The sequence below is a fragment of the Lissotriton vulgaris genome, chromosome 8 (assembly GCF_964263255.1).
Source record: "Lissotriton vulgaris chromosome 8, aLisVul1.2, whole genome shotgun sequence".
NCBI classification, from domain to species: domain Eukaryota; kingdom Metazoa; phylum Chordata; class Amphibia; order Caudata; family Salamandridae; genus Lissotriton; species Lissotriton vulgaris.
This window is the reverse complement of record NC_141696.1, coordinates 1,285,580,953-1,286,107,586: the sequence shown is the minus strand read 5'-3', so window position 1 is coordinate 1,286,107,586 and position 526,634 is coordinate 1,285,580,953. Positions and strand designations below refer to the sequence as shown.

At 48.7% G+C, this 526,634-nt stretch overlaps 1 protein-coding gene and 1 pseudogene across 2 annotated transcripts; one reads left to right on the top strand and one right to left on the bottom strand.

Annotated features, from left to right (window-relative positions):
- Positions 1–11,756: 11,756 nt before the first annotated feature.
- On the bottom strand, positions 11,757–13,564 carry LOC147698625 (uncharacterized; annotated as a pseudogene).
- A 27,523-nt stretch (positions 13,565–41,087) lies between these two features.
- On the top strand, positions 41,088–422,666 carry ZMYM2 (zinc finger MYM-type containing 2). 2 transcript variants are annotated; one of them, XM_086935215.1, is made up of 9 exons: positions 41,088–41,259; positions 104,379–104,486; positions 184,540–184,634; positions 235,816–235,981; positions 303,045–303,196; positions 358,523–358,637; positions 386,833–387,084; positions 411,039–411,159; positions 421,983–422,666. In XM_086935215.1, the coding sequence occupies exons 1-9, from the start codon at positions 41,217–41,219 to the stop codon at positions 422,176–422,178; spliced, it is 1,248 nt and encodes a 415-aa protein (XP_086791341.1). In that variant the 5' UTR covers positions 41,088–41,216; the 3' UTR covers positions 422,179–422,666. The 2 variants fall into 2 exon arrangements, with proteins under 2 accessions (XP_086791341.1, XP_086791340.1); XM_086935214.1 differs by having other exon boundaries at positions 184,525–184,634.
- Positions 422,667–526,634: the final 103,968 nt, after the last annotated feature.

The window sequence follows — 526,634 nt, the reverse complement described above, 5'->3', positions numbered from 1 at the left end:
CCGCCTGACAAAGAATCAAAAATTATTGATGCGTCGGGAAAAAGGATTGCTGCACAAGCAGCAAACATATGGCGCATAGCAAACACACAAGCCTTACTCTCACGCTACGACAGGGCTCACTACGACCAACTAGAAAAATTAATGGAACATCTCCCAGATCAATACAAAGATCAGGCAGCAGAGCTCTTACAAGAAGGCAAACTAATATATAATGCCTCAATTAAATTCGCACTAGATGTAGCAGACACAGCATCCAGAGCAGTCAATACTAGTGTGATTCTCAGACGTCCTGCATGGTTACGCATTTCAGGTTTTAAACCAGAGGTACAAACTACCATCTTGAACCAGCCCTTCAATCAAAACCAGTTGTTCGGGCCAGAGGTAGACATCACACTAGAGAAGATGAACAAAAACACGGACACAGCTAAGTCTATGGGTGCATTACAATCCACCCAGAATAAAAGTTATTTTCGCCGCTCCTTCTATAGAGGAGGCTCAAAGCAAACAGGCACAGAGTCCACATCATTTTTTAAGACAACCTCCTATAACAAAGGCTACTTTAGAGGAGGATACAGAGGCAACAACAACAACAAGGGAAAAGGCAGAGGTAATAACAACAACCGCTTCTCTTCCACTCCCAAACAGTGACTTCCCTCTGCCTCCCCTACAGCATTCCACTCCTGGGGGGGGGGGGGGGGGGGGGGGGGGGGGGGGGGGGGGGGGGGCAGACATTCTTAGTTCCTACCTGTCTGGAACTCCATCACAACAGACAGGTGGGTAACACAAATTATCCAACATGGCTACTGCCTAGAACTCACAGCAACCCCCTCCCCCCCCAAACATACCATCCAGGCAGCGTCCAATGTCCACAGACCATATAACTCTGCTTCAACAGGACGTTCTAGCGCTTCTACAGAAAGATGCTATCTAAGTAGTTCCTTTAGAGGAGCAAGGAACAAGAGTTTACTCCCTGTACTTCCTAATTCCCAAAAAAGGACGGGACATTAAGACCAATTCTCGACCTCAGGCCCCTCAACCACAACATACAATCGGATCATTTTCATATGATCACTTTACAAGTACTCCCATTACTACAACAGGGAGATTTTCTGTCCACACTAGACCTAAAGGACGCCTACTTTCACATTCCTATACATCCTGTGCACAGGAAGTATCTAAGGATTGTCATACAAGGACAACACTATCAGTTCAAAGTCCTTCCATTCGGGGTCACAACAGCACCACAAGTGTTTACAAAGTGCTTAGCAGTAGTAGCAGCACATCTCAGAAGACAACAAATACATGTCTTCCCTTACCTCGACGACTGGCTCATAAAAGCAAGATCGTTCAACCAGTGTGTACAACACACAAAAACAATTCAAACATTGCACAACTTAGGGTTTACAATAAACTACATTAAGTGGCACCTAGAGCCTTCGCACACTCATCAATATCTAGGAGCTACCATAGACACATCAGCAGCTCCAGCGTATCCCAGTCAAGCCAGGATTCGAAGTATTCAGAACTTAGTCTCCTTTTTTCAATGTCAGCACTCTCTCCAAGCCAGAGTGTTCATGAAACTAATAGGCATGATGGCGTCTTGCATCTTTATAGTTCCTCACGCAAGACTGCAAATGCGCCCACTACAAGAATGTCTAGCACAACAGTGGAATCAGGCTCAAGGTCAGCTCACAGACCTGGTGTTGGTAGACAGCCGTACATATCGCTCTCTGCAATGGTGGAACACCAAAAACTTGACAAAGGGACGGCCGTTCCTAGACCCTGTTCCACAGATAGTGCTCACGACAGATGCATTCCTCACAGGATGGGGAGCCCATCTCTTGCATTATACCACACAAGGTCAGTGGAACAATCAACAGAAAAAGTTCCACATCGACCATTTGGAGTTGCTAGCAATTTTCCTAGCACTCAAAACTTTTCAAGTACAAATACAAAACAAAGCTGTCCTAGTCCGGACGGACAATAAGACAGCCATGTATTATATACAAAAACTGGAGGGGGGACACACTCCCTGCAACTGTCCCAGCTTGCACAGAACATTTGGAGATCGACCATTCCTCAAAACATACACCTGACAGTAGAACACCTTCCAGGAATTCACAATCAGATAGCAGACCTGTTGAGTAGTCAGTCACAACAGATTCACGAATGGGAGATACACCCACAAGTTCTACAACCATTCTTCCAAATGTGGGGGCATCCACAGATAGACCTGTTTGCCACCCACGAAAATGCAAAATGCCCAATCTTCGCCGCCAGGTTCCCACACCCTCGGTCGGAGGGGAATGCAATATGGATGAACTGGTCAGGCAGATTTGCGTACGCTTTTCCGCCTCTCCCACTCATTCCACTAGTAGTACGCAAGCTCAGACAACAGTCTCTCAAACTAATCCTAGTGGCCCCCACATGGGCACGCCAGCCGTGGTTCATGCTACTAGATCTCTCACTGGTTCCGCATCAGAAATTACGGCTTACGCCATCCCTGTTAACACAGAACCATGGAGAAATAATGCACCCAGAACCAAGCCAACTGAATTTGGCGATCTGGTTCCTGAAGTCCTAGAGGTTGGTTAATTAACCTTACCACCAAACTGTATGAATATCATTAAAGAAGCTAGAAGACCCACTACCAGAGCATGTTATGCTGCTAAGTGGAAAAGATTTGCAATATACTGTAACAACAATCACATTGATCCACTGGATGTTTCCATCCGAAATATCATTTGCTACCTTCTACACCTAAAAAGGTCCAATTTGGCTTATTCTTCCATACGCCTGCATCTAGCAGCAATTGCAGCGTATTTACAAAATAGACAACATCTATCTCTCTTTAGAGTACCTGCAATAAAAGCATTTATGGAAGGATTAAAACGAATAATCCCACCTAGGTTACCACCTGCTCCAGTATGGAACCTAAATGTGGTCCTTACAAGACTCATGGGCCCCCCTTTTGAGCCTTTACATAAGTGTGAACTTCAATTTCTTACATGGAAAACTGCCTTCCTTGTTGCTATCACCTCTCTCAGAAGAGTTAGTAAAATACAAGCATTCACAATAGAAGAACCATTTTTTCAAATACATCCTAACAAACTGATTCTTAGACCCAATCCTAAATTCCTGCCAAAAGTGATTACTCCTTTTCACCTAAACCAATCAGTAGAGTTACCAGTGTTTTTTCAAAAACCGGACTCTGTTGCAGAAAGGGCTTTACACACCTTAGATGTTAGAAGAGCTCTACTATACTACACAGACCGGACTAAATCCTTCAGAAAGACAAAACAACTATTTGTATCTTTCTCTCCTCCACACAAAGGCAAACCCATCTCTAAAGGAGGAATTGCCAGATGGATTGTAAAGTGTATTCAAATATGCTATCAAAAAGCTAAACGTACACTAACCGTTCCTCCTAGAGCACACTCCACTCGCAAACTAGGAGCCTCTATGGCTTTCTTGGGAAACATACCACTAGAGGACATATGCAAGGCAACAACATGGTCTACAATACACACCTTCACTAAACACTATTGTGTTGATGTGCAAGCCAAGCAGCAAGCTGCAGTAGGCCAAGCTGTCCTTAGAACACTATTTCAGTATGCTGAAACGGATACAAGCGACCACCGCTAGGGGAGACACTGCTGCACAATTGTTGCAAAAGTGTACGATCTGCAGCTCATATGCCTCGAACGGAAAATGCTACTTACCAGTATGCATCTGTTCTTGGCATGTAGAGCTGCAGAGTCCTACACGCCCTCCCAGTACTTGTATCCGTTCCAGTACTCATCTTACTTGGATGCACACGCATGGACATCCTTTCTCTTTACTTCTACTAACTCCATCTTTTCCCATCATGGAGAAAAACAATCTTGAGGATGGAGTCGATGACCATGCGCAGTATTGTCCAAGGGAGGAGTCGCCTATCTCTTGACTACAAAGACTTCTTCCAGGAAGACAACAACCTGCAATCATCCGAGCCCAACACCAGGTGGTGCAATCTAATCCGCTTCCGACTCAATTCTTGTTAACAAGAGATAACACTACTAATCTGGTGATACGGATTGTACCTGGTGTAGGAAGGTACATCCTGACTATGGTTGCCCCCAACTTTTTGCCCTGTGTTTTAGCTGGTTTTGGACATAGTCGACCTGGGACCCTGCCAATCAGGACCCCAGGCCTACTGCTCTCTCTTTAAAATGGATTCTATGTACCCTAGGTACATTTCCAATTGGTACTGGGCCCCCCTATCAGACCCTGTAACTCAGGGCATGGGTGTACCCAGGGCTGCCAGGGGCTGCAGCATGTATTATGCCACCCCTGGCTGGCCTCCTAAATTTGACACAACTGGCTGCATGACAGCTGGGGCAAAGTCGTGTAATCACCCTTTGCTGTATGTGTAGTATACCTATACCTAGCCCTAAAGTGGACCACAGATTCCTATCAGTCACTCCTATGACAGGCCTTGACAATCCTGAAGGCAGAGTGCGTGGAATCGTGTGAGATGGTGCTCTGGCATGAGCTGAGCCTGTCTGCAGCTTGCGGAACCAAGTCCTAATAGCTGTTCCAGGATATCGCATACCATATACTCTTAAGTGCATTATAATCCTCGCGGTTAAATGCTAACTTTGGTATTGCTTTATCAAAACATGTCGAGTAAGGTGTCATACGAATTGGAATACTAACCCCTCGCCAATTCTGGCGACGGGGTTAGCATTCCACCCTTCTAGAGGGACACGACATGTATGTAACTGTGAACCCCGGTTAAAGTTAACTGAAGCCTCAGCTCCACAAAATGGATGCTGCCACCACAGACACGAGTCTGACCCCCTGCAGCTGGGAGTCCTTCCAGCGAGGGGAGCCTGGACAAAGGGTTTCCTGTCGGGGGCGGTGCTAGCACCGTCCCAGACATGGTTTTGTGTATCCTGGGTAGGCAGGGCTTTACAGGAAGGTGACTGCTGAGTGGCACCCCGGTGCTAACTACGCATAGGCCGGTCTGAACCAGTTCCAGGGGCACACCAGCCCCTGGCCTGGGGAAGTCCGGCATGGCAGAGGGGTGTAACCACCCCCCTCCTAGTCCCACCCATAGGCAGGACCTAGTCACCGGGTCAGCCCCCTTTTTTAGTATAAAGATGGGAGCGGGCCCCCTGTTCAAATTAGATCATCTTTGGAATCAAGACACGACTTTCTGCGAAAGGACTTCACGATTTCTTCATCAAGTTTTTCCCTTGTGGCTAAGGAGTAGTCACCCTGCATCCGCAGGCACCATCCTAAAGAACACTGCGGTCTGCTGCAAGTCCTTCATCACGAATCCGACGACCCAGCTCGACGAGACCCGGCTTCCCTGGCACCTCTGACCTCTACTCACCTCTACAGCAAAGCTGAGAACCGTGAGTGCGACGAGACCTCGAGGGACCGACGATCGCCAAGACTGCACGACATCTTTACTGCAAGCCCACCGTGTCCTCCACGGGTGAGTGCTTTGGGGTCCGAGAAGCCCCGACCCTGCACAGCTCCAGCACCCAAGATCAGCCTCCCTGCATCTCCACGATCTGCGTGGGGCCCTTCTGCTGTTTGCTGTGCACCACGTTGTTTGGCTACTAGCCGGCTGGCTTGTGGCCTTCTGAACGACGCCCGACGACATCACTGCTGCTGGTCTGGTTGCTCCAGACTGGCCCTTGCTTCCTTCTTGAAGAGAGGCACCCCGGACCCTCCTGGTCCACTCCAGACGCCATTTTAGGTCCACCGCGTGGGCTTGAATTTGCCAAGGCTTTGTTGCCCAATCCTGGGTCCAGCGACGCCGACAGCTTCTATCTTCGTGGGACAGCTCGATCCTCCATCCTGGTCGCCGACAACGCCTCCTGGTCCGTGAGATCTTCAAGCACAGCGTCACCCACACGCCTTGTCGAGGTGGCTACCATCCGGTGCCCTCCTGGTGCCCACTGACTACTGGCTAGCAGTCTCGAACTTGGTCCCCTCTGCTTTCAGGTGTCATCTTCCATCGATCCAGGCTTGGATCCACCGAACTTTCTTCACTGGTCGCCTGCCAGCAACTTCTTTCTTCCAGGCTCCTGGTCCGTCAACGAGGATTCCCGACGTCTTTTGAGTCCTATGCAGCTGCAGCCCCTGGGCTAGGTAACTTCGGCATTTCGGTGCCCCAGCATAGCCTCACTATCCAAGGGTCAGAATCTACTTTCGTTTTCTCCCTACCAGGTCGGGTTCGCCCGAGAACACTAACTTTGCAATTCCTAGCTACCATAGACTTTGTCCCGCATCTCGCGTGAGCGTGCACACACTGCACCCGAGTCCCCTGGGTCTCCTAGAAGTAATCTAACGATTCTATAGTCAAGTCCTAGCGATTCCAAAGCCTATTAGTACTGTACTTACCTGCTAGTAATTTCGCATTCCACTTTTCTAGTATATGGTTTTCCGTGCCCCTCGGGCATTTGTATATACTGTGCTAACTTAAGTATTTTTGTAAGAGTTTTGGTTTGTGCTTAGTACCCTGTCCTCATAAAGAGTACAGGGCTGTTGTGATCTTTAATAAATAACTGTTTATTTTCATAACACTTGTGTGGTGTCCTTTCACTGGGTGTTCAAGGGGTATATGTGGTATAACAGCTGGCTTAACACGCCCTCTCGAGTCTTTAGCCTTAGACTGCTACTAGGATAGCTGGTCTATAAGGTTGACTTACAACCAATCATCAATAAGGGTTGCTGGACTGATACATAGTGTTCACTAGAATAGTGACCACTGCATATCAGGCCACCTTCTCACACCAGGAAGGTTAGGTTTCACTTACAATGAGGTGCACACGGTCACAATTGCTTATAAATCGTGTATGTATACTCCTGCTGAGATGCGTTTGTCCTACTGAAAATGTTTTAACGGCAGTCCAGATGGCGATTCTGAAGGAACGCTCTTTAGCTCAGCGCATGTTGGATACAATAGGCTAGTTCTTTGAATTTGGCTGATGTCAACTTTACCGTTGACTCTTCTTTGCCAACAGAGGACTTTTTACAATATAAACATGTTCATCCTCCTCCTTTATCATTACTTCCTCTTGATCAGTACAAATTCATTATTTACAGTGATGGGTCTGCACAGCCAGCCATTAGTTCTAAACACGCTTATTCTGCAGCCTGCATGATTGTGGCAGGTACAATTGTCGATGGGGATTTTAGATCGTCCTTAGTGCACACACAATCTCTTGGAGATTGCACAGCTCAATCGGCTGAGCTACGTGCTTTGTTTTGGCTCTTTATTTTGCTGATCCAGCAGTTCTGACACTTGATGTGTGATTCCTTTTACTGTGTACAATCCTTCAATGATAATTTAATATTCTGGACACAGAATGATTTTCGTGATTCTAAGGGCAGCGCAATTAGGCATAAAAGATTTGGTTAAGAGTGACCGCTCTTAGGGAACGTTAGCCACTCACACTTTTTATTCATACTTTGGGTTATCAACGCGTGGGAGCACACACTGTAATTCTCTGGCTGATGAGGCAGCCAAATCTGCAGTAGCCACTTGTTCAGTAGCAGCAGTCACCAGGCCTATGACTAAAATTGATTATATTCTGGCAGCTATTGCTGTGACGAAAGAGGGAGCAGAGTTTCCCCAGGGTTTCTCTTCACGTTATACATATCACTTGACATCTGATCAGATTCCAGTTGCAACTATTCCATCTCTTGGTTATCGTATGATTCCCAACGAGGACCGCAGATTTTCTTTAATAGTGGCTGCACATGAAGGTGTTGCTTCTGCACACGCCGGAGTGACCGCGCCTTTTTTCCTTTTACAACAACATTTTTGGTGGTGTGGTATGTACCGACAAGCATGTAAATGTACTTTCCTGTGACATTTGTCAACAGATTAAGCCTTCAACAGTTTCACGTCCACACCACACTCAACTGTACAATTCAAATCAACCATTTGGTTGTATTTAGCTTGATCAGTGCTGTCCTTTAACATCTGATAATGTTTTTAAGTATATCTTGGTTTCAGTGGATTCGTTTGGGTTTGGCCGCAACGTAGTGCTGACGCTCGTACTTACAAAAGATTTGTGTCTCTTTGTAGGGACATATGCCTCTGGCTCCTTCCATTCTAACCAAGGTCCTGCTTTTGCCTCTAAGGCTTACCGGGATGCGATGAAGTCTATGGGGACAGGTGCAATTTTCGTCTCCATATTGGCCTGAGGGCAATTCTGTTGTGGATCGGATGAACCATGACTTAAATCAATCTTTAACAGCGAAAGTATTAGGTGCTGGTCATGGCTGGTTGATCATCTATACGGAGTTCAACGTGTGCTTAATAATCTCCCTTGAAGATCTCTGGGTGGGCGGACCCCATACTAAATGCTCTTTGGCATTAAAATGTTTGTGACAGACCTTGATGGTCTAGACGTTGTGGCGACTGCTGCAACGTTTGACTGTTGTCGTGGGGTAGCGGCGGACCGGAATAACAGGCGTGGAGGCCGTATATAGTGAGCGATGTCTATTTATTAGGGGTGGTGCACAAAGTCAAAAGGTAGACCAGAGTCTGGGAGGGGTTGTCCACGTTGTGGAAGGTCCGTAGTCACAGGTCCCACAGATAGCTCCTGGCGGTGCTGGGATAGCACAGGTGAGGGTAGAGGTGCCGTCGTCTGGCAGGGGGGCTCTGGATCCCTCTCCGGATGGTGGTTCCTCGGAGGCGTGCAAGGAGAGATAAAGAAAGGACCGTTAGTCCGACCGTTCCAAACGGTATGGATGCCTAATGCCGACACCGGGAGTGCTTAAGAGAAGGCAGACAGTGAGGGAGGGGGTAGGGTAGAATACGGTCGGGAAGAAGAGGAGGGTGTCGGAAGATAGAGGTAGTGCCAGGAATATCATACAAGTGCCAGCTCGTGAGGAGGTGCTTTACTTAATATACAGTGGTCAGGGTGGCTTCAAGATAATATACAGTACTCGGTGATTCCAAGAGGGGGGTTTGTGAGGGCAATTTACACTAGGTTGACTCACACGCTATCTACACAGGAGAGGGGGAGAAGTTACTCACATGGTCCCGCCGTAGCTCTCCGTTGAGCTACGGCCGCTCTCCAGCGTCCTCCACAGGACTCCACCAGTCCTCCGTCCAGACCTCGTCTTCTTCTCCTTCTCCGTTCCGCGTTGCAGGGGTGCCGCCGTCCGTCTTCTGCCACGATCCGAACTCTCCGCACACCAGGCCGTCGTTGGTTTCTCCTTTTCTGTCGTCCGCCGTGGGGTAGGGGTTGGGACTTCCGGGGTCAGGCGGGAGTCCTTCCGGTTTCGGGTTGTTCCGGATTGGGTCCTGCAAGGAGGAAGAAAACAATGGTGTCCGGGGTGTCAGGGACGCCGTCTGATCGATCCGGCAGCTTCGGGAGCCCGAGGGAAGCATCGGGTTGTGTACGGTAGGGGCGGCCTTCTCTTCACATCCCCTTTCCCTAGCTGTCCTTCCTGTAGGGGGAGGGTATCTTGAAAGATAATCGGCGTTGCCCTGTTCCACGCCTTTTCTGTGTAGGGTTTTGAACCTGTAAGGTTGGAGGGACAAGAACCACCGTAACACCCGATCATTGTGTCCTTTATTGCGGGCCATCCATTCCAAGGGAGCGTGGTCTGTATACAGGATGAATTCCCGTCCCTCTAGATAGTAGCGTAGGCTATCTATCGCCCATTTTATGGCCAGTGCCTCTTTTTCTACGACCGCGTAGTTCATCTCCCTTGGAAACAATTTGCGGCTTAGAAATAGGATGGGTCGTTCGTCACCATTGTGGTCACGTTGGGACAGCACAGCCCCCAAACCTTGATCGGACGCATCGGTCTGGAGGATGAACGGCAGATTATAGTCCGGACTGATAAGGACAGGATCCGACAGCAAGGAATGTTTCAGGAGGCGGAAAGCTTTTAACATTCGGGTATCGGGGTGTTGTAGTGCCTCTTCGGCCTTTGTTGATTTTTTTAGGAGATCGGTTAGGGGAGCAGCCGTCTGGGAAAAGTCAGGGATAAATCTCCTGTAGTATCCCAATAGACCGAGGAATGCACGCAGCTCTTTTTTTGTTTTTGGGAAGGGGATGGCTTGGATGGCTGTGATTTTATTGTTCTGTGGCCGGATCAGTCCCTCACCTAACAGATAACCCAGGTATTTAACGGTTTGAGCCGCCAGGGTGGTTTTTGCTGGGTTAATGCTGAACCCGTATGAACCCAAGGACGATATGACTTTATGTAGGTGATGCATGTGTTGCTGCCAGTCATCACTGTAGATGATTATATCATCCAAATAGGCTCCCGCATATCGGGAATGTGGTTGCAGGACTAGGTTCATGGCTCTTTGAAAGGTCGCGGGAGCGCCGTGAAGACCGAAGGGCATCATTGTGAATTGATAGAGGCCGTCCGGAGTAGAAAAGGCTGTTTTCTTTTTATCTTCGTCCCTCAATGGGATCTGCCAGTACCCCTTGCAGAGGTCCAGCGTACTGATGTACTTCGCCCGTCCTATTCGTTCGATCATTTCATCGACACGAGGGAGTGGGTAAGTATCAAAGGAGGAGATTTTGTTTACTTCCCTGAAGTCAATACAGAATCGGATTGATCCATCTGGCTTAGGCACTAGAACAATGGGGGAATTCCAGCTACTGACTGACGGTTCTATGACGCCGAGGCGCATCATCTGTACTATCTCTTCTTGAATGACTGCTCTACGTGCTTCCGGGACCCGATAGGGTCTTTGACGAACCGTTTTCCCGGGCTCGGTTATGATGGAGTGTTCAATTATCGAGGTGCGACCCGGGGAAGTAGAGAAGATCTTTTGCAGTGATTGTAGGGAAGCCCGTAGATCCTGTCTTTGGTTATCGGGGAGATCGGGATCAATGCATGACTCATAAGACAATTTTAGTTCTGGACTGGTACCAGTTAGAACAGGGAGAGGCCCGACCCAGGCCTTCAGCAGATTCACGTGGTAAATCTGGGTAACATGGCGGATGGGATCTGTTTCCACCTCGTAGGTGACCGGGGTTACTTGCCGCAAGACAGAAAACGGACCCTGCCATTGTCCCAGTAGTTTGTGGTCCGAGGATGGGATCAAGAGAAGGACCAGGTCACCCGGGGCAAAAGATCGGGGTTTGGTACCTTTGTCGTACTGTTGTTTCTGATGGGCTTGTGCACTCGTCATATTCTGCCTGACTATGTCCCGTATTTGACCCAAGTGTGTTTTAAGGTTCTCTACATACTCAGGGAGGGGTCTGGTCCGGTCGGGTTCGGCCTCCCAGGCTTCTTTAGCCATATCCAACAGGGTTCTTGGGGGTCGCCCATATAGGAGCTCATATGGCGAATAGCCAGTGCTGCTCTGCACCTTGCAGCGGATTGCAAACAGAGCCAGGGGTAGCATCTCTTCCCACCTTCTGCTCTCGAGGGCCAACAGTTTTTTTAGGGTACTCTTGAGAGTGGCGTTGTAGCGCTCCACCAACCCGTCGGTCTGCGGGTGGTAAGCGGAGGTCCTTATCTGCTTAATACCAAGTCGTGAACACACCTGCCTCATCAAGGTGGACACGAAGGGGGTTCCCTGGTCGGTTAATATCTCCCGAGGGAAGCCTACCCTAGAAAAAATGGAGATCAAGGCTTTAGCGATATTTTGAGTTGTCGGCTGTCTTAGGGGTACGGCTTCAGGGAAGCGGGTGGCGTAATCGACCAGTACTAATGCGTATCGACAACCAGTTCTGGAGGGTAACATAGGGCCTATAATGTCCATCCCTACTCTACTGAAGGGTACATCAATCAAGGGTAGAGGCTGTAGGGGTACCCTCGGTGGTCGGTACCGGCTGTTTTTTTGACAAACTGGGCAGGCACGGCAATACAGTTTTATTTGCTGGTAGACCCCTGGCCAATAGAATTTCTCCAAGATAGCCTGTCCGGTCTTCTCGTCACTAAAGTGTCCCCCCAGCAGATGGCTATGAGCGAGAAACAACACCTTGTCTCGGAAGGGTCCCGGGATCAGTAGCTGGGATGGTTGGTGTGCCCCTCCCTTCCTGTACAGTAGGCCATTTTTTCGGAAGAAATAGGGACCTACTTGTAGAGGGTCTTCGTGGTCGAGAGCACGACTCCAGGCATCTTGGAGGACAGGATCCTCCTGTTGGGCGGCTCGGAACTCCCTGTCGGTTTCCCAGGGATGTTCCTCCACTCTGACGGGTAGAACAGCAACATGGTTCCTTTTCTCTTTCTTCTTTTGTGTTTTCGTTTTGTGTGCTTTGCCCGAAGCCTCTTGACTCGGCTGGTCGTGTGGAAACGGGGCCTCCAACCACCATTTTTCCAGGGAGTTGGTGGTCTCATGGAGAAGACGAGGTAGTCCAGAGTAATCACTGCCCAGTATTACCTGTTCCGGGAGGGATGGAATGAGGCCAACAGTGAGCGTGGTGCCCTGGTCAGTCGGGTGTTGTACACGTACCCTGGCGGTGGGGTACAGTTTTGTATCTCCGTGCACACATTGGATTGCTACCGTACCGGTCACTGGTCCCACAGGGTTTGGTAGCTCTTGTGGACGGAGTACACTTTGTCGGCAGCCTGTATCAGCCAGGGCTAGAACAGGGTGTCCCTCAATCCGTACTGGGCAATGAAATCTAGGAGGGCTAGGATCAGTGGGAAGACACACATAATTCCTGGCGAGACCCACCTCCATTGGCTCATCTTTCTGAGGACACACTCGCGCAATGTGTCCGTATCCTCCACAGTGATAGCACTGGGGACCGGGTGGTGGTGCCCGTGGTACAACAGGGTAAGGGAACAAAGGGGGCAGTTCCGGCTTCTTGGCTAGGGGAGGTCTCGGTGTTCGGGTCCCGGTGTGGGGCTGAGACCGATGTGGATGCTCTTCTTTGGGCCGCTGAAAGTCTTGGGCGCGGTTGTAAGCGCTGGCAATTTCAACCGCACTTTCAAGGGTCAGACGGGCATGTTGGCGAACCCATTTTTGAGTGGTAGGATGTAGGGAAGCCAGGAATTGTTCCAAATATATTTTGGTGAGTATTTCTTCTTTCGTGGAGGAGGCAGGACGCAACCAGCGATCCGCCAGGTCACGGATGCGAAAAGAGAGAGCCCTTGGTGTTTCTTGAGGTCCTTCTTTGGCTTGGCGGAGTCTCACCCTATAAGTCTCATCATCAATACCAAGCCTTTCCAAGATACAAGTCTTTATATCAGCATAGGGCGTTTGTCCTTGTACATTGGCCTGTTGATACGCCGCTTGTAGTTCACCGGTAAGTAGGGGCCCTAGATAATGTCCCCAGCGATCAGCGGGCCAGGCAGCAGCTTGGGCCAACCGCTCAAAGTTGGTAAAGAAGAAGTCCGGGTCCTCTCCCGGGACGTACTTTTGAAGGACCACCGAGGGGAGGGAAGCTATAGGTCTTTGTTGGCCAAGTACATCGGTGAGCTTTCCCATTGCTTGATCCTGGGATGCCCCCTGACCTTTCAACACGTCATGTAATTGACCTCGGTCATCTTCGGCGGTTTTTAGAAACTGTTCCATCATTTTCCCCAGTTGTTCCTGGGTCTCGGCGAGCTTCTTCACAGCGGCCTCCATGCTTCCGGGAAATCCCACTTCTGACACCACCTGTTGTCGTGGGGTAGCGGCGGACCGGAATAACAGGCGTGGAGGCCGTATATAGTGAGCGATGTCTATTTATTAGGGGTGGTGCACAAAGTCAAAAGGTAGACCAGAGTCTGGGAGGGGTTGTCCACGTTGTGGAAGGTCCGTAGTCACAGGTCCCACAGATAGCTCCTGGCGGTGCTGGGATAGCACAGGTGAGGGTAGAGGTGCCGTCGTCTGGCAGGGGGGCTCTGGATCCCTCTCCGGATGGTGGTTCCTCGGAGGCGTGCAAGGAGAGATAAAGAAAGGACCGTTAGTCCGACCGTTCCAAACGGTATGGATGCCTAATGCCGACACCGGGAGTGCTTAAGAGAAGGCAGACAGTGAGGGAGGGGGTAGGGTAGAATACGGTCGGGAAGAAGAGGAGGGTGTCGGAAGATAGAGGTAGTGCCAGGAATATCATACAAGTGCCAGCTCGTGAGGAGGTGCTTTACTTAATATACAGTGGTCAGGGTGGCTTCAAGATAATATACAGTACTCGGTGATTCCAAGAGGGGGGTTTGTGAGGGCAATTTACACTAGGTTGACTCACACGCTATCTACACAGGAGAGGGGGAGAAGTTACTCACATGGTCCCGCCGTAGCTCTCCGTTGAGCTACGGCCGCTCTCCAGCGTCCTCCACAGGACTCCACCAGTCCTCCGTCCAGACCTCGTCTTCTTCTCCTTCTCCGTTCCGCGTTGCAGGGGTGCCGCCGTCCGTCTTCTGCCACGATCCGAACTCTCCGCACACCAGGCCGTCGTTGGTTTCTCCTTTTCTGTCGTCCGCCGTGGGGTAGGGGTTGGGACTTCCGGGGTCAGGCGGGAGTCCTTCCGGTTTCGGGTTGTTCCGGATTGGGTCCTGCAAGGAGGAAGAAAACAATGGTGTCCGGGGTGTCAGGGACGCCGTCTGATCGATCCGGCAGCTTCGGGAGCCCGAGGGAAGCATCGGGTTGTGTACGGTAGGGGCGGCCTTCTCTTCACATTGACGTAGATATCCATTGTGCTATGTTACAGGATCTACAAAAGGCTCTTGATTCACAAGCAAAAGCCCATTTGCCCTCTTCCGCAGATGCAGCGGTGCGATTTCTGGTTTCTGACTGCCTTTCTAAACTTGGAGATCTGGTCCAAGAGAAGGTGGATAACAAGAAACAATTTGATCCTTCATACCGTGCACCAGTCCGAGTCCTTGGTTTGAAAGCGCTGTGATTCTGCCTCCACTACCTGGTCGTAAGGAGAATCAATTCTTTTCAATTGAGCATGTCAAGCTATAACATACGGCCGATACTGAATAGTATGCCTACAAGTGTTCCACGCTGGGATATTTCACTCAGTTCATTGGCTTCTGCTTCCTCAGCGTTTCCCCAACAAATGGAGGGGGAGATGGAATCTTAAACTGAGTATGCTTCGCCTCAAGTTGAGGTTATAATTGACATTCATGAAAATACAATTCATTTTTCTTCCAAGGAGCAGCCCCTGTTTTTCAGCTGGGGTCCAGTGGTTACTAAATGGACCGTAATAGCTTTTCTTTGGATACATCATTGTTGTCATCTGTGGCAGAACCTCCTACACGTACCAGTCTTTTCATCTCCTTTTTCAAGAAGAATTACCTGGTCTCGCCCTGGACATGCGTCCTGGATGGTGCTGACAATAGTTTTCCTCTTCATGTGGATTGGGTTCGCAACTGTTTTACCTGTTGATTGATGGCCATTACCTACCTTAATGCTCTGCTGTGAACTTGGTTAACAGAGTTCTGGCCCCTCACACTTAATCTCATAAAGTGAAAAGAGATCCAGCACTAGTTAATATTTCAGCTTTCCCAATTAATTATGGTATAGTGTGGGAAAAAGTACCATTCGATATTCATGGCCCGACCCAGACTTTTAACATTCCATGCGTATTCCGCGTTTCTTTAGGAGATGTGGTTTTGCCTGGAATAAATTCTGAAGACTGGGACGTTAACGCTGTTTATTCATTGTTTTCAGATTTAAAATATTATTCTGCTTTAGATACTGAGAATTTGTATTTGAATTCAGCAAAATATGCAGATTTATTCTGTTACCAACATTATGGCCATAATTGTTTACACAAAACCAATACTCAGAGACCGTATTTAAATTATACTCAGTAGGAACATTGCCCAACCCCGTTATTGGGGAGCTAAAAGACCCAACTAAGTAAATTTTGTATTTTGCGGGTTACAATTTTTCTGAACCTGTCCTATTTTTATAAATTGAAGATACCTGCCCGAACCAAATTTATGTTTACCAATACTAAATTAACTTACTCCTTGTCCTTCATAACTGATTTGCCCGTGAAAGGTTATGAATACTGGAAGGAAACGGTTGATTTAAGATCGGTTTGGGGTACCAAAGATTGGCATGTGTTGGGCACTGAATCATTGTATTGCGCGTGTTTTGTATCGTCTCAGCTCATATTTTTAAATGAGATGGTACAACAGACTACTGGTTAAAATCCTAACTTAGTACAGTGAGCTATTAAACTATACTGCCTACTAGTATGGTTGTCATGTGGCTTCTACATCTTGTAGTCCTTATGTAACATTTCCTATACAGTGATTTACACATGTGTAAATAATTGTCTCTGTGTAGTGTCCGAGGCATAGGTGATCTTTGGGGGCACCAACAAACAGTGTTGCACAGGGCGCCACCAGCACTAAAGCCAGCCCTGCCATCGAGGCCAGTCTGCCTCACCCATTGGCCTTGTTTCAGCAGTAGTAGCTGCAACACAACAAGGATAGGCAATGCAGGATTTACACACACACCAAACTAAATTTGCAAACTTGACACACTCTGCTTCATGCACAAGCACTTTTAACATGTGCTACCTGCTCTGGAGCCACTGGAATTATGCAGCAATGGGGTCAAAATGATGCCGCAGTGTTGACTAAATTATGCAACAAAAAAAAGCTGCAACGTACTGCAATATATTTTCTTAAATATTATTACTTAGACATTTTTACACATGTTAAGTCTGCAAAGAATCTGCCTCATTAGTATCAGTGTAACATACAAATGCAGCAGTGAGAAAGGTGATCAGTCAACCTTTGCAAAGGGCCGTCCACTTTGCAGCAACTTAAGTCACGTTTTTTAGTAACTTTTTATCTGTTTGAGCTACAAAAATGATTAGTTAACACTACAAGTTTATGCAGTGGATGTTGTGTTATGTGACAAATATGGCAGAGCCATAATTATATAGAAAACATTTGCAAACTAGGATATTTTGCCTTTCATGTTTGATCTGCTCTTGTGGAAGAAGGGAGAAGGGCTAATGAGAGAAACTGCATGGCTTGGAGACAAATGGCTTGTGATTCCACTTTTTTAGTTTTTTTGTATTCTTTTTATTGCAAGTATAATAAAACAGTGGTCCCTTAAGGAGAAATATATACAGTGAATAAATATACAAAGTTCAAAACTGTATATGTATTACTAATGTAAATGTGTTGGCTATGCTCTGATGTACCATGACCTTGTGCAATTACTGGTATTTCAAACCTCTTGCTTTTTGCCTACACACCCTTTTGTTCCAGTTTTATCATTAAATGTCTGAGTCCTAACCAATATAGCTACGACTGAGTCTATATTTATTCACTGTATTTATTTCTCCTTAAGGGACCACTGTTTGAATAGCATTACTCCCAAGGTCCCTTTCGACTTAATTGGGTCCCCCTGTTGTTTTTAATATATGTAAGTATAATCAAGGCACAAGGTAATCGGACAGTAAGTACAAGCAATATAACCAGACATTAGTAGGCTCATGGCAGTCAGCATACTGATATTGTATACAACATAACGGAAGGCCATATTCCAGTCACTAAAGTCACAGTTCCCCGTCACTTCCATCTTCAGTGTCCCCTTCCGCCCATAACCTTGGTGGTTCACAGATGTAACCCTTGAATTTATTCCATGCCTCCCAGATCCTGCCCCACTTTTGATGACACCCTCGATTAATAAACACTGTCTTTTCGACCACCAGGGCAGTATCCAGATCCCCACTCCATGCTTTGAGTGTTGGTGACTCTTCCGCTCCCCATTTTTGTGCAATGTTATGCTTCATTACCATTATCCCTAGTGTGACCCACACCTGTGCCTAGCGAGTAAGATAATTCGGTTCCCACACATTTAGTTAGCATCTCTTGGTTTCTGGCGTTAACGACACCTCAACCGCTTGCAATATAGTCCTCATGACTTTTACCCAATATTCCATGATCTTTGGACACTGCCACACAGTATGGTAGTACGTGCCCTACTCCCCACATCGCCGCAGGCAGTATGGGTGCGGTATTGTCCCTATTTTATGAAGGATGTGCCTAGTATGTAGAATTTTGAGCTGTACAAGTTTGAGTCTTGAGAGTATTCCCACCTCCCGCGGGGAAGCTAGCGCTTCCTGCCACTCGGAATCCTCGAATTCGCCCATGTCCTGGGACCACTTTTCTCTGAGTGCCACGTGTGGGTCAGGTAAATCGTTTACTAATTTTCGGTAGGTAAGGGAAGTCGCCCGCTTATGCATGCAGTCCGTCAGCAACCTGTCCTCTTGGGGGGTGGCCTCTGGGACCTCCGTGCCGGATGGTAAGACCGCTTGCAATGCATGCTTTATCTGCATATATCTAAAGATTTCAGAGGGCGCTAATTCATACTGCGTTTGAAGACGCACAAATGTAATCACCTCCCCTTTGTGCCACGTCACCCACCGTGGATATACCAATTGCGTCCCACTTAGCGAATCCTTTGTAATTCCTAAGACCGCCCAATCGTTGTGTGTTCCACAGCGGGGTAAGTTGGGTTATTGTTCCCCTCCAGCCTAACTTTTGTGGTCCTCGTACCATATGTTGACAGATAATAGCTGGGGCTCGTTTCCTGGTATAAAGTGCAGACATCATGCCCTCAACACCCAGTCCGTGCCTATCTGCCTTGAAAGCAGGTTCCACCTGCGGAGCGTGTATCCATTGGTTGACTACCTTCAGCTGGGCCGCCCAATTGTATAACTGTACGTCGGGGATTGCTATGCCGCCATCGTACCACCCTTTGACTAATTTGCGCTATGCGTGCAGGTTTATTCCCCCACAACAGCCCGGAAACCTGAGCCGCTATCTTCCTGAAGTAGTCAGGTGGCACTGGGAATGGTGTATTTTCCAGTGCATATAGGAATCTAGAGAGCGCCATCATTTTTAAAAAAAAGCGCAGCCTTCCCCAGCAGCGTCAATGACAGCGCTCTCCAATGAAACGCATCCCTATTTAAACGCTCCAGGGGAGGTGCGAGATTTCTTTTAACAAATTTGCCCAGGTCCGCTGTGATATAGATGCCCAGGTATTTAAAGGCATCCACCGAGATCTGCAACGGGCAGTCCTGTGGAAGTTGAGGTGGCGGGCCTGTCACGTAATTTACTTGTGCTAGCTTTTAAACTCGCCAACTTTCCACGCTGCTAGGAAATCGAGCACACCAGTCAGTGCAGGTAGCGGATCCTAACGCTGCCGGCTGACCCCTAATTGATTCACTCCTCAGACGCTCTCAGCGCGAGGACTCAGGCCACGCCCCTTGTTTTGGCCACGCCCCCTGCGACGACTACATAACGCTGACTGCAAGCGCCAGGTAGCCCATTGATCAGACTCCTGAGGCGGAAGCCGGGAGAGCGCATAGCATTGTTTTTTAAAATTGTAACTGTCACGTAATTTACTTGTGCTAGCTTTTAAACTCACCAACTTTCCACGCTGCTAGGAAATCGAGCACACCAGTCAGTGCAGGTAGCGGATCCTAACGCTGCCGGCTGACCCCTAATTGATTCACTCCTCAGACGCTCTCAGTGCGAGGACTCAGGCCACGCCCCTTGTTTTGGCCACGCCCCCTGCGACGACTACATAACGCTGACTGCAAGCGCCAGGTAGCCCATTGATCAGACTCCTGAGGCGGAAGCCGGGAGAGCGCATAGCATTGTTTTTTAAAATTGTAACTGTCACGTAATTTACTTGTGCTAGCTTTTAAACTCACCAACTTTCCACGCTGCTAGGAAATCGAGCACACCAGTCAGTGCAGGTAGCGGATCCTAACGCTGCCGGCTGACCCCTATTTGATTCACTCCTTAGACGCTCTCAGCGCGAGGACTCAGGCCACGCCCCTTGTTTTGGCCACGCCCCCTGCAACAACTACATAACGCTGACTGCAAGCGCCAGGTAGCCCATTGATCAGACTCCTGAGGCGGAAGCCGGGAGAGCGCATAGCATTGTTTTTTAAAATTGTAACTGTCACGTAATTTACTTGTGCTAGCTTTTAAACTCACCAACTTTCCACGCTGCTAGGAAATCGAGCACACCAGTCAGTGCAGGTAGCGGATCCTAACGCTGCCGGCTGACCCCTAATTGATTCACTCCTCAGACGCTCTCAGCGCGAGGACTCAGGCCACGCCCCTTGTTTTGGCCACGCCCCCTGCGACGACTACATAACGCTGACTGCAAGCGCCAGGTAGCCCATTGATCAGACTCCTGAGGCGGAAGCCGGGAGAGCGCATAGCATTGTTTTTTAAAATTGTAACTGTCACGTAATTTACTTGTGCTAGCTTTTAAACTCACCAACTTTCCACGCTGCTAGGAAATCGAGCACACCAGTCAGTGCAGGTAGCGGATCCTAACGCTGCCGGCTGACCCCTAATTGATTCACTCCTCAGACGCTCTCAGCGCGAGGACTCAGGCCACGCCCCTTGTTTTGGCCACGCCCCCCTGACCTCACCCTCAGCAACCACTTATATAATGTGCCTCGGGCGGAAGCGCAGCGGACGAGCGGCGCGCCTTCGGCGCTCCCGCTGCGAAGGCGCGCCTAAGGCAAGCCCGTCTGCGCCCGTCCGCGCCAGACCGAGCCCAGAGCCCATAGCCCCTGCCGCACCTACCCACCCCCTCATCAAATACTCCCAAGAATCTCTGCACCAACTCAGAGACCCCTCACATACCAGGTGCAAAGGCACCATTACCCCGGAGGATGTACATTCAAGATGTCCTAACTGCTCCTATAGGTTTACGCCTCGCCCCCTCCCCCCCCCCCCCCCACCCCCCCCAGAACCTTCCTGCCTCGGGATGGCCCTGCTTAACTGTAGGTCCCTTCCAAAGCATCAGACAGAAATCAACTTACTTCTGACAGACTCCGCCATTGACGTCCTTTTCTTAACAGAAACCTGGCTGTCAACAGGTTCTGACCCAGACATTATCCAATCATTACCACCTGGGTACCTCATAAAAACCCACAACAGACCCACGGGAACGGGAGGGGGTCTAGCGATTATATATCGCCACTACCTTTCATGTCAGTTTAAAGACAGCCCCATCTTAGATTGCGAAAATGTTCTTTTCTCCTTACATCAGCCGCCGTCTACTACGCTATCCGGGATACTAATCTACCGCCCCCCGGGACAGGTAGGACGCTTTATGAACTCCCTAATGGACGTCATCTCCTCCCTTGCCTACATATCCTCGAACTTCACAATCCTTGGAGATTTAATCTACATTTCGATGACCACGCTAATAAACTTGCCTCAGATCTTAAAGCCGATCTAGCCTCCCTTGATCTACAACTTCGAAACAATGTACCTACTCATATGAAAGGACATCTGCTAGACCTCATTTTTTCCAACCTCACTAGATTATCTGTACAACCCTCTTTGCCCCTCCCCTGGTCAGACCACTTTTTGATTCCTTGTAAACTTCCCCAGCTTCCTTCACTCCCATGGAAAAAATTGGACACCAACTCCTGGGCACTAACGCTTTCTGCCACCATACCGGTTCTAGACCCAGACCCTTCCAAAGCCAATGTCCAATTGCATAAATGGATCAACGATTCCCTTAACTCAGTCCTGCCACTCAAACCTCTTCCAACTATCAGGAAACCCTCCAAACTCCCGTGGTTCACTCAGGAATTACGCGATCTAAGAAAAAAAGGCAAAAGGCTAGAGCGCCAATGGAGAAAAAACTGGAATACGGAAGACAAAAGTGAATACAGAGCCCATATTAGGCTCTACAAAAATTCTATAAAAACAGCGCAGGCCACCTACTTTGAGAAAAAAATAGCCTCAGCGGCCAATTCCGCAAAAGAGACCTACCGCATTGTACATCTCCTCACCAAAATTCAGGACCCACCGCCGACTCCGGACCTGGAGGGCGTAAGATGTAACCAGATGGCAGAGTTTTTTTCGGCAAAAATCGAAAAAATTCTGACTTCCCTACCGGCCCCCTCCCCCTCCCAAGCATGCTCTAGCCCCTCCCCTCTCCGAGATGCCCCATGCCTATGCACCTTCCCCCAAATCACCACTGAGATGTTTCTAACCATCTTACATACGGTAAAAAGTGGTGCCCCGTCAGACCCAGCCCCGATCAGTAAACTCAAACTGGTTGCCTCTACTGTAGCCCCCCCTCTTACCAACCTGGTTAATGCCTCTTTCAAAACAGGCACGGTCCCGGCTAACTGGAAGAAAGCTACGGTCAAGGCTCTTATAAAAAAAACACATCTAGACCCCATGGAGCCATCTAATTTTAGACCCATCTCACTGCTGCCGGCCATCAGCAAAATTGCCGAGCGTGTAGCCAACCAGCAACTCTCCAGATTTCTGGAAATCAACCATCTCCTCCGCCACTCTCAGACAGGTTTTAGACCGGGACAGGGGACCGACACCGCACTATTAGCCGTGGTCGAAGAAACTAGGAGCATTATGGACGCAGGAGGATCAGTGGCAGTGATCCTCCTCGACCTAAGTGCCGCCTTCGACACGGTGGACCATGCAACCCTTGTCCACCGGCTCGGTCTGATAGGAGTGGCGGACTCCGCCTTAGCCTGGATTAAATCCTTCCTTGAAGATAGATCCTTCCAAGTGTCAGATGGGTACACCACTTCCAAGGCCCAGCCACTCAAGTGTGGGGTTCCTCAAGGATCTTTCCTGAGCCCCACACTTTTTAATGTTTACACGGCCCCTCTCGAGGATGTTGTCACACCTTTTGGCATCAAAACAATAATGTACGCCGATGATACCCAGCTGGTCGTTTCCCTCAACCAATCGGACAATTCCCTCCCCAATCTATCCAGTTGTCTAGAGAAGGTGTACCAGTGGATGTGTGACTCCCGGTTAAAACTAAACGGAGATAAATCGGAAATACTCCTCCTGGGAAATCCAAACAAAATTCCCACATCCCTTCCCTGGCCGCCATGTATGGGGACCCCACCAACCCCCAAATCCGAAGTAAAAAGTCTGGGGATATGGCTAGACCAGGATCTCAGCTTCAAGACTCAAGCCAGGAAAACTGCAGGAACCTGTTTCAGCCTCATAAAGATGTCACGAAAGATCCTCCATCTGATCCCCTCCCAATCCAGAAAACTCCTGATGCAGGGGCTGGTGAACTCCAGATTAGATTACGGCAACGTGTTGTATCTGGGGGCTCCAGCCTCAAGTCAAGTCAAGAGATTTATATAGCGCGCTACATACCCATAGGGTCTCAAGGCGCTGGAGGGAGGGTGGGGAATTACTTGTCGAATATCCAAGTTTTAAGTTGCTTTCTGAATGCTAGGTGGTTCTGAGTAAGGCGAAGTTGAGTGGGAAGTGAGTTCCAGGTTTTAGCTGCCAGGTAGGAGAAGGATCTACCTCCCATGGTGGTTTTGTTGATGCGAGGTACAGTGGCAAGGGCTTGGTTGGAGGATCGCAGCTGGCGGGAGGGGGTGTAGAAGGATAATCGTGTGTTGAGGCATTCGGGCCCAAGTTCGTAAAGTGCTTTGTGTGCGTGGGTTAGGAGGCGGAAAGTAATCCTCTTATTTACGGGGAGCCAGTGGAGGTTTTTCAGGTGACCAGAGATGTGTTCTTCATGCGGGATGTCTAGTATGAGCCTGGCTGAAGCGTTCTGGATGCGTCGGAGTTTTTTCTGGAGTTTTGCGGTGGTCCCGGCGTATAGTGTGTTTCCGTAGTCCAGGCGGCTCGTGACCAGTGCGTGGGTGACCGTTTTTCTAGTTTCGGTGGGGATCCAGCAAAATGTTTTTTTGAGCATGCAAAGAATGTTGAAGCAAGATGATGAAACGGCGTTGACTTGTCTGGTCATCGAGAGTGAGGAGTCCAGGATGACGCCCAGGTTCCGTGCGTGGTCCGTCGGGATGGGGGCTTTTCCGAAGGCTTCAGGCCACCAAGAGTCATCCCAGGCGGAGGGGGAGGTGCCTAAGATGAGGACTTCTGTTTTGTCTGAGTTCAGTTTCAGACGGCTGTGCTTCATCCACTCGGCTACTTCTTTCATTCCTTCGTGTAAGTTGGTTTTGGCGGTGTTAGGGTCTTTGGCGAGTGATAGGATCAGTTGAGTGTCATCCGCGTAAGAGATGATGTTGAGATTGTGTTGGCGAGCGATGGCCGCAAGGGGGCTCATGTATACGTTGAAGAGGGTGGGGCTGAGTGACGATCCTTGTGGCACGCCGCTGAGGACTTCAGAGGCCTTTGACTTGAATGGTGGGAGGCGGACTCTCTGTGTTCTTCCGGTGAGGAACGAGGTAATCCATTCCAGTGCTTTTCCTTGGATTCCTGCGTCTCTGAGGCGCTGTAGAAGGGTGCTGTGACAGACTGTGTCGAAGGCAGCGGAGAGGTCGAGGAGGATGAGGGCGACTGTGTCTCCATTGTCCAGTAGAGTTCGAATGTCGTCTGTTGCTGCGCTGAGGGCGGTTTCAGTGCTGTGTTTGGCTCGGAAGCCGGACTGTGAGGAGTCGAGGGATTTGTTGGTTTCGAGGAAGGCGGCGAGCTGGTTGTTGACCGCTTTCTCGATGACTTTGGCCGGGAATGGAAGGAGCGAGATGGGGCGGTAGTTTTTGAGTTCGGTGGGGTCAGCTGTGGGTTTTTTCAGAAGGGCGCTGAGTTCTGCGTGTTTCCAGCTTTCCGGGAAGGTGGCGGAGTTGAGGGAGCAGTTGATGACATCTCGGAGGTGTGGTGCTATGATGGAGTCTGCTTTGTTGAAGATGTGGTGAGGGCATGGGTCATTTGGGGATCCTGAGTGGATGGAGTTCATCAGGCGGATGGTGTCCTCAGTGGAGATTGGGTTCCAGTCGTTAAGGATGTTCAAGGGGGGTGAAGGTCCTGCAGAAGATTGGGTGGGTTGGTCTTCGGGTCAGTTGTCGAAGCTGTTGTGGATGTCTGCGATTTTGTTGTGGAAGAAGGAAGCTAGGGAGTCGCAGAGGGCTTGGGAGGGGGTGATGTCGTTGGAGTTGGCAATGGGGTTGGTGAATTCTTTGACGATGTTGAATAATTCCTTGCTGTTGTGGGCGTTGTTATCTAGACTGTCTTTGAATGCGGCTTTCTTGGCAGACCGGATTAGTTGGTGGTGTATGCGGGTAGCGTTTTTGAAGGCGTCCCTGGTGCTGGTGTTAGGATCTTTTTTCCAGGTCTTTTCGAGGGAGCGACAGTGTTTCTTCGATTTCTTAAGATAATCGTTGAACCAGGATGTGTTTTTGCTGCCTAGCTTGATTTGGCGTTTTTTCAACGGTGCTAGGATGTCGGCGCTGTTGGATAGCCATTGGGTGAGGTTGATGGCTGCTTGGTCGGAGTTTGAGGAGTGGGCGGGGGGGTTTAGTAGAAGCGATGAGGAGATCTGGTCGCTGGTGATTTTGTTCCAGTTTCTTCGCAGGGTGGGTTGAGGATGGTTGTGGATTGTGGTCTTAGTGTAGGTAAAGTGAACGCAGCTGTGGTCCGTCCAGTGAAGAGTTGTGGTGTGACTGAATGAGATATGTTTGCTGGAGGTGAAGATAGGGTCGAGCGTGTGACCTGCGATGTGGGTGGGCGTAGAGACAAGTTGTTTGAGTCCGAGGTCGGTGAGATTGTCCAGAAGGGTGGTGGTGCTGCTGTCGTTGCTCTTTTCCAGGTAAAAATTGAGGTCTCCCAATAGAATGTAGTCCTTGGAGGGGAGGGCGTGTGGGGTGATAAAGTCAGTGATGTCGTCACTGAATTGTGCACGGGGTCCTGGAGGCCGGTAGAGGAGGGTGCCTCTGAGTGTGGTCTTGGGGTCGGTGTGGATCTGGAAGTGAAGGTGTTCGGCGCTAGCGAGGTTGACGTCTGAGCTGGTTGAGATGCGGATGGAGTTCTTATGGACGATAGCGATGCCCCCTCCTGTATGCTTGATGCGGTCCTTTCGGATGATCTTGTATCCTTCCGGAAGAAGAATTCATCCATGTTTCTGTTAGGAAGGCGACGTCCGGTGAAATGGTGTCTAGTAGATTCCAGAGGTCGATGGCGTGTCTGTGGACCGAGCGGGTGTTGAGCAGGATGCATTTAAGGTGGTTGGTGTCAGATATCTGATTGGTGTTAGTGGATGAGGAGTTGTTCTTGGTGCCGTCGAACTTGCAGGAGTTGCAAGAGAAGGGTCCATGGGTGTGTCCAGGAGCGGCTTGGACGCAGTTGGGGGAGCGGCCGGGGTTAAGGGCTAGGAGGGTGGTGGCATCGTAAGTGATGCGAGTGGGCTGGGCATTACGGGGGCCAGGGGGTCTGGCGCTGGGCGCGGTCCAGGCGCGGACGGGCGTAGACGGGCTTACCTTTGGCGCACCTTCGGCGCGGCCGCAGCGCGTGCGGACATCTGACATAAATGGTGAGAGGAGGGGGCGGAGGGTGGGAGGGGCAGCAGCTGGGAGGCGGTAGCAGGGAGGAGGGGCGGGCAAGGGAGCAGGTAAACAAGATGGAGGTCAAAGGGAGAGTAAGGCAGGGGCAGCAGATGCACCACGGCACCGGGGGCACGGACGAAGTCCCAGGGAGAAAATAGAGCCTCAGCAAGTGTCGCGCTGCAGAGTACAGCAGAGCGAGCTACAAAATCTGGTGAGGTACTATGCTTAGAGTCGCGCAACGAGGTAGCTCTGTGAGAATGCGTAAACACAATGGATTGCGTGCTACACGAGCGCGATGTTAATGAAATAAATAAATGCGCGATGCTAATGAAATAAATAAATGCGGTCAGAGATCAGCAAACACAATGAATGCCAAAGCACAGCTGATAGCGTGCTACCCGAGCGCGATGCAGATGAAACAAATAAATAAATGCGCGATGCAAATTAAATAAATAAATACGGTCAGAGATCAGCAGTCAAGATACGATACCATCAGCAAGTCAAATCACGAGTGGGAGCTGGGATCAGGGAGCGTGGGTGGAGCGACCGTGCTGGAGCAGGTCCAGGCGCATTCTGTGCACATTGTAGTCCACAGACTACAATGTGCACAGAATGCGGCTGCAAGAATCTTAGCTGGAACCAAAGCGAGGTGCTCGGCCAAACCAGCCCTCAGAAACCTGCACTGGTTGCCAGTGAAAGAACGGGTCACGTTCAAAACCATGTGTATTGCCCACAGAATAATGCACGACGAAGGCCCCCCCATTCTTAGACCACTACTGAAACCGCACCAGTCCAGTAGACAACTAAGATCCAACTCCCTATCTCTCGCGAGCGTCCCAAGGATTAGGAAGGCTAGAACTGGCGGTCGCCTGTTCTCTTACAACGCCCCCAGATTGTGGAACTCCCTCCCACTCTCCCTGAGGCGAGAACTTAATCACCTTAGTTTTCGGAAGCAACTAAAAACCTGGCTCTTCCCTTGATCACCTCTCCCTTGCTTCCCCACCTTGCTGGATCTATGGTCACTAGCGCTGGGATGCCCTAGGGTAGCTATGCGCTCTATAAATCCCAAATCAAATCAAATCAATCAAATAGAGCACAAACAATATCGACTTGGACCATTTTATGGTGTACCCAGATGCCCGACCAAAAAGGTCACAAATATTTAGGAGTACCAGAATGGATCGTCTAGGGGAGGCCAGGTATAATAATACGTCGTCCGCATGCAACGAGATGCAGTCTTCCCATCCTTCCGCCCACCTAAGACCCCTGGTTCATTGGTTTCCATCTGATCCATGCTGCCAACGACTCTAAGACTAGAGCAAAAAGTAGTGGCTACAGTGGGCATCCTTGGCGTGTGCCCAGAGTCAATGGAAAGTAATGGGAGATGTGACCATTAGCCATCACATGCGCCAGTGGTTTTGTATATAAAAGACGTACCCATGCACAGAACTTCGGGCCAAATCCAAGTGAGTCAGCACAGCGAACAGGAAGGGCCACTCAACCATATCGAACGCCATACGGGCGTCCAATGACAGTAGAACGGCTGGCTCTTGGAGATATGGTATACGGGCCAATACTCCATGCAGACGCCTCAAGTTCAGTGCGGTATTTGTTTGGCATGAACCCGGACTGGTCCGGGTGTATCAGGGTTGTGAGGTGCAGGGCCAGTCTGATTGCAAGGAGTTTTCCTAAGATTTATTTCAGCATTAATTAAAGATATGGGGCGATATGAGGTACATTCCTCCGGAGGTTTCCCTGGTTTTAGGATCGTTACAACAGTGGTCAGGCTCTGATCCGGTGGGAGCTTGCCTGTTTGTAGACTGTCGCAGTACATGTTTAGCAGGTTTGGGGCCACTATCCCGGCTATCCTTTTATAAAGTTCTATGGGTATACCATTAGGTCCTACCGCTTTCCCGGATTGTAATGAGCCATTCGCTGTCTGTAGCTAGTCTGTTGTAATGTCTGCCTCCAGCGCAAGGGCCACCTTCGGTGTGAGTTTGGACATCGCAATATCTTTTATATAGGTCAGCACCTTTTCTACGGACATCTCCGATAGTGAGGTGTAAACTTGTTGAAAGTGTTGCGCCAACATGCGCACTATTGGTGATTCCACTTTTAAGCGTATTTGGGACATTGTGTGATGGAAATATATTCCACTTTGTGAATATATTTAAATAAGAATAACTCCTATTAAACCTCAAATAATCAAGTGTATCTATTAGTTGAATTAAATAACACAATAAGCTGTAACTGCTTGGTGAAATGACAAACAAATACAAAAAATTGGAATGTTTGGCACATTCTGGCCACACCTCTGACTCCGCCCACTGATCCAATCCTTGGGTTATCCCACCCTCTGCGTCTCCGCACACAGTTCTCCTACTTTTTTTTCCCCCCACTTTGACCATTGGTACAATCATGGACTTGAAACAGTGCAGCAAGGAGATGTATATCTACTTTGTGTGGTGAGGAATTGTAAACTCTGGAAGTTTAACTCTTCATCACCCTGGGATTACGCTCTCTTGCATGCATTCTGTCTCTCTTGTTTTCCTCTCTCTCTCTCTCTCTCTCTCTCTCTCTCTCCCTCCCCTTCACTGCCTCTCCCTCACTCTAGTCCTCTCCGCCTTCTGATGTTCTCATCCTTTCTTTATCTCGCACTTTCTCTCTCCATCTCTGTATCCTCTCCCAGTGTCTCTTTTTTGCTCTCTGTGGCATTGTCTGTCTAAAGCACACACACTCGTCTTTCTCCGTTTATCTGTTTCCTCTGCCCACCCTTAAACTCTTGCCTTTTTTTCCCTATCAAGTACTGTTTGAAAGACGCAAGAAAAATATGGTATCTTTATTTAAGGTGTTAAGAATATCGTAACATTTACATCCAGAAAGTCAGATTTAGAAATACTATTTCAGTTGAAGGCCAATAAAAAGTTTTATTTAAATCTATATCCCTAGAAAACATTATAATTTCTAATCTTGAAAAGTCTTTTCTCCTAATGGAAATTAAATGTTAATGTTTTTGGTCAAAGCATGTATTTTCAACACGCGCTTTTTAATCAATGTGTGTAATTTTTAGCTCCATTTAGCTTCAGAGCCGTGTGGGTGCAATACAGATTCTATATGCTTTTCTCATTCATTTCTGGCAGCCTGCTGTAAATCGTGAAGGCAACTTGTCCCCAAATGGAGCTAATCACCCGGGACACCGACCCTTGTTCCTTACAAACTTGCCTCAGTATTTCAATCTGCCACAGACCGTCTCAAAGCTCTCCCTGCAATGCCCCTTGACCGGTCTTGATGTTCTGCTCGCTCGGTAAAAAGAAAACGAATCGAACAGCTAAACATGGCAAGGCTGACTCTGGAACTACGGGGTATCTGTTTGCCAAGGACAACTGTCTGGCTTCTCAGGAGCAGTAACTCATTTGCCTGGCCAATTTTGCATGATTTTTTTGTCTGATTGGTACTTCTTAGCGCTGCCTGTTTGGTATTGCTATGAGACAATTTCATAAGATTCAGTGTCTGAGGAAGAAGTATCCCCTGTGTCCGAAAACTCTTTTTATGGTGTATAATCCATCTTCTGCAGATTCTTCACCCCTCCCCCTTCTCTCCTTTTGAGGTTGGGCCAGTACTAGAAAGGTTCCATTGTAGGTTCGGGTTGATACTTACATCTGTCTAGTTTCCCCCTCCTTAGGCTTTGGTTCGCCGCCAGGAAAAACAAGCATTGGCATAGCCAATAGGTCTTGTCTTTGGGACCTTATAAGTGTTTAGCCATGCAAAAGTTGATGTTGATGCACCAAGGATACTGTGCTGCATAACTAAATACTTATAAGGTCCCAAAAGCAAGACCTATTGGCTATGTCAATGCTTGTTTAAACTTGTGGGAACCAGCCGCATTACCTCCTTTCAGACTATTTTTAGAGCAATACCAGCTTTTAACCTTTCTATTTTTTCCAGCGCCTTCGGAGGGTTTCCCCTGGTACTCTTGCTGATTTGCTGCATACTTGTTCTTTTACTGTTGCTCTGTAATGGCTGCTCGATCTGTGAAACTGCCACACCCGGTCCTGTTGCAGCTGTACTCAGCTAAAATGTGCCAGATTTTTGGTTCAATGCCATTACAAGCTCTTAACATTGACTATTGGCTGACCTTCCCCTATGCCTACTTTACCTGCTTGCAACCTGTGTTCCATTGCCTCCAGTGCCCCTTTCAATGGGCCTGGATGTTTGCCTCTCCACTACGTCACACGCTGCCCTGGATTATGAACTGTTGATGGGTCCTTTGAGGGCCCATGACCAGGACTGTTCCATGGGTAGGTGCCTGGTGTGCGATCCTCTACTTAGACCAACGGCCGACTTGAGTACCTGTGCTCGTGCACAGCACCTTTTGGATCTGAGATTTCATTGAAGTTAATGCAGGTGGCCCTGATATGCTCCTAACAGCCTCTGGATATGATGGGCATGTGTGCTTATTCGCCTTACTTAATTGGATGGCATACCCTTTTTCACTATAAAAAGTAAAGACAACATACTGGAGTTTATGGCATTCCGCTTTTCCTGCAACATTTTTGACTATGAATATTTGCTGTGAATGGATATCGTTGTGTGTACCCAGTTGGATGTTTTTAAAATTTGGGAGAGATGTTTTTTTTGGGCGGCAAATATTCTTTTTGGGACACCACCTTGTCACTTTGTCTCTGCTTACCTCTGAATTTTGTTTTATCCCCGTGCTAGCGACCTGTCCAAGGGGAGGGTATCATATGGCCCATAGAGACATTGTCGTTTTTCTCTTAAATTAATATGAGCACACTGCAGCTTGCCTGCTGCTTTGCACACGTTGCTACACAACTTTATTTTTGCAATGACTTCTATGGCAGTTTTCACATGAGAACTCAATCGCTGTGTTCGAGGCATGTGGGCTGCTGAATTCATATCTGTGCATAGATCGCCGCCTACTGTTGGGTCCGGATGATTGCATGTTGTTGTCCTGGAAGAGTCTTCGAAGTATCACGAGATAGGTGGCTCCTCCCTTGGACTACAGTGCGCATGGGCATATATCCATCCTCAGATTGTTTTTTTCCGCCATTGGGTTCGGATGTATTTTCCTACACTCCAAGTTCGGAATTGACTAACTCTTCTTTAAGGCCAAAAGGCCTTCGGTTCCGTTGGTATTGTTTAGCGCTCGGTACCGAGACTCTTCAGAAACATCTATTGCACTCCGGTATTCGAATTGGGCCGTGAGGCCTTCTCGACTCCATGTGGACCGACCGTCTATGGAAAGAAGTCCATTTAAATACTGTCCGCAGTGCAACTCAAAGTTCCCGCACACTGATAAGCATCCCGTGTGCAACAAATGCCTATCTCCGGACCACAAGGAAGATAGTTGCCTAGCTTGTGCCCAGTTCCGGTCGAAAAAGACTATCCGGAATCGACGGGAAGCAAGGCAAGAAATGCAGAGGTTGGCGCCAGAACCAGATACCATCTTCGACGATGAGGAAGAACTAGGTAGCTCCGAAGAATCGGATCAAGACGTACAACAACACTCTGAGCACGACTCCCAAAACTACTTCGAAGAAGACGAAGACATCGTCGATCTCGGAAAATACGATCAGACGACATCGTAGCTGTCGAAGACGACTCCGATAACGACGAGGGGCGAACCGTGAGTACACCGCCCCATATAGACACTACACCAATATCAGAGACTCGGGTCGAGGCATCGCCAGTGGGCCTTAGCCAAGATCAACATTTTCGTTCTACAGCCCCGCCATACAGCCCGGCTAAGAACATATTCGAAAAGTTCTCTGAGACACGCCATACGGCACCGGTTCCATTGAAACCAAAACTCATCGAAAACACAGTCTTCGGACCAAATTTCGTCGATCCAAAAGTAGTTAAGCAAAAGGTCCTCGAGCCGAAGGCCGTAGTCCCAACACAACCTACGAAGCCAAAGACCGCCGAGTCGACATCGAAAATAAGACCTGTCGAGTCGAGCTCAAAACCGAAAGCTGTCGAGTCCACCTCGCGGCCCAAACAAGTCGATCCGACGCCAAAGCAAAGGCACGTCAAATCAACCTCTAAACCAAGGCACGTCGATTCGAGAAAACAAGACTCAAATATCGACAAAGGGAAAAACACTGTCGACGAAAGTAAAAGGCCGTGCCCAAAACTAACGTCGAACCAAAAGTGAAACCTACTGTGGACAAAAACAAAGCAGCCAAGCCAAAGCCCCTCGAACCGAAGAAAGGCATCGAGCCAAAACAACATACTCCTAAAACACCTAACGAGACTGTCGCAACCAAACCGCTTGGTCCGAAAAAGGTGGTGAAGCCAGCTGAACCGACAAAAGGTGTCGATAAACATCAAAGACCCATCCAACCACCAAAAGCGGTCGAAGCCAATAAACCTACAGACCCAAAATCAGGCAAACCAAAGGCTGCGGCACCAAAAGCAAGGACTGTGGAGGAAGAGCTTATTCACCCAGACCCCTCCACAGAGGACCAGTCCAAGCTGTATATTGACCCATCAACTGGCAAAGTGACTGTGTACACAAAAAAGAAAAGGCCTCTGCCAATAGCAGACTTTCCTAGAATACCACTCAAAAATAAACTAGACTGTGCTGCCTCTCCTATCCTTTTTGAACCTATCAATCCAGCCATGCCTACAACCCCATATGCCCCAACATCACCTGAATATAACCCAGATGAAGATCAGGATGCAGATGTGGGGTTTGGTTATCCACAAAACCCAACTGAAGACCCCAACCTACAGCCATGGGGTGCAGGAGGAGAACCAGATAATGAAGCTACTGCCCATTACAGAACCAGCAGTTTACCCAACTAAGCCATCACCCACTGAAGATACAGTGGCTTTCAATTCTTTACTTGATAGAGCAGCTACCTACCATAACGTAGATATGCACTCTGACGCTATTGAAGAAGACTTTCTCTTTGATACACTCACAACATCTGAGAGACATGTCAAGACACTCCCCATGTTAAAGGGCGTCTTAAAACATGCACATGACATTTTTAAAGACACTGCTAGGGCACGGGTTATTAACCCTAGAATTGAAAAGAAATATAGGGCTGCACCTATTGATCCTACATACATAAAAGGGCAGCTACTCCTGGACTCCCTAGTGGTGTCCAACGCACGTAGAAGGGCTAAACTCCCAGACTACCGGAGAGGCTGCTCCTCCAGACAAGGAGTCGAAAATCTTTGAGGCATCAGGCAAGAGAGTAGCAGCTCAAGCAGCAAACTCTTTGAGAATTGCCAATACACAGGCCTTGCTGGCCATATACGACAGGACGCATTATGACAGCTTAGAAGAAATTCTCCAACACTTACCTGACCCTTATAAACAGCAGGCAGATGAACTAATACAAGAAGAGAAGCTCATCACCAATGCCTCAATTAAATGTGCTCTAGACGCGGCTGATACAGCTGCCAGATTCATCAATACAGGCGTGCTGCTACGGCGCCACGCATGGCTTCACATATCCGGTTTTAAGAATGAAGTCCAATCCACTATTCTTAATCAGCCTATCAACCAAGACTTTTTATTTGGTCCAGCAGTTGACTCAATTCTGGACAAAATGAAAAAGAATGCGGAAACAGTGAAGTCCAGGGGAGCTCTCCAGTCCCAACAACACCGGGGCTCCTTTCGTCGCTCCAATTATAGAGGAGGAGCCAGAATTAATATATCACAGCAATCCTCCACCTACAAAGCTAACACACCATCCACGTACAACAAAAACACCAACAGGGGTGGATACAGGGGCAAGAACACCAAAGGAAGGGGTCGTAGAGGCAATGCAAATAGATCCTCCACTAACACCAAACAGTGACTTCTTGGCACTACCCCCAGACCATATAACACCGGTCGGGGGACGACTACAACAATTTCTGCAAATCTGGTTAAATATCACAACAGACAAGTGGGTCAGGCAAATTATCCAACATGGCTTTTGCCTAGAACTCACCTCAACCCCACCCAACATACCACCCGTGAACCGTCCAATGTCACAGGAACATATAACACTGCTGCAGCAAGAGGTCAACAGTATGCTGCAAAAGGGGGCCATAAAACCAGTCCCACTACAACATCAGGGAACAGGGGTATACTTCCTATACTTCCTAATTCCAGAAAAGGACGGGTCTCTCAGACCAATATTGGACCTCAGGCCCCTCAACCTGTACATTCTGTCGGAGAATTTTCATATGCTCACTCTCCAGCAAGTCTTAACGTTGCTCCGCAAGGGAGACTTTCTAGCAACTCTAGACCTTAAAGACGCATACTTTCATATACCAATACACCCTGCTCACAGAAAGTATCTCCGGTTCGCCATACAGGGACAGCACTACCAGTTCAAAGTACTACCATTTGGTGTCACAACAGCTCCAAGCGTCTTAACCAAATGTCTAGCTACAGTGGCGGCACATCTCAGAAGGCAACACATCCATGTGTACCCATATCTAGACGATTGGCTAATACACGCGGTATACACCCGTTACAACGCATCTTTTACTCCGCACTACCATTACAACGCGACTTTTACTCCGCATACCATTACAACGCATTGCGCTGGGGGGCGCTCTAAGATAGGGAATAAGTATAATTTACTATCCAACACCTTCCCTAGGGTCCACGGGGACTGGAGTTAGAATAGTAAATTATACTTACCACTATCCAGCACCCCAAAGCGCTATGCGTTGTAATGGTATGCGTTGTAAAAGTCGCGTTGTAACGGTATGCGGAGTAAAAGTATGCGGAGTAACATGGTACATCCAATACACGTGCCATCGGCCCAGTAGTGTGCCAACCACATGTCAAAAACCAGCCATCTCCTGCACAGTTTAGGCTTCTCGCTAAACTACCCAAAGTCACATCTACAACCCTCCCATGTACAACAATACCTGGGAGCAACTATAGATACACTGGCAGCAAAAGCATACCCCCAATGCAGCACGCATCAACTGCATGCAAGCACTAATCCAAAAATTCAGCCCCCAACACTCGCTACCAGCTCGAGTGTTTATGCAACTGATAGGCATGATGGCCTCGTGCATATTCATAGTCCCTCATGCCAGACTACACATGCGTCCTCTCCAAGAGTGCCTAGCAAGGCAGTGTAACCAGGCTGAAGGGCAATTACGGGACCTAGTGTTGGTGACCAGTCGGGCATACAACTCTCTGCATTGGTGGAATCCACAAAACCTTTGCGAAGGACGACTGTTCCAAAAGCCTGTCCCACAAATAGTGTTAACCGCGGACGCATCCCTATTAGGATGGGGAGCCCATGTCCTACATTACACAGTACAGGGACTATGGACTGTACAACAAAAAAAGATGCACATCAACCTTCTGGAGCTGATTGCTATCTTTCTGGCTCTGAAAGCATTCAAAGCACACTTATGCAACAAGACTGTGTTGATCCTGACGGACAACATGACCGCTATGTATTACATTCAAAAACAGGGAGGAACACACTCTCCACAGCTGTCGCACCTAGCTCAAGCAATTTGGAAGTGGGCCATTCAAAGGAACATGTTTCTTATGGCAGAGCACCTCCCGGGCAAGGACAATCAAGTAGCCGACCTGCTCAGCAGGTACAGCTAACAAATCCACGAATGGGAGATTCACCCCAAAGTGCTCCAACCATTCTCCCGGAAGTGGGGACACCCGGAAATAGATCTGTTTGCCACAAGCGAAAACGCAAAATGCCAGTACTTTGCCGCCAGGTTCCCACATCCAAAGTCTCAAGGCAATGCGATATGGATGAACTGGTCAGGCAAATTTGCGTACGCTTTCCCCCCAGCTCCATTAATACCGCTAGTGGCACGCAAACTACGTCAACATTCACTAACGCTAATCCTAGTTGCTCCCCCATGGGCAAGGCAACCATGGTACACGACGTTCCTAGAACTGTCAGTGGTGCCTCATCAAAGACTGAGACTCACACCCAATCTCCTAACTCAGAGCCATGGAGAAATCCAACATCCAGATCCGCAACAGCTGAACCTGGCGATCTGGCTCCTGAAATCCTAGAGTTTGGATACCTGAACTTGCCCCCAGACTGTATGAACATTATCAAGGAGGCAAGAAAGCCCACTACCAGGGCATGTTATGCAGCTAAGTGGAAACGTTTCGTCATTTACTGCAGTAACAATGGTATAAACCCACTTGATGCTTCAACTCAAAACATCATTTGCTATCTCTTGCACCTACAGCGCTGCAATTTAGCCTACTCATCCATCAGAATACATTTAGCTGCGTTAGCAGCATATCTTCAAAACAGGCAACACCTTTCACTCTTTAGGGTTCCAGCAATTAAGGCGTTTATGGAAGGACTCAAACGCGTAATTCCTCCAACACACCCACCTTCACCAGTCTGGAATCTGAACATTGTTTTTTACCAGACTTATGGGACCACCTTTTGAACCACTACACTCATGGGAAATACAATTTCTTTCTTGGAAGGTGGCTTTCCTTATTGCCAATACTTCGCTTCGAAGAGTTAGCGAGCTGCAAGCCCTAACTATTCAAGAGCCTTTCATCCAAATGCATGCAAATAGAGTAGTTCTCAGAACAAACCCTAAATTCATGCCAAAGGTGGTATCCCATTTCCACATAAATCAAACAATCGAACTGCCAGTGTTCTTTCAAAATCCACAGACAGTAGCTGAAAGGGCCTTGCATACTCTAGATGTCAAAAAATCTCTGCTATACTATATAGACAGAACTAAGGCGTTTCGAAAAACAAAACAGTTGTTTGTTGCTTTCTCACCGCAACACAAGGGCAACCCTATTTCAAAATCAGGTATATCTAGATGGATCGTTAAATGCATCCAAATATGTTATTTAAAAGCCAAACGCACCTTAACAGTTCCCCCTAGAGCGCATTCCACACGCAAGCTAGGGGCATCCATGGCTTTCCTGGGTAATATTCCTTTACACGAGATTTGTAAAGCAGCCACGTTGTCAACCACACATACATTTACAAAACACTATTGTGCAGATGTACATTCAAAACAGCAAGCTGCTGTAGGACAGGCTGTTCTCAAAACTCTTTTCCAGACTGCTGCGACTGACACAGGTAGCCACCGCTAAGGGAGATACGGCTATACATTCTATGCACAGATATGAATTCAGCAGCCCACATGCCTCGAACGGAATATGCTACTTACCAGTATGCATCTGTTCTTGGCATGTAGGGCTGCTGAAATTCATATCGCCCACCCACCTCCCCGGTGCCTGTCGCAGCCGCAGCATTCACTCTTAGCATGGACATCTCTTACTGTACTATACTCCATCTCTGCCACAATGGCGAAAATCTGAGGATGGAGAATATGCCCATGCGCACTGTAGTCCAAGGGAGGAGCCACCTATCTCGTGATACTTCGAAGACTCTTCCAGGACAACAACATGCAATCATCCGAACCCAACACTAGGCGGCGATCTATGCACAGATATGAATGTCAGCAGCCCTACATGCCAAGAACAGATGCATACTGGTAAGTAGCATATTCCTTTCACTCTCTGCTAGTTCCTGGGATTTAGTCTGAACATTGTGAGCAAGGTCGATAAACAATGCCCCTTGTTATGTTCTAGTCAGGCCTTAGCACTTGGACAAAACAAACCAATGCAGTTGTTGTTTGGACAGCGTACTTTGGTTTTTATTGCGATACTCGAATAGGTAGCAAACACTTGGAGAGGGACCTTTCCAGGTAGAAGAGCGAAACCGCACCCATGAAGGAGATATACTCTCAATAGGCTAAAGTATGGGGTCTGCTCTCAAAGCCCTGAGAACTTGTAATGTATAAAAATATTGTTTCTTAGCAAGTGAAGTGAGGTTAGGCTCTATTGTCTTTTCATGATGACATCTCCCTTTATGATACATGGACTAGTTGCTATGCTGACTTTATTGGTACTATGCATTTTTCAGCTTGTTGTGGCACGTATACTGCATATTGGGGCATATTATTTAAAATAAATATTTTAAACTGTTTTGTGTCTGCTATTGTGAACAAGTACAAGAGTGCGAGTTAAAGGGTCTGTCTTGTTACCGCAATTCCTGAGAGATCTGGGAGTGTTGTGTTCTGGGGTGTTTCATCATTTGTTTCTCTGTGAGTGAGTAGGAGAGCAAGTGAGAGACTATAGCTAGTTGGTTATAGGCTCATGGGTACTAAGGTGGCAGGATCACTCAGTCCTATACACCAAGGTCCCATAATCCAGTGCGTAGTTCTGTAGTCCTCCTCCGGACAAGATAACAAAATACCTTGTATTACTTTCAGAAGCAGGATGGAACGCACTCCCTTCAGCTTCCCTTCTCTGCGCAGAGGATCTAATACTTGACTACCTACCACAACATTCACCTTATGACAGAGCACCTACTGGGGGCTGGACAAAGACTTTGCCGACCTGCTCAGCAGTACGCACAAACAAGTGCACTCATTGGGAACTCCACCCCCAAGTTCTTTGCTCATACTTTCTAGTGTTTTGGCACACTTCAGTAGACCTGTTTGTCACCCAAGAAAGCTCAAAAGGTTCAAACCTTGCCATTATGTATTCCCATTTAAAGGGATTCCTCTAAAATGACCATATAATCTTGTGGAAGGGTGAAGAACCTGAATTCTAGGACTTCCGGTGCTGGAGAGCAAGGCTGATCTGCCTTTGGTTGCAATGCCTGTCTTTGTGTCTGCAAGAGACCGCCTAGCCTGGATGGCACAGCCTCTTGTGGGGGCTGAGTGATATCTCGCTGGGGGGAGTACCAAAGTTGCTTAGCTCAGGCTTGCGCTACTAAGATGAGGATTTCCTCCTCTCACTCCCTCTCCTGGTCGTGAGGGAACTGACATCTGGCACTAATCCTCGCCTAGTGGTGCCAGCCTGAGCCAGGTAACATTGGTGCTCCAGCACAGCATTTATTTCATGTCATAACACCTCCTGGGGTGGACATCTTCCCTGACCAGTTGATCCATAGTGCATTTCCCATGGACTCTGTGCCTGGCGGCGGAGTTTGGAATGCTGTTCAGCTTACAGTCTCCTTGGATGCAGACTAACGTAATACACACTTTGTAGATCTCATTTACTCCTACAGCTAATGCCCAATGTAAAGCCACAAAATAATGCTTTGTGTGCACTTACAATTATCACCTTTACCACTCCAAAATGAGTGCTAGACACAATCTCCAATACAATTTAAACAACAGAAATCCCATTAAGAAGTCTGTACACACTCAGGTTTGGGGGTTAGCCTTTTTTGATTTTATTTTGCATGGGTTGGGATCTTGGCCTTTAGTAACCTTATTACAGATTAGGCAAGAAAAGAAATTTCAGCAGTGGTACATGCACATAAACAGCAGATTTAGAGTGAAATTGCACAGTAGAAAGCGTCTGCGTTTACCACCTTTCCTTTGGCCGTGCTCTGTGTGCTGCTCAGGGCTCGCAGAAGTTGCCATTCCATGTGTTTTTGCTTCATATCCAACCCTGCCATCCCCCCTAGAAAAGGTGTGAGTTTTTGATAACGGGGTTAAGAAGAAATAAACATACATGATGAAGTAGTAAATGCAGGTCTAGTTCCCAAGGTGGGAAACAAGAATCTGAAGATGGCGACCATGCACAGCGGCCTTCGTGGGTGTCTGACGTTATGGGGAGTGACACATCTACTGGTTGATGCTCAAGAGGGAAAAAAGGACTTTCCAAACTCAGCAACTTGACGGCATGCACAGTATGTGAATCCAAAAAGGTCTTTCAGCTGCAAAGGTACTCTTGCAGCGAAGTAACCATTTAATTATCCTCTCACTGTCCCTGGTTTCAGGGGCTGCCTTAAACAGCTGTATCTGCTGGTCCTATAGACTAGTATCGTCGAAATTGTGGTTTGTTTTTTCAGAATTGTACGTTGAAGGTAATTATATAGTGTTCTTTTTCTAATGCCGTGTACAGAACACCATATCGCCTTTTCTTGGAGGCATGAATCATCAGACTTTTTTTCAAAGATTGAAGATTCGGTCTAAACAGCAATGATAACTGATTTATACTGCAGCATTTGAACTTGCTTACACTGTTATACCAAGGTACCCACCTGCTGTCTGTGAACATTACATGTCCTCCACTATTTTGAAAAGTACTTAAACAACTAATGTTCACAGATTAAAGCTGTGTGGAGTTCACATGGCTTTTTTTCCAGTCTAATTCATGCACCTGCTACTCCTGCTTGAGGCTGACTCAGTAACATCTGCTTCAATTCGTTTCTGTAACTCTGATTCACACTAGTGATTTTTATTAGTACAACTCTAGCTTGAGGCTAAATGACGTGTGCAACAGTCAGTATTTTCCTTTATCTTTTTTGTGTGTATTGTTGTTACCTACGGAAGCCAATACATATTTAAAGATTTAAAACTGTAGTGTGAAAACGTGGCACATCTCCGGACTGTCTTTTAGATGTTTTGTCCTATCAGAGGGACTCTATAGATTTACTGTTTTTCTGGATCATTGCTGTAGAAACTGTACAAATCTGTTTTAGGCTATTAAACCTCCTTCAGCTGACTGTATAGGAACATTAACAAATATCCTTCTTGAATGTGTAACGCAGTTGCTTTTACAATTTGCCTTAAAAGTTTTACACTTCATGTAAGATTAGTTTAATTTGTTTACTCTTTGCCCCATATTAATCATTTTCCCCTGTACATTTGTGCCAAGCATGATAAAAAGCTTTAATTTCTCAAATTCACTACTTAACGTATATATTTATTATGTTAACCTGCAGTGAATTGAAGTCAACATGGGCGACTAATGCTGATACATGAACAAAAAATTTATAATTATTTGGTGCAGAAATGTAATGTTTTCATGTACAAGTATTAGAAGTTATTGTGAAATTAATTTTTGTCTAGGTGCCAGTTCCTCTCATTCTCCCTGCCTCATCAAACTGTGGTGAGAGGAATTCAAAAGCGGTCGAGCTCAATGACGAATTATGTACGAATCCTCAAGAAGATGGGCTTCTAAGGACAACAGAAATGACGGAAGATGAATCAAATGCTGAATGTACAGATGTTAACAGTATGTTATGCTATTACATTCAAACTATTCAGTGTACTTATCTAATAGAGCATTTCTACCATAATGCATAAAGCAAATAAATGGTTTTCACATAAACATATCAGTTTAATGTAAATGTATGTATGTAAATGTATTGCGATTTATATAGCGCACGTATCACCCGAAGGCATCAAGGCGCTTGCCTTGGGAACCCGTCCTGGTATTCCCCTGCGAGATAACCCCAGCAGGGTATCCACAAGGTGAAAGCCAGGCATCCCGCCGCGAGGGGCCGTAGTGGAGATTAAGCAAGCTATTGCCCAGAGTCGCAGAGTGTGAACCCGTGAGTCTAGTAGGCACCGGAACGAGAATTATCGAGTCCGTGGAATTTTTGAGCCCAAGACCCGCCGAGGCGGGGAATTGAACCCTGGTCCAGGACCGATCTCAGCTTCCAGGTCTGCCGCCTCTAACCCCTGAGCCACACTTCTCCACATACTATTAAGCAAGATATGTGATGGGGTGGTGAGTTTTTATATTTTAAAGACGGTTCATGGATTTAATGATACATAGATTTTGTAGTGGGAAGTCTTTTCCTAGGTTTAGTGATGGGGATCTACATCAGGGCCACTGGAATTATGCAGCAAGGGAGGGCCAAATTATGCGGGACAGTTTAATAAATTATGCGTCAAGAAAAGGCATATTATGTGGTGTAATGCAGCACATTTTGTAATAGAATTTCTTCATTATTTTTGTCATTTTTTCACTTAACACTGTCTGGGTATTGGTTGCACCTCCTTAGTACCAGTTTACCACCCAAATATAGCAATACACCACAAAAAAGTGACCACTCAACCTTTGCAAAGGAACTTCTATTGTCGCTATGTTTTCAGTAACTTATAAACAATTGAGTTAAAAACAATTTTTTTTTTTTTTTTTTTTTTTTTTTTTTATCCTCATTTGCCGTCTTGCCGCCCTTTCTTCTCTCTGATCCACCTCTGGGCTTTTATTATCTCTTGTGCTGGATTCAGAGTAATGGGGCATAAACACCACATATTCTGGGCCTGACATTCCTCTAAACTGTCCTTCTTCCCAGCCTGACCCAAGATGTGTGTCCTCCACCATCTCTCTTTATCGTACTGGGGTAGTTCCAAGTTCCAGCGAGACAGGCACGGGCTTAATCATTGGACTTTAACATAAAATTAATTTTAACCAAACTTTTGCAGGAAGGGTAATCAGAAACCTCTGTTTCTTTTAGAGGGCTCTAGCATATCAAGCTTTGCCGTGTACCTCATAGCTAAAACCCAATCTAATAAAGTGGGACTAAGTGGTGAGACCCACAGTTTACATAACTCTCGACGTGCCAACAACATAGCATAAAAAATAAGTCTGACATTATTATTCAGAAAATTATTTTGTAAATCCATTCTCCCGGTAATAATTAATTCAGGGCTTACCTCAATGGGTTGATTCAAAGTTTTGGAGAGGGAATTACTCACGTCTAACCAGAAATTCTTGATAATTGGACAAGATACGAACATGTGTAGGTCATCAACATTTGGAGCTTTACACTTTGGACATCCAACAATCCCTCCATCCTTAAATTTAGAAAGCCTGTATGGAGACCAGTATGCCCTGTGAATGGTAAACAAAAGATTTCGCCTCAGATTTGCCGGTTTAACAATTTTATATAGCATGCACATAGTTACTTGCCATTGGTCTTCTGTGGCGATCCTTGGCAAGCTTTCCTTCCACAGGGTCTCTGGCAAATCAAATGATCCGTCCTCCAAATCTAGTATTCGCCAATACCAGAAGGCTACTTCCTTCTCAAATGTCCCCGTCTCCAGCTTTGACTCAAACTCATTTTCCACTCCAATCTTTACTTCCAGGTGGCTCGCCCAACTTTGAATCTGTAGATACTTATATTTAGAAAAAACTGAGCCCCACTTTTGTCGGCAGCTATCCCAAGGAATTAAATTGCCATCTTGAAACAAGTCCTTCCACCTTTGCAGATCAGGTTCCATTTTCAAACTTGAAGCAAGCAAATCTTTTGTCCAAGAGGGGGCTCCAGGAGAATCCCATATCGGAGCACTATGGCTAAAGTACAAGAGATTAGATACTTTTCTAATCTTATACCATGTCTCCGCAAGATCTCTCAGTGTCTTGAGTTTCACCTTTTTAAAAAACTTAGGGTCTCCAAACTTATACAAAAAACCAAACTCATGATAACCTGATCTCTTCAGCATTATCGCAAAAAGGCCTCCAATCTGAGAGTTAACAGGGGTACCCAACAACATCCTGCAGTTTTTTAAACAAAAAGCCCATGCATATATTCGTATGTCTGAAGCCGCCAGACCTCCTTTTTCAACTTTCCTCCTGATTTTCCTCCACGAAATTCGAGAGGATTTTGATGCCCATATGAAAGATGTTATCATACTTTGTAACTTCGCCAGCCATTCCTTTTTAAAGCTCAGTGGAATAGTCTCAAATAAAAAGGTAATCTTAGGTACAATGACCATCTTAACAAGATTGGATCTTCCATATATTGAAAGGGGTAGATTCATCCAACCTTTTAACGTCTCGCCAACCTCTTTCCTCACCCTATCGTAATTAGTTTTAGCCATATCTTCGATTCTCTGAGTAATCCTAACTCCCAAGTACCTCATCTCTTTTGTTGTCTTAACATCTTCAGTATCAAGGTTCCAAGTCATTATTTCAGTTTTATCCTGATTTAACTGATATCCAGAAATCCTGCCAAACTCCTTTGTCGTATTGACTAAATTTTCCAAGGTTCCAACTAAATCAGTAGAATAAACAACAATATTGTCCGCATAAAGCCCAAGTTTCTTGGACCAATCCATCACAACAAAGGGGGGTATCTCTGCTGAAGCTCTAATTTTGCATGCAAGAGGCTCTATATATATGTTAAAAAGCAGCGGTGACAAGGGGCAACCTTGTCGGGTGCCCCGCATTACTCTGATGGGAAGTGTGAGGGTTCCATTTACTAGTACTCTTGATGTAGGTGCATGATACAGAGAAAAAATAGATTGTGTGAACTTATCGCCTAAATTTAGATGGTGTAAAAGAGACCTCGAAATATGAATATCCCTTGGCAGTCATTGCGTTAGATGCTGCCAAGGCTTTTGACCGAGTCAATTTTGTATACTTAAAATCTCTTTTACACCATCTAAATTTAGGCGATAAGTTCACACAATCTATTTTTTCTCTGTATCATGCACCTACATTAAAAACAATTTTTTTGTTAAAATCAGCAGATTATGCAGCAGTTGGTGGATTTTGTGGCGAATGCAGCAGATCTATATTTATGTGAAAAACACCACGGCAGCACAATTGCATAGTTCCAGGGGCCCTTGTCAACACAGTTGTGCAGCCCTTGTATGATGTCAACTGTAATCCCATAGTTCCCCTGTGCGTGCCCACCATGTTAGTCTTTTTTTCCACCATTGAATATGGAGGTACATCCATTGTGCTCCCACTTTTTTCCGACGATTGTCAACAATACTTTGACGAAGAGACGGAAGTGGTTCGAGAAAGATCTGGATCGACACTAGAGAGCTATTTTCAGGGTTTGTCGGGAGGGTTACAACCGTAGTCCGAGAATAACTAATTTGCACGGAATCTCTGGGGCTCCTCAGTGCCATTTTAGAGCATAAGCATGATTTTAAATGATACTAGAACTATTCATAGAAGTTCTCCCTGAATATTGGACATACATTCTGTATGTTTAGACTCCGTAGAAGCCACAAGTCTCAGGATTGCTTCTCCTCCTCGCTTTTGAAGGAGATGGGTTCCTCCAAGACCATTTAGGTCAAGAAAGCTCAGGGAGAACACAAAGACTCAGATCCCAAAGACACCGTGGAGGTCTTGAAGAGCGACCCTAAACCTAGAGTGCCTCAGGCCTATACATCCTCACATGGGCCAAACATATGACACCCAAGGAAACACCTGTAACGCATAAGCAAAGGCGCTCATACGAAGTTATACCAAAGGAAATCAAACCTATGATGCACCAAAAAAAAGCCAGCAGTCAAAGGAGCTCAACGCGTGACCCTTCCTTATAGACAAGAGGCAAGTGCCGAAGGACATTGCCTCGACTTCAGAAGACAATCGGACAACGGGGAAAGAATGGACAGATGCCTGCCAAAGAAAAGTCCCAGGCGGATAGCTAAATCTTTAACGTCATCAGTCGGTAGGAAGAATAGTGCTTGGGTAACTGAAATCAAGGGCTAATCAAGAAGAAGAAAGAAGGAACCAGAGCACACAATTGAACACAATACAGACTTGGGGGAGCAGGAATTTGCTTGTGCTCACATCGACTCTGAAGAGTTTGGGTTTCACGTGTCAGAGGAAGATACTTTCTGGGAAGATGTCGAGGCAGATTTGCCTCAGTAAGAGACAGGCACGTGCCCCTCAAGGCAATCAAAGCCTTTCGGCTAAAAAGGCAGCTGACACTTTATGGAGGAAATTGGAAATAGGGAAGGATGCATGTTCTCTCCTAGTATGCTACCACGTTTAGTACAGCAGGGTAGGGATGTTTTTAACTAGCCAGCTACTAATAAGGCAGTGATGCCGCATGTAAAAAAGAGCTTCAAAGCATCCACACTGGACCCAGAATATATCCACGGACATATCAAGGCAGACCCACTGGCTTTAAGCGTGGCAAGGAGAAAGGACTATGTCACCAGTGTCCATGGGTCCCCTGCCTGATAAAGCAAGAAGCTGGAAGCATTAGGAAGAAAAATTGAAAGAGCAGCGTCCACACAATGGCAGATAGCAAATTGTAATGCCCTGTTAAATAGACATGCTCCGTCCATCACCACCCCCTTTTGTACCGTTTTGTTCGCCATAAGTTGGCAGGGTATGCGAAGGCGTGAGTACCTTGCTCACTTTGCCACTGGATTCAAGCAAGCCTGGCTGAAGACGGCTGTAATGCCAGAAACCGGTCCTAGGAAGCTTGTTTCCTGTCCAGGGAAGGCATGGCTTGGCAGTTCGGGCTGGACTGTTCCCATGAGGCATAGGGTCAGACTGATTTGCATATGGCCATGTCTGAACTGGGGTGGCAGAGTGGGCTAAAGAACGGTGATGGATTAAACCCAGATCTGTGGACTGGGTGTGAGTGTTTGATTGGTTCAGATGCTCCGTCCATCACCACCCCCTTTTGTACCGTTTTGTTCGCCATAAGTTGGCAGGGTATGCTCAGACGTGAGTCCCTTGCTCACTTTGCCACTGGATTCAAGCAAGCCTGGCTGAAGACGGCTGTTATGCCAGCATCGGGTCCTAGGAAGCTTGTTTCTGGTCCAGGGAAGGCATGGCTTGGCAGGTCGGGCTGGACTGTTCCCATGAGGCACAGGGTCAGACTGATTTGCATATGGCCATGTCTGAACTGGGGTGTGGCAGAGTGGGCTAAAGAACGGTGATGGATTAAACCCAGATCTGTTGACTGGGTGTGAGTGTGTGATTGGTTCAGATGCTTTGTCCATCACTACCCCCTTTTGTACCGTTATGCTATAGGTAAGACATCCCTCTATATACCACTCGTGAGGGTACTGTTGCATGAGCACTGTACCCCTACAATGTTTAAGTCCATTCTTATACATTGTAAGTGCAGTAAATCCATAAAAGAGTATTTGGTCTGGGAGTTTGTCATTGCGAACTCCATAAAGTCTTTACTGAAAACTGGGAAGTTTGGTATCAAACTTCTCAGCACATTAAACCCACACTGATGCCAGTGTGGTATTTATTGTAAAATGCACTAGAAATGCACCCCGAAAAACGACCAGCCTCCGGTGGGTTCCCTGACTGGTAAACACCAGCCTGCCTCCACGAGACATGTTTCTGGACCCCTGGGGTGGTACCCATCGCTCCCTAGGCACAGAAACAAAGCCTTTCCTGGGCAGAGATGTTCACACCTACCCCAGGTCAGGAAGAGCCATCCGTGGCAGAGGAGCTTCAAAGGCCTTGCTGCCTTTTTGACAAGACCCCCAGCCTCTCCTGCTATCAGGAGCAGGCCCCCTTCCTGTCTCACCTCCTTTTCAGCAGGAAGAAAGGTGGGAAAAGTTAGAGCAACCCAGAAGGTGTGCCCACCTCTGTCAACCCCACCCCTCCGGTGGGGGAGGCGAAGTGAAGCCCACTCTTCAATGCCCACGCTTCAGTGCCCGCCAACACCTTCTGTGATCTAGGTAAGGTGTTCAAGGCCCTCCTCCACCTGCAGGCTCCTGCCTGCGCCTCATTCCTAGTGGTCTAGTGGAAGGGGCTGCTCTTCGGCTAGCCCGCTCTGTGCGCCTTCCTCTTTCTGTTTTGCCTCTCTCCTGTTTTGTCTGTTGCCTGTTTTGTCTTTTTTTCTGGTCTTTTACTATTTGTTTTTCCTGTTTTGCGTTGTCTGTCCCTGCTGCCCCCATAGCCCTTCCCTGCGTGTTCCGCCTCCCAGCTGCTCGCTCCTGACCCCTACTTAATGGTGGCCAAGCAACAGTGCACCAAATGCAAGCCCGACTGACCAGTGCCAAGGACCCTTGTCCGCCATCCCCCCTCCACTACGACCCCAACACCCTCCACGCACACAATCCTGGACGCAACAACTGCCAGCTATCAATGCAGAGCAACACTCCAGACCCGTTCTCCTGCTGACACTGCCGCTGCACCTAAACCCACCTCTGGATCCCAGACAGCCACGCCCAAACCACCGGACTCCAACGTACCCAAACCCTGAGCTGCATCCTCTTCAACGTGCGCTCTCTGCACATACACGAAGTAGAAGTTTGGGACCTCAACATTCACTCACCCGACGTCGCCTTCCTCACAGAGACCTGGACCAATGCCAGCTCTGCACCCGACATCGCAACAGCCATCCCTGACGGGTACAAGATCCTGAGGAAAGACCATCCTAACTGCCCCAGAGGAGGCTTCGCCTTCGACCACAAAATCTCCCTCTGATTAACAATCACCACCTTGGACGACGCCTCGTCCCCCATGGAACACATCCACTTCCAGATCAACCCCAGACGATGCTATGCCGAACAAGAGCCTACAGACCTCCTAGACCCCGCTCCCTGTTCCCCAACGCCATTGCAGACTGCATTGCTCCCCACGCCCCGCCTCCATGGTCTACATACTGCTCAAAGACCTGAACTTCCACTCGGACAACCTCAGCGACCCCAACACCACCACCCTTCTAGAGACCGTCACCAACATTGGACTGAAGCAACTAGTCTCCACCTCCACAAACTAGAAAAAAATCGCAGAAGAACACTTCACCTCTGCCCTAAGCTCCATTCCTCCCCTACCACGACAGATGCCAACACTGCAGCTAACAACCTACACCAATGGATCACCAACTGCGCCATTACTCTCGCCCCCTTCCAGAACCCTGCCAGACGACAGACAGCGAAGCCACCTGGTTCACCATGGACCTACGAGAATCCAAACACTTTTGCCGATGAATGGAGAAAACATGGAGAAACCGCGAAACCCCGGAAGCACGCTCCGCCTACAAGGCCGCAACCACGGCACAGTATGTAACCCAATGGGATTCTGTAGCTGATGTGGGCACTCGAGGGTACTGCTCTCCAGATGTCACAGGTAGATGGAGTAGGTCCCTCGTGGGATATCTTTGATGTCCCTGAGATCTCCATAAAATCAGGAAGCCCGCTGACAGGCCCTTGGAAAGCACACTTCAGGGCGCCAGACTTCAGTAGGTCTTCGGCCAAGGCCAGCCACTTATTCAGAAAGGGCACTCGGGCCCCTTCACAGACAGTAATCCTCCATGTGCAAAAGAGTCCTCTGACGATGTGCACCACGCAGTCCAGGTTCTCTGGTCCTGCATCCCCACAAGTGAATCTCACCCTTTGCTGAAGGAGGGCACCAATAGTTATAATGATGTGTGTGTCTTTGAAGTTAGGGGTGATTTAAGGGGTTTGCCTTTGAACCACAGATGTCTTCCCTAAATTGTAGGCCTGCCTGCCTTGAGGCTGTGGAATGCAGATTGTAATCTTTAATCGTAATTGTTAATGGGGCCATGATATGTCCCTTAGAGGCTAAGTGTCAAAAGCTCTCTCTCCAATGTATCCCATGCGACCCTCAAATGGCAGAGGTCTTGCAGTTCTAGAGTTATTCCAATGGTTTGACAGTCGCTGGGGAATTAACAAATGTGCTCCCTATACCCCTGATGTCCACTGGAGCCAGGCACCACAGAAATGTCCATATTCTATAAGCGGCATTTCTATTAGAGTTATGCCAAAAATAATTTACATTGTGAATCCATTGATTACTTACAGGAAACCTCATGGAGCTGCTCTACTGCAATCCACTATTGCAGCTTGAAGTAATGACAATCACTTCCCCATGTTAACCTACGAGAAGAGCAAGCCTCATAGGTAGTGAAAATACACACTAGTATTTCTCACTATCTGGGTGCACGAGCACTAATGCGCACACATACCTGCAAATGGCAGGTTGTACACATAGTCCCCAACACCATGGGTGTAAGCGTACCCACCCAATTCTGCACAGCAGACTGGACATGGGTTTAACTAAATAGGTGTCAGTGTGCACAAACTAGCCTGTGATGGCAGGCAGCACAAACAATGATGGGCACATTCAGTGCGGATGCGCACCTACGACGACCTGCAGTGTCATGAGTGCTCATGAGTTAAATCACAATAGATGCCAGTGCGCCCACAATGGTCAGCAATGACAGGTTAGGCACATGGGCTTACCCTGGACCTAGCAGCTTAGGTGCGAGTACGCACCAAACTACCCTGCCTGGACCCACCGGACATGAGCTGTCCCCTTATGGGTGCGATTGCACACACCCGGCCTGCGATGGCCGGCCTGACCCGACCCTGGTGTTAGACAGCAGAAATGTACCTATCACAAATGCCATAGGTGCCAGGCCGTATCCTTGAGCCTGCATCGGCAGGCGGGCACGTATTTGAAACAGCATGAGAACCCACAGGTGTAAATGTGCAATCCGTTGTCTGCATTGGCAGACCAGCCCATGTTTCAGAACACCGAATCGGATAGAGACATCTAGCCGCAGATTCCTTATCTTAGAATCCCCCCAGGTGCCAGACTGGATCCGGAAGCTTTTTCAGCAGTACATCTGCACGTCTGTAGAGGGTTTGGAGTGACTCTATAGCGACAGTCTCCCTTGTGTGACATCAATGGAGTCCATATATGTCCTCCGCCGACGTGCTGAAGCAGTTACTTCTTTTCCAGGCTAACAACACGGATCCGCATTGCAGTTCCTCCGGACCCTTTTTTAGCCAACTTGTCGTTTTTCCATTGACGAGAAAGTGTGCCTTTTTTCTACCCTTCTTCATTGTCCTCTGGGTTCAAACCTTGTGAGTTCCGTTGACGTCAAATGTCCACCACGGACCCTCCCTTCTTTGTTGCACGTGGTGTCTGTGTGAGCACGATGACTCGGATTAGTGTGACTCTTGTCGTCCGCTCCAACCAGAAGCACGCAGAGAACGTTACGTGAAGCTCCTTGCGGCACGGATGTCGCATTCATCAAAGTCTTCTTGTCGTCCTCGGTCCTCTACACACTCTGCAGACCGAACGCTCATCTGATCTAGGAGCGATTCCCGTGGGCGTCATTCTCCTTTGTTGTCCGGAGGTAAGTCTCGACATAGGCGTTCGAAGTTGCAGCACCTCCTGCCCTCGTCGCTTACCACTGGTCCCCGCTCTTTTGGTGAAGTGTCCGTGCGCTTGTCCGCTTGTGCCTCCCCACCTCTCTTGGGGCCTAGGCGACTTTAACCCTGATGAGAAAATGTTATGAATCTCTTAATTCTATTTTTGGGTCGTCACCTTCTCTGGAGTGGCCTTGGGTCCCACGGAGGTGCTTCAGATCATGCCTATGTCCCCGCCTGAGGCTTCTCCCTCGGCTTCAGGTCAGCTAAGCATTTTTGGAACCATAGTGACGCCGGTGCACAGCCCCTTGAGGCTACCACCTTTGGCTCCTGCTTCTGGTTTGCCAACCCCGATGTCGGGCTCTTCTCAGCCGGTTCCGATGGTGGTACCGTCAACTCTGCTCAACGCTCTTTCTGATGTTGAGGTTTCCCCTTCTCGACATAACCTGGCTTAGGTTACCGCACTGGATGTGGCACTGATGGAGTCCATTGTCTCAGACACTTTTCCACTGGTCTCTGGAGCCCTTCCTCTGGTTTATCCTTCTGAGGGCCATGGTTGTGGAGGTACTAATGAAGGTGTGGTGTGTCCCCATCCCATTTTGCTGCAAGAATGCCAGGTTTGGATGAGCCGCTGCCCAGCTGCCGGACGCAGTTAACTTCAAACCTGATAAGTTTCTCTTCCAAATTTCAAACACTTTCCAATGAATTCTGGGTCATCGGACATTAATCTTTTCTTTTTATTCATAGATTATAACGATTCTTATATTCAAGCTACTTCTTGATGTATGTTACAGTTTGGACTGTGATTATATCAAAACCCAATGCATTTTGGATCATTCCTGACCCTTCCTACTTTACCGTCTGGTGGGAGCCGGTTCTTACAGGTTCTTTTTTTTTTTGTGCTTGCTTTAGTATCCTGCGCCGCTGGCTACGGCTTCGCCCTCGGCTCCACCCCCGGCGCCACACTGGGTGCAGTTTATCCCACCCCTGCCCCGGTACCAGGACCATTTTGTTCTGGCCTGGGATCCGCATTTGGATGCGGCATCGGCCCGGCCGATCTCGGCTTCGTTCCAGACGCCTTTCGTCCCTTCTCTGGCTCCGGCTCTGCCGCCACGACCGGCTACCTCTACGCCAGTGGTGGACGACGATTGGGACGGGTCCAAGGACCCTCTTACCCGGCAGTGTGATTCCGAACGAGATTGGGTGGAGGACCTTGAAGACGCGGGCAACCCCGATGTTTCGTCTGACCCGGGAGTTGCCTCTCCTCCGCCTACTATGGAGGAGGATGCTTCCTACACCATGGTGCCTTTCCCACGGCTCCGCTGGATAAGGACTCTAAAAGGCTGGAGCAATTTGGTAAGAGGTTGTTCTCCTCAGCCAGCTTAGGGCTGCGGTAGGTTTACACCGCCTGCTTGTTGGGCCGTTACTCCCACGCAGTGTCGGATTCTGTTGCTCAGGTCTTGCGTCAGTGTTCTGAGGAGGTCCAGGCTGTCCTTTCCCAAGCGATTGCTGAAGGTAAGGATGCGGCGAAGTTTGCCATCAGGTGTGGTTTGGACACCGCTGATTCGGTGGGCAGGGCGATTTCCACGACTGTGGCATTGTGGCACCAGGCCTGGTTGTGTTAGACTGTGTTCTCATCCGATGTCCAGGACTCGCTCATGGACATGCCCTTTGATGGCTCCCGAGTCTTTGGCGATAAGGCCGACAGTGCGCTGGAGCACTTTAAGGACTCCCGGGCCACGGCCAAGTCCTTTAGTCTTTCTACGTAGAACACTGCCACTGGGTTTCGTTCCTTTTGTTGCCTGGCCAGGGGCCCCAAGGCATGCAGGCATGCTCCTCCTAATCCGAGCTTCAGGGAGCCCCCCACGTGGGTGGGTGGCAGGGTCCTCCACCACTGGCGCGAAATTACGTCTGACAGGTGAGTGCTGCAGATAATTTGCAAGGGTTATTCCCTTCCCTTTCTGTCCTCCCCTCCAGCCATGCCGCCTTGGTGCCACCGCATGTCGGAGGATCATTTGGTTCTTCTCCAACAGGAAGTCGCGGCCCTCTTGGCCAAGGGGGCCATCGAGTGCGTTCCTATGCAGGAAGTAGGAAGTGGCTGTTATTCCCACTACTTTCTGGTCCCCAAGAAGGACAAGGGACGTCAACCACTTCCTCCGGAAGGAAAAATTCAAAATGTTGACTCTGGCTCAGGTCCTGGCTGCCCTCGACTGGATGGTAGCGCTGGACTTGCAGGATGCTTATTTTTCGTGTCCCCGTCCTGCCGGCCCTCCGCCGTTACCTGCGGTTCACAGTAGGCAGGAGCATTTTCAGTTTGCTGTACTCCCCTTCGGCCTTACCAGCGCCCCTCAGGTGTTCATTAAGGTGATGGCGGTGGTCGCTGCTCACCTGCGCAGGTAGGGGGTGTCAGTCTTCCCCTACCTCGATGACTGGTTGTTGAAGGCGGGCTCGCTCCGCCCAGTCGTCGACCACCTTCAGACTACGGCCGACCTCCTGCAGTTGCTGGGGTTCTCCATCAACGTGCCACAGTCGCACCTGAGTCCCTCTCAGAAGCTCCCCTTCATCGGAGCGGTTCTGGATTTGGCGCTGGTTCGGGTTTATCCTCCCGAGCAGCGAGTCCAGGATATTCAGACTATGATTCCGATCTTTTGGCCTCTATCCTGAGTTTGTCAGGATGAGCCTACGGCTCCTGGGCCTGATGGCCTCCTGCATCCTGCCGGTGACACATGCCAGATAGCATATGTAGGCTCTGCAGTGGGACCTGAAGTTCCAGTGGGCGCAGTATCAGGGCAACCTGTCCGAATCAGGGCAACCTGTCCGATCATGTCCAGACCTCGAAGGGTATGCTCAACAATTGCAGTGGTGGCTCATGAATCGAGATTGGGACAAGGGCAGATCCCTCTCCCTTCCCCAACCGGAGCACACAATGGTGTCGTTTGCGTCCCTCCTGGGATGGGGTGGCCTCTTGGGAGAGGCAGAGATCAGAGGCCTCTGGTCCCCGGTGGAGTCCCGGCTCCACATCAACCTTCTGGAGCTGTGGGCGATCCGACTTGCACTGAAAGCATTCCTTCCCTCTGTCCGGGGAAGTGTGGTGCAGGTGTTCACGGCAACGCCACCGCCATGTGGTATTGCAACAAACAGGGCGTGGTGGGGTCCTGGGCCCTATGTCACGAGGCTCTGCACCTCTGGACATGGCTGGAACATCAAGGCATTACCTTGGTGGTTCAACACCTGGCAGGTTCTCTGAACACCAGGGCGGACGAACTCAGCCTCCAGTGTCTGATGGATCACAAATTGTGTCTTTACTCAGAGGTGGCGCAAGGTCTCTTTCAACAGTGGGGAGAACCTTGGTTAGATCTATCCGCCACAGAAGAGAACACGCAATGTCCGCAGTTCTGCATGTTGGAATTTCCAAGGCGGCACTTGCTCTGCAATGCTTTTCGTCGGGAGTGGAGCTGCGGTCTGTTGTATGCCTATGCCTCTTCTACCCAGAGAGCTGAAGAAAATCCGGCACAACCAGGCCCAAGTCATCCTTGTAGCTCTGGACTGGGCTTGAAGAGTTTGGTATACCGAGCTACTCAGTATGAGCCTAGAGCCCCCAGCTCCGACGGCCTCTGCGGGAGGATCTTCTGTCGCAGCAGAAGGGGACTGTTCTCCACCCGAACCTGTCCAGCCTCCACCTACATGCGTGGAGATGGAGCGGCGACAGTTGATTCTATTTGACTTGCCTCCCAAAGTCTGTGAAGTTGTTCTGGCAGCCAGGCGTCCCTCCACTAAATGGGTATACGCCTGCAGGTGGAACAAATTTGTGGTATGGTGGACAGCAAAGGTTTGGGATCCCCTTTCTGTTCCTCTTTCTGAGATCCTTTTGTTACTACTTTCTCTGGCCCAGCAGGCCTCTGCTCTGGGCACTATCAAGGGCTATCTTTCAGCCATTTCAGCCTTTCTGAGGCTTCCAGATCAGCCTTCACTTTTTAAGTCCCCTGTTGTACAGAGATTCTTAAAAGGCATTACGCATATGTTCCCTCCTGTTCCTTTCATAATGCCTCAGTGGGACTTGAATCTTGTTTTAACTTCTCATGTGCGCTCCCTTTGAGCCGCTTCACAATTGTCCTGACTTTGAAAACTGTCTTCCTGGTGCTATCACCTTTGCCAGGAGAGTGAGTGAGCTTCAGGCTCTTTCTTGTAAGCCTCCATTTTTGTCGGTTCATCCAGACAAGGTTGTGGTTCGCACTATTCCTTCCTTCTTGCCAAAGGTTGTCACTGCCTTCCACATCGGGCAGACTATCACCTTGCCCACTTTCTTTCAGCCTCCGCACCCTTCCATAGAGGAAGAGAGGCTCACCGTCTGGACCCAAAATGTGCTTTCTCCTTTTACCTGAATCGCACACAAGCATTCCAGGTGGATGACCAGCTCTTTGTTGGCTACGCAGGCGCCAAGAAAGGCCGGGCTGTTCACAAGAGGACTATCTCCTGCGGAGTCATCTTGTGTATCAAGGCCTGTATTTGTCACGTGTCTCTTTCAGATAAACAAGTTACTACTTGTGTAACAATATACCTGTAAGAGACAGTAGTTAGTGATAGATTCCTTACCGCCCCACCCATCCTCGCCGTTCTGTGAACTGATTTCTAGGGTTAAGCTCATCCTTTCGGGCCCTAATTTCTATGCACCAGTGGTCAGTATCTTACATGGCTCTGCGTTCCTGTCGCGGAAAGTTGTGTACAGAACTGACGTCAGCGTGCGTGGGCGCGTCTAAGTAGCTCCAGTGACGTCATCTCTGCGAATACGACGCCAGTGACGCACGCTGAGCTTTACGACGACTCCTATCGATGCACAGGCGTACTGCTGACGAAAGCTTTCAGGATCCAGTCTGATGCCTGGGGATATTCTAAGGTAAGGAATATATCACTAACTAATGTCTCTTACAGATATATCGTTACACAAGTAGTAACTTGTGCTTCACATTTGCTTCTACCTAACCAAGTATACGGCATGAGACAATAGGTCAGCGTACTACAGTCATTTGTTCTCTTCACTTTGAGTGGCTGCATTTATCCTGTTCACTGTTTGCCTCCATTCACTTCAGTATCAGGGCTGTAATGTTAAGTATTAAGTGTGTTTTTATGATGCGCATATCACACGGCAGAGTTTCCTGGCTCCTAAATTTAGTAATGTCTTCTTTAATGTCTCCTTTAAATATGATTACCCAATGCTTGCTATACAGTTTGGTACCTTTGACAGGCATTGAATGTGCAAACTTGAAAGGACCAAAAAACGTCTGTCCATTGGCATTAGCACAGTATCCTTTACATTTTGCTCCACAGAGCTGTATGGGGCTTTCTTCAGCACCTCACGCCAGTATGCACATCATACACTGCCTTTCTGTAGACTGCCCCATCAATACCTTGCAATTGATGTACGTATAAACTATGTACCTGAAAGAGATTATTAGTTATAGATTCCTTACCTTAGAATCACGCCTAGTCATCAGACTGGATCTGGAAAAAATTTCTTAAGCAGAACCCCTGCGTGTCCGTAGGCGGCTTTGGTTGACACTGTGTTTGTTGTTGGCGTCTTGATCGCTGGAATGACGTTTCGGTGTCTAATTAGACGCTGCCCATGTGCTCTGACGTCAGTTATTTTTCCTCACTAGCCAGCGCAGATCCTGAGAGAGCGGTACCCTTAGTCACTATAGTCAAAAAGTTTTTTCGACTTCTGTCGACATCTTTTTGAGTTGTTTGACTCCTGGTGCACGTAGGGATGTCCCATCGACGTACCGGCTTTAAACCCTGTGACTCCTGTTACAAATTTGTCGGTCTAGGACCTACACCTCATGTGCCTCTGGTGCCTGTAGATTAAGTCTCATCCCTACAGATAGACCAAGAGAAACTACAGGAGCGATCACGCTAAAATCAACCTGGGCATCATCTCGGCCTGCCATTGTGCAGCTTGTTAAATCCATCTGGCATATCCTGCCTCTGCATACCGGCATCCTACCCCCGCATAGACCCAGAGATCACCGACTGCACCACTACAGTGTACCTGGCCGGGTTAACTGTAAGTGCTTTTATTCTTTCTACTCACGATTGGTGGTCACTTAAAATTGTTTTTGAGCCTGTCCAAATCCAGACGTCCCACATCCTGCCAGTCCTGACGAGACCCTTTATCCCTCCAGGGTCGAAACGCCGTCGACGCCCCTTTAGAAAACGAATCCTATAAAACAGTGCCTATGATTGAAGATAGTCATGTTGATACTCATTGCTGTGACAATTATCACCTCATTGGTCGTTTTCTTCCCTTGGATAATATTCTCTGAAGAAACAGTGTTTATCCAGTATTTGGGTGTCTTTCATAGATTCAAATGCCTGAATCATTCCCCGTCGTCGAGACGGGAGCCTCCGGTATATAAAAAGTAATGTCCTATAGACATACATATAAAGGAATAGGCCTAAGGGTCTCACCTTAGTGTCCTATCTAAGTCCTTATGTAAGAAGGACCAAAACAGAGTAGGCCCAAGGGTCCCACCTTGGTAGCCTATCTGTGTCCTTTTGTAAAAAGGACCAAAGTAAAGAGAACCAACCAATCAGCTACTACCTCCTTCTAGAACCTTCCTGTCAGGAGCCTCAGTCTCTCAGATTTTCTACCGCTCGTTGTGCTAGGGAGTCTCCACCTGAGTTCTTCTCAGGAAACTTGCTTCTTTCTTCAAAAACGAATTTTACACAACTTCTTTGCTATGGCTGATAGCCAGAAAAAAGGTCTCTTTAGAGCCTGTTCTTCCTGCAGTAAAAAAAAGGCTACACGTAGAGGACAAACATGAAACTTGTTTATACTGCCTCTACCCCCAACATCAGGCCAAGGACTGCAAAATATGTAGAACCTTCTCCAACAAAACCCTGAAGGACCGAGAAGGACGCCTATTACTATGGCTGAACAGACTGAAGAACAAACCAGAGAGCGACTTGGTCTCAGAAGGTGAGAGCATTTCTGGTGCTTCGCAGTTCTCCTTGAAGAGGCCAAGGGTTTCTTCCCCTAGCCCCTCAGACACCCCTCCTAAGAAGGCCTCTAGAAAGTCTTCAGAGGGCAGAACACCAGTGTCTGACAAGGACCTTCCTGTCCCCAGGAAGCAGCCGCTGATTCCGGCGACAATGACAACGTCAATGGTCACCTCAGCGCTAAGAACCGTTTCGGCGTCGACGACAACAGTGTCGACGACGGCGGCATCGTCGGCATCTTCCTCGACGACGAGAACAACACCTTCATCGTCTGCGAGTAGACCTGTGTCGTCTACCCTCCCATCGACGACTAGGATTGTGCCGTCGACAACGAGATCGACGTCGAAGACATTGACGACGACTCTGTCGACGAAAACCGCAACGTCGACGAAGCCTCCCTCGTCGACGAGGAGTATTCCATCGACGACAACGAAGCAGTCGACGGCGGAGAAATTGCCGTCGACGAGGACAACGTCGACGAGGGCGTCGTCGACGGATACCCCGTCGACGAAGAGTAAATTACCGGCGACGACGGAGATTACAACGGCGGCACCGTCGACACAGGCGTCGACGACCGCAGGCACATGGAAAGAGTCTGAACTACTTTCACATGCCATGGATGCCCAGACATCCCATGTCACAATCAAAATAACAAAGAAACCAATCACTCCAGACATGACGTCACCTAGTAAGGTGCAACAACTGACCCCGTCCTGCTTATTGCAAGATGAAGAGTTGGATGAGGAGTTATATACTCAGGCCACTAGTCCTTCAGAATTGGTGCTTAAGTGCCAAAGCACAGATGAGGAACAAGAAGTGGAGGAACACATGGAACAGACTGTCCATACTCAGGTGCACACACAAGTAACACCGATGGTGTGCCTACCAGCATCCATTGTCTCGGACTTACAATTCCTCATAAAGGACTATAAAGAGCGGTTCCCAGAGAAAACCACTACAACTGCACCTCTAGTTACACAGGTACCTGCTCCTGTACCTAGACATAAGCCTCCTCCACTGGTACTTTCTAAAGACCAAGATCTAACACAAGACATTCTCTCGTCCGACGATGAGGAGAGAGATCAAGAAGAAGGGGAAGTCCGTGACGACGACTCAGACCCTGACGCAGACCAGGACTACGTCGCTCAATCCCTGGCCTCTCCAGAGCCACAGTCTTCGGAATCACCACCCGTTGACATTGGTGGTTTCCATAACCTCATAGAGCGGGCGGCCAAACGGTTCCATATGTCTATGGAAACCCAGGATACTGAATGTTTCCTCTACGATTTTAAGGAGCCTACAAAAAAGACGACTAGGTCAATCCCGATTATTGACGACCTATGGAAACAAGGCAAACAACTAATGCAAACGCCAGCTTCACTTCCTGTGGTGGTGCCCAGGCTTGATAAAAAATACAAAGCAACCTCATCGGCGCCAGCATGCCTCACGGGTCACCCTAAAGCAGACTCCGTGGTAACACAAGCGGCGCAGAAAAACTCGCGCAATCCTGCATCTCCTTTATCGACACCACCCGACAAGGAAGGCAGGAAGCTAGATACCATTGGAAAACGCTTCTCCACCACATCTGCAATGACGGTGAAGGTCGCGAATTCAATTGCACTCCTGGGCCGCTACAACCGTCAACTCTGGGCAGACATCGCGCCCTACCTAGCTAATCTACCAGAGGATTTACGGGAGGAGGCACATTCGCTTCTCCTAGAGGGCCAAACATCTGCCTCTGAACTGATTGACTGTGCAATAGACGTAGCCATGACTGGCTTTAGGCAGCTGGCAGGTGCCGCTGTTCTGAGACGACAAGGTTGGCTTAAGGCCACCTCCTTTCGTCAGGAAGTACAAACAAAAATCATCGATATGCCCTACGATGGCGAACATCTCTTTGGCGAAAAAATCGACGAAGCCCTCACCACTATCAAAAAGGACACAGATAAGGCCAAAGCTCTGGGAACTCTACAATTTAGAAACCAGTCCTTTCGTGGTAACAGAGGAAGGGGACAATCTGCATACAGAGGATCCTACCAGAACAGGTCCTCCTACCCGTACACCCAGAGCAAAACACAGTACCAACAGCGTCAAGGCCAGATAGGACGTCAATCTTCCTACAATAAATCGACCTACAGGGGAAAAAACCAAAAGAGGCCTGCTGGCAACCGCCAATGACTCATCCCAATGGCCAGCCCATCCACCATTACATTTTTTAAGACTTGGAGGAAAACTCACGTTCTTCCTGAAGAATTGGCAAAAAAGAACAACAGATCGGTGGGTGTTACAACTTATCCAATTCGGACATTCACTAGAATTTCTCTCAATTCAACCAACAACACCTCCAGCCGAACGGTCCCACAGACACCTACGGCTGCTTCTTCAGGAAATAGCTTCCATGCTTCAAAAGGGAGCGATAGAGAAAGTTCCACACACCCAAAAAGGAAAGGGATTCTACTCCCACTTCTTCCTAATTCACAAAAAAGGCAAGAAATGGAGACCAACCTAGACCTGAGAGCGCTCAATGTGTTCCTAAAGAAACAGTCGTTCTGTATGGTCACACTACAAGAAATCCTGGGCCTCCTGGAAGAAGGCGACTACATGACGTCCCTAGACCTACAGGACGCTTACTATCACATTCCTATCCTCAAGGGACACAGGAAGTACCTCAGGTTCGCAGTAGCAGGAGCCCACTATCAATTCCGTGTTCTCCCGTTTGGCCTCAAATCTGCCCCACAGATATTTACAAAAAGCCTCTCTCCCGTGGCAGCCTTCCTTCGTCAACAGGGTCACCAGGTTTTCCCATACCTGGACGACTGGCTGGTAAAAGCACCGTCTGCGATAGCCGCAGCCACATCCTCCAGCGCCTGTCTAAATCTTTTCCACCGCCTAGGCTTGACCCTCAACAGGGAGAAGTCGGCACTAGAACCAAACAAAGTCATTACTTTCCTTGGAGCGACTCTAGACACGGAACGCGTGAGAGCCTTCCCCTCTCAGGAGAGAAAGACCTAACTCATCTCCTTAGCCACGTCAGTGGCATCGAGAAAGACTCTGCCGGTCCCTACCTTCAAGTCTCTCCTCGGCATGATGTCCTCATGCATTATGCTCATTCCACACTGCCGTCTCAAAATGCGCCCCCTCCAGGAAGAACTAACGAGGCAATGGACGCAGGCCGCGGGATCCTTCGAAGACCGCATACTTGTCACACGAGCTATAGTCAATCACTTGCAATGGTGGAGGTCGCCCAAACATCTGTCGCAGGGACTGCCGTTCCTGCTTCCGGCAGAACCACACGTAATAACAACGGACGCATCCCTAGAAGGCTGAGGAGCGGTCCTGCAAGAACTCCAGATCAATGGCAAGTGGACGCCACAGGAATCCAAACTCCACATCAATCTACTGGAACTAAGGGCAGTCTTTCTAGCTCTACAAGCTTTCCTTCCACGCATCCGAAACTCCCCAGTGCTCGTTAGGACAGACAACACCGCGATGATGCACTACCTGAACAAACAGGGAGGGACGCGATCACTTTCACTCTCTCGAGCATCACAGAGAGTCTGGAATTGGCTTCTAGAGCATGGAATAACGCTCAAAGCCGAATACGTCCCGGGCAAAGACAACGTCTTAGCGGACGCCCTGAGCAGGGAAAGGTCACCGTCCCACGAATGGGAATTGGATATGGAGGCGCTGAAATATATCTTCGCGGAGTGGGGAACACCGCAGATAGACCTCTTTGCCACCAGAGAGAACGCCAAATGCCCAAGCTTCGCAAGCAGGCTTCACCAACCAGGAACCCTCTGGAATGCATTTTCCATCGCTTGGCGGAACGTGTTTGCCTACGCCTTTCCACCATTTCCACTGATACCCAGGGTCCTCAGGAAGATGAAGTCGGAGCCCTGCACTCTGATCCTCATCGCCCCATCCTGGCCGAGGCAGAATTGGTACACGGAACTTCATCGCCTATCTGTCCGACCACCTCTTCGCTTACACAATCATCCGGCCCTGCTCACAATGTCTCAAGGACAGATTCTCCACCCGAACCTGAGCCCTCTGAAGTTGTCAGCCTGGCTCCTGAGTACCGCGAATTCAGCCACCTGAACATTCCGCAGGAGTGTAGAGATGTCCTCGCTAAGGCTAGAGCCGACAGCACTAATAAGACCTATTCTCTAAAATGGAAGCGTTTCTGTGTTTGGTGTGTGGCAGAAGACCTACACCCCTTCCATGTCACTCCACAGCAGCTGCTACCATATCTACTGCATCTAGCACAATCGGGCCTTGCACATGCGTCCATCAAAGTACATCTAGCAGCGATATCCAGGTTCACAAGAACTTCCAAGGGTCATTCCCTGTGGGCGGACAGGCTTGTCAAACAATTCCTAAAAGGTCTATTCAGATCCTTTCCACGACCAAGACCAATCCCTCCGTCGTGGCACCTCAACGTGGTCCTTCACCAACTGATGAAGCACCCCTTCGAACCCATCCACAAAGCGGATATCAAATTCCTTTCATGGAAGACGGCCCTCCTCCTGGCCCTAACCTCTGCCAGAAGGGTCAGTGAACTGCAGGCTCTCTCCATCCAAGATCCTTTTTTGCAATTCAGAGAGGACAGGGTCATTCTACGAACTAACCCCCGCTTCATACCGAAAGTCCCCTCGGACTTCCACCTTAACGAACCAGTGGTGCTTAAATCGTTCTTTCCAAACCCAACTACTGCAGCTGAAAGGACCCTGCATTCATTAGATCTGAAGAGATGTCTCAAATTCTACATCGACAGGACACAACACTTCAGAAAGTCATCCCAACTCTTCGTCTCCTTTAGCAGACCAAGGAAATGCATGCCCCTGACGGAACAAAGTATATCAAGGTGGATCTCTTCAGCGATAACTTTCTGCCACGACAAGGCTGGACGGCCTTTGGAGGCACGAGTCAAAGCCCATTCAACAAGAGCCAAGTCCACGTCTGCGGCACTATTTGCTGGAGTGCTGATACTGGACATTTGTAGAGCGGCGACCTGGAAGTCCCCGCACACCTTCACCAGGCACTACTGCTTGGAAACTGAGCTGACGAGGGATGCAGCCGTGGGCAGAGCAGTGCTTCGCCATCTATTCCAGTGAGGTGAGCCTTCTTACATCCCACCATCCTTTACTGGTATGCACATTTCTTTATTCCTAGATACTACATGACATTGCATGTTGGTGATTTGCAATCGCGTGATCTGTATTATCTACAGACTCATATATGAGTTACTTTCACAGAATGTGCATAATGTATTGCTTGCTACTCTGATTCAGGCATGTGAATCTATGAAAGACACCCAAATACTGGATAAGAAATGCGTTACTTACCTGTAACTGCAGTTATCCAGTATTAGTGTCTTTCATAGATTCACATGCACCCTCCCGCCTCCCCTGGAAGGACTCACCTATCTCTCTAACAAGTTTGCGCCTAACTAGCTTGGTGCGTACGAAAATCTGAGATACTGAGGCTCCTGACAGGAAGGTTCTAGAAGGAGGTAGTAGCTGATTGGTTGGTTCTCTTTACTTTGGTCCTTTTTACAAAAGGACACAGATAGGCTACCAAGGTGGGACCCTTGGGCCTACTCTGTTTTGGTCCTTCTTACATAAGGACTTAGATAGGACACTAAGGTGAGACCCTTAGGCCTATTCCTTTATATGTATGTCTATAGGACATTACTTTTTATATACCGGAGGCTCCCGTCTCGACGACGGGGAATGATTCAGGCATGTGAATCTATGAAAGACACTAATGCTGGATAACTGCAGTTACAGGTAAGTAACGCATTTCTTATTGCACTTATTGTCACCACATTGTATTCCTATGTACTTTCTTGTTTCTCCTCGTACACTTGGGACACTTTCGCACTATTTTTCTTGGAACACTATATGTTGAAAGATACTCATCATTTGCGGATAATATACAATATCAATGATGGTTGAAATATAAGAGTACAGTGTTTGTTTTTATTTCTGACATCCTCGGAACAACCCTTAATGTGTTATTGATTAACATGTGTTGTATTGATTATTAATCATACATTAATTGCACCACTGGAACCACTGTTTCTGATATATAATATATCTGGTGCCTGGAGCATGACCACGACCCGAAGTAAAGCTCAGACTGTCGGCCCACCAACGTGAAGTCTTCGCAGCAGCAGCCCAGAAAGTTTCTGGAGGCCGCTCGAGGTCCCGGTCGAGAGGGAGCAGAACTGGTCACTGAGTCACCAACATGATTCATCTTCAAAGTTTTAGTCTTTGGGTAAGGGGAAGCAGAAAAAGAAGGTGAAGAAGCACCGTCTCTCTTCCCCTTCTCCCCGTCTGGCGGGACATGGAAGGTCGGTGTCCTTCGGCTTCGCCCTTAAGAGCCTGCTGGGACGGCTCCCGAGTTTCCCCACCTTCCCGGTAGCCCGAGTGTCCCCTACCCAGCTTTTGTGCATTTTACTGAGCCCTTTACTCCATCTTTGGGCAGCCAGACTCTGCCAGCGGGCCTTCGGACCCCACTGACCCTACAGGGGGTTCTAGGCTTTTGATGCCGGCGGCTCCAGCCCCAACGCCGCAGGGTCCTGTGGGATTCTGCCCTGCATCTTGATCAGCGCCAGTTGATCTCACAACACATCCCCTGGCGCCAATTCCTCTGAAGACTCCTCTGCCACCTCTGACGCCGGTTTTGTCCTCAGCCGGCATCAACCACGGCCTCCCCCTCGACTTGAAAACAGAGCTGGACCAGCACCGACTGGTACTTTTGTACCACTGTTCTATCCTGGCATTCCTTTTCAACCTGAGTGGCAGCCAGAGGAGAACTGGGAGGGGTCTATGGACCCTCTGGCAGACCAGCTAGAAGAGCCGGACTGGAGAGGGGAGTTGGGTGATGCCAGTGGTCTGGATACTTTCCCCAGACCGTGGAATGCCATGGAGGAGGGAGCCTCCTACACTGTGGTGTTGGGTAGGGTGGCTGAAGCATTGGGCCTTGAGCTTCCTACGGTGGCAGTCAGGACTAACCTCCTGACAGAGGTGCTTCAGCCGGCAGCGGCCTCTTCGGAGCCCCTGCTGCTGTTTGATGAGGCCCTCATCGACATCCTTCTGGACCAAGTTCCAAACCCAGCATAGATGCTCCTGTGGATAGGATGATTACCTGATGCCACCGCCCGTCCCCTGAGAGCTCCCCAGTTCCCTACCCCTGAGAGCTTGGTGGTCCAAGCTTCAACCTCCAAAGGCGCGTTCCCTACTGCTCCCCCAGATAGGGAATCCAAGAAGCTGGAACATCTTGGGAACAAAATGTTTTCTTCTGCCAGCTTCGGACTACTGTCGATTAACACAGCATGTCTCTTGGGCTGCTACACCCACTCTGTGTGGGACACGCTTGTGCAAGTGCTACCACAGTGCCCAGAGGAGGCCCGGACTGTACTCACCCGTGTGGGTGCAGAGTTAGAGACGCATCAAAGTTCGCCATTCGATGTGGGCTGGATCCTGCTGACTCGCTAGGTAGAACGATTTCTACGTCCGTAGTCTTGAGACGCTACGCCTGGCTGAGGTCCATTTCCTTTTTTGGGGATGTTGAATCAACTCTTTTGGACATGCCCTTTGATGGCCGTCGCCTGTTTAGCAACAAGGCGGACAATGCGTTCGAGCGCTTCAAGGACTCTTTGGCTACAGCCAGATCCTTAGGCCTCACTGTCACCTCTCACCCCGTTCAGTCTGCCTTTTGCACCTTTCGTGGCTACAGTAGGGGTGCCACACCACGTTCCACCCAGGTCCACAGACCGGTGCAAGCTACTTGGTCTCTATGCATCCGGGGACCTGAGACCCAGCGCTGTGGGTCTGGGGACCAGCAGGCAGGCCAGTCCACCAGTGCGCCCTCTGCATCAGCCTCCAAGCCTGCCTAGTCGGACTTTTTGGGCCACCAGTTGCCAGTGGGCGCAGGATTCGCCATCACCTCCCCCAATGGCAGAAGATTGCGTCTGACAGGTGGGTTTTGGAGATAGTCTGAAGGGGCTACTCCCTCCCTCCATGCCACATACACTCCATCGCATGTCAAAGGATTACTTGGCCCTTCTCAGTCAGGAAGTTACGTCTCTCGTGGCCAAGAGAGCCCTTGAGCGAGTCCCTGTGCCTGAAGTAGGTCCTGGTTGTTAAACCCACTACTTCCTGGTGCCCAAGAAGGACAAAGGCCTGCATCCTATCTTGGATCTCAGGGACGTCAACCGCTTCCTCCAGAAGGAGAAGTTCAAAATGTTGACATTGGCTAAGGTCTTCTCTGCCCTCGACCCTGGAGACTGGATGGTAGCTTTGCACTTGCAGCACATTTATTTTCACATCCCCGTCCTGCTGGCACACAGGCATTACCTATGGTTCACCGTAGGCCACAAGCATTTTCCGTTTCTGTGCTCCCCTTTGGCCATACTAGCGCCCCTCGGTGTTCACAAAAGTGATGGTGGTGGTGACAGCTCATCTGTGCAGATCAGGGGTTCCCATCTTCCTCTTATCTCGATGACTGGCTGTTGAAGGCAAGTTAGCCCCGGGTTGTCGTTTCCCACCTCCAGACATCGGAGGACCGTCTATACTCACTGGGGTTCACTATCAAAGTTCCGAAGTCTCACCTGATACCCTATCGGAAGCTCCTTTTCATCTGAGCAGTTCTGGATACAGTGCAGTTTCGTGCCTATCCTTCCGAGCAGCAGAATATTCGGGCTATGATACCGATGTTTCAGCCTCTATCCAGACCAAGGTGAGAATGACCCTGAGGCTGCTGGGCCTCATTGCCTCCTGCTGGTGGACCATGCCAGGTGGTATATGCGGGCTCTGCAGTGGAACCGGAAGTTCCAGTGGGCGCAGGATCAGTGGAATCTTTCCGATGTCGTCCATATCTTGGAGGGCACTGTACACCAATTGCAGTGGTGACTGACGAACCAGGATTGGGTCAACGGCAGATCCCTCTCCCTTCCCCCAACCACACATCACAGTGGTGACAGATGCTTAACTTCTGGGATGGGGTGGCCACATGGGAGAGGCGGAGATCAGAGGCCTCTAGTCTCCTGCTGGAGCTCCGGGCCAACCGTCTTGCACTGAAAGCATTCCTTCCTTCTGTCAAAGGAAGAGTAGTGCCGGAGTTCACGGACACACTACCGCCATGTGGTACTACAACCAACAGGTCGGGTGGGGTCATGGACCCTAAGTCAAGAAGCTTTCTGCCTCTGGATGCGGCTGGAACATCAGAGCATGTCCCTGGTGGTTCAATACCTGTCAGGTTTCCTGAACGCCAAGGCGGATGAACTCAGCTGCCGGTGCATAATGGATCATGAATGGCATCTTCACTCGGAGGTGGTGCAAGGTCTCTTTCAACAGTGGGGAGAGCCTTGGTTAGATCTGTTCGTCACCGAAGAGAACGCACAATATCAGCAGTTCTGCACGTTGGAATTTCCTAGGGGACACTCGCTAGGTGACGCTTTTGGTCGCAAGTGGAATTGTGGTCTTCTATACGCCATAGTGCTGAAGAAAACCAAGCGCGACGGGGCCCAAGTCATTCTTGTGGCTCCTGTTTGGGCACGAAGAGTCGGGTATCCTGAGCTGTTGAAATTCGCCATTGATCCTCCGATCCAACTGCCTCTCCTGGAGGATCTTCTGTAGCAGCAACAGGGGACGGTCCTTCACCTGAACTTGTCAGACTCCACCTCCTCGCATGGAGATTGAGCGGCGACAGTTGACTGCTTTTGACCTTCCTCCCAAAGACTGTAATGTCATCTTGGCAGCAGGCGTCCTTCCACTAAAACGGTATATACCTGTAGAAGGAACACATTTGTGGCATGGTAGACAGCAAAGGCTGTGGATCCCCTTTCTGCCCCTCTTTCAGAGGTTCTCCTCTTCATTCTTTCCTTGGCCCAGCAGGTGCTCTAGGCACCCTTAAAGGATATCGTTTGGCCATTTTGGCCTTTCTACGCCTTTCTGCTCAACCTTCGCTTTTCAAGTCCACTATGGTAAATAGATTTTTTTAAGGGCATTATTCACCTCTTTCCTCCTATTCCTTTCATTATGCCCCAGTGGGACTTGAATCTGGTCTTAGCTAACCTCATGTGTGCTCCTTTTGAGCCACTACATAATTATCCTCTCAGACTCTTGACCTTAAAGGCTGCTTTCCTTACTGTCGTCACCTCTGCGCGCAGCGTGAGTGAGCTTCAGGCTCTGTCTTCTAAATCCCCTTTCTTTGCTGTTCATCTGCACATGGTTGTCCTTTGAACTAGACCTTCTTTTCTTCCCAGAGTGGTTACCTCTTTCAACATAGGACAGACCATCACTTTGCCCACCTTCTTCCCGCCCCGCATCCTTCTAAGGAGGTGGAGAGGATCCATCGTCTGGATCCAAAACGTGCGCTATAATTTTATCTGGATCGCACAAAACCATTCCGGGTGGATGATCAACTCTTAGTTGGCTATGTGGGCGCCAAGAAAGGTCGGGACATGCAAAAACGAACCATCTCTCAATGGGTCGTTCTTTGCATTAAAATGTGTTATTCCTTGGCGAAACAGGAGCCTCCTGTAGAGTTGCGCACCCATTCCACTAGGGCGACTGCAGCCACTACTGCTTTGGGACATGAAGTCCCCCTCAGTGACATCTGCCAGGCAGCCACGTGGGCATCTCTGCACACATTCACTAAGCATTATTGCCTGGATAGTCCGGTCTGGAGAGATGGCTTCTTTGGCCGTTCAGTTCTCCAGGACTTTCTGGTGTGAACTTGATTCGCAGACCCACCTCCGAGGTTGGTATTGCTGGGGTATCTGTTCTAAGGTAAGGAATCTATAACTAATAGTCTCTTTCAGATGAACAAATAACTTACCTTTGGTAACGATATATCTATCAGAGACATATATTAGTTATAGATTCCTTATTCTCCAAGATCCGTTCAGGAAGTCTACCAGTGTTGAGTAATCATGGAATACCACCCTGTATTATTTGTGTTCCCAAATATGAGGAGTAGAATTTCAATGAAACTGCCACCAAAGCTTTGCCAGTAGAGTGCAATTAATTACTTTTATTCCTGTAGAAAAAAAACAGATATTAATTTAAAGAAAAACATTTCACTAATTCATTTAAAGAAAAACATTTCACTAATTCATTTAAAGAAAAACATTTCACTGCAAAGCGGCTTTGTTTTTCTTTCAAAGAGTGATTGTAAAGTTGAATTCTTCATCGGATTCAAGTTAGAACTCAGTTTGTCTACCTACGACCGTGCATCACTGTGTTGCACTGCACTGATTAAGAGTTTAAAGATGGCTGTCCGTTATCTTCACACAAGTGTGGAACTCAACCTTCAAGTCCTTTGTATTGCTTATTTGAATATTTTGTCCTAATCCGGTCTCTATTAGTGTCCTATTTGTCTTTTGGTTTCTGCAACAATCCTTTTGTGACTGGTGACTGTTGAGCTATCTGGTGGCAAGCTCATCAGCATTCATGTTGTTGAAGGGCAGTTATCATATGTAGCCTGCAAAGTACACCTCGAAGATTGTGCAGCTGGGCACCATACTTTTCGCAAGAGGCACAGTAGGCCTCTTTCTTCTGATACTAAATTCACATGTAAAGTGTCATTGCAGGTCCAGCCCCACCACAGGCACCTGCTAGAAGCCGCAGTTGTACTGGGCTGCACTGGATCCTCAAACAGGTTAAGAACTGTCCGTGCCTGCAGCATGGAGAACCGCTTAATGGTGCATGTAGGAGCCCCCCGCAAAGCAAAGAAAATGCCACCAGAGACACACACTCTGCCTCGACGGCCAAGAGTAAGCGTGAAGGGAGGAGCTCACCTTGGGATGTACTGCTGTCACATCTATTTAAGATACGGAATCTGCAGTTAGAAATATTAATCAGAAGAGCAAGTTAATTACCTTCTGTTCGAGCATGTGGGCTGCTGAATTCATATTTGTGCATAGATCGCCGCCTAGTGTTGGGTCCGGATGATTGCGCATTGTTGTCCTGGAAGAGTCTTCGAAGTAGCACGAGATAGGTGGCTCCTCCACTGGACTACAGTGCGCATGGGCATCCTCTCCATTCCCAGATTGTTTTTTTCCGCCATTGGGTTTGGATGTATATTTGTTAACTCAAGTTCGGAATCGATAGAAAACTTTATATTTGGCCAAAAGGCCTTTAGGTATCGTCGGTATTGTCTTTGCGATCGGTGCCGAGTACTCGTTCCAGCTCAATTCTCGAGCCGGATGTCAAAAAGAGCTGCGTGGCTATTCAGCACCAAAGGCCCGGTCGACGCCAGAGGCCTAATTGACGATCGATGATGGAACGGAGCCCATTCAAGAGATGTCCCGTTTGCAACTCCAAGTATCCTCACATCGATGTCCACCCGGTGTGCAACAAGTGCCTGTCTCCGGATCACGATGAAGCCAGCTGTATGGCTTGTTCTCGGTTCCGGTCCAAGAAAACACTTCGCCTTCGACGCGCGGCGCGGAAGGAAGCCCAGCAGACAGCGCCTGACCCGGTGAACATCTTCGATGCTGAGGAAGATGAGGGGGTCGAGCAGGAGGTTAAAAAGAACCAGTCAGATCCTGCATCAGAGCTTGACTCCAGTTATGACGCAGAGGATGAGGAGATGGTCGAAGATGAAGACGTCGACTAGGTAGGAGACGACGATGAGGCCTTTGGGGCCGTAGAAGATAGCTCGAGCGAGGAGCTAGGCCCAACCGTTGGTATGGGGGCCGAGACTGAAACACTCAATAAGGCTCAGGTCGAGGGATTGCCACAAGGCCTTACCCAAGATCAAGCGCATAGTTCTACAGCATCGCTTCCAGGCCCGGCTACGGACAATTCAAAAGAGCCATCGGTTGATCGATCGAAATCGAAACAAAAAACATCGGTAAACACAAAACCGAAAGCATCGGAATCGAAACCGAAACCGAAAGTACAACTTACTTTGATTGGATCGAAGGCTTCTGGGCCATTGGCTCCGACGAAACAAAAGAGTGCTATCGACCCGGAGAGGTCGCTAAAGGGTGTCAAGCCGAAGGCCGGGGCACCGAAGAAAAAGGTCAAGGACATCGACCCGAAGAAGTCGGCGCCGAAGACCGTAGACACAAACAAGGGACTCGAAACACAGAACGTTATCGATCCTAAGCGTCGACTCAACAAAGCAAAGGTCAGCAAAGACCTCGAGCCCAAAACAAACAGTGGCTCTAAGGACCCGGTCGAGCCGACACAACCATGCACCTATTTTTCAGAGCAGGTGTCGGACTCGCTGCAGCACATTAAGGAGAAAGCTATAGCTGTCGGACCGAAGACCACTCCACCCCCAAAGATAGTCAGCAAGACTCCGAAGGCGTCGACACCGATTAAGTTTATACTGCCGCCGCCAGTGACAAATAAGGCGTTCGCTCCAAAGACTGGCATTGAAGCGGCCAAGAAGGTGTCCATGCGGCAAAAGCCTACAACTATTGAAGAGGCCTCAAAGCATCGACAGCCTCTGCAGGAAGATCAGTCGAGGCAATTCATCGACGCTGAGACTGGTAGACTTTCCATTTACAAGCGAAAGATCGTCCCAGAACAGCCTATGGAGTCGTATAAAATTCCATTAAAGAAAAAAAGGGATTCTGCAACATCACCTCTTCTTTTTGAACCTCTACAACAATATGGACAAGAACCTGCTCCTTTTTCACCCACGCATTCAGATGTGGACGTAGGGACAAATGACAATGAGGATTACAATTATCCTGTAGACACTGATCCAGAAGACCACACTGAACCCAGGGCAGACACTGTTGACCCAGGGGAGCCACAAAATGCCCCTGACAGTCATACCTATGCTGTTAAAACCTCACCTACAGAAGACACATTTGCGTTTAACACACTTATTGAGAGGGTAGCAAAAAATCACGATGTCCAACTCCATGCTGACCCTATTGAAGAGGATTTTTTATTTGACACCTTCTCAACCTCAGAGAGAACTGTCAAGACTCTACCTATGCTAAAAGGTGTCCTGAAACACGCTGGAGACATCTTTAAGGAGACCACAAGGGCAAGAGTGGTAAACCCCAGGATTGAAAAAAAATACAAACCAGCACCTGTAGACCCTACATATATCAGGGGACAGTTGCCATTGGACTCTCTAGTTGTTTCAAATGCTCGTAAGAGAGCGAAGTCGCAGACCACGGGTGATGCTCCTCCCCTTGACAAGGAATCTAACGTGCTAGAAGCCTCAGGGAAAAGGGTGGCAGCTCAAGCGGCCAATGTCTGGCGAATCTCCAACACACAGGCACTCTTAGCCAGATACGACAGGGCTCATTATGATACACTTGAGACCCTGTTACAACACTTGCCAGATGAGTACAAGGAGGCAGCAGAAATGCTTATACAAGAAGGGAAACTTATATCCAACGCATCTATTAAGTGTGCGCTAGACGCAGCAGACACTGCAGCCAGGGCGATGAATACAAGCGTTATGTTACGAAGACACGCCTGGCTGAGAATCTCCGGCTTCAAGCCGGAGATACAAACCACCATACTAATCAGCCAGTTAACCCTGATTACTTATTTGGCCCAGAAGTGGACACCACCTCAGAAAAAATTAAAAAGGACACGGAGACTGCAAAGTCTATGGGGGCACTACAGTCGCAGCAGTTCAGGGGTGTTTTTTTTCGTCGCTCCAACAATAGAGGAGCTTCCAGAGGCCAGGTGTCCCAGCAGACACAATACAGTAAAGGAGGCACGCAGACCACCTACAACAAGAACAATAGGGGTGGCTATCGTGGAAACAGCACCAAGGGCAGAGGTCGTGGAAACAACTCCCGATCCTCCGCCACTAACAAACAGTGACTTCTTGTCACTACCCCCGACCATATAACACCGGTCAGGGGGAGACTACAACAGTTCCTGCCGGTCTGGAAAGCCATCACTACAGACAGGTGGGTGAGGCAGCTTATCCAGTACTGTTATTGTCTGGAGTTAACATCCACTCCACCCAACATACCCCCAAGACACCGTCCTATGTCCACAGAGCATATACAGTTATTGCAGCAAGAGGTAGTCAGCATGCTGCAAAAAGGTGCCATAGAGCTTGTGCCTGTAGAACAAAGAAGTACAGGGGTGTACTCGCTGTACTTCTTGATCCCAAAAAAGGACGGGTCCCTCAGACCCATACTGGACCTCAGGCCCCTAAACCAATACATCTTGTCAGAACATTTTCACATGCTCACATTACAGCAGGTTCTACCGTTACTCAGTCAGGGAGATTTCCTCGCAACACTAGATCTAAAAGATGCATATTTCCATATACCGGTACACCAGTCACACAGAAAATATCTCAGATTTACAATTCAGGATCAGCATTATCAGTTCAAAGTCCTCCCTTTCGGAGTAACAGCACCCAGGGTGTTTACCAAGTGCCTAGCGACAGTGGCTGCACACCTACGGAGACAGAACGTTCACGTCTACCCTTATCTGGACGACTGGCTTATCCAAGCAAAGTCGGCCCAGCAATGTGCCACCCACATGTCCCACACCATTCACCTTCTTCACAGTCTGGGGTTGTCACTGAATTATCCAAAGTCCCACCTTCAGCCCGCCCACGTACGGCAGTACTTGGGCGCGACAATAGACACTCTGGCAGCCAAAGCACAGCCAAATTCAGTGAGGATCAACAGCATGCAATTGCTGATACAGAAATTCAAACCACAGCACTCGCTTCCAGCTCGAGTGTTCATGCAGTTGATAGGCATGATGGCCTCCTGCATCTTCATAGTCCCGCACGTGAGACTACACATGCGTCAGCTTCAGGAGTGCTTAGCACGTCAGTGGAATCAGGCTCACGGACAATTAAAAGACCTAGTGTTGGTGACCGGTCACGCATACAGCTCTCTGCATTGGTGGAACCCACAAAACCTTTGCAGGGGCCGACCGTTCCAAGAGCCTGTACCACAGATAATACTGACGACGGACGCATCTCTCCAGGGATGGGGAGCTCATGTACTCCACTACACAGTGCAGGGACTATGGACAACACAGCAGAATAAGATGCACATCAACCTTCTGGAACTGATGGCAATCTTCATGGCAATAAAAGCATTCAAAGTACATTTGTGCAACAAAGTAGTGTTGATCCTGACCGACAACATAACTGCCATGTACTACATACAGAAGCAGGGAGGTACACACTCTCCACAGTTGTCTCATCTGGCTCAGAGCATGTGGAAGTGGGCCATTCAGAGAAACATCTTCCTCATGGCAGAACACCTCCCAGGCAAGGACAATCAGATGGCGGACCTGCTCAGCAGGCACAGCCACCAGATGCACGAGTGGGAGATACATCCCTCAGTGCTACAACCGTACTTCCAGCAGTGGGGTCATCCAGAGATAGACCTATTCGCCACAAGGGAAAACGCAAAATGCCAAAGCTTTGCCGCCAGGTTCCCACATCCACAGTCGCAGGGAAATGCGATATGGATGAACTGGTCAGGCATATTTTCGTACGCTTTTCCCCTAGCACCCCTAATACCGCTAGTGGCACGCAAACTGAGGCAACACTCGATGACTCTCATCCTGGTTGCTCCAACGTGGGCACGCCAACCATGGTACACCACGTTTCTAGAACTCTCCGTGGTACCTCATCAAAGACTACAACTCACACCCAGACTTTTGACGCAGAACCATGGCGACATTCAGCATCCAGATCCGCAACAGCTCAACCTGGCGATCTGGCTCCTGAGGTCTTAGAATTTGGCTACCTCAACCTGCCTCCTGACTGTATGGATATCATAAAGGAGGCAAGGAGGCCCACAACTAGAGCATGTTATGCGGCGAAATGTAAGCGATTCGTCATTTATTGTACCAATAATGACATTAATCCGCTAGATGCATCTACTCACAACATCATCTGTTATCTATTACATCTATACAGATGCAATCTGGCCTACGCTTCCATACATATACATTTATCCGCAATAGCAGCTTATCTCCAAAACAGGCAGCATCTCTCACTTTTCAGAGTGCCTGCCATCAAAGCTTTTCTGGAAGGACTCAAACGAGTTATTCCTCCCAGACACCCACCAGCACCTGTATGGAACCTGAATGTGGTCCTTACCAGACTGATGGGTCCACCTTTTGAGCCTCTACACCCATGCGAGATACAATTCTTAACATGGAAAGTGGCTTTCCTAATAGCAATTACATCACTACGACGAGTTAGTGAACTTCAAGCACTAACTATCCAAGAGCCATTCATACAGATTCACTCCAACAGGGTGGTACTACGCACTAACCCTAAGTCTCTGCCTAAGGTGGTTTCACAGTTCCATATGAATCAAACTATAGAACTGCCAGTGTTCTTCCAGAATCAGTGGCAGAGAGAATGCTCCACACACTAGATGTCAACAGAGCTCTCATGTACTTCATAGATAGGACAAAAGATTTCAGGAAGACAAAACAACTGTTTGTTGCCTTTTCACCACAACACAAAGGCAACCCCATTTCAAAAGCAGGTATAGCCAGATGGATCGTTAAGTGCATACAGATTTGCTATCAAAAGGCTAAGGGCACATTAACGATTCCCCCAAGAGCCCACTCAACACAAACGTTAGGGGCATCCCTGGCTTTCCTGGGAAACATTCCTTTAGCGGAAATCTGTAGAGCAGCCACATGGTCTACCATACACACATTTACCAAACACTACTGCGTAGATGTGCACTCCAAACAGCAGGCAGCTGTAGGGCAGGCTGGTCTAAAAACACTCTTTCAGACTGCTGCAGCTGGAACAGGCAGCCGCCGCTAATAGAGGGACTGCTATATATTCTATGCACAGATATGAATTCAGCAGCCCACATGCCTCGAACCGAATATGCTACTTACCAGTATGCATCTGTTCTTGGCATGTAGGGCTGCTGACATTCATATCGCCCGCCCTCCTCCCCGGCGCCTGTAGCGGCTGCAGCACTCAGAATTACTCTTAGCATGGTCATCACTTAACTGTATCTCCTCCATCTCTGCCACAATGGCAAAAACAATCTGGGAATGGAGAGTATGCCCATGCGCACTGTAGTCCAGGGGAGGAGCCACCTATCTCGTGATACTTCGAAGACTCTTCCAGGACAACAATGTGCAATCATCCGGACCCAAAACTAGGCGGCGATCTATGCGCAGATATGAATGTCAGCAGCCCTACATGCCAAGAACAGATGCATACTGGTAAGTGGCATATTCGTTCTTATTGATGATATTCTATCTAAATGTAGACTTCTCATCAACCCTCCTTCCTCCCTATTCTGTGGAGTGGACTATTTTCCATCAAACATGGCTCTAACCTAAAGATCTTCACACTGGCCAAACCAGTTTACTGAAGAGCTCTACATCTGGTGCAGTAATCAAGCCCGGTAAATCAAGTGACATCAGCGCTCCTTGTTGGCGCTTCTTTGCGACCATAGTGGTCACTTCCGATGCACAATGACACCAGTGAGGAGCTGGACGCTAACTACTGCCTTGCAGGAGTTCTGTTTTTTAGTTTCTGAACCCAGTCTAATGAATAGGGGCAATATTCGGGAATCCTGGATTTCAGTGAGGTCAAACACGCCAGGTGGCATATGCAGGCTCTTCAGTGGGATCTGAAGTCACAGTGGGTCCAACATCAAGGGTGTGTCTCAGACCACATTCAGATTTTGGAGGAGACTGCAAACGATCTGCAGTGGCGATTAGTTGCCCACGATTGGGTCCATGGTATACCCCCCTCACTTCCCCTCTCAGGCTGGCAGTGGTGACCTGCTTCAGAATTGGTGCGGCCATCTGATAGAGGTGGAGATCAGAGTCCTCTGGTCTCCGGCAGAGTCCTTGGTCTTTATCAACCTTCTGGAGCGGAGGGCCATCCGCTTGGTGTTAAAAGCCTTTCTTCCATCCATCAAGGGGAGGCTGGTACAAGTACTTACTTAAAAAACACCACTTTGTAGTTCTGCATCATGCTCAGGGGTGGAGTGTCACTGTGCCTGTACCAGCAGGCCCTGCACCTCTGGAGCTGGCTGGACCACCAAAGAATTCTTCTGGTGGTGAATCACCCCCATAAGTATCATTGAATGCCAGGGCAGATGTGTTTAGCCATCGGTGCCTAGCAGGTCACGATTGGCAGTTACTCCCAGAGATTACACACTCTCTTCCACAATTGGGAAGAACCCTGGCTCGATCTGTTTGCCACCACCTAGAATGCACAATGTTAACACATATGCGCATTGGAGTATCCAAAGCATTTCTCAGGAAGACTATCACCGACCGGGCCAAAGTCCTCTTGGTTGCTTCAAACTGGGCATCGGAGAATATGGTATCCAGAACTCCTGGGCTTGAGCAAGTGCCATCCGAAAAGCCTGCCCCTCCAGGGGGATCTATTGTTGTAGCAGCAGGGCAGGGTTCTGCACCCAGGCCATATCAATCTCCACCCTCATGCTTGGAGATTGAGTGGCGACAGCTTAACAATTTTGACCTACCTCTGAAGTTTGTGGATGTCATCTTGACATCCAGGCATCCCTAAAAAAAAAGCGCTATACGCCTGCAGTTGGGACATATTTGTGACTGTGTGGTACTCGGCAGACAGACACACTACAGGCAAAGTTATCTGATGTTTTATTTGTTTTGTCTCTGTCCTGGTGAAACTTTGTTCTGGGCACAGTTAAAGGTTACCTTTTGGCTCTTTCATTTTTTTGTGGTTGCTTGATCCGCCCTCTGAGTTTAAGTCTCCAGTTATGCGCTTTTTGAAAGGTTTACATTTGTTTCCTCCCTCTCCATTTGTCGTACCTGTAGGAAACTGGCTCTATATATTCACCAGTGCCAATTTTTGAGTTCTCCCTTACTGGGATAGAATCTCCCTGGCCCACTGGAACGTGGCTAACAGTTGCCCACCTTTCCTACATTGTTTCTTCTTTTTCTTGTGGGGCGCAGCTGCACTAACTGGAGGTTGAGGCCCACCCCCGGCCCCTGGTTTCTTGGGTGAGGTCTGGCATTGGGCCAGTTCCTCTCTTTGACTCAGACCAACCTCTGAGTGGTCATTCCCCAGGAGACAATCAAGGGGCAGGTCTTTACTGACTACCACCTTTGTCCATCTAAGGGACCCAGCTATTTCTAGGGGCACTACAGCCACAGGTCTAACAGTGACACCCCCTGAGACAGCCCTTACTCTTTTTGTTTCCCCTCGGACATACTGGTGTGGGAGTACCAACCTGTCATGCACCACAGTGTGACTGGCACAGTTATCTCTCAGGACAGTGGCTGGGACTCAATTCAACAGTAGGTGGTGGAAGTGTCTACTCATCTCTGAAATTCCCAGCTCACTCTTTGAGTCCATTTTCCAGTTTAAGGCCAGGAGGACTTCCTCATCTGAGGAACTGTACTCCAAAGCTACACTAGTAACCCCTGGAACTGCACTAGGAGTTTAGTCTTTAGGACAGCTAGGGTCCTTGGTGTGGTGTCCTGCCTTTTGACAGTTGTGACACCATACTCTATAGGGACCACAATTCTTTCCTTGGTACCCTGTTTTAGTTCGGGAGGTGTCTTTGGGCCCACCCTTCTGGACAGGTTTTTGAGGGGCTACCTGGGACTTCTTACTTTTACCTTTAAGGGTTTCACTATCTTTCCTTTGGGGTGGCTTTGTAACCCCTTTCTTTTGGTCACCCCCCGTGGACGTCCTACATACCCTTATTTTGACCCAGTGGTCTGCCTTCTTTCCCAATTCTTGGGTAGAAAGTGGTCCTAGGTCTACCAGGTACTGATGCAACTTTTCATCAATGCAATTACTTAATATGTGTTCCTTCATAAACAGGTTGTAAATTCCATTAAAGTCATGCACATTGTTTCCAGTTAACCAGCCACCTAGTGTCTTTACTGAGTAGTTTACAAAATCAATCCTGGACTGGTTTTGGTTTTGTGAGCTCACCTGCATCTAATTTTGTACTCCTCAGTTGTGAGTCCAAATCCCTTTAATCAGAGTTCTCTTCATTTTTATTTTATTTTGTTTATTTCGAAAGTTTTATAGAGCGCGAACAAGATCCTAGCGGATATCAGAGCACTATACAGTCAGTAAAGTTACTTATACAACAAATAAATGCAAATCAAAGCACATATGCATAACATCTTGTAAAAGCAAAATAGTAAGTTGCAACGCAAAAACTATCCCGTTGTGTAAGACAGAGGGAAAATATAATGTCTAGGTTGCTTAGATGGTCCCTTATCAAAATAAGGTTAGGAGCGCGGGTGCGATTGGTCTCTTTCTATAGACCATACTCGGGTGAATTTGGCCATAAGAATCGATTTTACTTCCTTTTTAGGTCTCGGTACTATCCGGTTCGTCAGAACCGGAAGTAGCGAGATCTTATGATTCTTAGAGGGGCTCTTCATCCTGCCTCTAATTTTGGCTCTCTCCCATTGGCTGGCTTCCTAAATGGAGGCCAGCCATTGGAGGAGAGAGCCTTCACTCCAAATAGGCTCCGTCTTTTTCGGATTTGGAGGTGTGTTCGGTGTTCTTCTTTCCACTTTTTGGCCACGCCTACTTTTGAGCACCGAACACGCCCCTAAATACGAAAAAATCTCAGAGCTTTTTTCGACCATTTTGCAGCTCGCTTCCCGACATCGGACGTCTCACGAGGTCCGCTTTTCGTGTCCCGCCCTCCTCCAGCTAAGTGCCCTCACAACCCGAGCAGAGCACCCACGGACAACAGACGAGCCCGCTTTTGGTCCCCTGCATCGTTCAAGGAGGCTGCCGGAATACATAAAGAAACACCTTGCAGTACCTCCCTTCGTCCCAAGAGGGCCGGGCCGGAGCAGTACATCTACATTGTTATTTACCCAACGCGAAGTTATGCCACAGTGTTGATAATGTCAGCTGGGAACTGAGACGTTTTTAAAACAAGATCTATTTCGGCAAACGCTGCCAGTTACTACATCTAGTGTGTTATTTAGGCCAGGAACTCACACTATGCCACAGGTGAAGGTGACAGATTAGCTGGCATGGCTTAGTCAGTGTTACAGTCCTGTCCACATGTCTCACGAGGTCTGCTTTTCGTGTCCCGCCCTCCTCCCGCTAAGTGCCCTCACAACCCGAGCAGAGCACCCACGGACAACAGACGAGCCCGCTTTTGGTCCCCTGCATCGTTGAAGGAGGCTGCCGGAATACTTAAAGAAACACCTTGCAGTACCTCCCTTCGTCCCAAGAGGGCCGGGCCGGAGCAGTACATCTACATTGTCATTTAACCAACGAGAAGTTATGCCACAGTGTTGATAATGTCAGCTGGGAACTGAGACGTTTTTAAAACAAGATCTATTTCGGCAAACGCTGCCAGTTACTACACCTAGTGTGTTATTTCTACCCTTCTCTTCAAAGCCGCCCTCTCCTACAAACCCTCGGGAACCAATTAGCGAACAGAGCTGCCCTGGGAACTGGGGCTGGAAACGAGCAAATACAGTAAGGCTGGCGAAACCGACCTTCTTTTTCTCATGCCTATTTCTGAGGAGTAGTTTTGACAAAGTGAAGGTGGCTCCTTGCATCTCTCTGAGAAGGGGCATGCTGCTTGATTGAGGTGAGGGCAGTCCTTGGATGGAAAGTACAGAGCCCAGTCCTGTATGGTAAGGTGTTCTGCAGGACACACTGCAGTAACAAGTGGAGACTGCTACTGGCTGGCGGCCGAGTGCATTTCTTCTCGAGGTTTAGCAACGTAACACTGCCATGAACATCTAACTTCAGAGAGGAATGTCTGTGCACTTCTCACTGTGGACGTACGTGGACGTTGCTAAATCTGTTCTTCACAGACAGAACGGGCTCAGGAACGCGAGGCAGCGTGTCATTAATCTGGAACTCAGATCTCTGCAGGATTTCACAAAGAAAGGATGAGCAGCACAGACTATCACCCTCTTCATGTTTGAAATGTGTGGAAGATTTGGAAGCCCAAAGCACCCATCATCATATGCTTTCAATGCCTGGGTTACTCGAAGTCCACTAGAGAGGCAGGCCATCTTACAGGCCAGGAACTCACACTATGCCACAGGTGAAGGTAACAGATTAGCTGGCATGGCTTAGTCAGTGTAACAGTCCTATCGAGGTTTTGGTTTCTTTCTTGCCGAAAAGAGGTAGTTTGTCAACATGCCTTCTAATTACATTTTGAGAGGGAGAGCGTACTCGCAGATTGGTTCCTTTAAACCGTTATAGGTAATACATGTATAAAAAAAAGCTCTACACATGTTGATTCAATGTAAGTAAGTTTGTTGCAGCCATAGGGGCACCTGCAGCTACTCTCCAGGTGGACCTCCAAATGCCTGGGTTCAACAAGCAATCTCAAATTTAGAACATAGAACTTTACATCGAGCAAAACTCATAATACCACCCTAGTCCAACACAAACACACACCCAGGTCACACAAAACAACCACACACCCTTGAACAAAATGTAAGTTTAACATTAAGGCTAAATCATCGTTTATCTTTGACATAGAGGTTAAAAACAAGAATTGAGCCGTCAGTGCACGCTTCCACCAGGCACACACACCTCCAGCCGGCACTGCACGCTTCCACCAAGCACACACACCACCAGCTATCAGTGCACAATTTTTGGAGAGTGAGTGTAGAGTGTATGCAGGTGCAAAGTGAGTGCAGAGTTAGTGCAGGTACAGAGTGAGTGCAGTGAGCGCGAGTGCAGAATGACTGCAGAGTGAGTGTGACTGGAGAGTGACTGCAGAGTGAGTGTGACTGCATAGTGACTGCAGAGTGAGTGTGACTGCAGAGTGACTGCAGAGTGAGTGTGACTGCAGAGTGACTGCAGCGCGAGTGTGACTGCAGAGTGACTGCAGCGCGAGTGACTGCAGAGTGACTGCAGAGTGACTGCAGCGCGAGTGTGACTGCAGAGTGACTGCAGAGTGAGTGTGACTGCAGAGTAACTGCAGAGTGACAGCGACTGCAGTGTGTGAGTGTGCAAGGTAAACAGTGTGTGAGTATGCAGGGTGAACAGTGTGTAAGTGTGCAGGGTGCACAATGTGTGAGTGTGCAGGATGAACAGTGTGTGACTATGCCGGCTGAACAGTGTGAATGTGCAGGGTGAGCAGTGTATGTGTTTAGGGGCACTGTTTGAGTGTGCAGGAGACAAACACTCAAACTAAGTCCACCACACACATACATAGTACCACACACATAAAACCACACACCACACACACATGCACCACACACACATACCACACTCACACACACCACAAACACACCAGCCTCTCACCATTACACACATCACCACTCACCCCCACAGACTCACCACCACACACTCACCACTACACACACAACCACACACCACCAGCCGTCAGTGCACGCTTTTACCAGGCACAAACACCACCAGCCATCGATGTACGCTTTCACCAAACACAAACACGACCATGCATCAGTGCAGGCTTCCACCACGCGCGCACACACACACACACACACACCACCAGCTGTCAGTGCACACTTTCACAAGTCACACACAACACCAGCCGTCAGTGCACTCTTTCACTAGGCACACTCGCCACCAGCTGGCAGTGCACTCTTTCACTAGGCACACTCGCCACCAGCTGTCAGTGCACCCTTTCACCAAGCACACACATTACCAACCATCTCTGTACGCTTGACAAGCACACACACTACCAGCCGTCATTGCACGCTTCCACCAGGCACACACACCTCAAGCCGGCACTGCACGCTTCTACCAAACACACACACCACCAGCCATCAGTGCACAATTTCTACAGGCACACACACCACCAACCATCAATGCACGCATCAATTGTTAACGCATCCACAATTAACTATTGTAGCAATCGCACTATGCTGCACTTTACTTTTAAACATATTCATCTAAAGCGCATCATGCCACCGTTCTGTGTGTGTGTGTGTGTGTGTGGCTCTGTGTGGATAGTTTTTTTTGTAGGTGGCTCTGTGTGAGGGTGGCTCTGTGTGAGGGTGGCTCTGTGTAGGGGTGTAGCTATTGGCATTGTAAATGACAATGCCATTTATTTAACGATTAATCTATTGGCAATGTAAATGACAGTGCCATTTATTTATGATTTAAAAAAAAAAGAAATGTCACGAGCAATGCCAATAGCTCTACCTTTAATGATGCCGAGACCATTGCATTGTAAATGCTTGTTGAAAGAAGCAGTGGAGGGGTTAAGTCTGGTTCCTGGGGTAAGGCATTCCAGATTCTGGGCGCCATCCCAGAGAAGGTTCGGTTATGTTTTCTTCTTAATGAATCTTTGTGGTGTCAGTAGTAGGCTATCCACACTTCTTGAAGATCTGATCCCACCAGAGATAGTCAGTTTCTGTGCCAGATAGCTGGGTGTATTGTGATGCATGGCTTTGTGCGTCATACATGCTATTTTCAGATTAATTCTGGCTTCCAGGCGTAGCCAGTTCAAGGATTGTAGATCCCGGGAGATGTGGGAGCTTTGTTTAGAACCAGTGATGAGTCTCACTGCAGCATTGATTAAAGCTCTTAACGGTGCCGTTGATGCTTTGGGTAGGCCACAAAGAGAGACAGTTCTGTAGTCCACTCTGGGTGTAACTAGGGCTTGTACTGCCTGCTGGAAGTCATTGAATGGTAGGAATCGTTTCAGTTTCCTCAGTGTGTTTATCTGGACATTTGCTCTCTTTGTAGCATTGCTGATGTGTGTTTGCATATTGAGGTTCTGTCAAGAGTTATTCCTAGTGATTTCGTGGAGTCCACGATGGTAGGTTGAACGTTGAATGCCGCAAGATGTTTAATCCGATCTTGCATTATGGGGACTTGGGCGGGTGGAGCTATTAGAAGGAATTCGGTTTTTAGGGCATTCAATTTGAGATGGTTTTCTGCCATCCAAGTTAGGGTATTCCTAAGCATTGTATTAAACAATTTGATGTCTTCTAAGGTGTGGATCTTAAGGTATAGTTGTGTGTCATCGGCGTACATGTGATATTGCACGTTAGATGCGTGTAGAATTTTGGTGAGTGGTTCCATGGAAAGATTAAACAATGTCGGGTATAGTGAGGACCCTTGCGGGACTTCCAAAGTTACTGGGATGGGCTTGGACAAGGAGTTATTGACCTTGAATTGTTGTCTGATTTTGGAGAAAAGAGGTAAACCAGTTTAGCACTGCCCCTGATAATCCCATTCTATGTACCAGGAGGTCTATCAGGTTCTCATGTTTGACCGTATCAAAGGCTGAGGAGAGGTCTAGCAGGATGAGTAAGCAGGATCCATTTTGATCAAGGATTTGCAGCGCGTCGTTAATTATATGTGTCATGGGTAATTCAGTGCTATGACCTGCTCGGAAGCCTGATAAGTGTTTGTTAAGGAGGTCAAAGTGATCAATATGCCTTGTCAGTTGTAGGTGAACACATTTTTCCAAAAGTTTGGCCACGGTAGGAATATTGGAGATAGGGTGAAAGTAGTTTAGGTCTGTAGGGTCGGCCGTGGGCTTCTTTAGAATGGGTGATACATGACCTACTTTTTCTGGGTGTCTGGGATGCCACCTTGTTGAAGTGAACTGTTTATGATCTTGGTCCAGAGAGGCAGAAGCAGTGGAGTTAGGTCTCTGACAACATTTGTGGGGAGAGGATCGGTGAAGTGATTGGCAGGTTTCAGGACACTGAGTATTTTGCCTATGGTTTCTTCAGAATAGGTGGTAAAGGATGACCAGGCTGCATCATTTTTTAGGTCAAGCTTTGATGGGATTTGGTATGGCGCAATTGGAAATGCTGGGAAGGTTTTTGTATGCGGTCTCGAGTGTAAGGTTAGATCATCTAAGAGGTCCTTCTTGATGGTGTCAGCCTTCTGAGTGAAGAAAGTGGAAAATTCTTCACAGTTTGGTTGTGGGTATGATATGTCTTGTGGACATTGAGGTACCTCCTTAGATTGGGTTTTGATTAATTAAAAAAGTTTTTGGGGACGATTTCTTGCTTGGTCTAGTTGGAGGCTGAAAAAGTCGGCTTTGGTGCGCTTGAACTTTCGGTAATACGCATTTCTCTTTGTCCTTAGAGTCTTGAGATGATTGGTGGATGGATCTGATCTCCAGGCGCGTTCAGAAGTTCCGAGTGAACGTCTGTCCTCGTTGAGTATTCCATTGTACCAGGGCTTAGAATCTTTTATGGAGGCTCTCTTTAAGAAGGCGCGACCTCATTTATTATCGAGGTCATGGCATAGAGGTAATGATTGGTGAGATCATGTACTTCGGAAGGCCCTGCATGGGGCAGAAGTAGGTTGTAGCTGGAGGATGACAAAATGTTAGGGTTGGTTTTTTTTTCAGGTCTCTTTTCCATACGTTTGGTCTTGTGGATTGAACAGAGTTAAGTTTCACAATTTCCTTGATGAAGAAGGTAATAATATGATGGTCTGACCAGTCGCAAGGTTGGATCGACTCTAGCTGAATAGAATCTCTTTTAGAGATTATTAAATCCAGCATTGCACCTTTATCGAGTGTAGGGCTGTTACAGATTTGAGTTAGGTCTAGGTCATCTAGGAAGCTTTTGAGGCTATTGACCACTGTATCATTGTGATCGTCCCAATGGAGATTGAAGTCTCCAAGGAATATTTGGGTATTTTGGCGCCCAGTGTTCGTTGATACCATATCCATGTGGTGTTCGGTGAAGGCGAGGTTCTCACCTAGTGGATGATGGATGGTGTGTAAAGAGCATAATGGTTTGCCATTGCTGGTGATGGCGAGGCATATATATTGCTACTGTGTATACAGGCGACACCTCCCCCGTCTTATCAGTTCTGTCCAATCTGATGCGGTCTTAGTTAGGGGGTGCTAATATGTCAAGGATTGGTGTGGAAGATTCCTTTAGCCAGGTTTCAGTTAACATTATCAGGTCCGGTTCTTGTGTGAGAATGAGGTCAGCTATATTAGCAGCGTGTCTAGAGGCTGATCTACAGTTTAAGCGTATGCATTTAAGCCGGGGCATGATGAAGGATGAAGTAGGTTCCTGAGTGAGGGGGACTCTTCTAAGGTTGTTGTTGATGAAGCCTCTAGTGTTGAGTTTAGTGTTCCCATGAGGGTTGGGGGGGATAGTAGGGATCATCATTGAGGTGGGAGTGAGAGGGTTCATGGGGGCGGGTAACAGAAAGAGTAAATCGCTCTCCGAAAGCGGATTGGTGCTTCTGATAAGGTCACAGGACCCAGAATCTGCCCCAGAAAGGGTCAGGAGTCTGTCTCTGCAGTTATCGGAGAACAGTTCCCAAAGGAGTGCCCCCCAGAAAGTCTTCTTCACTCTTCTGGCTTCACAAGCCCTCTCAAAAGCTGTGAACCACTTGGTGATATCATCACCCTCCTCATATTTAGGGGCAATCCCTTTGGGGATTTTAGGATCATAAGAATGCTCTTTATCTCTCATATTTTGTTTGCTTCCACCATTGATGGGTGCTAAACCCATCTCCTTTCTCTCTCTAGAACCAGGAGTCTGGTCTCTTGATCCAGTCTTTTGGCTAGCCTTGCTAAAAGGCTATCCTCCTCATTGAGGCTGTCTTCAATGTCCTCATCAGAACCTGAGTCACCTCTAGGTCCTCATGGTTGATTCTAGGAAGTAAGGGCACAGGGTCCCTTTCTACCCCAGGAAGTGGTGAGGGTGGGTACCTATCTCCATCCTCCTCACCGCCTTCTCTGTCTGGTCATTACACTTTTCAGAGAGGTGGGCCTTTGCATACTCCACCAACAGCTCCTGGAGCTTTTGTTTAGTTGGATGGGGGCCCATTGGTATGTTTTTGATTTTACATAAGGACCTTACTTCCTTGAAAGACAACTGAAGGTAAAGGGGGAGAGCAAGCTCCTCAACCATGTCCTGTGTGTCATTATGGTTATCTTCACTAATAGCTGGGTTCTTATTTTGAAACATTCTAACAAAAAAGTTCCAACCCTCTACCCCTAACTACAGTGACTTTTTATTTTCTAAAATTCTAAAGGGACTTAAGCAAAGCCCTTAAGTCTATTAGTAGTTTTGCAAAAATGCCAATTAAAACAATCAGACTGCTAACGTCAATTTAAGAGTTCTGTTGTGTGATCAGGTGGTAACCAAGTAGTCCAACAAATGCAAGTTGTATATCCCACCGCTGATCCACCAATGTAGGAAACTGGCTCTATATATACTACATCAAAATGAGGTATAGTGTGTATAGAGTCCAGGTGACCCCAGAGGTAGGCAGAGGTTAAAGTTAGTTAGAACCTTACTCTCTATTTGTGGTCGAGCAGTAAGGCAATATCAGAGGACAGTGTTAAGCATTTGATGTACACACTAAGTCAGCAAATGAATTCACACACTAAAGGACTGAACTCTAGATCAATTGTTTTTGTATAAATAATATACTGTTTTATTTTCAGGACCAAGCAAGCCTGTCACAGGTAAGCATTAAAATACTTTACAGTAATAAGTTGCTGATTGTAGAACAGTTTGAAAATGCAATAGGAATTGTACTTTGTTTGATTTACAGGGGATGCAGTAGATTACAATACTTGGCAAATACAGTACATTGAAATGAATAGGCTTTTTCAGTATATTACAGGAAAGTTAATTTTTACGTTACTTTACTAACTCAGTGCTGGATACCTAGATTCAGCACTGGGACATTTCCTGCAAACAGGTAAGTAAATAAGTTTTGGTTTATTAGTGCGATTTTTAAAGAATATTTTTAGGTTTTAAAACTCCACACTTAGAAACTTTTTGGAAGAAAATTGTCAATGTTATCCTATGGAGGAAAAACAGGTTATTGGTTCACATGTTAGTTATCGACTGTGAGAGTTGAGGTTCTGGGGTTAGACTCAGGGGTCCCCCAGGGTCAGTGATGCTTTCTTTTTACACCCTCAGCGGCACTAGGGCGCCGAGTGCAGAATGTTGAGGCTCAATGTTATCCAATGGGGGGTAGCGGGCCTCCGGTTGGTGGCTGCTGGCAAGCAGGCCACTGGGTTGTGGAAGCAAAGCTCCTAGGGTTTAAGTCAGGGCAAATGGGGAAACAAAGTAGCACAAAAGGTGCACCCTCAGCGGCACTGAGGCGGACGGGTGCAGAGAGCCTTTTCAACGTCTGGCGCCCTGTTTTCTATGGAGATTCTCCGGTTTGCAAAGGCACTGCAGGCAGGGAGACAAAGGACTTCTGGGTGCGACCGCCACTTCGAGAGGTAAGTTGGGAAGTTAAGGGTTGCTTAGGCATCAGTGGTTTGGGCACACAAGGCTGTGGTGCATCGGGTGCAGGGGTACCTTTCGGGGTCGGATCTTCTTACCAGCTACTGGTTGCGGTTGGGGGGGGGCCTTCTGGATTTCGACTGCAGGCGTTGGCTGGAGGCAGGTCAGGGGTTGCCGGATCTCGGGTCAGGATCTGGGTGACCTCCTCGTGGTGTTTTTTCACTTGAGCTCAGGCCAGGTTCAGCGGGTGCAGAGTGGGCTGGATTGGCGGTTTCTGGCTTCTGCCAGAGGTTGCTGTTTAAACAAATACGGTGTTTACTGGAGAAGCAGTTTTAGGAAATGAAGGCAGGCAGGTCTTCCAGGGTTTTCAAGGTTGCTGGCTGTAGGACACACCAGGATTTCTCAGGAGCAGTTTTGAGAGGAGACGGGCCTCCAGGGCTGGGGCTAAGTTAGTAGGTGTCGTCCTCTTGTTAGCTGGCTGCATGGCTGTTCGGTCCTTCTTCTTGTCGTTTCTGGATCTGATGAAACAAGGTTTAGGGTGCCCCCTAATTACTAGATAGATTTAGGGGTGTTAAAAGTAGGTAGAGGACAGGGACCAGTGGGATAGGGGCACGAGCCTGTCCCTGGTTGGGTCCCCCATCCTCAAAATGGCGGGGACTCAGAGTTGTGCTTCACCTCACCTCTCCCTCCTGAGGGGTGGAGTTGGCAGAGGTGGGCACACCTCTCTTCCTCCCTTGTATTTCCCGCTGGTTCTCCCGCCCAAAGTGGGGGGCAGAACCAGTGGGGACCAGTTGATGAAAGCAGCAAGTGGTCTAGGGAAGCTCACAAAGGCGGCATGCCTTTGAAGCTTCCCCTTCGTGAACCCTTCCCATCCTGGGGGAGGAGACTTTGCACCTCGTCCCAGGATGTCCATTGTTTCAGGCCCCCGAGAGCTCGACCAGGAGTCCAGAACCATGTCTTTTGATGGCAGCCTAAGCAGCCACTCAGTTGGGACACTAAAGGGGGGGTTGGTTTTCATAGGGCATCTCTGAGATGCCCAATGTGTGCATTTTTCATTAAATCCCTCACTGGCATCAGTGTGGGTTTTCATGTGCTAAGAAGTTTGATACCAAACTTCTCAGTTTTCAGTGTAGCCATTATGGTGCTGTGGAGTTCGTAATGACAAACTCCCAGCACCATATTCTCTTAATGGCAGCTCTCTACTTACAATGTCTAAGAATGGACTTATTCACTGTAGTGGTACAGGGCTCATGCACCTGTTCCCTCACCACTGGTATAGTGCACCCATCTAGAGGGGTGACTGATCTATGCCAGGGCAGTGGGTTGTAGGCATGGAATACAGGTATGTGTGCCATGTCAACCCTTCACTTTGTTCTGCACCAAAACACGCAGCCTGCAAAGGCAGTGTGGGAGTGTAGTGGTGCAGGACCTCTAAAGGTGGCACAATAAGTGCTGCAGCCCTTAGAGGCCTTCTCTTGTCACAGTGCCCAGGGTACCTGTGGTACCATTTACCAGGGGCTGACCTGTGGCCAGAAATTCCAATTGGGTTTGTTTTGGGAAAAGAACACAGGCCCTGGGAACCTGATTGTGTGTGTGTGTGTGGGTGGTGGGGTTACTGAAAAAGAAACCCACTTTCTTACAATACCCAAGTGTGACCTTTTCTTGGTACTTTCGTTTCTGATGTGCGATCCCTTCGAACCACTTCATCTGCTCCTTGCAGTTTCTCACACTCAAGACAGTACTCTTTATCACCATAATATTGGTGTGACGTGTGAGTGAGCTTGAATCTGTGTTAACCCGCTGTGTACCACCTTCTTCCCACACAAGCTGTTTTCAACGATTCTGGCTTCTTTTTTGCCTAAAGTTGTGACACCTGTCCACATCTGTCAGAACATCACCTTGTTGGTATATGCTCTTCCTCACCCCTCTGGAAAGGAAGGACGGCTTCATCGCTTGGACAGCAAGACACCAATGAGCTTTTACATTGACCATACCATAGAAAACCGGATGAACTATCTGCGCTTTGTGATGTTCTTTGGAGCAAAGAAAGGGCAAGGCTGTGCAGAAGAGAACCGTCCCTACTGGATAGTGCTGTGCATTAAGAACTGCTATGCAGCTCCTCCGTACTCAGCAGAACTTCACTACCAGCTGGAAACAGGTGGAGGTAATTGCTCTGTTGAAGATATGCTTGGCAAACTCGAAAGATCTCAGCAACTACAGGCCAATCTCGCTTCTACCCTTCCCGACCAAAGTTCTGGAGAAAGAGCTCAATAAGCAGCTCTCTGCCCATCTTGAACAGCACCACCTCCTAGACTCCGCCCAGTCAAGGTTCCACAGCAGCTGCAGTTAGGAAACCACCCTGCTGGCAGCAACAGATGACATACAATCAATCATGGACGGAGGAGAAATGGCTGCTCTTATCCTGCTCCATCTCTGCAACGTTCAACACCGTCAACCAGGGCATCCTCATCGCCAGACTTCAGGGATCGAGAATCCAAGTGCCCGCCCTTAGTTTGATCCCCTCATTGCACTCCAACAGGACACGACAAATTGGACTCTACACTTTCATCTCCGAACACAAGTAGCACGCCTGCTTTGTTCAACGTTTACATGGCACCTCTGAACTGCATCATAAGTACCCACGACATCAACATAATCTTCTATGCCAGTGACACTCTGCTCATTCTCTTCCTCGCCGACACGAACGCCACCAGGAACACCTGAACCACCTCCATGTCCGATGTGGCAAACTGGATGCGAGAGAACTGCCTCAAACTAAACATGGACAAAACAGAGATCCTGATCTTTGGAAATAAGAAGTCCCACTGGCACTCCTCCTGGTGGTCACATAACCTTGGTCCCATGCCCACCCCACAGACCACCCCAGAAACCTTGATATCATACTTGAAGACAAGCTTTTGATGAACAAACAAACTCTGATTGTTTCCAGCTGCCACTTCCTCAAAATGCTTCACAAAATCTTCAAATAACTGTAAGAAAGTGCCCTCTTTTTGCATGGTTGCCTCCACTTTTTGCTAAACTGTTGATGTACTTTGAGTGTGCCCTGGGATCCTGCCAAACAAGTACCCAGGGCCAATGTTCTTTCCTTAAAACTGCATTGAAAACACAACCCAATTGGCACTCACTGACCACAGGTCAGCTCCTTGTAAATGATACCACAGGTACCAAGGGCACTGTGGCCAGTGAAGGCCTCCAAGGGCTGCAGCACTTATTGTGCAACCCTTAGAGGCCCAGTACCTTTACACACACACACTGCCTTTGCAGGCTGCGTGTTTTGGTGCAGAACAACATTAAAATGGCACACGTGCCTGTGTGCCATGTCTACAACCCACTGCCCTGGCATAGATCAGTCACCCCATTAGCTTAGTGCACTATAGAGGGTCCAGCTTCATGAGCCCTGTGCCCCTACAGTGTCTTAGCCAATTCTTAAACATTGAAAGTGCAGTAATGCCATTAAGAGTATATGGTGCTGGGAGTTTGTCATTACAAACTCCACAGTACCATACTGGCTTTAATGGAAACTGGGAAGTTTGGTATCAAACTTCTCAGCACATAAAACCCACACTGATGCCAGTGTCTGATCTAATGAAAAATGCACACAGAGGGCATCTTAGAGGTTCCCCCTGAAAAACAACCTAACACTAATGCCCAGGCTAGGTGGCTGCTTTCAGCTACCACCACCAGACATGTTTCTAGACCCCTGGGTCGAGAGCCTGCTGCTCTTGGGGGTCTGAAACAATGCACATCCTGGGACGAGGTTCCAAGCCTCCTCCCCCAGGATGGGCAGGGTCCACGAAGGGGAAGCTTCAAAGGCTTGCTGCCTTTGTGAGTTTCCCCAGGCCTTTTGCAGCAACTGGCCCCCACCGGTGCTGACCCCCACTTTGAGTGGGGAATCGGCAGGAAAACCAAGTGAGGAAGGGAGGTGTGCCTACCTTTGCCTGCCCCTCAGGTGGGGATGCGAGGTGACGCACAACTCTGTCCCCGCCATCTTGCAAATAGGGGGACCCAGCCAACCAGAGTGAGGCATATACCTCCCTCCAACTAGAGGGTTGCATAAAAGGGTGTGCCCCCACCCCAAGAATGGACCCATTGAACTCAACTTTTAATTACCTGTAACACCCCTAAAGCGAGTATTTAGGAGCACCCCTGAACCGTGCCTCCCCAGACAAGAACCGACCAAGAAGAAAAGAAGGACCGAAGAGCTGTGTTGAAGCTAAGAATTGGAGTATGCCCACTGACTTGGCCCAGTTCTACCGGCCTGTCCCCACCTCGAACCTGTAGAAGCGAAATCCCAGTGTGTCCTGTAGCGAGCAACCTCAATAACCCAGAGGACAGGAACTGCCCTGCATTCCACTAAACATACTGTCTCCTGTGAGCGCCGGATTTGCTCACCCTAAGACTCTGGCTCCGGCCTAATCCGCGAGTCTGCACCCGACACCCACGGCCCGAGTTTGAGTGGCCCAACACCATTAGGTGGTCTCCCTGTCGAGCCTGACCTTTGATGTGGTGATCTCTGAACCTTATTGGAGAACCCTTATTCTAACCCCAGAAAGTTAACCCCAAAGACGGAGTACTTACCTGTTAACCGAGTACTTATTTTCTCTCCTTTTGAATGCATTGACTGTTTAACCTTGTAAAATTTTCTAATTGTGCAGTTGAATTGTATGCAAACCTGAAAAACTACAACTCTGCAAAACTGATTTTACTTAACTTTTCTCTAGGAAATGTCACGATCTGATATCTAGTACAGAGTAGGTGGTCTGCACACCAGTATTTAAAGTTTTATCGTTACTTTTTTTTCATTATTACTTTTCTTTGCGTGCTACCCAGGTAGTGCTTGCCCTAATGCACTCATTAAAATACATCGTTATGGGGAGCATAAACATTATGCTCCACTCCCAGGTGCACTGCATACCAAAATGTTTAAACCACAGTTTTTTTACTCCTTCCTGTTTGTCAAGTTTAATCCATGTTTTTTTCAATATTCCTTTTTCTTCATAATTTCCACATCATATCCCATTTGCCTCTTTGGAAGCTTCACATATTTTCACGTGTCCATCCAGACGTTCGTTAAAAATACGCTCCAAGTGCAACAAAAAGTTCCGAGCAGCATGTTTTTATTTAAAGCCCAATGCATTTCGGGCTGCGTCACCAGCCCTTCGTCAGGGGTCGCTACAAAGTAACCAATAGAAAAGAACCTATCAGTCGTGGATATTGCATCAAGTTCATAACATCGTTCGTTAAGTGCGCGTTAACATACAATTGAAATTACAATATTTACAAGTGAATCTGAGCCTAGTGCAAAAATTACGTGAGTTAACTTTCTCTATTCACACTAGTGTTTTACGTCATTTTATAAGCCCCTTCTGCCGACCAAATCACACTAACTTTGCTTTGAACATCCCTTTGCGCGATTACGTTCATATCTATGACATTCTCACCACCCTCCCAGATAGCATCACCGTTTCACCAATTTATTACACACTAACAAACGTTATAAAGATACTCGTGCGCTCAGTCTTCTTAATAACTGGAAACCTCTACCTCGTTATTCTAAACTAACAGGCCTTTAGAAACATTTTTGCTTATCCTCTAGAACTTTGATTTTCATCGTACCTGCTCATTATGTTCTCTGTGCGCCGCGCGGCTACCGCTGCCAACGGCCAAAGTGATTTCGTACATCAAGACCCTTTCTGACAACCCTCATTTAACACCAGCGTGCTCCGCCCCCTCATTCGGCCTATTAACTCCTCCCAATTATTTGCCTATACACTACAACTCCCGACATTCAGTTGTGAATATCATGAAATTCAACATTCTGCAATCTGCTACTGTGCCAACATAAAAACTTTTCGACATGCAATATCGTCTTTGATGGAACGTTGTTCGGAACCCAAAGTGTGGAGTATGTTACTTGTTAACTGATTCATTATACACTTGTTTATTTGTCCAGGGTGCAAGAACCAACGGGGGGCATTTTTACATTAAGTACAGAGTAGGTGGTCTGCACACCAGTATTTAAAGTTTTATCGTTACTTTTTTTTCATTATTACTTTTCTTTGCGTGCTACCCAGGTAGTGCTTGCCCTAATGCACTCAATAAAATACATCGTTATGGGGAGCATAAACATTATGCTCCACTCCCAGGTGCACTGCATACCAAAATGTTTAAACCACAGTTTTTTTACTCCTTCCTGTTTGTCAAGTTTAATCCATGTTTTTTTCAATATTCCTTTTTCTTCATAATTTCCACATCATATCCCATTTGCCTCTTTGGAAGCTTCACATATTTTCACGTGTCCATCCAGACGTTCGTTAAAAATACGCTCCAAGTGCAACAAAAAGTTCCGAGCAGCATGTTTTTATTTAAAGCCCAATGCATTTCGGGCTGCGTCACCAGCCCTTCGTCAGGGGTTGCTACAAAGTAACCAATAGAAAAGAACCTATCAGTCGTGGATATTGCATCAAGTTCATAACATCGTTCGTTAAGTGCGCGTTAACATACAATTGAAATTACAATATTTACAAGTGAATCTGAGCCTAGTGCAAAAATTACGTGAGTTAACTTTCTCTATTCACACTAGTGTTTTACGTCATTTTATAAGCCCCTTCTGCCGACCAAATCACACTAACTTTGCTTTGAACATCCCTTTGCGCGATTACGTTCATATCTATGACATTCTCACCACCCTCCCAGATAGCATCACCGTTTCACCAATTTATTACACACTAACAAACGTTATAAAGATACTCGTGCGCTCAGTCTTCTTAATAAACTTGACAAACAGGAAGGAGTAAAAAAACTGTGGTTTAAACATTTTGGTATGCAGTGCACCTGGGAGTGGAGCATAATGTTTATGCTCCCCATAACGATATGCGATCTGATATCTAGGCATACCACACTGAGTAGAAAGAGTAATTTAAAAAGTAATCAGAAAAGTAATTTCCACATTTTTATCTTACCTGTATTTCAAGTAATTGCATTTGAACTTGCATTCAATTGTAAAAACACTGCATAAGATTTTGCAAAGCATTTATTTCACTTACCTGTGCCAGGCTTGGCTCTAGAAATAAAATAACTTAATACTATTTTTATATAAATAAAATTGGTCTGAGTTCAGTCTTTGTCTGTGATATCATTTGCTGATTGAGTGTGTACAACAAATACATAACACTACCCTCTGATAGAGCCTTGCTGCTCGCCCACGCTTCCACAAATAGAGAGTAAGGTGCTATCTACTCTTACCTCTGCCTACCTTTGGGGTTCCAATGGACTCTGGCACACTATACCTCATTTTTGTATAGTAAATACTACAATAACTCCCCACACGCGATGATCCAGGCCCAGCAGACTACGGCATCGCACTCTACGGAGGCATCTGCAAACAACTCATGCAAGGTCTCCAAACCATCCGAAACCCCGTTACACAGACTCATTCTAGATGTCCTCAGAAGAGCACACATCACTCCCTACCTCTTGGAAAGGCATTGGCTACTCATTCAGAAATGCTGCAGATTCAGATTTTTCATCCATGCCTACAAAGCCCTCCACAACGCAGGACCAGTCTGCCTCAACAACCGACTCCAAATCTCCCAACCCTACAGACAGTTACGCTCCACCTCTCTCTCCTTCGCATGAATCCCCCACATCCACAGAAGCAAGACAGAAGGTTGCGCCTTCTCCTTCAACGCTGCCAAAAGCGGGACCGACCTCCCTCTGCACATCAAGATCGCCACTCCACTCCGCAACTTTCACAAGAACTTGTGTTATATTCCATATAGGTACTATAATATAGGTCCCAGTAACTTCATTGCCCTTCACCTATATTCTTCCCTACATTACACTTGTCACAGTTTACAGGGACTGACCTTTTACCTAGATACAACACTGCATTCAGAACACAGGTTTTCCCTAGTTCGAGATCTCATACGTTATGCATGAGGATTCTAGGAAGCCCAGCAGGACAACCTTCTCCTGTATAATATCTATGTATAAAGATCATGCCTGACTTCATCCTTAGGCCGACATAGTAATACAGTGAGGTAGGACCTTTGGGGAGACCTATGGGTATATATACATATATATATATATATACATCACATCTTGCTAAGGTAGGACAGAGGAGATCGAGACTTCCCGGCCGACACACTGACCAGAATTATAATAACGGCGGGGAAGGGAGGGAGGCACCAGTTTTAAACCACCCTCACAATATCAGCCCGTCCGGGTAGAATAGATAGTTTACTCCTGCTTATTCCGTGGACGCCGTGCCTTGCTAGGGAAATGGTCTCTATTCTACCCGGACGGGCTGATATTATGAGGGTGGTTTAAAACTAGTGACTCCCTCCCTTCCCCGCCGTTCTACTCCGTTATTATAATCTTATGAGAGGACTTTCAGGGACCTCAACTTTGGTATTCGCTGGACATCTACCTCGAGGCGTTAAGCCATACTTTTTTTACAGCCCGTTTTGAAATCCCTTAACGGAGTGCCTCTGTGTTTTCGGACATCAGCACGCCTGCTGCATACGCCTTACTGCTAGCTATATATGATTACCCTTCCAGCAAAATTCTTCAGGATCGAAGATAGCCTCACACCTTTATAGTTGAGAACATCCGCAGTTTAAGATGATTGTATGACTTTGGAAGTTACCTAAAAATTAAGCCCCTGCGTACATAAATTTGTTGATTGATGGACCGCTATACTCTATTCAAAGGAGAAAAAAGGAATTGCTGTATCAAGAATCCATACTGATCAAGAGTGGTATCAATTGCGCCCTGACGAAGGAACTGTGGACATATGGTCCTTTTCCGAAACGCTCGTCGGCGCTGTCCTTTTGTTGTTTTTTTTGCTATGTACATAAATTTGTGTATGTTCTCTGTTTATTGTTGTGTACGGTAGTTGAGTTTTGTCTGAGAGGTTTGATTGAATTTGTTGGTTGTCTGGTATGAAATTGTTTGAATGAACAATTGATTTTGTTATGCTAGTGTGTTTGTGGGGCTTTTGTGAATAGTGTTGTATAGAATGTAATGTATATAATGATATTCTTCCTTTGAAAATGCAATGTATATGATGATGTTCTTCTTTTGATGAATTTTGTGATAAAAAAAGAATACATTTGAATATGATTTTCTAAATAATATTTCTGTGTTGGGACAATGTTGATGTAATTGTCGGACTTATTGCCTTAATATTTAGTGGATACCTTGGAGGGGTTCTGTTCTTGGCACTACTGCCTTTGACTCATTGGTGGTTCTCATATACAGAGTCTCTGTTGAAAGCAGTGCAATTCATTACTTTGGGCTACACTCTAACAATAGGGATTCTCTTCATTGGGAAGCTGTTTCACCATCTTGTGCTGTTTTACTAGGGATATCCAATATGGAAACTTACTACCAGTCATACAATACACACACACAGAGTAATGCTTCTGTAAAGTCTGAGTATTACATTCAAGCAGACCGTTACAGTCGTGGGGCCTACATGCACTGTGAACAGAAAAAAAAGGTTGGTCATTACTATCAATCAGAAAAAACAGTAAACTGCCCTTGGTGTATGAGCAGTAGTGCCATGTCTACTGGAGCGTATGCTTGGTGCACACCTTTGGGCACAGAGCTGATTTCTGAGATTCAGAACTAAGGTGAAAACCATAGACATAGCACTCATGCATGATTGTGGTGTGTGCTGCCAAGAAATATCAGAATCCCACTTGACCATCAGCTTTGATCACTCAAAGCACGGATGCAAGTGGATATCACCAGGCAGGGGATGTTCCATCCAAACAGTGGCATTCTACAGCCATAATCATGTCCCAACCTATCTGGGTATTTTACTTAAATATTATGGTTCGCTCTTTCTTTCAAATAATATACTTTCAAAGGTTTCTTTGACAAAATATGGTTAGTCTAAAAGCACTGTGATTATATCTTTAAACTCATTTTCTTATTACAAATTCTAATGAATGTATTGAGTAACAGCATTCGAATACATAAAGGAAGAAGAAAAGCATTGCTCAAATGTTCAGTTATACCTTTGTATTTTATCAATTAAAACATTATAGGAAAAGACATGTAGCAAAGTAATTAATGGTAAACTGATTAAGTATTAGTGTTACTGTAAACGTAGAAGAAAAAGGTTTCAGAAATTATTTACTATTGCAGTTTAGCCAAGGTCACCTCTATGGAAAGCCCTTTAAGAAAAGCCATTCGTGACTTTTGAATTTTGGTATTTCAAGGGAACAGTCACAGATGTGGTGAATATACATACTTTTGAGTGTTGTATGCTGTGAAACATTACCAGTATTTTGTTGCATTTATTGTACGCTCTCTGTTTGAAATCCTATTATGTCATGGACCGGTTTCCAGGCCATTTTTGCTAATGATGTAAAAATAAATTGGTTTGTAGACCAACATAAGTAATTTCCCTTTGATTGCCTCATCAACCTTATACATGGGGCAGCAGCATATTGTTGAAGGAGAGTAACTTCAAGAAGGGTGGATGTTTATTGAAAATGATTATATTGACTCATTGTTATAAGCATCATTTTTATTGTATTTTCATCTGTCTTACTTCAACATCCACAAATGTTAGTTGTATAAAGTCTATATCTGAAAGAAACAGGTTAGTATTCGATTCCTTACCTTAGAATATCCCCAGGCGTCAGTCTCGATCCGGAAACTTTTGCGTAGCAGTACCCCTGCGCGTCGGTAGGCGTCGTCTGCAGGCGTCCCCTGCGGCTCCGCGTCCGTCGTTGGCGTCGTGCGCCGTGATGACGTCGCTGGAGTATATAGACGCCGCCTCCGCGCGCTGACGTCAGTTCTTCTTTTTTCCGCGCCAGTTAGCGCAGATCCGAGAAGAGCAGTACTCCGGTCTTTGACCAACGTTTTTTGATCTTTTTGATTCTTCTTACGGTGCCGGTAGGATGCCCGATTTTAAGAACTGTGATGACTGCGACCGCACGATGTCGGTCACGGACCATCACCGACTCTGCCTCCGGTGCCTGGGCCCCAACCACGACGTGGACGCCTGTGTCGATTGCCGGGCCTTGACGAGTTAAGCTAAGCGGGAGCGGTCCCGCAAGCTACTCGAGCTGCGGGTGTCGGCCCCGCGTCGAGAGAGGTCCCGGTCCGGCCGGAGGTCAAGGGAGCGGTCGAGGGAGCGGTCGCGGAGCCGTCACGAACGCTCCGGAAGTCGTCACGATTCCTCTGGTTCCTAAGGTAGGAAACACAAGAAGTCGGGGCGTCATCATCGTACCCCTAACTCCCCCTGACGCTCACGCGATGCGGCCGGGGGTTCGGGTGGCCCCACCCCCACGGCTCCGCATGAGCCGCCGGCGCGACCTGCTCCATACCCCACGGTCCCTGGCCAAGGCGCGATGCCCAAGGAGATAGAAGAGTTCCTCATGGCCATGAAGAAGCTGTCTCCTCCGACGGGGCCTACGGCGCCTTCGTGCCCTGTGACCCTGTCCGAGGGCCCTAGCGGGTCGGGTGCTCCGGCCCACGCCGCCGGGTGCTCCGGCGCCGCCGACGGCTCCGGTCCCGGCGCCGCAAGGGCCTTCAGGATCGACTCCGGCTGGCCAACCGACCTCCCCGGCGCCGATTCCATCGGGGCTACCCCCAACGCTGTCCCCGCGCGACTCCGGTCCTCCGGCGCTGGCTCCGGGCGGCGCCGCCCCCCCCCCCCCCCCCATACCCTCTCCGACTCAGGTCACGGAGCCGAACCGGCGTCGCCCGACGCCGAGTCCGACGCCGATGGGCCCTGTGAACCCCGAGGAGCCGGTCTTCCTTGTTGATCCCGAATATGATGAGGAGGTAGATTACGGAGAGGATTGGGAGGGGTCTGAGGACCCTCTGACCCGTGAGTGTCAGTACAATGTGGACTGGGCAGGTGACTTGGGTGACGCCAGTGGTCTAGATGAATCCCCTAACCCTGGCTTTGTCTCGCCTCCTACCGTGGCTTCGGAGGAGGGGGCTGCTTATTCAGTGGTGTTGATGAGGGCTGCCAAGGCCTTAAACCTTGAGCTCCCCGTCGCGGCCGTGAGGACTAACATCATCACTGAGGTCCTCAAACCGCAGTCATGCCCACAGGAGCCACTGCTGCCGTTCAACGAGGCCTTGTCTGACGTTCTTTTGGGCACGTGGTCCAGGCCCGCTTCAGGTTCGCCTGTTGATAGGAACGTGGCCAGACGCCACCGTCCGTGTACGGATGACTCCAAGTTCCTGTCCACCCATCCCACCCCTGAGAGTCTGGTGATCCAGGCCTCGACTTCCCAGACCGCATTCCCGTCGGTCCCGCCCGACAGGGAATCCAAGAGGTACGACCAGTATGGAAAAAAGGTCTTCTCATCCCTGAATCTGGGACTGCGGTCTTGCAACACTGCATGCCTCTTGGGCCGCTACACCCACTCTCTGTGGGATACGGTCGCGGACTTGCTGCCGGCATGCCCACCGGAGGTACGGGCAAAGCTCGGCAAGGCTATGATTGAAGGCCGAGACGCAGCGAAATACTCCATCAGGTGTGGTCTTGATACGACCGAATCGCTGGGCAGAGCGATGTCCACGACGGTGGCGATTCGTCGCCACGCCTGGCTGAGATCCGCCAACTTTTCGGCAGATGTCCAGAATGCTTTGATGGACATGCCATTTGATGGCAGTCGCCTGTTTGGCGACAAAGCGGACCACGCGCTGGAGCGCTTCAAGGACTCCAGGATCACGGCCAAGTCCTTGGGTCTCTCGACCCAGCGCCAGCAAACTGGTTCGTTTCGCTCCTTTCGTGGCCAAGGAAGGGGCGGTCCCACACGTGCTGACAGCACGCGCCGCAGCAAACTTAACGCAGTGGCGGCCGTGGAAACCGCCGTGGTGGCGGTCGGGGACAACGGCGAGGTCGGACCACACCTCCCCCCGCAGCATCCGCCACAAAATCCTCCTAGTCCTAGTCGAGACCACTCCTCCAGCCATGCCACCGCAGAACCACCGTGTGTCGGGGGACCACTTGACACTTCTGAAGGAGGAAGTTATGGCCCTCTTGGCCAAGGGGGCCATCGAGCACGTTCCTGGGCCAGAAGTAGGGCGTGGTTGCTATTCCCACTATTTTCTGGTACCCAAGAAGGACAAAGGGGGCCTACGTCCTATGTTGGACCTAAGGAACGTCAACGGCTTCCTCCGGAAGGAGAAGTTCAAGATGTTGACATTGGCTCAGGTCTTGGCTGCTCTAGACCCGCAAGACTGGATGGTAGCGTTGGATTTGCAGGATGCATATTTTCACATCCTCGTCCTGCCGGCCCACCGGCGTTACCTGCGGTTCTCGGTAGGCCAAGAGCACTTTCAGTTTATCGTGCTCCCCTTCGGCCTTACCAGCGCCCCACGGGTGTTCACAAAGGTGATGGCGGTGGTCGCAGCCCATCTGCGCAGGTTAGGGGTTTCAGTCTTCCACTATCTAGACGACTGGTTGTTGAAGGCGAGCTCGCCCCAGACAGTCGTCCACCACCTTCAGATGACGGCAGACCTCCTGCATGAGCTGGGGTTTTCCATCAATGTGCCGAAATCACACCTGTGTCCCTCTCAAAAGCTCCTTTTCATCGGAGCGGTTCTCGACTCGGCGCAGTTTCGGGTTTATCCTCCGGAACGGCGAGTCCAGGATATACGGGCTTTGATTCCCATCTTCCAGCCGTTATCCCGGATTTCGGTCAGGTTGAAGCTGCGGCTGCTGGGGCTGATGGCTTCCTGCATCCTTCTGGTGCATCACGCCCGGTGGCGGATGCGGGCTCTGCAGTTTGACCTGAAGTTTCAGTGGGCCCAGCATCAGGGCAACTTGTCCGACCATGTCTTGATCTCAGAGGGCACTGCAAGACAACTGCAGTGGTGGCTTACGGACGGCGATTGGGTCCGAGGCAGATCCCTCTCCCTTCCCCAACCGGAGCACGTTGTTGTGACGGACGCGTCCCTCCAGGGCTGGGGAGACCACTTGGGAGAGGCAGAGATCAGAGGCATCTGGTCTCCAGCGGAGTCCCGGCTCCATATAAATTTGTTGGAGCTGCGGGCGATTCGTCTGGCACTGAAGGCATTCCTTCCCTTTGTCAGCGGGAGTGTGGTGCAGGTGTTCACGGACAACACCACCGCCATGTGGTACTGCAACAAACAGGGCGGGGTGGGGTCATGGACCCTTTGCCAAGAGGCTCTGCGCCTCTGGCAGTGGCTGGAACATCAGGATGTGACCCTGGTCGTTCAACACCTGGCAGGTTCTCTGAACGCCAGGGCGGACGAATTCAGCCGTCGGTGCTCGATGGATCACGAATGGCGTCTGAACTCGGACGTGGTGCAAGGCCTCTTTCTGCGATGGGGAGAGCCTTGGTTAGATCTATTCGCCACAGAAGAGAACGCGCAATGTCATCAGTTCTGCGCGTTGGAGTTTCCAAGACGGCACTCGCACGGCGACGCCTTTCGGCACGAGTGGAGTTGCGGTCTGTTATACGCCTTTCCGCCTATACCACTTCTGCCCAGAGTGCTGAAGAAGATCAGGCGCGACCGGGCCCAAGTCATCCTTGTGGCTCCGGACTAGGCTTGAAGGTACTGGTATCCCGAGCTACTCAGCATGTCAGTCGGTCCCCCGATCCGCCTGCCCCTTCAGGAGGACCTTCTGTCGCAGCAGATGGGGACGGTCCTCCACCCGAACCTGTCCAGCTTCCACCTCCATGCGTGGAGATTGAGCGGCGACAGTTGAGGCCATTTGACTTGCCTCCTGAAGTCTGTGATGTGGTTCTGGCAGCCAGGCGTTCCTCCACGAACTCGGTATACGCCTGCCGGTGGAACAAATTTGTGGCATGGTGCACAGCAAAGGCTGTGGATCCTCTCTCTGCCCCTCTTTCTGAGGTTCTTCTCTTCCTTCTTTCTCTTGCCCAGCAGGGCTCTGCTCTGGGTACTATCAAGGGCTACCTTTCTGCCCTTTCGGCCTTTCTGAGGCTGCCTGATCAACCTTCTTTGTTCAAGTCCCCTATTGTAACAAGGTTCTTGAAGGGCATCACACACCTGTATCCACCTGTTCCGTTTGTGATGCCTCAGTGGGACTTGAACCTGGTTCTAACCTTCTTGATGTGTGCTCCCTTTGAGCCACTTCATTCCTGTCCTCTCCGTCTCCTGACTTTAAAGACGGCCTTCCTGGTTGCCATCACCTCTGCCAGGAGAGTGAGTGAGCTTCAGGCTCTTTCTGTCAAACCTCCTTTCATGTCCATTCATCCCGAATAGGTGGTTTTACGAACTAGACCTTCTTTCCTGTCCAAAGTAGTCTCTGCTTTTCACATCGGGCAGTCCATCACCTTACCCTCCTTCTTCCCGCCTCCGCATCCTTCAAAGGATGAAGAGCGGCTCCATCGTCTGGACCCAAAACGTGCGCTTTCATTTTATATGGATCGCACACGCCAGTTCCGGGTGGATGACCAACTGTTTGTTGGCTACGTGGGTGCGAAGAAGGGACGGGCGGTACATAAACGGACCATCTCTCGGTCGGTCGTTCTGTGCATCAAAGCGTGCAACTCTTTGGCTCGGAAGGAGCCTCCTGTTGGGCTGAGGGCCCATTCCACTCGGGCCACGGCGGCTACTACTGCCCTGGGCCAGGGAGTCCCCTTGCAGGACATTTGCCAGGCGGCTACGTGGGCCTCGCTGCACACTTTTGCGAGGCACTACTGCCTGGACAGTCAAGTCCGGAGGGATGGCTTCTTTGGCTGTTCTGTCCTCCAGGACTTTCTGGTGTAAGATTGTATTGGTTCGCAGACCCACCACCGGGGTTGGTATTGCTGGGGTATCTATTCTAAGGTAAGGAATCTAATACTAACCTGTTTCTTTCAGATGAACAAGTTACTTACCTTCGGTAACGATATATCTGTAAGAAACAGTAGTTAGTATTAGATTCCTTACCGCCCCACCCATCCTCCCTGTTCTGCGAACTGATACCTAGGGTTAGGTACATCCCTTTCAGGGCCCTAGTTTCAAACATGGCACCAGTGTTGGTTCTCACATGGCTCTGCGTGTTCTGGCACGGAAAAGCTGTGTGCAAAGAACTGACGTCCGCGCGCGGAGGCGGCGTCTATATACTCCAGCGACGTCATCACGGCGCACGACGCCAATGACGGACGCGGAGCCGCAGGGGGCGCCTGCAGACGACGCCTACCGACGCGCAGGGGTACTGCTACGCAAAAGTTTCCGGGTCCAGACTGACGCCTGGGGATATTCTAAGGTAAGGAATCTAATACTAACTACTGTTTCTTACAGATATATCGTTACCGAAGGTAAGTAACTTGTTCTTAACTGCCATAACAGAAAAGTGTGGCAGTAATGATTTCGGAATTGATTTTTGTTTATGCTTACCTTTCAGATGAGGATGAAGAGGATTCCTGTCCAACCATTACTACAGATACTCCTACAGCTCTCCTTGATGTTCCCTATGAGCCAGACCTGGACATTGAAGTAGATTTTCCTAGAGGTACATAATGCATAATATCCAATATTGTTCCTGTATGCAGTTCATAGAAGCAATTGTGTGTGCTGTTGATGTACGGTCAGTTTGTTCCACTCTATAGAGTATCTTTTTTCTATTATCTTCATCTTTGTTTTTTACTCGTTATCCTTTTAGCCATCCCATTGCTCTTCTTCCAATGTTTTTAGAATTTCCTATTCCTAAAATACAATACAAGTTGGTGTTTTCATCCAGATGTCTTTTACCCATTGACTTGCGTTGTTCAATATCACTGTTGAAAATCCTTGATCTGTTACCTAATGGTTACAGTCATTACCATCATGACCGATATTGACCCATGTGACGCCTTTTCTTGCAGCCCCATCTGCAGTGAGAGGTTGCTGGGATTTAATTATGACATTGAAGGCTTCTCATCACCACAATTGTGTTGTACTGTAGCTGGTTGAATCATGTTTTTGCTTTTAGCGTAATGTAGCTGGTTGAATCATATTTTTGCTTTCAGCACATAACGTACCTAGATCGAACTATTAACGCTTACTCAAGGAGTTGGTGAGAGGTTAGAGGCTGAGAAACAAGTTACACATCAGACGACCAGTATTAAATTTAATGTCCCGGCAGGTTTTAACCTTAAAGATTTTGTTTTCTGTAGAAAAGTGAAATATTCCAGGCTTAAAATATAAGTAGCTGTCAAAATGCAGAAGTGCCTTCCCCTCAGTGGGCTAGAATTAGGACACAAACCAATTTACCATTAAATACTGTAGTTTAAACATTGGACATTTAGCCCACGTTTCCCTGTTCTGGAACTATTCACCTTGCCCTAGGATCCGAGCTAGGTCCAAACAAATGTCTACTTCAAAGTCTTTGTTTGAGGTATTTCAAAGGCCAAAACTAATAATCCTGTAGTTTCGATATGCAGTGATTTGGTTTCAAGGATACTGATGAATGTGCTCAGGAAGTGCCGTGTGTACCTGATCGAAAACCAGCAGATGTCCAAAAAAATAACACTCAGAGGCACAAATGAAAACATTAGTTACTGGAGCTCTGACCAGTACAACGTATTCCTGACCACAGCTTTAATCTTGATCAATCTTATCAGTTTCATCTTGGAATGCATCTTATTTCCTCCTCCACTTTACTTAAAAATCCTCTTCTTTCATGCTGATGCCTCATCACCACCTGTGGGAACTCTTTTAAGTGACTTTGAAATGTGTAAAGGATTTGCTTGTTTGCTCCCCTCTCGGTTTCTATGGGATATGGCCATCCTTGATAATGTAAGAAACCTCTCCTTCGAGTATACACAGGCATCCCTCTCGATAAACCAAGCAAAACCCTGGGAATCATCCTAGATGCTGACATTTCTGTGGAACCATAAATAGAAGCTGTAGTGAATACCTCTTTTTGCTCAGGATTCTAATGCTGCTATTCTCCTTCGTAGGATTCTTCCCTAGAGTTTAAACCTCATTTGTTAGTCCTTGCATTTATGAACTAAAAGGTGTATACCATGGTATCCAAAAATTCTTCCTAAACAAACTACAGCGAGTGCAAAAGGAAATGGCCTGGCTTCTCCTCTACTAGACACCCTAGTACTTTCAAGCGAAAGTAAGTAGGGGGTTTGTATGAATATAGGGTTGGTTGGCAGGTGACTTTGCCGCTTGTGAAATGGAGAGAATGTGATTTGACAGTAAATGCTTGCATCTCTCCTATCCACCTTGCTGATGTAAATGCTAATAGAAGCAATGTCTTCCATGAGATGAGCTGTAGGTGTGCCATGTACATTGGCTCGAAGGGAGGCAATATCAATTGACTCAAAACAATAATGAGCCCACACGATTCTGAAGGGTCATGCACAGATAGAAATTCCCGAAAGAGTCTATTCATGAATTATTTTATGATTATCTGAAAGAACATAGTGGATGAGTCAACTTGTGTTCTTCTGCATCTTGATATTGCTGCTAGATTGACTCGCACAGGTGGATATTTCAAACTGTTTTTGGCAGATCTAACAAGTATTGGAGTATTCAGTGACATTGTATATGAAGTGGATGAAACTCTTGACTTTTGCACCAGATACAGAAATGCTTCCTTTTGGAGTCTTTATGGTATGCTAGGATGTTCCTACATTATGTTGTTAAATCCAAGAGGCCGAATTCTAGGTGGTCAGGTACCATGCTGTCTGGTTCAACAAATTTTATTGTCTGTTTCCAGTGTTCCGAGATGAGTCTAGAGTGCAGTTTCAGTGATACACCAGTACCAGTAGTTGCAGACGTTCGTTGTAGTGGTACTGGCGTAGCCACGCTGGAGCAATAAGCATCTTAGTGCAGTGATCTGTCTTCACCTTTCTCAAAATCCTAGAGATCAGAGGAAACAGAAGAAACGCCCATGCAAAGCAGCTGAAACATCATCTCAGAAAGGCATTGCCTGTGGTTACTGGTTTCTAATATTTACTGGCAAAGTAATGGTATTTTCTGTTACTATGGGTGGTGAATAAATCTACCGTTGGTTGACGCACTTGTTGGACGATGCGGTTGACTTCATCCTGGTAGAGTTCCCACTCATGGAAGCTGGATAGTTGTGGTGCCTGGGCAGGTGTCTCACAGCTATTTGTGAGAAATGGTCTAATCCTTTAGCAGTTGAACTTCGTTTGAGTGAGATTGGGACTACACTTCCTTTTATTTGGCTATGTAAAACAGAGATGTTGTATTGTTTGTCCTGATAAGGATTGACTGACCTACTAATCCTATGGCTAAGAGAATTGGTACGCTGATATGAAGCTTTTTTTCTGTGTCTTACTAGAGGCATCTGATCGACAGTGCTTGCGAATGATCCATAAATACATCTGCTTTTAGCTGTACTCTGTTTGATAAAGGCTGGAACTGAAGACCTGCCTCGAGGTTTGCAAAAAATATCCTCCACAATAGTGCATGTCAGCAGTCTCATGAATTGGACTGTGTTGCCCCATGAGTAGTTTACTTGTTTTTATTGACCGTTTGTCTTGTTGGGTTTCTTCTGGAGCCTCACAATTTTATGAGGCATGTGGAGGATGACTTGTGGCTCAGTCCTCTATTGTCTGCCTATGACTGATTGTCTGGTCAATAGGTTATTTGCCATTTCCTGAAGCTTCATCACTCTTTACAGGGATGGGAGTGCCTTTCCCAATTATAGGCAGTGTATCTCTCCCAAAAACTGAATTTTCATATGTTTCACCAAGAAGTAATTGTGCTTATTTAGCATGAGACCTAAACTGTGAAAGAGACGAATGCAGGCAGCCATAGAAGCCTTTGCCTCTTCCTGTGATGGAGCCGTATGAGCCAGTCATCCAATTATGGGTACACTTGGTGACACTTAATCATTGTAAATATAAGTGCCAACATTAAGTGAACTGGTAATAGATTGGACCAGTAAACTGAATATGTGATGCATTTTGCGTCAGCATGGCTGATAATAAAAACAAACATGAATGTTCGAGGCGTGTGTGCTGTAGATACATATGCCTTGTATACTCCTGCCATCTAGTGTTGGGATGTTAGTATGTTGTTCTTCAAAGCAGTCTTTTCCAGTCACAAGATAAGGTGACTCCTCCTATCTGAAAGAAACCATTAGTTATAGATCCCTTACCTTAGAATTACCCCCAGGTGTCAGACTGGATCTGGAGAATTTTCTGTAGCAGTACCCCTGCACGTCGGTTGGTGGCATCTGTCGACTCCGCGTCCGTAGAGGTCGCCGGGATGACGTTGCGGTGTCTACTTGGACACCGCCCCTGCGCGCTGACATCAGTTCTTGCTTTTTCTGCGCCAACCAGCGCAGATCTGAAGAGAGCTTCCCCATTGGTCATTTTTTTGACTACACTTTTTCCGACTTTTCTAGACTTCTTTTTTGAGTCTATGAAATCCTGGTAGCACATCGTTGGACCGGCTTCAGGCCTTGTGACTCTTGTCTCAAGTTGATGTCTGTTACGGATCCGCATCTCGTGTGCCTTTGGTACCTGGAGCGTGACCTCAACCCGAAGTCGTGCTCCGACTGCCAGGCCATGAATCCGAAGTCTTTGCGGGCGCTGTCCCGAAAGCTTTTGGAGGCCTAAGCAGTCCGCTCTGTGTCGTTCGAGGTCCCGGTCGAGAGGAAGGTCTCGGGACCCGTTGCGAAGCCACCACCACTCGTCATCGAAGACTTCGCACTTCTCAGGTAATTCGCAGCACAAGAAGAAGGCGAAGAAGCCTAGTCGCTCTTTGCCTTCTCCCCGGCCGACGCGGGACCCGGAGCGTCGTGGCTCCCAGGCTCTGTCTTCGGAGCCCACTTCTGGGCGCCGCCACTTTTCCCTCCCATTGCCAGAGCGTCCCCTGTCCTGCTTCGGGCTTTTTACGAAGAGCTTCACAGCATCTTTGGGCAGCCCGACTTCAATGGCACATCTCCCCCCGCAGACTCTGCTGGGGGTCCTAGGCCTTCGATGCCGTTGGCTCTGGCGCCGGAGGGCCCCCGAGGATCCAGGCCGGATAGGCGCCGGTCTACCTCAAGGTACTTTCCCCGTCGCCGATTCCAGTGAAGACGCTGGTTGTGCCCCCAACCAGCATTAACTCCAGCCACACCCCCAACTTGGACACGGAGCCGGACCGACGTCGGTACTTTCGCGGGAGTGTACTTTTGTACTGCTTTTTATCCCTGGCGATCCCTATTGCCCTGAGTGGAAGCCAGAGGAGGGTTAGGAGGACTGGGAGGGGTCTGGATACCCTTTAGCTGACCAGCTTAAGGAGCCAGGCTGGCAAGAGGAACTGGGTGAGGCCAGTGGTTTAGATACCGCCCCAGACCTCAGCATGCTCTCCCCACCTATTACAGCTACGGAGGAGGGAGCTTCGTACACAGTGGTGTTGCATAGGGCAGCTGAGGCTTTGGGCCTCGAGCTTCCTACGGTGGATGTCAGGACTAACCCCCTGACAGAGGTACTTCAACCAGCAGCAGCCTCTTCAGAGCCCCTACTGTCTTTAAATGAAGCCCTCACTGATGTCCTTCTGGGCACTAGGGCCAAGCACAGGGGCTCCTGTGGATAGGATTATTATTATTATTATTATTATTATTTAGAAGCTTGTAGAGCGCACGGCTACCTCCGGCGGAGGTGTCCCGGCGCTAAGATTACATGAGAGTCCCCATAGAGAGTAACCAAGAACACATCCCACTGATGGAAAAGGAAATACTGAAGACCTGAGAATGCTGAAGACCTAATGATTAGTGAACAACCAGGTCTTGAGTTTGCGTCGAAAGGCTGGCTCGGAATCAGTGAACCTGAGGTCAAGAGGAAGGCTATTCCAGAGCTTGGCAGCAGTGACGGTGAAAGATCTGCCGCCACTACGAGAAAGGATGATTGCTCGATGCCACCACCCTGCCCCAGGCGACCAACTTTTCCTCTCCCAACACAGCAACAGGAGCTACTCCCTCATCCTTCGAAACTACCCCTCCATCCATGCCACCAGCACTCCATTGCATATCAGAGGATCACTTGGCCCTTCTTCGCCAGGAAGTTGCAGCTCTCTTGGGCAAGGGAGCTATCGAAAGGCTCCCTGTGCCAGAAGTAGATCCTGGTTGCTACTACTGCTACTTTCTGGTACCTAAGAAGGACAAAGGCCTGCGTCCTATCTTAGACCTCGGGGCTCTCAATGGCTTCCTTCCGAAAGAGAAGTTCAAGATGCTCACGTTGGCTCAGGTCCTGTCTGCCCTCAACCCCATAGACTGGATGGTAGCGTTGGACTTGCTGGATGCCTACTTCCATACGCCCGTCCTGCCAGCCCACAGACGTTACCTGCGGTTCACGGTAGTCCACAAGCATTTTCAGTTTACCGTACTTCCCTTTGACCTTACGAGTGCCCCTCGGGTACTCATGAGTGATGGTGGAGGTTGCAGCTCATCTGCGCAGATCAGGGGTTCTAGTCTATTTCGACGACTGGTTGTTGAAGGCGAGCTCGCTCCATACTTTCGTCTCCCACCTTCAGACTACAGCGGACCACCTGCACTCGCTGGGGTTCACTATCAATGTGCCGAAGTCACACCTGATTCCCTCTCACAAGCACCTTTTCATCAGAGCGGTTCTGGATACAGCGCAGTTTCGGGCTTATCCTCCGGAGCAGCGAGTCTGTGATATTCGGGCTTTGATACCAATGTTTCAGCCTCTATCCTGGATTTCAGTGAGACTGACCCTGAGGCTGCTGGTTCTCATGGCCTCCTGGTGGTTCATCCCAGGTGGCATATGGGGGCTCTTCAGTGGAACCTGACGTCCCAGTGGACGCAGCAACAGGGGAACCTTTCTGATGTCGTCCAGATCTCTGAGGGGACTGCCCGTCAATTGCAATGGTGGCTCACAAACCAGGATTGGGTCAACTGCAGATCAAGTTCAAGTTCAGGAATTTGTATAGCGCACTACTCACCCTCAAGGGTCTCAAGGCGGTTGAGGGAGGGTGGGTTCATTACTTATCGAATAGCCAGGTTTTTAGTTGCTTTCTGAAGGAGAGGTGGTTCTGTGTAAGTCGGAGGTGAGTGGGGAGAGAATTCCAGGTTTTGGCCGCTAAGTAGGAGAAGGAGCTTCCTCCCATGGTGGATCTGTGGATGCGCGGAATTGCGGCGAGGGCTTGATTGGATGATCGTAGTTGGCGGGTGGGTGTGTAGAAGGACAGTTGTGTGTTGAGGCATTCGGGTCCTAGGTCGTAGAGGGCCTTGTGTGCGTGGGTGAGGAGACGGAACGTTATTCTCTTGTTGACGGGGAGCCAGTGGAGATCCTTTAGGTGACCGGAAATGTGAGCATGACGGGGAATGTCCAGTATGAGTCTGGCTGAGGCGTTTTGGATGCGTTGGAGTTTTTTCTGTAGTTTGGCTGTGGTCCCGGCGTAAAGGGTATTTCCATAATCCAGTCGGCTGGTGACCAGTGCATGGGTGACTACCTTTCTTGTTTCGGTGGGGATCCAGCGGAAGATTTTTTTGAGCATGCGCAGGATGTTGAAGCATGAAGATGAGATGGCGTTGACTTGTCTGGTCATCGAGAGGGAGGAGTCTAGGATGAAGCCCAGGTTACGTGCGTGATCTGTAGGTATGGGTGCTGTACCCAGGGCCGGTGGCCACCATGAGTCGTCCCAGGCAGAGGGGGATGATCCTAAGATGAGGACTTCCGTTTTGTCCGAGTTAAGTTTTAAACGGCTGTTCTTCATCCATTCGGCTACTTCTTTCATTCCTTCGTGTAGATTGGTTTTGGCGGTGTTTGGGTCTTTGGTGAGGGAGAGGATCAGCTGGGTGTCGTCTGCGTAGGAGATGATGTTGAGGTTGTGTTGGCGCGCGATGGATGCGAGGGGACTCATGTATACGTTGAAGAGGGTGGGGCGGAGTGAAGATCCTTGTGGTACACCACAGATGACTTCGGTGGCCTCTGATTTGAATGGGGGGAGGTGGACTTTCTGGGTTCTTCCGGCGAGGAACGAGATGATCCAATCCAAAGCTTTTCCTTGTATTCCGACGTTGTTGAGGCGTTGTATGAGTGTGCTATGACATACTGTGTTGAAGGCGGCGGAGAGGTCGAGTAGGTTGAGGGCAACTGTTTCTCCGTTGTCCAGTAGCGTTCGGATGTCGTCTGTAACTGTGATGAGGGCGGTTTCGGTGCTGTGTTTGGCTCGGAAGCCGGACTGTGAAGGGTCGAGGGAATTGTTGGATTCAAGGAAGGCGGCGAGCTTACTATTGACAGCTTTCTCAATGACTTTGGCAGGGAATGGAAGGAGTGAGATGGGGCGGTAGTTCTTAAGTTCAGAGGGGTCTGCTGTGGGTTTTTTCAGAAGGGCGCTGAGTTCGGCATGTTTCCAGCTTTCCGGGAAGGTAGCGGAGTTGAAGGAACAGTTGATGACATCGCGGAGATGGGGTGTGATGATGGACTCTGCTTTGTTGAAGATGTGGTGGGGACATGGGTTGGTTGGCGATCCTGAGTGAGTGGAGTTCATCAGGCGGATGGTGTCTTCAGTGGTGATTGGATTCCAGGCGAAAAGGTTGTGAGAGTGCTGTTTTGGTTCGGAGGTGGGTGGAGTGGGCTGTTCATCGGACTGGTTTTCAAAGCTGTTATGTATGTCGGCAATTTTGTTGTGGAAGAAAGAGGATAAAGAGTCGCAGAGGTCTTGGGAGGGAGTGATGTCGTTGGTGCCGGCGGTGGGGTTGGTAAATTCTTTGACGATGTTGAATAGTTCCTTGCTGTTGTGGTCGTTGTTGTCGAGTCGATCCTTAAATGCTGATTTCTTGGTGGATCGGATCAATTGGTGGTGTTTGCGGGTGGCGTCCTTGAAGGTGGTCAGGTTGTCAGAGGTTGGGTTTTTTCTCCAGGTTTTCTCGAGGGTACGACATAACTTCTTGGATTTCTTAATGTCATCGTTGAACCAGGTGGCCTTTTTGCTACCTTGTTTGATCTGATGGTTTTTCAAGGGTGCTAATACGTCAGCACTGTGGGTGATCCATTGTGTGAGTTTGGTGGCAGCTTGGTTTGGGTCCGATGATATGGCAGGAGGGTTTTGGTTTAGCGATGTGAAGAGTTGGTCGGCGGTGATTTTGTTCCAGTTTCTTCGAGGAATAGGTTGTGGGGGGTTGTGGGTCGTGGTCTTTTTGTAGCTGAAGTGAACGCAGTTGTGGTCTGTCCAATGGAGAGCTGTGGTGTGATCGAAGGAGATGTGTTTGCTGGAGGTGAATATAGGGTTGAGCGTGTGTCCGGCAAGGTGGTTGGGGGTGTCAACAAGTTGTTTGAGTCTGAGATTGGCCAGGTTGTCCAGAAGGGTGGTGGTGTTGCTGTCGTTTTTCTTTTCCAGGTGGAAGTTGAGGTCTCCCAGTAGAATGTAGTTCTCGGAGGTGAGGGCATGTGGGCTGATGAAGTCAGTGATGTCTTCGTTTAATTGTGTGCGGGTTCCTGGTGGTCTGTAGATGAGGGTGCCTCTAAGTGTGGTCCTGGGGTCGGTGTGGATCTGGAAGTGAAGGTGTTCGGCGGTAGCAAGGGTATCGCCGGAGCTGGTCGTGATTCGGATGGTGTTCTTATGGATGATGGCGATGCCTCCTCCTGTTTGGTTGGTGCGGTCTTTTCGGATGATCTTGTAAGTGTAAGGAAGGCGATGTCCGGCGATGCAGTGTTGAGTAGGTCCCAGAGTTCAGTGGCGTGTCTGTGGACCGAGCGGGTGTTCAGCAGGATGCACTTCAGGTGGTTGGAGTTGGAGCTGTGTTTGGAGGTAGTGGATTTGGTGTGGGTCCTGGTGCAGGCGAACTTGCAGGAGTGGCAGGCGAAAGGACCATGGGTGTGTCCTGGGGCAGCTTCGCAGCATTGTGGTGTGTGTCCGTGGTTAAGGGCAAAGAGGGTAGCGGCGTCAAACAGTATGCGGGAAGAGTGGGTTTTGCGAGGACCAGGGGGTCTGGCGCTGGGCGCGGTCCAGGCGCGGACGGGCGTAGACGGGCTTACCTTTGGCGCGCCTTCGGCACGCATGGGGCGCGTGTATGTTGCGCGTGTATGCTGCGCGTGTATGTTGCGCGTGTATGCTGCGCGTGTATGCTGCGCGTGTATGCTGCGCGTGTATGCTGCGCGTAGGTCCATATGTCATAAATGGATATTGGAGGGGGCAGAGGGAGGGAGGGGCAGCTGGGAGGCGGGAGCGAGGTGGGGGGACAGGCTGGAGGAACAACCACCAAATGGCAGCGACAACAAGGCAAACAGGACGAGACTGGGGCACGATGTGAAAATGCAGCTATGGGCACAATCAGGCACAAATTAAGCTAAGGAAGCTATGCGGGCAATGCGAGCAGTGGAGCGCTAGGATAGTACACAGGCACAATTCACAATTAAGCACAAATATTATAGGCAATGCGAGCGCTTGAGCAAAATTAAGCGCTACAAAACTGAGCAGGCAATTAAGCGCTACAAAACTGAGCAGGCAACAATTAAATGTGAGTCAGGCTGGTCAGAATTGTTTTTGGCAGCAGTGGGGAGCAAAGCGCTACGATACCAAGAGGAGATACCAGGGAGGAGTGACCGCTACTGCAGGGGTCAGGCTGGTCACCCTGTTACTCCAGAGCACAACTCAAATAGATTAAAGAAGGTGTTTAAAACAATCAGAAGTCTTAAGTATATTCTTTTCTTCTTGATTTTTTTTCCAGCTGCTCGAACAGCCAAGTCTTGAGAAGTCTCCTAAAGGTCAACTGGTCCTGGGTCTGTCACAGGTGCATGGGGAGGGTGTCCCATGTCTTAGTGGCGGGGTGGGAGAAGGATCTGGCACCGTTGGTTGTTCGGTGTATGCATGAAACGGTGGCGAGGTCAGCAAAGCTAGCGGTCGGGGGTGTAGAAGGTGAGTCATTTGTTGAGGTATGTAGGTCCGGCGTCGTGGAGTGCTTTGTGAGCATGGGTGAGGAGCTTGAAGGTGATCCTCTTGTTGACCAGTGCAGGTCTCTCAGGTGGGCAGTGATGTGGCGGAGGATGTTGAGGCGTGCGGAGGCGTTCTGTATGCGTTGGAGTCTTTTCTGGAGTTTGGCTATGGTTCCCACGTAGAGGGCATTGCCGTAGTCCAGCCTGCTGATGAGGGCCTGGGTGACGGTCCTTCTGGTTCCGGTGGGGATCCATCTGTAGATCTTGCGCAGCATGCGGGTGGTATCGAAGCAGGAGAAGGATATATTGGCGTGGTGGGAGGTCCCACGTTGAGGCCATTACTGTAGTCCAGCCTACTGATGAGGGCCTGGGTGACGGTCCTTCTGGTTCCGGTGGGGATCCATCTGTAGATCTTGCGCAGCATGCGGGTGGTATCGAAGCAGGAGAAGGATATATTGGTGTGGTGGGAGGTCTTCAAACTAGCAACAGGTGTGTGGCAGAGGAGGCCTTTGGCAGATGGAAAAACAATTCCTAAACAGCACATGCAAACCTTCTGCTCACTAGCCAAGGTAACATTTAAAGCACATAGCCTGTCACATAAGTTGTCAGACGTTAATATGTGGACGATAAAGATGCTTCGGTGATCTGGTTCGAAAAGAGGGAAATTACGTTACAGGATCGTGAAAATCAGATGGAAGAAAGGGCAGCTGTATCAAAAACAAAACTGACTATACATTCGGAGACTCCTACCGACCAGAAATGCACTCCCAAACAGAGTAAAGGGAAAATCAGATTAATATATTCTTCAATACTCACGAGCCCCAAAGCTCTGAGAAAGTCTCTTGACTCAAAGAAAGTGGATCCATGGCGGCTTCAGAATTGACCAAAAAGTTCAAGTTCAGGAATTTGTATAGCGCGCTACTCACTCAGAGGGTCCACATGGGAGAGGCGGAGATGAGGGTCTTCTGGTCTCAGACTGAGTCTAGTCTCTACATCAACCTTTTGGAGCTCCGGGCGATCCGTCTTGCACTGAAGGCATTCCTTCCTTCTGTAAAAAGAAGAGTAGTGCAGGTGTTCACAGACGACACCACCGCCATGTGGTACTGCAACACACAGGGAGTGGTGGGTTGTGGGACCTTTGTCAAGAGGCTCTTCACCTATGGATATGGCTGGAACGTAAAGGCATATCCCTAGTGGTTCAACACTTGGCAGGTTCAGTGAATGCCAGGGTGGACTAACTCAGCCGCCAGTGCACGATGGAGCACGATTGGTGTCTTCACTCGGAGGTGGTGCAAGGTCTCATTCAGCAGTGGGGGGAGCATTGGTTAGATCTGTTCGCCACCAAAGAGAATGCGCAATGTCAGCAATTCTGCACTTTGGCATTTCCAAGGCGGCACGCTTTACGTCTGGAGTGGAACTGCGGCCTCCTGTACACCTTTCCGGCTCTACCACTCTACCCAGAATGCTGAAGAAGATCAAGCGCAACCAGGTGTAAGTCATTCTTGTGGCTCCCGACTGGGCATGATGAGTCTAGTACCCCGAGCTCTCGAGCATGGCCATCGATCCTCCAATCAGACTGCCTCTTCGGGAGGATCTTCTGTTGCAGCAGCAGGGGACAGTTCTCCATCCGGACCTGTCCAGCCTCCACCTCCTTGTGTGGAGAATGAACGGCAATAGTTGACAGCTTTCAATCTTCCTCCCGAAGCCTGTAACGTTCTCTTGGCATCCAGGGGTCCCTCCACTAAAACTGTATACGCCTGTAGATGGAACACATTTGTGACATGGCGCACAGCAAAGGCAGTTGATTCCCCTTACTGCTCCTCTTTCGGAGGTTCTCCTCTTCATTCTATCTCTGGCCCGGGAGGGCTCTGCTCTGGGCACTCTTAAAGGCTACCTTTTGGCCATCTCTGCCTTTCTGCGCTTTTCTGATCCGCCTTCTCTTTTCAAGTCTCCGATTATAAATAGACTTCTGAGGGCATTACTCATCTCTTTTCTCCTTCTCCTTTCGTAATGACCCGGTGGGACTTGAATCTTGTTCTTACTTACCTTATGTGTGCCTCCTTTGAGCCACAATGTAATTGTCCTCTTGTCTTCTTACCTTGACGACCGCGTTCCTGCTTGCCATCACATCTGCTCACAGGGCTAGTGTGCTTCATGATCTATCCTCGAAGTCTCCTTTATTTCTTGTTCATCCAGACAAAGTGGTCCTTCGCACTAGGCCCTCTTTTCTGCGCAAAGTGGTTACCTCTTTCCACATGGGTCAGACCATCACATTGCCCACCATCTTCCTGCCTCCGCAACCTTCCAAATTGGAGGAGAGACTCGGTCTGGACCCAAAGCATGCGCTGTCCTACCTTCACCGCACTAAAGAATTCCGGCTGGACGATCAACTCTTCATGGGTTATGTGGGCTCCAAGAAAGGTCCGGCCGTGCAAAAATGTACCATCTCTTGATGGGTTGTCCTATGCATCAAAATCTGCTATTCTTTGGAACCTTCAGTAGGACTGCGTGCCCACTCTGTTTGGGCGACGGCAGCCTCTACTGCTTTGGGACATGGAGTTCCACTGATTGTCATCTGCCAGGCAGCCACTTGGGCATCCCTGCACACGTTCACAAGACATTACTGCCTGGATAGCCAAGTTTAGAGAAATGGCACGGGCCGTGGACAAACGAACCATCTCTCGGTTGGGTCGTTCTGTGCATTAAAGCATGTTACTGGTTGGCTAAGAAGGAGCCTAATGTCTGACTGCGTGCCCATTCTACCAGGGCAACGGCAGCCACTAATGCCTTGGGACGCGGCGTTCCCTTGCAGGACATTTGTCAGGCAGCTACGTGAGCCTCGCTACACACATGTTCGAGGCATGTGGGCTGCTGAATTCATATCTGTGCATAGATCGCCGCCTAGTGTTGGGTCCGGATGATTGCACATTGTTGTCCTGGAAGAGTCTTCGAAGTATCACGAGATAGGTGGCTCCTCCCCTGGACTACAGTGCGCATGGGCATAGACTCAATCCTCAGATTGTTTTTTTTCCGCCATTGGGTTCGGATGTCTTTGAATTCCCTCTTGTCGGAATCGATAGAAAACTTTCTTGAGACCAAAAGGTCTTTAGTCTGTGTCGGTATTGTCTTGCCTTTGGCGTTGCTTCTTCCAGCTCGGTTCCCAGCCGGATTCTCTACTCCCGCGTGCTCTCGGCGCGGAAGGCCCAGTCGACGCTCCAGACCTATCGACCGTCCATCATGGACCGAAGTCCATTCAAGAGATGTCCGGTCTGCAACTCAAAGTATCCCCACATCGACGTCCACCCGGTGTGCAACAAGTCTGTCGCCCGACCGCGATGAGGACAAGTGTATGGCTTGTTCATGCTTCAGGTCCAAGAAGACGCTTAAGCTTCGAAGAGCTGCGCGCCAGGAGGCCCAGCAAGCTGCACCGGCGCCTGTGGACATCTTCAATGCAGGGGATGTCGAGGACGAATCTATCCAGGACATTTCTGAGTCAAACCCCGCGTCGGACGTCAACTATGACTACGACGCGGATGCTGAGATGTTGGAGGGCGAAGAAGTCGCCGACGAGGTAGGGGACGATGACGGGGCCCTCGGGGCCATGGAGGATAGCTCGGATGAGGAGCTTCCTCAAACTGACTCTGGGGTTGTGCCAATTTATAAGGCCCAGGTCGAGGGATTGCCTTCGGGCCTTACCCAAGATCTCGCTATGGATTCTACGGCCCCGCCTTCAGGCTCGGCCACAGACATTGCTGCCGAGCCACTCCGTGGCAAAACGAAACCGAAAGCGAAACCTACGGTCTCGACGCCAGATACTGCGCAGGTGCCAGCCTCGAAACCGAAAGTGCGCATCGCGTTAGTCGGCTCCAAGGCCTCGGAGGCTTCGGCGCTGAAGAAGCAGAAGGTGGCTGTCGAACCGACGGCCCAAGTCAAGGGCGTCGAGACGAAGTCTGCCGCGCCGAAGACTAAAGTGAAGGTGGTCCAGCCGGGTGCGTCGGCGCCAAAGACGGTCGACACCGGCAAAAGCCTTGGCAACCTGAAGAAGACTGTCGGCGAGCCGAAGAAAACTCTCGGTGACTAGAAGAAGCGGCTGGATGACCCAAAGGTCCTCACAACCCCGCGTCCGCAGGACAAGGCCAAAGGCGCCGCGCCCCGAGAGTCGACTCCGAAAGTGACCTCGAAGGATTCCATTGAACCGGCGCGCCCATCCGCCGCGTTCACCAAGAAGGTGACGGACTCCCTGCAGCGCATCAGGGACGGCACCGCGTCAGTCAGTCCGAAGGATCCTCCGCCTGCGAAACCTGTGGAGAAACCACTTAATGCGTCCACGCCCTTCCACTTCACTTTGCCGCCGAAGACGGCGCCGAAGGCTTTCGCTCCTAAGGCTGTGGCCGGCGTGCCCGAGAAGGTCTCATCGGCGCCGAAGGCGTCATCGGTGGTCCCCGGCCCGCGACCTCGACGACCTTCGGGGGACGAGTCAGGAACACTTCATCGACGCCGAAACGGGCAAGCTTTCCCTCCTGAAGCGGAAAATCTCCCCAGAACGCCCACTGGAGTCCTACAAGATCCCTTTCAAGAAAAAGAAGGACTCTTCTTGCTCTCCCGTCTTGGTGGAGCCACTTTCCTCAGACTCATAATGTTTCGCCCACTTACTCGGATGTGGACGCTGGTGAGGAGGATGATGAGGAGGAATACAGTTACCCTGTCTATACAGACCCTGAGGATACCAATGAACCCTGGGCAGCTGGTGGTGACCCTGGGGATCCTCAATCAGGACAAGACCCTCAACTTTTTTCTGCTAAAACGTCCCCTACAGAAGACTTTGCAGCTTTCAATGCCCTCATTGAGCGGGCAGCTAACAATCACAACGTCCAGCTACATACTGACCCTGTGGATGTCGATTACCTTTTTGACACCTTTTCAGTCTCAGAAAAAACCGTTAAGACTCTGCCTATGCTGAAAGGTGTTTTAAAGCATGCTGCTGAGATCTTTAAAGAACCTACCAGCGCAAGGGTGATAAACCCTAGGATTGACAAAAAATACAAGTCGGCGCCTACTGATCCTACCTACATCAAAGGACAGTTTCCTCTGGACTCCCTTGTCTTCTCGAATGCCCGGAAGAGGGCTAATTCTCAGACTACGGGTGATGCTCCTCCCCCAGACAAAGAATCCCCAAAGTCTTTGAGGCTTCGGGAAGAGGGTAGCAGCACAGGCAGCCAACATCTGGCGCATTTCTAACACACAAGCGCTTCTGGGGCGCTATGACAGGGCACACTACGACACACTGGAGACCCTGTTGCAGCACCTGCCTGATGAATACAAGGAGGCGGCTGAGATGCTGATTCAGGAAGGGAAGCTAATCTCTAACGCTTCAATTAAGTGCGCTCTGGACGCAGCTGATGCCGCTGCCAGAGCAATAAACACTAGTGTTATGCTACGGCGACATGCCTGGCTGAGAATCTCTGGATTAAAGCCAGAAATCTAAACCACCATCCTTAACCAAACAGTCAACCCACATCACCTGTTTGGCCCAGAGGTCAACACCACCCTAGAAAAGATAAAAAAGGATACTGAGACTGCAAAATCCATGGGTGCCTTACAGTCCCAGCAGTTTCGGGGTGGGTCTTTTCGTCGCTCCAGCACTAGAGGCGTTTCCAGGGGCCAGCTCTCCCAGTCCACGTAGTACTACAAGGGCAATACTCAGACCACTTACACCAACAAGAGTCGAGGTGGATATCGTGGCAACAGCGCCAAGGGCAGAGGACGTGGAAACATCAACTCCAGATCCTCTGCCACCAGCAAACAGGGACGCCTTGTCGCTGCCCCCCGACCACACAACACCGGTCGGGGGGAGACTCCAGCTGTTCCTACCCGTCTGGAAGTCCATCACCACGGACAGGTGGGTCAGAAAGCTTATCCAATACGGTTATTGTCTGGAGTTAGCATCCACTCCACCCAACATGCCCCCAAGACACCGTCCTATGTCGGACGAGCACTTGCACTTATTGCAGCAGGAAGTTACCATCATGCTGCAAAAAGGAGCAATAGAGCTCGTGCCAGTGCAGGAAAGAGGCACAGGGGTCTACTCCCTGTACTTCTTAATACCGAAAAAGGACGGGTCCCTTAGGCCCATCCTGGACCTCAGGCCACTCAACTACTACATCCTGTCGGAGCACTTCCATATGCTGACCCTGCAGCAAGTGCTCCCGTTGCTCAGTCAGGGGGATTTTCTCGCAACTTTAGACCTAAAGGATGCGTACTTTCACATTCCACTGCACCCTTCACACAGGAAATACCTCCGGTTCACCATACAAAACCAGCACTACCAGTTAGAGGTTTTGCCTTTCGGTGTCACCACGGCACCCAGGGTGTTCACAAAGTGCCTGGCGAAAGTGGCGCCGCATCTCAGGAGACGGAACATCCACGTCTACCCTTATCTGGACGACTGGCTCATCCAAGCAAAGTCAGCCCAGCAGTGTGCCGCCCACATGTCCCACACCATTCACCTCCTGCACAATCTGGGATTCTCACTGAATTACCCAAAATCCCACCTCCAGCCCACCCACATACGGCAGTATCTGGGTGCGACCATAAACACTCTGGCGGCCACACCACAGCTGAATTCAGTGAGAGTCAGCAGCATTCAATCGCTGATACAAAAATTCAGACCTCAACACTCGCTTCCAGCAAGAGTGTTCATGCAGTTGATAGGCATGATGGCCTCCTGCATTTCCATATTTCCGCATGCGAGACTACATATGCGCCTGCTTCAGGAGTGCTTAGCACGTCAGTGGACTCAGGCTCACGGGCAGTTGAAAGACCTAGTGTTGGTGAGCGGTCGGGCATACAACTCTCTGCATTGGTGGAATCCATGAAACCTTTGCAAGGGCAGACCGTTCCAAGAGCCTGTGCCACAGATCATCCTGACAACGGACGCCTCTCTCCAGGGATGGGGAGCTCATGTACTCCATTACACTGTGCAAGGACTATGGACGCTACAGCAACGGAAGATGCACATCAATGTTCTAGAACTGATGGCGATCTTCATGGCACTCAAAGCCTTCAAAGTACATCTGTGCAACAAGGTTGTGTTGATCCGGACGGACAACATGGCAGCCATGTATTACATTCGAAAGCAGGGAGGAACACACTCTCCGCAGCTGTCTCATCTGGCTCAGAGCATGTGGAAGTGGGCCATTCAGAGGAACATCTTCCTCATGGCAGAACACCTCCCGGGCAAAGACAATCAGATGGCGGACCTGCTCAGGAGGCACAGCCACCAAATGCACGAGTGGGAGATACATCCATCAGTACTCCAACCGTACTTCCAAAGGTGGGGTCATCCAGAGATAGACCTGTTTGCCACAAGGGAGAACGCAAAATGCCAAAGCTTCGCCGCCAGGTTCCCACACCCACAATCGCAGAGCAATGCGATATGGATGAACTGGTCAGGCAAATTTGCGTACGCTTTTCCCCCAGCACCTCTGATACCGCTGGTGGCACGCAAGCTCAGGCAGCACTCGATGACTCTCATCCTGGTTGCTCCAACGTGGGCTCGCCAACCATGGTACACCACGTTTCTGGACCTGTCCGTGGTACCGCATCAGAGGCTACGTCTCACACCCAGCCTTCTAACGCAGAGCCATGGCGACATTCAGCATCCAGATCCGCAACAGCTCAACCTGGCGATCTGGCTACTGAAGTCCTAGAGTTTGGCTACCTGCACTTACCTTCTGACTGTATGGACATCATTCGGGAGGCAAGGAAGCCCACCACCAGAGCATGCTATGCGGCGAAATGGAAGCGGTTTGTCATTTATTGTGCAGACCACAACATTAACCCGCTAGATGCGTCTATTCAAAATATCATCTGTTACCTTTTCCATCTGTACAAATGTAATCTGGCCTATGCTTCCATTCGCATACATTTATCTGCGATGGCCGCTTATCTCCAGAATAGGCAGCACCTCTCACTCTTCAGAGTGCCTGCCATTAAGGCCTTTCTAGAGGGACTCAAACGAGTCATTCCTCCGCGGACACCACCAGCTCCGGAGTGGAACCTCAATGTGGTCCTCACCCGGCTGATTGGTCCTCCCTTTGAACCACTGCATTCCTGCGAGATTCAATTCTTGACGTGGAAAGTGGCTTTCCTCATAGCAATTACATCGCTACGGGGAGTTAGTGAACTGCAAGCCCTCACTATCCAAGAGCCATTTATTCAAATTAATTCTAACAGGGTAGTGCTTCGCACTAACCCTAAATTCCTTCCTAAGGTCGTGTCTCATTTCCATATCAACCAGACTATTGAATTGCCTGTTTTTCTTCCAAAATCCTGAGTCATTGGCGGAGAGAATGCTCCACACCCTTGACGTCAAAAGGGCCCTGATGTATTACATTGATAAGACCAAGGATTTTAGGAAGACTAAGCAACTCTTTGTTGCCTTTGCACCACAGCACAAAGGTACCCCCATTTCCAAGGCTGGTATTGCTAGGTGGATCGTTAAATGTATCCAGATCTGCTATCTGAAAGCCAAACGTACTCTCACCATTCCACCAAGGGCCCACTCCACCAGAAAGTTGGGGGCCTCTATGGCATTCCTTGGAAATATTCCTTTGGAAGACATATGTAGAGCAGCCACATGGTCTACCACACACACATTTACAAAGCATTGCTGTGTTGATGTGCACTACAAACAGCAGGCAGCTGTAGGGCAGGCTGTTCTCAAAACACTTTTCCAAACTGCTGCAGCTGGCACGGGCGGCCGCCGTTAATGGAGGGACTGCTATGTATTCTATGCACAGATATGAATTCAGCAGCCCACATGCCTCGAACCGAATATGCTACTTACCAGTATGCATCTGTTCTTGGCATGTAGGGCTGCTGACATTCATATCGCCCGCCCTCCTCCCCGGCGCCCGTAGCAGCTGCAGAATTCACGCATACTTCTAGCATGGTCATCATTCACTTAGTTTCACTCCATCTTTGCCACAATGGCTAAAAACAATCTGAGGATGGAGTCGATGCCCAATGTCAGCAGCCCTACATGCCAAGAACAGATGCATACTGGTAAGTAGCATATTCGTTACCAAGCCTTACTGCCGTGACAGTCAAGTTGGGAGAGATGGCTTCTTTGGCCGTTCTGTTCTCCGTGACTTTCTGGTGTAATTTTGTTAACAGACCCTCCACCGGGGATGGTATTGCTTGTGTATCTATTCTAAGGTAAGGAATCATCTGAAAGAGACACATTAGTGATAGATTACTTACCTCGGAATATCCCCAGGCGTCAGACTGGATCCGGCTCCGCGTCCGTCGTTGGCGCTGGAATGACGTCGTCTGAGTACTTAGACGCCGCTCATGCGGTCCTTCTTTTTTCCACGCCAGCTAGCGCAGATCCGGAGAAGCTCTACCCCTTAGTCTTTTTTGACAAAACTTTTTGATCTTTTTGATAATTTCTCTACTCGAGTCTTTGACTGCAACCGTGCCGGTAGGGATGTCCGGGTTTAAACCCTGTTTCAAGTGCGACCGACTGATGTCGGTTTCCGACCCCCATCGCCGGTGCCTCAAGTGTTTAGGCCTCGACCACGACGACCGCACCTGCTCCGACTGCCGGGCCCTGACGTCTAAAGCTAGGCGAGAGCAGTCCTGCAAGCGACTGGAGTGCCGCTCCAGGTCCCGGTCCCACAGGAGGTCGAGAAACCGGTCGCGGCGTCTGAGCCCTCGCAGCTCCGGGAGTGGACATCGGTCGTCGGGATTCAAGTCCTCCGGTAAGAAGCATGAGAGGTCGGAGAGACATCATCGTTCCTCCGACCCACCCAGACGCTCGCGCGATGCGGCCGGGGGTACGGGTGACAGCACCCATGCGGCTCTGACGGAGTCGCGGACGTCGCCACCTGCCTCACACCTTCGGGTCCCTGGGCAAGACGCGACGCCTGAGAAGATCGAGCGGTACCTCATGGCCATGAGGTCCCTCCCTCCTCAGCCGGGTTCCGTGGCGCCTCCGGGCCCAACGGTCCCGGCTGGAGGGCCTAGCGGGTCGGGTCGGGTTCGCCACCCTCGAAAGGGGAAGAGAGGCTCCACTGTCTGGACCCAAAACGTGCGCTCTCTTACTATCTGGATCGCACACGCCAGTTCCGGGTGGATGACCAACTCTTTGTTGGTTACGTGTGTGAGAAGGTGGCCTGATATGCAGTGCTCACTATTCTAGTGAACACTATGTATCAGTCCAGCAACCCTTATTGATGATTGGTTGTAAGTCAACCTTATAGACCAGCTATCCTAGTAGCGTGGATACGAGCAGTCTAAGGCTAAAGACTCGAGAGGGCGTGTTAAGCCAGCTGTTATACCACATATACCCCTTGAACACCAAGTGAAAGGACACCACACAAGTGTTATGAAAATAAACAGTTATTTATTAAGAATCACAACAGCCCTGTACTCTTTATGAGGACAGGGTACTAAACACAAACCAAAACTCTTACAAAAATACCTAAGTTAGCACAGTATATACAAATGCCTGAGGGGCACGGAAAACCATATACTTGAAAAGTGGAATGCGAAATTACTAGCAGGTAAGTACAGTACTAATAGGCTTTGCAATCGCTAGGACTTGACTATAGAATCGTTAGATTACTTCTAGGAGACCCAGGGGACTCGGGTGCAGTGTGTGCACTCTCACGCGAGATGCGGGACAAAGTCTATGGTAGCTAGAAATTGCAAAGTTAGTGTTCTCGGGCGAACCCGACCTGGTAGGAAGAAAACGAAAGTGGATTCTGACCCTTGGATACTGAGGCTATGCTGGGGCACCGAAATGCCGAAGTTACCTAGCCCAGGGGCTGCAGCTGCATAGGACTCAAAGGACGTCGGGAATCCTCGTTGACGGACCAGGAGCCTGGAAGAAAGAAGTTGCTGGCAGGCGACCAGTGAAGAAAGTTCGATGGATCCAAGCCTGGATCGAAGGAAGATGACACCTGAAAGCAGAGGGGACCAAGTTCGTGACTACTAGCCAGTAGTCAGTGGGCACCAGGAGGGCACCGGATGGTAGCCACCTCGACTAGGCGAGTGGGTGACGCTGTGCTCGGAGATCTCACGGACCAGGAGGCGTTGTCGGCGACCAGGATGGAGGAGCGAGCTGTCCCACGAAGATAGAAGCTGTCGGCGTCGCTGGACCCAGGATTGGGCAACAAAGCCTTGGCAAATTCAAGCCCACGCGGTGGACCTAAAATGGCGTCTGGAGTGGACCAGGAGGGTCCGGGGTGCCTCTCTTAAAGAAGGAAGCAAGGGCCAGTCTGGAGCAACCAGACCAGCAGCAGTGATGTCGTCGGGCGTCGTTCAGAAGGCCACAAGCCAACCGGCTAGTAGCCAAACAACGCGGTGCACAGCAAACAGCAGAAGGGCCCCACGCAGATCGTGGAGATGCAGGGAGGCTGATCTTGGGTGCTGGAGCTGCGCAGGGTTGGGGCTTCTCAGACCCCAAAGCACTCACCATTGGAAGACTCGGTGGGCTTGTTACAAAGAAGTCGTGCAGTCTTGGCGATCGTCGGTCCCTCGAGGTCTCGTCGCACTCACAGTTCTCAGCTTTGCTGTAGAGGTGAGTAGAGGTCAGAGGTGCCAGGGAAGCCGGGTCTCGTCGAGCTGGGTCGTCGGATTCGTGAAGAAGGACTTGCAGCAGACCGCAGTGTTCTTAGGATGGTGCCCGCTTGATGCAGGGTGACTACTCCTTAGCCACAAGGGAGAATCTTGAGGAAGAAATCTTGAAGTCCTTTCGCAGAAAGTCATGTCTTGATTCCAAAGATGATCTAATTTGAATAGGGGGCCCGCTCCCATCTTTATACTAAAAAAAGGGGGCTGACCCGGTGACTAGGTCCTGCCTATGGGTGGGACTAGGAGGGGGGTGGTTACACCCCTCTGCCATGCCGGACTTTCCCCAGGCCAGGGGCTGGTGTGCCCCTGGAACTGGTTCTGACCGGCCTATGCGTAGTGAGCACCGGGGTGCCACTCAGCAATCACCTTCCTGAAAAGCCCTGCCTACCCAGGATACACAAAACCATGTCTGGGACGGTGCTAGCACCGCCCCGGACAGGAAACCCTTTGTCCAGGCCTCCCTCGCTGGAAGGACTCCCAGCAGCAGGAGGTCAGACTCGTGTCTGTGGTGGCAGCATCCATTTTGTGGAGCTGAGGCTTCAGTTAACTTTAACCGGGGTTCACAGTTACATACATGTCGTGTCCCTCTAGAAGGGTGGAATGCTAACCCCGTCGCCAGAATTGGCGAGGGGTTAGTATTCCAATTCGTATGACACCTTACTCGACATGTTTTGATAAAGCAATACCAAAGTTAGCATTTAACCGCGAGGATTATAATGCACTTAAGAGTATATGGTATGCGATATCATGGAACAGCTATTAGGACTTGGTTCCGCAAGCTGCAGACAGGCTCAGCTCATGCCAGAGCACCATCTCACACGATTCCAAGCACTCTGCCTTCAGGATTGTTAAGGCCTGCCATAGGAGTGACTGATAGGAATCTGTGTGTCCATTTTAGGGTTAGGTATAGGTATACTACACCTACAGCAAAGGGTGATTACACGACTTTGCCCCAGCTGTCATGCAGCCAGTTGTGTCAAATTTAGGAGGCCAGCCAGGGGTGGCATAATACATGCTGCAGCCCCTGGCAGCCCTGGGTACACCTATGCCCTGAGTTACAGGGTCTGATAAGGTGGCCCAGTACCAATTGGAAATGTACCTAGGGTACATGAAATCCATTTTAAAGAGAGAGCAGTAGGCCTGGGGTCCTGATTGGCAGGGCTCCAGGTCGACTATGTCCAAAACCAGCTAAAACACAGGGCAAAAAGTTGGGGGCAACCATAGTCAGGAGGTACCTTCCTACAACGTGGGCGCGAAGAAGGGAAAGGCGGTGCACAAGCTAACCATCTCGCGGTGGATCATCTTGTGTATCCAGGCGTGTTACTCCTTGGCGAAGAAGGAACCACCTGTGGGTCTAGGGGCTCATTATACTCAGGCCACGGTGACTACAACTGCCCTGGGCCGAGGAGTACCCGTGCAAGATATTTGCCAGGCAGCTACGTGAGCCTCGCTGCACACGTTTGCGAGACATTATTGCCTGGACAGCCAAGTCCGGAGGGATGGCTTCTTTGGCCGTTCTGTCCTCCAGGACTTTCTGGTGTGATTATTGGTTTGCAGACCCACCACCGGGGTTGGTATTGCTGGGGTATCTATTCTAAGGTAAGGAATCTATCACTAACGTGTCTCTTTCAGATGCACAAGTTACTACTTGTGTAACAATATATCTGTAAGAGACATTAGTTAGTGATAGATTCCTTACAGACCCACCCATCCTCCCCATTCTGCGAACCGATATCTAGGGTTAAGGTCATCCCCTTTCAGGGCCCTAGTTTCATGGCACCAGTGTTGGTTCTATCATGGCTCTGCGTATCTGGCGCAGAAAAGCTGTGTATCAGAACTGACGCGGAGCCGCGGACGACGCCTGCCGGCGTGCAGGGGTATTGCTACGCAAAATTTTCCGGATCCAGTCTGATGCCTGGGGATATTCTAAGGTAAGGAATCTATCACTAACTAATGTCTCTTACAGATATATCGTTACACAAGTAGTAACTTTTGCTTTAACCTCATTAAGCCTTTGGGGATCCACTGGACTCTGTGCACACTATATGTGAGAAAGTGCCATCTTTCTTGCACTGGTATGCCCCCACTTTTTTCTGAACTGCTGATGTACTTTGACTGAGTGTGCCCTGGGTTCCTGCCATCCAGGTACCCAGGGCCTGTGTTCCTTCCCTAAAAACTGTGTTGAAACTAAAACCCAATTGGCATCTCTGGCCACCTATCAGCCCCTAGTAAATGGTACCCTAGGTACCCAGGGCATGGTGACCAGAGAAGACCCCTGAGGACTGCAGCACTGATTGTGCCACCCTCAGGGGAGTGTGGCTCAATGATTAGAGCGGCAGACCCTGATGCAGAGGTCTAGCCCGGGACCAGGGTTCAATTCCCCGCCTCGGCGGGTCTTGGGCTCAAAATTCCACGGACCTGATAATTCTCACCTCGGTGCCTATTCCAATCATGGAGTCCCACTCTGCAACTCTGGGCAATAGCTTGCTTAATCTCCACAACGGCCCCCACAACGCTAAGGATGCCTGCCCTCCACCTTGGGGGTGCCCAGGAGTGGTTGCCTCACAGGGAAAGCCAGGATGGGTTCCACAGCAGTATTCGTACAAGCGCCTTGAGACCCTTGCGGGTGAGTAGTGCGCTATACAAATATCAATTTACATTACCCTGACACCCACACACTGCCTTTGTAGGCTCAGTGTCGAAGTACAAAATTAAAGATAAACCAAGAGAATCCACAGGTGGGTGTGTGGGTTGTCCCTACAATGGTAGGGAGCACGCAGTGTTCTTTAAATACCCCTCACACACCAAAAGGACCCTTGGTGTCATGCTTCATCATTGGGGTCTTCGCACCCCTCTACGGGATGCGGCGTGCTGCTACCTTCGACTACCCGGGAGCACTTTTTCAAAATGACTGTGTGGTGCATGTGATGTATTTATAAAAGTAAGTGAGTGATTGGGCTTGAAGTGACTTAAGTGATAGTTTAAAAAGTACCTAGCACATGGGGTAAACTCAAAAAAAAAAATAATGGGTCCCCGGGCTGGTACTGTTAAAAAGGGTGATTTTTGAGGTTTTATGTAGTGCAATGTACATAACCTCGTGTGTGCGTCAACATGTTTCGTAGTGGAACTCCTCCTTCAGGACGGGATGCACAAATCCCCACCTTACTCACGTGTTTTTACAAAAAGACTGTATTTTACAGAAAAGTGATATTTTAAGACCAGGCTAATATGTGCCTAGGTTCTTGTCATGAAGGTTTCTGCAATTAGCGAACCTGGGGAAAGAACACAAAGAAAAAAGGGGATAATATATATTTGTATTGTGATTCACTATATCTATTACTCCTGGTTCAGTGACCTAGGGAAAAAGGGTGTATGGGCAACACCTACTAGACAAGATTTGTCATCCTAATTGTGAAGGTGTGCCCTGTAAAAAAAGGACGAATACAGGATATACAAAACACTGAACCCAAAACACACGCTCTATTTTGCTTAACCTTTACAGTTCTAGGGACCTATCATTCTGAGGAAAATGATAAAGATGTATTTAGTGCATACTTGCTACCACAATCTGGGTTGCATCATGAGCCTTCTAACGTTGGGGGACTGTCGTGCTATTATGCACTCTGAAAAGTAAGGTATAATGCTCAGATTGCTTACTTACAGAGTTGATGTTCTGCACGCCGTTACCAGCTATTGGACTCACTGTTACGAGAAAAATTCCTACGCCTTGTTGCCCCAACGCGGCTCCGCTGTGAATGAGGGCAGGACTGAAATTTGTGCTATATATATCCAATCCTGGAGTCAATTAAGCATTAATTGCTTGAAATCCGGAAGAGTGTGGACTGCCCAAATATGGTCTATCCGGGCCGTAAGTTAGTTTGCCAACCGGTCCCGGATAACACCATTTAGTGTTGTGCTGGCGCGTATGTGATGTTCGGTGCAGGCAAGGAGAAATGGGGTCTCCTGCACTGCACAAGCGCATGGGCGAGTGGGTAGTGTATCACCGCTGTCTGCACTATGACTTTCAATCCGCAGCCGTTTAATGAAGCATTTTCCCGATCTTGCCGTCTGTGTTCTAAAAGGTGCCAGTTAGTATATAGGACCATAGCTTCACTTAAAATAAACACTCGGTCTTGCTGGAAATAACACGCTCAATCACTGCGCTGCATATGTTATTAAAAATGTTGTTATTAAAAAACTGTATACCTAGGGGGCAGTGTTGTTACGCCTCAGTCAACAGGGTGCTAGTGGTCCCACTGAGATGCCAAGTTTACGCTGGGGGACTGTTTATTAAATTAAAAGGGCAGGTATAAAAGCCTTCTGTCGTTCAGGTAATATGTTAATGGGGAAAGTTCAAATTCAGAAAGCTTAGAATTCACACATAAAACATATCCTATTGTAGAAGACACATTATGGTGGGCTTTTACCTGAATCACATAGGTGCTGTCAATTCAATTGCCCCCATGGAATATCATAATTGAGACCAATGATATGGGTGCCCAGCCGGAACACCCAACGTTGTTCTTTCTCAAACAGGCCTTTTTCAGACTGCAATTGTTCTATTACAGTCCAGTTCAGGTCATTTACACAATTAAAAACTGTGTTGCCATTTTGGTTGTGCTCTTTTTGCATCTCACATTACTTTTGTGCTCACTGATCCTGATTTTGACTGGTCTGGTAGTCATCCCGATGTACTCAAGACCACAGGGACAAGTTATCAAGTAGACCACGTGTTTGCTATTACAGTTCGTGTATTTTCTTTGGTCCTAGGTAGTCCCATTCCTAAAGGTTAGGTGCCTGTTTTTCTTAGTCAGATGACAACTACTGCAGTTGCCATCTGTTGCCCATGCAGTGTCGGTTGTTCAGATCCTGAGACTGGTAAAGTCACAATCCTACACAGAAAGAAGAGACCACTGGACACAGACTCTCATTCCCCCATTCCTCTAAAGAGGGAGGATTTTGGGACTTCTCCCTCTAGACCCTTCATTCCTTTCTATCCCACTATGCCTACTACGCCTATTGCTCCTTACTCTCCTTCTCACTATGGGGACAATGAGGGCGACACGGGAAGATTCTCAGCATGATTATGACTATCCAGAGGATCCTAACCCCCAAAATGAACCATGGGGAGAGCCAACTGACCCATATGACATGCATCCCATCCCTGACGTCTCCTCAACCCAACAAAGCCGTCACCTACTGACGACACCATTGTCTTCAACCAACTAATAGACAGGGCAGCGCAGTACCAAAACGTAGACATGCACAATCACCCTATAGACGAAGACTTCTTATTTGACACTTTCCCTACTTCGGAGAAAAACGTCAGAACACTTCCTATGCTAAAGGGGGTATTAAAACACACGCTTGTTATATTTAAAGATACAGCCAGGGCACGCGTAATCAATCCCAGGATTGAAAAGAAATATAGAGCAGCCCCTACAGACCCTACCTATATTAGAAATCATTTACCATTAGACTCACTGGTAGTGGCTAATGCACGCAAAAGGGCCAACTCAGAGACAACCGGGGAGGCTTCTCCTCCTGATAAAGAGTCCAAAATACTTGCTGCCTCGGGTAAAAGAGTAGCATCACAGGCCTCCAATTCATGGAGAATTGCTAGTTACGACAGAGCACACTATGACCAGCTTGAAAGCTTAATGCAACACCTGCCTGAGCCTTTTAAAGCCCAAGCTAATGACCTCATACAGGAGGGAAAATTTCTCCGGTTCACAATAGGTCAACACTACCAATTCAAGGTTCTCCCCTTCGGGGTAACCACGGCTCCAAGAGTGTTTACAAAATGCTTAGCGACAGTAGCTGCACATCTCAGGAGGCAACACATCCTTGTGTTCTCGTACCTAGACGATTGGCTGATACAAGCAAAACTGTACAAACGGTGTGCAAGAGACACGTCTCAAACACTTCAGCTGCTACACAGCCTAGGGTTTTCGATAAACTACCCAAAATCGCATCTGCAACCGTCCCACACACAATAATATCTGGGAGCTACTATAGATACCTCAGTGGCAAAGGCATACCCAAACTCAGCGAGGATAGCCAGCATGCAGATGCTCATTCGCAAATTTCTGCCACAACACTCTCTACCAGCTCGAGTCTTCATGCAGCTCATAGGCATGATGGCCTCCTGCATATTCATTGTCACCCATGCCAGACTTCAAATGCGTCCATTGCAAGAATGCCTAGCACGGCAGTGGAACCAAGCTCAAGGACAATTAAAAGACCTAGTGTTGGTAGACAGTTGCGCTTACAACTCTCTGCAGTGGTGGAACCCACAAAACCTTTCCAAGGGGTGACTGTTCCAAGAGCCAGTTCCACAACTAGTACGAACAGCGGACGCATCACTGACAGGCTGGTGAACCCATCTCCTTCACTACACAGTCCAAGGGCTCTGGACAATCAAGCAAAAGAAACTGCATATCAACCAACTAGAGTTGCTAGCGATATTCCTAGCCCTGAAAGCATTCCAAAAATACTTGTACAGCAAGACAGTGTTGATCCGGACGGACAACATGACAGCAATGTACTATATCCAGAAACAGGGAGGAACAGACTCTCCACAGCTGTCCCACTTGGCACAGAGCATATGGAAGTGGACAAGTCCAAAAGATATCTTTCTCCTGGCAGAACACCTCCCAGGGTAAGAAAATCAAATAGCAGACCTGCTCAGCAGGCACAGCCAGCAACTACACGAATGGGAGAATCACCTCCAAGTTCTCCAACCATTATTCAGGCAGTGGGGGCACCCGGAGATAGACCTGTTTGCCACAAACGAAAACTCAAATGCCAGTACTTTGCCGCCAGGTACCCACATCCGTTGTCACAAGGCAATGCGATATGGATGAACTGGTCAGGCAGATTTGCGTACGTTTTTCCCCCAGCACCACTGATTCCGCTGGTCTCACGCAAACTGCGGCAGCAGTCACTCACACTGATCCTAGTTGCTCCCACATGGGTGAGACAGCCATGGTACACAACGTTCCTGGAACTTTCAGTAGTTTCTCATCAAAGGCTTCGCCTCGCACCCCATCTTCTAACTCAGAACTTTGGAGAAATCAGACACCCAGATCCCAATCAGATGAACCTAGCGATCTGGCTCCTGAAGTCTTAAAATTTGGATACCTTAACTTGCCTCCGGACTACATGAACATCATTAAGGAGGCAAGACGACCAACTACGAGAGCGTGCTATGCAGCTAAATGGAAGAGATTTGTCATTTACTGCAACAATAACCAAATCAACCCTTTAGATGCTTCCATACAGAACATTATATGTTACCTGCTGCATCTTCAAAGATGCAACCTAGCATACTCTTCGATAAGGCTACACCTCCCTGCTATAGCAGCATACCTTCAAAACAGGCAACACCTTTCACTGTTTAGAGTACCAGCAATAAAGGCTTTTATGGAGGGTCTTAAAAGGGAGATAACTTCAAGACACCCACCTACCCCAGTCTGGAATCTAAATATAGTACTTACCAGACTTATGGGACCTCGTTTCGAACCTCTACACTCATGCGAACTGCAATTCTTAATGTGGAAGGTGGCATTCTTGATTGCCATTACCTCACTCAGGCGAGTTAGCGAGTTACAAGCACTAACAATTCAAGAACCCTTCATGCAAGTACATGCTATCAGGCTGGTTCTTAGAACAAACCCTAAGTTTATGCCAAAGGTCAAATCCAATTTTCACATTAATCAATCAATAGAACTGCCAGTGTTCTTCCAAAATCCGCAGTCAGTAGCTGAAAGAGACCTACACACACTGGATGTAAAGAGAGCTCTGCTTTATTATGTGGACAGAACAAAATCATTTAGGAAAACAAAGCAATTATTTGTTGCTTTTTCACCACAACATAAAGGAAATCCAATATTTAAAGTTCGGAATAGCCAGATGGATCGTTAAATGCATTCAAATGTTATCAAAAGGCTAAACGCACTTTAACTGTCCCCCCAAGAGCACACTCTACGCGAAAAATGGGGGCATCCATGGCTTTCCTAGGGAATGTTCCTCTTGAAGACATATGTAGAGCAGCCACATGGACTAACATACACACTTTCACAAAACACTACTGTGTAGACGTGCAAGCAAAGCAGCAAGCTGCTGTAGGCCAGGCTGTCCTCAAAACTCTTTTTCAAACTGCTGCAGCTGGCACAGGTAACCACCACTAGAGGATATACTGCTATACAGTCTATGCACTGATATGAATTCAGCAGCCCACGTGCCTCGAACGGAATATGCTACTTACCAGTATGCATCTGTTCTTGGCATGTAGTGCTGCTGACATTCATATTGAACGCCCTCCTCCCCGGTGCCTGTCGCAGCTGCAGCATTATCTTTGTATGGCCATCTCTTACTTTACTATCTCCATCTCTGCCACAATGGCGAAAAACAATCTGAGGATGGAGAAGATGCCTATGTGCACTGTAGTCCGGGGAGGAGTCACCTATCTCGTGATACTTCGAAGACTCTTCCAGGACAACAAGGTGCAATCATCCGGACCCAACAATAAGCGGCGACCTATGCACAGATATGAATGTCAGCGGCCCTAAATGCCAAGATCAGATGCATACTGGTAAGTAGCATATTCCTTCTGGGTCGAAAGGTAGATCGCTCAGCAACTGGAGAACCGCTTTAGTGTCCTTGAGGTAGGTATTGGTAGCTTGTACTAGGGGGCGCAAAAAAGCGTCCTCAAATCTGGACAAGGGTTCCAGGATGGAACTGATGCCAGAGACGATAGGTCTTCCTGGAGGCCTGTCCAGATTCTTATGTATCTTTGGGATTCTGTAAAAATAGGGGATTCTGGGTGCTTTTTGGACGAGGAAATCTGCCTCTTTTTTTAGCCAGCCAATTGTGGGCTAGTGCATCTTCCACCATTCCTACTATGGTGGTGTGTAGTGACTCTGGGGTCCTCCTGTATGACTGTATAGTTTCTCCTGTCTGACAAGAGTCTCAAACATTCTAGATCATAGGCGGTCGTGGTTTGCACCACTATCGCCCCACCCTTGTCTGCAGGTTTGATAGTGATATCCTTGTTTCCTGCAAGTTGTTTGATCGCTTCTTGTTCCAATCGGCTGGTGTTGTGGAAGACTTTGGTACTTGATGAGTTTAATTTGCTCAGATCGCTCATTACTGCCTTCTCGAAGCGAGTACTTCTACTGGCAAAACTGCGTCAGGTGGGGTAAAAGTTGACTTTGGTTTCAACCCTGTGTCAGTGGTTACACCTGTGGCTTCTTTGTTCCGGAAGAAGGTCTGGAGTTTGATTTTTCTTACAAAATCCTGCATTTCTGCATGCAGCTTGAATGTGTCAAGTTTGTTAGTAGGTACGAAACCTAGGCCCTTATGTAGGACTGACTTCTGTAAGTCTGAAAGTGTCCACGGTGTTATGTTAACCACTAAGTCCCCCTCCTGCTGGTGGATGGTAGATTCTGGAGGGCACCTGTCATGCTCCTGGTGTTTACTCTGGGGTCTTCTTGTTCCCCTTCTTGCCACATAACGTTGTTCCCCCCTCTTGTTCCTGCCCCGTCTTGGTCCTGGACATGACCCTAAAAAAGGCTGAGGGCCATAGAAACCGCCATCAAATCCTGGGGCCCATTGTGGATAGTTGGGTCCCGCTGGTGGTGGACCATATTGATATTGTGGGAATGGCGGTTGACCTTGGTATGGTTGATATTGGGGATGCACTTGGTAGCCTCTCAATCCCCTTTGTCTTGGGTACTGTTGTCTCTGTTGCCTTTGGCCCCCTCTGTGGTATCGGTACTGTTGGTATCCACTTGAGTTGAACCCTTTTGAGCTGCAATCAGACCCATCGCTGTCTGCGTCGCTTGCATTATCCTTAGAGAGGTAGCCATCTTTTGTGTAGGGGTAGGCTCCCTCTGATGTAAAGCAATCTTTATCTTTTTTTAGTTTATTAAATTTACTTTGTTTGAGAGGGAGTTCAAAATCTGACATCTGTTGGTTCAGTTCCTCTAGACTTTTTTGGAGGGCGCTGGGTGATTGGTACGATTTTAGCTGGACCTCTAGTTTTTTAATATGAATTTTTAAATCTTGAGCCATCCTTGGGGCAGTTTTTATAATAAGGACTAGCCAGTCTCTCATGCAGTGCCACGATATGAGTGACCAATCCTTTTTAAACTGCATATCATTTTGAAAAATGAAAGGCTCATTTTTAACTATGAGTCCTTGAGACGCGATTTTACCCCTTAGGTATTCCGTCATCAGCAACCCATGGAGTGCTACTTTTATTTGCGTTCTCCTGAGATTGGTTTACTCATCGCAGTCGGCTACACTGGGGCCTGGGTAGGTGATGCTTAAGCCCTCGAAAGGATTCACTGCGCCAGAATCCTGTCAATCTCCTCTTCTCCAAAAGTCAGGCCATTGTCGTCTTCCATTGTTGAATGTGGTTAAGTATTGAGGTGTAGTGAGTTAAGGCGTGTGTTATGTGCGTGTTTAATGTCTTTGTACTCCCACAGCTGTACGCTGCCTGAATAACAAAAATAACAACAGGGGAGAGAGAGACGGGTTAATTTGTTCTCCCTTAGTAGATTTAGGCTAAACAAAGAGAATCCACAGGTGGGTGTGTGGGTGGTTCCTACAATGGTGGGGAGCACGCAGTGTTCAGTGTTTTGTATGTCCTATCTTCGTTCTATTTTTTACAGGGCGCACCTTCACTATTAGGATGACAAATCTTGTCTAGTAGCTGTTGCCCATACACCCTTTTTCCCTAGGTCACTGAACCAGGAGGAATGGATATAGTGAATCACTATACAAGTATATATTATCCCCTTTTTTCTTTGTGTTCTTTCCCCAGGTTCGCTAATTGCAGAAACCTTCATGACAAGAAACTAGGCACATATTAGCCTTGTCTTAAAATATCTTTTTTTCTGTAAAATACAGTCTTTTTGTAAAAAAAACCTGATTAAGGTGGGGATTTGTGCACCCCGTCCTGAATGAGTTCCACTCCGAAACTTGTTGACGCACACATGAGGTTATGCACATTGCAATACATAAAACCTCAAAAATCTCCCTTTTTAACAGTACCAGCCCGGGGGCCCATTACATTTTTTGGGGAGTTTACCCCACGTGCCAGGTACTTTTTAAACTATCGCTTAAGTCACTTCGAACCCCACCACTCACTCACTTTTATAAATACCTCACATGCACCACACATAGTCATTTTGAAAAAGTGCTCCTTCGTAGTCGTAAGTAGCAGCACGCCGCATCTCGTAGAGGGGTGCGAAGACCCCAATGATGAAGCATGACACCAAGGGTCCTTTTGGTGTGTGAGGGGTATTTAAAGAACGCTGCATCCTCCCCACCATTGTAGGGACCACCCACCCACACCCACCTGTGGATTCTCTTTGTTTATCTTAAATCTACTAAGGGAGAACAAATCCACCCTGTGTCTCTCTCCCCTTGTGTTATTTTTGTTAAGTACAAAACTAAACAAAGAGTCGACATGGCACACATCCCTGTGTGCCATGCCCACAGAACCCACTGCCCTGGCATACTTCAGTCACCCCTTTAGCTGGGTGCCCTATGCCAGAGGTGTGGGCACAGGCGCATGAGCCCAGTGCCCCTACAGTACCCAGGGCCATTCCTGGGCACTGTAAGTGCAGTGATGCCATTAAGAGTATATGGTTCTGGGAGGTTGTCATTACGAACTCCACAGTACCATAATGGCTACACTGAAGACTGACAAGTTTGGTACCAAACTTCTCAGCACATTAAACCTGCACTGATGCCAATGTGGGATTTAATGTAAAATGCACCAGAGGGCATTTTAGAGATGCCCCCTGAAAACCTAACCTACAATCCACGTCTTGGCTGAGTGGCTGCAGAGGCTGCCACACAGCAGACATGTTGCTGGACCCCTGGGTGGAGAGCGCCCCCTCGCTCTCCTGGGCCTGCAACAATGCACATCCTATGCGTGGTGCTAGGTCTCCTCCCCCAGGATGGGCAGGGGGAAGCTTCAAAGGTATGCCGCCTCTGTGAGCTTCTCCAGACCGAGGTAAGCACGACCCCGGGCTCCCGCCATGTTGAAGATGGGGATCCCTGCCCAATCTTAGCTAGGCTCCTCCCCCCCCCCCCCCCCTCCCACAGGATTGGAGCAGGCTAGGGGGTGTACCCACCCCAGGACAGGGACCTATTGGTCCCTGCCCTTGCCCTACCTGTAACACCCCTAAATTCAGTATTTAGGGGCTCCCTGAACCTTCCTTCCTCAGATCCCAAAAAGAAAAGTAGACTAAGAGGAAGAGGACCCGCCATGCAGCTGCTAACAGGACGACGACAACTAACTTGGCCCCAGCCCTACCGGTTGTCGATCCTGGAACCTGCTCCTGTCTAAAGCCCGGCGACTCCTGTTGACAGCAATCTTGGGACACCCAGAGGACCTGCCTGCCTTGAACCTCTTAAATCCTGGAACTCCCATCAGCAGAGGCTCTGCTGCAACAACCTCCCTGGTGCCATCCAGGAAGCTCCGGACCAGCCCACTCTGCACCCGCTGAGACCGGTCCGTGCCCGAGTGATCCATGACCACGAGGACGTCCCCCTGGTGACTGGGACCCGAAGTCCAGTGCCCAAAGACCCTCCTCGATGAACCATATGACGCCTGCAGACTCAGAACCAGGGCCCCCCCCCAACCGCGACCAGCTGAGGGTAAGCTTTTCCGACACCCAAAGACACCCATGCACCCTACAGCCCCCTGTGCCTCCCTTAGGGTACCTACCTGTGCTCCAAGATCCCAACTTACCTCTCGACGTGCTGGTCGCCCCCGGAGAGTCTCCGCCCCCGAGCCTGCAGCCTTTGTTCCCTTGTTACCGTTTCCATTGGATAACATTAAGCGCCCGGCGGCTCAAAAGCACCCTGCACCCACCTCCGAGTACCGCTGGCTGTGCCACCTTTGTCCTATCCTGCTTCCCCCTTTGTCCTAAGCAAGTGACCAGGAGCCCAGCTCCCACAGCCGCGTGGCCTGCTAGCCAGCAGCCACCAACCGGAGGCCCCATGTCCCCCATTGGATAACATTGGGCCTAAATACTTCTGCACCCGGCCGCCCCTGCGCTGCAGAGGGTGAACCAACTGTACCTACCTGACACTGGGGGACCCCTGAGTCTATGCCCAGAACCACAACTTCACCAGTCGAGTACTCGCCAGAGAACCGGTAACTCGCTTACCTGCCATTGAATAGCATTGACCGGTTTGACTCGAAAAATCTTCTAAGTGTCTACTTTTGAAAACGTAAAATATTCTTTTAAAATAATCCGAATTCCGAACTACTCACCTGTGATCAGGAGAGGAGCCAGTACTGTACCCTCTAGCCCAGTACTGAACTGCAAAAGTAATCCCTAGCGGGTTTGCTAGTAACTTGTATTTTCTCCATAGGAATCCATTGACTGCTTTTCTATGAAATGTAAGTATCTACTTTTAAAAACTAGCAATATTCTTCAAAAATCATACGAAATACTGAAAAGTAATTACTTACCTGTTTTAAGTTGAGACTCCAGTGCTGGCCCCAGGAGCCCAGTACTGGATTACAAAAGTAACGAGATCGTACTTTACCTGCAACCTGAATTTTCTCCCCTTGAATAACATTGCCAGATTTCTGTTGAAAAGTTTCTAAGTGTGAACTTTTAAAATAGCTTTTTATTCCTGAAAAATCACTACAATACCTAAAACGTTTTTGCGAAACTGTTTTCAGCTTAGACCCCAGGAATGACACTAAGAGCCAGTCCGGGAATTACCAAAGTAATCTACTAAGTAATCAACTGTCTTCATATAAGGAAATCCATTGAGCTCAATGCTAAATTGTGTGTAGAATTGTGTTGCCTACTGCAACCCTGTACCTATTGTATTTACAAAGTGTATTGCCTTTCTGCAAAGTACTCATCTGAGACCTCTCATATTGAGAACAGTATATTTTGATACCTGTTAGTTCTAGAAATAAAACAACTATCCCCCAGATGCATCAAGCATCCATTTTGCGATTCCTTATTAGCAAAAAATAAGGAATCGCTAATAAGGAATAGCAAAATGCTATGCAAGAAGAAATCACTTTAAAAATAGCGATTTCTTAAAATTCCTTAATTGCGACTCGCAAATTGCGAGTCTCAATTACGGAATACCTCCCCATTCATTCCTATGGGCCTAGAGGGCCAAAGGAATAAATGGGAAGACATTCTCAATTTGCGAATCGCAATTAGTGAATCGCAAAATGAGAATGCGATTTCAAGGGTGCAGGGGTGTCCAAAAGACACCCTTTCTGATAGATACATCTGCCGTGTGGATTCCTCACCTTGTGAATATCCCCCTTGCGTCAGCAACATTCGGAAATTCTTTTCGTAGCCTCGCGCCGACGTGGATAGGACGTCACAGAGACACGGCTCCGCTCGCGACTCCGTTGACGTCACCGACGCCTATAATAGGCCCACGCCGGCGTGATGACTTCAGTTCCCTTTTTTCTGCGTCGTCGACGCTAACGGTTATCGGGAATCTCTGTAGCCTTCTGGTACATTGTTGCCATTTTGTTGCATATTTCTGCTTCTCTGTATCCTTTCTCTTCGAGGTCATCCAAGAAGACCGGCTTCAAGCCCTGCAGGGAGTGCGGTAAAATGATGTCCATTACCGACCCCCATGAAGACTGCATCTGGTGTTTAAGTTCCGACCATGATGTGGAGGATTGTTCTTCATGTCGGAAGATGAGTCCGAAGGCCCTGAGGGAGAGAGAAGCCAAACTTCTAGTTGCTAAGGTGAAAGCTGGAAAGGAGAAGTCGTCGAGGTCTCGTTCTCGAAGGGCGAGGTCGAAGTCCAGGTCGAGATCTGGTTCTCGAGAGAGGTCGTCTTCGAAGTCGGCGTCGGATCATGTTTCGAAGTCGAAGAAGAAACACAAGAAGAGGAGACATGAGTCCCGACGTCGGTCTGGTAAGGAGTCGGGCTCGAGGTCGAGGTCACCGAAGAAGGTACGTTCGAAGGTGGTTACTCTCAAAGTCTCTGAGCCTGAAGGTGAGGCCTCACCTTCCGAGTCGCATGGGCGCTCTCCGGCTCCGGTACCCTCTCCGGCTCCGAATCCGTCTCCGGCGCCGTCCCCGGCCCGTGAAGAGGAAGAGGCTCGGGAGGTTGTGGATTCTGCGCCTGTTGAAGAGCCGAATCCGATCTCTCCTCAGGACTGGCCTGATGGTTTTCAGCCGCCCTTTCCTGCTCCAGGCCAGGACCCTTCAGCGTTTCTTAACGCTATGTATGGCGTCTTCTCAAGGGCGTGGTACCCCTCTGGTGCACCTTCGGGTCCCATGGGTCCTTTGGCTTTCAGCCTGGGTGTTCCTCACTCCTATCCTCCTGCTCCATTCATGCCTTACATGCCGGTTCCGACGAAGTCGTCGACGCCGATTCCAGCGTCGCCTGCCCCAGATCGTCCTCGAGGGCATTCTTCTGTGCCATCGGATTCGATACCGGCGTCGGCCCCGAATCCGTCGGAGCCGCAGGTGGATCCGGCTGCGAGGCGTGTAAAGGAGAGATCCAGAAGGGAAGCTCAACGCCTTTTGGAAGAGCAGAGGTACATGGATTCACAATCTGATGTTGAAGAAGGTGAATTGGAGAAGAGCTGTTTTGAGGAGTTGGCGGATTCAGGAACTCTTGATTTCTCTCCAGAGTGGGAGTTGCTCTCAGGCTCTGGTGCTCCTTCTAAGGATATCCAACCTTGCCATCTAGTTATGAGGAAGGCAGCTGAACTTCTTCAATTGACTCTGCCTACAGTGGAGTTCAAGTCCAATATCCTCACTGAGGTCTTGCATTCTCCGAATTCTGTGGTTGAGCCCTTACTTCCATTCAATGATGCCTTGACTGATCCTATTATGGAGGTGTGGAAGAAGCCTTTGTCGGCTCCTGCGGTCTCTAAAAGTGTTGGGAGGAGGTACAGGGCTGCTCCTGAGGATCCGGCTTTTCTGTCTTCTCATCCTTCGCCGGAGAGTCTGGTCATTCAGGCTGCCTGTTCTAAAAAGAGTCTTAGTGCCTTTCCTCAGGTTCCTTGTGAAAAGGAAGCAAAGAAACAGGACCAGGTTGCAAAAAAGACCTTTTCATCGGCGAGTATGGCGTTGAAGTCAACTAATGCCACTTGTCTAATGGGAAGGTATGTGCATGCCCTGATGGACTCTTTGCGTATCCTGGTTCCTAAAATTCCTGATGCCAACCGGAAGGATTTTGAGGAAGTGATTTCTGATACTCAGGCGGCAGCTCGCCAGGTTATTCAAAGTGGTCTGGACACTGCCGACTCTGTGGCTCGTATTATGGGCACTGCTGTCGCCACTAGGAGGTCAGCCTGGTTGAAGTCATCGGACTTTTCGGCTGATGTTCAGGCGACCTTGCTTGATCTTCCTTTTGATGGTTCAGGTCTCTTTGGGAAGAAGGCGGATGCGGCTCTTGAGAGATTCAAGGATTGCAGAGCAACAGCTAAGTCTTTAGGTCTCCAGATCAGAGGCACTTCTTCCAACAGGAGGTTCAGGGGCTTTGGTCGCTCCTTTCGGAATTTCCGGCAAGGCCAACAGCAGCAGCAGCAGCAGCAAAATTCAGTGTACAGATCGTACAGGGGAAAGCAAAGAGCGCGTCCTCGTGGACGTCAGCCCTCCTCTTCCTCCACCTCTTCCAACCCCCCTGCCGCAGAAAAGCAGCCCTAGATCCGCTATTCAGGATCATGTGGGTCCGGTTGGGGGTCGGCTTACCCATTTTCTACAGGATTGGGAATCGGTTACGACAGATCTTTGGGTTCTCAATCTTGTAGAAAATGGGTATGCCCTTCCCTTTCGGGAATTCCCCCCTGTTTACCCTCCTTGTCAAGGTTTTTGCACCGAGGAACATCTGTCTCTTCTGCAGGAGGAGGTTCTAACTCTGTTACGAAAGGGTGCGATAGAGGTGGTCCCGGAGCAGGAAAGGGGTCAGGGATGCTACTCCCGGTATTTCCTGATCCCCAAAAAGGATGGCAGGCTTTGTCCAATCCTGGATCTCAGGATCTTGAATCTCTATCTGAAGCAGGAGAAATTCAAGATGCTCACCCTTGTTCAGGTTCTTCAAGCGTTGATGGAAGGAGACTGGATGGTGTCGCTCGACTTGCAGGATACGTATTTCCACATACCAATCCTGAAGTCGCACAGAAAGTATCTCCGTTTCACGGTTGGGTCGCAGCACTACCAGTTTGCGGTCCTTCCGTTTGGTCTTACTACTGCGCCTTGAGTCTTCACCAAGGTGATGGCGGTGGTGGCAGCTCATCTCAGGAGGTCGGGGATACCTGTGTTCCCTTATTTGGATGACTGGCTGATCAAAGCGGAGTCGTCTGCAAGAGACAACTCAGTTGTTGTTCAGGTTGGGTTTTTCGATAAATGTACCCAAGTCTCACCTGGTGCCCTCCCAGCGCAACCTGTTCATAGGTGCCTTACTGGACACTACTGTTTGTCGTGCATTCCCTCCTCCTCAAAGGATTCGCAACATTCAGGAAATGGTTCCTTTATTTTACAATGGAGCGGTCGATCCAGTCCTGAAGGTCCTTCGCCTGCTCGGTCTAATGGCTTCTTGCATTCTGTTGGTCAACCATGCACGCTGGCACATGAGGGCACTCCAGTGGTGTCTCCGCAGGCAGTGGTATCAGCACAACGGGGATCTCGGGGAGTCAGTGAGGATCTCCAGAGAAACTGCAGCGGATCTGTCTTGGTGGAGCGTGGAAGGCAATCTGTCGCAAGGAAAGCTTTTCCATCTACCTCCATCGGTGGCCACGGTTATAGCGGATGCATCCACTCTAGGGTGGGGTGCTCATCTGGGGGATCTGGAGGTCAAGGGTCTTTGGTCTCCAGAGGAAAGGTTGCTTCACATCAACCTTCTAGAGTTGCGGGCGATACGTTTGGCGCTCAAGGCCTTCCTCCCTTCCCTTCGCGGTCGGTCGATCCAAGTCCTGATGGACAACACGACCGCGATGTGGTACATCAACAAGCAGGGAGGAGAGGGGTCGCAGTGTCTCTGCAGAGAGGCTCTGCGTCTCTGGTCCTGGGTTCAGGACCACCGGATTTGTCTGATGGCAAATCATCTGGCCGGAGTTCTGAACGTGCGTGCAGACAGTCTCAGTCGGCAGTTCTCTGCCGGCCACGAGTGGAGGCTTCACCCGGAGGTGGTTCGTCACGTCTTTCGGACGTGGGGGACTCCTCGGGTGGACCTATTTGCCACTTGCGAGAATGCTCACTGCCCGTCATTCTGCAGTCTCCAGTATCCGATGCAAGGAGCTTTGGGGGACGCGTTTCAGTTGAGTTGGGGAAATCAACTCCTTTACGCGTTTCCTCCCATACCCTTGATTCCTCGGGTTCTGAGGAAGATTCGCCAAGACCGGGCCCAAGTTATATTGGTCGCCCCGGATTGGCCAAGAAGGGTGTGGTATACAGATCTACTCCACCTCTCCTCTCACCCGCCGCTCCGTCTCCCTCTCAGGGCAGACCTCCTCTCTCAGATGGAGGGGCAGGTTCTACACCCCCACCTCCAGACATTGCACCTTCATGCCTGGAGATTGAACGGGGCCACCTGATTTCCTATTTTCTCACCCCTGACGTGGTGGATGTCATCTTGTCTGCCAGGCGTGACTCCACTAAGACTGTCTATTCATGTAGATGGTCTAGATTTGTCACTTGGTGTGGTGAGAATGAAATTGACCCTTTGAGAGCCCGTTTGTCAGATGTGCTCCGGTTTGCTCTTTCTTTGGCACAACAAGGGCTTGCAGTTGCCACGGTTAAGGGCTATCTTTCGGCTCTGTCGGCTTTTATTTGTTTGCCTGACCAGCCCTCTCTTTTTAAGTCTCCTGTAGTTTTAAGGCTTTTGAAGGGTCTTGTAAACAAGTTCCCTCCTACTCCTTTTATTGTACCTCAGTGGGACTTGAATCTTGTCTTGACTTTTCTGATGGGCTCTCCCTTTGAGCCTCTTCATAAATGTCCTATGAGGCTTTTAACCTTTAAGGCAGTTTTCCTCGTTGCAATAACCTCGGCAAGGAGGGTGAGTGAGCTTCAGGCTGTAAGTTCCAAGCCCCCGTTCCTGACCATACATGCTGATCGGATGGTTCTAAAGACCAGGGCTGCTTTTCTTCCTAAGGTGGTGACTCCTTTCCACCTTGGTCAATCCATTTACCCTCCCTACCTTTTATCCTCCCCCGCATCCTTCCAAGGAGGAGGAGAGGTTACACCGTCTGGACCCTAAGAGGGCGGTGTCTTTTTATTTCGACAGAACTGAAGACTGTCGCTTGGATGATCAACTCTTCATTGGCTTTGCTGGCTGCAAGAAGGGAAGAGCGGTCCATAAAAGAACTTTATCAAGATGGATCGTTCTGTGTATAAAGATCTGCTACTCTTTAGCCGGTAAGGAACCTCCAGAGGGTATTAAGGCTCATTCCACTAGAGCTAAGTCGTCAACCTCAGCTTTGGCTAGAGGTGTTCCTGTGGAGAACATTTGTAGGGCGACAACATGGTCTTCCCTCCACACTTTCGCGAAGCATTACTGCTTGGATACCGAAGTGAGGAGGAACGGTCACTTTGCGCGCTCTGTCCTTCAGGATTTCCTGGTTTAGAAGAGTGGACACCCTCCTCCGGGAGTGGGGACTGCTGTGGGACTCTATTCACAAGGTGAGGAATCCACACGGCAGATGTATCTATCAGAAGAACAAGTTACTTACCTTCGGTAACGCTTTTTCTGGTAGATACTATATCTGCCTGTGGATTCCTCACTGACCCACCCGCCTCCCCGTTGTCCACTCTTCTTTACCAGAGTTATTGTATTATATTGTTATTATATTGGATTGTTAAGGAGTTGCTTTATTTGCTTTTTTGCATTTGCTCCACACTATGTGTTTTCTCCTTGGCAATTGTTTATTGTGTATACTGTGTATATTGCTTATGTCATTGGTCCGTCCGTGTGCCTCGATGGCACGGAAAAAAGGGCAGAACTGATGTCATCACGCCGGCGTGGGCCTATTATAGGCGTCAGTGACGTCAGCGGAGTCGCGAGCGAAGCCGTGTCTCTGTGACGTCCTATCCACGTCGGCGCGAGGCTACGAAAAGAATTTCCGAATGTTGCTGACGCAAGGGGGATATTCACAAGGTGAGGAATCCACAGGCAGATATAGTATCTACCAGAAAAAGCGTTACCGAAGGTAAGTAACTTGTTCGTTGCACCCCTGAAATTTATCTGTGCATATATGTTGCGCACACACATGCCCTTAGGCAGAGGTCTTCAAACTTTTTGATGCCGGGACCCCCTTGTCAAACCTTTATAGGCGTAAGGACCCCCTTCTGACAAAAGTTTCTAGAAACTGGTACTCCTCATCAACAATTATCGACAACCATAAATGCGCCTGTTAGACCTGGCATCTTTAGACAAGTTTCCCCTGTTTTTTTCCTTTTTGACGTCCTAGTTTTGGCTCTTTTTTTCTGGTTTAGTGTCTCTGCGCACTTGCTCACTGCTGTTCAGTGTTAAAGTGCAAGTGCTCCTATTGTAAATTGCATTATGGAATGGTGTTTCCATGATTGGCATGTTTGACTTACTAGTAAGTCTCTAGTAAAGTGCACTGTGGGTGCCAGGGCCTGTAAATCAAATGCTGCTGGGTGGGCCTGTAGCACTGATTGTGCCATTCATCAAAGCAGCCCTAAAAAGTGTTTTCAGACCTGCCACTGCAGTGTGTGCATGCAGTTTGTAACTGCCATGTTGATCTGGCAAGTGCACCCACTTGCCAGGCCCTATTCTTCACTTTTCTTACATGTAAGTCACCCCTAAGGTAGGCCCAAGGTACCCCTGTGGGCAGGGTGCCATGTATATTAAAGGTAGGACATGTACTGGTGTGTGTGACATGTCCTGGCAGTGAATTACAGTGCGTTTCATATTTCATTGGGACAAGATAGAGAAATGGGGTTTAGTATGCCTGAACTCAGAATATAAAAACAAATATTTTAGTAAAGATGATTTTTATGTTCTGTGTTTGGAAATACCACTTTTAAAAAATAAGGTATTTTGTTGCTTGGCCATCCTGTGTGTCTCGGCTTGGTTTGTGGTTTGACTGTCTAGCTTTGGAGTGGCAGGGGCTGGGGATGTGCATTTTCAACAGACAGCCACTGGGGGTGGGGGGGTCAAGGTGTGTCAAGCCTTTCCTGGATGAGTCAGGGCTGAGCTGAATAGACCTGGGCTGTCTTTATAGTATTGGGAAGTGATTTCCTGGCACCTGAATGGGCCTGGTCTGCCTTGGACAATGCTGTCACCATCTCCTGCCAGGAAGCTGGGCCAGAGAGGATGGAACTGGTTTGGGTTTGGCACCGGCACTCTCTGCCCAAAAGCACAAAGAGAAACTGAGTATAAATATTGGGACCTACACCCCAGAACTTAAAAACTCGCTGGAATAAAGGAACCTGCCAAGAAGAAGAGCTGGAAGAACTGCCAACAGGAGTACTGCCCCTTTGCTGTGTTGTTGCTTTGTTTGGTTGGCCTGCAGTTGCTGCTTGTGCCTTGATAAGTGAAAGGACTGGACTAAACTTTCTTTACTTGTTGCTGAGTATCTCCAAGGGTTTGAAGTAGAGCGTGCCTCCTGTTCTGAAGTCAAAGTGACTGCAAAGACTTCACCTACCTCTGGCTACCTCCTCTGGAACTGTGGATTCAGTTGCCACAGAGGGGGGAAAGCAACCTACTCCGTCACCACCTCTGAGGTTGGCTCCATCACTGGCTCCGTGTCCTCAAGGCACAGCAGAGGGCACTGCCGCATCTCACACTGCAACCCTGGCTTGGGGGCACTGCTCGCAAGTCTTCGACACACCGTCCCGTCCCACACCGCAGTCTGGACCGACCAACACCAGCTCCCCACAACTGGCACTATCGCCTGCACCGTGATCTGTCAGCACAGCAAAGAGCACCGCCATCACTCCTCACCTCAGCCCTGGTCTCACGGATGCCGCTGGATGACCGTCACCGAGCCGAACAAATCTTTGTCAAAACAAAGCGCCAGACTGCTCCCAAGCATCCTTAACACTTGCAGATTAACTGATAAGGCAAATTTGCTTTTCATTCAGGCAAGCAAAGCAGCTGATAATGATCTAAATTAGCCTTCCCAGGGCCAGAGGGCTGTCTTTTTTCAGGGACAAGTGAAGCTGGGGAATCTGCAACCGCCTTCCCAGGACTCCACAACCCCCCTGGGGGTCGCCCCGCATATTTAAGACCTCTGCCTTATGGTAATGCAAGTTGCAAGTTACAAGCTATAGCAAATGGTTTATCAACCTCCTGCACCAAAAGTAGAAGTAGCCTACCCTACTATCAAAAACATGTGGGGTTAGAATAGTAATTACACACTTCATTTTGGTCAATGAGGGAAGAGTGAGAGACAGAATCTGCTTACACGTTTTACGCAATGGTATTTTAATCATGTGTGCTTGTTTTAACAAAACTTTCCAGGTCTTTAAGTGGGATGAAAATACTGAAGGCGGGGGGGGGGGGGGGGTCTCAAAGGGGTGTGGCCAATGTAATTAAGGGTGTGGCTTACAAACACAAGCTAAAAATCTGTGCTTAGCATAGTGTGCCACCCAACTTGTATTTTGCTGTTTCTGTCATTGCACCACGATATATAATACAACAAGTAACATCATACCTACAACAAGTTAGAACTATTGGCTTTGTCAATGGTCGTTAGTTGCATAAGATAAATAAGCAGCAACTCTGGCTTGTTGTATATAATATTGAAAAAGCTTCCACTTAAAGCCCTGGTAACACCACGACAATGTTGCTGCTCCTGATTCTCGAAAAGAGAAGGGAAATCTAGAGAGAACAGGGTCTCTTTAACGGATTTCCCTTCCCCTTCAATGCTCACCTGGCATGACGTCATGCCGAAACTTCTCCACTAGTGAGAAGTGAGTAGTGTGAGCAGCGCACATCGATGTGCTCTCCTGGCATGACGTCATGCTGTAACTTCTCCACTAGTGAGAAGTGAGTAGTGTGAGCAGCGCACATCGATGTGCTCACCTGGCATGACGTCATGCCGTAAATTCGCCAATAATGAGAAGTGAGCAGTGTGAGCAGCGCACATCGATGCACTAGTGAGAAGTGAGCAGTGTGAGCAGCGCACATCATGTGCCTGATGTCACGGCAGTCTGGAAAAAAACTAACCGTCTGTGCCAGGGCACAAAACAGAGCCCGATAGAGACCCGTTTCGAGGCCCCCTTTAAAAGAGACTCGGCCCACTTAAAGCCCTGCTTATCTTACCAAAACCAGGATGCAAAAGGCAAATTTATGAAGTAGGTTAAAGAAAACTGAAGAGATGCAATGACTATAGGAGTATTGTTTCCCTGTGCAAAGTTATTGTTACAAGCAATCTGTGACGCGGTCTGAAACGCTTTAATCATGAAGGTTTTACCATAAACTTAATTTTGGCCTCTGCACTGTAGTAATATACTTGTGAATACGCATTTATTAGTACAGTTGTTCTAAATAACCTGTTATTGGGCTGCATTTATTTTCACATCTATGACCGAAACAAATGCATTCTACATTGTATAAATAAGATTGCTGTTTGTATTTAATTGTAATCCAGAATTGAGAAAACTGGATTATAACGACGACAATAATGTACATGCGTCTATTGAGCAAACTGCTGCTCTTTTCAGTTTAAGACACTGATTTTTTTTGTAGCCCATTGAAAGGTGCATCAAAAGAAAAGGTGCTTGCAGTTGCACGCTACTGTGAAATAATTTGGCTTGGTATGGAGTCAATTTATTACAAACTACACCTTACATCAGATATTCATTTTAATCTTCTAGCACCACTGGTAACAAACTAATTTAAAATTCCATAAAAATCTCATTCAAATCACTAAACTTGAAATGTTTCTTTAAACATCAATGAACGTAACGTATATAGGTAAACGTGTTTTCAAAAGTAATTACATTTTCTCTTTTATGAAAAATTACTACTATCAAGATACACTCAATATATATATATATATATAATGCATTTTAAATTACAGCGTTAAAATGTGGGGAATAAATTTGTATAATCAAAGAGCTCAACGCGTCTCCTTCCTTGATTTCTGTAAACTCTCAAATGTATTCCCCTCATTTTATCGCTGTACAAAAACAACATTCAGCTTTTCATTTCAGGAATCCTAAATTTAAAATGTATTGTATATATCGAACTCAAAGGATTGCAGCCTCCCGGCACACACACAGCCGCACCCGAGCACTTCACAGGTCTTTAAAATACCTTTTGCTTGTTAATGAGGCATTGATGTTTTTCACCCCTCTGTGTGAATTAGGCCTCAGCCGTGAGCACCTTAAAACCAGTCCGACGCCACCTGCTCTCGACTGGCCCTTTTATGTGTGTACAATGAACAGAGCAATGCTGCGGGAACCTTTAAAATATGCAGGTATGGAGCTAATGGGTTAAGGCAAGCCACGCTCTGACAGAATCTGTGACCCCCTTCCCAGGACTCCACGACCCCCCTGGGGGTCTCGCCCCACAGATTGAAGACCTCTGCCCTTAAGGCATGTGTGTGCGCAACATGAAACTTTGAAAAATGCACTTTAGTGCATTTTTCTAAGTTTTTGCAAATTACCATGCAGTTGAACTTCATGGTAATTTGCGATCCCTATTTGCGAAATCGCTATTTTTTTAAACTTAAATGCATTGCATTTAAAGAATCTCAATTTGAGATTCCTTAAATGCAAGTAATCGCAATTTAGCAAATTCTTAATTTGCGATTTTTGCATTTGGGATGATGCATCCCAAATGCAAAAATACCGGTCGCAAAGGGGCAGATTCTGAGAATCTGCCCCTATGCGAGCGGTTTTTAGCTTCATGCATCTGGGCCTATATCTTTTGATATAAAAACAATTGGCCTGGAGTTCAGTCTTTAAGTGTGTGAAACCTTTTGCTGATTGAGTGTGTACAACAAATGCTTTACACTGTCCTCTGATACTGCCTTACTGCTCGACCAAGCTACCACATTAGAGAGTAAGGTCCCATCTGGCTTTAACCTCTGTTATACCTCTGGGGTTTGTGGACTCTATACACACTGTACCTTATTCTGGTCCAGTATATATATAGAGCCACTTTCTCAAACTATACCTTACTTTTGTATAGTATTAATAGAGCCTGCTTCCTACACAGCTGCACAGGGCGTCCTGTTGCAAAGGTCTAACTTGGGATCTGATGCCAATGTGATCCAATGGAGAAAGGGGCCAATGGAAGTGGTACTACTTGCAGGAGGGCAGCACAGTTTTGGAACCCAACTCTTGAGGGTGGGGGGTAGTTTATGGTAAGCACAGGGGGGGCCACATGGCAGCACCAAACTTGCACCTTCAGTTGCACTGGGGCAGCTGGGTGGGTCCTGAGTGCCAACAAAGCATCAGACGTCCAATGCAAACCAATGGGGAATCTTTAACTTGGAAAAAGGCTGCAGGCTAAGGCTAGCACTTTGGACAAAATAAACCTACAACTGCACAAGTTAGTTGGGATGTGCTGGAGCGTCTGGACACCATCGGTAGATCTCTCCAAGGCCCTGAGGCTCCGTGTATAGGGGGTCCTTTGGCATCAGAAGTCAGCTTAACAGTGTAATCATAGGGGGGGCGAGGGGGATCATTGTGCGGAGGCTGCAGGTGTCGACGTGGATTCTGGCAGGGGTCAACCCACAAGGGACTCTTGCTCAGGATCGCTGAGGAACCTTTTCTGGACCGGTGGACCTCCTGGACCCAGGCCATGGGCGTCATATATAGAGGTGGTCGACTTAACGGTCCCACTGGTAGAGCACTTTGTCTTTAAACTTGGTTTTCTTCTGGACAGGTCTGCTGTCCACGGAAGAGCAGGAATCTGGTGCCAGCAGTGAGGGACACGATTTTACCTGCTTTCCAAGCTGGCCCAGGGCATATGGAAATGGGTCATCTGAAGGAGTACAACCCTCTTGGCAGTCCACTTGCTGAGCATACAAAAGGTACAAGCAGACCAGCTTCACAGAGATGCAAATGCACCTCACAATTGGGAGCTGTGAGAAGTTGGCCTGATATTCAGTGTTCACTATTCTAGTGATCACTATGTATCAGTCCAAACAACCCTTATGGTGATTGGTTGTAAGTCAACCGATAGACCAGCTATCCTAGTAGCATGGACAAGAGCAGTCTTCGGGCTAAACTCTAGAGGGCATGTTAAGCCAGCTGTTATACCATCACATATACCCCTTGAACACCAAGTGAAAGGACACCACACAAGTGTTATGAAAATAAACAGTGTATTTATTTAGATCACAACAGCCCTGTACTCTTTATGAGGACAGGGTACTAAGCACACAACAAAACTCTTACGAAAATACTTTAAGTTGCACAATTTACACAAATGCCCGAGGGGCACGAAAAACCATATACTATGAAAGTGGAATGCGAGATTACTAGCAGGTAAGTACTGGACTAATAGGCTTTGGAATCGCTAGGACTACGTTACTGAACCTTCAGATTACTAGTAGGAGGCCTAGGGGACTCGGGTGCAGAGTGTGCACTCTCACGCGGGATGCGGGACAAAGTCTATGGAGGCTAGTAAAAGCAAAGTTAGTGTTCTCGGGCGAACCCGATAAGGTAGGTTGAAAACGACAGTGGATCTGGACCCTTGGATAGTGAGGCTATGCTGGGGCACCGAAATGCCGAAGTTACCTAGCCCAGGGGCTGCGGCTGCATAGGTCTGAAAAGACGTCGGGAATCCTCGTTGACGAACCAGGAGCCTGAAGAAAGAGTTGCTGGCAGGCGACCAGTGAAGATTGTTCGAAGTGATCCAAGCCTGGATCGAAGATGGATGACACCTGAAAGCAGAGGGGACCAAGTTCTTAACCACTAGCCAGTGATCAGATGGCACCAGGAGAGCACCGGATGGTAGTCACTTCGACCAGGTGAGTGGGCGACGCTGGGCTCTGCAGTCTCACGGACCAGGAGGCGTTGTCGGCGACCAGGATGGAGGTGCGAGCTGTCCCACGATGTTTGATGCTGTCGACGTCGCTGGACCCAGGATTGGGCAACAAGTCTTGGCAAATTCAAGCCCACGCGGTGAACCTAAAATGGCGTCTGGAGTGGACCAGGAGGGTCCGGGGTGCTCCTCTTTTGGAAGGGAGCAAGGGCCAGTCTGGAGCAACCAGACCAGCAGCGTTGTTGTTGTCGGGAAGGCCACGAGCCAGCGGGCTAGTAGCCAGACAACGCGGTGAGCAGCAAAAAGCAGAAGGGCCCCACGCAGATCTCGTGGATGCTGGGGGGCTGGACTTCGGTGCTGGAGCTGCTCAGGATCGGGGCTTCTCGGACCCCAAAGCACTCACCAGAGGATCCCTCGGCGGTCGTGCTGGATAGAAGTCGTGCAGTTCTGATGATGGCCGGTCCCTCGAGGTCTTGTCGCACCTACGGTTCTCAGCCTAGCTGTAGAGGTAGGTAGAGATCAGAGGTGACAGGGAAGCCGGGTCTCGTCGAGCTGGTCAGTCGGATTCCGGAGGAAGGACGTGCAGCAAACCGCAGAGTTCTTAGATGGTGCCTGCGGATGCAGGGTGACTACTCCTTAGCCACAAGGGAGAAATCTTGAGGAGAGTCGAGAGTTCCTTTCGTGGAAAGTAGTTTCTTGATTCAAAGATGATCTAATTTGGAAGGGTCCCCGCTCCTGCCTTTATCCTAAAGAAAGGGGTGGGTACGCGACTAGGTCCTGCCCTAGGGGTGGGACCAGGAAGGGGGGTGGTTACACCCCTCTCCCATGCCGGACTTTCCCCAGGCCAGGGGCTGGTGTGCCCCTGGAACTGGTTCTAGCCGGCAGATGCGTAGTGAGCACCGGGGTGCCACTTGCAGTCACCTTCCTGTAAAGCCCTGCCTACCCAGGATACACAAAACCCTGTCTGGGATGGTGCTAGCACCGCCCCTGACAGGAAACCCTTTGTCCAAGCTCCCCTCGCTGGAAGGACTCCCATTGCAGGGGGTCAGACTCGTGTCTGTGGTGGCAGCATCCATTTTGTGATGCTGAGGCTTGAGTTAACTTTAACCAGGGTTCACAGTTACATACATGTCGTGTCCCTCTAGAAGGGTGGAATGCTAACCCCGTCGCCAGAATTGGCGAGGGGTTAGTATTCCAATTCATATGACACCTTACTCGACGTGTTTTGATAAAGCGATACCAAAGATAGCATTTAATCGCGAGGATTATAATGCACTTGAGAGTATATGGTACGCGTTATCATGGAACAGCTATTAGGACTTGGTTCCGCAAGCTGCAAACGGGCTCAGCTCATGACAGAGCAGCATCTCACACGATTCCAAGCACTCTGCCTTCAGGATTGTCAAGGCCTGCCATAGGAGTGACTGATGGGAATCTGTGTGTCCATTTTAGGGTTAGATATAGGTATACTATATCTAAAGCAAAGGGTGATTACACCACCTTGCCCCAGCTGTCGTGCAGCCAGTTGTGTCAGATTTAGATGGCCATCCAGGGGTGGCATAATACATGCTTCAGCGCCTGGTAGGCCCTGGTTACACCTATGCCCTGAGTTACAGGGTCTGATAAGGTGGCCCAGTACCAATTGGAAATTTACCTAAGGTACATGGAATCCATTTTAGAGAGAGAGCAGTAGGCCTGGGGTCCTGATTAGCAGGGTGCCAGGCCAACTAAGTCGGAAAACCGGCAAAAAGTTGGGGGCAACCATAGTCAGGTATCCACCTTCCTACAGGAGCTAAAGTAGCAAGTGCTAAATAAAAATGTTCACAAGCGGGGCACACCCGTCAAAGCCTTGTTGGCAACACCAGACACCACAAAATGTCAACATTTTGCATCCATTTTCCCAAACCACTGATCCAATTTGAATGACCTATCAATTGACTGGTCAGGGACATTTACGTTCGCTTTCCCCTAGTACCCTTGATTCCAATAGTAATAAGAAATGCATGCACTCAGCCATGATGCTAACCTTAAAAGTTCTGCAGTGGGCAAGAAAGACCTGGTGGAGCTTTTCTAAGGACAATTATAAGCCTCCCAGCAGTCCAGGACCTACCCCTAGTACAGGAGAAGACAAGTGTGTCACCCAGAACTGACTCACCTCAGATGCTAGGAGACCAAGTATGCAAAGGGTCTTCAATGCAAATTGGAAATAAACCGGGTGTAAGAAAGAGGGATGCATAAACAATCGAACTGAGGATAACAGAGCCATTACATACCTAACTCAATGGCGTGGTGAAAACACATCACTTAAGGTTTACCGGTCCACCATTGTAGCGTACACTAGGGAAGGCAGCTTGTTTTGCTCATATAAGGATTAACATGGACTCGCCCTCTCCGCCAGTCGCCCCCCACGTGGATCCTGAACATAGTGCTCGCTCAGATAATGAAATAACCATTTGAACCTTTACCCCAGTCAGAGCTAAAATTCTTACCTCTTAACGACAGCTTTTCTGGTAAACACCACATCTGTGCATAGTCTCAGAACTACAAGCATTCACCTTTCAGGATCCATACTTAGAAATACATATGGATAAAGTGGTCCTGAAGACAAAACCACATTTACTTGCTAAGGTGGTGTCACAATTTCATGGTAAACTATACAGCTTTCTGCATTCTTCCAACAAAGCAGAGCTTTGCACACTCTAGACATCCGTAGAGTAGGTTGCTAACCACTTTCAGAAAACTAAGCATGCAAGAAAGTTTCTTTGCAGCAACAGGCAAAGGGACACCGGTTTCGAAGATGGATATTGCAAATAACACCAACATGCTACAAGAAGAGCGATGCATGACACTAGAGGAAAAACCAAAGGCACACTGCAATGGAAAAGGGAGCAACCCTAGCCTTTCTGGCAAATTATATCTGTATGGCAGCTACTTGGTCCTCCATACAGACTTTCACTGAACATTACTGTGTGGACTTTCAAGTAAACAGAGAAGCTCAGGTGGGGTAAATAAGTGCTAAAACACTTGTTCGCTACAAGATCAGCAAGACTCACCCTGCAAAATTAAATGATTACTCATGTGTAGGAGTAGTTTTGCAGCGTGACGAATTTTCTGGATTCAAATGTGACCCTCCCCATTCTCTCTGGCAAATGAAGGGGACGAAGCAAGAGAACAGCAGAAAAGGCAACACACAAATAAAGAAGTTAATGAATTTGCAGGTCACAAGGGGAGAAAATAATCTGAAAATGGCAACTTCCAGGGCACACGTCTGATGCCACAGGGAGATAGGCATACCACTAAATAGTCGTGAACAACCGCACCCACGAGAAAAAAATAGTGAAAAGACACCATGCTGGACCCAAATACTAGATGGCAGAATAGTGCACAACATGGGAATCCAGACATTTCAGCTATATAAACCAGGAAGGGAAAGGAAGAGATGGTGCACCAAGGAGTCTTAAAGGCGCAACATAATCCCTCTAGGGTACAAAAGTACCCATCAGTTCCCGTTCGGTACCGCCCTTGTCATCATTTGGGTTCTCCTTTTTCCCAGGAGAATATGGTTCGAGGCATGTGGGCTGCTTAATTCATATCTGTGCATTGATCGCCGCCTAGTGTTGGGTCCGGATGATTGCACTTTGTTGTCTTGGAAGAGTCTTCGAAGTATCACGAGATAGGTGACTCCTCCCTTGGACTGCAGTACGCATGGGCATCTTCTCCATCCTCAGATTGTTTTTTTCCGCCATTGGGTTCGGATGCTAACTCCTATACTCCAACTTCGGAATCGAAAACAAAACTTTTCTAAAGTATTGTTCTCGTTCAGTACCTCTCTACTCGATCCAGCCTTCCATCTCGAATCGGTCGTCGACGCGGGCCGTTGGGCCTTTTCGACGCCACGTGAGCCGGCCGTCGATGGAAAGAAGCCAGTTTAAAAGGTGCCCACAATGCCACTCCAAGTTCCCACATACTGACAAACACTCAGTATGCAACAAGTGCCCTTCCCCAGACCATAGGGAAGAACCTGCCCAGCCTGCGCCCAGTTTTGATCGAAGAAAACTATACAAAACCGACGGTCCGCTACGCAAGATATGCAGCGACAGGCACCGGAACCAGACAACATCTTCGATGACCAGGATCTACCGGAAGCTCCAGACTCGGACCTAGAAATCGTCACGGTCGAGGACTACTCGCACTCCGATTACGAGATCCCACCGGGGCAAATCGTGAGTACACTGCCCCGACACCAATTAGCCCGTTACCAAAGGCTCCGGTCTAGGCATCGCCAAAAGGCCTTAGCCAAGATCATAAAAAAGTTTCGCCAGCCCCGCCATCCGGCTCGGCTCCGAAACCTTCAGAGACCCCAGGGCCCAGTACCATCGTCCCAAAGAAGGTTCCAGAGCCAAAGAAGCTCGTCGACCCGAAGGGCGTTGATCCGAAAAAGACCGTACAGCCAAAGAGCGTCGAGCCAAAGAAGACTGTCGACCCCAAAAAGGCCGATCAGCCAAAAACTGTCGACCCCAAAAAGGTAGTCGAACCGAACAAAGGCACGCAGCCGAAGGGCGCCGAACCAAAGAAGGTCGCCGACCCGAACAAGCCTACTGTTCCGAAATCAGTCGACGCGGCAAAGGGTGCCGTACCGAAGCCCGTAGCAAGGCCGGAAAAACCTGTTGACCCAAAAAGAACTGCTCCAAAGACACCAGAGGATCCAAAAAAGAACATTGACTCAGAAAAGGACACTCATCCAAAAAAGCCTACGGAGCACAAAAAACGTGTCGAACTGAAAGTTCCGGTCGACCCAAAGACCCTTGTCGACCCGAAAAAAGGGCCATAGCCGAAAAAATCCAATTAAACACCAAAAGTCGTCGAAAAACCAGGTGTTACCGACCCAAAGAAGTCTAACACTCCACCCAGGACTGTAGAGGAAGAACTCTTCCACCCTGATCCATCAGACGACCAGGCAAATATATATATTAATCCAGACCCTGGTAAAGTTACCATCCTGCATAGAAAACAGAGGCCTTTAGACTTTGACTCTCATTCCCCTATTCCATTGAAGAAAAAGGACTTTGGGACTTCTCCCTCTAGACCCTTCATTCTTTTCAGCCTATCATGCCTACTACACCTTTTGTTCCCTTCTCTCCTTATTCTCCTTCTCACCACGGGGACAATGAGGGTAACATGGGGGATGAGCCACAGCCTCGATATGATTACCCACAAGATTCTCAACCACAAGAGGAACCATGGGAGGAGCCAACAGACCCTTACAACACCCATCCCATCCCTGATGTACCCTCTTATCCTACTAAGCCGTCACCTACTGATGACACCGTAGTCTTCAATTAACTCCTAGGCAGGGCAGCACAATTCCACAAAGTCGACATGCATAATGACCCTGTTGAGGAAGACATCTTATTTGACACCTTCCCTACTTCAGAAAAAAGTGTCAGAACACTTCCCATGTTAAAGGGAGTTCTAAAACATGCACCTGACATATTTAAGGATGCAGCCAGGGCATGGGTGATCAACCCCAGAATAGAAAAGTATAGGGCAGCTCCTTCAGACCCTACTAACATCAAAGGGAAGTTACCACTAGACTCACTGGTAGTGGCTAATGCACTTGAAAGGGCCAACTCCCAAACCGGGGAAGTACCTCCCCCCGAAAAAGAGTCAAAAGGCATCAGGCAAAAGGGTAGCAGCACAAGCCTCCAACTCATGGAAAATTGCTAATACACAAGCCCTACTGGTTCGTTACGACAGGGCGCACTATGATCAGCTCGAAAACCTAATGCAACACCTACCTGAGCCTTCAAAGCACAAGCTGATAATCTCATACAGGAGGGAAAATTCATAACAAACGCCTCCATCAAATGTGCGCTTGACGCAGCAGACACCGCAGCTAGGACAATTAACACTAGCGTCTTACTACGCAGACATGCATGGCTACGTATTTCTGGTTTTAAGAATGAGGTGCAGTCCAACATCCTTAACCAACCTGTCAATCAGGATTTTCTATTTGGCCCTGCTGTCGACACCATTTTGGATAAAATGAAAAAAAGACACAGGAACCGCAAAATCAATGGGGGCATTGCAATTTCAGCAACATAGAGGCTCCTTTCGACGCTCCTCATACAGAGCAACTACACGAGGAAATACTTCGCAAACATCTGCCTCATACAAGTATCACACAAGGTTCCTTCAACAAAAACACAGAGGAGGTTATAGGGGCAATAATAATAAGGGAAGAGGACGTGGAGGCAATAACACCAGAGCCTCCACTGCCACAAAACAGTGACTTCATTACGCTACCTCCAGACCACCTAACACCGGTCGGAGGCAGACTCCATCAGTTCCTACCTGTCTGGAACGCAATTACCACGGACAGGTGGGTGAGAGAAAGTTCGAGGCATGTGGGCTGCTAAATTCATATCTTTGCATTAGATCGCCACCTAGTGTTGGGTCCGGATGATCGCACATTGTTGTCCTGGAAGAGTCTTCGAAGTATCCTGAGATGGGTGGCTCCTCCCCTGGACTACAGTGCGCATGGGCATCGGCTCCATCCCCAGATTGTTTTTTTCCGCCATTGGGTTCGGATGCGGTCTCGACGTCTCTCCGTCGGAACCGAATAAACATCATTTTTCACGGCCAAAAGGCTTTGGGTTCTTCACGTCGGTATTGTTTGCGTACGGTCTCGAGTTTCTTCCGTCTCCCGGAGCCGGAATCACCGGAGTTTCTTACAACTCTTCGGACGTCGAGGCCTTCTCATCGCGACTCGACACTAAGTTCCCAACATGGAGCGGAGTCCGTTTAAACTCTGTCCGCTCTGTGGGTCCAAATACCCACATATAGACGTACACCCGGTGTGTAATAAATGCCTTTCGCCAGACCATGACGAAGGAAGTTGCCGGGCCTGTGCGAAGTTCAGGTCGAAGAAGACTCTCATGATTCGGCGTGCGGTGCGCCTTGGGGCCAAGCAAGCGGCCCCGGATCCAGATAACATCTTCGGCGACCAAGAAGAAGAGGACCAGAGCCATCATCTTCAAATCTCCCCGCCTGGAACGGAGGTCGAGGCCGATCCGGAATATGACGACGACGGAGTCGTGGGTCAGGGCCTTGAATACGTCGACGAGGTAGGGGACGACGCCATGGTTTATGGGGCCGAGGAAGATAGCTCAGAGGACGAGCTATGCCCCGAAGTTGAAGAACATCACGAGGGGGTCGCGGGATCGCCTGTCGGCCTTACCCAAGACCCTGTAGCGCAAGCCACGGCCCCGCCTGTCGGCCCGGCCACGGACATACTTGCTGCGCCTAGGGTTTCGAAACCGAAACTGAAAGCAACGGTCTCGACTACACCTAAAATGGCCGACCCGAAACCGAAACCGAAAGTGAAGGACTCGAACGTCCCTAAGATGGCGGTCGCAACGGCGAAAACAAGTAAGACGACGGCCTCATCGACTCCGTCGACCTCCGGTCCGCAGAAGTCGAAGAAACACGGCGATTCCACAGGGTCGAAATCGGCGCCAGAGGAGAAATCCTCTAAGAAAAGTGGCACGCACAAGACAAGCGCGCCGGCGCCGGCGAAGCCTGCTAAAGCAACCGACACAGCACCGGCTCCAAAGGGGACATCGGCGCATCGCTCCAAGGACTCGGGGTCGGCGCCGTCCATCCCTCTAAAAGACCTCCGGAACGTCGCATCCGAGGGCAAGTCCACTCCGTCGGTGCCAAAGTCATCGGTCACCGACGCATCTCTCGTGGCGGCTTCGCTACACAGAATTAAGGACAAGGTTCTTTCCTCGTCGACGCCAACGCCATCGACGCAGAAGGCGGCAGATGTCCCGGACAAGTCGGCAAGCAAGCTCCTCTTCCTTCTACCTCCAAAGGTGGTGCCAAAGGCTTTTTCCTCTAAATCGACGCCAAAGAAGTCGGATTCTTCTACGGCGGGGACATCTTCAGGTCAGGTGATCGACCCCGAAGAGGATTCGGAGTGTTTTATAGATGCGGACACGGGGAAGTTGACCCTTTACAAGAGAAAGATCACTTCGCAGCCGGTGGAATCCTACGTCATTCCTCTAAAGAAGAAGAAGTTTCCACAGGACGCCCCGGTCCTCATGGAACCTATTCTACCTCCTCAGGGAAGGAGCCCAACACCGCCTCCAGACCACTCTGACAGTGGGGACTATGGTGACGATGAACAATACACGTTCCCAGTAAATGAACCTGATGCACAGCCAGATTCTTATTATGGCATTGGGGACCAAGGCAACCAAGATGTGGGGCAAGAGCCACAGTCCTTCAGTACACGTGCATCCCCTACGGAGGATTCTGCAGGTTTTCATGCACTAATTGAGAGGGCAGCTGCTAATCATGATGTGGACATGCATGCTGACCCAGTTGAGGAAGACTTTCTATTCGACACATTTTCAGTTTCGGAAAGAAATGTAAAGACACTGCCTATGCTCAAAGGGGTCCTCAAGCACGCTGCGGACATCTTTAAAGAGCCTACCAGGGCGAGGGTGGTCAACCCACGTATTGAAAAGAAGTACAGACCAGCGCCTGCAGACCCTGCATACATTCGAGGACAGTTGCCGCTTGACTCCTTGGTGGTAGCAAACGCACGCAAGAGGGCCAACTCCCAAACAACGGGTGAAGCTCCTCCCCCGGATAAGGAGTCCAAAGTGCTAGAGGCAGGGGGCAAAAGAGTGGCTGCACAGGCTGCCAATTTCTGGCGTATTGCAAATACACAGGCACTACTGGCACGTTATGATCGTTCACATTACGACACACTAGAGCAGATTGTAGAACACCTGCCTCCGCAGTTTCAAGAGGGCACCAAACTGCTTATACAAGAGGGACAACTGATCTCCAACGCGGCCATAAAGTGCGCACTTGATGTCGCGGACACAGCCGCTAGGGCCGTTAACACCAGTGTCATGCTCAGAAGACAGGCTTGGCTCCGCATATCGGGCTTCAAACCTGACATTCAAACAACCATACTTAATCAACCAGTCAATCCGGATAGACTGTTTGGTCCAGATGTTGACACCACCCTGGAAAAGATTAAAAAGGACACTGAAACTGCTAAATCGATGGGGGCCCTACAATCTCAGCAGTTTCGGGGCAATAATTTTCGTCGCTCAGGTGCCCGTGGAGTCACAAGAGGACAGATGGGTCAACAGTCGCAGTTCCCTAGAGGTGGAGCACAGTCCTCGTACCCCAAACAGAACAAGAGGGGCTACAGGGGAAACAGCAACAAAGGACGTGGCAAAGGAGGCAACAATTCACGCTCCTCTGCCCCAAGCAACCAGTGACTCTCTGTCACTGCCCCCCGACCATTTAACACCTGTCGGGGGGAGAATACAGCAGTTCCTGCCCGTCTGGACCAACATCACCACAGACAGGTGGGTGCGACAGCTTATCCAGTACGGTTATTGTCTAGAGTTAAAGTCCACTCCACCCAACATTCCACCAAGGCAAAGACCTATGTCAGCAGAGCACTTGCACTTATTGCAGCAAGAAGTGTTGGTAATGCTGCAAAAAGGGGCAATCGAGCTCGTGCCAGTGGGGGAAGAAGGCACAGGGGTTTATTCCCTGTACTTCCTCATTCCAAAGAAGGATGGATCTCTACGGCCAATTCTGGATCTCCGTCCCCTCAATCTGTACATACTGTCAGAGCATTTCCACATGCTTACACTGCAACAGATTCTTCCTATGTTAAACAAAGGAGACTTCTTAGCAACCTTAGATCTCAAGGATGCTTATTTCCACATTCCGTTACATCCGTCCCACAGGAAGTACCTCAGGTTCACTATCCAGGGCACGCATTATCAGTTCAAAGTCCTACCCTTCGGAGTCACAACTGCCCCAAGGGTCTTTACCAAGTGTCTGGCGACTGTAGCAGCGCACCTCAGGAGGCAGAACATCCATGTCTACCCCTACCTCGACGACTGGCTCGTTCAAGCCAGATCGGAACAGCAGTGCGCCGCGGACATGTCGACTACCATTCACCTCCTTCACGACCTGGGTTTCTCGTTGAATTACCCGAAGTCACACCTTCAGCCGGCACACGTCCGGCAGTTTCTGGGTGCGACAATCAATACCCTGACGGCCTCGGCACAACCAAACCAGGTCAGGATAGACGGCATACAGTCTTTAATCCAGAAGTTCAGACCGGGACACTCACTTCCAGCAAGAGTGTTCATGCAGTTGATAGGCATGATGGCCTCCTGCATCTTCATAGTCCCTCACGCACGGTTGCATATGCGCCCGCTCCAGGAGTGCTTAGCAAATCAGTGGACACAGGCTCAGGGACAATTAACAGACCTAGTGTTGGTTACCAGTCGGGCATACAACTCTCTGCATTGGTGGACTCCACACAACCTTTGCAAGGGCCGACTGTTCCAGGAGCCAGTGCCACAGGTTATCCTGACAACGGACGCATCTCTCCAGGGATGGGGAGCACACCTGCTAACTTACACAGTGCAGGGACTATGGACGACGCAGCAACAGAAGATGCACATCAACTATCTAGAACTGATGGCGATCTTCATGGCGCTCAAGTCCTTCATTGTACATCTGTGCAACAAGGTGGTGTTAGTCCGGACGGACAACATGACCGCGATGTACTACATCCAAAAACAGGGAGGCACCCACTCACCACAGCTGTCTCACCTGGCTCAGAGCATGTGGAAGTGGGCCATTCAGAGGAACATCTTCCTCATGGCAGAACACCTCCCGGGGAAGGACAATCAGATGGCGGATCTGCTCAGCAGATACAGTCATCAAATGCACGAGTGGGAGATACATCCATCAGTACTCCAGCCGTACTTCCAAAGGTGGGGGCGTCCAGACATAGACCTGTTCGCCACAAGGGAGAACGCAAAATGCCAAAGCTTCGCCGCCAGGTTCCCACACCCCCAATCGCAGGGCAATGCGATATGGATGAACTGGTCAGGCAAATTTGCTTACGCTTTTCCCCCGACACCCCTGATACCACTGGTGGCGAGGAAACTACGGCAACACTCCATGACACTCATCCTAGTTGCTCCAACGTGGGCGCGCCAGGCATGGTACACCACGTTCCTCGAGCTCTCAGTGGTCCCGCATCAAAGACTGCGCCTCACGCCCAGACTTCTGACGCAGAACCATGGAGAAATTCAGCATCCAGATCCGCAACAGCTCAACCTAGCGATCTGGCTCCTGAAGTCTTAGAGTTTGGATACCTGAACCTACCTCCTGAATGCATGAACATCATCAAGGAGGCAAGGAAGCCGTCAACCAGAGCATGCTATGCCGCAAAGTGGAAGCGTTTTGTCATTTACTGTGCAGACAATGACATAAACCCGCTAGATGCATCTATCCCTAACATCATTTGCTATCTGTTACACCTTTACAAGTGCAAACTAGCGTACACTTCTATTCGGATACATCTATCCGCCATCGCAGCTTACCTTCAAAATAGGCAGCATCTCTCAGTCTTCAGGGTGCCTGCCATTAAAGCGTTTCTTGAAGGACTGAAACGAGTCATTCCCCCAAGAACACCGCCAGCTCCCGTGTGGAACCTCAATGTGGTCCTCACCAGGCTGATGGGACCACCGTTTGAGCCAATGCACTCGTGCGAACTGCAATTCCTAACGTGGAAAGTTGCTTTCCTAATTGCCATTACGTCACTAAGACGCGTAAGTGAGTTGCAAGCACTCACGATACAAGAGCCTTTCATCCAGATTCATCCAAATAGGGTGGTACTACGTACTAACCCCAAATTCCTCCCAAAGGTGGTGTCACATTTTCATCTCAACCAAACTATCGATTTGCCTGCATTCTTCCAGAACCCACAAACAGTGGCGGAAAGGATGCTCCATACCTTGGAAGTACGGAGGGCATTGATGTACTACATAGACAGGACACAACACTTTAGGAAGACAAAACAACTCTTTGTTGCCTTCTCACCACAACACAAAGGCAACCCAATTTCCAAAGCAGGAATAGCCAGATGGATTGTTAAGTGCATCCAAATCTGTTATCATAAAGCCAAGCGCACTTTAACAATGCCCCCAAAGGCACATTCCACACGCAAGTTGGGGGCATCCATGGCTTTCCTGGGAAACATTCCTCTAGAGGATATTTGCAGAGCAGCCACGTGGGTTACACCACATACCTTTACAAAACACTACTGTGTTGATGTACATTCCAAACAGCAAGCGGCTGTAGGGCAGGCTGTTCTCAAGACACTTTTTCAGGTTTCTGCAGCTGGCACGGGCAACCGCCGCTGATGGAGGGACTGCTATGTATTCTATGCAAAGATATGAATTTAGCAGCCCACATGCCTCGAACTGAATATGCTACTTACCAGTATGCATCTGTTCTTGGCATGTAGGGCTGCTAACATTCATATCGCCCACCCTCCTCCCCGGTGCCTGTCGCAGCTGCAGATATACTATTGTATTTAATCACTAGCATGGACATCCTTTACACTTGCCACTCCATCCTCTGCCACAATGGCTAAAAACAATCTGGGGATGGAGCCGATGCCCATGCGCACTGTAGTCCAGGGGAGGAGCCACCCATCTCAGGATACTTCGAAGACTCTTCCAGGACAACAATGTGCGATCATCCGGACCCAACACTAGGTGGCGATCTAATGCAAAGATATGAATGTTAGCAGCCCTACATGCCAAGAACAGATGCATACTGGTAAGTAGCATATTCATTATCCAGTTTGGTTATTGCCTAGAACTGACTTCTACACCACCAAACATACCACCCAAACGTCATCCTATGTCCACGGAACACATCACCCTGCTACAACAAGAGGTGAAATGCATGCTGGAACAGGGGGCCATAGAGCAAGTCCCTTTCCACCAGCAAGGAACAGGAGTATACTCCCTATACTTCGTTATTCCCAAGAAGGACGGTTCCCTCAGACCAATATTGGACCTCGGACCCCTAAATCAATATATACTATCGGAGCACTTCCATAAGATCACACTACAACAAGTGCTCCCGTTGCAACAACAAGGAGATTTCCTAGCAACACTGGACCTCAAAGATGCGTATTTTCACATACCCATCCATCCAGCTCACAGAAAATACCTCAGGTTCACAATAGAAGGTTAACACTACCAATTCAAGGTTTTGCCCTTCGGGGTTACCACGGCTCCAAGAGTGTTTACAAAATGCTTAGCGACAGTGGCGCACATCTCAGAAGGCAACACGTCCATGTGTACCCTTACCTGGACGATTGGCTAATACAAGCAAAATCGTACCAACAGTGTGCAGCACACACGTCTCAAACAATTCAGTTGCTACACAGCCTAGGCTTTTCAATCAACTACACAAAATCGCATCTGTAACCATCCCACGTACAGCAATACCTGGGAGCCACTATAAACACCTCAGTGGCAAAGGTGTGAGAAGGTGGCCTGATATGCAGTGGTCACTATTCTAGTGAACACTATGTATCAGTCCAGCAACCCTTATTGATGATTGGTTGTAAGTCAACCTTATAGACCAGCTATCCTAGTAGCGTGGATACGAGCAGTCTAAGGCTAAAGACTCGAGAGGGCGTGTTAAGCCAGCTGTTCTACCACATATACCCCTTGAACACCAAGTGAAAGGACACCACACAAGTGTTATGAAAATAAACAGTTATTTATTAAGAATCACAACAGCCCTGTACTCTTTATGAGGACAGGGTACTAAGCACAAACCAAAACTCTTACAAAAATACTTAAGTTAGCACAGTATATACAAATGCCCGAGGGGCACGGAAAACCATATACTAGAAAAGTGGAATGCGAAATTACTAGCAGGTAAGTACAGTACTAATAGGCTTTGGAATCGCTAGGACTTGACTATAGAATCGTTAGATTACTTCTAGGAGACCCAGGGGACTCGGGTGCAGTGTGTGCACTCTCACGCGAGATGCGGGACAAAGTCTATGGTAGCTAGAATTTGCAAAGTTAGTGTTCTCGGGCGAACCCGACCTGGTAGGAAGAAAACGAAAGTAGATTCTGACCCTTGGATACTGAGGCTATGCTGGGGCCCCGAAATGCCGAAGTTACCTAGCCCAGGGGCGGCAGCTGCATAGGACTCAAAGGACGTCGGGAATCCTCGTTGACGGACCAGGAGCCTGGAAGAAAGAAGTTGCTGGCAGGCGACCAGTGAAGAAAGTTCGGTGGATCCAAGCCTGGATCGATGGAAGATGACACCTGAAAGCAGAGGGGACCAAGTTCGAGACTACTAGCCAGTAGTCAGTGGGCACCAGGAGGGCACCGGATGGTAGCCACCTCGACAAGGCGAGTGGGTGACGCTGTGCTCGAAGATCTCACGGACCAGGAGGCGTTGTCGGCGACCAGGAAGGAGGATCGAGCTGTCCCACGAAGATAGAAGCTGTCGGCGTCGCTGGACCCAGGATTGGGCAACAAAGCCTTGGCAAATTTAAGCCCACGCGGTGGACCTAAAATGGCGTCTGGAGTGGACCAGGAGGGTCCGGGGTGCCTCTCTTAAAGAAGGAAGCAAGGGCCAGTCTGGAGCAACCAGACCAGCAGCAGTGATGGCGTCGTTCAGAAGGCCACAAGCCAGCCGGCTAGTAGCCAAACAACGCGGTGCACAGCAAACAGCAGAAGGGCCCCACGCAGATCGTGGAGATGCAGGGAGGCTGATCTTGGGTGCTGGAGCTGCGCAGGGTTGGGGCTTCTCGGACCCCAAAGCACTCACCAGTGGAAGACTCGGTGGGCTTGTTACAAAGAAGTCGTGCAGTCTTGGCGATCGTCGGTCCCTCGAGGTCTCGTCGCACTCAAGGTTCTCAGCTTTGCTGTAGAGGTGAGTAGAGGTCAGAGGTGCCAGGGAAGCCGGGTCTCGTCGAGCTGGGTCGTCGGATTCGTGAAGAAGGACTTGCAGCAGACCGCAGTGTTCTTTAGGATGGTGCCTGCGGATGCAGGGTGACTACTCCTTAGTCACACGGGAGAATCTTGATGAAGAAATCTTGAAGTCCTTTCGCAGAAAGTCGTGTCTTGATTCCAAAGATGATCTAATTTTAACAGGGGGCCCGCTCCCATCTTTATACTAAAAAAGGGGGCTGACCCGGTGACTAGGTCCTGCCTATGGGTGGGACTAGGAGGGGGGTGGTTACACCCCTCTGCCATGCCGGACTTCCCCAGGCCAGGGGCTGGTGTGCCCCTGGAACTGGTTCAGACTGGCCTATGCGTAGTGAGCACCGGGGTGCCACTCAGCAGTCACCTTCCTGAAAAGCCCTGCCTACCCAGGATACACAAAACCATGTCTGGGACGATGCTAGCACCGCCCCGGACAGGAAACCCTTTGTCCAAGCCTCCCTCGCTGGAAGGACTCCCAGCAGCAGGAGGTCAGACTTGTGTCTGTGGTGGCAGCATCCATTTTGTGGAGCTGAGGCTTTAGTTAACTTTAACCGGGGTTCACAGTTACATACATGTCGTGTCCCTCTAGAAGGGTGGAATGCTAACCCCGTCGCCAGAATTGGCGAGGGGTTAGTATTCCAATTCGTATGACACCTTACTCGACATGTTTTGATAAAGCAATACCAAAGTTAGCATTTAACCGCGAGGATTATAATGCACTTAAGAGTATATGGTATGCGATATCATGGAACAGCTATTAGGACTTGGTTCCGCAAGCTGCAGACAGGCTCAGCTCATGCCAGAGCACCATCTCACACGATTCCAAGCACTCTGCCTTCAGGATTGTTAAGGCCTGCCATAGGAGTGACTGATAGGAATCTGTGTGTCCATTTTAGGGTTAGGTATAGGTATACTACACCTACAGCAAAGGGTGATTACACGACTTTGCCCCAGCTGTCATGCAGCCAGTTGTGTCAAATTTAGGAGGCCAGCCAGGGGTGGCATAATACATGCTGCAGCCCCTGGCAGCCCTGGGTACACCTATGCCCTGAGTTACAGGGTCTGATAAGGTGGCCCAGTCCCAATTGGAAATGTACCTAGGGTACATGGAATCCATTTTAAAGAGAGAGCAGTAGGCCTGGGGTCCTGATTGGCAGGATCCCAGGTCGACTATGTCCAAAACCAGCTAAAACACAGGGCAAAAAAGTTGGGGGCAACCATAGTCAGGAGGTACCTTCCTACAAAAGGCATATCCAAACTCAGCAAGGATAGCCAGTATGCAGATACTCATTCGCAAATTCCTGCCACAACACTCTCTCCCAGCTCGAGTCTTTATGCAGCTCATAGGCATGATGGCCTACTGCATATTCATTGTCCCCCATGCCAGACTTCAAATGCGCCCATTACAGGAATGCCTAGAACGGCAATGGAACCAGGCTCAAGGACAACTAAAGGACCTAGTGTTGGTAGACCGTCGCGCTCACAACTCTCTGCAGTGGTGGAACCCCAAAAACCTTTCCAAGGGGCGGCTGTTGCAAGAGCCGGTTCCACAACTAGTACTAACAGCGGACGCATCACTGACAGGCTGGGGAGCCGTGGAAATTGAAGAAATTGATGTACATAAACAGCATTCATTTCCCTTCTTCTCCCACTCCTCTCCCTGTGAGCACCATGAATACCGTAAATTATTGACCGTATCACTCTGCCAGTAAGAGCCCATACCCATATGCATATGTACAGCCATTCTAGGCACCACGGCCTTTTACCCATTGGAATCCCCGGCTTCCCTCCTGCGCGTATCTTAAAAACCCCCTCTCTCATGCATAGACCATGAAACCCTCTCCCTCTGCGCGACCCTGCCGTGAAAGGCAACCCTTCTGCTTGACCCGCACAAACCCCCCCCATTCCCTCTTGAAGAGGCATCCTTCGCCTTAGCTGACATAGCCCTCCCCAGCTGCACCTGACTGCCCCCGCTCTCTCATGTACGGGTCATAAGATCTCTCTCTCTCTCTATGCGACTCTGTCCCTGTGTCCACCCTGGCTCCCCCTCCCTTCTCCTCACATGGGCAAGTCATAAACCTTCTTCTTCTGCAAGACCCTGTCCTTGGGAGCCACGGCCGCGCCTGACCAACACCTCCTTTCCTTCCATGAATGCCCCTCTGTTGACAAGCCTTCCCTCCGCGCTCGATTGTCCACGCGGCATGAATACCACTCCTTTGATGACCCCTTCCCCCGAGTCCGGCTGACCACACATGTCCGAGGCCATCGCCTGAGCCAGGAGATACCATTTACTGCCCTTATTGTATGAAGTCACTCCTCTTCAAAGGACCCACTATTGATCCTGGCCACCCCACCCCCTGGGCTATGATCAGGCGCACACATCCTAAACTGTTGACGGAACACTCAGCTGCGTGATTGCCCTCCCCTCTTATCAGCAGGTCAAGGGTCCCTATTGTGAACACATGTGGGGTAGGATTGACACGAGGATTATGGGGATGTATTTCCCTTGTCTCACAATATCATGATTGTAATGCCAAGTGTTTTGTAAAGTATAAAAGACGGAGTCTCAGCTCACTTGTTAGAGCACCTCCTGAAAGACACCGTGTTTCGTGTCCGAAATGACAGGCTCTCCTCATGAGAAATAAACTCTGTTCTTGATTCCTGCTTCCAGCGCCCGTCTCTTTATTTGGTAACTATTCAACATGGGAACTAAGAGGCGGTTTGCGCCAGCGGCCTGGGCATCGGTAGTAATCTGGGCTCCTGTTTTACAATTGGCGTCCCAACGCGGGGTCCATCAGTGACATAAGGTCCGGTAAGAGAGATCCAGACGAAGAAGTGAACATCTAAAATGATCGGAGTATACCTGCCTTGAGAGGGCCCTCGCCCGGCTGCCGATCGAAAGAACTTCACCAATTCTGAACGGACCTCTCTTGAGTGACCTATTGTCCTGACTGGAATCCCACAGGAATGCCACACGGAGTAAGAGAACGATCGGGCGCTGGAGGAGGAACACGAAGAACTATCCGTATGGTCCGGTCCGGGTAAGATTAAGTAGGGTGTTTTTACGCCTGATTGGTAGGGTGGTTCTATCCACCTGATTGATTGATTGATTGTATTGGAATCGGTATTTGTATACTGATATTGTTGGTATTGGTTCATTTAGCTTTGAATGCTACTTGACATATTGGTTCTCTTCTTGAGAACGAGACATTCTCTGTTTGCAAACAGCGGCGAATAGGAACGTCGTCCCTCTTTGCAGATAGAGAAGGGTAGGTAATGCAGACTTTTGTCCCCGTTGTAATCCGTCATGCCTACTTTTCTCCCCACTGATTGTTTGAAATCGATTAATAATCGATTGTTGCTCTTTGAGATCTTCCCTGTCCACAAACAGAGACGAATAGGAATATTCTGTTTCCTTTATGGATAGCGAAGGGCAGGTAATGCAGACATTTGTCCCCGTTGTAATCCGTCATGCCTGTTTTTCTCCCCACTGATTGATTGGTTGCCTGGACATTGTTGCTCCAGGAATTGTTTCGTTTGAGGTATTTTCTGCCTGCAAACAACGTGGAGTAGAAATATTCTATCTAGTCTTTGCAAGTAGTAAAGGGTAGGTTATGCCCCTTTGTGAATTCGTCAGTCCTACCCACTCCCCACTGATTGGTTATTTGGGGGGTAGCTCGCATGGTCCGCCCAGGAGACTACCCTTATGGAGGACATATGCTCCCCGCTCATGGGCCATTTAGTGGAAGTAGATCATCTGGTCCGTCCAGGAGGCTATCCTAGTAAGTGGAAGTACATCCTTTGGTCTGTCCAGGATGATACCCTAATGAAGGAATATATGTTCCCCTTTTGATCGATAATCTAGTTCCAACCCGGACCATTTACTGGAGGGAACTCGTCTGGTCCGGCCAGAAGTTCCCCCTAGTGAAAAGGACACATAAAAAATATGAAGTGATCACCGTTCCCTACTAACAGAAAACTTTCGCTCGAAACACGCTAAGGAAGAGAAAGAAAAATAAAAAGAAATCAGGCTAAGTCAGTAACCCCCTGATGAGCTTTTGACTTCACTAAAAATAAGAAACATTAGAAATAGTTCGTAATAAGAAATATAAAATGGCGAAAAGTTTGACAGCAAAAATAGCCACGAGGTAGCTAGGCTCCACTGCCTATTCCTGCTCCCAACATGTCTGCCTCATTGCCCACCACGCCCAAATAACGGTCACACGAAATAGAAACAATTCAATAGGTACCTACCCCCATTCCGGAAGCTCCCGAAGTGCAACAGGTCCGCGGTTACGCCCATCCGGAGGGCGAGGCCTCGAGGCATGCGGGGCTCGCCTGGCCGCGGTCAGTAGGAGATGCTGTTGGGCAGGCGGCCCAAAGAATAATAAGGACCTCTACACCTTTCCCTCTTCTGCCGCCCTGCAGGCCGCGGGGAGAGAGGGGGCTGTCTTGCCTCGGCCACCGACCACCCCTCTCTCTCACCCGATCCGGCTTTCGTCGAAGGCCGAAGCCAAAGCGAGGATGACGGCATTTCTTTGAGCTATAATGGCTGCAACTACACCCAACGCCTGACAGTTGCAGATAGTCCCGCCACATGCCAACGCCTGGATAGTTGCAGGTAGTCCCGCCACATGTCAAGGGGGGGATGTCTTGCCTCAGCCACCGACCCCCCCCGCCCCCCCATCTTCAATGGCTGGCACGGCCAATACCGAAGCGCTGGAGCCGAAGAACGGCGCGGGGTCGCTGGAAGGGGGAGGCGGCGCGAACGAGCCTCCCCCACCTCCCTCCAGGTGGAGGCTTCCAGCGGCACCCCAACGCTCTTTGCTTAAAGAGGGTCAACATCGAAAAGCGGTCTTTTGCCCAGGAAGGGCACACGCCCCATGCCTTCTCTCCTCAACTTTGAAGATTCTATGAGAGCCGGGGGGCACCCCGATCCCTCCGCATGGGCGCCCCCGCCCCCCTCACTGGGAACCGCGACATCGGTGCACTCCTGCCGGCGCCAGCCTCGGTTTGGAAATGGCTAAAATACAGCCACGGCACAGACTTGATCAGTTCCGGTGGAACCCCAGAATGACCCGGTAGGAAAATTGTTGCTGCCCTCCCCACTCTTTGACTAATGGTCCATATTGTTAGACTGTTAACCACATAGCACAAAACTTTTTGAACTACCAACGGAAGATTCTGGTCCAACCACGAGTCATTGGAGACATTCTGACTATGCTGGAACCAGCCTGACCTCGCCCAAAATGGCGCCGACACAAAATGAGACTTTTTGAATAAACTTTGTTGCACCCTGACCGCGCAGCTTTTTGTCCCGAGATATGTATGCAGTCTTTGGATAATGAAAGTAGATATGAAGGATATTGAGTATGTGCTCGGACAAAGAACTGACTTAGGGTGGGTACCGATTATGATTTGGAAAATGAATTGGTGTAATTTAGATAAAGAATGAGTATTGGATAATGAATTTATGAATTAATTAAAAATGAATTACTGACATGCATCATGCTTGCTCTGTAGGGAAGTTTAATAAGATTTTATTGCACTGCTGCACTTTATGCAATGAACTGCCACCAACTTCGTTCTTCTTATGTACAGTTTCAATCTGCTCCGTGGCCGGTCCACTGGGTTGTAGGCCTGTATTTATACATCAACACTTTTTATTAAAAGTATTTTGAAAAAGAAAGCATAGTTGTAGCGGTTGCGTTAATGAGTTTTGGATGTTTTGCTACTGTGAGCGAAGAATAAGTATGATGAAAGCTGAAGGTTAAAAGGGACCAGATGTTTGGCAGCTACATTATGTGTCATAGTCAGCCGGAAAGGTCTTAGACGCCCTTAAAACGACACCACAGAAATGCCACCTGACCGTCACCCTTGCACCCAACAAAAAGGGTTGCGACCAAGTAACTCATGTAGATACGCAGATCGTCAATGATTATCTATCTGACATTACTGGTCCCTCTGGGCTTAAACGCCGAGATGGTAAAGAAATGCAGTACGTGGAGATAGGTCGAGTATGTGGTAGGTAAAAACATTTTCGGACTACTGCATGCTGATGTGCTTTGAATGCTGCCCCCCCCACCCCCTTCTTTCTCCTCCCTTCTGCAGGTCACGTCAGAACGTCGGCTGAAGTGTGGGAGAGCGATGGTCAAACCACCGACGAAAAGGGAAAGAGGGAATATGTGTGTAGTCGTTATGACGATAAGTTTTCAAAAAGACGTAGACTTAAACATGACTGTTCCTCCTTAGAACATAGCGACTGGGAGGATGGACTGACATAGAAATTGGACGGGTACTGTATGACGAAAATTGACTAGAAATAACACGTTAGATAATGTAACTAGACATTTGACTAGGTAGGGAAAGGACAAAGAAAAATGTGTGGGTAAGGGTTACCACGGCACCACCCGTCTGGGAAGTTAGAAGTGTTGCTGATGTTCAAAATGCACTGCCCGCCCCCTTTCTCACACTCTTATAGATATAGCCAAGCTGTCCGACTGTTCTCCCGATCCATACTTGCCGCTGCCTCAGCCTGGAGAACCTCCCACCAAAGGAAGAAACTGAAAAATGGTTTAAGATCCAACCACGGGTAAATAGCGCGACCAGGTTAATTTCTGATCGACCAACCGAGGTGTAAGTATTGGCAATTGAGAGCACTCACAGAGATAACGGGCGAGAAAGAAAAGGAGGGAAGGGTAAAAAGAGCTAAGCACGTAGATAAATAGGATAGTAAAGATACGTAGGATATAAAACAGATCTCGTTGGCTAACAATTGTTTCCTGTCTTGTCGTGAATGTCTTATATATATGTAATGCATGTGCTGTCTTCCCTGTCTGAGTTTGTGTGTATGTAATGTACGGATTTATGTCTTCCCTCTGTCTGTATTTGCGTGTTACCTGACCTTTGCTGTTCTGTGTTGTGAGCGCACTAAATGACCTATTTTCGTACACGTCTCTCTCTCGCTCTCTCTCTCTCTCTCTCTCTCTCTCTCTCACCACCCCCTTATCTCTCTCTCTCTCTCACCACCCCCTTATCTCTCTCTCTCTCTCTCTCTCTCCCTCTCTCTACATGTCATACGTGTACCGAATGGCTCGTTTAGATTGCGGACGACTCTCACTCTCTATGAGAGTCTCCCTATTTTCTCTCCCTCTTTGTGGTAAAATTGTGCCCCACCGGCACCAGTCTGATTGGATACTTATTGAACGCGAAGGTGTTCAGCGAAATTGACCGAAACTAAAATGATTGTATCTCGCCATATTACTGCCTTTCCTTTCTGCAAAATGAATGAACTCGAATTGGCTGAGAAGGAAAGGACAGGTAAGACGACTAAGGTCCCCCAAATCTGGCCATTTATAGGGGAACTGTATGTCAATGGCACCTTATTTCTGTTCATCAGAGACGAACGCCAGCGCCTAGATTGACCCCCAACGTCCAGATTGCCCCACCCCCTTTGCACCCAAGCGCGAATACCCGAAGAATCCCCGCCCCACTTGATTGACCCCAGCTGCTGTCCCGGATATAAACATGATGACCATGAGTAACTGTCGTCCCTCGAGAAAACCCTGTTTTACCCTGACTCTCGATGATAGCGCCCCCGCCCTGTTTGAAAAGGTTAGCCAGCCTTGAAGGGAAATGTTAGACTGTTAAGGCTCAGGTTAGAAAGACGAGTCTCCCTGGAGGCTCCGAAATGTTGAGTTTGATGAAATACACAGTTGATGAGAGTCTGACTTTCCTCCATATGTGACCTGTGTAGACAATGAATAAAACTTGGCATGAACTCAGTAGGAATGCCGACATATGCACTGCTTGGTAAATGAACCTCTGACTGTGACCAATGAGCGTATCTCCCAAGTGCGTTGGATTGAGGGAGGAATTCACATGCATAAATGTCTTCCCCTGACCAGTTCTCTAAAGCTTGTTTTGTACCTATTCAAAGATTCACGATCACCGAAGGAGAAGGGTCAGGTGTGACGTACAGCCTGGCTGCAGATCTTGGGACACGTGTGACCTCGACCAAAGGTGGAGCTGCAGGGCAACTAGATACGGGACGAGACCGCAATTCCAACGTGGAAGATGAAAAATGACGGGCCGCCTTGAAGCCCTCCGTCTGCTAACCCACGTGTGCCTGGAGTCTCCGTTCCCCTTCTTTGGGCCCGATTGATGGGCCTGCCTGCTTGTTATCCTTTGCTCCCTTGGTCCCTTTTGTGTGTCCCAGGAACTCTGACCCAACTCCCTCCTGTCGACTATTTGAACCACACTCACCCTCTTTTCCACGTGACTTTTTGCCAAAGGGAAGAACTGCATTCAAGTGGGAATAGGGTGTTGCCACGGAAATATAGGTGCCGAGCATAAGGCGCCGCCAAACGGATTGTTTAGGGAACAGGACTGTGGTCTAACAGCAGAGGACTGACCGCACCCTGCAACGCGTAAGGATAGAACCGAGCTGGACCTATAGCTCCACCGCCGGTGCTCAACAGCGCCAACGAAAGCACACGGACTAGAGCCTACCAGTGATGGCTCACTGATAAAAAGACACTGTGACGAAGAAATCTTGTGTATTGAACTGAATTCCGCTCTCAACTACCTGGTCAAAACTGTTCATTGGTCACATTTTTAAGTCCGAAACATTTATGCTGTGTAGTGCGCTTAATTGTCAGGAACTCAACGAAATGCAATCTCCTATGTGCTGCATTCTGCCCATCACCTCAACTGTCTATGATTGTATGCCAAATGTTAGTATCGACAAAATGCTAATTCTTCAACGATGCCTGTCTATCTGTAACCCCATCAATTACAAAAATGAACGCTGTAATGTAAAAAGGGGCGACTGTGGAAATTGAAGAAATTGATGTACATAAACAGCATTCATTTCCCTTCTTCTCCCACTCCTCTCCCTGTGAGCACCATGAATACCGTAAATTATTGACCGTATCACTCTGCCAGTAAGAGCCCATACCCATATGCATATGTACAGCCATTCTAGGCACCACGGCCTTTTACCCATTGGAATCCCCGGCTTCCCTCCTGCGCGTATCTTAAAAACCCCCTCTCTCATGCATAGACCATGAAACCCTCTCCCTCTGCGCGACCCTGCCGTGAAAGGCAACCCTTCTGCTTGACCCGCACAAACCCCCCCCATTCCCTCTTGAAGAGGCATCCTTCGCCTTAGCTGACATAGCCCTCCCCAGCTGCACCTGACTGCCCCCGCTCTCTCATGTACGGGTCATAAGATCTCTCTCTCTCTCTATGTGACTCTGTCCCTGTGTCCACCCTGGCTCCACCTCCCTTCTCCTCACATGGGCAAGTCATAAACCTTCTTCTTCTGCAAGACCCTGTCCTTGGGAGCCACGGCCGCGCCTGACCAACACCTCCTTTCCTTCCATGAATGCCCCTCTGTTGACAAGCCTTCCCTCCGCGCTCGATTGTCCACGCGGCATGAATACCACTCCTTTGATGACCCCTTCCCCCGAGTCCGGCTGACCACACATGTCCGAGGCCATCGCCTGAGCCAGGAGATACCATTTACTGCCCTTATTGTATGAAGTCACTCCTCTTCAAAGGACCCACTATTGATCCTGGCCACCCCACCCCCTGGGCTATGATCAGGCGCACACATCCTAAACTGTTGACGGAACACTCAGCTGCGTGATTGCCCTCCCCTCTTATCAGCAGGTCAAGGGTCCCTATTGTGAACACATGTGGGGTAGGATTGACACGAGGATTATGGGGATGTATTTCCCTTGTCTCACAATATCATGATTGTAATGCCAAGTGTTTTGTAAAGTATAAAAGACGGAGTCTCAGCTCACTTGTTAGAGCACCTCCTGAAAGACACCGTGTTTCGTGTCCGAAATGACAGGCTCTCCTCATGAGAAATAAACTCTGTTCTTGATTCCTGCTTCCAGCGCCCGTCTCTTTATTTGGTAACTATTCAACATGGGAACTAAGAGGCGGTTTGCGCCAGCGGCCTGGGCATCGGTAGTAATCTGGGCTCCTGTTTTACAATTGGCGTCCCAACGCGGGGTCCATCAGTGACATAAGGTCCGGTAAGAGAGATCCAGACGAAGAAGTGAACATCTAAAATGATCGGAGTATACCTGCCTTGAGAGGGCCCTCGCCCGGCTGCCGATCGAAAGAACTTCACCAATTCTGAACGGACCTCTCTTGAGTGACCTATTGTCCTGACTGGAATCCCACAGGAATGCCACACGGAGTAAGAGAACGATCGGGCGCTGGAGGAGGAACACGAAGAACTATCCGTATGGTCCGGTCCGGGTAAGATTAAGTAGGGTGTTTTTACGCCTGATTGGTAGGGTGGTTCTATCCACCTGATTGATTGATTGATTGTATTGGAATCGGTATTTGTATACTGATATTGTTGGTATTGGTTCATTTAGCTTTGAATGCTACTTGACATATTGGTTCTCTTCTTGAGAACGAGACATTCTCAGTTTGCTAAAGCAATACCAAAGTTAGCATTTAACCGCGAGGATTATAATGCACTTAAGAGTATATGGTATGCGATATCATGGAACAGCTATTAGGACTTGGTTCCGCAAGCTGCAGACAGGCTCAGCTCATGCCAGAGCACCATCTCACACGATTCCAAGCACTCTGCCTTCAGGATTGTCAAGGCCTGCCATAGGAGTGACTGATAGGAATCTGTGTGTCCATTTTAGGGTTAGGTATAGGTATACTACACCTACAGCAAAGGGTGATTACACGACTTTGCCCCAGCTGTCATGCAGCCAGTTGTGTCAAATTTAGGAGGCCAGCCAGGGGTGGCATAATACATGCTGCAGCCCCTGGCAGCCCTGGGTACACCTATGCCCTGAGTTACAGGGTCTGATAAGGTGGCCCAGTCCCAATTGGAAATGTACCTAGGGTACATGGAATCCATTTTAAAGAGAGAGCAGTAGGCCTGGGGTCCTGATTGGCAGAATCCCAGGTCGACTATGTCCAAAACCAGCTAAAACACAGGGCAAAAAAGTTGGGGGCAACCATAGTCAGGAGGTACCTTCCTACAAAAGGCATATCCAAACTCAGCAAGGATAGCCAGTATGCAGATACTCATTCGCAAATTCCTGCCACAACACTCTCTCCCAGCTCGAGTCTTTATGCAGCTCATAGGCATGATGGCCTACTGCATATTCATTGTCCCCCATGCCAGACTTCAAATGCGCCCATTACAGGAATGCCTAGAACGGCAATGGAACCAGGCTCAAGGACAACTAAAGGACCTAGTGTTGGTAGACCGTCGCGCTCACAACTCTCTGCAGTGGTGGAACCCCAAAAACCTTTCCAAGGGGCGACTGTTGCAAGAGCCGGTTCCACAACTAGTACTAATAGCGGACGCATCACTGACAGGCTGGGGAGCCCATCTCCTTCAATACACAGTACAAGGGCCCTGGACAACCAAACAGAAAAAGCTGCATATCAACCAACTAGAATTGCTAGCGATATTCCTAGCCCTAAAAGCATTTCAGAAATACTTGTACAACAAGACGGTGTTGATCCGGACCGACAACATGACCGCAATGTACTATATCCAGAAACAGGGAGGAACGCACTCTCCACAGCTGTCTCATCTGGCACAAAGCATATGGAAGTGGGCGATTCCAAAAAACATTTTTCTCCTAGCAGAACACCTTCCAGGGAAGGACAATCCGATTGCTGACCTGCTCAGCAGGCACAGCCAACAACTACACGAATGGGAGATTCACTCCCAAGTTCTCAAGCCATTCTTCAAAGAGTGGGGTCACCCAGAAATAGACCCGTTTGCCACCAAAGAAAACTCCAAATGGCAGTACTTTGCCGCCAGTTTCCCACATCCGTTGTCACAGGGCAATGCGATATGGATGAACTGGTCGGGCAGATTTGCATACGCTTTTCCCCAAGCACCGCTGATCCCGCTGGTGGCACGCAAACTGCGGCAACACTCACTCACGCTAATCCTAGTTGCTCCCACATGGGCGAGACAAACGTGGTACACAACGTTCCTGGTACTTTCGGTAGTTCCTCATCAAAGACTGTGCCTTACACCCCATCTTCTAACTCAGAACCATGGAGAAATCAGACACCCAGATCCCAATCAGATGAACCTAGCGATCTGGCTCATGAGGTCTTAGTTTGGATACCTTACCTTGCCCCCAGATTGCATGAACATCATTAGGGGAGGCAAGACGACCAACCACACGAGCGTGCTATACAGCTAAATGGCAGAGATTTGTTATTTACTGCAACAATAACCAAATCAATCCTTTAGACGCTTCCATACAAAACATTATATGTTACCTGCTGCATTTACAAATATGTAACTTAGCATACTCTTCTATACGACTACACCTCGCTGCTATAGCAGCATACCTTCAAAACAGGCAACACCTTTCACTGTTTACAGTACCAGCAATCAAAGCCTTCATGGAGAGTTTAAAAAGGGTGATCCCTCCAAGGCACCCCCTTCCCCAGTATGGAATCTAAATATAATACTTACCAGACTTATGGGTCTCTTTCGAACCTCTACACTCATGCGAACTACAATTCTTAACGTGGAAGGTTACATGCTTGGTTTCCATTACCTCACTCAGAAGAGTGAGCGAATTACAAGCACTAACAATTCAAGAACCTTTCATGCAGGTACATGCCAACAGGGTGGTTCTTAGAACCAACCCTAAGTTCATGCCTAAGGTTGTATCCAATTTCCATATCAATCAATCAATAGAACTGCCAGTTTTCTTTCAAAATCCACAGTCAGTAGCTGAGAGAGCCCTGCGAGAAGTTGGCCTGATATATGTTTACTAGTTCTAGTGATCACCCTGTATCAGTGCAAACAACCCTTATGGTGATTGGTTGTAAGTCAACCTTATAGACCAGCTACCCTAATGGTAGCATGGACAAAGCAGTCTTAGGCTAAACTCTTTTGGCATGTGAAGCCAGCTGTTTTACCACATATAACCCCTTGAATACCAAATGAAAGGACACCACACAGGTAGTTATGAATATAAACAATATATTTATTAACAAACAAACACCTCTGAACTCTTTGAGGTCAGAGGGCTAAGCACATGACAAGACTCTTAAGAAAAATACGTTAAGTTGCAGGAGTTACTATATCTAAAGCAAAGGGTGATTACACCACCTTGCCCCAGCTGATTAATCAGCCAGTTGTCAGATTTGGGTGGCCAGCCAGGGGTGGCATAATACATGCTGCTGCCCCTGGTAGGCCTTGGGTTCACTTATGCCCTGGGTACCTATGGTACACTGTACAAGGACTTACACGAGTGACCCAATTCCAATTGGTATATGCACCTAAAGTACATGGATGTCAATTTAGAGAGAGAACAGCTAGGCTGTGGGTCTGATTAGCAGGCCCACAGCCAGGGAAAGTCGTAAACCAGTGAACCAAAAATCTGGGGTGACCATAGGATTGCAGACCCTACTCTCCTACAAGCCCTACACACATTAGATGTAAAAAGAGCTCTACTTTATTATGTGGACAGAACTAAATCATTCAGAAAAACAAAACAACTATTCGTTGCTTTTGCAACACAACACAAAGGAAATCCTATTTCAAAATCAGGAATAGCCAGATGGCTAGTTAAATGCATTCAAATATGTTATCAAAAGGCAAAACACACTTTAACCGTCCCCCCAAGAGCACACTCTACAAGCAAAATGGGGGCATCCATGGCTTTCCTAGGAAATATTCCTCTTGAAGATATCTGTAAGGCAGCCACATGGACCACCATAAAACTCTTTAAACTGCTGCAGCTGGCACTGGTAGCCACCGCTAGAGGAGATACTGCTATACAGTCTATGCACAGATATGAATTCAGCAGCCCACGTGCCTCGAACTGAATATGCTACTTACCAGTATGCATCTGTTCTTGGCATGTAGGGCTGCTGACATTCATATCGCCCGCCCTCCTCCCCGGTGCCTGTCGCAGCTGCAGCATTATCTCTGGCATGGCCATCTCTTTCTTTACTTATCTCCATCTCTGCCACAATGGCGAAAAACAATCTGAGGATGGAGAAGATGCCCATGCGCACTGTAGTCCAAGGGAGGAGTCACCTATCTCGTGATGCTTCGAAGACTCTTCCAAGACAACAAAGTGCAATCATCCGGACCCTAACACTAGGCGGCGATCTATGCACAGATATGAATGTCAGCAGCCTACAAAGCTGAGATCGGCCCTGGACCAGGGTTCAATTCCCCGCCTCGGTGGGTCTTGGGCTAAAAATTCCACGGACTCGATAATTCTCGCTCCGGTGCCTTCTCGACTCACGGGTTCACACTCTGCGACTCTGGGCAATAGCTTGCTTAATCTCCACAACGGCCCCTCGCGGCGGGATGCCTGGCTTTCACCTTGTGGATACCCTGCCGGGGCTATCTCACAGGGGAATACCAGAACGGGTTCCCTAAGCAAGCGCCGGGACACCCACTGCGGGTAGCTGTGCGCTATATAAGCTCAAATACATTTACATTTACATGCCAAGAACAGATGCATACTGGTAAGTAGCATATTCCTTATCAGTCACTAGATGTTACAGTGACTGGCGCTCCGCCAATGATGGCTCTATATGTGAGTGGGGAGTACCAAGATGAGTGTATATAGGGGAAACTGATTTGCAGTGCATAAGTGAAAGGCGTGTGAAAGTGAGGTATATAAAATTGGAGAGAGATGATTAGAAGGAGAATTTTTAAAGTTTTCTCGCAAATCTTCCAAACTTTAAAAAACAGTATGTTAAATAATATAAAATAATAGTACTTAAATGTCCTCCAAGTACTATTAGGTCGGAGGACAGTACATCACCCCACCTGACTGCAGCTCAGGTAAGTGGAGTACTTGGAGGACATTTATCTTTACCTGGAACCAACAGGTGATAAGGTTTAATTTTTTTTTTACTTAGCTCTAATTTTGCAGTAGCTAACATCTTGGTCCTGAAGAAAGCAGTAGCAGAACAAGCGCTACATATGCTGAAACATGTCGACCTTTACTTGAAACAGATATTTTGTCAAATCTGTTATATCACATTCTGTTTTTTAAAGTTTGGAAGATTTGAGAGAAAACATTAAAAATTCTCCTACTCATCTCTCTCCAATTTTATATACCTCACTTTCACACTCTCACACTGCAAATCAGTTTCCCCTAAATGCACTCATCTTGGTACTCCCCACTCACATATAGAGCCATCATTGGTGGAGCGCCAGTCACTGTAACATCTAGTGACTGATAACATACTCTCCTGGGAAAAAGGAGAACCCAAATGATGTCAAGGGCGTTACCTAACGGGAACTGATGGGTACTTTTGTACCCTAGAGGGTTTTATGTTGCGCCTTTAAGACTCCTTGGTGCACCATCTCTTCCTTTCCCTTCCTGGTTTTTTCCTTCAGTTGTCACGTACGGTTTATATAGCCGAGTCTCTTCTTACCTCTAGACACCTTTTGTTATTATATTGTATCCCCTGGGGCCTGTGTCTAAATGATGGTTATTAAACATGCCCTTAGACCCTCATTCAAACTGTTATTTGTAATCCAGACAATTCTTCAAGCTGCAGACTACTCTTACATATAAATTACTATCTCATTTTCATAAAGAACCTAATTCGATTTAAATACTAGTAGGAGGCAACACTTACATGCACCTATATTCTGATTCAGGAAGGGAAGCAAGGTAGCCAGATGTGGTGTTTTTATATAGATATATTGTGGGTTTTATGGAGCGTGAGAATGAGCTATTTTGCACATGCTTGGTTCTGAAACTATAACTTTGAAGAAAACCAAATTGCAATATTCTAAAGTGAGCACCTAAGTGGCAGGAGATCATGCAGTATGTGGTTTACAATACACTAGCCCTAAAACTGAATGTTACAGGTTAGTAATATTTTCCAGATTTTTCTGTTTTGCTTAAAGAAGTTGATTGGGAGAATGGATTCATGTATATGGCAGCAGTTAAAATGCTGGAACTTGGTGTTTAAAATGATCCGTCCAGGCCAATTCTTGTATTGATATGTTGTGAATCTCGTACGACGATTAGTGTCCACCATAACAGCAATTAAGGTAGGTGCTTAATGTTGCTATACCTGTGCAGTAGATATGTTCAGTTTAGTATACTTGCCTTACAATAGAAATCTCTCATATCTATTTATCTTATCAAATACACTTTTGTCTGTGATGTGAGTGTACTGTTCCAATTTTTCGAAGTTACAAATGAATTATGAATAATACATATTTCCTATTTACATTTAGATGATATTTTTTTAGCTGCTGAAGAACTTGATACTGAAAACGATTTTTTGTTGCCATCTGTTTTTGGTGAAGAATACGAGGAGCAGCCAAGGCCACGATCGAAAAAAAAGGTATGATTATTAGTGCAGAGAACGTGCAACTATGACCTCTTCAATTTACACTTGCCACCTACCTTTTAAGAAGACGCTGTTGCTTTGTCTTGCAAACTATCTCAAACTACTTTGCTCTCTTATCTTCCATACACCTTGGATCTGTACTGAAATTGACCAGTCCCTTGAGCAATTAAATTACGTAGTGCTTAGCTCAGTGGTGCAAGTTGCTTATAAAGTCACTGATTAGGGAGAAGATGTTTACTAAGCTTCACTAACCTACTCAACCAGTAAAATGCAGGTAGAAATTGTAGTGCCTGTTACTCTTACACACAAACATACAACCTTCAACATTGCAGGATACCTTTACACACAGAAGAATAGTGACAGCACCAACAATTATAATGGAAGCTTTGCCATGGAGAGACACGACCCTCCTCTGCCTTATCAGCAGCAGTGCAGGATTCCCTTCTGCTCTCGCATAATATAAAAGTGTGTGAACAGTACGACAAAGCCATGGCCACAATAAGATAACTGTGGAAGAGGGAGAGATCTAAACAGTAGAAATGCAAGGTTAAATAACACTGTACTGTTTACACAGCTCTGGTAAGACCATCTTGTGGCCTCCGGTTCTGAAGGCATCATCAGGTCTTTTCCATTTGTTTGGGAATTATGTCTAGTTCTGAAGACATCATGTGTAATGTTACATTCCTGGTTTCATTTCAAACACATCGTGCACTTCTGGGTGCCTCTTTTATAATGTTCTTCCATATACTGCGGATTTATCTGGATTATTGTATCTATTTTTGGAGTCCTTATATAGTGCAATGTCAAGTGCCCAAAGCCTTACCACTAGTATTTTGTCCAGTTCTCATCACCTTATCTTACAGTTAGCTGCTAATTCTGAAGCCACTAGTGTACCCATTTCCAGAGACATCTAGAGTATTGTTGCCTTGTAAATGCTACATCTGGAGTGTTCGGTAGGTCTCATATGGTGTATTGTTTAGTTCTTTTGGCTAGCTTCAGAGTATTTTGGCAATTTTTGGAGGTCACAGCTCAAATATTGCATCATAGTGGGTTTTAGTTGAGAGGAAAGAGTTTGTGCAATAAATGATGATTTGGCAGATGGATAGGGGAGGTTGGTTGGGTCAATGGTTGGTTGGTTGGGCAGGTTGCATGCATGTGTAAATGGAAGAGTGGGTTTGAAGTTGCGTGGATGTATGTATATTAGATAGGCGTATAAATGTGTGAGTGGATAAACTGTTATAGATGGTTAAGGTTTTGTGTGGCTGTGTTTGGGAAGGCTGCAGGCAAAACAGTGCATCAAATAACTGGTAATAACTTAAGAACCTGATCATTCTTAACTTAACAATGAAAATGTCTTAGTTCATATGTAAGTAAAAGGTTTTAACACTAAAAGTAAAGATTTGTGTTGGAAATAAGGGGGGCTGTTAGGGTTGCTCTAGGACCTTTCTGTATGTTATGGTTCAAAACTGAATTCTGTTAATTTAAAGTTTTTGCTGAAGTTACTTCAAAGGCCAAAATTAGCAGTCCTGCAGTGATATGGCTTCGAGGATACTGAGGCATGCACTCAGAAATGTGATATATGCACCTTCTTCGAAAGAGAGAGAGTTCCCTGAAGTCATCCCAATAAACCCATCATCTAAGGATTGGAAGAGCGCATCATTTCTGGTAGATTACCCTTCCTTTTAGAGGTGTCTTATGGGCGTCTCGGTGAGGTGTGATCTGTTGTCTGTTCATCAACTTTCATACGTCTGCCGTCTGGGCCGATAATGTCTGTTTAACAGCCACTGGTATTCTTGTTTGGAACAGTGACTGAGAAGGGTTCTAGTTCATGCTGCATATCCCTTATTTTGATAGTAGATTTTCTGGTAGAACATTTCTGGGGCAGGTGCTTTCAAAGACTACGCTAGGCACTCCAATAGACACTGAAATACTCTCCTCTGGCTGTTTCTGGTGATATATATGGAAGTGGAAGTGCAGGGAAGAAAATTGCAATGGTTCTGGAATCCGGAAGACAGTGGTGTAGGAAGCTGCGTTTCTGTTGCAGTGACCCCCACTTTTTGCCTGACTACTAATGCACTTTGACTATCTCTCTGCTCTTCTTCCTTCTTTCCCGATCATGGGAGGGCATCTCTGTGCCTCCCTGCTTGGGGCGAAGGACGTGTCACGGGACCCACAGCTCCAGGCGCGCAATATCCATTGACCTACATACACTACAGCCTGCTCCCCCAGCCCCCCTCCGCCGCCTCCCCCCCTCCTCCCCCCCCCCCCCCCCCCCTCCACTTCCCCTCCTCCCCCAGCTCGAAACGGCTTCAGGGACACACAAAGCCACACCCGAGTACTTGACAGGTCTTTAAAAGACCTTTTACTTGTTAATGAGGCTTTGATGTTTTTCACACCTCGGTGTGAATTAGGCCTCCACTGTGAGCACCCTCGATCAGTCCAAGCCAGGAACTGCACTCTGTCAGAATCTGCGACCCCCTTCCAAGGACTCCACGACCCCCCTGGGGGTCGCGCCCCACTGATTGAAGATCTCTGCCCTACAGTGTCTAGACCAATTCTTAGACATTGTAAGAGTATATGGTGCTGGGAGTTTGTCATTACGAACCCCCCAGCCCCATGATGGCTTTACTGAAAACTGGGAAGGTTGGTATCAAAGTTCTCAGCATATTAAACTCACACTAATGCCAGTGTGGGATTTAATGAAAAATGTACTCAGAGGGCATCTTACAGATGGCTGGTACACACCAGCCTGCTACCACAAGACATGTTTCTGGACCCCTGGATGGGAGCCTTCGCTCCCCGAGCCCAGAAACAAAGAATTTCCTGAGCGGAGGTGGTCACACCTCCCCCAGGCCAGGAAGAGCCATCTGTGGCAGGAGAGCTTCAAAGGCCTTGCCGCATTTGTAACGTGACCCCCAGTCTCTCTTGCTATTAAGAGCAGGCCCCCTTCCTGTCTCCCCTCCTTTTCGGTGGGAAGACAGGTCGGGAAAATTAGCACAGCCCAGAACGTGTGCCCACCTCTGCCAACCCCACACCTCAGGTAGGGGAGGCGAGGTGAGGCTCACTCTTCAGTGCCCTCCATTTTGCAGATGGCAGGCACTCTCCAATCAGGGTTAAGGATTGTGCCCACTCCCCCACGTGGGGTGAGCACACCAACGGTGTAGTTTCCCTTGGGTCAGTAGCCCATTTGCTACTGACCTCGAGACCCCTAAAATGCCCCCTAAATTCAGTATTTAGGGGACGGCCCTGAACTAAGAAGACCGATTTCCGCGACCTATGAAGAAGGATGAAAGAAGACGCCCAGCAGAGGAGACTGCAGAGAAGAACTGACTTGGCCCCAACCTTACCGGCCCTTGTGCAGGTTCCAGAGATTCTGCGCCAAAAGTCGCCTTGTCCTGCAACCAGCGACCTCCAGAGCCCTGGGAGGACTGACTGCCTTCAACAAAGACAGGATCTCCTGTGAACAGCAGCTCTGTTCAAAGGAAACTCTCAAGACCGACTCTGAGCCTGCTGAGGACAAAGAAACCCGATGGCTGGAACCACCACTGCACTCAATGCCTATGGCCCGAATCTGGGTGGCCCAACTAGGTCCCGAGTGCTCCAGAGCAAGAGTCCACCGTGAGTTGACCCCTCCAGGACTTCCAGACGTAGTCTGAAGCCTCTGCACGGAGACATCCCCCCCCCCCCCCCCTTTCTGGGCGAGTGGCCCTGTAAGGTGAAATCTGAGCTCAAAAGACACCCCTGCATTTAGCCGCCCTGCATCCTGGAAAAAAGGACCTGAGGTGCACCTAAGTCCCCTGCCCTCCTTCTTACCTGCCCAGCTATTGGTTCCTCCCATAAGTCTTCCTGGACCAAGCCTGCAGCCAAAATCCAAAACCACTCAATGCCAAAACATCACTCTGCACCCAGCCGCCCTTGCGCTTCTGCGGGTGCACTTTGTTTTAAACCAGATACCCCTTTGCCCTGAGCCTAACACCAGCAGCTTTTCTCCCACAACCTTGTGACCTGCTAGTGAGCAGCCACCAACCATAGGCCCCCTATCCCCCATTGAATAACTTTATGCCCCAGCCCTCTGCACCCGGCAGCCCTAGTGCCGCACACGGGTGCTTTGAGAGTGCATTCTTGACCCTCGTGGAACCCAGGTTCTAACCCCAGAATACCAACTCCTACAACAAAGTACTTGCCTGTTAAACGATAACTTCATTTCTCTCCATAGGAATACATTGACTGTTTTGCCTTGAAAAAATTTCTAAGTGTCGAGTTGCTTTGCGTGAAAATCTGGACAACTGCAACTGTACAAAAACTGATTTACTTACCTTTTCTCTGGGAAATGTCCCAGTGTGATATCTAGGCATATTACACTGAGTAGTAGAAGTAACTTGAAAAGTAATCTGAAAAGTAACGCAAAGTAATCTGTAAAGTAACGAAAAAGTAATTTTGACTTATTGGATTTCAATCAACTGCATTTGAAACTGCATTCAATTGTAAAACATTGCATAAGATTATGCAGAGCATTTCTTTCATTTTCATGCACCCATCAAGCCTGCTTGGTTCTAGAAATAAAATACCTAAATATTTTGGATACAACAAATTGGTCTGTTTTACGTCTTTGAGTGAGTGACATCATTTGCTGATTGTGTACAACAAACGCTTAACACTACACTCTGAAAAAGCCTTACTGCTCTCCCACAAATGGAGAGTAAGGTGTTCTCTACTTTTACCTCTACCTATCTTTGGGGTTCCACTGGACTCTGTGCACACTATACAGCATTTTGGTATAGTATGTTCGAGGCATGTGGGCTGCTGAATTCATATCTGTGCATAGATCGCCGCCTAGTGTTGGGTCCGGATGATTGCACATTGTTGTCCTGGAAGAGTCTTCGAAGTATCACGAGATAGGTGGCTCTTCCCCTGGACTACAGTGCGCATGGGCATCCTCTCCATCTTCAGATTGTTTTTTTCTGCCATTGGGTTTGGATGTACTTTCTTGACTCAAGTTCGGAATCGATATAAAACAGTTTTCGCAAGGCCAAAAGGCCTTCGGGGCGTCGGTATTGTGTTCGTTCTGTGCCTCGTACTTAATCCAGTTCTTCGAACAGGACGTCGAAGGCCGTTTGCCTTTTCGACACCAAAGGCCCCAACGACAATCGACGATGGAACGGAGCCCGTTCAAGCGATGCCCCGTCTGCAACTCCAAATACCCTCACATTGACGTGCACCCTGTGTGCAATAAATGCCTATCCCCGGACCACGACGAGGCCAGCTGCATGGCCTGTTCCAAGTTCCGGTCAAAGAAGACACTTCGGCTTCGACGCGCTGCAAGACAGTCAGCGCAGAAGACGGCGCCAGACCCGGAGAACATCTTCGAGGCTGATGACGACTAGGGCGTCGATGAAGAGGATCCTGACCAGCAGTCGGACCCTACGTCGGAGCACGACTCGAACTATGATGTGGATGAAGAAGACTACGTCCATGAGGAAGAAGTCATCGAGGTAGGAGACGATGCAGAGGCCATCGGAGCCGTCGATGACAACTCAAGCGATGAGCAAGGCCCACCCGCAGTCGCGGGGCCCAATACTGACACTGTACTCTCTAAGGCTCAGGTCGAGGCATCGCCGGAAGGCCTTAGCCGAGATCTCAATCCACATTCTATAGCCCCGCGTCAAGGCCCGGTTCGGAATACTTCTAAGGAGCCATCGGTCGATCAACCACAATCGGCGGTGAAACCGAAACCGACAGATGCTAAATCGAAACCAAAACTGCTAAAGACAGTCCTCGGATCGACGGCCTCGGACTCGTCGGCTCCAATCAAATCTAAGAGTGTCATCGACCCTTCGGGGTCACAAAGGCGCGTCAGCCCGAAGACCGGGGCACCAACGCCTGTCTCTACAGTCAAGCACGTCGACGTCCAAAGATGGCGACTCAGGCAAAGGACACAAAGCAAAAAAGACTCTCGAACCGAAGCTTTCAGCCTCCAAGCCGATAGTGGGCAAGGCTCGACCCGAAAGAGCATGTTGCGCACCGAGAGCTCGAGTCGACGCAAGGCCGCAAGCAAACTGGCGATCAGACGAAGTCGGCCGGATCGAAGACAGCGCCACCCTCGAAGAAGGTCGGTTCGTCTCCGATGCTTACACCACCAATTAAGTACGGACTGCCCCTACCGCTCGACCCAAAACGTTTGAGCCACAAAAAAGCACCAACACTGCCAAAAAGGTGTCAGTAGTTTCCAGGACTCAGCCCATTGAGGAGGATGTGGTGTTCCAAGCACCCTCATATGACAATCAGTCAAAACTGTTCATAGACTCAGATTCTGGCAGGCTCACTATTTACAAACAGAAAATCGTCCCAGAAACTCCGTTGGAGTCATACAAAATCCCTCTCAAAAGGAAAAGGGATTCTGCCACCTCACCTGTTCTTTTTGAACCTGTGGAGTCCTATGGACAAGAATATGCCTATTCTCCAACACGCACCAATGAGGATGTGGGGGAGGGATACAATGAGGATGAATTTGCTTATCCTGCTGACACAGATCAAGAGGAACCTCAACCCTGGACTGACCCTGGTGAACCACGCCTGACACTCAGTCCTATACCGCAAGACCTCGCCTACTGAAGATACTGCTGCGTTTAACGCAGTAATTGAAAGGGCAGCCAATAACCATGACGTGGAAATGCATGCTGACCCAGTGGAGGAAGACTTTTTGTTTGATACTTTCTCAACTTCAGAAAGATCAGTGAAGACATTGCCTATGCTAAAGGGTGTCCTCAAACATGCTACTGACATTTTCAAGGAGACCACAAGGGCAAGGGTTGTAAACCCCAGGATTGAAAGGAAGTACCGGCCTGCGCCTGTGGACCCTACGTACATCAAGGGATAGCTCCCGGTGGACTCCCTAGTGGTGGCTAATGCTCGTAAGAGAGCGAACTCTCAGACAAGTGGTGATGCTCCTCCTCCTGACAAAGAATCCAAAATCTTAGAAGCTTCTGGCAAACGAGTAGCTGCTCAAGCGGCTAATATTTGGAGGATCTCAAATACACAGGCCCTATTTGCCAGATATGATAGGGCTCATTACGACACGTTAGAGCAGCTACTACAACACCTGCCTGATGCTTATAAGGAGGGAGCAGAAATGCTGATACAGGAGGGAAAGTTAGTTTCAAATGCATCCATCAAGTGTGCGCTTGATGCAGCAGACACCGCAGCTAGGGCCATCAACTCAGGTGTAATGCTTAGAAGGCATATATAATGTAAACAACAACAACCCCCTGTGCCGAATTGATAATTCCTTAGGACAGGGAAATAAACTGTGTGTGTATCATAGCATATTAACAAGCAGAAGGGAAGGAAACATGCAAAAAGGAACCACAAAAACACTTAGATATAAAACAGACACTTATTCATTTAATCAATGTTCACATTCAAACCAAATATACATAAATGACAATGTTGCATAAAATTCAACGAATCACGTAAACAAAAAAATTATACAGTATTAACAACAATTAATCATATATTAAAAAAGGACCATAAAGTGGCAAACAATGCTTTCCGACGTGCGTTTCGGCGTTACGAAGACTCCTTCTTCAGGAGCCACAATTTCTATCTGCAATATATAATTCAAAATAAAAAATAATCAATTCCATAAGTTAAAAATTGGTTATCATCTAATGCACAACATTTGAAATGCACAATATCCAAACAACATTTATTGTGTCTATAACATAATCATTTAAAAACATTCATCAGAAAATATAGTAAAATTATTTAACCAATGACAAAACAGATTCCTAAATTACCTTAATAAAGCTATTGTAAGAGATGTCCACATATTTTCACCGCCACAGGCGACAGAGGTAGAAACCATCTGAAAGAGACACGTTAGTGATAGATTCCTTACCTTAGAATATCCCCAGGCGTCAGACTGGATCCGGAAAATTTTGCGTAGCAGTACCCTTGCGCGTCGGTAGGCGTCGTCTGCAGCTCCGCGTCAGTCGTCGGCGCCGTGATGACGTCGTCGGAGTATATAGACGCCGCCTCCGCGTGCTGACGTCAGTTCTTCTTTTTTCCGCGCCAGCCAGCGCAGATCTGGAAAAAGCAGTTCCCTAGTCATTTTTTGAGTAACTTTTTGGATCTTTTGATCTATTTCGAAGTCTTCACGACTCCGACGGTGCCGTTAGGGATGCCCGGCTTCAAGCACTGCGACGAGTGCGAACGCCTCATGACGATTACGGATCCGCACCGCCTGTGCCTGACGTGTTTCGGCGTCGACCATGACGACGAGGCCTGTTCCGACTGTCGGGCCCTCTCGAGGAAGGCCAGGCGGGAGCGGTCCCGCAGGCGACTCGAGATCCGCCAGTCGGCCCCGCGCCGTGTGAGGTCCCGGTCCCACAAGAGGTCGAGGGACAGGTCGCGGGGGCGGAGCCGTCACAGCTCCGGGAGTCGGCGCCACTCCTCCGGGTCCAAGTCGTCAGGTAAGAAGCATAAGAAGTCGAAGAGACATCATCGCTCTTCCGACTCCCCCCGACGCTCGCGCGATGCGGCCGGGGGTTCGGGTGACACCGCCCACGCGGCTCCTCGTGAGTCGCGGGCGCCGCGTTCGGCTCCATACCCCCCGGTCCCTGGGCTGAACGCGACGCCGGAGGAGATAGAGCGCTTCCTCATGGCCATGAGGTCCCTTTCTTCTCCGACGGGTTCCGCGGCGCCTTCGGGCCCAGCGAACCCGTCAGGAGGCCCTAGTGGGTCGGGGGCTGCGACCCCGACGCCGTCGGGTGCTTCGGCCCCGACGCCTTCGGCGCCGGCGCCGCAGGGCTCCACGATCCCGACGCCGCCGCTGCCCTTGGGCTCAGCGCCGCAGGGTTCTGCGGTCCCGGCGTCGTCGGTGCCTTCGGGCCCGACGCCGCAGGGTACCGTTCGGCCCTCGTCGGGCGTTGGATCGTCCCCGGTGGACCTTACGACCCCCATGGGGTCGGTCCGTGTGGTGTCCCCTCCGGCGTCGACCTCGGCCGACGCCGTCCCCACTGCCTCCTCTGTATGGGTTCCGGCGTCGGGACGGAGCCTGTCGGCGCCGATCTCGACGCTTGTCGGGGAGTTCCATCCCTATGACCCATCCTCATTCACTTATGACCCTGAGTCTCAGGAGATGGGGGAAGAGGAGGATTGGGAGGGGTCTGAGGACCCTCTGACAAGGGAATGTCAGTCTAACATGGACTGGACAGGAGACCTTGGGGAGGCCAGTGGCCTGGACAACTCTCCAGACCCTGGATTCGTCTCTCCTCCTTCCGTGGCTTCGGAGGAGGGCGCGACATATAGTGTGGTGTTGATGAGGGCTGCTAAGGCGTTGGGCCTTGAGCTCCCCGTCGCGGCCGTGAGGACTAACCTCCTCACTGAGGTCCTTAAGCCGCAGTCATGCTCCATGGAGCCTATGCTGCCGTTTAATGAGGCCTTGTCGGACGTTCTTTTGGGCACTTGGTCCAGGCCCGCTACAGGTTCGCCTGTAGATAGGAACGTGGTCAGACGCCACCGCCCGGCCCCGAGCGACCCATGTTTCCTGTCCACCCACCCCACCCCCGAGAGCCTGGTTATCCAGGCCTCTAACTCCCAGACCGCCTTCCCGACGGCTCCCCCTGACCGGGAATCCAAGAGGTACGAGGAGTTTGGCAAAAAGGTGTTCTCGTCCCTTAGCTTAGGACTGCGGTCTTCCAACACCGCGTGCCTCTTGGGCCGTTACACCCATTCTATATGGGAAACTGTGGCGGAAGTGCTGCCAGAGTGTCCGTTGGAGGTACAGGCCAAACTCGGCCAAGCCCTAGTGGAGGGCCGGGACGCAGCGAAGTATTCGATCAGGTGCGGACTGGATACAACTGACTCGCTGGGCAGAGCGATGGCTACGACGGTGGCGATTCGACGCCACGCCTGGCTCAGATCCGCCAACTTCTCTGCTGATGTCCAGAATACACTCATGGACATGCCGTTCGATGGCCGTCGCCTCTTTGGCGACAAGGCAGACCACGCGCTTGAGCGCTTTAAGGACTCCAGGGCTACGGCCAAGTCCTTGGGCCTCGTGGCCCCGCGCCAGCAAGTGGGTGCCTTTCGCTCCTTTCGTGGCCAAGGAAGGGGCGTCCCCACACGTGCCGCCAGCCACTCGCCGCAAACTGTCGTCCAGCGCGGCGGCGGCCGTGGAAACCGCCGTGGAGGCGGTCGGGGAGGCAAGCGGAGCCAGTCCACACCTGCCCCCGCAGCATCCGCCTCTAAACCCTCCTAGTCCGTGCTTTTCGGCCCATGTGACGCCCGTGGGGGGCAGGGTTCGCCATCACCACTCTCACTGGCGCACAGTCACTTCGGACAGGTGGGTGCTGCAGATCGTCCGAAGGAGCTACTCCCTCCCCTTCGAGACGACCCCTCAAGCCATGCCACCGCAACACCACCGCGTATCGGGGGATCATTTGCGGCTCCTGCAGGAGGAAGTTTCGGCCCTCTTGGCCAAGGGGGCCATCGAGCGCGTTCCTGGGCCAGAAGTAGGACATGGTTGCTACTCCCACTACTTCCTGGTACCCAAGAAGGGCAAAGGGGGCCTACGCCCTATCTTGGATCTGAGGAACGTCAACGGCTTCCTCCGGAAGGAGAAGTTCAAAATGCTGACACTGGCTCAGGTCTTGGCTGCCCTAGACCCAGGAGACTGGATGGTAGCGTTGGACTTGCAGGATGCGTATTTCCACATCCCCGTCCTGCCGGCCCACCGGCGTTACCTGCGGTTCACGGTAGGCCTCGAGCACTTTCAGTTTACCGTGCTCCCCTTCGGCCTTACCAGCGCCCCACGGGTGTTCACGAAGGTGATGGCGGTGGTCGCAGCTCACCTGCGCAGGTTAGGGGTTTCAGTCTTCCACTACCTAGACGACTGGTTGTTGAAGGCGGACTCGCCCCAGGCAGTCGTCAACCACCTCCAGACTACGGCGGATCTCCTGCACAGGCTGGGATTTTCCATCAATGTGCCGAAGTCACACCTGTGCCCCTCTCAGAAGCTCCTTTTCATCGGAGCGGTTCTCGACTCGGCGCAGTTTCGGGTTTATCCGCCCGAACAGCGTGTCCGGGATATTCAGGCCCTGATTCCGATCTTCGGGCCGTTATCCCGGGTTTCGGTCAGGCTGACGCTGCGGCTTCTGGGGCTGATGGCCTCCTGCATCCTTCTGGTGCATCACGCACGGTGGCGGATGCGGGCTCTGCAGTGGGACCTGAAGTTTCAGTGGGCCCAGCACCGGGTCAACCTTTCCGACCATGTCCTGATCTCGGAGGGCACTGCGAGACAGCTGCAGTGGTGGCTCACGGACCGCGATTGGGTCAACGGCAGATCCCTCTCCCTTCCCCAACCGGAGCACGTAGTTGTGACTGACGCGTCCCTCCAGGGCTGGGGAGGCCACTTGGGAGAGGCGGAGATCAGAGGACTCTGGTCTCCGGCGGAGTCCCGGCTCCATATCAACCTGTTGGAGCTGCGGGCGATTCGTCTGGCACTGAAAGCATTCCTCCCGTCTGTCCGAGGGAGTGCAGTGCAGGTGTTCACCGACAACACCACCGCCATGTGGTACTGCAACAAGCAGGGCGGTGTGGGACACCACCGCCATGTGGTACTGCAACAAGCAGGGCGGTGTGGGGTCGTGGACCCTATGTCAGGAGGCTCTGCGCCTCTGGCAATGGCTGGAACATCAGGGCGTGACTCTGGTGGTTCAACACCTGGCAGGTTCTCTGAACGCCAGGGCGGACGAACTCAGCCGTCGGTGCTCGATGGATCACGAATGGCGTCTGAACTCGGACGTGGCGCAAGGCCTCTTTCTGCGTTGGGGAGAGCCTTGGTTAGATCTATTCGCCACCGAAGAGAACGCGCAATGTCATCAGTTCTGCGCGTTGGAATTTCCAAGGCGGCACTCGCTCGGAGACGCTTTTCGTCGCGAGTGGAGCTGCGGTCTGTTGTACGCCTTTCCGCCTACACCTCTTCTGCCCAGAGTGCTGAAGAAGATCAAGCGCGACCGGGCACAAGTCATCCTTGTGGCTCCGGACTGGGCACGAAGGTACTGGTATCCCGAGCTACTCAGTATGTCAGTCGATCCCCCGGTTCGTCTGCCTCTTCAGGAGGACCTTCTGTCGCAGCAGCAGGGGACGGTCCTCCACCCGAACCTGTCCAGTCTCCACCTCCATGCATGGAGATTGAGCGGCGACAGTTGAGGCCATTTGACTTGCCTCCTGAAGTTTGCAACATCATTCTGGCAGCCAGGCGTCCCTCCACAAAAACGGTATACGCCTGCAGGTGGAACAGATTTGTGGCATGGTGCACAGCAAAGGCTGTGGATCCTCTCAATGCCCCTCTCTCTGAGATTCTTCTCTTCCTTCTTTCTCTTGCCCAGCAGGGCTCTGCTCTGGGCACTATCAAGAGCTATCTTTCGGCTCTTTCAGCCTTTCTGAGGCTTCCTGATCAACCTTCTTTGTTCAAGTCCCCTATAGTAAACAGATTTCTGAAAGGCATCACTCATACCTTTCCTCCTGTTCCTTTCGTGATGCCTCAGTGGGACTTGAACCTGGTTCTAACATTTCTGATGTGCGCTCCCTTTGAGCCACTTCACAACTGTCCTCTTCGCCTTCTTTCTTTGAAGACTGCCTTCCTGGTAGCCATCACCTCTGCCAGGAGAGTGAGTGAGCTCCAGGCCCTCTCTTGTAAGCCTCCTTTCCTTTCAGTCCATCCGGACAAGGTTGTTTTGAGGACTAGGCCCTCCTTCTTGCCTAAGGTGGTCACGGCCTTCCACATGGGGCAGTCCATCACATTGCCCACCTTCTTTCCGCCTCCGCAACCCTCGAGAGAGGAGGAGAGGCTCCACCGTCTGGACCCAAAACGTGCGCTCTCGTTCTATCTGGATCGCACACGCCAGTTCCGGGTGGATGACCAACTCTTTGTTGGGTACGCGGGCGCTAAGAAAGGGAAAGCGGTGCACAAGAGGACCATTTCTCGATGGATTATCATGTGCATCCAGGCGTGTTACTCCTTGGCTAAGAAGGAACCACCTGTTGGGCTGCGGGCTCATTCCACTCGAGCCACGGCCACTACAATCTGCCTTGGGTCGAGGTGTGCCCTTGCAGGACATTTGCCAGGCTGCCACGTGGGCTTCGCTGCACACGTTTGCGAGGCACTACTGCCTGGACAGTCAAGTCCGGAGGGATGGCTACTTCGGCCGTTCCGTTCTCCAGGACTTTCTGGTGTGAATATTGGTTCGCAGACCCACCACCACGGGGATGGTATTGCTGGGGTATCTATTCTAAGGTAAGGAATCTATCACTAACGTGTCTCTTTCAGATGCACAAGTTACTACTTGTGTAACGATATATCTGTAAGAGACATTAGTTAGTGATAGATTCCTTACCGACCCACCCATCCTCCCCGTTCTGCGAACCGATATCTAGGGTTAAGGTCATCCCCTTTCAGGGCCCTAGTTTCTTGGTACCAGTGTCGGTTTTTGTCATGGCTCTGCGCTTCTGTCGCGGAAAAGCTGTGGCTAAGAACTGACGTCAGCACGCGGAGGCGGCGTCTATATACTCCGACGACGTCATCACGGCGCCGACGACGGACGCGGAGCCGCAGACGACGCCTACCGACGCGCAAGGGTACTGCTACGCAAAATTTTCCGGATCCAGTCTGACGCCTGGGGATATTCTAAGGTAAGGAATCTATCACTAACTAATGTCTCTTACAGATATATCGTTACACAAGTAGTAACTTGTGCTTCAGGACTACATGGCTTTAGTAATTTGGAAGCAGAGTGTAAATAAGTATAGTAGAGTCAAAGGAGATGTCTTTTTAGGTCGAGCATTCGAGACCTCTTGTATACTTTAGTATACCTATTTGCTTACTTGAATATGTGGACACGAGTCGGACGCTCGCTTTTTCAGTGTCAGATTTGTCCTTGTGAGCGCGCATTTGCTGCTGGCATGAGCTGTGAGCGTGTACTGCGGCGTCAGCAGCGTCTGTTCTCGCGCTCCCCCATGCTTTCACTTTTGCGACGCCACATGAGCCTCTCGCAGGCACCTTCACTGCCGCCGACCTCTCCCCCACAGTGCTTGTTGTCAAGGTCAAGAGGCCCTCGGATTCCATCCCTAAGAGGGGCGCTCGGGGGATTGTTTTATTTCCGCCGACGCTGCGGCTAAAGGATGCGCCTGCTTGAGATGCCGGCGAGGAACCGGGATGAGTCCAATATAACGCCTTGAAGTGGTGCAAGGTTTTCATGGTTTAAAACCCCCTTAAGTAAATAAATATCATATCAACAGAATATATGAATAAATAATATAACAATATGTCACGCTGGTGTTCCAGTATTTTAGAAAGTGACTTGCATATACGTGTGCGTGTTGCGGCATCATTTTTCTTTGATTAATGTGTTGTGAAGGTGGAAGCAAAGCGAACAGACATGGACCACTTGTGCGACTGATTTTTAACAGTCATAACCCCTGATATTCATTCAAAACTGAGGGGAAAAGTAAAGTTGGCAACGGAACGCTGATTTCTATGCGACAGGTGACTTGCTACTTTCGGGAATTACGTCAGTTGTTTCCAATTAACCGGGCAGATCGCGTCTCCTGTGGTCCTCCTGCAGACTTCTCGCATCATTTCTATTTGCTTCAACGAGAAGTGAGAGCTGCGCAGGGCACGGGGCGCTCTTGCCTTTTGCAACACTTCAGTGTAAACACGTCTGATGCCAATCTCGGCGCGCGGGGCCTCGAGAGGGCTGAAAAGTAACTCTGCACAAACTGCCTTTGGGATGACATTGCAGTGTTTTGCATAATCGACCAACGATACAGAGGTGTCCACTGCAGAGCAGAGTCTGCTTCAGCTTGTGGATCAGTGCTGTCCGTAATTCGAATATGTGTGTTTCTTTGTTAGGTTAATGTGGCATCGTCAATGAGTTGTGATTGATTGTTCTTGTTCTGTGACAAATATTCTCTTGCAATAGAAAGAGTTCTCGGTGTTCCATAGTTTAACACACGCAGGGTCACCCGCACAATTGCTAATATTAGATGGAAAGATAATTGTGACGGGTAAAGCAAACATCTTCATTGCAAGATAGAATGGAATTGCCACAAATTGAGATAAAGGTCTGAAGCTGAGAGATAGTAAAGCCAACATGTACTCTGAGCACTGAATTTCTTATTTATTTATTTAGGAGTTATATGTACTGCTGGCAAAACCTGAGGTATATCAGAGCACTTTACAGCAATGTTACAACAATTTTGAGACAAACAGGGTACAATAAAAATACAAATTCGAGAGTCTAGACACATTTTCAGTCAATCTCAGAGGAATTAAAAAGATAAGTTTCAAGAGCTTAGTTATTCTCATGCCGCCTCCCCCTTCACCTCAGCCTCCAGCGGACATAGCTCACGAGAAGCCTTCCATCAGTGTGCAGCTTCTCTCGCGCTGTCCGTCATTGGAACCCGCATATCACATTGCCCAAATAATTTCAGCTTCATGACCGACATGTAGCATCACTCAGGAACAACACCACATCACACGGTGACACCACCCCATCACTCGGTTACCACCACGTCACTCAGGGGCACCACCACATCACTCAGGGGCACCACCACATCACTCAGGGGCACCACCACATCACTCAGGGACACCACCACATCACTCAGGGGCACCACCACATCACTCAGGGGCACCACCACATCACTCCGGGACACCACCCCATCACTCAGGGGCAACACCCCGTCACTCAGGGGCACCACCCCGTCACTCAGGGGCACCACCGCGTCACTCAGGGGCACCACCGCGTCACTCAGGGGCACCACCGCGTCACTCAGGGGCACCACCACGTCACTCAGGGGCACCACCACGTCACTCTGGGACACCACCACGTCACTCTGGGACACCACCACGTCACTCTGGGACACCCCCACGTCACTCTGGGACACCCCCACGTCACTCGGGGACACCCCCACATCACTCGGGGACACCCCCACATCACTCGGGGACACCCCCACATCACTCGGGGGCACCCCCACATCACTTAGGGGCCCCCCCCTACATCACTCGGGGGCACCCCCACATCACTCGGGGACACCCCCACATCACTCTGGGACACCCCCACATCACTCTGGGACACCACCACATCACTCTGGGACACCACCACATCACTCTGGGACACCACCACATCACTCTGGGATACCACCACATCACTCTGGGATACCACCACATCACTCTGGGATACCACCACATCACTCGGGGACACCACCACATCACTCGGGGACACCACCACATCACTCGGGGACACCACCACATCACTCGGGGACACCACCACATCACTCAGGGGCACCACCACATCACTCAGGGGCACCACCACATCACTCTGGGACACCACCACATCACTCTGGGACACCACCACATCACTCTGGGACACCACCACATCACTCTGGGACACCACCACATCACTCTGGGACACCACCACATCACTCGGGGACACCACCACATCACTCGGGGACACCACCACATCACTCGGGGACACCACCACATCACTCGGGGACACCACCACATCACTCGGGGACACCACCACATCACTCGGGGGCACCACCACATCACTTCGGAACACCACCACATCACTTCGGAACACCACCACATCACTTCGGAACACCACCACATCACTCGGGAACACCACCACATCACTCGGGAACACCACCACATCACTCGGGGACACCACCACATCACTCGGGGACACCACCACATCACTCGGGGACACCACCACATCACTCGGGGACACCACCACATCACTCGGGGACACCACCACATCACTCTGGGACACCACCACATCACTCTGGGACACCACCACATCACTCTGGGACACCACCACATCACTCTGGGGGCACCACCACATCACTCTGGGGGCACCACCACATCACTCTGGGGGCACCACCACATCACTCTGGGGGCACCACCACATCACTCGGGGGCACCACCACATCACTCGGGGGCACCACCACATCACTCGGGGGCACCACCACATCACTCGGGGGCGCCACCACATCACTCGGGGGCGCCACCACATCACTCGGGGGCACCACCACATCACTCGGGGGCACCACCACATCACTCGGGGGCACCACCACATCACTCGGGGGCACCACCACATCACTCTGGGACACCACCACATCACTCTGGGACACCACCACATCACTTGGGGGCATCACTCAAGGGCTCCACCACATCTCTCGGGGGCACCACCACATCACTCGGGGGCACCACCACATCACTCGGGGGCACCACCACATCACTCGGGGGCACCACCACATCACTCGGGGGCACCACCACATCACTCGGGGGCACCACCACATCACTCGGGGGCACCACCACATCACTCGGGGGCACCACCACATCACTCGGGGGCACCACCACATCACTCGGGGGCACCACCACATCACTCGGGGGCACCACCACATCACTCGGGGGCACCACCACATCACTCTGGGGCACCACCACATCACTCTGCCCAACCACACCATCACTCTGCCCAACCACACCATCACTCTGCCCAACCACACCATCACTCTGCCCAACCACACCATCACTCAGCACCACAACAGCATCACTCAGCACCACAACAGCACTGTCCTTGCTTGCTACCAACAAGCACTGCCATAGCCAATAGGACTCGCATTAGGAAAGTGAAAGCTATTGGCTTTGTAAATAACAATGCTATTAATTTATATATTTTCAAAGCCAACACATATTTAAAAAAGATTGTCATTTACAATACCAATAGCTCACACTTTCCTAATGCGAGACCTATTGCATTGCAAATGCTTGTTTTCGGTTGTGGGGGAGTGATTCCTGGGAATTAGTCTCTGGACTATATTTGGAGGTTAGTTAAAAAGGTTTATGGGTCCAGTTTATAACAGAACCTGAGTTAACCGTGTAGGTTTGGCTAGATAAGGCGACCCAGCTTATTCCTCATTTTAGTAAATTATTAGAGACGTATTTTGCCATCTATCTCTAACTCCGACATGGTTCCAAAAAAAGTGCTATCGGCATTCCATGTACTAACACTACAAGCAGTGTTATATTACAGAATCATTGCTTTAATGGGGCACGAAATAAGAGTTGATTTCTTATTTTAAAACATTTCTAGAAATGTACATCTTACAGGTATTTTAAAAATGTTTTCAAAATGTTGGTGATAGTCAAGTTGTGATAACTACATTAAATTAACGTTGAAGTGTCATTCGTCCAGCGCAGCACTAATGTAAATTTCGTTCAGCTGTGCGAAAAATATAAGCACCCAGAACATTGTATTCTTTAAAAAGTGTTGCAAATTATAAATCGGAAAGTCGTTGTTTGTGTTTAGTATTGATAGTTGCAAATATACCTACTGGCCCATTTGGGTTGAGGCCAGCTTGGTGACTCAGTGCCCTTGCAGAGAAGTATTAAAAAGCCTGTCGGCTTCAAGAAATCAGTATCCGATTCTTGGCTCTCCTAGCCCAGTAGGACATTCCTGATAACTTTTCAGTTTATCACGCAAGACCTTGTAGCAAAAGGTAACAAGCATTGCAATGCAATAGGTCTCGCATTTACGCGAGTTTGAGCTATTGACATTGCAAATGACAATGCCTTTTATTTTTTTCCGTTTTTTAAACATAACTAAAAGGCATTGTCATTTACAATGCCAATATCTTAAACTCGTGTAAATGCTAGACCTGTTGCATTGCAAATGCTTGTTTCTTAGTGCTTGTGCTGCATGCTCCAGGATCCAGAGTTCAAGCACCGATTTCTGCTGCTTTTATTTCTTTTAATTGTGGTATGATTATCTGGTGTGTTCTCCCCCCCATTGTCCACCCCCCCCGCCCCCACCCCCCCCCCCCCCCCCCCCCACACTCCCCCTCCTCATCTCTTTCAGCCTGCTAGGTCAGCCACCTCAATCATTTGGTGTGACATCAGATGATAGCACCAATTGCATGATACCACATGACACTTGAAGCTCTTAAGTCTACCCCTGCTGTTCTGTTGTAAACATCTACATTGATCACTACTAACATATAGCTTTAACCGCAAGCATTTTATTCCCAAAAAGTTTAATGAAAAAACTTTGGCTACATTTTCAGCCTCGTAGGACCCTGTTAATTTCACCTAGTCCTGTGAATAGAGAATCATCTGGATTTCAGCCTTTTTCTCTGCTGTCCCTATTTGTTCGACATCACCCAGATTTCCATAAGGCCAGCTGTTTGTATATTTCGATGACTAGCAAGGACCTTAGACACTAAAGTTCAATCCACAGAAAGAAATACGAAATAGAAGTTGGCAGAATTATTGGAGCCTCCAGTGATCAACTAAAAATTGGCCTTTGAAGTATCTTTTTACTCTAGGGTAGTGGTTCTTAGTCTTTTGACTTCTGTGAAATCCCCACTTAATCATAACTGCACTCTGGGGAACCCCCTCTGAATCATAAGTAAAATCCAGGAACAACTACTGAGTTATTACTGGAAGCATGGGACCTCAGCATAAGAAATTTCGATGATTTGAACTGCAAAACAATAGACAAAATACAGAAACAAGCATTCGTTAAACAAATACACACATTATGAAATATTTCATTTAATTTACAATAAATGTTAAAGTCTAAATTTTAATGTTAATGTTGGAGCTTTTACAAAATCATTGGAGGCCACCCTTCATCCATACGATATTATGTTTGATGCTTTTGCACTTTTCCCACAAATCAATCTCAAATTCCTCCACATTTACATGATGTTTTTAAAATTGGAATTTAACATGTTACTTTGTGATTTTAATACACTTTATTAATCTGTCAGTATAATTTGATGCTCTACACAGTCGCGGGCCCCCTGAGTAAGTGTTACAAAGCCCCAGCAGGGGGGGCCGGAGTACAGTTTGACATGCTGCTCAAGAGGCCCCATATTTCCTTACTTTATGTAACCTACTGTTAGAACGTACTACTTCCTATTGAGCCAAATAAGAAGTGAATGCCTTTAGGACATTTTCACTGTGTGAGAAGACAAAACGGTTGGACATTGTAGGCACTAATGTTTTTGCACCTCTAATTTTGCCTTTAACTCATTGAATGGTACTTGCATATGCTGTGAGAACTGGCTGAAGAAGAGGATACATTTTTGCTCCTTGTGGTTCATGCTGCTTTAGCCACCCAAAATATTGATTTTCTTTATCCTGTCCTTCCGAAAGTAAAGGCCATGAAAATTGACGCTTGTGGTAGACGTATTTTCTCTACTTCTAGTTCTGCCCTACCCCCATTGGACACTTCTTGTATCCCCACCTGCATCTCCCATGCCTTATGGGACTCAGTGGAGCGTCTCTTGCCTTCCCGTCCAGAAGAAGCCTGGAACGCTCTTGTTCCGCTGGTGTGAGATGGGCAACAAGCTGCCACTCTTAGCATCCGCTGGTGTATGTACACCACCAATTCTGTTGGACGGGCTATGGCCTCTTCCATAGCTCTGTTGATGTGCATGGTTGCGTACTTCCAGGTTTTAAGAGGCTGGAAAACTACTTTAATTGACATGCCTTTTGACGGCACCTCCATTTTTGGTGTGCATGCCAACTCTGCCTTATGCCGATTCAGAGATAGACATGGGGGTACGGAGTCTTAACTCTGTTGTTGTACTAAGGTTGTCGGGGACAGTTTGTTTCTCCTTGTTTTGATTCTTGTCTGATGGAGTACTCTCTTCCTTTAGGGTTCCACCCGGTGTGATGTTGCTCATTTCCACAGGTACTTTTCTTCTCATTTTTGCGGTCAGTGTCCGGTTTTGTATCCAGTCATCTGGAACAAATCTTGCTTTGCAGTCTCCTGGGAGTTTGTTCTTCCAGCTTCTTTGCAGCTTGAATTTTCCTGCCTAAATACTTACTCTGTGTTGGATATTCTGTCTGTTGTGCAGATGCACTATAGCCTTTTCCCCGTTTGCTGGGAGATTATTTTGTATGCCTGAGAGGCATTTTGTGAGCTATTCATGCACGTAGTATCCCTTATAGGGACTTCAACTTTTCTCTGCTTCCTACATATGGGCGACACTGGTAGCACAGGCAGGCACACTCTTGGCCTGGTTTAGTTTTGCTCCAGTTTTCGACCTTCTTTGGTTTGGCCCTTCTCCTTGTTCTGTTTTCCTCTGTAAGACTCATGGATTTTATCCTACTCACATTGTGTTTCTGTTGCCCTCGGTGGCAGTCAAGACTAACATCTTGATGGAGGTGCTGCAACCGGGAGTCTCCTTCTCTGAACTCCTACTCTCTGTCAACGGAGCCCTCACTGGCGTCCTTCTGGGGACCTGGTCCAAACCCAGCAGAGGGGCTCCTGTGAGAAATCAATTGCCCACCGCCACCACCACGCTCCCGGGACCCAAATTTCCTCACCTAACACCCTACCCCAGAGAGATTTGAGGTCCAAGCCTCTACTTCCCATGGCACATTCCCTGCCACTCCCCCAGATAGGGAATCCAGGAGGCTGGACAGTTTGGGAAAGAAAATGTTTTCTTCCTACCAGCCTTGCATTGCGGTCAGTGAACACTGCATGCCAATTGGGCTGCTATTCCCACACGTTGCGGGAGAGGATTGCGCAAGTGGCTGCCCCACGTCCCAGAGGATAGCAGGACCCTTCTCTTTCAAACAGTTACAGACTGGGGAGACACAGCGAAGTCCACTATACGCTGTGGCTTGGACACAACTGACTTGCTGGGCTGAGTGGTTTTGTCATTGGTGGCCCACTGACGCCACACCTGGCTGAGAACATCTGTCTCTTCGGGGGATGTCCAGGCTTCCCTCATGGGCATGCCCTTCGTTTGGCACCTTTCTCTTTTGAGAAAAGGCAGACACTGCACTGGATCACTTTAAGGACTCGTGGGCTGCGGCAAAGTTCTTGGGCCTCTTGGCTTGCCACGTCCTCAGTCTGCCATGTGGCCAGGAAGGGGCTTTCAACCCCACCAACCCTATCCCCCAACCACCGAGCTGTTCAAACTTCCTAGCCTCTGCGTGCACAAGGGTGCAAATCCTACCAGCCTTGTGGGCCGGGTAGCCAGTGGTCTGGTCCAACCACCACCCCTCCGGCAGCTGCAGCCTCCAAACCTTCCTAGTCTTGCCCTTTTGGACCAGTTGGTGGCAGGATCTGCCATCCCCACAACTGGTATTCCATAACATAGGACAGGTGGGTTCTGCAGATTGTATAAATCAACTAGTCACTCTACTTCAAGACCACCACCTGGTCGTAAGATGGAGGCATCGATGGAAAGGTAGAGGATCATTGGTCCCTGCTCCACAAGGAAGTCTTGGCTCTCTCGTCCATGGGAGCCATAGAGAGGGTTCCGGTCCCAGAAGTGGGCTATGGTTTCTATTCCTGCTACTTTGTGGTCCCAAAAAAGGACTAGCACCTACGTCCTATCCTAGATCTCCGAGCTCTCAACTACTTCCTCAAAAAGAAGAAATTCAGCATGCTCACACTGGCTGAGGTCTTGTATGCCATGGACCCAGGAGACTGGATTATGCATTAGACTTTCAGGATGCCTTTTCTCGAATTCCCGTCCTGCCTGCACATTGGCGGTACCTGTGGTTTACAGTAGGCCGCAAGCATTTTTAGTTCACCGTGCTCCCTTTTGTCCTTAACAGTGCTTCTCGGTGTTCACCTAGGTGATGGCGGTGGTAGCAGCTCATCTGCGCAGATCAGGGGTGCCAGACTTCACCTATATCGACAACTGGCTGCTGAAGGTGGACCCACCACAGACTGTCTTATCCCAACTCCACATTACGGCAGACCTCCTGCAGTCGCTGGAGTTCACTATCAACATGCTGCAGTCGCACCTGACCCCCTCTCAGAGACTCCCTTTCATCATAGCTGTGCTGGACACAGTGCAGTTTCAGGCTTATCCCCCCAAGCAACGAGTCCAGGATATTCAGGCTATGATACCGATGTTTCCGCCTTTATCTTGGGTTTTGATGAGACTGACTCTAAGGCTGCTGGGCCTCATGGCCTCCTGCACCCTTCTAGTGACACATGCCAGATGGCATAAGCAGGCTCTGCAGTTGGACCTGAAGTTCCAGTGGGCGCAGCTTCAGGGTAATCTCTCCGCCATGGTCCATATCTCAGAGGGAACTGCAAAGGACCTGCAGTGGTAACTATCTGAGAGAGACTACTAGCCGCAGATTCCTTAATGTAGAATTATCCCTAGGCGTGAGACTGGATCCGGAAACATTTTGTCACAGCATCCCTGCGCGCCGGGGGCAGTGCCAGGCGGATCCTGCCTGTCGTCCGCGGACGTTACATCAACAAGGTCACATAAGCCCCACCCCGGCACGCTGAGGTCAGTTTTCCTTCTCCGCGTGCAAAGCGGATCCGGAGTGTGTTCCCTTGACCTGTTTTCAGGCCTCTTTTACTGCTTTTGCGTTGGGAACAGTGTGCAGGTTTCAAGGCATGCACTTCTTGTATGCTGCAGATGTCGGCGACGGACCCCCACCCTATTTGTATGTGGTGTCTGGGCGAGCACCATTATTCTACGGACTGCGACGCTTGTCAGCATCTCAAACCGAAGTCCTGGCGCGAGTGCTGGATGAAATTGCTTTCGGCTCGTTTGTCCAGATCGGTCTCGTCACAGCGTCCGTCCCCTACCTCGGAGGGGTCCAGGAGTCGCCGATTCCGGCTGCGGCATAGTCTTTCACCCCGCGGGCGTTGCGCGCCCGCCGGTAAGTCCTGCAGCTAGTCACCGAGGCCCTGTCCTCGTTCTGCAGAGGGCGCTGGTTCCTCGCGGGACGTGCACCCTCACTCGGTCCCCCCCTACCTGCTGTTTCCTGGCCTTGGGGTGACAAGGTCCCAAGTGAAGTCCTACTATACGGATCTGCAGGCTTTTTTGGGCCCCCCTCCTCTTCCTGAAACGTCCGCGGATCCCTCGACAGGTGCCTGGCCTTCCGCGGGTTTGCCCCCGGCGCCAACGAGTTCGGCTTTAGGTTTTGGAGGGGGGGCTCATCGAGGTGCGTCCCTCCGGGGTTCCCTTCATTGACCCACGGCGCCCCTGCCTCGCCGCAATACCCCGCAGGGTTCCTTGTGGTGTCACAGGAGTTCACTGGGACTTGCGGCTCGTCCCCAAGTCCCCCTCGGTCCTCTGGGCAGGCAGCTGTCTTACCGAAGGCCGAGCCAATGCCTTCCCAGCGCCGACGGCTTTCCTCCCGGCCCTGGCGGCGCCGTTTGTGGAGGCCGGGAACCGGGGCGCCTCCCCGGTCCCTCTCGGTCCTCTTCGCTGGCGGCTGCCTCGTCAGAGGTCGAGCCAGAGCCTTTTTGGCTCCGTTCATAGGCCGCTTCGGCTCAGACCCCGTTCTTTCTCCTATGAGGCAAGGGGTGGTGGAGGCCGACTCGGCAGCCACGGTGGACACTTTAGCGCCAATCGGGAATGCGCCAGTGCCCATTTCGGACTCTCCGGCGCCGTCCTGACGTCAGATCGTCGACTCTTCTCTGGAGGTTCCTTCCACTCCGGAGGATTGTCATCTCCTTGTCTCCTCTTCACCATATACTGGACGCTGCATTGTTGCCTTTTCACCGGCAGCTTCTAGAGCCGGTTCTATGCAGTCTCCGCAGCCCCCGTACCACATCTTCCGCACCTCGAAGTTGGTTGCCCCGCGGGCTTCTCCGGAGACCCCTCAGGCCCCTCACTTATCCATGGGTCTTCCATCCTTCAAGGACTGGCCGTTTCTTCTCCGGCAGGGAACGGGGATGGGCGGGTTTGTTTGCAGCCTTCGCTCACGGAAGAGTTCCTCTCGCCATCACTACGCCCTACGGAGGAGAGTGTGGCCTTTGTCTGCGCTATTTCTACAGCCACTGGAATTTTGCAGGTGGACAACCCGGTCTCTCCACTTGTTGGAGGTTCTCCACCAGGGCGTTTATCCACTTTTTACTACTGGGCCTCGTGTTTCGTTGTGGCTTAGAATGCCTTCAGGGTCCTTCAGTCTGCCCCTCTGTACTTTTGACTGCTGGTACAGCCCTTCAGATTTTGTGGTGTGTGTTTTTTGGTTGTTAGTGAAACCGTATAGGTCCTCAGGTTGGACCATCTGTGTACTTTTTGGCTGATTAGTAAGCCGCCTGCGGTGATACCCACAGGTATTTTATGTTCTTGACCTCTTCTGCAGGTTTTTCCTAAGAAGTGTTCCCCTGTTTTGTTTTGGGGCGTGTCATACCCTAGGTGGGTTACTTGTTGGCTATCGGATAGCTCTGTCCTAAGCTGGGCGGGTGTGGATACCTTCTCGGGTTCCTGGCGTCACTGTATACTGCTTGGTGCGTTCCTTTTTCTTCTGCCTGAGCTCAGCTTGCGCTGCTCCAGGTTCTGTCCTGGTCAGTATCCGATGGTGTTTCTATCCTTCTTGTACAGGGCTTGCCTGTTGTTCATTTTGCCCTTGTTCCTGCGGGATATCTGCGTCTGTGCGTTTTGCCTTCCCTCTTCGGCCTCTGAATCGCCAGACCGACTTTTGTCATGCCGTCTACGTGGTGGTGTTGTGGTGTTTCCACCTTGTTGTCCGATGTTTCCGCCTAGTCCTCTGCCTTGTGTTCCAGGGGGGCTGGAACATTTTGGTCTTCTCCTGGGTTCTGGTTGACGGATTTGGGTCTGTACTACATGTTCTTGCTTCCCGGGGATCGCTGTTCTGGGCACACTACTTCATAGTATTTACCACCTGCCTGCTGCGCATGCCTGGTCATTATGGTCCACCTCTGTGGGCATCAGCATGTACCCTTGTGCTCCTGTCCCTTCCTCTCCTAGAGCTTTCTGCGACTGTCTTCCTTCTCACGTATGCGCTTCTCGGCCATGGGGCCATTTCTGCCTTGTCTCCTGCCTAGGGGCTGCTACCCGTTCAGCTGTCCCCTTCGCTTGGTGTGTTCTTCTGAGGCTGGCTCTGTCGCCGTTTCCACCTCTTCTCTTTGAGTTTTGTGGGTGTTTTTTTTCTTCCTGTGGTATTCTTTTAGTGCCGTCTGTCCCTCCAGGTTTTCTGGCAGATGCCCTTTACCCCTCGGTTGGGCTTGTGGTATCTTGACCTTCCCTTCTCCTTGTTCTTGCTTACTTCTGCTTGGTGAGGAATGGGCCGTCCTTCCTAGCCCAATGACACATCCCTGTTGGGGCCCTGTGTTGTTCCAAGCTGGTGAGTTTTCTCTTGCAGACCCTCCTCCCCTTTGGGTATAGCTAGGGTATCTATTCTACGTTAAGGAATCTGCGGCTATTAGTCTCTATCAGATGTACAAGTTACTTACCTTCAGTAACGGTGTATCTGGAAGAGCTGATTCTAGCTGCAGATTCCTTCACGGCCTGCCCTTCCTCCCCATTCTGCGAAGACCTTCAGCCTGGTTTTGTCTTCTGCAAGTACCCTCTTTCACTTCCTCCCTGGCGGGATGCTTCGTTCTGTTTATTTGTTTGATTTCTTCCTTTCTGGTAATGGATGGTAGGTTCATGTGTGCTTCTGCATCCCTACACGCTGGTTATTCCAGTGTGGGGCCTACTCCATGCTCTTTCCCCCTTTTCATTGGTTGGGGTTTCTGACTCCTCGGCAGTCCTCTGAGTTGAGGTCTCTTGGCTGTGCATCAGCCCTCAGCTTTTTACAGGGGATACGACCCTCCTTGATGGTGTTGTCTTGGGGTAATTTGTTGTTACTCATCTGTTCCGGACTTGTTGTCCTTAACTGTTATGGATTGTAGTTGCAAACTTTGTCGTCTGCTATGAAATTTTTCACATGTTTTCTGCCTCCAGGGAGGATATCACCTTCGCTTGCAAGGTTGTTTCTCAGAGCGATGTCCTACTCTTTCCCTTCTATGACTTTCAATACCACAGTGCCTTGCACTTTTCCAGATGGTGCTGTTCCTCACCTTTCGTTTCTTCCCTTTCAGTTACTCTGCTTTTTCTCACCCTGTTCCCATATTCTCACCGTTTTGTTTGTGAAGGCTCCGCGTTGTGGCGCGAAAAAGTTCTCTGAAGAAAACTGATGTCAGCGAGCCGGGGTGGACCTCGCTGACGTCCCGTCCGTGGACTGCAGGGCGGGGTCGCGTGGCACCACCCCCGGCCTGCAGGGATGCTGTGACAAACATTTTTCCGGATCCAGTCTCACTCCTGGGGATAATTCTACGTTAAGGAATCTGCAGCTAGAATCTTCTCTACCAGATACACCCTTACAGCAGGTAAGTAACTTGTTATGTTATGTTAAAAGAACTTGTTACCGCGCACAGTCACCAATTGGTTTCATGGCGCTCAGAGACAAGTGGAGAGAAGGAGCAGGTGAGTAAGGGACTAATCATAAGCTAGTTGGAACAGATAGGTTTTCAGGTTATTACGAAAAGTGATGTAGTCAGGAGTAAGCCGGATTGAGAGGGGGAAGGAGTTCCAGGTAGAAGGAGCAAGGAAGGAGAAACGGGCACCGCCGTGTTTCTTCCGTTTGAACGTGGGGGTAATCAAAAGATTGTGAGCAGAGGACCTGAGATGCCGTGAGGGAATGTGACGGTTGAGGCTAAGCGAAATAAAAGCAGGGGCAAGAGCAGATAGAGATTTGAAAACGGTGCAGCTCATTTTAAAGATACAGCGGGACGCGACCGGGAGCCAGTGCAGTCTTTTCAACAAGGGCATGACGTGTTGGTACTTAGGTTGTTGAAAGACCAATCTGGCCGCCTGGTTTTGTACCAGCTGAAGCCGATGAAGGTGGTTCGCGGGGATCCCCACATACAAGCAGTTCGCATAGTCAATGCGTGAAGTGACCAGGGCCATAATAACAAGTATGAGCGCCTCTGGGGATAAAAACCTTCGGATTTTACCAATTCTGCGTAGGTGATATAAGCAGGACGAGGTAACGGAGTTGATTTGAGGCCTCATTGACAGGTCACTGGAAATGATGACACCAAGGCTCTTCACGGATTTGACTGGGCAGGGGGGGAGCCGAGAGCTCGGGGCCAGAAGTTAGGACTCCAAGGGTTTGTGGGCCCACCGGTCAGGACCAACTCAGTCTTGCTGGGGTTGAGCTTCAGCTGGCTGAAGTTCATCCACTCATAGATGGTAAGCATGATCGATTGAAAATTAGAGCAAGAGAGGAGAGAGGGATCGATGGGAAAAATTAGTTGCAGGTCATCTGCATAGTTGAAGATGGTGACAGGAGAGTGACGAAGAGAAGCTAGAAGGGGTTGCATGTACAAATTAAATAAAAGGGGGGATAAAGCAGAACCCTGGGGGACACCACAGGAAAGTGACGTTTGGGGGGCAGAGAAAGTGGAGAGTTGAACCGATTGAGAGCGTTGTTGAAGGAAGGACCCAATCCAGGTCAAGGCCAGGCCCTGGATACCTGCATTTCTGACACGGTCGATCAAGATAACATGATCGACCGTGTCAAAAGCGGCTGACAGATCTAGTAGCACCAAGGCCTGGGCCAGGTTCTTATCAGCTCCCTGTCTCCGCTCATCCAGAACAGCCACAACGACTGCTTCTGTGGAGTGGGCCGGTCTGAAGCCGGCCTGCTGGTCATCTAGGAAGTGAGTTTTTTCAATGAAGGCGCTTAGGCAGCAGGTGACATAGGTCTCCAGCACCTACCCCAAATAGGGGAGGAGGGAGATAGGTCGATAGTTGCCTAAGACATCTGGATCAGAGCCGGGTTTTTTAAGGATGGGTACTACAACAGCTTTTTTGAAAGCATCGGGGACAGAGCCTGTAGCGAGAGAATGGTTAAGCAGGTCTAGTGGGGGGCCTGGACAGGCCATGAAAGCATCCCTCAGGATTTGTGGGGGGCAGCAATCGTTGGGGGAACCGGAGCTGACTACATGTAGTAGAGAGATAAATTCAACCAGAGAGATTGGAGGGAATTCATGCAGACAGCAAGGTTTCGAGGAAGGGAGGACACAGACATTGGACGGGGAAGGGGGGGGGGGGGGAATATTGTTTTAAATGGTAGTGATTTTATCTATGAAAAATGAATTGAGGGAGTCGCAAAGAGCCTGCGAGGGTTGGGGCTGGGCCGTGACGCGGTCAGGGAGGAAAAGTTCAGCTACGATGGAAAGAATATCCTTGGTTTTTGAGGCTGAACTAATGATTTTCTGGGAATAGTAAAAGGGTTCGGCCAAAATTATAGATTGTTTATATAGTTTTAGTAGGTCGGTATAAATGGTCTTTAGTGAGGGGTCATAATTTCGCCTCCACCGACGCTCAGCTTGTCTGAGGAGTAATTTATCCACTTTTAGTTGTTCGGTGAACCAGCTCTGCGCGTCATGTGGGCGTTTGGATCTGATGATTTTCATGGGAGCAACCACATCGCTAGCTAGGGTCAGCCATTGATCCAGGGTGGTGGTTTGGGTATTCATATCAGAATTGTCACTGGGGAGTGTGGTTGATAGGATCGAATGAAAGTGGGGGATATCGGCATGTTTCCAGTTACGTGCCGAGAAATTCGACACCGGTGGAGGACGGGTGGGCAGAGAGAGTTTCAATGAGAAAGAGATAAAGGAATGGTCGGACCAGGTGCAAGGATAAACTAGGGGAGGAGAAATGTCCAGGTTTACCGTCCTTACCTGGTCGAGAGTGTGGCCTTTATTATGGGTTGCTACAAAAATATGTTGCTGGAAATTGAGGCTACATAGTAAGTCTGTGAATTCAACTGACAGGGCACTTTCCTGGGAATCTAATGGCCAGTAGTTGAAGTCACCTATAATCAGAATTCTAGCGGAATTAATGACCAACTGAGAAATAAGATCACCGAAGAGGGATGAGAAAAGAGGCATGTTAACAGGAGGGCGATGCACTAAAACACACATAAAGGAGTATTTAGGGGACATAAATTTCAGAGTGAGTATGTCAGAATTTAGAATAGGAGTAGTTATTATGGTTGTGAATTGAAATTTGGAGCGGATAATGGCAGCTACTCCGCCACCCGATCTACCCGATGCCCTGTTGGGTTGAAGGATATAAAATCCTGTGGGGATGGCAGCCAGGATATCAGGGGAGGAGTCCTCGTGAAGCCAGGTTTCATAGAGGAGCAGGATATCGATGTTACCATTGACCAGTGATTGAAACACTTCCAGTTGGTGTTTAGGAAGCGAACGAGTATTGAGGTAAACAATAGAGATGGAGTGGGAGTCGTGATAACTGATCCTGGTGGATGTACGAGCAGCGTTACAGTGAGGGGAAAGGGAAGGGGGCCTGACCAAGAAGTCATGGGGACAGTGGGAAGTCAAGATGCCGCAAGTATGGGCAGTAGCAGCAACATGGGGGGCAAGAGGGGCAGAGCAGTGAAACGAGTGTAGATCCTGGGAAGAATAGGTAATACGACAGGCAGCATGCGTGGCCCCAGGCCCAGGCCCCGGTCGGCCGCGGAAGGGCGCAGACGGGCTTGACTTGTGCGTGACTTCGGCGCGAAGTCGGCGCTCCCGCTGCGCTCGACCGCTGCGCTTCCTCCAGGTCGCCATATATGCTGAGTGAGGTGAACCACTAGACCGCTCACCTGCACGGTGGAGAGGCAGTGCGAAAGTGGTGCAAAGCAGGAAGTGGCGCTCGTGTAGAGGACCCTCCGCTCAAACGGCACACTGCCGGGGCGGAACGGGGTCAGGAGCGAAGTGATCAGGTAAGCAAGTTACCGTGTCCAGGAGTCAATAATACAAGCGCGATAGCACATAGCACAAAATATCAATTTTAAAATGAGAACAGCTAGTAGTCAGCTGGATAAAGTATAAAAAACATCAGCAGCGCTAGTACACGCCCGCAGCCTACTCACCACGTTTGTCAGCCTGCGGAGCCAGTTAGCACACAAGAAATAGAAAAGGGCTCAGCAACCACTAGACCACTCACCTGCACGATGGAGAGGCAGGGCGGAAGTGGTGCAAAGCAGGAAGTGGCGCTCGTGTAGAGGACCCCCCGCTCAAACGGCACACTGCCGGGGCGGAACGGGGTCAGGAGCGAAGTGATCAGGTAATCAAGTAACCGTGTCCAGGAGTCAATAATACAAGCGCGATAGCACATAGCACAAAATATCAATTTTAAAATGAGAACAGCTAGTAGTCAGCTGGATAAAGTATAAAAAACATCAGCAGCGCTAGTACACGCCCGCAGCCTACTCGCCACGTTTGTCAGCCTGCGGAGCCAGTTAGCACACAAGAAATAGAAAACTTGTACAACAAACCGCAATTGGGTCAGAGGCAGACCCCTCTCCCTTCTCAAACCAGAGGTCACAGTATCGTGAGTTGGGGTGGCCATCTGGGAGAGATGGAGATCAAAGGACTCCGGTCTCCGGTGGAATCCAGTCTCCACATCAACATGCTGGAGCCCTGTGCAAACCGACTGGCATTGAAAACCTTTCTACCGTCCATCAATGTAAGGCTGGTACAGGTGCACACAGACAACACCACTGCTATGTGGTACTGCAATAAACAGGGTGGTGTGGTGCTGTGGACCCTTTGCCAAGAGGCCCTGCATCTCTGGACATAACTGGAACAGCAGGGCATTTCACTGGTGGTTGAACCCCTGGCAGGTTCTCTGAACACCAGGGTGGACAAACTCCGCCGTGGATCACGAATGCCATCTTAACCCAGAGATGGCGTATGGTCTCTTGTAACGATGGGGAGAGCTTTTCGCCTCCGCCAAGAACGTGCAATGTCAGCCGTTTTGCGTGCTAGAGTTTCCAAAGCAGCTCTCACTTGGAGACAATTTTAGTCTCAAGTGCCTGCAGGCCTGCTGTAAACTTTGACGAACATACCACTGCTGTCCATAGTTCTCAAGAAGATCAGGAACAACCGCGCCCAAGTCATCCTTGTGGCTCCGGACTGGGCACAGAGAGTCTGATATCCAGAGCTTCTGAACCTGAGCTTCGATCCTCTGATGAGGCTGCCACTTCGGGAGGGTCTCCTGTCGCAGGAGCAGGGGAGTATGCTTCACCCAAACCTGTCAACTCTTTGCTGCCTTGCGTGGAGCTTGAGCGCAGGTAGTTGACAGCTTTCGACCTTCCTCCCCAAAACTGTATTGTTGTTCTGGCAGTCAGGTGTCCTTTTACCAAGACCGTATACACCTGCTGATTGAAAAGGTTTGTATTTTATTGTACAGAAAAGTCTAATGATCTTTTTCTGCTATTTCACTTTTTATTTTGATCATTGCCCAGCAGGGCTCTGCACTTTGACACTCTGCAAGGGTATCTTTCTGCACTGTCTGCCTTCTTGCGGCTGCCTGACCACCCCTCCTTATTTAAGTCTCCTATTGTAAAAGATCTTGTACATAGGTTCCCACCTTCCCCTTTCGTTCTGCCTCAGACCTTAATTTGGTTCTCACATTTCTAATGTGTACTCCCTTCCAGCCTTTCCACAATTGTCCCCTCAGTCTGCTCACCACCAAAGTAGCCTTTCTAGTGTCGCTTACATCGGCTAGAAGGGTGAGTGAGCTGCAGGCTTTATCATCCAAACCTCCCTTCCTATTAGTTTTTCCTAACAAACTGTTGCTTCTCACTAGCGCCTTCTTTCCGGACAAAAGTGGTAACATTTCATGTCGGCCAACCTTTCACCTTGCCCACTTTCTACACTCCTGTACATCCCTCTAAAGAAGAGGAGCAACTCCATGGTTTGACCCAAAAAGAGCGTTGTTGTTCTACCTTGTCACACACCAGAGTTCCAGGTGGACGACCAACTCTTCGTGGGTTATGTTGGTGCCAAGAAAGGTCAGGCAGTGCAGATGGGTCATTTTTTGCATCAAGATCTGCTACGTCCTGGCAAAGAAGCAGCCTCCTCAAGGATTATCAGCTCATTCTAACAGAACTAAGGCTGCAACCACTGCGTTAGCCTGTGGAGTTCCAGCTCTGGACATCTGTCAGGCAGCAACATGGGCGGCCCTGCACGCGTTTACCAATCTTTACTGCCTGGACAGTTAGGTTCATAGGGACAGGCACTTTGCCCATTCGGTCCTGGTGGACTTATTAGTTTAAATTTGTCCACAGACCCACCTCCAGACATGGTATTGCCTGGGTATCTATTCAAAGGTAAGGAATCTGTGGTTAGATGTTTCTATCAGATGAACAAGTTATTTACCTTCGGTAACGCCTTATCTGTATCTAGCCGCAGATATCTTACCAACCCATCCTTCCCGCTGTGCAGACAGATTCCTAGGATCAGGTCTGCTCACTTTCAGGGCCCTAGTTTGGACACATCAGTGTCAGTGCACTTCATGGCTCCATGCTTCTTGCATGGACAGTTGTGAAAAGTAACTGACATCAGTGCGCTGAGGAGGCGCCTATATAGGTGACGTGGAGGTCACCTCCGGCACTGCCGACGCCACACAGAGCCGACCAACATCTACCGGTACGCAGGGGTGCTACACTCGAAAAATCTTCCAGATAGTCTGACGCCTGGGGAAATTCAAAGTTAAGGGATCACCATCCCCATTTACATACCTGACTCCAACATGGAGGATTGCCGCCTAACTCCGACTGGAGCCATGCCTTCCATGGCAGAGCCTGAGTCTTATTCCCATGATCAAAGACTCTGGGAAGAATGGAAGGGGTCGCTGGACACAGAAGAATATCAGCCTTATGAATCCTTGGACTGGTGTGAGGATCTGGGTGAAGCCAGTGAACAGGACACTTCTTCAGATACTGGCATGCTTTCTCCCCCTACCATGCCTATGGAGGAGGGAGCTTAATTTGCGATGGTGCAAAGGGCGACTGAGGTCCTGGACCTTAATTTGCCCATAGGTGGCAGTAAAGACTAATGTATTGGCAGAAGTGCTTTAACCGGGATTGTCCCCTTTCGAACTGCTTCTCCCATTCAACGAAGAACTTACTGTCCTGCTTGGGACCTGGTCTAAGCCCAACACCGGGGCTACTGTGAACAGGAGTATTGTCCACCGGCCCCGTACTAGTGGACCCCAAATTCCTCACTGAGCACCCTACCCCGGAGAGCTTGGCAGTCCAAGCCTCCACTTCACATTTACATCCTGGCACATTTCCAACTGCTCCACCGGATTGGGAATCCTAGGACTGGACAATTTAGGCAAATACATCTTTTCTTTCACCAGCCTGGCATTTTGGTCAGTAAGCACTGCATGCCTTTTGGGACACTAGTCCCATGACCAGTGAGACATGGTTGTGCAGGTGCTGCCAACAATCCCGAAGGAGGTCCGGGCTGTGCTCTCCCAAGCTGTTGCCGACAGGAGGGATGCAGCTAAGTTCACGATTAGATGTGAACTAGACCTCACTGTCAATCAAAAGGGAGACACCAGTAGCTATTGAAGGTCCAGCCAACCTTGTTCCTAACTCTAAATCTTCGTACAAATGTAGCAGAAAATGTCAGGGAGAGGAAGGTTGGAAAATCAGTTGGTTCCGGGGAGTCTTTCTCTTTGGAAGATAAAGCCCTCATAAACTCAAATCGGTGTCATGCTGTATCACTGTGCTTGTGCTCCTCGTGTGCTGATGCTGCAATGCCCCATGGGACCTGCAAGAGGGCTCTCTGTCGCAGATCTTCACTTTTTACAGTTTCGATGAGAGCAGGAATGTGAAAGTTGGGTTGTGTGTGGAACTTTTTGTTGACATCTTTTGATTATACTACTACTGGTGCACGTAGGGATTCCCGGCTTCAAGGCTTGCAGATCCTGTTCCCGACTGATGTCTGTTACGGGTACGCACCGTGTGTGCCTCTTTTGCCTGGAGCGCGACCACGGCCCCAAGTCATGCTCCGACTGCCGGTCCATGGCGCTGAAGGCTGTGCAGGAATGGGCACGATGGCTTCTTCATCATCAAGTTCAAGTGCGGTCATTTGTATAGCGCACTACTCACCCAGAGGGTCTCAAGGCGCTTGGGAAGGGGCATTATTTGTCAAATAGCCAGGTTTTAAGTGCTTTTCTGAAGGAGATGTGGTTTTGAGTAAGGCGGAGGTGAGTGGGGAGTGAGTTCCAGCTCTTGGCAGCCAGGAAGGAGAAGGATCTGCCACCCATGGTGGATTTTCGGATGCGCGGGACTGCGGCGAGGGCTTGATAGGACGATCTAAGATGGCGGGAGGGTGTGTAGAAGGATATTCGAGTGCTGAGGCATTCGGTCCTAATTTGTAGAGGGCCATGTGTGCGTGGGTGAGAAGACGGAATGTAATTCTCTTGTTGACGGGAAGCCAGTGGAGGTCTTTTAGGTGTCTGGTGATGTGATCTTGGCGAGGGATGTCTAAAATGAGTCTTGCTGATGCGTTTTGGATGCGTTGGAGTTTTTTCTGTAATTTTGCTGTGATTCCGGCGTAAAGTGTGTTACCATAATCCAGTCGACTCGTGACCAGTGCGTGAGTGACAGTCTTTCTTGTCTCGAGGGGATCCAGCTGAAGATCTTTTTGAGAGTGTGAAGTACGTTGAAGCAGGAGGATGAGACTGCATTGACTTGTCTGGACATCGAGAGAGAGGAGTCTAGGATGAAGCCAAGGTTACGAGCATGGTTTGTGGGTGTGGGTGCTGTGCCCAGAGCAGAAGGCCACCAAGAGTCGTCCCAAGCAGAGGGGGAAGATACTAGGATGAGCACCTCGGTTTTGTCTGAGTTGAGTTTTAGGCGGCTATGTTTCATCCATTCGGCTACTTCTTTCATGCTTTCGTGAAGATTGGTTTTGGCGGTGTCGGGGTCTTTGGTGAGGGAAAGGATTAATTGGGTGTCGTCGGCGTAAGAGATGATGTTGAGGTTGTTTGGCGCGCGATGGAAGCGAGTGGGCTCATGTAGACGTTGAGGAGGGTGGGACTGAGTGATGATCCTTGTGGTACTCCACAGATGACTTCAGTGGCCTCTGAGTAGAATGGGGGAAGTCTGACTCTCTGAGTTCTTCCAGCTAGGAACGAGGTGATCCAGTCCAAGGCTTTACCTTTTATGCCGATGTTGCTGAGGCGTTGTATGAGGGTGTTGTGGCAGACTGTGTCGAAAGCGGCAGAGAGGTCGAGTAGAATGAGGGCCGTTGTTTCTCCGTTGTCCAGTAGTGTTCGGATGTCGTCTGTTGCTGCAATGAGGGCGGTTTCGGTGCTGTGTTTGGCGCGAAATCCGGACTGAGAGGGATCGAGGGAGTTGTTGGATTCAAGGAAGGCGGCGAGCTGGCTGTTGACGGCTTTCTTCATGACTTTGGCCGGGAATGGGAGGAGGGATATGGGTCGGTAGTTTTTAAGTTCGGAGGGGTCTGCTGTGGGTTTCTTCAAAAGGGCGCTGAGTTCGGCGTGTTTCCAGCTTTCTGGGAAGGTGGCAGAGTTGAACGAGCAGTTGATGACATCACGGAGATGGGGTGCGATGATGGAGTCAGCTTTGTTGAAGATGTGGTGGGGGCAGGGGTCGGTTGGCGAGCCAGAGTGGATTGAGTTCATTAGGCGGATGGTGTCTTCAGTGGTGATTGGGTTCCAGGCGCTAAGGTTGTTAGTTGGCGGAGTAGGATCTGAGGGGGGTGGGGAGGGTTGATCGCTGGGAGTCTTTTCGAAGCTGTTGTGGATGTCGGCAATTTTGTTGTAGAAGAAGGAGGATAACGCATCGCAGAGGTCTTGGGAGGGAGTGATGTCGTTAGATGCTGCGGTGGGGTTGGTGAATTCTTTGACGATGTTGAAAAGTTCCTTGCTGTTGTGAGTGTTGTTGTCGAGACGATCCTTGAATGCTGATTTCTTGGCGGATCGAATCAGTTGGTGGTGTTTGCGGGTGGGTGCCTTAAGGGTGGCCATGTTGTCGGTGGTTGGGTTTTTCCTCCATGTTTTCTCCAGGGTGCGGCATAGCTTCTTGGATTTTTTAAGGTCATCATTGAACCAGGGAGCCTTTTTGCTGGTTGATTTGATCTGGTGCTTTGTCAGGGGTGCTAATTCGTCAGCACTGTGGGTGATCCATTGCTTGAGATTGATGTCCGCTTGGTTTGGGTCCAGTGAGAGAGTGGGAGGGTTTTGGTTGAGTGATGTGAGGAGTTGGTCGGAGGTGATTTTGTTCCAGTTTCTCCGAGGTATAGGTTGAGGGCGGTTGTGGGTCAGGGTAGTTTTGTAGCTGAAGTGAACACAGCTGTGGTCCGTCCAGTGGAGAGTTGTGGTGTGATCGAAGGAGATGTGCTTGCTGGAAGTGAAGATAGAGTCAAGCGTGTGTCCGGCTACATGGGTGGGGGTCTCAACAAGTTGTTTGAGTCCGAGATTGGCCAGGTTGTCCAGAAGGGTGGAGGTGTTGCTGTTGTGTTTGTTTTCAAGGTGGTAGTTGAGGTCTCCCAGTAGAATGTAGTTCTCGGAGGTGAGGGCATGTGGGCTGAATTGAGTGCGGGTACCTGGAGGCCTGTAGATGAGGGTGCCTCTAAGTGTGGTCCTAGGGTCGGTGTGGATCTGAAAGTGGAGATGTTCGGCGGTAGCAAGATTATTGTCGGAGCTGGACGTGATTTTGATGGTGTTCCTATGGATGATGGCGATGCCTCCTCCTGTTTGGTTGATGCGGTCTTTTCGGATAATCTTGTAAGTGTCCGGTATGGCTATGGCGATGTCGGGTGCTGATGATGTGTTCATCCATGTTTCTGTAAGGAAGGAGATGTCAGGTGACGCAGTGTCGAGTAGGTCCCAGAGTTCCGTTGCGTGTCTGTGGACCGAGCGGGTGTTAAGCAGGATGCACTTCAGGCGGTTAGAGTCGGAGCTGTCTGTGGAGTCTGCTCCACGCTGTTCGAGGTCCCAGTCGAGCGGGAGGTCGAGGAACCGGTCGCGGAGCCATCACCATTTATCCAAGTCATCAAAGTTTTTGCACTCACGCCAGGTAAGTTGAAGCATCGTTGCACTAAGACTTCTCGTTGATAGGCCGACCCAACGAGGGATGCAGGCAGTGCCCCTCCTGCAGCTCCACGTGCGGAGCCCGAACAATTGACTCTGAGTTTCCCTCCCTTCACGGGACCAGGAGCAACTTCCGCCCAGCTTCGTACGTTCTACGTGGCGATGCATGCCATCTTTAGGTGGCCCGAACCCACCGGTGTGCCTTTGGACCCCGCGGACTCGGTTGGGGGGGGGCCTAGGCCTTCTACGACGATGGCCCCGGTACCACAGGCCCCTCTTGGATCCAGATCTGGATCGGTGCCGGTTGACCTTATTACTCCTCCACCGGCATGCTACCGCATTCGACGGTGGTCGGTCCACCGGCAGTCGTCGACCCCGGCCTCCATCCTGATGTGGATCTGGATCCGGACCGGCGTCAGTAGATGCCGGACCTGGTGCAGAGATGGGATTTTGTGTCCCTGTTCCCTCCTGGGGTCCCTTTACGACCAGATTGGCACCCAGAGAAGGAGGAGGAGGAGGAGGAGGAGGACTGAGAGAGGTCAGGTGACCCTCTGACTGACCAGTTGGATATTTAACAGGACTGGAGAGGGGAACTGGGGAATGCCAGTGGTCTGGACACCTCCCCTGACCGTGGCATGTTGTCTCCTTCTACAGTGCCTATGGAGGAGGGAGCATCATATGAAGTGGTGTTGTGTAGGGCGGCTGAGGCTCTCAACCTCTAACTCCCTACAGTGGTAGTCAGGCCTAACCTCCTGACAGTGGTGCTTCAGCCGGCTGCGAGCTCTTCGGACTTCCGACTTACCGACTTCCTTTTGGACACATGGTCCAGGCCCAACACGGAGCTTCCATGGATAGGATGATTGCGCCGCGCCGCGCCACCGCCTGGCTCCAGGCGATCCTACTTTCCTCCCAACACCCCACCCCTGAGAGCTTGGTGGTCCAAGCCTCTACTTCCAAGAGGGCATTCTCTACAGTACCACCGGAAAGGGAATCCAAGAAGCTGGATCATCTTGGAAAGAAGGTTTTCTCTTCGGCCAGCTTGGGACTGCGGTCGGTAAACACTGCATGTCTTTTGGGCTGTTATTCTCTCTCTGTGTGGGACTCAGTTTTGCAGGTGCTGCCTCAGTGTCCCAGAGGAGGCCCGGACAGTGCTCTCCCAGGCTATTGCCGCCAGGAGGGATGCAGCGAAGTTTACCATCTGTTGTGGGCTGGATACCGACAACTCTCTGGGCAGGACGATTTCCACATCGGTAGCTCTTAGACGCTACACCTGGATGAGATCGACTGGCTTTTCTGGGGATGTCCAGCATACCCTCATAGACATGCCCTTTGATGGCCGTCGCTTTTTCGGTGACAAAGCGAACAACGCTTTAGAGCATTTCAAGGACTCCAGAGCTACGGCCAAGTCCTTGCGCCTCTCCAGCTACCCTGCACAGTCCGCTTTCGCCCCTTTTGTGGCTACGGACGAGGTGCCCCACTTCGTCCCTCCCAGAGCCACGGGCTGTAACAAGTTACCCAACCTTCGCGCTGTTGGAGATGTGGGAACAACCATGATAGGCTGTTGAAGGCGGGCTCGCCCCAGAAACTTATCTCCTACCTCCAGACTACAGCCAACCTCCTGCATTCGCTGGGGTTCTCCATCAGTGTGCCAGCGTAACACCTGATACCCTCTCAGAAGTTCCTTTTTATCGGAGAAGTTCTGGACACAACGCGGTTTCGGATCTATCCTCCCGAACAGCCAATCCAGGATATTCGGCTATGATTCCGATCTTTCAATCTCTATCCTGGGTTTCAGTCAGGATGACCCTTAGGCTGCTGGGCCTCCTGGCCTCCTGCATCCTGCTGGTCGATCATGCCAGATGGCATATGCGGGCTCTGCAGTGGGACCTGAGGTTCCATTTAGCGAAGCATTAGGGAAACCTGTCTGATTGCGTCCAGATATTGTAAGGCTCTGCACGAAAACTGCAGTGGTGGCTCAGGAACCAGGATTGGGTAAACGGCACATCCCTCTCCCTTCCCCAACCAGAGCACACAGTAGTGACGGATGCATCCCTACTGGGATGTGGAGGCCACATGAGAGAGGCGGAGATCAGAGGCCTCTGGTCTCCTGCGGAGTCTGGGCTCCACATCAACCTTCTGGAGCTACGGGCAATTTGTCTTGCACTGAAGGCATTCCTTCCCTCTGTCCGGGGAAGAGTAGTGCAGGTGTTCACGTACAACACCACTGCCAAGTGGTACTGCAACACACAGGGTGGTTGGGGTTGTGGACCCTATGTCAAGAGGCCCTGCGCCTCTTGACATGCCGGAACATCAGAGCATATCCCTGGTGGTTCAACACCTGGCAGGTTCCCTGAACGCCAGGGCAGTCTAACTCAGCCGCAGGTTCATGATGGATCACGAATGACGTTTTCACTCGGAGGTGGTGCAAGGTCTCTTTCAGCAGTGGGGAGAGCCTTGGTTAAATCTGTTCACCACCGAAGAGAATGTGCAATGTCAACAATTCTGCGTGTTGGAGTTTCCAAGGCGGCACTCTAGGCGACGCTTTTCATAGAGAGTGGAGTTGCGGTATGATGTTCGCCTTTCCGCCTATACCACTGATGCCCAGAGTGCTGAAGGAGATCAGACGCGACCGTGCCCAAGTCATTCTTGTGGCTCCGAATTGGGCACGAACAGTCTGGTATCGGGAGCTGCTCAACATGGCCATCGATCCTCCAATCAGACTGCCTCTTTGGGGGGATCTTCTGTCGCAGGAGAAGGTCCTCTACCCAAACCTCTCAAGCCTCCATCTGCTTGCGTGGAGATTAAGCGGCGACAGTTGACGTCATTTGACTTGCCTCCCGAAGTTTGTGATGTAATCTTGGCAGCAAGGCGTCCCTCCACTAAGAAGGTATAGGCCTGCCGGTGGAACAAATTTCTGGCATGGTGCACAGTAAAGGCTGTGGATCCCCTCTCTGCCCCTCTTTCTGAGGTTCTCTTGTTCCTCCTTTCTTTGGACCAGCAGGGTTCTGCTCTGGGCACTATCAAGGGCTATCTCTCAGCCATCTCTGCCTTCCTTTGACTTCAAGATCAGCCTTCTCTTTTCAAGTCCCAAGTTGTAAATTGTTTCCTGAAAAGCATAACTCTTCTCTTTCCTCCTATTCCTTTCGTTATGCCTCAGTGGGACTTGATCCTAGTCTTGACTTATTTAATGTGTGCTCCCTTTGAGCCGCTTCACAACTGTCCTTTGAGACTCCTAACGCTAAAAACTGCATTCTTGGTTGCCATCACATCTGCGAGAAGAGAGAGTGAGATCCAGGGTCTTTCATCTAAGCCTCTTTTCCTCTCTGTCCATCCGAACAAGATAGTTATCAGGACTCTTCCATCGTTCCTGCCCAAGGTTGTCACTGCCTTTCACATTGGGCAGACCATTACTTTGCCCACCTTCTTTCTGCCTCTGCATCCTTTGAAAGAGTAAGAGAGGCTCCACCTTCTGGACCCAAAATGTGCGCTTTTCTTTTATCTGGATCGCACATCCAACAGTTCCGGGCGGATGACCCGCTCCTTGTTGGGTATCAAAGCTTGCCATTCTCTGACGAAGAAGGAGCCTCCAGTGGGGCTGCACGCTCTTTCGACTAGGTCGACGGCAGCAACCACTGCTCTGGGAAGAGGCATTCCTCTGAATGACATCTGTCAAGCAGCTACATTGGATTTGTTGCACAATTTTGCAAAAGACTGTCTTGACAGTCAAGTCCGGAGAGATGGCTTCTTTGGCCGTTCTGTTCTCCAGGACCACCTCAGGGGTTGGTATTGCTGGGGTATCTATTATAAGGTAAGGAATCTATAACTAATGTGTTTCTTTCAGATGAACAAGTTACTTACCTTCTGTAACAATATATCTATAAGAAACATTAGTTAGTTATAGATTCCTTACCGCCACACCCATCCTCCTCGATCTGCGAACTGATTTCTAGGGTTAAGGATATCCTTTCAGGGCCCTAGTTTTGGGCACCAGTGGTCAGTGTCTTGCATGGCTCTGCTTTTCTGGCGCGGAAAGTTGTGTACAGACATGACATCCGCGCACGAGGGCGACGTGTAAGTAGCTACCATGACGTCATCCCGGCAACACTACGCCAGCTACAAACACGGACCCGACCGACGCCATCTTCCGACGTGCAGAGGTCCTGCTGACGAAAAACTTTCCAGATCCAGTCTGACGCCACGGGGTAATTCTAAGTTAAGGAATCTATAACTAACTAATGTTTCTTACAGATATATAGTTACCAGAGGTAAGTAACTTGTTTGTCGGGGCACCTGGGTGGAGCCTATATAGGCACTGCGAGCGTCACTTTCGTCACACACAACACCACTTTCAGCCAAACAATGTCACCTACCTGCTCACATGGGGCACTGCCCGTGAAAAAAAATCTGGATCCATTCTGACGACTGGACATAATGCTAAGCTAAGGAATCTGCATCTAGATAGTCTCTACCAGATAAGAAGTTACCAAAGGTAAGTTACTTGTTCATCCAAGCCCCGCTTCCAGGTAGTTTGTGTGGAGTCAGCACCTGACAGTGGTTCCATGCCGTGTTTTCCTGAGTTTCCCGTAGCAAACCCACCCAACTGCGCAATTTTTGTGATGCCATAACCCTCATTTTTGGGCTGTTGAACCCCTCTGAAGAGCCTTTGGGCTCCAGGTGTTCACAGGGACTTCCTGCTGGGGCTGGGCCAATGGATCCACCCTCTACAATAGTCGGGCCCCCCGGATCAGTTGGTGCATCCAGATTGGCTTCGGCCACAGCTTTGTAACCTCCTCCAGAGACTGTTCCAGTGGTGCTGTTTCCGGCACTGCCAGCACTGATCAGTTGTGATTCCCGACTGATATGGAGACAGACCAACATAGCCTGACACTGGTTCTGGTGATGACCAGACCTATACGGCCTGAATTTGAGACAGCGCCCTGTTTCCCTGAAGGGCCCTCTGAGGAACACGAATGAAGGGGATATGAGTATCGCTATAGCAACTTCAACCCTCTAGCAGAGTCCTAGGCCAACGACACCTGGTATGTGGACTTGGCTGACCCCCAATTGTCCGGACATCTCACCTTCAGCTGCCCACAGTCCAGGTCAAAACAAATGTTTTGGCAGCAGTGCTTCACCTTGGAGTGTCCCAGTCAAAACCTTAGTCTCCTTTAATAAACCCCTCACTGATGTCCTGCTCGGAGCCTGGCCAAGCCCTACACAGGCACTCCTGTACACATGCCCTTCGATGGAATTTGCCATTTTGAAAGATAGTAGGGCCACCACTAGGTCATTGGGGTTCACTATGGCCTAAAGTAAGCTACCATCCATGGGTACGGTATGAGCTGTCAGCTGTGTCACTTTGCCGCAAGCCACCGTGGCCAGCAGGCATCACAGTCCTTCAGTGGCTGAGGCTTCCACAAGACTTATGGTAGCCACAGGGCTTAGCAGTATGTGTTCAATTCCCCCCTCCAACCTCAAAGCCTCTTTAGTTTTCTCTCCTACCATCATGGGCACCCGGTTGGTAGGATTCAGAACCGCCTGTCCCAATGACGGGGACCACTTCTGACAAATTGATGAATCAGACTGTCCAGCTGGGCTGTGCCCTACCATTCCAACAGACCCCGCTACTTTTGCCACAGTCCACTGATCAGCAGAGGTTGTGACAAGAAGAACAGGGTCTTCTGGAAAAAAGAGCTATTGAGGGTGCTGCCATCAGAAGTATTTTGCAGTTGCTATTCCTGCTACTGAAAAAAGCGAGTCCTCAGTCCTGTTCTGGACCTATTCCCTCGCGACCATTTCCTGAAAGAGGGAACATTTAAGATGCTCACTTTGGCATAGGTACTGTCTGTCCTCGACCCAGGAGACCGGATGGGAGCACTGGACTTGCAGGACGACTACTTTCATAACCCTGTCCTGCCTGCCCACATGCTTTTTCCTTGCCCAGTAGACAAATAGCTTTATCAGTTCACTGAGCTCCCCTTTGGCTTACCTGCACCTCTCGAGTGTTTACCAAGGTGATGGCAGTGGTTGAAGCACATCTTCGGAGTTCAGAGGTTCCAGACTTCCCCTTACCTCAATTACTGGCTGTTGAAGGCAAACTTGCCCCAGGCTACGACAGACCACCTTTGCTGGGGTTCACTATCAATGTACCGAAGTCACAGCTGACTCCTTCTCAGGCAGTCCCTTTCATCTGAGCTTTTCTACAGTTTCAGGCATACCCTCTGGAACAGTGAGTACAGGATATTCGGGCTATGACTGATGTTTCAGCTTCTATCCTGGATTTCAGTGAGATTGACTCTGTGGCTACTGGGTTGCAGACCTTCCTATATCCTGTTGGTAAAACGTGCCCGTTGACATATGCAGGCTCTGCAGTGCAGTGGGATTTGAAGTCCCAGTGGCAACAGCATCAGGGGAATCTCTCTGACCTGGTCCAGATATCGAAGGGAAATGCAAAGGATCTGAAGTGATGGCTCACGACTATGATCGGGTTAGCGGGAGACCCTTCTCCCTTCCCCATCTGGAGCTCACAGTAGTGACGGATGTGTCACTTCTGTGTTGAAGTGGCCATCTAGGAGAAGATCGAAGGACTCTGCTCTTATGTTAAATCTCAGCTCTACATCAATCTGTTTGAACTTAGAGCAATTTGTTTCGGCATTGAAAGCCTTTTCTTGGCTGAAACATCAGGGCATTTTCCTGGTAGTTCAACATCTGGCAGGCACTCTGATCACCAGAGCAGACATATGCAGCTGTTGATGCCTCGTGGATCACAAATGGCATTCCATCCAGAGGTGGTGCAAGATCTCTTCACAGATTAGTTTGATTAGATCTGTTTGCAATGTCCGCGCTTCTGCATGCTGGAGTTGCCAAGGCCGCTCACGCTCAGACACATTTTGTCTCGAGCTCAGGACTCCTGTAAGCTTTGCTGCCAATACCACTCCTGTCCATTTGGGTCTTGGGGAGGTCACAAAGGTGTCTCAGTGGTGCATGAAAGAGATCCAATCTAGTGAGCGAAAGTGTGCTAAAGCCACAAGATACAAACTTAAGACCATTTGTGATCACCTGAACTTGGAAACAGATCCGAAGACCTTGCAAATCAATGTAACAATGAGTGTACTTAGAAGGCAGGGTAAAGAATTGTCACGAGCAGTAGACCGAAAGACTCTGTAAAATTTATGAGTAACAGCTGGGAGAAGGACATAAGCTATCCCTACCTAGACACATTACCGAATCGTTGGTTAAGAATGTATGTACTAAGGATTAGAATCTGTATTAACCCGGCCGTAATAAATAGTGCAATAAAATCTTGCCTAATTCAACAAGATGGCAAATGTATGTGTAATATAGGGATGAAATGTAGCATTTTACATATTTTATTAGACTGTCGGAAATGTTTAAATTTACGTAAATTAATACTTCGTCTGATCTTTTTAAAGTATGATGTTAGGGCGCGTTCACAGGCATGGGAGCTTCTCGCTGATATGGAACATTTAGATATCGCGATAGCCATTAGGAAATTTATACAGGGTGTCTATAGGTACCCTGGTCCAACAGAGGCTTAAGAGAAGCGAGTTGCCTTGCAATCTAAAATGAAATCAGTGGTTTTAAAATTGGTAGGAATTTAGTTTTAAGGATATTATGGTTTTTATTGCTTAAGAAAATGACTTTGTAATGTGTAGACGTTTAAAAAAAAATTATAATGTATGTGTTGTGGTTTAAAGACCGGATAGTTAAATAAACTTTATTTTTTACCTTGACCACGCCTGTCCAGAGTTCTCTTGAAAATCAAAAACACCTAGGCCCAACTCATCTTATTGGCTCCAGATTGGGCAAGGACAGTCTGGTATCACGAACTGCTGTGCATGAGAATCTCCACCAGAGATGGTTGACGTCATCTTAGCAGCGAGGTGTCCCTAAAAAAAACGTTGTACACCTGGCGTTGGGACATATTTTTGATTTGTTGGCCTTAAGTTGGCAGGGTATGTCCAGACGTTGGTGCCTTGCTAACTTTGCCACTGGATTCAAGCTAGCCTGGCTGATGAGGGGTGTTATCCTGAAACCGGTCCCAGGATGCTTGTTTCCGGTCTAGGGAAGGCCTGGCTTGGCAGTTCGGGCTGGAATTTTGTATTTGTATTTGTATTTGTAATTGAATTTATAGGGCGCGCAGCTACCCACAGGGGGTCTCCCGGCGCCAGTAGAGTCAATGATTACGCATCGCAGTTGTTATTGAGAGAAGAGCCAGGTTTTAAGGTCTTTGCGGAATTTTAACAGAGATGGTTCGAGTTTCAGTGTAGCCGGAAGAGAATTCCACAGCCTGGGGGCAACGCAGGAGAAAGAGCATCCGCCCATTCTCGTCAGTTTGAAGCGCGGAATCTAAGTTGCCATGAGGAATGTTCCCATGAGGCACATGGTCAAGACTGATTTGCATATAGCTGGCTCTGAACTGGGGTGGCGAAGTGACCCAAAGAACGGTGATTGATTCAACCCAGATCTGTGACTGGGGGTGAGTGTCTGAAAAGTTTCAGCGCTGTCCCATCATCTCCTTGTGTTTGCTTGGTGCAATACTTGGCAGATAGACCCCCTCCAGGCAAAAATGTCTGATATTTAGTTTTATTTGTTCCTAGCCTGTAAAGCTTTGCTCTGGGCACAGTTAAAGGGTACCTTTCAGCTCTTTCAGACTTTTTGCAGGTGCTGGATCAGTCTGTCACAATGGACCTTAAGTTGGTCCTCACATTTCTGATCTACATTCCCTTTGAGCCGTTTCACAGATGTCCTTTGTGACTTCTCACCTTCAAGACAGTGTTCCACCTCTCCATAACATTGATGCGGCATGTGAGTGATTTTCAAGCTTTCTATCAACCTGTCATACACCACCTTCTTCCCTGAGAAGCTTGTTTTCTGGACACAGGCTTCTTTCATGCCTAAAGTTGTGACGCCATTCCATGTTAGTTAAGCATCACCATACCGACGTTCTAAGCTCCGCCTCACCCCTTTAAGGAGGAGAGACTTCATGAGAGCTCTCCGCTTTCATACTGATTGTATCAAAGAACACCAAGTTGGATGATAAGCTCATTATATGTTTCTATGAAGTGGAAAAATTCAAAGCTGTGCAGAAGAGGACCATCTCTTGCTGTATCAAGCTTTGCATTAGGATCTACTACATACTGGTCAAAAAGCAGCCTCCTCGAGTGCCTGGTCATTCTATCAGGGCCAAAGCTGCTGCCACTACATTGGCATGCAGGATCCCTGTCCTGGATGTTTGTCTGACTGCTGTGTGGGCGTCCCTCCATCCGTTCACAAACTACTATTGTCTGGACAGTCAGGTTTGCAGAGAGAGGCATTTTGCCCCTTCGGTCCTGCAGGACTTTCTTGTTCGAGCCCATTCACAGACCTACCTTCAAATAGGTACTGCTTTGATATCTATTCAGAAGGTAAGGATTCTGCGGCTAGAAGCCTCTATCAGAAGAACAAGTTACTTACCTTCACTAACATGCTCTCTGGTAGAAACTCGTATATAGTCACAAATCCCTCAGTGATACTCCCAACCTTCCTGCTCTGTGATTGGACTCTATCCTTAATAAGGGTAAGTAACTTGTTCTGCACTGCTACTTTAGTGGATGGCACAATAGGTTCTGTGTCCACAGGTGGCATTTGACTTCCAGTCCCTGGGTATTCTTTCTACACCCATATATTTGGGACTTGCAGGGAACTTAAATATGTCAATCATGAATAGCCAATGTAACTGATCCTACGACTACAACGGGTCCAAAATCTGGCAGCGAGAACTCTGGTCGGCCTCCCTCGCAGATGTTCTGCTAGAGCAACGATTGGAAGACTACATTGGCTCCCGATTGCCTTGCGGATCAAATTCAAAGCCCTTGTCACGGCATTTAAAATTCTTAAAACCGGGAGACCGGCTTTACTGCGTCCACTGCTTACTTGGTACCTGCCCCCCCCGGAGCTTGCGCTCGTTGGGGCAACATCTGGTGAAGATACCACGTACCAAACTATGCCGGATGGGTGGTCGCTCCTTCCGGCTGTTAGCGGCCAAACTATGGAACTCCCTACCGGCCCAAATTCGTGGAATGGAGAATCTGCTGGCTTTTCGGAAAGCCATTAAGACCTTCCTTTTTTCACTTCCATAGGCTTCTCCATTCACCTGACTGTCCTTGAGTTTCTGTTTTCTCTGATCTAGCAGCGCCGGGACGCCTCTTTGCTGGGGCAGCTGTTGCGCTTTATCAAATCCCTAGCATAGCATAGCATAACTATGTTTAGAGGTGTAGGAGAGTAGGGTCTGCAATCCTATGATCACCCAGATTTTTTGCTTTTGTTTCACTGGTTTACGACTTTCTCTGGCTGTGGGCCTGCCAATCAGACCCACAGCCTGGCTGTTCTCTCTCTAAATTACAACATGTACCCTAGGTGCATTTACCAATTGGTACTTGGCCACCTTATCAGACCCTGTAACTCAGGGCATAGGTGTACCCAGGGCCTACCAGGGGCTGAAGCATGTATTATGCCACCCCTGGCTGGCCTCCTAAATTTGACACAACTGGCTGCATGACAGCTGGGGCAAAGTCGTGTAATCACCCTTTGCTGTAGATATAGTATACCTATATCTAACCCTAAAAATGGACACACAGATTCCTATCAGTCACTCCTATGGCAGGCCTTGACAATCCGGAAGGCAGAGTGCTTGGAATCGTGTGAGATGGTGCTCTGGCATGAGCTGAGCCTGTCTGCAGCTTGCGGAACCAAGTCCTAATAGCTGTTCCATGATATTGCATACCATATACTCTTAAGTGCATTATAATCCTCGCGGTTAAATGCTATCTTTGGTATTGCTTTATCAAAACATGTCGAGTAAGGTGTCATACGAATTGGAATACTAACCCCTCGCCAATTCTGGCGACGGGGTTAGCATTCCACCCTTCTAGAGGGACACGACATGTATGTAACTGTGAACCCCGGTTAAAGTTAAACGAAGCCTCAGCTCCACAAAATGGATGCTGCCACCACAGACACGAGTCTGACCCCCTGCAGCTGGGAGTCCTTCCAGCGAGGGGAGCCTGGACAAAGGGTTTCCTGTCAGGGGCGGTGCTAGCACCGTCCCAGACATGGTTTTGTGTATCCTGGGTAGGCAGGGCTTTACAGGAAGGTGACTGCTGAGTGGCACCCCGGTGCTCACTACGCATAGGCCGGTCAGAACCAGTTCCAGGGGCACACCAGCCCCTGGCCTGGGGAAAGTCCGGCATGGCAGAGGGGTGTAACCACCCCCCTCCTAGTCCCACCCATAGGCAGGACCTAGTCACCGGGTCAGCCCCTTTTTTTAGTATAAAGATAGGAGCGGGCCCCCTGTTCAAATTAGATCATCTTTGGAATCAAGACACGACTTTCTGCGAAAGACATCAAGATTTCCTTCTTCAAGATTCTCCCTTGTGTATAAGGAGTAGTCACCCTGCATCCACAGGCACCATCCTAAAGAACACTGCGGTCTGCTGCAAGTCCTTCTTCACGAATCCGACGACCCAGCTCGACGAGACCCGGCTTCCCTGGCACCTCTGACCTCTACTCACCTCTACAGCAAAGCTGAGAACTGTGAGTGCGACGAGACCTCGAGGGACCGACGATCGCCAAGACTGCACGACTTCTTTGTACCAAGCCCACCGTGTGCTCCACTGGTGAGTCCTTTGGGGTCCGAGAAGCCCCAACCCTGAGCAGCTCCAGCACCGAAGATCAGCCCTCCAGCATCTCCACGATCTGCGTGGGGCCCTTCTGCTTTTGCGTGCTCACCGCGCTGTGTGGCTACTAGCCGGCTGGCTTGTGGCCTTCTTCACGACGCCCGACGACATCACTGCTGCTGGTCTGGTTGCTCCAGACTGGCCCTTGCTTCCTTCTTCGAGAGGCAACCCGGACCCTCCTGGTCCACTCCAGACGCCATTTTGAGTCCACCGTGTGGGCTTGAATTTGCCAAGGCTTTGTTGCCCAATCCTGGGTCCAGCGACGCCGACAGCTTCATCCATCGTGGGACAGCTCGCTCCTCCATCCTGGTCGCCGACAACGCCTCCTGGTCCGTGAGATCTGCGAACACAGCGTCACCCACTCACCTAGTCGAGGTGGCTACCATCCGGTGCCCTCCTGGTGCCCACTGACTACTGGCTAGTAGTCTCGAACTTGGTCCCCTCTGCTTTCAGGTGTCATCTTCCTTCGATCCAGGCTTGGATCCATCGAACTTTCTTCACTGGTCGCCTGCCAGCAACTTCTTTCTTCCAGGCTCCTGGTCCGTCTACGAGGATTCCCGACGTCTTTTGAGACCTATGCAGCTGCAGCTCCTGGGCTAGTTAACTTCGGCATTTCGGTGCCCCAGCATAGCCTCACTATCCAAGGGTCAGAATCCACTTTCGTTTTCCTCCTACCAGGTCGGGTTCGCCCGAGAACACTAACTTTGTCTTTACTAGCTACCATAGACTTTGTCCCGCATCACGCGTGAGAGTGCACACTCTGCACCCGAGTCCCCTGGGTCTCCTAGAAGTAATCTGAAGATTCTATAGTCAAGATCTAGCGATTCCAAAGCCTATTAGTACTGTACTTACCTGCTAGTAATTTCGCATTCCACTTTCAGAGTATATGGTTTTCCGTGCCCCTTGGGCATTTGTATATACTGTGCGAACTTAAGTATTTTCGTAAGAGTTTTGTGTTGTGCTTAGTACCCTGTCCTCATAAAGAGTACAGGGCTGTTGTGATTTAAATAAATACACTGTTTATTTTCATAACACTTGTGTGGTGTCCTTTCACTTGGTATTCAAGGGGTATATGTGTGGTAAACAGCTGGCTTAACACGCCCTCTCGAGTCTTTAGCCTTAGACTGCTCGTATCCATGCTACTAGGATAGCTGGTCTATAAGGTTGACTTGCAACCAATCATCAATAAGGGTTGCTGGACTGATACATAGTGTTCACTAGAATAGTGACCACTGCATATCAGGCCACCTTCTCACAAGAGGTAGCTCAGACACTTTTTCTGGTTAGCAGGAAGTGCACAGAGTCCTAAAACAAGCAAAAATAGAGTTCAGGCAAAAACTCTGTGGTGACCATAGAGAGAAGCAGATTTCCTACACTTGGTATTCTACGATCTCTGTTAGATTCCTGCAATAGTCTGTTTGCGAATTTATGAATGCTGTATTTTTTTATTGGTAAAGGAAAAGAAATCGTAGAAAATGTTGCGCTCCAGCATGCAACGTTTTCTTCTTTAAGTTGTTCAGCAATGTTAGATAGCAAATCGATTAACCGTTGTTGAAGATGGAAAGTTGTGAAAACGCATTTTTGACATTCCGCTTATTGTAGGTAGCAAAGAGGATTTTAGAGATTTAAGTCATGTAATTTTGGTCAGAACCTAGTGACTGTAATTGAGAAGATTTACAATGACTAATAGCATTTTGTTTTTATCACAGGGGCCAAAAAGAAAAGCTGTTTCTGATTTCCGGTCTCCAGATGACAGCCCGGACAATTCTGAATGCAGTTTTCCATTAAAATATGCATATGGGGTGAATGCATGGAGATGTTGGGTCAAAACCAGGATGTCCGATGACAAATCAGGATTTAATGAGCTTCCATTTAGTATGTATACTTCTCATCTGAATCTGATCTGCAAAATATTATCAGTCATTAAAAAGTATTTTTTTCAACTTGATTCATTAGATTTCTGTTTCTCAAACAATCATTGTTTTAAAGGAAATATACTCTGTCTGCTGTACATGTAATAGGGCTTTACCTTTACATCCATACTTGTGTATCCTGTAATGTTCCTTTTCAGTCTAGTAAATCTATCAAATTATAAAGGGGTTGAAGACTGGGAATTAGGACCCTCGTAAGGCTACCTTGTCCAGATAGTTATTCACATCGTAACGCGTCTTATGTGGCATATATTTATAAATGTGTACGGTTAACATGCCACAAGGATATTGTTTCCTCATAGGTTTTGTAGTAGACAGGAAGGCATGTAGCAATCATTAATAATATACCACAACTGCTGTAAATTATAGCTGGTTCTATTCTCCAGTTAAGTGGTACTCCGTGTATTGATATTGTAAAAATAAAGCGGAAATCCGCTCGGTCAGGTTTCAAGTCTTAAGCATCTGATTTCAGCTAGATTTCACTAGTTCATGCTGAACGTACTTGTATGTACACCAAGGCACAAATTGTGAAAAATAAATAAAATGTGGTCTCTGTTGAAAAGCTAATTTTGGAAAAGATATTCTCAGATATTTGAAGACAGTGATTAATATTAACTGGGTTTGGATGTGATTTAGAGCACAAAGATTACCCCTATAAATCACTCCCTTGTTTGTACAACTCAGAGTTGCATACATGGAGAATATTTGAGCACTACAGTGACATGCTATTAACCCATCAATCAGTGTGAGTACATACAGCCTTTACTCTACACTGACTGGATAGTTCCTGCCGATAGTTCACTGGTAATTATTCAAACTAAGCTTTATGTCCTGATTGTTTAGCTGGTTCAGGATGCCACTGAGCACTCCTGTCTGGCTCCCTTTCCCAGGCACTTTTGGTTATTCATTTCAAGGCTGGCATAGAAAGGGTTTGTTGCTTGGCTGCTCAGTAGTAAACTCTTCGACTACATGGTGCAAAAAATTGAAAAGATGACAAAATATAATTGTGTGGATGTTCTACAGCAAAGATTGGAGAGAAATACGGGAAACATCGAAGGTTGACCGATTTTTAGGAGAGCAAAAGAGTGGGCCTACTGTTTCAGCAGGAGACCAAAGAGCTTCTTGCAGTTCTGCATCCCTTATGTGCCGGTGACCGAGATAGGGTTGGTACAACAGGGATGCCTTTCTTGTATAGTTACATTTGACCTTCAGAGGGTGTGATTCAATTAATGCTCTTGATCCCTTTCGCAAGTGCGCACTAAAAGTGGAAGAGGGCAGACTTGGGCATTTTCAGAATAAAGAATCTGTCTAGAATGATAGTGGTGGGGAAAAGATGGACGTTATCGTAAAGCAAGTTATGAACATACATGCTCCTAAGGATGATTTGTACATGGGAGAGCAAGCAATTGTTACACAAGCTTTTAAGGATGACTTGTGCTTTAGGGAGGCTCAACATAAATGTTAAAAAGGCTTGTGGCAAAATGAGAAACCTTGTACCATATTCTTAATAGACATTTTCCTAAAGCTATTTCCATTATTTTATTTTTAGGTCTCGGCTAGCGAAGGCTGCGCACATGCGCAGTCTCGATGGCGAGATTCAATGAGATAGAGGATTGTTCACTAGCGAGGTTAAGCCCCGCCCCTCTTCTCCATTGGCTGGCCTCATAAACTGTACCAGCCATCGGAGAAGAGGTCCTGGTGACGTTCTTCTTTCTCAGTAAGCCCCGTCCTTTTCAGACGGGGCTCCTTGACTTACTGCTGGCGTAAAAGGTTTCTTATCTTCTTTATGGGTCCAGATGGCCCCATTAAGAAGATAAAGAACCTTTTATGCCAGCAGAAAGTCAGGCGCTTGTTCTGAGCGCTTGTTGTTCTCACGCGCTAGAAACTCAAGTATGTCTGCTCCATGGCCTTCTGAGATCCCATACTTTGTACGCAAACATACAAATGTTCCTCGTAATGGTAATAGTTTTTGGACAGTAACATAAAACCTACTGATGGTAGAATACAAATAAAAGTGTAGTCTTTCCAAGCCCTGCCGAGGACTTCGCTTGGGAAAATCAGTCAATGAGGTGGCATAATGTAACTGGGACTTTCAGCTGTGTTTTTTTAGAAGTAGAACAGGGCAAGGAGTTGTGGCCTAACGGCCAAAGCTGCCGATTTTGGAACTCGGAATCCAGGTTCGAGTACCAGCATCAATCACCATACTGTGATTCAAATCACGTAATCTGCCTGTGCCTTTATATATGAATCAGACATTCTGTAATAGAATCTGACGTTCATGTAAAACGCTATAATTACCGTGGTCCAAGTTTGTGCTATATTAAAAACACAAAACTGTAAAAAAATAAAAATCTAGATTATAGAAATGGTCTCGCTTCAAACTGAATTCAGATCTGAAAAATCTCGCACCTCTTTCTATAACAGCGTCTGGCTAAAAGTGTATCTGGTCCTCGGCAAAGCCGTTGCTGAACCCCTGCCCCCGTCCTTCTTGCTTTATTGGCCGTGGCCAGTGGCCCATGGGCCCAGCTGGACACCTCCGTTTACTTCGTCAAAGCAGAGCGGCCTGCGCGTTGATTGCATCACTGCACAATGTCACTTGTGGGGTTTTGTCATTTCCTTGGGGGGCTGGTGTGACAAAACTCTAATGACGTGAACCTGGGATCAGAGTTAGGCATCAGAAGGGTCCCGAGGGATCAGAGAGGTGTCAGCCACTGCGCCTTTCTGCTTAGTCGGCTGCTGGACTCTCCAACAAGTTTAATTTACTTCTTGCTGGGCTTTCAAGGCATTGAGCCCTCACACCACCACGGCCTGGTTCCTGTTGGTCTCTTGTTGGACGCTCTAGTCACCAGAGCAAGGCATTACGGAAGATTCCAGAGGCACAGGTAAACTTATTCAAACGTTTCAATGGTTATAGATGCTTGCCCTACCATAACGCGCATTTACTGCCCGTCTTTTCAAGTAGTTGATTACGTAAACAGAAGGATGCTTGAGACCCAACCGTAAAGAAACATGAGTGATACAAAAAGTATGCAAAACATTAAACGGTCATTTAATTGAGTTTATATACAAGACCCTTGTGCCGCCAGTGCGTCACTTTTCATATGGGAAAAGTTATGTACCAGGCGGCGCAAGGGGCTTGTAAATAAGCCCCCTTAGCTAGGTATATTTCATTTTAGGCGGGTAGAGTAGCCGACGGGCTAGTGAAGGTAAATTATGTGATTGTAAGTACATTATTTGGTAAGCAGTGCTATAAGGCAGTCGGGCAGTCTTCTGGGTTATAGTTTCCTCCCAGACATGCTTGCTTCAGAGAAAGAAAACCAGTGGTGAGGGAAAATGGAAGGAAAAATACAAACCTTCCAAAATAAGTTACTTGACACAGTAAGCTAAAACAAAGTTAATATCTGGGAATGCCTGGTAATCACAAGGGGAGCCTTATAAAACGCAATCAAGTAAAATTACCTTATAAGTGGTTTTGTTGCAAGAAAAGTTGGAACCCTAAATGCTTATGTCCTGTACAGCAGACATTTACCTCTGGATCTCTATCTGAGATACTGTATTGCACTATTTTTTTTATTATTTTTAAACTCCTCAGGCTGCTGTGAAAACACTATCTTCCTTTTCAAAATCCACTATGTACATACCATGAATCTCCTCCACTGCCTTCTTGTGGCACCTTTTTGTAATACAGAAGTGTGCTAGAATGGCCTAAAAATTATTCACATTACTTACGATTTCAATGTTTTTCATAATGCACACTTTTATGTCTTGCATGTGCAGCTTCAGGTTTGCATTTTCTCTGTTTTGTTTTATCAAAAAGTAAAATGGGTGCTAATTTAGTGTGTCCAGACTTTCATAACGTAAAAACGGGCTAGCCATGGACATAGAATTAGGACTAAATGTGGACACTAATCAGTGCAGTGAACAGTTAGTCCTATTTCTATGTCAGTAGTTATACACACGACTATAAATGTGTATAAAAATCATCAGAACAGCGCTCTATATATCAAACCCAAGCATTGCAGAGGAAGTCTTTCATTTTCATGCTACAGACATACAACGGTCCCTGGTGTGAAGGGAGGGCCGGTGTGAACATGGGCCTTCTCAGCACAGTGGTAAATGCACATGCTCACTCTACCCTCTCACACACCTGGGACGTGTATTTATTTTTGTAAAAAGTGTTGAAATGCCTTGACAGTTGTCGAAAAAAACGGGAGTGTCTGGGCTAATCCAGGACGTCTGATCACCCTGTGCTAGTTTATAGTGCTACGGGCCGTGAATTTCTGCTGTGCATCCACTGCCTTCTGTCATTAAAAAGTAGGTAGACCACGTGGAAGGGCAAGAATGCACACACAAGGAGAACCCATCGAGGGAAATGGAGAACAAGCCACTTATGTTCAATCTTAAGTGAGCACATAGGTTTGCCCAACAGGACAACCATCTAGTCTGTAACCTTTGCTTTGTGAGAGATCACAGCACCGAGGGATGCAAAGCTTGCATCAAATTCCTCCCGAAGATTTTGAGACTAGGGGAAAGCAAAAGCAGGCACAGTAAGCCACCATGCAGACTCGAAAGAAAGAGAGGAAAGCAAAAACACATAGAACCCCATGGATCTCGTTGCAAGATACTAGTGGAGGGCATTGTAGGAAAGTGGGTTTCTGTTGGAGTAACCCCCCCCACACACACACACTTTTTCCCAGACTACTGATGCACTTTGACTTGATGTGCCCTGGGTCCCTGCCAATCGGGTTCCCAGGGCCTGTGTTGTTTCCCAAAACTAACCCAATTGGCATCTCTAGCCACTGGTCAGCCCCTGGTAAATGGTACCACAGGTACCCAGGGCACTGTGACTAGGGAAGACCCCTAAGGGCTGCAGCACTTATTGTGCCACCCTTAGAGGCCCTGTACCTTTACACACACACACACACACACCTTTTTGCAGTCTCCGTGTTTTGGTGCAGAACAAAGTGAAGAGTCAACATGACACACATCCCTGTGTGCCATGACTACAACCCACTGCCCTGGCATAGGTCAGCCACCCCTCTAGCTGGGTGCTCTATACCAGTGGTGAGGATACAGATGCATGAGCCCTGTACCCCTACAGTGTCCATTAAGAGTATATGGTGCTGGGAGTTTGTCATTACGAACTTCCCAGCACCATAATGGCTACACTGAAAACTGAGAAATTTGGTATCAAACTTCTCAGCACACATTAAACCCACACTGATGCCAGTGTGGGATTTAATGAAAAATGCACACAGAGGGACTTATTAGAGATGCCCCCTGAAAAACTACCAGCCTCTGGTGGGTTCCCTGACTGGTACATACCTGCTTGCCACCACAAGACATGTTTTTGGACCCCTGGGGTGGGAGCATTCGCTTCTTGAGCCCAGAAACAAAGCCTTTCCTGGGCGGAGGTGTTCACACCTCCCCCAGGCCAGGAAGAGCCATCTGTAGCAGGGGAGCTTCAAAGGCCTTGCAGCCTTTGCCATGCAACCCCCAGCCTCTCCTGCTATCAGGAGCAGGCGCATTCCTGTCTCCCCTCCTTTTCGGCAGGAAGACAGGCGGGAAAAATTAGCCAGCCCAGAAGATGTGCCCACCTCTGCCAACTCCACTCCTCAGGTGGGCGAGGAGAGGTGAAGCCCAGTCTCCAGGATTAGGGATTGTGCTCGCTCACACCCCTCCCACCCACCATCACGTGGGGTGAGCACACCAAGGGTGTAGTAAGCCTAAGGCCAGTAGCCCATTGGCTTCTGACCTCAAGACCCCTAAAACGCCCCCTAAATACAGTATGTTTGAGGCATGTGGGCTGCTGAATTCATATCTCTGCATAGGTCGCCGCCTAGTGTTGGGTCCGGATGATTGCACTTTGTTGTCTTGGAAGAGTCTTCGAAGTATCACGAGATAGGTGACTCCTCCACTGGACTACAGTGCGCATGGGCATCTTCTCCATTCTCAGATTGTTTTTTTCCGCCATTGGGTTCGGATGCTAACTCCTATACTCCAACTTCGGAATCGAAAACAAAACTTTTCTAAAGGCCAGAAGGCCTTCGACTCCGTTCGGTACCTCTCTACTCGATCCAACCTTCCATCTCGAATCGGTCGTCGATGCGGGCCGTTGGGCCTGTTTGACGCCACGTGAGCCAACCGTTGATGGAAAGAAGCCAGTTTAAAAGGTGACCACAATGCCAGTCCAAGTTCCCACATACTGATGAACACTCAGTATGCAACAAGTGCCTTTCCCCAGACCATAGGGAAGAAACCTGCCCAGCCTGCGCCCAGTTTCGATCCAAGAAAACTATTCGAAACCGACGGGCCGCTAGGCAAGAAATGCAGCGACAGGCACCGGATCCGGACAACATCTGCGACAATGACCAGGATCTACCGGAAGCTCCAGACTCGGACCTAGAAATCGTCACCGTCGAAGACTACTCAGACTCTGATGACGACATCCCACCGGGGCAAATCGTGAGTACCCTGCCCCGACACCAATTAGCCCGTCACCAAAGGCTCCGGTCGAGGCATCGCCAAAAGGCCTTAGCCAAGATCATAAAAAAGTTTCGCAAGCCCCGCCATCTGGCTCGGCTCCGAAATCGAAACCAAAACCTTCAGAGACCCCAGGGCCCAGTACCATCGTCCCGAAGAAGGTTCCAGAGCCAAAGAAGGTTGTCGACCCGATGGGCGATGATCCAAAAAAGGCCGTACAGCCAAAGAGCGTTGAGCCAAAGAAGACTGTCGACCCCAAAAAGGCCGTTCAGCCAAAAACTGTCGACCCCAAAAAAGTGGTCGAACCGAACAAAGGCACACAGCCGAAGGTCGCCGAACCGATGAAGGTCGCCGACCCGAACAAGCCTACTGTTCCTAAATCCGTCGACCAGGCAAACGGTGCCGTACCGAAGCCCGTACCAAGGCCAGAAAAACCTGTCGACCCAAAGATAACTGCTCCAAAGACACCAGTCGATCCAAAAACGAACATCGACTCGGAAAAGGACACTCATCCAAAGAAGCCTACGGAGCACAAAAAACGCGTCAAACCGAAAGTTCCGGTCGACCCGAAGACACCCGTCGACCCGAAGACACCCGTCGACCCGAAGACACCCGTCGACCCGAAGACACCCGAAGACACCCGTCGACCCGAAGACACCCGTCGACCCGAAGACACCCGTCGACCCGAAGACACCCGTCGACCCGAAGACACCCGTCGACCCGAAAAAACCCGTCGACCCGAAAAAGGGCCCGAGCCGAAGAAATCCAACAAAACGCCAATTCGTCAAAAAACCAGGTGTTACCGACCCAAAAAAGTCTAACACTCAACCCAGGACTGTAGAGGAAGAACTATTCCACCCAGATCCATCAGACGACCAGGCAAACCTATATATTAATCCAGAGACTCGTAAAGTTACCATCCTGCATAGGAAAAAGAGGTCTTTGGACTTTGAACCTTATTCCCCTATTCCATTGAAGAAAAAGGACTTAGGCACTTCTCCCTCTAGACCCTTCATCCCTTTTCAACCTATCATGCCTACTACACCTTTTGCTCCTTACTCTCCTTCTCACCATGGGGACAATGAGGGGAACACAGGGGATGAGCCACAGCCTCTATATGATTTCCCACAGGATCCTGAACCACAAGAGGAACCTTGGGAAGAGCCCACAGACCCTTACAACACTCATCCCATCCCTGATGTACCCATTTATCCTACTAAGCCGTCACCTACTAATGACACCGTAATCTTTAATCAACTAATAGACAGGGCAGCACAATTCCACAATGTGGACATGCATAATGACCCTGTGGAGGAAGACTTCTTATTTGACACATTCCCTACAGCAGAAAGAAGTGTCAGAACACTTCCCATGCTAAAACACGCACCTGACATATTTAAGGATACAGCCAGGGCACGGGTCATCAATCCCAGAATAGAAAAAAAGTATAGGGCAGCTTCTACAGACCCTACTTACATCAAAGGGCAGTTGCCACTAGACTCACTGGTAGTGGCTAACGCATGTAAAAGAGCCAACTCCAGACAACAGGGGAAGCACCTCCCCCTGACAGAGTCAAAAGTACTGGAGGCATCAGGCAAAAGGGTAGCAGCACAAGCCTCCAACTCATAGAGGATTGCTAATGCACAAGCCCTACTGGCTCGTTACGACCGGGTGCACTATGATCAGCTCGAAAGCCTAATGCAGCACCTACCTGAGCCTTTTAAAGCACAAGCTAATGATCTCATACAAGAGGGAAAATTCATATTAAACGCCTCCATCAAATGTGTGCTTGACGCGGCAGACACCACAGCTAGGTCAATTAACACTAGCGTCTTACTACGCAGACATGAATGGCTTCGTATTTCCGGTTTTAAAAATGAGGTGCAGTCCACCATTCTTAACCAACCTGTCAATCAGGACTTTCTATTTGGCCCTGCTGTCGACACCATTTTGGATAAAATGAAAAAAAGACACAGGAACCGCAAAATCATTGGGTGCATTGCAATTTCTGCAACATAGGGGCTCCTTTCGTCGTTCCTCATACAGAGCAAATACACGAGGAAATACCTTGCAAACATCTGCCTCATACAAACGTAACACATATGGTTCCTTCAACAAGAACACAACCAGAGGAGGTTACAGAGGTAACAATAATAAGGGAAGAGGATGTGGAGGCAATAACACCAGAGCCTCCACTCCCACAAAACGGTAACTTCATTACGATACCTCCAGACCACTTAACACCGGTCGGAGGCAGACTCCAACAGTTCCTACCTGTCTGGCACGCAATTATCATGGACAGGTGGGTGAGAGAAATTATCCAGTATGGTTATTGCCTAGAACTGACTTCTACACCACCAAACATACCACCCAGACATCGTCCTATGTCCACGGGACACATCACCCTGCTACAACAAGAGGTGAAATGCATGCTGGAAAAGGGGGCCATAGAGCAAGTCCCTTTCCATTAACAAGGGACAGGAGTATACTCCCTTATTCCAAAGAAGGACGGTTCCCTCAGACCAATATTGGACCTCAGACCCCTAAATCAATATATACTATCGGAGCACTTCCATATGATCACACTACAACAAGTGCTCCCGTTGCTACAACAACAAGATTTTCTAGCAACACTGGACCTCAAAGATGAGTGTTTTCACATACCCATCCATCCAGCTCATAGAAAAAACCTCAGGTTCACAATAGAAGGTCAACACTACCAATTCAAGGTTTTGCCCTTCGGGGTTACCACTGCTCCAAGAGTGTTTACAAAATGCTTAGCAACAGTGGCAGCACATCTCAGGAGGCAACACGTCCATGTGTACCCTTACCTGGACGATTGGCTAATACAAGCAAAATCGTACCAACAATGTGCAGCACACACGTCTCAAACAATTCAGTTGCTACACATCCTAGGCTTTTCAATCAACTAGACAAAATCGCATCTGCAACCATCCCACGTACAGCAATACCTGGGAGCCACTATAAACACCTCCGTGGCAAAGGCATATCCAAACTCAGCAAGGATAGCCAGTATGCAGATACTCATTCGGAAATTCCAGCCACAACACTCTCTGCCAGCTCAAGTCTTTATGCAGCTCATAGGCATGATGGCCTCCTGCATATTCATTGTCCCCCATGCCAGACTTCAAATGCTCCCATTACAGGAATGCCTAGAACGTCAATGGAACCAGGCTCAAGGACAACTAAAAGACCGAGTCGCGCTCACAACTCTCTGCAGTGGTGGAACCCACAAAACCTTTCCAAGGGGCGACTGTTCCAAGAGCCGGTTCCACAACTAGTACTAACAGCGGACGCATCACTGACAGGCTGGGGAGCCCATCTCCTTCAATACATAGTACAAGGGCTCTGGACACCCAAAAAGAAAAAGCTGCATATCAACCAACTAGAATTGCTAGCAATATTTCTAGCCCTAAAAGCATTTAAAAAATACTTGTACAACAAGACGGTGTTGATCCGGACGGACAACATGACCGCAATGTACTGTATCCAAAAACAGGGAGGAACGCACTCTCCAGAGCTGTCCCATCTGGCACAAAGCATATGGAAGTGGGCGATTCCCAAAAACATTTTTCTCCTAGCAGAGCACCTTCCGGGCAAGGACAATCAGATTGCCGACCTGCTCAGCAGGCACAGCCAGCAACTACACGAATGGGAGATTCCCCCCAAGTTCTCCAGCCATTCTTCAAAGAGTGGGGTCACCCAGAAATAGACATGTTTGCCACAAAAGAAAACTCCAAATGCCAGTACTTTGCTGCCAGATTCCCACATCCGTTGTCACAGGTCAATGCGATATGGATGAACTGGTCAGGCAGATTTGCATACGCTTTTCCCCCAGCACCGCTAATCCCGCTGGTGGCACGCAAACTGCGGCAACACTCACTCACGCTGATCCTAGTTGCTCCCACATGGGCGAGACAACCGTGGTACACCTCGTTCCTAGAAATTTCAGTAGTTCTTCATCAAAGACTGTGCCTTGCACCCCATCTTCTAACTCAGAACCATGGAGAAATCAGACACCCAGATCCCAATCCGATGTACCTAGCGATCTGCCTCCTGAGGTCTTAGAGTTTGGATACCTCAACTTGCCCCCAGACCGCATGAACATTATTAGGGAGACAAGACTACCAACTACACAAGCGTGCTATGCAGCTAAATGGAAAAGATTTGTTATTTACTGCAACAATAACCAAATCAACCCTTTAGACACTTCCATACAAAACATTATATGTTACCTGCTCCATCTACAAATATGTAACTTAGCATACTCTTCTATATGACTACACCTCGCTGCTATAGCAGCATACCTTCAAAACAGGCAACACCTTTCACTGTTTAGTTGTACCAGCAATCAAAGCCTTAATGGAAGGTCAAAAAAGGGTGATCCCCCAAGACACCCCCCTTCCCCAGTCTGGAATCTAAATATAGTACTAACCAGACTTATGGGCCCTCCTTTCGAACCTCTACACTCATGCGAACTACAATTTTTAACGTGGAAGGTTGCATTTTTGGTTGCCATTACCTCACTCAGACGAGTGAGCGAATTACAAGCACTAACAATTCAAGAACCTTTCATGCAGGTACATGCCAACAGGGTGGTTCTTAGAACCAACCCGAAGTTCATGCCTAAGGTTGTATCCAATTTCCATATCAACCAATCAATAGAACTGCCGGTTTTCTTTCAAAATCCACAGTCAGTAGCTGAAAGAGCCCTACACAGATTCGATGTTAAAAGAGCTTTACTTTATTATGTGGACAGAACTAAATTATTTAGGAAAACAAAACAACTGTTTGTTGCTTTTGCACCACAACACAAAGGAAATCCTATAAGTCAGGAATAGCCAGATGGATAGTTAAATGCATTAAAATGTGTTATCAAAAGGCAAAACGCACTTTAACCGTCCCCCCAAGAGCACACTCTACAAGGAAAATGGGGGCATCCATGGCTTTCCTGGGAAATGTTCCTCTTGAAGACATCCGTAAGGCAGCCACATGGACCACCATACACACTTTCACAAAACACTACTGTGTAGACGTGCAAGCTAAACAGCAAGCTGCTGTAGGCCAGGCTGTCCTCAAAACTCTTTTCCAAACTGCTGCAGCTGGCACGGGTAGCCACGGCTAGAGGAGATACTGCTATTCAGTCTATGCACAGATATGAATTCAGCAGCCCATATGCCTCGAACGGAATATGCTACTTACCAGTGTGCATCTGTTCTTGGCATGTAAGGCTGCTGACATTCATATCGCCCGCCCTCCTCCCCGATGCCATCTCTTACTTCACTATCTCCATCTCTGCCACAATGGCGAAAAACAATCTGAGGATGGAGAAGATGCCCATGCGCACTGTAGTCCAGGGGAGGAGTCGCCTATCTCTTGATACTTCGAAGACAACAAAGTGCAATCATCCGGACCCAACACTAGGCGACGATCTATGCACAGATATGAATGTCAGCAGCCCTACATGCCAAGAACAGATGCATACTGGTAAGTAGCATATTCCTTAGGGGGCAGCCCTAAACCAAGAAAGCAGATTCTCGTAACCTAAGAAGAACAAGCATTTGCAATGCAATGGTCTCGGCATCATTAAAGGTAGAGCTATTGGCATTGCTCATGACATTTCTTTTTTTTCTTTAAATCATAAATAAATGGCATTGTCATTTACATTGCCAATACACACCACTCTGCACCTGCACTCACTGCTCTGCACACTCACTCTGCACTCACTACTCTGCACTCACTACTCTGCACTCACTACTCTGCACTCACTACTCTGCACTCACTACTCTGCACTCACTACTCTGCACTCACTACTCTGCACTCACTACTCTGCACTCACTACTCTGCATTCTGCACACTCACTCTGCACTCACTACTCACTACTCTGCACTCACTACTCACTACTCTGCACTCACTACTCACTACTCTGCACTCACTACTCACTACTCTGCACTCACTACTCACTACTCACTACTCTGCACTCACTACTCTGCACTCACTACTCTGCACTCACTACTCTGCACTCACTACTCTGCATTCTGCACACTCACTCTGCACTCACTACTCACTACTCTGCACTCACTACTCACTACTCTGCACTCACTACTCACTACTCTGCACTCACTACTCACTACTCTGCACTCACTACTCACTACTCTGCACTCACTACTCTGCACTCACTACTCTGCACTCACTACTCTGCACTCACTACTCTGCACTCACTACTCTGCACTCACTACTCTGCACTCACTACTCTGCACTCACTACTCTGCACTCACTACTCTGCACTCACTACTCTGCACTCACTACTCTGCACTCACTACTCTGCACTCACTACTCTGCACTCACTACTCACTACTCTGCACTCACTACTCACTACTCTGCACTCACTACTCACTACTCTGCACTCACTACTCTGCACTCACTACTCTGCACTCTCTACTCACTACTCTGCACTCACTACTCTGCACTCACTACTCACTACTCTGCACTCACTACTCTGCACTCACTACTCACTACCCTGCACTCACTACTCTGCACTCACTACTCTGCACTCACTACTCACTACTCACTACTCTGCACTCACTACTCTGCACTCACTACTCACTACTCTGCACTCACTACTCTGCACTCACTACTCACTACTCTGCACTCACTACTCACTACTCTGCACTCAATACTCACTACTCTGCACTCACTACTCACTACCCTGCACTCACTACTCTGCACTCACTACTCACTACTCACTACTCTGCACTCACTACTCACTACTCTGCACTCACTACTCACTACTCTGCACTCACTACTCACTACTCTGCACTCACTACTCACTACTCTGCACTCACTACTCACTACTCTGCACTCACTACTCTGCACTCACTACTCTGCATTCTGCACACTCACTCTGCACTCACTACTCTGCACTCTGCACTCACTACTCTGCACTCACTACTCACTACTCTGCACTCACTACTCTGCACTCACTACTCTGCACACTCACTCTGCATTCTGCACACTCACTCTGCACTCATTCATTCATTCAAATTCCTTTATTCGGTACTTAAAAAGATACCATTAAAGTGCATAGCAAATACATACATACAATTTATATAAAAACAGTTAAAAAATTATTAAAAATTTCATATATATCTACAAAAAGGTACAGTTTGTCATTTTCAGGTAATGGGGGTTTCCGTCTGCGTTCAAGTGGAGTCTACAGATATTTCCCTCATGTTCCTCAATTTTATAGCAGATTTAATAAAGCTAATAACACTTAACAAAGTATGAGGATCTGGTGCCTTTTGCAAAAATAAAATGGCATCTTTGGCGTGCTTAAATTTTCGGTTTTTCAAGATCCTTACTAAAAACTTCTTTCTAGGTTCTGAAAACTCTGCACTCACTACTCTGCACTCTGCACTCACTACTCTGCACTCACTACTCACTACTCTGCACTCACTACTCACTACTCTGCACTCACTACTCACTACTCTGCACTCACTACTCACTACTCTGCACTCACTACTCTGCACTCACTACTCTGCACTCACTACTCACTACTCTGCACTCACTACTCACTACTCTGCAATCGCTACTCACTACTCTGCACTCACTACTCTGCACTCACTACTCTGCACTCACTACTCTGCACTCACTACTCTGCACTCACTACTCTGCACTCACTACTCACTACTCTGCACTCACTACTCTGCACTCACTACTCTGCACTCACTACTCACTACTCTGCACTCACTACTCTGCACTCACTACTCACTACTCTGCACTCACTACTCACTACTCTGCACTCACTACTCACTACTCTGCACTCACTACTCTGCACTCACTACTCTGCACTCACTACTCTGCACTCACTACTCTGCACTCACTACTCTGCACTCACTACTCTGCACTCACTACTCTGCACTCACTACTCTGCACTCACTACTCTGCACTCACTACTCTGCACTCACTACTCTGCACTCACTACTCTGCACTCACTACTCACTACTCTGCACTCACTACTCTGCACTCACTACTCACTACTCTGCACTCACTACTCACTACTCTGCACTCACTACTCTGCACTCACTACTCTGCACTCACTACTCTGCACTCACTACTCACTACTCTGCACTCACTACTCACTACTCTGCACTCACTACTCACTACTCTGCACTCACTACTCTGCACTCACTACTCTGCACTCACTACTCTGCACTCACTACTCTGCACTCACTACTCTGCACTCACTACTCTGCACTCACTACTCTGCACTCACTACTCACTACTCTGCACTCACTACTCTGCACTCACTACTCTGCACTCACTACTCTGCACTCACTACTCTGCACTCACTACTCTGCACTCACTACTCTGCACTCACTACTCTGCACTCACTACTCTGCACTCACTACTCTGCACTCACTACTCACTACTCACTACTCTGCACTCACTACTCTGCACTCACTACTCTGCACTCACTACTCACTACTCTGCACTCACTACTCACTACTCTGCACTCACTACTCTGCACTCGCGATGGACGGCAGAGGCAACGCGCAGAGATTACGTCACTAGTGCACAAACTGGATAATCCAGGGAGTGTCCCGGCCTTCAGGTATGCAAGTCCATCCGCCCGGCAAATCATGACTGGCTGGCGCTATTTCGTTAGCGCACGTAAAGCACCTGGCAGCCTGACCTCAACATGATGTGCCTCCATTGCTCAGCCTGACAGACACTCATGGTGCCATAGAAAGGCAGTTGCGGGGCACTGACGCCCTCACTGACCGAGTGCCCCTGGAAAGAGTAGAACTTTTTTTTCATGAGTTATGTTTAAAAGATGTTCTTGATGTCCATTCATTGCAGCAGATTTAAAATTTATTTGTAGCACTTCTGCCATTTCGAAGTGCTGGAAATAACAGAAATTGTTGTTACCCAATTTAATGGTACTCAGTTTAACCACCTTTAGCAGCTGTCTGCAGTGTTTCCATGCGTGTGCTGAACACATTGTTATTTACAACAAGGGGTGGTGAGGGACAGAGTCTCTGAATTAAACAGAATACTCTCACCCAGTCAAGAGATCAGGGCTAGATCCAACACAGTTTTTTAGCTCACTGCACCATCCCAGTTTCAGAACCTGGCTGTATGCAAATTAGTCTGTTCCTGTCCCAGTGCATGATGGGAACAGGGCAAACCAAACTACAAAAGCCAATTCTTACACTGGGAAGGAAACAAGCTACCGGGGACCGGTTTCTGGCATTTCAGCCTCTTCGGCCCGGCTTGCTTGAATCCTGATGGTGCAATGAGCAAGGGACTCACATCTGAGTATACCCTTCCACGCTTAGGGTGGACAAAAATATTTACAACAAGGGGTGGTGAGGGACAGAGTCTCTGAATTAAACAGAATACTCTCACCCAGTCAAGAGATCAGGGCTAGATCCAACACCGTTTTTTAGCTCACTGCACCATCCCAGTTTCAGAACCTGGCTGTATGCAAATTAGTCTGTTCCTGTCCCAGTGCATGATGGGAACAGGGCAAACCAAACTACAAAAGCCAATTCTTACACTGGGAAGGAAACAAGCTACCGGGGACCGGTTTCTGGCATTTCAGCCTCTTCGGCCCGGCTTGCTTGAATCCTGATGGTGCAATGAGCAAGGGACTCACATCTGAGTATACCCTTCCACGCTTAGGGTGGACAAAAATATTTACAACAAGGGGTGGTGAGGGACAGAGTCTCTGAATTAAACAGAATACTCTCACCCAGTCAAGAGATCAGGGCTAGATCCAACACCGTTTTTTAGCTCACTGCACCATCCCAGTTTCAGAACCTGGCTGTATGCAAATTAGTCTGTTCCTGTCCCAGTGCATGATGGGAACAGGGCAAACCAAACTACAAAAGCCAATTCTTACACTGGGAAGGAAACAAGCTACCGGGGACCGGTTTCTGGCATTTCAGCCTCTTCGGCCCGGCTTGCTTGAATCCTGATGGTGCAATGAGCAAGGGACTCACATCTGAGTATACCCTTCCACGCTTAGGGTGGACAAAAATATTTACAACAAGGGGTGGTGAGGGACAGAGTCTCTGAATTAAACAGAATACTCTCACCCAGTCAAGAGATCAGGGCTAGATCCAACACCGTTTTTTAGCTCACTGCACCATCCCAGTTTCAGAACCTGGCTGTATGCAAATTAGTCTGTTCCTGTCCCAGTGCATGATGGGAACAGGGCAAACCAAACTACAAAAGCCAATTCTTACACTGGGAAGGAAACAAGCTACCGGGGACCGGTTTCTGGCATTTCAGCCTCTTCGGCCCGGCTTGCTTGAATCCTGATGGTGCAATGAGCAAGGGACTCACATCTGAGTATACCCTTCCACGCTTAGGGTGGACAAAAATATTTACAACAAGGGGTGGTGAGGGACAGAGTCTCTGAATTAAACAGAATACTCTCACCCAGTCAAGAGATCAGGGCTAGATCCAACACCGTTTTTTAGCTCACTGCACCATCCCAGTTTCAGAACCTGGCTGTATGCAAATTAGTCTGTTCCTGTCCCAGTGCATGATGGGAACAGGGCAAACCAAACTACAAAAGCCAATTCTTACACTGGGAAGGAAACAAGCTACCGGGGACCGGTTTCTGGCATTTCAGCCTCTTCGGCCCGGCTTGCTTGAATCCTGATGGTGCAATGAGCAAGGGACTCACATCTGAGTATACCCTTCCACGCTTAGGGTGGACAAAAATATTTACAACAAGGGGTGGTGAGGGACAGAGTCTCTAAATTAAACAGAATACTCTCACCCAGTCAAGAGATCAGGGCTAGATCCAACACCGTTTTTTAGCTCACTGCACCATCCCAGTTTCAGAACCTGGCTGTATGCAAATTAGTCTGTTCCTGTCCCAGTGCATGATGGGAACAGGGCAAACCAAACTACAAAAGCCAATTCTTACACTGGGAAGGAAACAAGCTACCGGGGACCGGTTTCTGGCATTTCAGCCTCTTCGGCCCGGCTTGCTTGAATCCTGATGGTGCAATGAGCAAGGGACTCACATCTGAGTATACCCTTCCACGCTTAGGGTGGACAAAAATATTTAAAACAAGGGGTGATGAGGGACAGAGTCTCTGAATTAAACAGAATACTCTCACCCAGTCAAGAGATCAGGGCTAGATCCAACACCGTTTTTTAGCTCACTGCACCATCCCAGTTTCAGAACCTGGCTGTATGCAAATTAGTCTGTTCCTGTCCCAGTGCATGATGGGAACAGGGCAAACCAAACTACAAAAGCCAATTCTTACACTGGGAAGGAAACAAGCTACCGGGGACCGGTTTCTGGCATTTCAGCCTCTTCGGCCCGGCTTGCTTGAATCCTGATGGTGCAATGAGCAAGGGACTCACATCTGAGTATACCCTTCCACGCTTAGGGTGGACAAAAATATTTACAACAAGGGGTGGTGAGGGACAGAGTCTCTGAATTAAACAGAATACTCTCACCCAGTCAAGAGATCAGGGCTAGATCCAACACCGTTTTTTAGCTCACTGCACCATCCCAGTTTCAGAACCTGGCTGTATGCAAATTAGTCTGTTCCTGTCCCAGTGCATGATGGGAACAGGGCAAACCAAACTACAAAAGCCAATTCTTACACTGGGAAGGAAACAAGCTACCGGGGACCGGTTTCTGGCATTTCAGCCTCTTCGGCCCGGCTTGCTTGAATCCTGATGGTGCAATGAGCAAGGGACTCACATCTGAGTATACCCTTCCACGCTTAGGGTGGACAAAAATATTTACAACAAGGGGTGGTGAGGGACAGAGTCTCTGAATTAAACAGAATACTCTCACCCAGTCAAGAGATCAGGGCTAGATCCAACACCGTTTTTTAGCTCACTGCACCATCCCAGTTTCAGAACCTGGCTGTATGCAAATTAGTCTGTTCCTGTCCCAGTGCATGATGGGAACAGGGCAAACCAAACTACAAAAGCCAATTCTTACACTGGGAAGGAAACAAGCTACCGGGGACCGGTTTCTGGCATTTCAGCCTCTTCGGCCCGGCTTGCTTGAATCCTGATGGTGCAATGAGCAAGGGACTCACATCTGAGTATACCCTTCCACGCTTAGGGTGGACAAAAATATTTACAACAAGGGGTGGTGAGGGACAGAGTCTCTGAATTAAACAGAATACTCTCACCCAGTCAAGAGATCAGGGCTAGATCCAACACCGTTTTTTAGCTCACTGCACCATCCCAGTTTCAGAACCTGGCTGTATGCAAATTAGTCTGTTCCTGTCCCAGTGCATGATGGGAACACATTGTTGGCAGGGTAAACCTTCGAACAAGGCACCCTCAACATCTAATTTTACCTAGTCTGGTAGTTATTTACAAACTGGGACTATCTGTTCTTTTGATCGTGAATCAGTAGTTACCATTTCTGCTATTGTAATAGATCTTCCATCTCAGAAGGATGAAGGGCTGAATTGGCCTTGCCTGGATTCAAACTCTCGCCCTGCAGATCACTGCATGTTTCAGCTCTCCATGTTCATCTCACTGAGCCATTCTGTAAGATATATGTATCTATTAATGTATCTTGTAGAATAGATCAAATGGTAGCAGAACTCCCCTCCATCGTCTGCTAGTTCCACTACAAACAAGCCTACCTAAGAGGGTGTGTAACGCTCTTCTACGTAAACTCCCAAAGCCCGAGCTCTGCAGAGCGGATTACTTCATTTTATTTCTTGGTATATTGGGTCATTTTAAAAAAAGTTAATTGACTGACTAGCATCAAGGGGTAATAACATCTCACTTGTGCCCCTCGCCGTGCTTGCTAAAGTCATGCGCAAAAATGTTTTTGTTGGTGGTCAAAACACCAAAGAAAAGAACCACAAATTATAAGTGCCTATTGGTTACGAAAAAAACAATTCCATTAGAGCGATGGGCGGGTCAGCTGCATCAGGATCATTTTAGGATTTCGCCGGAGTTTGAGCAATAAGGATATGATTAGGCCGGAACTATAAGCTCGATAAAGTTACATACGCTTAAAGAACTGTTTTCAAAGAAATGCGCCCTATTTCTCTTACTTAATCGATTGATTAGTAAATATCGTGCCATTGGGGGCTAGATGTTAATCTTCATTGAATGTTGGTTTTATACCTCCGAAGGCGCGTGCTCTAGAACTTGCCCTGTTCCTTTTATTGCTCAGTTGTTTTCGAGCCTGGGAAACATGTCCGGGGAAGTCTCGAGGGGGCGAGCCCCGCTCCATTTCTTGCTGGTTTGACTTCTCGTTTTGGTCGCAGCCGCTGCCATGTCCGTACGGAGAGTTCCCAGCTGATGTGTCGCCAGTTTTTAAAGTCCCCACCTCCACACAGCTTCTATTGCGTATTTATAGGACTACGGATGAATTGCAGAGTTTTGGGTCACCCATCGAGCTCTGAAAATCGCCTCGCTTCCTTTCTGTTCATTTGTGCAGTGTTTAGAATTCCATGCATGGAGGTATTTAAAACAAGCAGGCGAGGCAGGAGATCCCGAACTCAGTGAGCGCAGGTAGGACGGGAAGTCAGGCAAAGTCGCCTGTGACGGGGGCGGGGCTGCGTACGTAACCGGAAGAGAAGGCGGAGTGAAAGCGTCTCGCGAGTCGCGACGCCAGAAGGAGAGCGGAGTCCCTCAGAATTGATCTGGTAAGTTACAAGGGGCTGGGGGGGGGGCTCGGTTCCCTCGTTGTGTGTGTATGCATGTGTGCGACGGCGGGGGAGAGGGGGGGGTGCACTCGCGCGTGTGTGTGTGTGTGTGTGTGTGTGCGCGCGCGTGTGTGTGTATGTCTGCGGAGGGGGGGTGGGTGTCTCTGTATGTATGTGCCTGGGCGCTTGTGTGTGTGTGTATGCGCATGCGTGTGTGGTGCTTGCGCTTCCCAGGAGACAGCGCCTGGCCACAGCGCGCGTTCCAGTTACAAATCGCCTGGAAGGATGCGCGTGGCCGGGACTGTCTCCTGGGAAGCATAGTCGCTGACAAAAGATCTCCGGCGGAGACGCGCTTCCGCGCGTTGACGCCGAGACCTAAAAAGGACAAAAGAAGACGCCCCCGCAGAGGAGACTGCAAAGGACAACTGACTTGGCCCCAGCCCTACCTGCCCGTCTGCAGTTTCCGTAGATCCTACGCCAAAAGTCGTCTTGTCCTGCAGCCAGTGACCTACAGACCCCTGTGAGGACTGCCTGCCTTCAACAAAGACCGGATCTCCTATGAACAGCAGCCCTGTTCAAAGAAACTCTGAAAACAGACTTTGAACCTGCTGAGGACAAAGAAACCCGACGCCTGGAACTACCACTGCACCCGTTGCCTACGGCCCGAGTTTGAGTGGCCCACCGGTCCCAGTGAGGTCCTTCAACACTCCAGAGTCCGAGTTCTCCATGGGTTGACCCCTCCAGGACTCCCCGACGTCGCCTGCAGCCTCTGCACGGAGACCTCCCCCAACCGCGAGTGGCCCTGTAAGGGAAATCCAACCTCAAAAGACACCCCTGCATCCAGCCGCCCTGCACCCTAGAGAAAAGAACCTGAGGTGCACCTACGTCCCCAAGCTCTCCAACTTACCTGCCCAGCTGTTGATTCCTCCTGGTAGTCTTCCTGGACCGCGCTTGTAGCTAAAAACAAAAACCGAAAATCCCCATTGAAAATAGGGCACCCGACGCCAAAACAGCACACTGCACCCAGCCGCACCTGCGCCACTGCAGGTGCACTTTGTGTGCTAAACCGGATCCCCATTTGCCCGGAGTCTAACCCCAGGAGCTTTGCTCCCACAGCCAAGTGGCCTGCTCATCAGCAGCCACCAACCGGAGACCCCCTATCCCTCATTGGATAACATTGGGCCTCAGCACTCTGCACCCTGCTGCCCCAGTGCCTCTGAGGGAGTAACTAAAGTGCATCCTGGACCCTGGGGGACCCCTGAGTCTACCCCCAGAACCTCAACTCCCACTAACAAATACTTACCTTAAAACCAATAACACTATTTACTTCCATAGGATAACATTGACTGTTTTTCTTGGAAAAGTTTCTAAGTGTGAAGTTTGAAAACCTAAAGAAATTCTTTAAAATTGCACTAACTAACAAAAACGATTTTACTTACCTGTTTGCAGGAAATGTCATGGAGTGGTATCCTGGTTTACTACTCGGAGTAGGAAAAGTAATATAAAAAGTAACTTACCTGTAATTTTACTGAAAAGCCCATTCACACCAATGTACTGTAATTACAAAGTATTGCATTTCTCTGAAACCATACTGTGAGTCAAAACAAAGTGCATATACAATTTCAATTCAAACTGTTTACAAACTGCATTACTACTGTAAAGTATTTATTGCTTACCTGTGCCAGGCTTGCCTCGTTGTAGAAAATAACATATCTAAAAGAATATTTTTAAACAAAAACAATTGGTGTGAAGTTCAGTCTTTGAGTGTGTGAATTCATTTGCTGAGTGTGTACAACAAATGCTTAACACTCCTCTGATACTGCCTTACTGCTCGACCACACTACCACAAATTGAGAATGAGGTGCTATCTAACTTTACCTCTGCCTACCTTTGGGATTCCACTGGACTCAGTGCACACTATACCTCACTTTGGTATACTATATACAGAGCCAGTTTCCTGCAGGCATTCGCTGGAGAGAAGCTCAATGTCAAAAGACGAGGGAGAAAGGGCAAAGGAACTGATTGAAGTTGAGGCCATGTCCCCAAAGAAATGACTGTGGACCCCAATCAACGAGAAGACGCTTGTAGTCAAGAGGAAGAAAAGAAGGCTCGACGCCGAAAAGGCAGCGCTTGTCCAAGAAAAGGTATTTCAAAGCATCACTATGAGAATCCTGAATCCCCTTGAAGGCTTTAGGGCAGCAGAATTGAGAGGAGACAGAGCTGTTTAAACTCGAAACAGCAACCACTCCAGAGCCGCAAGAGGGAGAACAAGAAATGTTCTTCGAAGATCAGGAGCTAAAGGACCAGGCAGCCTTTCAGAAAACTGACCGCATCGCTGATCAGTGGCAAGACCTCGACACAAGCTCACCAGAGGAGAGAGTTTACTCGTGCCCTTCGAGACCATCTACTCCAGAAGACATTGCCAAGTACAATTCGGTGGTTAAAAGGGCAGTGGGCAGGTATGGAGTTAAGCTCGAAGAAGAGAAAGTGCAGGCATGCTTTCTTCTTAAAACCTTCTGACCCTCACAAAGTTAAACCCAATATTTCCCTGCCCACATTCTGTATCAGGGAAGAAAAGCTTTCTAAGAACCAGCTGCCTGAAAGGCTGTGACCCAGATTACTGAAGAAAAGCACAAACACTCCTCCAAGAATCCACTATAAATCTGGGGAAATGCAGTTGCAGATTCAATCATTTTTCGCCAAAGCAAAGGAGAACTAACATCACCATGTTCACAGGCCCACCTCCGGAGAATGAGAGCAAGAGAGTACTAATGGTGGGACAAAAAAATGAAGAGAGGTGTAGTGACACAGTGGAGAACTCAAATACCTTCCTGAATCGATACACCCACCAACATTAGAACTGATGAAACAACTTCCAGAGCAGTTTCAAAGGGGTGTTGGGGGTAGTGGGACCATCACCAAAACGTGCTTGACTTCTGCTTACTATGCCAAAAACCGATATTAACAGGCACAGCCTTGAGGAGGCATGCCTGGCTAATGGGTGTCAAGGTTCAAGAGCAAGGCATAGACGAGCTTCATTAATATCCCTGTCACCAGGGAACACCTGTAAACACTGGATGACAAACTGCAATAGCTTAAGAAAGAGGACACTGCCAAAGACATGGAGGCTTTGCTGTTTTGAGGTCACCAGCGGAGAGGGGCAACCCTCATGAGGAGACCGGCGGATGGGGCACGTTTCCAGAGCACAACCCTACAAACATCCTACCAACACGCAGGGCAACAGCAGTCGTCAACGCAACAGAGGCAACCCCAAGGAACCCAATTCCAGTCCTTTCGGGCAAAACAAAAGGGAGAGGCCAGCCCTCTAAAGGAGCAAGCTACTCAACCAAGTGACTCCACTTGCGGCCAAATTGAGAAACACCAAATTATTCTGGGAAGTTGTTAACAGGCTGTTTGTAACAGGCAATCCCCCAACAATCCCAGTGGAAGGGCAACTATCCCCGATATTCCCATTGTCGGGCGGGGTGAAACCTCAAGAAGTTTGCCCGCTTGCCAAGGTTTATTGAAGTTAACTATCACACAGTCTCTGCTCCCCCACTCAGGTTTTCTGTCCTTACCTACCCAGCTTACTCATCGGGCTATGGAGTCTGCTACCCCTTAATACAGGAAACCTGTACACTAAACCAATGCACCACCTTGTCCTTGAGTTCTTAATATGATCCATCGCTAGGGGTGGAGTAGGGAGGGACATTCCCTAAAACAACTACATAGGGGGTTGCTTCTGGGGGCAAGTTAAGCTGACCCCATAACTTAATGTGAAGCCCAGGAGGCCGGCGTGCCCCGTCAGCACCCAAGAAACGGGTAAGTAACCAAACCCAAGACTCTAACCCATCATCTGGTATAGGAACAACCAGAATCGAATCTGTGGCTGGGACAACATGAGTTAACCCGGGATCTCTCTCCTGACAAGAGGACTCCGGTATACCTTGCTCCACACTGGTCCCACACTCCACCCTCCCCTTGTTAATCAAGGTAAGTATCTCTACAACCCTCTCTTCAGTGTGTGAAAGTCTATCCAAAATTGGATCCAATTTGTTTTTTAACACCAAGTCTTTGAGCAATACACTATTACAGGACGAGCCTCCCTCTTCATCCGTTGAAATAGTAGTAGAATTACCACATGGCTTGGACTCAACAAGAGGCTGGGCAGTTCTCATTTTGGCCACCGATGTGGTGAGAGTAATGGAGTTACCTTCACCATTCCTGTAGGAGTCACCCTCTCCCCCAAGCTTCCTTTTGTCCCCTAGATGGACCAAATCAAAATGAGGCCCCTCCAAGCCAGAACTTTCCGTTGAGACAGTGGGGAGAACGAGGGGCCTCTCTCTGTCTGAAGAGAGTCTCATTGCGTCCAGCTCTATTTCCTTGCAAACAGCCCCCACTGCTCGGTGGAGGAAGCCTTCTTTGGGAATGACACGAGGGGCTACAGATAGGGGCAGAGTTTTGGTGGGTGGACCTTCCTTTTTTCCCCATCTTCACTGCACCTTTTTGCACCATTAGCCCTTTGGTCAAGTTAACCCCACTAAAGAATCGCGGCTACAGTCCCCAAGAAGATGGCACTACGGCCCACTCTAACTAGACATCGAGTTAAGCAAAAGAAACAGTACCTAGTCCTCTGCGCAAAAATATGGCTCTATATACATCCACTAACGGGGTTGGCCCCACCTCTTCCTGTTGCTAACTGGCGCAGGCATGCCCGCTCTTCAGTAGGGTTGGGCAGCAGAAACAGTGAGTTGAGGGTCCCTTGCTGGTCTCTTGCAGTCTCTTGTGACCTGCGGTATTGGAGAGTGTTTGTCTAGTTAGTCTGCCTGCGGGGGTCAGAGGAATATGTTTGGTGAAGAGGAGGCTGCTGTGGTGCAGCCTTCTCCTATATGGAATGTTTGGAGGGCACGAGCACACCTACAACATGGGGCTGCAGATGATTGCTGCTTAGCCGCCTCTGACTGCCTCTGGCCTGCTCCTACCAGCTAAGCTGGTTGGAGCTGAGGGATCACTCTTCTAGGGGCAAAGCACAGTCTGTTATGCCCAGTCTTTTATGCTGTTAGGGCAGGGGCTGGGGGCAGCAAAAACAAGGTATGTAACAAGCAGAACAAGGCTCACCACACAGCAGCTCAGTTCCATTGAAACACCAATCTTTCCTTGAAGCTCGTCCCACGGTGACCCCCTCTTAAACCCCCTCACGGGAGAACCGGAGTCACAACGGATGCCCCTGTGGGAGCCTGGAAGTGTAGTGATGTGTGGTCAGAGGAAGGGAGAGCCAGGGGCGCAAACAGGGTAGTGGAGTGTGGCAATGGCAGTCAGGAATGCCAGAATAGTCCCTCTCTTGTCTTGCGTATTCCTGGTGCCGCCCTGTCAGAGACCCTGTCTGAGGCAGATGAGGTGGCCGTTGGAATAACACCAACAACCTTGTATCAAAAAAATGGCCAACGGCATCAGCAGCTTCAACAGCACCAGCCCAGTTTGCCTGGTCCCTGCTCCAGTCATGCTGCGTCACATCTTCAGACTCCTCCACTCAATCTATTGCACTTTTTATGCTGTTCTGTCGATGGTGTTAAGTTTCAGGTGGTTTTCAGCAAGCCAAAGCTGTGTTTTTTGTAAAGTTGAATTAAGAGATCTGATGTCTTCCGGGGAAGAGACCTTAAGGTACAGTTGTGTATTGTCCGCGTTCAAGTGATAATGAAAGATGGAGGAGCTGAGAATTTCAGTTACATGTTCTATGAATAGGTTAAAAAGAGAGGGTGAAAGTGGCATGGTGTCACAACTGTAAACAGACTGGACACCGACCTGGAGACCCTGCCTGTTCTCACAAAAAGAATCCCCCTAGTACTGCTCCACTTAGAACTGGAATAGTAAGCCTCCAGGTGGGATCCATGGTGCGCCATGAGCAAATCAGAATGCACACAGAAGCTACACTACTCTCTTAGGGTGGGGTGGACCCTGCATCTTTAGCTGTTTGGACTACTAATATGGGATAATACAAACAGCCCTTGTTCAATAAGATTATGGTATAAGCCCTGTGATATACAGGTGCCAATGTCACCATGGTGACTGAAAAATTGGTTTCTCTAGGACTGTGCCTGACTGGACAGACTTATCCAGTCACCAAAGCTGGTAATGTCACTAAGATCCATCCCATGGCATTGGTATCCTTAGAATTAGGAGGGGTTACTGGCCTGAAACAGGTAGTGGTCTCTATTGCAATCCCATATGAATGTCTGCTGGGAATGATCTGGAGTCTTCCTCTGAGGACAAGCCGAGGTCCCATGCAGCCATGCTGGGAATTACTTAATGGGTGTGCGTAAAAACATGAGCAAGGCAGAGGGTGAAAAAGAGGTGATGGAGCCTAAAATGATGGACCAGCCCTCCAAGAGTAAAGGTAACAAGCATTGGAAATGCAATAGGTCTCGCATTAGAAAAAGTGGAGCTATTGGTCTTGTAAATGACAAATATTTTATTTATGTGTTGGTTTTTAAAATCGCTAAATTGATACCTTTGTCATTTACAATGCCAATAGTTATAACTTTGGATTATGTCAGTACTAAAGATTTTTCAAACATTTAGGTGGCAGCACATGCCCGCTTTGGCAACAAAAAAGTTAGGGTTTTGGGATTAACAGCAGAAGGATTAAAATACCAAAACATATCCCAAAGTGTTCAAAAAGCAATAAATAGCAGCCAGTTCATAAACAAAGTATAATCCAATATTCAGCTTCGACAGAGAGATCAGTTTGAAATTAGCAGCAAGGAAGGTAGTGACAGGGCATATCCTATTCTGTACATAAATATTTTCATTAATGTATTCAGTCAGCAATTAGTTAAGACGTGTCATTAACATATGAACTTTAAAAATTATATCGCATTCTGTTTTATGAAAAGTTACATCACGAAAAAACAAGTCTATTCCTGTTTGAACCGTCCAGTAAATGAGTAACTAACGTACCATATTGTGTCTGAAAAACTGCCAGCTACACTGTCACATTTATCACCAAAGGAGAGCTCCTAAGTATGACGTCAGCAAGCCTGGCCACCATGCTCTGTACAATCCTACTCCGGGTGGCATGCCATTTGACAGTGGCAGCTCTTTTTGCAGTAGTTTTGCCGGCGATAGAATCCTCTCAGGGCTCTGATTACAGGAAATACGGGTCAGACGGCGAACTCTGAGCAGGCTGAAAGATGTTACTTGGAGCTAAATTTAAACAGCCCAGAAGGGTACACAGTGCCACGAGAAATGCCTTACGGACGAACCATGAAACGGAGAAAGAGGAGCGTGCACCATATGGGAGAGAGGATGTGGCGTAAGGGCCAGAGCTGCCCAATTTGGCATTTGGGAACCAGGTTCGAGCTCGGGGTCGGCTCAACGCACTTTGATTCTTGGCAAAGCACCTAATCTTTGAATGTGCCTTATGTAGTGTAACTGGTGCTCATGTAAAGTGCTCCAATACCTCCGGGCCAACTTCCCGATATATAAAACTGCAAAAAAAACAAACCCTGTCCAAGTGGCCTCCATAATAACAGCGGTCGCTGTGAAAAACCAAAAACTGAAAGGCAAGGGTGGTTGAATTTAGAAAGTCACTCATTCGATTTCGAAGGCTACCCAGCATGAGTTGCTGCTAAAACAGGGTTTCCCTTCGAATTTCTTTAATTCCACCTGGGCCGATGCGGCAAGCATTAGTTAATTGCCTTGATGCAGAACCAACAAACAGGCATCCTGCCAAAAGCAAGCCTTGCATATAAAAACCTGTGAATTGTAGAACTGCAGCTCATTTCATTTTAATAGGTAGGTGCAAAGGGGTCCTGGAGAATGGATGTGGCGTGTTGAAATCTTTACGAGCTGCAGCCCTGGTAGAAAGAAACAATATGGGTTTTTGGCACGTCTAATTGCTAACCTTGTCAAAAAATGTAATCAGCTATGTTCCACTAGAGTGAACTTTCAGGCAAGACCACTTAATTTAAAGGAGGGAAGGGGGCAAACCATCCATTAGGTTAAGTCAAGCAAAAAAATAATAAAACGACACACGGCCTGCCGGCCGTGAAAGTGAAAGTACGGCCGGCCGGCCGTGAATAATTAGGGGAGGAGCAGCCAGGAGAGAGCAGGAGCGGAGGCGCCAAGCTGGGTTAACAGATGGCTGGCGATTTGATGGTGTGCACGCGCATTTTAGGTCAATGCGCTTGCGCATTGACCTAAAAGCGCACGGGCACAGCATCAAAACGCCAGTCTAGGTAAACCTCTGTTTAAGCCCCTATAGTCTCGCTCCGCTCAATGTGCATGCGCATTGAGAGGCGAGACCTAAAAAGAGTGGGAAGCCAGCGTCTGAACAGCCACCAGCTTATGTCCCCTCTCCTCAGGGAGAGGAAATGGCAGCCCCAGATGGAACTGAGCCCTACGAACTTGGGCCGTACACGGCAGAGCTCCTAGGCCCAGGTGGGCCCTCTAGGGAAGGGCTGTGCCAAGGCAGAGGACCTGTCCTATTCTTGAAAGCCTGGGACCGCAAGCTGCTGCACATGAACAGGAAGATGTCGGTGACTTCCACAGTTAAAAGGAAATGGAAGCCAGGTGTGTGTAGATTATTATAGATGACAAGAGGGCAATTCACAGGTTTTTGCTGACTATTGCAGATTATTCTATGAGGTTCCCGCGCTTAGCAGTTCCTCAGATATTGCCCAATATATGATCGCCACTCAGACCCTAGTGCTTGGGGAGGAAGCAGTAGAGGGATTGGAGAGTGACCTAACATTTTCAGAATTGTAATGTGCTTTAAAAGATTTAATGGGACCCCACCGGCTAAATCTTTGCCAAGATGCAGCCTAGAAAGGTACTCTTTCCCCAGACCTCCGGACTTTCACAATAACTGTTTTGCATTAGGACGTTAAACCCAGAGATAGGTGCAAATCGTATCACCCCTTCTCACTATTAAACACTGAAGTTAAAATTCTAGCCACAATACTGGTGACACGTTCAATGAAGGCCATTACATCCCTCGCCCACAATGACCAGTCCGGATTCATGCCAAGTTGCGCTTCCTGATTGAATATCCATAGAACACATAACTGGCTGATGGAGGTCAAAGACCACACAGCTCCACATGTTTTTCTGTTAGATGCAGAACAAAATTTTTAAACCGTACACTAATCAAATTTGAGTTGATATTTTGGAAATAGGCAGGGGCACTGTACCACTATCGAATAGCTGTACAGGTAAACGGGAGGTTGTCGCTGGGGTTCCCCATTAGAAGAGGGACCTGGCAGGGGTGCCATCTATCTCCCTCTCCTTTTTGCACGTACCTTGGCATATACCATTCGAGCGCAACCTGGGGTCAGAGGCTTCCGAATTACACCCAACAATGACGTAGAGTAGATTTCCCTCTACGCAGATTATATTCTTATACTCATAACAGAGCCCATGACTACTATCCACTCTTTCAAACTATAAAGGACTATGGGGGACATTCAGGATATAAGATTATTTGGGATAAATCCACACTATATCTCCCATGGCCCGCACAAGACTGACTTCCCCTACTGGGAAATTTGAAGGTAACTACTGAACGTTTTAAAAATATCTGTATTTTTATGACACTGCATAGAGAATTGTGCCACCACTGCAACACTGGAAAGGTAGTATCTAATTTGAGGAGAGCTGCAGTACGGTGAAAAGATTTTCCCCTCTCGTTAGTTGGACGGGCATCCATTTTTAAAATGATTACCCTACCCCAACTCCTGTACGCCCTCCAAAATACATATCACCCACTCCCTATGGCAGTGTTCACCGGCATTAATGGGGAGGTGTGATCTTTGCTACAAAAAGGTGGACATCCCAGGATAGCACTGAAGAGTTTACAGCCCATACAACAGTGGGATAGCCTGCCATTGATGCCTACTATTGGGCAGCGCATCTAATCCCCATTATTGATTAGCTACATAGACTGCAGGACCATCCCTTATACAGATTACAGAGGGCTATGTTAGAGCCACACACTCACTTGCACTATCTTTATGGTGGTAAAGGTATTTGCAGCCTACTTGCTGCAACTCAAGTGATCCTGGAAGTATGGGAGCGGGCGACGAGATCAATGGGGGGGGCTCTAGAATTACCAAGGAAACGCCACTCTGGAAAGGAGCATGGGTTGGAGAGATTGACAAGCTACAGGGTTTCAGGGCCTGGGAGTTGCTCAAATGGAGGAGCCACCCCTGGGAAGAGCTCGCCAGGACAGCAGTGTCCCTCGCATACAAGGCTCTGAACCATAATATAATTATCCATGTGGCAAGGGTATTGGTTGCTCAAACTGTTAGTACCCTAATGTAAGTCTCAATTTGTCCTCTGATACTCCAAGGGGAAGGAATGGCAACTAAAATCCCCAACTTTGAAGAGGACGAATGTCCTCAACATGAACAAAATTATAAATCCCCTGAGCAACTCAATTTTCAAAAATGTCAATGCCAGATAAAGCGTTCTTTACTCCAGTATTGGAACTTTCACAGATTCCCATGCTTGTATCATTCCCTGTCGTCGGAATGGGAGTCCCTGGTATACATAAAATAGCAATAGAAACCATTACCAAAACAGAACCTAGGCCCATTCTTGTTTTGCAACCTTACCCCCTCTTTTTGTAAGAGACCAAAAGAAATGAACAACCAATCAGATTAGCCTCACCCCTTAGAACCCTCCTGAGAGAAGCTCAGAACCTTAGATTTTCTACCGCACGTTGTGCTAGGGAGTCTCCACTGAGCTCTACTCAGTTTTTTCCTATTATCTTTAAATCTACAGTTTTTTCACCAGTTTTTCTTCAAGATCTGCTTGGACTTCGTATCAAAATGTCTGATAGAGAAGAAAGCCCTCTTTAAGGCCTGTGCAACTTGTGCTAAAAAGAGGCTGTATGTGGAGGGCAAGCACAAGGATTGTATTTATGTCCGGACCTCAAGGCAGCAGACTTTAAAATATGCTGCACGGGGGGCGTGGCCAAGATGGCGGGGTGAGCGGACGCTTCTTCCCGCAGCTCCTCCGACCCAACTAGGCCCGAGCCCTTTTTCGTCAGCTTCTCTCCCCCCGCTGAAGCTCAGCGGCTGAGAGACGGGCGGCGGAGACCTTGGGGCACGCATTGATGCTACTTTGGCCCCGATCGCTCCGGTAGAAGCACCCTAAAAGACCGATTGTAGGACGGCGGAGCGCCTTGGAGGCGGAGCAGATCGGGGCGCTGTCCGGATGCCTCGGCTGGGCCCTGGTGCTGATGTCTAGCGATCTGGTGTGGAGCTCGCCCCGGTGCTCGACGGGGATCGCCAGAGGGATATCGGCTGTGTGACTTCACTGCACGAGGGACCTGCTGTATGAGCGTGGTGGTGCTTGGACTTGCGGTGGTGGCCTCTCAAGTGATGCGAGCCTGGCCCCGTGGCCGGTTGGCGACCAGGCTTGGGATCAGAGCCAGATCTACTGTTTCTCCTTCCTAACCGGACGGCCCTGGTTAGAACTTTCCTCCGTGGGCCTGGCTTCTAGAGTGCCCGCGGTGACATCGCCGGGCTCGGACGACCTTCCCGGCCCCGCCCAACCGCCATCTTGTCTTCACGGCGACGGTGACGCAGCCCTCCTTCAGTGTCGCTTGAGGTCGTCTACTGCACTTCTGCTTTTGCACGGCTCTCCCTTCCTGCGGGACGCACCAGCCGGGGTTCCCCCAGCGGGGGTCCCTGTTGAAATCTTCGCTGGGCACCGAACGGCTCTTTGTGACTAGACTGGCCCGCCATTTTGTCATCTGTGGCCCAAGTCCCCTATCTGGCCGCAAGTTCCTTCTTGAGAGACTCTGCTGAACGTTGGAGACTCCTCGAGGTGGCCGGAGCCTGCTTCAGTTGGTTGCGACAGGGTACGGGACACGAATGTCCGGAAAAGGAGGATCGAGGAAGGGGGATCGTACCCTGCCGGACATGCTTAGCAGGGCCCAGCAACAACGGGACAGGGCGCAACCGTCTCCCGGCTCTTCCCGGGCCACTGCGGACACGACCGGGGGTGAGCCCCCCGTCACGATATCCTTCATGGAGGACCTGTTCAGCTCGCTTAAAGCAGACTTCCAGACGCTGAAGCAGGAGGTGGCCAATGAGGGAGGTGGAGGGCCTTGGTGAGCGGATAGAGACGGTGGAGACAGCGGCCCAACGCCGGGACGACGAGATTGTCCATTTGCAACAGGACGTTCTCCGTCTTAGGGAGCAATGTGTTGAACTCCAGGCCCACACCGAGGACCTGGAGAACAGGTCGAGGCGGAATAATATACGTGTACGGGGTGTACCGTCTGCAGATGAGGGGACAGACCTGGTGGGCTATTTGCAGGACCTGTTCTGGGAGAGGCCGCGGACTTTCCGATTCGCATTGATAGGGCCCACAGAGTCGGCCGACAGCGACAGTCGGCGGCACCTCCGCCAGACATCTTAGCCTACCTTCCTGACTTTCCGATGAAGGAGCGCATCATGTCCGAGGCCCGCAGGAAACAACCACTGACGTTCAGAGAGCGACCTGTAGCGCTGTATCAGGACCTGTCTGCCATCACATTGCAGAAACGCAGGTCCTTCAAGATTGCGACCGATTTCCTGCGTGAGCACGAGACGCCGTACTCCTGGGGGCATCCCTTTCGTTTGATATTCCGTTGGAACGGGGTGCTGCACCAGCTGCGCTCCTTGCAGGATATTTGCGGAGTCTTGGGGCTCACGGCTACGGAAGAGGATGGAGCGACGCCGACTTGGAGGCGCTCGGATAGAGGAGGACGACAGAGGTCGGCGAGAAGGAGATCGGCGGCGAGCGCTGGGCGGCCTGACTCGCCTACCATCAGAGCGGACATGGCCAGTGCCCTGAGAGAAGCGGCCAGGGACTCGGCCGCCTCGAACGGTGTGGCCTTGACGGCCTAAACTCACTTTGGGGGGAGATGGACACAGCTTCTTCGGTGCCAGGTTCGGGGGTCGGAGGGAGGGTCGGGGGGGAGCGGGGGAAGCGAGTGGCCGGACGTCCACTTTTGGTACTTTCTGCAGACTTGTCCGTTTTGGGACATGACTGGGACAATGGGTTGTTTGAGTTGGTATTTGGCTAGTTGCCATTGGTTCGTTTGGGGTGGGGTTGGGTGTTGTTCAGGGGTTGGGACAGAACCGTCCGATGTTTCCTGTGTACACGCTTGGCCTAATTTTGCCTGGCCTGCGCTGCTGCCCTGCGCCCCTCCCCCTCCGGTTGCCTGCCCGCGACATAGCGTCTCCGGCCTCTGGGAGATATGTCGTTCCTGAAGGTGGTGACCCTTAATGTTAAGGGCCTGAATAACCCTGTAAAGCGTAGGGCGATTTTGTCTCTGCTGGAGGGGACACAAGCTGATATGTCTCCTGCAAGAAACCCACTTGCTGTCCCGTGATTGCCATAGAATGCGCTCTGCCAGGTTTCCCACCCAGTTTTTCTCCTCTGCTGCGTCCAAAACTGCGGGGGTGGCTATTCTGCTAGCGAGCTCCTTTAAGGGGGAGGTTTTGTATAAATTTACTGAACAGAAGGGGAGGCTTTTGGCATACCGCCTCCGCCTGGGGGGAATATCGTTTACTATTGGCTCCTTATATAGCCCGAATGACCATCAGGAACGCTTTTTGGATTCAGTGCTGGTGGATGTAACTGCTTCCCCCGATCGTCATGTCATACTAGGGGGTGACTTAAATATAGTCTTCGATTCTGCATTAGACAGGTCGGCGCAGCGGTTCCCGCAGACTGGGGAACTTTCCCAGGCCGGAAAGGCCCGGATCACCGACATGGATTTGCATGACCTTTGGCGCACCCTCCACCCTACAGATAGGGACTACTCCTATTATTCGCATGCGCACCGGACCTACGCACGGTTGGACTACTTTTTGGTCAGTGGACCGATGCGTGCCGCTGCTACGGCGGCGGACATTGGGGTCCTGACACTGTCTGATCATGCGCCGGTCGTGGGTGCGTTTGCGTGGCCGGCGACCTCCCCCTCTCGGGGGTGTGGCGCCTTAGGGACACCCTTCTGCACAGGAAAACAGTTGTAAAACATATCGAGGAGGCAATACGGGACTACCAGGCACACAACAGTAACTCAGACACCTCATTGGCGACACAGTGGGCGGCACTGAAGGCAGTCCTCAGGGGGGAATTCATCTCCATCTCCTCGGCAGAAAACAGGGAGCGGCAGCGGAAGAGGGAGGAGCTGACTTCCCAGGTCCGGGAGCTCGAACAGGTCCACCGCCGTACGGGTGCTCCAAGGGTTTGGAGGCAGTTGAAGGCTGCCAGGAAGCTACTGTCGGCGCTAGACATGGACAGGGCGGAGTACGCAGCGTTACGTTTGAAGCATGCATTTTACACAGGGGGGGGGATAGGTGTGGCAAAGTCTTGGCGCATAGGCTCCGAGTCGCGCAACAGCGGAACGTAGTGAAGGAACTCTTGGGTGCGGACGGGGTGGCCGTCTCGGGTGATGCGGAGGTAGCGAAAACCTTCTGTGGTTTCTATGAGGCGCTGTACACCGGGGAGCCCTCCTCACCGCGGGAAGCCGTGGACTATCTGGACTCTGTGACCCTTCCGGCGCTAGACACCGCTCAGGCGGAATATCTTGAGCGCGATATCCACGTTGAGGAGGTGATTTCCGCGATAGCCAGACTTAAGCACGGGAAAGCCCCGGGCCCGGACGGTTACACGTTTCTGTTTTATAAAACCTTTTGCCCGGTGGTGGTCCCTATCCTCGCCCGGCTGTTTAACTCCTTCTCCGAATCGGGAGCCATGCCACCGGATCTCCTGAGAGCGACGGTTTCGGTGATCCCGAAGCCTGGGAAGGATCGGGCCTTATGTGGCTCATATAGGCCCATCTCGCTCCTGAATGTCGACCTCAAGTTGTACACGGGGATTCTGGCGTCCAGGCTGGCCCTGCACCTCTTGACTATGCTCAGAATGGAGGTATTGCTTATATTTAGCCTTTTTCATTTGCTGTTGCTTCCTTTTCCACAGCGGACTAGTCCACCGCCGCACTCGTAATGTCATGCTCATTTTCTTCGCTTTAATGTATGTAACCCTAACCTCCTGTTCCCTCCCCCTTTGTTTTTTGTCTTAATAAAATGCTTTAAACTTAAAATATGCTGCACTTTTTTTACAAAACATTTGCGAGACAGTGAGGCTTTTGACCTGGCTCCAGAAGCTTAAGTCCAGGAATGAACCATGTTCCAGTGATAGTGACATCACATCTTCCGCAACATCTTCCGGAAGGTCTGCAAAAAGGGGTAGAGCCTCTCCTTCGCCGTCTGAAGAATGTCCTGGTAAGGCCTTAAAAAAGACCTCTCATAGGTCTGAAGGGCGTTGTCCTGGCGAATCTCCCCAACGAGGTGTAAAGGAGAGGGAAGGACTATCTAAGGGAGTGATATCTGAGAGGAAATCCAGCTCTGTTCCTCCATCTTCTCCTCCTGATTCTCTAAAGACTTTAAAAAAAACCTCCTCACTCTCTTCTGAGGTAAAATCAACGAAAAAAGCTCACTCGTCGACGACGCTGTCATCAAGTCCCTCGACGAAAGCATCAAAGGTATAGTCCAAATCTTCTCTGTCATCTCTGATTCCGTCGATGGCCTTGTTGCCAGTGATTTCATCATCTCCGGCGCTGTTTCGAAGTTCCGCGTCGACACCGGTGGTGCTTGTGTCGTCATCGATGGTGTTGATGTCGACGAGGATGTCGACGACGAGGGTGACCTCTACCACGTCAACGATGACTACGACGACTGATGGGGTGTCAACGGTCTCGACGACGGCTGCTTCGACGATGTCCATTTCTTAGTCAACCATTCTCACATGGTCGTCGACGGCCCCGTCGACGACCTCGTCAACGGGGGAAAAAAAATCACAATTTCTCTCCAAAAGCGCCACATTACGCCTGACATGACATCCCCCAGGAGGGTGACTCCTCTACCTCCGGCACTCTTCCTGGAAGAAGAGGGATCTGAAGAAGATGATGGCCCTTTTGCCTGTGCGAATAACCCTTCTCAATTACATGTCAAGTGTCAGGTCACAGACTCTGAGGGAAATTACGGGGAGGAGCAGCAATATGATCCTTCCTCAGATTATCACGAGGACTACCAGAAGAAGATGGTCTCCATGCCTTCCTCCTTACTAGCGGACTTGCAATCTATGCTTGTGGACTATAGAAGGAGATTTGCAAAGCAACCTCCAGTTCCAGTTGTGGTACCAGGTACTGCTGTTCCTCCTGCTCAGCCTGCAACCCCCCAATTGCTAACGCCTCAACCAATACTTATGGCTCAGGATGCACCGCCTGTCGTGTCTCATTCACGATGACACCTCTGATGAGAACCAGGGCACTGGCGCAATACCAGATGCAGACACAGAGTGGGATGACTGTCATTCCTGATCGGGCTTCTTCTCCACCAGCACCTGTTGAATCCCCCCTCCAGACATAGGGGGTTTCCATAATTTAATGGAGAGGGCCGCAAAGAGGTTTGAGCAGCCCATGCACACGATGCAGTCTGAATGCTTCCTCTATGACTTCAAACAGCCTTACAGAAAAGTGGTTTGCTCTGTTCCTATTGTTGGTCACGTCTGGGATGAAGGGTTGAAAGTGATGAGGAATCCTGCTACGGTGATTCTAGTTTGCCTCGCCTTCAGAAGAAATATAAGGCTCCAGACGATAGTCCGGCCTGCTTGGTCAGTCAGCCTAAACCGGACTCTGGCATTTCTCAGGCTGCCCAAAGAAAGTCTAGAAATCCTTCAGCTCCCCTCACGACACCTCCAGATAAAGAGGGCAGGCTTGGATAACGCAGGCAAGAGGTTTTCTTCCATGTCCAGTCTGTTGGTCAGGGCTGCTAACACCTTAGCGATACTTAGTTGCTATGATCGCCAGATGTGGTGCGATCTCTGCCCATATCTGGACCAATTGCCTGAAGATGCGAAAAAAGAGGCTAAGAAGATTCTTCAGGAGGGAGAAGAAACATCAGCCTTTAGTGATTGACTTTGCAATGGACAATGCAATGACGAGTGCCGCTCCCTGGTGGGCGCTGCTGTCCACCGTCAGGGCTGGCTGCGGGCTACATGGTTCTGTCCGAACAACATCTTGGATCTTAGCGCTCTATGGAAAACATATTGATGATGCTCCAGGACATCAAAAAAGACACGGAGACTGTAAAATCCCTAGGGACTCTGCAGTACTGAAAGGTCCCCTTCCATGGAGCCAGAGGGAGAGGTAATGCCACATATAGAGCGGTATTCCTCATATGGATCAAATTTGCAATCTTACCGGCCAACGTATAACCAGCGGCAAAATCAATCCTCTTCTTTCTCTAGATTGTCTAACCGAGGAAGACAAGGACGCCAGGAGAGGGACTCCTCAAATCGTCAGTAGCGGCTTTCTGGCACTTACTACTGTCCCATCTCCTCCTGTAGCATCAGTGGGAGGCAGAATATCACATTACCTCCACAACTGGCAACAAATAACATCGGACCGTTTGGTGCTGAAGATCATTCAATGCAGCCAGACTCTGGAGTTTGTCCAAGCACCACCTTCCATGCCCCCTTGCGCCACTGTGTCAAAACATCTCCGTCTTCTACAATTGGAAGACCATCAAATGCTCCTCAAAGGAGTGATAGAACCAGTCCCTATCTCTCAACGGGGAGAGGGTTTCTACTCCCGGTTCTTCCTGGTCCGTAAGACTTTAGAAAAGTGGTGCCCTATTCTAGATCTGAGGGAGCTCAACGCCTAGCTCATCAAACAATTTTTTTTTATTAAACAGTCCTTTATTTGGATATGAAATTATCCTTAAAAGTACATATCAAAACTACCAGTGATACTACAAGTATAAAAAACGAGAGAGAAAAACAATGAATTAACAAGAAAGAAAAAAATCCAGATTCTTAGTAGAAGACTTCAGCAGCATACATATGTTAAAAGGGAAGAGACAGAATGTGAAAAACAGCAGTGTCAACAAAGGCATTTGGATGAAACAATAATTTCGGATGGTTTCCCTGCAGGACATCCTTCGTCTTCTCAACTCAGGGGATTACATGGCCACATTGGATCTAGAGGACACTTATTTTCACATACCCATACATCCAGCACACAGGAGGTTTCTTCGCTTCACAGTAGCCAAGAGCCACTTTCAGTTCAAGGTCCTACCTTTTGGACTCCGATCTTCTCTGCGGATCTTTACAAAGGTGTTCGCTCGGTAGCAGCTTTTCTACGAAAACAGCAGCATCAGGTCTTCCCTTACCTGGACGACGGGTTGCTGAAGGCTCCTACCAAGCATGCAGCAAAAGAATCAATCCTAGAGTGCGCACGCCTGTTCGACAATCTCAGACTAACTTTCAATACAGACAAGTCAACTCTCTGTCCATCCAGAACAGCCAGATTTCTGGGAGCCATTCAGGACACGTCCATCAACAAGGCTTTTCTCAGGGTCTTTCCTTCAGGATCGCTCCTGCTCCTCAGACAATACCTACTGACACCTCGCTGGAGAGCTGGGGAGCAGGCTTGCAAGACCTTCATGTAAGCTGCCGTTGGCTACGCCAGCATCATCTTCTACATATCAATCTACTGGAGCTCAGAGCGATTCGCCGGGCCTTGCAAGCTTTTCTTCCGCGCATACAACAGTCTGCAGTTCTAATACTTACAGACAATATGACGGCCATGCATTATAAAAATAAGGAAGGCGGCACCAGATCTTGACTTTTGTCACCAGATGCCCAGACAATCTGGGAATGGGCAATCCAGCAGGGGGTATTACTCAAGGGGGAGCACCTTCCAGCCCTTCTCAACAAGACAGCAGACACGCTGAGCAGACTGAAATCGCTCCGCCACGAATGGGAACTGGACCAATCCACTCTACAGAAGGTCTTTTGCAGATGGAGCAGGCCTTCCATAGATCTCTTTGCCACGCTGGAGAACAAGAAATGCTGATTTTACGCAAGCAGGCTTCACCACCCGGGATCGTTGGGGAATGCGCTTTCGATGGCCTGGTCAGGCTAATTTGTTTACGCTTTTCCCCCCATTCCTCTGATCCCCAGACTTCGCAGGAAACTCAAAGCGGAACCCTGCAAGATGTTTCTGATAGCTCCTACGTGGCCCTGACCGTTTTGGGACGCAGAACTGCGCTTTCTGTCCCTGGGCCTTCCACTTGCGTTGTAGCCGATTTCCTTCGCTGCTGACGATGTCCCAGGGCCAAGACTGGCATCCGGATCCGCAATCTCTGCAGCTCTCGCCATGGCTCCTGAGCAGCAAGAATTTCTTGGTTTGACCCTTTCAACAGAATGTAGAGAGGTTCACTCTCAGGCACGAGCCCCAAGTTACCAACTAGACATACAAGTTGAATTGGAAGCGTTTCTGTATTTGGTGCCAGAAAAAGGGTGTCAATCCTTTTTAAGTCTGAACCGCATGAAGTACTTTCATACAATCTTCCATTGGCAAAATCAGGGCTGGCTCACTCTTCCTTAAGGTGAACCTTGTAGCCATCTCTCGCTTCAGACGCACATCTTCAGGTCTTTCCCTCTGGTCGGAACGGATAATAAAACAGTTTCTAAAGGGCCTTTTCAGAGTTTTCCCTCCAGTCAAGCCTCCTCCTCCGGTTTGGCATGCTAACTTGGTTCTGCCCAACTCATGCAGCCTCCCGTCAAACCTATTCACCGGGCAGAGTTGAAATTCCTCTCCTGGAAGGTAGCTCTTCTGCTAGCCTTGACTTCGCCTAGTCGAGTGGATGAATTGCAAGCTTTCACTATTGAGGAACCTTTTCTCCAGTTCTAAAAGGGTACAGTGATACTGCGTACCAACCCAAAGTTTGTACCGAAAGTGCCTACAGACTTTCATTTGAATGAGCCGGTTATATGAAAACTTTTTTCCCTCAACCGGCTACTCTGGCAGAAAAGGCACTTCATTCACTGTACATTCAGAGGTGCTTAAAATTCTATATCCAACGTACTAAGGATTTAAGTAAGTCTTCTCAACTATTTGTGTCCTTTAGTGACTCTCGTAAGGGCTTTCCCCTTTCCAAGCAGGGATTGCTCATTGGATTACCAGCGCTATCCAGTATTGTCACAGAGCAGCGGGTAAGCCCCTGGAAGTTCGAGTCCGTGCTCACTCCACAAGGGTGATTTCTTCTTCGACAGCCCTCTTTGCTGGAGTTCCTATCCAGGAGATCTGCAGGGCGGTGACCTGGAGCAGTACCCATACGTTTACAAGGCATTACTGCCTGGATTCTGCAACGCAGAGTGACACGGCAGTCTGCCAGGCAGTCCTGATGAAACTCTTTCAGTAGTGGTGAGCTTTTCCTTTCATCCCTCCTTCCATGTTACTGTTTTTTCAGCTCTTGCCCATTTTTGAACCTCGTGTTTATATTTTCTAAAGTTTCGAAGTATGTTCTTGACCACTGAAATTGTCATTGTACTTAGATGTAAGGCTGGAGGACTGCAGTATTATAATTAGCACTCTGAGCAAAGCCGCAGTTCACGCCAGTCCACACTGCTGGCGAATGGGGGGCTCAGCTGTAGAGATATTCACCCTCGACATTTTGGATCATGTGCGCACGTCAGGAAAGTGGCTGCAATGATTCGACCAATAGCTGCACAGCCGAGACATGGCACTCAAAGGCGGGCCGGGTTGGCGCCAGTTACGTGCAGTTTGGTAGCAGCAGGTAAATTCTGCCGCTGTAGTGCTCGCACTGTTTGTGTTGTGCGCTGTGGTGTCAGTAAAATATATAACTTCCTTGATCAGCCCCCTGTACGATTTAGTGCCTGCAACTATACCTCTTGAGAATGCAGGCAGCGCAAATCCGACCTTACCGGACCCTACAGTGATGATTGCACATGCTTTTTGATTTAAAGTAGGGTCAACGTATTTTCCTCCTTTGACACACTTACCTTTTAAATCAGAATTTCTTGCTCGCCCTGCCTCCAAGACTTCATTGCCGCCCCTGTGCCTAATTAGATAATTACAGGAGGAGGCCGGTGTTCGGCCTGTCACCGCCTGACCTCAACACTTCCTGCCTTTTTAGGTCGAGGACTGCGTTGCATTGCGAAGCAGTGTGGGAGGAGCTCCGAGATTTAATGTTACTAGGGGCTTGAACCCGCCCCTCTTCTCCATTGGCTGGCTTCCTAAGCGGAGGCCAGCCATTGGAGGAGAGGGGCGTCACTCCCTTTCTAGCCCTGTCTTTTTCGGATTGAGGGGTGTGTTTTTTCGTTTCTTTCTATTTACTTTCTCTCCTCTTCCCATTGGCTGGAATTTTACCTTCCAACCAATGGGAAGAGGAGAGAACGAAAACACGCCCCTCAATCCGAAAAATGACCCTGCTTTCTCCGAGTCATTTCTGCCTCGCTTCGGAGAGAATCGTGGTCCTGTGGGCTCGGCTCTGGGGGAATTCTGCTTTCATCACACTCCGGTTTGTTTTCAAGCAGTGTGTGGCGATTGTAAGGGGCAACAATGGTGGAGCAATCATAGAAAACATGAGCACCAAGAAGCTCTGAATCGTCAGGGGCCTGCCAGTGCAGGAGGGAACCTCCTACGCTCTTAGCTCCCCTCCCTCTGCCCCCCCCCCCCATCCCCAAAACCCTTCCACCCCAAAACCCCTCCACCCCGGGTGCTTTTGTTAGGCCACTGTGCGGCGGGTGTGTTTCTCAGTCTCTTCCTGTGACGCACCCGTGTGAGGGCTCAGGGCGCTGCTGGCCGAGCCACGGGACTTACAGGACAGCCTTTGGAAGGGCTTTAGTGTGCTTAAGCTGTTCATGTCGAGTTAAATTAAAAACACAGCCTAGCTGTGAAATGTTTCCTAAGCATCTGCGCAGGAGCCCTGGCCGGAGCGGGAAGCGCCGCCTCGGCGCTGCTCTGAAGCTGGGCTGGGCTGGCCCCAGGTGGGCACCTGCCTCTGCGCGCTGCTGACACTGTTTTTCTGCTGTAACAAAGACCTGGGGAGCAGCTGTTGTCATGCGGAAGGGAACACCCGAGGGGGTGGTAGAAGCAAGAGCAGCGTTGTTTTCTTGGGGTCAGAGGTCACGCACTGCCCTGGTGTCAGTGACTGCATACATCGTATTGAGCATTATTCTAGGCACCTGTTTGTATTTTACGCTTGGATTGCCGGGTGTAAATACTGTATGAATTGTTACTATAGGTAAATATGCAGGAAATGCACTTGTCACGCCAATGGTAGAGAAAATCTATAAGCTACACTTACAAGCTCATGACTCCCGAGGACCCTCCGGTGTAATATGTGCGGAGAGTGAGGAAGTACTAGGATTGTGAAAGGGAATATAATGCTCAATCAATTGTAGCCATTTTCTTTTGATTACACTCGCTTGGTTAAAATAATAAAACTGAAGTCTACGGACGGATGTCAGGAGACTGAGCTTGTCTATATTGAAAATTGTCCCTATATTGAGTAACTGGATTCAATTAGATAAAGGCATTTTGAAAGACGCCTTGACGCATTCCGGGGCACCTGAAAAAGTGATGACTTCAGTTTTATTATTTTAACCAAGTGTGATCATAAGAATCACGAAGTGTATGTAACTACGTCAAATGAAGATGCACAGTACCGTTTCTTCTATCTAAACAGATGAAGCACTGCCTGTGCTTGAAGGAACTGCAAGATTGTAAATACATCAAAACAAACAAGCAGTACTATTACGTCTTGACTGGGGGTGTCTAAAGAGACAAGATTCACTCTTAGTCATTAAGAGATAAAACGAACGTCCTGAAGAAGGTGTCAGATCTCCAACAAAAGCACCGAAACGCTGCGTCGACTTGTTATGGTTTTTTGTAAACAAATCTTTTTTTAATTTGTAACGTGATATGAGATTGTGTACATGGTGAATACCTTGTTTTTAAGAATAAAATTGTATCTTTTTAATCAATTGAATTGACTTGTGCATGACTACCCAGTGCTCTTACGATGGTGTTTTTGCTCTATGAATACATATAGTAACAGGTGTATATTTTGTATTTTGTTAATTGCCTTACAGTAGGATTGATATGTACATTAAGATTTACCTCTTTTACCTCCCATAGTCTTACTGTGGCAGGCGAGAGGGTATCTAAACATTTGGGCATTGGCCTCTAGGTAGGGACTACATTTTTGTTGCAATTTCCCACCCTGTGCCTGAGTGGATTTGAGGGTATCTCCTTTGTGGTTTTTAAGAATTTGCACAGAAAAACACATCATTGCAGTTGCTATAGCTTTAATTTAATCGTATTTGCCAAAGGATGATTACTCTCTCAAAATGCAGTGATCATCATACCTGCACCTGGGCCGCAAGGAAAGGTTACTGAAGTATTCACTCTGTTCCACTCTCCTTGGGTGTTAGTCTGGTTGCATGCTTTTTCATATTCGAGGGATAGAGCTGGCCACGTTTGGTCTTTTCCACATCCCTATATGTAATACATGTAATATTAGATGTAATTCTCGACGTCCTCTCGATGTGCTTGTAAAATCATGGTATGTCCGCTCCGCCCAATGACTGCAAGAAATGTCAACTGCTGACGTTCTAAAGTACCTGTGGTAGGCATGCAGTGTTTCTTAAGTATGTTGTGTGATTACAGTTTTTAAGATGAGACTTTACAATGATTTTATAGTTTTGTGAAATTTCTTTCCACAGAAAAATGCATTCTTGGTGTGACCCCGGAGAGTCCCTGATTAGTACATTGAGTTAAGCATCCAGGGAGCATGCATATTTAAACTATCTTTCCATGTCTGTTTCATAATCCATGGAAAAAGTCTTAAGCACAAATGAATGTGTAGCAGAGATGGCATGCTGATCACAGTAACAGCGTGATGTGCTCCCCTGTCCCACATACAGACCGTGCTTTTGTGCTGTGCCCTGCTGTGGTTAGACAGGACATTCCAGGGAGTGCCTAAAGGACCCAGCTGTTTATCTGGCATGATTGAAAGGCATTTACACAGCCTTCCTCATGCGTGGGGACCAGCAGGTCTGCCCCATGTGGACGGGTAGGACTTTATTTGCTAGTGAAATGATCTCCTCAGAGATGAGCATTGCTGTGTAAGCCTGTAGATTATTGATTGTGTTCCAGGGACAGGGGAATTCTTTAACTGTTTCCTTTTCCTCCTCAGCCATTTCCCAAAAGGCCATTTTACAGATAACGAATATGACATTGTAACAATATCTGAAAGTGTGTGATCTGGCATTTGGGAGGTTGAAATGAGCAGATAATACCTATTTTGTGTCAGGGGAGGGGGGGCTCAGAAGTACTTACTGTCACTAGGGGTCTGTGTGTGGCTCTGTCAGTGTGTGGGTGTGTGTGTGTGTGGCTCTGTGAGTGTGTGTGTGTGTGTGTGTGTGTGTGTGTGTGTGTGTGTCTCTCTGTGTGTGGCTGTCTGTGTGTGTGTGGGTCTGTGTCTGTGTGTGGGGCTCTGTGTGTGGGGCTCTGTGTGTGTGGATCTGTGTGTGTGTGTGTGGATCTGTGTGTGTGGCTCTGTGTGTGTGTGGCTCTGTGTGTATGTCTCTGTGGCTCTGTGTGTGTGTGTGGCTCTGTGTGTGTGTGGCTCTGTGTGTGTGTGGCTCTGTCTGTGTGTGGATAGCTTTTTTTGTTGGTGGCTCTATGTGTGGGTGGCTCTGTCTGTGTGAGGGTGGCACTGTGTAGGGGGTTCTGTACGTGTGTGTGGCTCTGTGAGGGTGTAAATGCAATAGGTCATGCATATGCGAGCGATTAGGCTATTTGCATTGTAAATGACAATGCCATTTATTTAACGATTAAGCTATTGGCACTGTAAATGACCATGCTATTTATTTATGATATAAAAAAAATGTCATGAGCAATGCCAATAGCTCTACCTTTAATAATGCCGAGACCATTGCATTGTAAATGCTTGTTAGCCCATGTCGTGGGGGAATCCCTGAAGTTTGTGTCCTGCACAGCGTGAGTGCTGCGTGTGTTTAATAGGCACAACCAGCAGGGCTCTCGAGACAGCGGTGCCACTTAGCAGATTATCTCACGGTCATCACTACCTGAATTGGACGCTGCCTCAGGCATCACAGTGTGAGTCTGTCCCCGCCCAAACTTCCTGCCAACTCTGCATGCCTACGTCCGCCGCAGCTCTAATAGCACATTGAAAGGGGAGAGATTAACACTTGATTAGAGTGCGTCAGGAAAAGGGACCCCCTCCTTGTCAGCTGCATTGCTCTTCTTTTTAGGTCTCGCCTGTCGATGCGCATGCGCATCGAGCAAGCGAGACTATGGGGGCTTATCCACTCTTTATCCACTGCAAGGAATCGTGGCGATTCCTTGCAGTGCCCGTGACTTTTAAGCTCAATGCGCATGCGCATTGAGCTTAAAAGCGCGTGCACGTCCGTCTTGTTTTACCCGCTCCGCCCCCTCCCCTTCCCGCCGCGTCGCATTTCTCCTCCCCCCTCCCCTCTCTTCCCTCCGTCTTGTTTGTTTATTTTACCCGCTCCGCCCCCTCCCCTTCCCGCCGTGTCGCATTTCTCCTCCCCCCTCCCCTCTCTTCCCTCCGTCTTGTTTGTTTATTTTACCCGCTCCGCCCCCTCCCCTGCCCGCCGTGTCGCATTTTTTTTTAAATCCCCACTTCCCCCCTACCCCCCATCAATGCCAACACTGACGCCGTGCTCTGCTGCTTGTTTTTTTCTTCCTCACTTCTAGCTGCTGCAATTCCAGTCCAGCAGCCTGGGCGACGGAGGGAGGATTTGCAAGCAGAGCTGCTCCCATTTGCAATCAATTTCCATAGAATTTGGCAATGATTTAAATGCTTATTTTTTTCCGCATTTTTGTTAGCACAGAGCTGTGGCATTATCGAACCGGCGTCGATCTCTTTCTGCTTACTGAATTTGCCAATGATTTAAATGCTTATTTTTTCCGCATTTTTGTTAGCACAGAGCTGTGGCATTATCGAACCGGCGTCGATCTCTTTCTGCTTACTCAACAAGGCGCACTGTTGACAAACACTGATGAGCCAACTGGTTTAACGAGGATAGCGATGTTGGCCACCCCTCACCCTCACCCTCACTCACCCTCAACCCCTCACCCTCACTCACCCTCAACCCCTCACCCTCATTCACCCTCAACCCCTCACCCTCACTCACCCTCACCCTCGACCCCTCCCCCTCAACACCTCACCCTCACTCACCCTCAACCCCTCACCCTCACTCACCCTCAACCCCTCACTCACCCTCAACCCCTCACCCTCAACCCCTCACCCTCACCCACCCTCACTCACCCTCAACCCCTCACCCTCACTCACCCTCACCCTCACTCACCCTCAACCCCTCACCCTCACTCACCCTCAACCCCTCACCCTCAACCCCTCACCCTCAACCCCTCACTCACCCTCACTCACCCTCAACCCCTCACCCTCAACCCCTCACCCTCACTCACCCTCAACCCCTCCCCCTTGACCCCTCCCCTCAACCCCTCACCTTCCCTCCCTCCCTCACTCACCCTCACTCACCCTCACCCCCTCACCCTCACTCACCCTCACCCCCTCACCCTCACTCACCCTCAACCCCTCACCCTCACTGACCCTCAACCCCTCACCCTCAACCCCTCACCCTCACTCACCCTCACCCTCACTCACCCTCAACCCCTCACCCTCAACCCTCAACCCCTCACCCTCACTCACCCTCAACCCCTCACCCTCAACCCCTCACCCTCACTCACCCTCAACCCCTCACCCTCAACCCCTCACCCTCACTCACCCTCAACCCCTCACCCTCACTCACCCTCAACCCCTCACCCTCACTCACCCTCACTCACCCTCAACCCCTCACCCTCACTCACCCTCAACCCCTCACCCTCCCTCACCCTCAACCCCTCACCCTCACTCACCCTCAACCCCTCACCCTCACTCACCCTCACTCACCATCAACCACTCACCCTCACTCACCCTCAACCCCTCACCCTCACTCACCCTCAACCCCTCACCCACCCTCAACCCCTCACCCACCCTCAACCCCTCACCCTCAACCCCTCACTCTCACTCATCCTCACTCACCCTCAACCCCTCACCCTCACTCACCCTCAACCCCTCACCCTCACTCACCCTCACCCTCAGTCACCCTCACCCACCCTCACTCACCCTCACTCACCCTCAACCCCCCACCCTCACTCACCCTCACTCACCCTCACTCACCCTCACCCACCCTCAACCCCTCACCCTCACTCACCCTCAACCCCTCACCCTCACTCACCCTCAACCCCTCACCCTCAACCCCTCACTCATCCTCACTCACCCTCAACCCCTCACCCTCACTCACCCTCACCCACCCTCAACCCCTCACCCTCACTCACCCTCAAACCCTCACCCTCACTCACCCTCAACCCCTCACCCTCACTCACCCTCACCCACCCTCAACACCTCATCCTCACTCACCCTCACTCACCCTCAACCCCTCACCCTCAATCACACTCACTCACCCTCACTCACCCTCAACCCCTCACCCTCAATCCCTCACCCTCACTCACCCTCACTCACCCTCACTCACCCTCAACCCCTCACCCTCACTCACCCTCAACCCCTCACCCTCAACCCCTCACTCTCACTCACCCTCACTCACCCTCAACCCCTCACCCTCACTCACCCTCAACCCCTCACCCTCACTCACCCTCAATCCCTCACCCTCACTCACCCTCACTCACCCACCCTCACTCACTCACCCTCACTCACTCACCCTCACTCTCACTCACTCACTCACCCTCACCCTCACTCACCCTCACTCACCCTCACTCACCCTCACTCACCCTCACCCTCACTCACCCTCACTCACCCTCACTCACCCTCACTCACCCTCACTCACCCTCACTCACCCTCACTCACCCTCACTCACCCTCACTCACCCTCAACCCCTCACCCACCCTCACTCACCCTCAACCCCTCACCCTCACTCACCCTCAACCCCTCACCCTCAACCCCTCACCCTCACTCACCCTCACCCTCACTCACCCTCACCCTCACTCACCCTCACCCTCACTCACCCTCACCCTCACTCACCCTCACTCACCCTCACCCTCACTCAGCGCAACCACAGCATCTTAAACTAAATATATTTAATACACTTTAAGCTATTGGCAATATAAAATAAAATCCATTTTATTTACGTATTAATTGTTTATTTTTTTTTAAAGCCATTGATTTTTTTTATTTCAATACATATAAGTCACATATAAGTCCCGTTAATACAAAACATGTTGCTTTACAAATGCTAGAGGTGTCACATTTACAAAAATTATAACTATTGGCTTTGTAAAGAAGAAAGCTATTAATTTCGCTATTTAGAAAAAACAACACATAAATAAAAAACAAAAAAATAAATAACACCTATAGCTCAAACTTTACTACTGCGAGACCTATTGTATTTCCAATGCTTGTTTGTAAATGTAAATAAGCTTGGCTTAAAGCCCATGAGTACCGGTACTCTCTTTGGACTAAGAGATGGTCCGGTACTCAAGCGCCAAAAATTTAGAAGTGCTGGTACTCAGTACCGGCCCATTTAAAGCACTGCCTGTTGGGGATGTATGTCATTACATTGCGTGGTTTTACCACGCACGTATTTACATCGAACTTTTTACCATGCATTCCAATAGCATGCTTTTACGTTGACATACATTTAAAAAACACTTGCCACGCAAACGACTAGCAAGCACACTGTTACCACGCATTTCATTACTGGTTATTTAATAATATTTTATGATCGGAAGTGCTAACCAGTACTGGAGTTTCACTGACATATTAACACTGCAACCTACTGGACGGCGAATTTTCAAAACAGAGTTGCAAAAATATCGGCAATAACTAAAATTAATTAAATGTTTTTGTGAACATTCTTTTTGTCTGAAGAAGAGGCACCTTGTTTTGTGTTAATGTCAACTGCAGATTAATAACTTAATTTTCTCAACAAATCTGAAGTGCTACTCTCTCCCCGAGTTGAGCACTGTTTTTGTTGTTGTTGATATCTGTATTACTTTTGCCCACATGTCCAAATGCTTTTAAAGTGTAGGGGGGCAGTAAGCTGTTGAAGCACAGAAGAGAGATAGAACTTAATTCCCTGGAACACTGCTCTTGAAGTTAACGTGTCATTATATTATCTCCCTTGCCACCCAAATACCCTTACACACCCCGAAGTCCTAAACCGTCCTTTGCCAGCCAAATATCCTTACCTACCACTAAACCACAAAAACTCTCTTGCCACCCACATATCCTTATCCATCCCTAAGCCTTAAAAACTCCCTTGCAAACCACATATCCTTATCCATCCCTAAGCCCTAAAAACTCCCTTGCCCACCCCTAAGCCCTAAAAACACCCTTGCCACCCACATACCCTTACCCATACCTAAAAACTCCCTTGCCACCCAAATACCCTTACCCACCCCTAAAAACTCCCTTGCCACCTAAATAACCTTACCCACCCCTAAACCACAAAAACTCCCTTGCCACCCATATACCCTTATCCATTCCTAAGCCCTAAAAACTCCCTTGCCACCCATAGACCCTTATCCATCCCTAAGCCCTAAAAATTCCTTTGCCACCCACATACCCTAAGCCATAAAGATTCCCTTGCCACCCATATACCCTTACCCACCCCATAGCCCTAAAAACTCTACTTTGATGCATAAGTGTTTTGCTCTATTCTGTTTATTATACATTATGTATTCCGTCCCGTTTTATAGTTGAACACTGCCACCTAGTGTTCAAAATGCGTGGTAAAGTCTTGTGATGTAAAGACTAGCGAGGAAACCGTGTAATCGATGTATAAAATGCGTGGGGAATGTACTCCGAAAGTAAAAACTTAAGAGTAAAGGCTATTTCCCACCTGTTGGTAAGTCATCACACTGTGATATACCGTATTTATGAACCCTATAAAATCTTCCAATGTCTTTGTAAACTTAGTCATAAGTAGACCATAACTATCAACGCCAAATATCTTGAAAATCTTGTCTCACCATTATTTAAATAGTTGCATTGCTTCTCTTCATATGTATATTTAGGCTCCAAAACCATCATTCTGAAATCTGAAACATCAGCATTATACATTGGGGGATAGTCCTCTAAATAATACTATCCCTCATCGTATTGGATCACAGCCTAGCACAACAAGCAAGTTTCATCAGCATCTCCAAAAACTCTACCATGGTACCTTGCAAATGACGAGCTAATTTTACCCTAAATAGATAACCACAAATACATTGAAAGTGTTTACTACAGTGTCTTCGTAAATAACACACAATGTATACGTTCGATTAGCAAAAATAGTTACAACTCTGGTATCCGGATCAGTAACACATACCGAGATAGAGGACACAAGAAAACGCTTATAGATAGCCTAGTATTAAATAATCTCTACCATAGAGCAGAATTCAGTGGAGTACACTGCAGGCAAACGTGTTTTGCAAAGATGTTCAATTACCTAGTAAAACAGGATTCAGTACCAGGGAGGACTAAGTCACTCTCCGTGTATGAGAGGAGTTGTGCATCGTACAGTAATATTTCTAGCGGAGGAGATGAGGATGCCGCGGAGGGAACATCAAATCAACTTACGGGCAATACTTTTTTAAGGGAAGTGTTGAGAAGCAGAATGAGAAGCAAGGATATGAGTTTGACCAAGGGGGAGAGACCCGGAAAAACAAGGAGGGGAACAATAGGGAGGGGCAACACCAAAATAAACAAGCATTGAAAATGCAATAGGTCTCGACTTTAATTAAGTTAAAGCCATTTGCTTTGCTAATGGCATTGTATTCTAGTTTTGCATTATTTAGTGCATATTTGTGATATGTGCATATATTTGCTCGCCCCTTTCGCCTGCCTCATGCTATACTCACTATACGAACTATTCTTCTATTTATTCACCTTTGAAATCTGAAACACTGCTCTTTTCCTAATAACGCTAAGCTTTAAACTACTACACAGCTAACAAAACAATTCTAACTACATACAAATACGACATATCAAAATTGCAATGCTTTCATTTGTGGAGGGACACAGCAGACCTTACTCTTGATTGTGTTGTAGTGTTCACAAGAGATTCGGTGACCTAATCGGAAATGCCAAGTTTGGGGACTATTTTACCAAGCACATAGCTCAGCAGGTTAATGCGCGTGCTGCAAATATTGTATGCTTCGCTTGATTCTTGAGTTTAGAAGGGGTAGCCACAGTATTTCACCTTTTGAAGGTAGTACAGTGACCACACTTATCTGATGTTATTTCTGTTATTGGGATAGCCAGATTATTCCAAGGAAATGGCTCTTGTGAGTACACTTGTTTTTAGGATTTGTTTGGTGCTGGGATGTGTATCTGTTATATCTGAAAGAAACACGTAGTGATAGATTCCTTACCTTAGAATTACCCCCAGGCTTCAGACTGGATCTGGAAAGTTTTATCAGCAGTACCCCTGCGCGTTGGTAAGCATCGTCGTGCGGCTCCGCGTGCATCGTTGGCGCCGGGATTACGTTGCCGGAGCTACTTAGACGCGCCCACGCATTCTTTCTATTTCCCCACCAGCAAGTGCAGATCTGGGAATAGCCAGTACCCCCAGTCACTTTTTGACTGAGTTTTTTGAGACCTTTTACCTCATCTTTTCGAGTCAATCGACTCCTGATGTCGTAGGGATGACCGGGTTCAAGAACTGTGGGAACTGTCACCACATGATGTCGGTGACAGACCCACACCGCGTGTGTCTCTACTGCCTTGGACGTGACCACGACACCAAGTTGTGCACTGATTGCCGGGCCATGGCGCAGAAGTCTTTGCAGGAGTAGTCCTAAAAGTTGCTTGAAGACCGGCAGTCGGCTCCGCGCCGCTCGAGGTCCCATGGGAGTTCGAGGGACTGGTCTTGGAGTAGTCACCATCATTCTTCTGGATCTTATTCTTAGTACTCGGGATCAGGTAAGGTGAAGCATTCCAAGAAGAAGTCGAAGAAGCATGGTCGCTCTTCGACTTAGCGATGCGGCTGAGGCTGCGGGCGGTGCCACCCTGCGGCTCCAACTGAGCCTTCGACGTTGCCCCCAGTCTAGCCCCCCCCCCTTCCTGGGCGCGGGGACGCCTGCTTATGTGCAAAAATTTCTTGCTGCCATGGCCAGACTCTTTGGGCCTTCTGGCCTCGCTGGTGCGCCTGCGGGCCTGACTGGGGTCCTGCTTTGCCATCTCCGGCGGCTCCTGCCCCAACTACGCATTGCCTGGCTCTGGGTGACCCCCCTCTTCCTTACCCAACGCCTCACGTCGAAGAGCTTGGTTGTCCAAGCCTCTACATCCGGATAGTCCGGATAATCCGGAGGTGCGGATAGAGAATCCAAGATGCTGGATCCGTTTGTTAAGAAACTGTTTTTATTTGGCAGCTTAGGCTGCGGTTGGTGAACACTGCATGCGTCTTGGGCCGTCATACCCACTCTCTGTGGGACACAGCTGCGCAGGTACTGCCTAACTGCCCAGGCGATTGCGGCCGGGAGAGAAGCAGCAAAGTTCACCATACATTGTGGGCTAGACACCGCGACGCACTGGGCAGGTCGATTTCCACTACGGTGCCTGGTTGAGGACAACTGCTTCGCAGGGGATGTCTAGAACACTCTGAGGGACATGCCCTTTGATGGCATTCACCTTTTTGGCCATAAGGCAGATAGTGCAATGGAGCGCTTCAAGGACTCCCGGGCTGCGGCAGAGTCCTTGGGCCTGTCGGCGGCTCGGCCTCCTCCTCCTTCTTTTTTTCGTTTCTTTCGTGGCCACAGAAGGGGCACCCCACAGCGTTCGCAGAGCCACAGACCACAGCAGCAACAACCTCAGCGTGGTCGTGGACGTGGGAACCATTGAGGCGGTTCAGGGGGCCAGCGGGCGGGTCAGTCCACTTCCACCCCGCAGCATCCACTTCGAAGCCCGCCTAGTCTGGCCATTCAGGCCCATTAGACACCAGTGGGTGGATGAATACGCCATCATGTCCACCACTGGCGCAACATAACTTCAGACAAGTGGGTGCTGCAAATTGTCCGAAGGAGCTACTCCTCCCCTTCGAGACAATCCCTCCAGCCATGCCACCTCAGTACCACTGCATGTCCAGGGATCACTTGGCGCTTCTCCAGCAGGAATTTGTGGCCCTCTTGGCCAAGGGGGCCATCGAGCGCGTTTCGATGCCAGAAGTAGGTTGTGGTTGTTATTCCCACTACTTTCTAGTTCCAAAGAAGGACAAGGGCCTGTGTCCTATCTTAGACCTTCGGAACGTCAATCGCTTCCTTCGAAAGGAGTAGTTCAAAATGCTCACACTTGCTCAGGTCTTGTTGGCCCTAGCCCCGCAAGACTGGATGGTGGCGTTAAAATTGCAGGACACCTATTTTCATATTCTGGTCCTGCCTGCCCACAGGCGCTACCTGCGATTCACGGTAGGCCACGAGCACTGTCAGTTCACCCTGCTCCCCTTTGGCCTTACCAGCGCCCCTCGGGTGTTCACGAAAGGGATGGCGGTGGTCGCAGCTCATCTGCGTATATAAGGGGTTTCAGTCTGCCCCTATCTCGACGACTGGCTGTTGAAGGCGAGCTCGCCCCAGACAGTTGTCTCCCAGCTCCAGACTACGGTCGACCTCCTGCATTTGCTGTGGTTCTCCATCAATGTGCAGAAGTCGCACCTGATTCCCTCTCAGATGCTCCTTTTCATCGGAGCAGTTCTGGGCGCGGTTTCGGGTTTTTCCTCCGGAGCAGCGAGTGCGGGACATTCAGGCTATGATACCGATCTTTCAGCCTCTGTCCCGGGTTTCGGTCAGGATGACCCTTCGCCTACTGGGTCTGTTGGCCTCCTGCATCCTGCTGTTGGATCATGCCAGATGGCATATGCGGGCTCTGCAGTGGGACCTGAAGGTCCAGTGGGCACAGCATCAGAGCAACCTGTCCGATCACGTCCAGATCTTGGAGGGCACTGCACGACAATTGCAGTGCTGGCTCACGAATCGCGATTGGGTCAATGGCAGATCCCGGAACATACAGTTGTGACGGACGCGTCCCTTCTAGGATGGGGCAGCCACATGGGGGAGGAGGAGATCAGAGGCCTCTGATCCCTGGCGGAGTCCAAACTCCACATCAACCTTCTGGAGCTTCGGGCGATCCGACTTACACTGAAGGCATTCATTCCTTGTTTGATGTGGAGAGTAGTGCAGTTGTTCACCAACACCACCACCGCCATGTGGTACTGCAACGAACCGGGCGGGGTGGGGGAGTGCTGAAGAAGATCCGGCGCAACCGGGCCCAAGTCATCCTTGTGGCTCCGGACTGGGCTCGAAGAGTATGGTATACCGAGCTACTCAGTCTGAGCATCGATTCCCCGATCTGTCTGCCTCTTCGGGACAATCTTTTGTCGCAGCAGCAGAGGTCGGTCTTCCACCCGAACCTGTCCAGTCTCCAGGTCCTTGCGTGGAGATTGAGCGGCGGCAGTTGACATCTTTCGGCCTGCCTTCTGAGGTTTGTAATGTTTTCTTTGCAGCCAGGCGTCCCTCCACTAAGACAGTATATGCCTGCAGGTGGAATACATTTGTGGCATGGTGCACAGCAAAGGCTTTGGATCCCCTTTCTGCCCCTCTTTCAGAGGTTCTTCTTTTTCTTCTCTTTGGCCCAGCAGGGCTCTGCTCTGGGCACTATCAAGGGCTATCTCTAAGCCAGTTCTGCCTTTTTAAGGCTCCCAGATAAGCCTTCCCATTTCAAGTCCCCGGTTGTAAATAGATTCTTGAAAGGCATCACGCACATGTTTTCTCCTATTCTTTTTGTGATGCCTCAGTGAGACTTGAATCTGGTTCTTACTTTTCTGATGTGTGCTCCCTTTGAGCCACTTCACAATTGCCCTCTTAGTCTCCTCATTCTGAAGACTGCTTTCCTGGTTGCCATCACCTCTGCCAGAAGGGTGAAGGAGTTCCAGGCTCTTTCTTTTAAGCCTCCTTTTCTCTCTGTCCATCTGGACAAAGTTGATCTAAGGACTTGTCTTTTCTGCCTAAGGTTGTCACTGTCTTTCACATCGGGCAGACCATCACTTTGCCACCTTCTTTCCGCCTATGCATCCCTCAAAAGAGGAAGAGAGGCCAAAGCTTGTGCTCTCTTTCTATTTGGACCACACACAATAGTTCTGGGTGGGTGACTAGCTCTTTGTTAGCTAAGTGGGCGCAAAAAAAGGTTGGGCTGTGCACAAGCGGACCGTCTCTCAGTGGGTCGTTCTATGCATAAAGGCTTGTTACTCCTTGGCTAAAAGGGAGCCGCTGGTGGGGTTGTGCGCCCACTCTACCAGGGCGACGGCAGCCACTACTGCTCTGGGATGAGAAGTTCCCTTGCATGACATCTGTCAGGCAGTTACGTGCGCCTCGCTGCACACGTGTACCAAGCACTACTGCCTAGACAGCCAAGTCTGGCTAGACGGCTTCTTTGGCCGATCTGTTCTCCAGGACTTTCTGGTGTGATCTTGGTTCACAGACCCACCACCGGAGTTGGTATTGCTGGGGTATCTATTCTAAAGTAAGGAATCTATCACTACGTGTTTCTTTCAGATGCACAAGTTACTTACCTTCGGTAACAATATATCTGTAAGAAACATTAGTAGTGATAGATTCCTTACCGCCCATCCATCCTCCCCGTTCTGCGAACCGATTTCTAGGGTTAACATCATCCCTTTCAGGGCCCTAGATTCATGGCACCAGTGGTCAGTTTCTTGCATGGCTCTGCGTTCCTGGCGTGGAAAGTCATGTACAGAACTGAGGTCAGCGCACGTGCGCGCGTCTAAGTAACTCTGGCGAAGTCATCCCTATGCCAACGACGCACGCGGAGCAGCACGACGACGCCTATCAACACGCAGGGGTACTGCTGCCGAAAAACTTTCCGGATCCAGTCTGACGCCTGGGGGTAATTCTAAGGTAAGGAATCTATCACTACTAATGTTTCTTACAGGTATATCGTTACCAAAGTAACTTGCGCTTTAGTTACCCTGGCTGAAGAGCCCCATTCTACAGTGGATATGTTCTGCAGGGACTAGCTGTAAATTTGTGAACAGTATATTAATGATATAGTAAATTGTTTGCTTATGCATGCATTGTCTGGGTGGTTGTGTGGTGAGACAGAGAATGAATGGCCTGTCTTTAAAAACTGTTTATAGCCTTAACCAGTTGAAGATATGATGTACTTAAGTGAGGCAACTCTGGGGTAAAAATAAAATATACTTAAGTGCTTAAAATAGATTTTTCTCTCAAAAAGATTTCCCTTGTAGACCTTCTGAGACCACAGAACATTTATAGTCCATCTTGGGTTGCAGAAAAAATGTAACTGAAGATAGAAGTGCTGCATGCATGGGGCGGACAAGGGGAGTCACAGGGTGAATTATGCAAGTGTTTGCTATGTGTGGTCTTATTTTTTGGTGCTGGTTGTGCTCCGTTTCCGTGTTGGGAGTGGCTAGATCAATATAGTCTCATTTCTTTGGCATTGAATGTCACCTGCTGCACTTCATGCTTGTTCCAAGGTTCCTGCGTGTTATGTGGCTGTGCAGGTTTGTCGTGTGGCTCAGGGCTGCGTGTGTTTTTGTTGTTGCTGAGGCATAGGGTTGTTTCCACCAAGTAGTGTTTTCTGGACTGTGAGCTCAGTCCGTAGGTTCCCAGCATTAGGAATGCAGGCGTATGCGGGTGCCAATTTCTGACCGACTCTGCGGTCTTCGGGCTACAGATAAACTGCGGTGCCCGCCAGGTGGGAGGGGGCAGCATGTAAAGTCGAAGGTTGAAAAGAGACCGATTAATGGAAAGCGAGAACGGGCCAATGGGGGTTAATAAAGGGCCCTTATCTTTACTTTTGTGTCTCTCATCGTCTTGGTGTATAGTGAGGCGAGTCCGTCACAACACAGATGTTTTGGTTGTCACTCATTTTAGGTTGAATTACAGGGCACAGCGCCGATAATTTTTAGCTTGGGCTAGTGTGGTTATTTTTCCGTAGGATAAAGTTCTAAAAATAACTAAATTCGGATCTGAAGCTCACTATGGAAACCATTGGATGGTTACACCCTGCCAGCTCGCATATCTCACCGGAGTTACGCTGCTATAAAATCATTAGAGTAGTGTCCGATTATTCCAAAGGCGGACACAGTTCACCAGAGCAGCACTAGAGCAGAGATATCCGCGATTAAAAACAAGGTTTGTGCCCACAGTGGAGGCATCGACATAAAATTAAATTTTAAGCAGCAGCCGAAGTGTAAAACGACAAACCTATCTTCATGCATGCATGTAGCTGTAATTCCACGTTTCTTTTCACTCTGAGGTAACACAGCAGGGCCCTCTCACCCTCCTGAATGAACAAGCCAGTAAACGCTGAACGGAAAGCAAAGAGAATAATTAGACGCCCTCATACTTCACGGTAACAAAGATGGCGTCAGCCTGTCAAAATGGGCCGTAGAAAAAGATGACAAGGCGGTAACAAGTAAGCCCAATTGACAAATCACTTAGCAGCGTTTAACATAAACGGTAACGCAAGCCAATTAAAAAGAAGGGCGTGACTTAAAGCCCCCTTCTCGAACCGTATCAATTCCAAAAACCCTCGCATGGCGAGAGCAGCGCAGGAGCACTGCTATCGCCTGGCGACGAGGCCTTAAAAGAGGGATGCAAACCATGTCATGGAACAAGAACAAATAGCTGTTGACCAGGATTTAAATATTAAGGTTATGAACTTGTCTCATAAAACATTGTCAGAAGATATGATCTCTGTTTTGCAAAAAGGTATGAGTTTCTGTTCTCCACAATGTTGTGACATTTTTAAAGTGAAAATTGATTTATACAAATTTGTCAAGCACCTGAAGTTGAATAAGTACTTTACTACTAATGCCAAAATAAATTAATCCAGTGAGCAGTATTTGGTGACTTGCATATTCAGGATGTTAGGCATGACTGTGTTACTGTCTATAGCTGAACATGATCCTATTGCCATTCACAAGGTATAATTGAGTTCTGACTAAAGTGAAGACCGTGGCTTAAAATCTAAATCCAAGTGAACTCCACAATTACGGAGTGGGAACAATTTGGATTTATTCTATAAAGCAGTAATAGTCAATATTGATAAATGAGGAACCAAAGTTCAGCATAGACCAAGTGCTCACTCTAGGAGTAATCTTACACAGCGTGAATGGAAAGCTATGAAGCTACTACCCTCTGATCAAAATATAATCATTAGAGAAGTGGATAAAGAAGGGTGTATGGTGGTTAAGGATAGATTGGAATATGATAATGAGATTCAGACACAGCTGGATGACAATAGGTGGTATGAGATATTGAGTCATAATCCAATCCCAGAGGCAACCAAATGGATAAACAGTTGCTTAAAGAATTGGCAGGGATTAGGGTTGTTGAATTATGGTGAATATCATTGCATGGCTGTTGATCGAACTAGATATCCAGGCATTTATACATTACTGAAAGTGCATAAATATTATCCTTTCCCGCCTGATAGACCCATCATTTCAGGGATAGGTGGTCCAACAGAGGGGCTCTTTGAATTTGTTGACTTTTTTCTTTGACCTTATGTGTGCAATTTACCTTCGTATATAAGATTCATCAAATATATTATAAATATATTGAGTGATGTGAAATGGGAACCCGGTATGACTCTTGTGTCTTTGGATTTGGTATCATTGTACACTAATATCTCGCGTTGTGATGGTCTCACGGCTCTGAAACAGTTGAATATCTGGAACATTCTGAAATGCTGGTTACCATTTCACAAATGATTTTGAACAATAATGTATTTTTATTCAATGGAGAATGGTACAAGCAAATCATGTGGTACCACGATGGACTCCAGGTTTGCGCCGTCTTTTGCCAATATTCATGTGCTGGTTTGAGGCGGTGCACATCTGGAGCCCTGGTGGTTTCAAATGGAATGGTAACATTTATTACTGGGGAAGTTACATCGACGATTGCTTAATGATATGGACGGGGAGTCAACCTCAACTAATGATTTTTTATTTTTTTATTTCTTGAATGACGATATGTATAACATGTCTTTTACGTTGGAATACAGCAAGGAGTACCTGGTTTTCCTGGTTGTTTAATTATACATCCAAGAAGGCAAAATACAGAGCTGAATGTATAGGAAGCATAGCTCGTGCAATTCCCTATTGCATGCCAACAGCTCACATCCCAAAAGTCAAACTCATTTCCTTTTGGTGAGATGTGAAGAGCAAGTAGAAATTGCAGTGAGGACCGGAAGTTTAAACAGAATTTGACTGATATAGAGAACACCGATTTCTCTCTCGTGGTTACAGTAAAGATGGGATTGTTCAAGCTGGAAATAGAGCTTAACTACTTAAACGTGTGGACATACTTGGGTATAATAAGGTTAAAATCAGATATAAAATGAAGGTTGTAATTCTGATTACGAATTATCGTCCCTTTTCCAATAAAATTTACAATATTCCTAATAAGCATTGGTCATTATTAATAACCGACAAGTCCCTTCAACACTTTGTAACTGTTCGACCCAACATTATATACCGGAATGGGAAAACATTACGAAACATGATACGCCCAAGTTATCCTACACTACAGATTCAAGAGACCTGTCTACACAAGAGAGCCAGGGGCTCCTATAAATGTGGCCATTGCAGTATGTGCAGACTGGCCATTGATAGTATCACCAAGTTCAAATACAACAGTTCATGTGAACACAAAATTGTGGCACACAATGATTGCAACACTAAGCATATTGTTTATGTACTCATTTGTAAATGTTATGATATATATGGGCACTTCTATTATATCGATGAGAGAATGTATATTTGAACATTATAGAGCATTTAAACAGCAAAAAACAAGATATCCTATGGGGATACATGCCAAAGATTGTACTGCTCAGGACAAACACATGCGCGTTAGATTTCATGGTATTCAAACTGTAATGAATGTTGCTAGAGGAAGCAATCAAGAACTAAGGTTGCAACAAAGTGAATATCGTTGGATTATGGATCTATGTGCAGTGGAAAAAGGTCTGAAAATGGACCACGAAATGCAATATTTTCTGGGTACATTTATTTTTTATTTTATTTATTTAATGCTTGACGGGTTAATACTCTTTATTTGTTATTGTGTATTTACATTCTTAACATGGATATTCATGTTTTTTCTTTGCTTTATCAAATTATTTCTTATGTAAACTGTATATACATGAGCAAAACCAACTATGGCTAACACGAAATAGGAACTAATAAGGGATTATGTATTAGTTCATATGAGATCATTCTGTAGTTAACTCTGATGACAATGGAATTGTGAAATTACTAACAATTCTTATGGGTATAACTTTGAATATATGGGAGTGCTTTCACTCTTTTCTAATAATATATAACTTGTCTCTTACCCACTTTTTTAGACAACTTTATTACTTCTATTTGGCAGTGGGTACTTATGATTAGCTAGATTGGTATATGGAATACATGTGAAGAACCATTTGTTCATGAATTAGCTGATGCCTTTATGAGATCACAATATTTTGACTGACTCGAAGAACGCCACCTAACTGAATAGTTGTGGAAGGCAGAATCTGACATGTATTGTTTTCAAACTTACCATTGCTAATAATCAGATTTGTTTAATCAATACTCAAAGGATCTTAAAATATATGGGATCGGACAGGGTTTCTTAATATGCGACTCTACGCAGTGTTGGCACACCCTAGGATGGCCACCTTTTTGGAAACCGATTTATAGGGTAGAATTTCTATGAGATTAGAAGTACGATAACATCGATCGCCATATTGGTTAATTATTAGGCTAGTCCATAAATGGGCCGTATGCCACAGGTTTGTAATTTTGATACTTATGGATTGGGGACCAGTTAGAATAATTAACGTGGATTGTAAAATTAATATCTTGTCTCACTATGTTTAATTTCATGGTGAGTCGTATTCTAATAAGTCGGGTACACGGTGGAGATATATACCCAACACAAGATGGTGCCGGACCAGTACGGTGGTTTGCGCACACAATAGGAGTACTCTTCTCTCAGTGAAGACAACGGAGCTGTGTATTGTGGTAGCAGTTACTCTAATATGCGTTTGCCTGCTGTATGCATCACCGAGTTCTACTCTATGGTAGCAATAATGAGATACTAGGCTATCTGATTTTCTTGCGCTCTCTATCTCGGTATGTGTTACAGATCCTGATACCAGAGTTGTGACTATTTTTGCTAATCGAAAGTATACATTTTGTCTTATTTACGGAGTCCCTGTAGTAAACAATTTCTATATCTTTGTGGTCATCTATTTAGGGTAAAATTACATCGTGATTTGGGAGAGGTTTTGGATATGCTGATTAAACGACTTTACTTTGTTAGGCTGTTATTCAATATCATGCACGATGAGGGATAGTATTATTTAGAGGACTATCCACATTGTATAATATTGCACTTTCAGATTACAGAATGATGGTTCTTCTTACTGTTGGAACCTAAATACACATATGAAGAGGAGCATTGCAACTATTTCAATATTGGTGATTAACAAGATATTATAAATAAATGTGGGCCATTTTGAGAGTTGGCATTTATAGTTACTGTCTGCTTATGACTAGGTTTACGAAGACATTGGAAGATTTTAAAGGGTATATAACTACAGAATATTGCAGTGTGACGACTTACCAACAGGTGAGCTAAAAATAGAAGACTGTTGAATGAGAATAGCCAATAGGGTTGTAAGGTTGCACTAGGGTGTGACTGCAAATAACAGCATGTCATGTGCCTTGTTACATGAGGTGTGATTATTATTATTCACTTTTCAAGGATCCATTTGAATTCACAATAATATTGCACAATTTAGAGTACAGCATGTTTATAAACACGTGGTGGGACTACTCTTTGTCCCTTTTCTGATTCCATGGATGTACAATAACTAATGATGCACACATGCGTGAATTTAGATATGGTTACATTGGTTAACCTAGTAACCTGATATAGGTCTGGGATCTAGAGATGCATTCCATGTTCTTTTGGAATACCTATATACATGTTAGATGTGGGAGACACTGGATTTTGTCTTATAAGCAAATACTTACTACATGTAATTCTAGTGTACGATTTTGTTTTGTATCCCTGAGGAATTCAGTGGTTTATATACCGAATGACAAAACTCGTGTTGGCTACAGGATTGATGGAAGACATCTGAATTATGTGAAGAAGAAAGAATTAAAGGCAAAGAAAGTGCGCTTTATCTTGCATTGATGTTTTTGAACATTGGGTTACCCAGGGTATTTATTATTTTATACAGAGCAATGATATGCTTGACAGCCGTGGTCGACTCCAAGAGCATTGGCAACGGACCGCAGGAGAATTGGAAGAGTTTGGGACGTGACTCTTATGCATCCCAGGGTGGTGGCCATTATAGCCTGACTACGCCTTTTTTCAATATAAAATTCTGCATAGAATATACTACAATAGAGGTAGACTCCACACAATAGAGAGCGCGGGGACTCCAACATGACTTCGATGTCAGAGTGCCAGGCGCAACTTTATGCACACCATATGGGGATGTCACAATAGCCAAGTATACTGGTACACAATCATAGAAGAGCTTAGTTCGGTCCTGGAGATCTCCCTCCTGGCAGATCTCAAATATGTCCTTCTGGGCATCCCAAACGAAGTTGATGCACCACGATCCCAATTTCTCTTTAGTGCCCTAGACCTGGTAGTTGCTAAACGAGATATGGCTTAGCGATGAGGGGTAGCTGAAGTTACCACTATTTAAGGATGGAAAAGGTCACTTATGACTGTAGTGGTTGCCCCCCGGAAATTCCGCACGGCCTGGGGTCACTGGAAAAGTTATTATGGACTTGACCTGTTGGAGGATGAATGCCCTCCTCCCACCAAACCCTGCTTTTACTGATACAAATCCTTGTGCATCTCTTTGGCAAGGTGGTCAACTGACATGAATATACCGCACAGTCAATGTTAGTGTACTGCATTGTGGTGTTTTTCACCCCTTGAGCGATCATAACCCTTTGTTGGCCTCATTCAGATTGTTTGTGCCCTTTTTTTTTTTAGAACTGGTCCGTCGTGCTGCCCAGGAATAAAGGCTCAAATGGGCCAGGGTGGTTCCAGTGATTTTCTATCTCTCCTTACTTTCCACCTGCTATCAGGATTAAGCATCTGTTTAGACGATAGGACCCTAGATTCCAATTTTCTTTTGCTAATATTACTACTGGCTTTATTAAGTCTGCCCTTACTGCCCCTCGAAGTCCAGCCAGCACCGCCTAGCAGATGGTTTGACAAGGCTTGTATTAAGGCCCACAGAGTACTTATGGCCGCCCTGCACAGGCAGCCTTGTGATCAGGAGGAAGTCAGGAGGGCCTGAGTTTGCTATCGTGTAGCTTGTTGTGAGAGGAAGAGATCTCTCAAGAAGGCGCTCTGGGACAAGCTGTTGAGGGTCTCTGCTTTAGGAGATTCTGACAAGTTCTGGAGGGGCATGAACCATCCCATTTTTGCTTCTAACCAAGTAAGCGCACAGGCCTTGACCTTTTTTCCTCTGGCGTGGCGGGATCATTTTGGGGCAATTTATGACTTTGATTCCGCTGATGACCCTGATTCCGCTGATGACCCTTCGTCAGAGGTGCGAGCTCCATAAGAACTTTGCTTGCAATGAGAGGAGGTAAGGAAAGTCATTATGTGCTTCCCAGAGGGTAAGGCTCTGGGCACTGTCGGCTTTCTCTGAGATTTATTTAAATCGAGGTGGATTTGTGGGCCCCCTTGCTCATGCAGCACTTTAATGCAACCATTAGAGGGAGGCTCTCCTCTGGTTGGAAACATTCCATCATCTCCCCGATCTTTAAGAAGGGCTGTAGGGCTGACCCAGCTTGTTATCGCCATATTTCATTGCTGGACAGTGAGGTCAGGGTGTTGGGAAGGGTCCTACAGGACTGCTTGTCCACCTGGGCGACTGATAAGAACATCCTTTCAGAAGTCCAGTGTGGGTTTAGGGCTGGACGGGACACTGTGGATCACACCCTGCATCTTTTCATGCTGACCTCTAATATACAAAGGGGAGGGCAGTCCGTTTGGCCTTCATGAACCTAAGCTCAGCTTTTGAGCGTGTCAACCGAGCGAAGCTATGGGCTGCGCTTGGGATCATGATGGTCTGACTGGCCCTGCTGTCCATTTTGTATTCTTTGCACAAAGGGCTTTTCGCGTCGGTTAGGTATGGGCTGGAGGGGGAATGCACAATGCCCCTAGAGTGGAAGAGAGGTGAGCCAGGGGTGCACCTAGCCCTTTTTCTCTTCACATGAATGGCCTGGACACTGCCCTGCTGGATCTTGGAGTGGATTTCCCAACTGTAGGCGGCCGTCGTCTGCCTGTTCTTTTATACGCTGACGACGCAGTCCTCATGTCTCGAACAGCTACGGGTCTGCTGCGTCTGCTAGATCTTTTTATCATTTATATGGATGTTCTTGACCATACCACTAATGATCTTAAATCCCACATAACGGCGGTGGACCCCTAGAATACGAGATCGAAAAGTTATACGGTCAAAGGCCATTCAATTTCCAGGGTTGAACACTTTTCGTATTTAGGGATCCTTTTGGATTCCAAACTCTCCCGGCAACCTCTTTTGAAGAAAAATGGCATGAGATTTAAATTGGCCATCAATGGGGTTGGTCTATTGGCAAGGAGTATGGGTCATGCCAAGGTCAAGGCGATGCTTATAGTTTTTAAGGCCAAGTGCATTTCGCTGGCCTGTTATGGCTGAAATTTGGGGCTATCTGCCCTGTCCACAACTCCGGGTTGCAGAAAATGCTTTCCTAAGAAGCCTTCTCAAAGTAACAGCGAGTACCCCCTCTGAGATGCTTCATGAGGGAGTACGAATAGGGCACATAACAGATTAGATTGCCTGGAATAGTTAGGCAAGATATACCATGATTAAAACTGCCATTTTTATGAAAGGGCGGCTGTGGAATGCGAGTGTGCAGCCCTTCACAAACGCTCTATGCGTCATTTTATCATGGCAAAAACTGTCCCTGGAATGGGGCCCTATTTGGTCCCAGATATGTCTAACCATCATCGCAGGCTGTTAACATATTTTAGGTTTAACATGTTTTATCAGCTTATGTTACCCAAGGGATCTTGGTGCAAAGTATCAGATCTTCCGCCGTGTTCTTGTTTCTCTCCCTGACTCCCTCCACATTGTCATGATATGCCCTAGATGTAATCACTTACGTTATAAATTCATATGCCCACTTCTTTTGTCAATGAATTTTAAATAAGTTAGGCCAGCTTTTCTTTTTCTTCAATTGCCAAAATCACCTACCATCTGTTTTTATTTGACTCATTTTTTTATCCAGGGTTATTAATGGGCGGTGAATGTCAGTATTTGTTTTATTTATATATATATTTTTCTCCTCAAGGTCGTTCTGAAAATAACAATCTGATACCAGATGACGCCGACTTGGCATCAAATGGGAGTCCAGCAAGGATTCATATATCATACTGATCTTGAGAAGTTTGACTTCATGCAAATACTATCTCTCCATCAATTTCGTAAAATATTCTGATGACTAATGATTTTTGATGTCAACAAAGAATTTGTTTTTAATTCACGATTTTGCACTTTCACTATTTTTTTCAATAAGGTTTTATCACTAGTGGGTCAATTTATTCCCAGTGTAGCCATGATATAGATACATGTATATATAGTTGTTATACATTTTCTTCCCAATCATAGTTTACAACTTTGTATTTATATGTGTCCTTTTGTCCATCTTAATACTATGAAATTTCCACATTGGAGATGTAATAAGTGTATATTTATAAATAGGAATAGAGTATATATTTTTGTAATATGTAAATATTTTGATATGTATAGGAATATATAGATTTTTTTATATATATATTTTTTCACACAACATGTGGATATAGTATATAGTTTCAAGACTTTTATAGATGGAATTGAATTTATCGGACCAGTTTCAGCATTAAATGGAGGAATGTATATATGATATGGTTGCATGTATATACATGTTCTGTGTACATGGTTATGGCTTTATGAGTTAATAATATTGCATTCATGCAGTTATAATTTTCTTTTTCTAAAGAAGAGCCAACACACTGGTTTTTATTACATGTGTATATAGAGGTGAGCACGTATTGTATATATAACTACGTATTTTCTCTATGTCTACACCTTGTGACCCACGAAAATGGGTGGAGCATCACTAATTAAAAAAATGTATAAATTTGTAGCTGACCTGGTGCGCGGTGTGTGACCAAGGGCACTCGGTGCTCGAAACGCGTAACCAGTGAGGTTTTGATTAAAGATCTCCTTGACTGCAGCCTTTGGGTCCGTGTCTTCGTTTTTCCACGACAGGAATGTGGTCATTGAAGATTACTCGGTTCATATATATATATATATATATATATATATATATATATATATATATATATATATATTATACGCACACACGTTGGGGCTTTGTCAGTTTTAGCTTTTTAATGCTCTACTTTCATCAGTTTGTCATAGAAGCACTATTCCCTTTTCATCTATTCGATTATTATACCTAAATCATGTCTACGATTTCCTAAATTATGGATTTTATCTGTATACTTTTGTGATTTTCAAGAAAAATCGAATAAAGTTTTTGCTTACGTACATATTGTAATGTGATGCTTTTCCTCATTTGTACTGCCTCTCATATATGGAATTACTGCTGCCTATATAACAATGCACTCTGCGGCTGTTTTCCAAGGCGACTGTTGTTGCTGCTGTTGCAACGAAAAAATGTTTGTTACGATAAGCTATAAAAATAAAATGATATAGATTTTTTTAAACAGTGGAATTACCTATGTTTTTTTATACATACACATTTGGATCTTTTTGTCTTTATTCCAACTCTTTGATTTATTATATTTTTCAGCAAAGTCTGTGAAATTAAAAGAGGACCTGCTTTTGCATGCTCCCAATGATCTAAATTTTGGATTGGCAGATTTTGTCAATCAAGTTAGAAGACCCAACGGCGAGGCTTATGCACCAGACAGCTTATATTATCTGTGCCTTGGAATTCAAGAGGTTAGTATTAAAACATAAGTCTTTGAAGTATGAGGTCCCAGCATGATTTTCTTTTATCCAGGTATTATATGTGTTTTTTGTTTGTTTACAGTTACGGGCTTGGCCCTATCATATGTCAGTTTTTAATGCAACAAAAACACTCATTCCATATAAGTTTACATATCTCAGTTTCACAAAATATAATTACTGATTGGTTTCCTAAAACAAAATGTTTGCTTCCTGTATTCGTCAATTTCAAATGTATTCACAGGCAGTTAAAACGATACCTGTGTCTATATTTTAGTGTTTCAGCTTCCACTTCATTTTGTGAAATAAACTTAGCTTCAGTGAACAATTCCTGTTTCAGTAAATTGAATTCTAGCCTAATCTGGATCTGCACTGTGAGAAACTGAACTAAGATATGCAGTACCCCATGTAGTGTTTTAAATATTTTCCCCTGAAAAGCCTCTGGCCCTTCTCAAAGAGTATGAACCAATTAAATGTGATTACAGCTAACAGTAGCAAAAGTGAATGAGACAGCTATTTATTAGTAACTTTTTGTTTTAATAATCCTGTATAATGCTTTTCCTTCCACATAAGCGAATGCAACATGATTTAATGCTGAATCAAACAATACACTACAATGGTAGTTTAGTCTGCCCTGTTCCCATGATGCACTGGGCCAGGGACAGACTGATTTGCATATAGCCAGGTTCTGAGCTGGGATGGGGCAGTGAGATAAATAACGGTGATGGATCAAGCCCTGATCTTTGGACTGGGTAAGAGTGGTCTGTTTAACTCAGACACTCTGTTCATCACCACCACCCCCCCGTTTTTGTAAATTGTTTTTGGCCACTATAGGTGTGGCAGGGTATACTCAGACATGAGTCCCTTTCTCACTGCTCCATCAGGATTCAAGCAAGCCGGGCCGAAGAAGGCTGAAATGCCAGAAACCGGTCCCCGGTAGCTTGTCTCCTTTCTGGTGAAGAATTGGCTTGGTAGTTTAGTCTGCCCTGTTCCCATGATGCACTGGGCCAGGGACAGACTGATTTGCATATAGCCAGGTTCTGAGCTGGGATGGGGCAGTGAGATAAATAACGGTGATGGATCAAGCCCTGATCTTTGGACTGGGTAAGAGTGGTCTGTTTAACTCAGACACTCTGTTCATCATCACCACCACCACCCCCCCCCCTTTTTGTAAATTGTTTTTGGCCACTATAGGTGTGGCAGGGTATACTCGGACATGAGTCCCTTTCTCACTGCTCCATCAGGATTCAAGCAAGCCGGGCCGAAGAAGGCTGAAATGCCAGAAACCGGTCCCCGGTAGCTTGTCTCCTTTCTGGTGAAGAATTGGCTTGGTAGTTTAGTCTGCCCTGTTCCCATGATGCACTGGGCCAGGGACAGACTGATTTGCATATAGCCAGGTTCTGAGCTGGGATGGGGCAGTGAGATAAATAACGGTGATGGATCAAGCCCTGATCTTTGGACTGGGTAAGAGTGGTCTGTTTAACTCAGACACTCTGTTCATCACCACCCCCCTTTTTGTAAATTGAATCAAACAATACAGCTCACGCAGTCAAACGTATTAGCGTATCAGCATCAGCTTCAACTAGACACATTCATTTTCTTGGCTGCACCAATTGGTAGCGATCCCACTATGACCCCCACAACTTGACAAGCTTACGGAGGGGTGGGGGGGGTAGGGGGGATGCTCCTTTGATTTATAAGCTCTCTGTTTTGCTTTATAAAATTCTCTTTTCTACTATGGCGCACAGATCCATACCTCATAGCCATACAGGGGGTCTGATTGAGCGCCAGTATCAGGTGATTGTCCCTTTTTCCCTAAACAAAGCAACAAATACAAACTTTTGTGTCCCCTTTTAACCATCCCTGTCTGGCATGATTCCCTGTATTACTGTTTTGGATCTTTTGTCATTGTTGTTCCTGTCGACTTTCCTTGCAATGTATATATTAGAGTACAATAAGTTTGGATGACTGGGCATTCCAACACTCTGTGAAAAAAGTAGCCATCTCTATTTTACATTTAAGATAATTAGAAATTGCACTACTTCCCATCATTCATATCCTTTTATATATGCAGTATACAGCATGAAAATATCTAAATTAGATGGAGTAGTCGGGCTAAAATTACAATTTGTCCCATCCTTGGCCCAATACTCCTTCTCAGTGGGGACAAGGACTTGTCCCAACTTCTCTAACACCTTGGCTGCTAGGCGTTTTCCCCTCCTGTGCTGACTTTTGATTATTTTGGTTGTTTCATGACGAGCTCAGCTCGTCATCAGCACAGCTCAACTGTGCATCATGACGAGCTGAGCTCGTCATGAGCATCGAAAGGGTTAAGTATTTTAGCTGACCAACCCATGGATGCTCCTCAATCTATCACAAAATACCATTACTTTTATCGGTGCAAACAGACAACCCTCTTGCACAGATGCTCTCTCAGCCCGCACCCCTCTCTCTGTTTTATTTTGCACAATGTTATTCATATTTGATCTACCTCATTTGTTTGTTATATGTTTGCACAGTATTTACACTTATATTGGTTTCGACTCGTTTTGTATTTTGATATATAATTGTTCTTCATTGCCAGTAAAGCGCTCTGATACCCGCAAGGGTCTGGTTCGCGCTCTATAAACTTTCAAAATAAATTAATAAACCAAAGATCCAATATCTTCATAGCAGGCCATCCTTCATGCCTCTGCCCCGAATTCTTCCAACCACAAAAAGCAAACCCCACAACAAAGCTTTGTCAGTAACAACCAAAGAATAAATCTGTAACTAGAACCTATGCAAAAAATTGAACGGGTCGGTGATTTAGCTAAAACTGTGTCCTGTCACTCGATCACAGACCCTAAGGAGGTCATTCAGTCTTCCATCCAACCCATCAATACAGGTGTAAAAGTGATATCCTCAATAGATGCATGTACTCAAGATAATCAGATAAATTACTGGCCTTCACTACATACCCTCCATTGAGTTGTATGATGGAGGCACAAATGATTAAAACACGCAGGCCTCTACAATGCAGCCCAAACCATGAATGCGATTTAACCACACATTTGTTTACTACACATGCCTTTACCACGCTTTTTCGTTGTGAATGCATGTTTGGAAAGGGAATGTAAGTTTTTAAGTTCGCTACTACCCCGACCCTTCCCCCCGCCCTAAGCTTCTATCTCGTCTACCTCCCGTCCTGCCTTACAACTACCCTGAGCCCTAAAACCCTGTCCCCTCAAAAAAAAACTACCCTCACCCCCTACCCCTTCCCCAACTCTGAGGAAGAAAACGTAGGCCTGCTCTGCATTGAAAACTACTCCTACTCCCACTCACCCTGAACCCTAAAATCTTCCCTCACCCCTAACCCCCCCAAACCCAGCCCTTAAAGTTACCCCAACCTCCTCCCAACTCCCTAAGTCTTAAAACTGGAAACTGCCCCCTTCCAAAAATTACCCCGCCCTGAGTCCTAAAACCTTCCCTACCCCCCCTCCGACCCAAACACAGCCCTTCCAGCCCCACTTTCTTGTCCGTGTTCCGGTTTGCTTCTTGATCGGACGTGTCCTTTCGGATGCATCCAGTCAGTCTCCCCGCCATTCCGGACAGCTAACCTGCGCACTGCCTTTACCAAGCAGATGTGTGCTTGAGGCATATTTGTGGTTAAAAGGCATATTTGTGGTTAAGGCATTTGTGGTTTAGCTTGAAGGGACACAGCACATGCGGCTCAGCCCACTTAGGAAAGACCATTTCCCCCTTCAATGATATGTGGTGTGTCAACTATATTACAGGGAAAATTATCCAACCAGACTTCTGGTTCAACAGACAACTTGCATATCAAATTCTGAGCCAGACAGATGACCTGGTATCCTGGGGCATCGATGTAACGGAGGGAGAGTGTAGCCTTATCCTTCCATTTTACTGGAGCAAAAGCTTGCAGAAACTGGTTATCAATTACCTCATATCCAATTGGCCCTTATAGCCACTTGCGGCCCTTCAACCGTGCTTCTCAATAAAAATGAACTTACCAAAATCAGATTCATTCTGCGTCATGCAAGTAGCCCAGAAGTAAGGCCATCCGCTTTTCCTTCACTTCTGCCATTAAACAGTTAACCCGACCCGGATTACGTCTTGTGGGTTCAGTTGTCCACAATAACGCACTCAATGCCTCCTAGTACACACCCCTAGGCTTCAGCAACATTTCAAAGGTCTACATAAAACCAAAAAGAACGAAATCTGAGAATCCTGAGCTGGAACATCGCCAATCTTAGAAAGAAGGTGGGGGACAAGAACTGGACCATTTTTATTTAAAAAAAAAAATTTTTAAAGAAATTTACTCTCTTCAGAAAACCTGGGCAACAGAGAGTACCAACCATGACCGCTTTATATCCTACAGTTCTCAAGCCTTAAAAGAGACAAAAGAAAGGCTGAAAAGAATCATTGTGTGGGCTTCTACTGGATTTTAAACCTATGCTGAAATGTCCTTATCTGCATTAAGCAATAGCATCCAACACCTAAAGCTGAAAAAAAGATCAATTGGGCTCTGGACATTTTGAACATATACATATTGCCAGACCCTACTAATGTACCTTTGTCCATATTTAGTCCCTTGAGTTGCTTATTGGTAACGTGCATTATGAACATGACATGGCTCACTGAGCAGCCCAACATTCCAGGGGTCTGATTGGAACAACTTTGAATAATAACATATTCATAATTTGTGGTGATGTTACCACCAAATTGCACCGGTTGCTACTCGAGTGGACTGTACTGAAAGAAGATCTTGCATAGGCCATTCCGCCGCCCAACTTTCCTTGCTGTATTGCAAGCAAGAAATCGGAGCGGAGTCCCTTATTAATATTTGCAACCGTACATACTTTAAATGGTCGCACTACATCAGACTCACCAGCGCAGTGTACTTTTAGATCAGGTAATCACAAGAGCCTAATCGATTACATTGTATTGAACATAGAAGATTGGCATTTTGTAACTAACATGTCGGTGGAGTACAGACTGAAAAGAGACCACAGTCCACACCTACTACTGTTATCCTTTCTGCTAGTAGGTCAGACCTGGCTACGGCAGCTCCTCCACAGTAAAGTCCGCCTCAGTTTCAAGAGCAAAAATGTGCTTTGGAGATGCAAGCGCCAAAAATCCCTGAACTTATCAGCACTCAAACAGTGGGAGCATCATCCCACACCTCTACTTAAGTAACACATGTTCTCTAGGGGATACTGTGACCTTGAGGTTCTGTAGTAGGGGATCTCTATGTATAGTCATAATCTGTGAATAGTCCCGCCCTTGTGCAAGGACCCCAGAGCAATCAAAATAGTCTCTTAAGTCGTCTTCTTCTGCAGTCCTACATAGACACTTAAGAGAAAATGAAAGACAAATAATGCAGCCTGAAATTAACAAGGCTACATTGGCCAGTACTTCATCCTGAAGTGAAAAAGGATAGCCAAATAATATAGAAATTTACACATTTTACAGAGTTTCACACATAGAGAAACTCCCCTTCACAAAAATCCTTTATCATGATCGAGAGGAAGGGTTGGACAAACAAGCCCCATAGGCTGCCATTATGTGTCTGGAAAAGGGATACTGTGTCTTTAAGGAACCCTCCAGAGACCCAAACTTGCCTTTGGCTGTGCATCATGGGATACCCATGATGCACAGCCAAAGGCAAGTTACTTTCAGTTCTTTTTTCCGCTGCAGGACCCTGAAGCATTGAGCTCTTCCTTTATTGGTATGACTTCAATTTTTGGAGCTTTTTTGATCTAATTAGTGTTTCATTCGACGTCTGGGGTCTTTATCTTCAATTTGCTGATTTTTTGAGCTGCTAGTCCACCTCTTTCCTGTCGAAATGCCAGATTTATTCGACAAGTGCCCTGAGTGTGGTAGGAAGAAGGCCAAGTCAGACCCACACAGAGTAGGCATACTCTTGTCTTCCATCATCACATGTTCCTGATTCCTGTGATATTTGTCAATCTTTCTCCAGGAGGCCCCTGCGTGACAGGGATAAGATCCGTCTTCAAGGCCTGGAGCAGAGAAGACATCAGGATGCAGGTAAGACCTCTGGGCATAGAGGAACTCTATATTCTTCCTCCACCTGTGCATCGGCCTCTGGGGGACTCGCCAGTCAAGAGAAGGCCCAGAAACGGCACCGGTCCCGATCGACGTCGATAGCTACGATATCGGCGTCGAGAGGTATGACTACTATATGCTCCCCGTCGACCCAGGGCTTTGGGTCGAAGCAACATCGACGCTCGGCGTCGAGGGAAGGACATCGAGACCTTGGACAAGGTAGACGTTGAGAACTTCACAGACGACGTCGACACACCATCGTCGTCGTACTGAGTCCTGAAGACATTGGCGCTCGCAGTCGAGGCGACACCGCCGTTCACCGTCGACGCGAAGATCGGCGGCAGGGAGAAGGTCGATGTCAAGGAAAAGATTGATGTCAAGGAAAGGATTGAGGTCAAGGAGAGGATCGACGTCGGGGAGAGGATCAACGTCGGGGAGAGGATCGACGTCGGGGAGAGGATCGACGTCGGGGAGAGGATCGACGTCGGGGAGAGGATTGACGTCAAGGAGAGGATCGACGTCACTGCATAAGTCGACATCGAAGAGAAAATCGACGCCCAGAACAGTGTCTAGTGGTATTTCATCCTCTGTGGTTAGAATTTCCACAGAAGAGTGCCCGGTCGCGACGGCGCCGGCGCTCTTCATCGGGGAAGTCGACCTCCAGAGCACCTCCGGCTCGTTAGAAGAGGAGAGTACTCCGATCTTCGAACTCTGACTACTCTAGGACCTACTCATCTTCACGTCCTAGGACACCTCCTCCGCCTCTTCCGCAAATACCTCCACCACCTCCTCCTCATCCTCATCCACCTCCGCCACCGCCTCCACAACCTAGGCCTTTGATTCCGGTTCAGCCTCTTCCGCAACCGCCTGTGCCGGTGGTTCCGGCGACGCCCAGGAGAACACCGCTCTCGCAGTGGGAGCAGATCTTCAACCTGATCGCGACATTGCCGTCGTAGAGAAAGGTCACGGTCCAGGTACACGGACTCATCCAGTGACAGGAGGTATTCACCTACTTTGTCGGACTCTCCGCCAACGAGAGTTTCGCCAGTGGATGACATTGTGACGTTCCAGGACGTGCTGCTGAGGGGAGCGGCAAAACTAGGGATAGCACTGACTGTCCCTACCCCGTCCACCTCTGTCATATTCGAAACGCTGCAGCGTAGGCACCTCTCTTGTCCGTTACTACCGTTGGTGCCAGGATTGGAGGAACCGGACTGGGAGCTGTTCCTTAAACCGGCTTTGGTGAAGTCTGCTCCATCTCGACTCTAGAAGAAGTACAGGCCCCCGGATTCGGATCCAGCATTTCTGAGAATGAAACCTACACTGGACTCGGTCATAGTGACAGCGGCCAAGAAGCAACATTCTACTGCCCCTTCGTCTACGGTCTCTCCGGACAAGGAGAGCCGCCAAATGGATTCGGCGGTAAAAAAGGTCTGCACTACAGTAGCCACTTCCATGAAAGCAGCAAGTTCAACTGCGCGTTTGGCTCGCTATGCCGGTCGCTATGGGAGTCACTCCAACAATTCATTGAGCTCCTCCCGAGGGACAGAAGGGAAGATTTTCAAGAAATCTTGAATGAAGGCATGATGGTTTCCAATCAAATCATCAGCACGGCTGCAGACACCTCTCTCCTGGCAGCTCATGTGTACTGCCCTGGGGTGAACTTGAGACACCATTCCTGGTTGTGACTTACCTCCCTGAAACCGGAGGCGCAACAGCGGATTGCCAATTAGCCCTTTTCGGGGTCCATGTGGATGAAGTAATGGCCCACATGAAGGCGAAAGTTGAAATGCTGAAGGCTGTGGGCTTGGAGAAGCCGAAGGAGCAGCGGAAGTCTCTCCGTCCATACCAAAGGCGCTACTCCTCCCAGCGATTTCAGTGAGGGCAGGGTCGCCAAGCTGGCCAACAGCAGCAGCAACAACAATACCAGAGGCAGCCTTTCCAGAAGCATCAGTGGGGCAGAGGCAAACAGCAATCCGCATAGGGGTATAAGGGCCCGGCTGGGTCTAAGCCCTGAGGGATTACTACCCCCTCTTCTGTTACCCACTCTGGTGGGAGGAAGCATTCAGAATTGCCCGGAAGAGTGGAGAAAAATTACTCCGGACAAGTGGGTGCTGAATATTGTTTGCAATGGATACAGTTCACGTTTTACGTTTTCTGAGCCCTTCTCCAGCTATCCCACCGGTTTGCTCGCAGTACCTGTTGCGCGAAGTTCAAGCGGAGGCCAATACCCTGTTAAGAAAAAGGACAATAGAAAGCGTCCCTCTGTCTCAAAGGGGAAAGGGTCTATATTTAAGGTTCTTTCTTGGGTGCAAAAAGGACAAAAACTAGTTCAGGCCCATTCTGGATTTGTGACAAGCAAACAAATGGATTCACAGAGAGAAATTTTGCATGCTGTCCTTGCACCAGATTTATCCTCAGCTGCATCGCAATAGATCTGCATGACGCGAAATTCCATGTGCCCATTGCACAGAAACATCGGAAATTCTTGCGTTTCCTAGTCTGCAACAACCACTATCAGTACACCGTACTTCCGTTTGGTCTGAAGTCTGCACCCAGGACGTTTTCGAAATGCATGGCGGTGGTGGCAGCACACCTGAGGAAGAACAAGGTGTTTGTCTACCCATACCTGGAAGACTGGTTGATCAAAGCCTTCACCTTCCAGTAAGCGCAATTGCATTTCAACAGGATGGCTGTTCTGTTGAGCCAACTGGGTCTGCACATCAACATGTCCAAGTCTGTCCCAACTCCTGTTCAGTGTCTGCAGTACTTAAGAGCCTCCATCAATACTCTGAGCAAGCATGTGTCCTTCGGAGGAGCGACGCTTATTGATCCTTCGGAAGGCTCAGACTCTCATGTCCGTTCCTTCAATGACGGTGAGGACTGTGTCATCTCTCCTGGGGTCGATGACTTCTTGCATCTTCCTCACACCACATGCATGCCTCCACATGAGACCGCTGCAGGAATGTCTGGAGGATCAATGGGACCAGAAGAGAGGGAGCTGGGAGGACAAGATCACACTGTCTCAACATGCTCAGCAGTCCCTGAAGTGGTGGTGTTCTGCTGGGAATCTCCTCAAAGGGGTTACATTCCACAAAGACATTCCAATACAGACCATTGTAACGGATGTTTCTCTCCAGGGCTGGGGAGCGCATTCGGATCATCTGCAGATCCAAGGAACGTGGTCACAGGCGGAGTCCACATATCCTATCAATTTTCTGGAACTCAGGGCTGTTCATTTGGCGCTAAAAGCCTTTCATCCGTCCTTCCGGACCAAATCCCTGCTTGTACAGACTGACACTATGAACACAATGTATTGCCTCAACAAGCAGGGGAGCTAGAGATCGCGCACACTGTCTCAGGAAGCGCAAGCGATCTGGCACTGGCTGCTAGCCAGAGGACTGACGATAACAGCTACCCGTCTTCCGGGTGGGCAGAATGCTCAGGCGGACGCACTCAGCAGGCTCGTTCAGGAAAACCACGAGTGGGTCCTAAACAACGAGATGCTAGGAAACCTCTTCGCAAAATGGGGCACTCCAGAAATAGATCTGTTCGCCACCGCCGAAAACAGTAAATGCAGAGACTTCGCCTCCAGGTTTTACCAATCGGGGACTCTGGGGAATGCACTATTGATCATCTGGTCGAACAGCTTTCTCTACGCTTTTCCATTCATTCCCCTGATTCCGACAGTGCTCATCAAGCTATCTCAATCCAGAGTGTGAATGATCCTCATTGCTCCGGAGTGGCCTCGACAGTGGTGGTTCACAGACCTGCTCCACCGGTCTCTCCAACCACATCTGCGGCTTCCATGTCGGCCGGACCTTCTAAAGAAGTTCGTGGGGCAGATGGTGCACCCCAACCTCTCATCGTTGAGTTTGACGGCATGGCTCCTGAGATAGTACAGTATGGACACTTGAATTTGCCTGACAACTGCATGGAAATTCTCAAGGAGGCTAAGAGGCCATCCACCAGGACCTCCTATGCCTACAAGTGGAAAAGGTTTTGCATCTGGTGCACGTCCAAGAATGCTGACCCTACCTCCTGCGAGGAAGATGTCATCCTTCCATACCTCCTGCATTTGGCGAAATCTGGCCTTAATTTCCATTCTATTAAGGTTCACCTCGCAGCATTAACTGCGTATAGGAAATGCCCTTCACAAACATCCTTTTTTCAGATACCTGTAATTAGAGATGTTTTGGAGGGTTTGAAGAAGGTATTTCCCCCCGTTAGGCGTCCTTCGCCTTCGTGGGAGCTGAATGTGGTGCTGTCAAGGTTGATGAAGGAGCCTTTTGAGCCTATTCATAAGGCTTCTCTATAGCATTTGTCCTGAAGGCGGCTTTCCTTGTGGCTGTAACATCGGCTCGCAGGGTGAGTGAGATTCAGGCTCTGTGTTGGCAGGAGCCCTATGCCGTATTTCATGCTTCCAAGGTTTTATGAGGACTAAAGTGATATTTGATTTCCATGTCAACCAGATGATCAGGTTAGCTACATTTTTTCAACATCCTTCCTCTCCAGCGGAGAGGTCCCTTCATTCACTTGATGTGAGGCGGGTGTTGAAATTCTACTAACTATGTTACCAAAAGGCTAACAAGACTCTATGGGGGTAAGCCTAAGGCTCATTCGACTAGGGGCAAAGCGGCTACAGCGGCTTTGCTACATAACGTTCCTGTTGCAGACATCTGTAGGGCGGCTACGTGGAAGTCTGTCCACAGATTTGCGAAGCATTACTGCCTGGATTCTGATGCCAGGACAGATGTGCAAGTTGGGCAGACTTCTCTGAGAAATGTATTTGCTCAGTAAGGATTTTTCTTTTAGTTTTCTTCCACCGCTGGATTTGGTGGTTGGGATGGGCTTGCCATTCTATTCACAGATTATGACTATACACAGACATCCCCTACTACAGAAGGAGTAGTTTCCTACCTGTAACTCCAGTTCTGTAGTAGGGGTATCTCTGTTATAGTCCTAAGCGACCTGCCCTCCTCCCCGGTGGAAGAAATGTTTTTCCTGGATGCTACAGGCCTGGCTCTAAGTCCTTCAAAAAGAACTGAAAGTAACTTGCCTTTGGCTGTGCATCATGAGATACCGAGGGTCTCTGGAGGGTTCCTTAAAGGCACAGTATCCCTTTTCCAGACACATAATGGTAGCCTATGGGGCTTGTCTGTCCAACCCTTCCTCTCTATCATGATAAAGGATTTTTGTGAAGGGGAGTTTTTCTATGTGTGAAACTCTGTAAAATGTGTACATTTCTATATTATTTGGCTATCCTTTTTCACTTCAGGATGAAGTGCTTGCCAATGTAGTCTTGTTAATTTCAGGCTGCATTATGTCTTTCATTTTCTCTTAAGTGTCTATGCAGGACTGCAGAAGAAGACGACTTTAAGAGACTATTTTGATTGCTCCAGGGTCCACGCGCATGGGCGGGACTATTCACAGATTGACTATAACAGAGATACCCGGACTACAGAACTGGAGTTACAGGTAAGAAACTACTCCTTCTAGCTGCAAAAGCCAATGTATGGCATGATATAATCAATGGCTGTAAAAATGCATCAAAATTCTCTCTCCTCAATGGTTAGAAGAAAAATGCTACAAGCTCAATAGAGCACATGAAACCGCACTCAATAACAGACATGCTAGAAGAGATGGGAAATTAAGAAGAACTACAAGCATGTAATCAAGTTTAAAAAGACCAGCTTTGCCTTCGGCAAAGGAAGCCTGCCGGGTCTCATTTAATCCGAAGGGTACCAAAAAATTCTGAGAGCAAGTAAGTTAGCGGTTCGAGGGCCTTCCAAAAAACTTGGATTCTAATATAGCCGCTGAGGACTGAATCCACCGCTTTATTACCTTATACCAGTCATTTTCCAACTCTGATTCATTAGAGCTGGACTCAACAGATTTACTCGAGGACAGTTCACTCATGAATGCTTCCCCATCGTTTACAACTGGGGTTAGGTCCCCCGATGCTGAGTAACAAGATCTTAATGCAGATAAAGTCTAAGGTTATTCATATCAAAAAACCAACGAAAGCGGGCAGTCCTGATAAAGTATCTTCAGATTTGTACCAGAAGAACTATGCTAAGTGGTGCCCTGCCCTAACATTTGCATTCAAATCCATTTGGCTCCACAAGGAAGCACCTGCCTCATGGATGACTGTTCTCAATGTACCCTTCCACAAGAAATGGCAAAGAGACGATCTGACTAACTACTGCCCATCTCACTGTAAGATGGAGTGGGCAAGAATTTCAGCAAACTACTACTTTCATGGCTGGAAATATGGATGGGTATGAGTGGATCACGCGTCCTCAAGTAGGCTTCCGAAAAGCACAATCAAGTAATAAAGTTGCATTGTATTTGCTGCTGGATATTGTGAGCAGACATCCTCATCGGCGATGAGTGTCCCGGTCGTGGGTTCCCACTGACGCCCTCCGCCGACTCCCTCCTGCTGCCGGGGCGCGGTCACGTCGACTGGGCCCAGGCATCCTCAGTTGTGCCTGCATTCTCCCTGAGGCCTCGCGGAGGCAGGCCCCAAGAGCGAGCCAGGGAGGCTTCCACTCGGCCGCTTGCAGGCGCAGCCGCGGGGGAGAGGTGGAGTGCCCCAGTCGATACCCATGCCCAGTTGCTCCCGCGCCTGATCTGGCGGCATCGTCCCACCTGACAAGAGGTCCGTTGCTGATAGGCCTCCCTTGACCCTGGCTGCAGGATGTTCCTTGACGCCGGAGGCCCACTTCCCATCTGCACTTCACTCACCAGCATCGGAGGTACTTGAGGCAGGCTCCCCTGGCCCCACAGCACATCTCATGGCCTGAGCTCCTGCACGCACCGGACCGCTGCACTCCCACAGATAGTCACAGTGGAGGGGTGATTTTGGGGGACACTGCCTAGGTGCTCACACACTGTGGCGGCCCTCTTCCTAAGCACTGGTCCATTCTGGGAAGCGCCATGTCGGCCCTTCGCCACCATTCAGCTTCATCTGTTATTTCTTAGCCACCCTGGAGATCATCCCATTCTGGACACCGCATTGCGGTGCCGCAGCACCCACCCCTTGGGGATTGTTGTAGTGCAAGCTCGGCCCGGGATCTGCACGCTACTGGACCGGCGTGCTGCGTTCTCTGCACACTGCCTACACCTTCCCGGCCTTTTCATCGCCTGCCCGAAGCCCCTGTCTCTACTGGTGCACTGGTCTCCCTCCTCTGGACCCTATTGATTCCCTCAATTACTGTGGAGGCCTGCGGTGGTGCTGGTTCCTGGTGGCATCCCTTGGTTGGGTTTGTGGAGTGCTTTTTCAGTATGCACGCTCCCCGTTCCCTGATTGCACATCAGCGTAGTCATGTGGGTGTTCGGTCTTCCCAGAGCTGAGACCTCCGTCCCAACGTCAGCGCCCCTTTGTATTGCCTGCCACTTGCATCCCACAGGTTCACCCCTGCATGCCTCACCGGATATCCACTCCCTACCTCCCACTTGGACATACTCTCCGACGCGCTGACACCCTGGATGCTCAGATTACACCTCCTGTCCCGGCTGGCGTTGGTTATCGCTGCTCTCCACTGGGGCTGCATCCCCCACTTAAGCAGGGCCTTGATCTACGGCGTTGTGGTGCATCTGATCGTCCGCACCTATTCACTGGATCACAGGGACGCCAGGAGGGCCCGACGCCGCTGTTCCATTGACACACAGGGACCTGTGCAATGATTTTCCCTCCAGACCTTGGCCCATCCTCTTTCCATCATCACCCGCTGTACACGTCCCGCTACGTGACATTGCAGCATGGGCCGCAAAGCTCCTAAGCAGAAGACCCTCGCCTTCGAAAAGCTGGTGGAAAAGCTCCCTGAAGATAGCGCCGATTTGGCCGATGGTGGGCAGGGTGTGGACCTTGTTGACGACCCCGCTCCCTCCTCTTCCCTGTTACAGGAGATGAGAGCAGGCTTTAGAGCTCTGGATGGGCGGTTTAATGCCCTAGACAAAAATATTGAGAGCCTGTGGGCCAAAACCCAAGTTCGCCGAAGGCGCTTGGACGTGGTGGAGGCGTGCAATTCAGACATCGAGGATGGCACTGCGCAGTCCCCTAAGAGGTTGGAGCGCGTGGAGCGTATTCTCAAAGAAGTGGCGAACAAAGACCTCGAAGGGCGCAGTCGACGCAGCAACAACTGTATCCTGGGAGTCTTGGATTCCACCGCCACGGGCCGACTAGACCTTTTTGTGGAGACACTGCTGGCTGACATATTTGGGAAGGACTCATTTACCCCCGGCTTTGTAGTGGAGCGCACACACTGCACTTTGGGACCCAGGCTGCCCCCCTCTACCATCCCCCCCACCTACCCCCCTCTCTCCTTGTACCGATCATTGCACGTATCATGAACTTTTGGGATCGCGGTACTGCTCTGCGACTGGCCAGTAAACGCGTGGACACCAGATGGCAGGGCTCCACTTCATCATTCTTTCCGGACTTTACCATCATGGTTCAAGAGGCCTGTCACAAATACAATGGGGTCAAAATCCCCCTTCAGAACTTAGATTTGAAATATGGCATGTTATATCACGACAGGCTAGTAATTGATGTTAATGGCAGACCTCGCTTCATTGATAGCCCCTCTGAGGTACAGGAATTCTGTCCTACATACAGGCAGACAACTACTCAGATAGGTGGGGAGGGTGGTATGCTTTCTCTTCCACACAGCAGCTCTGATGCTAGCATGGAACTTTTCTCTGGTTCCGAGACTGATTGACACTATTGCACTGTTCCTCCTTCGTTCTAGCAGGAAGTAAATTGGGATAATGTTATCCATCAAACAGTAATGTTTCAAATAGCTGGTTGGCTGACTTGGTGGTGCCACCCTCCCCACCCCCCATGTTGTACACATTGGGTTTGTTTCTGATTACATGGATGTACCGTTTCAGGGTTTCTTCGCTCCACTGTAAAGTAGATTGGTACTTAACGTATTGTGGTTTATCATGGGTTTGCCTTGCTCTATTGGTAGTATGGGTGGGTGTGGGGAGAGTGGGGTAAAGTTGCTACTGTATTTTCATTTGTGGTTTTCTCCTGTTTGGTACACTGTCATGTTTGGGGCTTATATTTGTCACTCATGTTACGTTTAACAGATGGCTCAGCTGGGTAATATTGAGGGTCCTGATGGCCTGTCCTTGATGTCCTGGAATGTTGGGGGTCTCAACGACAACCGGAAAAGGCGGCATGTAATCCATTATATGATTTAACATAACCTGGACATTGCCTACCTGCAGGAAACGCACGTACCTAAATCTGACGCTGGTCATTTTGATTCTAGCTGGGACGCAATCGGGTACTTAGCCAATTTCAGCAACTACGCTAGGGGCACGGCCATTCTCATTCACAGGAGGGTGTCCTTACTCCCCTGTTCAGTCATATGGGACACTGAGGATAGATACCAAATTGTCAGGGGCCACTAATGAGTCACAGTTCTGCTCTGGTGTGCATATACGCTCCGGACACGGACTCCCTCATTCTCTGCAGTCTCACTTTGCAAAGATAGATCCCACCCTCTTCTTAGTGGGGAGAGATTTCCACTTGCTACTCAACCCTGCATTAGATAGCACTGCCGACTCCCCCGGAGACAAGCAGCGCATTCGCCTCGATCTACTTGATCTCTGCAAGCAATTCTCTCTCTTAGACATAGGGCGCAAGCGCAACCATTCCCACATTGACTATACTCATTACGCTGGCCAACACAACACCTGGACTAGACTTGATTATTGGCTCGTCTCCCCTGCCTTCTCCGGCTGGGTCCCTTCCCTTGCGACTCTCCCAAGGATGTACTCTGACCAATCCCCGATACAGCTTCTCCTTAGGGTTCCCAGACCTGAAGGGTTTGATTGGCAATGGCGCTTCCCAAGCTGTGCACTCAATGACTACCTTTTACATTCTGAAGTGCAAGAGGCTATTGAAGACTACTTCACCATCAATACGGGTTCAGTTGACACCAGGTCGGTTCTATGGGAGGGCTTTAAAGCATACATCAGGGGTGTATGTATTGCCAAACATGCCGGGGTACTCAAGGGTCTTCGCAACACGCTTACACGCTTAGAGCGTGACCTGACCGAACTGGACAACATTATAACACACACTTTTAATTCAGACACAGCTGGGAAACGTATGGCCCTCTTTACCGAATACAGGGACAGTGCTGATCGCTAGATTCTTTATTTAGGCAAATATCACGCAGCTAGGCGATAGGGCGAGCGTCCGAGCCGTGTACTGGCTCAGATGCTTCGGCTCTCTTACAACAGGGCCTACATTATGGAGCTGCGATACTCCACAAACCAGATGCTCTCCGGCACTTTGGAAATTTGTGATGAATTTCTTAATTATTTTACATCTCTTTATACCTCCAAGGTTGGGCGAGACCCCACAGCTCAGAAAGCTTATTTATCGGAGATCTCTTTGGTATACCTGGAGAAAAATATGCAGGATTTTTTAGCAAAGCCAATCTCCGAGGCAGATGTCCTTGGTGCCATCGAAACCCTGAGTTGCTCTTCTGCCCCCAGGCTGGACACCTTTATGGGGGAGATTTATAAGGCAGACAAAGATCTTTTGCCTCCGCAACTAATTAAGGAATATGCAGAGGCCCTCGAGAAACAAATCCTTCCCCCCCCCCCCACCCTCCGTGAGGCGGTCGTGATAATCCTTCCTAAGCTGGGCAAAGACCCGTCGTTGTGTGGGTCATTTAGACCTCTGTCCCTACTGAACTTAGATTACAAGATCTTAGCTAAGATTATCGCCTGTCCCAGCTGATGGAATATATCATTTCGCCGGCTCAATCTGGCCTTGTCCCCTGTCGATCAATTTCATTGACTCTCATGACTCTCTTTTCGGTCCTCCACAGAATCAATCCGGAGGTTCCTACTGCCGCAATCCTATTGGACACTGAGAAGGCCTTTGATACGTTAGAGTGGCCCTTTTTTATTTCGATCATGGCTCGTATGGGAATGCTTATGGGATTCATTACCACCACTACTCTATTATATTGTCGCCCCACAGCGCGACTCCGCCTGAACGGCACTCTCTCCCGTCCCTTCTCTCTCTCACTCGGCAGGGCTGTCCTCTGTCCCCCTTATTGTTCATCTCTGCCTGCTCATGGTACCACCCAGATGCCAGGATTCCCTTCCTCCGCCTGGAGGCCAACTTAGCCCTTCCCGAGCGGTTATCCACTGTGTTTCCTAAGGGCATGCCCAGAGACCCTAATGATATTCAGACTGTCTCCACCACCAGCTGGGCCTGGGAGATGCTGGGTCGAATCACCGGTGCCCCCTTACTTTAGTCCTCAGCCCTTCCTGTCCCCAACGTCCGCTGGCTGCCAGTCACTGGCGAAAAACTGGTGCAGCGCACACTGGCCAAATTTGAAATCTCAAAACTGGGTGACTTGTACCCTGATGGCCACATTTTCTCGGCGATGGAGGATGTCCACTTCCACGGCGCCACCTTTATGGGCAGCTTTGTTATGGGCAGCTTTGTACTGGGCCGGGCCTGCTCGGCGCTTTGTGCCACTCTGCCTGGTTTCCCCATCGGGCCGGACTCGTTCACACCTCTCTCGCCCGTCATTGAAAACGAGAGTGGAGTTCACCTCATCTCAAAACTATGTGGGGCGTGCTCCGAGATTAAACCAGTCAATGACGACATGATACGTAAGCTCTGGGAGGAGGATTTAGGCCGACCCATCACAGACGACCAGTGGGCTAAGTGTTGCATAGTAACCAAAGAAGTATCGCTCAACAGCAGACATAAGCCACTACACTTTAAGTTCTCTTACAGGGGATCCTCATCAATAGTCATAAGCACATGAATATTCCCGCTTATGTACGGGACCCCGGAAACACATCACATATATGTGAAAACCATATATGTAGCTATATATATATATATATATATATGTATGTATGTATGTATGTATATATGTATATATATATATATATGTATATGTATATATATATATATGTATATATATTTATCCAATTCCCACTTCCTCCAAAGACAAAGTGCGAGGCCACAGCAGGGGAACACGAGGAAACACCTTTATTCCATCACAGAGGTAAAGAAAACAGTTCCACCACCACTATCGGCGAATGCATTTCGGCAGTAACTTGAGCCTTCCTCAGCGCCAGTGGTGTGTGTGTTCAGGTGTAGGGCGGCTATCGCAGATAAAGTATCTTGCCCTATGCTGATTGGTTGTGCGCCGCTCCGCCTCCAAATGGTGAATGCCTATCGTGGACATCACTGGAAAGTCACTCAATGTTCTGTGACTACCATAAATATATATGACAGCATGTGCTATGAAAAAACAACACACAAAGAATACTCAAATGCAAAAGACTCTACACAAACTACTAGCCTTGTGGCGGAGGGAAGGTTTGATTTCGAAAGATGAATTCTACTTTATGAATAATGAGTTTCCAGTTATTCCCGTTTTATATCTGATACCAAAAATTCATAAACAAGTATCGCCTGTACCAGGGAGACCTATAATATCAGCTGTAAAAAGTGTCGGAGAACAAGTTAGTCAATATATTGACTTCTTTTTACAGGACTTGGTTAAACAACTGCCTAGTTTTGTAAAAGATACAGTTGACATTTTGGAGAAAATCTGTAATTTGGAGTAGAGTGATGACATGTGGCTCATTACACTTGATGTAGAGTCTCTCTATACGAGCATTAATCATAATCAGGGTGTAGCTGCTGTCAAACATTTCTTGTCCAATCGACCATGCGAATACCATAAACATAATAAGGAACATTTTTAATTAATTGAGTGGAGTTTGAATAACAACTTTTTTCTGTTTGGCAAGGATTTGTATAAACAGTTACCCAGATTCAGTGGCAGACCGGGCACTGCACACCTTAGATGTTAAAAGAGCTCTCCTGTATTACATCGACAGGACAAACGACTTTAGAAAGACTAAACAACTGTTTGTTGCCTTCTCTCCACAACACAAAGGCAACCCTATTTCCAAATCAGGTATAGCCAGATGGATTGTTAAATGCATACAAATCTGTTATCAAAAGGCTAAACGCACTTTAACAGTTCCCCCAAGAGCGCATTCCACACGCAAGCTAGGGGCATCCATGGCTTTCCTAGGTAACATTCCTCTAGAGGATATATGTAGAGCAGCCACATGGTCCACCATACATACATTTACCAAACACTACTGCGTAGATGTACACTCCAAACAGCAAGCTGCTGTAGGACAGGCTGTTCTCAGAACTCTTTTACAGACTGCTGCAGCTGGCACTGGCAACCGCCGCTAAGGAGGTAACTGCTATTTATTCTATGCACAGATATGAATTCAGCAGCCCACATGCCTCGAACGGAATATGCTACTTACCAGTATGCATCTGTTCTTGACATGTAGGGCTGCTGACATTCATATCGCCCGCCCTCCTCCCCGGTGCCTGTCGCAGCTGTAGCACTCAGAATCATTTTCAGGCATGGTCATCACTTTCAGTATTACACTCCATCTCTGCCACAATGGCGATAAACAATCTGGGGATGGAGAGGATGCCCATGCGCACTGTAGTCCAGGGGAGGAGCCACCTATCTCGTGATACTTCGAAGACTCTTCCAGGACAACAATGTGCAATCATCCGGACCTAACACTAGGCGGCGATCTATGCACAGATATGAATGTCAGCAGCCCTACATGCTAAGAGCAGATGCATACTGGTAAGTAGCATATTCCTTTTGCTGTGTTCAAAATACTTAATGTCCATTTTAGACAGAAAATATTCAATAGCTGTTAAACCATCACTATGATTAATCGAGGTGTAGAGAGAGGTAATATCCATTACCAAAAACATATAATTTCGTTCCCAAACAATGTCGCTCAATTTAGTCAAAAAATCACCAGTGTCTCTCAAGTAGGTAGGAAGAGCCTCCATAAAATCATGAAGAAAATAATCCACATATTTGGATAAAGGTTCCAAAAGTCCATTCTGGGCAGAGATAATAGGACGCCCAGGTATAGGTAAAATACCTTTATGGATTTTGGGTAGTAAGTATAGCGTGGGAGTGATGGGAAAATCCTTCTTCAAAAACTCAAACTCTTTTTTACTTATCAAACCTTCCCTTTTCCTTTGTGCTAAGTTCATATGCACTAATTGTTTCACTTTATTCAATTCATTGAATGAGGCTTTTCTGTAGCAGGCTGGATCACTCAATTGCCTCTCAGCTTCCTTCACATGGCCACAAGACGACGTTGCCGCCTTTATCTGCTTTATTCACAATAATGTTGCCATGGGAATTGATTTTCCGAATCAACATAGAGTACTGTTTATCTCTATAGCTTCTATGTTTGTCTTTCCTAGCAACAGTCCGATTCAGTTCTTGTAAATCCTCAATTACACGATCATTACAAATGTCAATAGAGTCCCTAGGCATGACCGGGACAAACGTGGACTTGGGACAAAAAGGACTGTTGCCCTCACTGCCACTACTAATTCCCATAGACTTAAAAACTTCCTGAGTGTTGGCTATGGAATCTATATCCTCATTAGCAAGCGAGCGAGCCGTTTTCAGAGCTGTTGTATCTGCTATGGAAACATTCTTGCTCACCTGAGATTCTTTCCAAATAGTGGCAGCTAAATTACTCTTTTTATTGAGTGTGTGAAATTTCAGAAGTTTTAATTTCCTGATAAATTTAAAAGTGTCAATTCTCGTTTGTACATATTTGAACCCATTCTTTGGACAAAAAGAAAGTCCCAGAGCAAGAAGCTGGGTTTCAGCAGCGTTTAAATCCAGTTCTGTCAGGTTGATCACCGTGTTTTCAACATCAGTATTTTTTGAGACTTTTAATTCATGATTTTCATTTTTTTCTCCTTTGTCAATTTCTTTTTCATTTTTATCTTTTTCTCGAGTTTTATCTTTATATTGTTCAGTCTCTGCTGATGCAGTCATATCATGCAAAATCATAGTGGTGGGAGAATTCATGGTTTTTATTATTTCGCTTGTGGGTTCCCCCTTCCTCTTTTCTTTTTCGTGAAACCGCCGGCGTTTCCTCCTCTTTGCGAGATTTGTTTCGCCTCCTCTTCCTTTCACTTGTTGTGTGCCCCTCGACCTCAGTGTTTCGTCGATCTTCCACCATAAAAACCAATTCCTCAGATGGAGTAAAACTACTAACCCCACTCTGTTGGTCGTTGTTTTCATCCTCAGAGCCTCCACTGCTCTAAATGGAGCTTTGGTAGTGTCCGAATGTGCAGGGGCAGCCGCTTGCTGAATTTGCGGAGTTTGAGCCATTGAGGCAGATACAGATGAAGTCAGCGCTTGTCTCTTGACTGATTCAAACTTCCTTGAGAATGTAAATATCCTCCCATTCTCATAGTCTGATTTATCCCTTGCAAATTTGAAGGCTTTGCGTGTCTTCATATTTCGCCAGGTGTTTTTTGATCTCATCTCGCCCTTTAATAATGACCTCCTGTTCCATTCCGTTGAATTCAAGGCTTAGTTTTTCAATCTGGAACATTAGTTTGACTCTATCGATTTCGGCATATTTTATCAAGATGCATACCATTCCCATTGATGCATCTGGATTGTGCTGGGCCCACTCCTTAAGCATGAGGGGATTGGGGTTTTCGAATGACGGTGCTATTAATACCCTCAAACCGCGGGGCACCCTTCCCGCTTCTTTGTACTTTTCCAAGCTTTTTTGCTCCCACCACTTAGTCATCTCGGTTCGGAGCAATTTCTCCAATTTCTTTAATTTTGATTTAACGTCATCAGCCTCATTTACTTTATCTTTTGGTTTCCCTCCAGTAGTACTAGCCGGTAAATTAAAAAAAAAAAGAGCATCAGCTATTTGCTCTCGATCTCTGAAAATGTCCGCTGCCATCTCCATCTTAATGGTGGAATAGTAAATATATGGCACAAGTTCATATATCCCACGTGTAATGTTAATCACGAACTGGAATTAGAACCGACTTGTCCCTCTATCTCTCAGAACCCGCAAATGACCACAGGGTAGCAATAAGCGGCAACAAGCTCACCTCCGTTTGTCGTTGGGAAGAAATACTCAGGTCCTCCGAACCTCGTAGAACTCCACAAGAATGGCAATACTCGAGCAAGCCGTGTCGCGTTGCAATCCCAGTTTGCTTCCGGTCGCGGGGGGCTGGTTTTCGTGATACTCCTTCTGGGTTCAGAAAAACAAATCGTCGAAAACGATGTTGGCCAAAATACTCCCCAGCCACGAGAAAAGCGAGAGGGTCTGTGAAGGACGGAATCGGCCCATCCGTCTAATTAAATAGGATTCCACAATCCTGCAGTGTCAGCAACCAGGCAGCGGCTCAAACATGAAACCTGGTACAGACCACAAAGAGGGCTTCTAGGTGAAAATAAAGTGCTTTATTCCATCGATTGGAACGGCAACATGGCGCGTTTCGTCCGGGGAACCCGAACTTGATCCCATGACAATCCCAGAGATACATGTGGTTAAATACTGGCAGTCACTACATATGGCCCCTCCCATAAAGTCAAGGACATAGTAAAAATACTAATTACAACGTGATCGGCTGGCTAAATTATGAAACTTTAAAAAAATTCATGATTATATGTTCATAACATCACAGTATTGGAGAAATTTCATAGTAAAGGCCAAAGGTTTAAAACTATCATTATTCCTAAACTATCTCCATATATACATTGATGAAAATAATGAACAAAGTACAAATATATATATATATATATATATATGAATATATATGAATATGAGAGCGAGCTACATATATGGTTTTCACATATATGTGATGTATTCCCGGGGTCCCGCACATAGGCGGGAGAATTCATGTGCTTATGACTTTGATGAGGATACCCCTGGAAGAGAACTAGGATTGCAGGTAAGTAACTTATCCTTCTTACGCAGAATCTATATTACTACAGTCCTACTGGATGAGGTTACACGAAATACTTAGCGCTATGACCGAGCTGTCACTGGTCCTCATACCTGAAGTTGCACTGCTGGGATATGTGGTCAACTTCCCTTAAACTGCTAGGAGGTACGCAGCTATCTGCCTGCTGCTAGCCAAAAGAGAAATTGCTATTCACTGGGGACGTAGGTCAACCCCCACGTTGCAAGGCTGGCCGAGCAGTCTGGCCTACTGTAAAGTCAACAGTGAGATATATTCCAGCACCCTGCCTGGCTCCTCTCACCCCAAGGACATCTGGGGTCCATTCAGATCCTATGTAGAAAAATCTCGACAGGCCACTGACTCCCAACTGGAACGGGGCATTGTCCCTACGGGGGTTGGGTGACTTAACTCTCCCCTTCCATATAATTGACTTTCTCTATTCAGTGGTCATCTGCAATGCTTCTGTCTTTCAATTATGTCGTTTTGGCACCGGGACACTGCGAGGAAAACTACAGGTCCCAGGAGCCTGGGGGACCTTGAGGGCATGCTTAGCCCTCACACCAGCACCTGCAGCGCTTGAAAAGCGCCTCCCGTTTCGCGGGAGATGCTTCATTTTGGCACCAGGACACCGCGAGGAAAACTACAGGTCCCAGGAGCCTGAGGGACCTTGAGGGTGTGCTTAGCCCTCCCACCAGCACCTGCTGCGCTTGAAAATCCCCTCCCGCCCGCGGGACTCACGCAGGCACGCGTCAGGCCAAGGGAAGAGGACAGGACGGGGCACCCTCCTTTACACCATCATTGCGAAGTACGCAAGAAGGGTCAGTAAATATTGCTAGAGGATTAGCTGTCTGCCTGGTTGCGCTTTTCTACCCTACGTTCAGTTGCAATTTATTTGTTGCATTTCTACTTAAATTATGACTACCTTAAAAGCTGGAAAGGGCAGGACGTCAATATCTGGATGGTCGATTGTGGGTACATTGGATCAATTCTTAACCAGGGCGACCTCCGTGTTGGCCCATGAAATAGAAATGAGCGAACAGCGGTTATCCTTGGACCCCGCCTTCGATAAACGGTCTTCATTGGGTAGGCTGGCCCAGGTGCCCTCGCCTAAAGAGCAACAACCTAGTACTGACACTGGTGCACAAGGCAATTTAAGTGATGGTAGTGAAAAACTCCAAGTTGTCGGCGCCCTGCCTAGCAATTCTTCCCCTACGGCTGCTACATCAAGTGCCTCAAATGTCTCTTTGCAAAATCAAATGCTTTCTGAAGCTTTAAGTTCAAGATCGCGAACAAGGTCTGCTCGCAGTCCCATATTGAAAGTAGCAGCTAACAATTCTGAACTGGCCACAACATCTAAAAGGAAACGTGGTGTAACCCCATTGAAAAATAGAAAAGCGAAAATTTTAAAATGTAGTAATGTGGATGAAAGGCCAACAATTGGAATATCGACTAGCCCAGTTCCGAGCCAGTCACCTGCACACGCTTCTATTTCTACATCAAGCCCAAGTGTTGACAACCCAATTCACTCGGGAGCAGACTTTTGGCTTAAAATGGAATCCATATTTACGAAGTCATGTCTTCCCCTTTATGATAGATTAAACTCTATAGAAGACAGACTTTTGCACCTTGAATCGTTGTTTGTTCCTAACCAGTCAGGCTGTTACACGGGATGAAGGGGGCACTGGAAATTATGATGGGCTCTCTGGGTTATTAAATGTACCCTGTAATGTGTCTGTTCCTAGCACTGTAGCCCGACCCCACCGGCCCCTGCCACCGTCTACTGTACTCCTCCCTTCATCTAGTAGCTCTATTGTGGTCAATGATATAATAACGAGTAGAAGGGTGGAAAATGTTGGGGGTAGAGGAACTGAGAACAGGCATCCGGTAAGGTTGTGTGAAGAGGGGGCTCTGTTGCAAGATCCAGAGGGAATGCTGAGACAACAAGTTCCGGGAGAAAGTGCTCTGATTAATGATGCATCTATGAAAGTACTCCCTTGTATAGATTCAGTGTTTTGGACCTAGTAGATTGACAGCTGAGTAGTAGCCAGTGTCTAGCCCCCCTTGGTAATAAACAGGACCCAATAGAAATCAAGGAAGGTTCTGTGACCTTTGGCTTGCCCACCATTATCCTTAGCTCACAGGTGTGTGAGAGTGCCCAAAAGGGAACCATCAATGAGAATAGGGGAAACCTAAGGGGGGCTAGTAGTAGCAACCAGGATGGTAGGTTCTTGGGTGCTCCGTTTCCACTTATACAGGAGGATGTAATCAGAGTGATACCACCTTCAGTAGCTGGAAGGGCCCCTGATAGAGAACCAGGGGGGAATGGGCAAGACTGTAATCGGGTAGGATTGCATATTGAAGGCACGTTAGCCAGGGATGATGGACTTATGAGGGGTCAGATTAAACAACAAGTGCAGCAGGCCAATGGTAGTATAAAAATACTCTCCTGGAATTTGGCCGACATTAAAAATAAATTGTTTTGCCCGGATTGGGGTTCTTTTGTGGAGAATTGTGATGTATGCCAATTCCATGAGACGTGGGCTCGGGAAGATTGTCAGAAGAGAGGCTTTGCCACTTTCAATATACTGGCCACGTTGAGGGGCATGGGGGGAGACCATCGGGGGGTTTAAGTATTTGTGTGGGCATGCACCTGGGTGCTAAAGCTGAGCAGATTGTAACAAACTCGGAGGATGTACAATGTGTCCTCCTAACAATGCCAGCATACTTACAAATCGCCCTAATTAATATCTATTCTAGGCCAGTGCAGAGTGGGCAGGAGTCTGGAGTCGTCGATCATCTGAGACAGTTCATTTTGACTCTCGACGCAGCAGCTGTCCTGATAATAGGAGACGATTTCAATTGTCAGTTTGAACCCCTAACCAACACAAGCATAGAAGGCCCAGACGACGAGGACCAAAACTGGCATATACCCGAACCTCAGATTCTACCAGTCAGAGCATGGACGCCGTTGGTCTTACAAATAAATTTGTTCACCCTGTCATCTTCACTGAGGGCATGTAACGGGAGGACAAAATCTGATAGACCTGGTCTGCCCACTTTCAATAGAGAAGGGCAAAACTCAATCCTGGATTACATTATGGTTGAATCCAGAACATGGGATAGGGTCCTTGACTTTCAGATACACCCGATACAAGATAGTAATCATAACGCTTTAGTTATGACTCTTAAGCCAGAGAGTTTGGGTTTGTCAAACCAGTTATCAGTGCCTAACACAACTCATCACTTACTGTCTTTAACTAATAACAGGCGGAGAGTGAAATGGTCCTTCATTTAGGGCTCTCCAACTATATTAGCCAGCATCTATCATCAGATTTTGCCTTATTTAAGAGAAATGGGAGAGGTCGGGGTTACGGACTTGCAAGCTGGGCTGGGGGACAGGCCTTTAAAAATACATAAAAAGCTGACCTCAACGCTTCGTGAAGTATTCTATCCTGCAGGAATTCAAAGGTTGAATCAGGTCTCTGCTCATCATGGTGTAATGCCAATTGCCGAAAGGCCAAAACAGATTTGTTAAGTGCTTTAAAGGCTAAGGAGAAGTCAAAGATTAATCTATGTAGGGGCATATACAAGCGGGTTGCTCAAATAGAAAAGAAAAACTGGGAAGCGGATAAATGGGATGATCTAAGGAATGCCCTTATGGCAAAAGACTTGAAAATATTCTGGGAAATAGTCAGTTCTGGGGGGAGTGAGGGTAGATCGGCGGTAGAACCAAAAATAGCTCCATTAGCTTGGGAAGCTCATTTTGGAAATTTATATGCGAATATGGATGATGAGGGTACTTCCACTTCGCCAACAAGCCTCCTCCATGAGTATCGATTGGTTGGGGCTTGGGAGATTACTTTATGCGAAGTGGAATCCGCCATTAACTAGTTATTACAGAATAAGGCGCCCGGTTTAGACAAGCTTCCTGGGGATCTGTTTCGGTCAGAACCAAAAATCTGGGCCCCATATTTGTGTACCTTGTTCAATGCCATTTTAATGGGCATAGATCCACCGGACACCTGCGTGGTGCCGAAATAGTCCCGATTTACAAAAAAGGTTGCCCTCTTCTACCGTCAAATTACAGGCCTATCAGCCTGATTGACACCACCCAAAAACTGATGGGGCGGGTTATTTTAGACAGAGTCCAGGGGTGGATCGAGGAAAAAGAGATCCTGAGTCCTTTCCAGGCTGGCTTCAGTACGAGTACATCTACTATCGACCAGATATTCAGACTTCAGGTCTTGTATTCGAAAACGGTGAGTGTGGAGGGTGGCAGCCTCTACCTCATTTTCGTTGACCTGAGGTCTGCTTTTGATCTGGTCCCCAGGGAAAAACTGTGGAGGGTACTGTACGATCTTCGCATTCCACCTTACCTTTTGGGTGTGCTGGTGAGGCTGCATAAGGAGACTTGTGCACAAGTCTGGTGCGGGAAGCTTGGGGAGTTGTCGGCACATTTCCCGGTGTAACAGGGGGTGCACCAGGGGTGTGTCCTGGCCCCCACCCTATTCTTCCTATATATTAATGGGCTTATAGACCACCTACTTGGAACCAAGGACAGTGATGCACGGAGGCTAGTCTCGGGGAGGGTGCCTGCGCTGATGTTCGCGGACGATACGTTGTTGTTGTCCAAGACATCAACAGGCATCCAACGCACCCTGGATGGTTTTGCTGAGTTCTGTAAAATGAGAGGACTGGAGATCAATTTAAATAAAACCAAATTTATGATCTTCAACCCTCCCAGGTCGACTCGCCCGAATCCACTTTTGGACGGTGTGAGAAGGTGGCCTGATATGCAGTGCTCACTATTCTAGTGAACACTATGTATCAGTCCAGCAACCCTTATTGATGATTGGATGTAAGTCAACCTTATAGACCAGCTATCCTGGTAGCGTGGATACGAGCAGTCTAAGGCTAAAGACTCGAGAGGGCGTGTTAAGCCAGCTGTTTACCACACATATACCCCTTGAATACCAAGTGAAAGGACACCACACAAGTGTTATGAAAATAAACAGTTATTTATTTAAAGATCACAACAGCCCTGTACTCTTTATGAGGACAGGGTACTAAGCACAAACCAAAACTCTTACAAAAATACTTAAGTTAGCACAGTATATACAAATGCCCGAGGGGCACGGAAAACCATATACTCTGGAAGTGGAATGCGAAATTCCTAACAGGTAAGTACAGTACTAATAGCTTTTGGAATCGCTAGGACTGGACTAGGGAATCGTTAGATTACTTCTAGGAGGCCTAGGGGACTCGGGTGCAGTGTGTGCACTCTCACGCGAGATGCGGGACAAAAGTCTATGGTAGCTAGGAATTAGAAAGTTAGTGTTCTCGGGCGAACCCGACCTGGTAGGGAGAAAACGAAAGTAGATTCTGACCCTTGGATAGTGAGGCTATGCTGGGGCACCGAAATGCCGAAGTTACCTAGCCCAGGGGCTGCAGCTGCATAGGTCTGAAAAGACGTCGGGAATCCTCGTAGACGGACCAGGAGCCGGAAGAAAAGATGCTGGCCGGTGACCAGTGAAGAAAGTTCAGTTGGATCCAAGCCTGGATCTCGAAGATAGATGACACCTGAAAGCAGAGGGGACCAAGTTCGAGACTACTAGCCAGTAGTCAGTGGGCACCAGGAGGGCACCGGATGGTAGCCACCTCGACAAGGTGAGTGGGTGACGCTTGACTCGAAGATCTCACGGACCAGGAGGCGTTGTCGGCGACCAGGATGGAGGATCGAGCTGTCCCACGAAGATGGAAGCTGTCGGCGTCGCTGGACCCAGGATTGGGCAACAAAGCCTTGGCAAATTCAAGCCCACGCGGTGGACCTAAAATGGCGTCTGGAGTGGACCAGGAGGGTCCGGGGTGCCTCTCTTGAAAAAGGAAGCAAGGGCCAGCCTGGAGCAACCAGACCAGCAGTCGTGAAGTCGTTGGGCGTCGTTCAGAAGGCCACAAGCCAGCCGGCTAGTAGCCAAACAACGCGGTGCACAGTAAACAGCAGAAGGGCCCCACGCCGATCGTGGAGATGCAGGGGGGCTGATCTTGGGTGCTGGAGCTGCGCAGGGTCGGGGCTTCTCGGACCCCAAAGCACTCACCAGTGGAGGACACGGTGGGCTTGCAGTAAAGATGTCGTGCAGTCTTGGCGATCGTCGGTCCCTTGAGGTCTCGTCGCACTCACGGTTCTCAGCTTGGCTGTAGAGGTGAGTAGAGGTCAGAGGTGCCAGGGAAGCCGGGTCTCGTCGAGCTGGGTCGTCGGATTCGTGATGAAGGACTTGCAGCAGACCGCAGTGTTCTTTAGGATGGTGCCCGCTTGATGCAGGGTGACTACTCCTTAGCCACAAGGGAGAATCTTGAAGAAGAAATCGTGAAGTCCTTTCGAAGAAAGTGGTATCTTGATTCCAAAGATGATCTAATTTTAACAGGGGGCCCGCTCCCATCTTTATACTAAAAAAGGGGGCTGACCCGGTGACTAGGTCCTGCCTATGGGTGGGACTAGGTGGGGGGTGGTTACACCCCTCAGCCATGCCGGACTTCCCCAGGCCAGGGGCTGGTGTGCCCCTGGAACTGGTTCAGACCGGCCTATGCGTAGTGAGCACCGGGGTGCCACTCAGCAGTCACCTTCCTGTAAAGCCCTGCCTACCCAGGATACACAAAACCATGTCTGGGACGGTGCTAGCACCGCCCCTGACAGGAAACCCTTTGTCCAGGCTCCCCTCGCTGGAAGGACTCCCAGCTGCAGGGGGTCAGACTCGTGTCTGTGGTGGCAGCATCCATTTTGTGGAGCTGAGGCTTCAGTTAACTTTAACCGGGGTTCACAGTTACATCCATGTCGTGTCCCTCTAGAAGGGTGGAATGCTAACCCCGTCGCCAGAATTGGCGAGGGGTTAGTATTCCAATTCGTATGACACCTTACTCGACATGTTTTGATAAAGCAATACCAAAGATAGCATTTAACCGCGAGGATTATAATGCACTTAAGAGTATATGGTATGCGATATCATGGAACAGCTATTAGGACTTGATTCCGCAAGCTGCAGACAGGCTCAGCTCATGCCAGAGCACCATCTCACACGATTCCAAGCACTCTGCCTTCAGGATTGTCAAGGCCTGCCATAGGAGTGACTGATAGGAATCTGTGTGTCCATTTTAGGGTTAGGTATAGGTATACTACACCTACAGCAAAGGGTGATTACACGACTTTGCCCCAGCTGTCATGCAGCCAGTTGTGTCAAATTTAGGAGGCCAGCCAGGGGTGGCATAATACATGCTGCAGCCCCTGGCAGCCCTGGGTACACCTATGCCGTGAGTTACAGGGTCTGATAAGGTGGCCCAGTACCAATTGGTAGATGCACCTAGGGTACATGAGGTAATTTAGAAAGAGAACAGCCAGGCTGTGGGTCTGATTGGCAGGCCCACAGCCAGAGAAAGTCGTAAACCAGTGAAACAAAAGCAAAAAATCTGGGTGATCATAGGATTGCAGACCCTACTCTCCTACATGACCCCCCCCCCCAAACTTTGGGACAATAAGCTAACCTTGACCAGGTGAGTCTTCTTGTTCTAAGTGGAAATATCTGGAGAGCCCATCGGCATTGCCATGATCAGTACCAGGTCTATGTTCCACTGTAAAGTCCATCCCCTGTAGGGAAATGGACCACCTAAGCAGTTTGGGGTTTTCACCCTTCATCTGATTTAGCCACAAGAGGGGCTTATGGTCGGTCTGAATCTTGAAGTGAGTGCCAAACAAGTATGGCCTCAGCTTCTTCAGGGCCCAAACCACAGCAAAGGCCTCCCTCTCAATAGCTGACCAATTCTTCTCTCTGGGGGTCAGCCTTCTGCTTATAAAAGCAATGGGCTGATCCTGACCATCAAAATTCAGTTGAGAAAGAACAGCTCCCACACCCAACTCAGAAGCATCTGTTTGGACAATGAATGGTTTGGGGTAGTCTGGACTCTTAAGGATAGGTGCTGTGCACATGGCCTGCTTTAGGTCATCGAATGCTTTTTGACAGCCTGCTGTCCACTGAACCTTTTTTGGCATTTTCTTACTTGTCAGTTCATTTAATGGTGTCACAATGGAACCATAGTTCCTGACAAACTTTCTGTAGTATCCAGTCAGGCCCAAGAAAGCTCGAACCTGAGTCTGGGTGGTTGGAGGAGCCCAGTCCCTGATTGACTGTATCTTGCTCTCCAGTGGCTGAACCTGGCCTCCACCTACAAGGTGGCCCAGGTATACAACCTGTGTCTGCCCTATCTGGCACTTGGTGGCCTTGATAGTGAGGCCTGCTGCTTGCAGAGCCTCTAACACTTTCCTCAGGTGGACCAGGTGATCCTCCCAGGTGGAGCTAAAGACAGCAATATCATCTAGATATGCTGCACAGAAGTCATCCAGCCCAGTAAGGACTTGATTCACCAACCTTTGGAAGGTGGCAGGTGCATTTTTCAGACCAAAGGGCATTACCACAAATTGATAATGCCCACCAGGGGTTGAAAATGCTGTTTTGGGCTTGGCATCCTCAGCTAACCTGATTTGCCAATACCCAGCTGTTAAGTCAAATGTACTTAAGTAGTTGGCAGAAGCCAATCTATCTATAAGTTCATCTGCCCTTGGTATTGGATGGGCATCAGTCTTAGTGACTGCATTGAGACCCCTGTAGTCTACGCAAAACCTCATCTCTCTCTTACCATCTTGGGTGTGAGGCTTTGGCACTAGAACTACTGGACTAGCCCAAGGGCTATCTGAGGGTTCAATGACTCCCAATTCCAACATCTTCTGCACTTCAGTTTTTATGCAGTCTCTAACATGATCAGGCTGCCTGTAGATTTTACTCTTGACTGGCAGGCTGTCACCAGTGTCAACCTCATGGGTGCACCAATTGGTCTGACTGGGTGTCAGAGAGAACATATGTCTGAAAGACTGAAGAACCTGTTTGCAGTCTTTCTGCTGATGTTCAGAGAGGCTGCCACAAAAGACAACACCATCTACTGACCCATCATCAGGATTCTGAGTGAGCAGGTCTGGGAGAGGGTCACTCTCTTCCTCCTGTCCCTCATCTATGGCCATGAGCAAGCTCATGTCCTTCCTGTCGACATATGCTTTGAGCCTGTTGACATGGAGTACCCTGTGGGGACTCCTGGGAGTTCCAAGGTCCACCAGGTAGGTGACCTCTCCCTTTTGCTCAAGAATTGTGTGGGGCCCAGACCATTTGTCTTTGAGTGCTGCTGGGGCCACTGGCTCCAACACCCACACCTTCTGTCCAGGTTGATAAACAGTCAGGACAGCCTTTTGGTCATGCCAAGCTTTTTGAAGTTCTTGACTGGCCTTAAGGTTTTCTGATGCCTTCTCCATATACTCAGCCATCCTGGAGCGGAGACCAAGTACATAGTCCATTATGTTGGTTGCAGGCTTTTTGAGAGGTCTCTCCCATCCTTCCTTCACCAAACACAAGGGGCCTCTCACAGGGTGCCCATACAAAAGTTCAAAAGGGCTGTAGCCAACCCCCTTTTGTGGGACCTCTCTGTAAGCAAACAGAAGGCAGGGCATCAGGACATCCCATCTACGCCTGAGTGTTTCAGGTAGTCCATGAATCATCCCTTTTAGGGTCCTGTTGAACCTTTCAACAAGCCCATTGCATTGTGGGTGATAGGGTGTAGTGAATTTGTAATTGACACCACACTCCTTCCACATAGCAGTTAAGTAGCTTGACATGAAGTTTGCACCTCTGTCAGAGACAACCTCCTTAGGGAAGCCCACTCTGGAGAACACTCCAACTAGGGCCCTTGCCACCACAGGTGCTGTGGTGGTCCTAAGTGGAATAGCTTCAGGATACCTGGTGGCATGATCCACTACCACCAGTATAAACTTGTGCCCTGATGCTGTCTGGGGTTCCATTGGACCAACAATGTCAATCCCCACTCTTTCAAAGGGTACCCCCACCACAGGCATTGGTATAAGGGGGGCCTTTGTTGTGCCACCTGACTTACCACTGGCTTGGCAAGTGACACAGGAGCGACAAAACTCCTTGGTATCCTCATTCATGTGAGGCCAGTGAAAGTGTGAGACAAGTCTGTCCCAAGTCTTTGTCTGGCCTAAGTGACCTGCTAAGGGAATCTCATGGGCCAAGGTAAGTAGGAAACCTCTCTGAGACAAGGGTACAACCAGCCTCCTGGTCATGCCAGGCTTGGGGTCTCTTGACTCAGTGTACAGGAGTCCATCTTCCCAGTATACCTTGTGGGTACCTGTGGCGTTCCCAGCAGCCTCAGCAGCAGCCTGCTGTCTGAGGGGTTCAAGAGAAGGGCAGTCTAACTGGTCCTTCCCCAGGTCTTCCCTTGAGGGTCCCCCTGAACCCAAGAATTCAACTTGATCAAGTTCAAACTCTCTAGGCTCAGTTTCCCTCAATTCCTGCAGGTCAGCCTCCTCTGAGACTTGATCCACAACCTGGGGCAAGGGGGAAGGCACAGCCTTAACCCTACTGCTCTTTTTCTTGGAAGGTGTCTGGTCCATTGTTCCAGGATCCAGCACCTGTTCAGTGGGGCATTTTCTGGCCTGTGACCTAGTCACAGCAAACACATGTGCTGGCAAACCTAACATTTCCAGATGAGTCCTCTGCTCCACTTCTGACCATTGTGATGACTCCAAATCATTGCCCAACAAACAATCCACTGGGAGGTCTGAACTAACTACAACCTTCTTTTGGCCAGTTACCCCTCCCCAGGAGAAAGCTACAATTGCCATACTATGATTGGTAGTGACATTGCTTGCATTGGTCACCAGGAATTCTGTACCTGGCATGATCTGTCCAGGGTCCACAAAGCTAGGTGTCACCATTGTGACAATGGCACAAGTGTCCCTATAGGCCTGAGCCATTTTTCCATTAATAAAAGGTGTCTGTCTGTATTTGCCCAAAGTATTGGGACTTATGTCAGGGGACATATCCATATCCCCTGTACTGACAAGGACAGCCTGAGTGAGGGTGCCAACTAAGTTGTCACTCCCCTCAGAACCCAGGGTTAACCCTACTAAACCCTTGGGAGGTGCACTACCACTGCTGGCTGTACTAGGGGGCACAGGTGCCTTAGGGGCTGCAGTGGCAGGAGTCTGCCCTCCTCCTTTCTTGGTGCACTCACTAAACCAGTGAGTTTTACTTTTACAGTATTGGCACCACCTTTTAGATTGGCCTTCTTTCTTCTTTTGGGGAGCCTGACCCCCACCCTCTTTGGGTTGTTGGGGACCTGTCGAAGACTTCTGGTCATTTTGTTCCCCTTTTGAATCTTTACCCTTCTGGTCTGCTTTCTTCTGACCACCTTGATTCTGGCCCTGGTTCTGTTTAACTCTTGTTCTAACCCATCTGTCTGCCTTCTTTCCCAATTCTTGGGGAGAGGTCAGATCTGAGTCAACAAGATGCTGATGCAACAACTGGTTCTGACAATTGTTTAAAATTTGTTCTCTCATCATCAAATTGTACAATCCTTTATAATCAGTAACCTTACTGCCCAGCAACCAGCCCTCAAAAGCCTTAGTGGCACAATCTACAAAGTCAGCCCAATCTTGAGACTGAGTTTTCTGGGTATCCCTGAACAGCACCCTGTACTGCTCAGTGGTTAGGCCAAACCCATCAACCAGTGCACTTTTCAAGACTTGGTAATCATTAGCATCCTCCACCCTTGTGGTGAGGAGCTTGTCTCTTCCTTTACCCTCAAAGGAGAGCCACAAGATAGCTGCCCACTGACTTGGGGGAACACCTTGCACAGTGCAGGCCCTCTCCAAAGCAGTAATCCATTTGTGGATGTCATCCCCTTGTTTAAAGGGGGGCACTATCTTACCAAGGTGTTTTGTATCAAAACTCCTTTCCCTATTGCTAGGTACAATGCTGCCACCAGTGGGGACTGTCCCACCCAATTGTTGCTCTCTAGCAAAGGCAAGCCTTTCTTTGGCCAGGGCAAGTTCTTCCCTTTCAATCCTCAGATTGGCTGCCTTTTCCTTAGCCTCATACATTCTCCTCTGGGGAGATGTCATTCCCCTTTGAGAGGAACGTTGAGAGCCATTGGTATGAAGGGATCTGATAGAGCCTCTTGATAGAGATCTATCTCGTCCATTCCCCACGTTAAGCTGACCTGAGAGTGGCCCCAGGGCTCCCCTAGAGTCCCTCTCATGTCTGCTTAAGTTGGTCCTGGTTAGTCTGACGACTTCTACCTGGTCCTGCTCTGCCTCACCCTTAGATTCCAAGTCATCATCCTCATCATCAGCATCATCTGCTTCCTGATGTGGATGGTCCTGGTCATCAAAGGGTCCCTGTAGGGAGGGCATATTGCCTTCTGAAGTAGAAGGGTCTGGGTTACCAGCCCTCCTTGCATCATGAGTCTCTAAGAGACCAATCAGAAAAGCAGTTGTGGGGTTAGACCCCTGCTTAATCTTCCTAGAGGTACATACTTGTCGTAACTCATGGAAGCTAAGCGCAGTATATCTTGAAGGGATGACCTGTGGAGGGTCAACTGACACAAGGGGAGACTCAATGTTTCCTCCTGTGACCGACATACTGCTTCTAGTGTGGTGTAAGTGATGCACCTACCTACACTATGTGTTACCTACTGGTCCCTTGCTAGAGTTGTAGCCAAGGTGTGCTAAGCCTTGAGGAGCTACAACAGCTGGTTCAGTAGAACTCAGAGTATTCTAAGCTTTAGTTATATGTACCTGACAGTACTTATGTGATCTTTCAGCAAGATATTCTTAGGATACGTGTGGTAAAACAACAGCAAGCTCAAATCCCAACCGCTGCTCACCAATGTGAGAAGGTGGCCTGATATGCAGTGCTCACTATTCTAGTGAACACTATGTATCAGTCCAGCAACCCTTATTGATGATTGGATGTAAGTCAACCTTATAGACCAGCTATCCTAGTAGCGTGGATACGAGCAGTCTAAGGCTAAAGACTCGAGAGGGCGTGTTAAGCCAGCTGTTTACCACACATATACCCCTTGAATACCAAGTGAAAGGACACCACACAAGTGTTATGAAAATAAACAGTTATTTATTTAAAGATCACAACAGCCCTGTACTCTTTATGAGGACAGGGTACTAAGCACAAACCAAAACTCTTACAAAAATACTTAAGTTAGCACAGTATATACAAATGCCCGAGGGGCACGGAAAACCATATACTCTGGAAGTGGAATGCGAAATTCCTAACAGGTAAGTACAGTACTAATAGCTTTTGGAATCGCTAGGACTGGACTAGGGAATCGTTAGATTACTTCTAGGAGGCCTAGGGGACTCGGGTGCAGTGTGTGCACTCTCACGCGAGATGCGGGACAAAAGTCTATGGTAGCTAGGAATTAGAAAGTTAGTGTTCTCGGGCGAACCCGACCTGGTAGGGAGAAAACGAAAGTAGATTCTGACCCTTGGATAGTGAGGCTATGCTGGGGCACCGAAATGCCGAAGTTACCTAGCCCAGGGGCTGCAGCTGCATAGGTCTGAAAAGACGTCGGGAATCCTCGTAGACGGACCAGGAGCCGGAAGAAAAGATGCTGGCCGGTGACCAGTGAAGAAAGTTCAGTTGGATCCAAGCCTGGATCTCGAAGATAGATGACACCTGAAAGCAGAGGGGACCAAGTTCGAGACTACTAGCCAGTAGTCAGTGGGCACCAGGAGGGCACCGGATGGTAGCCACCTCGACAAGGTGAGTGGGTGACGCTTGACTCGAAGATCTCACGGACCAGGAGGCGTTGTCGGCGACCAGGATGGAGGATCGAGCTGTCCCACGAAGATGGAAGCTGTCGGCGTCGCTGGACCCAGGATTGGGCAACAGAGCCTTGGCAAATTCAAGCCCACGCGGTGGACCTAAAATGGCGTCTGGAGTGGACCAGGAGGGTCCGGGGTGCCTCTCTTGAAAAAGGAAGCAAGGGCCAGCCTGGAGCAACCAGACCAGCAGTCGTGAAGTCGTTGGGCGTCGTTCAGAAGGCCACAAGCCAGCCGGCTAGTAGCCAAACAACGCGGTGCACAGTAAACAGCAGAAGGGCCCCACGCCGATCGTGGAGATGCAGGGGGGCTGATCTTGGGTGCTGGAGCTGCGCAGGGTCGGGGCTTCTCGGACCCCAAAGCACTCACCAGTGGAGGACACGGTGGGCTTGCAGTAAAGATGTCGTGCAGTCTTGGCGATCGTCGGTCCCTTGAGGTCTCGTCGCACTCACGGTTCTCAGCTTGGCTGTAGAGGTGAGTAGAGGTCAGAGGTGCCAGGGAAGCCGGGTCTCGTCGAGCTGGGTCGTCGGATTCGTGATGAAGGACTTGCAGCAGACCGCAGTGTTCTTTAGGATGGTGCCCGCTTGATGCAGGGTGACTACTCCTTAGCCACAAGGGAGAATCTTGAAGAAGAAATCGTGAAGTCCTTTCGAAGAAAGTGGTATCTTGATTCCAAAGATGATCTAATTTTAACAGGGGGCCCGCTCCCATCTTTATACTAAAAAAGGGGGCTGACCCGGTGACTAGGTCCTGCCTATGGGTGGGACTAGGTGGGGGGTGGTTACACCCCTCAGCCATGCCGGACTTCCCCAGGCCAGGGGCTGGTGTGCCCCTGGAACTGGTTCAGACCGGCCTATGCGTAGTGAGCACCGGGGTGCCACTCAGCAGTCACCTTCCTGTAAAGCCCTGCCTACCCAGGATACACAAAACCATGTCTGGGACGGTGCTAGCACCGCCCCTGACAGGAAACCCTTTGTCCAGGCTCCCCTCGCTGGAAGGACTCCCAGCTGCAGGGGGTCAGACTCGTGTCTGTGGTGGCAGCATCCATTTTGTGGAGCTGAGGCTTCAGTTAACTTTAACCGGGGTTCACAGTTACATCCATGTCGTGTCCCTCTAGAAGGGTGGAATGCTAACCCCGTCGCCAGAATTGGCGAGGGGTTAGTATTCCAATTCGTATGACACCTTACTCGACATGTTTTGATAAAGCAATACCAAAGATAGCATTTAACCGCGAGGATTATAATGCACTTAAGAGTATATGGTATGCGATATCATGGAACAGCTATTAGGACTTGATTCCGCAAGCTGCAGACAGGCTCAGCTCATGCCAGAGCACCATCTCACACGATTCCAAGCACTCTGCCTTCAGGATTGTCAAGGCCTGCCATAGGAGTGACTGATAGGAATCTGTGTGTCCATTTTAGGGTTAGGTATAGGTATACTACACCTACAGCAAAGGGTGATTACACGACTTTGCCCCAGCTGTCATGCAGCCAGTTGTGTCAAATTTAGGAGGCCAGCCAGGGGTGGCATAATACATGCTGCAGCCCCTGGCAGCCCTGGGTACACCTATGCCCTGAGTTACAGGGTCTGATAAGGTGGCCCAGTACCAATTGGTAGATGCACCTAGGGTACATGAGGTAATTTAGAAAGAGAACAGCCAGGCTGTGGGTCTGATTGGCAGGCCCACAGCCAGAGAAAGTCGTAAACCAGTGAAACAAAAGCAAAAAATCTGGGTGATCATAGGATTGCAGACCCTACTCTCCTACAGACGGTACTTTTGAGTACTTAGGCATCACCCTCTCGGATCACCTGGAATGGGGTACCCAACTGGTAAAGGCATCCCTAAAGTTAACCCAAGTGGCGGGGGGGGATACTAAAAATGCATAGAGGGTTAGAGTTTAAACCAGCTGCCCCTGTTATCGAAATTTACAAAGTACAGGCTAGGGCTGCTTCCTTCTATGGGGCTGAACTTTGGGGGCACTATAGGCCTGCCAACCTAATGAAGGTAGAGCATACATTCATGAGAAATTTGGTGGGACTTCCACCTAGCTCGCCGTTAGTGCCCCTTCATATGGATTTAGGGTTACTTCACATTGAGGAAGAAGTGGCCCTAAGGCCACTCATGTATTGGAGAAGGCTATGGACACTCCCTGAACTAGTGTCCTATAGAAATGAATTTAGGGAGGTGTGGGTAACCCTGAGTAGCAAAAAAACACAGTGGCTGAGTCACATTAAGGTAACTAGTAGCAGGTTAGGAAGGCCTGGGTTATGGGAAACTCCTGATGTAGTGTGCCCTTTAACATCCAGGACAGCTTTGGTTCGATCCTACAGGCACCACAATCTTTTATCCCTTCATGCAAGTTCTAAAATTGGTCGTCTGACAATTGAGTTTTTACGAGTAAAAGAGGATTATAAAAAAGAGGAGTTCCTAGACCATTGGCTAGGAAATTATATATGCAATTCAGGATGGGGACTCTTCCTCTTATGTCGTTCACTAGCAAATGGGACAGCCAAAAAAGTACTGAGTGTCCAGCATGTAAACACAAGATAGAAACTGAAACTCATGTTTTTTTTATCTGTCCTACATATCTTGTATTAAGAAAACGTTTGTGATTCCGATTTGTAAAAACTTATCACCAAGCTTTTAGAGTTTTAAAATATGATACCCATCCCCCTATTGTTTTTGCTGTCTTACGCTTTTTAAATGGTATGTAGCATAAACGTAGAAGTATTTTAAAATGATTAATTTCGATAACTTTACTGAAATGGGACGCCCAAATGTCTAGTTTTAACTTGCCCGTAATGTTAAATGTATGATGTTTTTGTATTGTTATGTTATTTATTAACTCCATTGTTGTATGTATGTATATTTGAAATTGTACTTTTATGGTCAGTTGAGACCGAAATAAAGTTATCAAAGAAGTTATTTTATCTGCGATGGTCAGACTCCGGTGGGCATGTGGAATAGCTGATGGGGAGGGGGTATTTGTTCTTGGTATGGAATTTTGGCCTTCGGGACTGAGTTTTGTACATCTTCCTTTATGTTTTCCCTTACAGCCTTTTTTTTGTCTGATTATTGTATTGACCCCTACTGCTCCATCTAATCTTTATCTATTGTGAGGACATTGACAGTTACCACCTATGACTTTTTCTATATGATGTAACAAATTGTAAATAAAGTTTACAAAAAAAAAAAATAGGGCTAATGCCATGTGATTGAGATGCTTACCTTTACCACTCTCATTTAAATTGGACTCTGAGTGATCTTTATCTTGGTTTTGTTTAGATGCCAAACTGCTTGCCACTATAAACATTTAGTGCCTTCAGTAATAGGTTGTCATTTGGAAAGAAATGCCCCATAACTTGAAATCAGTAGGAGCTTCTAGAGGAAGACGCAAACTATGGAAGGGTGGTGTAATTCGACTTTGGAATCATTTTAGCAGACCAAGTGTTGTGTAGTGTAAGCTATGTAAAAGCAAATTTTCTACTTCTATGTTGGCGAGCACCAGAGATTGCACTGCAAGTTCAGAGTCATCACTGTAGCGGTGTTATATCTAGACGAGAGGGACCCATCAAGGGAGAAAAGGTGCCCTCAGACCAGACTGAAGCAGGGAAGAAAATTGAAATCCAACATGGCTGTTTATCCAACAATAATAACCAAAATACATAGTCTCTCAGCCTTTGAAGTTCCACCAATTGTCACTTCCACACTTTGCCCCCATTAGAATGGCAAAGAGTAACATTCTAGAAATGTTTTTGAGCAATAAAAAAACGTCTTGGGTCTAACTGTCCAGCCAAATAGCGGTCAGGGGACTTAAAACAATGTGTTTGAGGCATATGAGCTGTAGATCGCATACTTTTGCATAGATAAACATCTGCTGTTGGGCTCGGATGTTTGCACTTTGTTATTGTGGAAGTCTTTGTAGTCACCAGATAGGTGACTCCTCCTGTGGTTAGTAGTGCGCATGGGCATAGATTTAATCTCCACATTGTTTTTTTCCACTGTCTGGTTCGATGTGATTTGCTGCGCTTCGGGTCGGTGTTGTTTTGATACCCCTTGTTTCGATTGCGATCTCTTGACGCGTATCCAGTTCCAAAGAGATTTCTGAGTCCGGTCGTCGACATGGGCCGTTAGGCCGATCAGCGCCATTAACCAGCATACGGAAAGGACTTCCTTTAAAAAATGCAAGTGTGGGGCTAAATTCCCACACACAGATCTTCACGAGGTCTGCAACCTTTGTCTCTCTCCAGAACACGAGAGTCGATACTTCCAGGCCTGGGATTCTTTCAGGTCCATCAAGACTATACGTGATCGCCGGGCTCGACATCACAAAATGTCTATATCAACCGTCTCGGCGCCGGATAACATCTTCAAGGCAGGCCCCGATGATCCAGAACCGGAGACGGGAGATGAACAGGCCAGCGTCTCCGAAGCCGACAAATCGGATTCAAAAGACCAGTCGATAACTCCAGGTCAACGGAGCGCAAGTACTGACATAGACGCCCCTGCCCCAAAAAAACAAAAGGCTCCGGTAACACCTTCAGGTCTGGGTCAATACCGTGATAATACTTAAGAAGCCCTGCCTCCGGGCCCTGCTATGAAGACTTCAGGCAGCCCGGGATCGAGCCAGCCACATCACAGTGCCGGAAAACCGTCTTCGACGCCAAAACATAACCCCTAGGTACCGTCAACACCAGACTCTTCGGCAACGAAGCAAATTCCATCCAAGACTTCGGATCCGAAAAAAATAGCCTAAATCATTGGAGTAAAAAACCACACCCTGAGCAGAAGGACACAGACCTTCTAAACCTTCCTCCTAAAGCTAAGGAAGATAGGTCAAAACACCACTCAGAGCCAAAGTCCTTGGTCCTGAAAAAAGACAATGGATCCAAGGAACTTTTCCATCCTGATCCACCGGATCCTAAGCATAAGACACTACGTATTCACCCCATTACCGGACAAGTCACCTGTATACCATCTAAAAAGAGGAAATTGGACACCTCAAACTCCTGAGAATACCCTAAAAAAAAAACCTCAGCCACCTCACCTAGGAGGCCTTTTTCTCCACCTCCACAGCTTCCAACCATTATACTTTCTCCAGCACACTCTCCAGTACCTCCTCTATCACCTGCACCACAAGATGAGGATTTAGGGGGTGGAGATGAAGACATTGACCCATCATATCATGATACAGATACTGATGATGACACACACAGTATTCTACCTCGTGACTCTTGGGAAGATTATAATGTCCTAGATGTACCTGAGCCAGAATAATACCCCTCCAGATGACAACTTAGGGTTTGCGCAACTAATAAATAGAGCTGCACAATACCATGGGGTTCAACTCCATTCAGATCCCCTGGAAGAGGACTTTTTATTAGAGACATTCTCGCAGCCTCAAAAAACAACAAACACTCTCCCTAAGCTAAAAGGGATGATTAAACATGCTCCTGAGGTTTTTTAAAGACCCTGTCAGAGCTAGGGTGCTCAACCCTAGAATTGAGAAAAAATACAAACCAGCTCCAAGCGATTCAGCTTATATTAAAGGTCAACTTCCTCTGGACTCATTAGTAGTGGCAAATGCCAGTAAACAGGCTAATTCCCAAACCACAGGTGATGCACCTCCGCCAGACAGAGTCTAAACTACTGAACGCATCAGGTAAAAGAGTTGTAACCCAGGCGGCAAACTTCTGGCGTATCGCCAACTCACAAGCCTTAATAGCGAGGTATGACAGGGCTCACTACGATGACCTTGAAAAGCTCATGCAGCCTCTTCCAGACCAATATAAGGCCATGGGAGCGATCTTATACAAGAGGGAAAGTTAATTACAAATACTTCAACTAAATGTGCCCTGGATGCAGCAGATACAGCATCTCGCACAATTAATACAAGTGTGTTACTACGCAGACATGCGCGGTTACGCATATCTGGTTTTAAGATATGCGTACAGTCTACCATCCTCAATCAACCCTTGGATCAGGAACACTTGTTTGGACCTCCTGTGGACACATCTTTAGAAAAGATGAAAAAGGACACAAACAGCCAAATCTATGCGGCTCTACAAGCAACAACTAGTAGAGGTTCCTTTCGTTGCTCCTCTTATAGGGCGCCTCCAAAACAACTGGCACAGAAAACACCTCTTCCACATACAAAAGCCCCACTCAAACTTCCCCTAGTGGAGGATATTTTGGAGGGACTTACAAAGGCAATAGCAACAGAAGTAGAAGGCGTGGTTCTAACACCCGCAACTCCCCCACCACAAAACAGTGACTTCCCTCCACTCCACTCTGGTCGGGGAAAGACTATCCCAGTTCCTACCTTTCTGGAATTCCATCACCACAGACAGGTAGGTAAGACAAATTATCCCGTATGGTTACTGCCTGGAACTTACTTTTACCCCCCACATACCTACCAAACAACGTCCAATATCCACAGAACATCTAATGCTTCTCAAGCAGGAGGTTCTCTCTCTCTTGCAAAAACATGCAATAGAACCGGTTCCCCTACACCAGCAAGGTACAGGGGTTTACACCCTTTATTTCCTCATTCCCAAAAAGGACGGCACTCCCAGGCCGATATTAGACCTCAGACCGTTAAACCTGTACATACAATCCGACCACTTCCACATGATCACGTTACAACAGGTCCTCCCGCTGCTCCAACAAGGCGACTTCCTTCTCGCTCTAGATCTCATGGACGCCTACTTCCACATTCCTATTCACCCTGCTCACAGAAAATACCTATGGTTTATACTAGACGGACAACATTACCAGTTCAAAGTCCTTCCATTCGGAGTCACAAAAGCACCCAGAGTCTTTACAAAATGCCTCACAATGGTAGCAGCCCACTTAAGAAGGCAACACATTCATGTGTTTCCTTACCTAGACAACTGGCTCATAAAAGCCAAGTCATGCACCGATAGTGTGCAAAGCACACACAACACAAGCCACCTGCTACACAACTTGGGATTCACAATAAACCTAACAAGTCACATCTCCAGCCGTCCAACACCCAACAGTATCTAGGTGCAACAATAGATACTTCCAAAGCTCTTGCATACCCCAATTCAATCAGGATAGCCAGTATGCAAGCCTTCATAACAAAAGTTTAACCACAACGCTCACAACCAGCTTGGTTGTTCATGCAGCTAATAGGGATGATGGCCTCTTGCATCTTAATCGTCCCTTACGCAAGACTCCAAATGCGCCCACTACAGGAATGTCTAGCACAACAGTGGAACCACCTACAGATCTGGTGTTGTTAGACAGCCGCACTTGTCACTCTCTGCAATGGTAGAGCACAAAAAATCTTTCCAAAGGGCGGCCGCTTTTGGACCCTGTTCGACAAATAGTGCTAACAGCGTACGCATCGCTCACCGGCTGGGTAACTCATCTCTTAAATCACACCATTCAAGGTATGTAGACCCCTCTACAGAAACTCCTTCATATCAATCAACTGGAGTTACTGGCCATAGTTCTCGCCCTAAAATCATTTCAGAAGCACCTCCCAGGCAAAACTGTCCTAGTCCGAACGGACAACATGACAGCAATGTACTATATACAAAAACAGGGGGGGACACACTCTGCAGCTTTCACACCTAGCACAAAGCATTTGGAAATGGGCCATTCCTCAAAATGTATCTCTCTTATCAGAGCACCTACCTGGGATACACAATCCAATTGCAGATCTGCTCAGTCTTCAACAACAGCATATTCACGAATGGGAACTTCAGCCAAACGTTATTCAACTGTTTTTTTCAAATGTGGGGCCACCCAGACATAGATCTGTTTGCCACTCATTTAAACACAAAATGCCCAAGCTTCGCCTCCAGATATCCACACCCCCTGTCCAAAGGCAATGTGATATGGATGAACTGGTCAGGCTGATTTGCGTACGCTTTTCCCCCTCTCCCGCTCATTCTATTACTGGTGCGCAAGCTCAAACATCCTCTCACAATGATCCTGGTTGCGCCAACATAGGCCCTACAACCATGGTTCACAACACTACTGGAACTCTCAGTACTTCCACACGAATAGTTGCACCTTTCCCCAAAACTTCTCACACAGAACCGTGGAGAGATAAGACATCCAGAACCAGCTCAACTGAACCTAGTGATCTGGCTCCTGAAGTCCTAGAGTTTGGTTACTCAATCTCCCACCAGACTGCATTAACGTCATTAGAGAAGCTAGACGTCCTACCACTAGAGCATGCTACGCGGCTAAATAGAAAAGATTAGTCATTTATTGCAGTAACAACACCCTCAATCCGCGAGAAGATTCAATCTGGAATATACATCCATACGATTACATCTTGCTGCTATAGCAGCTTACTTACAAAACAGACAACACTTGTCATTGTTTAGGGTACCTCCCATCAAAGCTTTCATTGAAGGCCTTAAAAGGATAATTCCTCCCAGAGTTCCACCCTCTCCAGTATGTAATCTAAACATTGTCCTAACAAGGCTCATGGGTCCCACATTGAACCTTTACATAAATGTGAGTAACAGTTCCTCACATATAGCTAGCTTTCCTTGTGGCCATCACATCTCTCAGAAGAGTAATTGAACTCCAGGCATTAACCATACAAGAACCATTTTTGCAAATTCTTCACAACCAATGGGGTTCTTAGGACAAACCCTAAATTCTTACCTAAAGTAATTTCCAGTCGAATTGGATGATGAGGATTGGCAGTATGGGGTGTCTTCTCCCAAGGAAGTGGCAATCCCAGCTAGATTACGCCTGGTTCAATTGAAAATTCTTCATAGAGTATATGTAACCGGCCCCCGGTTGATTCATATGGGACTCTCGGTGGATGGTCTTTGTAGGCGTGGATGTGGTGAACTGGCCACATTCATGCACGTTATCTGGGAGTGCCACGCCATAGCCTCTTTCTGGAGGCGTGTCCATGTGGTGATGCGTGAGGTGACTGGTGTGGATTTGCCGGCGGAGGCCCGGCGTTGTTTGCTGAATGTGTGGGGCCCCACGGATTACAACAACGCACAAACCCAATGGGTCACCCTGGGTAACATGGTAGCGAAACGTGACATCGCTCAGAAGTGGGGCGCTCCGTCGCCCCCCCTCTGTGGAACGGTGGAAGACCAAGATGGATTGGTGTATGGTTCGCGAGAAAACGGTGTATGTGGCCCGGGGCAAGCCCAAGAAGTGAAGTACGATCTGGGGGGCCTGGAATGAATATAGGGGTGATATCTGTCTACCTCCCGACACTGCCCCATCGGACATACGACTTTCCCCCTAGCCCTTATTTCCAACCTACTCGTCATTTCCTTGCCATCCTGGTTCTCTTTCCCCCCGTTGTCGTTCAATTTGTACTGCTTAGTTACACCCTGTGGGCATACGGCCCTGCCCTCTCCTGCGTTGGGTATTGTCGCATTCATGTACTTCTTCCTTGCCTTTTCACACTGGTTTTGGTGTTTCTTTAGATTCGTTACCTCATAGGTTTGTTGTTATTATAACATTAAACTAAACCTGATATGATTTTATAACATGTACTGTGTACACTAAACATCCTTCTTCCAACCATGCTGCCTAGCCTCCGGGATGTAAGGCTAAATAGCTGTGTGCCTTGATTTTTCAATAAAGGTTTTCCAAAAAAAAAAAAAGTAATTTCCACCTTTCACCTTAACCAGTCTGTTGAGCTCCTGGTATTTTTTCCTCAACCAGACTCAGTAGCATAAAGGGCTCTTCATACGCTTGATGTCAAAAGAGCTATTCTTTACTACATTGAAAAAGTTTCAGGAAAACTAAACAACTTTTTTGTAGCTTTCTCACCACCACATAAGGGCAATCCTATATCAAAAGCTGAAATTGCCAGGTGGATTGTTTCCTGTGTTATACGTTGCGAAACAGGTGCGTTGCATGCCCCTTTTTTTCTGTGTGTTGGGCTGTGGAGTTAACCCACTATCCATCCTTCTTAACGTTGTACATCCCGCTGTCCTGTTATCCAACTCTGCATCCATCTCGATATCCGTCAATGTTCTCTACATCCTTCCTTCCAATCAACTCTGCATTCACCCATCACCCTCTCTCAATCTTTCTGAACATACCTCCTTCTCTACATCCCTCCCTCCAGCCTTTCCTTCCACTGAAAGAGGTCAAGTCTCCATTCAGAAAAAAGGAGCCATAAACAACATACCTTTTCATATTACAGAGGGATTTCCCACACCCCCTCCAACTCCCCAACCCAGAGTCTAAAGTGGGGGGTAAAAGAGCCCTAGATGATGTTCAGAGTATCGAGATTTTTTCAGGTTTTTTTTTCAAGTTGAGTTTAATGAGGCTTTTAATTCTAAACAGCTTAGCCCCTGTTTCTGGATCCGATGTTAGTATGTGTTTACGTAAAGGAACATGGAGGTATGATAACCTGCATGGCTAGCGCATGAAGCATCTCTTATTCAAATATTCATCCAGGAGATCTGCACGTAATCCACACCAACTCCTCATTCAGACATCCATCCACTCGATCTGCACAGCAGCCACACCAGATGCTTTGAAAGTTCCAAGGATTTGAATTCTGTGAATCACTGTTTTTCTGCTTACTTAAGTTCTACTTACATGTTCAAAATTCACTGTAAATCGAACAGTATAATGGAATCCAGGCAGCCTGTTGCTGCGAATAGTTGAGCTGAACGTTTCTTGTTTGCTTTCCTGTAGCCTGAAAAAGTTCCAGCTTTCCCCCAAACGTCATTTCAGAAAAGCGTAATTTTGTCCAGCGGTGCACAGGAGTCTCGGGTGGCGTGGGTCCCCTTATAGAGCCAGCTCTGCTCCTTGCCCTGGAGACATTGACTAATTCTTAAACAAATGGTTTTCAATACGTAATGTAGGTGGTTTGAGATGCTATTATAGACCTTTGTCAGAGAAATGTGGTTTGTTTCATGCAACATCCATATAAAAACCTTATTTTACATCAAAACAGGACCTCATGTGAGAAACGTGAGGTCGTCCCAGAGATTATTTGCAGTACTATTAGTGAGCATTATTGATGTTAAAACTAGAATTTAACAATTGTTTTATTAACCTTCTTGCTTTCTCAAATATGCATGAAAATGCACCATTTCCCGCTTTTTTTTCTCAAAACCCCTATGTGGCCGTCGGGCTCGCTCTGTAGGCTCGCTCGCCACAAGCCACTCATCACATACTTTTACCCTGCACCACTTTCAAGACACACCAGCCGCCACTGTCGCCAGATACAGCTATAAAATCGATGTAGCAAAGCAAAACTAGTTACTTACCTGTAAGAATAGTTTTGCAGCATAGACTCTTCTAGATTCACATACGACCCTCCCTTATCCCCTGTGAAGGAGTAAAAATTAACAATCAATAAAATAATTACAAAAAAAGAGGAAAGACTCGAGACATAGTCCCTAAATAAACATACTACATAAGTACTTTATAAGGACTAACAAATAGCAAAAATGCTACACATCTCCCCTCGCAATAGTACATACGTACTATATAAAAACTAAACCATACCAAATGTGCTACATCTGTCCTATTATAACAGCCTGTGGACTTTTGTTTTTTAAATGCCACTCCAAGCTACCTAAATAGCGCGCGCGCGCACACAAATAAAGGGCAAATTTGTAAAAAAAAAAAAAAAACATAACACACAAGTTTCTATGCGTTTCATACTAAGCCAAAAATATATACTGTAACATATATAAAACACACAGCAAGTATAGCTTGGAAAACATTGGAAATTACAAATCGCCTTTTAAAAGGTCAACAAGTGTCCCTGCACTCTCAGCTCAATAAACACATTTAAAAAATATTAAACATATTCAGCAAGCCGACACAATCGAAAGGTAAAAAAGGGAAGAAAAAAATCTGAGAGCTTGCACACACACAAAAGGGGTTGTAGCCTGACCCAGAGGATCGGGTTTCACAACCACCCAGCAAAAAAGAAAAGCACTTTCCAACTCCAACCACTAGATGACGGGATATGCACAGTATGTGAATCTAGAAGTCTATGTTGCAAAACTATTCTTACAGGTAAGTAACTAATTTAGTTTTGAAGATGGTGTGTAGTGACGATAGCCAATGGAGTTCCATCAAGATGGGGATCACGTGATCATATTTTGCCGGCCCTGAATGATGCATGCTGATGCTTGCAGGATGCCTTTGAGTGGTGTCAGTGTGAGATCTTGAAGGACAGGTAGCAGGGTGTTTTCACCAGCCGGATGCAAAATTTCTAGTCCTGACTCGCTCAGAAGCGGTCGCTCCCCACGCTCCCTGCTTGACTGGTATCGTAGCGCTTTGCTGCTCACTGCTACCATCTCCAATTGTTGATTTTCCATTTGCTGATTTTCATAGCGCTTTGGTGCCTCGCATAGACTCCCATAGCGCTTTGTGGCCTCGCATTGATTTTCATAGCGCTTTGCTGCCTTGCATTGATTCCCGTAGCGCTTTGTGGCCTCGCATTAATTTCCATAGCGCTTTGTGACCTGACTTATTTTCATAGCGCTTTGTTACATAGCCCACATTGCGCGTGCTGCCTCTTGTGCTTGTGTGACCTCGTGGCGCTGTATTGGAAACCTCGCATTGCTGTTTAATTAATATTGTGCCTGATTGTGCCGGTGCCTCTGCCCACATCTTTGCAGTGTTTTATTTGTACCCCAATCTCGTCCGGTTTCGCTTGTGGCTTGCTGCCATTTTGTTGTTGTGACTCCCACCCCTTCTCTACACCCCGCTCCCGCCTGCCAGCTGCCCCTCCCTCGCGCCGCCCCCTCCATGATCCATTTATGACAGATGCACTTACGCGCAGCGTTCACGCGCTGCGGTCGCGCCCCATGCGTGCCGAAGGTGCACCAAAGGTAAGCCCGTCTACGCCTGGACCGCGCCCAGCGCCAGACCCCCTGGCCCCCGCAAAAACCATTCCGCCCGCATAACATACGACGCCGCAACCCTCTCAGCCCTTAACTCCGGCCGCCCACCAAAATGCTACCAAGCAGCCCCAGGACACACCCATGGACCCTTCGCCTGCCACTCCTGCAAGTTCGACTGCACCAGGACCCATGCCAAATCCACAATCTCCAAACAGAGCTCCGACACTAACCACCTAGAGTGCATCTTGCTCAACACCCGCTCGGTCCACAGACACTGCATCGAACTCTGGAACCTACTCGACACTACATCGCCGGACGTCGCCTTCCTTACAGAAACCTGGATGAACGCCTCATCAGCTCCCGACATCGCCATAGCCATCCCGGACGGCTACAAAATCATCCGAAAGGACCGCACCAACCAAACAGGAGGAGGAATCGCCATTGTCCATAAGAACACCATCCGCATCACGACCAGTTCCGACGATAACCTCGCTACCGCCGAACACCTTCACTTTCAGATCCACACCGACCCCAAGACCTCACTCAGAGGCACCCTCATCTACAGACCACCAGGACCCCGCACACAATTCAGCGAAGACATCGCTGACTTCATCAGCCCACATGCCCTCCCCTCTGAGACCTACATTTTACTGGGAGACCTCAACTTCCACCTGGAAAAGAACAACGACAGCAACACCACCACCCTTCTGGACAACCTGGCCAACCTCTGACTCAAACAACTCGTCAATACCCCCACCCACTATGCCGGACACACGTTCGACCCAATCTTCACCTCCAGCAAGCACATCTCCTTCGATCACACCACAGCTCTCCATTGGGCGGACCACAGCTGCGTTCACTTCAACTACAAAAAAAACACGACCCACAACCCCCCACCACCTATTCCCCGAAGAAACTGGAACAAAATTACCCCCGACCAGCTCTTCACATCGCTTTACCAAAACCCTCCTGCCAAATCATCGGACCCAAACCAAGCAGCCACCAACCTCACACAATGGATCACCCACAGCGCCGACGAACTAGCACCCTTGAAAAACCATCAAATCAAGCAAGGTAGCAAAAAAGCCCCCTGGTTCAACGATGACCTTAAGAAATCCAAGAAGTTCTGTCGTACCCTCGAGAAAGCCTGGAGAAAAAACCCAACCACGGTCAACCTGGCCACCTTCAAGAACGCCACCCGCAAACACCACCAACTGATCCGATCCACCAAGAAATCAGCATTCAAGGATCGACTTGATAACAACGCCCAAAACAGCAAGGAACTATTCAACATAGTCAAAGCCCCACCGCCGGCACCAACAACATCACTCCCTCCCAACACCTCTGCGACTCACTATCCTCATTCTTCCACAACAAAATCATCGACATACATAACAGCTTTGAAAACCAGTCCGAAGACCAGCCCACTCCACCCACCTCCGAACCAAAACCGCATTCTAACAACCTTAGCGCCTGGAACCCAATCACCACTGAAGACGCCATTCGCCTGATGAACTCCATCCATTCAGGATCGCCCACCGACCCATGTCCCCACCACATTTTCAACAAAGCAGACTCCATTATCGCACCCCATCTCCGCGACGTCATCAATTGCTCCTTCAACTCCGCCACCTTCCTGCAAAGCTGGAAACATGCCAAACTCAGCGCCCTTCTGAAAAATCCACAGCAGACCCCACTGAACTTAAGAACTACCGCCCCATCTCGCTCCTCCCATTTCCTGCCAAAGTCATTGAGAAAGCTGTCAATAATCAGCTTGCCGCCTTCCTTGAATCCAACAACAAATCCCTCAACCCCTCACAGTCCGGCTTCCGAGCCAAACACAGCACTGAAACCCCCATCATCGCAGCAACAGACGACATTCGAACTCTACTGGACAACGGAGAAACAGCCGCCCTCATCCTACTGGACCTCTCCGCAGTCTGTCCTAGCACCCTCATACAACGCCTCAACAACGTCGGAATACAAGGAAAAGCATTAGACTGGATCATCTCGTTCCTCGCCGGAAGAACACAAAGAGTCTGCCGCCCCCCTTTCAAATCGGAGGCCACCGAAGTCATCTGCGGCGTACCACAAGGATCATCACTCAGTCCCACCCTCTTCAACGTATACATGAGTCCCCTCGCATCCAACACAACCTCAACATCATCTCCTACGCAGACGACGCCCAGCTGATCCTCTCACTCACCAAAGACCCAGACACCGCCAAAACCAACTTACACGAAGGAATGAAAGAAGTAGCCGAGTGGATGAAGAACAGCCGTTTAAAACTAAACTCGAACAAAACGGAAGTCCTCATCCTAGGTTCATCCCCCTCTGCCTGGGACGACTCATGGTGGCCACCGGCCCTGGGAACCGCACCCATACCTACGGATCACGCACGTAACCTGGGCTTCATCCTGGACTCCTCCCTCTCGATGACCAGACAAGTCAACGCGTCTCATCATCATGTTTCAACATCCTACGCTTGCTCAAAAAAATCTTCCGCTGGATCCCCACCGAAACAAGAAAGACGGTCACCCATGCACTGGTCACAAGCCGCCTGGATTACGGAAATACCCTTTACGCTGGAACCACAGCCAAACTACAGAAAAAACTCCAACGTATCGAAAACGCCTCAGCCAGACTCATACAGGACATCCCCCGTCAAGCTCACATTTCCGGTCACCTGAAAGACCTCCACTGGCTCCCCGTCAACAAGAGAATAACGTTCCGTCTCCTCAGCCACGCACACAAAGCCCTCTACGACTTAGGACCCGAATGCCTCAACACGCGACTGTCCTTCTACACTCCCACCCGCCATCTACGATCATCCAATCATGCCCTCGCCGATATTCCGCACATCCATAAATCCACCATGGGGGGTAGATCCTTCTCCTACTTAGCGGCCAAAACCTGGAATTCTCTCCCCACCCACCTCCGCCTTACACAAAACCACCTCTCCTTCAGAAAGCAACTAAAAACTTGGATATTCGATAAGTAAAGCACCCCCCCTCCCTCAAGCGCCTTGAGACCCTCTGGGTGAGTAGTGCGCTATACAAATTTCCGAACTTGAACTAAACAACAGTTCAGAAGTCACTTTATGTTTGGAGAAAACTGTTTTACTTTCAAGAGAGCTGTAACCAGGCTATCGTTTTTTGGCAATGTTTTCCTTGAGGGTGAGGTTAATGTCCAAGGTGCATCCAAGTGTCTGGGCATTCAGTAAAAGCTGGGGGATTAGAAGCTATCAAGGTTCGTGCCATTGGCCCAGATTTGTATGGTTTCTTCCTTGTTCTTTTCAAATAAGAGGAATAATTGGGTTTCGCTTTAGGTAGGCGTCAGACATCCTGATCTGGAATCAGTTACAGGTAATGTGGGAAACACTGGATGACTGGAGCAGAAGTGACTTTTAGAAGTCTAGTTAATTTTGATGCGGATATATGTGAATAGAGCCCCATGGTGCTACATAAAGAGTCTGAAGATGACAGGAGACTGCATGGAACCCTTAGGGACACCACAAGTATCGGGATCTTATGGGACCTGGATGCGCCCATGTGAGTAGACTGGTCTGGGGAGAACGAGTGAAGGACACTGCAAGTGAATTCCTTTGGAGACTCCCGGGTGTGAATGAGTGTTGGATGGCCGACTGTGGAAGGCAGCTCATAGGTCCAGCAATATCAGGAGTCTGGGACCATATTCTCAGTGCTCAGGAGGACGACTATAATGTGAAGGGAACGATCACCAGAATAGAACTTCTATCTGAAAGCAAACCTTGTTGCATTGGGGAAGTTAACAAAATGGTTCCATTGCCAGCTCATTCTTCAAAGCAATAAAAATTACTCTGCAGATAATTTATGCCACTTTTTCTATTTGTGTATGAGTGGGACATATAAGAGACACACGTGATACATTTTTGAACGTAAGCCACTTCATGAATAGATCGCTTAAAAAACACAAACTAAAATGAAGAAACTGTACTGAAAGATTATATCCTTGTTTGGAGCTTCAACTTCATTGACCGAAAACGACGTCTTTGTCAGCATGATGCTACCGGGCACACATTTAATGTTAGGAACCTATTTGTTGTGGATATTTACAAAAACATGTACACACATACTATTAATTCATCAGAGGATCCTTAAGATGGAGTCACAGACAACCATGTTCCTAATTGAAACCATGTGCAGGACGCGGCCATAATTCTGCAAGCTTTGATACCTTTAATAGGATAATTATGAGAGCGCGCAGAGTCCTTCACCAAAATCCCATTGGATAAAACCTAGCTACATGTCTGGTATAAGAGCTATCGTCATATTATAGCTTGTCATAGATTTGCCTCAGAAGTTTAGTACACCTTCCTATGAAGGTGCTCATGGCAGGGTTAAGAATCTAGAGGAAATCCAATACAGATATTAAATGTTTTATTGACCTGTTTATTGTCACAAATATATGCTGCTTACACTTTACATCAGTTTTTTGTCGTGGATTGCAAAATATCTGACCAGTAAAAAAATAAACTACAAAATAAGAGGGTCCCTCAAAATTAAGTGGTCAAATGTTTGATTGGTTAGATTCTAATGAAATCATATCCCATGTTCATAGCAAAGATGGTAAGACATTGACTAAATCAGATTGTTCCATTGCCGAGCTTGTCTAAACCCTGATATTGTCAGAAATGACTGTGTTCTTCAGATGTCAGAAGAGTGCTAAAATGTTACATCAGTCAAAGTAACACAAGACAGCTGTTCATGGTCAAAGGCAAAGGGACAATAGAGGCGCATGTAGGTTCATTATAGTAAATGAAATCAGCATCATAAACTGTTTGATACACACGGTTTCTTTTCTCAAACCCTATCAGACCAGTTGATCATTGAATGATGCGCTGCATGTAGATTAAAAGCCTCATAACTCTTGTTACAGGTAAGTACGTTTTTTGATGCTGTTCTTTTCTTTGCTATGGATCTTGCAGTATGTTTCATGTTGCCGATAACGTATTTCCCATCCTTTATTCTAATAGTGATTTGCTTATGTAATACTGGTGCATATATATGTATCCATTATGCTAATAGCTATTAGTTCATTTAATACTCCTACATTTAGCCGTATAACCTAATGTTTTTATGGCAATGATAGCCAATATTAAATGAAACATGGTACAGAATGTGTGCATGTTCGTGCACCAGGTGTGGTTGTTATTTCTAGTAAGCAACCAAAATGTATGGACCCTTGATGCTGCAGATAGTAAATCTAAAATTCTGACATCACCTGGAAGAGGTGCTCTTTTCAACATTGTCTATTGTCTTTTCCTTTGGAAATATTTTGAGGCTTTTAATTGTACTGCTTTGGAGACGTGGGCTAGTTTCTGGAAAGATGAGGGCAAAATCTTTGAGGTCGGGAACTCCACTGCAGATTTTAATTTAGAATTCCTATGAATGACAGCTCCAAGTACTCTCTGTAAACATCTGCACATACATTAAGAATTCACTGCTGCATCGATCGTGACGCGGACTCATTCTTCAAAGTTTTCTTGCTTAGGTGCTCGCATCTTCTTATTCTTAGACTGGCTATTGGTATTGAGGCAACAATTTATAAACTCATCATTTGTTTATACTGAAAGACATCGAAATGTATATTTGAAAGCAAGTACCTTATTGTTTATGTGTAATTAATTGTTCAGATTGCCATAACATAGGCAGCAATAAAAGTACTTGGAAGTTAGCAGCAAACTAACTTGTATTCATCCAGAGACCTAGGATTGAATCCCCAAATTAAACTGAACAGGTTAACCTAACTTATATCTATGTTTTCCTTGTAGTTTTTACATGGCAGCGGGAGAAAGGATAATATATTTATTGATCTTCAGTACTGTACGTTTGGTCAAGAATTAAATAAAATAATAAAAAGTTGGCAACCAAGCATACTTCCAGATGGTAAGTTTATTATATTGATATAAGAGTGTTGGTACTGCGTGTTCCTACTTTCTCTTAGCTTCTTATATATTTTAAGTGCTCTTAAGCTGCCAGGCAGCAGCTTTTGAGCTATACGTCATCCAAGGCTGTAAAAATAAAAACTTAAACTCTAGGCTATCCAGGCCCTGCGGGACCCCATTTTATCTAACTGTAGTAGTTATTGTTTTATTTTGCTGGTGTTTATGTATTTTTTGATTAAGGTTTAGGTAAAGAGAAACTTGCACAGAGACCCTCCATGAGGCTGTAATGCTGCGCTTTGTTTTTGTAAAATGTATTTTTCTGCATGTGGTGTGCGTACACATTATTAGGCTCTGTTTGCACTATTTGGTGCTTCACCACAATGTGGATGGTGTTTTCTGACTGACTCTGATCCCATTCAAATGACCACAGCGAGGCTCATTCACCCAAACACTTGTGCAGCTGTTTATTCGGCCCTTTAGCCTTCCTTGAAGTTGAGCTGGAATGCCGTAGACCATCCTCTGCAGAGGTATCATCTGTGGTAGTTTATTTAAAGGGTGGAAAGCGTGCTGGAATTATCTCTTCCAATGAAGAAAAAGAAAAAATCCCCTGACAGAGATGCTTCAGCCTGCATCTGTGGCCTGGAAGCACCTGCTCCCATTTAATGAGGCACTGTTTGAGCTCATCTAGGCAGTCCTGAGACAAACCTACATTAGTTCCAGCAGTAAGCCGCTATCGGTTTGCACCTGGTGATCCAGTCTTATTTTCCCACTCGTTGTCAGAAAGCCTGGCATTATCCTGTACATAACAAAATCTTGGTCTTTCCCCAAAGCAACTTATAACTGGGGTTCTAAGAAACTGGAGGGAGTGGGGAAGAACTGTTTTTTCCCTAAGAGAGTTTGCACTCAGATCAGTGAACGCTACCTGCTTACCAACTAAGAACACCTACATATTGTGGGAGATGGGGCAGATGGTAGTGCAGAGCCTTTCAGGGGCAGAGGTAGTCCAAGGTGGGTATGATGCTTGGAACATATCCCCAGAGTTGGTCTGAACACCGATGATTTGTTTGCTATGCCTTGGGATCCTCTGTAGTGATCAGAAAAAAGGCCTGGCTTTGTTGGATTAATTTTTTGGGCAATACCCTAGTAGTTTATTGAACATGCCTCTTTGGTCAACGAGCAGACCCTGCTCTTAGAGCTCAGAGTGGGTTGGGCTATGAGTCATTCCTTCGAGTTGGGTCTCCTTCCTGTGAATTTCACTGGCAGTACTACAGTTTTGAGGTTACTTGAAATGTATGTCCACTCACTAGTCGAGCAGCTATACCTGAGGCTGTTCCAGATCCAAAGGCAAACAGCACTTGGGAGATATTTTAGTTTTCCTTCAAAGGATCACATGTGGCTTGTGAGTGAAAGGTTATCACATTATCTTTAGACCTGGAAGGGCATCACGACATACCAGTTGGACCTACAAATTATAAAATGGGGCTATGCCCTTTCATTTCAACAAGATCTTCCTGCCATTCTCCTAATTCTTTCCTCCCAGTCAAGCGAACTCATCTGCATTTTCCAGTAGGAGGTGGTGGCCCCACTTCACAAAGGATTGGTTAAATTGGTCCCAGAGAAGACGATTGAGCAGGGATGAACCTCCCAGCACTTCTTGAGCCTTAGGATGACGGTGGTCTGCTTCTGATCCTGGACCTCAGGGTCTTAACCTCCTTGCTATGCAAGGAGAAGTTGAAGATATTGTCTCTTGCTCCGGTGCTGTTAGCGCTGGAACTAGAAATATATTTAGGTGGAGTCGGGAAAGATGGCGGACTGAAGACGCCACTTGGTGCAGCTAGAGTCTGTAGCTCCCTCACTTCGATGCCTTAGCGGATGATTATACGGACTTAGTACCCTCTGATTCGGCTAGTTCGCCTTAACTTTAATGCCAAACGATAAAAAAAAACGTACAAAATCTTTTTTTTACAATTCTGCACGGAGGCAATTACCTTCGGGAGTGCGGCGGATGCAGCTTCTGTTCCTGGGCAGACACGCCGAACGGGACGATCTCTGTCCTGGGGCGGGCTGGGCTCGCTGGTCGTTGTTTTCCTGGCTCGGCTCTTCGGGTCTGGGTCGTGGCTCTGGCCCTCACACCTGGCGGGCGATTGGTGTATCTGACACAGAGATTACGCAGTGGAGACTGAGCCCGGCGCTTAATCCCATAGCGCGAATGATGGCTCCGAAGAACCCTCCAAGGGGATCACGGGCTGTGAAAGGCGTCCCGGCAGCAACGGCGGAGGAGGGCGGCATTCAGGGGAATGTTTCGGCCGCTGCGAGCAATGCACCGGCTGAAACTCTGAAGATATTGGACGGGAAGATTCCCGCGAAGGTCTCTGCGAGTGCACCAGCCCCAACCGCAGGAACAAGTTTACAAAATCTGGAGACTAAAGGGAGACAGGACAAGGCTGCACCTCTATCCGGTAAGCAGCAAATCATCCGTCCCCCCTCTGTCGCTGACAAAAGCGCACTGATTAAGCCTAAAATGGTCACTGCTACTGTTACTGCTGCAGCTAATGACATTAAAAACAGTAAAACAGGTACTAAGTTAAATGAACAATTAGATATGGATACTACGGAGAATGAGCCGCGGGATGTTGGAGAAGCTTTGTCAAGAAGCAGCTGATCAGACCGAGTTGTCAGTATTGAAGGCCCTAAAGATGGGGATAAACGTGTAGCATTGGCATCAGTGGTTTCAGCAGCAGATAAAGAAAAGGAGCCGGAGCTGGTAGATGCAGATGCAGAGCTAGTCTAAGTGGCTCTTAACTGAACAACGCAATAAACGCTGCAGCTCATAGTATCTTGGAACCGGCTAAGCCTACGCAGGTCGCTGCTGCGCAAAAGATCCTCGATAGCAGTGAATTAAATAAGCCCCCCGGCGATTTCCTTTTGGGGAACATGGAAAAGGCTGATGGCTCGAACAATGAATATGAGGAATTGATCGATGAGGAAGAAGACGGGGGGCGGACTCTTCTATGGACGCAACAAAGCTCGGTCGGAAAAAGGGAAGGGGTAAGGCCAAAAGCAAAGTTAAGAATAAGAAGAATATTAACCCCTCCACTTTCTCTACGGTTATATCATTCTCGAACACTAGAGGCAAACCTATCTTAGACGAGAGTTCATTGCGAAAGTGGATTCAGGCCAAGGGGGGTGTCAAAACTATGGCTTTACGGCTATCAGGAAATAGCCAGATGGAGTTGCCTTTCCCCTCACAAGATGCAAGTAGCAACGCTATCTCTCCTAAATGCCTCAATCGATCTCTTGTAGACAGATCTTTGGACACTACCTCAATAGATGGGAGATGCCCGCAGGCAGTAACTGATGGAAAAGAGGGGGCAAATAGTACGGCTCCCACTCACACTGTTAACACAACCTCTCCTTCAATAGCTTCTATGGCCAAGGAGAATAGGCACTTTGGTACGGGCACGCATATCCCTTCAAAATCATCTTCTGAGACATTATCCTGTATGGATATCCTGCCTAGTTTACCCCAGTCTGAGAACCCTTCTCTAGCTCTAATTCTGCTCACACTGACCGAACAGCGGCACGAAGCTCAACAATATTTTTTGCAGTTGAAAGAAGACAATACTAAGATGCAAAATGATCTACTCGAGGTTAACAGAAAAATAAGTGGCATCACTCAAGAGGTACAAGAATTACAGGAGAGGGTGGTGCAGGTAGAAGAACAGTCAGCAGGTACAGAGCTAAAGACTGCCCGCCATGACGAAGAGATCCAAGCTTTGCAATATAAAATCGAGGACATGGAGAATAGACAGCAAAGGCAGAACCTTAGACTCTTTGGGATTCCAGAGGGTTCGGAAGGCTCAGACCCTCGCGCCTACATCGTCAAACTCTTTCAGCGTGCCTTTCCCGATCTGGCGGATTGGGACTGGGAATCTCAATTACAGAGAGTTCATAGACTGCCACTAGTAAATAGAAACAAGGGAAGTAAATTTCCCTGCCCTTTCCTGATCTTTTTTGGGAACTTCTTACTTATGCAGGCGGTCTCTTTGAAAGCAAGATCCAACTCCCCAATAGTGACAGAAGATGTAACCTTTATTGTCAGGTCAGATCTATGTAAGAGCACAATGGAGAGGCGCTGGAATTTACGACAACTAATTGATTCCTTTAAAGCGGCAGGGGCACAGCTCTGCTTAAAAGTCATCAAAGCAGGTCATACGTATTACCTCAATCTGAAAGAAACACGTTAGTGTTAGATTCCTTACCTTAGAATATCCCCAGGCGTCAGTCTGGATCCGGAAACTTTTGCGTAGCAGTACCCCTGCGCGTCGGTAGGCGTCGTCTGCAGGCGTCCCCTGCGGCTCCGCGTCCGTCGTCGGCGTCGTGCGCCGTGATGACGTCGCTGGAGTACATAGACGCCGCCTCCGCGCGCTGACGTCAGTTCTTCTTTTTTCCGCGCCAGTGGACGCAGATCTGGAAGAGCAGTACTCCGGTCTTTGACCAAGTTTTTCGACTTTTTTCTCTATTGTGCCTGATAGGATGCCTGGATTTAAGAATTGCGATGACTGTGAGCGCACGATGTCGGTCACAGACCATCACCGCCTCTGCCTCCGGTGTCTGGGCCCCGACCACGACGTGGAATCGTGCCTCGACTGCCGGGCCCTTACCAACAAGGCTAGGCGGGAGCGGTCCCGCAAGCTGCTGGAGCTCCGGGTGTCGGCCCCACGTCGGGACCGGGAGCGGTCCCGGTCCGGCCGGAGGTCGGGGGAGCGTTCGAGGGAGCGGTCGCGGAGCCGCGCTGGGCGCTCCGGAAGTCGACACCACTCGTCAGGCTCGTCAGGTAGGAAGCACAAGAAGTCGGGGCGTCGTCATCGTACCCCCGACTCCCCCCGACGCTCGCGCGATGCGGCCGGGGGCTCGGGTGACCCCAACCCCGCGGCTCCGCGAGAGTCGCCGGCGCGGCCTGCCTCATACCCTCCGGTCCCTGGGCATGGCGCGACGCCTGAGGAGATCGAGGCGTTCCTCATGGCCATGAGGGCGCTCGCTTCTCCGACGGGGCCTACGGCGCCTTCGGGCCCAGTGCTACCGTCTGGGGGCCCTGGCGGTTCGGGTGTCCCTGCCTCGGCGCCGTCGGGTGCTCCGGGCCCGGCGTCGCCGACGGCTCCGACCCCGGCGCCGCAGGGGCCTTCGGGATCGGCGCCGGCTGGTCTTCCGGCCTCCCCGGCGCCGTTGCCATCGGGGTTACCCCCGGCGCCGTCCCCGCGCGGCGCCGGTTCTCCACTGCCGGTTCCGGCCGGCGGTGGGGTTCCGGCGCCGGCTCCGGGCGGCGCCGTCCCCTTACCTTCTCCGACGCCGGACGCGGCGCCGGATGGGCGTCGCACGACGCCGGTCCCGGCGCCGATGGGGCCCATGAACCCCGAGGAGCCGGTCTTCATCATTGACTCCGAATACGGAGAGGATGAGGAGTACGGTGAAGGTTGGGAGGGGTCCGAGGACCCTCTGGCTCGCGAGTGCCAGTATGACCCGGACTGGACGGGTGACTTGGGGGATGCCAGTGGTTTGGACGACTCCCCTAACCCTGGTTTGATCTCTCCTCCAACCGTGGCATCGGTGGAGGGAGCTGCCTATTCTGTGGTGCTGATGAGGGCTGCCAAGGCCTTAAACCTTGAGCTCCCCGTCGCGGCCGTGAGGCCTAACATCCTCACCGAGGTCTTCAAGCCGCAGTCATGCCCTTTGGAGCCTCTGCTGCCGTTTAATGAAGCCTTGTCTGACGTTCTGTTGGGCACGTGGTCCAGGCCCGCTTCAGGTGCGCCTGTTGATCGGAACGTGGCCAGGCGCCACCGTCCTTGTCCGGACGACCCCAAGTACCTGTCTACCCACCCCACTCCTGAGAGTCTGGTGATCCAGGCCTCGACCTCCCAGTCCGCATTCCCGTCGGCCCCGCCCGACCGGGAATCCAAGAGGTATGACCAGTTTGGAAAGAAGGTCTTCTCGTCCATTAGTTTGGGCCTGCGGTCTTGCAACACCGCCTGCCTCTTGGGCCGCTACACCCACTCTGTGTGGGATACGGTCGCGGAGCTGCTGCCAGAATGCCCCATGGAGGTGCGGGCAAAGCTCGGTCAAGCTGTAGCTGAGGGCCGGGATGCAGCGAAATATTCCATTCGGTGTGGTCTTGATACGACCGACTCGCTGGGCAGGGCTATGTCTACGACGGTGGCGATTCGCCGTCACGCCTGGCTGAGATCCGCCAATTTTTCGGCTGATGTCCAAAATACCCTGATGGACATGCCGTTTGATGGCTGTCACCTGTTCGGTGACAAAGCGGACCACGCGCTGGAACGCTTCAAGGACTCCAGGGTCACGGCCAAGTCCTTGGGTCTCTCGACCCAGCGTCAGCAACCGGGTTCGTTTCGTCCCTTTCGTGGCCAAGGAAGGGGCGCCCCCACACGTGCTGCCAGCCACGCGCCGCAACAATCCTTCCAACGCGGTGGCGGCCGTGGAAACCGCCGTGGTGGCGGTCGGGGACAACGGCGGGGTCAGACCACACCTTCCCCCGCAGCATCTACCCCAAAATCCTCCTAGTCCGTGCTTTCGGCCCCATGTGACGCCAGTGGGTGGCAGGGTTCGCCATCACCACGCTCACTGGCGCACGATCACTTCGGACAGGTGGGTGCTGCAAATTGTCCGAAGGGGCTACTCCCTCCCCTTCGAGACCTCTCCTCCAGCCATGCCACCGCAGAACCACCGTGTGTCGGGGGACCACTTGACACTTCTGCAGGAGGAAGTTACGGCCCTCTTGGCCAAGGGGGCCATCGAGCGCGTTCCTGGGCCAGAAGTAGGGCGTGGTTGTTATTCCCACTACTTTCTGGTGCCCAAGAAGGACAAGGGGGGCCTACGTCCTATCTTGGATCTAAGGAACGTCAACGGCTTCCTCCGGAAGGAGAAGTTCAAGATGTTGACGTTAGCTCAGGTCTTGGCTGCTCTAGACCCGCAAGACTGGATGGTAGCGTTGGACTTGCAGGACGCCTATTTTCACATCCCCGTCCTGCCGGCCCACCGGCGTTACCTGCGGTTCACGGTAGGCCAGGAGCACTTTCAGTTTATCGTGCTCCCCTTCGGCCTTACCAGCGCCCCACGGGTGTTCACAAAGGTGATGGCGGTGGTCGCAGCCCATCTGCGCAGGTTAGGGGTTTCAGTCTTCCCCTACCTAGACGACTGGTTGTTGAAGGCGGGCTCGCCCCAGACAGTCGTCCACCACCTTCAGATGACGGCAGACCTCTTGCACGGCCTGGGGTTCTCCATCAACGTGCCGAAATCACACCTGTGTCCCTCTCAAAAGCTCCTTTTCATCGGAGCGGTTCTGGACTCGGCGCAGTTTCGGGTTTATCCTCCGGAACGGCGGGTTCGGGATATTCAGGCTTTGATTCCCATCTTTCAGCCGCTATCCCGAGTCTCGGTCAGGTTGACGCTGCGGCTGCTGGGACTGATGGCTTCCTGCATCCTTCTGGTGCATCACGCCAGGTGGCGGATGCGGGCTCTGCAGTGGGACCTGAAGTTTCAGTGGGCCCAGCATCAGGGCAACTTGTCCGACCACGTCTTGATCTCGGAGGGCACTGCGAGACAACTGCAGTGGTGGCTTACGGACCGCGATTGGGTCAGGGGCAAGTCCCTCTCCCTTCCCCAACCGGAGCACGTTGTCGTGACGGACGCGTCCCTCCAGGGCTGGGGTGGCCACTTGGGAGAGGCAGAGATCAGAGGCATCTGGTCTCCGGCGGAGTCCCGGCTCCATATCAATCTGTTGGAGCTACGGGCGATTCGTCTGGCACTGAAGGCATTCCTCCCCTTTGTCAACGGGAGTGTAGTGCAGGTGTTCACCGACAACACCACCGCCATGTGGTACTGCAACAAACAGGGCGGTGTGGGGTCGTGGACCCTTTGCCAGGAGGCTCTGCGCCTCTGGCAATGGCTGGAACGTCAGGGCGTGACTCTGACGGTTCAACACCTGGCAGGTTCTCTGAACGCCAGGGCGGACGAACTCAGCCGTCGGTGCTCGATGGATCACGAATGGCGTCTGAACTCGGACGTGGCGCAAGGCATCTTTCTGCAGTGGGGAGAGCCTTGGTTAGATCTATTCGCCACAGAAGAGAACGCGCAATGTCATCAGTTCTGCGCGTTGGAGTTTCCAAGACGGCACTCGCACGGCGACGCCTTTCGGCGCGAGTGGAGTTGCGGTCTGTTATACGCCTTTCCGCCTATACCACTTCTGCCCAGAGTGCTGAAGAAGATCAGGCGCGACCGGGCCCAAGTTATCCTTGTGGCTCCGGACTGGGCTCGAAGGTACTGGTATCCCGAGCTACTCAGCATGTCAGTCGGTCCCCCGATCCGCCTGCCCCTTCAGGAGGACCTTCTGTCGCAGCAGCAGGGGACGGTCCTCCACCCGAACCTGTCCAGTCTCCACCTCCATGCTTGGAGATTGAGCGGCGGCAGTTGAGGCCATTTGACTTGCCTCCTGAAGTCTGTGATGTTATTCTGGCAGCCAGGCGTCCCTCCACTAAGTCGGTATACGCCTGTCGGTGGAACAGATTTGTGGCATGGTGCACAGCAAAGGCTGTGGATCCTCTTTCTGCCCCTCTTTCGGAGGTTCTTCTGTTTCTTCTTTCTCTTGCCCAGCAGGGCTCTGCTCTGGGCACTATCAAGGGCTACCTTTCTGCCCTTTCAGCCTTTTTGAGGCTTCCTGATCAGCCTTCTTTGTTCAAATCCCCGATTGTAACTCGATTCTTGAAAGGCATCACTCACATGTTTCCACCTGTTCCGTTTGTGATGCCTCAGTGGGATTTGAACCTGGTTCTAACTTTCCTGATGTGCGCTCCCTTTGAGCCCCTTCATTCTTGCCCTCTCCGTCTCCTGACTTTAAAGACGGCTTTCCTGGTTGCCATCACCTCTGCCAGGAGGGTGAGTGAGCTCCAGGCTCTTTCTGTCCAACCTCCTTTCCTGTCCATTCATCCTGACAAGGTGGTTCTGAGGACTAGACCTTCTTTCCTGCCCAAGGTTGTTTCGGCCTTTCACATCGGGCAGTCCATCACCCTCCCTTCCTTCTTCCCGCCTCCGCATCCTTCAAAGGATGAAGAGCGGCTCCATCGTCTGGACCCAAAACGTGCGCTTTCATTTTACATGGATCGCACACGCCAGTTCCGGGTGGATGACCAACTGTTTGTTGGCTACGTGGGTGCGAAGAAGGGACGGGCGGTTTGTAAACGAACCATCTCTCGATGGGTCGTCCTCTGCATCAAAGCGTGCTACTCTTTGGCTCGGAAGGAGCCTCCTGTTGGGCTGAGGGCCCATTCCACTCGGGCCACGGCGGCTACTACTGCCCTGGGCCGGGGAGTCCCCTTGCAGGACATTTGCCAGGCGGCTACGTGGGCCTCGCTGCACACCTTTGCGAGGCACTACTGCCTGGACAGTCAAGTCCGGAGGGATGGCTTCTTTGGCCGTTCTGTCCTCCAGGACTTTCTGGTGTAGTTTTGTATTGGTTCGCAGACCCACCACCGGGGTTGGTATTGCTGGGGTATGTATTCTAAGGTAAGGAATCTAACACTAACGTGTTTCTTTCAGATGAACAAGTTACTTACCTTCGGTAACGATATATCTGTAAGAAACATTAGTTAGTGTTAGATTCCTTACCGAACCCACCCATCCTCCCCGTTCTGCGAACTGATACCTAGGGTTAAGGTCATCCCTTTCAGGGCCCTAGTTTGTACATGGCACCAGTGTTGGTTCTCTCATGGCTCTGCGTCTCCTGGCGCGGAAAAGCTGTGTGCAAAGAACTGACGTCAGCGCGCGGAGGCGGCGTCTATGTACTCCAGCGACGTCATCACGGCGCACGACGCCGACGACGGACGCGGAGCCGCAGGGGACGCCTGCAGACGACGCCTACCGACGCGCAGGGGTACTGCTACGCAAAAGTTTCCGGATCCAGACTGACGCCTGGGGATATTCTAAGGTAAGGAATCTAACACTAACTAATGTTTCTTACAGATATATCGTTACCGAAGGTAAGTAACTTGTTCATCAGGTTAAGGAAGCAGAGGCGGTGTTAGCAAAAATTACTAATGTATAAAGGTGTTAGGATGTGCAAACTTTCTGAAATATAGTGGTGGCTGACAAGGTGCTGATTAATCGATACTGTACTTGGGGGATCTAAGTTTTATACATTTTAGGGTGAGGGTTCTATAGATAGCTGCACCTACAGGTGGCTGCCCATCCGGCGGCGGCAGGTGCGTAAGGGGGGTTTTTCCACATGGTACGGGGGTGGTGGGTAGGGTAGGGGGTGGTAGAGGGAGGGGGGTGGTGAGAAGGGGAAAAAAAAGACACAAGTCTAAGTGAGAGTAACTTGGCAGTTATCAGATCAGAAAAGAGTATGAATTCAAGGGAAGGGACAGATCACTATGATTTATTTACTCAAAATGTTGCATTTTAGTTGCTTAGCATGGAATGTGTCAGGCTTGAACAATAAAACTAAAAGAAGCTTGGTCTATGAGGAATTGAAAATGTATGATGCACATTTGGTTATGTTAAAAGAAACGCATATATGCTTTAAGGATAAGAAACTTCTGGCCCAATTGGGATACGAGATGGTGGTATGCACTACCTTAAATGCTCGTATTCGTGGAGTGGCAATATTGAAGAAGCTGCAAGTGCGTGGGGAATTGATTAAGACTGCTGTAGACAATGGGGGTCGATGGGCAATAGTGCAAATGCGGGTAGAAAATTGCAACTATGTCTTCTGTGCCATCTATGGGTCGAATAGGGATGAACCACGCCCTTTTGATTGGCTGAATGTAGAACTACTATCTTGGGAGGGAGAACTTATTTTGATGGGGGACTTTAATTGTGTGTTAAATTATGAACAGGATGTGACGAAGAGAGGCGATATTTCCACGCATGCGTAAAACCAGGGCTGCAATTTTGGAATTAGCAAGGATACATAATGTAAAAGATATATGGCGTAATCTCCCTCCTGGTATACCAGGGTACACCTACTATTCATCCCCCCATAAACTATGCTCATGAATAGATCTGGCGTGGGCAACGGATGAACTAATTGATTCAGGACATATGGAGATCATTCAGAGAATATCATCCGATCATAACCCTAATCTTTTTACATTTTGTAAAGCTCAAAGGCCATTAGAACTGCAACCCTTTACGTTCCCAAGATATTTATTTACCGATGTAGTATTTGTAGCAGGCCTTAAGGAACATACAAAAGAATTTATCGAAAATAATATTAATACTGCTACTCTTCTATCAGTGTGGGATGCCTGTAAAGCCTCAATTAGGGGGCTGGCACAACAATATGTATTTAAACAAAACTTATTGCGTAGGAAAGAAACCAAGGCGGCAACCGCTAATATTTTACTTGTCGAAAACCAATTCGCTGATAATCTTAGGGCTGGTGGGCTAAGCAGTCAAGACATTGCTCAATTGGAAACTAAACTTGTTACTTTACGCTCAATTATTAAAAGCTCCCTCAGGGAGAAAAATAGTCGTAAAATACTTCAATATAAACTGTCCCAATATGAATGTGGGGATAGAGTAGGGAAGCTCCTGGCTTACAAAGTCGCTGATGATCGGGCAACGACCTTAATTAAATCCATAAAGGGCCCCAACGACATTCTATACTCCCAACCTGCACAAATTATGGGACAGTTTGCCTCATATTATCAAAATTTATACACCCCGAGAGTAGGAGCACGGAAGATCAGATCCAATCTTATATAAACGAGAAACTACAGTTAAGAGAATATTTAGATCAGGAAAGTATCGACCAGCTGGAGGAGAAGTATACATTAGCAGAATTGTGTCTGGCGGTTTCCTCTCTTCCATCTAACAAGGCGGCAGGTGAAGATATACTTCCGATAGAATTAAACAAAATTTGCGCAGATGAAATTCTGCCTCTTTTTTGTTGAGTAATTAATTTAATTGGTGCTACAGGGAAGGCCCCGGACTCTTGGAAAACAGCTAAAATTATGTTCTTTTAAAAAATAAAAAAAAACGCCCACGGATTGCGGGTCTTACAGACCTATTTCTTTGATAAACGCCGACTCTAAAGCTTACTCCAAACTGTTAGCAATGCAAATGGCATCTCTCATGCCGTATTTGGTAAATGATCAACAGCACGGCTTTGTTGTAGGGAGGGATACCACCACCCGTGTCAACATGGCCATCACTGCTTTTGACGTGGCTGCAACTAATCTCACCCCACTCGGTATGATACTTTTAGACGCAGAGAAGGCGTTCGACCGAGTGGGGTGGGATTATTTGTGAGGGGGCTTGAAGCAATTTGGCATCAAAGGGCAGTTCCTCAGAAGCATACAGGCACTATACAGGGACCCTAACGCTAAAATCAGTTATGCTGGGCCACTTTCGTCAACTTTTGTGATCTTAAGGGGGACTCGGCAGGGGTGCCCGTTATCACCCCTGCTTTTTGCTCTCTCTATGGAGCCTTTTATCAACGCCCTGCAAGCTCAAGTTAAGATCGTACCGATGCAGCATGAAGACAAAATCCTTAAAATAACCGCATATGCGGCCAATTTAGCTATATATACCACTAATGTGGTGGATGCACTACTAGGAATAACAGAGGAAGCCAAAAACTTTGGAGCTATCTCTGGCTATAAATTAAACATCAATAAAACACAGGTTATCATGAATTATCAAGCTAACTCGTTAGTGCAAGGACTCTGTAAATCCGCAGTCTACTTAGGGGTAAAAATTTCTTCTAAGATCACTGAAATAAATACGTTGAACTATGATCCCTTACTAAAAGAGGTGACCATGCTGCTTAAAAAATGGCACGAGATCCCGCTCAATCTACTTGGTGGAATCAACCTGATCAAGATGAACATCTTGCCGAAATTTTTTATATTTTTTCCGCTCCATTCCTTTTCGGGTTAATAATTTATTCTTTAAAAAAGTAGATGGAATCCTCAGCAGCTTTATCTGGGGCTATAAGAAGGCCAGAAGGTCTAGGTTTACATTAAAATTACCACTTGAAAAGGGGGTTTGAATTTCCCGGACTTTAGAGCTTATTTTTTCGCATCCTTTTTAGGCCGGCTTTCTAGTTTGTTTATAGCTAATGATCAATACTTTTTTCATCAGTTCATGCTTGGTACTAACTCAAAACAGTTCTTGGCAAAAGTGCAAGACCCAAACTATTTTAAACGTGTAAAATTTAAGACCGCGAGAGATGCAGTACGTATCTGGAACTTGATCTTGAGCAACTGTAACACTTCCTTTTTTCATACTGAGCTACCACTCTGGGACAATCCAGGGCTTCCTGATATTTTCAGTGATAAAACTGGGCGGGACTGGGCTAAGTATGGAATTAAGACGTTAGGTGACTTATATGGTACAGATGGTTTTCTACAATTTGCAACATTGCAAATTCTGTATAACTTGCCCGAAGTAATGATATACAAATACTTTCAAATCAAGGATTATTTGATACGTAAGATGAATCTGAAACAAATTAATAGCTCAGGTATCTGGACTTGCTTCTATTCTACGAATAGGAAGTCACTAATTAGTCTGGGATACAAGTGTCTCGGCCAAAACAAATCAGATGATTGCCCTAGGTTGACGTCAAAATGGACTGCTGATTTGGGATTTAAATGTTTCAGCCGCTTTAGTTAATATTTACAAATACTTAACTCTTCCAGTCTGAAATTACAACTTTATAGGACGGTTAGTCAACTTTACTATACTCCATTAAAGATATCTAAATGGACACAAAATATTTCAGGTAGCGATCGTACTAAATGCCCTAAATGTGGTCTGGTGGCAGCAGACCTCATACATATGATCTATTCATGCCCATTGTTAACCAAATATTGGTCAGAAATTTAAAATATTTTACTTCAAAAACAGTTGATTAATACTTCAATTACTGCACCTTTGGTATTACTATCTATATATTCTACGGGCACCATCAATAGGAGTTGCTTAAGTATAGCTCTGTCCTGCGCCAGATTGGTGATAGCTAGGGCTTGGATCTCGCAGAACCCCCCCCCCCCCCCACACACACGATTGAGTGGTGGAATCTTTTACATGAAATTTACACTATGGAAAGGGCACTTGCCAGGAGCAGAGGCTCAAAAGCAATTGCTAAGTTTGGAAAGATTTGGCACAACTTTTTGTAAATTGTATACGGATTTGGTCTATGGAATCTTTGTGTTTTAGCTGATACTATTGATTTTGCCAAGAAGTTCTATTTTATTGGTCTGTCTGTTTTCTACTACCGTATGATGATCTGTATCTGCAATAACTGAAAACTTTTTCTTTCTGTATGTATACGAAAAATGTTACTCTCCTTGACTTGCTTGTCAAATAACATTTTTTTTTAAAAAGGAACTAGAAATATGGATGGTGTCCCTCGAAATGCAGGGCATGTACTTCCATGTACCAAAAGCTGCAGTTTCACAGGCGAGGCCTACATTTTGTGTTATGTTCCATGCACTACCAGTTTGCATTTTTCCCATGTATATTACCATCAGCACCAATGTTATGACTGTGGCTATGGAACGTATGTGCAGGTCGGGAATCTCCCAATTCCCCTACCTGGGCAATTCAATGCAAGCTTGTCACAGCTGGTGTCAGATCACCTGAACCCAGTAACTTCCATGGTGTTCTTCATGAGTTTCTCAGTTAACCTGACAATTCAAAACAAACGACCTCTCAGTGCTTTCTGTTCACAGATGCGATATTGGACACAACATCTTTCTGAGGCTCATTAAAGGATTCAGGATATTCTGGTTATGACTCCAATAGTTTGGGATAGAGCCCCGATTCCAGCTCTGAAGGATCTCCGCCTGCTGGGTCTGCTGCAGCCCTCATACTGTTGGTCACTCACACACCCTGGCATGAGAGGGCTCTCCAGTGCTGCCTCAGTCTGCAATGGTTACAACACCATGGCAGTATGATGGACATCATCAAGATCCACCCCAGACACTGTGGGATATCTAAAGTGGTGTTCTGTAGAAGAGAACCTGTTCAGTACGAAGTTTTGCCAACCACCAGCAGTGGCCATAGTTGTGACTGTTGCCTCCAACTTGGGGTGGAGTGCACATGAGAGGAGTTGAATATGCTGGCATCTGGTCTCAAGAGGAGCGTGGATTACGTATCAACTTGGCTCGAACTGAAGGCTATTCTCCTGAAGGCCTTCCTGCCTTGCCTTCGCAGTTGGTATGTCCAGGCCCAGACTGACAATACGATGACGTTCAGAATACGAACTAGCAGTGTGGGCTGGGCTCTAGAATTCTGTGCTGGTAACTACTGAGGCTGGAGGCCTGTGTTCAGGTGCGCAAATTCAGCTGTTTGCCATCCATTCATCTGGCTTGCTGTATCTGAAAGAAACACGTTAGTGTTAGATTCCTTACCTTAGAATATCCCCAGGCGTCAGTCTGGATCCGGAAACCTTTGCGTAGCAGTACCCCTGCGCGTCGGTAGGCGTCCTCTGCAGGCGTCCCCTGCGGCTCCGCGTCCGTCGTCGTGCGCCGTGATGACGTCGCTGGAGTATATAGACGCCGCCTCCGCGCGCTGACGTCAGTTCTTCTTTTTTCCGCGCCAGCAAGCGCAGATCCGAAGAGCAGTACTCCGGTCTTTTGACCAACTTTGTTCGACTCTATAACTCTTTTTGTGCCTGGTAGGATGCCCGGTTTCAAGAATTGTGACGGGTGTGACCGCACGATGTCGGTCACGGACCATCACCGATTCTGTCTCCGGTGCCTGGGCCCCGACCACGACGTGGACGCCTGCGTCGACTGCCGGGCCCTCACTAACCAGGCTAGACGGGAGCGGTCCCGCAAGCTGCTTGAACTCCGGGTGTCGGCCCCGCGTCGGGAGAGGTCTCGGTCCGGCCGGAGGTCCAGGGAGCGTTCGAGGGAGCGGTCGCGGAGCCGCGCCGAGCGCTCCGGAAGTCGTCACCATTCGTCGGGCTCATCAGGTAAGAAACACAAGAAGTCGGGGCGTCGTCATCGTACCCCCGACTCCCCCCGACGCTCGCGTCGCGACGCGGCCGGGGGTTCGGATGACCCCAGCTCCGCGTGAGTCGCCGGCGCGGCCTGCCCCATACCCTCCGGTCCCTGGGCACGGTGCGACGCCTGAGGAGATTGAGGCGTTCCTCATGGCCATGAGGGCGCTCAGTTCGACGCCGATGGGGCCTGTGAACCCCGAGGAGCCGGTCTACATCGTTGACTCCGAGTATGGAGAAGATGAAGAATACGGGGAAGGTTGGGAGGGGTCTGAGGACCCTCTGTCACGCGAGTGCCAGTATGACCCGGACTGGACAGGTGATTTGGGGGATGCCAGTGGTCTGGACGATTCTCCTAACCCTGGTTTTGTCTCTCCTCCTTCTGTGGAGTCGGTGGAGGGAGCTGCATACTCAGTGGTGCTGATGAGGGCTGCCAAGGCCTTACACCTTGAGCTCCCCGTCGCGGCCGTGAGGCCTAACATGCTCACTGAGGTCTTCAAACCGCAGTCATGCCCACAGGAGCCTCTGCTGCCGTTTAACGAAGCCTTGTCAGACGTTCTGTTGGGCACGTGGTCCAGGCCCGCTTCAGGTTCGCCTGTTGATCGGAACGTGGCCAGACGCCACCGTCCATGTCCGGACGACCCCAAATTCCCGTCCGCCCATCCCACTCCCGAGAGTCTGGTGATCCAAGCCTCTACCTCCCAGTCCGCATTCCCGTCGGCCCCGCCCGATCGGGAATCCAAGAGGTATGACCAATATGGCAAGAAGGTCTTCTCGTCCCTGAGTCTGGGACTGCGGTCTTGCAACACCGCATGCCTCTTGGGCCGCTACACCCACTCTGTGTGGGACACGGTCGCGGAAGTGCTGCCAGAATGCCCCATGGAGGTGCGGGCGAAGCTCGGCAAGGCTGTGGCTGAGGGCCGAGACGCAGCTAAATATTCAATACGGTGTGCCCTTGATACGACCGACTCGCTGGGCAGAGCTATGTCAACGACGGTGGCGATTCGTCGCCACGCCTGGCTGAGATCCGCCAACTTTTCGGCCGATGTCCAAAATGCCTTGATGGACATGCCGTTCGATGGCTGTCGCCTCTTTGGTGACAAGGCGGACCACGCGCTGGAACGCTTCAAGGACTCCAGGGTCACGGCCAAGTCCTTGGGTCTTTCGACCCAGCGCCAGCAAACGGGTTCGTTTCGCTCCTTTTGTGGCCAAGGAAGGGGCGTCCCCACACGTGCTGCCAGCCACGCACCGCAACAATCCTTTCAACGCGGTGGCGGCCGTGGAAACCGCCGTGGCGGCGGTCGGGGTCAACGGCGGGGTCAGACCACACCTCCCCCCGCAGCATCTGCCTCCAAATCCTCCTAGTCCGTGCTTTCGGCCCCATGTGACGCCAGTGGGTGGCAGGGTTCGCCATCACCACGCTCACTGGCGCACAATCACGTCGGACAGGTGGGTGCTGCAGCTCGTCCGAAGGGGCTACTCCCTCCCCTTCGAGACCACTCCTCCAGCCATGCCACCGCAGAACCACCGTGTGTCGGGGGACCACTTGACACTTCTGCAGGAGGAAGTTACGGCCCTCTTGGCCAAGGGGGCCATCGAGCGCGTTCCTGGGCCAGAAGTAGGGCGTGGTTGCTATTCCCACTACTTTCTGGTACCCAAGAAGGACAAGGGGGGCCTACGTCCTATCTTGGATCTAAGGAACGTCAACGGCTTCCTCCGGAAGGAGAAGTTCAAGATGTTGACGTTAGCTCAGGTCTTGGCTGCTCTAGACCCACAAGACTGGATGGTAGCGTTGGACTTGCAGGATGCCTATTTTCACATCCCCGTCCTGCCGGCCCACCGGCGTTACCTGCGGTTCACGGTAGGCCAGGAGCACTTTCAGTTTATCGTGCTTCCCTTCGGCCTTACCAGCGCCCCACGGGTGTTCACAAAGGTGATGGCGGTGGTCGCAGCCCATCTGCGCAGGTTGGGGGTTTCAGTCTTCCCCAACCTAGACGACTGGTTGTTGAAGGCGGGCTCGCCCCAGACAGTCGTCCACCACCTTCAGATGACGGCAGACCTCTTGCACGACCTGGGGTTCTCCATCAATGTGCCGAAATCACACCTGTGTCCCTCCCAAAAGCTCCTTTTCATCGGAGCGGTTCTGGACTCGGCGCAGTTTCGGGTTTATCCTCCGGAACGGCGGGTCCGGGATATACAGGCTTTGATTCCCATCTTTCAGCCGCTATCCCGGGTTTCGGTCAGGTTGACGCTGCTGGGACTGATGGCTTCCTGCATCCTTCTGGTGCATCACGCCCGGTGGCGGATGCGGGCTCTGCAGTGGGACCTGAAGTTTCAGTGGGCCCAGCATCAGGGCAACTTGTCCGACCACGTCTTGATCTCGGAGGGCACTGCGAGACAACTGCAGTGGTGGCTTACGGACCGCGATTGGGTCAGGGGCAGATCCCTCTCCCTTCCCCAACCGGAGCACGTTGTCGTGACGGACGCGTCCCTCCAGGGCTGGGGGGGCCACTTGGGAGAGGCAGAGATCAGAGGCATCTGGTCTCCGGCGGAGTCCCGGCTCCATATCAACCTGTTGGAGCTGCGGGCGATTCGTCTAGCACTGAAGGCATTCCTCCCCTTTGTCAACGGGAGTGTAGTGCAGGTGTTCACCGACAACACCACCGCCATGTGGTACTGCAACAAACAGGGCGGAGTGGGGTCGTGGACCCTTTGCCAGGAGGCTCTGCGCCTCTGGCAGTGGCTGGAACGTCAGGGCGTGACCTTGACGGTTCAACACCTGGCAGGCTCTCTGAACGCCAGGGCGGATGAACTCAGCCGTCGGTACTCGATGGATCACGAATGGCGTCTGAACTCGGACGTGGCGCAAGGCATCTTTCTGCAATGGGGAGAGCCTTGGTTAGATCTATTCGCCACAGAAGAGAACGCGCAATGTCATCAGTTCTGCGCGTTGGAGTTTCCAAGACGGCACTCGCACGGCGACGCCTTTCGGCGCGAGTGGAGTTGCGGTCTGTTATACGCCTTTCCGCCTATACCACTTCTGCCCAGTGTGCTGAAGAAGATCAGGCGCGACCGGGCCCAAGTTATCCTTGTGGCTCCGGACTGGGCTCGAAGGTACTGGTATCCCGAGCTACTCAGCATGTCAGTCGGTCCCCCGATCCGCCTGCCCCTTCAGGAGGACCTTCTGTCGCAGCAGCAGGGGACGGTCCTCCACCCGAACCTGTCCAGTCTCCACCTCCATGCTTGGAGATTGAGCGGCGGCAGTTGAGGCCATTTGACTTGCCTCCTGAAGTCTGGGATGTAATTCTGGCAGCCAGGCGTCCCTCCACAAAGTCGGTATACGCCTGTCGGTGGAACAGATTTGTGGCATGGTGCACAGCAAAGGCTGTGGATCCTCTTTCTGCCCCTCTTTCGGAGGTCCTTCTGTTTCTTCTTTCTCTTGCCCAGCAGGGCTCTGCTCTGGGCACTATCAAGGGCTACCTTTCTGCCCTTTCAGCCTTTCTGAGGCTTCCTGATCAGCCTTCTTTGTTCAAGTCCCCGATTGTAACGAGATTCTTGAAGGGCATCACACACATGTATCCACCTGTTCCGTTTGTGATGCCTCAGTGGGACTTGAACCTGGTTCTTACCTTTCTGATGTGTGCTCCCTTTGAGCCCCTTCATTCTTGCCCTCTTTGTCTCCTGACTTTGAAGACGGCTTTCCTGGTTGCCATCACCTCTGCCAGGAGAGTGAGTGAGCTCCAGGCTCTTTCTGTCCAACCTCCTTTCCTGTCCATTCATCCTGACAAGGAGGTTCTGAGGACTAGACCTTCTTTCCTGCCCAAAGTAGTTTCTGCTTTTCACATCGGGCAGTCCATCACCCTCCCTTCCTTCTTCCCGCCTCCGCATCCTTCAAAGGATGAAGAGCGGCTCCATCGTCTGGACCCAAAACGTGCGCTTTCATTTTATATGGATCGCACACGCCAGTTCCGGGTGGATGACCAACTGTTTGTTGGCTACGTGGGTGCGAAGAAGGGACGGGCGGTGTGTAAACGAACCATCTCTCGGTGGGTCGTTCTGTGCATCAAAGCGTGCTACTCTTTGGCTCGGAAGGAGCCTCCTGTTGGGCTGAGGGCCCATTCCACTCGGGCCACGGCGGCTACTACTGCCCTGGGCCGGGGAGTCCCTTTGCAGGACATTTGCCAGGCGGCTACGTGGGCCTGGCTGCACACCTTTGCGAGGCACTACTGCCTGGACAGTCAAGTCCGGAGGGATGGCTTCTTTGGCCGTTCTGTCCTCCAGGACTTTCTGGTTTGCAGACCCACCACCGGGGTTGGTATTGCTGGGGTATCTATTCTAAGGTAAGGAATCTAACACTAACGTGTTTCTTTCAGATGAACAAGTTACTTACCTTCGGTAATGATATATCTGTAAGAAACATTAGTTAGTGTTAGATTCCTTACCGAACCCACCCATCCTCCCCGTTCTGCGAACTGATACCTAGGGTTAAGGACATCCCTTTCAGGGCCCTAGTTTCAAATGGCACCAGTGTTGGTTCTCTCATGGCTCTGCGTGTTCTGGCGCGGAAAAGCTGTGTGCAAAGAACTGACGTCAGCGCGCGGAGGCGGCGTCTATATACTCCAGCGACGTCATCACGGCGCACGACGCCGACAACGGACGCGGAGCCGCAGGGGACGCCTGCAGACGACGCCTACCGACGCGCAGGGGTACTGCTACGCAAAAGTTTCCGGATCCAGACTGACGCCTGGGGATATTCTAAGGTAAGGAATCTAACACTAACTAATGTTTCTTACAGATATATCGTTACCGAAGGTAAGTAACTTGTTCTTTAACTCTTGAGCCAACAGCCTGAGTCTGTTTCATCTTGCTGACTACGATTGGTGTCTCTACCTGAAGGTGATAGACCACCTTTGCCGTCTAGGGACTATCTTCCTGCAATTATGCCCCCCACAGTAGATCTCTTCGCCACTTGTGGACATGTGCCGGGGAAGCTTTGGTGGAGGTAGTTCATCTTACATGGATTTTTCCACTGCACTAGTCATTCCCTCCATTACCTTAAGTCCACAAATGTTGAGGAAGTGGAGTCAGGACTGGGCACACGTGTTCACAAAGGTTGTGGACTGCAGACCTTCTGCGACTATACAACATTATGCAGTCTTCTCCCTGTAGAATGTTACTATGCAGGCCCTTCTTGGTTCTTTACCATGCAGTACTTTACCATACAGATAATTACTTTTTTAAATGTCATATTTATTGTCATTTTCTTTTTTTAAAGGAGCTGGGTTCAGAATGGTAAGGGAGGGTAAAGATAATGGGAGGTAAGGGTTTTTTGGGTTGGTAAAGGGAGGTAAGGTTTTTTTTTGTATTTTTGGGTGGTGGAGGTAAGTGTCTTAAAAGAAAGGGAAGGTATGTTCCTGACCCAAAAATAAAATATTAAAAAAAAGGAGTTTGAGGTTACACCCCCAAAAAAGACAATACCAATAAATGGCGTTGTTGTTAAAGTATAGATGTGTGGTATTACAATTCAATGTAAAGGACAGCACGTAATGCCTGCGGGGTAAAGGCATGTGTTGTACAGGCATGCATGGTAAATTCTAATATTCTCTGTATCCTTCCCCTTGCCGTCTGACGTCTTCATTCCCACTCAAGAGGAAGGTCCCGCGATAGTAGGTTGCGAAGTCCACAATCCTCGTCACACTTAGTTATCGGGCCACTCAAGTAAGTCCCACTAAAAGAAAAAAGTAAGTTGTAGAGGTCTTTGAATTCACCTCAGCTGTCTTCCGACGAGACGAAGCAATGACATTCAAGGCTGTGCTCTGTGATTGAGGCGGTGCCTGGGCCAGCTCAGTACTTCACCTAGATTCTAGGGACTGAAGCGACCCCTGCGGAGTTCCACAAGTTTTATGAGGTCATGCTATGTTAGGTTATGTAATCTTGTATAACGCGCAGCTGCGTCAGCGAAGAGGCGTCTCGGCGCTGGTGGCAGTGGCAGTAGAAAGCTAGGGGCTAGACCAAGGAGAACAGGTAGGTTTTGATGGCCTTGCGGAAGGGTAGAAAACAATCTAGGCAGAAAATCTGAATAGGGAGGGAGTTCCACAGTTTAGAGGCAAGAAACCCAAAGGACCGGCCCCTAGCTCTGAGGCGCTTTAACCGAGGGACCGTAGCCCAAATTTGCTAAGCAGAGCGTAGCTGGCTGGTGGGGTACATAGGGGACCAGCAGATTCGACAGAATCTCGGGGAATGAAAGCTTTAGTAATTTGAAGGTCAAGCATAGTGCTTTAAATTCGAACCTTTTAGACATGGGTAACCAGTGTAGATGGTGTATTGCACCAGTCATGGAGCAAGTTCTGGGAGCCTCAGCAAGACTCGAACACCTGCATTCTCGACTCGCTGAAGCAAGTCACTTCTGCCTTGTTAGCGCCTAACATGAGTGAGTTGGAGTAGTCCAGTTTGGACAAAATAGTCGCCTGAACTATCAATTGGCGGTTGGGTGGGTCGAAGAAACTCAACGTGGGCCTCAGTCGCCAGAGTAGTCCAAAGCAGGTGCCAACAACCTTATTGGTGTGCTCTTGAAACCCAAGAGTGGAGTCAAATCAGATCCCTAGATTTTTCACTGCCGACTTGGGGGTGGGCGGGGGAGGGGGGCTGGCGCTGCCCAGGTCGCCGGCCACCATTGCGTACTCCAAAGCCCCTTATCTCTCCCCACCAATAACACTTCTGACTTGTTGAGTTGAAGGCAGTTGGTGGTCATCCAATGCGCAACCGCCGCAAGGCCACTCTCAAATTGAGAGGCACCCCGCGTAGGTTCATTGAAGAAGGCAACCACCAGCTGCGTATCATCAGCATACGAAGCCATGGTCCCTCGCCACCGCCGCCAGGGATTGAACGTAAAGATTCAACAGAACGGGGCTTAATGCCGAGCCCTGGGGAACCCCCTGCATGATTGAATGGGCGCGAGAGAGAAACGGGGCATTGACCTGGAATGTTCTGTCATACAGAAAAGATCGAAACCAATCCAAGGCTCGACCTACCACCGCCGCCTCCTCTAGAAGATCTGGTGGGAGACCGTATCAAAGCGGAGCTTAGATCGAGCAATATCAGCGCCGCAGTATGTCCCTCATCCAGAATGGTCCGCAGGTCTTCGCTCACCGCTAAGAGTGCCGTCTCGGTACTGTGACCAGGGTGTTCAGAAAGCCACAAAGAATGTTTTTGGTGTGGGCCTCAGCAATTTTAGCAACCCAAGGCAGTAAAGATATGGGACGAAAACTTTCCGGCTTAGTCTGGTCCAGTGAGGGTTTTTTCAGCAAGGGGACCACCCTTGCTTGCTTCCACATCAAAGGCTCCACAGTAGTGGTGAAAGAGGAATTGATTACCTGACACAAGGTAGTAAGTAGTACAGGTAGGGAGTCCCTAAATTGGGCAGGCCTCATAGAATCCATAGAGGAGCCTGATTTGGCCTTCTTGCTCAGCTTGAGAAACTAGTCTTGGGAAATAGGTGGGATTGCTGCCATGGTGAAGGTGGAGGCAGGAGCAGGCGGAGCCGCGGAATCGATGGGGGATATAGGGAAGGATTTGTAAATGGCTTCCACCTTCTTAACAAAGAAGGTGGCCAAGTCCTTACATTGCTGCCCAGACGTGATCACTGGGATAGAGGGGTCTTTCCTGTTTTTGAGGTCATTAAGTATTTTAAAAATGCTTTTAGCAGGGTTCTTACTGGACTTGATCTCATTAGTGAGGTAAGCCGCTCGTGCCAGATGTATGGCCTTGTGGTATCGCTTGATTGCGTCCTGGTACGACTTTTTAGCCCCAAGGTCGTAGTCCCTTCTCCAGACCCGTTCTAGCTTTTTACAGGCACTGCGCAATGCGGCCAGAGAATCGTTAAAGCAAGGATTGGAACTCGAGCAGCGAACCTTGAACCATTTAGCAGGGATGAGAGTGTCTAGGGCATGTAGGATCCAGTCGCAGAGTCATTTGTACGCTTTATCTGGATCAGTGGATGGGATAGAGGGACAGGATGCCAGAATGGCACGCAGGTCCTGCAGTTTAAGTTTATGCCAACATCGTCTGAAGGTGGCCTTAGGATCAGCTCTAGGCACTGGCTCAGATAGCGGGAAAGAGATGGAGACTAGGAAATGGTCGGACCAACACACCGGGCTGGGTGTCTTGACAAGAAGAGAAGGGATGTTAGAAAAAACAGGGTCAAGCAAGTGTCCAGCAGTATGGGTAGGGCCAACCACAAGCTGTCTTAATTGGCAAGCGGCAAAGTCGGTGAGCAAGCTGCTGATTTTAGGGTCAGAGGGACGGTCAAAGTGTAGGTTTAAGTCACCAATGAGACTAAAATTAGTGGTTGTCAGCACCAGGGAACTCGCTGCCTCAACAATAGCTGATTTGATTTCTGAGATCAGCCCCGGGTGGCGGTAGACTGACAGACCTGTAATAGTAGAGTGGGCGCTAAAGGAAATTACAAAACGAGCGAATTCGCCCCTGCCCACATCCTCCTTAACAAATGAGCCGTGATGACTTGAGACCTCCAGCATTTCTGGCGTCTGGCGACGTTCATGGGAGGGAAGGGGCCCAGACGGACTTGCCATTGGCGCGCCGCCGATGCTCCCGCCCCATGGGCATCCTAAATAGTGTATCCAGGACCAAAGAGGGTGGAAAGACTAGACCCCCTCCCCTGAAAAGATGGCAGCAGTGAAACGGCAACCGGAATTGGAACACGCCGGCCGGGTCAAATCAGTACTCCCTCCACAACAATCAGCCCGCTAATGGCTGTGGTGGACCGGGGATGTGCAAAGACCGCGCAACACACCGTCACTTTAAGTAGGTACAATAGAGTAAAATGAGATTCGTGCAATAGATTTTTTTAAAGTTGGCATCTGAAACAATTTTGCTTAAAAAAGTGCAATCACATTAGAACATAAGCGACGCACGAAGCATATGTGTAGCTGTCCGCTTCTACCAACAACTGAAGGCTTATCAAGTGCTCTCCCTGCCATGGGCAGCCTAAATAGTGTGTCCAGGACCAAAGGCAGTGGAAAGACTTGACCCCCTCTCCTGATAAGATATCGGCAGTGAAACGGCAACCGGAATTGGAACACGCCGGCCGGATCAAATCAGTACTCCCTCCACAACAATCAGCCCGCTAATGGCTGTGGTGGACCGGGGAGGTGCAAAGACCGCGCAACACACCGTCACTTCAAGTAGGTACAATAGAGTAAAATGAGATTCGTGCAATAGATTTTTATGCGCCTCATATTTGAGCAGTCCGCTCCAGCCGACGTGTCTTTGAGCCCTCTGGGTTCGGTAGGGCCCCCTATTGGTTCCACAGCCAACTCCAGCGCCAGTCAGGCCCCTTGGATCCACAGGTGGATCCGGACTGGTGTTGATTGTACCACCCGACCTTCCCCGCCACCAGCCCCGATGCTGCAGGCGCCCCCTGGTTACGCCATCCCCATTCTGATCCCTGACTCCAACACTGAGCCAGAGGGGCGTCGTCCAACCCAGACTAAAACCATGCATCCAGGTAGGAGCCTGAGCCTGATTTCTACGGGCTGTGAGTTGAGGGAGGGGTCTCTGGACCCTGAAGAATTCCAGCTCTTAGCACCATAGATGGACTGGGGTGGGGGCTTGCTGGAGACCTGCAAACTGGACTCTTCACCAGATTCGGACATGTTTTCTCTCCCTACCATGGCTTCGCATGAGGGAGAGTCTTTTGCAGTGATGCTAATGAGGGCACAGAGGTCCTAGACATTAGTCTGCCCTCAGTGGTAGTCAAGATGAACGTCTTGACGGAGGTTCTTCGACTGAGAGTGACCGCCTGAGAACCACTTATCCCTCTCTGTGAAGTTCTTATTGGCGTTCTGCTTGGGGCCTGGTCCAAGCCCAGCACTGGGGCTCCTGTTACCAGGACAATTGCCCACCACTCCGCTCCAGGGGACCTCAGTTTCCTCACACAACACCCTACCCCAGAGAGCTCGGTAGTCCAAGCCTCTACCTCCAATATAAATTCTGGAGCATTCTCTACCGACCCACCAAAGAAAGAGCAGAGCGTTCAGGAAGCCTGTTTCCAATTTTTGTAAGGTCTGAAACATCAACATTTAGCAATAAATACATATGTATAAAAAACAAATGGGGAAAAGAGGAGATGTGGTCTGACAACGATCAAGAGAACCATACTATTAGAAACACCCAGTATCAAAAAAGAAAGAAGATTCCATACTGTGTTCAATCAAGAAAAGTGTAGATAAATAAACTATAAATAGAAAAAATTATAAGATAAAATTTATAGGAAAATCCCCAAGTGCAATACCAATGTAGACCAGACACCACAAACTGTTCAGTAAACATATGTTCACATTAAGACGATGACCTTATTCCCATAGCAGGGTTTCAATGAGCATTATAGTAAATCAAAACACCTCTATCGGGGTGTGGATTGCTGGTTCAGCTCTCCTTCATAAACCTATCAAAGGTAGCGAGCACAAAGTGTCCCAGCCAGAGTATGATGAGGATTCTGGTCAAAGTAACCAGAAGGAAAGAGGGATTGCCTTTCTAAATTGTGTGTTGAGACTGAAACACAAATAAATACAAGGTGGATGATAGGATAAAAATATCCATATTTGTGTGGCACTTTCAGGGCAGTAAGACTCTAGATGTAAAATGCTTACCCTTGGAAAAATCCAGATGAAGGAAAGAGGTAGCAAGATTCAAGTAGGGCAAAGTCCCAAATATCTGTGTCCCCACCAACTACGATAGTCTTTGCACATATATGTCCTTAATGATGAAAAGATGCAATCCTGTCCTGGAGCACCTATTATATAAAACGCATGAGTAACAGTTGAGGAAAGCAAAAGGGATTGAAACACTATATCTAGTGGGGTCCAGGTCTACAATGAGGATAAACAAGGGCAGACAGAGGCCACCAAAGGTAGAAAAAAGTGCAAATAAAGGGGGCAGTGAGCCTCCTATTAAGATGCGTGAGAGAGATCCAGTTCAATGCATAGACTTCTAGGAAAGGATCATTTGATGATGGGTGAGGTAGAACAAAAAGACTCTCAGTTGCCCAAAACAACCCCCCCCCCCCCCCTCCACGAGTTTATCCAAGTGTGTAGCTGTGCGACATTCCACCTTAGAGAGAAAGGGTCCTGATATTCCCTTATTCGGAAAACTGGTTGCTAAAATAAACTCTCAAGCAAGTCTGCCTTCAAGTTTTAGAGATATCAGTGACAACCAACGAAGGTCTTGATTTGCAGATTAATTCTGACGGATCAACAGATATTTCACTTCTTGGAAGTGTTCAGACACATACCAATCAGATGTTTCTCCTTTTGTTTCCGTTATATAAGCAGCATTTAACAATTGAGAACAAATGCCATTTTCTTATTGTAAAGTCACATTCAACTGCTCATCCACTGCAATTGCCTTGCTAGCCCGTTGCATGATTACATGTCCTTCATGCAAGTTCTCTACTGGCATTCATAGAAATAGGAGGGGTTATTCATTGCTTATCAATCTAGTGACTGTGTTTCCTTATATTTTTAGTTTCTTATGGATTTGTAGTTCATGCTGGAAAACGTTTTCACACGTTAGACTGTAAAAGAACACTGATGTATTTTGTTGGAGTGTCTAAGGTTAACATGAAACCCAAACCGATCTTTGTAGTGATGGATCAGCTGCAAAACTGAAAAGCGGAGATAGCCTCATGGATTAGGTAATGTTATGCTGCCATCTAGCAGGGAAGCAGTCGGAGGGCAAACCAGGGGCTCAATACATAGCTAAAAAGCAGCTACTGAATCTTTCTTTTGAAATATTTCACTGCAAGACATTTGTAGATGAATCTCTTGGAGTAGTGTCCAAGCCTATTCACTATACATAGGTAAAAATAATGGTATACATTGATTAAATAATGAGACCACTAACACAGGGTAGCTCTTTCAATTAACGTCATTTAAGCATGTGGAGGTATATATTGTCTGTGTGTATATATTATCCATAGATGTGTGTGTGTGTGTGTGTGTGTGTGTGTGTGTGTGTGTGTGTGTGTGTGTGTGTGTGTGTGTGTGTGTGTGTGTGTGTGTGTGTGTGTGTGTGTGTGTGTGTGTTCTTGACATTTCTTTATACATGCACTGACAGTTTTATGTTTTTTTATGTTATATTCTTCTTCTAGGCTCTATATTTTCTCGAGTAGAAGAGGATTATCTTTGGAGAATAAAGCAACTGGGATCCCATTCACCTGTAGCCCTTTTGTATACATTGTTCTATTTTAACACTAAGTACTTTGGTTTCAAGACCGTTGAGCAACACTTGAGACTTTCATTTGCAACTGTTTTTAAAAAGTGGAAAAAGAACCCAATAACAAAGGAAAACAAAGCATGCCTGTGTTACCAAGTGTCATCTTTATGTGGAAGTGATAACGAAGGTATGTCAATGTTTTAGTGCAACCTTTGGAATACATTAAACATGTACTGACATTTTTATGAGCTAGTGTTGTTAATGTTTTCATATGTGGCCTGATTCAATTGGTCCTCCAGCCTAATGCCCTGAGCAAAGTTTTGAAAGGGTTTTTTGGCAACAATTATTATTTATATATTGTTCCTTGCTTTGTGTGTCTTTTATACACATGCACGCTAATTCCACAGAAAACGTACAAATAAAACTTAATTTTCTTGTATAATTGAAGACTCCAAAGCCCACAGTAGTAATTGTCAAACACATTTAATAAAAAGGAAAGCAATTTAATGATTACAATGAATTGCAAGTTTGAATTAAGAAAATATGTTCTCCACTTCGAATTAGGATGCAGCTAAAAAGTCCACTTTTAACTGGTGTGCATTTTCTTCACTGAAGTTGCAGCTAACACTCTCTCTTGTCTAGATGTTCCGATTTCTTCTTCAAACAAAAGTATATAAACGGCTGGGGGCATTTTGAAAAACAAAATGTTTCACCACCCTTTTTTCTTTGTAGCTTTCTTTTCCCCAGAGCCTGAAGCTATCGGGTGAAAAATCGAAAATGCCACCTAAAACTGCCTATAAACAGCCTAAGACTCAGTCTGAGTCTGTCAGATCATCCTTGCCGTCGAAGAAGACATAGTCGACGACGATACCCCCTCAGACTTCGTCAACGCTATTCCCGTCGGCGGAACCGTTGGTGAAAATAGTACCTTCGTCGGTCGAATATCACCTTGCCGCCGACGGAACCATCGACAACAGTTTCTTCCCCATCGACGGCTCGCCTGTCGAGGACACCATCTGCCGGTGCATGATGGATTACAAATGGCGTCTTCACTCAGACGTGACGCACGGTCTCTTTCAGCAGTGGGGAGAGCCTTGGTTAGATCTATTCACCACGGAAGAGAACGTGCAATGTCATCAGTTCTGCACGTTGGAATTTCCAAGCTGACACTCGCTAGGCGACGCTTTTCGTCTCGAGTGGAGTTGCGGTCTACAATACGCCATACCACCTATACCACTTCCACCCAGAGTGCTGAAGAAGATCAAGCGCGACCTGGCCCAAGTCATTCTTGTGGCTCCAGACTGGGCTCGAAGAGTATGGTATCCCGAGATACTCAGAATGGCTATCAATCCCTGACCCGGATGCCTCTTCAGGAGGATCTTTTGTCACAGAAGCAGGGCACGGTCCTCCACCCGAACCTGTTCAGCCTCCACCTTTGCGTGGAGATTGAGCGACAGCAGTTGGCATCTTTTGACGTGCCTACCAAAGTTTGTGATGTAGTCATGGCAGCCAGGCGACCCTCCGTTTAGACTGTATTCGCCTGCAGGTTCAATACATTTGTGGCATGGTGCACAGTAAAGGCAGTGGATCCCCTTTCTGACCCTCTTTCAGAGGTCCTTCTTTTTCTCCTTTCTTTGGCCCAGCAGGGCTCTGCTCTGGGCACTATCAAAGGCTATCTCTCGGCAATTTCAGCCTTTTTACGGCTTCCAGATCAGCCATCCCTTTTCAAGTCCCCTGTTGTAAATAGATTCTTAAAAGGCAATACTCATCTTTTCCCTCCTGAACCTTTCATAATGCCTCAGTGGGACTTGAACCTGGTTCTGACATATCTGATGTGTGCCCTGGCTATCACCTCTGCTAGAAGAGTGAGTGAGCTCCAGGCTCTTTCTCCTAAACCTCCTTTTTCTCTGTACATCTGGACAAAGTTGTTCTAAGGACTCGTCCATCTTTTCTGCCAAAGGTTGGCACTGTCTTTCACATTGGGCAGACCATCACTTTGTCCACCTTCTTTCTGCCTCCGCATCCCTCGAAAGAGGAGGAGAGGCTCCACCGTCTGGACCCAAAACGTGTGCTCTCAGTCTACCTCAACCACACACAACAGCTCCGCGTGAATGACCAGCTCTTTGTTGGCTACGTGGGCGCCAAGAAAGGTCGGGCTGTGCACAAGCAGACCATCACTCGGCGGGTCGTTCTGTGCATTAAGGCTTGTTATTCTTTGGCTAAAAAGGAGCCTCCTGTGGGGCTTCGCGCCCATTCTACCAGGGCGACGGCAGCCACTACTGCTTTGGGTCGGGGAGTTCCCTTGCATGACATCGGTCAGGCAGCTACATGGGCCTGGCTGCACACATTTACTAAGCATTACTGCCTGGGCAGCCAAGTCTGAAGAGACAGCTTCTTTGGCCGTTCTGTTCTCCAGGACTTCCTGGTGTGATCCGGGTTTGCAGACTCTCCACGGGGTTGGTATAGCTGGAGTATCTATTCTAAGGTAAGGAATCTATCTCTACATGTTTCTTTCAGATGCACAAGTTACATTCGGTAACGATATATCTGTAAGAAACATTAGTTAGTGATAGATTCCTTACCTCGACATTCTACGAACTGATTTCTAGGATCTGAAAGAGACACGTTAGTGATAGATTCCTTACCTTAGAATTTCCCCAGGCGTCAGACTGGATCCGGAAATTTTTGCGTAGCAGTACCCTTGCGCGTCAGTAGGCGTCGTCTGCGGCTCCACGTCCGTCGTGGGCACCGTGATGACGTCGTCTGAGTACTTAGACGCCGCCTCCGCGTGATGACGTCAGTTCTTCTTTTTTCCGCGCCAGCAAGAGCAGATCTGGAAAAAGCAGTACTTTAGTCACTTTTTGACTAGACTTTTTTGATCCCTTTTGATCATTTTTCTTGAGTCTTGCGACTCCGGATGGTGGCGATAGGGATGCCTGGTTTCAAGCCTTGTGAGGATTGCGACAGACTGATGTCTGTCACTGATCCTCACCGTCGGTGTCTCCACTGTCTCGGCGTCTACCACGACGACAAGACCTGCCTCGACTGCCGGGCCTTGAATTAGAAAGCTAGGCGGGAGCAGTCCCGCAAGCGACTCGAACTCCGGCAGTCGGCCCCGCGAGAGGTCCCGGTCCCACAGGAGGTCGAGGGACAGGTCGCGGGGTCGGAGCCATCACAGCTCCGAGAGTCTGCATCACTCCTCCGGGTCGAAGTCGTCGTCAGGTAAGCACAAGAAGTCAGAGACGTCATCGCTCTTGTTATGTTATGTTATACGGAACTTGTTAAGCGCATGGTCACCCAGAGGTTTCATGGCTCTGAAAGAAACAGATGGTAGTTGGTAAATGAAGAGACAGATGGAGCAGTGCTCTAACCGTGCGCTTGTTTGAATAACCAGGTCTTCAGAGCTCCCCTAAACTCTGTCAGCTTGGTACAGTTCCGAATAGACAAGGGCAATGAGTTCCAGGTTTTTGGGGCGAGGTATGCGAAACAGGATCCGCCAAGTCGTTTCTTTTTAAATGTCGGCACCGTGAGGAGGGACAGGTGGGAAGAGCGAAGGTCTCGGGTTGGTTCGTGTTTATTTATGAGTTGATTGACGAACCTGGTGCTTTTTCCGTGGAGGGCCTTGAAAATTATGCAGCCTATCTTAAAGGTAATCCGATGGGCTATGGGGAGCCAGTGAAGGGAGGCCAACAAAGGTTTGGCTGACTTCCTGCGATTGCTCTTGAATATTAATCTGGCCGCTTGGTTTTGAACAATCTGCAGGCGTTTGGCGATGACGAGGGGTAGGCCCAGGTAGATGGAGTTGGAAAAATTTAATCGCGAGAGAACCAATGCGAGTACTACCTGGATGAGAGCGGAATGGGTCAGCAGATGGGTGATTTTCTTAATCTTTCTTAGCTGAAAGAAACAGGAGGAGATCACTGTTCCGGCCTGGGTTTTCAGTGAGAGGTCAGCGCAAAGAGTGACCCCAAGGCTTTTTACTGACTGGGAGGGGGATGGGGGAGTGCCCATTGAGGATGGCCAGAAGTGGGGGCCCCAACTGAGTGCGCTGTTACTGGGGAGTACAAGCTCAGTCTTTCCTGGATTGAGCTTAAGATGGTTCTGATCCATCCAGCTCTGAATGTGCAGCATGGTCTTTTGAAATTCCTCGAAGGAATCCGGTGAGTTGAGGGGGAATACCAGCTGCAGATCATCTGCATAGTTGTAAATGATGACTTTTCTGTTTTTCAAGGAGTGCAGTAGGGGTTTAAGATATAAATTAAAAAGGAGGGGAGACAATGAGGAGCCCTGTGGGACACCACAGGTGGTGGAGAGTATAGGTGCTGTAAAGTTCTCCAGCTTTACAGCCTGGGATCTATCCGTCAGGAAGGACTTAATCCAACCGAGAGCCGCGCCGCTGAGGCCGGCTTGTTCGACACGGTGTAATAGAATGGTGTGCTCCACCGTGTCGAACGCGGCCGACAGGTCGAGAAGTACGAGGGCTTGGTGGATTCCATTGTCGGCATTGGTCCTTCGAGTATTCTGCACAGGCAGGATCACCGCCTCGGTAGAGTGTGCCTGGCGGAATCCCGCTTGGTTGGGTTCCAGGTAGTCTGATGTTTCAATGAAGTTGGATATGCAACTGGTTACATGGGCTTCAAGCAGCTTGGCGCCGTAAGGGAGAAGGGAGATGGGGCGGTAATTAGAAAGGTTGGAGGGATCGGCACCTGGTTTCTTAATTAGAGGGACATGGGTGGCATTTTTAAAGGAGTCGGGTACTATTCCTCGTGATAGGGAGGTGTTCAAGATGGGAAGTATGCCCTGAGGAAGTGCAGCATGAACTTCCTTCATTATATGCGGGGGCAGGGGTCGTTAGGTGATCCTGATTTTACTCGGTTCATCAGTTCCAGTAATTTGGGTGGATCGATGGGGGGGATATCCTGGAGAGTATTAGGATTTCTACTGATGTCCGGATAGTCTGCCATAGCGTGGATGGTTTGAATGCTGTTTTTTATGATGTCGATCTTCTCCTTGAAGAAATCGTTGAGCCGGTTGCACATCATTTGTGATGCTGGTTGAGAGGGAGAGGTTCTGGAATCGTTACATAAGTCGTTTACGACTCTGAAAATTTCCCTTGATTGGTTATGGGCATTGGAGATTTTTTCTGAGAAGAAAGTTGCTTTGGCAGATAAGATAGAGCTCTTGTAATTTTTGCGGGCTGTCTTGTATAATGATCTGTCTGTGGCGTGATAGCCATGTCTCCACTTCCTCTCTAGTTGGCGGAGTTCTAGTTTCTGCTTTTTTAAGTCAGCAGAGAACCATCTGTGGGCGTCCATGCGACGGGCGCAGGAGAACTTGGTGAGGGGAGCATGTTTGTGGCATGCAGAGAGAAGCCACTCGGTGTGCGCTTTGTCCATCAAGTTAATGTCTGGTGCCGGGGTAGGGATGGAGTTGGTCAGGGTGGATAGGAAATCTTGGAGGTTTAGGGATCTCCATTTCCTGGCTGACCCCCCGAGGGCGCTTGGTTTTTTGGGTGGCCCTGAGTGGTGATGGAGAATTTCAATAGGTGATGGTCAGACCATATGCATGGTGAGACCGTGGGGCAGGAGGTAGAGATATTGTGAGACCAGATGTGGTCTAGGATATGTCCTTTTTCATGAGTGGGGATCAGGACGTGTTGACGGAAGTTTAAATTAGAGAGGAGCTCGAAAAGTTCTATGGCATGAGGTCCGGCTTCCGAGTTGTTGTACCAGTAATTGAGATCCCCTATGACCATGAACTTGTCATAGTCAACGACTAGACCTGCTAGTTGCTCAGACAGGGAAGCTGGGAAGGAAGGCATGGATATAGGTGGTCGGTAGATCAAGACTAGCACCATGGTGCCTGTGTCAGTGTCAGATTTGATGACTAAGTTTTCCGTATCTGATAAGTCTAGGGGAGGTAAGGTGGTAAACGTATGGTCTTTATGAATGATGGTGGCAACACCTCCACCAGGTTTTCCTGATTTTCTATTTGCTGACAGAATGTAATAATCTGATGGTAGGGCCGTGAGAATATCTGGCAAGGAGTCTGCAGTGAGCCATGTCTCAGCGACAAATAGTATGTCTGGTCTATCCGACTTCAGGAGCAGGAATATTTCTAATTGGTGTTTAACCAGAGATCTGGTATTAAGATAAAGACAGCGGAGGGTCAGTCGACCCTCTGACTCCCCCCGACGCGGCCGGGGGTTCGGGTGACACCGCCCACGCGGCTCCGTCTGAGTCGCGGGCGTCGCAGCCTGCTCCACACCCTCCGTTCCCCGGGCAGGACGCGACGCCGGGGGAGATGGAGCGCTTCCTCATGACCATGAGGAACCTCTCTACCCTGACGGGTTCCGTGGCGCCTTCGGGCCCAGCGGACCCGTCTGGGGCCCCTAGCGGGTCGGGGGCTTTGGCCCCGGCGCTTTCGGCTTTCGGGCCCGGCGCCGCAGGGCCCCACTGGATTTGCTTAGGGATCCGGGTCATCGCCGGTTGACCTAACGACCTCACCGGCGCCAGTCCCTCAGGTGTCACCTCCGGCGCCGTCCTCGGGCGGCGACGTCCCCGATGCCTCCCTCGCTCCGGTTCCGGCGTCGGAACGGCGCCTCTGGGCGCCACTTTCGACGCCGCTTGGGGAGTTTAGCTTCTATGAACCGGCCTCATCGTTTGACAACCCTGATTATCAGGGGATGGGTGAAGAGGAGTATTGGGAGGGGTTTGAGGACCCTCTGACCCGAGAGTGTCAGTCTCAAGAGGACTGGACAGGTGGACTTAGGGATGCCAGTGGTCTGGACACCTCACCAGACACTGGCTTGTCTTGCCTCCTACAGTGGCTACGGAGGAGGGGGCAACCTAGAGTGTGGTGCTGATGAGGGCAGCCAAGGCCTTGGGCCTTGAGCTCCCCATCGCGGCCGTGAGGACTAACCTCCTCACTGAGGTCCTTAAACCGCAGTCAAGCTCGGCCCAGCCTCTGCTGCTGTTTAATGAGGCCTTGACCGACGTTCGGTCCAGGCCCGCTACGGGTTCGCCCGTAGATAGGAACGTGGCCAGACGCCACCGCCCGGCCCCGGGCGACCCATGTTTCCTGTCCACCCACCCCACCCCGAGAGCCTGGTCATCCAGGCTTCAAATTCCCAGACCGCATTCCCGGAATCCAAGAGGTATGAGCAGTATGGCAAAAAGGTATTCCGCTCCCTTAGTCTGTAACTGCGGTCTTCCAACACTGCATGCCTCTTGGGCCGCTACACCCACTCTCTGTGGGACACGGTCGCGGAATTGCTGCCAGAGTGTCCGTTGGAGGTACGGGCCAAACTCGGCCAAGCCCTTGTGGAAGGTCGGGATGCAGCAAAATATTCTATCCAGTGTGGACTGGATGCCACCGACTCACTAGGCAGAGCGATGGCAACGACAGTGGCGATTCGTTGTCACCCCTGGTTGGGGTCCGCCAACTTTTCGGCCAATGTCCAGAATACACTGATGGACATGCCGTTTGATGGCCGTCGCCTTTTCTGCGACAAGGCACACCATGCGCTTGAGCGCTTTAAGGACTCCAGGGCTATGGCCAAGTCCTTGGGCCTCTTGGCCCTGCGCCAGCAAACGGTAGCTTTTCGCTCCTTTCATGGCCAAGGAAGGGGCGCCCCCACACGTGCTGCCAGCCACGCACCGCAGACTAACATCCAGCGTGGTGGTGGCCGTGGAAATAGCCGTGGAGGCGGTCGGGGACAACTGCGAGGCCAGTCCACACCCTCCCCCGCAGCATCCGCATCAAAAACCTCCTAGCCTGTGCTTTTCGGCCCATGTGGCGCCAGTGGGGGGCAGGGTTCGCCATCACCACTCTCACTGGCGCACTGTCACGTCGGACAGGTGGGTGCTGCAGATCATCCGCAGGGGCTACTCCCTCCCCTTCGAGACAACCCCTCAAGCCATGCTACCGCAACACCACTGCGTATCGGGGGATCATTTGCGGCTTCTGCAGGAGGAAGTTACGGCCCTCTTGGCCAAGGGGGCCATCGAGCACGTTCCTTGGCCAGAAGAAGGATGTTGTTGCTACTCCCACTACTTTCTGGTACCCAAGAAGGGCAAAGGGGGCCTACGCCCTATCTTGGACCTACGGAACGTCAACGGCTTCCTCCGGAAGGAGAAGTTCAAAATGCTGACTCTGGCTCAGTTCTTAGCTGCCTTGGACCCAGGAGACTGGATGGTAGCATTGGACTTGCAGGACGCTTATTTCCACATCCCCGTCCTGCCGGCCCACCGGCGCTACCTGCGGTTCACGGTAGGCCACGGGCGCTTTGTTTACCGTGCTCCCCTTAGGCCTTACCAGCGCCCCCACGGGTGTTCACGAAAGTGATGGCGGTGGTCGCAGCTCATCTGCGCAGGTTAGGGGTTTCAGTCTTCCCCCTACTTCGACGACGTGTTGTTGAAGGCGGGCTCGCCCCAGACAGTCGTCAGCCACCTCCAGACAACTGCAAACCTTTTGCACCAGCTGGGGTTCTCCATCAATGTGCCGAAGTCACACCTGTGTCCCTCTCAGAAGCTCCTTTTCATCGGAGCGGTTCTCGACTTGGCGCAGTTTCGGGTTTACCCACCCGAACAGCGGGTTCGGGGTATACAGGCTCTGATTCCAATCTTTCAGCCTTTATCCCGAGTTACGGTCAGGTTGATGCTGCGGCTTCTGGGGCTGATGGCTTCCTGCATCCTTCTGGTGCATCACGCCCGTTGGCGAATGCGGACTCTGCAGTGGGACCTGAAGTTTCAGTGGGCCCAGCATCAGGGCAACCTGTCCGACCGATCATGTCCTGATGTCGGAGGGCACTACGAGACAGCTGCAGTGGTGGCTCACAGACCGCAATTGGGTCAGCGGCACATCCCTCTCCCTTCCCCAACCGGAGCACGTAGTTGTGACGGACGCGTCCCTCCAGGGCTGGGGAGGCCACATGGGAGAGGCGGAGATCAGAGGCCTCTGGTCTCCGGCAGAGTCCCGGCTCCATATCAACCTTTTGGAGCTGCGGGCGATTCGTCTAGCACTGAAGACATTCCTCCCTTCTGTCCGGGGGAGTATGGTGTAGGTGTTCACGGACAACACCACCGCCATATGGTACTGCAACAAACAGGACAGGGTGGGGTTGTGGACCCTCTGCCAGGAGGCTCTGCACCTTTGGCAGTGGCTGGAACATCAGGGTGTGACCCTGGTGGTTCAACACCTGGCAGATTCTCTGAACGCCAGGGCGGACGAACTCAGCCGCCGGTGCATGATGGATCACGAATGGCGTCTGCACTCGGACGTGGCGCAAGGCATCTTTCAGCAGTGGGGAGGGCCTTGGTTAGATCTATTCGCCACCGAAGAGAACGCGCAATGTCATCAGTTCTGCACGTTGGAATTTCCAAGGCGGCACTCGCTCGGAGACGCTTTTCGTCGCGAGTGGAGTTACGGTCTGTTGTACGCCTTTCCGCCTATACCACTTCTGCCCAGAGTGCTGAAGAAGATCAAGCGCGACCGGGCACAAGTCATCCTTGTGGCTCCGGACTGGGCACGAAGGTACTGGTATCACGAGCTATTCAGTATGTCAGTCGATCCCCCCGGTTCGTCTGCCTCTTCAGGAGGACCTTCTGTCGCAGCACCAGTGGACGGTCCTCCACCCGAACCTGTCCAGTCTCCACCTCCATGCTTGGAGATTGAGCGGCGACAGTTGAGGCCATTTGACTTGCCTCCTGAAGTCTGTAACATCATTCTGGCAGCCAGGCGTCCCTCCACAAAGTCGGTATACGCCTGCAGGTGGAACAGATTTGTGGCATGGTGCACAGCAAAGGCTGTGGATCCTCTCTCTGCCCCTCTTTCTGAGGTTCTTCTCTTCCTTCTTCCTCTTGCCCAGCAGGGCTCTGCTCTGAGCACTATCAAGGGCTATCTTTCTGCTCTTTCAGCTTTTTTAAGGCTTCCTGATCGACCTCCTTTGTTCAAGTCCCCTGTTGTTAATCGATTTCTGAAAGGCATCACACATACGTTTCCACCTGTTCCATTTGTGATGCCTCAGCGGGACTTGAACCTGGTTCTTACTTTTCTGATGTGCGCTCCCTTTGAGCCACTTCACAACTGTCCTGTCCGCCTTCTTACCTTGAAGACTGCCTTCCTGGTCGCCTTCACCTCTGCCAGGAGAGTGAGTGAGCACAAGGCTCTATTATCTAAACCTCTTTTCCTTTCTGTCCATCCGGACAAGGTTGTGTTGCGGACAAAGCCCTCTTTCCTGCCCAAGTTAGTCACAGCCTTCCACATCGGTGCAGTCCATCACCTTGCCCACCTTCTTTCCGCCTCCGCATCCCTCAAAGGAGGAAGAGCGGCTCCACCATCTGGACCCAAAAGGTGCGCTTTCATTCTATTTGGAACAAGGGGTGGTGAGGGACAGAGTCTCTGAATTAAGCAGAAAGCTCTCACCCAGTCAAGAGATCAGGGCTAGATCCAACACCGTTTTTTAGCTCACTGCACCATCCCAGTTTCAGAACCTGGCTGTATGCAAATTAGTCTGTTCCTGTCCCAGTGCATGATGGGAACAGGGCAAACCAAACTACAAAAGCCAATTCTTACACTGGGAAGGAAACAAGCTCCCGGGGACCAGTTTCTGGCAGACTGATTTGCATATAGCCAGGTTCTGAGCTGGGATGGTGCAGTGAGATAAATAACGGTGATGGATCAAGTCCTGATCTTTGGACTGGGTAAGAGTGGTCTGCTTAATTCAGACACTCTGTTCATCACCACCCCCTTTTCTGAATCGTTTTTGGCCACTATAGGTGTGGCAGGGTATACTCAGACATGAGTCCCTTTCTCACTGCACCATCAGGATTCAAGCAAGCCGGGCCGAAGACGGCTGAAATGCCAGAAACCGGTCCCCGGTAGCTTGTCTCCTTTCTGGTGAAGAATTGGCTTGGTAGTTTAGTCTGCCCTGTTCCCATGATGCACTGGGCCAGGGACAGACTGATTTGCATATAGCCAGGTTCTGAGCTGGGATGGTGCAGTGAGATAAATAACGGTGATGGATCAAGCCCTGATCTTTGGACTGGGTAAGAGTGGTCTGCTTAATTCAGACACTCTGTTCATCACCACCCCCTTTTCTGAATCGTTTTTGGCCACTATAGGTGTGGCAGGGTATACTCAGACATGAGTCCCTTTCTCACTGCACCATCAGGATTCAAGCAAGCCGGGCCGAAGACGGCTGAAATGCCAGAAACCGGTCCCCGGTAGCTTGTCTCCTTTCTGGTGAAGAATTGGCTTGGTAGTTTAGTCTGCCCTGTTCCCATGATGCACTGGGCCAGGGACAGACTGATTTGCATATAGCCAGGTTCTGAGCTGGGATGGTGCAGTGAGATAAATAACGGTGATGGATCAAGCCCTGATCTTTGGACTGGGTAAGAGTGGTCTGCTTAATTCAGACACTCTGTTCATCACCACCCCCTTTTCTGAATCGTTCATTCTATTTGGATCGCACACGCCAGTTCCGGGTGGTTGACCAACTCTTTGTTGGCTACGTGGGCGCTGAGTAGGGATGGGCGGTGCACAAACAGACCATCTCTCGGTGGATCGTGTTGTGCATCCAAGCGTGCTACTCCTTGGCTAAAAAGGAACCTCCTGCTGGGCTAAGGGCCCATTCCACTCGGGCCACGGCGACTACTACTGCCCTGGGCCAAGGAGTTCCCTTACAGGACATATGTCAGGCAGCTACGTGGGCCTCGCTGCACACGTTCGCAAGACACTACTTCCTGGACAGCCAAGTCCGGAGGGATGGCTTCTTTGGCCGTTCCGTCCTTCAGGACTTTCTGGTGTGATTATTGGTTCGCAGACCCACCACCGGGGTTGGTATTGCTGGGATATCTATTCTAAGGTAAGGAATCTATCACTAACGTGTCTCTTTCAGATGCACAAGTTACTACTTGTGTAACAATATATCTGTAAGAGACATTAGTTAGTGATAGATTCCTTACCGACCCACCCATCCTCCCCGTTCTGCGAACCAATATCTAGGGTTAAGGTCATCCCCTTTCAGGGCCCTAGTTTCAATGGCACCAGTGTTGGTTTTTAGCATAGCTCTGCGTTTCTGGCGCGGAAAAGCTGTGTCTACGAACGGACGTCAGCACGCGGAGGCGGCGTCTAAGTACTCAGACGACGTCCTCACGGCGCCGACGACTGACGCGGAGCCGCAGACGCCTACCGACGCGCAAGGGTACTGCTACGCAAACATTTCCAGATCCAGTCTGACGCCTGGGGATATTCTAAGGTAAGGAACCTATCACTAACAGATATATTGTTACACAAGTAGTAACTTGTGCGTTAAGGTCATCCCTTTCAGGGCCCTAGTTTCATAGCACCAGTGGTCGGTTTCTTGCATGGCTCTGCGTTCCTGGCGAGGAAAGTCATGCCCAGAACTGACTTCCGCGCGCATTGTTCGGGCTGGACTGTTCCCATGAGGCACAGGGTCAGACTGATTTGTATATAGCCATGTCTGAACTGGGGTGGCGGAGTGGGCTAAAGAACGGTGATGGATTAAACGCAGATATTTTGACTGGGTGTGAGTGTTTAATTGATTCAGATGCTCCGTCCATCACCACCCCCTTTTGTACCGCTGGACATTTAGTAGGTAGCAACGTGGGCTTCTCTACAAATGCTCACCAAGCACTACTGCCTGGACAGTCAAGTCAGTCAGGATAAGCTATTTGTTAATTCGGTCCTGTACGACTTTTTAGTGTGAAACGGTTCAGATATCCACCTCTTGGGAGGTTGGCCTTGGGTATCTATTCTAAGGTAAGGAATCAGTGGTAGAAGTCCCTTTCAGATGAACAAGTTACTATATCCATAGATCTCCCACTGTTACTCTATATTCACCATCTCGTAGTACACTGTGCCCTCCTTACCCCCCGAACTCTCCCCCCATCCTTCGCTCTTTCTATTGCACCCGCTTATGATTCTGTTTTGCGTTTGTTTTTTCTGTTTTTTCTAATATAACAGGTAGCCTTACATACAGTGACAGATATTGCTGGTGCATACAGTAATAATGTTAATACCATTGTCAACTTCGCTATGATGCCTATTGTTACTCTCTATATCTGAAAGAGACACGTTAGTGATAGATTCCTTACCTTAGAATATCCCCAGGCGTCAGACTGGATCCGGAAAATTTTGCGTAGCAGTACCCTTGCGCGTCGGTAGGCGTCGTCTGCGGCTCCGCGTCCGTCGTCGGCGTCGTGGGCGCCGTGATGACGTCGTCGGAGTATATAGACGCCGCCTCCGCGTGCTGACGTCAGTTCTTCTTTTTTCCGCGCCAGCCAGCGCAGATCTGGAAAAAGCAGTTCCCTGGTCATTTTTTGACTAACTTTTTGGATCTTTTTGATCTCTTTCGAAGTCTTCACGACTCCGACGGTGCCGTTAGGGATGCCCGGCTTCAAGCACTGCGGCGGTTGCGAGCGACTCATGTCGGTTACGGACCCGCACCGACTGTGCCTGACGTGTTTGGGCGTCGACCATGACGACGAGGCCTGCTCCGACTGTCGGGCCCTCTCGAGGAAGGCCAGGCGGGAGCGGTCCCGCAGGCGACTCGAGATCCGCCAGTCGGCCCCGCGCCGAGTGAGGTCCCGGTCCCGGTCCCACGGGAGGTCGAGGGACAGGTCACGGGGGCGGAGCCGTCACAGCTCCGGGAGTCGGCGCCACTCCTCCGGGTCCAAGTCGTCAGGTAAGAAGCATAAGAAGTCGAAGAGACGTCATCGCTCTTCCGACTCCCCCCGACGCTCGCGCGATGCGGCCGGGGGTTCGGGTGACACCGCCCACGCGGCTCCTCAGGAGTCGCGGGCGCCGCGTTCGGCTCCATACCCCCCGGTCCCTGGGCTGAACGCGACGCCGGGGGAGATAGAGCGTTTCCTCATGGCCATGAGGTCCCTTTCTTCCCCGACGGGTTCCACGGCGCCTTCGGGCCCAGTGAACCCGTCTGGGGGCCCTAGTGGGTCGGGTTCAACCCCGACGCCGTCGGGTGCTTCGGCCTCGACGCCGCCGACGTCTCCGACGCCGGCGCCACAGGGCTCTGCGATCCCGACGCCGCCGCTGCCCTCGGGCTCGGCGCCGCAGGGTTCGACGGTCCCGGCGTCGTCGGTGCCTTCGGGTCCGACGCCGCAGGGCGCCGTTCGGCCTTCGTCGGGCGATGGAGCGTCCCCGGTGGACCTTACGACCCCCCCGGGGTCGGTCCGTGTGGTGTCCCCGCCGGCGTCGGTCCCGGCCGACGCCGTCCCCAATTCCTCTTCTGTATGGGTTCCGGCGTCGGGACGGGGCCTGTCGGCGCCGATCTCGACGCCGGTCGGGGATTTCCATCCCTGTGACCCATCCTCATTCACTTACGACCCTGAGTCTCAGGAGATGGGGGAAGTGGAGGATTGGGAGGGGTCTGAGGACCCTCTGGCAAGGGAATGTCAGTCTAACATGGACTGGACAGGAGACCTTGGGGAGGCCAGTGGCCTGGACACCTCTCCAGACACTGGATTCGTCTCTCCTCCTTCCGTGGCTTCGGAGGAGGGCGCTACATATAGTGTGGTGTTGATGAGGGCTGCTCAGGCCTTGGACCTCGAGCTCCCCGTCGCGGCCGTGAGGACTAATCTCCTCACTGAGGTCCTTAAGCCGCAGTCAAGCTCCATGGAGCCAATGCTGCCGTTTAATGAGGCCTTGTCGGACGTTCTGTTGGGCACTTGGTCCAGGCCCGCTACAGGTTCGCCTGTAGATAGGAACGTGGCCAGACGCCACCGCCCGGCTCCGGGCGACCCATGTTTCCTGTCCACCCACCCCACCCCCGAGAGTCTGGTCATCCAGGCCTCTAACTCCCAGACCGCCTTCCCGTCAGCACCCCCTGATCGGGAATCCAAGAGGTACGAGGCCTTTGGCAAAAAAGTCTTCTCGTCCCTTAGTTGTGGACTGCGGTCTTCCAACACCGCATGCCTCTTGGGCCGTTACACCCATTCTATATGGGACACGGTGGCGGAAGTGCTGCCAGAGTGCCCGTTGGAGGTACGGGCCAAACTCGGCCGAGCCCTTGTGGAGGGTCGGGACGCAGCGAAGTATTCGATTAGGTGCGGACTGGACACCACTGACTCGCTGGGCAGAGCGATGGCTACGACGGTGGCGATTCGACGCCACGCCTGGCTTAGGTCCGCCAACTTCTCGGCTGATGTCCAGAATACTCTCATGGACATGCCGTTCGATGGCCGTCGCCTCTTTGGCGACAAGGCAGACCACGCGCTCGAGCGCTTTAAGGACTCCAGGGCTACGGCCAAGTCCTTGGGCCTCTCGGCCCCGCGCCAGCAAGTGGCTGCTTTTCGCTCCTTTCGTGGCCACGGAAGGGGCGTCCCCACACGTGCCGCCGGCCACTCGCCGCAAACTGTCGTCCAGCGCGGCGGCGGCCGTGGAAACCGCCGTGGAGGCGGTAGGGGAGGCAAGCGGAGCCAGTCCACACCTGCCCCCGCAGCATCCGCCTCTAAACCCTCCTAGTCCGTGCTTTCCGGCCCAGGTGACGCCAGTGGGAGGCAGGGTTCGCCATCACCACTCTCACTGGCGCACAGTCACTTCGGACAGGTGGGTGCTGCAGATCGTCCGAAGGGGCTACTCCCTCCCCTTCGAGTCGACCCCTCCAGCCATGCCACCGCAACACCACCGCGTGTCGGGGGATCACTTGCGGCTCCTGCGGGAGGAAGTTTCGGCCCTCTTGGCCAAGGGGGCCATCGAGCGCGTTCCTGGGCCAGAAGTAGGACGTGGTTGCTACTCCCACTACTTTCTGGTACCCAAGAAGGGCAAAGGGGGCCTACGCCCTATCTTGGACCTGAGGAACGTCAACGGCTTCCTCCGGAAGGAGCGGTTCAAAATGCTGACACTGGCTCAGGTCTTGGCTGCCCTAGACCCAGGAGACTGGATGGTAGCGTTGGACTTGCAGGATGCGTATTTCCACATCCCCGTCCTGCCGGCCCACCGGCGTTACCTGCGGTTCACGGTAGGCCTCGAGCACTTTCAGTTTACCGTGCTCCCCTTCGGCCTTACCAGCGCCCCACGGGTGTTCACGAAGGTGATGGCGGTGGTCGCAGCTCACCTGCGCAGGTTAGGGGTTTCAGTCTTCCCCTACCTAGACGACTGGTTGTTGAAGGCGGGCTCGCCCCAGGCAGTCGTCCACCACCTCCAGACTACGGCGGATCTCCTGCACAGGCTGGGATTTTCCATCAATGTGCCGAAGTCACACCTGTGCCCCTCTCAGAAGCTCCTTTTCATCGGAGCGGTTCTCGACTCGGCGCAGTTTCGGGTTTACCCGCCCGAACAGCGAGTCCGGGATATACAGGCCCTGATCCCGGTCTTCGGGCCGTTGTCCCGGGTTTCGGTCAGGTTGACGCTGAGGCTTCTGGGACTGATGGCCTCCTGCATCCTTCTGGTGCATCACGCACGGTGGCGGATGCGGGCTCTGCAGTGGGACCTGAAGTTTCAGTGGGCCCAGCACCGGGGCAACCTTTCCGACCACGTCCTGATCTCGGAGGGCACTGCGAGACAGCTGCAGTGGTGGCTCACGGACCGCGATTGGGTCAACGGCAGATCCCTCTCCCTTCCCCAACCGGAGCACGTAGTTGTGACGGACGCGTCCCTCCAGGGCTGGGGTGGCCACTTGGGAGAGGCGGAGATCAGAGGACTCTGGTCTCCGGCGGAGTCCCGGCTCCATATCAATCTGTTGGAGCTGCGGGCGATTCGTCTGGCACTGAAAGCATTCCTCCCGTCTGTCCGAGGGAGTGCAGTGCAGGTGTTCACGGACAACACCACCGCCATGTGGTACTGCAACAAACAGGGCGGTGTGGGGTCGTGGACCCTCTGCCAGGAGGCTCTGCGCCTCTGGCAATGGCTGGAACATCAGGGCGTGACTCTGGTGGTTCAACACCTGGCAGGTTCTCTGAACGCCAGGGCGGACGAACTCAGCCGTCGGTGCTCGATGGATCACGAATGGCGTCTGCACTCGGACGTGGCGCAAGGCCTCTTTCTGCGTTGGGGAGAGCCTTGGTTAGATCTATTCGCCACCGAAGAGAACGCGCAATGTCATCAGTTCTGCGCGTTGGAATTTCCAAGGCGGCACTCGCTCGGAGACGCTTTTCGTCGCGAGTGGAGCTGCGGTCTGTTGTACGCCTTTCCGCCTATACCTCTTCTGCCCAGAGTGCTGAAGAAGATCAAGCGCGACCGGGCACAAGTCATCCTTGTGGCTCCGGACTGGGCACGAAGGTACTGGTATCCCGAGCTACTCAGTATGTCAGTCGATCCCCCGGTTCGTCTGCCTCTTCAGGAGGACCTTCTGTCGCAGCAGCAGGGGACGGTCCTCCACCCGAACCTGTCCAGTCTCCACCTCCATGCATGGAGATTGAGCGGCGGCAGTTGAGGCCATTTGACTTGCCTCCTGAAGTTTGCAACATCATTCTGGCAGCCAGGCGTCCCTCCACAAAAACGGTATACGCCTGCAGGTGGAACAGATTTGTGGCATGGTGCACAGCAAAGGCTGTGGATCCTCTCAATGCCCCTCTCTCTGAGATTCTTCTCTTCCTTCTTTCTCTCGCCCAGCAGGGCTCTGCTCTGGGCACTGTCAAGGGCTATCTTTCGGCTCTTTCGGCCTTTCTGAGGCTGCCTGACCAACCCTCTTTGTTCAAGTCCCCTATCGTAAATCGATTCCTGAAGGGCATCACTCATACTTTTCCTCCTGTTCCCTTCGTGATGCCTCAGTGGGACTTGAACCTGGTTCTGACATTTCTGATGTGCGCTCCCTTTGAGCCACTTCACAACTGTCCACTTCGCCTTCTTTCTTTAAAGACTGCCTTCCTGGTAGCCATCACCTCTGCCAGGAGAGTGAGTGAGCTCCAGGCTCTCTCTTGTAAGCCTCCTTTCCTTTCAGTCCATCCGGACAAGGTTGTTTTGAGGACTAGGCCCTCCTTCTTGCCTAAGGTGGTCACGGCCTTCCACATGGGGCAGTCCATCACATTGCCCACCTTCTTTCCGCCTCCGCACCCCTCGAGAGAGGAGGAGAGGCTCCACCGTCTGGACCCAAAACGTGCGCTCTCATTCTATCTGGATCGCACACGCCAGTTCCGGGTGGATGATCAACTCTTTGTTGGGTACGCGGGCGCTAAGAAAGGGAAAGCGGTGCACAAGAGGACCATTTCTAGATGGATTATCATGTGCATCCAGGCGTGTTACTCCTTGGCAAAGAAGGAACCACCTGTTGGGCTGCGGGCTCATTCCACTCGAGCCACGGCCACTACAACTGCCTTGGGCCGAGGTGTGCCCCTGCAGGACATTTGCCAGGCTGCTACGTGGGCTTCGTTGCACACGTTTGCGAGGCACTACTGCCTGGACAGTCAAGTCCGGAGAGATGGCTACTTCGGCCGTTCCGTTCTCCAGGACTTTCTGGTGTGAATATTGGTTCGCAGACCCACCACCACGGGGATGGTATTGCTGGGGTATCTATTCTAAGGTAAGGAATCTATCACTAACGTGTCTCTTTCAGATGCACAAGTTACTACTTGTGTAACGATATATCTGTAAGAGACATTAGTTAGTGATAGATTCCTTACCGACCCACCCATCCTCCCCGTTCTGCGAACCGATATCTAGGGTTAAGGTCATCCCCTTTCAGGGCCCTAGTTTCTTGGCACCAGTGTCGGTTTTTGTCATGGCTCTGCGCTTCTGGCGCGGAAAAGCTGTGGCTAAGAACTGACGTCAGCACGCGGAGGCGGCGTCTATATACTCCGACGACGTCATCACGGCGCCCACGACGCCGACGACGGACGCGGAGCCGCAGACGACGCCTACCGACGCGCAAGGGTACTGCTACGCAAAATTTTCCGGATCCAGTCTGACGCCTGGGGATATTCTAAGGTAAGGAATCTATCACTAACTAATGTCTCTTACAGATATATCGTTACACAAGTAGTAACTTGTGCATTAAAGAGGCTTTTTAGAACTATAACGGAAACAAGTCATTCCAGCTACATGTTTTATTGTTGCTCTTCTATAAAGAAAAAATAAACAGGTTACTTACCGTCAGTAACGCCATATCCGGTAAACACTCTAATTAGCTGCAGATTCCTTACCGACAAACCCTTCCTCCCGCTCTGCAAACAGAAGGGTCAAGGCTGTTACCCCTTTGAGGGCACTAGTTTTCCGCACCAATGGTCAGTGTTCTTCAGGTCTTCTCTCTCCTAGCGTGGAAAGATGTGAAAAGAAACTGATGTCAGCATGCTGGGTTGGCACCTATATAGGCACCTTGCATGTCATTTTGAATTCAGAGGATACTGACAACACTACTCCGAGCCAAACAGTCCAGCTTACCTATGCGCTGGGCCTAATTCTATGCGGCTAGATAGTCTCTCTACCAGATATGGTGTTACCGAAGGTAAGTAACATGTTCGAATCAGCTGTCCTGTTTCTTCAAATATTGTATGCTATGTTGGTGTTGAGTCAGAGAATACAGTATTTGTCAGCTAAATAACATGACAACTACTTCTTTTGCTGCTTTGTGGACTATAGCGCAGCATTCGACCGCATAGACCGTGGCATACTATGGAGTAAACTCACCAACTGGGGCATCCCCGAAAAGTTGCTTAAGGCAATAAAGTCTCTACATGAAGGGACCTGGGTAAGGATTAAGACCAGCCAATCATCGATGACCAATAAGGTCCCAACAAGTAACGGCCTAAAACAGGGGTGTGTTCTTGCACCACTTTGGTTCAACATCTACACATCTGACCTGGGTCAAGCATTGGAGGGGGCAAACTTAGTCATCCCAAACCTGGGGAACAAGCGGCTCCAAATACTTCAATATGCCGATGACCTTGTAATTTTGGACCACACCAGGATAGGTTTACAGAAAGCCCTAGATGCGCTAAACCGGTTTAATCAAAAGAACAACTTACTGGTAAACCAGGAGAAGACTAAGATTCTCATCATTGGGAAGTATCATCGAAAGCATATAGCCCAATGGCGCCTGGGTGACCAGCAAATTAGATCTTACAAAAATTATAACTACCTGGGCCTCAGGCTAACGGAGGGGGCTAAGACAACAGCTCATCTGAAGCATTTAAGAAGCAAAGGGGCAGGAATCATCTGCAGTCTAGGAAACTTCAATCAAAAATTACATTGTCCATCCACGGACCCCATCTTGAAAGTCTTAAAAGCAAAAATATTGCCCTCAGTCAATTATGGCCATTTAATTTTCCCCGGAGCCCTTACCAACTTCTATATGAGTTTTCAAATTGCTGCATACAAGAAAGTGCTGGGTATTCCACGACAGGCCAGTGTGAGAAGTTGGCCTGATATATAATGTTCACTATTCTAGTGAGCACTTTGTATCAGTCCAAACAACCCTTATTGATGATTGGTTGTAAGTCAACCTTATAGACCAGCTATCCTAGTAGCATGGATACGAGCAGTCTTCGGGCTAAACGTTAACAGGGCGTGTTAAGCCACCAGTTATACCATCACATATATCCCTTGAACACCAAGTGAAAGGACACCACACAAGTGTTATGAAAATAAACAGTGTATTTATTTAGATCACAACAGCCCTGTACTCTTTATGAGGACAGGGTACTAAGCACACAACAAAACTCTTACGAAAATACTTTCAGTTGCACAATTTACACAAATGCCCGAGGGGCACGAAAAACCATATACTCTAAAAGTGGAATGCGAAATTACTAGCAGGTAAGTACTAATCTCATAGGGTTTGGAATCGCTAGGACTGGACTACTGAACCTTCAGATTACTAGCAGGAGGCCTAGGGAACTCGGGTGCAGAGTGTGCACTCTCATGCGGGATGGGGGACAAAGTCTATGGATGCTAGGAATTTACAAAGTTAGTGATATCGGACGAATCCGACTAGGTAGAGCTGAAACGAAAAAGCATCTGGACCCTTGGATAGTGAGGCTATGCTGGGGCACCGAAATGCCGAAGTTACCTAGCCCAGGGGCTGCGGATGCATAGGTCTGGAAAGACGTTGGGAATCCTCGTTGCAGTCTATGGAGCCTGAAAGAAGAAGTTGCTGGCAGGCGACCAGTGAAGAAGTTCGAAGTGATCCAAGCCTGGATCGAAGATGGAAGACACCTGTAAGCAGAGGGGACCAAGTTCTGAATCACTAGCCAGTGATGATATGGGCACCAGGATGGCACCGGATGGAGTCGCCTCGACCAGGTGAGTGGGCGACGCTGGGCTCTGCAGTCTCACGTACCAGGAGGCGTTGTCGGCGACCAGGATGGAGGTGCGAGCTGTCCCACGATGGTTGCTGCTGTCGACGTCGCTGGACCCAGGATTGGGGCAACAAGTCTTGGCAAATTCAAGCCCACGCGGTGGACTCAAAATGGCGTCTGGAGTGGACCAGGAGGGTCTGGGGTGTTCCTCTTTTGGAGGGGAGCAAGGGCCAGTCTGGAGCAACCAGACCAGCAGTGTTGATGTCGTCGTTCGTCGTCGGGAAGGCCACAAGCCAGCGGGCTAGTAGCCAGACAACGCGGTGAGCAGCAAAGAGCAGAAGGGCCCCACGCAGATCTGGTGGATGCTGGAGGGCTGAACTTCGGTGCTGGAGCTGCTCAGGGTTGGGGCTTCTCGGACCCCAAAGCACCCACTCGAGGATCCCTCGCTGGTCGTGCTGGGCAAGCGTCGTGCAGTCTTGAAGATGGCCGGTCCCTCGAGGTCTCGTCGCACCCACGAATCTCAGCTGAGCTGACGATGTGGGTAGAGGTCAGAGGTGCCAGGGAAGCCGGGTCTCGTTGTGCTGGTCAGTCGGATTCCGGAGGAAGGACGTGCAGCAAACCGCAGTGTTCTTGGATGTGCCTGCGGGTGCAGGGTGACTACTCCTTAGTCACAAGGGAGAAATCTTGAGAAGAAGTCTTGAGTTCCTTTCGTAGAAAGTAGTTTCAGGATTCAAAGATGATCTAATTTGGAAGGGGGCCCGCTCCTATCTTTATACTAGTAAAAGGGGCTGGCACGCGACTAGGTCCTGCCCATGGGTGGGACCAGGAAGGGGGGTGGTTACACCCCTCTCCCATGCCGGACTTTCCCCAGCTCAGGGGCTGGTGTGCCCCTGGAACTGGTTCTAGCCGGCAGATGCATAGTGAGCACCGGGGTGCCACTTGCAGTCACCTTCTTCTAAAGCCCTGCCTACCCAGGATACACAAAACCCTGTCTGGGATGGTGCTAGCACCGCCCCTGACAGGAATCCCTTTGTCCAAGCTCCCCTCGCTGGAAGGACTCCCAGCTGCAGGGGGTCAGACTTGTGTCTGTGGTGGCAGCATCCATTTTGTGATGCTGAGGCTCGAGTTAACTTTAACCGGGGTTCACAGTTACATACATGTCGTGTCCCTCTAGAAGGGTGGAATGCTAACCCCGTCGCCAGAATTGGCGAGGGGTTAGTATTCCAATTCGTATGACCCCTTACTCGACATGTTTTGATAAAGCGATACCAGAGTTAGCATATAACCGCGAGGATTATAATGCACTTAAGAGTATATGGTATGTGTTATCATGGAACAGCTATTAGGACTTGGTTCCGCAAGCTGCAAACGGGCTCAGCTCATGCCAGAGCACCATTTCACACGATTCCAAGCACTCTGCCTTCAGGATTGTCAAGGCCTGCCATAGGAGTGACTGATAGGAATACGGGTGTCCATTTTAGGGTTAGATATAGGTATACTATATCTAAAGCAAAGGGTGAATACACCACCTTGCCCCAGCTGTCGTGCAGTCAGTTGTGTCAGATTTAGATGGCCAGCCAGGGGTGGCATAATACATGCTGCAGCCCCTGGTAGGCCCTGGGTACACCTATGCCCTGAGTTACAGGGTCTGATAAGGTAGCCCAGTACCAATTGGATATGTACCTAAGGTACATGGAATCCGTTTTACAGAGAGAGCAGTAGGCCTGGGGTCCTGATTGGCAGGGTCCCAGGCCAACTAAGTCAGAAAACCAGCAAAACACCAGGCAAAAAGTTGAGGGCAACCATAGTCAGGTATCCACCTTCCTACAGCCAGGAGAGCTAGAGTAAGGCTGAAGCTGGGTCTTTCCCGACCCGACACCTCTTGCCTGGGAGACGCAATAAAATATTACATTAGCACCCTGCATGCACTAGAAACGGCTTTGAAAGCGCAAATTAAAACAATCTTCGAAGAAAGCGGATCGCCATGGCAAGCGCAACTGGCAGTAGCCTATCAATGGCTGGAAATAGAGGTTCAAAACCTGGCCAACACGAACATTTCAACTGCAGCATGGAAAAGAGCAGTGAACCGACAGGTAAAGCAAATATCATTCGCAAGAGATGTCGCTAGTCTGCATCATCACCCAAATCTCTCCTCACTGGATGCCTCCTATAAAGTGGGTAAAGCACAGCCGTATTTTGAACAAGCACTTTCCGTTCAAACCCGAAAAAAGATTACTCGCATGAGGCTTCTGGCACTACCTATAGTGGAGTTCAACCCAAGCTGGCCCCGCCCGGACAAATCAGTAGCAGACTGTGACTACCACCAGGAATCCTGGTATCACTTGTTGTGTTGCTGCCCAAAATTGGCCAGAGAGAGACAACGTTTGGTCATCCCAATTTGCAGAGCTCAGGGCCTCAACCAATGCTGCGAAATTTAGGACTTGTGTTTTTCGTCTGCAGCAAGTCAAACAGTAGCACGGCTGGGGAAATTTACAGACCTAATTCGTGCGGGACTGTCCGCAAACGCTGAGCTGCAAATAGGAAACTGTAGGTCTGGACGGAGGAGAGAGGTGGACACACCTCCAATTTAAAAACATTAATGCACTTTGTTTTTAAACTGCATAGTCAGAACATAACATTTTATGAAGGGCTTACGTTTAACTGATTGAAGGAAAAAGTCTAGGGAATACAACTCACGTTTCTTTTTTAGATAACTATTTTTATACAGTTAGTATATTGTAATGATTTTAAATAATTGAACAAAAAAAGCTTTTTCATTTCAAAATTTGTTTTGGGTTGAGGCATCTTGCAAGAAAATATTAGATGCACGGTATTCTAATATTGCTAAACATTTGTCATCCCTTGGAATTGTTTTGAATGAAACAGTGCCCAGTTAAATAGGCTTTTAAGATAAACTCTCTTTCTCCAGATAAAATTACAACAGGAAAAAGGAAGCATGAAGATGATGAACCAGTATTTGAACAAATTGAAAATACATCTGATCCCTCACGATGTCCTGTGAAACTGTTTGAATGCTATCTATCCAAAAGGTAACTTGTCTTTTATTCTGTAGTTTTGAAGTTACTCCCTTTTACAGGTTTCAGATGTAGAAATAGTGTTGGTGTGTTTAAGTTGTTTAGCATGTACTCTTATGCACAATGTAGTATGCTATTAATGTTGAGCTCAACATTTACACGTAGCAACTGTTCGAAAAGCCAGATCTTGAGGTGTTTCCTGAAGGTGAGATGGTCCTAGTCAGTCGTAGGTGTGCGGGGAGGGAGTTCCATGTTTTTGCTGCTAGGTAGGAGAACGATCTTCCTCCGGTGGTGGTTCTGCGGATCCATGGGACTGTGGCGAGGCAGGCAGAGCGTAGCTGGCGGGTGGGGGTGTAGAATGAGAGGCGGTATTTGAGGTATTCGCGGCCATTGTCGTGGAGCGCTTTGTGTGTGTGGGTGAGGAGCCTGAACGTGATCCTCTTGCTGACGGGGAGCCAGTGCAGGTCTCTCAGGTGGGAAGATCTGTGGCGGGGGATGTCTAGGATGAGTCGTGCGGAGGCGTTCTGTATGCGCTCGAGTCGTTTCTGAAGTTTAGCTGTGGTTCATGCGTAAAGGGCGTTTCCGTAGTCCAGTCGGCTGGTGACGAGGGCCTGGGTGATGTTTTTTCTTGTTTCGGTGGGGATCCACCGAAAGATCTTACGGAGCATGAGCAGGGTGTTGAAGCAAGATGATGAGACGGCGTTGACTTGCTTGGTCATTGTGAGGGAGGAGTCCAGGATGAATCCCAGGTTGCATGCGTGGTCCGTGGGTTTTGGTGCGGAGCCCAGCGCTGTGGGCCACCAGGTGACGTCCCAGGCGGAAGGGGATTGTCCGAGGATGAGGACCTCAGTCTTGTCTGAGTTCAACTTCAGGCGACTGAGTTTCATCCATTCTGCGACGTTTTTCATTCCTTCCTGGAGGTTGGTTTTGGCGGTGGCTGGGTCTTTGGTGAAGGAGACTATCAATTGGGTGTCGTCGGCGTAGGAGATGATGTTGATGTTGTGTTTGCGTGCGATGGCGGCGAGGGGGCTCATGTAGATATTGAAGTGGGTTGGGCTGAGCGAGGAGCCTTGGGGTACGCCACAGATGATCTCGGTGGCCGTCGAGCAGAAGGGAGGTAGGCGAACTCTCTGGGTTCTGTCGGAGAGGAACGAGGTGATCCAGCCTTTCCTTAGATCCCTGTTGAGGAGGCGGGTTATCAGGGTGCAGTGGCATACGGTGTCGAAGGCCGCCGAGAGGTCTAGGAGGATGAGAGCGGTTGTTTCTCCGTTGTCCATCAGGGTCCGGATGTCGTCGGTGGCTGCGATGAGAGCGGTCTCGGTGCTGTAGTTGGCTCGAAATCCAGACTGGGACGGGTCGAGCGAGTTGTTTGCCTCGAGGAAAGCAGTCAGCTGTTTATTGACGGTTTTCTCGATTACTTTAGCCGGGAATGGAAGGAGAGAGATGGGGCAGAAGTTCTTGAGGTCTTTGGGGTCCGCTGTGGGTTTCTTCAGAAGGGCATTGATTTCTGCGTGCTTCCATGGTGAGGGTGGTGTCTTCGGTGCTGATAGGGGTCCAGGCGCTGAGGATGGTGGCGGGGGCGTCGGTGGTTCGGTGGCTGGAGGCGGAGTCTGGGGTCCTAAGCTGTAGTGTATGTCTGTGATTTTGCGGTGGAAGAACGTGGCGAGGGAGTTGCAGAGGTCTTGTGATGGTGTGATGTTGTTGCTGGCGCTGGGGTTGGAGAGCTCTTTGACGATGCTGAAGAGTTCCTTGCTGTTGTGGGTGTTGCTGTCTAGCTGCTCTTTAAACGATGCCCTTTTGGTGGTGCGGGTCAGCTGGGAAATCTTGAGGGCATTCATGTTTTCGGTAGTCTGATCGTGGCGCCAGGTTTTTTCGAGGGTACGGCAGGATTTCTTTGAGTTTTTGAGGGCGTTGGTGAACCATGAGGCTTTCCTGTTGCGGGACTCACCTCGGGGGTTCTTCAGTGGAGCGAGGTCATCTGCGTCATTGGTGATCCACTGTGTGAGGTTGCCGGCTGCGTTATTGGTGTCCGCGGTGTCGGCTGGCGGGTTCTGGCTTAGTGATGAGAGGAGCTGGTCTGTGGTGATTTTGCTCCAGCATCTGCGGGGGATTAGTTGCGTGCGTAGGTGGGATGTAGTCTTTTTGAAGGTGAAGTGGATGCATCTGTAGTCGGTCCAGTGTAGCCCTGTGGAGTGGCTGAAGGAGACGTGGTTGCTGGCGGAGAAGATGGGGTCGAGTGTGTGGCCAGCTAGGTGGGTGGGGGTGTTAACCAGTTGCTTGAGTCCGAGGTTGGCGAGGTTGTCGAGCATGGTGGTGGTGGTGTTGTCGTTGTTTTTCTCCAGGTGGAAGTTCAGGTCCCCTAGGAGGATGTATTCTGGTGAGGCTAGGGCGTGCGGGCTGATAAAGTCGGCGATGGTTTCGCTGAATTGTTTGCACGGGCCCGGGGGGCTGTAGATTAGCGTTCCTCTAAGGGTGGTCTTGGGGTCTGTGTGAATCTGGAAGTGAAGGTGTTCGGCGGCAGGGAGTGTGTCTTCGGCGTTGGTCGTGATGTTGATGGTGTTCCTGTAGATGATGGCGATTCCTCCTCCGGTTTGGTTGACGCGGTCCTTCCGGGTGATCTTGTAGCCGCCCGGGATGGCTATGTCTGGGGCCGAGGAGGCGTTAATCCAGGTTTCTGTGAGGAAGGCGACGTCTGGTGCTGTTGTGTCGAGGAGGTCCCAGAGTTCTACGGCGTGCTTGTGGATGGAGCGGGTGTTGAGGAGGATGCACTTGAGGTGGTTGATGTTGGTGTTAGGTCCGGTGGGAGGTCTGCAGGTTCGGAGGCAGGTGAATTTGCAGGCGTGGCAGGTGAAGGTTCCCTGGGTTCGTTCCGGGGTTGCTCTGTAGCAGGCGGGTTGACGTCCTGTGTTGAGTGCGTTGAGGGCAGAGGAGTTGTATCTTAGTCGGGTTCCCAGGCTCCGGCAGGGGCTAGGGGTTCTGGTTCTGGGCGCGGACGGACTTGCCTTTGGCGCGCCAGCTGCGCTCCCGCTGTTCGGCCTCCATATGAGGGGCTGTGGGAGGGAGGGGCAGCTGGGAGGCGGGAGTGGGGCGACAAATGGTAACGGCAGTGGGCGGGGTCGCAGCGGCGGGAAGAAGGCATGGAGGTGAGCGGGGGACTGGACACGGAAGGCGAAACGGGGCACAAGTGGGCACAGAAGGCAAAAGGGGGTACAAGGACAATTAAGGGTTTTACAGAACAAACAGTAACCAGGAAAGAACAGCGTGCAGTGGGGGCACAGAAGGCAAAAGGAGGTACAAGGACAATCAAGGGTTTTACAGAACAAACAGTAACCAGGAATGAAAAGCAAGCAGCATGGGCACAGGGACACAGAAGGCAAAAGGGGGTACAAGGACAATCAAGGACTCACAGAAACAACCAGTAATCAGGAAAGAACAGCGAGCAGCAGGGGGACTCACGCGACAGCGGCAGGCGACAGCGGGGGCACCGTCACCGGAGGACCGTGTGGCGGCTGGAGGGCGACCTACCTGAGGACAGGGTCAAAGGTCGCTTATAGTGATTTTAGTGGTCTTTCAAACCCCTAGAATGCTCTCAAAGTGGTAGCTATGGAGAGCAGCCTTCAGGCTTATCTTGAAGGAGTGTAAAGCAGCTTGTTTTACTAACTTTAATTATTAGTGTAGGTTCGATGAGAAAAAAAAACAGTGTTTATGGAAAAATAAGTCTATTTACTGTACAACTCAATCACTAACACATTGGTATATCTCCTACCCGGAGATATCAAAACAATATACAATACTTTGAAATAATCAAGTAAGTAGCACCAATATACACTTGTCTCCAGGGGGAGACCTAACCATATATTGAGAAAGTGGAAAGCGAACTGCAAAGGAGAGCAGGAATTGGACTAGAAGCTTAGAGGAGCTGAGGACACAAGGAACCACCCACAGTAAGTACCCAGGAACCTCACGGAGGCTGTGTGTAGTGTGGAAACACAACTGTGTGCCCAATGGAAGTCAATGGAGGAGTTGCGTTGCAGTTTTAGAGAAAAAGGACCCTTCCCTGAAGCAACCCTTTGGAAGACAGAAGGTTGGAGAGCCACCCCACTGGGGGATGCCCCATGACCAGGTTACCTTTGGAATCTGCCGTAGACAACAATGCGGCATTTTGAATAAGATGCCTCTGTAGAATACTCTGAAGGAGTCCACTGGAATCCAAGGGTGGATTCTGGAATTTATAAACCTGCAAGTAGGGGGGTTGGGTGCAGAGTCTATGCCACTTGGAAGTGACCAGGAGGCACGGAAGCACAATGCGTACCGTTGTCAAGAGGTTCTCAAGAAATGACGGTTACCTTGTCGCTGCAACTGGGAGGACCAAGCAACACTGAGGAAGACCGGGAGCTTTACACTAGCGGTTCCACATCGGTTGTCGGTGTCTAGCGGGAGCACCAATAAGCTTTGGTAGCCGCAACTGGTGTGGAAAGTGAAGAGGAGCAAACATTGGGGCCAGCAAGGTCCAAGGGACTCACCAAGTGCAGTAGAGTCAGAGCAGGCCCAATCAAGCAAGGAAGCCCACTATAGCAAAAAAAGATCCATGAGAGGACCCCCAGGCCAGAGGTACAGGAGTCTCAAAAGAACCTCAAGCAGCTTACCAAAGTCTGAGGCCCACGAAACAGGAGATGCAGGGAGGACTGTGTTCTCCAGGAAGTGAGATGCAGGAGCTTCTTAGAGCCCAGAGTTCTCTGGAGTGCAGAGCCAACAAGCCTTGGCAACGGCAATTTGAGGCAGAGTGCAGGGGTTTGGTCCCAGCAGCCTGAAGAGGGATACTGCCCTTCAAATTGCAGGGAAGACAGGTCAGGCCTATAGGGAGCCACAGAACCACCACCAGTGTTGCTGAGCCTCGGGATGTCCATGGGAAGTCAGGAGCAGCAGACTGGTCAGCTTTGTTGCTGTGCCAGCAGATGCAGGGGAGTGATCCTTCACTCCAAGTGAGATTTCCACAGGTGTCCTTGATTCCCACAGGTCTTTTGGTGAACCTGAATGAAACCCAGACGATGCAAAAGACTTGAAGAATAGGGAGACCACGAGTAGCAGGAGTCTTCCTTGATGCAGTCTACTTTCCAGTCGAAGTCCAAGTGTCCAGATGATTAAAGAGAGGCATAGTTTCAGTGTTGAGCGTGGTCCCATGACTAATCTGAGGACTCAGCCACAAGGTAGCCCTTAAATACCCTAAGGAAAGGGTTGGGAACACTTAAGGGTCCCTCCCAGAGGAGTGGCTAGACAGAGAGCAGGATACTCCCCTTCATTTGGCAAAGTTTCGGGCCAGATGTGGAACCAAGGTTTCCTGAACAGGCTCAAACCGTAGTATGCAAGGAGGGCATCTGGTGACGCTGTAAAGCACCCCCACCCTAGATCAATACACTAAGTCCTGTCTAGGAGTTGGTTGCACCTGCCTGTGACAGTAAACCTATTGTTCAATCTTCCCCTGTTCAAGCTCATCTTAGCAGCAGTATGGCAGAATTGTGTCTGTGGTTGGGAGCAGCACTAGCTTGCTGGCAGACCCTGAAAGGTTGTTACCGGAGTAGGGGGCCCTTAGGGAGCTCCCAGTACCTGGAACCATACTTCCTGCACCGGAATCGGTGTTGGGGTATGATTCCAACATTTTTTACACCAAACATAACCAGGTTCGGTGCAGCCACCGAATCTCGTAATGACCGAGTTCGACTATATATATCTTAAAATGGCTGACCACACTTGCAAAGCTTGGAGAATCGACTTTGGGGTTTGTAGGGCCCCCCCCTGCTCATGCAAGGGCATCCTCACACTTGTAACCTAGCATCCTGCTCTTAAGACTGAAGGTCCTGCTATGGGGAGATTTATAGGTTTTAAGTGCAGTAATCTCACCTATAAGGAAACATATCTGTTTTGAGAGGTGCAAGCACCAACTCACAGCCCCAGGGTTTCTGGAACTGGTCTTTCTTGAGTTGGTTGGGATCCATCTGAAGATTCTGCAAAGTGTGTGAAAGCAGGAGGAGGCGCCTGCATTGACTTGTTATTTCATGGTCAGTTTGGCTGTTGAGGATGATGCAGATGTTGCGTGCATGGTTGGTTGCTGTGGGGTTATTCCCAAAGTTGAGCACTTCAGTCCTTTCAGAGTTGAGTTTGAGGCAGTTGTCGCTCATCCATTTGGCTACGTTGGTCAAGACACTGCAGAAGTTGGTTTTGGCGTTGAAGGGGTCTTCGGTGAGTGAGAGGATCAGTTGAGTGTTGTTGCATAGGAGAGTATGTTAAGTCCATCAATCTGACATCATCTACAAGGTGGGGCCATGTGGATATTGAACAGGGTGGGGCTGAGATTTTTCAAGTGATGCCCAGCCATTCCCTATGGACATGCCTTTTGACAGGACTTGCCTTTTTTTGGGACAAGGCATATTCTGCTCTGAAGCTCTTAAGAGAGCAGAGCCACAGCACGCTCTCTGGACTACTCTGCCCCACCTCATCAGCTGCATCAACCCCACCTTTCTTTTTCCAGGGTTTGGCAGAGGTGCGCAATATCTGCATCCACCTTAGCCTCAGCAAGGGGCCTGGCAGTTTCGCTTTGCAGCCATGGCAACCCCTGACCCCGCGGTCAAGGACAAGCACACCTCACAGTCCATATGCCCCTATGGCCACACCTGTTAAACCCCTTTAGTTTGTGTTTACTGGAACACAAACACCCATTTGGAGGCAGGATCTAACAATTCATACTGGTTTGACAGGCCGTATCACTAGACAGGTGAAAATTGTCCAAAAAGGATACGCCTTACCCTTCATAGTCACTCCACTGCATCTTCTGCGGTCTCCTGCATGATTGGCAGAGGACCATCTGTCACTTTAACGGCAGGAAATGCAAGCCCTTGTGGCCACATGGAGCTATCAAGGGGTTTTGGTTGCTATTTCAATTACTTTCTGATGTTCAAGACACAGGCATTTGTCCTGTTTTAGATCTGCACTCTCTCAAGGCCTTCCTCCGGAAGGACGAATCCAGAATGCTCCCAATGGCCCAGGTCTTGTCTGTCCCATTGGATGTGGAAGACCTATATTTCCATGTACCTGTCTTCTAGGCCCATAAGCGCTGTCTGCTTTTTGTGGTGGGACAGGAGCATTTTCAGATCACTTTGGTCTCACCAGTGGCCCTCGGGTGTTCACGAGAAAGTGATGGCTGTGGTAGCAGCACATCTTCTGAGGTCAGAGGTCCCAGTCTTCCCCTACTGTTGACAACTTGCTGTTGAAGGTGGGCTTGCTGCAGGCAGCCGTTAACCGCCTCTAGACTACGGCGAACCTCTTTTCATCTTTGATGTTCACTATCAATATGACAATTCCCCTTCATCACAGCCATTATCAACACAATTGGGTTTTGTGCCTTTCTCCAGAAAGGAAAATCCAGGACATTCAGGCTCTGTCCTGGATTTCAGTACGGTTTACTCCAAGGCTGCTGGGACTGATGGCCTTCTGCATCCTGCTTGTTAAGTATGCCAGGTGGCATATGCATTCTGTGCAGTGGGATCTGAAGTTTCACGGTGCCAAAACACCTATGGGACCTCTCCTACCACGTACTGATTTTGGAAGAGACTGCAGAAAATCTGCAGTAATGGTTACTGTACCATGACTGGGTCAGGGGCAGACCACTAATCTACCCCATACCATAGCTGACAGGGTTGACTAGTGGTGGCCACCTGAGAGAGGTGGCGATCGGAGGCTTCTGGTCTCCTGCAAAGTCCCAGCTCCATATCAACCTTCTGGAGTGAAGGGCCATAAGCGAAGGTCCATATGCTTGGCGTAAAAAATCTTTCTCCCATCCATCAAGGGAAGGCTTGTACAGATACTTACGGACAACACAACCGCCATGTGGTATTACAACAAACAGGTTAGGGTGTGGTCATGGACTCTGTGCTAGGAGGACTGGTGCCTTTGAAAGTGGCTGGACCATCAAGGAAATTTCTCGGTGATGAACCACCTGACAGGATATTTAAAAGCCAGGCCATATGAGCTCACCCACCGACTCCTAGCGGATCACGAGTGGCAGTTGCACCCAGAATTGGAACAAGGTGTCTTCCATGAATGGGGAGAACCGTGGATTAATCTATTCACAACCACGAGAACGCACAATGTGAGCCGGTCTGCTCATTGGTCTTTCCAACATTTCGCTTAGGGTGGAACTCTGGACCCTGGTAAGCCTTTCCACCTATACCTTTCCTGCCCCTAGTTCTGAAAAAGATCTGCACCTTCTAAGCCGAAGACATTCTGGTGGCCCATTATTGAGCACGGAGAGTATGGTATCCATAGCTGCTGGACCTGACCATCTGTCTTCTGATCAGGTTGCCCCTTCGGGAACATCTGCTATTCCAGGAATGGGGCACGGTCCTACACATGGGCCTTTGCAATCTACACCTTCGACTTTCCTCTGGAAGTGATTGTCATCATCTTGGCAGCCAGGCATTCTTTACAGATATATTATACACCTGTCACTTGCATAAATTTGTTATCTGACCTTTTGATGTTTGTTTTGTCTCGCCTGCAAGGCTATGCTCTGGGCACAGCTAAAAAGTACCTTTCAGCATGTGTGTGGTTGCCAGTTCTGACTTAGTTATTTAAATCACCTGTTAACCATCTTGTGAAAGGCCTACAATATGTGTTTTCGCCCTCTCCATTTGTCATGCCACAGTGGGACTTTGCCTTGTTCCTCATATTTTTGATGCATTTTCCCTTTGAGTGGCTTCACAGCCTGCCTTTGCAGCTTATCACCCTTAAGACTGTATTCCTGGATGCCATAACATTGGCTCAGCAAGTGAGCTGATGTAGAGAAGTGTGGCTCAATGGTTAGAGCGGCAGACCCTGATGCAGTAGTCTGGCCGGGACCAGGGTTCAATTCCCGCCTCAGTGGGTGTCGGATCCAATTTCCTCAGACCTGATAATTCTCGCCTCAGTGCCTATTCTGATCATGAGCCCCACTCTGCACCTCTGGGCAATAGCTTGCTTAATCTCTACAACGGCCCCAACAATGCTGAGGATGCCTGACTTCACCTTGGGGGTGCCCAGGAGTGGGCTTCTCACAGGGAAATGCCAGGAAGGGTTCCTTGGCGGTATTCGTACAAGCGCCGAGATGCCTAGTCTATGCGCTATATAAGTGCGTAATTATTTATCCGTTAAGTGCTGTATCATCCCACGTAAACCACCTTCCTCCCAAACAAACTGGTTCTGTGTACACAAGCATCCTTCTTGGCGAAAGTTATGATGCCATTCCACATCAGCTAAAATATTCCCTTACTGGCATTGTTTGATTCGCCTCACCCCTCTAAGGAAGGGGAGAGACTCCTTCACTTGGACCCGAACAGAGCACTGAGGTTTTACATAGATCATTCCAGAGAACATCAGGTGTGTGATCAGCTGTTTGTGAGTTCCACTGCTGCAAAAAAAAGGCAAGGTTATGGAGAAAATGAACATCTCTTGTGCTATGCATTAAAATCTGCAATGCTCTGGCCAAAAGCAGCATGCTCATTCCACCAGGGCCAAAGCTGCTACCACTGCTTGGCACACAGGGTTCTTGTCCTGGACCTTTGCCAGGCTACTACGTTGGTGTCACTCCAAACATTCACAAAGTACTTTTGTCTGGACTGCAGGTTGCCGAGAGGGGTATTTAGCAGGATATTTTGGTTTGAGTCCATTCACTGTCACATCTCCAAATAGATACTGCTTTGGTGTCTATTCCAAAGGTTAGAAGTCCCTATTAGAAGAACAAGCTACTTTAACTCAGTAACCACAGATTCCTAGCCTATCTTCCCTGTTCTGTGAATTGGACTCTACCCATTAATAAGACCCCAAGTTTAGGAATCTGCTCACTAGTCAAAGCCAATTCGTTATTGGGGCTCTATGTCTGGGGGTGCGGAAAGCTTTGAAAGCAGCAGGCTTTCTTTCTGCAGTTTTGTGTTCTCCGTGTGCATGCTGCCTCAAAAGTCTCCTCCATGTTCCTAAAACCCTTCATAAAAAATGTTGTCCTTGTTTGTCACCTCCTATTTTGTATTCTTTGAGTTTCCCTCTCCTTACTTTCCATCTTCTGCATGTCTTCTCATTCGGATTACAGCATCCTCTAACGCCTTTGCATGTTTGCATTAATGTCCGTTATTGTATTTCTGCAAAATTGCTCACACCTCATCTCAAAAATCATAACCTTCTCTCCTTTGAAAGTCTCAACCTGCAGTCTATCCGTATGCAATCTCCTGTAGCTCATCTCTTTACCCCCCACAGCCTACGCTACACCTTCCCCCACACTCACACCAGCACAAATAATCACACATAACCCCAACTAATTTAATCTACAACAGAGATACTGGAGTAAGTACATGCACTAGTCTCCTTCAGAGCCCAACATTAATCTCAATTACCATTGGATTAACCACCAAACTTGGGTTCCAAAGCATCGAGCTGCCGTGCATAAAGAAAGCGTTTCAATGCCTCGTTAGCGCTGGTATGGGCTATATAAACGCACTTGCAATTCGTTCTTCAAATTATGTTTATTTTCTGACAAGATTTGTGATGAAGAGCATTTAGACACATTTTGCCGTAATCTTGTAATAAATGTTGAAATTATAATTTATCAGAACTGTTAGTAATCAATATTAGAGCAGTCGACTACAGTCATTTGTTATACTTTTATATTATTTCTACATGACTCTAATAACGCTCTTGTACGTCTGTTACTTCAAAGATCACAACTGTTCACTCAGTCCATTCAGTGACTGTAACAAACTACTTTAATAACGCATCACTCGGTGATTCTTGAATCCTTTATTTTGCCTTTTTTCCAGCCCACAGAACATTCATCAGAGAAAGGACGTCTTCTATTTGCAACCGGAACCCCCTTCCCCGTCTGACAGCGCTGTGTGGTACACTTCTTCCTCACTGGACCGCAACACCTTGGAAAACATGCTTGTCCGAGTTCTTTTAGTAAAGGATATTTATGATGAGAAAGACGGCTATGAACTCGATGAAGACACAGACTGAGCATGGCACAGACTTTCAAAGAGCAGTTGAAGGACAACATTCGTCATTAGGACTGCTGCTAGATAACTTTTTAAACAAAAAGGACAAAAATCATTTCAAGTTTACTCTTGTTTTATGAGTTTTGTAGCAGTGTACCCAGATTGGGTATTACCATGTAAATAATATGTGCGTGTCAGTTGCCATTATTCTATTTAGTGGTTTTAGCATATTAAACACACACCCAACATTCAGATTCAAATTTTATTATTTATTTAATTCGATATGTTTGTATCTTTTTACATTGCAAAATATGAATGAGGATGTGCCATGCGTATTTTTTCCTTGTAACTAGAAACCTCCATATTGCACAACTCCGCAGTTGCAGCTTCCTACTATGGAGGCTATTTGATTTGTTTTTTGAAACAGATGGTTATGTATGAGTAGCACTACTAAAAATAGAACTTGCTGTGTCCGAATTTTTAAATAAAATGTAAACTAATTTTTTTTAACCTTTAGTTAAAGATGCCTTATTGCGTTATGTGTAGAGATTCTTATGTACCAAAAATAGTTGAAGAGAACGGTGTATTACTATATGACTCTGCTGCTGAAAAACTTCTTTTTACCTACTATTAAAGCCTCAAAGTCCTTTTCTCACTTGTGATTTCCTAAGTGGCCCACAACAAATCAAGTAATGCCATCTTACAGCATTTTACAATTCTGGTAGATTCCCACTAGATTCATCCAGCTGCTCCATTTTCAATTACATTTACTTTGATTGCTCGGTAGGTAAGGTTACAGTTAAACCAATAGAACTCCTACATTTTGTCCCCTTACTCCAGACCCATTGAACATCTCTACCCGAGGTAATGAGCTAAGAGCATACTCGTTCTTCAGACTATGATGACATCCTAACCACGGATTAGAAGGCAACGTTTTTTGAATTGCTTACATAAAACACCACAGGGAGCCCGATTTGCTTGCACAGCAGCAGGCAAATATACCTTTGTGCCCCTGGTTCTTCATTTTCGATTTAAACAAGACAGGAATATTGGGGGGAATTTACAATCGCTCATGGATGGCTTTGATGGCTCAAGTCTTTTTGGTTGAATATTTTTTTTTTTTTATAAAGCGGAGTCTCACCTCAACCGCTACAAAGACAGAGTTGTGTCATGCTCCCTGGATATCTTCTTTTTTTTTTACATGTTTTATTGAGTTTTTAAATGGTTTTGACAGCAACGAAATAACTCCACACCATACAGCGTGGTAAACATATGCCAACCAGGCGCAACAATTCCCTCATAACCCCCACCAACATCCTGGAGGTCTCATGAACATGCAAGGAGGTAAGTCCCAAAGTAATGCTAGAGGGCTGTGTCAGTGGGTCAGACCACCATAAGTCTGTACTTCTGTCTGTAGTCTGCATCTAAAAGCATTGTGTTGCGGTCGCACAATGGAGATCCCTCTATAGTCAGCCCGTCACTGCCAGATTTTATCGTATTTTTGAAGGCATCCTTGCCTTTCTTTATTCTGGTACCACTCTGGGCCCGGTTTTCATTCTGCGATCGGATGCGGGGTTGTATAATTCTAGTGGCAATAAATGACTTTTTTTATTACTTTTTATTTTTTTACTGTAAATGTATCACAATGCTGTGCTCACACTGTAAAAGCGCCCATGCTTTAACACACTGAGCTTTCCTTAAAGCAATTAGAAAAATCACTTTTTCTGTATGTGGGATTTAAACCTGTGTCTTGCAGATTGCACGTAGACTGCAAATACTCAAACAAAAAACCTGCAGATTACGCATAGATCTCTGCAGAGGATGCACTAACTCTAAAAGGTATCTTGGCAGTATAAACTTTAGCATGCAATACATATTAATTTTTTTGTTTTTCTTCTCTTCATTAGCTGCCATTTGCTCTCATTTTTACTCTTTTTGCTTCTCATGCCTATTTTACAGCACTCTATCCTTTCCTTCCTCTACCAGATCTGAATTTTACCCGTTTTCTGATTTATTTCCTTTTTTTTTATTGACATTTCACTAGATTTATGTCTATCCACTGGAGATTGTTCCCTTTGTGCTTAATGTTCTGGCTCTGTTCATCTTTTTCCTCTCACATTCTTGTTTGCTGCTGTTTTCCTCCTGTATTGCCTTTTTGTCTATGGTAGAATCTCCTACTAATTTGTTTGCCTGTTGCTTAGGATTTGTTGCAATTCTTGTCAGTCTTATTGCTTGTTTCATATTTGATCGATTTTACTCCCTCTTCTTGTGTTTGGTTCTCCACTACAGCATTGGTTTAAAAAAAATAATGCTTTTTATATGCCTTTCATTGGACAGATTCTATCTTTCAATGGTGCAACATCGGAAAATAGCTTTCTCCTTTTTAGGTTTCATCATGACAGCGTCTTTGTGAAACATGTTTGCACACAGTGGGCTTATGGCCCGCCCATAGCTTACCATTTGTTAGCTTCATCGTTGCACTTATTTTATGTGTCCTCATTTGTCATAAAATGCGGGTGACATGTTTTCTTCTTGTGTTTGGCGGCAACCCTGGAGCAAGGACCAAGTACTTGTGTCCATCCAGCGCTCCCTGTTTTGGAGCTACTTTTTTCTTTGTGTTATGGCACCCCATATGAGTGCTTATGTTTTCGTTCCGATTCCCATATCCCTCTTCAAGTAACTTTTTCCCACCACCCCCTTAGCCATTACTCTACTTTGTACCACTGTACTCCACTCTACTTTGCACCACTGCTCTCTACTCCACTGCACTCCGTTCTACACCAATGCATTACACTCTACACCACTGCACTTCGTATCACTCTACACTACACCACTGACCTCTCTCTATCAGTGGTGTGGAATTTAATAAAATATGTACTTGTCCATGGGACAAGTAGCTTCATAAATTTACTTGTCCTTTAACAAAATCCACTTGTCCCTTTGGTGCCACGTAGTGTGCCGTCAAATAATGGCAGCAATATCATTGTAGAAGACTGATAATAGCCTCTCTGGTTATGTCAGGCTAATACTGTAAATGGATTTGAATATCTGAAAGAGTCACGTTAGTGATAGATTTCTTACCTTAGAATACCGTCTGGGGGCCCTAGCGGGTCGGGGGCTTCGACCCCAACGCCGTCGGGTGCTTCGGCCTCGACGCGCCGGTGCCTTCGGGCCCGGCGCCGCAGGGCCCCACGATCCCGACACCGCTGGTGCCCTCGGGCCCGGCGCCGCAGGGAACAGCGGCGCCGGCGCCTTCGGGCCCGGCGCCGCGGGACGCGGCTGGGCCTTCCTCGGGCAATGGATCGTCACCGGTGGACCTTACGACCCCCCCTGCGTCGGTCCGTCCGGTGTCGCCCCTGGCGCCGTCCTCGGGTGGCGCCGTCCCCGATGCCTCCTTTGTTTCGGTTCCGACGTCGGGGTGGCGCCTCTCGGCGCCGCACCCGACGCCGTTTGGAGATTTTTACTTCTATGAACCGACCTCATTCAAATCCGACCCTGATTCTCAGGAGATGGGTGATGAGGAGGATTGGGAGGGGTCTGAGGACTCTCTGACCAAGGAGTGTCCGTCTCATGAGGACTGGGCAGGAGACCTTGGGGAGGCCAGTGGCCTGGACACCTCTCCAGACACTGGTTTTGTCTCTCCTCCTACCGTGGCTTCGGAGGAGGGGGCTACCTATAGTGTGGTGTTGACGAGGGGTGCCAAGGCCTTGGGCCTTAAGCTCCCCGTCGCGGCCGTGAGGACTAACCTCCTCACAGAGGTCCTTAAACCGCAGTTATGCTCGGCTGAGCCTCTGCTGCCCTTTAATGAGGCCTTGACCGACGTTCTTTTGGGCACTTGGTCCAGGCCCGCTACGGGTTCGCCCGTAGATAGGAACGTGGCCAGACGCCACCGCCCGGCTCCGGGCGAGCCATGTTTCCTGTCCTCCCACTCCACCCCCGAGAGTCTGGTCATCCAGGCCTCCAATTCCCAGACCGCATTCCCGTCGGCTCCGCCCGACAGGGAATCCAAGAGGTATGGGAATTATGGGAAAAAGATATTCTCCTCCCTTAGTTTGGGACTGCGGTCTTCCAACACCGCATGCCTCTTGGGCCGCTACACCCACTCTCTGTGGGAGACGGTGGCGGAGGTGCTGCCAGAGTGCCAGTTGGAGGTACAGGCCAAACTCGGCCAAGCCCTTGTGGAGGGCCGAGATGCAGCCAAATATTCGATTAGGTGTTGGCTGGATACCACCGACTCGCTAGGCAGAGCGATGGCTACGACGGTGGCGGTGAGACTCCACGCCTGGCTGAGATCCGCCAATTTTTCGGCAGAACACTCTGATGGACATGCCGTTCGATGGCCCTCGCCTCTTTGGCGACAAAGCGGACCACGCGTTTGAGCGCTTTAAGCACTGCAGGGCTACAGCCAAGTCCTTGGGCCTCTCGGCCCCGCGCCAGCAAACGGGTTCCTTTCGATCCTTTCGTAGCCAAGGAAGGGGTGTCCCCACACGTGCCGCCAGCCACGCGCCGCAGACTAACATCCAGCGCGGTGGCGGCCGCCGTGGAAACCGCCGCGGAGGCGGTCGGGGAAACAGGCGAGGTCAGTCCACCTTCGCCCGCAGCATCCGCCTCTAAACCCTCCTAGTCCGTGCTTTTCGGCCCACTGTCACTTCAGACAGGTGGGTGCTGCAGATCGTCCGGAGGGGCTACTCCCTCCCCTTCGAGACGACCCCTCAAGCCATGCCACTGCAACACCACTGCGTATCGGGGATCACTTGCGGCTCCTGCAGGAAGAAGTTTCGTCCCTCTTGGCCAAGGGGGCCATTGAGGGCGTTCCTGGGCCAGAAGTAGGACGTGGTTGTTACTCCCACTACTTTCTGGTACCCAAGAAGGGCAAAGGGGGCCTACGCCCTATCTTGGATCTGAGGAACGTCAACGGCTTCCTCCGGAAGAAGTTCAAAATGCTGACTCTGGCTCAGGTCTTGGCTGCCCTAGACCCAGGAGACTGGATGGTAGCGTTGGACTTGCAGGACACGTATTTCCACATCCCCGTCCTGCCGGCCCACCGGCGTTACCTGCGGTTCACAGTAGGCCACGAGCACTTTCAGTTTACTGTGCTCCCCTTCGGCCTCACCAGCGCCCCACGGGTGTTCACGAAGGTGATGGCGGTGGTCGCAGCTCATCTGCGCAGGTTGGGGGTCTCAGTCTTCCCCTACCTCGACGACTGGTTGTTGAAGGTGGGCTCGCCCCAGACAGTAGTCAGCCACCTCCAGACTACGGCGGATCTCCTGCACCAGCTGGGATTTTCCATCAATGTGCCAAAGTCGCAACTGTGTCCCTCTCAGAAGCTCCTTTTCATCGGAGCAGTTCTCGACTCGGCGCAGTTTCGGGTTTACCCGCCCGGACAGCGGGTTCGGATTATACAGGCTCTGATTCCACTCTTCCGGCCTTTATCCCGGGTTTCGGTCAGGTTGACGCTGCGGCTTCTGGGGCTGATAGCCTCCTGCATCCTTCTGGTGCATCACGCGCGGTGGCAGATGCGGGCTCTGCAGTGGGACCTGACGTTTCAGCTGAGCCATTTTTGGTACCGGAGAGAATTAAAGCAAAATTAGGTCACTGATCATTTAACTGAACCATCAGTCGCTGATTGCATGCAAATATCAGTCTAGATTAGAACATGTTGCATACCCCAACCTCAGCCTTTATGCATGTTTTAAATCTACTGCCATCTGGTATTTTAGTGTTCCATATAACACGTATAGCCTTATTTCCCAGTGGGCCTTTGCTTGATTTTAGGCTACCATAGAAAAGGAAGAACTGCAGAATTAATTAAACTTTCTAATGTACCTCACTGTAGCTCCATCCCAAGGTCTTCTCACATGCTTCCAATGAGAAGAGCTAGGTACCTGCCCAATAAAAGCTATCTTGCATTTCAATTTAGAGCAAAATATTAATTTTCTACATCAGAGGGAATGTCAAGATGAAAGCCAAAATTAAATGAATTTAGCATTGTATGCTCCAATGGCTCAGATGGTAAGGCCCTGGTTGAAATTTCAAATTCACATATTTTCTGCTGCTTGATATATTTTTACATTAAACCTGTATTAGTCTTCAGAGGCCTATTCAGAGTGTTTCTTTTCTTCCACAGAACCTGGTGCATCATGTGTCCTGGAAAATATCTTAACATATATAGCAAGGGAACAGGTGCCGGACTCGAGTCCACATAACAACCCCGGGTGCCATGGTAAGGGAAAGATTTCCCCAGGTGGACCGGGTTAAAACACAGCCCAGTGCTGGACCCGGTAATCCGAACGGCAAAATGCGGTGCAAACTGCGGTCCGAGCGCTCGGACCACATTATTTTGAATTATTTTGAAGACGCTTGCATTTTGCACTTCGGATTAGAAATGGATTAATACTTAACACCACCCGCAAAGATTTACCTACCTTGAGAAAGCCCTGACCAGTTGGCCCCCACATCGGGGCTGACTAAATCCTCAGGTCAGTGAGGCAGTAGAGGCAGAGGCGCAACTAGAGACAAATTTCGGGGGCGGGGGGGCTAAGAAAAATTTCGGATGGGGCTAATTCTTCCAGCAGTATGCAGAGTGGAGATGCAGGGGCTCTCTAAAAAGGGGTGAAAAACAACAAAGCCTCATTAACAAGCAAATGTTCTTTTAAAGACCTGTGAAGTACTCAAGTGTGGCTGTGTTTGTGCCCGGGACGCTGTCTCAGCGGGGCTGACACACACGACAGGGGGGAGGTGCTGAAGCCCTTTGAGACCAATGGGCGTTGCACGCCTGGAGAGAGCCCAGAGATGGCTACATATTACACATTAGTGTTATGTAGTTTTATATTGCATCTTTGTGTTGGGTAGTTAGCTTGAAAACCCTGTTTAAAATGTTTAGGTTTTATATACTTGCATGAATAAATTGTTGATATAACAGTGGGCAATGGTGAGGGACCTCGGATTTATGTGATACAACGGCTGCAGGGTTTACGACATAATTAAAGATTTACCACAGTTGCCATATCATTTTACTACCTATTCTTTAGAATTAACAAAGAATGTTGCTTCTAGCTAATGATGATGTAGCTTTGCGGCTAGAGCGGTGGATCTTGGACCTGGGGAACCAGGTTCAAGTCTCAGCAACGATGGTCATCATCCTGTGATTCTGGGCAAATCACTTAATCTCCCAGTGCCTAACAAAAATGAATGTGTACATCTGTAATAAAACTGGTGCTCATGTAAAGCGCTCTGATACTCGATGTCTCGGGTCTAGTTTATGCTATATAAAACTCTAAAAATTAAAATATATATATATATAATGTGTCACCTAAATTGCAATTTTTTAGACACAAATTAGATAACCTTGCTGCATAATGTGGTCCTCCAAGCCACATACTCTCAATATTCTTCACAATGTAAAGCTCCGCAGAGTGGTTTGGGGGATATCATTTTGATGATGAAATCTATATTCAATGGCAATCCCTGTGCAATATGGGTTTGTATACTACTGCATTCTGTGTAATAAAAGCACATAAATATGTAGTATATTAGTACTAAGGAACATTAAAGCTGTGAATTCTTTGTGAACTCCATCTATCCCCAGACATTTATAATCCTAATTGGAACCAAGGAGAGAGCCACCCTCCGCACTACTTCCCCAAACAGTCAGAGTGCAAAAGACAGAGACAGTATCTAAGGCCAAAATGTGACGCAGATCATGCCTCTAGGTAAGCAAGGGCTTGTAATTAAGAGTTGCTGCTACCAACAAGCAAAGGTGAGACACGTCATGCACTCACTCTCTTCTGCCTTGAAGTTGCAGGGGCTGTTTTTAATTTGAGACTGTATTAATATAACTGCATCTACAATGGCCCTCCAGCTTCACGGCTCAATCGGTTGCAGATGGCCCAGAATGTCTCACCTAGCTCAGCGTTGGGTAGAAGCGATCATGGTACAGTAGCAGCTCTAAATCCCTTCACTGGTTACCAGTTATAAGATGGAATCCTATTCAAACTTGACTGCTGGATGTATACATGTATACACTGCTGTAGGATGAATATATGTACTTGGTCCTCCTCTATCTATCCAGCAGAATCTCACTCTACTGTAACATAAAAAATCTAAGAACTCAGGATGAATTGTTTCTGAAAGTCCCACAAGTCAACTTTAAAATTAAGGCTCCAGAGCTTTTTCTGCCCCAGGCCCATCTATCTGATTGATTGATTGAGACCTTATATAAAGCGCTCACCGTTACTTCAGTAAGAAGTGTTGCGATGCTCTGAGGAGAGTGACAGTGCCAATCAACTCGGTCAGTAAGATCTGGACTCACTCAGAGAATTGCTGAGATATCTGTCTAACTTGACTTGCTTTAAGAAGGCACTAAAAACACATATTTTGGTGTTACGGACCCACATAAGACCCGCACAAAGAGTCCCCTTTGTAGAAGTGCATGTGTGAGGAGTGGCCTGATAGGTAGGCAGGATTCAAGCAGCGAGAGATACCACATTCAATCACAATATGGAATGACCTGAGAAAGGAGAACATCATATCATGAAATCCTTGTTTAGTTCATTTTAAAGCTCTTCTGTTTTGTGCATTTATTTAGTACGGCATTGGAGTGCTGTAGATAGTCGTAGCAATAGGGAGAAGAAGCAGGGCAATGTATGAGCCCTGCTAACTTGTCAATTTCTCCTACAGGGAGAGATCTCTTTCAATGCCAATGTCCTTATATTATGTTCAGGTGACATACGAGGCTCCTTCTGCTGCCACAGGGCCTTGTGAATACATCACACATACCAGTCAGCGAGCCAGGCCGAACCCATCAGGGCGCACTAGAAAACCTTTAACCGATCAATACGTTGCTTCTCTCAGCCAATGCTTTCTTAAATATTTTATTATACAAATAAGAATGGCCGAGATGTGACTTAATATGCAGTGTGTGCTATAGAAGAGAATTCCCTCAGTGTTGTCAGAGCGGGAAATGTTTGAGCACTGCGTGGAAGACTCAGAAATGTTACTATCCACTGCTACCGTGTCCACTCCTCGTGAACTTGGATGTGCATGACTGAGGTACAGGACATGGACCCCCATCATCTCCATGAATTATGTCTCACTGCTACAGACACTCCTCAGATATGTTGCGTCACTTATGGTGACGCTGATGGCAATTCACCGGCTCCTGCCTGTGACGTTCTATCTAGACCCAGACATCTAAAAGCGGCCTTGATGTTGCAGTTTTATTTTCGAACACTTAACTGCCTGGGCACAACAACAGCAAGAAACAGGCCCCCAAGGCACAATGATGTCATCTTGTGTAAATGGTAGTAGAGCTCTGATGCCTAACAGGGCCTGGTTCATGCTTCAGTAAATTGAAAAATAAATACAGAAATACATTCCATAATTCCCATGGGGCAGCACTCTGACTGCAAACAAGAGGCTATTCTTACTCCCAATATTATGTCACGGTTAACACTTCAAACACTTCACATATAATATGAATGCAAAGGCTTTGCCTCATCTAGTACAGCTACTAAGATTGCAAGTTTTACATTCCTGCGCTCATGTGATGTTTTGGCAGGCACAGCACAGATTATACTGTAATTTATTTACACCATATCCCCCACGTCGTCCAATTAAAATGCCTCAAAGACAAAACAGTTACCGAAGGAAACTGTCAGCCCTTCTACTATAGTGAAACCAAAGCGCCATCAAGTATTTACCAAGATGTGCTGCATATTCAAGGAGGAAATCGTCACTGTGCGTTTAGCTCACCAAATGTACAAGTCTGCTTTTATGGCGGAGCGTGCCTAACCCACGTCATTTCCTAATTGTAAGAGAGCTGCAATATGTAAGCAGGTCTGCGTCGGGTTGTCTTTCTCAAAAGCCTCATTTACGAGTAAATGGTCTTTTAAAGACCTGTTAACTACTCGGGTGCGGCTGCAATTAGATGCTCGCCAAGCTGTGTCAGCCCGGGCTGACACACACGACGGGGGGGGGAGGCTGAAGCCCCGTGAGCCCAATGGGTGTTACGCGCCTGAGAGGTGTGGAAGTGGTGAGGGCGGCCGATGACTGAGTAAGGCAAGTCATCCTCTGCTGCAAGGGAGAAGGACTTCTCCTACGCCTACGGCAAGCAAAATGGCAAAGCTAGGGTGTTGAAGGAACCCGGCCCACGCAGACTGTTCCTGTGGGGGTCTGTCGCGGCTGCGTGATGGTTCCCTGGCCTGGGTCTTTGCACCTGGCCCACCTGTTGGGTGGAGAGAAGCAGACCTGACGCCTGAGCGAAGACACCCGGGTCCACCCTGCGCAGACTATTGCGGTCCGGGCCTGCTGCAAGATTGTCAACGGAGGTCGAATCCCCGCAGTGCGAATCCCCAGAGGGACCCCTGCACAGGACTTCCCGGCTTGAGCATCTCCAGACACAAGTGCGTTGGCGGCCTCATGATGCGGAGGGCACCTGACCTGCAACACCACAGTCCAGTCCAGTCCATTAAGGACCCGGGGTGGAGACCGGGAGGAGGGACAGGAGCAGACCCGGCATTCAAACATAGCCCAGAGGCTCAGTACAGCCCAAAGAAGCCGGGGGTCTGTCCCCCGCGGCCGCTCCTGCAGCAGGGGAGTCCCTATGCATTTCCTGATGGATAGGGCTTTCCCTGGCATTGGATCCCACCATGTTTCACAACAAAACCAAAACCACAAGAGAGACCAGCCCAAGCGGAGTCCAGGGGCAGGCCCCGTCTGCCTGAATGGGGACACCCAACGACGGATGTGGGCTACACTTCACCCACCCAAACTCAGGGAACACTACGACCAGTTTATTGGGGCCTGTGGGAAAGACGACTCAGTGGAACTGGTCTACAAATAACCGCTACATGTGAGCCAGGGGTGGGAGGCTAGAAAGAAGCCAGACAGTTCCTGGCGAGCCCCGGCTGGTGGAGGGAATGAAGAGCGTGGGCCAAGTAGCCAAAGGGGAATACTGTGGAACGAACTTCCTGCGCTCACAACTGGGACATAAACCAACTTTACACCTGGATTCCCTCGGACCTGGATCCCCATTTGGGAGTGGGAAAAGTAATTTCGCAATCCGAGGCGTAAAAGGAGGAGGAAATATCTGGAGTAGTATCTAAAGAGCCCCTAATCGCACAGGCAGTGATTTCAAAATGGGCAACGCCCGCAGGGCCATCCTAAAGGAGGTAGAGGGTCCAGACGCAAATCAACCCGGCACTTGTTCTACCGCAGCCATGCATTTTGGTGACTGGAGCCGTGATGGCCCCTGGCTGAGGGAGAGACCCCTCCCCGTCCCTTGCTGCCTCTGAGCAGACCTGGTTCAACTTCCTAACGGTGGCTAAATTCAGTAGCCCAAGGGCAGACCTAGGCAAGGATAGGCCAGCCAAACCCCCATCCCCTCCCAGACACAACTGTCGCAGGCTCCAATGCCGCTCCCAACAGTGCTGTCCCATAATCCGGGGGGACTTGGCCACTATCCGTCAAGCAATCCGTACGTCCCAGGGCTAAAATTGGGGAAGTACGAGTCAATATGGCTATCATACGCCAGGATCTTAGCAATGCTACTGCTAGAATCACAGAGGCGGAATCTCGTACTTGTGCCTCGGCCTCCCCCATGCATAGACCCATCATAGCGTGCTTCCTCAATTTCAGAGACAGAGGCTCCATTTTGCAAGAAGCGCGCTCCCAAGCCGAACTTTCCTTCCAAGGGAATAAAGTTATGATCTTCCCAGACTACACCAGGGTGGTGCAGGCGCAGTGAAGATAATACACTGCAGTTAAACGCACTTGGCCTCTCGTATAGACTCCTGTTTCCAGCCCGACTGAGAGTGATCCACGACTACAAGAGCCTTTTCTTTGATACCCCAGAGGCGGTGTGGAGCTGGGCCACAGAAGAATTCACTCTGACTAGGAGGGCCGGGTCTCCCTCCGCAGTGGCTAGAGGACAGCCCAACAACGATAAGAGGCGGGCTTCCAGGCCACTGGGCCATCGCAATCCGTCCTGTCGGGGGCGTGCAGCAAGCAGGAAGAAATCGTCATCGCCGAAATCATTGGCCAGAACTGCCTCAATGTCTCCTGCTCGGTGAAAGGCTGCCTGACTCCTCGGCCGAACAGGACAACACCACTGAAAGACCCAGGACCCGCTCCCCGACACCGGCAATGGCAGAGATCCCGGACTCTGATCATTCACACAGCCCAATGATTTGAACTAAAGCCCTGCATTCAGCGCCAACCAACATACTACGGCCTTTGTATAGGCACAGAATTCCAGACTCCTGAAATTGGTAATATCCGTCATTATGGAGGGGTCCATCACTATGTCCCGGTTTTACACTGTTTGCTGTTGTTTTAGTTCTCTTTTACAGGGCGACATATGCTTCTGGGCTTGAAGTTTGGGGAGGGAGGATGGTTTGGAGCTTCTCTGTTTTAAAAAAAACTTGTTTAGAGTTCCTCCGACTAGGCTTTATGCGACACTGGACAAGACAGACCTGAACCAATCACACACTACTCCTCCATGCACACTGTTTCTACACCCCACCCACAGGGTGCACTCCCATCAGTGCCCCAACACACCCTGGCCTGGAAACAGCCCCTCTTCAGACATTCCCATTCATGGCTGCCACCCGTCCATACCTACAAACCCTGCGGATCCTGTCCTGGAACGTTAACGGACTCCTGGACAAGGTGAAGCATGCCGCGGTCCTGAAGACCCCCAACCGTTCTAGCCCTGATGGGTTCATGTTGCAAGAAACTCATCTGTGGGGATCAATGTCCTTTTCTCGCCAGACAGAGTGTATGATGCAGGCTTCACGAGGGGTTCCCGTGGGGTGGCTATCCTCCTTCACCGCTCCCTCCTATTTGTACATAATTGAATAATCTGTTATCCCCATGGGTGCTTTCTGGCCCTCTCTGGCATGGTGGGGGATGCCATCCCAACATGATCTCGGTCTATATGCCTCCAGCGGTCCTCAGTTACCATGGTGGTGTAGTGCAGTTCCTATATTCCCAAGAGGCTCTGCGCACTGGAATAACATAAACAGCAGTTTAGACGTAGGGCTGAGGTCGACTAGGTCTCTACTGAATATGTTAGACTTAATTAGGTATGCCAGCTAGCTCAGAGGTCACTAGAAACTTTCTCAAATGAACAAGGAGGAGTTAACTTCCCTGATTAGACAAGAAGGGATTAGCTTCTGACAACCGCATAAACATGACAACTTTGCTTCCTCCAGAATAAGGAGTATATCTCCAGAGTCGTGTGAAAACAATACATAGCTATTTCACTCAGTAAATCGTGCATACTTAGTTTCGCCAGAGTGCAGAGAAATAGAGAGAGGCGTTTTCAATAAAAGGTGTTATTTATTGAGCAGTCTTCTTTCTCATGCAAGAGAAGTGAATTGCCACAATTGCAATACTTGTCATAAAGTAAAGTGCATACAGTAAAAGGAGTATTATGAAATAATACTGTAAAAGCATTGATATGGTTTCTGAGCCATATGATACTTAAAACGGATAAAATATATACAATACATACAATGATAAAAGTTGCCTAAACGTACTCAACTGGTGCTTCTAAATACGCCTACCCCGGTGTACCTAACCTAAGCCTAGTATGTGGGAAGGAGTAAGGGAGTCGCAGTTTCAGTTAAGTTAGTTTTGCCAAGAATCTGAGTCAAGAATTCTCTAAGGGTCTAATCAGCTCCGTACCTTGGTTTTAGAATGAAGGAGGTCTTGTATCTCGTTCTCAGGACTCGGTCTCCCAGTAACCCGCAAGGGTGACTGGAAACACTGGAGCTGGATTTTCTCGTCAGGAGAAAAGACAGCGTCTTTCTCAGTGCGTCAAATGGGAGGGTCGGCTTCCTTCGGCACTCGCATCAGCTGGGCTTTGGCTAAGTAGATAGCTGCTCTGCTCCAAACCACTGTGTGTTGCTTAAGGCAAATGCTGGTATATTTATACCTGGAAGGTGCCGTGTTTGACGTAAGGTTGGACATAAGACGTCAATAAGAACCGTCACTAGGAACTGGCAGTTCTTTCAGGACTCGCAGGAGTTCTAGGACAAATCAAAACAAAAGCTTGGGGAATTCCCAGGTTGCTGGAGGTTTGGTTTGTTTAAAGAACTCGTTGTACTTTCTAGGAGTCTAAGGAAGTAGCCTTGCCGTAATGGGACTGCATTGGCTATTACTAAATATGGATATGATTCTTACGCCTTTATAAGGATATGTATGGTTTGTTATAACCAAATAAGGGCATAAATCGGGGATATTTAGTGAGGTCCTAGATACATTTACAACAGTGGGAGGCAATTTTATTGCAGTCATGAACCCCGGAAGTGATGCATCGGGCACCCCTGTCCTACAGCGGATTAGCTCAGCTAAGAAACTCACCGCCTGAGCCTCCCATGTGGGACTATGTGATGTCTGGAGAACATGGCACACTCGCCTCTCCCAAAACACACACACATCAGCTGCCCACCATACTCACGTATTGATATTCTGTTTATGCCCACTCCAACTATATACCGATTGCTGATGTCCACACGCTCGCCGAGGTGTCTCAGACCACTCCCCGCTATTATTGTATGGACTATAGTGCCCTCCACCCTATATGGCGTCTAAACGCCTCGTTCCAGCAAGATAGAGACTGTAAGATAGCGCTCAAGAGGGAGGTCGGCCAGTACTTTCTAGAGAACGAGGGATCGGTGGCCTCGTAGACCACCCTCTGGGCAGCCGGTAAAGCCACGATTAGAGGCTTTGCCAAAGGATATGTCTGACGGAATCACCAGGCCAGGGATGCATCTCTGACCCAACTGGAAGCGCGGACTATGTTATTCGAGGGATCTGGGGCGCAGAGACCGGGGACATTCAAGGTCGCCAGCTCAATCTCATCCATGAAGAAATACAACACATCTCACTCAAGTCGGCTAAGCAATTGTAGAGGTCCCCCTAGGTATGGGTCTTTGGATGGGAAGATAAGAATGGGAAACTCTTCTACTGGCTAGCATCTGCCCTTTCGCCAATAGGATAATCCCTGAAATTACAGACCTGGAAGACAATACACATCGGGCCCCAGAAATGATTGCCCAGACATTTGCATCCTACTACAAACAGATATACTCCACTACCCAGTCCCTAACTGCCAATCTTATAACGTACTTCCTTGGAGGAATCCCATTTACCACACGCTGGATCAGCCAATCACCCTGCAAGAGATAGAACAGGCCGTTTGGTCACTGGCCACAAGTAAGACCCTGGGTCCCAATGGGTACCTAGTGAAATACTATCTGACCTTTAGGGATCCCCTGGCCACACACCTACTGGCTCTGTACAAGGAGGCAGTGGAGAGGGGTGGCTTCACATTTGACATTGATGTTGCGACGATCGTGGTAATCCCGAAAACTGATTCTCCCTCCACCAAGTGCTCAGCATACCGCCCAGTTTCACTCATTAATACAGAGGTTAAATTATACTCCTCAATCCTCGCCCGGCAACTCAAAGGGGTAATTACGACCGTCGGGCACCCAGACCAATGTGGGTTTATGCCCCGCAGGAGACACCGTCTGCGACGCCTACAGGCTGCACTGACCCATAGACACCTGCTCCCACCATACCAGGCTCTCCTATTAGTAGACTTTGAGAATGTCTTTCACATGGTGGACTGGTGCTACCTGGACGCCGTACTGGGTCGCCTTATCCTCGACCCCTACTTCAGAGGTTTGGTCAGAGTGCTATATTCCAACCCCTTGGCCCAGGTCATGACTAATGGTATATTATCAGAGGAGTTTCACATCAGACGTGGCACATGGCAGGGGTGCCCCCTTCCTCCCCTAATATTTGTCCTAGCCATTGAACCCTTAGCCCGAAACATTAGATCAGATGACCAACTCCAGGGAAGGATGTAGGGTCTCATCTCACGAAGACTGCATAGCTTTATATGCAGATGATGTGCTTTTATGCATGACGGATCCTGCACGCTCTGGCCCTCATTGCTTGCATATTCTTCAGCATTTGGAGAAGCCCTGGGTCTGAAACACAATCCAGCCAAGTCTATAGTGGTCCCGCTCCACCTGTCCCGAGAGTGCTTTGACTGGTAGACTTTCATACTCATCCGTCGACCAAAGATGAGCTACAGACCTGTCAGACTCTCCCTCTAAATCTAATGAGAAAGATAGCACTGTACAAAATGATGATCCTTCCCCGTTTTCTCTACGTCCTACAAAATATCCTGCTGCACCTACCTAAACACTGGTTCCAGGCTCTTGACAGAATGTCAACGGCGTTCCTGTGGGGCAACTCGCGGTCCCGCATGGCATTGGTCCTTTGTCAGCTGGCCCCTATGATAGTCGTATGGAAATGGTAAACCTATATCTGTATTACATAGCCACACACTTATTGGTGATCAACGAATGAATGTCAGGAGGGTGGGCAGATCCGACCTACCAGCTGGAACTCGATTGACTGGGGCTCCCACAGATTCAAGCAATGCTTGGCTACTACCGATTCGGCAAATACCGAATCGGTAATCGCAATACACCCCCATGGGCCTAAAGGCCCATAGGAACGCATTGTAAATACCGAATCGGTATTAGCCGATTCGGTAAATTCCGATTCGGTAAATACCGAATCGGTAAATGCCGATTCGGCGAGCAAGTAAAACTGAAACCAAAGACATCAGCTATTGAGGTGGAACCACCCTCCCCCACCCTAGCAGGGAGTGGCTACCCAGGCAGGTGCAACTCATTAGAACTTTCTGGAGAGGCAGCCTGAGCTGAGCATTCACAGTGAGTAGCAGTGGTAGCAGTATCCAGATCTCTGTGAAACATGGCAAGCAGCTCTGAAAGCCAGAAGGCAGAGCGCAAGAGGAAGGCCAAATTCAGCACCATGGAGCTGCAAGTGTTGGTGGAGGAGGTGGTGAGGGTACACAGGCAGCTGTTTGGGAGGCTGTCCCTCACTGTACCAGAGAGCACAGTGGCTTGAAATAGGGGAAAGAGTGAACGCTGTTGGTGTCACCCCCAGGAGCCTGGACGACCTCAAGAAGAGGTTTTACGACATACGCAGCCTCACAAAGAGGAAACTGGCTGAGCTGCATAAGCAGGCAGGATTAACTGGTGGAGGCAGGAACCCGGCGCCACCCCTCAGTGCCCTGGAGGCACTTGTGGCGACTACCATTGAGAGCGAGAGTGTGGTGGGAGTTGGGAACCTGGATAGCTCATCCAGAGCTACAGCTAAAGGTAAGAAGCATGTGCATCTTGACACACCCTACCAAACACCTCCCCTTTAGACCCAATGCACAGCCAAACCCCAGCCCAGTACTGCTACCAACAGACATGAGAAATGCATCATGGTAAATGTAGTCAGCAGAAGTAGCCAAACATGCCAGTGCAGAAGCATAATGAAAAGAACTGTAAAACTGAATCAAAGTATTTGAAATGATATGTGCAATGCTTTAATTGTAGTGACTGCAATACATCAGCACTCAGTTCACATATGCTTCTTTATACCTAGGGGCACCATCAGGCGGGGGAGCAGGACCTACTCAAGCACCAGCACCATCTGCCAGTGCGGTGGCAGGGCCAAGCACCAGTCTACCAGCACAGGAGGAGGAGGAGGATAACAGCAGTGCCCTGGGAAATGAGGAAGACACTGGACATACCCTCACATTTCCACACTCCCCCCGACTGTCTCTAACGCCCCCATTGCAGTTCTCCCCGGAGAACTCACCACCACAGAGCCACCCTGCACCTGCCACATCTCCTGCCAGGAGGATAATTGTTGCTCCATTAAACCCCATGGAGGGAGCAGCGGGTCAGGCTCCAGCAAACAACCCAGTTACACCTGTGGCACCCCAGCCCACACAGCAGGGCAGCAGCAATCCCCGGAGGCCACGAACATCCAGCAGTGCACTTCCAGTACGGGAGGGCAGCGTGTTTCAAGGGCTGGAGGGCAGTATGGTCAAGATCCAGAGGATGCAGGCAAAATCAATCTTGGCCTGCCAGCGCCAGTTGCGGGTGCATAACCTGCAGATGGGGGAGATGGCACAGGGGTTCAAGACATTTGTTGAAAGCAACAAGGACATTGCAACAGGTCTTGGGCGAATGACCACTGCCATCACCCAGCTCTGTACAAAAATGGATGAACACGAACTCTCTCTCCGCAGGGATGCCCGCGTGCAGAATAGGGCTATCAACCGCCTTGCTGCTGTTACCGCCCAGCTATGCCAACGTGGGGCAAACATGGAGGCCAGCCTCACCCAGAACACGGCAGAGGTGACTAGGGGCATGGCCCGCATTACCACCGCCATGGAGGCACTTATCATATTGAACACAGTTGTTAATCCAGCCCTGGACCTGGGTGAGGCTGGGGACAGCGGCAGCCGCAGCAGCCCAGCCTGCTCAGTGTCTGAGCAGCGCCGGAGCAGCAGGCGCTCAGCTGAGGCTGCTGGACATACAGAAGGGGGTGAGGCACATCCTAGTGGGGCTGCTAAGCGCAGCAGGAAATAAGACTGCCAGGGCGGGTGAGGCAACCCGGAAAATTGACATTTACCCACATATTGTTTACCTTTTCTTTTGTTGCACATCAGTGCAGTAACGGTGTTGCAACATTATTAAATATTTATTTTTCTAACATCCATTGACCTGTCTGTGCATCTGTACTCACTCAGAAATAGTTTTCTGTAATCTCCTCACGTCTGTATCTGCCATCACTTGGCGTAGACACCCCAGCAGGTTGTGTTTGTGGCACAGCAACGTCGTCGTCATGGTCCTCGTAGTCTGACAACTCCACCTCAGTGCCCTTCTTCACCGCAAGGTTGTGCAACTTTGCACAGACAGCTATGATCTTGCAGCAGGTGATGGGGGTATACTGCCTTGCACCTCCACTCTTGTGCAAGCATCTGAATCTGCTTTTCCAGATGCCAAAGGTCCGTTCAACTACATTCCTTGTGCTTTTGTGGGCCCGGTTATACCTCCTTTGGCTGGGTGTAGAGGGGTTGAGGTAGGGGGTGAGTATGAATGAGCGGAGGGCATATGCACTGTCGCCTAGAAGGAAAAGGGGTAACATTACTCACATGCATACATGTATTTTACTTAGCTACTTTGTGTTATGGGGGTCTTATGATGTGTCTCACCTAGGAGGTATCCTTCACCAAATTCGCCAGCCATCAGCCGTGCATAGATGCCGCTCTGTTGAAAAATGTAGCAGTCGTGGGAACTCCCTGGGAATTTTGCTACCAGGTCTGTGATGGTGCACTTCGCATTGCAGATCACCTGAACATTGATGGTGTGTGTAGACTTCCTATTGCGGTATATGTATTCTGGGTCAGCAGGGGGGCAAATCGGAATGCGCGTGCCATCTATACAGCCGATGATTTGGGGAAATTGTGCCATCTGGTAAAAGTCTACTTTTGTTTGTACCAGTTCCACGTGGGTTGCAGGGAAAGATATGTATTGGTCCATCCTCTGTATCATGGCGTCAAGGAATTTGTGGAAAAACCTTGACAGGCTGCTCTGGGTCACCCCTCCTACCGCAGCTACTCCACTTTGATAGCTGCCAGACGCAAGCAGGTGTAGGCTGCATAGCACCTGCACGTGCGCTGGGATGGCGTGAGCCCTTGGGGTGGGGTGGTCCAACAGTGGTTTGAGGTCCCTGATGAGCTCCAGAATGGTGTCTGAGTCCAGCCTGTACCTCTGTAGGATCTCTGCCTCTGTGAGCATGAACAGGGTGATCCTCTGTCTGTAGACCTGTTCCTCTCTTTGCCATTCCCTCTCTCCTTCCTGCTGTAGCCGCCTTGCAATGACATAAAATGCCGCCATCCTGCAAGTTGCAATGCATTTTGAGTCTATTTTTATAGGTTGAAGTTGGTTACCACCTGATTGTAATCCATGGCAAATACCGATTTTGAAATACCGAATTTGAGGCAAAATCGGTATTTCTATGCTTCCCTAAATCTCAATCAAAGTTTTGCCCTGTCCGAATCGGTGATTTACCGAATTGGTAACTCTACCGATTTGGTAGTTTATCCGATTTGGAATAATTTCCGATTCGGTGTCACTTCCGATTCGGTACATGTACCGAATCGATATTTTTATCGAATCGGTATGTTACCGATTCGTTCTTTTACCAATTCGGGGTATTTCCGAATCGGATTATTTCCGATTCGGTAACTATTCCGATTCGGTATATATACCGATTTGGACGATTTTCATCGCCCTACATCTCGATGGCTAGATACCGATCGGTAAGGGCCGAAAATCGGTATTTTCGGCCGTTACCGATCGGTAACGGCCTACCTACATAGGGCCCTTAGTCTCTAGATTTACTAAAAATAGAAGTTCTGTTCTTTATGAATAGGTCTACTTTAAGCAAAGAATTTGTGCCAGAAAAAAGGTAAATATTTTGAAAAAATGTTCAATCCAAAAAAAAATGTTCATGGTGAACGGGGGAATAGACTTCCAACGCTTTTCAGTAGTTTTTGTTGATCAAAACTGAAGGCCAAATTCAGAGTTCATGGGAACGCTGTGTGTCGGAATGCTTTTCAAAAATTATTGCTTCTGTTCAGGGGAGAACATCATATCAGACAGGCTCTCAAAAAATTGGTCTACAAAATCAGGTGACAGTTCGACCAAGTTCGATAATGCTGTAACTTGGCAGGTGTGAGAATGATTGCTATCATCAAAGTCTGGATCAGCAATGCTCACAGAAGGTCATACCTGGGTGATGTTGCTTTTATTTCTCGCTCCACTGTCACCACCTAGTCGTAGCACAGGAGTCTCAAAGAATGCCGTCATCAGGATTGGTAGCCGCTGGGGACAACACAATGCATGAGCCGTTACAGGACTTAGCAAAGTATCGATATCCATTGGTACTGCTGATGGAAGTGCAAGACAGATGTCCAACACGCACTCATCTCCGCATAGCATACATCGAAGCACAGGTAAGATGCAGGATTGCCATATAGGTCTGAATGAAAGGAACCAGGTCATGTTTAGATCTCTCAGCCTGGCCAATCCAAGGACTCTAGTTATTCGGTCCCGGTAGCGTATTGCTAGGATTGTTTATTCCATTCCTGCCGGAGTCATGTCTGTGTCTTGGCTTGCCATATCGGAGCAGGAGGGTCAAAAATAAAATGCCTGCTACAAGTCCCAAAATCAGGGGTATGCCGCCAAAGACTGAATGGACAAAATTAGGAATAATTCCCAGGATTGCTTTGAATGGTGTTAACAGTCCCGAAAAAATGGTCTTAAATATGCCTGAGATACCTACGGCATCTGACATGTTTAGAATTTGGCTAAGCATTTCTGTGAAATGCACGGGGCAATTTGTTGATAAAAGGTCATGTATCTCCGAAGCCGTCCTTGCAACTTGGAGATCATACGTCTCTTTTGATGACGTGATGGGCACTGTTGTCTGTAAAAGCACAGACTTCATTCTGCTTAAAGTATCAATTCGTATAGAAGAGACATTCAAACAAGGCCATATGGGAGTCTCAGAGTCTCCAGGGCCGTTTGGAAACAATGCTTGCATACAGCAAGTGACCATGGAAGTTACTTGTACGAGATATGCTTTCCCTGGCATAAGGCCACAACAGCTGTGATCTGTTATTAGAATGTAACTCCCGTTAGAGAGCTGCTTAAAGAAAGGCTCTATCTGCGTTGCAGGTGTGACATGTTGGTGGCATGAAAGGTTGTTTGAAGTTCCTTCACAGGCCCGTGTAAATTAATACCCTGGCACAAATGTATACCGCTTAGTGAATGTTTGCATTTTTCACCACTAAGAAATACATTTTTGTTGATGTCACTACAGCATGTGTGTGTATATGGTAATTTCCATGCTGACTTAATGTACCCTTTACCCAAACGTTCATACTGGCCAGTCGGTATATATTCAAGGCAATTTTTAAATTGGAAAGTTGTTATCGGAATGGTGATAATCCCGTGTATTATCCATTCAATGACAGGTCTTTCTGACATTGTCAATGGTAATCTCTCAAGTTTTTCGATGCTCAGGATTGTATAGTCTGCTCCTTTCTGTGCCAAGCTGATTTGTTTATCAGTAAGGTTAAAAATGGATAACAATGACGTTGTGTTGATTAAACGCCAAGGCACATAGCCTGAACGAAGATTTTGCAGCGTCCAGCCTAGCTGTACAACGCAATTGTGACTGGCCATGCTGTAACATTAGCAAGTCTTTGTCTATTATATCTATGGCAGATGATACAATACTGTCCAGTGAATATATTCTGGAGGACAGAGTTATTAACCCATTGTCCACTACAGAAAGTGATTTTTTCCAAATTAATACGATCAATTTCTCGTATTTTTTCTGCTGTTTCAATTTGTGTTACTTTCCAAGCCTCGTTGTAAGCTGCATATATACTGGTGGCTATGAAACGTTTTTGACGCTGTTTGCGTGGTCCCAGAATGAAATCGCGCAAATCAGCACCATCTTTAAGTAAAGATAAGTGTTGTTTAATTTCTGCCAGTGTGGATGTTTCTAGCCATTCGAGGCAGAGTTTCCTTACACTGTATGTTGTTACTATCCCTGGATGTTGTCTCTGGGAGTATCTAGGGTCTGGTCTGGTCATTGTTAACCCCTGTGTCTTATTCAGGAATCTATCTTGACAGTTACTCGTGTCAGTAGGCCAGATTAACCACTTTTTCCAATCAGGATGTGTTCTGTTTAGATGTAAAATTTTAGATACCTCTATTTCAATATCTGTGGTTGCATTATCAGGTATTGGCTTTGGAATAGATGGTTTGTTAAGGTCTTTAATCTTAGCTAGGCCAAGACAAGTTGTTTGGTGAATTGTGTCATTCAAGAACATTATTTGCTCTGGGGTCATGCAGGCTCAAAATAATGCTTCTAGGCCTTGTACCTGCCAATCTTTTGTACCCCAGATGGTTTTTGTTTCAATGTTATTTTTCCAAAAATCAAAACCAAATGTCATCATTTTTTCATAAAATGCTTCTGAATATATCAATTTAGTATTTGTCAATATTGTTTTCGTCCCTGTTTTATCCAACAGTTTATAATAAAACGTTTCTGCATCACTTGTGTTAAACCCTGAGAAGTACTGGAATTTCTCATAGAATGTTTTAGAACTACTTTTAGGTGGAGTAGCACAATGTTCCCATTGGTTATACTTAAAAACATTTCTAGGTTGTGCAGATTTATGTAAGTAATGGTCTCCGTAATGTGAGAAGCAGTACATCTGTTCATAATTAGACGAACCTTGTAAATAATCATGTTCTGTAAATCTTGCTGACAACACTAAATCAGACAGCATATTATTAATACTTTCAAAATCCCAATCATCAGAAAATGTACTTGGTTTTACAAAGTCACTTAAGGAAACCTTGAACTGGTGAGGATAATTAAGATTTCAACCGGGCCATATACTTCATAGTCAGTCTTGTCCCATACTACCCCGCCGGGTATTGGAATGGCTGTGACATTTACTGATGATAGTCCTCTTTTCTTCACGTGAGATGATCTGTGAGGTTTTAGAACTAAGTTGTTGTTCTGACTTGCTATGTCCATTGAACTGTAATAAACTTTCCTAAAATTAAAACCAATATTAGGCATAGTAGGAGTATAAGTACCCCTGAGATAATCCAATGCTCAATCAATGGTGCATCCAGATATACTTCTTTGATTTGATGAAAGAGTTCTGTTGCCTTTTCTTTTAAAGTCTTTGTTACTGGCATCACTTCAGGGTCGTTTTGATCTTCAGAAAAGTTATCGAAGTTGATGAAGTAGCCAGAGGCAGTTCTGTCAATTGTTGGAATTGTTTTCTCAATTTGTCTTTCGGTAGCACATTCTGATGCCACATCATTGTAGACTGGTGTTTCATGACGAACTGATTCAATCTGTGTTTGAAGAGGCACGAGTTCCATGGCATTATTGCATAGTCCCTCTCTGTGCACTGTAGGTTTATCAAATGTGATTAGTCTTTCAGTTTGAACCTCTTGGATTGTTGCAAATTTGGGTAATCTGTTGTTTCTCGGGAGTCCACTGGGCCTACTGTTGATTATAGGCCACATGATTGTGGTTTTACCAGGCCGATTGATACAACTCTGTTCTCCTTTTTACCAGCAAGAGGCGGTAGTACTACTGATCTTGTTCCGTTGATTGCCAAGACAGGTACTGCTTTTCTGTAAGAAGGCCCAAATTTCTTCTTCACCGTTATTTTCTCTCTGACTAGATCCCCAATCTTTGGAATCCAGACAGGTCTTGCTGGGGCTGGTGGTGCCTCGTCAGTGGTAATTGGCTGTTGCTTAAACTTTTTGTTGCTTAAGGGTTTTCTTGTTTCATTCCAGTCCTGCAAAACAGCCAAACGATCTTTGATGTAAAAGTCTTTATTCTTATCTTTTACCACTGATGCCTGACTATCGAGGTCCTGAACATGCATTCTAGTTCCGAACAATAGTTTGTACGGGCTGAAACCTTTTAGAGAATTTCTTGGCAAATTGTTTAGACTAAGTTGGACACTTATTAAATGTTTGACCCACCCATCACCCGAACCTAATACCTTCGCTGTTATAGATTGCTTTATGTCCCGGTTTTTTCTTTCCACTACACTGTTCTCTTCGGGGTGTGATGGACAACAATACCGCAACCCAACGCCCATGCTGGCCATGGCCTCCTTATAAGCTCGAGAGCTGAAAGCAGGACCCTGGTCAGAATGGAACATGGCAATTGCGTATGTGCCGATAAAGACTCGCAAATCTTTTATAACCGTTCTGGCGTCAGCCGAGCGCTGGGGCCACATTCATATGAATCTCGTACAGGAATCCACAGCGACCATGATATATTTATAGTTGCCGTCCCTATGTAGGGGACCACAGTGGTCCAGGTAAACACATGCTAATGGTTTATCCGAGATGAGAAGGGGTGTCTGCGCTGGTCGTTTCACTGTTGATACTTTCATTCTTTGGCATATTTCGCATTCTAATACATATTTTTTAGTTTGTATTCTCATGCGAGGCCACCAATATCTCTGTTTTAATAGTGATATTGTTGCGGAAACGCCAGGGTGTGCAGAAGCAAGCCCTTCGTGTGCCGCTTTAATTAGTCCTAACCTGTGTTCCATGTTTGGAATTACTCTATCCCCCACTCCAGGGATTCGAGCAAAAGGAACGGAGTTTGCATCAATTACGTATGCATAATTGAGTGGATAGTTCACGGGTAGTGCTGCACAGTCGCCTTTTAAGGACGTCTTTACTGCCAGCATTGTTTCCCCGTCTATGTATTTTTCTGAACGCTTTTTTGTGGCTACGGAAGCCGGTTTAGTTGCTTCCGCTGTGGCTGTATTAGCCAATGAATTCCCTGCAACGTGAACGCCATCACGTTGATGACTCGGAGTGTGTATCACGTGAGTCTTTTGTAGTTCTTTCTGTAAAAGAACTACCTGTTTCCAAAGCATTTTATGCTTGATTGTGGCACCTGTGTCATCTTTGTAATCATTTTGAACCCAGCTCTGTAAATTATTATTGTAAGAGTTGACGCAAAAATGCGAATCGCACACGATTAGTGTCGGGAATTCACGTTCTGCATTTTCAAGCGCCATCTTTAAGGATCTGTTAAGGATCAGTTTCTTACTGATTCAGTTTTTGTTATTTTCGGTCTGAATTTACCGCACAGCCAGCGACCTTTAATAATCGCGCATGCTGCATCGTAGGATTTGTTTTCTACATTGTAGTGCTGTATAAATCTGTCTGTATAGATTATACAGGAGTACTGTTGGAGAAGCAGAATCTCGATTGGCAGAGGATATTCTTGTTCATATTTTAAATCAGTCAGTCACTCAGTCAAATAACTTTATTTCGGTTAGTTAAAACCATAAAAGCAATACACAGTTCATAATGCAAGAATAAAATAACAATTAAACAAGTTTAGACATGATTGCAAATCCTATGTAAATTCATTAAAAGATATTTAAAAGGGGAAGAAATTGTTAAAAAGAGAACAAATTTAAAAAGGTAGATATAGAGAATGGGTACTAAACAACATAAAGAAAACGCCTAAAGCACCACATTCCAGTATGTTTAACACATTCCTCCCGAACATATTTTACCAAAAGTGTCAGGTTTGGTGGTTGTTTATCTGAGAGAGTTTTGTTTTGTTTTGTCTGGCAGCTGCTACCAAAAAACAAGCTACACCATATGTGACCTGCACCGAATTCAGCATCTGTAGGTATAGGAGGGCCGGCCTCACCTGGGCAACGTTTAAGTCTTTCAGAATTGGGAAAAGGAATTTTTTGCGGGCCGCCAGGTAATGTTCGCAAAGCATAACTAAATGAAGAGTATCCTGTGTGGAAAAGCAGTCACAGGTGCAGGGTGGGGTATTTTCTGGAGTACCCCACTTTGTATATGAGCCAAGCACAAGATGTATCAGGTTGAACCTGAACCTTATTAATAGAAAACGATGGTATGGTTTGGTTACATATTTTAGATAAGGTTTTATAGCCATGGAAATCATTCAGTTTTTTCATGTGCGGGGCGAAATAGTATTTCACGTCGTCCGCAGCAAGAGAATTTTCCCACTGTATCCATTTCGGATCCAGTGACACTGTAGGCAAGTTTACTGGGCTGAATAGCGCCTCGAAGGCGGATTCCGCTGTGAGGACATTGATTCTTTTGCCATGTGCTAGTTCTCGTTCTTTAGCTATAGCAATCTGCACTGCTTTCACAGTATTTTCCGTGAGACTGAATGTTTTTTCTGCTTGTGTGTACAAATTAGATTTATAAGAAATTGGTACTGTTTCTCCCTCATTAGAGGTCAGGTACGTGAATCCGCATCTTCCTGGGATGACTCGGATTACAAGGTTGCGTGTGTTATCACGTGTTTCTAATTTTGTTTTTGCTAACATGTCTGTTTGCAGTGATCTCAAAATTTCTGTGTGTTTTTGAGTCCAGTTGATTGGTTTAAAATCAGGTTTAATTAGTTCGTAGAGAGGTTTAACCCTCTCCGCATAATTTAGAATGTAAGTTCTTCCGAAATTGAGGAAGCCTAGAATAGATTGTAAGTTCTTCAGCGTTTTCGGTGCTTGGAGTACAGTGCACTTCTCTAAGAAGTTGTCCGCTAGGCTTTATCCTTCACTTGATAATTCGTATCCTAAAAAAAATACTGTCAGATGGGCAATTCGAGACTTTTTAAAGTTGAATTTGTAACCCTCTGCTGCGAAACCAAGTATTATGGTGTTCACCCTTTTCAAGTGAGTATCCAAGTCGTCGTCTGTGAGATAGATATCATCGACATAAGATAATGCCTCATCATCATATATTTGTAGTAACTCTGTTACTCTGGCTGAGAATAGTCCTGGGCTGTTCTTTAATCCCTGTGGGAGCCTACAGAAATTTTTCTGTGACCCCATTACTGAGAAAGCGGTCAAGTATCTGCTTTCTGGTGCAATGTTTTGACAAAAGAAACCATTAGATATGTCTAATGTCGTTTTATATTTTTTGCGAACTATGTTATTCATTAGTGCAGCACTATGCGAATTTTGTACTGCAAATGTTTTGCAACATGAGTTAAGGTGTCTGCAGTCCAAAACTAGACAATATGAATTGTCTGGTTTGGAGACAGGAAACAAAGGATTGTTCATTTGAGAGGTGCATGTTTCAATCACCCCCTAATATTCAAGTTGATCTAAAATCTCCCTGACTTGTTTTTTAGCTTTTTGCTTAATGGGATACTGCCTTTGTGCAGTTGGTTGACTTTTTAACTGGATTTTGTGAAGAGGAGAGTCCTCATCTCATCCTACATGATTTTTATATAATGCTGGAGCCTGGGCTACTGCCCATTTCCTTGCATATATATATATTTAGTGTAAATCGGAATGTGATTCGAGAAGGCAGGCATAATGATTTCTTCGCCACGAGGGCACTCCCTGACAAACACTTGGGGCCAGTCTTTTTCAGCTAACAGGATGTCATAGCCTTTTGAGAGGTTATCCCAAAACAGACCCCTTATTTTCCTAGTCTTATCTCCCTCTATACGCAGTGTTATTTCGTATATCTTATGAGGTTCACTAACTCTGGTGTCAGCAGTTTCTACTTGAATGTATTCATTCGTGTCCACTGTCTCCAGATGACTCATCAGGATCTTGCGAGCTATGCTGATTTCTGCTGCACTGTCTAGCATCGTCTGTGCCCACTCCCCGTTTTTCAACTGTGTCCTCAGTATTCTCTGCATGTTCGATTACTCTAATACTGGCTACCTTCTTTCTTGGAAATTGTGATTTTTTTATTTTGAGCAGGTTCCTTGTCTTTGGACTTGGTGTGCTCTCCTGGGTCTGACCGTCCTCTTCTTTCCGATTTCTGCGAAAAAGATCGAGAGGGACGTGTATCAATACTTTGATATCTATCAGGTTTTTTCAAGTTATCCCTATTTCTAAGGTTGTATCTTTTCTCAGAGGGCTCCCTCTGGGGAGACTGGTGTTCTCGAGTCGGACTTCTTTCCCTACGTCGAGGAGACCTCCCTCTGGACTGGAAAACTTTTTCCTTGGGAGTGGATTGTTTGTTTCCATCCCAGCTCTTTTTAGGAGTATTCAAATTATTTTTAATAAATAATTTTTCAGGATTTTCGAGTAGTTGGGGTTTTACTGGTTTCCCACCCAAGCTGTCTCTACCTAATTCTTCATAACAATTTTCTATGATTCTGGCAAGCTCAATTGGTTGATCTGTTATATCTGTTTCCTTCAACTTCTGGCGGATCGCCACAGATGCTGCTTCTCCTTTTATATTGGCTAGTAATATAGCCGAGACCTGCTTGAAGTCTTTCAGTAATTTCATACCAAGAGTTAAAGCAGGTTCTGGACCGTATTCATTCTGAATCTGTTTTAGCACATCTGGTATTACCGCCATTGACGGAACACCATGTGTTTTCATGTAAATGGAAGCAAAGACAGTACCCCAAGTGTCACAGTCCTCCACGTGTGGTGCGACCCCCATTGGAAGGCAGATGGTCAGAATTCTGTGTTTCTCAATAGGGGTAGTATTCGGAAATACTGCCTCTATTTGAGTAATTTTCTGCGCTAACCAGAAAGGAATTTATTCCCGTTTTATAGGTGTTTTACCAAGACATGATTGTATGTTCTGTGGTGTAATTTTATTTGTGTTCCCCTGAGGAGGGGTCAGCTGTGGAACATTAACAGCTGTCTGGACTGTTGCAGTCCGCATTACATATTGGACTAATTGTCTATGTATTTTAATTAGGGTTTTAGCTGTATTAACAACTCATCTTTTTACATTTTTGCAATGTCTGGATGTGGTGTGTAGCTGGCTAGAACCGGCTACCTAGTGGACCGAGCCTGGTTATATGATCATTGTGTTTTAGGGCACCTTTAAACCAGAGCAGGTGCTCTTGGTATTTTAATGGGATTTCAATCTCCTCGAAAGGAGCGTACTCATCCGGTGGATCCCCTACTATGTAGTAGTGGAACTCGTGTGTTGCAGCGTTTGCCGCTGGAAATTTTATCCAAGAATAGAATACCTCTGTCTGCCGATATTCGTGAGCCTCTATCACGAAGACGACTGTGCCACCTTGTGTGGTCAGTCCATTTTCTATAAGTTTTGACGTTATAGTTTTTCTTATGTTGACCGGGATGTCTATCACACCCGGTTCAGTAGTCCCTGTACCATCGGGACCTTGCTGAGTCGCATTTACTGCGGCATCAACGGTTCCGTTTTCATTGCCATTATTTGACATTGTATAAATGCAAGTTTTGCAGAGCAGGTCTCCAAGGAGACAAAGATTAGGTGCACAATATTTTGGAACACTGTATCCTTCAACGTTGAATAAACCAGAAACTCTACAAAGGAATCTCTTCCTACTAAGTTCGGGCGGATTTTAACCTTTCACCCACTCCAGACGTCTATTGGAGTATTTACGGGAGAAAGGGTCTGTGTGAAAAATGCACGACTGAGTTACTCTAACGTCTTGCGTTAGTTTTATCGCCTTACCAAACGTTGGGCGCCATGTAGTGTAGTTCCTATTTTCCCTATAGGCCCTGCGCATTGGAATAACATAAACAGCAGTATAGACGTAGACGTGCGGTCTTCCAGGTCTCTACTAACTATGCTAAACTTAATTGGGTTTGTAGCAACTAGCTCAGAGGTCACTGGAAACTTTCTTGACTGAATAGGAAGTGATCAGCTTCCCTGGTACAGACAAGAAGGGATTCAGTTTTCCAACAACCGCATAAACATGACAACTTTGCTCATTGGAATAAGATTCAATCTCTAGAGTCGTGTGAAACAATAGACAGTTATTTTACTCAGTCAGTTGTGCAGATTACTTTCACCAAGGTGCAGAGAATAGAGAGACGGGCGTTTTCAATAAAAGGTATTATTTATTGAACAGTCTTTCTTCTAATGCAAGAGAAATGAATTGCCACAATTGCAAGACTTGTTATTATAAAAAGTGCGTACAGTAAAAGGAGGATTGCGAAATAATACTGTAAAAGCATTGATATGGTTTCTTAGCCATACAATGGTTAAAATGAATAAAATATATACATTCATATATACATTTAGCTAACGTACTCAACTGGTGCTTCTAAATACGCCTACCCCAGTGTACCTGACCTAAGCCTAACACTTGGAAGGGAGTAAGTAGCAGTTTTAAGTTAAGTTGGTTTTGCCAAGGTTTGCTTCAAGAATTCTCTCTAAGGGTTTAGTCAACACCATCCCTCTGGAATAGAATGTCGGAGGTCTTGTATCTCCTTCCAGGACTCGATATCCCAGTCACTCGCAAGAGTAGGCTGGAAACGCCGCAGCTGGATTTTCTCGGCAAGAGAAAAGACAGCGTCTCTCTCAGCGCGTCAAGGAGGAGGAGGGGCAGCGTCCGTGGGCTGCTTGCATCTGCTGGGCTCTGCTGTTCTGCTCCTGTATTCACCACACCATCACTCGCGCTTTGCTTAAGGCAACGCTGGTAATATTTATACCTGAAAGGTGCCTTGTTTGACGTAAGTTTTTGGACATAAGACGTCAATAAAGATGTCACTATGAAGTGATCGTCCTTTCACTGCTCATTAGAGTTCTATTACTAATCAAAACATAGCAAGCTGGGTTTTCCCAGGTTGCTGAGTTTTATCTTGTTGAAGAACTCGGAGTGTAATCTAGGAATCTAAGATAGTGGCTTCTGCTGTGTCATGTACTGTAATGAGATGCAGAGGCGAGTTTCTGAAATATGGCTGAAATATGGCTCTGATCGTTTATGCCATTATAGGGGTATGAATGGATTATAGCCGTATAGGGGCATAAGGTCACAATATTGATCGGGGTCCTAGATTAGGACACAACAGTACTCTTGGGGTCCTGGAGGGCGTGGGAGGATGTAGAGTAGACAGGTCTTTCTTGGGCACGGCCTTGATGGTGGCCAAAAGGGATATTGCTGCCAAATAGAGAGCTCCTCTCCCACCACGAAGACCCAATGGCGCAAGGGTGTGGACTGGTGTACCTCGCAGGAGCAACCAATATATCTGGTCCGGGATTGCCCAAAGGAGTACAAGCGAATTTGTGGAAAATGGCTGGGACTGCTAGACTGATCGGGGCTTCGGACTGTGCGGGTCTTCTGTTTAGCATCTTTTGATCTCATGCCTGTGGCTGGATAGCTCATAGATCCAAGAATCGTTTGGACTCGGGTGTGGGGAGGGGTTATTCATGTGGGATCAGAAGCACTCATCTGCATTTACTGCATAAACGAGGTCTTGTCTTGCTTATTTTAGACTGTGCAAAACCAATAAAAATTTGAGTATTAATTAAAAAAGAAATAACGTCCTAAAATAATTATCCATGGTATTAACTTTCATGGATATGGCTGGATACTGTAGACAGTGGATCCTTGGGTATGTTGCTGAAGCCAAAATATGTGCAAAGTTATATTTAAAAGGTTACCCCTGAACCTTCTCAAAAGTCAAAAGAAGCTGAACTTTTGTTTGTACAACTAAAACAAGCCTTTACCTCTGCGGTTGGAGCTTCCTGATAATAAAAAACAGTTTAATCTTTATTGTCACTAACACTATGGATTTAACATTGATGCAAGATCGTGCTAATTGGAAAAAGCCTTTAGCATATTTTTCTTTTTATCTATTCCCCATTACAGTAGGCTTCCCTCTGCGCCTCCTTTCTGTAGTCACTGCTTCCCACCTTGTGGAAGCCTCTGAAAACATTGTATTTAGTTCTTCATTGAATGTGGATTTTCCTCATGCTGTTGTTGCTTTCCTCCTCACTACCAAAACCCAAACGCCGTTCCCCTGCCAGATTAGCAGAATACGAAATATTGCTCTTGTCTACTGCCCACATCACTCTAGTCTGCTGCCATTCTCTAATTCCTGCTTCCCTAATGCCCACTAATGAGGAGTGGGAACGACTTGATTGTCTTGTTGTAACCAAATGTGTGTCAAAGCCCCACATTGAACAGATCCTCCCATACCAAACTGTAGATGTGTCATATCTTCAAAATAACGAGGGTGAGCTTGTTGCCTAATACACTATATGGTCTGTTTATCAAATTAAAAGCCACCATTGCCCAATGTGAGATCTCCCCAGGTTGCTGAGGTATTTGCCTTTACAATAGTTTATATCCTTGTTAGGAAAGATTGTAGCTATCTTCACAAATTCAAAGTATGATTTCTGTCTGTCGCATGACTTTGGGCTTCTCTTGAGTCAGATGGGTTTTTTAACTGATGCTGGCACCCCAAAAAAGATTTGCCTCTATAAAGAAAAAGGGAACTTGTTGAGTGCTTTGCTGCTCATGATTGCAGTTGTTAAATGTGTTGCTCATCAAAATGCTTACGATGAAGTTTCTCAGGGAAATACTCATGCTCATTGTGCTGCGAAGTAAACTGTTTTGCCTTTGAAGCTGTTATATACTTTTTTTTGTAAACATTTTTATTGTATTTTCAAGTAAAACAGTACAACAAAACAATCCTAGAGGAGATGCACATGTGCGCTAGATGAGACAATCATCGAGACAGGAATGAACATAGTAAATCACAGTAGTGAAGCTGGAGTGGTGAGATACGTCATGAACTCCTTGACGTAGTAATGAATCAATGGCATAATAATAAAAGGCAATCATACTAAAGCATTCCAGAGCCACCAATCGCGAAACAGTCAGACATGCAGGAGTCTCTGATATGACACCAACCCAATTCAAGCAGTTCCGCTCGTGTGCACCGAGGCGAAGCCGGGTCCATCTAGTGCTCCCCAGAGGGCCCTCCACCAAGATCCTTCCCTGGCGGTCCAGCGCTAGGACAGGCCAACAGTACTGCATCTGATGCCAGCAAGATCGGACCCTGCAGACCCCTCTATCCTCTTCCCTTGGAATCACCTATTTCTCACAGTCCGCCCACCTAATCACTTCCTTCCACCATCTATATAGAGCAGGGCCTCCAGTCGATTTCCAGCAAATCGTCAACTGTCTACGGGCTAGGATAAGTGCCACATCCATGAATCTGGACAGATAACAAAACTCAAAGCGTGGAGCAGCCTTTGCCCCCCCTCCCCATCCGCGAGGAGTCACAGCTTTCATAGGGCTACCCGGTGTCTCAAATATCCCTAGTATATTGCTATCCAATTCCCAAAAGAGAACTCTAAAGAGTTCCAGTGGCAGAACAAGTAGAGGAAGCAAAGCAGGATCACCACCTTCGAGAGGGCTATCCGGCCACTGACAGAAAGAGTGAGGGTGTTCCAAAATGCAACCAACCACCACAGGGCAGCGATGGCCCTGCTAACACTACTCCCAAAGAGCTGTTCTGCTGATCTATAGATGGCCACCCCCAAATAACGAATAGTAGTCTGTTCCCACCGCACTGCCAGGGCATTGCGAAGGGCCTGTGGCTTCCTAGTGCTGGACCACAGTGAGTAAGCATTGGATTCATGCCAATCAACGGCAAGATCCGACAGCTTCCTTAATGTCAACATTGATGCAATCGTCCCTCCCAGGTCAGGCATCTCACCCCACATATATAATAGCATGTCCGCATATAATGAGTTGTAGCGATTATACACCGCCTTCTACAGCCCCCAATAATGCCCCCGCCATACAGTAAGGGCAAAAGGCTCTATGACCAAAGCAAATAATAGGTAGGACATCTGTGCAAGCGTTCGATATCCATGATACTGTGCCGTGCCACTTGCTTGGTATATAACAGCTGGGGTCCATTTAACAAACTGTAGCCCAAAGCCCATCCCAAGTAAGGTGGCATAGAGGAACCCCCAGCAGCAGGACTCTAATGCTTTCCTGATATCTACGGACAACACTAGGGAGTCCAACGAGAGGTGCTCACGCATATCCAGAATATGAATCAGTTGGCATACATATTGCAGAGTGCAATATGTATGCGAACCCCGTCTGAGCAGGATTTATCAGTTTACCGACATGAGGTAAGATCCTTTTCACCAGAATCTTGCTCAAGAATTTGTAATCCACATTGATCATAGGGATGGAGTGATAGGAATCTGCTAGCCCAGGTTTTTTGTTCTTCATAGGCAGAGATAATATTGTGGCCTCTCTCAATGAAGGCGGGAGTAGTCCTAGTGTCAGTGCCCCATTGAAGACATCTGTTCATTTAGGGGCCAGGGCCGGTACTGTAAGTGGCGTAGAACTCAATGGGCAACCCATTGGATCTTGAGACCTTGCCCCGTGCCAGCTCGTTAATCGCACTCCTCAATTTCTGAATAGAGACATACGATAGAGACGTCTAGCCGCAGATTCCTAATCTTAGAATATTCCCAGGCGTCAGACTGGATCCGGAAAACTTTCCGCAGCAACACCTCTGCGAGCCGGGGCTGCACCGCACGGCTCCGCCCTGACGTCATCCACGAACGTGACGTCAGCGGATCCATATATGCCCCTCCCGGCACGCTGACGTCAGTTTTTCTTCTTTCCCTCGTCCCAACGCGACCCTGGAAAACCAGCGGTTTCTTGGCCTGTTTTTTGGGTCTTCTCAACGCCTTCGGTGTCTCGGGAACAGTGTGCGATGCCTTCAGGCTTTAAGGTGTGTGAAACCTGTGCACTTCAGATGTCAATGACGGACCCGCACGCCATCTATATGTGGTGGCTCGGGGTGCACCACTACCCCACAGAGTGCGACGATTGTCAGCAGAGGAAACCAAAGGCCTTACGGGAGCGCCGGATGAAACTGCTGGCCACACAGCTGTCCGGTCCTGCACCTTCGCGCCACCGCTCTCCCTCTCGGGATCGAGCCCACTCCCAAGGTTGTTCCCGCAGACGTCGTTCGGAGGGTAAACACAAACGTAAGTCTTCCTCCCCTACCCGTGACGCTGGTGCCTGCTCTTCTTGCTCCCTGCCGGGAACGGACGTCCAACGGTCGTCACCTCATAACCCCCCTTTCCAGGTGCCGGAGCGACACAAGCCCAAATGGAGGCTTATTCTGAAGCACTCCTCTCCTATTTTGGGTCACCCCCTCTCCCTGGTGCGCTTTTGGGTCCCATAGAGGTGGAAGGCACTCGTGTTGGGACTTCGCCAGCGGATTCGTACTCGGCTCCGACTCTGTGCATCGACTCCGGTTCCGGAGCTGATTTGATGCAGACGGGACACGGCTCAGTGGGTCCTCCCAGTCTTCCATCTAGCCCACCCAGTCAGTCTCCGCAAAGCCCTGTGCAGCTCCCTGCGTCGACGTCGGAAGTAGCGACGGGCTTGACACCCTGTTCCCCACATGTTGCAGTGGGATGGACGGCGCCCAGCCCGGGTCCTCTTTGGAGGTCGTCTATGTCCAGACGACTCCGGCTCGACGTCCGTCGACGCCAGTGCTGACGTCTGCGTCTCCTCTATTTCAGGAGGTTGATGTTCCACCAGACTCCTCGGATGTCGATGCGACTCCCACGCGGCGGCGGTCGATACCGGTGCCTGCGCCTACACCTTCTCTTATGCCACACGCTGACGCTCCTCTGGACTCCCCTGACCTGCACTATTTCGGCCCATGGTGCAGGTACCTTGTGTGGCGTGGACTCTGTATCAGCCCCCGGCTCCTCCACTGTTGCTGTCTAGTGAACGGATCTGAAAGAAACAGGTTAGTATTAGATTCCTTACCTTAGAATATCCCCAGGCGTCAGACTGGATCCTGAAACTTTTGCGTAGCAGTACCTATGTGCGTCGTCTGCGGCTCCGCGTCTGTCGTCGGCGTCGTTGGCGCCGGTATGACGTCGCCGAAGTACTTAAACACTGCCCTCGCGCGCTGACGTCAGTTCTCTTTTTTTCCGCGCCAGCAAGCGCCGATCCGGAAAAAGTAGTACCCGTAGTCAATTTTTGACTAACTTTTTCGATCATTTTTGATCATCCTTCGAAGTCACTCGACTACGACAGTGCCGGTAGGGATGCCTGGGTTCAAACCCTGCGTCGATTGGAACCGACTGATGTCGGTTACCGACCCCCATCGCCGGTGCCTTCACTGTCTGGGCCCCGACCACGACGACAAGTCCTGCTCGGACTGCCGGGCCCTGACGTCCAAAGCTAGACGGGAACGGTCCCGCAAGCGACTCGAGCTCCGGCAGTTGGCCCCGCACCGCTCGAGGTCCCGGTCCGGAAGGAGGTTGAGGGACCGGAGTCGCCACAGTTCCGGGAGTCGTCATCAGTCTTCGGGCTCGAAGTCCTCAGGTAAGAGGCACAAGAAGTCGAAGAGGCGACATCGCTCTTCTGACTCCCCCTGACGCTCGCGCGACGCGGCCGGGGGTTCAGTCGACACCGCTCACGCGGCTCTGCCGGAGCCGCAGGGGACGCGGCCTGCTCCATACCCGCCGGTCCCTGGGCAGAACGCAACGCCGGAGGAGATCGAGGCCTTCCTCATGGCCAGGAGGTTGCTGACTCCTCCGTCAGGTTCCGCGGCGCCTTCGGCCACGCGGCCCTGACTGGGAGCCGAAGCGGGCTGGGTGCTTCGGTCCCGGTGCCGTAGTCGACTTCGGTCCTGACACCGCAGGGCCCCGCTGGATCCGGTTCCGGATCCGGGTCGTCGCCGGTCGACCTTACGACCTCGCTGGCGCCGGCCCCCAGGATGTCGCCTCCGGCGCCGTCCCAGGACGACGTCGTCCCCGGTCCTACCCTCGATTCGGGTCCGGCCCTGGAGCGACGCCCCTCGGCGCCGTATTCGACGCCACTAGGAGATTTTTACTTCTACGGTCCCGGCCCCATCCTTTGACCCTGAGTATCAGTTGATGGTTGGCGAGGAGGATTGGGAGGGGTCCGAGGACCCTCTGGCATGCGAGTGCCAGTCTTCTCAGGGCTGGGCAGGTAAGCTAGGGCAGGCCAGTGGTCTGGACACTTCGCCAGACACTGGTTTTGTCTCTCCTCCTACCGTGGCTACGGAGGAGGGGGCTGCCAAGTCTGGTGCTGACGCGGGCTGCCAAGGCCTTGGGCCTTGAGCTCCCCGTCATGGCCGTGAGGACTAACCTCCTCACTTAGGTCCTTAAACCGCAGGCAAGCTCGGCTGAGCCTCTGCTGCCGTTTAATGAGGCCTTGTCGGACGTTCTTCTGGGCACTTGTTCCAAGCCCGCTACAGGTCCGCCTGTAGATAGGAACGTGGCCAGGCGCCACCGCCCGGCTCCGGCGACCCTTAATTCCTTCCCACCCACCCCACCCCGAGAGCCTGGTCATCTAGGCCTCTAACATACAACATACATACATTACATGACATTACATTACATTACATTACATTACATAACTCCCAGACTGCATTCCCGACGGCTCCCCTCGATCGGGAATCCAAGAACAGTATGGTCAAAAGATGTTCTCCTCACTTAGTTTGGGGTTGCGGTCAGTCAACAACGCGTGCCTCTTGGGCTGTTACACCCACACTCTGTGGGACACGGTCGCGGATGTGCTGCCACAATGTCCGGAGGGGGTCCAGACTAAACTCAACCAAGCCCTTGTGGAGGGTCAAGATGCGGCACAGTATTCCATCCGGTGTGGGCTGGCTGAAGTCCGCCACCTTTTCGGCTGATGTCCAAAACACCCTTATGGACATGCCGTTTGATGGCCCTTGCCTCTTTGGCGACAAGGCAGACAGTGCGCTTGAGCGCTTTAAGGAGCGCTTTAAGGACTCCAGGGCTACGGCCAAGTCCTTGGGCCTCTTGGCCCGCGCCAGCAAACTGCCGCCTTTCGCTCCTTTCGTGACCAAGGAAGGGGCGCCCCCACACGTCCTGCCAGCCACGGCCGCAGACTACCATCCAGCGTGGTGGCGGACGTGGTAACCGCCGGGGCCGTGGTCGGGGACCACGCAGAGATCAGTCAACACCTACCCCTGCATCATCTGCCTCAAAATCCTCCTAGTCCGAGCTTTCAAGCCCATGTGACGCCAGTTGGGGGCAGGGTTCACCATCACCTCCTCCACTGGCGCACTGTCACATCGGTCAGGTGGGTGCTGCAAATCGTCCGAAGGGGCTACTCCCTCCCCTTCGAGGCGACCCCTCCAGCCATGCCACCGCAGTACCACCATGTGTCGGGGGATCACTTGAGTCTTCTGCGAGAGGAAGTTACGGCCCTCTTGGCCAAGGGGGCCATCGAGCGCGTTCCTGGGCCAGAAGTAGGGTGTGTTTGTTACTCCCACTACTTCCTGGTTCCCAAGAAGGGCAAAGTGGGCCTACGCCCTATCTTGGACCTGCGGAACGGCAACGGCTTCCTCCGAAAGGAGAAGTTCAAGATGCTGACACTGGCTCAGGTCTTAGCTGCCCTGGACCCGGGAGACGCTTATTTCCATATCCCCATCCTGCCGGCCCACTGGCGGTACCTGCGGTCCACGGTAGGCCACAAGCACTTTCAGTTTACCGTGCTCCCCTTCGGCCTTACCAGCGCCTCATGGATGCTCATGAAGGTGATGGTGGTGGACGCAGCTCATCTGCGCAGGTTAGGGGTTTCATTCTTCCCCTACCTCGACGACTGGTTGTTGAAGGCGGGCTCGCCCCTGACAGTCGTCAGCCAACTCCAGACTACGGCCGACCTCCTGCACCTGCTGGGGTTCCCCATCAATGTACCGAAGTCACACCTGTGTCCCTCTCAGAAGCTCCTCTTCATCGGAGCGGTTCTCGACTCGGCGCGGTTTCGGGTTTATCCTCCCGAACAGCGGGTTCGGGATATTCAGGCTCTGATTCCGATCTTTCAGCCTTTTTCCCGAGTCTCGGTCAGGTTGACGCTGCGGCTTCTGGGGCTGATGGCCTCCTGCATCCTTATGGTGCATCACGCCCGGTGACGGATGCGGGCTCTGCAGTGGGACCTGAAGTTTTGTGGTAAATAAAGATTTACCGTATACTGAATTTCTATGCGGTATAAGTTCAATAAAATAGCTCAATCAAATGAGAGGCAGAGTCCGTGGAGTCTGAGTTTATAAGGGTTTTATTCCATGTAATGGAATGGTTCGAACCATGGTATCATGTTCCATCACCACGAAGGTTCAGGAAGGGATAGACAATGCTTTATTAACAGTGCACAATATATATAGTAAATGCATACAATGGTGAAGAATACAGAAGGCGTAACAGCTGAAAGAAACGAGATAAGAACACATGTGCGTAACAGAAGGCGTGCACGAGGGCGTACACGGAGGTGTGTGCCAGAAAACGTCACATGAAAGTGTCACAAGTGGGTAGGTTCATAGAGGAATCCTGCAGTGTCAGCAGAAATATATGGCTGGATGCGCGCGCAGGCAACATGACGTGTGATTGACGTGGAACTGGAGGGTGAAGGGGACTTGACATTTAGCACTATAAGGGGAGACAGAAGTCTGGCGTGTCAGAACAACCTAAACCCAAATCATATCTGATATCTTGTGTTTGGAGAACTGTTTTATCTAGAAGGAAAGGTCTTTCGGGTAGAGGCTATTCTATACTGACTGCTAGTGCGTGCATATGTGTCTATGGGTCTACGTGTAATGCGAGGGGCCATGGGCCTACCATGGTAACGGGAGCAATGAATTTCCTGCACGGAGACAGAAAGGCCGGGCCCTTTGCTCTGCAGCTGGGGAGATGTTTACCTAAATCACTAGACAGGAATGTATTTTCGAGGAGCGGAGCAGATAACTTGAAGGCTGAATTGTCTTGGCAGGCAAGCAGGCCGAGCCGGGCACCGCTCGCCGCGCAGGGAGTAAGGTAAGGGTCATGGATGCAGGTCCAGGCTGTAGCTTTCTGAGGCAGAAGGCAGAAGTGGCTCGATGGCAGAAATCAGGGCCTAACTCGACAGAGCCAGGAAAACGTGAAAGTGCACCATGTAAAGACGGTGGCACGGTATACTTAGGAACGGAATTATCGACCCATTCATGGTGGATCTGATAGAGGACATGTTAACGTTGGACGCAAATGTATTTGCGTCTTCATATCTGGTCATGGAGGGAAATTACATGTACTTGAAGCACGTACATGGAGCCGTTGGGGTCTACGTTAGGGGACACAATTGACCATAAAAATTCCAATTACCTCATTCCCTCCTTGTCCCCTACGGACCCTTCATGATATATCGATCTTCATTAGTCCATCTATTTGTTCATATAACATCATTTGCTCTTCCTTTTTCAGGCGTGATTTAGAACGTGGACTTGGATGGGGAATACATGATGTGGCGCACAAGCCGCAAATCGCTGGCCCACACTGTAAACATAGACAACAACTGAATACTATGAGAAAGGCTATTCCGAGGAAGGATAGGACTTTCCATCCCCAGGCTGATAACACGCTCCAGAGCCAACCGGACCAAGTCCAAGTGCCTGGATTCTGGTGTATCTGACTTGCAATCTTGTGGAGACGGGTTATGGCTCTATATACTGATGGTGCGTTTTCTGGAATGAAAACACAGCAACTCGATCCGATGACTCTACAAGCTCCGCCCCTATCGGCCAGGATGACGTCAAGAACGAGACGATTCTGAAGAACAACAAGTCTCATAGCAGACTGTTCCTCTGTTAAGTTGCCTAGGGCGGAAGTAGTTTCATTCACTACTGCTTCAAGAGTTCTGGTTAATTTACGTATCAGTTTACTATTCGAGACAGTACCTAAATAGGGAAAGAAACCTTTATTGAAATCTGTGTATTGCTCCCATGCTGTTTCAGTATAGTCGACAATCGGAAGATCTCTCTTGGGTCTGTTGTGTACTAGATGGGAGTCCCTATGATAATCAGGTGGGGCTAGGAAAACAGGTGGCAGAAGGAATGCAATGTAACAAGTACCATCCCAATCTAGAGGTAAGCGTACATAAGCTGTCTGACCACAAATGAAATAGGAATGACGGGAAGCTTTGAATGTAGACTTGCCTTTATCACTGAATTCAATCACAGTAGTACATTCACTATGACCTAGGTGTACTGAACCATTCTTTCTGACACATAATTCACCTTTGACTGGTAATACTGACATAGCGGGTCAGTCTGGTTTTGTATCGGACTGGATATTCAGAATCATGAGGTTAAGTGTAAAATTACCTAATCCATACACTTCGTTTTCCAGATCGGTCCCTGTCCTACGTGGAAGACCCTCCTTGTCAGGGAAACATGCTTTATGCATAACTGTTTTCAGATTTCCCCATACCCACTTGCCTTGGTAAACTATGGAATCGGAATTTAAAGAATTTATTAAACTAAACCATGCACCACATGAACCATTGTGAGTAAACGAGTACGGAAAGAGGGGCAGAACTCCCTTGTATTTCTGATAGGGAGGGAGTCGGCCACATATCCAACAATTTGTAGCATTGCTGGTCTGATGGGAATGATGTAACATACTGATGAAAGTATTGTTGCGCAGCGCAAGTCGGTATGATAACTCGTGAGGGGGCAATTCACTGAAAGTATGCTCGACAGTGTCATTTGAGGAAGAATGTGCACGTACGGAAATAGGAAAGTACATGTGTAACAATAAACTTGCAATAATAATCGTAAGACTCAGAAAAAACATAATCAATAATGTCACAATACAGTGACTACGGAGAGATTTACAATATTTTCGTTTCTTGATCTGTTTCTGTCTATCTCTCTCTCTATTGGGGTCTAACTTGTACATGTCAGGAACCTGTCTAACCGCTTCACCTAGGGGAGGACTTAAACAATTAAACTGTCTGACTTGCTAGACCTCAATTTCATTCGAAACTCCTGCTGAGGAGTTTTCTCTACCAGGGGGAGTTTAGTATCAGTCTCTGGAATGGGGCAGGGCTGGAAAACAGTCTTTGGCGGTAGTCCATGGCATTTCTTGATATGACTCGAGTGGAGCCAGCCTTTGCGGCCCTCCACTTTAACAGCGGTCCTTGTTGTCAACAGAACAAGCTTCGGCTCCTGCCAACGGGGTTCCAGCGGACTCCTCCTATCGAAATTCCGGATAAACACTAGGTCTCCAGGGACAATCTCGTGTGGCTTCACCTCGGTGTTGTCGGGAAAGGCTGCAGCTACCTGTGAACGACATGATTGTAGTGCAGACATCAAGGAGGCAAGGTAATCTGTCAGCATATTACAGTCAACATCTGTTATTTTACGGGGCAGAGGCGTCCCCCACATATTCGGCGGCCTGCCAAAGACCACCTCGTACGGGGATAGCCCTGTTCCTGAATGTGCTATCATTCTCATATAAAAAAGGGCAACTGGTAAAGCTACTATCCAATCTACGCCTTTATCTTTACACACTTTGGCGAGACGTGTTTTCAGGGTCTGATTGTGTCTTTCTACGAGACCTGCTGCCTCGGGATGCCGGACACAGTGGAACTTCCACTGATATCCTAGCAGGAGTGATACCTGCTTCATAAGCTCGGACGAGAATGGCTGACCATTATCTGAGTACACGATACGGGGCAAACCATACCGTGCGAAGAATTCACGTACCAGCTGCTTGGCAGTGGTCGGAGCAGTGTAATCTGGGACTGGATATGCTTCTGTCCATCGGGAAAGTGCACATACAACTACGAGGACATACTTGAATCCTCGACAACGTTCCATCTGGATATAATCCATCTGGAGGACTTCAAAAGGGTGATCGGGAGGATGAAATCCACCTTGCTCTACGGGAATGCCTTTGCCTGGGTTGAACTGACAACAGATCATGCAAGTACGCACTTTCTGTTTTGCTGCTGCTCGTAAATGCTTATTGAACCAAAGGTTTTGAATACTGTCTAACATGGCTTTTTCTCCTAAATGTGCAGGACTATGTGCTGTGTTAATGATAACTTGAACCATAGAGTCGGGGAGAAACCATGTGGCTTTTCCCTTCGTCATCCATCCTTGTTCTGTCTGTATCCCTCCTAGTTCAGTACATTTCTTGATTTCGTCCGGTGTAGCATGTGTCTGTATGTCAATTACATCTAGGTCGGGATCCCTAACTGTCATGCAATGTGTCGGTGTCGGGACTACTGTCTTTGTCATATCAGTTGTGTGAGTATGAGTCTGAGCTGTATGCTTGGCTGTTCGATCTGCCAGGTCATTACCCTGGGAAATGGTATCTGTAACTTTCGTATGTGCTTTGCACTTCATGATGGCTATGGCTGTAGGCAAATGTATGGCCTCTAACAGAGCTTGAATGAGGGGACCGTGCTGAATCTTGGCTCCGTGAGAGGTCAAAAAACCTCTTTCTTGCCAGAGAACACCGAAGTCGTGTACGACTCCGAATGCATAACGGGAATCCGTGTATATGTTAACTCTCTTGTTCTTTGCTTGTATACAGGCTTGAGTCAGAGCAATGAGCTCTGCTGCTTGAGCTGACAATGTGTCAATGCGATGTGTTTCTATGACTTCAGTTTCTGTCGTTACTGCATATGCGGCCACCAACTCTCCTGTACTTGTTCTCATACATGAACCATCCACATAAAGTGTCAGGTCTGGATCTGGTAATGCGATGTCTGTTAAGTCTTGTCTGGGTTTCGTCGTAATGGTAATGACTTCTACACAATCATGTGCCATAGGGTCTGTCATACTTAACGGTAGAAGTGTAGCAGGATTCAATGTATTGCAGCGCCTGATTTCTATGTGTGGCTGAAACAATGTCAATTCATAACCTGTCAGTTGTGCTATAGTCAAATGCTGCGTCTGTGTTCTGTTCAAAAGGACCTCCACAGAATGTGGAACTTGTACTGTCAATTGGTGTCCTAACACTATGGAATCACTTTGTCTAATTGCTAGAGCTGTTGCTGCTACAGATTTCAAACACGCAGGCAGAGCCTGGGCTACTGGATCTAATGTACTAGAAAAATAAGCACACGGTTTGTGTGAACCTGCTTGATCCTCAGTGAGTACTGACAATGCAGTACCTTCGCGTTCTGTAACAAAAAGTGTAAAAGGCTTACTGTAACATGGTGTCGCTAAAACTGGTGCTTGACATAAGGCTTTCTTTAATTCGTCAAAAGCTTGTGTATGTTCCTGAGTCCAAGGTAGGACAGTCGAAGACACTGCCTCCTGTGTTGTCAACTGTATGAGTGGCTTAGCTAAGAATGCATATTGTGGAATCCATTGTCTGCAATAGGAAGTGAGTCCAATGAAGGCTCGTACTTCTTTCTGTGTCTTGGGTTGCGGAAGATGTGCAATTAACTGAATTCGTTCAGGTGTCAGCTGCCTACCCCACTTGGTCAGCAAGTGCCCAAGGTACACCACTTGCTGAACACAGAATTGTAGCTTCGAAGGAGACACCTTGTGTCCCTTGTCCGCCAGGAAATGCAAAACTGTCAGTGACGCTTGTTCACATTCTGGTTCACTACGGGCGGTGATCAATAGATCATCGACGTACTGGAGTAGGGCAGTGTTGTCAGGCATGTGGATACTGTCAAGTTGTCGTTTTAATGCTTGGCTATAGATACTGGGGCTTTCTGTGAATCCTTGAGGTGCACGTGCAAATTTGAAGCTTCGGCCATTTAAACTGAATCCGAAAAGATATTGGCTTTCCGGATCAATGGGGACACTAAAGAAGGCGTTCTTCAGATCTATTACAGTAAAGAACGTTGCCTCTGAATCAATAGCTGTCAATAATGAAGAGATGTCTGAAACCACAGGATACTGTGGTACAATACATTTATTCAATTCTCGTAAATCAATCACTAATCGATAAACTGGAGGTGCATTCGGATCAGTGCGTTTAAGAATCGGAATGATAGGGGAATTACAAATGTTGGAGTCGGTTTCTACAACCACTCCTTGTGCAATGAGCTCGTCAATTATTTTCAGTAAAGCCACTACAGCATCAGGGGGTAACTTGTATTGTCGGATGCGTGGTAGTACCACTCCTTGTTTGAGTGTAACTCGATATGGTGTAATGTGCATACAACCTACATTAGTGGGGCCTTGTGCCCATAAATGTGCAGGAACATTCTGTAATCTGGAATCAATATCTCTCAACACATAGTGACCCTTAAAGTCACGCAGAAACAGTCTTACCCCTTCCAGAGAACAACAAATTACAGCCCCTAGAGCTTTCAAGGTCTGTATACCAAGCAAGTTTTCTGGACATGATTTCGTGAGCAACAAATCTGTAGTACGTGACAATGGACCAACTGCAAGGGGAACTGGTTTTGAAACTTCATTAACAATAGGCTTTCCTGAAAATCCAAGGGAAACATTCTGTGAGCCTGAGAGGGGTGCCCCTGGAACCTCGTCGTGACTGATTGTCGTCCTGCTTGCCCCTGTGTCAATCAAAAACTTTCTATCCTTTCCTAATACCTGACTATGTACGTAAGGACCCTCTTGATCTACAGGAACCTCAATAAGAGGCAAGCCAACCTCCCTCTCTAGGCTGTTTCATGTGTATCGCTGATAATCGGGATAGTCAGATTGTGCATATTGGTACATCTGCTGTGTGACATGTTGTGTTGCGGCAGTGGGTTGTGGCTGTGGTACCGCTACGGTCTGTTGTGGAATCTGCATAGGCTGTATATTCTGCGGAACGTGTTGTTGGGCCTGGTCCTGTCTAGGAGGACGCGGTCTCTCCTTAGTCTTACCTGTAGCTATGTTGTGTTTCAAAACTGCACAATCGTTTACATAGTGACCTGGCTGTTTACAATAGTTGCATGTCCCTTTAACAGGAGCTGCTGAATTTGAATTATTGGATTGTGTCGGACCCCTTTTATGACCGTCAGCTGGAACTGACTGAGCAACTAGCACTTTCATTTTCGTATCTTTCATACGTCTCTGTTCGTGTTCATGTTCCTCTCTGATTCGGTTCTGGTGATACTGTAACATTTGTAACATTTGCGAAGGCGAATTAGCTTGCCATGTGCTCTCGACTTTCAGTACACGGTTCTTAACCTGGGGCAGGGAATTCTCGACTAATTTGGATACAAAAAGGTGTGGGTATGACTCGCTACTTGCTTTCAGGCCACTATTAATAATAAAACATTTCTCAAATCGGGAATAAAAATCACTAGTGTCTTCATCAGTGCGCTTTATAAGTTTCCTTTTTCATTTCATTTTCATTTCATTTCATTTCATTTTGTTTCTGTTTGCAGGCTGAGATTGCATCCCAGTCCTCCTTTTTAGTTGCTAACAAACGTGGCAAAACCTGTACTAACAATCCTGGTAATGCTTTAGTTTTATCCCCAAGTCCTAAACCTGGGGTTCCACCAGTCTCTTCCGTTTCTAATGCAGCCCAATCAATCTTTTGGTCTCCCACCTCCCATTCCTTTTCTTTGAGTTTCTCGTAAATACCGGCAGGCAATAATACTTTCAATATTTTCATAATGTCGGGATAGGTGTAATCTCCCATGAGTAACATGTCTTTTATTTCTCGGTGAAAACCTGCAGGGTCTTTATCATGACTGGGCACTATTTTCTTCATTTCCAATAATTCCATCTTGGTTATAGGCGTGTATACATACACACGTGTAAGGGTATCATCAGTATTCCTGACTGGATGTACTTCTCGTAAAGGATTCTGTTTGTCAAGGTGATACGGTTGCCTGACTGGGGGTGGAACAGAAACAAGATGTGGAGTCAAGAATGTTCTATATTTGTGGCATTGTTCTAAAATTGTTTCAATTAGATCGGTACCCAGACCTCTCCATCTTCTCAGGAGTAAGTCTTGCAGTAAATTATATAACGGACCTGGATCGGATGCTTGATTTTCATACTGTATAATGAGGTGTTGGGTCATGTATATACCAGCTAGTCGCTGTTCTTCTGGAGTAAGACTTAAAAACGTTTGTACTACTGAATCATCTTTATATATACTGTCATCTCCGGCCCACTGTACTGCGGACCGGGCTAGTTCCTGATCACGTAAGGTATTGAGTTCTTGGTAACCTATCCTTTCTTTTAGTACTTTGTCAGTCATTTGGAATACATGTTCAAGGGTACATCGTTCTGGTATCGGACAAAGGTAACGTTTCTTGTTTTCGAACGTTTCTTGTTTACGAATGGGTCTATCGAAGGGTCTATCAAAAGGATATGGTCTAGGTAGTTTCTCTCTACCTACATATGCTATCACTTTTTTATCTGTCAGTTGCGAGGTTTCTGCTAGATTCTCTGATTCATCCTCCTCCTGCGAGGAGTTTGGATCGTCTGATTCGAGTGGCTCATCAGATTCTCGACGGGCGTGTATATCTATTATTTCTTTACGGATCTTTCTAACCATAGTATGTACACTTTTCTCTCTATCATGTTTACCCTCCGAAATATTCTGGCTCCATCTGTTCAATTTATCCATCTCATTTTGTGGAAAACCTGCCTGATCTTGTTCTCTTATCAAACAATTTACCAAAAATCGCATGATTAAACCTTTGTTCTCAACTTTCTGACGTGACATGGCTTCACCAACACTCTCCGGTCTTTCTCCTGTTCTAATAAAATGATACAATTTGTCTAGATGATCTGGCATTTCTGGTAGTAATTGCAAATAATCTGTAACACGTCTTAAACGTAGTGACGCTAACAACATGGGTCCTGTCGTACCAGGCACTGTGTCATATCTGCAATCTGTAAGCTGTTCTCTAAGCTGCCGGGGCACCCCTAGGTGTCCGTGCCATTGCGAATTGTCTCATTGTCACTCGGTGTAACGGTGGCGGGGTTCGATAACCTCCTGTAGCACCTCCTGAGGCGGAGGCTTGAGCATAACCTGGCTGTAGGGTCGGTACCTGCTGTAACTGGGTTGGAACCTGAACCGTTCCAGTCCCAAAAGGATTAAGTGGATGTAGTTGTTGAATACCAGGGGGAACAACAGGTAAGGGTGCAGGAAGCGGACCGGGAGGGGTCTGCTGTTGCGGACCTGGGGGCTGATGATCATGGGGTACGTTAACGTCAGCAGGTGGTACATGGACAGGTACATTGGTATATGCGGGAGCTACATCGTCTAAATAGGAAGAAAGGAAAATGTCTGCTGCGGTCTTGTGACGTAATTTAGTCGGAACCAATGGAGGGGGCAGATTTTTCGGTGTTTCCGGGGTCGCCTTGGGCAGGCCCTCGGCCAGGACCGGATACAGTCCTGTCATAATGGCATTACTCTGTCTGTCGTGTTGTTCCATTCTAACTCGTTCTCCTTCTTCTAGTAGTTCTTTTTCTTTGGCTTTTTCAGAATCCCCTCTACTCTTCTCTGCTTTTCTGAGTGCTTTCTCTGTCCGTCTATGTGATTCTTTACGCCATAGTTCAATGGCATCTGTCTGTGACTGTCTGGCTTTCTTTTTCCATAACGCTTCTTCTACTCTCTTGATGCACTCGGCATCCCATGTCCCTGTAACGGGCCATCTCTGATTCTCTGCCAAGTCTTTCGTATATTCCACCCACAAGTCAAGATATAATACGGCATCTAAGCCGTGCTTGTGGTACATAAAATATCCAGGAGTGTCCCTGGGTGGGATGGGAACAGCTTCCTCAAGTATCCCTTTCCTAGTTCCTATCTGTCTCAGTTTAGAGAATAGAGGCATTGCTACCTCGATCTAGACACTATACACAATAAAAACACAGTAGGAAGAATACAAACAATCACTCATACCACGACATTAAAACACGTTTAAAACATTTCGGAACGAACAACAATAACTAGATAACTGCATAACTGGATACTGGATATACTGCTAAACAGTACAGATACACTGCTAAAACAGTGCAGACCGGGTCTGCGTACCCAAACCCGTCTTGACCGGACACAAATTAATGCACCTGACTAGATGCGTCCCCAGCAACGGTACTCACCGGGAAGCACAGAACGGAAGGCCTCGGAAACTCGACTGGACTGGACCGGACTGGACTCGGCTTGACACGTGACGTAGGTACTTCGGAACTGGTGGGCCTCTAGACACCTCTGGCCTTGCTCTCTCGGCTGGGCTCTGGTCGGGATCCTCCGCACTCCTCACCGCCTCGTCTGGATGTCGATCGCAGTCTCCGTCACCTCCGTAGGCCTGAGGGAGATACAGGAAATCCTGCGGGTACGCGTAGTTGTCCGTCACGGCTGTGGCAGGCGGCAAGGCCTGCGACGCATCGCCGGCGTGTAAGGTGGGGGAGGGGTCCCTATTCGGGCGCCAAATTATGTGGTAAATAAAGATTTACCGTATACTGAATTTCTATGCGGTATAAGTTCAATAAAATAGCTCAATCAAATGAGAGGCAGAGTCCGTGGAGTCTGAGTTTATAAGGGTTTTATTCCATGTAATGGAATGGTTCGAACCATGGTATCATGTTCCATCACCACGAAGGTTCAGGAAGGGATAGACAATGCTTTATTAACAGTGCACAATATATATAGCAAATGCATACAATGGTGAAGAATACAGAAGGCGTAACAGCTGAAAGAAACGAGATAAGAACACATGTGCGTAACAGAAGGCGTGCACGAGGGCGTACACGGAGGTGTGTGCTAGAAAACGTCACATGAAAGTGTCACAAGTGGGTAGGTTCATAGAGGAATCCTGCAGTGTCAGCAGAAATATATGGCTGGATGCGCGCGCAGGCAACATGACGTGTGATTGACGTGGAACTGGAGGGTGAAGGGGACTTGACATTTAGCACTATAAGGGGGGACAGAAGTCTGGCGTGTCAGAACAACCTAAACCCAAATCATATCTGATATCTTGTGTTTGGAGAACTGTTTTATCTAGAAGGAAAGGTCTTTCGGGTAGAGGCTATTCTATACTGACTGCTAGTGCGTGCATATGTGTCTATGGGTCTACGTGTAATGCGAGGGGCCATGGGCCTACCATGGTAACAGGAGCAATGAATTTCCTGCACGGAGACAGAAAGGCCGGGCCCTTTGCTCTGCAGCTGGGGAGATGTTTACCTAAATCACTAGACAGGAATGTATTTTCGAGGAGCGGAGCAGATAACTTGAAGGCTGAATTGTCTTGGCAGGCAAGCAGGCCGAGCCGGGCACCGCTCGCCGCGCAGGGAGTAAGGTAAGGGTCATGGATGCAGGTCCAGGCTGTAGCTTTCTGAGGCAGAAGGCAGAAGTGGCTCGATGGCAGAAATCAGGGCCTAACTCGACAGAGCCAGGAAAACGTGAAAGTGCACCATGTAAAGACGGTGGCACGGTATACTTAGGAACAGAATTATCGACCCATTCATGGTGGATCTGATAGAGGACATGTTAACGTTGGACGCAAATGTATTTGCGTCTTCATATCTGGTCATGGAGGGAAATTACATGTACTTGAAGCACGTACATGGAGCCGTTGGGGTCTACGTTAGGGGACACAATTGACCATAAAAATTCCAATTACCTCATTTTCAGTGGGCCCTGCATCAGGGCAACCTGTCCGACCACGTCCTGATCTCGGAGGGCACTGCGAGACAGTTGCAGTGGTGGCTCACGGACGCGATTGGGTCAAGGGCAGATGCCTCTCCCTACCCCAACCGGAGCATGTAGCGGTGACGGACGCGTCCCTCCAAGGTTGGGGGGGCCACATCGGAGAGGCGGAAATCAGAGGCCTCTGGTCTCCGACGGAGTCCCGGCTCTATATCAACCTTCTGGAGCTGCGGGCGATTCGTTTTGCACTGAAGGCATTCCTCCCCTCTGTCCGGGGAGTGTAGTGCAGGTGTTCACGGACAACACCACTGCCATGTGGTACTCCAACAAACAGGGCGGGGTGGGTTCGTGGACCCTCTGCCAGGAGGCTCTGCGCCTCTGGCAGTGGATGGAACATCAGGGTGTAACCCTAGTGGTTCAACACCTGGCAGGTTCACTGAACGCCAGGGTGGACGAACTCAGCTGCCGGTGCATGATGAATCACGAATGGCGTCTGAACTCGGACGTGGCGCAAGTCTCTTTCTGCAGTGGGGAGAACCTTGGTTAGATCTATTCGCCACCGAAGAGAACGCGCAATGTCATCAGTTCTGAGCGTTGGAATTTCCAAGGCGGCACTCGCTCTGTTACGCTTTTCGTCGCGAGTGGAGTTGCGGTCTGTTATTCGCCTTTCCGCCTATACCACTTCTGCCCAGATTGCTGAAGAAGATCAAGCGCAACCGGGCCCAAGTCATCCTTGTGGCTCCAGACTGGGCACGAAGGTACTGGTATCCCGAGCTACTCAGCATGTCTCTCGATCCCCCGATTCGTCTGCCTCTTCAGGAGGACCTTCTATCACATTAGCAGGGGACGGTGCTCCACCCGAACCTGTCCAGTCTCATGCGTGGAGATTGAGCGGCGACAGTTGAGGCCATTTGACTTGCCTCCTGAAGTCTGAATTATAATTCTGGCAGCCAGGCATCCCTCCACGAAGTCGGTATACGACTGCAGGTGGAACAGATTTGTGGCCTGGTGCACAGCAAAGGCTGTGGATCCTCTCTCTGCACCCCTTTCTGAGGTTCTCCTCTTTCCTTCTTTCTCTTGCCCAGCAGGGCTCTGCTTTGGCACTATCGAGGGCTATCTTTCTGCCCTTTCCGCCTTCTTAAGGCTACCTGATCAGCCTTCTTTGTTCAAGTCCCCAATTGTAAATAGGTTCTTGAAGGGCATCACTCATATGTTTCCCCCTGTTCCTTACGTGATGCCTCAGTGGGTCTTGAACCTGGTTCTGACTAAGCATGGGCGAATTTTGCGAATTTGCGATCCGCGAATTTGCGGTTTTGCGAATTCACAATCCGCAAAATTCGCGAGTTTGTGCGAATTTTTTTATTTTTGGGTGTTCGCGGGGCGCTTTGCTTGTTCGCGGGTGTTTGCGGGGCACTTCGCGTTTTTTTTTTTTGCCTGGTTATTCACTGCCACCCTCTCGTTTTTTTATGCCCTTCTGCCCTCTGTACCACTCGTATCTGTGCCCTTCTGCCCCACTCATTTTTTGTCCCCTTCTGCCCTCTGTCCCACTTTTGTGCCCTTCTGCCCTCAGCCCCACTTAGAATGGCGCCGGCAAGCTGCCAGCGCCATTCTAAAATAGCTACAAAGAGCTTCAACAGGAAGCACTAATAGATAAAGTAAAGCAGGTGCTCGAGTTGAAGGTCAAATTAAGTTACACAATCCGCGGGCTGTTATTTGTGTATATTTTTTTTTTATGACTGTTTTTTTACTTCTACTGTGTTTGATATGTATTTTTATGGATGTTTTACAATCCGAATAAAGATCTTTTGACTTTGACTTGACTTGAAGTTACACAATCATTAATCACCCCAAGTTTGGGGTGATTAATGAATGTGTAACTGAATTTGAGCTTCAACTCGAGCACCTGCTTTACTTTATCTATTAGAGCTTCCTGTTGAAGCTGACTTTTGTAACTATTTTAGAATGGCTCTGGCAGCTTGCCGGCGCCATTCTAAAAGAGTTACAAAAGTCAGCTTGAACTTTTGACCCAATCCGTTCCGCTCGCGGATTTTGCGGGAAATTCGCGAATCTCGCAGATTGCAAATTTACCGAAAATCCGCAAAATCCGCGAGCGGAACGGATTTTCCGCCCATGCTTAGTTCTGACTTACCTGATGTGCGCTCCCTTTGAGCCACTTCATAACTGTCCTCTTTGTCTTCTTACCCTTAAGACTGCTTTCCTGGTTGCCATCACCTCTGCCAGGAGAGTGAGTGAGCTGCAGGCTCTTTCATCCGAGCCTCCCTTCCTTTACGTCCATCCGGACAAAGTTGTGTTGCGGACGCGATCCTCTTTCCTGTCCAAGGTAGTCACGGCCTTCCACATCGGGCAGTCCATCACCTTGCCCACCTTCTTTCCGCTTCCGCACCCCACAAAAGAAGAAGAGCGGCTCCACCGTCTGGACCCAAAACGTGCGCTTTCATACTATCTGGATCGCACACGCCAGTTCCGGGTGGATGACCAACTCTTTGTTGGTTACGTGGGCGCCAAGAAGGGACGGGCGGTGCACAAATGAACCGTCTCTCGGTGGGTCGTCTTGTGCATCAAGGCATGCTATTCTTTGGCTAAAAAGGAGCCTCCTGTTGGGCTGAGGGCCCATTCCACTGGGGCCACGGCGGCTACTACTGCCCTGGGCCGGGGAGTCACTTGCAGGACATCTGTCAGGCAGCTACGTGGGCTTCACTGCACACGTTCGCAAGACACTACTGCCTGAACAGCCAAATCCGGAGAGATTACTTCTTTGGCCGTTCCATTCTCCTGGACTTTCTGGTGTGATGATTGGTTTGCAGACCCACCACCGGGGTTCGTATTGCTGGGGTATCTATTCTAAGGTAAGGAATCTAATACTAACCTGTTTCTTTCAGATGCACAAGGTACTTACCTTCGGTAACAATATATCTGTAAGAAACAGTAGTTAGTATTAGATCCCTTACCGCCCCACCCACCCTCCCCGTTCTGCGAACCGATATATAGGGTTAAGGTCATCCCCTTTCAGGGCCCTAGTTTCATGGCACCGCTGTTGGTTTTTAACATGGCTCTGCGTTTCTGGTGCGGAAAAGCTGCGTATAAGAACTGACGTCAGCGCACGAGGACGGCGTCTAAGTACTCTGGCGACATCATCCCAGCGCCAACGGCGCCTACGACGGACGCGGAGCCGCAGACGACACCTACCGACGCGCAAGGATACTGCTACGCAAAAGTTTCCGGATCCAGTCTGCCGCCTGGGGATATTCTAAGGTAAGGAATCTAATACTAACTACTGTTTCTTACAGATATATCGTTACCGAAGGTAAGTAACTTGTGCATTAGTCTCCAGCCGTCCCCTAATGATGGGTTATTGTCACCTCCCCGGATGGCAACTGAGGCTGCTATTCTTTGTTTTCAGCCCCCTGTGGTTCCTATGCCTTCTGATCCTTTGTTGGATCTTCTCCATATGGACCCGGTTGAAGTGGAGCCTTTGCTGCCCCTTGGGGCATCCTTGTTTGACATTATGCTGGGCACATGGGCAAGGCCCTCCTCAGGTGACCCTGTTGATCGGGCCATAGCTCGTCGACACCGTCCTGCCCCTAATGATCCGCTCTGTCTGTCCCGTCACCCTAGGGCTCAGGACCTAGTTGTTCAGGCAGCCTTCGACTTAGTCTTCCTCAGCCCTGCCTCCCACCAGGGAGTCTAGGTGGTTAGACGCATGTGGTCACCAGCTTTTTGCCTCTGCCAGTGCTGGCATCCGCGCCTTGAATACAGCTAGCGTGTTTGCACGCACATCCTTTACCCTTTGGGACTTGGTCGAGGCTCTTCTACCTTCAATTTCAGAAGGCCCGTGGGTTGAATTAATCTGCCTTCTGCATTACGGCAGGGGAATAGCGCAATTCTCGCTCCGCTCTTCTCTTGACGCCACTGACTCGTGGGACGAGCTCTTGCTCGGTCGGTGGCTTTGCGCCGCCATGCTTGGCTGTGCAACAGTCGTTTCCAGGACAATATTTGGGATACTCTTAGGCATCTGCCAATCAAAGGTGTGGACCTTTTTGATAGCCACGCAGATTCAGCGGTGTACCGCCTCCTTTCAGGGCTATTGTGACTCTTGCAGCACGCCCTTTTTTGCCTTATCAGTATACTTTCATTCTGTGTAGGCGATGTTGCCTTGTTAGTCTGATTTCGTACATGTCCCGGTACTCTGTGTAGCACCCGAATAGTGTAGGCGGTGGTTCCACCATCTCAGTATTCTTTACGTGCAGCCTGGCGGCTAGGTCTGTCTTTCCTTTCAGTCCTCTAAATGTGTGCTTTGCCCAAGAGGACTCCCCCTCGCAGGGGATGACACTTATCCTATGTGGGGTATTTATAGGCTATTCGGTGACTGCCTTTGCCTTGGTACGCTCCTATGGAGTTTGTCGCCACAATCTTGCTGTGGGCCTCTTTTTTATGCCGTTCTGCGATCCTAACATTAGCATCGCTCTATTACACCTTCGGTGCAGTTAGCTCTGGTAATCCTTCACTGCCTCGGTATGGGTTCCTTACCGTATGGCTTCTGCCTCACCTGTATTCACGGGGGGGGGGGTTTCAGCGTCCTCTTGCCCTTGATGGCTGCTCTTCTCTTGCCAGTCACTATCTTAGGGCTTTGTTCTATTCAGTTTAGGGGCAGTTCTCACTACTGATGCTCTGTGCTCTTTTTGTGCCAAGATACAACCATTGTGTGGTACGCTTATTAGTGTTGGTACAACCTGGGAATGCACCCTGGTACACTTGTACACTTGCTATCACAGGGTGTTTGCGTTCATTCTTCCACTTCTGTGGGGCTGGTTCTCGCCCCCTCCCCCTTTTAGGGTTGAGGTAAACAAAAATTTCGTACTTCAGACCTTACTGGGCTTGCCTTTGAAGGTGGCGGTTTCGCCCTGTACCTCATCTACTGTACCTTGCCTTGTGCCCTAGTTTTCGGGGGAACTTTACCCACATGAATTTTTACACATTTCACTGCTGCTTTCTGCACAGGTGTTTTTACACACTTCTGCTTAGATTCCTGCTGTACCTCTCTCAAGGGGAGTGTTCTCTTTAGGATACTCGCTTCTTGAGTCCTTAGACCATTCGATTGGTCCTGGCTGTTTCCGACTGTCGTGTCTAGCTCTGTCTCCTCCTCTATCTTGCCGGGGACTGCTGCTTCTCCCGGGTGAAGGGCTAATGTGACTTACTAGTCTGGACATTGTTCTGTCCACTTCTGCTTCATCATGACTGTTGGTACTTTTCGCGTCCTCTGTGTTACACTTCATTTCTGGGAATATTCTTTTGCCTCTATATCTGCTGAGCTGTTACACAGCAAAATCGTGCTGTCACCTTCCTTCATTTGGTGTCCGTGGTCCTTGACCTGGTCTGCTTGCCTACCTGCTCTTATGTGGATGTCAAGCTTGCTTGGTGCCCTTTTTGCCGGTTGCCCTCTTGCTATTGCGCTCTCGAATATGGGCTGCTCACGCAGCCCTACGGGAGGGTTCTTGTTCTACTTTGTACCGTCTGTACAGTATGCTTCTGTTTCCTCCAGTCTTCCACTCGACTATCATTCTTACTGTAGTCCTGTTTTGGGTGCTTCTGATGGTTGCCATATGATAAAGACTTTTAGCGGCAGATGCCCCCGGCACGCAGAAGTGCTGCTGCAGAAAGTTTTCCGGATCCAGTCTGATGCCAGGGGATATTCTAAGTTAAGGAATCTGCAGCTAGATATGTCTCTACCAGATACATCGTTACCGAAGATAAGTAACTTGTTCTTCCGCACCAAGCCTCTCCACCACCTCAGGTTCAGAACAGGGGGAAAGGGGTCTCCAATGTACTGCAATATGTCCGCCTCAGTAGACACTACGCCAGTAGCATATAACTCAAAATAATACTGAGTAAATACATTGTTTTTCCCCCCTACATAAACACATCCCAACCAGCTGCAACTTGGGTGTGAAGTATAGCATGTCACCTGGTCGCCTACTTGAGGAGCCAAGCAAAAATGCTCCCTGAATTATATCTATCTGCACGGGCCCGCACAATATAAGTTTTGTAATCATAGTGCTTCAAGTGCTCCATCAGGGTAAATAATTTCTCCCTTTTATCCAGCATCCATGTTCTGCCCTCTGCTGTCTCTAACATATCCAGGAGCATACTATTCATTACTTCCTCCTGTTACTTAATGTCAACGTGCAGCTGATTAACACCCAGTTTTTTGGAGAGTATCAATGTCCCCATACAACTACCTTTAGGGCCTCCCATTTCCCCCCAATTGATGATCCAGTCTGTGCATTCTCCAGTCAATAATTATGGATCACCTCTAGAAAAGAGAAGCCCGAAATGCCGGGTCCTCAAGAAGATCAGGATCCAACAGCCAGGTCAGAACACAAGCCCTGCGGGGTGACCGTCGGTAATTGCAGACCAAGGGGTTATGTAGGGTCTAAGTATGTTCTTGCAAAATACTTCACATCCACCCCTCGCATGTATATTGCATCACAACAGAGCACCGCATACAGGTGAACATCCAAAGCATGCAGTCCAAAACGGGTAAGCCTGTGCCCTCCAAAAATCAATCAGACAGCCTTTGTAAAGCATGACACTGTCACCCCTAGGGGTATCTAGGCGCTGTGTCTCTGTCGAAGAGCCAGGTCTTGAGTCTCTGAAGTCGGCCAGTGGGGCTAGCTGTACAGAGGTAGATGGGTAGGTTGTTCCCGGTTTGGGCAGTGATGTAGGATAAGGAGCAGGCACCACAGATGCGGAGGGTGTTCAAGGACAAGTGAAGAGGAGCTCAGGTGTCTAGCGCGTTGGTAGAAGTTCAGTCGTGGATGAGGTAGGTGGGTACTAGGTCAAGGAGGACTTTGTGGGCGTGCACTAGGAATGAGACCCTACTGCTGTATCCAAGTGTGAAGGACCCTGCCAATTTATGCAGAGGCAATGATTTTACTAGGGGGTGAGACGTGTCTGAAGTAAGGTCTGTGACCCAGTTAAAATCCCTCCTTCGCGTAGCGCTGCCAATTGTAGGAGCATTGGTCAATGTTTGAGGCATGGAGATTAAGCAGTGCGACCTCCTTGCGGTCCAATCGACCCACCACTAGGACATAATGATGCTCAGAGTCCACCACTGCAATTGTGCAATTGGAAGGGCACTCCAGGTCTAATCCAAATCAGGGCCCCCATTGCAAACGCAGAATAAGCTATATAATAGAGATGCCCCTTCAACCTCTTTCGGTGAGCCCTGCCCAGCCCCCCTGCGTTTTATATATTCTAGAACATTGTAGCGTTTGGAAGGTGTATTAAGTCTACACATTCCAGGTAATCCGTCTAACTCAATCAGCCATCGTGGAAAATATGTGCACATGTCAACGCCCCAGGGTCCCCCACGCCAAGCACTCTGAGGCAATGCCAGTAGCCAGTCACTCCTCACAGTCTTGTCTGCAGCACAAGTACCAACAGATAAGAAAACAAGGAAACAAGGTCCTACTAGAACAACAAAACACCCACAACCCGCACCTCGGACTGTGACATAAAGACATCCTGTCTAAACAAGCGTAAGCAACAGCCTACAAACTAAAGCTCTCCTCCAGTGCTGTTGGGGTTCCATAACAAAGTTCTGCAGGGGAAAGAGTCACGCCAACCTAACAATTCGCATCACCGGCGTGTCTGATAGCAAGTCCCACAAAGTGCAGGCTTCCCACCCCAACCCAGCTCCTCCCCAGCCCAACAGGAAAGCAGAGTGAACTATACAAGGAATATGACAGTCCCAAAAGCACACTACCACAAACGATGCCTTTCAAAGTTCACCATCTTCTCAGGTGAAGGTCAGAGTAGTAGGTAGCCAGCCGTGTCTGGGGTAACCTCTGGCTAAATAGAAACCCTAGCATTCTCCACAAATGAATAGGCTGCACGTCTGCTGAAGAAGGAAGTCCCTATCACAGACATGAAGTGATCTGGCAACCACTGGGGGAGGGTAGCGGCTTCTTTGGGGCCGGCATGGTTTCTCTGGTGAGCTCCAGCTCATAGAACCTGGACAGGCCATCCCAGGCCTCATCCTCTTGAAGCCAATCTTCCAGAAAACTAAGCATGGACCAGCCTACTACTCTCTTCGGCAGACAACTCTAATGTTGTTGCAGCAGGCCTTACTCTCTTGCTCATCTAGCTTGACCACCAATCAATGGGCGTGGGCCTCCAGGTTCGTAAGCTGTGCTCCATATTCAACATCTCGGGCATCAGGCTTTGGACTGAAGTTTCCAAGGCAGACACCTGTTCTGACATCTTCTTAAAATCCTCCTGCATAAGGCCCAGTTTGACTGATATAGAATCCATCTTGCTCTCCAGCCGCTCTCCAGTGGCATCAATAGCCCTCAGCAGTTTGTCAAACTTGCCATCGAGCTACGAGTCCTCACCTCCTTAATCGTCCTGCTTGATCCCCTCTTTGGGGGTTGCCGTCAAGGCATCATCTTTAAGTCTCTGGGAGAGACCCATTTTGTGGCAATATGGGAGGATCAAACTGCGTCAAGGCCCGGCTACCAGGGTGCAGTACAATTTATAGCACCCAGGAAGTGATCAGTGGATATAGAAGGGTTTGCAGGGGCCAACGCAACCACTGGGGGCAAAGCCACAGGCGGTCTCCGGCAGAGGTGCCTCACACTATAGATTCCGCAGGAGCAGTCAAAGTGTTCTCTGTGCAGGTAGGTTCACCAAGCACTTCCAGTCGTCCACAACCCGGGGCCTGTCCACCACCCGACGACAACAGTGGGACTACCAGCCATCAAGGGGCACCGTCTCCTGGCCCTCTGACCACCTCCCTAAAGCAGGGCACCAATAGTTCTCCACCAACAAGTGCAGCACACCACCACTCCCCCAGAGGGTGCACCCCCACAGTGCTAGTGGTCCACCAGAGAGGCAGCTAATAAACCAACAAGAGGGGGGAGTCTGAAGTCCTCCCCACTCAGTCAGGCTGTAAGGCCACCTGGCACAGTAGTATGGAACACTGCCTTTTGTCACTGGGCCCTATGGTCCCACCAGTTCAGCTGACGGTGTCACAGCCTGTCCAAGTGGATGCCCCGACATGTAATATGGTGCTCCAGTGTAGGCGAGCAGCACTCCAGTCCATGTTGGAACGATGCTGCCCTCACAGGCAGTTGTGCCGATAAAGCAGCAGGCCCTGCTCAGGAGGGGATGGGACTAGCATCGATCAAAGTCCTCATTGCTGTATGGGTCCAAAAAAAGGGGGTCCTACCACCACAATGGGATGTGCTTTGGCCAACCCCTTCGTGCTAGGTTTGAATGCCACCGCGTCAGGTGTGAGGAGCGCAGCGGGGAAGAAATAAGAGCACTGCGCAAAGTCCCCATTGTGTTGGAGAAGGACATACTCCTCCATGAGCTACAGGTACTCTCAGAGGAGCCCTGATATCCTGGGATAGCCGGAGAGTTATGACATCCAATACACTCTCTCAAACTTTGTGAGTGCCCCCTTCCATGCCTCCCCCCACCCATGATGCCACACTGTTGCTCCTTGGTTCGAGCATAATGTCTGTAATTGACCTGCCTTTCTGTGTAACTTTGACTTCACCACAGCAATTGCTTATAGATACAGACAATACGTTTTCACCAACAAGTGCCGCCATGCTTATATATTATTTGAGCAGGGTTTTAGAAATCTGTGACTGTTATGACCTGCCAGTTGTAATTGTTTTACAAGTTTGTTGATTTATGAAATGATTGAACCAATACCTCCTTTAGTGCTTGTTGCCATGACTAAGGATATCTAGACCCTCTGGGAACCCGTCCTGCGATGTAGCTTGTAATTGACTAGTGTCATTGATGTAAAATTGTCTACATTGATTAAAATCAATAAAAATGTTTTTAAAAAATGTGCGAAGAGCACTCCGTCGTCTACAGCTACCTCCAGGCTGTCAGTGTAATCAGTAGCGTGTGGGGGTGTGTTACTGCTACAACGCATCTTTTACAACGTAATGCTGTTACAACGCAGCTATTACATCGCAAATACCATTACAATGCATGCCATTACAACGCATGGCATTACATAGCAGATGCTATTACAACGCATACCATTACATCGTAAGTATTGGTAAGTATTTAATTTTTTTTTAATTTTATTTAATATTTTATAATTGATTTAATTATTATTAATTATAAAAAAATATTTATTTCGTTTTTAAATATTATAAATTAAATATATTAATTTAAGTATTTTTTAAAATAAGTATGAGTATAGGAGTATATGTTTTGGGGTACTGATGTATATGTTTTGGGGTGTTTGGGTATTTTTAGGTTTTAGGGCAGTGTTTGGGTTTTGGGGTACAGGGGTGTTTTTAGGTTTTAGGGCAGGGTTTGGGTTTTGGGGTACAGGGGTGTTTTTAGGTTTTAGGGAAGGGTTTGGGTTTTGGGGTACAGGGGTGTTTTTAGGTTTTAGGGTAGGGTTTGGGTTTTGGGGTACAGGGGTGTTTTTAGGTTTTAGGGCAGGGTTTGGGTTTTGGGGTACAGGGGTGTTTTTAGGTTTTAGGGCAGGGTTTGGGTTTTGGGGTACAGGGGTGTTTTTAGGTTTTAGGGTAGGGTTTGGGTTTTGGGGTACAGGGGTGTTTTTAGGTTTTAGGGCAGTGTTTGGGTTTTGGGGTACAGGGGTGTTTTTAGGTTTTAGGGCAGTGTTTGGGTTTTGGGGTACAGGGGTGTTTTTAGGTTTTAGGGCAGGGTTTGGGTTTTGGGGTACAGGGGTGTTTTTAGGTTTTAGGGCAGGGTTTGGGTTTTGGGGTACAGGGGTGTTTTTAGGTTTTAGGGCAGTGTTTGGGTTTTGGGGTACAGGGGTGTTTTTAGGTTTTAGGGCAGGGTTTGGGTTTTGGGGTACAGGGGTGTTTTTAGGTTTTAGGGCAGTGTTTGGGTTTTGGGGTACAGGGGTGTTTTTAGGTTTTAGGGCAGGGTTTGGGTTTTGGGGTACAGGGGTGTTTTTAGGTTTTAGGGCAGGGTTTGGGTTTTGGGGTACAGGGGTGTTTTTAGGTTTTAGGGCAGTGTTTGGGTTTTGGGGTACAGGGGTGTTTTTAGGTTTTAGGGCAGTGTTTGGGTTTTGGGGTACAGGGGTGTTTTTAGGTTTTAGGGCAGGGTTTGGGTTTTGGGGTACAGGGGTGTTTTTAGGTTTTAGGGCAGGGTTTGGGTTTTGGGGTACAGGGGTGTTTTTAGGTTTTAGGGCAGTGTTTGGGTTTTGGGGTACAGGGGTGTTTTTAGGTTTTAGGGCAGGGTTTGGGTTTTGGGGTACAGGGGTGTTTTTAGGTTTTAGGGTAGGGTTTGGGTTTTGGGGTACAGGGGTGGTTTTAGGTTTTAGGGCAGTGTTTGGGTTTTGGGGTACAGGGGTGTTTTTAGGTTTTAGGGCAGGGTTTGGGTTTTGGGGTACAGGGGTGTTTTTAGGTTTTAGGGCAGGGTTTGGGTTTTGGGGTACAGGGGTGTTTTTAGGTTTTAGGGCAGGGTTTGGGTTTTGGGGTACAGGGGTGTTTTTAGGTTTTAGGGTAGGGTTTGTGTTTAGGGATAATTAAATTATATTTACTATTTTAAAATTGATTAAAATATATTTAATAAATTAAATTATTTATTTTACACTAATTACATTTTTTAATTAAATTAATTAAATTAAATAAATAATTATTCTTAATTTATTTTAATTTCATTATCATAAATATGTACTTTAAACTAATTACCTTTTTTTATTAAATTAAATTAATTTCTATTTTTAATAAAATTACATTTATTAAATAGATATTGTTTATTAAATAGATATTATTTAATTAAATTAATTTAATGACAATTTTAAAATGTCTTTTAATTAAATAATTTTAAATAAATTAATTACAATAAACTAAATAACATTTTTAAAAAAAGCTATACTTACCTATACTTACGATGTAATGCCATGCGTTGTAATAGCATTTGCGATGTAATGCCATGCATTGTAATGACATCCGTTGTAATGTATCCCGCGTTGTAAAATCTGCGTTGTAACGGAACGCGTTGTAATACATCGTGTTGTACTGACACCAATCCGCGTGTGGGGTCTGAGAAGGGCTGGGGAGTCACGAGCCTCCGGATGGCATCAGGCTCTGCCACCCTGAAGCTGTTATGTATCTTAAACAAACCGATTTGCTTCCCGTTCACTCACTAAAGGGTTTATCTGGATTACATGAATAAGCCTCAGAAGTCGAGAAACAATACTGAACAAGTAGAAATCTACAAGGGACCCAGAAGGAGTGTTGAGAGACAGCTCTGGGCGTGTTGTCACACTGATGTTTGTAATACCCCACTGGTATGCGCCCTTCCTTTTTCCACTTGCCACTTACTTGAGAGTCGAGGGAATCCGAAGGGGTAATGATGGCCACCCATTCTGTCCAAGAACATCTCAACTCTGGGAAGGTGCACTGAGGGCCATCAGGTGTTCCTGAGGGGAAAGGGGGTCAGGAGGAGAAAATTGTAGAAAGAATTGGTGTTGTCTTGTATCCTTACAACTCTCTTCATTGGCCTTTTCTCGGGCAGATTCATTCCTTGGACTTTACACAATCCCTTTCTCTGCTTAACTAAGATCCAATTTTGTCTGGGATTTATCTGAAATGACAACCAACACTTATTAAGAACCTTATATTCTACCTTACTATTCTTCACTTGAAATGTCATATTGTTTACTCAATCATACATGCATACCTCGAAACTCTCTAATCACAGCTTGATCAAATTGTAATATGACTACCAACTCAAATTATCTCCTTTTTTTTTGTCTTCATTGCCCAGGTATACCGGAGGTTCACTCTTAGATCCCCTCTTAATTTAGTAGAAACCACCCAGTGATCTTATATACCGGGACGGAACACTCTACACCACGCCAACCTTACTCACCCATCGGTAGCTATTCCGTCGAGTCCCTTATAAGCCACCATCAGAGTGTTTTGGCAATATGGTATAGAGGCCTAATCATCGGACTGTTACATAAGTGATTTTACCCAGTTCTCATAAGGAATCCAGAAATGATTGCGCTTACTTTTACATACTCTGTCTAATACATTAGTGTATTGTATTAAGGCCAACCATTCTATTTTATTAGGAGGAGTCACTTTCACCAAATTCTTGCATATTTCCCTACGAGCAAGTAGTATGAAGAAGAATATCAATTTTTTTAAAATAATTTTTAAAACCTTTATTTAAATAGTGCACACAGCTATTTAGCCTAACATCCCGGAGGCAAGGCAGCACGGTGAATCAGGAGAGCAATAGTGCAAGAGCAAATGTCGCAGTACAGTGAAGGTTGTTTTTATAATTTTATGTCATGAAAGAAACAAGGAAAAGAGAAGAACGCCAAAAGGCGCTAGAGAGTGGCAATGGAGTAGAAGAAGCCTTCGAGGTGTTGGCAGCGGGACAGGGGGAACAGCGAGCACAGAAGCACGAATACAGGAGGACAGAGCAGGATATAAAGGGGTAAGAAGAGGATACAGTATTCAGCAACACAACGTAGCACAGTTGGTGCAACAGGCTATGGTGACAGATGTTCTTCCAAGGAAACAGGTTCCGGGGGCAAGCAAATATCTCCCCTATAAGCATTCCAGGCCCCCCACACTTTCGTCCACTTTTTAGGCTTACCCCTGGCAACATAGACCGTCTTTTCCCTAAACATACACCAATCCATGTTGGCCTTCCATTGTACCACCAGGGGAGCCGTCGCAGTCCCCCATTTCTGCGCGATATCTCGTTTGGCCACCATGTTGCCAAGGGTAACCCACTGCGTCTGAGCCACATTGTGATCGGATGGTTCCCAAATGTTGAGGAGACATCTTCTAGCTTACGCGGCTGCCACCACCCCAGTCACCTCGTCCATAATCCGATGCACACGTCTCCAGTAGGAGGCTATGACGGGGCATTCCCAAAGAATGTGCATAAAGGTAGCAGAGGCGCCGCAGCCACGGCGACAGAGCCCATCGGTCGAGAAACCCATATGCACAAGCCGGGGGCCAGTCACGTACACCCTGTGCAGGATTTTGAACTGAACCAGCCGAAGACGAGAGAAAATGGCGACTTCCTTAGGGGAAGACACAGCGCTCTGCCAATCCTCGTCGTCAATCTCAAGGCCATCATGCACCCACTGTTCCCGCACCCCGATTAGAAGGTCAGTACGGACATTGATCAGTTTCTTGTACGACAGTGAAATGGCACTGCCAGGCATATGACCATCCAACACCCTATCTTCCAACGGGGAGCTGTCAGGAATCGCCCCCTCTGCTGGCTTAGCGGAGAGCAGCGCGTGTCGCAACTGGGCGTAACGGAAGAACTCCGAGCCGCCCAGCTGGTACTCTGTAACTGGGAGAAGGTCTTAATCTCGCCCTTTGAGATCATATCGTCCACCCTGGAAATACCTATGAGATCCCATTTATCAAATCCCTTGGTGTGCCATAACCTGCCCAAGATATCGGAGTCATACAAAGGGGTAAGCCTAGTCAGCCTGCTCTGCCAGCCCTGCGCCTTGGTAATCGTCCGCCAAATGTGAACCGTAGTTTTCGTTGGTCCCGACATCCACCTATCCAGAGACCTCGAATACAGCGCCCTGTAATAATTACCGCCACCCAATAACCATTTATCCATGGCGTAGCCTGGGTTATTTTCGGGGCCGTAGAAACCATGATTGATGGCTGCCAACTGGGAAGCCCAGTAATACCTGCGCACATCTGGTAATGCAATACCCCCGTCGTACCACGGAAGCCGTCCCAGAGCAAGGCACGTTGAAGGCCCTCGATCTATCGGAAGTAGCGGGCGGGGACCGGGTCTTGGGTATTCTGCAGGGCGTACAAAAACCTGGGCAAAGACATCATCTTAAATAATGCCGCCCGTCCAAGTAAAGAAAGTGGAAGCTTGCGCCAACCCTCCACATCACGCCGGAGGCGCAGAAGAGGGGGAAGCAAGTTATGGTCGTAGCGCGCTTTCGCATTGCCAGAGATATAAATCCCCAAGTATCTAAAGCCCTGGCTGGCCACCTGGATGTTACAGCCTCTAGGGAGGCGCGGTGTATTCCCTTTCAGTACGTATAAGGAGGACTTAGCCCAGTTAATAACGAGGCCAGAGTGCCGTCCAAAAAGTCTAAGTACATCGCAGGCCACAATGAGTGACTTGCAGGGGGAGGTAAGGTAGAGCAGAATATCATCGGCATAGAGAGAGATTCTGTCCTCAAAACCAGGGGCCCAGCTTATACCGTGCAGATCCGGGTGTGTGCGCAACATGGCGGCAAGCGGCTCCAGAGCGAGCGCAAACAAGAGAGGCGACAGGGGGCAGCCCTGTCTGGTGCCCCTATGAAGGGCAAAAGATGCCGAGATGCGGCCATTAACAGCAACGTTAGCCAGCGGGCCGGCATAGAGGAGCTTCACCCAATCTACAAACACCGGGCCAAAACCGAGCTTCGTCAACACCGCCCAAAGGTAACTCCATTCGAGAGAGTCAAAAGCCATGGTGGTGTCCAAGGAAGCAAGGACTGCCGGCTCTTCCAGAGTGTGGGCCCTGGCCAGGGCGCCGTGGAGTCTACGCAAGTTAAGGGCAGTGTTGCGATGAGGAATAAAGCCCGACTGGTCCGGGTGCACCAAGTCGCCGATAACTCCAATCAGACGATTAGCGAGTAGTTTGGCGAAAATCTTAGGCTCAGCATTAAGGAGAGAAATGGAACGATAAGAACGACACAAGTCTCTCGGCTTCCCTTCCTTGTAGATGACCACAATGGTGGCCAACCGCTGGTCTAGGGGAAGAAGGCCGGCGTCCCGCGCTTCCAGGAACATGTTACGCAAGTGTTGGGAAACCACATCCGGTCTAATCTTATAGAACTCAACCGGGATGCCGTTGGGGCCAGGTGCTTTGCCCGATCGCAACGAGCGGATCGCGAGGGCGATCTCATCAGCAGAGATGTCCCTGTCCAAGTCGTCGCGCTCCTCGTCCGAGAGACAGGGAAGGTCGACGGTCGAGAGAAGCGCTGTCGAGTCGATCTCAGACCGGTCAGAAACAGAGGTGTAGACGCCTCGGAAATAGTCAGCAAAGGACTCGGCAATGGCACTGGGATCAGAGACGACAACTCCGTCATCCCCCACTATCTCGGGTACGACCCGACTAGCCATCTCTCTCCTGTCCAGCCAGGCCAGCAACTTCCCGGCCTTATCGCCGACGTCATATATCCGACCCTGCTGTTCCTTAGCTAGAGCAAGGGCAGCGTTCGTGCCAAGGTCACGGTATTCTGACTGTTTGAGGGAAAGGTCGTGTAAGAGAGTGGGATCGGGTTCTGTCTCCAACTGGGAGTCAAGCTCTAAGATCTCCTCCTCAATGCGCACCAGATCGGCGTCCCTGACTCTACGGGCCTCCGCTATAAGAGCAAAAGCCTCACCCCTCAGGACAGTCTTAAACGCCTCCCATAGAGTCGCGGCCGAACCAACCGATCCCTCATTTTCAGAAAAATAGAGGTCGAAGGCCTTGGCCAAGAGATTGCGAGTTTTGGGATTGCGGAAATACCATGGATTAACTGCCACCGGCCGATCTGAAAAGACAATGTAAAAATCAAAAGAGACCCACAGCGGAGAATGGTCAGAAATACCCCGCGCCAAAAAACGGGCCTCAGAAACGGCAGGCGCATGTGCAGCCAATGTAAGAACATAGTCTATCCGAGAAAGACTACCATGGGCACCGGAATGGAAGGAAAAGTGACTGAGCGTGGGATGTAAAAGCCGCCAGCTATCAACTAGGCCCATGGTCTCAAGGAAGGAAGGCAACCACAATTGGGAGCCCCGGAGGTCTCTAGGCGGATGGCGGTCCAAGGAGCCAGAGCAAACCGAGTTGAAGTCACCCCCCATTATCAACAAACCAGCAGGCAAATTTAAAATGGCGCCACCAAGGTCTTGGAAAGTGTTAGATTGTAAGCCCGGGGGAACATAAACTGAAAGTAATGTCAGGGCACGCCCTTCCCATCGTCCCGCAACTGCGGCGTACCGCCCCCTCTCATCTATCAGAGTGACGTCAACCTCGAGCGGGAGGGACGCGCGAACAAGGACTCCCGCCCCCCGAGATCCCGGGGAGAACCCCGAGTGGGCCACCATTTTGTATCCCTTACGATTGAGTGCTTTGCACGTGTTCCCAACCAAGTGCGTCTCCTGAAGGAGAACAACATCGGGAATGTGGCGTTTAATCAGTTGAATCACGACCCCTCTCTTGATGCGGTCACCCAACCCGTTGACATTCCAACTGAGTACTCGTAGTTTCCTACCCCCCATCATCGTGTCGCCAGCCCCACCCAACCCCAACAAACCTCAACAACAAGTGAAACTGAGCAGCGTATACAACCCATTGCCTAAGAGAGAAAAAGAAGAAGAGAGAGAAATGAACAAACAAACAAACTTTCCCATCACCACCCCCCACCCTGCACCAGACTAAGAAGCCCCCCCAACCAGCAGTGTGCCTGTCGCCCCATAAACTAGTCTACAGAAAGTCCCCAGAGGAGTAAGGAATCTCCACAAACCCCTCCCGCCACCCTCCATGTAAGCGACAGGAGAATCATCATAATCGAAGTAGCATTGGTATTATCAGTCACAGACATCAGGGACACCAACCGCCAAAATCGGCACAGTAGAACCAAGTCCTAGTGATCGGAACCACCAGTTGCGCCTCCGGAATGTTCGTCGCGTTCTTCCCGGCGTTGTGGCAGAGTGTCCAGCCAGTCGCTTGCGTTTTCTGGCATATCGAAGAACAGGGCACGGCCCTCGTGCTCAATCCGGAGTTTGGCAGGGAACTGCATCGAGTATTTAAAGCCCATGTCTCTCAGGCGCCGCTTCACCCCTGCGAAACTCTGACGCTGTCTCTGAACGGCCCTGGTGAAATCCGGATAGAAGTGCACCTCAGAGTTCTGATACTGGAGCGGTCCATGTCTCCTGGACGCCTGAAGGATCACGTCCCGGTCTCTAAAGTTGAAGAGCCGGGCAATGATGGGCCTAGGTGCCACACCCGACTTCGGCGGGCCACCCGGGACTCGATGGGCACGCTCCACAGAGAAAAATTTGCTCAGGCCAGAAGGTGCGAGATGCGTCTGCACCAGGTCTTCCACGAAAAGGTCCGCTGCCGCATCCTCCGCTCCTTCCGGAACACCAATAATACGGACATTCTGCCGCCTGGCACGTCCTTCAAAGTCCTCCAGCCTTCTAGAGAATTGATCGTTAGCCAGTCTCAGGGTCCGGACCTCCATCTGCAGGTCCGAAACGTCGGTAGTTAGGCTGGAGGTCTTGAGATCAAGGGATTTCACCCGATCGTTAGTCTTTCCTAGGTCAGCCCTGATTAAAGTGAGGTCCACAGCCAGAGTGTCCACCTTGTGAGTCAGGACCTCATGTTGTTGTTGCATCTCAGACCGAATGCCCGCGATGGCCCCCATAATCTCAGGGTAGGCTCAGAGCCTTCGGGCGAGCCCGCACGATGAAAGTCTTTAGATGAGGCCACCGGCGTAGGTGAGGTCCGCTGCTGAGCATATCGGTCAATTTTGTTCAGCTGCGTTTGAGTCGTCCTGCGGACACCCCTGTTCGACGTCTTGTCAGGGTCCCCTCTGCCCGCCATGTTGGGTCCAATGAGGACAACGGGCTACGCCACCCGAACAAAGAATCAAACAAGTAGGTCAAAGGCAGGGACAGCAATCGCACCAGGCCGGTAATAGGCAACTCCGCAGCCACGAACACTTCGCCAGCAGGGACCACGATCATCCACTTCGCATTCCAGTCATTTATTTATTTATTTATTTTTAGAGTTTTCTATAGCGCGAACTTGAACCGATTAGGTTATCAGAGCGCTTTACATAGCAACAGTTACATGTTATCACAGCAGTTTACATAGAATCAGTTACGTTGCACATTTCAGGATCTTGAACCGATTAGGTTATCAGCGCGCTTTACAAAGACAGCATTCGATGTCCAGAGCCCTCCTCCGCCGTGTAGCGGGGGACCACTTCCAACCCTCCAAAGTCGTCGAGCTGTCGGGACTAGGCTCCTGGAATGTCAGCTGCCCCTTTACAAGGCACTTTACATAGAGTCAGTTACGTTACACATTTCAGGAACACATTTCTTTTTGCTCTAGTGAGTAGGGTTATCACTTCACACGGGGGAGGGGAACACATGGCTATATTCCAGCAGTTTCACAGTCGATTAGTCGTTAAGGCTATAGTTATAAAGACAGGGAGGGGATACACATGGATACAATCTAATAATCACATAGGATACTAGTCGTTAGAGTTGTCTTCTATCCTAACAGGAGGGATGTGACTGGAAGCACTCTAAGGGTAATGTATAGGGGTGGTAGAGAGTACAAAGGACCATTGCAAACACTACACTAGTGCCAGCATAGAGGAGGGGTGGGTGGGATGCAAGGGTCCGGAGGGAAGGACTAGAGTCCAGCGCAAACTGTCCGAGCAAACCACAGCATTCCCAGCATAGATGAAGGGTGGATAGGATGCAGGGTACGGAGGGATGGTCTAGTCCGCGAGAGAAGTCCTCCAGAGTCCACCAGGGCACTATCCTCCGCGTTCGTGTTCGTGTGCCCGGAGCCTGTGTCTGCCGGTCAGAGAAAGCGTGTCCCCCAGGGCGCCATCTTAGAGTCAGGCACCGGCTAAGCAGCGTGGTCAGCAAGGGGGGCAAGAGTCTCGGCGGGCGACAGCGGGTGGTAGCGGGGGCCACAGTGGGGGCCCTACATACCGCTCAGTTGATCAGCGCCTGTGCGACTCGCCCCCGGTCTCCGCTCACCTCTCTGCCGTTCCTTCAGCCGCTCTTCAGCCCGGGCCGACAGCGGGCGTCCGCCATGTTGGGTCTCCGGCAGGGACCGATAGCCGCCAGCCAGCGCCGCTCCACAGGCACCAGCAGCGAGGTGGCAGCGGGGGACGCGGCAGGCGTCCCACACACGGTTCAGGTGCACAGCGCCCGACCGACTCGTTCCCGGTCTCCGCTCCTCCTCCCCGCTGCTCTACCGCCCGAGCTGGCAACGGGCGGCCGCCATGTTGGGTCCTCGGCGGGGATCAGGAGCACTCAGCGTTCTGCACTCCACCGGCACCAGCAGCGATCTGGGTAGCCCTGCAGGTGCCCACACCCTCCGCCACAGTTATGAGGCGAGTAGGTCGCAGGGGATCTCCCAGGGACGCCGGGCTCCAGGCCGGAGCAGCGCGCTGGCCGGGAGCCGAGACGGTCCACGTCCTTCCCGTCTCGGCTCCTTCTGCGGAGCATCGGTGAAGGCAGCAGCCACCCTCGAGACAATGGCGCATCCCTGGCACGGAGTTCAGCTCGACGTAACTTCGCCTAGGAACCACCAATTTAGAAGCGGAAAGCAGCTCCCGTGTCTGCGACCATCCACCAAATAGAATCCACTAACGTGGATCAGGATTTCCAACAGGATATTTGCGGAGGATCGGAGGGTCCGTGGAGCTCCGAGCTTACGCGGCCATCTTGGTTGCCCGCGAAGCTCCTCCTCCAGAATATCAATTTTTAATGTTTTTTATCAATGATTCATAATTATCGGGAAACCCAAAAAAGCCTAAAGATTCGCTTACCTGGAGCGTTTCGCCAAGTATTAAAGAGATTGTATTACTCACTTCCATCCACAAGCTTTTAATCATCAGCATTCTAAAAACATATGAATATCAGCGCCTTTCTCTTTACCGCATTTGGGAAATTTTGGCACTGCTCCGTTTCCCAGTTTATATAATTTGTGTGGCGTCCAATAGACCCTGTGGAGACAAAAGATCTGGTTCCGCCTTAAATTTGTGGGCCGAACTGTAGAATATAATGTATTACAAGATACTTGCCATAAGTCTTCAATCTGCTCCCCTGGCAAGCTCTTCTCCCACAACTCCTTTGGCAAGTCGAAATCGCCGTCTCCCAATTCCATTAACAGCCAATATCCTTGCGCCACCTCTTTTTTAGGGCTCGTCCCTTTTCTATTTCGCAGAAATAGAACAGGGGGAGTCCTTATGTCGCTGATCCAATTCTTTCCCCAAAGGCTCTCTTCAGGCAGCTGATTGGCTCTCTTCAAGGCAGATTCCCAACAGTTCACGAGCTCGTGGACGAGCTTGCCTGATCCTTCTCCCTGCCAGCAGCATTTGGCACATCAAAGGCTTCGCTGCCCCGCCCCCCGCCGCAGGCCGTGCCTCCCTTCAGCATTTCTCCATGGCCGAAAGGCCACATCAAAGGCTTCCGCTGCCCCTCGATTAATTGGATTCACACTAATCTGTGAACAGATGCGTTCGTTTTCACCCCTTTGATTCACTGCTTGAGTGCATTCAGTTTTGAAAATGTCCCTTTTGTTCACGTAAGCCCCGCGTTTTTTGTACTCTTGATCTCTTTTTTGTTTTCACATTTCAAGAATCATCCTGGTGCTGTCATAGCGCTTATTATAGAGTCTGCAAATTATGAACCTGCTGGGCACGAGTGTGTGGGCTACGTTTTCAGAGGAGGTCTTGTGTTGAGAAGACTGCTTTCTTTGTTCGCGGGCTTGATGTCAGGGCACGTAAATTTTTATTTCTACTTCAGCCAAGGAAGGTTTGCTGAAGCGAGCACAGGGCATTATTGATTTTTCCCCCAAATATTAGTTAATTCACCTGGTTGACCTTTTCATTTTGTATTGTTACTGGCTAGCATGCCTAGCCCACTTAGCACAATATCTTGTCACTTGTTTAGGCTTTCATCAGTGCGTCGTTGTGATGCAAAGACCCCCTTCCATCGCTTCCTAACAGATTTAACAGATCATCACCCAGTAACTAGTTTCATTCCCGTTTTTCTGTGATTTTTGAGTTTATGGAATCATTATTTAAAAAGATGCTCGCATTTCCTATTTCTAGATAATATTTTGATCTTCTCTTGATCATGTCGTGCATTTTTGATCTTCTCTTGACCATGTCGTGTATTCAACACGGTGTTCGGTCGCGGGCTCTACGACCTTTTTTGCCTTTCTGTCCTGCACTGAAATGCGATCTGTGTCCACCCTCTTTGGCCAGCCTACATGTTGCACTTGTCTTACATGTCACATTTACAGGCCCTGCTTTGATTCTCACCGGCAGTATAATTTCCTATGGACGAGCCATGTGTCCCATTTAATGATTGAAAATTGGAAGTGCCTCGCTCACCTTTGTTTTATAAGAAACTCATCACTGGGTGTGCAAACAATATAATTTCCTATGGACGAGCCATGTGTCCCATTTAACGATTGAAAAGTGTAAGTGCCTCGCTCACCTTTGTTTTATAAGAAACTCATCACTGGGTGTGCAAACAATGCTTAGAATATCAGTTTTGTGTGAGAGATGCGTGTTTGTTATTTGTTATAGTTAGTCATTTGTTCAACTGTGTTTATTTTGTGTCCTTTCTATGGTGCATGCCTTTCCAATAGCCACGCCTCGCTGTTCTATGCGGGGGGGGAGTCACTGCTGAATATCCTCGTGCACAGCAGCCCCTTATCCTGCGGAATTCGCCCACCCAGCATCCCTCACGCACTGCTTTTCACATCTCTATCTCTACTCCTCATTCGTCCTCCAGCTGTGCATTTTACGCTCTCTGCTGGGCAGCTCAAAACGCCTGGGCAGAAGGATTGTGTTTACCCGGCTCGAAGACACACCGCTGACAAAGAGAATTTGAGTAATGGAACGAAGGTGACTGCTGCATGTGCCTTAACTTTTTTTTGACTTGATTTATTTCTTAGCTTTCTGCAGAAGTCGTTTACTGTAAAACCAAAACACATTACTTCCCGGAGCAGAAAACTTCTCTAAGTATCTGAGGCTCAAGGTTGGAAGAGTGTGATGCGGCCGACTTGGCTTAGATTTTTCTGCAGGCTGCCGATGAGTGCTTAAAATAGGAGGGCTTTCAGGTTCTTTCTGAACACGGCTAATTAGGGTTGTTACAAATAAATACATGTTGTTCTTCACTTTAGTTCCCGTGCCTTGGGAGTTATTTCGATTAGCTCTTTTCTGGTTGCATACATTCCCCAGATCCTTGTGCACTAACTGGAACTACTTAATTTTAGTATAACATATTTAATCTTTCACAGACTAAAAAAATCCCAGATTATTGAGAATTGGGTAAACGAAATCTGAAACCAATGTATCTTTATATACATAATTTCTTCCTTGAAGAGTTTAAAAAAATCAGTAATGTCTTTCTTCCATTTGTTATAATTATCATGAGGTTCTATTATGGTATTCATCTTGCCACCCAGAGAATATCTCTTTCAAATAATCCCTTCAAGTAATACAGTGCCATTATGGAAATAGATGACGCCAGATGTCGTATGTTACACTGATCTTGTCCTTTGGATAAATTGTAACTGACTCACAAAAGCATTTTAGGAGAAGGAGTACTACACGAGCACTCTTTTACGTATTTTTGCGTGCCATTGTGAATCTGCCCCAAAACGTCCAACTCCCTGTTAGCAAAAGTGCATAGGGCACAGTCCTTTCTATTTGCACAAATTGTATATGAATATTCCTATTTTAGTCACGTTGTACATTTTTTGGGTTAGAACGTGCGCAGCAGCGCTGCTTACTGCCTGCTAACTTGTTGTTGATATGTTCATCTCGAACCCCCGAACCATTCAAATCTTTCTGTATTCTTTTATCATTAAGGCTTGCCTCCTACCAGTCTATACTATATTGTAAAAATTATTCTTTCACAAACCTCATATGGCAATTTTTCACAGGACCGTTGTCTGAATCTTTATTTAGTTACTTTTTAGATATCAGGTGTTCATATACCACTCTCCCCTCTCACCACTCTCCTCCCACCACTATCCCCTCTCACCACTCTCCCCTATCTCCCCCTCACTCCCCTTTCCCCTCCCTCTCCCCTCTCCTCACTCTCCTCTCTCCTCACTCTCCAATCCCTATCTCCCCTCCCTCTCTTTCCCCTCTCTCCCCACTCCCCTCTCTCCCCACTCCCCTCTCTCCTCATTCCCCTCTCTCCTCACTCCCCTCTATCCTCTCCATCTCACCTCTCCTCACTCTTCCCTCTCCTCACTTTCACCTCCCCTCACTCTCACCTCTCCTCACTCTCTCCTCACTCTCTCCTCTCCTCACTCTCTCCTCTCCTCACTCTCCCCTCTCCTCACTCTCCCCTCTCCTCACTCTCCCCTCTCCTCACTCTCCCCTCTCCTCACTCTCCCCTCTCCTCACTCTCCCCTCTCCTCACTCTCCCCTCTCCTCACTCTCCCCTCTCCTCACTCCTCACTCTGCCATCTCCTCACTCACCCCTATCCTCACTCTCTCCAGGCCTGACTCTCTCCTCCCCTCTCACCACTCTCCCCTCTCACCACCACTCACCCCTCTCAACACCACTCTCCTCACCACTCTCCCCTCTCCTAATTGCATTTTTTCACGGCCGCCAGGCCGTGACACCACATCAAAGGGCTTCTCCTCCCCTCATTATTTTTTTACGGCCGGCCGGCCGTACTTTAAGTTTCACGCCCGCCATACAACATACAACCACACATACAACCACACGCACAACCACATCAGTGCACGCTTTCACCAGTCACACACACACCACCAGCTGTCGGTTCACGCTTTCACCAGGCACACACCACCAGCGTCAGTGCACGCTTTCACCAGGCACACACACCACCAGCCGTCACTGCACGCTTCCACCAGGCACACACACCACCAGCCGTCACTGCACGCTTCCACCAGGCACACACACCACCTGCCGGAAGTGCACACTTCCACCCCAACACCACTCAGCACCACCACAGCACCACTCAGCACCACTACAGCATCACTGCAGCATCACTCAGGGGCACCACAACATCAATATGCGCTACCAGAGCATCACTGAACGCCACAGCATCACTCGGCACACCCACAACATTATTCTGAGACAACAAAGCATCAATATGTGCAACAATTCAACAACAACTGATTCAAATACGTTCTCTCAATTTTTCAAAATTTATTAAAAATGTCACCAAAAAAATTTAATCTTTCACTTCTGCTCTTGTATTTTCATCACTATAAAAAACAATAAACATAATCTTCCACAAAATTATTTGCAAAAGTTTAAGCTATTGCCATTATATATTACAATGTCTTTAATTTAACTATTAAATATTGAGAAAAAAAAACATTGCTAATTTTAATATTAATACATCTAAGTCATGTAAAGACAACACATTGCATTACAAATGCTATAGGTGTCAATTTCCACAAGTTAACACTATTAGCATTGTAAATGACAAAGTTATTAATTTCCAAAATTTCAAAACAAAAACATAAATAATAAATTTGTCATTTACAATACTAATCCCTCAAACTTTACTAATGCGAGTCCTATTGCATTGCAAATGCTTGTTCTGAGTTACTCCGGCTACCAAACATGATTCCAATTTATTAGGCAGTCCTGCTCTAAGTCATCAGTGGGACTCCAGCTCAACATTTGAAGATATTTAAATCTTGATAGTCGATCGTTAAATAGAACTTGGCCCTCTTCCCATGATATTAAGACTCTGTTTTTCATCAATTGGCTCCAGGTAAGTATTCCAACGTCCTTTAAGGGCTGCACCAAACAATCCTTAGCCCATTCCGGGGATCCTGGTGAATTGAAAATTGGCACCAACCCGCTATAATAGTTGATTTTTAATTCTCTTCTAACTTTATACCATGTTATAGCTAATCCCTGCAAAGTTTTCAATTGGATCTTTTTAAAGTAACGTGGGTCCCCGTACTTATGAATAAATTAAAAATCTCCCCCTTTTACATCTTTTAACATTGCTTTATACATTTTCCCGATTTCCGAATCCTCTGGTGCCTTAAACAGGCCTTTCCCTCCTTTTAGTAGGAACACCCAAGCGTAATAAGATAAATCTGGCAGCCTCAATCCTCCTTTTTCATATTGTCGTCTACGTTTTTTCCAAGAAATGCATACTCTTTTAGAGGCTCATATAAAACTAGTGATTTTTGACTGGGACTTTTTAAGCCACTCTTCCTTGAACGCCATAGGAATGTGTTGAAATAGAAACGTAATTTTTGGAAGGATCGTCATTTTAATAATATTAACTCTTCCGTAAATAGATAATGGCAAGTGAGACCATCCCAGCAGGAGTTTCCCAATTTCCTTATTGATCTTATGAAAATTGGTTTCAGGAATTAGTTCAACATTCTGCACGATTTTAATGCCCAAATACCTCATTTCCTTTTTTACACAGTTTTCTTGTGTGTTGATGTTCCAAACTATTATAACCATTTTGCTTTGATTTATTTCATACCATGAGATCTTCCCAAAACCGGCAGCCAACTCATAAACCACTGGTAATGCAAGATTGAGGTTTGATGCATACACTACCAAATCATTTGCATAATCCCATTTTCTTTTGCCAGCCCCTAGCTTGAAAGGGAAAAATCTTATCATGTCTCCTGATCTTCTCTGCTAGTGGCTCAAAATAGAGATTAAAAAGTAGTGGGGATAGCGGGCACCCCTGTCTAGTCCCTCTGCAGATGTTAAATTTCTTGGATAACCTCCCATTTATTAATATAATGGCTGAGGGGGCTTTATATAGCTGTATTATGGCCCTACAAAATTGTTCCCCCAGATTGGATAATCTCAAGATTTCCTGCAAATAACACTAGTTAACGCGATCAAATGCCTTGGTCGCATCCACTGTAATAACTGCTAATGGCTCTTTATATACTGAGGCTAAATCGATAGCACCCATAAGACTGTAGGTTAGATCTTTAATACTTCTACCTCTCACAAACCCTTTTTGATCTTCATGAAGGAGTGCTCCCACCACCTCATTTAATCTATCAGCTAGTATCTTCGAATAGATTTTATAATCCGAATTTAACAACGGAATGGGCCTGTAAGAATCACAGCAGTCTGGTTGTTTATCAGGTTTTAGTATCAGGGTGACAGTGGCTTCATTCCATGAAGGGGGATCTCTTCTCCCTTTTCAAATACTGCCAAAAACAGTTTCCATAAAGCCGGAGCTAAATATTTCTCTAATTTTTTATAAACTTCCATGGGGAGACGTCTGGCCTGCTGCCTTACTTGATGTCCCAACTTTAATGGCCTTCTTAATTTCTTCCTCCGTTATCTCCCCATTGATATCAGCCTTTTGAGACTTGGATACTTTATGTGGAAGCTCTTGATCTAACCATTCTGATACCTCGGTTCTTGCTGTACTCAGATCTTCTGTGTACACTTCCTCAAAGTATTTTAATAGAGTAGCCTCTATACTGCCCTCCACTCTTATTGCACCACCAGCTGTATCATAATTGAACTCTTTTATAAAACTTCCCGCCTGATCACTTTTTGTCTTCCATACAAGTAACTTGCCACACCCCTCCCCATAGTTGAAGTGAGCCAATTTACCTGCTTGCCATCTTTTTTTTAACCTCCTTTCTACTACTTCCAAAAGATTAGTTTTATGAGTCTGAATAGATGCTTGTCCCTCCTCACATCCTAATTATTATCTCCTTGCTAATGTCCCAAGGATTTTTTAAACCTTTTTGTGGATTGCTGTAGACGGACCAGTCTCTAGTACAATCTCACAGTTCATACATTTCTGGGGAGTTTTAGCATTCTCTAGCTCCCAGATAGCTTGAGTTTGAGATGTTACCAAGTCATTAAAAGTTCCTAATGTCTTGTCTATTAGGCTTAGTGTACTAACCTGTTTCATTTGCAGGGTGCTGTGGGAGGTGCAAAGTTCACAGGTTATGTGTTTTAGCTCTTTCTTCTGTCTTTCCTTCTTTGTAGGTTGTACTCGAGATGCTAGTGCTTCGAGAAGAAAAGCCTTCTTCAAATCGAACTCTCTGATAGGTAAGCTGGGCTGCGTCTGCAGTTCTTTCTAAGTTTCTCTCAGAAAACAGGGGGAGGAACTCACTAAAAAATAGTAGCTAATGCAATTGTCTGAGGCTAATGCATTTACTGAGCTACAGAATAGCATATTCTTATGATCGGAATAGTGTGTTTAGTCCTCAGTAAATAATGTCTCCATTCTGAGAAAACTGGCTTGATTGCCACTGTGTTCTGCTCAGCTGGAAGAAGTTTCTTGGAGTAAAAGACTAATGAATGTAAATGTCTGGAACCAGGATACCTCCACTGTGACTTGCAAGGCATTGACCTCCACAAAGTAGAGTTGATCTGGATTTGGATAGCGCTAAACTGAAGCTTTGGTAGATTTCTGTTTCATGGTTTCAAAAGACTGATTAGTATTGTGGAGGATCATCGTATATTACTGTCAAATTAAGAATCGTCATGTCCGTCTGCTGTCTGTGTATACTGTGTTGTGCATCGCTGGGCTCACTGCAATATTGTTTTTAGAACATTGTTCTGTGTAATGATTAGATCGTACAGATGGCTATTTATACACCACTGTTTCATTTTTTGTTGTTGCCTGTTTCTTTTGATTTGAATTGTAGCAATCTTGAAAATCAATAAAGAAAATTAAAATAATTAAATTAAATTAAAAAAAGACTGATTAGCTTCCACAGACCACTCAATTTTTTAAAAACTTTTTTAGCAATCGGGTAGTGTTAGTAACAATCTCTGAGAAAGGAGTAATGAATCATAGATAGGGGTTTGCGAACCCTAACAGACTTTGAACAACTTTTATGGAAGATGGAGCTGGTCAGTTTAGAATGGCATCTACTGTTTGGGAATCATGGTTACTCTTTTGGAAACAGGGGACCCCTATATATCTGATAAACAAGCTATACATAGGGAAAAAATACTTTAAGTAAAGGTCTATAGCTAGTTTACATCAAATAGTGAACAACACCTATTCTAAATCTCTCTGTAGACAGTAACCACTAGTACACAAAATATATAAACACTAATAACTCTTGAAGAATATATTTCATTTTATTTTCAATGCAAATTATTATTGTTTTGAATTCTCAAATGTACTTTGTTTTTTTAAATATTTTGTTTTTTTAAAAAGAGTTCATTCATCTCATATAATACATGTAACAAAAATCACATAAATAAATTAATTCCATAGGTGAATACGATAGACGTGGAGTTGATGGAGGCAATGCGGTATATGTAGTCTACGCTCGTTTCGGCATTGCTGCCTTCATCAGGTGCCCGTTTATTGCACTAAAATTTGATATTTACGCTGGATTCTTATTAACAGCACAAGTTGGAATAAGTCTCCATTTGTAAAGTCAGCTATAGGGGCGACAATGCAGCTAAGGATTGATGTCCAATGCCAACTTAGGAAAGTTCATAGGTACCACCATCAAGGATGTTTATATATAGTTAAAAGTAAGGAAAAATCCAGGTAATAGATGGCTCAAGATCACTCATCCGACTAAAGCGGTATATGGATGTGGCCACTTTTTTATTAAAAAACTGTATTCAGTGGCTGATAGGCGTAGAAAATAATGGACGATATATGTCACGCAGGCTATACTCGTGGGGCCAGATGTAGGTGGGAGATTTTGCCCATTTACCGGCCAGTAACGGCCGAATTCGACCGTTACCGACCGGTAAATGGTCATGGAGATGTAGGGGGATAAAAAAACATGCATTTTCGGTAATTTTACAGAATCGGTAATTTTACCGATTCGGTAAAATTACAGAATCGGTAAAATTACAGATTCTGTATATTTTACCGAATCGGTAAATATACTGGTCGGTAAAATTACCGAAAAAGCATGTTTGGTATGTAGGTGCCAATTTTAACATTGACACAGGGCTTTGAAAATCGGTATTTTACCATGCAATACAATTGCATGGTAAAATACTGATTCAGGTGTACATGCACATCTGTGCATGTACATCTGTGCCATGTGGCACACATACATGCCCTAAGGGGATGGGCATGTGGCACACATACATGCCCTTAGGGCATGTATGTGTGCCACATGGCACACAAGCCTAAAACAGGGGTGCCAGAGGGTGTCAAAGTGACACCCCCTGCATCCTTGCAAAATTCGGTATTTACCGATTCGGTAAATACCGAATCGGTATTTGATATTGAATCCTATGGGCTTCAAGGCCCATAGGATTCAATAGCAAATACCGATTCGGTATTTACCGAATCGGTAAATACCGATTTTTACCGATTCGGTAAAATTTACCGAAGTGGTACCTACATTAGAAATACCTACTCTTAATTACCGAATCGGTAAAATTCGGTAATTAAGAGTCGGTATTTCTGATTTTGCTACATCTGGCCCTTGATGTTGAAGTGTATCAGCAGGGCCACATTACAGCCATACACGATCTCCTTCGAAACAGATTCCTGCCATGTTTTCCCTTGCCAAGAGATTTAGTTTTCTGACTCTCTTTCCTCTCAATTAGTGGTATCTGCATCTTTTTTAGAATTTTTGGTCCTAGTGAAACCGTCTCAGGCAAAGCATTAGGGGCCAGATGTAGGTAAATCACATTTACCGATTTTGAAATACCGAATTTTACCGATTCAGTATTTCAAAATCGGTAAATGTGATGTAGGTACCAACATCTGGATTAGTTACCGATTCCTTAAGAATTCGGTATTTACCGATTCGGTAAATACCGAATCGGTATTTGCTATTGAATCCTATGGGCCTTGAAGCCCATAGGATTCAATTCAAATACCGATTCGGTATTTACCGAATCGGTAAATACCGAATTTGTCAAGGGTGCTGGGGGTGTCACTTTGACACCCTCTAGCACCCCCAAAACGGGCATGTGTGCAATGTGGCACACAGACATGCCCTAAGGGCACGTCTGTCTGTCACATGGCACATGTGTACATGCACAGATGTGCATGTACACAGGAATCGGTATTTTACCATGGATTTGTTTTCCATGGTAAAATACCGATTCTGAAAGCCATGTGCCAATGGAATATTGGCTACCCACATTGCATTTTCGGTAATTTTACCGAATCGGTAAATATTACCGAATCGGTAAATTTACCGATTCGGTAATAATAACGATTCAGTAAAATTACCGAATATATGCCCCTACATCTCCATAGCCCTTTACCGATCGGAAACGGCCGAAAATCGGTATTTTCGGCCGATTCCGATCGGTAAAGGGCTACCTACATCTGGCCCTTAGCTCTTTTGTCTTTTTATCCTTGCAGGTCGTACGTGGGAAATAAGTGCATCGAGAAGAAGAGCATTCTTCAAACTGGACCTTCTGCGAGCTAAGCTAGACTGCGTCTGCTGCTCTTTCTGAGATTCTCTCAGAAAACTGGGGAGAGTATTTCCTTCCTCTGCTGAGGAGAAAGCCAAGCAGAGGTGTTTTGATAAGGGCCAGTATTTATAGCCATGCCCCAAAATTGCAGCCCAAGCCTTTGTGTGACTGAAATCTTGCAAGTTTCCAGCAACATCTTTCGAGATTTAGATTTCCATCTCTACCAGCAATTAAATGATTATGGCCTCTTCATTCCCATCTTAGGTAAAGGGCGGCTGGGTCAAAAATGTGGCAAGTATAAAGACTGGTGCCAAGGGGAGGATGTCAACATTTAGGTGGCCTCTACTCAAGTTGGAAGGGAGTCTGGAAATAAGTTCGGAAGAAGGGAGGGTGCCCCTGAAGAATGCTCAAAGCACAAGTGCACCTAGTGCACTAAATGTGAGCAAGTGTTGCAACACTATGGCGCTTAACTATTCTTACTCATGTGTCCTTTGCCGGTCATCCAACATTGGTAAGGAAACCAATTCCACACCTGTTGCCAATCCACCTCCTTGGGGCCCCTATATCCATTTACAGATGAACTTCATCTAAAATTTGCTTCCTATTGATATGTGCTTGTGATTGTCGGTTTTCTGGATGGATTGGGCATATCCATGTGCAAGAACAAATGCCATACACGTGGCTAATCACCTACTCAGGGAGTTCATCAAATGATCTAGTATTCCACAGCGCCTTTTTAGTGATCGGGAAGCACAATTGATTTCAATGGTAGTTCTGGGGTTTATAACCCCTAGTGACTAATGAAAGCTGAGCACAATAATAGCATGATTAAGAATAAGAGGGCAAATATCAATTCAGGTACCAAAATTAACTTGCCTTAGCCTTGACTTTGTAGCCATTTAGGGCCACTCCAACTCAAAGGACTAAACTAAGCACCTATAAAATAGTTCTGAGATGCCCTATGGTTTTACCTTTAAATCCACCTATAACTGCTGTTAAGTTAGACTTGCAATTGAATTGTGACTCAGTTCTCTAGTACTGTCAAACTTATTTGATGTCATTGCTTGTTCTGTTCTTTGATTGAAGCTGCATTACCTGTCTGCCAATCTGGGATCTTCCACACCCTTCAGCCAGTTGATTGGGTTTTTATCAAGGTGCGCTGGAGGAAGTCTGCCTTGCAGCCCCAGTGGAGGGAGACCTGTCTTGTGCTACTTATTATAAACAAGACCATGACCTGTACCAGTGCAAGCATGTAGCACACTCACAAGACGTCTGCCCACCTCCAGACCTGTACCAGGACTAACTGCTTCTGCAATGGCCAGGATATCCAAGTCCAGACAGCGCTGTCTGCTCTTGAGGGCAATCAGCCCATCCACCATGCTCCCTGTGGACCCACCTCTGATCTCTACTATTGCCGTACAAGGTGAACAACTGTCCCCTAAAAATTGATTTCTGCGTGCTCTCTTTGCTACTGCCTTTGTTCTTTGGATCCTTGTGGTATACCTCACATAAATTGAATGGGGTGCTGGTGAAACGCCAAACTGAACTACACCTGTCCTTGAACGGAGCCCGACCCGTAATCTGCGTATCAAAACGACTCCTTGCTCGAGAAATGTCATCAAACTATACATCTTTCTTCCTGCTTGGGTTGTACTCTCTTGCCCGCCGACATCTGGAGGGCGGGGGGGGCGGGGGGGGGGGGGAGGGGAGGGGGTCACCTTTGATCAAAGAGTACCCCTCAGAAAAAAATTAAACTTGCCATGATTAATTCTACATGGAACACCGTGTGTCTGACTGTGCAGCACCTCCTCAAAATATGCACAACCTGGAATATGGAAGACGTTTATGGCCCTAAAAGCTATTTCTTGTTAAACAGTATCTATCTTGCTTACTCAGAGCATGGGCAGTTTTGTGAACATCAAGATCTAATTAACTGGAGTATCTTTATGGAACTTTGTGAAACTTTTCTGGAGATTATACCTGACCACGTTACCACCTTTGAAAACCGCTTTCTCTCTGTAACGTTGTTTCGAGGGAAGAGTGAATTTCCTGATTGTGGTGCAGTACAGACCATCTGCAAAATAAGATGAAATACTATAGGAAATTGTCAGTACTGATGTTATTGTTTTAGGTCTGATAACCAATGTGCTAGACACCCAGAAGACCATGCTTTTTCAAAATAGAATGGCCCTTCACTTTGTCCTTGCTTCCAAGGAAGGGGTTTGGGCCATACGTCAGTCAGAATTTTGAATATACATGCCCAACACCTCACTCGGCATTAGTGTAGTGTTAAGGTACTACACAAGTGCTTTACACATAAGTGGAAGTGCTTTCTGGTCTTGGATATATGGGATATTTGGGAAGAGGGTATGAACATGTATACATTTTGATTAAACTACTTTTGTGCATCATTTAGCACTTGCAGTTACATAGGCATTGCCCCTACTCATCCTCTTGATATTGCTGGTGGTGCCAACTGTTACGTAGAAAATGAAAAAGCTAAGGATGTTGACTTTTTTCCTGAAATGATCAGATTAAATGGTATTGAATTGTACATTTTTATCTCACAGTGAAAAAGGGAGGTGATATGAAATATATTTTTTGATATCTACTTAAGGTACTACCAACGCCTTTGCGTTATTGTACATTATCATGCATTGTAAATGTACTCTCATCTTGTATTTTGGTTGTAGACTGCAGATTTGGCTTTGCTGCTTCATTATGCTAAGGTGAGTTTTGAAGTTGGTATAGACAAGCAAGAACTGTACAGTTAGTGAAGTCCATCTTCTACCATACCCAACTGTATCTCTATCCCAAGAGAGTCTCACGTTCTTCCCACAAGAAGAGATAGGCACCTGCTTGTTAGTCGCTATCTTGAGTTTGTTATGACCACCTGTTCTATCCCCCGCTTGCTGCATTATACAAAATGTATAAAAGATGATCAAAAATGAATTGAACTTTGTATTCTCCATCGGCTCAGGCAGTGAAGTGCTGGTCCATTGAAATTGCAAATTCACAGTCAGAATATGTTTGCTGCTTACTATATTTTTTCACAAAATATGTATTAGACTTCAGTGGGCCTCTCAGAGTGTTTTATCTACCACAATATTGTGATTATTTACAGTTTTACTGTAGTGCACAACCCTCCTACTATTTTCTCTTGCATCCCAGCCATCGCCTGATTGTTTACAGTGGCGGATCTATGTTCTTTTCTATCTCCATTCACAAAGAAAGTCAATATTCGCCTTCAAATTTGATGAAGGCCAGCTAACTTGGCATAGACTCCTACAGGGGTTTACGAAGTCCCCTCTCTATCTTCTCCAAAATCCTGAAACATACTTTAGACACCTTGGTCCTACCGAAAAGGCAAATTTAGATTACTATGTTCATAACGTTATGTCACTCAATGGATGGTACTTTCCCTTTACTTGCTCACTGAGCTTGATAAGAAGGGTCATACGTTTTTTAAAGAGAAAATACATTTTTTTCTACCATGATATTTAGGTTCTGACATTTCTGTTGGAGAATGCCATCTGTCTGCTGACCGGATTGAAGCAATCTGTAGGGTCCCCCTCCCTGTGACAGTCTTGTAAGAACGCACTTTCTTGGGCACGGTGAGATGTTGCAAACAGTGGATCTTAGGTTTCACTGATATGATTTGACCACTCCAAAATTATGTTGAGAGGTACCTCTGAGCCTTTGCATTGGACTGAAGAGACATGGCAAGTCTTTGTGCAAGAGAAACCGGCATTAACTCCTGCACCTGCCCTGGGACTTCAGAACTATGATAAGTCCTTTATGCTGCACGGTCATGAACACAAGTGATTTGCATTTGGAGTATTGGTGCAGGGCCACAGGCATCAGACACAAAACTATTGTCTATTAGTCTTCTGCCTTCTGTCATAGTAGCACCCCACTTCATATAGACTTCTGAGAACATCGTGTTTGGGGCTACCCTGATAGTTGCCCTTGCACCTTCTGCTGCTGCCCTTTGGTCACTACTAAAACATCTCTCCACTGCAGGATTTTCCTATTATACGATCCTGTTACTGTCTAGGTTTCATTTTCCCTTAGTTTGTCCTCCTACCTTGAAATCAGCCTCCTTAGTCATCTGGCTGTCAAGAAGGTGAGACACATGACTGATGTTTATAGACCACCCTTACAAAGCCACTAATTGACTTAACAGATATGATAATCTGTTTGATGGATGGTGAAGAAGAGTAGGGTCTGCTTCCTATGGTCACCCTCACTTTTTGCTGTGATTCACTGGTTTTTCGACTTTAGTGTGGCTGTGGGCCTGCTAATCAGACCCACAGCCCAGCTGTTCTCTCTCTAAATTCATACCATGTACTTTAGGTACACATCCAATTGGGTATTGGGTCACCTTGTGAGCCCCTGTATAGTGTATTGCTTAGATATATCATTCCTATATCTACCCTTATATATAGACACATATATACCTATAAGTCACTCCTATGGCAGACCTTGACAATCCTGAAGGCAGAGTGCTTGGTTGTATGTGAGATGGTGCTCTAGCATGAGCTGAGCCTGTCTGCAGCTTTCGGAACTATGTCCTTATAGCTGTTCTATGATATAGCCATACCATATACTCTTAAGTGCATTATAAGCCTCGCGGTTAATGCTAACTTTGGTTTGGCATTATCAAAACATGTTGTGTAAGGTGTCAAACACTTTGGAATACTACCCCCCTTCCCCCCAGTCCTGGCGGCGGGGGTAGCATTTCACCCTTCTAGGGAGAGAAGACATGTAGTTACTGCTTTACCCGGTTAAAGTTAAATAGAGCCTCAGCATCACAAAATGGATGCTGCTGCCACAGACACAAGTCTGACCTCCTACTGCTGGATGAAACTCTGGCAGGGGAGGCCTGGACAATAGGTTTCCTGTCAAGGGAGGTGCTGGCACCTCCCCAGACAGCCTGTAGTGGATTGGGGCAGGGTGGGTTCAATGGAAACTGCTGTTTCCAGACACTGCCTGGGACACACAAGGTGCTCCATTCATAGCCCGGTTCAAACCAGTTGCAGGGGCACTCCAGCCCCAGCTCTGGCTCGAAACTGGACAAAGAGAAAGGGGTGTAACCACCCCCTTCTCAGGTTCCACCCATAGGAGGGACCTAGTAGGTAATCCAGCCCCTTAGTTTGGTATAAAGTTAGGAGCTGTGTCTAGAGACATTAGATTATCCTGGAAAGAAATTCTGAAATGAACTCTTGGACCTTCAACGTTCCAGTTCAACTGGAAGACTGAAGACATCTCCCTTGTGGTCAAGGAGTGACGACCCTGTGCAAACAGCCACCATCAGTAACTTGCCGGTTTGCTTTGTCAATGAACCCGAAGTCTTAGCGACACAGAATCTGGACTTCCACACTTCTCTGACTCCGACCCACATCCACAGCAAAGCTGGGACCCGTGGCGGACACGAGAAACGTGGGACCGGACATCCTGGACTACCTGCATTTTGCTAATGGTGTAGCTTCTGAAGCACCCTCAAAGTTGTGCATTGGGGTTTGAGAAGCTTCAGATCCGAGCCGCATTTTCACCGACGCACAGCCCTTCACACTCCACAAGTGCCGTGTGGGGCTGGCCCCTGCATTTCAGCTCAACGCGTCTTCGCGGTTGCTAGCCCATTGGATAATGGCCCCTCTGAAGACTTATTTTTGAAACAACACCGCTTGCCTAGTTGCTCCGGGCTTTCTCCTGCTTCCCTGCAAAGGAGAAGCTCCCCAGACCTTGCTGGTCTGAACAGAAGCCAATCTTCCAATCATGCATGGATTGCATTTGCCAGGATTTGTTGGGTCCAATCCGGATACCGATACCGCCAACAGCTAGATCCGTCGTGGGACACCTCGACTCCAGCTCCTGGTTGTCGTCGATGCCCCCTGGACCTCGTGGCTGCAGAGACAAGCTTCACCTCTTCACCTGATTGCATCTCGACATCGCCTGGTTCCTTTCTGGTCACTGGCTAGTGACCCAGACTCTGTCCCCTCTGCTTTCAGGTTCTTCACTGCTCTGATCCACCCTTGGATCTATTCGGACACTTTCCTCCTGGTCGCTTGCAGCACTTTCTTGCAGCTCTCCATAGGATTCATTGACGAAACCCGACACGAAAGAACACCTATGCACCCGGCTTCCCTGGGTGTGGTAACTTGAGTACTCCGGTGCTCCCGTGGGTAATAACTATCCAAGTGTCCTAGTTTATAGTTTAACTCTTTTTATTGAGAAAAAGTGCAGCACAGATATTCAATCGACAATACAAAATTATGCGTAGCAATAAATGTCCAACTCAATCAGTCAAGCCGTGGAGTCTGTGGTGACCTACCACCCCTGGCTGTTGGGGCTGACTTTATTTGAGAATTCCGCCAGAGCCCACACCCCTCCACTTTATCAACAATGAAAAAAGCCCCAACTCCCCCCACCCCCCCACCCCCCTCCCATCCAATACTCACGCCCACCCACCTCCCTCTAGGTCTCCGATTGCCATCCACGGTACCCCGGCAGCTTCAGTTGTCGGCCTCATTGGCTTCCGTAAGTCTCAGTAATTGGAGGTATCTTGGGCACGTAAGTTCTCAGAATTCATTAATCAACAACGAACGGAATGGCTGCCAGAGTTCCTCATAAGCATCCTTGTCTCCCGCTCTAATGGTAGACATCTTCTCCATACCCAGCACATACCATATTCTGTGTAGCCAGCCAGTAAACGTGGGGAGGGTGTCAGTGCGCCAATGTGTCAAGATATTCTGCAGGGCTGAGCTCACCGCAATCGCTATTTGACGGCCCCTGCGAGATCGTAAGGGGTATGTGAGGGCGTTGGGAAGGCCCAAGACAATGTACGCTGGGAATCTAGGAAGTTCCGTCTGGAAATGCTTGTCCACCTCATCTAGGACCTGGGCCCAGTAAGGCCTAAGGAGGTTACAGTCCCACAATAGGTGCGACAGGTTGCCCACTCTCACACACCCCCGCCAGCACAGCTTCTCCTTATTTCTGTCCATTTCATGAAGTCGTTCTGGGGTGTAGTACCAGTATGTGGTTATCTTGGTAAGTGTCTCTGTAAGGCCAGTGTGGAATGCAGAGTGCCGGGCCCTGAACGAGATAGAATCCCATTCTTTACGACTTAGTGCTCTACCCAGTTCCCTCTCCCACCGCTCCCTGCCTGGATTATAAATATGTGTCTGCGGCGGCTGCAACATCTTGTAGGGATCCGATATGAGTTTAGCGTCTGAGGTACGTGTGAGGAGCCAACGTTTGTATGTGTAAAGCGCCTGTCTGCCCCTGGCCGTACTTGAGGCTGGAGCGCCCAGTGCCTCGCCTGGAGGTATCCCAGCCTCTCCGTTTCGGGAAAGTTGTATTCCTGTCTGAACTGATGGAAAGGCAAGATTCCCTCTGGGCCATATAGGTGATAGAGAAAATGACAGCCGGCCGATCTCCAATGTGAGAAGACACCCCTCTCTGTCCCCGGCACAAAGTCAGGGTTGTCCACGAGCAGTGTAAGTGGAGATGGAAAAGATGTACATTCCTGGGATATGCAGTTGGAGTCCCAAACCTCCAATGGGATTCTAGTGACATAGGAGGCATACAGATTTGCCGGTCTGTGGGCCTTCCGGAGAAAGGGGATTTTCTGTAACGGGCGGCCGGCCACCGCCTGGTTTTGGAAGAGCCAGTGCTTCTCCGACTCCCATTTACTCCATTCGACTAGGTATTGTAATTGAGCCGCCTGATAGTATTTCTGCAAGTCGGGCACCCCTAGGCCTCCGGATTCCGGGGCGAGCATAGTCAGGGCACAGCGCATTCTGGGCCTCTTGCCTTGCCATATAAAGTGGGCGATGTCGGCCTGCATCTGCTCGATCCAGCCGTTGGGAGGACGCAGCGGTAAGGCCCGGAAGAGGTATAAGATCTGGGGCAGGATGGTCATTTTCACAGCTGCAATCCAAGCGAGCAATGAGAGTTGTAGAGGTCTCCACCTTCGCAGTTCTTCCCGTACTTTCTTGCGTAATGTCTTGTAGTTAGCGGTTACCATGGCGGGGAGCATGGACGCCAATTGTATCCCCAAGTAGGGTACCGTATCAGTAGCCCATTGTATAGGGAGGAGATTTTGCAGATAAGTCCTAGCGGCGGACAAAAGGGACAGGTCCAGCGCGACAGATTTGTCGGTGTATATTTTAAAGCCAGCCACCCTCGTGAAGTCTTCTAATTCTGTTAAGCAGGCCGGTAGCGCAGTGCAGGGCTTATCCAGGGAGATCAACACATCATCGGCATATAGGCTGATGGTGTGGGTATAGCCCCCGAATCTGATGCTGGTAGCGAGTACATTGTGACGTATTCGTTGGGCTAGAGGTTCCATATAGAGAGCGAATAAGAGTGGTGATAAAGGGCACCCCTGTCTCGTACCACGTTCTATCTCAAAACTACCCGAGGTGTGGCCATTCACCCGCACAACCGCCGTAGGGGACCTATAGCAATTAAAAACAAAATTCCGGAACTTCTCTCCAATCCCTACTTTGGCCAGTAACAACTCCAGATACGGCCAGTGGACCCTGTTGAATGCCTTTTCAGCGTTAATGACCAGTAGCTCGCTCTCGCCGGGTATGCGTGAGGCCTTTTCAATCAGATGAATTACACGTTTGGTGTTATCCACCGTCTGCCGTTCGGGTATAAGACCCGCCTGGTCCGGGTCTATGAGCCCTCGTAAGTGGGGAGCGAGACGAGCCGCCAATATCCCAGTATATAACTTGATGTCCACGTTTAGAAGAGAAATCGGACGGTATGCCCCGCACTTGGAGGTTAATGAAGCCATTAAGGAAGTTCTCGGCGCAGGTGGAAGAGTTATGCTGGTGATGTTGGATCTGTCGGCGGCCTTCGACACCGTCCCACATGAGGCCCTCTTGAGAAGACTTCATGAGATTTGTCTACGTGGGACGGTGTTAAGCTGGCTGAGATCTTACCTAGCGGGTCGTCAACAACTGGTCTGGGCCCCTCCTTACTCCGCACAGGTGCCGCCTATGGATGTCGGAGTCCCACAAGGGTCGGTGATGAGCCCGACCCTTTTTACCATCTTCATGACTCCACTGGCGGTACTTGCGGAGTCCATGGGTGCCCAGATCATATCATATGCTGACGACACCCAGCTTCCCTTCACCTGCAAGAAGGGCATGGAGTTTGACGGGGAGAGCATCCGTGGTTGCCTTGGGGCTGTCTTCGACTGGTTTCAGCGAAGCAGCCTCAAGTGCAACCCTGATAAATCTGAGGTGCTCTTCTTCGGCTGTCAGGCAGATCCACCTTGGCAGGAATGGTGGCCGGTGAGCATGTCTCCACCTTCTTCTTCCTCTGTGGTCGCTAAAAACTTGGGGATCAAAATCGACAACACCCTTTCGCTGAAAGTACAGATCACAGGTCTCACCAGCACCTGTTTCGGTCTGCTAAAAATGCTGCGAAAATTTCTTCCTCTGCTTCCTCTAGTTCACAGGAAGCTGACAGTACAGGCTTTGATTTGTTCGAGGATTGACTATTCAAACGTTCTCTACCTGGGTTTACCGGACTATCTCCTGCATAAACTTCAGGTAGTTCAAAACTCCGCGGCAAGGGCTATTTTCGGCCTACCTCGGCAAGCTAGGGCATCAGAGCTGCTTTCTTCCCTTCATTGGCTTCCTGTCAAGAAGCGGATTACTTTCAAGGCTCTCACATTAACACACAAGGCACTCCATTCGGTTGGGGCCTCGTACATTCAAAAACGGCTCGTTTTTTACAAACCCACCAGATCTCTCCGATCGGAATGTCTTGGCCTTGCAACGGTTCCTCCCATTAGGAGGGCCAGGATAGGAGGACGTTCCTTTAAACATCTCGCCCCTAAACTTTGGAACTCCCTTCCTGTTGATCTCCGTTGTACCTCCAATCTTCTTGCCTTTAGAAAGGCTTTGAAAACTTGGCTTTATAATCAGTAAGCTGTTATGTTCTGTTTCTCCTTTCTCAGTTGCGGGTTAGAAAGCGCCGGGACACTCCTTGGAGTAGCCGTGCGCTATATAAGCAACCCCCATTAACATAACATAACATAACTTGGTCTTATCCTTTCCCGGTTTGGGGATAAGAGTGATGGAGGCACGAAGCAAGTCGGGCGGTATCGCCCCGGGTTCGCCAAAGGTGTTAAAGAGCTTAGTAAGAATCGGGGCCAGTGTGACGCAAAATGTCTTATAAAAAAGTGTCGGGAAGCCATCCAGCCCCGGAGCCTTCCCCAACTTAAGGCGGGCAATAGCACTGATTACCTCCTCGATGCGAATCTCCCTCTCTAGAAATGTCGCCTGGGCTGGAGCGAGGGACGGAAGAGGGACTGAGTCTAGATATGCTGAGGCCTCTGCGTCGTTCAGGGAACTACCCGCGTAGAGTGAGGCATAAAAGGAGCGGAAGGCTTCTGCGATCTCCGCGTCCTCGGAGACAGTCACCCCATCTGGTCGCACAATCTCACTGACTTTCTGCTGTTGGCGCACCACTCGTAGGCGGTGTGCCAGGAGGCGTCCGCACCTGTCGTCTCCGGCGTAGTATGCATGCCTCAAGCGTAGAGCTGCATATTCTGCACAATCTGCATCTAAAGCTGACAATTGTGCGCGGGCAGCTTTAAGTTGCTTCGATACTCTGGGGGCCCCCGTGCGCTGATGGATCGTTTCTAGCTCCCGGACGCGTGTGGTGAGGTCTTCCCGCTTGGCCTGCCTATCCCTATTCTCCGCAGCAGAGAGGCCTATGTATTCTCCCCGTAGGACTGCTTTAAGGGCAGCCCACTGTGTCGCCGGTGTTGTGTCTGTGTTGTTATTATGTACCTGATAGTCCTGTATGACTTTTTGAATGTGGTCTATAGCGTCTTTCCTATGGAGCAAGGCGTCTCTAAGATGCCAAACCCTGGAAGGCCAGGACATTGGTGGCAGGGTAAGGGTGGCAACCACAGGTGCATGATTGGAATGTGAGATGGCCCCTATCTCTGTTGACGTTACCATCGCGCATACCAGGCTGGAAGCTAGGATGTGATCAAGACTGGCATAGGTCTTATGTGCATGAGAGTAGTATGAGAATTCCCTGTCTTGCGGATGACATCTGGGCCACAGGTCATGGAGATCTAATTCCTTCAGATTGTCCAGGCCTTTGGCAGACAGCGCCCCCACCTGGTGAGTGCGTTGGGCAGACCTATCGAGTATATTATCAAAGACTAGGTTCAGGTCCCCCCCTACTAAAACATGCCTGTCGGGTGTGTTCATAATCTCTGCTAGTGCTGAGTGCAAAAAGCGTTCCTGTTGGTCGTTAGGGCTATAAAGGGAGCCTAAGGTGAAGGTAAGACCGTTAAGGGAGAAATGGTAGGCTAACAGTCACCCTCTAATCTCGGCACATTTATGGAGGACCGCCCCTCGGAATCGCTGTGCTACCAGAATTGCCACCCCTGCGGTCTTAGTGGCGCATGAAGAGAAGAGCTGTGTGGGGAACTTATGGGACCGCAGTCGTTGGCAGTCTCGGGATAGTAAGTGGGTCTCTTGCAGCAGGCACAAGTCCGCCTGGGAGTTTTCTAGGAAGGACAGGATCGTTTTCCTCTTAATAGGGTTGTTTAGACCCTTAACGTTAAGGGTCAGGACCTTAAGTGTGGTGGGCGGCATGATCCTCCGTGAGGAGTAAGAGGCTGAGCTTCAGTGTCCTGAAGGCTGGGCTGGGCCTAGGGCCAAAACCGGACGACGGAGCCCATCAAAACCCTGTGTGTGGATGACAAGTGATAGAAGTGAGAAGGCATAGCGTACTGGATGAGTCCCCCCCTCCCCAACCCCCACTTCAAACCTACCCTTCCCTACCCTACTCCCCCCCTCCAAAAACCCCCAGTTTCAAAACTGTTGTACCCCTCCCCCCCATACCTCCCCCAAAACCCCACAAAAACCTGAAGTCCATTGTCCATCACCCTCCTGCGTGTCCTGGAAGATAGTCTCTCGGGGTGAAGCCGACTAGCGTAGGGTGCCGTCCCCCCACCGACCAGCCTGCATTTGGAGAGACCGTATTGATGCTTCATTGGGCGTAGCCATCACGGTCAACCTGTGTGTGTCGTGGGAAGGTCCGAGGCCACTGCCTCGAGAGCTGCACGTCGCCCTTCCTGGATGTCGTCCGCCGTGGTTTTCTTGATCCGTCGTCTCCTGCCCTGCTGACGCCACTGCATGTCTGTTCCTCTGTTTGATCGGGTTGGTGTGCTCTCTACGTCTTCTGGCAGGTCGATCCCCAGCGAGCCACAGGCTTCAGTCAGGGAGTGGAATTGGTATAGTTTGTTGTCTACCTTGAACATGATTCAGAAGGGATGACCACAGCTGTAGGGGATCTGCTGTTGCTGTAGGTGCGTTGTGACTGGCTTGAAGGGCCGCCTTTTTTGCAAGGTGAGCGCCGATAAGTCTTGGTACAGGACCAGCGTTTGGCTTTTGAAGGAAATAGGGTGCTGCCACCGGGCCCGTTTCAGGATGTCTTCCTTAGTACGAAAATCCTGTACGTAGACTAGAATGTCCGGAGGGGGGGCCGCCGCATTCCTCGGTACTCCCACTCTGTGCGCCCTGTCAAGGATTAAGTCAGAGTCCAGTGGGCGACCCAGAATGTGGTTAAAAAGTTCTTTCGCAAATGCGGAGACATCTTTGATCTCGTCCGTCATATTCACTCCCCCGATTCTTATGTTATGGCGTCGGGACCTGTTCTCCAGGTCCTCTGCGTGGGCCTGCAGATCTACTTGCTGATCATGGAGCCTCAGAATCTCCTGTTGGAGAGCGTCAATGTCAGTGTCTTGCCTATCTGACTTTGCTTCCAGATCCGCGACACGTTCCCCCACTCTGTCTACGTCCTTACGAACTTCCTTCAGTTCGTCAGTAAACTCCTTTTTGAAGGTGTGGATGTCGTCCCTCAGGGCAGCAAAAAGCAACTCCAGGAACGCCTTCGTGATGGGTTCTGTTGCCTCCGGGGCGCCCGCGACAGGGCGGGCCGTGGCCACTGGCATGGCCCTGGGGGACTGGGACGACTGCGCCTTCTCAAACAGGTCTTTAAATGTCTTCTCTTTGCGAGCCCTCGGATTGGACATGTTCGGCGTTCCTTACACTGGAATATTCTTGGGCAGTGTAGTGCTGCGCGACCCTGGGTCTCAATCTCAGGCTGGTCCCACCGGGGAGCTGTCTTTTGCGTCTCCTCCATTCGCGATCTCTCAGCCCGAGCCCGTGGGGGTCTCAAGTCTGCATTAGTGCAGCCCCGTGTCTCAGGCGACCTATCGTGCTCCGTGTATGCCCGGGGACTCCCCACCGCGCTCTGGCCGCCCTCCTCCGCTCCTGCTCTGCAGTCTGTTCTGGGGCCCGTTGAGGTTCTCCTATCCCGCAGCCTCAGGGCCTCCAGCTGAGTCCCGCCCCGGCGTGTGTGCTTCGGCGTTGCCCCCCCAAGCAGTCAGTAGCTTGGCTGGCTCCTGCCTCTGTGCTCGCCATGTGGGGTCTGGGATCTCCCCTTCAATCAGCGCCGCACATCGTGTTAGGCCACACCTGGATGGCCTACCCCGCCGAGTCTGATTCCCTCCGGGCTCACCTCTCCACCACACGTCTCGGGCAGCGTCCACAGGCCTCAGAGGTGCTCCCGCCTTTACCAAGATGGCGGCTGGGGTAGAGCAGCGCTCCGTGCTGTCTCCGTGGGTAGTCTACCAGGATCGAGCCCCTACCTCATCGAGGTCTTCAGGCTGCAGGGCACCACGCAGCTGATTCCAGGCTCCAAGTGCACCCGGGGGCTGCCGCACCAAACCACCTTCACCAAAATGGCGCCCACAGTCAGCTGGGTGCCCCGAACCCTCCCGGTCCAGAAATTATGAGCTGTGGTCAGTGCCGCCACCTCTTCAACTCACTCGGGGTCCTTTGGCGCTGGCTCAGGGTCGCTGTCTGAATCGCGCTCCACGGGTGCCTCCGGATGCGCAATCTCTGCCCCTCCTCCGCTCCGGGTCGCGAGACAGCAAGTCCCAATCGGCAGGAACAGCAAGCGGGGAGCTGTATCGGCACCAGCCACTCCGGAACACTCTCCGGGGTTTCAGGAGCTCAGGTCTCTGTGCCGACCGTGGCTATAACGGCCACTGACCGGCGCTGTGAAAGGCCGTCGGCGGGAGCTCGGCAATTCCGCGTCTGCCTACGCCGCCATCTTGGCCACACCCTCCCCAAGTGTCCTAGTTTAACAGGGTTTTAACATAGTCCACCCGGAAGTGTCCGAAATCTACTACTTTGTAACTTTTAGGTTCCCATTGAAACTCTATGGTAACTCGCATGTGTGTTTAGACACTGCACACGCATCCTGTGGGACTCCTACTTCCTAACCTTTGGTTGTCCAGTGTAGCCCCAGCGATTCTCTAGGCCCTAGGCCTATTCACCTTTCCTGAAGTGGTTCTTATACCACTTTCTTAGTATATGGTTCGTGAGGCCCCTAGGGCAGAATTGTATTTGTGCAACTTATAGTATGCTTATTGAGTAACTTTTGCTGTATCTCGAACTCTGACCTCATAAAGAGTGTAGAGGGGTTGTGTTAGTAATAAATACATATATATTTGATATATACCTTGTGTGGTGTCCTTTCATTTGATCTTCATGGGACTATTATTGGTAAAACAGCTGGCTTCACATGCTCTCTGAAGTTTTAGCCTAAGTCTGCTTTGTCCATGCTACCACTAGGATAGCTGGTCTATAAGGTTGACTTTACAACCATCACCCTAAGGGTTGTTTGGACTGGTACAAGGTGCCCACTAGAATAGTGGACATTATATACAAGGCCAACTTCTCACAGATGGTTCATGCCTTAGAAAGGATTAAGGAACACTTGTAGCCAGACATGCTGTTTGTACCCTGCATGGAATTGTTGAAAGCGGGCCATTTTAAATAGTTACCCTGAGTTCTGCATGCAATCTTGCTGCTAAACAGAGTGTAACTGTATTCACAGACTCCAAGTAGTCCTGTGGAATTGTCCATCCCTTTGGGCTTTCCTGGATGCAGAGGGGGTTCTTCTCCTTAGCGGGCACTCCTATTAAGAACACGATGCACATACAGAATTTCTAAAATGCTCTAATGCTGCTGCTGAAATTGAAAAATAAGTTCCACTCCAACTACCTCAAATGATATATCTAAGGGAAACACTTTGTATGTGTTGCAAATTGATATTTCTTGCACCTATTTTGATGATTTGTCCACACTGCAGGAATGGGTGTCTGTGGAGGGAGAGTCATCACCCAGAAATTCTTATTCCCTAACCTAGAGCGTTTGTATCATGGAATTGCTCTTGTTGGAGGGGATAATATAATGTGTACTGCAGTGACCAACTGGCATAAAACATTTCCAGTGTGCGCCACCCAGGGCCTGCAGAAAAAGTTGAGGACAGTAACCCTACACTTAAGGACAAAACAGCCAAGAAATGCTCAGAAAACACAACTGAAATGTCCCAATGCCTTGCCCTTGTTACTGTAGTCAATCCGAGCCATGCAATCCCAGAAAACAAATGTGAGCCCACTTGAAATAGTGATGGGCAGACCCATAATGCTCCCTTAAATTCATCATAGTTTCCCGCTTCTTTGACTATTAAGTGAATGATAATTGATAATGTGGTCTTAAACTACTGCAGTCAATTGATTTACAGTCTGTAGAGTTTCCGTTCTCAGGTCTCAACAGCCCTGCCCGAGTGCCAATCGACGTTTGCCATGGCCTTAAGCCCATGAGCAGGGTGTTTGTTAAAGTCCATCAGCAGAAGTCTGCTTTACAGCCAGATGGTAAAGAACCCCACCAGATTTCACTGACCACGAACAATACTGTGAAGTGAAAGGGGGGGGTGGGGGGTTCTGGCTGGATTAACCAGCCACTGGAAGCATCCAGCTTGACCTCCTGATCCCCACATGGCTACCCCAGCTGTGCATCCCACATGTTCTTGTCCTCGTTCTTTGAAAAAGCCTGATTTGACATCTCAAGTAAGGAGCTTACTTATTGCTCCTTCCCATTCACAATATGCTATCACATTTATCCTCGCTGCCACCCCCGTCCAAGGTGGACAACTAACAAACCATACCATTACCAAGTCTCTACGGACCAGACCATACATCTTCGCTGCAAGGTCTGCTGGTTTGTATCTCTGTGTAGTGCCTTATTGTAGCTTTAGATTAAGTCCACTCCTGACTACTGCCAACTCCGCGATTGACATTAATTCACATCCTCAACCCCTAGGTGCGGTTCCCTCTACATATGAGGCCTCTACTCAATAGCGACTATCTGGAGCACTTCCAGGCTCTTCAATCAACTTTGTGTGCCTGACTCTTAGGCCACGTTTGAATCAATTCAGGTAATTGAACTACATCGACATTTCGCCTTCACTGTAAGTGGTTTACCTACCTGTGTGTCCATTTCCCTCCTGGTAGCTCAGGGATGCTCTTCAAATTACCTGGATAGCATGTACTAATGTCCCTCATGTTAATCAACATGTTTGGATCAATTGGACTTAATTCCACTTCCTAACTATACAGTGCATTTAGGTACTGTTTTGCAACCATCATCGACTATTTAGCCATCACTAGCAATAAGTATATTGTTCTACTACCATTGTGATAAACTTGAGAGGTTGGATTAGTACCCCTCTAATTTATATTTATTCTTATTAGGTCCACCCGCCCCTTACCCCTGGTCCTGATGAAGACCCCGCTGCAAGGATCACATTACCTGCATTGTTAAGAGGGTCGAAACGTCGACTGTTGTTCCTTGTGTGGCAACCTCACGCCAATATTATGTAGATATTGTACATGGTGTTGTATGCCTCTTTCGATTACGGTTGTCATTTTTACTGGCAATGCTGCTATCTAAATTATAGCTACAAAGGTTTTTTCAAATGCTTGATTTTACTGTCACCTAAACCCTATCACTCCCATATCCTCATCACTATCACTTCCCTTCTCCCCCCCGGGGCACTGTATGACCGTTAATGTGGTTGATTGTTCTTAATATGTATTCACTACATTTGATCCCCGAGTGAATTAAACTCTGTGGATATAACATTTATTTCTTGATTCATTCATTAAAGGTTCAAATTATTTTGTGTTCACACTGTGACCCTCTCCTCCTAGTAATTATACAACCCAGGTCCCAGTGACTATAGTTGGGTAACCCACTTGTCTATAATCTTATTGTAGCAGAGAGCAACTTTTGTGTGGTGAGAAATGGCACAGTGTCCATGGATCAGCCTGGCCACCGCAATCCTGATTAAGGGAGAGGTGTGGCGCCGCGGCCAGGGCGACTGACGTTGGAATCTGGGGATCACGGTTTGATCCCCTGCGCCGGCGGCAGATTAGCTCAGCACCATGTGACTCTGGGCAATAGCTTGCTTAATCTTCCCGATGGCCCCCAGCGCCTAGAGACCCTTACGGGTGATTGTTCGCGCTTTACAAATGTGATTATTATTATTAATGCCTCATGTCCCTGCCTATTCATTTTGCTACCTATGGAATGTTTTGTGACATACCTAATGGTAGCCTCTTCATAGCTGTTGTGAGTTCTTGCGCTGATTTCTGACTATGTTTCCCCCCTTTTAAAAAATTTTTTTTTATATAGAATGAAAGGATTTCAAATTACTTGGAAATCTGGAATGATTTCACTGATAGTCACATGGGCTGGCTATCCGAATACTTTACAGCCACTATGATTCAGATCCTGATTATAGCTCATATTTTGTATGTGGTAAACAAGCGGACCAATGATACTTAGAAACTGGGCAGGGACCTGATACATTGCTTATGTGATTCCTGCTGTTTGTCATGCTTCTAATAAATGTCTTCACTGGAACAAATACCACTGTTCTATTCCTATCCTCATGTATTGGGTCAGATAGGCAATTAGTGAAGTTGAGATAACTTCCTATAGAAGAACAAGTAGCAAATACATCGCCTGAATTGTTGGGACTAGTCTCTGTTCAATTGAGGTTCAAAGAATGGTCATTTAAAAAAATAGAATGCCTCACTGTGAGAAGCTGGCTTAAATATGGAGCTCACTTATATAAGTGTAGCACCCTTCACTTTTCCAGATGACCCTTATGGTGATTGTAGTGGTCTTAGACAATGTTAGAAAGCTCTCTAAGTGGTAGCTGTAGAGAGCAGCCTTCAGGCTTAGTCCAGAAGGAGTGTAAAGCAGCTAGTTTTACCAGAGCGTAATCTTACTGGTACAGATTAAGTGAAAAAGAACCACACGGTGTACTTATAAAAATTCAGGCAGGTCGCTCCCCACACCACCCAGCTAGCTCCACCTGTCTGTGCAATGCCCCTCCGCCCGCTGCTCCCGTGAGTTCAAGCCTCCTGTGGCCGCTCTCATTCAGTTTTTCGCTTTTTCACTGTATTTCTTTTCACTGTAATTTGCCCGCACTACTGGGCTACTGTGCTACCTTTCCTGTTGGGTTTGCTTGTGTGGTCCCTGCCCTACCCTTCCCGCAGCCCCCCTGGTTCCTTCACCTGCTGAACTCCATTTTTTCCGCTGCTGCTTCCCCTTCGGCCCACCCCCCTCGTTTGCCCATTCACCCACCGCACCAGCTGCTCCTCCCTCCCACCTCCCCTTCTTAATGGCGGCTCCTACGCGTGCGTGCGCAGGGGGAGCGTCACTGGCGTGCCGAAGGCAAGCCTATCTGGGCCTGGACCGCGCCCAGCGCCAGACCCTCTGGCCCCCGCGAGCGTCATGACACCAGACGCCACTACGACACCAACTTCCTCCATGCATTCCACTTTGGCCACCTGCTTCCAGGCCACCTGAAGCGCACCCATGGACCCTTCACATGCTGAAACTGCAGCTTCAACAGCCAGCGTACACCAGCATGTCCTGCCCCCCCCCCCCCACCTAGGCAGGCCACAACCATCTCAGATGCATACTGCTCAACACCTAATCCGTCCATAGGCACGCTGTTGAACTCTGGGACCTGCTCGACTCAACCTCCCCGGACGGCGCTTTCCTGACGGAAACCTGGATGAACACCTCATCAGCACCCAACGTTGCCATAGCCATCCTGGATGGCTACAAGATCACCCGCAGGGACCGCACCAACAGACCGGGAGGAGGAATCGCCATCGTCCACAGAATTACCCTCAGAATCTTGACTAACACCGATGACACCCTCCGCATCACCAAACACCTGCAATTCCAGATCCACATCAATCCCAACACCACCCTCAGAGGAACCATCATCTACAGACCCACTGGACACCTGCCACAGTTCAGCGATTCCATCACAGAGGTTGTCAGCTCGCACGCCTTGGCCTCCACAGACTACATCCTCCTCGGAGACATGAACTTCCACCTCGAGAACGCCGACAACAGCAACTCCACCACTCTGCTGGACAACCTCGGTCTCAAACGACACCCACCGACTCTGCTGGACACACGCTCGACCCCATTTTCTCTGCCAGCAGCCTCGTCGCCTTCAGCCACACCACCAAACTCCATTGGACCGACCACCACTGCATCCACTTTTCCTTCTGGAAAACCACCGCACACAACCACCATCAGAGAATCCCCCACCGCAGCTGGAACAAGGTCACAGAAGACCAGCTTATGAACTCCCTCGCCCGAGACCCACCAACTGTCCACACCGACACAGCCACCCGCAACCTCAGGCAATGGATCGACGACTGCCCCAACAATCTCACCCCGATCAAGAAACCCTCAAACATACGCACTGACAGAAGGGCCATCTGGTTAAACGCCGACCTCCAGGCATCCAAGCAGATCTGCCGATGTCTAGAGTAGAAATGGCGACCACGAGCAAACACCAGACAACCATGCAGCCCTCAAGAACGCCAGCCCCAGGCACCACCAACTCATTCGAACTGCCAAAAGAACCTCCTTAAAGGAACGCATCGACAACAACGCACACAACAGCAAAGAGCTCTTCAACATCTTGAAGGAACTCGCCAACCCCAGCTCCAGCTCTAACGATGTCCCGTCGTCACAAGACCTCTGCGACTCTCTAGCCACTTTCTTCTACCGCAAGATCATAGAAACCCGTGACAGCTTCAACACCCAGACCGCCCCAATAGCCGCCGACACCTTAGATTCTCCACCCCCCACTTACACTGGCTTCCTGATCTCCTGGAACCACATCAACGACAAAGACACCATCAAAACCATGAACACCATCCACTCCGGATCACCATTCCGATCCGAAGCTACCAAGATCACCTGCGGCGTACCCCAAGGATCATCCCTCAGCTCGACCCTCTTCAACGTCTACAAGACACCGCTCGCCAACATCGTCCGATCGCACAACCTCAACATCATCTCATACACCGACGACACCCAGCTGATCTTCTCCCTCACCAACGACCCCACCACCGCCAAAACCAACTTCCACGAAGGAAGAGGCCGTCGCCGAATGGATGATGAGCAGTTGCCTGAAACTGAACTCTGACAAGGCGGAGGTCCTCATCCTCGGCTCCACCCACTCTGCCTTTGGACGGCTCCTAGTGGCCAGCCTCGCTGGGAGCTGCGCCGTCACCCACCAACCATGCACGCAACCTGGGGTTCATCCTAGACTCATCTTTGTCAGTGACCCAGCAAGTCAACGCCCTCTCCTCCTCCTTCTTCAACACCCTCTGTATGCTTCGCAAGATCTACAGATGGATCCCCACCGGAACCAGAAGGACGGTCACCCATGCCCTACGTCATCAAAAGGCTGGACTACGGCAACGCCCTCTACGTGGGAACCACAGCTAAACTCCAGAAGAGACTTCAACGTATACAGAAGGCCTCCGCACACCTCACCCTCGACATTCCCCGCCACAGCCACATCACTGCCCACTTGAGGGACCTGCACTGGCTCCCCATCAACAAGAGGATCACCTTCAAGCTCCTCACCCACGCTCACAAAGCACTCCATACCTCAACAAACGACTCACCTTCTATACTCCCAACCGCCAGCTTCGCTACGCTGACCTCGCTCTCGCCACCGATCCACGCATCCACTGAACGACCACCAGCGGCAGATACTTCTCCCACATCGCCGCCAAAACATGGAATACCCTCCCCATCCACCTGTGACAGACCCAGGACCTGCTGACCTTCAGGAGACTTCTCAAGACCTGGTTGTTCGAACTGTAACAGCCCCCCTGCCCCCACCCCTCAGCGCCTTGAGACCCTCACAGGTGAGTAGCACGCTCTACAAATGATTGATTGATTGAGGTATTAATTATAAGACACTCAGAGTGTCAGTGTTCGGCTGGAGCACCAACAGCCCTTGGCAACGGCAACACGTGGCAGAAGATGAAAAAGTATGTGTCGGTGTTATGTTTCATAGGGTACCCCAATATAGGCCTGAGTAGTCTCCTGACGCTTCACCTACATTTACCGTACCATTACACTACATAACTGGTTTTGGCATTGACCTTTTACCAAGTTAAGCACTGCATAAAATGTCGTTGGATTTTCCCCGAAAACTAGCCTTTACTTATGCATGAAGATTATCAGGATCACAGCAGGATTACCATCTTCTCCATAATAATTATGTATAAGGGTTATCCCTTCATTCATCCTTGACCAACATGACACAGCAAGGATATAATCTTCTAAGACTAATTTTGAGTATGTATACACCATAGCTTTGCCCAGGCAGGCAGAGGAGAAAGACTTCCATGCTGACACACTGACGCAAGACACTGAGATTCCTGCATGCAGACTCTCCAGCTCGCAGTGATCTGACATCCTTCGCAGGGGTGTCAATCTCAAGACCAAGACGGGGTCCCACAGTCTCTCACTTCAGGTAATGGGATTGGCTTCAGCCTAGGGGATTCTTGGCTTTACACCTACATACATGCTAGGTACGCTTAGGTACATCTATTTAGGGTTGCATTGTAGGAGTACGCATTATTACTGTCATGTATTTATATACCTGCCTGTATTCATTGTTATAGCACTATGGTAGGAATCTACCATCCCTTTACTCTGTTGGTTCTTATAATCATTTATATCTGTTTCTGTCTTATGGTTGTTTCAGCACACTGATGTTGCACTAGAATGACACTGGTTCAATACATACTTATTGAAAACGTCCCCACCGTTTATTACTGTGTATCTCTCTGAGACAAAGTGAGCATGAGTGACTGAGCGAAAAGTACTGTACTGATTCCACTGTCCCTGATGGAACAGGGTGGTCATGTTCGATGGCAGATCCTATGTAGGTTTATAGGAACTATATGACATTGGGACCAGCAAAGTCCAAGATACTCACTACGTGCAAGTGAGTCAGAGTAGGCCAGGAGCAACTAGGGGACCCCACTAGAGTTGAGAAAGACCCTTTGACAGGGCCCGAAGATCTCTGGTGACAAGAGTCACCCATCCTTAGCAACGGGCAGCCAATGTGGTGCACAGGGATGCGGTTACGGTCGTGTTGTTGAGGGATATTGGCTGCAGACTCAGTCTGAAGACAGTGCAGGCCTCGAGAAAGCTGTAGGACCGTCACCGGTGTTACTGACCCGGTAGAAGACCAGGATCAGCAATCAGTCAGCTGTGTTGCGGTGCCTGTGGATACAGGGAGTGACTCCTTCACTTCAAGGTAGATTCCTTCGGGTGTCTTTGGATGTCCAAAGGTCCTGGAAAGGATCTGTATGGCACATGGACACTGACGGTGTAGCAGGCTTGCGGAACAGAGAGATCAGGAGTAGATATAGTCTTCCCGTTGCAGTCTTGGTTCCAAGGCGA

Excerpts from the sequence above, each read along its gene's own strand:
- ZMYM2 (XM_086935214.1), top strand. The coding sequence starts at position 41,217 with ATGACGGAAGATGAATCAAATGCTGAATGTACAGATGTTAACA. Across the intron at positions 235,982-303,044 it reads ATTTAATGAGCTTCCATTTA|CAAAGTCTGTGAAATTAAAA; the intron begins GTATGTATACTT and ends TATATTTTTCAG. Across the intron at positions 387,085-411,038 it reads ATGTGGAAGTGATAACGAAG|ATAAAATTACAACAGGAAAA; the intron begins GTATGTCAATGT and ends CTCTTTCTCCAG.